The 576,716-nt window shown below is 38.3% G+C and overlaps 1 protein-coding gene across 4 annotated transcripts; it reads left to right on the top strand.

Annotated features, from left to right (window-relative positions):
- The first annotated feature begins 238,385 nt into the window (after positions 1–238,385).
- On the top strand, positions 238,386–525,098 carry CHRM3 (cholinergic receptor muscarinic 3). Of its 4 annotated transcripts, XM_086744430.1 has the most exons (5): positions 238,386–238,481; positions 327,463–327,572; positions 344,516–344,597; positions 396,498–396,600; positions 523,223–525,098. In XM_086744430.1, the coding sequence occupies exons 2-5, from the start codon at positions 327,522–327,524 to the stop codon at positions 525,042–525,044; spliced, it is 2,058 nt and encodes a 685-aa protein (XP_086600556.1). In that variant the 5' UTR covers positions 238,386–238,481; positions 327,463–327,521; the 3' UTR covers positions 525,045–525,098. The 4 variants fall into 4 exon arrangements, with proteins under 4 accessions (XP_086600556.1, XP_086600558.1, XP_086600559.1 ...); XM_086744432.1 differs by lacking the exon at positions 344,516–344,597 and having other exon boundaries at positions 238,462–238,481; XM_086744433.1 differs by lacking the exons at positions 238,386–238,481; positions 344,516–344,597 and having other exon boundaries at positions 327,489–327,572; positions 396,498–396,604.
- Positions 525,099–576,716: the final 51,618 nt, after the last annotated feature.

Raw genomic sequence — 576,716 nt, 5'->3', positions numbered from 1 at the left:
AGGCTGAGAGAGCTGGGGCTGTTCAGCCTGGAGAAGAGGAGGCTCCGGGGAGACCTGATAGCGGTCTTCCAGTACCTCAAGGGGGCCTATAAGAAAGATGGGGAAAGGCTGTTTAGTAGGGCCTGTTGTGATAGGATGAGAGGTAATGGTTTTAAAATAGAGGGGGGTAGATTTAGATTAGAAATTAGGAAAAAATTTTTTACGATGTGAGTTATAGAACACTGGAACAGGTTGCCCAGAAAGGTGGTGGAGGCCCCATCTCTGGAAACGTTCAAGGCCAGGCTGGATGAGGCTCTGAGCAATCTGACCTAGTCAGGGATGTCCCTGCTCCTTGCAGGGGGGTTGGACTAGATGGCCTTTGAAGGTCCCTTCCAACCCTAACCATTCTATGATTCTATGAATCCGCCTCCAGTATTGCCCAAATTCTTCCTGTACTGTTCACCTTACTGTAGGCTGCCGCACTGCCATGCCATACCAAAAGCAAGCCTGAAGAGAAGTCCCTGATGATAAATGTCAAGAAGAATACTGTAAAGGAGGGAGATTTGAGGAAGGTTATCTCATCAATACTTTTCAAAACTTTACTTGGTCTGCCTATTTATGATCTGAGTAATACCAACACATTGGAAATAATTGCTAAGGTATGTGATCTATTATTGTTTATTGCAACCTTATAACTAAACATCCCCTCCCTCTCTCCTTTCCTCTCTTCCTTCCTGCTTTCCCCAAAGGTCTGGGACACTTCTTCTGCTAAAACTGTAATTGATCAGTGATGAAGATCGAATCCACTTCATACTGAAGTATCTTGCCCTCAAGAATAGGTCACAAGAAAAAAAGGAAAAAAAGGCCCACTTCTTTTTTCAAAAAGCATGACTCATTAACCTGTACAGCTAGCTGTGCTTTTGGCATTATGGATCTGGCTACCAACTTGAAAGTCTGTTGTTCACTTTGATCCACAAGTCAGCAGCTCCACTGATTCCATAGCTCTTGATGATCACTCTCAAAATCTTTCTAACTCCAAAAAGCAAGTTGTCTCCTTTATAGTTATTGAACCTTGGCACAAACTTGGAAATAAAACTACTTTTATACATCAAACACAACAAAACTAGCATCTTCCTTATCCTGTATGTCTAACTGATTTGGATAGAGGACTGCCTCCAGGTAAAAGACAACAGCCCGGCTCCAGATATGCTCTTGTCTTTGAAATCAAACTATTTTGCTTATTATCCTCTTTATGCTAATCACATAGCGATATTTCTTAAAGGTATCCCAAAATTATTAGTTTCAGTAGCTATAGTTCCCAATTTTTTTCTAACATTTGCAAATTCCTACTGTAGCACACAAGACCACACTCCCCTTTTAAGACCAACTCAAGCAAACTACAATGTACAACCTCTGTCCTAAGACACTAGAAATCTGCTCTCCGTTGTCCTGAGTAGCTGTCTGCTTGAGAAAATATCCACTCTAATTTGGACATCACTTTCCTTTGCCCACAGATATATTCACTTCTTTAAGCAAGTTCTTCAATCACATCAGAAGATCTTGACCACCTGAATAGGGGCAGAATTACTTCCCAGTCCTATAGTAACAAGGTAATTCTCTCTCCCAGTTTCTTCTGGTCAGATTTTGTTTCAAACTTCTCCATCAGCCGTAAGGACAGTGCTTTTAACAAAGATCTAAACCAATCCCTTCCTGCAAGCCAAACTTCCTCTTGTCTCATCTCCTCCTTGTATCCTACGTGTCAGTGGGAAATGACAAAGAGTTAAATAATTACAAAGTTCCTATAGGCTCTGAGCAACCTGATCTAGTTGAAGATGTCCCTGCTTCTTGCAGGCAGGTTGGACTAGATGACCTTTAAATGTCGTTTCCAATCCTAACTATTCCATGATTCTATAGCACAGGGCCAGTGAAGGAGATGATGAAAAGTAATTAGATTATACATTTTTCCTTAACTTGTTGGAGAATGAAGTGGTAACAGATAACATTTTATTCCTCTTTGGTCTACATCACTGCAGTAGCCATGTGTTCTTATGATTTGTTTTGTTTTTTAACCATTTTTTTCTCCTGGTTTGAAAAACTACTTGTAAATATTTGGAAGAGCTGTGGAGCAGATGGTTCACAGTTAGATTAGAGCATTACTCTGTGTGGTCCCTTCCCTCTCTCAATGTCATAGTTCAGCCCCGACTGGGACCAGACTACACAGTCTCTCTCTCACTGCCCCCACCCTCCGAGAGAACAGGGGGAGATGATATAAGAAAAACAGCTCAAGGCTGGAGATAAGGACGGGGAGAAAACCTTAAAATCACTGTCACGGGCAAAACAGACTCGACTTGGGGAAAACTATTCATTTATTTCTAAAACTAGCAGGAGAATGAGACAGGGAACAAGATAACCTCCCCCAACCCCTCCCTCTTCCTGGACTTAACACTATCTCTACTACCTTCCCCACCCTGAGCGGCACAGGGGGGAAGAGGGAATGGGGGTTGCGGTCAGTTCATCACGCATTGTTTTACGCCGCTGTGTCATTGTCGGGGGAAGAACTCCTCACATTCCTCCTCTACTCCATTGTGGGGTCCCTCCCACGGGCCACAGTCCTTTGTGAAACTGCTCCGGCGTGGGTCATCTCTTCCACGGGGTGCAGTCCCTCCAGAACAGCTGCCCCAGCGGGCCCTCCACGGGCCACAGCCTCCTTCAGGCATCCACCTGCTCCAGCGTGGGGTCCTCCACGGGCTGCAGGTGAATCTCTGCTCTAGGCCCGGCCAAGTCCACTGAACAAAGGGGAGCAACCTCTAGCAGTTTCCTACAGAAGCTACCACCTTAGGCCCCCCCTCACCAAACAAAACCAGAACACTCAAAAAAAAAAAAGATCAGCTCTGCAACTAGGCATCAGTTAGATCCAGGAGCAGAGTAGGATTATCTACAACCCTTGAACATGGTTCAGAGATGAGGATTACTGAACAATCCTTCAAATTCAGAAAAGACTAAAATATTCAAACAAAGAAGAAATGATGGAGTCTTGAGGAACACATATTTGGAAAATATCTCTTAATACTAGTAATTCTTTAATTTTGATATTGTGTGCAAAACAAGAAAATGCATTCTTATTGCAGTGACTTCGCATAAGGTACACAGTGTTTGATCAACTTGCTCTGAGCAGTTCCACATTAACTTCAGCATCTATAGACTAGCTGTGAGAAACTTTTACCTGCCTTGCAATCAGTCCATCAGGGCTGAGGTTTTGTGTCCAGCCATTGCAATGACTTCGTTTCTTAACAGAAGAATAATGTAGAGGAAGTTCTCTCTCATGGTAATAATGATATTTATTCCAGAGCTACAATATTGTGTAGGTTAAATAATGGTCAGTGAATTCACTGAGGGAAATGAACAGCAATAAAAAGGGACTATTCAATATCAAAGGAAACTTATTTAATTTATGTTACACAAATTACTTGACAACTTATTACTTGTTTCGTTAATATTGGAAACATTTTCTCCAGATGTAGTTTAATACATGGAGCTTTCCATTTAGCAAAAAGGTACAGAGAGGGAGAGATATTATGGAATGTAAGGCTATGACATGGCATGATAGAAACATTTTGTACCAGAAGGGGTCATTCCCTCCTGTCCTCTGTGCTGAGGCAGCACACATACATCTAGAGCATCTTAAAAAAATCTATATTGTCTTTAAAAGCTCTAGTGAAGGATACTATATAATCCTTTTTGCTGACAGATTTCTATACTAACATGAAATTATGACTTTAAAGATTTCTTTAATGTCTGACTTAAAATTCTATCTTTGGGGGAAAAAAAAAAAAGGAGAATGTAGTCTTCCCTGTAACAGACTTTTATGTTTTGAAATACTGTCATCAATCTTCTCTTTTTAGTTTAAAAAAAAAACTAAATTAAAACATTTGAGCATTCTGTTACTTTCCTCTGAACTATAACCCTGTGCTGAAGAACAGCATCAGGAATCCAGCACAATGTCTCAGTTTAGACATCAACAGAACTTAGTAAACAGATAAAATATTGTCCTGTGTTTTGTACAAAACACTTTTGTTAGTATATCACAAGATCTGCCTTATTTAAAATAGTATCGCATTGTAGATCATTGTTGGTCTGTTGTCCAAAATAACTCCTACATTTTTCTTATTAAACTGCTGCCTAGTCTGTTTTTTTTTTTTAATTTTGCCTTTAGGCATCTGATTTACCCTTTCTGGATGGAACAATTTACACTTACCTTTTCTGAATTTCATTGTGCTGATTTTGAGTCTTTTTCCAGTTTAACAAGAATAAAAAAATAAACATTTAATCCTTGCCTCCAACCTGCCACCCTTCCTAGGCTGGTATCACTTTTCAAATTTGATAAACTTGTATGTTTACAATTTCTCACACTGCCAGTGAAAATATTACATAGAACCTGGGTCTGGGCAGACCAGATCTGGCTACCTCCTGAGGGTCCTGCCAATCTGAGCACATATCACTGACAGCTGTTGTCTGAATATGATTTGTAACTGCTTCTAGTTTCAGATCACATTGGTCTTATCTATGTGACACTTCCTTAGCCTGTTTATGAAAACAGTGTGTGGAGAGTAGGATCAATTGTTGCTTTTTTGTTTATGCTGTGAAAAACAAAATTAATTTGCTTTAACTTGATTTGGTCTCAATAACATCATGGTGGGCAGATATTTTATTTTGCTACTTCATTATCTCAGTGTTTACAACTTGATTACTTAATAATGCCTTCCAGTAATTTTCTGATTGTTTAAGTGAAGATGACTGATTGAGAATTCCTCTGTTTTTTCCATATTCCTTTATTACAAAGAGGCATTGTTCGTCTTTCCTTTTGTCTTTCATGATTTTCCAAATATACTCATTTTTTTTCTGCTCAGTTTTGAGTAGTTCTTCATGTATCCTAGGATGAATTTCTGAGATGTTGCTGACATGCGTTGATCAGATTCACATAAATACTGTTTCCCCTTGCCCTACTTACATAGTCTTTGTGAGTGCCTGGCTTAGGGAGAACACATTTTTATTATTTTTAATTTCTTAGATTTCTTTCCTAAAGTTGATTAGTTGAGTTCCCGAGTTCCCATTAAGGACACAAAAATTTTATGTTACTAAAGATACTTCACAAGATCTGTCCCTCTGTCCCTGTTCTGTCTTTTAATTATATAACATGGGCCTCTTCCTAGAAGTGTTTGAGTATCACTAGTCTCTATTGACATTGCCAGGAGCAAAGTGCTTCCCATCCCATAGGTCTTTGTGGAGACATAGTCACAGACCACACTGCATGCTATGCAGAATCATTTATTGTTACTGCTTCTGTGTTTATATACCCACAGATCCTCTAACCACAACCAGGTGTCCTTTATCTTGTTTTCCCCCAACCAGGTGTCCTTGATCTTGTTTTTCTTCTCTTGGAAAGTACCTTTTCTCATTCCCATGGCTTCTGATATTCGTTGTCCCCAACAGGTCTTCTCCCCAGTCTGTGAAATCACATCCAATGCCAATCTTAAAAGAAAAAAAAAAATCCATTATATTCTGGGTTATCTGCTTTGGAGAATGTGTATGGCTTAGTCTTATTTATAATTTGGCTGATTGCTTTGTTTACCACAGCTTTTATGCCTTTCAAAAGTTATTAAGTTGTCACTCTACTATGTTCAAGAGCACTTAGTCATGCTTGGCTTAGCTCTGTTAGCTTATTTGATGTCTTTGAATCTAAATCTTCACTGGCATGATCACAGTATATCTATTTCAAATTATCATATTAATATCTCCTATTCCCCAGATTTCTTAAAAGCAAGTAATTGACTGTAATCAAGTGTCTGAATTTTTTTTTGTGCAGCTGCAGATTCATCTATCTGCCACAAACTATTACACACCACAGAAAAGAAGCAAACAAAAATATTTTTTTACCAAGAATTTTTCCATGAAGGGCTGTTTCAATTTGAAAAGGCACCAGGTAAAGTTAAGCTACACTTTCATGTCAATCATATTACTGCCTCAAAAATTGTATCATTAATATAAATTTAACCACTGCAAATACTCTGATGAAAAAAAAGTAAAACACAATGAAAATAGAATTTTTAAAAAAATTTTATTCAATATTATGTAGTAGACAAACTTCACCCTTTGCTGCAGACTCCTGTGAACCTTGTGATGTTGCTTCTGATGTGTTTTTTTTTTCTGGTATCTTTGTTTCTTATATTGTGAAATACATGGCTTGTGCATGGTTATCCAGTCAAAATTGTAAAAGTAACCTGTATGTTTGGCACTTCCAAGCATGTGAGCAGCAGATTTGTCATCCAACACCATCATTATAATGTTTGACTAGGAATACTGAATATATTATTTGTTTACCTTCCATGCCTTCCTAGCTCCCATGAGTCACCTTAGCTGTTATGGAGGCTTCTGGGAAGATTAGAGTTCTCCAGGGAAATGATTTGGAGATAGTCACTGAAGAAAGCGGGACATAAGTGCCTGCCTCCATTATGAGGCCTTCCACCTATGAATCCCTTTTATATCTGCAGGACAAGTCGTTAATTATTTTGTAGGCTATCTGTCCTGTATCTAAACTGCATGCTAGACTGAATGCCTAAGGAGACTCCTTGTTCTGTCACTAGCCTTTGCTGTGTGACCATTTGGCACTTCTGACACATACATTGCACAAGCCCTACCTATACTGGAATATATTTGCCCACCTTAGCCTTTTAGGATGTTTTCTGTGACCTAGAAGTGTGTATGCAAGAAAAATTAAAACTTTTTAGTAATGGGGACATGATCCTCACCAGGAGACAATAACAGAGAACAAGGTGGAAAGCCATAAGTAGCTAAGAGAATAAGAGCTACTGTACAATTAACAATGGAAAATGTGCATTTTGCATTGAAGGAAAATTCAAAATTGGCATTGAGATTGGAATTGGGCAACTGCCTGCCTGGCTCTGTGGCAATACTGAACCAGCACAGCGTTGGTAACTGTCATTTCAGTCATTTTGACATCCATTATCTTTGTCTAAAACTGGAAGCTGCTGTTTCTCAAGCTGTCATTAGTGATTGTCACCTGGAAGAAGCACTCACTTCTCAACTGAGGACAAGGTTGATGATTCCCCCAGCAAAGCGTTACTGGTGTTACTGCATTCTCACTGCTTCTGCACTTGTCTGTGCTCATCTTGACATTTATATCATGCTTTTTCTAAATCAGATTTTTATCTTATCAATTACACTGGCTGTAGAAAATTAGCCTCTTTCTTGTGAGAGACTGTGGGAAGTGCACTAGAAAATAATTTATCTTATTTTTGCCTTTTTCAGAGACATATTCTAGGCCATGAAACTAGCAATGGAATTTAACTCATTCTTCAAGCAAATAAGTAATGTGAATTTAAAAAACTCCTATCATATTTTCCATACCAGGGCTAGGGAGATCTAAGTTAGAGATTAGATGACAACGTATATCATCTGTAAAATGGAGGCACAACCTTCGACAGAAAGTTCATCTGACAAGCCAGGGACACACTTTGTGTTGATAAATACACCAAAATATACTAGCATCTTCAATGCAGATTTAATTCAATGAAAATTTAATAAAATGTGATAATTCCTTTCCTCTTTTTAAAACATAACTAACAAACGGCAGTTCATTAGTTCATTGCCTCTGCTTTATAAGTCAGAGGCAAGCAATAAAAAAGAATAAAGATATTTCATTCTTAACAAATATGTTTCATATGTCTTTCTACTTTAAGGTTAACTGCAATTAAAAAAAAATTGACCTGTAAAATGTGACAAATCTCTAAAACTGCATCAAGAAGCAACACAGAAAAATAAGTTACTCTTTCCATATTAAAATCCAATGCTTTTAAAGGCTAAATGCATTTTTTTTTTCACATTTTGAATGTCACTGTCTTGCTAATAGCTCCCCAGACTGCAACTTCACAGCAATAATGAACTGTTTCATAGTTACTGCATCTAGCTGATTTCCATCTTAGTTTTTATTCATCACAGTTCCCTAGCACTCAACTAAAAAACACCATCAGTCCAGATTATTTTAATTCCATTTAGATATTTGCCTGGTATTCCCCTTAAATAGTAATTTTTGAGGGCATAACTTTTAAGCAAAAAAGTAATACCTCAAGATAATGCACAACATAGTACTTACATACCACATGCATTTGGAACACAAAACTACAAGAATAGAAGGAAAGAATTTTAGCTGCTACCATTACTACTAACCACGTATTGTTCACCAAGGCAAGTTAGCCAAGCTCAGTCCTGTCCTTAACAGGTCTAGCTCTGTGAGGGTTTTGTGCTAGCTATCTCACAACACATGGCTGGTATTAAGCATTCCAAAGGGCTCATTTGTGAGTATTACCTACTTTTCCTTCAGAAAATTACACAGATTCAAGAAAACTGGGAACTGAAAATCACGTGCAGCAAGATTAAATCATTAGAGCACAGTCTGAGGACAATGACTTCTAATCTTGATTCTAACATTGGCTTGTTCGACCTCCTTTTGTTTGCTTCCTGACCTGTAAAACAGAGATAACATTTAACTTAGATATTAAGATTCTTAGATAGAAAACACTGAAGAATGTAAAAAAGAGCACTAATATATGTAATATGCATCTCTTTCTTCATAGTATTTCTTAATTTTCCTTTTACCCAGACTATAAATTCTCATATACATTTGCACAGAGCAAACCAAATCAGCCAGATTAAGTTTGAGAGATGGCAAAAAAACTCATTCATTTTTGCTTGAACTGAAAAATAACTTTTACATCAACAACATATTGACTTAAATCAAGAAATGAAAATTGAGCCATGAATTTGAAAACTGCCATGATTTTAACTTAATACAAGAATAATTTTTATTAGTATATTTATAAGCTATTTCTCAGTTTTTATAAATAAATGCCATAGCAAAACCATTCCTATGGGAACAGTTACTGCTTGTTTCTCAGTGTTAAAGTAATGTATCTTGACAGGGTATTCCTACATTATCCAGATGTACTAAATCTTCCTATTTTTTTTTTTCTGTGAAATGTATGTCTGGAAACAGAGAAGGACATAATATTTCATTTTTTAGTAGCATAGTAAATACCATTGAGAAAGTAAGACAGAATTTCAAGAATATGTAAAAGAATTTAAGAGTATGAACTGGCAGCTGTATTCAACTGCTAGTACCAGCTTTGAACAACTAAATAGGATTCCAAATCCAAAGTGCTAAGTGAGTCCTCAGATTTTGACTCTGTCCCACCCTTGTTGCTTTGCCACAGGGAAGCAATGGCAGCCTGCATGGGGCAGAGATGCTGCTGATCCCTGAGACACAGCCATCAGGAGCCAGGTGGGGGTATATCCTGACTCAGTACCCAGCCATTATTACACTGTCTTTGCCAGAAGTAGTCCAGAAAACAGCCATTAGACTAAACATTTCAGACACGTCAGAGGGGAATGCCAGAAAACCTGTTAGGTGTCAACCAGAAGATCAGCTTGCGGCCTAACTTGGTCTATGTTAGGACAGAAATATGATAACCAAGTCTGAGAAGTCTGGGGAGGTAAGAGACCTGGGGTGAGGTTCTCCACCTTGATCTGCTGTGAGTTCAAAGTTGTCCTTAGTCTTCCTCAGTGGAGTTGTCTAATTTATGAAATGGGACTGAAATCCTTATAACTGTTACGATGTGAAACTCTGAATGTAAGCAGCTTCCTATGTTCATTACATGCTTTATTTCTGATAATTTATGTGGTGATATTGAGGCAAGCATTATGCACTCTAATGTGAGAAATCCGTTTGTTAATTCTGGTCTTACTGAGACATATAAACAGACCACACACCGAAATGCAAAGCATGAACTGCTAGATGATGTTCTGATAAGTCATAAGGCTTTGTAATACAAAATTACATACAGTCCTACTAATGTGCTTAGGAATGTTTTTTAAGTTTTATAAATGTTTTACAAATTAAGAAGTAGGAAATAAAATGCTATTCAAATTGGCAGAGTATTTTTTTGTACCAGTAGCGTTGCTTGTCCCATAGAACTGTGGCAGTTTCTCTTGTCTGAAATACAATTCAACTTTTTTAGGTTGGTTTGCTGTTGAGACCTTCCAATTTTTCTTCTGCTTTCAAAGTCAGTTCAAACAAACAACTAGAAAACTTGGCACTTAGAGATCAAACATTCTTTTCATTGCATGTGGCTCCAAGGATTCTCCTGGGGTAAAAAAAAAAAAAAAAAAAGGGCTGCAAAATCTAATGAGTCTTAAGAATGAGACAGTGCAGCTTCTGGTGATGGCTGGGACACAGGAGGGAGGTTTAGGGGACAGTTATCTTCGGCTGCAGCTGAGGGATTCTTAGAGAAAAGCCAGAGGTCAAGAGGGAGATAGGCTTATAGTAGCCTATATTTGGATGACAGCTGTCAATAGCTTCCCTCAGGTAACAATCTTGCACAGAGGAGTTAGAGGAGTGCTGGCAGGCTCCACATTAGTGGAAATCCATGAATTAGGCATTTTGAGAGTCTCAGTTGGCCTTTGGTTCATATGAGGTTATCAAATCAACACAAGTTTGTTCCTTTGCCAGCAGTGAAAGAAATATTCAGTTGTTCAAAAGAATATAATCTTCCATGAACTCTGTATTTTCCATTATTTTCAGAAAGATTTGTTAGGAAAATATCATCAGAGGCAGAGTAAGAATACATGTCTGGGACTAAGAGCATTGTGTTGCTGTAATTAATAAATCTGAATCTAAAGAAATTTGCATATATGTAATGGAGAACATTTTACCTTCCTTTCTTCTCATCTCCTGGTGCCTTTCCCTCTACTGCACAGTGGTCCTGGCATTTTGGAAGCTCTTTCAGTTATTGATTGAAATAAAGTACTCCAGTTTGCTGACATTAGTGTCATATTCCTAAAACAAAATAAAAAATGTATCACATCTTTGCATTTTCATTTCCTCACTTGCGAGACTTGAGTTTCAGTTTATTTTAGGCATTGCACTTTTAGAAACTCAATCTATTGGACTTGTAAGACAATAACATGTGAGCAATATGTTTAATGGAGTGTAGAACGCCTTTGCCTATGAAGCATGCCCACAATTGGTTTTGTGAACTAGATTGCTCAAATGATGCTTTATCTAATATAGACAAAGCCTGAGACTGGGAGTTGTTTATGCTATTGAAATATTCTACAGTTTGCTGTTTTCATTTTTGAATACTTTGCTGACTGAGAGGGCACGTAAAGCCTAAATCACTTGTTAGAGCACTGCCTTCCTTGCTCTGCCACGTTTTTATGTCGATGTCAAATTACCATTGTGGTAACTACTGAACTTTTTCTTTTCAAAGTCTCTGCAACCCTCTCAGCATTTCTTTCTCTGCAGTATCTTCTAGCTAGTTTCATTTTAGCTTAATATTCTAGGTGGAAAACTATGCTTGAAGGCCTGGTAACAGCACCATTTAATATAAGGCTGCAAGTCCAGAGCAGACTTCAGGTTGCAGAGCTGGCAGCAATCCCAAGGAGGCAGTAAGGAGGTCAGGACTCTCTTATTTTGTGGCTAATATGACATGAGTCATAACTACAAGACTTGAGCAGAGCATGAACAGCATACATGCTTGTCTCATGTGCTTGATATGTTGGTTGACATTACTCACTTCCTCAGAGACAGTAGATCAGAGCAAAGCCTGTTCTACATGGAGGAGCTCATGAACAGAATAATTCAGATCAATTTGCATTAGAATTGTATCAGGAGCACAAAAAATGGAGATTTTATGCACTTCTAAGAGAATATTAGACTTGTCAGAAATATATGAGAAACATGGAAGTGTGATGGGTAGTTAAAATGACTTTTTCTTAATTGAGAAATTAGATTTGGTCATTGGAGAATTAGAAGCAGTAACTGGTTTGAGAGAGGGCAATTTATGTGTAGTCAGGTGGTTGATCCATTATAGACACGATATTTCGGAAAGAAGTGGAAGCAAACAGGATAGAATAAGTAGATAGTAGGAGCAATCCTGGATAACAAAGGAAGAGAAAGGGAAAATCCAGTGGGATAGAAAGAGAAATGAAACTGGAGATGGAAGATTAGTTAGTCTAAATCAAAGTAGATAACCTACATTATTTGTGCTTTTTCTTCTTTGGGTCTGACTACATACAGGACCTTAAGCCTTCCTTTTTCATCAGTATGTGGCAGTTCCAAATACCTAATCATGTTTGCATTGTTACAATATGGGAGTTGAGAGGAATTAGATTGACTCCATACATCCCACACCGTGCTTTCTCTGATCTTGTCAGCCTCAAAGCATACATATTACTTAGGAAGCCCTTTAGCTCTGCCAGCCTGGTCTTCCTCCTGAAGAATTTCTACTATGAGTAAACTCTGGAAAAAAAAAGTTTGATTTTTATTTACGATAAAGAAAAATAAATGCAGGTTCTCAACTCTTGCTGAATGTGTTTGAGGAACTTGTTGCATGAAGAACCTGGAGAAAAGAAAATGAAAAATATATGAGGTCATTGGTGCTTTCCTAGAGGAAATGAAGCACAATGAAGAACTAAAAACATTGTGTTGCTCAGGTTTTAGATGTAATAAAGTGATTCATCAAAAGAAAAAACTGGTCCGATGTAACTGACTGCTAATACCAGACAGTCCTGAGTCACACCTTCCTGTAATACCAGAAAACTGGATGACCTTATCTTTGACTTAGGTCTAGTGTTCAGCTGTGACACAGAAATATCTAACACAAGAAGTGTGACTTCACACTCCTGCAACAAAACAATCTTGAGGCTTTAAAAATTATGTTTTCTAGGAAGATAAACTGTATGCACAAAGGTCAGATGTTCGTTACTGTGAGTTACTTCTACCTAGAAAAAGCACAAGAAATGAGATAGTGTGCTGTTTTGACAATATAAAGTATCTGTACTTCAGAAAGACTGAAAAGAATGTGCAAATTATACGTGCATCTAGTCCTGTCAGAATTTATAGCTGTGAATAATATTGGGGGAGAAGTCATACAAGCTATGAAGTGCATTTTTATATACAAAAAAAAAACCAGTCCTGTCATTTGAGCAGGATAAAAATGAGCTTCACAAGAGGTACCTCTGACTTCAATCACCTGTTCAATGAGCTTGCACTGTTACACATCATGAAGGGCCACTGGTTATAATCCTAGCAAATATGCAGTGTAAAAAAAGATGTAATTCATAAAACTCTCTGCTGGAAATCATCAACCATTACTCCAGAATAAAGCAGACTCATCCATTTCATCTGGATATGCAAGAACAGATGTTTCCTAATTAGAGTCTAATAGAAACTCATCAGAATTATGTATCTATTAGATTTGCAACAGAAGACAAATCCCTCTTTGATATCTCTTAATGTTATCAGCCAAGTATATTAGCAATTAAAGTACAAAAAATTTTCAGAAGACTCTGTGGTAAAAATAAAGCACTTCTGTTTCATAATGGTAGTAGAAAGGGAAAGCTTTATGATTTCTCACCTACTGTTTCACTTACTTAGACCATATAGACCTACAAGAAACACTAGAAACAGAGCCAGTGGTTTCTTTATAAACATATGAAGTATTATAATGTATTAAATATAACAACTTCAACTCATCAACATACATAATCAAGGGGAAATAAGTTTTAAGATGTTTTAGCTGTTGTCCTAATTCTGAGCAGTTGGTAATTTCCTTATTAATGTGGCTCTGCTGTCTGCGTAAGATGACAAAACACGAAGGCTGTCTACAGGAAGATAAGACTTTTCAAAGCAGTATGACATTCACAGTAAATACTGTATTCCTGTATGCCACCAAAAAATCTGGAGATCAAAAACCAGTAGTGACTCAAGACCATGGACAGATCCAGTTTTTCCACTAAACCTGATGTATCGAGCAGTTGCCACCACTTGCCCGGATTTCTATGTCAAAGCTTTATCAGGCTTTACTGCAGTGACTCACTCTTCAGGTGAAAAAAGCTCAGACCACAAAGCAGCTGCATATGAACAAAGTATTTACATCTCAGAGTGGAGAAATTAAAACCAACATTCTTTACCAGTGCTGCCCTGCAACTATCTATCCTTCACAGAAAATACAGCTACTATTGTGAACTCAAACTGCAAAGCAAAGGCATGTGCTTTCAACCTCCCAGCAGCATGATGTTTGTTGTGTAAGCTGACCTCAGTCTGACCTGTATCGACTCCCATTCGGTGCCTCTTGTCCGTGTCCAAGCACCAGACTAGGTGTTTAGTATCACAGATCATGCAGAGCTTGCAAAAGCTATTAACTTCCCTCTCAAGTACACTGGTGAGGTGCTGGTGCCACTTCGGTAGTGTTCATAGAAGATTTCTGCTTGCGATTTTGCTGCAGCAGCATAAGACTCTGCTGTATGTGCCTGCACCCTCATTGCACCCTCCTTCTTGGTGCTAGTGGTCCCTGCATCTTCATACCCATCAGCAAAACTGCATGTGACAGTTACCCTATCCGCATTCTGTCAAAGAGGTCTGACTGAGTCTGAGCTTTTGGCTGTTTTTTTTTTTCCTTTCTCACAAAATTTGTTTGATGACAGGAGGCTACAGAAGGGAACATGTGTGATGATGCTAGCAGATCTGACAGGGCAATAATCTCCAGTGGGGAAGTGGTGATAATTTGCTTAGGAAGGTAGCATTTTATCTTCTCAAACAAAACCTTAGACACCTTAGTATAGTGCATCAGCTCCTTTCGTTTACTAATTACGCTACTTGGAGATTGATACGTTTATTTCTGACAATTCTTCCTCTCACCCCCTCCCCCTAAAATCTCCAGTAGTATAAAAATATGTAATTGTCCTGAATTGTGATTTTATGTTTCATAACAATTTTAGGAAGAATTACACTTTTGAGTCCCTCTAATAGTATTTTTTTTGTCTTTCTATCAATTACAAGCTATCCCCAAACAGTTCATCCACTTCTTTCCTTAATTAAAAAACAAACCAGACAACAAAGCTGGATAACTGTTCAATTTTAGTTTTGATATCTAACTCGCCTATTATTTCACATTACATGTTTGTAGAACATGATTCATAAAATTAGTGATTTTTAATCTAAGAGGCCTTATATCTGTGCTTTTAGCATGTAGGCGAGAGTGCGACATTAGGAAAGGATGGATGGCTGGCTGTTGAAAGCAATGTATTTCTGGCTGTCTGGGATTCTTGGCAGCTTTATGATTTGAGGAAGCAGGCACTTTAAATGGTGCTCAAGCATTACAGAGGCTTACCCTTCTCTCCCCTCTACCTCTTTTGCTTAGCACAAGCTGCTTCACTGACTTCCACATCCGTAATTTGGCCCTGAGCATCTAATGATGGATGAACTCATCTTGGAAACAAACGAGAAGTGAGAGAGAGAGAAATGCATGTGAGGATGTTTTACCTTCCCTGGAGCCCCTGGTATTCAGCCTTCAAATTCTCTGCTTGCTTGAGGAGCTGATAATATTAAAAACCAAGAAGAATTACAAGTTAAACTTAGGCTTTTAGTGCTGCCACTTTTGCACTGCATTTGCTACTGTGTCTGCTGGAAATATGCCTTAACTTCTAGTATCTGATACTGAAGTGATATCAGAGGCATAGAAGATGAAGATAGAGGAGAGCCATTGTAAGGGGTTTGCTTTCCAGTTTGGATTTGGGTGTGTAGGAGGCTTGTTAGGATTTTTTTTTTTTTCTGACATGCAGTTCTGATATCTAGCTGTACTGCAGACAGCCTGAATTAATATGATGGTCAAACCACAGAAGACACCACCCACCCATGCGTGGTCCTCAAAGCAGAAAGGAGGGCACTTTTATTAAAGTGAAAAAGCTTTCTTGATGTGTCAAGTATGTCAGTTTTCTGTGAAAAGTGAGAGCTGAGGCTTTGCAGGGTAAATCAGTCCAAGAAATAACAAAGAGCTCTTATCCACTTTGGAGTGAAAAGAAAAAGCAGAAAATCTTTTTAAAGCCTAGCTTTGATTCAAGTGAATCAATTAGTAGCTAATCACATGCATCATTTTACAAGACTGAAATGCAAATAATTGCATAACGTTACTTGAATTGTTTTTCAATGTATTAATCAAAATTCCTGACTTGAATAATAGTGTCAGCTGATGCTTCACTCATGCCCACATGCATTTCCATCCTTACAGTTACTTGTATTTGTACAGTCATCTGACTGGCAAGATTGCATGTGCTAGTGAAAAAAAAAAAAAAAGAGCACAAAGACCAAGTTCCTCTAGCTGTTCTTAACAGATTCTTGTAACAAAAAGGAGAATTTCCTCTTCCTAAATTCAATGAGCGTGCATGACAGCTAAGAGAGGGTGATGTGTGTGATATGACTACTTCTCCTGCCTGTATTCACTACGCAGTGACAAATTGTCCGGTAATATTGCATAAGTCCTTCATGTTCAGGGTGCCAGGAAAGCATCTGAAAAGCAACCTGGTGTGATCTCATCTGTGCCTCATGGTGAGCTGTATTGACATGACTCCTTCAGAACTCATTCTCCTCAAAAAGCGTTCCTTAGCAGTGGCTCAACAAATCACCATCTGTAAGGGCATCTCCATTGACGGTGTAATATCCTGATAGAGACTATGCTCCCAACCTGAGTTTTTTCAGCTAGGTTGCACAGGTTTTTTAAAACTCCCTTAAGATGTTACAGTTACCTCAGTTTAGATTTGGAGTAAGCCCACATAACGTCAGCTTTCTAGGGAAGGTAAACTTTTTGCTTTGTGCATGACTAAGGTATATCTATGGAGTACTAAAAAAGGAGACTCTCACTCTGGAAGAACTGTGGATTGTTTCCACTTCTATGACAACTTTCAGCTCCTGCTCAAGACTGGTCTTTGAGAGACCAGTTTGAGAAATTGTACTGGTGCCACTAAACTAAACAGTTGCTGGTTTTCCAGGTAATCAATGATTTGGTAGTTTATGATAGATACAAATTTGCAATAAAGAGTTCCAATTTGATGTTAGTTTTACAGATAACCTGTAGATTATGTTCACTAAAATGTTATTTGAGTTGTATTATTTTACTGTCATGAGAAACAAACACACTATAAATACAGCTTCAAGTAAAGCATAGAATATTGAGGATATGTTCGTTTAATTTACTTGTTAAATATCCACCCAAACTATAAACAAATAGCTACTGAAAAGCCCCTCCATTACCTGCATTTCTATTTTGATTTAGTGACAATGATTATCTGTTGTCAGTGGCATTTTTTTAAATTTATTTTATTAAGTTTTTGTTGTCATTTTGTCTCCTCTTAACTGACATGCTTTCAAAATTCATAGTGTGGGTTTGTTTTTTTTTTTTTTTAGGAATGTTGCTAAGAGAAGCTTTAATTTAAAAATGTAAACAGTGTTTCCCTGGCAGGCATAGACAATTATGCGAAGGGCAAGCCAGATATAGCTCCTGTAAGAAAGCTGGAAAGTACTGGTTCTAAAGCCTTGAAAGGGGAGGAAACTAGGAAACTTCTACTAGGCTCCTTTTTTTTTTTTCTTTCTTTTTTTTTTTTTTCCTAGCAATCAGAGCTTTGTGGTGTTTGCTGCTTGAGTGGGCTGAATATCAGGTGCATTAGTATACTGCAACATAACATATTGGTCATGTTAAGAACTAGAGAAAATAAGGTGCTTTGCATGAAATAATCCACTACATTATTTTATCATAAGGCAAAGCATCTTAAGATGGATACAGAGACAAGATGTTTAACCTTTCAAGAAAACATCTCTCCATTGCTGATGGACTCAGCCTCTTGAATCATAAAAAGCCCTGGCTGTTTCTTTCCACTTAAGTTCAGACACAATGTTCAACACCTGAAAAATATTTTAACAAAAACTCACTTTTCTGCTGAAATTTGGATGAGTGAAGAGAAGGCTCTGCTAGGTTTTTTACAACTAATTTTTTTTTAAAATGCAAATTGGAATAATTTTGCTTAATTTAGTCCAAAAATTTTGAGAATTAACTGATACTGGTCAAAGCAGCAAAACACCTTGCCTCAGAATATAACTTCTCTCATACGATTAACCTTAACTCTGGCATTTACCTGAAACAACTCTGTTTTGATGGGCCTTTGGAACTGTTTGGAACCTGCTGTTCAGACACCGTAGAGCACTTAAGAGAATTTAGGAAAAAGTAAATGCACTGTAGAAATTTCGATTGCATGCAATAGAAAAAAAAATATTAAAACTTTTAGTGTTCTGCAGACCATATATTAACAAAACACACAACATTCTCCAAAACCTGTGCCATAGAATAATTGAAACATCAAAAGAATACTCAGTAAGGTACAGTTCATTGCACCCAAAACCCCATCAGATTATCTAAAACATGTAGCTTTTTGTTTTTGCAGTTGCTGATTCCTTTATGTGTCATAGCAGAAACCTTAGCATGTCTGTAAAAATAAAAATAAAACTGTGGGATTTTCCTTAATTTTAAAGGAAAATTTATTAAATTTGTTCCGTGTATGTATCTATCTCATACATAGGCAGGCTAATTATACCAATTATAACAATTCCAGAAGCCGACTGTTCCACAAACAGTGCCTTAGCTTTATAACCATCACCTTTATTGTACTTTCAGGCATTTCAGGAATTTACTTCATTCTAAAAAGACTCAACAAGAAGAAGACCCAGAGAATATTTTTGTTATTTTTTACTTTTGCTAGTAAAGAAACCTCCCAATTCTTCTCTATTCATGTTGATACTTTATCCAAACTCATATCATAGCTTGAGAGAACTGCATGTAGCAGGAGGCACGCTCGTGGTCTGACGTACACCAGCTTTCCAGTTACTACATCTAGTCTCTCTGTATGTCACTTACTCAGAGTGTGTGTGTACCTATATAATAAGATAATCTGTTGATTCCTGGGGCGAGGTGGATTTTCTGCAAAATAGTCAGCATTTATTGGCAAACACAAATAAACCTGATTCACTTCTTAATTGTTTTTTATCAAATGAGCTTGGCTTGCAACTTCTTTACTGTCATGGCATGGGCAGTGGAGATCTTTTGACCCCTAAAAAGTTTTCCAACAGCATACACAAGAATAAGATAGAAAAAAAAAAAAGCTGATATTCACTGGTTCAAAAGATGAACTTGTGCCAACAATGTTGTGCTGTTGCAGAAAAGAATCTGACGTGTAGACATGAGAGCTGCCACTAAGACCCACTGATAACCCTGTAGGTCTGGTCAGGCCTGGTAGGACTCAGTGGGAATACTGTGTCCAAGATCAGGTAGCACATCTTGAGAGGTGTTGACAAAGTGAGAAAGACCAAGGGGAAGCCAGAAGAAAACAATCAAAGGTGTTGTAAGGACAAAATGAAAAAAAAAAAAGGAAAAAAAAATACTATACAAGAGAATCTTAAGATGAGATAAGATAAAGCTTTCCAGTTACACTAAAGCTCTTGCAAAAAACCAAGGAAATAAGTTGTCTGTTGACAGGAGAAATCACTTAAGTATTGGTTTAGACAGCAGCAAGAAAAGACTAGATTACATTCAGGAAAAGCTAAAGCTTTCTAAAAAAAAAAAGAAAAGGAGGCTGTGGTTACTCAGATGGGCTGAGGACCCTCCTTTGCTGGATGGAATATGCCAGGAAACATCTCATAGGAGCAGTGTAGATAGATGATCCTGTATTATGGCAGAGGAGAATACCAGATAACTTCCTGAAGTCCTCTCTAAAGATCATTCACTGCGATCTTCTGAACCTATGTCTTAGTAAGAAAGAGTAGAGAGGGATTGAACCACAATAGTGTTAGTTCTGATCAGACAAAAGACTCAGGGTGTCACAGCCAATATTTCTGGCATTTGGCCATGGAGAAATCAGAAGAAAGAGAAGGAATTGTTAGATAATTGTAGCCCAGAGTTTGAGAAAAATAAGCTGCTTATGTAGCAATTATGTACCTAGCCATTTCATCAGTAATTGGATTGTCTTTAGTACAGGGCTTGTTCTTAAAATAACATAATTACCCCAAAGAGAAAACTAGAATCATACTTCTGCATGTCATTGCAATTATTTCTCTTGCTGTGCTGCTTACTCATGACATCAGTTACGAATTGCTGCTAAAGCTCACAAGTGCATTTCTGCAGAGTAAATTTATGTCACGCAACATCCTCTGTCTAACAAATATACCTTCTTGAGCTGACAATAGCTGCATATCTTCATCAAAAACAAGCAAGCATTCAGCACAGCTTCAAAACTCATGTACTTTGGTTATAATTGTACAAAAGTGTTATCGCTTAAATTAATACATTAATTGAAAGATTTGACAGTGTCTGCCATTGTTCCTGCTTTTGGTAACTTTTCCTTGTCCGTTGCTACCAGCAACAGAAAAAGCTTTGTGGCATCAGTCTATACCAGCACACTAATTTGAAGAGGAGAACACCTTTGACCAGTTGTTGGCAGCAGATGAAATGTGGATGGGCAGCGGTGCTGCCCTTTGCTGCGGGAGGTGGTCAGTGAAACCATGGGAAGGGGTAAGTGTAGCCTGTTAGTGCTAGGTTCGTAATTCTCGCGGGATATTTGAGCATTAGGAAAAAGTGAAGTGTACTGTCTGACAGACAGCTGCTGACCTCTCAACTTTCAAAGAGTAAGCAGACTCTCAGAGGAGAGGAGAGGTCTGTGATAGACTTTCCTCATAATCTGGGGGGCAGAAGTTGTGTTTACCGAAGTATGGATTTTTCTTCCTTTTGCAGGTAAGCAAGAAGTGCACCATTTTGCTTGTGTTCATATGCAGGACAGTAATGTGTCACATGGATTTCCTAAGTCAAGCACTAAGAGGTTTCCTACATTTTTTAAATTCACACATGTTAGGGAGTAACAGAAATTTCTGTCAAGTAATTAGTCTGTTTTAAAATGAAGGATAATGCCATAACAAATATATCATTTTTAAGGATTTTTTTAAATGTAGAAATAAAATTTCTGACTAAAAGACATCCTAAACAAACTACAAAGTAAGAGTCACCTGTGCCTACCCATTTGAAGACAAAAGTATGACAGAAAGGACACAGTCACTTAGGGTTTTGTTTTTGTCATGTTGATGCTTACATTTTGAATGGATAATTGAGTGTGTATATAAATATATGGATATTCAACAACATTATGCCACAAGATTACACACTTGAAATTTATTGGAGTACTTTTTTAAGTCGCTTTATTCACTTTACCTCAATCTTATCCTAAGAACATGTGAATTGAGGACAGTTGTGTGAAAATCAACACCTTCAATGAATAGTTCACGAGTTCATGACTGGTAAAAGAACTCGAGTTCACAGACTGGTTCAGCAATCGTTTAACAGCTTGCCTTCCAGGTACAAGAGAAAAGTGGAGTAGTCTGAGTTAACACTTTCTTTTATACTGCCTACAAATGTCTTGAAGCAATTTAATAAGTTATAATGAGCTAGAAACTGGAAGCTGAAGTGAAGAACATGAAGGGTCATGCACTAGTATGTGACTTAAAAGGGTTTCTAGATTTCTTCTTCTCTCATTTTTGGATAAGTAAATATATTTAATTCATTAAGTGAATTACATGTGACTACTTTATAACTGTTTAATAGTTAGAATAGAGCAGAGGCCAGATTCCCTAGAAAACTCAGGGGTAGTTATGGTATTGTCTGTGATTTTAATTTTTTAAATTTATTTGGCACAGCATTTAAATTGCTTCTTCCTCTTATTTAAAGATGTGTGACACATCTTGGGGAAAAAAATAACAATCCTATTGTTCTATGTTTCTTCTTCATACAGTTTACTATCTTTGCCAAAATATTTTTGTGTTGCATTAAAATAATTCCTTGTATAAGTTGATATTGGCTGCTGACTTTCTTTTCATAGATTAGTAACTGTTTCCAAAACAAAACATGAGTGAAGGATGCATTATCCAAAAACCTATTCAGAAAAAAAAGTGTTTCCTTAACTGAAAGTTAAGCCTCACATATTAAAAAATATTAATGATACAATAATATACTTCTACTTTCTGCTTCTTAGTAACTTTTCTAATTTTAGTATTTAGTAGTTTTATTTTATTTATTTTTCAGGACTAACTGCTTAGTATCTAGATAGTTGTATGTCTGGTCTGACTCTTGTCACCAGGTGTACTATGTCTTCAATAGCTCTCACTGAAGTCAGTAAAATCCCAGGCTTTTATGTGTGCTGAAAGTCATGGCCCTTTAATTTGCATTTTGTCAAACTTCAAGCACAGCTTTAGTTGCCTAGCATCAGTCAAAGAAAAAAGTGAAGCTTATAAGAAAGTATCTACCTTGCTTGGTAGCCTGTTATTTCTCCTCTCTAGAGTTAATGTGATGGTTTGATAGTTACAGTCAAATCAAAGGATGAAAACATGTGAAACTCTGTCTAAAATACGAGCTTGACTTTTTACCTTTTCAGTTTTAACTTTGTTTCTCATTTCCATATATGACCGCTGTGAACTTCACTAACTGTAGTGCTGATTTGAAGAGTGTGCTGGTAAGACTGATATAATGGAAAAGTATTTGTTTAGTTCCCTTTTTGCTGTTGCTATTTTATATCTGAAATCAAAGTAGTTCTGCTGGTGGGGGTTGTGAAATGCAGAAAGGATGTGATTTTTATATTGTGGACCACTAAATGACGAAGGTCTGGTAGTCACAGAAGCTGATGGAAGGAACCCTTTAATCTGATGGTCCTAGACTTTATATTGGAAGTGGTGAAGTTGTATTTAAACTATATGAAGCCACAAACCAGCTTAGCTTGGCTTTCAATACGAGACACAAGCTGTGGAACCTGATTTGTTACACAGAATTTCCCATACAAGTCTGTTTTCTGGAACTGGAAGGCAACCAGGCAAATGAAGAATTACAGATTCTTCATCTATAGATAAAGCTAATATATGCAGACATTCCGGATCTGTCCTTGTCCAGCTCAGTATACGTGGGTTAGTTTGTTTGTATGTTTGAATCTGAATGGAGTAAAAAGATTGCATTCTTTACTCTGTTTTCTGTTTGCACTGAAAATTGGTCTCACAAATGATCTTGTTAAATCTTTACTTTTTTTTTTTTCCTAGCAATCAAAATAATAAGGAAAGTTTTATTCATACTAGTTGTAATTAATACATTCTCCATTTATCAATACACTATGTAGCATATGTTTTTCAGTAGGTTTATAAAAAATTAGATCTAATTCAAAACAAATCATAGATATTTGACTAAAACACTTATAATGTTTCAACCTCTGTTGTTTGCATCTATAAATTATACCCTAGCTGATCTTGAATTCCATTTCATGAAAAAAAAATGTGAATTTCAATCTAACATAACAAAACCAGCTCTCAGAAGATGACTTATTTACTCATTTATGACTGGAATATAGTATTTGAATTCTCCATAGGCTAGTAGCAACTGTGAAATCAGTATCCTTTACAGTAAAGTTGATGACCTTATATGAAATGTTGTGCTTTGAGCAGCACTAGGCTGTGTGTCTAAGTTTCAGTCTTTTACGGGTGCCTACAGCTGAGACTGTCCCTGCAGATACGCTGCAGTCACCACCTGCTCTGCCAAACAAAGCCCAAGGCTCACACAGCAGCAATTGGAAACTTTACGTACAGCTGAATCACTAGAGAGTTCAGGAAAATACATCCTGATTTATGTTTGCTGGGTCCAGCTCTGTTTCTGTGACATAAAAACAAAATAGCTACGGATTTCACAGTCAAATTTCACCCAGATCCTTTAGTCCAGATCTCTTGCTTGTTCTCTGCTCCCAGCTGTAATTATTTTCTATCAAGGTAACACACTCTAAAGCAGAAGGACAAAAAAAAAATTGTCCTTTTTGGAAACTATTTTGTTTCATGTGCAAAACATAATATTAGCATTATTTGAGGAAAAATGAACATATAAGCTCATCATCCTAACCAGTATTAACACAACTGAGTTACCTACAGGTAAGGAGAAGAAATTTTCTTCTCTTGGGCATGAGCTGGAGCTGCAGGTAGTAGACCCACATGCTATTAACATCACCAAAGCTCTACAGTTTCTAGTGATATGGCTTTCTGTCATTCTATTGCAAAGGTTTTTATTTCATATGTTTGAAAAACAATTGCTAGGAAGACCACAGAGCTCTTATGTGCAGTAAAGTACGCTTTCTGTATTTCCTGTATTTAGCACCTATGTTGTACATTCTCAGGGAACACCCTGAGAAGTGGTTTGACATTATAGTTTCAACTTCTACTTAAAGAAATTTTTCATGTCCGAAGGAAATGCCTGGTCCTGGGAAGATAAAAATATGACTGTTCACCGGATATGTCAGACTCCACCTACAGAGATCTTGCTGCTTGTTAAGAATGTGATGGCAACTGTGCAACAGTGGAGACTGGCAAAATGTGGGCATGAAAGAGTCTTTTTTGAAGTCAAGCCTGTCGTTTTGGATGTATTTCCCTTGTACCCTTTTATTTGCAGTTGTGGTACTCTTACTTAACTACAGAATGTATTTATAAACAAGGATGGTTGGCAGAGTGTATGGTGCTACACAGTTCTGTTATGTGCCAGTTCAGAGAGATGTCTGATTAGATTTTTTCAGACCAGCTCATGCAGAAGAACTACAAAAGGCATGTAAGAATGATATTGCTTGAACCAGAATTAATCTGATGAAAAGCTATATTTATTTCTAGCTAAATGGAGGTCTATTATGGTAAAAGCTAAAATTACTGTGTGGTGGTCTTCAAATCAGATGCAAGCAGTGTAATTGCCATTGCAAAACCAGAGTAAACAAGAAAACAGTTTGTACATCTAGTAAACTCCCAGCATCCCTGTTCCTTTCTGTAATTTGAAGTAATGATTCCAGTGACCTCTTTAGCTATAGTTAAGCACAAGAACACAAATTCTTCATAATTTGGAATGTACCAGGTTTTTTTCCAGCAAAGAATTTGACTCATGGCATTTTCAAGAGGCTTTTTTAGCACTGATAGAAGCACAAAACTTAGGTTATGCAGTTCTGAAAGGACTTACAAAGCTGAGTTCTACTCAGCCTCTCTTTACCTGTACCTGCCTATGGTGTGAAAAATATTACCTCTGTCTTTTTAAATGAATCTTCAAACAATTTTAATTGCTTCTTATTGTATGAAGGTATCTGGCAGTTTCGGGTTTGTTTTTTTGTGGTTTTGTTTGGTTTGGTTTGGTTTGGTTTGGTTTGGTTTGGTTTGGTTTTTTACCTGCAAGGGGATCCACATCTGTGGACTTAGAGAACTGACAAATAAGGTACCCTATAACATAACAATTTACCAAAATAGGTATTTCCAATTGCCATTAGGAAGAACATCGTGTCTGATCTTCCATATACATGTAGATCCAGGAAAGCTTAACAAAGCATTTTGATTGACAGCTATCCACCACCACACAATGAAGTAGTGGTGCTGGATCTGTGAAGAATACGAGGTTTAGGATAGAGGTTTGAATGGTGCATGTTAACCAGCACTGCTTTCCTGAAAAATGTAGATAATAAATTTTGTAACTTAGGAGTGCTCCTAGTGTGATGATAAAATTTATAGATTGAAATATTTTAATTAATCCTTTTTTTTTTTTTCTGTAGGGTAATGGCATGAACTCTCACAGACCTATCTAAACTCCAATCCTTTTAGAGAGCCCTTTGAATGGGAGGACATAAATATATTGTGAAAACTTCCTATTCCAATGAAAAAAAGGAAACTTGTCTGGAAGTAAAAGCTCAGCTGTCTGCTAAACAGAGCACCGAGTACTACTTACACCCTGTACACTTTAAGGTAATAGTTTATTTCAAAATAGCAAGTGTAAATATTGATAACCTTTGATTTCTACTGCATCATAGTAACCCTGATTTCTAGCTGGGGCTCACTAAACTTTCTTCACAAGCCCTTTAAAATGAACATGAAGAGATCTTTTCAGTCAGATGAGCAAGGAAACACAAGGACTAACATTTGTCATGAACCTAAAGAAACACCTGTAATAAATACTGGATTTTTTTTTTTGTATGATTTTTCACTGGACCATTGCAAACATCTTCTGCTATCTCATAGTAGCTTAAGAGAATAAATAATTAATTTGACCAATTTTTTTTTCCCCCAAAGAAAACTCTCTAGTAGTAATATGAAATAATTTATCTTGACCAATAAATTTTGGGTTTCATAAGTCAAAGAAGCATTAAAGGAGAATAACACTCTGCATGCATGCATACAGGTATATGTACGGGTGAAAACCAATATGCCTAGTGCCAATAGACATGCAGAACACTTGCTTGTGTCTGATTTTAAAGATATAAGTTATCCAGTAGAGTTGACTGGTAAGGTTCATACTGAAAGTAAGTGTATGAGGAAAGCAGTTATCTGATGCATAACTTGTCCAAATGAGCTGACAATCATATGTCCAAGTTGTGAAGGAGGAATGTCAGAATATATGAGTTCAGCAATCTCTTCCAACCACAAAAAAAGACTTAGATGAGCCTCTAAAAAAGATGTGCTATATGTGGTAGTACATATGTACAAAATGTCCTACTGGGCTACTCCATTTTTCTCCCAAAGAAATATTCCATATCAAATGCTGTATCTGAATTGGTCAAAAGTTGTTATGAGCTACTCAGCTGTATAAATCCAAGGAGCTGTGTAGGAGCTTTTAAAACATACAATTAAACTCACTGCCTTGCTGCAGGTTTCATTTCATGTTGTGATACCTTGGGGGAAAATACATAATGCTATCTTTCCTGTTTAACCTCATTAACAAGGAAGATAAAATATTTCCTACTATCTTCTTAGCTCTTTTTTTTTTTTTCCCTCCTTACTGTGAAAATCAGTTTTCCAGCAAAGCAAGTAAAGTTTCCTCCATATGAGCTTGAATGTATGGGATCTGCCTGAAAAAGCTTACAGCTATATTTCCTCCACTGTTTTAATCTTGCAACTCCAGTGGAGAACCATCACTGGAACAGACTTTGTCACATGAAATTTTAAAAACTATAAATTGTTATTTAAAAATATAATTTAATAGAAACTAAGAGTAAAATTGTAATACTGAATGTTTGTTAAACTTAATAAAATTTCAAGGGGAATTATTTACATACTTTTCTGTTTTGCTCATAGGAAGAAATCCTTTAATGGAAAACCAGACAATCTCTGAAGAAAAAGTTAAAACGGGTATCTTTTGAAGGAAACTGTCTAGCAGAGCAGTTCTGAGGTTAGTTAAAAAACATTCTTACTCAGCTAGAGAGAGATAACTGGCAGTAAGTATGAAAAAAAATATTTTCTTTCTTTAACTTTCTGGCTTCAAAATTGAAAAGCCTTATACGAAATGCAAAGATATGAGGTGAATTACTAGATTATGGAGTCTTCATACTTCAAGTGCTCAACATATTTACTCAAATTTTGACAGTAGGAGAATAGGGAAACATTCAAAAATGGTTTTTGTATGCTGAGATAATTTCAAATATCTTCCTCATTGTTAGATGCCTTTGCTGAGCTGAACTCTTCAAGAAATGTAACCTGAAGTAGATACCTACATAATATAGAAAGACAGCATAGACTAAAGGGTAGATCTCCTTAAAAATAAAAAAAAAAAAAATCAAAAAGCTAAGAATACCATGTAAAATGTATCTAAGTTTCTCTTCAGATAAATACCCTGAAATGAGTATAAGCTCAAACTCTACTCAAGTGAAGCTATAGGGATTATGTTCTGATTTAAAAACATAACCAAAAAACCCTAATACTTGAACAGCCAATGAAATCCTTGTTCTGATTTAGTTAATGAGATGTTAAAAAAACCTGGATATATGCTTTAATTTGTATATATATGAGTATTTTATGATAATTTGTGTAGCCTTTTCATAACTGCTTTAAAATGTGTATACAGATAAAGCTTAAGAAAGGAATGAAGAACTTCCTTTAATGCAAAGCAAACAGTATTTATTTAGCTAAATCATTCTTCACTGTCTTACATGATGAAAATTGGTAATGATGTGCACTGTTACTCCTGCTTCTCCTAACTGAAGTCCTCATGTTTAGTGCTAGTGTTAGACTTTAAACATTTTATAACCTAACTTAATTTTCTGTGTATGGTAAAGCTGATAATTATTCAACATGTAGCTGAGGGTTTTGTTTTGGGTGTGTTTTTAGCTTTCATTACTGACAATATGTCAGTAAGTGATGATAAAAAACTACTGTTGCAACAACTGTGATGTGCTTAAAGTGTACTAGACTAGACTAGAAAAACTAGAAAACCTCCGAGGTTTTTGCTAATCACACAGTAAGTCCCGCAAGTACTAGCAGCAGTTTGGTCAGTGAGATGGACCCACAGACCATTCTCAGCCATATGGTTTTGAACACCGCCATCTGCCCCAGGCTCAGGCTTCCCTCCCCTGTCTCTCACTGTTCCACACCAAGGTTTAGACAAAGAGGGAAATACATACTTCTGGTAGAACTATAAGGGCCTTTCAGTATTTCACAGGTCTAAGACTGCTTAGGAAGCACACCCTATCTTGGAAGAATACTTCTTTTACTCCACCATCCCTCACCAGTCCAGGGTTTATCATGGTGTCTATTACTGTGTTTTACTAGTCTTTTGAAAAGTACTTCTTCAGTCATTCCAATAAAAGGCTTTTACCTCCCTCCATCTTCTGGAATTTGCTGTATTTGAATGTGTTTGTTTCTTCTGGTGGTGATGATCTCTTTTTCTGTTTCATTCTTATGTTCTTTGCCTTCACCCTTTTAAACACAAAAGGTACAATTTAACCTCCTTATTTAGTACGTGTTTAACTGTCATAATCCTTCCATGTAAATTCCCACTCTCTTGTCTCTTTCTGAGCACTTGAAACCTGTGACAGCTCTCCATTTTGTCTTCACCTTATGCTAAGAATGACACAATCTATATGGAGCAGAAATGTCGCATCCCAGCTTTACCTTATGATAGCTTTCTGCAGAATATCATGTTGACCTTTTTTGCCTACTTATCACAAGCTCGCATAGCTTTTTACTGCCAGCCTACATTGGTCATGGATCATGTCATGGCCGAAATGGAGATACCCACAAGGCTCTGTATACTTTTAAAGGAGAGACGACAGAAACACTATTTGACAATGTTAAATATTGTGCCAGCCTGTTTTGAATTTCTTGATATCTGCAAAGCTATATTATTCCATTGCTATTCCTTTTAGTACCATGGTTTTGACTTTTAGAGCAAGTGATTTCTGATTCTTGTATGTCCATACATCTTGCCTGAGGTATGTACCCATTCTGTGTCGCTTCCATGGGAATGACTTGTACTGTATTTATTTCTAGAATAAAAGAAAATACCATAGAGATGCCAAATGTTCTTTTTCCCTTGACCTTTCTGTTACAGCACTGAAAAATAATTTTATTACTTATTAGGAAGGATAACTAATCAACAATCATTAAAGCAAAAAAAAATGTCTTGGTGAATGAATTATCCCCACAGCACAAGGCAATAGCTGCTGTTACCCACAAGAAGTCCAGAAAATAATTACTGTTGTGTTTCTGTCTTACTCCACGATAAATGCATCTGTGACCTACTGGCTAGTCACATAGGACCAGATTCAAATGTGAGATTTTCTTGCATTTAGGAAGAGCAGCCCTGAAAATCCTCCTCTAGGATGTTGCCCAGCTCTGTTAGTGCCTAGATTTGAAGTCTGAGAGAGCTGTTCATTTTTATGTACCCTCCGCAGTTATTATAGCTGGGATAACACTGGAAAGCTTGGCACATGTTTCACATTCAGAATAGCTGGGGTTTAAAAACTAGGCATTCTCCAGACAGGCCAGTCCTGTACTCATTTTACTGAAACTAGGTTTCCAAATAGGTGTCCTGAGCAAATGGTAGAAACCAGAGAAGAAGACTGAGTTTATTCAGAAATTCTGTACTGCTGTTTTGGATTGCATTCCTCTGAATGCACTCAAAAACAAACTGACTACTTAATCTATTAAAAATTACTACTTATTTTAAATGGAAAAAGCTCAAGTAATATCACTGTAATATCACTACAGTGGTGGAGTGATAATATCACTCTAATTAAAAGTTGTGACCCAGCACATTTTTACTCATAATTTAAAATGCTAGTACATACTTTATTTCTTTGTCTAAAAGGAAAAAACAAACAAACAAAAACCTGACCATTCTTAACATTTGAACTCTCAAAAATTAATTTAGTAAGTGTACAAAAACATGTCAAAGAGCATTCTGGAGACTTAAGTACTTGGTATTTGCAGAAGAGCAACATGGTTTTTAACTTTATAAGCAAGCATGTGTCAGAATCCCCATTATACTATCCAACCTTGAGCCCAGTATTGTCTGAACTGAACAGTGAGCTTGCCATTCCTGAGTTTGCAAATACTCTTCCATCAAGTGTGCTTCAGTCCCACTGTGGGAAAAGAACAAACCTTCTTTTTAAGTGGAAAGATAATTTGACTTCTCCAACTTGTTTATTTCTTGCTAACTGTGAGGCCAACAATATCAAGAGTAATTAAGCTTCTAATATATAGCCTCAGCCACCAGAGATCTCATGTATACTAGGGTCACTTTTCATAAAGGTTAACAAATAGCAATTGACTTAAAGCTGTTCTAAATCTTACTGAGACAGTGATGTTCTTTGGTGACCTACGGTAAGGCAGTCTATATTTCTGAGATCTGAAAGGCAGAAGTGCCAAGGATACTGAGGCTACCAAATTTTTGTAGCCCCTTTGTCACTTGCTCAGGTGCTATGACAAAGTACAAAGGAATAGTAAAATCATGGATGATGGAAATAATGACACTAATAATAATTGGAATAACTGTTTTGAGCTTTATCATCATCAGTGAGAGAATGAAGAGAAAACAAGGGGAATAAAACAGCAAATAAAATAGGCAAGATGAGAAAAGAAAACTACAAACGTGAATGTTTTATATGGTTTTGGGCAAGGACAGAAAAAGCTGAAATATTTTTCAGAGATAAGAGGTAAAGATAGTGGACAACTAATATTATTTCTCTTCTTTCCTTCTAATTCCAGCTGCTATCTCTCTGACTTCTGTACGCTCTATGACTATTTCATGATGTTTTTTTCTACTACCTTTGCCTTTTTGCTACTCTATTATTTGGAAGTTAATTAGTTCATGAACCAGTTTTGCCTATAGAAACATTTGAAATAAATGTGCGATACAGCAAATTAAAAATAAAACTACCTTAAGCACTGCCTCTGCTCTACTCATTTTTTGTTGGCTTTGTGATTAAAAAACATCATTCACTCTCTAGATGGAAAACAGGCGTAGAATAATACAGACAATATGCAGAATAGCAAATTCTGTTGAAAGCTGGGACATCAGCAGAAATAATAATGAATACAATTCTGCAGATAATATTTTGATGGAAATAGGTGCAGTCAAATTATCCACTGCAGATGAATAAGAATGAATCATCAGAGTGTTCTAATTCTGCCACAAAAGGGTGAGATAAATATTTTAAGAATATTAGGTATTTTTAATAATTAGCACTTATTAAAGGACTTATTAGTCAAGTTTGTTTTAAAGGTCTTGCCTAGAACTGCAGTTCCTTTAGAGCAAAAATCTTTTGGAAGAAAAAGCTTTGAACTCCTAAATACCTTGCAATTTTGCCATGTACTACTTATTTTATTTACAATAGAACATAAATAGGATTTTTAAAAGTCCCAACATATAGGTACGGTTTGGGTTGAAAAACAAAGTTGATTTGCATTGTTTTAGCTAAGCATCTGAAATCCAGAAAATACCTGAACAGATTTCAGCTGCTACAGACAGGGTGCTTCAAGGTGCGTGGAAGCTCTCGGTGACTAGCCTGAGCAGGAGGATATGAATGCACTATCGCTACGAAAACAAGTACAATATTTTGTGACATTACCTCAGAATGTTACATTGATGAAAGAGCTTGTGGACCAGTGTGTATAAATGTTCCTTAGCCACTGCAGGGGAACATAAAGTGCCATAAGAGTGGTGGAGATTAAGACACCTCGTGTTACTGTTCTTCTGTGAAGATAAAAACCTCTGTATGTAAGATTTTCTTCATTAAAACTTCACAGGATAGATTCTGCAATTATTATTATGCTGAGCAGCACATTGCCATGTGGACATGTTCACTAAATTCAATTGCTGCATTGAAAAAGGGATTGTGATGGATCACAAATGGATCATTTCGGTAAATGATCCAAAGTTAAGTCAAAGGTCCGCAGGGTAGGGTCCACAATATGATAGCCTAAGGGAATAAGACAATTATCTGTAAGTGTGTTGGTGGAAAAAAAGCAAATCAGCCCTTTGCTGCTGTCAACCCTGGAAAATACATAATTCATAACTCTCCTACTTTTCTAATATGTATGCTAGTATAAATTGGATCAGTGAGGTGTTAAATGTTTGAGATGAAGGTGATGAAGATCAGCAATGCAGCTTGATCCCACCCACACCTGAAAATGCAGAACTATCTTATAGCCTCATTTAGCACAATCTGATGTGAAGTCAGTCTAACAGTCAGTGAACAAATGAAGAAATGAATTTTGTTACAAAAATCTGCCATTGTCATAAAAAATGCTGCTGCACTATGTTGATGGACCCTCCAAACGGCACAAAAACTGTGGATAAGATTTGAGAATGAATAGGAATCACAGATAGAATAGTTTGGGTTGGAAAGGACCTTTAAAGGCCATCTAGTCCAACCACCCTGCAAGGTCAGGGGCATCTCGAACCAGATCAGGTTGCTCAGAGCAACCTGTCCAACCTGTCCTTGAATGTTTCCAGGGATGGGGCATCCACCACTCTCTGGGCAACCTGTTCCAGTGTTCCACCACACGCTTTTCCACAAACACCTTTATTTGACCTCTGTTGTACGAAATTGCAGCACTGGTAAAAGATCTTTTCTCTATACTTGAAGCAGATATTCACCAAAAATGTGTGGAGAGGAGGGCTTGTCTAAGCTCATTTTTAGACTTTTGCACTGAGAAAAGTTTTTTAACTGGAATCACACTATTTCAGATCAGCGTAGCACTGATATGTAGAGCTCAGTAAAGTGCAACACCTATGCTAGGTTCAAACAGAGGTTATTGATTTTTAGTTTCAAAATAAGACCTGGATTGTATCCTGCATCCATGTACGCAAAAAACAAAATTCAGTGCTAGTGTACAATTTAGCGAAGAGTAGTAACCAAAAGCCAATCATGTAACAGCTATTTCTTAGCTCATGGAGACAGTTGGGGCAAGAGGTTGTGCAAAAAGTTCCCATTATCCTCCGAGGAAATTAGCAAGAAGCATTGTCTGCCACTAATTTCCAAACAAGCTACAAAATGAAAGCTAATCAGTGTCTGCCAATGACGAGTGCAATTTTGAAGAGCAATTACAATCAGTGACTATTTTCTTCAAGACATTAGTTTGCAAATAGTTGTGGTCTGGCGTGAATTCAGGGTAATGATTGTGACTGCTTGCTGGGTGTGGTGAGTTCAGCCCCGTTGCCCGTGAGCTGCAGCAAAGCTGTCCCATCGATACGGGGTTTAGCCGTGTCGCAGGACGTTTCCATAGAGTCTGAGATACACTTTCACCATGTGAAATGTCTGTGTGAGTGTTTGTCTCTTGGTTTAGTGCTTCATCAGCCACAGTGTCTAATTTGGAATCACTTTTGCTTCTACATGTTCTTCGCTCCTTGCCTTTCTATAAACTCAAGGCTGAGTTTAGGTGATTTAGGTGATTCATTTAGGTGATTTAGGTGAAATCATTTAGGTGATTTCTGCTTGCAGTGCATAAGCTGTGGATGAGCAGTGCTAGCAGTGCATGAGCACAGTCCAAGTAAAGGTTTCCAGATGTTTGTCACATTTTGTTTTCTTTTATCAACTGTAATATTAGATATATGCAACATGGAGAAAGTTTTCCCAATTTTATCGAGCAAGAGTTGGAGTTTACTGGTATTTGCCTTTTTTTTTCCCTTTTGTCTTGAAATTTTACACTTGGTCCTCCAAGATGTTTTTTTTCCTGTCAGTCAGGGTGATACTAGACCACATAAATATCCAACTTAAACGGACTTACAGAAGCTGAATTGTGACAGTACAATGTGGTGTTGGGGAAGAAAAGAGTGTGATAATGGAGTTAAACCACTAGAAGTCTTGTATTTACAAATATTCCTTGTTTTTTATTAAGGGAGAATGTAGTGGGAATGTTCTGCATGAATGGATATAATCTATAGATCACACAGTACTAATAAAATTAATACCAATAGTTGTGAATCTGCAAAATAAGGCTTTCTTGACTATTTTAATAACACTTCAGCAGTGGAGCTATGGCAGAATGACTATATTCGTAATGTGCAAAATACCTGTGAATAAAGTAGGACTAAAGAAGTTACAACAATGTGCTGGATGTGTTTTGGGTTTATTTGTTGGAGTTTTATTTTTAATATGTAGTATCTCATCCCAATTCCTGTGAAAACAGATCCATCATTGCATGGTAGCATTTGGAGCTGGGAACTCATGCAGCAGGAGCAGGCTGGGCTTTCACAGCAAGTGGCACATGGCCCACGCTACTTGACAACAGCAGCCTCCATGAAGCGCTGGTTGCCGGAGCAAGCCTTCAAGGATCTGTGTCCGAAGGTTGTTCCAGCAGCATGTTTACGCAGAAGTGAATGCGAAATGTGTTGCCAGGTCTGTGTGACCGGCTGTCCCTCTGCAGTGACTCAGAGAGGCATTCAGGTTGTGCTCCAGGTTGTTTGGATTATAAAGCTTTTAACTCTTTCCCCAGGACCGAGCAGTGATACTAGCATGAGTGTGTTTACCAGCCTGTTCTTGCAGGACTGTCTGAAGATTTTCAGTACTTTAAGGACTGTTTTATAGTGTATGTGTGTCTAAAGCTATCTATCTGAAACATGAGCCCAGAAGCAAAGGTAAGAATCACCTATATCTGCAGTCAATATTGGAAAATTGTTGACACATATTTTATCAGCCCCTTGAATCCAGAGGTGGTAAGTTAAGGCACACTACCTACCTCTTTACCTGCTCCTACATGTGCGTACTTGTGTGCAAGGGAGAATGCTGTCCAGCTCCAGACTTCCGATTATCTGAATGATCTCCTTTCCGATAGTCTGAAAAAAGTCTTTCTTAAGGTTTCCAGCTGCATTTTTAAAGGGCCCATCTGCTAACCATACTCTGTCACAGAACTGCAAAGGATTTCCAGCTCGGATGTCATGTAGTCACACTGCCTTCAGCTCCAGAGCTCACTCACTGTGCAACAAGCGCTGACTGTGTCTTGCACGATGCAGACATCTTCTGTTCAACTGCGATTTAGCGTGGTCATCCAGAAAATTAAGAATGCACACTTAAATGAAATCTTTCCAAGGTGGTTGGCTGGGGACTCTCTTCTTGGAAACCATGCTTTATTTTTATTTCTCTGTGATGTAGCTCCAATTGCTCAGTTAGAACAACAGTAAGTCTTCACATCGCATAGATGTTGTGAAATATGCCTCTGTGTGTGAATGTCATAATCAACTGCTCTGAGCGCCATAAAAACCCATTGTATGAATGACAGAACTCAGATGGTGCATAGTAAAGGACGTGTGTTGAATGAGGAAGCCAGCATAAAATAATGAATTCCTGATCATCTAATAAGTGCCAGTGATTTTAGGCAGTGCATATAAAAATAATTTCTGAAACAGTGGAATATGTATGTGAAATAATGAAAAGGTATTAAAATACTGAATGATGGTGTCATAGCAGCTTCTCAAAAGGAAACTGAAGTAAAGTGTGTTGTTCGATTCAATTCTGGCATTTAAAAATTCTTCAGTGTTTTCTTTAGGAAGTTTTTCTAAAACACCAAAGTAACACAAACTTTTCAATATGTTCTTATTTCCTTTGCCTGTAATATTTTCTATTATTTCTACTGAAACATACTTTATTAATTAACATGTGTGTGAATGGGAGGAATGTTCAAAATTATCCTCTAGTCTGCCTGATCTCAGGAGTAATTGAATCACAATAGTGCATTCGCAAATAATTCTCCTGGGTCTCAGAAACATAAAATACACATGATCTCTCATGCTTACTTTCTTTTACCTACCACATTAATGCCTCGGAAGGCAAAAGGAAATTTCATGCAGGTTCCAAGCCAGGGTGCAGGTGATGTTTCCATGTTATGGGCTACAGTCTTATTTTAGAAGCACAGAGAGCATTCATTCCTACCTTTACAAAAATGTTTGACGCTCACAGAAGCTTTAATTTTACTGAAGGCTGAAGTGGTTTCTTGGGCAGATATATTATACAATCTACAGACTGTATATTATATCTACAACACAATAAAACTTACTGTTTTCTACCGGAAAAAAAAAGTTTAAAAATCTACCCAAGATGGGTCCAGATAGAGCCATTTGAAAAATTTCTATATTAAAAAAAATATAATGCTAATAAATTTCAAAATAAGAGAATCAGTCTTCTCAGTCTGATTCTGCAGCTGTGAATGTATTAAAAGTCTGTACTAGAATTGAACAGCCCAGACAATTTTTTTTTTTTTTAAATCACATGAGAATAGTCTCATGAGCCTCAAAGGAAATGGCATTACTCCTTACCTTCAAAGACTTAATGGATAGAGATTAGCTTTCAGTTTGTTATTAAAAGGAATCTTTCTGAATGTAAAACACATCTTTCAAACCTTTTAAAAAAGTGTCATAAGGGAATTAGTTCCAGAAATCTTGTTCCAAATGTTTTAGGTCAGGATGACAACTATGATGACAGTAGTAGGAGTCTGTCTTTTGCAAGCATATATCAGAAATGAAACTGAAGTTACGTGCCTTTATAAAAGAGAAAAAAAAAAATGTTACAGTCAACAAAATGCAATGGCTTTGTGTAATTCTTTGCTTACACTTCCGAATTTTGATGTCACGTGCTTTTGTGGAAGATGTATTTTGACAACAACCTATTAAGGCAAACAAGATACCATTTACAGGAACAAAACCTGGTAGGTCTGGTTGAGGGTTCTTTGAGCCCAATATTGCATCTGAAAAACCTAAGGAAGAGCAAGCACAGGGTATACATCATCTGTCCCCTTCTCCCAGCCTAGAGCTATTTTTCAGAGGGTTTCCTGGGGCTGATATGTTTGGCTAGTAGCCCACTGTATATTTCTCTTCCAAGTACGTGTTTAGTTTCTCCTTGAGCTCCACTAAACATATTGCAGCCTCAGAGGTGAGTTCCTAATTTGCAGCATGATAATCTGGTGTAATACTGCAAATTAGCTCAGGAAAAGTTTCTCCGGAAAATTATCTCTTTGTGTTTCTGCATTACTCTCTCTCTCCTCAGGGAGAAGCCACCAACAGCTTACGGTAACAACTCCCTTGGACTCTATCTTATCTCAGGATATCAGCTTTCTCAGAGTTTCTTGCAAAAATGACGGTAACTTGAAGGGGAAAACGGATCTGAGTATATGTATTATTGCAGCAGCCTCCCTCTTGTTTCCTAGCACTAACCCAAGTTTCAGTACTATTCCCATCTTCAGCATAGCTGTCTTTTCCCTTTCCCTATGCACAGCTGTGAGAACGGATCCATAATTTACTGAACTGCTATCCTCAATTTACTCTTGGAAAATACTTTCCAGTGAACTAATATCTTTCCTCTTATGCAGCTAACCTCTGTCCTTCTTCAACGTCATCTCCTGCCCTATGCTATTCATGTCATATCTCAAATTATCTCATTAATTATACCCAGTGCCACATAAGAACGGAACTAATTTCTGTTGCTAATTTTTGTAAAGAAATGACAGATGTGGACTTAGAAAAGACAATATCCTTGTGATCAGGCACAATGTCTCATTCATCTTGGGTGTGGAAGACACAGATAAACTTCAGTGTGGATTTTCTACAATCCAACTATATATGTTTATTCTTGCCTTAAAAGTTCTAGCAACAGTAAATAGCAAAACTGAATTCAGAAATTATAAAAACATATTAACAAAAATCCTATCAAGCTATAGTTGAAAATTCAGAAGCAAGAAAAAATTTTTTTTTTGTTCTTTAAATCTCTTTTAAAGTTTTGTTTATATCTTTAGGATAATAAAAATAATTCTTAGGATAATTGTCAAGTAGATTTCAATCTTCAAGATTGTTCAAGAACAGTAACTCATAAGATGTGAAAAAAAAGTATGAGGTACAAATATGTGCGAATGGTGAAAAAGAAGAAATGCGTGGACTTCTATAGAACCCTGTAAACGTATTTATTGAAAAAGATTAAAATATTTACAATTGGCTCTGAAGCTATTTGTTTAATGCATATGTATCTTATATTGTCAGATCAAGATATTAAAAAGTATCTATGTGGACAATAGAGACTTAGTTTTTTCTTCAAAATGCAGGCCAAACCTGTGTGTCCAAGTTTAATGATGTACATCTTGGTTTTGATATAAAACTGAGGAGTACCTGAACATGGTCTCCAAAATCTGGCTTATTATGTTTGGAAAGTCAATTTAGTGTTGCTGACAAAAAAAAAAAAAAAAAAAAAAAAAAGCTTTTATGTCATCATTTTATTGTGTGATATTATAACTAAATATATAGTGAAAAATAATCATAGAATAAGCCTACAAAAATACCACAAAAATAGAGTAACACTTGAATTTCTAGACTAAACCATTCCAGACATAAGATGTTCCAAAGTAAAATATAACATTTTTTTCCAGGATTAAAAAAAAAAAGAAGCAGATGCATCTTGAAAATTACTTGTTTGATTTCCCAATCAACAAAAAACACATAAAAGAAATGTAAACAGATGTTACCTTGCGACAGTTACATTATGGATGTGTATGCGTGACAGAAATATATGGAAAACCAAATTTGTTATGGAGAAATGAATTAAGATTGCAACTGTGTCAAAAGTAAATACTGGTTTTTAGCACATTTTTTATCATATGAGTTGATATGCGCACCTTGCTTTCTACAGATACATGGACAAGACATATAATAAATTATCCATACACACTAAAGTAATTTATATTTTCATTTCACTGCTAATTTCTATAGCATTATTTTCCAACTCAAAGGATAGCAAACCCTTTAACTAAATATCTTCTGGGACACCGTCAAATGTACTGACAAGTCTTACATATATATTTACATATACACCACCCTCAAATTCGCTGTAATTTTATTCAGTACATAGGTTCTGCAGAAACATGAAAAAAATAAATAAAAACATCTAAAAACATGCTATAACTTTATGAGGGGCATTGTACTTAAAAAACATATCAAACATAATACTGAAACTCAAGATTTGGAAAAGAATAGAACGCTCACAGCATTTTACAGGAAAATATTATTTAATTTCCTGGTAAAAAGCAGGAAAAGTTTATCTAAGTTTCAGGTGAGAATGAATGACTGAATAATGCAAATGTTAACCTATACCTGAAGGTTCAGTACCCTGAGAAAAATGTATTCTGTGTACTTTTCCCTCTCCTACCTCCTTTTGCCTCCTCCTCTGTCAGAAATGAACCTGGGCTATCACTGTAAGAAAAATTAGTAATTAGAGATATGAAAGACAGAATCATTTACTTGTTAGGGCCATAGGTGAGTAGTTAAGTCATTGCTCTTCAGGTTCTTGTTAAAACACTTATGAAGTCATAATTCAAAATGGTTCATCGTCGCACCTTGACAGAGCTATGGGGAAGCCATTAGAAGTCTTAGACTGACTTGATATGCATTGAGGGCAAGGTTTTCCCAAGGCTTAAGCTGAAAGGTTTACAAAGGTGCTACTTTACAAGAAGTCTGGGGATACAGGACGTTTTAAAATCATGTCTGAGAAGAATTTCAAAACAGACAAAGCACTGTGTTGGAGCATAATTATGTACCTTCCTCCTATGTACTTCAGCGACTCCTAAGCTTATTTTTCCCCTCCCTTGCTCCCTCCATCTCCTAGTGCAGACAAAACTATAGTGTGGCTCAGATTTCAGAAACATACCAAGATAGTCTATACTTTTGTCATCTCACATTTCTGATGTCCTATTTGTGAAAAGATATTCAATTGGTCCATTACACATCTACTAACGGGAGTGAGAGTGAGAAACTGTCATGTGGATGCAGCTCAGGACCAGGAAGCACTCCAAGGAGAAAGGCTTGCCTGACCTTGGAAGCTAATTTGAATTAAAGAAGGATATGTGACTTTTACTGTGACTGTAAGCCCAGGCTAGAATGAAGCAAATTTACTCATGAGGAAAAATATCTATTATCATAATTGCTCCACAAAAGGTGTTATTTATGAAGTCTTATTCAGTATCTGACATCTGCTAACATGAGTGTTTTTAAAGGTCGAAGGCTGGTAGTCATTTAGGACTAACAGACTGACTTAAAGTGAACTTTTTCACACTTTATGCTAGTATACCAAAAAAGTAATCATACCTTACAGCTCTAAATCCTTTCTAAAACATAAATGCACAACATTTGGGGTGTGTTCATTCTTTTCATTTCATTCTTTGCCTAAAGAAGGCAGAATTAAACTATGATTAGAGCTGTATATAGAAAGTTAATATTTTTTTTCAGATTTCTTTGTTTTGATGTTTACTTTCAGATCAATACCTCATTATTTTCAAATACCTCATAAAAGGGAATGGAAGGCAGGCTCTGGGCCAATGGCATTAATGGAGTAAAACAGGGCCAGAAAATTGGGACCATCAAGAAGCTGGAGAGAGATATTCATAAATCTTACCAGACACAATCATGCCACCAGGAACCCAGGAAGCTCTATTCAGTTTCAGCTTGTTAGGAGACCTGCAGAGAACATCGGTGCTCAGAGCAGATATGCTGTCAAAAGAGAATTACCGAAAGACAAAAGCTGGTTTCAACATAGTTTTTCTGTATTTAATTCCTATTTGATTCAGAGATGTGAAACCATTTTTTTTTTTTAATGACCTTGGTATTTTCTAATAAAAAGTTGGTTTCTTAAAGAACATCCACCTTATGCACTATGCACAATGATCTAGTTCTTTCACTGTTTCCTGTCAAAACTAGTTACAAGTATAAAGCGTATAAGTTGCTTGATGCTTTTTACTGCATTATGTTTTACAATGAGATCATATCAATTTTTCTGGAGAACTATCTCTAGGTATGAAAGAGCAGTTTAATAAACTCTTGTTGGAGTAGACCACCTGCAGAGTCTAATATCAAGCATGAATCAGATCTTAATTTTGCAGAAGTGGTGGAAAGCAGGACTGGGCTTTAGAAACATAAAGATCTCTACTGTTGAACATACAGATCTTAAGAGATAATAAGAAAATGGAACAAAAGAAACCCAATTTCCAGATCAATTCGGACCCATTCTAAGTGGAAATGCCATGTGGTGTTAATAATGTACCATTATTTTAAATGCCCATCAGCTTGATGACAATTGAAAGTTTATCACTTAGTTGTCCAAAGCAATGCCTGGTTGGTTTAACTTCTACTTGACACTGTGAATCAGTTCCCTGAAAGACTACTCCTTGTTAGAAATTTTTCAGTTCTTATATTGGCTTTCTTGCTGATTCACTTTGTAAGCTTGAACAGGTCACAGATTTTCTCAAGAGGTTTTTCTATATGGCAAACCAACATCGTAATGCACAGAGCTTTTTTAAATAGAGTTATTTCAGGTGTGAAGAAGAATCTACGCATGGCAGTCCAGAGCTCTTCTGTGTGGACTGATTCACCTTGCAAGATTGTTAATATGTAAGCATACCCTCACTTCTATTGTTTCTTTTTCCAGGCAAGTGGACTGATAACACTCAGCTACCTTAGAGGGTCCAGAGACAACACTATGCTGTGAAGCAGAGAGAGATGGCAGGCATGTTTTCTTATCTGTCTAGTCCTGTGGTACTCATTCCACAGCAAATGCCATATTTTACATTTGGGGGTGTTTCCAACAGATTTGGGACAAGTTTTTTAAATGTACTTAGTTTACATCTTTCCTGTATCTATTATTTTTCCTTTGTGTTGTTATGTTGTAAACCTGAGGTTCCTGCATCCCTGACAGTACACCATTGCCTCCAGAAATAAGGCAGCAATTTTTATCAGTACCCTACCACCCTACCTAAAAACACAAGATCTTTTTAGGATTATACTGTGTTTTCTTTATTAGCTCTATAATCAAGTGTTGCCACTACTTATTAGCACTCTTGATTTATAGAAAAAATGAGATAATGGAATGAGCTTTTTAAAATTTTGATTGTCTGATTTTATACTTTTTTGTTCTCGTATTGCCTTTAGATTCAAATGTATTCCATTGTGCAGTTTAATACCAGATGAAACTAAAAATGATGAGGCTATATATTCATGTGTCTCCACTGGAAAATGTCATGTGTTATGCTCTTTTATATTATGTAGTCCATAAAAATTTCATACATCATAAAAGCATGTGGGCTATGAGCACAAGATAATAAATTGTTCTGGAGTAGAGCTGGACTAAGAATTGGGTTGAAAGTTTGCTGGTCAAACAATCTGTAAAATAATATCAGTCCTATTTGAAAAAAAAATCTACTATTGAATTAAGGGACATGTCTTACTGAAGCTTTTTTTATCCAGATAAATGTCTAAGTGCTTCATATTAAAAATATTAAAATAATACATTAGGATTGTTTGAATATTTGTTCCCATTCCCACTGATTTTTTGGCTGAAGTAGCTGAAATTCAACTGGGATTACAATTTGCAGTCATTCTGAACATACTCTTTACTGTTTAAAAACAAACATATATTATAACAACAACAAAATATCCGAGGGGAAAAAAAAAAAAAAAACCACAAAAAAACCCCTCACTTAAGTATATTTATGAATGAATTGACAAACATATTGAGACCATGGCCCCAGTCTAGCCAAGCACAAGAGTACTCATCTTCATTTTGGGTCCTCTTGCCGTTTACTTTAATGAGTAGTAGAGTTAATATTAGGCCAGGCAATCTCATAATCTAGAAATGGTAGTACTGTAAACTTCTAGCAAGTTCATAAGCAAGTGAAAAGAAAAGATAATTTTCACTCCCGGATCAACGAAGATTCCCCTGAGAATATAAAAGAGTATTTTCACAAAAGTCTGTGTTTATTGGCGCCTGACCCATATGCATTTTATCCTGTTTTTATTCTCTTATGGACAGTTTCGTAGGAATCTGACATGACTGAGACATAACTTTTGCTTTGCTCCAAGTGCCAGCTGATTCCCTGCTGTTACAGGGGTGACCTTGTGGAAGTGTTACACTTTCTTCATCCCAGGCTAATCATAAACCAGGTTTTATCTTCTCAAACATTTTGATAAACCTTGAGGATGGTAGAATGTATATTCAAAGCCATGGTAGAGTCCAGATCTTTCTGAATGATGACTGTTTCTCCGCCCTGTTCACTGCTTTCTGCAGTGGTCAGCAAACATGAACACCTGATTTCCAAAAAAAGTGCTAGTGCCCTCAAAAGTAAATCTCAGACATACATTAAACATTATTACTATTATTGAATTTTTACTTGTAAAACATTAGTTTTTAACTAACTTTTTAATATATACTAACTTCTGGCCTCACAGGTGCTTCTTCTCCATTCAAAGTAGAGTCCCTCCCCTCCCACTAGCATGGTGATTTATCATTGGTTTGGAAAACAAAGGACCTGATCTTGAGATATTCTGAGTGTAAAACAGAGAAGGAGGACTAGAACCCAAAATAAACTTCTTTTAAGAAGTCTGTAATGAAACTGTAATTTTCACATGTTAATATTTTTTGTTATAACTGAATTCAGAAAAATATCTTCCTATGTATTCCTTGGGTGTACTCTAAATTTATATTTATATAACTAATTACAATAACAGTCAGTCAGAGGAAGCTTTTTTTCCTTTAATAGCATAGCTTTAAATTATATGCTAGTTTCTGCAGCAGTTCACCAACAGAAGCATGATTCATACTGGAAAAGCAGAGGTAACAGAAAGGGATTAAGAGAACATCTAAACTACCAGCCACTCTGAGTAGCTGGGTTTTTTTTGTAGGGCAAGATCCCAGAGGGCTCTGGGAGATTCTTTTTCCTCCATGACTATTGCATAAGACATGTTCTAATTTGGTTTTAAATGTCTAAGCAAATCCCACACAGTATGCTCTTTTTCTTTAGCAAATTAAAAATTGGTGAGCAGAGTAGAAACAGAAGATGAGCAACCAGCAAAGGGCCAGGTCAGTTGATGGGGACAGTCCTTGCTGTACAGTTAGAACTTAATTAAATCTTTTGGGATTCTGTAAGCTTCTTTCAATAAAAATGTGTGAAAATTGGTTAAAATCTTAAAGAATTGCCCATTTCTGTACGTGCCTACACTTAAAGAGAAAACTGGCTTTTTTGGTTTTGGGCAAAATTCTGAAACAAAAAGCTGTCCAGTGCAAAGGTTTTGTTAACCTTCTTAAATAGAAATGATGTATAAAAACGCATGACACAAGTATATATGTGAAATATATACATATACACATGTAAAATATGTAGTGAGAAAAATAAATTTGCCTAAGCTGTCATGGATGGTAACCTATATTCTCTCACATTCAAACACAGTTCTACAACTTAGTTTTGCAGATTCTGGTGACTTTTTGCTGGGCTGTGGCTTACTGAGAAAGATCCAACTTTTTATTATTTTTCTTCAAGGATGTTATATACATTTTTAAAATTAATAACTATCTACCCACATCCTTAGCTTGAGTATCTTTTTGTCTAATAATTGCTAAGTAATTTTTTGTTGTTGTTGTTTTTCCTCTAGGCATTTCTTTTAAACATAGAAGAGAGGTAAGGAAATTGCAATTATTCTGAGAGCAAAGTGGGCACAGTAGAGCCAGTCTGAAAGCACAGTAGCAAGTCAGCTCTTTCCAGCACTTTCTGAGGGAAGTTTCTCTGGAGAGACCTTATCAAACAAAACAGGACAAGTTACTGCATTGCGGCACTGATAGGGTTTGTATTGTTCGGTATAACAATCTGAATTGCTTGATAAACCCTGCCTGTTCGAATAAAAACCTGTAATACAGCCAAATGAGGAGTGAGAAGAAAGAATGGAAAGCATACAACTAGAGCAGGAAAATAAGTGTCCTGGAAAAGGGTGTCTCAGATGAAATGATGTAGGGATTCACAGTGGATAGATAACGCAATTGAAGCTATCGTTGTAATGCTGGGTCAAAAAGGCCTAATGTGATCCTTAGATAAATATAGAGAAAAAGAGTGAATAGAAGGAAAGAACTGATTTTGCCTCTGTACTGGCACATCATGTAGGATTTTTTTTCTAACATTTATAAAAAGGTTGCTGAAAATGTGAAGAGGTGCCAAAGAGAGACATAAAAATGAATTGAGGGGTATGGAAAGTCCCTTTCAGGAAGGTACTTAGAGCTGTTTAAATTATCAAAAAGAAGTCTGAGAACTGAGTTGGATGCTGGACCTAAGTACCTTTAAAGGGAGAAAACATTGGAAAGTGAAGGGGTCCCTAATCCAGGCGAGAGAGGCACAGCAAGGACCAGCAGCTGCAGACTAAACTCAGGGCAATTGAAGCTTGAAACAAGACACATCTTTTTAAACAATGAGTATAGTTAATCACTGGACAAATAGCAAAGGGGAGTAGGTTTGCCATCCCGTAAGATCTTCATAACCAGAATGGGAGCCTTTCTGAGTAGAGGAAGAAAAGCAGAAGATGAGCTCACTGAATTTGAGTAACCTGAGACCTTGCCCAGAGCATCCTCTTTGTAAGTCAGAAGTCCAAAAATCTTATTTCAGAAAGTAAGAGCAGCAAACATCAGAGGAAATCACAGTCTGCAGCTCTGATCTGACCACTTTCACCTATCCCAAGCCCTAAACATGACTCTGGGTTTAGGAAGCATGGCAAGATGCTGCATCCTTGATGCAGGAATGGTGAAAGAGGGGTGAGCTGGGAATAGTGCAGATTTAGGTACCTGCTTTTGCCATAAAGCTGTGATGCCCTGGACAGAAAGAGGGGACAAAACACCTTGTGAAATGAAGAGACAACAGCCTGAAAGGGAGTATGGGCACCATCAGCCCTTGGTGCTACCTATGCTGGCAGCCTTGTGAGACTCCAGGCCTCTGTTATGTGCCAGTTTGTTTCTATGAGTCACTGTGACATGCATGCTCATATATAGGTATATAGTCCCCAGTTCACTAAAAAAGCCACAAAGCTATTTATTACTCATGGAAAGTCCAATTTCAGAGTAATTCTATCACCTTTAGTCATAGTCTCTCTAAGTTTTTGTTTTGTTTTGTTTTGTTTTTGTAATCAGCCAGTCATAGCTTTCATAAAAAATAATTACTAAGGTGTTGTAATAAATATTTTTGTGTGTGTATCCTAACCTAATTTTCCTTAAATATAGATATAAATGCATACAGTTCAATTTAACTTGATTATGCTATCTGTTTTTTCTTCATTTTTACCTTGCTGGATGATAACCTGAAAAGATTTCTGCTTAACCAAATATTTTGTGTTGGATTATTCATAATGAAAGAAGTGGAAACAAATGTCTCAAGATAGATGTATTCCCTGAATACATCTGCTCTGAAAAAAACCCATATTTTAGCACAGGCACTCGTATATGTCATTATATAGAAGGTGCTTTCATGGCTCCATGGTCTTACTGCAACTTGGAAAATCCTGCTAGGCACTCTGGATTAACATTTTAGCTGTCTCTGTTGCTGTATCTTTGCTGCTATTTTTACACATACTACCTAAATGCAAATGTAACTACTTCTGCTTTTAGATTGAAAGCTCATTTCACATGTGTCAATGCACAACTTTCAGAAGGTAACAACATATTTCAATTTTTTCTAACCCCATTTGGATTTGAACTCAAAAATTGGAAGCAGATATCGTGTATCCATTTACAGGGAAAATACTAATCACCCATGCATTAGGATTTTCTTCAATCTTGTAAAAATTAGTTCCTTTTGATAAGAAAATTATTTGGCTTCAAAATAAAATGAATAAATCCTACAGTGAGGGTTATAAAAATACTTATTTAACACTTATTTCTCCTATCCCAAGAAAAGAGAACAGCTTCGAAAATCTATAAATCTTAATCCTTACAATATTATCCACCACATTTCACTTCGGTACTTGTGTCAAAATAAGATACAGCTGTAACTTGATGGAGTCAATCCAACAACAAAACAAAAATTCATTTTGTAAATGTTAAAAAATAAAAAAAACCCAAAACACAAAACAACCCCACCTTTTCTTCTTAGCCTTCACTACCCACCTGCTGATTAAGGACAACAGCAAAGTTAAGCAAGAAAGACAACACATAGCCAATAGCTTCAGTGTCAGCCAACATCAAACAAGTGGGCAAAAGTATGGAGAAGTGTCTGGAAACTCAAGATAATTCCCTCTAGAAAGTGGTGGTGCAATGGAGGGGAGATGTTAAAATAGTCATTGGCCTTGTGAAAGAGTGGCAGGTGTCAGAGAAAGAAAGGTGCTTAATAGAGTCTCAGGGGCCCAGCGGGAGGTGTGATTCATGTCTGCAAGCCAGAGAAGTTGAGTTTAGTGCAGGTGACTGCCTGACAGCTGTGGTTGTGCTCTCAGTGGCACAGGGACATGAGAAAAACTTTTCCTCTCTACTGGAAACTTAGGTTTCAACATATCATCATATCCTACCAATCTGAGAAGGTGAGCAGTGCTTTCTACCTCACCACATCCACAGCCCTGAAGGACTTTGGTGGGAACTAGCACAGATTTTCTGGAGAAGTGCCATCCTGGTTTCAGCTGTCATGGAGCTAATTTTCTTCCCAGTAGCTGCTGTGTTTTGGATTTAGTACGGGATCTGGTATGTGAAGAATGATACACCGATGTTATTAGTTGTTGCTAAGATATCAAGGACTTTTTTTGGATTCCCAGATTTTGCTAACGTGGAAGTGTAAGAAGCTGGGAGGGGTATAACCAGTACTGTTGACCCAAACAGGCCAGAGGAAGTATTACATACCATAAATGTCATGCTCGGTACTTAAGGGGTATTGGCCAGAGGGGAGCTCTCTTGCTCTTTCTCTCCCTGCTCAGGATCACTCCAATATTGCTCTTTATTCCATTCTGTGATCACTCCTTGGGACGGGCCCCTCGGGATGGTCATCAGGCCATTGGATGGTGAGAAACTGCATAATTCATTTTATATATTTTATTATCCCTATATTTTCTTATTATTGTTATCATCTCTAGGGGCAGAAAAAACCTCCCCCTAGACTGGACTTGCAACTCTAACTAGGCAATTAGGCTCCAAGAAACAGTAAACAACTAACTGGTCTGTTATCTCGGGGACGAAGTTTTACATGCTGATATAGTCAATGCTAAATAATTTCAGCAAGTCTGCAAATACATTTTCCCATTGCAGAGGTAAAGAGAACCCAGCTCTGAGTAAGTTCACCAAAGGAAGAAGAATTTACATCTGTGTTTTTTTGAGCAGAGCCAATAATAAGGGGTTTGTCTTCAGCATGTTCCTGCATCCTTCCCAGGAGGACAAATACAGGGACAGCTTAAGGCTTTCCTTCTCAAAGCGTGAGGCAAAGGAATACATCTCAGAAAGGATCTGCAAGGAGCCTTCATTCATACAAAGTGCAGTTAGAGCAGTAACAGCAGTGTTTGATTCTAAGAGTAAAGGCTGAGCTCATAAAATCCTTAATTTTAAAACCCTAAGAGTTCTTTGCAAGCATCTATGTGTACTAGAATATTCTATCTTAAGATCCTCAGATGGCATGCCCTCATTAACCAGGGTGGCTATTCAGCATATTGATGGGTGAATTTATTCATCCAGGTGAAAAATTTTCAAGTGGGGCCACAATATAAGCCTGATGGCTAACATAAACTCTGGAGGGATGGGAATTCAGGAGAGACTGGGGATGATCTCTTTGCTTTCTGCAGCAACAGAACTGAATAAGCACAACCAGCTGTCAAGCTTCAGACATATTTTAGTTATCTGAATGTATTACCACATTTAGGGGCTAAAACAAACTTTCATTCCCTGATGGGACTGCTAGATTGAAAATGATATCAGCTTTCGGTCCTATCCCATTGCAACAGAATAATCATTGTAAAGTTCTCATTAGTGGTACCTCAGCAAAGACCAGAGGGAAGCTGTGGGGGATTTTTACCATTCTTTTTTTTTTTGTTATTTCCTTTTCTTTCCCCTGAAAAGGTCATCAGTTTCAGATTATTAAAATAATTTACTAGAAATGAGCTGGTCAGCCTGAAGGCTGGCAAGTACCTAGTGATGAGTTTATATTACTCAGACTTGATTAATAGTGGAGACTGAAAATACAAGCTCCACTACCTTTCTTAAAATTCTGGTAACATGTTTAGAAATACATTAGTCTATCTCTCTAAGCAAGTCTCTGATATCTGTCAAAAGTGGCAGATTCCTGGCTCCATAATAAAATAACAGTATCCCAATCAAAATGGGAAGATAGCTATATTACAAACACATAAGTAATTTCATAGAATGATTCGTTCCTCACTACAAATTTATGTAATTGCATTAGGTTCATACTCTGTCATTATTTGCTTAATCCAACATTATTGTGATAGGAAAGTCAAGATCCTTTTCATATACCATAATCCTTTGTCCTTTTCTTTGCTTTTCTGCGTAAAAGATGAAACATGAGAAATATTGTCTTTTTGGAGTACAATTCATTGCTTTCACCTGCCTACAGTCCTTACTGTAGTTGTCTTTATAGAAGCAATACTTCTTTGCAGTGACAAAAGGGCCATTTCTGAAAAGCGTGGGGTGAGCTGATGAAAGAATTGCAGCAAGGACAGAGTGCTTTACACCCTCTGAAAAGTGGCATGATGTATTTCCACTTATCTTGCTGAGAAAATAATGAAAGTCACACTTTTCTCTGCAATACCTTTTAACAAGCTCTCCTAGCTGTGTAGTTACAGTGCAATAGTATCCAGGATAGTAAAGATCTTTTTCAAATGGAAAAGGGGAACTTGTGTTATAAAACGAAAGTATTCCTTTTTTCAAGATCTGAAAAAAGTTATCTTCAGAAAAGTGTATTTTCTGTATTAATCTAGTCCTTGTATTGTGAAATATACCAGTGAGTGACTAGTTCTAAACTGGAAAAGAACAATTTATCTCTCCTAGAAATTAAAGATACTCATATATACTTTCTTTAAAAAATAAGTATTAAAAAGAGATTCTCACATCTTCCAGAAAAGCCATTATCAGCAAGGTAAAAGTGCATTTATACAAGGTTGACTAGTGTTAATAAAAACGATGAAAAAAAGTTGACACTAGATAAACTGGGAACCTGATGCCATGGTAGATGTAAGAACGGACTAACCAAAGGATGCTTAGCTGTTTTTGAATAAGCTGGTTTTGAACAAAACATCCTTATCTTTCTCTTGCGTTTTTCGCTTTGTCAAAACCGTGGGTCTTGATATAATTCAAAGGGAGAGGGTAGAGGGAAGAGCTGAACCCTCAGGTTCTTATGGGAAGGAAAAATAATCTTTAATATCTCCCTAACTGCTCTAATTCACAGATTTCATTCTGTAGCAAACCCCTTTTATTCCCATATATTGCAGCATTTTGTTATCAGTCAGCAACCTTTCATGTTTTCTATAGTTTAACTAACCTACAGGAGTCAGAGGTGCCATAGTCGTGTTGTCTGATATTTATATATAAAGGAGTAGAAGATGAGCAATTGATTGTGAGACATTAATATAAATAATGCATTTGATCATTTGCTGACTGAGGGAAGGCTATGAAGACTAAGTAGGATACCTGTTTATGTTTTTCACCCACCAAGAAGACAAAAGGGAAAAGGTGTCTCTATATGGAGCACTTCTAAGCTAAAAGACAAAGCCTGTGACTTGTAGAGTGAAGGATGTATTGAAAGGCCTCAGAAGGATTTCAGGGGTGTATGTGGATAAGGAAGAGTCACCTGCAGTTTTTGACATCTTAAGCTTTCTGAATTAAAGTATCTAGACTTGACCTTTTGAAAGAGAACTTAACTGTATGCCACTGTCAACGAGTGTGAAGGCTATGTCACTTCCATCTGGAACAGTAAGATAGGCACTGTAATAACAAAATCTTTGTTGTGCTCCAAACCCGGTTCAGGTAAAGTGATACAAAGAGTACAAGATGATATCTCTTAGACCATCAATAATGGCCCAGCTCTGATATCTATAAAATGAACACAAAAAAAAAAAAAATGAAGGCAAATAATTTAGTAAAGCAAATCTATTAATTATTATACCCTTCTCTATTCCGTTTATCTTCTCCATTGTTTTAGAAGATGAGGGCAATGGAAGGAATGGAGAGCAGGAAATATGTCAGAATTTTTCTATTATATATATAATTATTGAATGACATTGTCTCTGAGACATACATTATAATTGCAAATTAATCAACAGGATGTGAATTGTCCCAATAGTTAAATTTTATTTCAATTATAAGATTTGGTTTGGATCAGAAACAAAATTTCTTGGCATGCGAATCAAGTAACTACAATAAGAATCTAAATTTCATTTTCTCTGGCAGCCTCCTTTTTGCAAGAAGTAAACCTGCATTTCCATTTTGCAGTGGCCCATTGTGAGAACTGCAAAGGGATTGCCCAGAGCTCTGCCTCAGATATCATGGAATCATATAATAATAGAATAGTTTGAGTTGGAAGGGACCTTTAAAGGTCATCTAGTCCAACCGCCCTGCAAGGAGCAGAAACATCTCCAACCAGATCAGGTTGCTCAGAGCCCCATCCAGCCTGACCTTGAACGTTTTCCAGGGATGAGGCGTCTGCCACCTCTCTGGGCAACCTGCTCTAGTGTTCCATCACCCTCATTGGATGCAATACTGGAATTTCATGTGGTTAGATCCAGACAGGAAGGTCATAGCAACTCCAATTTAGCAAGTTCTTGTAAAATACATAGGTACTCCTCTATTGAATATGCTGTGCAGTCTGTTCAGAGACAGACTGACAAGGATCACTTGTACCAGGAATTATGATGACTGTGCCCTTTGAAATCCGTTTCACAGAAAATGAGCAATACAAGTGTGAATTCCTGAGTTTCCTCCCTTGATGGCTACAGCTTCTGGAAATTTACCTTCAGACTTTGTTTTTCTGTAGCAGTCTACAGCTGTCAGCCCAGACATTTTCCCTTCTTTACTCTCAGGCATGACATTCTCTTTACTAGGTCTCAGTTAAATCAGGACCAGCTTTGAGAGTACTCTTCAGAACTTCACTCTTACTACTAGCCATAGACACTGTCTAAACATCATCACTGTCTGAAGGCCTATCTTTTATACAAAGTTGGATGAGATAGGCCTTACCCTTGGCCCAAAAGATGACAACAAAAGAGAAATGGTGAGATGGGAAAAGGGCATTTAATTTTAGAAGATAACTTTTTTATTTACCTTAATAAAAGATGCTTCATATATCATAATTTCTCAACTGATAAAACTTCAGTGGAATATAAGATTACCTCTATATTTTTTTTTCCCTAAAAATATTATCTGGGTTTTTTTTTAATATTGAATGAGCATGTTGTCGTAGTTTAGCCCCGATTAGGACCAGACTACACAGTCTCTCTCTCATTCCCTCTACCCTCTGAGAGAATAGGGAGAGATAATATAGGGAAAAAGGCTCGAGTTTTGAGATAAGGGCAGGGAGAGATCCTTAAAGTTACCATTACGGGCAAAACAGACTCAACTTGGGGAAAACCATTTATTTCTAAAACCAAAGCAGGATGATGAGACAGAGAACAAGATAACCTCCCCCCACCCCTCCCTCTTCCCGAGCTTAACGTTATCTTCACCTCCTTCCCCATGTCCCCAAGCGGCACAAGGAGGAAGAGGGAATGGGGGTTTTACGCCGCTGCTTCATGGTCGGGGGAAGAACTCCTCACATTCCTCCCCTGCTCCACCATGCGGTCCCTTCCATGGGCTACAGTCCTTCATGAACTGCTCCGGTGTGGGTCATCTCTTCCACGGGGTGCAGTCCCTCCAGAACAACTGTCCTAGCGGACCCTCCATGGACCACAGCCTCCTTTGGACATCCACATAGACTAAAGCATCTGTTAAGAGGGAAGAGTGAAATGAATTAGGATGCTGTATAGGCATTCTTGATGTTTTTCCCTAGATAGGAACATTCTCTGCAAGAGACATTGTAAATGGCACGTCAGAGTTCAAGATGTTTAACTTGTTCTGAGCTCCTGAGTGAAGGCCACATATATTTTTATTGACAGATACAGAGGCTTCAAAGGTTTTTCATCCTCCTTGTACTTTCCACTTGGAGGTGCAGACTTTTAGAAATGTCATCGGTATAGATGATTTTTAAATGTGTTTTTTTAGTTATCTTTCTCAAAGATGTTACTCTGTGGGAGAAGTAACAAGAGAGAGAGCACTTACTAGATGAGTAGGCAGCAATTCACACTTCTGCAATATTCTGGTAAGGTTCTTCAGAGGATGGGTATAATCTCCAATGTAAATTGTAGGGTCAGTACTACCTTTGGTGATATGGGCATGAGGTCTGTCGTGGTTTTGTTAGTGAGGGGGGGCCTAAGGTGGCAGCTTCTGTAGGAAACTGCTAGAAGTTGCTCCCCTTTGTTCAGTGGACTCGGCCGGGCCTAGGGCAGACCCACTGCTGGCCAAGGCCGAGCCAATTGGTAGCAGAATGTCCCGTGATAACGCCTCTGCGATAACGTATTTAAGAAAGGGAAAACAGAAAAAAAAAAAAAAGGGAGAAGAGAAGATGTGAAGAAGCTGAGCGGGGCCAGAGGCACAGAGGGGGAGGCGCAGGCCTCATGGGCCTTGCAGGCCTCACCCTCTGGCCTCTTGCCAGGCAGCCGACTGGGCCCGACTCGATCCAGCCCGGCTGCAAGAAGTGGAAAGGAAATGAGAAGTGAATAAGATGTAAAAAAGATTCTGAGAGACATCTACCAGCCTGTTGTGAGGAACGGCTGCAGACGCCAAGGTCAGTGAAGAAGGAGGGGGAAGAGTAATGCGACTCCTGGCCAAGATTCCCATGCAGCCTGTGGTGACAACCATGGTGGAGCAGGTTGTCCCCCTGCAGCCCATGGAGGTCCACGGAGGAGCAGAGATCCACTTGGAGCCCATGAAGGACCCCGTACCGGGGGAGGTGGATGCCTGAAGGCAGCTGTGGCCCGTGGGGGACCCTCTGGGACAGTTGTTCTAGAGGGACTGAACCCGTGGAAGAGATGACCCACGCCGGAGCAGTTCCACGAAGGACTGTGGCCCGTGGGAGGGACCCTACGATGGAGCAGGGGAGGAATGTGAGGAGTTCTTCCCCCAGCCATGAAGCAGTGGCGTGAAACAACATGTGATGAACTGACCGCAACCCCCATTCCCTCTTCCCCCCTGTGCCGCTTGGGAGGGGAAGGTAGTAGAGATAATGTTAAGCTTGGGAAGAGGGAGGGGTGGAGGGAGGTTATCTTGTTCTCTGTTTCATTATCCTGCTGTTTGTAGTAATAAGTGAATAGTTTTCCCCAAGTCGAGTCTGTTTTGCCCATGACGGTAACTTTAAGGATTTCTCCCTGTCGTTATCTCAAACCTCGAGCCGTTTTCCCTATATTTTCTCTCCCTGTTCTCTCGGAGGGTGGGGGGAGTGAGAGAGAGACTGTGTAGTCTGGTCCTGATCGGGCCTGAACTACGACAGGTCCCATAGGACAAGAAAGCAGCCAAGAGTCCTTGAGGTGAAAGGCTCTCAAAGGCAGATATACAAAGAGAAGCTGAAGACTCAGTGAATTTAAAGACAATGGAAGTTTTTAGTCCTGAGCACCAGCATGCTAAGCGAAAAAAAATGGCTTGATTTGTTACTCTTTGTTACACAAATGTAGAACTGAGACACTAAATGACTTATTCTAGGTCCTACTGGGAATTCAGTCCCAGGAGGGATTTCAGTCTCTGTCTTGCCCATCTGGGCTCAAAAGTAGTTTAGTCACCCTTCCACTGGACAACCCATCTGAGTCTCCCCTGAAGTAAGACGAGCCATTCAACACTGAAATATTTAATTCCGAATTACCACTGTCTTCTTCACTTTTTTCACGTGTTTTTTCATCATACTACTTTCTTTCACTTATGCTATGGACATAATCTATCCAAAATCTACAGTCAGTTCTTTGTAGCAAGTCACTTAAGAATAGGCTTAAATGGAGAATTCATTGTTTCACAGAGGTGAATTTATACAAACGTGGATTTTTCCAGGAATTAAACTGAACCTCCACCATAAACTCACACTTTAACTGATTATTTTTAGCTTTCAGAATGATTTTAAAATCATGCTACTTTTATTAAAATTGGAAGTAATGAAATCTTAAAAGAAAGGCCAAATTTCATGGAAGTGTTGACTGAATTTTGAGTTTTGAGCATGAGAGGCCAATTATGTTGTCAGACAAAAACTATGGATCGTTTGTTTTGTGGCAGTTTTTCCCAGACTTTTTCTGATTATTTTCCTATTTTTCATCAGTGAGCTACTGATTTATTCAATTCAGAGACTAAAAGCAAAACTCAAGGAATTAAATCCTGGCTTAGTTGAAGACAGTGGGACTTTTATTCCTGGAACGAATATCACAGTGAGCCAACCCTTCCTTCCTAATTAATTACATTAACATTTGAAAAAAAACCCGAAGTTTTGCCTCTGTCCGCCCAAGCAAACCGGAAAGTTGCATCTTTAAATAAGGTTGTTCCTATGAAGTACTGAAAAACTATTTTGGAAACTTTCCCATCAAAGCAGCTGTGTCCTTTTAACTTGAATCTGACTAAGGACCCTGTTTTTCATTCACATTGCAAGAACTGCTGAATGTAAAGCCGTCAAAAGAAGCTTTCAAGATTGCTTGGGCAGACTTAACATTTTTTAAATGTTGAGACACTAGCTTTTTGGTAAAAATACCTTCTTAAAAAATGAAGTTCATCTATAATGTATTTTGATAGTTAATGATAAAACTCGTTTCAGCCCTTTAGTCTAAACAAATACCTCTTAATAATTCCCATGCATTCTTCTATCATTGTTTTATTTTCTGGTTTGCTTTGTCATTTGTTTTAGTGAGAGTTACATAGAATATTATATCAAAATGATATACATATATATGTATATATCCTTGTTCTGATAAAGGCAAAACCATTACATAGTACTGGTGAGTCACTAGCAAGACTTTACAAGGAAATGCTCTTTCATAAAACCAGCAAAAAGCTAACCAAATGTATGGGACATTAGTAGAAATTTGAAGCATCTTGGGTTTTTGTCATCAGATAATGAATTACGGATCTTTTCAGTCATCAAGGAAAAACATGTGATTTGCATACTAGTAATTCCAGTTCATGTGTGAACTTCAGTGTTTATTTTAGCTAGACTCTGCTGGGTCATTCCCTCAAAGGGGATTATTGTATGAATCAAATCACAAGTTACTGGACTCAGCCAAGCAGCAGAGTTAAATATCAGGACCAAGGTTAAGATAAGAAGTCAAGCTGAGTGATCATATCAGGTCTTGCTATAACTAAAGTTCAATAAACCAACATTTTTCTTATGAACTTTCTTATTCCAAAGAAAGTCAAGTAGGCAGTGCTGTGAGACTATGAAGCTGATGTGCTAATGTTCCTGTTTCATTACTTTGCTTCATACATATCAATTATAAGCTTTAGCCTTCTTGTAGGACTGACTCACTTGAAAAACAGTGGCTTTCTCATATCTGATTTCTCAACACCCGAAAAACTGATATCCGTGAGGTTATAAAGACATGGATGTGAGTTCATTACTTTTTAATTACAAAGAGAGAATAATAAAAAAAAAAAGGAACCTATTAGAAATTCTGTTCTTCTACTCATAATCTATTCCAATAAATATATTTATTGTTGCGGCAGTAAAAAGTGAACTTCAAGGCAACATAAGACTATATGTTTGTCAGAGGAAAATATTTCTCAAATTTAATTGTGCTGCAATAGACATGCAAGAAGAATTACTAAGTGTTTTTCATTTATATTTTACAAAACCCTTTTTTTTTGCCTTTCTGTTCAACTTTTTATGCTTTTTCTTCTCAGAAATCAAGAAGATTTGTGCTAAATGAATTCCAAAGAAAATTGATTTTGCTTTTTTATGAGTGTGTATTTTTTCATAATGAATATGTAGTTGGCTATTTAACTTTTAAAGTAGTTTTATAATGGATTTCCTTTATTACTCATTAATGTGCATGTCAGCAGTTTTCACCTGATTGCCTTGTATCTCCTGATGCAAAGACTGCATTCTAGCTTGTTTCTCATCTAGATAACTACACACTGAGAAAACAGAAAAAAAACAAGAACAAGAGAAGTTCTGTGCAAGATTAGGTAGTGCTATTGCTAATGCTGTTTGTGGAAAACTAGCCACTGGAGCTGTTTGTTAGAAAATTTTCATTTGAAGCACTCTACCTTTAAACAGATATTTAAGGGTAGAGATCAGTCCAACCACCTGAGATAGGTCGATTAGGCCATTTAAAATGTTGCATTCATTTAAATGTTGTGTTCAAGTGTTCAACCACTACTCCAGGGGATCATGTGTCTCTTGCACATCATACATTAGTTATATCTGTTATCTGAACAAATGTCCAAGCTATCTCAAGTATCATCAATATCTGGCCCCAGCAAACTGCCTTAATGGATGCTGTGAGTTTAGGGAGCTGCTATTTATGTTAAAAAAGTTTTATGGACTTCATGTTTTCATTTTTCCACTGAACTTTCTCAGAATCAATGTAGTAAACCAGGAAAAAGTACAGATATGAGTAATAAGATTACCACAATCTTATGGTGTGGGAATGCTTCTATATTAAGGATAATTCACTTAAAACTTCTGCTTGGAAAATAATGTCAGCTGAAGAGAGATCTAAGAAATTATACTGGTGTGAATAGCGTGAAAAACATAGATAAAATTGATTATTTATTGTTTTTCTTATAATTGAGTGTATGATTGGGTACTAGACTGAAAACAAAAGGGAAAACAATTTTTTTTTTTTTTCCACAAGAAAGCCTGCTTTCACAGAAAGTTTTTAGACACCACAAGTGTAAGCAGGATCAGAAGAATTACTTAAATGCGCTGAGAGTAGATTCAACTGTGGCTGTTATCTATGATGATTTGAATTCAAATTGTATCTCAGATAATTTCTAGATCACCGATTGCTGGAAAGATAAAATAAACCGAAGATCTCTGCATTATTTGTTTTTATACTCTAATCTTACATTAGTAGACACTCCCAGATAAAGGGCTTGCTACACCTAAGATCTGACCTGGTTTTCTTGGTGGATTGACCTGTCAACCAGGAAGCATGCTAAGAGGTAAATTATGAGCCTATTCTTTCCATTTGTTTTTGCTATATTTATAAAACAATCTTGAGGTTTAAATATTTGGACCCAGATTGAGTAAGAGGTTAAAGGTTAAACATTAAACTCCTTAGAGTAATCTAACAAAAATTCCCATTAATTTCAGAGAGAGAATTTTGACCCTAAATGTTTATATACTTTGGGCAGAATTCATCAAGGGTCTACAAGTCAGGCAAGACAGGCCAAATGAGTCATGCACATCTCATCTATGCTTCTTATGTGAACAACAGGGGAGACCAACTCTTAATATGAATGATCTGACAAGGAGAGTTTCCCAGATACACAAGGACGCCAGTCTAGAAATGTCTTCCTCTCTCCTCTAATAATGTGGGGTTTCTAAACCACAGCTTTAAACTAGATGCCTATCTTTAGCTGTCTAAACTTAGAAGAAATTAATTCAGAAGAAATAAATACCACTCAACGTTAAATATTTCAGATTTTTAAATTTAAGCAAAATTAGTCCTCTTTAATGTCAGGGTTCTCATGGAATCAAATCCTATTTTCTATGCATATTTAGCTCTTGAATTTTAGGCTGAAGGGAGATGAAGCTTGGCTTTTTTTTTTTTTTTGACCTTCCAAGGTTATTAATTGACAGATTCATTCATTCATTAAAAGATCAACAATTATACCATCTAGTCACTAACTGACTTGAAGGAAAACTGCTATGACAATATGTGTATAGAGTTACAAGGCATCTTCAGCCACAAACACCACCACTTATGTCACTGAAAGCTTGCAGGTATGTGAGCCAAAAAGGGCAAGAAGCCAAGACTGAAGCAGATAGAGGACGGCAGAACAGAGGGCATGGATGAGAAAAGTTACAGCAAAGAAAGCCTGGGTGTTAATTTACAGCACACCTGTCATTTCAAAAGAATCGGCCAGAGGATTTCACAGGCCTTCCTTAGAAAATGCATGTAGGCTTCTTCTCATAGCAAGAGGCAAACTACCTTATATTTACCAACTCTAGAAAACATGTGCAGAAACATAAATTCCTACTATCCTAAGGCTCTGAGGCTGTTTATGCACTGAAATACTCCTACTTGCTTTGCCTTATAACATAGGAAAAAAAAAGAAGAAACGTAACAATCGTTTCTTTGGAGCTAAAGTTGATCCAACTAGCTTAAAAAAACGACACCATGTCAGTTGACAGTGAATCGTTGAAAAAATAATTTAAAGTGTTTCCTCTTGGGTTTGTAATGGTGGCATGCCTTCTGGGACACATTTTCCTTCCAGAAAAATGACACGCAGCAGGTGATCAATCAATCAGAAGCTGAGTCTAAGGACGAACCAAAAAAGAGGTGAGAACTGACTAAGGGAAAGGAAAAGCAAACAGCAGAGACCCTACCTGGAGCTCAGCGTGGCTCAGTAAGCTTCCCCATGCTGCAGTAATTACTGACCTTGCTCCTGACCATGCAGTTGCCTCCGGTTAAGATGAAAACAATAGAGGAGCTTGAGCCAGGGAAATGCTCTCACTCGAGTGAGATAAAGGGGGCTGGACACAAGGCCCACAGCAAAGAGACCCTGCAGTTTATCTCAGATCCTCTCTCTGTCACCAATATGTGGCCAGAGTCTTGGGTGATGACTCTTTTAAGATAGGCAGGCAAGTGAGATTAACTAACATAAATTTACTACCATTAACTAACTTAAATTTACTAATACTTCTCCAAAGACGGTGGTTAAAACCTCAGCAATGAACAGAAGATGATTGCTTTCATGATTATGATAATACAAAACTTGAAATGTAAAAGCTTCAATTTGCTCTGAGGTTGCAGACGTTGATTTAAATCACTTGTTATCACACTGGATGGCCTGCAAACCTTAAGAGACAGAGATTATTTTGCCTATATATAAATCTTATAAATCTTATGAAGTAGAATAGACTCTACATTACAAAGCAAAACCAAAACTAACTTCTACAAAGAGAGGTTTCTTAATAAAGAAAAATTACTGTCCTGTATAATTTGCAGAGTGGGATTCTATATATTTATTGGAAATAATTTTTCAGTTCCCTTTTTTTAAACACTACATAGGTACTACAGAAAACACTAAGGTAGCTTCTCAGCACCTTTTTCTGCATAACGAATAGTGGTTATAATGTTTTTATGCAGATTTCAATTAGTTTTATGAAGAACCATTGTTCTGTTGATATTGAAAAGGAAAAATAAGCTGTCTAATCTCATTTTGTGTAAGGAAATTACTATTCTACTAAAATGCATGCATGTACAATGTGTTTAATTCAGAAAAAGAGATGTCTTAAAAGTATAATACATATTCCATTTGGATTAGGTGCAACTAGCTGCCAGAGGAGTAGCACTGATTGAAAGACTAATAGAATACAGAGGATAATACTCTTTAATGTCTTTCTTATTGATTCCACAAATCCTGTTGATACCTTCATGTGAGAAGAAGTATACATGACGCTCCAAGCTCTAGCAGAAATTGCTGTACAAACTGAGCATTGGCCTGTGCCTGACTTCTGAACTGCAGGAAGGCTGTACTTTATTTCTTTACTTGAAAACTATTTACTGAGTTTACAATCTTAGACAGGTTGGAAGGATTTGATCACCCTTAATATACAGCAAGTTACAGTTCTACCTCTAGTGTTTTATTCATAGAAATTAATGTAACTAACATGTCCTCTCAAATTCTGATAAAGACAGATACATTTTGCTTTTGTTGTTCTATGATATCTAAGAAAACCACAGTAGAAATTATATAGAATTATATACATCTCTTCTTATCTGTGTTTCAGTAGAATCATTGTAAGAGACACATGTTCTATCTGAGTCCTTATTCACCATTTTAGTACCTCCACAGTCAAGCTAGTCTGCGTTTCTTTAAACATGATGATTTAATCATCACAGAATCACAGAACAGTTAAATTTAGATGATGCCTCTGAAGTTCATCTTTTCCAACCCTTCTGCTCAAGCATGGTCACCTAGAGCTGGTTACCCATGACCATGTCCAGACTTTTGAATATCTCCAAGGACAGAGACTCCACAACCTCTACTGGCAACCTGTGCCAGTGCTTATCACCATCACAGTAAAAAAGTGTTTCCTGATGATCAAATGGAGCCTCCTGTATTTCAGTTTGTGCCTATTGCCTGTGGTCCCATCACTGGGCACCACTGGAAAGACCCTGGTTCCATCCTCTTTACACCCTCTTTTCAGGTATTGATGAGATCCCCCTGAGCCTTCTCTTCCCCAGGCTGAAAAGTCCCAGCTCTCTCACCTTTTCCTGATAGAAGAAGTACTTCAATCCCTTAATCATCCTTGTGGCCCTTTGTTGGACTCTCTCCAGTACCTTCATACCTCTCTTGTACTGAGGATCCCAAACCTGGGCACAGTACTCCAGGTGTGGCCTCACCAGTGCTAAGTAGAGGAGAAGGATCACCTCCCTCGACCTGGTGGCAACACTCCTCCTAATACAGCCCAGGATACCACTAGCCTTCTTTGCCACTTAACACAAAGCTAATCAAAAACCTTCTAGCTGTTTGATTAACCCTTGATAAATGCTTGGATTATGCTGCTGTTACTTTTATTCTTTTATTTATAATTCAGGGAAAAGGAAGTTATGGCATTGCATATGACTTAAAGTAGGAATTTATTTTTCTTAAGATTCCTTGGATGAGAATACACATAACTCAAGTCATTTTCCTGTCCCCTTTATGTTTCTTTCCAGTATTTTGCCTCAGTAGTGAAGCACTAAATAGGCAAAGAAGGGCTTTTATAAAGTCTTCAGTTATTTTTGCTGCTGTATGCATGTAGATAAATGAAATGCAAAGCAGATAAAGCATATCCACAAACCCTGTCATTCTTCTGCAGATCTGGGAATTGCAATGATGTTTCAATGATTCAGCCTCTGTGATGCTGTTTATAGAATTTAAAAGCCATTGTAAACTCACATGGTAGAAGACTGTAGTTTTTATATGAATGAAATGTCAATTAGTACTCAAGATTCATTAGAAGAGTTGGTAACTGCATGTTTTTTACATACCTCCAGTTGTTTTTCAATTATAAAAACACGTTATCTGCTTATTCCATTAATACAATGAAAATATAAGTAATTTGTACTGGCAACTCACACATAGGTTTTAATAAGGTAATTTGTTAAGGAATATTTTAAGAAATAATAGAGCTTTAAAGGTGCAACAGAACAATGAGAAACAAAGCTTTTGACTTTTTCTCAGGCAAGGCTGTTATGCTTTGTTACAAAGGAATTGCCATCAAATGATGTACTATGTGTTCATTCAACTGTTCACTATAATTATGATCACAATTAAACCTCAAAAATTGTTACTGTCAGTTTAGGATGTATGAAGCTGAAAAGACAGTTTGCACTGCAATGAACTTTATTATTATTAAAGACTGAGTAATCATAGCCAGCTGCAGTTGATCAATCTGGAAGTCTCACATATTTAGGAACCTGTTACTGAGATGATTCTTTTAAATTTGGGGTGTTTTTTTTTAGTTAAATTCTAGACATCTGTTTTGAAAGAGCAATCTTAAATGTCTTTCCTCCTTCACTGCTCTTGTCCAAACCATCATGAGCAGATTCAGCCCTTTCTTAAACATTGCATTTTTAATACAATTGAGAATTCTCTGTGATCAGATATGGACTCCTGTACTGTTATCATTAAAAAGACACTTCTATGAATGTGGAAGTGAGGTATAAAATGTTAACTTTATGCTCTCAAATTAGACCTTGGACTCAGAAAATTTACACTTGAAACTCTCTCTTGTAGTACTATGAGAACAAGTTCGGAGTTTATAGAATTAAAGTGTTTTTCCCTACATTTTCAAATTCATGGCCTTTGAATTTTTGGTGCTTTAGTTGATACAACTGTGTAATTCTTGGCTATATATCAAAATGTGTAGATTATATTCTACCCACAACTCTTCATGAAATAATCGATTAAATTCTGCTCCTTAGTTGGTTGGTGCAACTGGAATTTTTATTTGAGTGGCTGAATTACTGGAGACTTATGCTTAGGTGAAAGAAATCACAGTTAAATATTTAAAACAATCCAATAACACAATTCAGTGTTATTTGATTTGTTTTTAACTCCAATAACTGCACAAATTTTTGTGCCACAATTTTTCCTCATCTCAGAGAGCAAGAGTATTTTGCTTTCTGTGTTTGACCTTATAGATTTCAGACTGCTTAGAAGGTAGAAGGCTCGAGGCCTCCACATGTACTAAGAACTGCTAATGCTTCTTTCTCTACTGGACTTAACTCTGAAATTTTTCAGTTTGTAACATTTCACTTTTGTTATAATAGTAAAAGCTCTGTCATGTTTTCCAACCTTCAGTTACTCGTTCCTTAATTAGTAACTCAACTATAGGATTTTGTGTCTGGGAGAGTGAGAAAAGTACAGGTTAGAATTATGAGAAATCATGAGATAAACTCTCTGAAAAAGTAATAATTTTTAAAAATATGTCATGAAAATTTAGTTGTGGTAAGGTATGAAAGGGGACAACAGATATCAAATGTATTTCTATTTTTATTTGAAACATTATTTAAATAGACCATTGCATTAAACATTCATACTATTGTGATATGCATTTCTAAAGAAATTAATTATAATTTTTTCACATCCACCTAATAAAAAAAAATCAGTGACTTCAGGTAATAACTTCAATTTGCCAAGTATAGAACTTAATCTGAGTTTCCTGTGTTTTTCTCAAAATGAAGTTCTAAAGTGTATAAGAATAGGAGACAGACAAAGGAATTAGAGGCAGAGTAGGATGAGGAAAAGGGGGACTTGGACAGAGCCCAAATGTTCATGAGTATTTAAGGTGGAAAACCTGACCCTGATGAACTTGCATGGGAATATTGATAGTTCCAACCTGTTGTCATGAAAATTAGATTTAAAATAGAACTTAGATTTTTATCTCTCTCTGAGCAATACCTTCATGAAGGTATTAGAAAAAAATGAAATTTGATTTGTGAAATTCTAATTGCATTATAAAAATGGAATTTCTTAGAAAATTCACAGTATCAAAGTACTCTACCATTCAGCAATATTCAGAATCTCAAAAGTTTTATGTCACACTGTATCTGTGTTTAACAGCTGGAATCAACAATTTAACCTGAAGTAATAATTAAATTGGGAGTTTTTCCTTTTCACAAAGCTCATTGCCAAAGTCTCCAGTGGTGCACTTTTGCCTGAAGACATGTATGAGATCTTGCACAGATTTAATTTTAAAAATGGACTGTCTTTTTGCATTTGACTTTTTGTTCCTTTCTCTTTCAATTCACTTCAAACTGACAATTGTACCTGCTTATAGCTATGGCAACAGCCACAAGCTGCTGTTTTGGTTTTCTTTTTCATTGTATACATCAAATATTATGCCAGTTTTAGTAATATGGCAGACATTAATAAAGACTTTCTTTTAGGTGTACTTCATTTGGTGGTTAGCTTTTCCATTTCTCTTGAAATAAACTAATTTGACAGTTTTGAAATTCAGAGCATTATTAGTTGTTGTTCAATATTTTAAATACAATCCTAAGCTTATGTCCTACAGAAGAAAATATCTTCAGCCCCGAAGTCTGGACTGATGTACAGTTAGTATCATAGGGGTGGAGGACTCTGTGTCACACTCCCTTAAAAATAAGAAGAGCTAGGGTTCTATGCATGTAAGAAAGCAAATTTCAAAGTATATTTGTAAATAATTTTTAGCTTCTCTATATTTGTGAGTTTTTACGGGAATATGCTGTATTATCAGATTCAAAACCCAATAGCAAAAGTATACTCATCCCAAAGCATCAAGCTCAGAAATTTGCAAGTTCATTTAAAATTTGAGTCTAAGACATAACCCAAAGATTTAAACCAGGAGTATTCTATATTCTGCATAGCATGGTCATTACACTTCATCCAACCTCATGCAACAAGCCCAGTTACATCTCTGACTGAAATATAAGTTGTTATATATATTGTTAAATATCTTTGTGTGTAATCCTTGTAGATGTTCGTAGTTCAAATGCTGTCTTCCTGAAGGAGAGTTAAAGAAAAGAGTATGAAAAGCATGCATGAGGATAAAAGTAACAGGAATCAAAAGAAAATCCACTATTCTTCATTCTTCAGATGGTCTTCAGATGGTCTTCAAATCTAATAATTATTTCCATACTCAGATATTAGAGAATAAAACTTTATAAAATGTCACTTAGATATACCTGACTCCTTTTAAAATCTGCATTGATTATAGTTATTAGACTTGCCTCTAAAGTTCACAGCTTTCAATTTCATATTGATATGTTTACTCTGTTCACTAACAAGTGAATTAGAAATGCCTGTGAGTTCATTATTGTTTACGACACTCGGATATCCAGACACACCTGAGCTGGATCCTGAAGAGCAAATATCAGAATCTAACTACATGAATTCTTATTAAACCTGCTATAATTTGTACCTTTACGTTTTGTAATTTCACATGCTATAAGGACAACTGTTTTCTAGTAAAAAGAATGGTCCAGGGAACTATCAAAGTTTTATTGTAATTCAGGTATCTGCAGTTGTAACAGAAATAACTGGAAAAACCTTTGAAAATATCTTTATCATATTTTCTTATCCATTCTAATCAATTTCTAATCTAACATATCTCATTTATCGCATTACAGAAAATAAAAGGTAACAAAATAATATTTTCTGTTGCTCATGAAATAGCTGCAATAAAAATTTGGAACAATTTCCCCTTGCTGATATCTGTCTTTGAGACTATCCAAACCTATACAACTATTGAAGCCTTTTTTCACACTTATCAGTATGCAATTTGTAGCAATACAGGACACTTATTTTCATTCTGCAGTTCTGGTTTACAGGTATCTGTAGAAAATAGTTACATATTTCTAAAAGAAGTTATAAATTTATTTGTCTTTGTTGTTTCAAAATCAGGATCCAAATTATACATCCCTTTTTCTATCCAACAGAACTGAAGGCAAACGGATAAAGGATACAGACGTGTTCTTGTTATGGGTAATACACAACTTAAGCCTGTAGGCAAGTTAAAGAGTTTGAGCTTTTTGAACAAGCTTTAACTGAGTTCTGAGGAGGCCAGTATTTTAGGAGCTCCTCTGGTCCTTAAAATGTGCAGAATTGGTGCATCCCTCAGAGCACACCAGTCTTGGGCAGACAGCAGCGAGCATTGCCAGAGGTGGGTAAGGAGGACTCCATACCCAGGATTCCGTGTTTTAAAACTGAAATCTGACTGTTGTGATGGTAACACACTTTAAAAAAAAAAAAAAAGAGTGAAAAAATGAATTAACTTATTGGTGTTTTCTTTCTTCCTTTGTTTTACATGTTACTAGCCCAGAAGTGTACATCGAAGGCAACACCAGTACTGAGTGGCCACTGCTTTGCACATAATAGCCTTTGGGAAGCCCTGTGTCTGTGCTCACTACCCAGTCTGCAGATGCAGGAACAGGAGGGAGATGTTTGATGCCAATTGTCCCCAGCATGACCCTACGGCAGCTCCTTCTCCTGCAGGAGGGCAGCATTTCCTGAAAAGCAATAACAAATGACACTCTTGCTGGGGGTGAGGTTTCCAGTTCATTTCTGCTGATCATATTATTGCATGCTCTTGTCTTGCTACTGCTGTTTGAGTGGGGATATATTATACATGCATATTTCCATTCCCCTTGCTAATGCTGTAAGCTGGTATCCACTGATGCACATGAAAGTCGGGAAGGCAGTTGTGTAGGAGTAGCAGCAGGTAAGATGGTGTCAAAGACTGATGAAGGAAATTACACAGCATAAGCTTTCTGCCACTTACAAACATATTCTAATGTAACTTTTTAATATACAATTACAAACAATATACTGTAGCTTTTTGTAATTTTCTAGTTCCCTTTTCGCAAACTCTGTCTGTTTTTAACTTTCAAGCTCTTCCCCATGCAATTAATTTTGGATGGATGAGTGGTTTACAAATAACATATTTGGAAAAAAATATTTTAAAATTCCTCAGTTACTCCAGTGAGTGGTTTTTCTATTATAGAAATAGCTACAGTAACAAAGATACTGAGGTTGTCTCATAGAATAATTCATACATCATTGACATGTTTTAGAGAGAAAACAAAAAGGGTGTTTCCAAAGCACATCCTTTACTAATGGATCTCCAGTCCATACTTTCTCCCACACAGAGGATCACATTTGAAATTACAGGATCTATACTTGTTGATAGAAGCTGTTATTCCTCAGGAGAAAAGCACTGTTGCCTTTGAAAGCAGCTAGAGTTTTACCATGGAGTTGGCTGAACAAATGAAGCCATCTGTCTACATGTACCACTGTCAAACCAAGTCAGAGCCCCGCTGTTAATTTCAGGTAGATATCAGTAGGGCTCCACAAGCAGAAGGACAGCAGACTGCTACTTTTGCTGGCATCTAAATTCACCCTCCTCTCTGTTTCTGGGCATTACCTGAAGGTGGATTGTCCTTCCCTGTGCAGACTTGCACCTCATGGGCATCCAAACACCTTCCTACTGCCCCGCCATCCTGGGACAAGGCACTTTCTACTCGCCTTACAGAAGTCCTGTAAGTAGCATAACAACAGAAGTTTATAATTGACATGATGGCAGTTATTCACCATTATTTTTTTTAAGCAAAGACAAAACAGGCATCCATCTTCAAGGTGTGCATTTATAGTGGGTGAAGCAGGAAGTTCAGCGTGGGACACAGCCACGAAGCCTGACCTGTATAGTTTGTGTATTTGCTTGACTGAGAGGCAAGTTTTATGCTCCTTCTGTAAGACAAATTATTTTCCATCTCCATCATAGAATTTAATTTTAATTTTTGCTCTGCTGTTAAGAATATAATGAGCTTGAAAAAATACATTTTCTCTGGAGAAAATTCAGAGTGACATAATTTTTCAGGGTGAGAATACTGTGTGGAATGACTGAACTGTTACTATTATGGTATGCATCTCTCAGTTCAAGGGATAAATTTTATAAATAATCCGTAATATTAATGGAAACAACTAGTTTCCCCATTGGTATTGTTTCAAATAACAGAAAAGTTAAACCTTATGATAAGCAACACTACTATGACAGCAAGATCATAAATAGATTATGAATAAGTACAATTGAAAATTCACTTATCTTTGAAGGTTGGGTGAGTTTTAACTTTTCCGATACATGCCTTGATGGTAGAAAAATCAGAAAATTAAATTAAAAATGTTAAAAAGAAGTTTTAATCTTCTACTAAATCCTTAATTGAAAATAATCCAATTGATTTAAAAAGCAAACAAACAAACAAAAATTCAGATGCTCACGACTTTCAACCTGAAGCTTTATTTTTATAATTTCTATATTAAACATTGTTGTGAAGAAATTCAGTTTGTATGATGTGTACTTGCGTCTGGATGCTACTAACACAGAATCTTCAGGATTTTCAGAAAACTTTTTATGAAATTCTCAGAAAACAATAGTTTAATCACAAAGTGACATCTAGAGTAAGGCTAGAAACTCAGAAAATTGATAAACTTTCTAGAAAACCATAAGGACCTCTATAGACAGATTTAAGGATAAAGAATGTTTCAAGGAGCATGAAGAAAAAAAGTGAAACTTAAGTGAGTTGTATTGATCACAGTTTTGCTTGATTAGGGAGTTCATCTTTTGACTGATAAATCAAATCTAACAGATCAATGGGATTTGACAAGCTCTCCTCTCATTTCAAATATGTGACAGGTGAAAGCAATCTGAAATAGATATTATGACAGAAGAGATCAGATGACCACTTCATTCATACCATATGATGAACTATTTTCTATTGCATCAGTAACCTGGGGAGGTTTTAAGAACAGTTGCTGGAGCTACATATTTTAAAATGAGGATTTTCAGATATATTGAAAACTTGCACTTAAATAGTTCAGGAAAAATCCCTCATTAACAGTAGTTAATATTTATTTTCACTAACCCATGGAGCAGCCACCAATATTTTATAAAGACAAATAGGATGATAAACTAATTACATCTGTCAGCCTGTCATAAATCCTGAAGACTGGACAAACTGATGCAAGACTTTATTAATAAAGATTTAAAGGAAAGTAATGTAATTCATGCCAATCGGCATGTGTTTATGGAAAACAAATCTTGTCAGACTGGCTTTATATCTTCCTATGCACTTTAATATCAACAAAAATAAAACCAATCATCTATGGAGAAAAAGGACAAGAAGCAAGCTGTGGATACAGAACCAAGGGTGAGGTCTCCAATAGGTTCTAGAAGCTGTTACCCTGATGCACACAGGATGCGGACCTGAACAGAAGATCCTGCTGGAGAAGTCAGACCAAAGGATCAACTCTTAAAATACTAGGGTCATACAGGATCTTAAAGTGATATATCCATTTTATCTCTATTCATCTCAAGCTTCCCAGGTCAGGAAGGAGGCTGGGACTATTCTCGGTAAGTTTCCTGGAATGGCCACATTTTTGTGGGGGAAAGGGGTCATTGATAAGAGGTTTTAATAGTATGAATGCAGACTGTTCTTCTCCAGATGAACTCGGCACCAGGAAATAATCCTGGATATGTACAATTTGCGGGGGTAGAGCTAGTCAGAGTGCCTGTGTTAGACACTATTACCATTTCACACAGTAACTCTCTGTATAGCCCAGAAGTCATCGCTTATGGACGTCGCTGGCAGACTGAGAAGGTATCACAGAAAAGCTGCGAGAACAGCCGGCAGACTGGAAAGAAACTTCGGAGTCCAAGAAGTCATACACTGTGTCTGAAAGCTTAGCAAAGATTAAGGTGTGGTTTTATAACCTCTTGTAAATGCCTACAGAGGAAATAGGAGTTTAATAGTGGAGAATAGATATCCCATGGTCATGAACAGATGTTAAATAGTACAGACTAAAGGAAAAAAAGACATCATTTTTCAACTACAAGAGTTATAATAATAACCACTTAGCAAGGACAATAGCGTTTTTCCATTACTTGCTTTAAAGAACGTGATTATGTATTTTTATTCAAGATGATTTTCATATAAAAGGGAATTAAGCCAATATCACTGCAGAAGAAGTCAGAAAAGATGTGTTAGAGCAGCTGATTGTGATTCAGCTCACTGGTGTGATACAGAGGCTGCTACAATTACCACAGGTTATACTCCATAAACAGCTGTACGAATATTGCTGAGAACAATCTATTATTTTGAGAGACCATTAGCTGCCCAGACTTCCAGACCTACTTGTCATCTGGGAGGCTTGCTTGGGGATGAATTTCAGAGCATGCTATTGCTAATTTCAAAGATGGAATTTCATTAAGAGACAACAACCTGGGAGCAAGTAAAAGGATACAATTACAGTACACCTTCAGGTATCTAACTGAGGGATTGTACCATGGCAGGCACTGACTATACATTGTGCTCCTGTCATCTAGCTCAGGGGAACAATTAACAGAGCTACCTTAATTATTCCACTGACAGTCTAGGAAGCAGAGACTGCTGACTTTATGTGCCGTGAACTGCACCAAATGTAGATGCCTAAAGTGGGTGGCATGAATATCTTCCATTGTGGGCAGCTGTTTGCACCAAGTGAAAAAGGAGACAAGAGGTGTATCATCACAGCTTGTCCAAGGAACATGCATAAGCAAAGTGCGTAACTCACACTGGAAGTCAATAATGAGTAGATATCTAAAAGCACAAATAGCGGTAAGCTCTAAAACACCTTTGACTTACAGAGGGAGTCAAGCAAGGATGCATGGCTTGACCCATTGGAATTCTGCTCTCCAAGTACCTCACTTTTCTGCAGATCCCAAATTTGGGATTAGGACTACTGTACAGGCCACAGAAGTAGCTGTATTTCTGGCCACAACTGTTTTGTGCCCTACATACTCTTGGGCTGTTCAGAGCTCTTGGCATCTCTCAGGAGAGCTGAGCTACACTACCACACATATATACCTTTTAAGCTATTCCTCTGATTTAGAGCCTTTACAATACACTTGTGCTACAAGTATGTAAGATTAAAGATTTAAAGTTGAAATTTCAAATGCCCTTAAACATGAAAAAGGCAAAAAGGGAAGTCTTATAGTCCTGTTGAGGATAGTGAGAAACAGTCAAGACACACTCCTAAGCTTATGTTTCTAAACAGGTTCTCTAATCTTGTTAGGCAAATAAAAGTCTTATTCTTTTGATGTACAGACATAATTCCCACTGGTGGTAATGAGAAATATGCCTACAATTCAACAGAATAAACTCTATAATTTAAGGAGTATTTGGAGGGGGACTTCAAAGAAAACAGCTAATGTCTGTGATAAATAGTCCATGAAAAATTTGAACATTTGAACAGCAATCAATATTTTTAATTATCTTGAATTTTTTAACACACGCCAAGAATTCTAGTGTGCAGAAGTCCAGTGCATGGATGTCCAATCAAACTATAGTAATCTAAAAAGAGAAAAAAATAAGAACGTGAATATATTGCAGACTTACTGAAGTACAGCCATAAAAATGGAAGTTACTTGATTTTTATTATTTGTAGAAAACTGTACAAGACAAAAAAAAATGTGAGGTTTTGATCTGAATCTTCTTTGATATAAATGGAATCCCTACTAAGCCCTAGGTGGGCCAAAAAGAACAAAAGCAAGTCAGACAGATAAACAGAGAGAGACTAAATTTTAGATTTCCATTGCATTCCTAAATCTCCTTTTAGGTGTAAAATTTTGATTTATTGTGGGCTGAGTAATATATATGTAATGATTAAACAAAAAGTAATTTTAAAACTTGGAGTGCACAAAGCTAAGCAAAGGCGTTGTGGTCTCCCCTTCTTTTGGCAGCAAGGACACATGCTGCAATTTTACAGTATCCTATGAAACAGAGCCACAGTATGCCTGGTAATTGACTTGTAGGATTAATGCTTCATTAATATTGCTAGTACCTGTGTGGACCTGCTTGGTGGCTGTACTGGAGCCATGTGAATCGACAAGCCTGGTAACGACTTGGGGAGGTGAATTCCCTAGCTTTGGGTATACGGAGTACAGATGTCTGCATCTGGCTCGTTGTTTGCAATCTCCAAAGTGTTAGTAAAGCAATCCCAGAGAGAAACTAATCTCATCTCACAGCAAATGTCTACAACACGTCAGATTAATTGGTGATTAAATTTGTCCATTTTGTTTGTTGAGTGTACAGAATAGGAGTTGAATAACTCAGACATGCATCTAAAACTAGGTGAGAAGACTCCCACGCCCACTTCATCCACAGATGTCAAAGTTCATTTGACCTCCAATGACAGAGGTCATACAGAGACTGTAACAACCACTTCAATCAATGCATTCCGTGTTCATTATAATTTGAAATAAATATCTGTAAATTAAGCCAAATATTTTAATACCGACTGTCGTAGACAAATAAAACAGGAAGTCATCTTCCTATTTTGAATCTTTTCTTTTTTTTTACATACTTGAAGAGAGGTACATCTTACTTCACTTTTGTCTTCTTCAAGTTAAACAAATGCCGTATTTTTTATATTTATCAAGTCAGGTTTTCTACATCTGTGCTCATCGCAAACAATCTCCATTAGATCAAAGATATTTTTTGCTGTAGCATCCAAGGATGGCTGTAATATTCCAGCTAAGACCAAAGAAAAAGACCAGGCTTCAAATGTTGTAGGCAAATATTTTTTTTTGCATGGAATTTGCTGCTTTCTTTTATGTTTGTTTTGTGGTTTGTTTTTTTTTTTTCCAAAGCATAAGATTACTCATCCTTATTCTCTTTGTGATTCAGGTTATTTTCCAGGTCTTTTTCAGCCAGTGATCTAGCTTGCTTATTCCTCTCTATATACAATAACTTGCCCTAGAAAAATAGCTTGTTATATTTTTTTCCTGACCCTATCTAAACTTGGCCAAGATTTCTTTGACTTTCTTGATAATAATTACAGTCTTCCTGCCTTGGTAACTCTTCATACTTAACTAGCACACTTTCTGGTTGCTTCTCTCGGTCATTCTTGCAAACATTTAATAATTTTCTACCCTGCAGAGACCCTTTGGAGAGTCGAAGCTGCTCAGCTTTCCATTTATCTGTGGCATTTTCATCTAGACCACACTTTTACAGTTTGCTTCTAGGAAAGGCACATGAGTCTGTGTTGAAAACCTTACTGGAACTGTGATATGACATCTGCTATTTCTCCTTCATCCATAAGGCCTTTACCTCTTGTAGGAGGAAGGCTGGTTTGGCATGATTCATTCCTGACACACAAAGGTTGGTGGTTATTCATCCCTCTGCTTTACTCAGTGTCTTCACAGATTCCTTGCTTATTTGCTCCATGTATTTTTCAGAGGTGGAAATCAGAATATCTGCAATTTTCTGGTACCTCTTTTATGAAGCAGTGCACCACTTTTGCTTTTTGTTATTCTTTTATATCCATCTGTCACAACTTCTCACAGGAAACTTAACACTGAGCTTTTGTTAATGAATTCTTTCAGTACTTTGGGAAAAAAAAAAGTCATCAGATGAAGGCAGTTTGAAAACATCTGATTAAGTCAAGTATCAATTTATTCCCTGCTATACCAGGCTGAAGTCTTGCTCCTTCACGCCTGATATTAATTATGATAGTGTCTAATAGCAAATGAGTTTTTTAGAAAGAGTGTAAAAAATCATTAAGTGTTTAGAAATTTTCAGCATCATATGTCAATCACTTTCAATCTCTGCAGAGGCAAGCTAACCATCTCTCTTTTTCTCATCTTATCTTTGGAATACTTACTTATAAGTAATTTTCTGTTACTATTCATTTCCTCCACAAGTTTCCTTTTGTGACTTTGTTTTTCTAACCCAAACTTTAATTGCAGTGCTGTGCATTTGCACTCATCCTCAGTAGTTTGACCTGGTGTCTGTTTTCTGTGCAGTTCTTTTTTGTGCTTAAAATCTCAATTAGATATTTTATCATACTTACCGTTTCTCAGCTATGTGTCCTTAATATTCTTTTTAATTGCTAATGTTTTGCACATTCTCCTCATACAAGGCATTTCAAACAATCTTTCCTTCCAAATCTCTAATTTTCATGCCATTGTTTTTATTCTGCCCTCATTTGTGCACACTGAAGGATCCTGAACCTACAATGTCATGTTCACTCATACCCAAGTTATCTTTCAATTTGATGGTGTCAGAGTTCTTTCCTATTGCTTGAAACAGTATGTAGAATTTCTCCCTTATAAATATCCTACAGTTTTACTACTAATTGGATGAACTTGCAGGGCAATCAGTGTCTCACTATGACCATTTTTCATAAGTTGTTTCTGTTATTAAATATTTCCAATTATGAGTGCTCATTTAAGGGCTTTAAAGGGTCAGAATGACATCACCTACTCTCGCTTACACTTGCTACAAATACTTCTGCTTGAGATTGCTCACTGGCTAATTTGATGTTTTGTGAGACTTTGCCACATGAATCTCTCCTATTTCTCTTTATTTGCAGTTTTGTGCCAGTTATGAGACTCAGCTATGGCTGAAGATTCAGTATTTTGAGATACTTTAACTGTAAAGTTAATAAAAACTCCTGTAATTATCATATGCTTTCACAATAAACTTACTTCTACTCAATTTATTTTCTTTGCCTGTGTTGCCGTTTTGTCTCTCCTTGTTCAGCACAGTGAACTTGTGTGGCTATGTGCATAAGTGCATGCCTGCACTTAGCTGAATATTGAACTTTGAGGGTGATTTTGCATCCTAAGGACGCTAAATAATAACAGACAAAGGACTGCTTTTCTGTTTCCTATAACTACAAGTAGGAACTAAGCTGCCTATAACTGGTGGATTTTAAAACATCTGGGCACATCAGGCAGATCCACAAGAACAGTTTAGTGACTGCAGCAATGTCAAAAATACTTCAAATATTCCCTGTTACAGAAATAAAGAAAAAGTTATCTTAGCCATATATAAGCAAAGAGATCTTCCAAAAAAAAAAAAATGAGGTGAATAACCTTACTAAAACCTGTTCAAAATTTAGTTTTAAAAAGCACTTAATTTTTCTCCTTCTTTATCATACATTTTTTTTATCAGGTCTTTCTGTTACTTTAGAGGTGTTGGAATTGGAACTAGAGAGGCTCAGTTACTTTAGGTCATGTTTCATGTAAGTACAGTTTAAGCATTTTATCCATGAAAAACAAGGAAAAAGAAAACATATCAAAGATTCAGAGATCTGAGAACAGTAAGATATTTTTCTATCCTGAATTAAAATACTGAGGAATTATAATTTCAACCTGCATTAAAAGTAAACTATAATTTTTAACCCTGTGTGTCCTTAAAATTCTGATTCAACAAGGCTTTTAAACATCTACTCTACTTCAAAGTACACTCACAATTGCTTTATTGGATCAGGTCCTAATTTGCTGAAAAACATAAATGGACCTTATTAAAAGTCAACAAGCTTGTGCTCTGTGGCTTACTTTCAAGTTATTTCATTTGAAGCACAGGGATCCAATTAATTCCAATGGAGCCATTTGACAGATATTAAATTTACATATTAAGTACTAAATTGAGGCCAAATTGAGGATTACTGACAGTCTTCCAGTTCTATAGCTGACTGCAGTGCACAACTATTCTTGCAGAATAGTTTCCTGTTATTAGACAATTTTATAAACTGTACAGATATAACTCTTTTCACTTAGCATTCACTTCACAAATACATGCATCTTTCTTAAACTGCCTCACCAGAAAAATAGTAGCACATAGTCATGGCATGATTTTCAAAGTTAGATTATATATATATATATATATATAATATTGATAATGTTTATCCACTGGAAATACTACGTACTGAAATTCTCTGAGCTAATTTTCTGAACACTTTAGCTGTAGCTTGTTAAGATGAAGGTTGGTTCTGATTTATAGGATCACCATGGAGTTCCTTATTAAACTGTCACTCAGAGACTACAAGAGTGGAAAACCCATTACTGTGTTAATTAGGTCTGTGGTAGTTTTCAGAGTGGTGGTGACAGCTGTCCACATGTGGCCTAGCATATATATTACCAGAGTGGTAACACTACCTCTGTTTGGGTAGAAGACTTTGCACAGGCATGAAAAAAGGCAAAAGGATGTTGCTTTGCCCTTAGAGGGCCGTATCACAATCCAGGAAAAAGTTTCAAAGGTTAGATTTACTTTCTTGCAAAATATGTGTAATGACAAAATATGCTGCAGCTTCATTTCATTTTGCTCCTTTAAAAAATTATTTCTTACCCAGGGGCAGCTGTTTTACACAAACACCCAGTTGTGTTTCTCTAGGTACAAATTCTAATGAGAAAAATTGAGTAAATTAATACCAGATGACTATATTGTTCAAAAATGTTGTGTTCCTTGCATGACCTCAGTCACAGGATTTCAGGAAATAATTCCGTGATAAAATAGATATTTGCATTTCTGGGCTATACGAGGCTGGGCTTAGGTTATAGGTAGCCTCCACATTTCTTGGTATCTTTCAATTCTTCATTATGTTCAGTTTCAGAAAATGTGAATGAGGCAGAACTTCCTTAGGTACCCTTGTGATGTGGACACTAATCAAATTTTCAGAAGTTATTTTGAAAGTTAGGTTCCTGGTCTTTCAATCAGATTTAGGCTGCACTATGCACATCTCTAACTGTGATTAAATCTAAGGTATGATATTCAGACGTTTAGCTGCTCTAGACCAAATTCCTGCAGGCCTACACTTTCTTGTGGTAAACGTGTAATAGCACACCCACCTCCATTGATAGGAACATAGTTGGAAAGGTTGATGAACTCCTTCTAATTGCCTGGAATTTACTCAAAGCTGTTATCCCTTAGTAGCTAACACTCCTAACAAACTCTAAAAATCAGTATCCTCACTAGCAAAGCATTCAGTTATTCATGTAGCCAGTATGCTAAATCCCATTTGAAAAACAGAATATTCTTTGATAACTTGGTAAAGCATTTCTTAAATACTACCTGAAAATTAGATAAAGTGAGTCAAGTTAGGCCCACCAAAAGCGATACCGTCGCCTCCTGAACCCCAAGCTTTTTTCTTTTCTTCTACTTTCAGAAGAAAATTACTCTCTCTTTTTGCTCCAGCATTTCACTGGGAGATGCTGTTCAGCAGTGTGGTGAGCAGATATGATACACAGACTGAATCGTTTATTAAAGAAGTATTTGTGGGCTTCTATAAATATCTGCACTTGGGGAGCAAGTTAAATATCTATTCCTATGCACATTGCTGGTTTTGCTCTTTAAAAAAGTAGATTGGTCCAAACAAGAACCTGCTGTGAATCCACTGAAGTCAGTGGAGAGTCTCCCCCTGCACTGGATAGGCTTTGTGCCAGGATCTCATGCTATGCTCTGCTGAGAAAAATGACCTAATGCATTTTTCCCCATTTCTGACTTTAGTGACTCCCTGATGTTATTTTTCTTGTTTCCATTTCAATCTCACTTTTTTCTACATACCTCATTTCATCCCCTTTTGGTGTCACATTTTTAGAATACATCATTTAATACTGGAAATTATGCAGAACTTTTTGACATTTAAAAGATCATGGACTGCTCAGCAGAAATAAGCAGTCTTCCAGCCAGAAGACAGGCCACAATTAGTGTGCAGTCAAAACTTCTCCCATGCATATAAATTGCTCCATTTCCCAAAGTCAGAAAGAACAGGTGGATGAGACACCAGTATCATAAAGTGCTGTTAACTAAAACAAGAAGCAGTAATTAAGACAGGAAAAATCTTTCTGCTTTTCACTATTTAGGCTGAGGTCATGGGCTTACTTTTAGTCAAAGGACAAAATCCAGAGCCATTTATCAGTTTTCTGGAAAAATACAGTTATTGTCAGCTAGCAAATAAGCTAATTTGGCCAGAATATTTACAAGACAGGAAAAAAAAAATGTTAACTAGATTTGTCTCAGATCTTTATGATCACTTAAGGGGATGTTTGACTGAGCTGCTAAACTCCAAGCAATGACCATGGCTGCTAGAGTATAAGAGAGAAAAAAGAAATTTGCCTCAAGATTACCTGCTCAGTGTTCATGGTCCATTCTTCATATGACAGAAGAATGTAATAGTAGGTTATTTTTTTCCTCTCTGAACTAAAGAGTCTCTGCTCATGGAACTCATGTGTCATCTTGCCTCCCTCACAAGCTCCTTTGAATATCTCTACTGGTTAAAGGTTTTTAAAAGTGGTGGTTAATCCATATTAGAACAAGGAAATCAGAAACATTTTCTTTTGCCAACAAGAGACAGTTTACATTATTAGCTTTCCTTGAATTACCTTTCTGAAGATGTGGGTAAGACCTTCCAGAGAGAAAGTGAGTGAAGAATCACACTTTGGAGTTGTCGCCACTAAAGAAGGGATGCTAAGAAACAGTGTATTTTCAGAAGAACGCACAAGAAATTTGGAGCTGCTATGAACATTTCAGGCTTTCTGCAGATTTTACTGAACTCACATTAATATCCAATATAAAAGAGAGTTCAAATGTGGGATCACATTCAGGAAGCATATGTTCTATGTTCTCGGAAGCATATCTATCAACTCAAAAAGGGTTTGGATTTTTTCGTCCATCTTCATATCTCAAAACTTGTTTGGAAAACAAATTATGCAAAGTAGCAACATGTGACTTCATGGCGGTGAGGGTTGAAAACTGGTAGGAGTGTAGCATTTGAGCTTTAGGTATTTGGCAATGATAATTCTATAGCACGCATACTCAGCTTATTTTCTATATTCAATGGTGAAATAGTGACATGTTGTTCGTGATTTTGATATAGACAAGTCTGCTTCAGCAGTCAGTCAACTTGTCTTCTTGTTTACACTTGACCAAAAACAAAACTGAAAACTTCACTGACAAATGAATATTGCTTCAGCCACAAATGAACACTGCACTTCAGCATGTAGATTGTTGCATGGGTGTTAGTGAAGGCAACGTGATTTAAATTATGAAAGATTTGTAAAGAGATCATGATTCAGGAGCCCATTCATAGCAGAATTCCGTCCAGCAGCTCTGCTGAAACTGGTAAAATGTGTCAGTTGAAGTTATCACAAGTTGCGATGTATGCAACAGCACTAAAGTGAATTAATCACTTACTCACTCCTGAACTAGTTACTTTCATGCTTATACCTATACTTATTCCAATAACTACTCTGTACGACACCTAGACTATTTTGTTTCAAAAAAAATAATTTGACAAGGAGGTGGAGAAGTGTATATTTTCACTGTGTATCCTAAGAGGAAAATTAAAAACTGCTTTTTTTAAAAAAAAATTTAGAATTGCCTTTCTACCTTAACTCATCTCTTACTACCAGAAACTTAAATCTTACAGTATAATGCAACAACATGAAATACCAGTCTCTCATGCCAATATGTTTATTTCCATGTGGGAGGTTAGAAGAGTATTAGATTTGTAACAGCAATGCTATAAGGAAACAGTCTCCTAGCTGCCATAATTATTATCAGCTGCAAACTTACTGGGTTTCCTCTTATTAATGTTATCACTTGGCACAGGATTATAATGCAGGTTTAGCCAGTTATTTAGGCATCTGTGAAGTGGCTTAACTCTGTAAGGCATGGTATTAAACAAAACTCGTATTACTTTTGAGGAATACACAGTTCATGGCATTGTCTGCAATTCAGTTAAATAAAAATGAAGCCAGTTGGGAAATTGTGATAGTTGAACTAATTACATATAATAGCATAGGAAAATATGAGGATTATAGATGAAACTAAATCCTTCGATAAAGCCTCCTTATGTTAGATGGTTTTTGGATTCTCTTCCTCTCTTTCCCTCCAATAAACTATGAAAAAATTGAACCTCTCGCTAAATAATTTTCCTTTAATTAGTCAGATTTCAAATAGAAATTTTTCATCTGTTGTCTTCATTTCCTGGCAGAGAGCAGAACAAATAAATTAATTCTATTAAGAGCCATTAGAGGAACAATATAGAATACTAAATCTGGTCAATAATAAACTGACCTATTGAATCATCTTGTAGTAAATTAAAAATCATTTTAACAGCCCACAGGCTGAAGTATTTAAAACAACATCAAACCCCTTTTGGTTTCACATGTAAGAATTAAAGGAACAAAAGGGCTGGAATCTAAACGCTGAGTTCTCTGCTTATTTATTCCCCTGTGATCCCAGCAGCAACTTCAGGCTTTGTATCAGCCACTGATACACAGAAATGATGCCAAGACTTATATTCTTGTAAACCAGTGTAATATCGTAAGTGTATCTATCTGCACTAGTCTACGTTGCTGGAGGTACAATTTTCTGAGTAATACACTAGAAAGATCAAGATGTTTGGAAATTCAGTGCTAACACTGGAACGAAAAAACTTGAAAATAAAATAATTTTGGTTGCCACTCTTCCTCCCTGAAAAGCCAGCATATTATTTTCATCATATCTGATAGGACCAGATTAAAAAAAAATTAAAAACTTTTTATAGAAAAAATCAGGTATTTTTTTTAAATAAAAATATTTCCCTCAGTAGACAATATGTTAAAAACGGTATCTAAAATTAAGAGCAGTTTCTTATAAACAGAGCAAAGAATCATAGAAACTTGTTGATGACTGATACAAAACTAAAAGTTAGGAGATGCAATTATTTTATCAAGGGATAAAATAATTCCTGTTTTCCACCTTTTTGCTTGTTTACTGGATGCATGGGAGTGTTCACAAATTATATGTTCCTTATTTGATCTTCATATATAAGAGTGTATATATACATATACACAAATAAAATTCCCTCCAGACAAGGTACAATCTTCAAGGATACTGAAGGTTTTTGCAAAAAGGAACAGAATGTTCTGTTCGTGTCCACGGTGAATGGGATGAGAAGTAGTGGATTTAACAGCATGAAGGAAGATTCAGATTAATCTTTATTAGAAAGGCTTGTAAAGTGAAGTAATAACCAAGAGGGAACAAACTAGAATAGATTATGTGGGAGGTGACAGAGTCTCCATTTTTGGAGATCTTTACAAGCAAGCTGGAAAATACCAGAAAAAAAAAAAAATACTGTTAATCCTACATTAGAAGAAAGCAGATCAGATGGTCTCTTGAGACCCCTAGACACCCAAAGCAGAGATGTGTATATCCTTCTGGAGGCCAAAGACCTGAACTTAATCTTAGATGTTTAAGAATACATCTGCATTATTGTTTTAGTTTGGCTCAGGAAGGTGCTTTCTAAGTGAATTTTGCAATTGTTCTCATCCACTGCAACTTGGTTTGCATAGCAGAGAGGTCTCAGGAGGCATGAACTCTGTTCCCTTTAAGTAAAACTGAACTGGAAGATGCAGTCTGGGATCACACTTAATAATTTTTAGCTGTTAATTGGCAATCACCTCATGGGGTCAAGCAAAATTTCTTTGGAGAAAAGTGACTGCAGCGCAGACAAAGGTCCTTAACACCATCTATTTTAATTTACAGAGCCTCTCCTGTTAGACCATTCTTCTTGCTAGTGTAGACATTACTTCAGACTTTTACTAGTTACAACCAAAAGTTTCTGAGAAACTGATGCAGCCAGAATCTGTTGTACTTCTGAGTCCTGTACCACAGATACAAGGAAAATCAAAAGGAGAAAAATAAAAAGGAGAGACAGAACTTAACATAAGACCTTTTTTAGTCACTTTTAAAAGCACGAATAATTTTATTAGACCATATTTATAACATACATTAGATCATCTATATTAATCTCTATTTATATGTACAAAAATACATTTGTAACGCTGAGCTTCACTCCATTGAAGGTAAATGAACAGACATCAGGAGTCTAATCAGGTATCACCATTCTTCATCTTTCTTGAATGTACCTTCCAAGGTAAACATTTCTAATACAGATTGCAAATGAATTACTAGTCGTTTTTTTTCTAAAAGGTGATGCCTTTTATGCTTTTTCCTGATTCATATCTGACCTCTTCTTTATCTTAGAATGAAAGTATCTTTGGAAAACAGGAAGTCACTGACGGAACATAAATTAGTAGATCACCTCACACTATGGTGATCTCTCTGCTGTCATGACTCCCTATGCTTTTGGTTATCATTCAGCTACCAATAGGTAAGTACAATGGACTGAGATATAAGAAACTGTGAAGACTTGGAGAACAGGCTTAGGGCTGACTTCTGATTTCTCTGACATTAGAAGCTCTTTCTATTAGACTTCAGGCTTCTTTCCAAATGCTCTCGTCTCTTGGTTCCTCAGAGCATTTTACACTGCACTGAAACCTACAGAAAAGCACAACCACAACCAAACACCTTTCCCCTTTACAACAAACAGCTTCTACCTAGGATAACTTGTTTATAACAGGGAAAAGGAGTCTGTGGTCAGCAGGAGACCTCGACAGAGAAACTGGAACATTAAAAGGAAAGAAATGGGTCTACTTTCACAAGTTTTTCCTGATGGTTGCAAACTGCAGAGAGCTGCTGGAGTTACTGAATGAGAGCGAGCAATGTGCTGAATGTCAGTAAGCAAAGGTTAACCAAGGAGTGTTGTGTTCAGGTTGGTTACTATATTCAAAATTGAGCTGTCCTTTTATGCTTTATCAGTTAAGCAAAATGTAAAGTTAAAAGAGGTTTCACAAAGCTTATGTCTAATTACTTTTGCAATTGAATGTTCTTGGAAAGAGTCAAATGGTAAACCAGAGCACCAGCACCTTGTCTGAAATGCTAATGGAATGTGCAAGAATGACTGTAGAGGTTTGGGGACAGCTTTATTCTGACAAAAATTTTTGGCCTACAGGTGACCTGACTTCTAGGAGTCCTTCTCACAAAGGCCTGATATTCTTCTCTGAAACAAGCATACTAAAGCTGAAGGACAAAATCTGAGCCAAAATACTATAATACCCTGAGATGATGAGAAATGGGAATTTCTGTACATATGTACAGCAAATACATGTCTTTGAGACACAAACACACCCACATATATACACACATATATAGTAATTACTAGTAAGTTAGCAATAAACTCTAATAATAATTTGTCATAAAAAGTGACCAAAAAATGAAATTATGAATTCTCTAAAATGCCAGAAGTAGCTCCTCTAACCAGTTCCATAAAGATGAGATAAAATTAAAAACTCACAGTCTGTAGACTTTTTATGATCCAGTTATAAAGTGCTGCAGAACTGTCCTCCTCCACATCCTCTAATTTGGGAAGGACTTCAAAGTAGCCACAGCAATCACAAGGAGGACAGATATTATTGAGGATGCACATATTTAGGAAATCCTGAACTCTTAAAAGTCTACCAATAATTGCCCCTCTGTCTTACAAAGCCATTTTTCTTTCTCCTAACAGAGTGCTGCTTCTATTAGCTTTGTTTACAGAAAAGCACAATCATCTATTCAAATAATGAAGGACTGTCTTCTCTCTTAAGCACACACTGAGCACGGGTAGGCTGCGGTATTTCACTAAGGACTGAGGCTAGTCTGAAGATAGCACGCCCAGCAACAAAGAAGATAAAAAGAGCAGCACATTCCTGTGTGAAATGTTATATTCAGGTTGTCTCAGAATCAGACACCAACTTCCACCCCTGGCGTGTGTGCAAGCAGGCGCCCAGTGGCACTGCTGGGTATCATTTCTTCCTGCCCAAAGTTGCTGTGGCAAGATTTTTAAATTGCACCTGAGTTTAACTCTTTCACTGATACACGGTCCAATCTCACCACCTGTACTCCTGAACTGCAATAAATGCCGATGAAATAGTTACTCCCATTGCCTCCTTGCAGAGCTGTCCCAGCCCAGCACGATATTTTGTCTCCCTACAGGCTCTTACCTTGAGGCCTCTATAATCTAATTTTAAGAAGGTTCAGCATCCATCCAGCTCTCTTCCACAGAAAATGTTAGGCTTTGGGACTGATAGTTTTGTGAGGAACAGATTGCTAGCTCTGACCATTGGATAATAAAACCCACTTTTTACAGCCAACAAAGAAACCTTTATTGAGGCATAAGTCAGTGATCTTGACTGGGTTGTATAAGATAGCATTAATTTCATAATCAGTGTCCCTTTTCCACAGAAAGAAGAATGATTCCTCAACGAGGAGCTTATCTTAAAGATACAGAGCCTTGTTCTTTTTACAGTCCATACCTAAAATAATCTTTGGAAGTAAAAAATAAATTATTTTGTTCTCATATTTCACACACTAGTATCGATTGAAATTGAATGACACATGCAGTTTTACTCATTTATTTAGGGAAATATCAGTACGGTATTAAAGCAGGCGTGGCAAAGGAATGACCCTTATTGCCCTCTTAGGCCTTTCCAGGTATCATATCTCCTGACTTTTTTTAAGGAGAGGACACAAGAAAAATGAATGTTGTGCAGCTGGCATATAAATATTCCTTTGGTTATTGTCTGTGACAGCTGGCTCTCATACAAGAACAGGTGAATTCCTCACAGCCATGTAAGTGTTTGAGGAAGCTGACAATTACTGCAATAACTGGTGAATACATAGCTCAAGTTAGAAATATGTACCAAAAGACAAGGTTACAGATGTTTTCCAGGAGGTAGAAAACAAAAGGCCAGTTATTTAACTTCTCCAGATTGTAGAGGACAGGAGAGCCAGAGAATTTTGTGTCTTTGTGTGTATGAATGATCCCATGTGGCTTCTCAAGGGAGCACTTTTTAACACAAAAGCTCAAATCAGCTCACTAACAGCAATCCAGGATTCTAGAAAGACTTTTCCTGCTCCTACAGTAAACTGAAGCAGTTTTTCTCTGCTGAGGTGAATTATTAGTCTATTAGTCTTATTGACATGGTCTCTAAAACCAGCAATCTCTACCGCTTCACATAAACCACAAAGTTATTCACACAAACATACTTGAGAGCTTCTTGTGAGCAGAGTCTGTGCGAGAGCATTTTTTAAATGAGATAATTACTGCATGTCACTCATGAGATCATTGGAGACCGCTGCACAATGGCACTTTGTTCTCTGCTTTGCTGGGCAATTCTGACAACAGAGCTACTTATGCAACAGCATAGTTGCAGTCCTCCCATTAGGAAATCATAATGAGAGAAGTTTTTATTTTTAAATATATTGGATAGTCATACAAAAAGTACACAAGGTCTGTATTATGTTGTACTGTTACAAAGTTACAGTCTCCAAAGCAAATTCTCTTTGATTTTAAAAAAAAAAAAAAAAAGGAACTGAACTGACAAGTAAAACCAGTCTAAATAATGAATCAAACACATAGAAATTATTGGCTTAAAAATATTTTTTCTCTTTTTTTTTTTTAAATTCATGTAATAGATTTGTCTTTATTACCTTGTTTTTAAACCTGTAAGGTTTACTCAGGTTACTTTTTTAAGCTTTTCACTGCAACTACAAGGAAATTTTCCTCTTAGATGAAAGTTAAGATTGGCATGGAGCCAGGATTTGTGACTAAAAGGAAAACATCAGATATTACAAGAGTTGTGATGGTATCATATTAAAGTAATCTCGAAGATCCTGGTAGTGAGCCCCACATTGGTCCCAGGAACACTGGCAGTAAGAGATGACCATGTAACTGACGTGCCAGACTCAAGGTTCCTATCACGAAACAGGGACTGTTCTCACAAAGATAGCAGGGTACGTGCTTAGGTATGAAGATACTTCACTGTGTCTGTAGCCCTTGTAAGGCATAGTGCCTATGGTGAGGGCACACTACTGTTCTGCTCCTCCTTCCCCTTCCCCTCCTGTCATTCTGTGCTTTTCTCACCCTTGCCGGAGTGCAATACTCAGCTCAGGTCCTTTGGCACTCGCTTTTTTTCCAGAAATCACTGCAACAGATTTTTTTTTTTTAATCTTATATATTGAGGAAAAATGTATATCTTGTTTATTTTGCAATGGGTCATGTTTTGTATGTCTCTTCTGCTTAAACCCATGCCTCGTCTCAGTCCTCAAACTCAGGTACTGTGTATCACTGTGAGTGAGTAGTCTGTGCTAGATCTGGAATATCAGCTTTACTGAGAGAGTAGTGAAAAAAATAAAATTAAAAGGTCACCTCTATGGTAAAGTGCACCTGCAGCTTTCTGATAGGGAAATACAAGGCTTCTGTTGACTTTGCCAAACTAATCGGAAACAGAGCTATTTGGATTCAAGCTTCCCCTTCCCTTCAGAGGCCAGACACTGATCCACTTACATACATAAGCCAAAACGTAAGAAAGTCAACATATCACCTAACCTGTATTAAGGGAACTATCTGTAGACTACGATGTCCTCAGTCATGCAGTGACCATGCTTGGAAAGGGTAATATTTAAGCATTATCAGCCTGATCTTCATGAATCCGAATTCTGTTTTGTTACATAAACATGAATCCAGAGCAGCATGCATTCTTAACAGGATTACTGAGAATAAAATCAGGACAAGACTCTTAGATTTTTATCGACTGATTTCTAAATGGAGATGTATGTCCTTCAACACACAAAAGGATTATTTTTTCATTTCCATTTTAATGGAGTTTCTTAGAGGTTGCTAATTTGTTACTTGGGAATAACTTCAAAATATAAAGGAGATACTATTCCCACTGCTGGGAATAAAAAGACAGAAATTATTGTTTGAGATTTATACTACCAAATTATGCTAAAAGATTCTACTGGAAGTGGCTTTGATTAAAGAATACATTACAGTAATTTAAAAGATATTAATTAAGAAAGTGAGCTTATGAAGAAGATATATTTTAGTGAACAGGTTAATATTTACCCTGAAAACAACTTAATGGCTTGAGTGAGTCAGCAGGATGTGTGGGAGAAGGGCTGGTGGAAAGCTTCTTAGTGATGGACTTATTCTGCCTCAGTGAAAATGGCAAAATAGGATAGCTCGTGCTGGTAAAGTGTCTGTTCTCCTCTTTCCTTCTCTTCCCTTCATCTCACCCTCCTCATCTCCCGTTGCAGTAACTGCTTCCCAGACTCTTTGGCCCGTTGCTTGGAAAGGAAGGTTTCATACCCTGCAGCTTGAGATAAAGTGGACAAGACAGCCTACTTCAGTCTCTTTTTGGGACACCTGCTGTCCTCCAGTACTCAGCTTTGCTATGAAAATGCTTGTTTTGTCACACTTACAGTGACAAGAGTCAGACCTTCCAATTAAATGCATCTCATTGATTTCTCTCCAGTTTAGAGACAAGGATCTCACGTGGGAGACAGTGTCAAATGCTTTGCACAAGTCCATGTAGATGACATTGGTTGGTCATGCCTTATCCACCAATGCTGTAACCCCATAATAGAAGGCCACCAAATTGGTCAGGCATGATGTGCCCTTAGTGAAACTGTGCTGACTGTTAGAAATAATCTTATATCTCTAGCCTGGAGTTCAAACTTCCACTCATATCTGAGTCTGCAATTCTTTTTTTTTCTTTAATATATTAAATCCTGAAACTGAACAACTTCATTCAGCTACAAAAAAAAAAAAAAAAAAAAAAATTACACTATTTTTAACTTTGTAAACATAAAATGTGGGATATTTGGGTGAACATAGAATTCAAAATTAAAATGAAACTTGTGCAGCTAGATCTGGCCTGCATTACTATTTGGACCGATTATCAGGCATTATGTATTAAGGGGAAGTGAAAAAAAATATATAAATCTCTGACTTGTGAAGTGTGTAGCACCAAATATAACTGAAAACTGAAAACATCATATGCCATTTGAAGTACTTTTATGTCTGTATGTTCCCCTGTTTGTGACTTTGCAGTATACCTAGAATATAACTAATAGCAAAGTGAAATCAAAGTGATGCTGATTTGAAATTTTCATATGAATATGCTTCAACAAATGTATACAAAACCCTTCATTCCTCCTACAGAGAAATCAGAGCATCTCACTCTGATTTAAGCAAACGCTTTCTTTGTTGAAGGAAAACAATTTGCCTTACCAAAATAAAAGATTGACATGATCTTTCAATAGAATAAGGACCTGTGTTGTAAACGGACATATTTGGAGTTTAAAATACCACTCCTAACAAGAGTCATAATCTTTATGTTTTGGAAAAGAACAGTCACACCATATTAAATATTATACCACTTTTTGTTTTGTAACATAAAAGAAAAAAAAAAAACATTTGTGAAATTTTTCCACATACCTACAAAAAAAAAAATGACATATTGTCTGCCTGTTAAATGACTGCCTTCCAAATAGTTTTTGCTATCAAATCAAGGTTCATAAATTCTTCAAATGCATTTTCTTTTGAGAACTCAACGATATATGGGGATTATCTAGGTTTTCCTTTTGGTTTGAAGGAATTATATCGGTCATCCTTATATTCTTTGGGGATTAACACTCACTAGAAAACGTGAGCATTAATTCCTGCAGGACATCATCCTAGCCATAGCAATAATGGAGAAATTTATTTCCTAAGCTTTAAGAGGCTATTTGAATTTCTGTGGTAAATTGCTGTCTGAAGGGTCTAAACATAACCTTATCTTCACAACCCTGTAATATAAAAAAAAAAATAAGTAGACCTTTAAAAAAAGAGTTTGTGGACATGTTTTTCTGGTAATTGCATACAGAATACTTCTACCATAAGCATATTTTGGATAATGAGGGCTACAAGGACCAGGAGGCAGCATCAGTCTCCCTTCCAGACTATAGTGTTTGTTGTCCTAGCTGTCAGAGTTGAGTGGATTTAGCATGTGGTGCTTTTAACTTGTTATCTGTTATATGCTTGATGCATGTCAACAGCTTAAAACCATTTGGAAGCAGAGGCTACAGCAGAGGTCTGCACAGTGAGGGATGACATTGCTGGAGCAAACTCTGCTGTACCTATGAAGATAGCCCACAGCCGCTGCCTTTCGGATGCTCATTTCCATCCTACTGTGAGAAACCTGCCTGCGTGGTGTGAGCATGCATTTTGGAAAGGCTGCCTGCTCATCTGCAGGGCAGGTGAGGGAAAACCAGTCCATGCTTCCCCAGGCCCCATCAGTCTGAAAATAGATGCCTTTGAAAGGAAAGGAGTTGTCTTCACTCTTAATTGAGATGTCATTGACAGCTACATCTGAAAATTATTGTGACATAAAATATGGTAACATTAAACAAAAACAGCAAGAGATTTGGCACTCCATTCTCCTCGACTAAGATACCAAGCACCAGGACTCTGCTTTGGAAATAATAAAGCATGCACTTACCATGGCAATCAGGCTGTGTCTTTTCTTCTAAGTAGTTGGAGGTTTGAAGCAAGAATTTTTGGGAAAAATCCAGTAGTACACATAGGGTCCAAAAGATGAATTTGATGGCCTCCTTTGGCCTTATATTCTGTGAACACCAGGCATAATTGCAAAGCTAATAGCCACAAAATTAGTGCTAAGCTCACCTTTCCTCTCCAACAGTTCCTACCCTTCTCCAGTCTTTTTTTTTTTTTTTTTTTGTCTTAAAGCAACTTATGCACTGTTATCAACAGATTTGGGCTGGTCTGGACCAAGGAGGGAAATGAATTCCAAGCCCTCAGTTCTCAGATAGTGTCCTGCTGGTTTCCTTTTGTGTTGTACCAGCCCTGCATCCGCTCACTTGCCTCTCGCGTTCTCAGCTGGGGAAAATAACATAAATGAGGAGCAATTTTCTCGTAGTCTTCAGAATTCTTTACAAAGACAACAGAGCTAGCAGTACATATATTTATCCACACTCTGTACTGTTTTAAAGGAAGTTTTATCCTCTAATTGTTGTACAATACTTACGTAGTAAATGCAATCCAATCTAAGATCAGCCAGGGGAATAATAGATTCATCTCCACTTAACTCTCAGGTTGACAGATATCCTTCCAAGAGATGCTGTTCTTTATCAATGCTCAATAGTTTTATTTTATGGGAAACATTCATGTCCGCTTATTGTCAGGGTGTCTAAGCACCTCACATTTATTTAAAATATGTATATATCCATGGCTCTTCTTTACAGCTAGTAAATAATTGGAGAGCTCCAGCAAGCTATGTGAGACATGGCTAGAAAGTCATATTCAGGCCTAGACACTTCTCAGGAGTGACTCAGAGTGGTAGATTGTTAGCTATTTAAGAAATAAGACTATTTCTCCAATATCAGCAGTGATGTTTTCACCTTTGAATGGCACACATTCAGATTCATGACCAGGGGAAATGAGAGAGATTACACAGACCCTTAGCGGCTCCATGATATTGGGAAGAACAAGATTTTCATCTCTCTTTGCATGGTTCCTATGTATTGCTATCCTCTAGTAGCTTAAGGTAAAAAAAAAAAAAAAAAAAAAAAAAAAATGGAGCAAGAACCTCCTATGCACTCCCTGCAGGGCATGGCTGTTAGACTGCAGTGTTGCACTCTCCATAGTTTTCACCTTCTTGCTCAATGACTCCTTAAATATTACATGCAAATTAAAACTTCAACAAAAAGGAATGAAAGTTCCCCATTCTCCATCTCAGCATATGCCCAACTAGGGACACAAAGAATCTATACTGGATTTTCTTGAAAGAAGCTTCAGCCTCTTAATCCATCTCTTGCATAGTCCAACAATGGAAACCTACTTTGCTAAAAACTAAGTCAGAGGTTTCACTTTCCATTGGATACTCCATGAAAAATATTTTTATAGAAGTCACTTTCACTCTGTGCAGAGGGGTAATGTAATTTAGGATTGTGCAGAGCTTCAGGCCAATATAGGTGCTTGACACCACTGAACTTCTGGTGACCATGGCGCACAAGCAGTACTTCAAGAGCTTAGAGAAAAAAATACCTTTCATTTTAGGCACCACCTGAGAGGAGTTTTTAAAAATTCTCTATATTGAAGTCAAGTGCTTAAGTTCAAACACTTAGTCTAAAAAGAGGTTTGCCCAGAAAGCCTCTGAGGACAGGTTGAATAAAGTAATTAATCTAAGTCTTGGGGTTAACAGCTGCAACAGCAAGAAACAGTAATTCCTTTCACTGCAGGAGCAGAGAGGAATATCATTTGTGAAGAAGGAAGATGAACCAGGTGTCCATCATGATCCCTTCTGATTTTACACAATAACCTGTCTTACCATATAGCTTGCTGACACATGAACAGCTCTCCAGTGCTGCCATCCTCCCTCACTAGTTCTTCTCTGCCTTTTATTTGTTTGCTAACCCAAAATATCACATCCAGGACCTCCAGTCATTGAAATCCAAGGTTTCATTTTTACTTACTTTTCAATTCAAGATTGTGTTATCTAAGCAAACTTTATCTATTTCTTCTCCTTTGGAGTTCTCTGAGAATGTTGTCAGGGTATAAAACTTTTTTCCCTAACTTTTAGGCAGCCAGCACCCACTGGCCCCAAAGTGCACCTCCTTCTTCTCAGGCTGCTATCACAGTTAAATATGTTCTTTTGCAGAATGCTAGAGAGCGTGCAAGTCCTCACTCTTGAAGACATTGTTCACAGAGCATCCCATCATCTACTTGTATGATGAAGCATAAGAGCCTAGGTCTGCTCTTTCTGTTAAAAGACAAAGCCCTTACAAATCACAGGAAGCTGATATATCAATTTTTGAGATAAAAGTTTATTCTTATTATGTAACTGCCTAAGCAGCCTCTCTTTGGCTTCAGCTGCTAAAGTGATTGAAGAAACAGTGACTATTCTCTCTTTTTTACAACTTTTCAAATCTAAATGAAAGCTATTTGGAAAAAAAATCACCATTTGGCTACCTTAGACAATTGCAGACTGGTTACTGAAATAGGTTGCTTTGCTGTTGATGTGGTGTTATCTCTCATCACAGCTCTCAGCTGCTCAGGGAGCAGTGTCCTTTTGACAGGTTACTAGCATTTCAACCTAAGAAGAATGTGAAAAAGCAAAACCAACAACAGTAAAAAGCTATTTGTCCAACACGGAATCTGGAGTTTCCTGGGAGCTGTGTCTGTACCCAGTGCTTCTCAGCGAGAGACACCAATTCTTAAAATCCTGCCAGTGACTTCTTACTCTAACTGCTGCACTTCAGCAGAGAAACTCCATTTCTGCTTTCCAACAACTAGGTTTACAGAAACTAATTAATAACTCCAGCAACACAGGCTACCTTTACTTTCTGAAAATTCAATCAGCTTGAAAGTAATGTGCTGTCATTATAGATATTTTTCTTAGTTTACATTTTGGCATTTCTAAAAGTCTTTGTATTAGAGGGAGCGAAGGGACAGAGGACAGGGAATTCACACTTCTCCTGCAAGTCATCTTTCCCTAACTGAATGGGAGGCTAACTAGATAGCTAATTTATTTCACATCCTTTATGACATCCCACAAATACAAAGATTACAACAATTCACCTGGACAGTTGGTGAATATTATATGGATTTGTCTAGAAACTAGCAGACTAATACAACTAGCAGACTAATACAACTGCGACATTCAACAAGCAGCTCATGTTCTAAGGCTGTTTGCCAACACTATGAGACAAATGTCATTATCACATATCGCTTTAAAAAAATGATACATAGCTTTGGGTTTTGGGTTTTTTTTTTCATTCTGGAAGGAACTTTACTGATCCTCAGTTTTCCTGTAAGTATAGAAGATAATAATAGAATTGTAGAACAGTTTGGGTTGGAAGGGACCTTTAAAGGTCATCTAGTCCAACCCCCCTGAAAGGAACAGGGACATCTTTAACTAGACCAGGTTGCTCAGAGCTCCATCCAACCTGGCCTTGAATTCCAGGTTGCTTTCAAGGATAAGGCATTTACCACCTCTCTGGGCAACTTTTTCCAGTGTTCCACCACCCTCATTGTAAAAAAAATTAATTTCCTCATATCCAGTCTGAATCTACCTCCTTCGTATCACATCTATCCTCCTGTCGTATCACAACAGGCCCTGCTAAAGAGTTCCTCCCCATCTTTCTTGTAAGCCCCCTTGAGGTACTGGAAGGCCACTATAAAGTCTCCCCGGAGCCTTCTCTTCTCCAGGCTGAACAGCCTCAACTCTCTCACTCTGTCCTCATAGGAGAGGTGCTCCAGCCCTCTGAGTCCTTCTCTGGACTCTCTCCAACTAGTCCATGTCCTTATCTAAAGAAAATAACAAGTGGAATGAAGCTGTGATGCTTTCTGACTGCTATGCAGTTTCTCATGTGGAGTACAAACAAGGTGTAGAAAGTTAATTTACAATTTACAAAGCTAATTTACAATTCTACAGAGTAAATAGCTTCTTGTTCTTAGGAAAAATTTTATGAATATTGAAGATAGTTTCCCCCCTATATAAAATCCACATATTTGGGAATAAATAAACCCAAACACACAGCGCCAAAGTACACGTTTTTTGCCAAAATCAGTGGACTCAACATAAAATACATTAATGATCTCCTTCAGCTAGTGAAATATGGCACAAACTGTGTTAACTTCAGCTCAGGTAGGATCTGCTCCCACTAGAACATGCTGCCAATTTTACACTAAGATCCCCTCCAGTAAACCAGGCTTCCCAAATCTCAGGGGAGGCTGCATGTTGATCAGCAGGTAATTCAGGTAATTCTAGTAATTCACCCTGTCTTAAATCCTCAAACAAAACCTGCTGATAAAAAAATAAAAGATTTTCACAAGAGCTATTGATTACACTCTGACACTAAATCAGTATTGCTTTTCAATTAGATCATGGTGTGTCGAGCCCTGCAAGTCAGCAGGAAGGTTAGAAAAGTCATGTTGTCTTGAATTAATCTATTAGCATAAATGTTTGGGATGTTTTATGTCAAATTAATCTAAACATAAACTAATACAACATACTTACATTAAAAAAAAAAGCTGTGAAAAGGATACAAATTAAATCTTTCCACTCACTTGAATTGCTACCTGAAGTTTTCCCTCACTCTTTTGTCTTCTCAACACTTCCTCCAAGCCATTGCAAAAACCTGTGCTTCAGTTTGTTCTTATCTGCTGAGACAGAAGGCTGTCCAAAATTGTGTTTGTCTTGTATGAACAACAACAAAAAAGTACTGTAAACCAAGCTGAAGTTGTTTGGTAGGTTTCTACTTTTACAGACATTATTACTCCTTTATAAGCTGTGACTTGCTTATAAAGCAAATACTAAATGGTAAATACTAAAATTTTCTTTTGCTAAGAACTTTGTGAGGTTTTGTTATAATTTGCAAGGTAAAGCACAGTTACCACTTGATTGAGAAAGCTTCTTAATGAGATCCAGCATGGATGAGAGTTCCCATATCACATTAAAGATTCACATTTCTCACAGAACATGTAAGAAAATTAAAATATGTTAGAAATTGACTGGGAACAGCCTCAGGCCTAAATTAATAAATACCAAGTTATTTACTGCTTGCCTCTTGTGCCAGGAAGGATGGAAAGAATATACAGGGACAACATCCATATCAACAGGTTTTAACTGCGTTTGGCCCCAAATGTTCCAAATTTTGAAGTGCCAATGGTCATATCTAAAGATATCCATTAAAAAAGATGGCAATATGAATAAGGTCTCACAGCTCTATGGGGGCTGCTGGTATGTTTCTGTTAAAATCTCTAGCACCAGAGCAATTTCTCACAACCTTCACTGAAGGTCTGGGATGGAGGTTTTTGTGCTTGCACCAGGACAAATCTCTTGTCCCTGGATGTATGTTTCTATTGCAGGAAAACAATAGCTCCTTAGCTCTTCCTACGAGCATACTCCACCAAAACTTTAAATTAGCCTAGATTTTAGGTACCTGATGTATGAAGTCTGCCACATCTTATTTTCATGAGACAGCTCCTTCATTTACTCTTTTCTCTTAAACTCTTGAGAGGCCATTATGGATGGGAAAAGAAAAACAAATGGAGAACACTTATGTTCTATTGTTAAATTGATTGGTTGATGCAGAAGATTCCAGTTACTAAGGGCAAAGAAAATCTCAAACTTGTGAGAAAGCTGCAAGAAGTGACTCTGAAAAATCTCAGTGTTTATAAAGCTTAAGGTACATTAAAAAATAGTGAAGCATTTAATGATCTGTCTCTATTTTTCAGTCTTAGGTGCTTTGAAAATGAGTATTTTAGGAGTAATTTGTCCAATAATTCTGGATATACCTACACTAGTTGCCTGGGCACTGAGACTCAGTAGTCTGTGTTGTCAAACTGTGGGGATATCCTTGGCCTGCTGTGGACTCAGGCTAACAAACAGTTCCCCCATCCATCCCCGGAGCAGTCTCACTGCCAGTCTGGGCCAAGGACAGAGACTGGAAGTGTCTGCCCTGTTCTGGAGAAAAATGGCATTTCACAGGAGAGATATGGGCTGTCCTGTACAAGCTGGTCTCAGTGCAATGTGTCCTGGCCACACAAATTTTTAATACAACTGTAGTGTAACTTTCCAAAAATACAAAAACAAGGTGGTGATTTCTTACATTCACTTTGAGTTTCATTTCTCTCACTTGTAACTCTGGCAGATTTTTAGGGATACTTCAGCTCTACAGCAGTACAAACTTCCACATAACAGATATGAACATAAATAAATAAACATAGGCAGGCTGAAACATCCTGGTACAGACTTCTGCTTGTATATTAATATTATCCACATATTTAATCAACTAAGTTAGTGCTGCTCCCCTCACAATTAGCCTTTGATAAAAAATACACTTTTTCAGAGCATAAAAGCAACATTTATCTGTTCAGTTATAGTTGACTACATAGTTCTCATGCACTAGCAAATTGCAGTGCCAACTTTATTGGCACAATTTAATTTTATTTACCAGGAAACAAAATTCTTCAACCAGAATAACTGGTTGTGGCTTTTGTTTTTCAAAGTTACAATGAAGTGGGCTTTCAGAGAGCAAAGTAAATATTTAATTAGTAACAAGTTATATAACGCAATTACCTCTATAGGTAGTGTACTTTCCCCTTCTTTATGTAAGAGAGTCATTGTTTCTAAAGAGGAATTTTGCCAGAATAACTACTGTACAACACACTTAAATAAAAGGAGAGAATATCAACCACCAGTAGTGGTTATAAGTAATACATAGTTATTATCGATTTCTTATTTGGCAAATGTTGCACAGAGTATCCAATGCATATTAAAGAGGCCTCATTTGCCTACCACGTAAGATTGTCTGTGTTATGAGTGTTTATTGCATTGAAATCTCAGAAATATGTGTGTATTTGTGTAAACTGACACTTTTACTAAGTGATGTATTCAGAAAGTGACAATACCTTATTGCTCTAAATTACTGTCCTTAGAGCTGACATTATAGAACAGGTAAATATCTTTAAAAGCATGTAAAATTGAAATAAGAGACCTGTCCCAATTTATCTTTTCTCCTGGATGACTTTTCTGCTGCAAAATGTATCCTTCACATCAACCCCAGGGGTCCATGTCCTAGTCTCTCCCCCAGCTCACAACAACCTCTTCTGACAGAGTCACAAAAGCTACCGCAGCCTTGTGTCCCTCTATAGCTTCGTCCATGAGCAAAGCAGAGAAATTAAGGGTAGTACGGAACGATTAAATACTGAGATGGCCTCACTGGTCTCGCATTTCTTTGTGAAGCTCTGCTCAGTCAATGACCCATCTCAGATAACTTCATTGTCCAGGGATTGCAACAGTTGGGAAGGGCATTTTTACATGGATGTCACTGTCAGGAGCAGTGGGAAGAGGACAGAGGCACATAAAGGACTCTAAAAGCTCAATATTTACAAAAGATAAGTGCTCCCATTCCACTAGCTGAGGAAAACAGTGAGAAATGGCCTCCTGAGGTTATTTGCAAGCCTCACTGGGGACCTCTGACGTGGGATGTTTCTCAGAGAGGACAACTGGAGTGGGTTGACACAGAGGCTGACAGGGCAAACAGGGAGGAGCTGATATAATGCAGGCAGCTGTTCAGGCCTCCTGGTCCGGGGAGTTGCCCTTGAAGTGGCTTTTCCTTGTCTCCAGTCACTCTGGGTGGGAGTTCTGCGCATCGACTTTCAAAGGTGCAGGCCACAACTCCATAGCAGCTTCAATAGGGAAGCAAGCCCCAGCATCTATTGTGTCTCAAGTCATGCCTACACAGACTCAAGGAAATGAGTGCTGGATCTTTTTTTTGTTTACTTTCATTTGTCTTTACTGTTAGAGGACACGGAAAGTATAAAATGTAAATCTCCACTGTCTGGGATGCTCTTACTCATGTAACCTCTTCCAGTGAATGTGGTTTTCTTAGCAATCAGTGGGACACCGAAGTCGTCCAAAGAATCGGATATGACACGTGCTCTTTTCAGTAACCCTTACTTTAACAGTCTTGAGTGGGTTAGGCAAAGTCCTGAAACTTTCTTCATAGGAATGTGAGATAAAATCATCTGAAGAGCAATTCTGTAAGTGCTGAATCTATGTCTGATCTACAGAGAGCTATTCATGCTTAAAATTAAGCACTAGCTGAAGGGTTTGGATGACTGGGTACTAAAATTCTTAGTGTCTTGGAGTATCAGACCCTTTGCCAGTGTATGTGGCATTGATAAGTGTGGTAGTATTGAGGAAGTATTACACTACAGATGAATGCTATTATCTTTATTAAAGTTTTGTTTTTAATTATGAAAATATTTCATTAAAATATTTCATCTTTAATCCTTCCAGTCTAAAAGACGTGTAAATTATAGATAGCCAGATTTTGAGGATTAAAAAGTGCACTTGAGATATATGAAAAAGGGAAAATCCATTAGACTTTTTCCCTTTTGTGTGCTGAAGCATTCTATTTTTGATGTAAATTATCTTAAGTTTGTGAATGCCAGGAGGGGTTTGCTGGAAATGTAATAATGATTGTGATGCCAGCACTCAGAGTAAAATTAAATGCACGCAAAAGATCCATTCTGTGATTCCATAGAAATATTGTTTACTTATTTAACTGGCCATAGGGTTCAGTAATGGGGATAACTGTTGTTATATGACTGAATTCCCACCTAAACTATAAGATATTGTATCCATTTTTGGCTTCAGAGGTTCCATCGAACTACATGAGAATAAAATATTTTACACTGAGAGTGGTGGAACACTGGAACAGGTTGCCCAGAGAGGGGGTTGATGGCCCACCCTTGGAAACATTCAAGGCCAGGTTGAATGGGACTCTCAGCAACCTGATCTGGTTGGAGATGTCCCTGCTTCTTGCAGGGGGTTGGACTAGATGACCTTTAAAGGTCCTTTCCAACCCAAACTGTTCTATGATTCTATGATTCTATTAGAGATGAGGATTGTTATCTGATACAGAATAGGCAAAAGCTCAAATCCTGCTTTTGGAAGTAACTAAAATCACAGTTACAGATGTAATAATTGTAATCCATTTTTATTATAACAACACATGTTATAACAGACTTCTCTCTGTGTTTGAACTCATTCATCATTTTGAAAGGAGCACACAGAGAGGATTAATTTTTAAAATTTCTTCTGTTTTCAAACCATAAAAATCAAGAAACAAAAAAAACTTCATGACAAATGGAAGCTACACACACAGTTTCTGTTATTAAAGTGTTTACTTTTGGTAGAAAGATGGTAAGAATAAGGAGTTACTGTCATCATTCAAGTAAAAAAAAATCACTTAAAATATGATTGAAACCACACTTTGAAACCTTCTAGTAAGTTTGAGTCAAGTTTCTGGACACTGCACATAAATCTTACTTTTAGAGAAATCATGGCATCTGAATATAATATATTCTATTAATATTGAATCTTTAGGATGATATATGTGTGTGCACTATTTTATTCCTATTGTCTGAATTCTGTATTTTACACATAAGTTTACATTTTAAAAATACGTATGTTACAGTAGGTTCTTTTTACTAAAGAGAAAGTACTAGAAATGTCAGAGTTGTAATCAATATGTTGTTTGACCATATCAAATCTGTTTAGACTATAATAAACATTTGGCTTTTGTCATTTGTAAATCAAAAGCAAATTTATAACGACAGAAGTTTATTATTGTATTTGTTTATGGTTAGAAGCAGGAACTCAGAGATGTAATTACTTACATGTTGAACACAAAGTTCTTGCCAGAGGTGGGAATATGCTAAAAATGAAATTCAGTCCTTCTTGAAATTGGAGAGAGTTTACTGTTGACATTTCACACATTTGTTTCACACTTCTTGGCTACAGATGAGTAGCTCCTACCTACTGCTTCAAGTGCAGTTGTTTGGGATGTGGTCATTCTGGTATCCAGTGGATATCCAGGTTCATCTCACAGGTGTTTTGCAGCATTTTAAAGTTTACATTAAGGCATTAGAGAGTGTACTGATGATTGTTTCTTGCTTTTGGCTTGGCTTGTACAGTGTGTCTTATTGCAGAAATGCGTGCCTTTGATTGCATCTATTTGTTATGTGAGCCCCAGGATAAGTTATTCTAAGAATTATGATGGTGCCAGTTACAAGATCAAATCTTTTTTAAATCTTGCTCTAAAAGGTTGATAAGGCATTGGCACAGACACATTGTCCCTAGGATTTGACAATTCAGTAATATATTTATTTTCTGAATTTTATTTGCTAAATTTTACATTTAACTTTTCAAGTACATACTGTCGCCTATCACAGAAATGTCAATGATCCAAATCAGCAAGGATGTTGAGTTTGTTTATATTGGAAATTCAGAAACAGGAAAGCAGTAAATATTTTGAAACTACTTCATTGTCATTCCCTCTGAAGGACAGAAAAAGATCTGAACAATTACTTTTATGAAGCAACCCTAAGAAGTGCAGTACAGACTCTCACCCAAAAAGGCAAACATAGAAATAGAATACAGCTTTTTTAATGGAGTCTTCAATGAAAAAAAAAGAGCAGCACAGGTTGAATACAATCTAATGCTAAAGACCTATCAGGAGACACAGCAAAACACTGCTTAAGAAATACTTGTATATAGAATTGATATTTTAGTTATATTGTATTAACCTGGGAAAAAGACTTCTTGTATATTTCGATGGACCGTGAAACATTTATTCCTGTTTGGAAATGTAACTATAAAACATTACGTCACTATGGAGAATGGAGACAGGGAACATGTGCTCAGGGTTATATATAATATAACTACATATTATAAATATATATATATATATAAATATATAATTGAGTTGACAAAATAGTAGGTCCATTTCTATTGTCCAAGTTTCATACTCTCAGACAAGAGGAGACAAAAATTGCCCTTGATTCAGTCTGTTCCTGTCCAGATTTAACTGAGATGATTAGTTAGAATATTTTATGTTTTAGAGTAAAATGTTCAATATCCTAACCTGTTTAGCTTCCAAGCCTTTTTAAGAAGTCTATGTTTCAACAAAATGCCTAATTGTCAGGAGATTTTCCTCAGCACTAAAAGATTTTGCCATCTCAAATTGATCAAGATGCCCACTGCTGATTCTTCCAACTTGAATATTCTCTTCTGTTATTATCATGCATCTAACTCTCAGGCAAGTTATATGAAATGCAGCTCTCATTTTTGAACTTCAAACAATCTCTCCAGGTATTTTATTCTCTGATCTATCTCTTAAAGACTAAAAATAGTGTGTTTGAGCTTTTTTTATCCGTTATGTTCAGAAGAGAAGACAATAATCTATGTCTTTATTGAATTGATCATATACAGTGATTCCCCACTGTATCATTGAATTGATCATGTGCAGTGATTCAAAATTAAATATCTCTCCAAATCAATTTGCAGTAAAATGTGCCCTGAATGGCAACCTGCACTTCATTCTCACTCATATTATCACAGAATTACTGTCATATTTTTCTTCACTTTTCACTTCACCTTTCACATTCATTTGTTCCACAATGAAATAACGTTCCTCAAGACTTATTAAGACATAATATGTGTCTGTATTTCTAATGTCTCCAACCTTTTATATTCTGTCTTTGTCCTTTTGTATTTCTAGCTCTCAATTTAAATTAATTTATAAATGTTATTGATGATTTAGAATACCCTTTTTTTTTTTTTTAGAATAAGGGATATGTTAAAATTACAAGAAGTATTCATCACTGTAATATCTCTCCACAGGGCAATAGGTCATCTTTTATTATTCTTTAGTATATACTCTTTCAGTAGATGTGTCCTTTCTTGTTTAAGGCAATAAGAATTGATAGTGAGAACAAACAAACTATATTGTCATGAAGCTTGACTATTTCAAGTACTTTATAGCTGCAATATCTTTAAATTAGTTAATATTTCCAATAACAATAAAATGATGCTTTACTGCAAAATACTTTCTAAAAAACTTTCACAACTTGCTGTTTATGGCTTTTTTAATATGAAACAAGTGTGGATGTGCAAGGTATCTATGCACATTTACTCCTTTGCTTATGAGTCACATGTAAATTATACTAAGTAATCAATTTCTGGTTTTGAATTTCAGTGTTGCATTTACTTTTCTAAAACCCCTCAGATCATCCATTTTCTTCCTGACTTTTCAAAACTAATGTTTAGTGGCACAGTAAGTGACATGTTAGCTAACCTTCCTAATGGCCTAGAAGGATCAGGTAACCTGCACGTGTTCCATCTTTGAGTACCTTTTTTTCCTCCTAGCAAGTTATTTTTACTGTCTTATTTTTATACCTCGTTCATTTTTTCTGTATTTTTCTTTAGCTATTGTCATCTGGTAAAAAATCTACGTTCTATTTTGCAATATTTTTCTCTTATACATTTCTAAGGAACATTTCTTATTTCTTTTCTACCATCTCATTAAGTCCTAGTGGTCTGTATGTATTAGATATTAATGGTATTAAATTACTCTGAAGGGTTATTTCATAATTGTTGGCATTTCTCTTTCAGCCATTAGGCTGGGAGCTGCATGCATTATTACAGCTGGAACAAACCTGTCTAGATGACACCAGGAAAATGACATGCCAAGGAGCATATGAGGGAGGAGGTTGTAGCTCCCAGGAACTCTCCTTGAACACTTGAATGAAGCTTGGAACAAAAGCAACATCTACATGAATATGCATGTAGCACAAAAAAAGAAAAGATTGTGAGTCTACCACTCACTAGGTATACAGCTTTGCTCTAAGCAGAAGACAGAATTTAGATTTCAACAGAAGTTAACATTCGATAAGGAAGAATAAATAATTGTTCAGCTGTAAGAAAGATTCAAAGTACAACTTGAAACTACAAAACTTGTCTGGTTCTGCATATGAACATGATATATTGCATGTGCTGCTTTGAGATTTTCTAAATATTAGAAAACTTGTGAGCATAAGAAGGACTAATGAGTTGCTTTTAATGAACAGAAATTGGGGATTAAACAATGAGTGAGCGCTGCCTTTTAAAAAAAAATTACCTTTTTTTTTTTTTTTACAATTATGGTATTGTAATTTATTTAAAATTCCAATTCTCTAAATACCAGCTTCTCAAATAATATTCTTATGTACCTACATGGTTTCATAGCTTTCTTCCCCCTGCTCCTCATACGCAGGTAAAAGCACAGGTAGTCACTAGAAACAGAATGCCTTCCGCAGCTGAACCTGAGCTTCAAGACTGGGCTTCAGCACAGGGAAGGAAATAAGGAGACATCAGCTGCAATACATTGATGAGGGAAGAGCCATATGTTGAAATACTCACTACCATTATTAGGTGATCCACACTAGATGGAACTGAAGAGGGGCATCTACAGCCTGGCCATATCACTCAAATCTGCATTTCTATTGCTGTGGGGTGAACTGATCTGTGGTATGTCCTTAATGTTGTACTAGCCATGAAATAGACTGGAAGCTGCTGTTGTACTCATGCCTTGTGCTGAAACTCTCATACACATCGCAGTCAAGATGATAACCACTTCGTGGGCCTCATTGGAATACAAAAATAAACCCAGCTAATGAGTAGTAGTAAAACTTAAAGGCTTTAATGCTGGGAATAATTTACAGCATAAGCCAGGTGATGTTGCCAAATGCCATATAACTCCCCCAGGGTGTGTACCTGAGGAAACACAGTCACTCCGGTATTTATGTATACTCTTCCTCTGCCTGAATAGTTCCAGTCTATTCCTTCAAAGGCGAATAGTCACTTCCTTCAAAGGTGATCACTTTTACTCTAAATCCGCTGTTGTTCATAATAGGTAGATTTCGTGTCCTGTCTTGAGTTTCAGATGACGTTGACAGATGGCTTCTGACTTCACTGGACATGCGCACGGATGCAGTTATGTAGTTACCAAGCTTCAGCGTAAATATACCCTAAAGATCAAGGGCACTATGTGTGTCCAAAACCCTAGACCTGAGGATGTACTTCCACCCTTTAGGATGTAAATTCTTCATCTCGTTCTCGTATTAAGTGGAGAGTACAGTGGCAGAAAAATAAAGACTTTGCAATGCTGTGCAGAGAGTGAAAGTTCAAACTTGGGACTTGCACTAAAGGTTGTCCCCACATGTGATCCAAATACCAGGTGGTACCTAACCTTTCACACTGTGGACTTGGGGCAAATGCATGAAATCTTAGCCACACCACTTTCTTGTTATTTTACCAACATAAAGCAGTGTGCACTTTGCAGGCTTCAAAACTCCCTATATCTGTTCTGAAGTTGTTTTTAATGTGAAGGACTTATTTACATTCCTGACAAAAATTAGTGAAACCCATTTAGTCAGCAGCAGAATAGTAAATCCCTGTACAACTCTGCATCCTCCACCCTGTAACTTCATACCCACTCCATAACTTGATACCTGATCACACCCCTACATGTACTTGCCCTTAGAAGGAGTTTGCATAATGATGCCATCTTGGGCCAGACTTCACTTTACAAGTTTCACATTTCCAGGTTCAGACATTTCGTGATTTTCCCTGTTCCCTTCATAGATGTAGGCAGCTATCCTTTAAACTGTACTCTTCAAGACCATTTACTCCAAATGGTGAAAACTGCTGGCCTATGGCAACACAATTTCCATCTGGGATGGGAGTCTGGATCCATTCCCTCTTCCCAGGACAATTCATGCATTTCACATTAAACAGCACAAGAGGCCTTGAAGCTAATCTCTCATCTAGCAAGATCTGTAGGCTTATTTCAGATGACGTACAATGCCAGACGAGCACTGCATTCAGCTTGCTAATTAGGCTGTTTGTTTTGTCCCCTTGCCTTGCTTCTGGCCATTTAGAGAAGCAGTTTTTAAAAGCAGACTGGTTAGAACTAAAATGCTGTTTGGAAAACTTTCCTTGAAAATATTCTTTGCTTCTTTCTGCTTGGAGAGACTTGGTTAAAGATGATATATGTGTTAACAATTCAAAAGCTAATAATATGTGAACTTCACTCTGGGGCAGCGAGAATATTTGGATGAGAGTTGGTGTTAACCTCCAGCAAATCTCTACAGAAGCTCTGCTGTAGTCTCTTGCCTCCTCTTTTTCTTTGCTAGAATGCGCTTTCTTCAAATATCTTCTTTCCTAAAATAACATTTTTTTGAAAGTATGCTGAAGAAGTAATGTGGATAGTGAAGCAGCATAAAAAAAATTGTTAAAAGATGGGGGAAAAAAAATGTAAGAAATCTTTCTGGTTTACCGTACCCAATTAAGAGTCTGATATGCAATCTGCATATACTGCCTGTGGCATTTCCCAATCCTCTCTTAAATATTTTTAATCAAATGACTTTTGAGAAGACATTGAAAGAGTGTGGTTTGGTAAATGTGGAAAAGGGATGGGAGCGGGGAGGGTCTTTTTGCTTTCTTCTGCTACTCAATGAGTAGTTATAGAGAAAGTGGAATGATACATTTATTGGACATGCACTCTGAAAGTCTGAGAGGCAGCAGGAACGTATTTCAACAAAGAACATTTCAATTAGATGCAAGAAAAATATCTCAGTGTTGGTAAAATTATTTGCCCAGAGACTTTTCAGGACTCTCCCACTTTACAGAGATTGTAAACTCAACTGGAGAAGGACATTACTAATCCTGAGTAACTTTTACTTTGGCTCTGTTTTGGGCAGGGAGTTGGACCAGACAACCTTCATAGGTACCTTCCAAGCTCAATTACACCTTTTTTTCAATAATTTAGCAGTAGAATCTGTGTCTAAGATATGATTAGAAACAAAGAATATATTTATCATCTTCATGTTCCCATTTCATACTTTCTATCTGTTTTTTAGTTTTCTTTTTATTCCCCAGCTCTGACATTTGTGGTACAGCACTGCTGGAAAGAACATATTTCTTGACCTATCAAAATTATTTGAGTGATTGCTTAAAACTCTTCCTTTATCTCCATAAGAATCATGGATTTTTTTCAAAGGTATGATATTCTTTATGAAAATATCTATTATATAGTAAAATAAAAATATTTACAAGAATAGAGAGAAATACTTAGGGAAAAAAAAACCTGCCCAAAACTTAAAAAGTTTTGAAAGCTCACTTCACCTGAATAGTTTGCCTCAATATACATTTTTTATCATTCTTAGATCAACCTGCTGTGCTTGCCATGCTGTTAAGAAAGTCTCTTACCTTACCACAAGACTCCAGTGGTATGAAGATCAAAGAGCTAATGTTCATTATCATACCCAGCCGTGGTTACAGTATTTTCAGAGAACAGTAGGTAGTACCTAATCAGGTAGAGCACACAGCATTTGTTGTGGTTCTCAGATATTTCCCACTATGACACTCAGTGCTCAAGTGCATCTCAGTTTCACCAGGACTTCAAGTATTTGTGTCAATTTTTCCATATTGGAACACTGTCTCAAGTGTAACATTTTTTTGACAATTTCAATAAAATTCTTTGTCTATTTTCCAGTATGAAAGTAGACCAAAAATTGTTGTTCTTTCTCCTGCAATGAAAAATCCTGATTAACTTTTTCCTGTGCAAAAATTGTACAACCACTGCACTCTGGAAAAGACTTGCATCCTGTTTCATAATCCTCATAAATCTGTATGAATTTCACAACTTAAAAACTAATTTTTGTTTTCAAATGCTTCGAGAAAATAAAATTTCCAAAAGCTCCCATCAACTTTGGCCAGATCAGGTGCTCATCCGCTATCAGACCTTTGGGCATCATCTCATAGTGAGAGTCAGGCCAGGTGGGCAGGGTCCCTGTCAGGGACACGGCTCCTTGCCCAGTTTGGGCAGCATAAAAGAAATCTCACATCTCAGACTTTCTTGTAGAGAAGAAAAACTTAATCCTATCATGAAGGGAAAGATATAAAGGTTTCTTCTCAGAGAAAAAACAGTTAAACTCTAACTTCTGCAATTAAAAATAATGCTGGAAGCATTGACATAAAATCTAAATTTTATGAGCCTAGATGAACTGCCTCTATATCTGATCTGTGTGAGTTATAATATTTTCATCATCAAATTAATTGGGACCCCTAAAAACTATTTTGAGGTAGAAAGAGTCCTGAATGTATTTTTTAATTGGAACTATGCAACTTTATGTTAGCTAATTGCCATAGTTTGGTCACTGACTTTTCACTTGGTCCTTACTTATATACATTTTAGAATCTTAAACTATTTATCTAACCTAAAAGATACCTATATCTGTAATATCTAATATCAAAAGAAATGTCAGTGTCTCCTGTTTTTGTTTTTATTGCAAGTACTTTTCTGTAACTATTACATGTTTTTACCAGTTCACATAAATTTCTGTTGTATATATTCTGATCTGTGTTTGTTTGCTACAAATGAGTTTCCTAATTTGCTGAACCCCAGTACCTCATTTGCAAGTGGTTGTCAACTCACATGACTTCTGTGCAGTAGATTGGAGTATAAGAATTTGAAAGTTTGCTAACATTTTACAGACTCAAAGCTTTCTAGAAGCACTTGCAAGTGACAATAAGAATAGCTCTGAAATAGTTAAATCAAAAAATGAGCTGCAGAAAAAGGTCCAGATTTGTTGCTGAAATGCAAGTCCTTCCTTCTAGAAATTATCCAGTTTTGTTCCTGTTAGCAAGGTCATGCAGCCAATTCATTTCATCTAACCTGAAGAAGCCACTTTTAAAGCACTTGATTTATTAGATTTAGGGCTTTGGGCTGATACAGATTGTTGTGGCACCAATAAACCTCTGGAGTTACATCAGCTTGGGATCTGGTCCTTAAATTTTTCTTCTCTGTCATGCCACATAAATAAAAGTGATTTTGACAAGATTTCTCCTCACAAGATTTTACAGGTCACGGATGAGGCCACCAACAACAGGAACTCACTGGAAATGTTTGCAGGTTCTTGTGTAACAGGATATGCTGCTATGTTCTTCCCCCTCTTAAAATGGCAGTGACATAGCCCCAAAGACCACAGAAGATGTGCTATGTTGTGACTCTTAAAAGAATCCTGCCTGTCACAAAAATCCGTTATGGACTGGTGAGACAGATATATACTTCCCTGACCACTTATGCCTCCTCCAAGGTGTGCCTCCTCCCTCCAGGAGATGTGAAAGCAATCTGAACGTCCTCTAGAAAAGGATCAATCCTAAAACTTAATTTGAGTCCCAAATTCTTGGAAGCAGGTCATATAAGGTAAGAAGGTCAAGTAATGGGTGGTGTGTTGGGCCCAAGGGTGCAGCTGTTCTGACTCAAAGCCTGGCGTCAGTGCAGTACTGCCATGGGACCTGGGCTCAGTGTGATCATGAAAGCGGGAAAGGTGTGAGAAGGTACTGGAGCTAGAGTTGCCTAACTGCGAGTAAGAAGTCCCACGGCTGCAGCTGCTGGGACTGTAACAACTAGCAACTCAAGGATTCAAGACCGCTGACATGAAGAATTCAGAAAATAATTAAAAAAAAATAAATAAGTAGTTAAAAGGAACCTAGAGAGGGTAGCTCAGCAAGTCCAAGGCTCAGCCTGCTCCAGGTTGCAGCAGACTCGTCCATCCCTGACTGATGGCTGCCTGTGGAAGTGTTTCATCAGGCCTGAGGAGCATATTAGTGCTCAGCCTGGCACTGTGTTGGTCATGGCCATCTATTGCATCGGTTACCCTATTGATAACTGCAACACGCTCTCTGTGCAGTGTACAGCCTTCTTGCCAAGTCTCTTTGCATGTGGTAAAAGGTGCCTGAACCAAGGTGACTCATGAGGGAGAGTAACGTGCGCTGTTGGCACAAAGATCCCTGTTGACTTAACTTCAGTGTTTGTACTTGACTATAAATATTTTATTTATTGATAGAAGGATGATAAGGAGGGAATGAAAAGGCACAATTAATGGGAAGGGACAGAGGAATGGGAAGGAAGGAAGAAAAGCAAATCAGAAATATTGTTTCTAGACTTCACTTAAAGCACAGGTCATTAATATAATACTGTGCTCAAGCCAAGAGTGTGTCCATGCATGAGCAGAGATCTCCATCATGAGCAGGAGATGGTTGCTGAGCCCTCCACAGTGCTCTATGGGGGCAATTTGTCCACAATGACATGGGAGGTGCACAGACTCCTTCAAATCTATTCTTTGCTGAGGTTCACATCAGGATTGAGAACGGAGGAGGGAAAACGGGAAACGAGCAGGGTGTGGGACAGAGAAGGAAAAGAGCAGAGGAAAGAAAAGCAACCTGCCTGAAAAAGTGAAATTACTATCTCACAGTGGAACGGAGGTATGGTAATTTGAATTTTCTCACATTTTTCTTGGTCGAAGGGTAGCTAGCCACAGATAGATATTGCAGATGAGCTGATTGTCAGGTAAAATGTTAACTTTTAGCATTCTGTACTCTTAAATGTTAAAATTGGCTTGAAATACAAAGTTTGTTTTGTTTCCTAAAATTATGTCATTGATGAAATATTTTATTTTAGACTGACCAAAACAAATCTCCTATGTAATGGATTTGAATGTATTTTCTTTTACTGCTGAGGGAAATTCTGTGTGCAATATGGCACAAAACAGATTGTTCTGTTTCTTCTATTGCAAGCCTCCATGGAGCATGGAAAATCTCAGTTACGTCTCATTAGCTTTTCTGTATGTGTGTCTCTAATTATGAAGTGCTATAATTGATCATTTTCCTTTTCAAATTAATTTATAACATAAGAATTTTTTTTTATTGAGGAAATGTACAAAAACAATACTTTGGTTTGACCTTACGACTTGTTACAACTCTTTGGCTGGTGTCCATCAGGATCATTAAAATCAATTAATGAGGTAAGTACAGGACATCTATTGTTCTGCCATAGAATCAATAGACCCTTTCAAATCTCCTGTAATTTTAGGAATCACAGCAGACAGTTTAAAGAATTACTCTTTTGTAGAATCATAGGTTCTAATCCTGCGTACAATGACTTTGTTAGGTTTATTTGCCTCTTTAAAGGCAAACACATATGCTTTTGGGAACTGGAAATACAGCATGGTCTACAGAGGCATTCAATCCACATTCCATCTCTGATACCACAGACACACTGCATGAAAACTAAAGTATGGCTGATTTCGTTGCTCCAATCAATTTAATTGAAACTGCTAAATATTCAGTCTACTAATGGTTGATCATTTGTAGCTGCAGCTATATTTAGAAAAAGGAAAAATGAGATATTTGTGTCCCAGTAACAAAGATGTGGCCCACATCATAGCTACGTGGCTGGATCAGCTGGTGGCAACTGAATTAAGAAGGGTGGGGAAGGACAGACTAACACAGTCCGTTAGACCCAGAAGCTACATTATTGCTATAATAACTTAGAGCCAGAAATAAGCTTAATATTTTAGTGAAATAGCATTATTTCATGTGAAGCATGGCTACATTCAGAAATTGTAAACACAGAGCTGGGGCAATTTTTGCTCATATTTGTGTGGCAGTTCACAAATGGGACTGATAGTTCCTAGGGGTGTCAGTGCTAATGCTGGGTAAATGTTAAATGATTCTTGTGCTTTTTATTATTTAGCAGCTATTACTGGGCTGTAGAGGAGCTCGTGCTAAATATAATCAGTTTCAATCACAGTGAAATATTACAGACCAGATAGTCATGCTGGAAACTAAGGATGAATGGAGGATAATACCACACACCTTATTTATTACTGAGTTCAATATATATGAAGAAGAAATGAATGAGAAGAGTAATTTCCCTAAATTCAGTGCCTACAGTAATGCTCAAATCTTATTTATGGGCAAAGATGAAGCACATCTTATATAAAGAAAAACCTAAGAGTTTATTGCAAGTATAGTCGCTTTTAGTCCACAACTAATTGTTACAGAAAAAGAAAGAAGAACGATAGAATTAGCAATGGTATATGCACACATCTTAGTTTCTACCTCTTTTCCTGGGGTAATACTTTCCCTTTCCCTACTCCATCAGTGGAGGTTGTTATGGCAAGCTGTCAGCATCTGGAGTCCATCAACGGGATGAATACCATGTTCATGTTGATGGTTTCACCTCACTTGGCATCCTTGTTAGACGTTTGCTAGCATGCCATTTCTTCATTGGTCTGCAGCTCCATGTTACATCCAAACTTAATACATATGGTGTCTTTTTTTTTTCTGTGATGAATGCTATTTCTTTGTTCTATTTTCCACCCCGTTTTTTCCAGCTCCAGATCTGCATGTCTTTGACCAATTATTGCTGAGCAGTTTATAGCTATGGGGCCTCCAATGCCACCCTCTACCCCATCTCATTATCCAGCTGCACTTGGTCCTCCACTTCTTAAGGCTGCTATCTCACCAATCTGTGTTTCTGTGTGTGACATCATTATGATTGAGTCATCAAATCAAGGTGGGTATAATACAAGGACAACCCAAAGGAAAACAAATTAGCTGTAGACATCTGGCAATTAGGAAAAAAAAATATTGTTACAGCTAAACCACATTAAAGTAAAGCTGGTCAAGGTCAAGAAAAGTTCAGACAGAGCAAGCCTGACAGTCTTCACATTGTCAAACTCAGCTGACAGGCCTTGCAAACTCAGTAAAATGTTTATGGTCACTTGTCAGCAATGGCAACACTGCGTTGCAGAGCTAAAGGGTAACGCACCAGTAGCTATGTGTAGTTCAGCAGTAAACGCTGCGAAATTAACATTTTCTTAATCTGCCAAGATGCTTAGTTCAACATTAATATGTTGTCTGTCTGCAGTGAGAAAGAATTACTCTTTTTTTTTTCTACTGAAAAAACAAATTAAATGTGTTTCCATATCCAGTAGGAGGACTCCTAAGCACTGATTACTGCATAATCTGTAATAAACTCTCATAGAAAGAGTCTACATTAAAATAATTAGCTAAATATCAGTGATATAACGTAACTTTATACTGTGGCTTCCAGCTGCCGTGAGAATATGACTAAACGTAGGCATAATACATCTCATGGTCCATAATTCCATATATATTTGTTATTGTGTTGGATTTGTGTAGCAGAGGGGGCTACAGAGGTGGCTTCTGCAAGAAGCTGCTAGAAGTTTCCTCTTTGTCCAGTGGACCCAGACAAATCCAGGGTGAACATGCCGCTGACCAGGGCCGAGCCAATATGTGATGGTGGTAACAGTGGTAACACCACTATGATAACGTATTTAAGAAGAGGAAAATAAAACAGAAGTGTGGGCAGAGAGGGGGAGGTGTGGGCCTTGTGGGCCTTGTCCTCTGGCCTCTTGCCAGGTGGCTGGCTGGGCCCAGGCTGGCCTGGCCAAGAGAGGAGAAGAGAGGGGAGGAGGAGGGGAAGGGAGAGGAGGGGAGGGAAGATATGGAGAGAACATGAGAGGCATCTGCCTGAGTCCAGTTGGTAAGGAATTTCTTGCAAGAGGAACGGCTGCAGATGCCAAGGTCAGTGAAGAAAGAGGGGGAGGAGCAATGTTGCCTGGCAAATATTCCCCTGCAGCCCGTGGTGCAGCTCATGGTGAGGCAGGCTGCCCCCTGCAGCCCATGGAGGCCCACAGAGGAGCAGAGATTCACCTGCAGCCCGTGGAGGAACCCACATCGCAGCAAGCAGGTGCTCAAAGGAGGCTGTGGCCTGTGAAGGGGCCATGCGGGGGCATTTGGTTCCTCTCAACCTCGGAGGATCCCCACTGCTCCTCTGCTGAAGAAGCAAGGCCAGAGACTCAGCACCCCCTTGCGTCATGCCTCGAGGTCTGCCTGCCTGCATGCCCTCTGAGGGCTTCTCCATCCTGCTCTGACAAGCAGCTTTAACCATCTCTCTTGGATAGGTGGGTACCAGGTACATTTATAAAAATTGAGTGTGACTGTCAAAGTGAGAGGCAGGAGTTAAGCACCCTGCCACTCCTTGGCTTGCCCTGTCAGCTAGCTGGGAAGCTGCAAAATGCTGACAGATGAAAATTCATCATTAAAATGTTCTTCAGCTCAGTCTTTCTTTTCCCTGTCATCAGCAAGCCCCCAACATCATGACAGCGTGACCCTGACAAAAAGCTGACTATTGATTTGTCTGTGCCAGCTATCAGGTTTTACTACTGCTGTTTTCTGTTTTAGCAGAGGCATTCTTAATTGTGTGTCAAGAACATTTCCTGCCTCAGAAGGCAATAATCTATATCAGTAAAGAAATAAACAACCTGAGATATCTCCGTGTGCCAGGGTCTTTCTTCCCTAGCAGTACTTTGAGGGCTCAGCATGTCCCTTTGTGTAGTGTCAGGGCAAGCCTCAAATCCCCAAATGGCAGAGAATCAACAAAGGGGAAAACATCGTTTATGGAAGGGCTTAAATACTTCAGAGACAGCAGCAACTACAGGGTTCCCCATGTAGCCTTCACGTGAAACACTTGAAACTGGAAGGGGCAGGATACAAGCAAGCATACCTGGGGAACAGAGGAGCTTTGGCAAGAAAATGCTCTCTTAATACTCATTGATTTAGATAATTTCTGTGCAGTGTGCAATGCAGCACTGTGGAAAAATGAAATGCTGCACTTCAACTCTAACATTTTGATGTTTCAGATTGTACTGTATTTCCATCATGGAACCCGTGGGAAGAACACTTGCAAGACAGAACCCATGTTGAGAAAAACACCTGCGTATCTATTATATTAATATATTCCTAATAAAAGAAAAAGGATGCTTCTGAATGTCATCGGAATTTATACATCATTTTTGGACAAGATTGTAGTTTTCTAAGAAAGCCTGAGATCCTGGTTTTCTACAGTGCAATTACCACACCCGAACAGTTTTTTTTTTTCTTTGGCAACTGTTCGCTATTTATACCTGGAAGACGTGAGGTCTAAGAAAGTGGCCATTATGTTTTTCAGTGTTACAGACTCTTTTTTTTCTTCCTGCTTCTTCATTATGTTTTTAAGCTTAAATTCTTTTCAGCCCTTTTTCATTTCTTGAGAAAATAGACATATAGCCTCTTATGTTACTACTACAGATCGTAAATATTACCCTTACAATTTTTTCTTTCATGCACTTTGTACTATGTTATTCTAGGCAAACCTTTTTTGTTTTAAAATGATGGTTATTGTTTTAATTAGCCATCAGCAAACATAATAATTTTCATGTTTCTTCTTTCATATTACATGGAATACAAGTCCTGAAAAAAAAAAAAACAACTATAAGGCAATAAAATGTCTTTTAAAGAACTTAACCATACAAATTTAATCCAGTATACATACATTTCTATGTGGCATGCATTGCAGATCAAAGGGACAATGTACAAGTCTCTTGTTTTTCAACTACTATTGCTAGATTCAGAAAAAAAAATCATTAAACTTATCAGAATTCAAAGCAGAATTAAAATTCTCCCATTTAACTCCAGTTCCTCCACTAATACTTTTTTTTCCTGAAAATCACTTCAACAAAGGTTCACTAGAATATAAGTGCTTGTTTAGCTCAAAGTCAAAAGGAATAAGTATTTTTTTCAGGATTTTTACCCAAATTCATTTCAACAAAAGCTTTGTTTACAGAAATTTCTATAATAGTTTGAATCAGATCTCTTTCCTCATTCTTTTTTTTTCATAATAATCTTTAGCCAACTCAATAGGTTGAGTTGTTAAAGGATGCAAAGCCAAAGTGCAACAGGCTTGACCAGTGGAAGCAACTCTTGCACTTTGTCAGCATGCTTGATTTGCACTTTCTTACTGCGGCTCCTTATCCATGGGAACTGTTAATTTATGTTTTAGTTATATCCCATTTTCTTATTCTTCTCTTCCATTAGTACAGGATCTGAGTGCAGACAAGCCTTGTATATAGCCCAGGCAGTGCAAACAGATGGTTTGTTTGCATTATGCTGTCATCACTATGATTTATCGCAACCACTCCCAGAGTAAGACATTAAATTTACCTTATTGTCCCTCAAGGACCAAGTTTTAGAGCTTAGAGTGGAGAGTAAAGTAGAGTAGATGAAGGCTGTAAGGCTTCCCACAGTCACCAAATTGATTTTTTATGTCCCTGTGGTGCTGAACCACAGATTCATAAAGTTAGGTCGAAAGCAAGTCTTTAATGGCAATGTTTCAAAAGTGCTGGTACACAGTGATACGTCCTCCTTTGTAAAACATGAAAATGCCAAATGCTAAGTACTTGCTACTCTGAGACTCTGGCACCCTGCTGATAAAGTAACACAGGACCTCTGTTAACTATTACTTTCCTGGCCATATATACCACAATGGTGAATCAATCTGGAGTCAGAATATTATCACAGTGGTCACGGTGCCAAGAACAGTTGCAGGTCTTTGTTAACCTGCACAAAGAAAATAGCTGGAGGAAATGCTTATTTTAAATACTTCTGGGTTAACTTTAGTTTCTTTCAAAAATTTCTTACAGAAAAATTTTCCACTTATCCTGCTATGTAACCATGTGTCTGTCATCTGGTTTGGGAAAGTGCAATCTGTTGAGATATTCTTGCCCAGTGGTGGGAGAAGAAAAGACTGACTGACTTAGAAAGAGGCAGCCACCCACATCTGCACCTAGGAAGATCGTTATCTTAAGAAAACAACACAAGATGATCCAAACAAACAAACTGATCATTCACTAACTTTACTAAAGGAGACATGACAGTCCACTGTTGTCTCACTTGCAACATTTTGGGTTGTGTGTCCATTTCATCATAGTTTAAGACTTTTTTTCACATGGAGGTATGTGATAAAGCTGTGAACTAGCAAAGGTTGTTGTGCACAGTGCACAAAACCTCTGCAGAAGCAAGCAGGTGCAACACAAAACACCTTTGAACAATGTAAAGCTTTGTGCTTTTTTCTTTCTTTTGTGTTGCCCGTCTCCTTAGTTGAATGTTTCTCTTCCACCAGAGAAGTCAAACTCAATTTGTTATGCTGTGCTTACCTTTTTTGTGATACTTTCCATCTACAAACAGTCCCAGACAACTGCACCTACAGGCTAAGTATGTTTTGGAGTTAGATACATCTGACCCAATAAACCTACAAACCAAGCCAAACTTCATCATGTAGTGCACGTTAAAGAAGCCAAAAACACTTTTCTACCATGAGTGTGTTTTTCTGACACTACTGGGTTGTTATGAGTAATGACAGAACCTCTCGAATTTAAGAAACACTAAACTAAAATTTCTTGCCATCTCCATTTTTAAGAATGAATTTTTTTAATACCACTAAAATTAAAACATAAGCAAGTAAATTACATGAATGTTCATGCTTTAGAGCATTTCAGTTTTGGTTGGTACTTTTGTTTAAGTACCTTTCTATAAAAATACTTAAGTAGTACTTCATATTGAGATAGTATAGGAAGTTATGGAAGAGGAAGAGAGAAGGATGTGCTGGAAGCTGTGCAAAAAGGAAAGACTGTAAAAGCAGATGAGTATATTTTGTATTTGTGGCCACAAAAGGCTGCAAACATGAACTAAGATTGAAAAAAAAAAAAAGATAAAATATGAAAGATAAAGAAATCAAGCATGGAGCACAATGGTACAAAGTAATGAAGAGCAGCAGCTACTCCAATGCAAAGATTTGAGGCAATCTGTGGTCTGAGAAAGTCAGTTTACAAAGAGAGTCACACAATGTTAGCCCATCCCTACGGTGCTCTGTTTGTCATACATAAAAACAAACTTTCTCCAAACCTTGCTCAAGAGCTCTTAGCTTACCAAGTCAATCAGCAACCTATCAGATGTTAGCACTGCACAGACACACAGTGGATTCCTTTCGTTGTTGACAAAGATATATCCTCCTGTAAAGGAGCAGAAATACTCTGTCTCCATCAGTCATCTAACTGCAAGTATCAAGCCATGATGCATAGAACATGAAAATGTAGGCTGAAGATCTAACCTATATTTGCGCAATCACCTTCTAACCTAGGGACAGACTGTTACTTCTCTGAAACACAGGACACATCCTGGACACAATTGCTTTGGTCACATCATCTGAAAACAGCATCTCAGCTACGCAGAATGTGCCATCTGAGGCGAGGTGCCCCCCCTTGTAAGCCTCAAGGATGAGGCTTTGTTACCCCTACTCTCTTGTGTTAGTAAGTACCTTTGCTTGTTGGTCAGCTCCAACAGGAGGATGGCTGGATGGTCACCCACAAAGAGTTGCAGTCAACAACTCGATGTCCAAGTGGACACCAATGACGAGTGACATTCCTCAGGGGTTGATTTTGGGACGAGCACAGTTTAACATCTTTGTCGGCAACATGGACAGTGGGAGAGAGTGCACCCTCAGCAAGTTTTCCAGCACCAAGCTGTGTGCTGTGGTTGACATGCTGGAGGGAAGGGATGCTGTCCAGAGGGACCTTGACAGGCTGGAGAGGTGGGCCTGTAAGAACCTCATGAAGTTCAACCAGGCCAAATGCAAGGTCCTGCACATGGGTTGGGGCAATCCCAGGCACAGATACAAACTGGGTGAAGAATGGATTGCAAGCAGCCCTGAGGAGAAAGACTTCGGGGTACTGGTGGACAAGAAGCTCAACATGAGTTAGCAATGTGCACTTGCAGCCCAGAAAGCCACCTGCATCCTGGGCTGCATCAAAAGAATGGTCAAGGGATGTGATTCTCCCCCTCTGTTCCACTCTCATGAGACTTCATCTCAAGAACTGCATGGGCCATGAAGATGACCAGAGGGCTGGAGCACCTCTCCTATGAGGACAGAGTGAGAGAGTGGGGGCTGTTCAGCCTGGAGAAGAGAAGGCTCCGGGGAGACTTCATAGCAGTTTTCCAGTACCTAAAAGGGGCTTATAAGAAAGATGGGGAGGAACTCTTTAGCAGGGCCTGTTGTGATAGGACAAGGGGTAATGGTTTTAACCTAGAAGGAGGTGTATTCAGACTGGATATGAGGAAAATAATTTTTTACAATGAGGGTGGTGGAACACTGGAAAAGGTTGCCCAGAGAGGTGGTAAATGCCCCATCCCTGAAAACAGTCAAGATCAGGTTGGATGGAGCTCTGGGCAACCTGATCTGGTTGGAGATGTCCCTGTTCCTTGCAGGGGGGTTGGGCTAGATGACCTTTAAAGGTCCCTTCCAAGCCAAACCATTCTATGATTCTATGATTCAAGGTATCTTTTATTTATTTAAGAGCTGTCTATATTCATAGATTCATAAATCTTCATCCCATAAATAGCATGACAACTTCCAAATATATATTCAGAGTTCTTGAAAATAGCTATTTCAAAATAAATGTATAAAGTCCCTTTTAAGTGTTAGCAATCATATAAATTTGGCTGTATGTCCATGACAATGGGAATACGGTAACGTTATCTGTCTTATAAACTCCTGATTTCCTCCAGCATGTATCTGGATAACACGTACTAATTGCAACATTTTTATTATCCAGAAAATTTCTGCTTAAAAAAGTAAATAAGAATGTTTACTCCTTAAAGGTTTTATACTTCATAACAGGAACGCCTTTCTGACTCTTATGCTTAAACTGAATAAGGGGAAACTTACTCCTTCCCTGTGAGACTCTATGTATTAAATCTTGTATGTTGCAACGTCTACATTGAAAATGGCAAGTCAGTCAAAATAGAGAATTATCACCTTTAGCCAATTTTCATACATTTTCCAATTGTTTTTGTACTTCTGCTGTCTTCCATACCTGTGTAATATATGAAAATAAGCCTTTTGATACTCTCAAGCTAATTTTGCAGTTTCTCATTTACTGGCTTTCACACACCAAGATGAAGAATATTTTTCAAGGTATACCTTTAACTTGTTTCAGAACATCATACTTTCTTTAACAATTATGATTATAAAAATCATATCTAATATTACTGTGGAAAAATAATTTTTAAAATAAAATAAGATGACAGCATAGATTAAGAGGTTTTATAGCTTCACTTAACAATATTTGAGTTCAAAACTACACATCATGATGAAGAAAAAATCAAGCTAGAATTTTTTTTTGTGCATTCATAACTGCACTTATAGTCTTTGAAAAACAGATATGGAAACATACAACACAGAAAAAGCATCAGAATCCTGTAAGCATCCGAATCTGTGGTGCTAAACAGATAAAAAAATATTTACACTTCAAATGAAACATAAGCAAATTAGTCCCCCTCCACACCTTCAACCTAAATTTTTGAGATGCTGTACCTGCTCTACTTTTATAGTATAGCTCTGTTCTTTAGAATATCTGCTAGCAGCAGACTGACTGGTTTACTCTGAACTGAATTTCACCAGCTGAGTGAGAGGATACAAAAATTCATTTTAAAATATTTTCGTATTTCAATATTGATATAATACCCATCTCTCATGGGGTTAGGATGTTCCCTGTTCAAAACAACTTCTAAAAAAGGTTAATAAATTCAGTAAATGTCATAAATGTCTTGTTGATGTTCTTTGTTTCCATGTTTGAAAAACTTGCAGCATCCAGTCAGAAAATATAAAGAGCAGCATGTGCCAGTGGAAGCACTCATATCCTGTGCCTCACAAATTTTGAGTTCTCTGCTTCACCAGTGTGTTTGGACTGCTCGCTAACTCACCCATAAACTGCAAAAGTGGTTTACATAGATGACTTGAGCCTTGAAATCTGTAGGCTTTCCTCCTATTCGTTGTAACATTTAAACTGAGCCTAGTATGACGTGTGCATGCATGTCATTTACTTACACAAAGTAGACTGAAGCGAATACCTACATTCCTTGCCAAACTCAGGTCTTTGCTGGTGTTAATGGATTCATGCGTATGCTAGCTCAGATGAAGGCCATATAACTACACAAGTAGATGATTGCATGAACCCAAGAATGATTAAAATCCTAGATAATGCTTGCAGAGTGCTGCCAAAGAAAAGTCTTTGTGGAGAATAAAATAATTAATCAAGACTGTACTATTAACAACCCACATATATTTCACTTTCAGTGCTCAGATATTCCTCTTCAGGACTTTCTGTCCCCAAGCAAATCATGTAGCACTCACGAAGAACAACAAAAAAAGCACTTGCTTCTAGATTTAGCAATTTGTGACTTAAATAAAGACACACTGATAGATGGACGTCTGGACTCATTAGATGAACTGGACACTGTTTTATAGGAAGTGGCAGCTGGTCTTAAATAGCTGCTTTGAAAAATGTCTCTGTGCTGCCTTTGCTAGCAAGCGGCTAATACATTACTGTAGGCAGGAACCATGCTTACATTAACATATTAGGCAAGATACTGCTCTACCAGTGCTTGCCATATTTGTGTTTGCTTATGTTATAATAAATTACTATTTAGTTCAGGATGAAACTGAACAGCAAAGCCCCTTTATGAGTCTATCTATTTGACATTGGCAGGCAACCCTCAAGTAGCTGCATAGTATCTCCACGGAAGGGGACCAGTGACCTGGAAACTCCTAGTGAAGATCCTCATGACAGTGTTTTCACAGTGACACTAACAGAGACGAAACAGAAGGCAGTTGATTCTTTAAAAAAACAAATACAGAGTTCATGAAGAGACAAGAGTATTCAGGGAAACACTTATTTCATCAAACTTTTGTGAGTCAGAATTGGTAGGCAACTTGAATTTACTTGTCACTGTTCCATTTTACCCTTGTGCCTTGGCAGAGTATCTACTGTGGCATGAAGCCTCACTTTGCAGCTGAAATGGTGAAGAGGCCACTCTCCCCAGAATCAGTTTACGGACCTTAAATCAGGGACAAAGGTAAAATTTTATTTCGATGTGTAAACTTTCAGCCAATGTTAATTTTCCTAAGTGAATATTAACATTTAACCAAGGAGAAAAAAAAAGAATCTTAAGGAAAAGCAAAATGAAATAATAGTACTTTCTTCTTAAATGCTGTGTGCCATGTGATATTGAAGCATTTAGTTCATGTCATCAAAGACATTTAGAGGACTAGACCTCACTGCGATTTTAAATTTGAGTGAAATTTTCCTGAGAATTGTCAACAACTGCTCATTTTTAAATATGAACTTTTGTTTCATGGTTTTAAAATGAATTGTGTGGAATGTATATACAGATGACAACTAACAGCTGTTCTAAAAATATTCCCTGATTTCCCAGTGTCATAGTTCAGCCCCGATCGGGACCAGACTATGCAGTCTCTCTCTCGCTCCCCCCACCCTCCGAGAGAATAGGAGGAGATGATATAAGAAAAACGGCTCGAGGTTTGAGATAAGGACAGGGAGAAATCCTTAAAGTTACTGTCACGGGCAAAACAGACTCGACTTGGGGAAAACTATTCATTTATTTCTAAAACTAGCAGGAGAATGAGACAGGGAACAAGATAACCTCCCTCCACCCCTCCCTCTTCCCAAGCTTAACATTATCTCTACTGCCTTCCCCTCCCGAGCGGCACAGGGGGGAAGAGGGAATGGGGGTCACAGTCAGTTCATCACGCGTTGTTCTGTCCTGCTGCGTCATTGTCGGGGGAAGAACTCTTCACATTCCTCCCCTGCTCCAGCGTGGGGTCCCTCCCACGGGCCACAGTCCTTCGTGAAACTGCTCTGGCGTGGGTCATCTCTTCCACGGGGTGCAGTCCCTCCAGAACAGCTGTCCCAGCGGGCCCTCCATGGGCCACAGCCTCCTTCAGGCCTCCACCTGCTCCGGCGTGGGGTCCTCCATGGGCTGCAGGTGAATCTCTGCTCCTTCGTGGACCTCCATGGGCTGCAGGGGGACAACCTGCTCCACCATGGTCATCACCACAGGCTGCAGGGGAATCTTGGCCAGGAGCAGCATTACTTCTACCCTTCCTTCTTCACTGACCTTGGCGTCTGCAGCCATTCCTCACAACAGGCTGGCAGACGCCTCTCAGGATCCTTTTTACATCTTATTCACTTCTCATCTCCTCTCCACTTCTTGCAGCCAGGCCAAGCCGAGTTGGGCCCAATTGGCTGCGCGGCAGGAGCCAGAGGGTGAGGCCTGCAAGGCCCACAAGGCTCGTGCCTCCCACTCTCTGCCCCTGCTCAGCTGCTTCACATCTTCTCCTTTCTTTTTTTCTGTTTTCCCCTTCTTAAATATGTTATCGCAGAGGCATTATCACGGAACATTCTGCTACCAATTGGCTCAGCCTTGGCCAGCAGCAGGTCCGCCCTAGGCCCGACCGAGTCCACTAAACAAAGGGGATCGACTTCTAGCAGTTTCCTGCAGAAGCTACCACCTTAGGCCCCCCCTCACCAAACAAAACCAGAACACCCAGTATCCTCCCTATCCAAAGAATAATTTTATACTGTCTTCAAATATTTAAAACTATTGCTGCTCTCAAAAAACAGGAAAAAAAAGGCTAAAAAAAAGCTGCCTGTCACAACAAATTAGGAATGGCGTGTCATTTGGTCTGAATGTTTCTGATGTACTGTATAAGCTCCACACATCAGCACTAGGTGTAAGTGTAAAATAAAGTCTCACGTTTCAAGATAACCTTTTATTTTAAAGCTTCTAAATTCATACAATCAGACTCCAAATCTGACTCCTTGTTTGTGACACTCTAACAAGCCCTTAAAACTATCTGAGAATATCAATTTAATTCTTGTATGTATTTCTAAAGGCTTCTGTGCAGGAGGACTGTGGAGAGAGGCTTAAGAATTTGAGCCAATCTTAAATCAAACCCAGACACCTGAGGAAAAGAACACAAAATATTATATCTACATGTTTTCATTTTTTTAAAGCCAAAACCCAACACTATGCCACTTTTGATGAAATCAGAAAAGTCAGTACAGGTCTCTTGACCAAGATTTTAATTATACGTACATCTGTCTGCATAATAAGGACCAGCTCAAATTGTCATATCACAACTGCGTTGTATACAACCAAGCCCATTCTCAGCCCATTCTCTTCAGACTGTTAAGAAATAATGTTATACTCTGTGCATTTCTTAGCACAGATATCAGTGAATCTCTTTCCCATTCTGCTCTAAATATGATCTCTTAAGCCACATACCTGCTGGGCTTTATTGGAAGAAAAAGTTGTTGCTTGCCACCAAAGAAGATAAAAATAAGCTCAAATTTCCTATAAAACAGTAAGGACAAGGTCAGCTTAGCTATGCAGAGCAGGGGTCAAAGAGCACACTGGGGCTGATGGCTCTTGCCTGGGGATGAGAAGAAAAGAACAGTGTGGTGGCTAAGATCTAAACTGTCTTTGACTCTCTTATAGTGGTGAATAGCAGACGACTGAAGAAGACTATCAGAACAGGAGAAATTGTAGTTTAGTGATATGGCGGACAAGAAGTAGATCTTTGTGTTTAACAGCCTTGGTTGGTTTTCTTTTTATTTTTTTTTAATAATATATTTATTTAATCACTTTTGAAACTATGCAGGCTCTTGACATCCTTGATATTCTGTGTCAACAAAGTTCAGTTTAACCCTGAGAAAGATATATCGACATTTGTTTATTCAGAATCAGATTATGGCAGTGTGCTGCTGATGGAGTGAGCAGTCATTGCCTGTTACCTATTTACCTGCCTCATAGAATCATAGAATCATGTTTGTATTGGATGAGACCTTTAAAGGTCATCTAGTCCAACCCCCCTGCAAGGACCAGCAACATCTCCAACCAGATCAGGTTGCTCAGAGCTCCATCCAACCTAGCCTTGAATGTTTCCAGGGATGGGGCATCTACCACCTCTCTGGGCAAGGTGCTCCAGTGTCTCACCACCCTCATTGCAAAAAAAGAAAATTCTTCCTTACATCTAGTCTGAATTTACTCTCTTTTAGTTTAAAATCGTTATCCCTTGTCCTACCACAACAGGCTCTGCTAAAGGGTTTCTCCCTTTCTTTCATATAAGCCCCCGTTAGGTACTGGAAGACAGCTATAAAGTCTCCCTGGAGCCTTCTCTTCTCCAGGCTGAAGAGCCCCCACTCTCTCAGCTTGTCCTCATAGGAGAGGTGCTTCAGCCCTCTGGTCATTTTCTTGGCCCTTCTCTGGACTTGCTCAACAGGTGCACATCCTTCTTATGTTGGGGGCTCCAGAGCTGGACACAGTACTCCAAGTGGAGCCTCATGACAGCGGAATAGAGGGGCAGAATCACCTCCCTTGACCTGCTGGCCACTCTTCTTTTGATGCAGCCCGGGATGCAGGTGGTTTTCTGGGCTGCAAGTGCACATTGCTAACTCATGTTGAGCTTCTTGTCCACCAGTACCCCGAAGTCTTTCTCCTCAGGGCTGCTTGCAATCCATTCTTCACCCAGTTTGTATCTGTGCCTGGGATTGCCCCAACCCATGTGCAGGACCTTGCATTTGGCCTGGTTGAACTTCATGAGGTTCTTACAGGCCCACCTCTCCAGCCTGTCAAGGTCCCTCTGGATAGCATCCCTTCCCTCCAGCATGTCGACTGCACCACATAGCTTGGTGTCGTCAGTGAATTTGCTGAAGGTGCACTCTATCATGTTGCCAAGAAAGATGTTAAACAGTGCTGGTCCCAGTAACAACCCCTAAAGAACATCACTCATTATTGGTCTCCACTTGGACATCGAGCTGTTGACTGCAATTCTTTGAGTGCGGCCACCCAGCCAATTCCTTATCCATGGAGTGGTCCGTCCATTAAATCCATGTCTCTCCAGTTTAAAGACAGGGATGTCATGCTCATGGCACCAAGGACTGTGGAAATCCCTACCACTCATCTTCTTTTTCTTTGAAAGGCAGCCATCTTTTAAATACTTCCCTACGTTAATATTTTTGCATAACTTTGGTCATCTTTACCACTCTTCTTTTACACTTTCATAATTCCGTTATATTCTTTTTGAGATGAGAGTCAGGATTGCAAGGAATCCTCATAATAGAAAAGTGTCTTGTGTATTAGTGCAGTGACTATGTGATGTTTTTCTTGGTAATTCCTAACGTTCTTTTTGCTTTTCAGATTGTTTTTCCTTCAAATATCATGAGTATCGATAATTGCACTTAAAATGTCTGTTAAAAATAAGCAAAAATGTCATGATAATTTCTGTAATTACTAGGCTTGACAGTGTTATAAAACCACCTTGAGTTCATGAAAATGACAACTACTGTAGCCTGCTGACTCTACACTGTACATGGATTTTAGCATTTGTATGTATTCCCAAATGATCTCTGGCAGATTGTCATCACTTCCTGAAGTGTCTGTTAGCATTATGGTAAATTACACATTATAATTATAGTTTGCTCCTGCTTGCTTCCAAATTGGTTATTAGTGTTTCAGGTATGATTGTTACCGTATTTTTGAAAAGGTGAAAATATTTGTGGTGATTGAATAATTTTTGAAGTTTATTTTAAAGGCATTTTTACCTTGATATCCAAATGACGTATCTGCTGACAAGGTCTAAGGATGACCTAAAGAATGACTTGTCTTAAATAAGGTCCATATTTTTGTCATCATTTAATTAGTAGACATGTTTCTTGCAAGATTAATTTTAAGTATGGCAGAAACTGGCATCATAAAAAATGCAAAAAAGCTTCTTTATCAAGCTGAAACAGGTATTCTCTGATTATGATTTTGAAGTTTGATTTTCACCCTATTCTAAAGATTTCCTGTAGCAGTGGGAAATATTCTCTGTAAGTAAGGCCTAACACAGCTTCCCTGAGGACAAAATAATTTTCTCTCACTGAAGATTGGCTAGGTTGCTAATGCATACCAAAAGCTAACCTGGATTACCTGCCTCTCTACTGTCTTGTATTTGTAACTCTTCCTACATTTCTTACCAGTAATTGCAGTGTATGCAAAGGATGCCTCGATGCAGGGACAGCACTGCAAACAGAACTATAATCAGAAATAAAGTTTGTGTGTGGAAGAACAGCTGGTGCAGATGGTGGCTCTGCAAATGGCACTGCAAACGCAACATCCATCTGTGAGCAGAGCTGGATGAAGTAGCATAATGGGATTTCTGAATATTTTTGTGAAACCTCATGAGCTTTACGCTAGTGTAATTGAGAGCCCCCATACTCTTTTGTTCACTGAACTGCAAAACTGGAAGGTTTTCTTGTTATTCATGTAAAACATCCGCACTGTTTCAATAGTTGGGGCCTTCCTCTACAAACATATATAGAGTGATTTGATGATCACATAATATGCCATAAATATACACTACTCAATGCAATCAGTCACAGGCAATTTACTTTTCTAAACTGAAAGTGCCAGCAGTTCCCCAAATAATTACGAATAGTAAGTGTACAATAATATTTGTAGTTTGAGAAGAGATTACTTGTACACAGATATAGTAACTATATATAGTAATTGGGAGAGTCCAAATCTAGTTCATTCTCAGATTGGCTACTCCTGGCTTTGGAAGCTATGAAACTGAAGATCACAAATCCTATATAGATCTCATACCCACAATTTTTTTAGTCAAAGTTAAGAAAAGCCTGCAGAGGACAAAACTTTAAAAAATCAAATTCTCCATTTGATAGGTAATCTCCGTCATTAGACAGACTCTCCTTTGATAACTGTAAGGGCATATCATATATCTTCATTAATATCTAACACTTTTTTTCCTGTGACAGTCTCCAAGGTAGAGACATTTGGTGGACAAGAATATCAGTAGGTGGAAAAATAGTGTTAAAGGAATGGTTACCGGTGGGTCATTATGAAAGAAACTTGTGCTGCTGGGTGTGGTTACCATTAAGACTTTCATTCATTGTACTGGAAGTGCAATAATCATATTATTTTTATTTTCAAGTGAAACAGAAGAATGGAGGTTGTGGAGGACACAACTAATGCAATATCTTTACATGTCACTTTCCTAAACTCTGTCTCTATATGCTTCAGATTTGTTCAGATCCAGTCATTACTACTTAGCAGCACCTTCCTGGAAAGGATTTCAATTCAAAACCTATTCAGATTAGTTTGAAATAGATTTTATTCAATATACATTAATACACAGTATTACATCTTAGGTAGGGAACTAACCAACTGACTGCAAGTTCTGCAAGAGACTATGCAGATGGCCATGGTTCATAAATTAGACATGTGTCAACAGTGATGCCTATTCTGAAAAAAAGCCAAACAACTCACTAGATGTGTAAGCAAGACACATGAGACATGACGTAATCCTCTGCCTTTACTCAACTGTATTTCAAGGGCCAGCTTTAACATCTGCTTTTAAAAAAGGTGCTAAATAGCTGAGACAGCACTTTTGCAAACAGCAAAAGTGGCTAGAAGTTAACCTTCAAAGAGGGAAATGGGGTTATTCAGTGGACCAAAAAAAAAAAAAAAAAAGCCAAAGAGAAACACATAGTAAGTATTTTAATACGTATAAAACAGCTACAAAGAGGAAGGAAATAAACTCTTTTGCCATAGGCAAATAAGTTATAGGCTTGAATTACAGCAAGTGCAGCTGAGATCCGGCTGGGAAAAACTTTCTCATAGTAAACGCGATGAAGTATGGAAAGAGAATGTTGCAGAATCTTCTACTGAAAGGTTTGTGATAATAAATAAATTAAACAACAACCTGGTATAAATGACTAGGGCACCATCTGGACAGTGGAACAGATGAGTTCTTACTTGAATGTGGTTTCTGTGATCTTAAACTCCTGTTGTGGAAGCAAAGAAACCTATTCCTTTTGTTACTGTAAAAGAAAAATTCAAGCCCTACTGATGTTTTTCAAAACACACGGAAACCTGTGTATTAATGTTAATGGAGTAACGTGACGTCAGTGATGTTCCTCAACTCTGTTTCTAGGTATATTGACTTTACAACAGAACCTGCTTTGGTTCATCTGATGATTAGCAGACTGGAGTGAATTTAAAGCTGATGAAAGTTTACTTTCTTGATGTCAGTGGATTCAGATTCATGTACACTGGATCTAAAGTTGGCACTGACAACATGAGTGCTTTGACTTTCTTAATTTAAAAAAAAAAATCATTGCTAGTTCTATGGGGACAAGCCCACCCATTCATTGTACTTAGGGTTAACCCACCCATCCATTCTCCGTTCTCATTCAATTTGTTCTATTTTAACTTCCTTATCTTCTGTATTTCCTTCTTCAATTCTAATATTTATTTTAAACTACAAAAGCTAACAAGATCTGCCAGAAACTTAAAATTCAAAACTAGAGATTACAGGTGATTATAATGTTATCTGAATTGTTATCTAACTGTTGGCAGGTATTCCGCAGTTGCTACTGAAAACTTCATTAACTGAATTTACTAAGCCTACAATAAACAAAATCAGTAAGTTTAAAATTAAAACATTAATTTTTTTACATTGATGAATTAATTACTTTTGATATTTTAAAAATACTTAAAATGAAAACAAACCTTCCACATTGGTATGCCTTCTTTTCATTACATAGAAATAATTGGTTATACACATGCTCGTGTATTTCTAAATGTACTAAATAAAAAATGCCAGATTAAATGCCATTACTGATAACTGTATCTTTGCATGCAAAAATAATTAAACACACATTCATCAGATTTTAGTTTCCTGAGTATGGTCCATCTACTGTGGCTTGAAGACTAACAATTCCAACCCAGCCACCCTAACTGAATCGGCTCTATTTATTGTGTTATTGCACTTACAAATGCACCAGGCCTTTGGTGAGTAAACTGTTTTTCTGATACAAGCGAACACATTTTATTCAGCACTTCTAATGTGCTAAGATCATGCGTAGGGCTAGCTTTGTTGGCTTACCTAGCAAGCAATAGTTTGATTGCTTGCAATCATTATTTTTATCCTAAGACAAATATTAGGTATATTGGCTTTTTCATAACAGGCTGAAGCTACAGACTAAAAAAAAAATTTATACACATTCATCAACCATTTAATGTTGAGATGCAAGTGACGTTAAACCTCTTGCAAAGACAGTTTTGAATCTCCTCGGGACACTGCCATTACAGAGATTGTCACCATCAGAAGCTGACCAAAATACTGTGGACCTCAACAGAGATTCTGTATTCGTTAGTCAAAGAGCTCTGTCTTTCCTTTGCTGGTGACAGATTGCTATTTTGGGCAATAATAAACAATACTGGCATCTTTTATAGGAAATATCAGCACGACATGAACAACGGCAACTGAGTATGATTTAATAACAGATTTTAAAATAATCTCCATGCGTAGCAGGGGAAAGCATCGAGTTTTAAACTTAAGCTTGTGAATCTACTTTTCCTACTGTGTAAGCCTTCTGTCCTTTGAATCAGCATAATTAATATTTAGTATGTTGCATTCCTTATAGATTTCTACATCTCTTATGGTATCTGAGGAACCATTTACTCTAAATACAGGAAAATGCCATCAACTACATCCTTTAAGAATTGATTAGGAAATTGTTGGATTTCTTAATGGCAATCACTATCATTTTTGTTACTGTCAATTATAGTGTCTTAATATGAACATAGGTCGTTATAAAATGTAATGCCATAGTTCTTCACCTGAGTGTAACAGGTATACAACATAATTTTAAAATAATGCTACTAGAATTCCTCCACACTGCATCTATTGGTCTTGCTTGCTGTTGCCCTCCAGGGCTACACTGCCACCTCACACACAGATTAATGTTTAATTATGGCCCTTCTCGAATGTTATTTCACAGAGGACTCGTACTGCTGCTGAGAATTATAAATAAGTTTTTCTGAATCATCAAATTAATGTAGGAGATTGAGTCTCAGTTTGAAAATGGACCTGTGAATTTTGGGCCTAGATTCCACCTACAGGCTCTTGGAAAGGATGAGCTTTGGAGAAAAAGGAGAGAAATGAGAGGGAGAAGAGGTAGGGGTGGGAATATTTCAAGTCATGATAGCAGAATTGCTAAAATATAGTCTACTAAGATGGAAAAAAGAATACCTTGAAATATTGTGGAAGTATGAGTAGGCAGTACCTGTAATGACTTACAGATAGCTGTTAAGATCCATGGTAATGCAGTAATGAGAAGCAAATAGCATCTCTTCTATTTCTCTGTACACTTTTCCCAAAATGTCACTGTCCGTCATGCAAAGTTCATTGCCAATATTTTTTATTAATTTTTTTTTATATATGATGTGCTATTAAAAGCAATAAACATAGATTATACTGTGCAATTTCAGAACTTTTCTTAGTGGAAGCACTTGAAGTGCATGTAATAAATTAAGGACTTTCCACCAAACTCTCACAATTTCTCCCACTTACTTAGGCCACAGAAATTGTAGCTTGAAATGTGTACTCCAATCAGGATCTACTTATCTACATGAAAATAATGAGATAGGCAGATATAGAGAAAGCAACCTAACTATTTCCAATGGCAAATATTGAGAAATTCACTGTGGAGCAGACACCAGCTTTCTATCTATGCAAGTCACTGGGATGTGAAATAATTAAATTAAAGACCCTAGTCTGAATTATTAAGTTCAATTTTCCTTATTTGACTACTCTAAATGAATCCAGAGCATCCTGTTTTCACAGGAGCGGAGCTTCTGTCAAAATTAATACAGATCCGATAAAATACTGTTTTCTCTGAATAGCCATAGAAGTATAAAGTTTAAATCTTTTCTTTTCTTCTTCTTAAAACTTACAAATCCTTTAAGACCAGAATATACAAGTGTCCTTATCCTTGACTGGTTTGATTGGGTACAGAGGATACTGAATACCTAATTTAATGAGTGTTACTCCCCTATTTCTTTCAAAATTTCTAAAGCCCATCTCTCAGATGCCACCTCTTGAAAAAGTATTTTATAATCAGTGACAACCTGGCCCAATTTACTAAAGCTGGTGATTTTCTTGATTTTTCTTACAGCAATTCCTGGGACTTTTATGAAGTTTAACTTCTTCCATTTTCTGTTTTCTGTCACTGTAGTGGAATAAGTTTACTGCTTTCCTATACTGAAATTTTCTTTGCTGTTCTATTATCTTTGTGCAAAGCAAGCACTTGAATGATTAATTTGACTGTACTACAGCAAGTTTTTCAGTTTGAACAGTGGTAATACTTCTGGGTCAAGCAGTGTGACTGTCTTATAAGACTTATAACCCCCATTTTTAAAAAGGGGAGTAAGGAAGACCCGGGCAGCTACAGGCCGGTCAGCCTCACCTCCGTGCCTGGCAAGGTCATGGAGCAGATTCTCCTGGAAACCATGCTAAGGCACATGGTGAGCAAGGAGGTGGTTGGTGACAGCCAACATGGCTTCACCAAGGGCAGATCGTGCCTGACCAATTTGGTGGCCTTTTATGACGGGGTAACAGTATCAGTGGACAAGGGACGGGCAACGGATATCATCTACCTGGACTTGTGCAAGGCATTTGACACTGTCCCGCACGACATCCTTCTCTCTAAACTAGAGAGGCATGGGTTCGATGGATGGACCACTCGGTGGATAAGGAGTTGGCTGGATGGCCACACTCAGAGAGTGGTGGTCAACGGCTCAACGTCCAAGTGGAGACCGGTCACCAGTGGCGTCCTTCAGGGGTCCGTGTTGGGCCCGGCCCTGTTCAACATCTTTGTTGGCGACATGGACAGCGGGATAGAGTGCACCCTCAGCAAGTTCGCCGACGACACCAAGCTGTGTGGTGCCGTCGACTCGCTGGAAGGGAGGGATGCCATCCAGAGGGACCTGGACAGGCTGGAGAGGTGGGCCCGTGCCAACCTCATGAAGTTCAACCAGGCCAAGTGCAAGGTCCTGCATCTGGGTCGTGGCAATCCCAGGCACAAATACAGGCTGGGCGGGGATTGGATCGAGAGCAGCCCTGAGGAGAAAGACCTGGGAGTGTTGGTAGATGAGAGGTTCAACATGAGTGGGCAATGTGCCCTTGCGGCCCAGAAGGCCAACCGCATCCTGGGCTGCATCAAGAGGAGCGTGGCCAGCAGGTCGAGGGAGATGATTCTGCCCCTCTACTCTGCCCTGGTGAGACCCCACCTGGAGTACTGCGTCCAGTTCTGGAGTCCCCAACACAAGAAGGACATGGACCAGTTGGAAAGGGTCCAGAGGAGGGCCACAAAGATGATCAGAGGGCTGGAGCACCTCTCCTATGAGGACAGGCTGAGAGAGTTGGGGCTGTTCAGCCTGGAGAAGAGGAGGCTCCAGGGAGACCTGATAGCGGTCTTCCAATACCTCAAGGGGGCCTGCAGGAAAGATGGGGAGAAGCTGTTCAGTAGGGCCTGTTGTGATAGAACAAGGGGTAATGGTTTTAAATTAGAAGGAGGTAGGTTTAGATTAGATATTAGAAAAAAATTTTTTACAATGAGAGTTGTAGAGCACTGGAACAGGTTGCCCAGAGAGGTGGTGGATGCCCCATCCCTGGAATCGTTCAAGGCCAGGCTGGATGAGGCTCTGAGCAACCTGATCTAGTCAGGGATGTCCCTGCTTCTTGCAGGGGGGTTGGACTAGATGGCCTTTGAAGGTCCCTTCCAACTCTAACTATTCTATGATTCTATGATTCTATGATTCTAAATTATTAAATATTTTATGTGTTATAAAAACACACTTTCTAAGGCAAACAGTAGTACAGAATAATTAATTTTAATATAACTTCTATTTGTAAGATTTGTGCCAATACATTCATGTAATTCCATTTGTCAAAAAGTCCTTTCATTCTGTTATTAAGCAGTCATAACAGATCTGAAATGCACTGAAAGTACAAGTGTTACTCTACTTTTTATTTACTCTTCATTTTACAGTTATGCTCTATTTAGTTCACAAAAATGCCCCTAATTCATGAGCAAAGCCACAAATGAAAAACATTGTCTATTAAATTACAGGCCAATACTCACCACTCAGGGAAGGGAGAGGCCATTATGATCCTGCCATAAACCTCTAGCCAAAGGTTTTACTGTCAGACAGGAATTCCCTGTTTGTGGTGTGCTCTGCTCAGTTGTCTCTCAACGCTGTCAGAAGAGTCTGCTAAGAGGGAAAAAGCATAAGAAAGAGGACACGCACTTGTTCTCCATTGACAAAGAGTCCATAAAGAACCTCAAAAAGCTTCTGGACTACTTTACTGCATGTCGAATCAAAGTTCTGGCCCAATGTATAAAGAAATCATAGCAGGCTTCCTGAAATTTATTTTTGCCCTACACATTGCCCTAGCTGGAAAAAGGAGGTAACAAAGAGCCTATTTTGAAATCCTTGCAACCTGATCTTGATTCTTTTATTACACAGAAGCCAGAGGGCATCTGGGGTGTTTATAAAGAACTTGCTTTTCATAGAGCCTTCTTTTGGAGTCAAAAAAGAAAAAGGCAATGGTATGCCCTACTTCTAATTATCTCATGGAAGCACTGCTAGGAACTTCCAATAACACAAGAGAAAATGACTAGCAGTAAAAATATAAAAATATGGGGATAGCAAGTGATTGTCTTTTCAGCAGAACTGAGTCATTTCTTAGAAGTATCCATATCCTGTTTCCAAAATGACTGAGGTTCTTGGGAGCCAACATCTTGCTACACGTTGAAACTAACTCCGTTTACACAGAAGAATGTTATTCTGTATGTGTACTATACTGCTACCCCTTTCCACCAGGCTCATTCATCAAAATTAGTTTCTTTGTGTTCTTTCTCTATGGGAAAACTTGATAGTGGGGCTAGTTATTTCTTTGCACACATTCTTTGTAAGTAAAAAGCATTACATCAAAGTCTGATTCCTCTGAATGTAACAGGAATCAAACAAGAAAGGAAAGTGTTTACTCCTCATGCCAGTATTTTATAATACATATTATTAAAAGACTCTGTCTGAGATTCAAGACATACTATAAGCTCTTTTTTGGCTTTCCACCACTTTTTGCTCCTTTTCTTTTTGTCTCTGCTGTTTTTCTCAGACACAAACATGCTACTGCAATCCAATCAATATCTCACCCCACCTTTGCTAGCAGAACTTCAGGATCTCCTTATGGGCCATGGCTTAAGTCCTGCTACATACTATCATATATAATCTACTTGGCAATCCAATCATACTGTTTTGGATCAGTATTCCATGAAAAAAGTAATTTTCTCATTTTTCTGAATAAAAGATTGCCCAAGCCAGTTTTCATTATGTTTTCTCATACCTTAACTATGTTTTTTATAGATTAATGATAAGCCTTCTCCACTAAAAAATTATATAAAATTTATCTATCTTTTACATTTACTCACTGTGTTCAGAAGAAGAGACGACTGATAGATTACAAATATCCTACAAACTGCTATATTCAGGAGGTCCTCAGTAACACATAGTGGTAGTTCAAATCTGCTGATTAATTTAAATAATCTGCTTTATCTTCTTGAAAGGATGGCAGTCTGCACAGTGGAAGGTGGTGAGGGGGATCTCAAGTGTGTAAAGTTCTTCTGAAGCAAATGAAGAATTCTGAGTATCTTAAAAGGCAGAACAGGGCTGAGGATTTTGCATTTTCCTGACTGGATAAGTAATATTCACCCCCAGAAGTGCAAGGCATGTTAGAGATTTCCCTATTCATAACAGAGGTGGTATAAAGCTTGATACAATTACCTCTTCCTGAAGCATCCCAGAAATTTCAAACTTGAAAATGAACAATTTAGTTAGGTAAAAGTGTGTGTTCACTAGAATGATACCAAAAAAAACCTACACAATAAAAAAAAAAATTTCCTTTACAGTCAATATTCGCAAAAACTGAATCTTAACTAATATGGAAATAAATTGATCTTGAAAGCACTTACTGGATGACACACTGAGAAACGATCAGATAAATAGGTGGTGAATATTATACTGACATTTAGGCTTAAACTCCATTTAAGCAATTACTTCAGAAGCATTGCTTCTAAATAAGTAATTTATGTGTGTCAAGTGTATCTGCTTGTCTCTGGCTTAGTGTAATCAAAAGTATGATTTTTCAAGTCAGAGGAGAAATAACTACACAACACATACGGTAAAGGAATATAAGGAAGAGTGGAATTGCCAAATGTAGATTTTATACGTGTTCCTTCTTCATTTAGGTTTAGAAAAAGCTAATGCTTATTTTCAGATTATTTCCTAGAGAGAATTGAGCAAATATAAATTCACATTCTTTTCCTGCTGCAACTGCTCAAATTCACAACAAAATTAGCAGATTCTGTTTATAGCAGCAGATATTTTTACCCCAAATATTTGCTCAAAATCAGTGTGTGTCTATTCTACTGCAGCAAATCTGCTGTGAGTCAGTAAGTTTTATTCTGCAAATAAGATGATTCCCACAGAAGTAAGTCTCTCTTTTTAAAAAGATGACCATTTTCAGACTGTTTCTCATCTTACTGGGAAGAAATCTACAAATTTCAGTTCCTTAAATCTTCCATTGTCTACATGGATCATCCTGGAATTAATTTATTCCTTCTGTCAAGGGTACACTTCAGAAGGACAACAGCCACTGTGCTGCTCGAGCTATAACAAGGCATCCACAAAACTGGAATTTAACTCCAGTTCTGTCAGAATCATCCTGATCCTCCTCTGACAGCACCTTTTTAAAATCATAGCACTTATTAAAGTATTATGCAGCAATGGAGTTTCCAAGACACGTATGTGGTGGTATTAATAAATCAGGGTCCAAGTTTTTATAATGCTTTTCTCATTCCCAGTTATGAAGTCTCTCCGATACTTTTAATTTACATTTAAATCTTGCAAGAACTTGTTGTTTAAAAAAAGATGTGAGATAATTCATATTTTAATTCACTCTGAACTAATTGCCTTAAAAAGTCAGGATGGGAATCGAAATTTCATGAACTTAAGATGCACATGCTATGTCAAGCATTAAGTGCATGTTGCTAGCGTGGTGTTAGTCTTGTCTGGAAGACTGCCAGCAAAGCTGAAACTAGCATGTTGACACATACAGAATCACAGGAAACCTCTTAATGAATAATTATTTCTACAGAATTATTTACATTCAGAAGTTTTAACCAAATCTAACGTTTGCTTTAAGTAGAACCACATTTGTTTTAGCGTGCTGTTAAAGTGCATATAAATAATAATTTACCTTTGCTGCATAACCTAATGCAATCTATTAAGGAAATAGTTCTTTTAATAACAAGACTTCAGGAAACAGAGAGCTCAATCATACACAAAGAGACAATAAGATTACTGTTAATACACTTTTAACCTTTTAATAACTCATTCTGATTAGCACACAGAGCTGAAGGGGTCAGTGGTTGTTTTCCTACAAGCCCCCTTTATGGCCTGACAGTTTTGTCACCCTCAAAAACAAATCCACAGGCCAGAGATGACCTGATATTCCACCTCGCTCCCTCATTGTCCTGGGAGCAGGGCTGTGCCTTGAGCATGTCACTTCAGGCAGCTGCCCGTACAGTGAGGTGGGAGGCATCAAGCACCATGAGGCTTATTTGAGCAAAGGTGTTTTCCTTTGCAATAGGGGCAGCTGTAGATGGCTCACGTGGTTGAATCACTTGTAGGTATTTCAGTAAGCTCCTATAATTCAACACTTTGTTCTGAAATACCACCCACCAAGATCCTTTCTTCTGCCTTTATTCATACTGCTGTCCTTGATGGAAAATTTATTTTACTTCTTTCATGTCCACCCTTGCATCAGTCTTTATCAAATGTCTCAACTTTTCTGAGAACTTTGGCAACCATAGTCAATATTTTCCTAATGAAGAGAAATATTTTTAAAAGGAAAAAAGGATACCATTCCAATACTTATCTGTGGTTCAAAACATTCAAGAAAGTATAAAATACAAAACTCAGATGATAAACAGGTACTTTCATGGCTTTCAAAAATTATAGAATTTTAATATTTTGAAAATATATAGTAATTTTTTTTTATTTTAGAAATATTTCCAATAAAACATCTTCTAGTGCAATCAGTGAGATACTAAGCTAATAGAGACATATTGTGTAATGAGGCTATTCTTATTTGGTCTTAAGGTTGAAAAAATAAATCATATCTGACAATGCAAAGAATTCTAACCTTCACATTCAGCTCAAATTGTTTACGTCTGAACACTTATAAGGGACTGAAAGTTTACAGTCAAAATATTGATTTGCTTTACCAGAACAGGTTTATAACATGCTACTGGCAAGCAGGAGACTGTTCAAAGTTTAAATGATGGACCAATGTGGAAATATATTGATAATCTGAGGCAATCAGACCTCTGGCATCTGTAAATCTCAGAAACAAACTTCCTCTTAGGACTGACAGTGCCTTTCATTTCTGGTCTCCAGTTAGTGCCAAACTGGTTCCAGTGCCAAACAAGTGATGTCTCTGAGGATTCATTCACAAAGCCTTAGCCACAGTTGCGAATGCAAGCTGTGGGTGTTTATTTCCAACTTTCAGAAAGTTTGGTCCATTCTTTGATGCTAGCAATGTACATGGGTGGAAGGAAGCCGCTGATTTTCACAGGAGTTTGTTGGATTCAGGAGTACAAGCCAGTTCTTATTGTATTTTAGTCTTCCACTTTCTTTTCTTTCTTATTGTAAGCAACTTGGTTAAAACATTGATAGCATACAGGAAACCTTGAGTTTGTTTCAGTTAAGTAAACAATTTTCTAATCCCCCATTTATTTATTGTCTGACTGGTTGCTGTCTGCTGAATAGCCAGTAAGCACTCGAATTAGTATCTCACTAACAAAATAAAACAAAACAAAAAGACACTTTAGACATGTGAGGGAGGCATATGCAGATTTTTACAAGTTGGTTTTTTTTTTTCCAAATGTACCTGCACAACTCAAAACTTTGAACTTCCTTCCAAGAAAAGGATACATTTGTTAAATGTACCCAGAGACATAGAATCATAGAACAGTTTGGGTTGGAAGGGACATCTTCAATCGTAAACCACATAGTGAACCAGATCACACTTTGTTCTGGCTTACAGTGTGTTCCTCAAATATTTTGCTGAAAGGTTTCCTTTAGTCAGCTTTGGGTCTAGAAGCCATGTTTGGCTGGTGCTGGTGGCATCCTCAGTATGTCTCTCTATCTTTTAAGCAATAAAGCTCCAAAAGCTTTGCAGATCGCTGTTAGATTGGAAAGTAGAACTTAACAGAGGCAATTTCCAGCTTTCTATGACTATCCTTGAACTTTAGATTTAGAATTTGCTAAATTTGTAGCTAGGCATCCTGGCTAGCCCTGCAGGGCACTGAGAGCATTTGAGAACGTTTCATAGGACTTTGCATGAGCTACCTCCTCGCATCCACGCCAGCTCTTTGTGGTGCCTCCTTTGGGCTTTCATGGCCTCCACAACGTGCACAGGCTCACAGCACAAGCCCAGGAACATCTGCCCTCACACTGCTGCAGGGACACCCCATACACCCTGTTGTGTCTCCAGATGAAGCACTCTGAAATAAGCCACCAAAACCAAGAGACAATGCTGTGCCTGTTGGGTGTAGGTGACAGCTGGTACTGGGGACCGTCCAGGAAAACTAAACCCTAAGGAAGCCTGTGATTAGCTGAAATATTACAACATTTCACATAGAATTTTAGAGAAGGGTAAATGCTTCTTCAGCTGATGGACTCCAGCCATTAATGTTCAGCACTGTGGCCTCAAGGACTAGCACTAGCAAATTCCTACACCTGATCTTTTCAAAGTGTCATATGGACTTCAGGAGCCTCATCTTTATGATAAACACTGACTACCTCTGTATCCATGAGAATCAGGAACAGCTGATCATGTGCTATTTGTGCAATGAAAAGGATAGATGAGACCAAAAGGACATAGAAAAACAACAAAGTACAATCAAGCTTTGATTAAAAATTAAACAGTTATTTATACACCTGGTAAAGACATGCAAACAAACATATATATAATATGATAAAAGCTCTAGGTGAGAAGAAAAAGCTTAAAAAATAGCCAAGAGAATATTTAGACACGTCAAAGTGTAGAAGAACTTCCTTCTCTGTCACAGGACACTCTTACTCCTAGGTTTAACAACTTCACTTCAACTTGGGCCACATATTTGAGGAGAACATCTTTACCTTGGTATTACCTGAAAGAATGTCCACAGAAGTCACTCGTTACAATCTTCTCATAAGGGTATTTGAAAAAAAAAAAAAAGGACTATATTTAAATTAGGCAGAAGTATTTGTGTTGTCGTGCTCACATTTCTCTTCTTATGAAGAGAAAAGAAACACATGAATATTGCTACCATTATCCAAAACTGTTTAAATAGCAAAAAGCTACAAAATTTGTTTCCACTGAATGTCTGCAACTTTTTATATATTTATTTACTAAAGATTAGAAGTAAGTCACATTCTCCTCAGGGATATTACACAAGTAGCAAGACTACCTAAGTGAATTGAAAATACTAGTTAGAAATTATCTATTCAGATCTTCTGAAATACTGGCAAGTAGAGCTCTGAACTAGTAGACCTAGGCTTCTTTTCCTCTTCAATGGACTATAAAAAATCCCTCAAGTTTAAGTGGCAAAGTGGAATACTTGTAGTCCTTCTGCATCTTCATCCAACATCAAGCTTGAATGTGTATCACAACAGGAAAAACTACTACTACTGCTGCAAGTTAAGGTTTTTTTTTCATTTTTATAAAATTGTTTGGAAACGTAAAAGTCTCAAATCTGAAACTTTTGTGCAGGAACAGTTTAAATTTAACTGAGTCTTCCATGAGATTGCGGAGATGTGAAGTTTCCTAAAATTCAAAATAAGCATCGGCTAATACTGTTATCCCTCTCCAATATAAAGAACAAAGATCTGGGTTTTTTTTGGCAAAGTTGAGCATATTTCCTCGCTATCTTTCGAGGTACTCACCAAATTCTAAAAAGTAGTTGCCATTTCCTGACTACTGAAATGGAGGAAATAGCTGTTCCTTAACTCATTTCTTTCATGCTTGGATGAGTAGTTGTACTCATCTGTTTATCATCTGCCGCTTTTCAGGAAATTTTTGTTCATTTTTACATACTCTTATTTTCTAGAATGTCTGTCTTATAAGAATATATTTCCTTTCTTATGTATTCACTGCTTAATAAACTTTTGCCATTCAAAGAGGGTTTTTTCCTTAACAGAGAACACAATCTCTGTATAAATGTTGAGAAATAAAGATTGTTAAATGTAAAGTTTAGGGATTATGAAATGGTTATAAAACCACCATAAGTTCACTTTCCTGTTGACTGAAGTGTGCTTTGGAACATCCCATCCTGAGGGACCTGGAGCCATCCAGACAGACCTGGACAAGCTTGAGAAGTGGGCCATGTGAACATCATGAAGTTCAACAATGCCAAGTGAAAGGTCCTGGACGTGGGTCAAGGCAACCCCCAGTATCAGTACAGTCTAGAGGATGAAGGAAATGAGAGCAGCTGTGCCAAGAAGGACTTGGCGGTACTGGTGGATGAGAAGCTGGACATGAGCCAGCAACGTGTGCTTGCAGCACAGAAGGCTAACCGTATCCTGGACTGCATCAAAAGAAACATGGCCAGCAGGTTGAGGGAGGTGATTCTCTCCCTCTACTCTGCTCTCATGAGACCCCACCTGGAGTACTGCATCCAGCTGTGGAGCCCTCAGCACAGGAAATACATAGACTTATTGAAACGAGTCCAGACAAAGATGATCAGAGGGCTGGAGGACCTCTCCTGTGAAGACAGGCTGAGAGAGTTGGGATTGTTCAGCCTGGAGAAGAGAAGGCTCCAGGAAGACCTTTCAGCACCTAAACAGGGCTTATAAGAAAGATGGGGACAAACATTTTATCAGAGTCTGTTGTGATAGGACAAGGGGTAATGGTTTTAAACTAAAAGAGGGTAGAATGACATTAAGCGTAAGGAAGAATTTTTTTGCAATGAGGGTGGTGAAATGCTGGAACAGGTTGCCCAGAGAGATGGTAGCTGTCCCATCCCTGGAAACATTAAAGGTCAGGTTGGACCAGGTTCTGAGAAACCTAGCTGGAGATGTCCCTGCTCATTGAAGGGAGGTTGGACTGGATGACCTTTAAATGTTCCTGTCAACTCAAACTATTCTATTATTCTAGGATTCTATGGTTTTTGTTCACTTGTTCTCTCAGAAAGCTGATGTCACTTCACTTCAGAGAGGATGACAATTCCTGTTTTCTTCACTTTCATCTTGGCTTCTCTTATTTGGGAGGACTACTGTCCTGTAGTCTTCATTATCAGTCTAACAACCAGACTTAGCAAACAGAAACATGCACTTTTTCTGCACTGTTTTTTTCTGGGTTGTCATTATCCAGTTTGCTGTACAACCAAGGTAACATCAGGCAAAACAGAGCAGAGTAATACAGTGAATAAGGTATAGATAGTTTAGAAAATATATGATATAGCGTGACAAAGACAGAAATAATACCTCTAGGTGGCATAACTTTATGACTTTTCCTGGCATCAAGGCCAGTTGATAGGAACCAGAAGCCATTACCCTGCCAAGAAGCATTTAGAAATAATGTGAAGCACTGACCTAATGCAATACAATCAATATTCTTTTCCAAAGTTAAGAAAATACTCACCGAGTTGCTTGACATAAAATAATTCTTTACTTTATGAAAGTTTCTGTAACTGAAATTCCAGAATTGTAAAAAAATTGTTCACTCAACAAATATCTTAGTGTAGTCATTAGATTTTTTAGATCTGTAACTTCCATAGCACTTTTGGGAAATTAACCTTTTTATTAATGGGACTTTATTTGCATTTTCTCCAGATAAGATGAAACTTCTGCTACATTAATAGATTATTTTAAATTACTGACAGCAGGATGCTTTCTTCTTCAATCTCATTAAGGTTAAATTGTCTCACATGCAGAGTATTTGGGTCCCTCAACATTCATTCTGATGAGTTAAACGTTGTATAGCCTTGGCTAAGAAACCCCTCAGAATACAGAACATCACAAAAATTAGCTAATTTCTGGTGATTTTAGTTTAGTCCAGCACCTCCTAAAGTAATGAAAAATCCCTGTTGACCTCAAAAGATCAAGTTCTCTTTGCGTGCAGACTTATTAAAATAAACTGCCCAGGAGATCAGGGCAAAATCTGATGCTGAGTCTATTGAAGTTGATGTAACTTGAATTCATCTAGTTCTCAAAGACCTACTTACATCCTTACTAACAGAAAAATGAAGGAAAAGCAGCATGCATTGAGAATATTTTGTGTAGGAGCAGTCTATTTCTGCATGTAAACTCCAACATCCATCAGAGCAGGTGAGGGATATCAGACTGACTTCATTGTGCTTTTTATACCACAGTGAGGTGATGTGCAGAAAGGTATGTAAATAACATAATGCTGTGTGGGACTGAGTTTATGTAAGTCTGACTAGTTCATAGAGACTAATATAAAGATATTTATGCATGGATATTCAGTAAGGCAACATGACACATTTGTCTTCAAACTGCTTATTTGGTACTAGCAAATGGTAGTAGAGTTTTCCCTTGTTAGCAAAGAAATTGCACGTATTTATATATATACAAAGGAAATCTGACAGAAGGGAATGTTAAATGTTTGAATTTCACTTCCAACAGATAAAGTCATTCATCCCTGGGGGAAAGGCTGTTACATGCAGAGGAAAAGCTCCTGCTGGCTAAGTCTTTGGATGAACCTTTCAGTTTTCAATTAGTAAACAATTCATCCTGATCCTTGAAAACTTTTCAAGTCTGAATATTGCCTACAGTATCCAAGGTGTAATTGAAACTCCGTTTTTCTGAGATCAAACCCAAGGGAAATTGCCTGAAGTGGAGTGCACTAGTCAGTTCAATTTAAAATAGCCTTCTGAAGAAATCATGGACTTCGTTTGCTTGCTTTTTTTTTTTTTTTTAACTGGGCATCTTCCTACCAATTGCTCGGTAAAAGTCTTTAATTAAAGGTGGGTGTCATTGTGAGTGGCCAGATTGCTTTTATGAAGAAGCAGAGTTTCTAGGAAAGATTTATTACAATCAGTGTAGAAGGAAGCTGCACATTTGTCTTGTTTTGTGTCAACATTATTTTTTCCTTACCGGTAAAGTAGCAGAGTTTCAAAGCCAGACACTGCAGCTTGGGGAAATAAATGTCAGACACATTTTGCATCACAAATGCAAGGCAAGTAATTGCAACTGCCTTTAGAAAAATCCTAACAGGACATCTGCCTGTGTGTGAAGTGTAGGCGTGTATCTAACAGCACATAGACGTACTGTTTGCAACTTTGCAGGACGCTTTATGTAACTTTCATATGTCGCAGAAAGTTAAGAAAAGCATTAGATGACAGTGGGAACAAGTCTCTAACATTTCCACTCCCCTGCACAGGACAAAGGACTCCGCAAGCTGGAAACCAGTTGATCCGATGCCTGCTTATTCAATAGCAGGAACAACAATGCCCAGAAAATTATCTTAATGAGTTTTTTCCCTTGTGTTTGGGTCACTACAATTTTATCCTAGCTACATTTACTGGCAAACTTACTAAACAAACAAGGCTGTCCAAACTGTCCATCTTGTATGCTGGCTGAAAGTGGAAGTTTAATTATACACGCCCTTGTTATGGACTGATCATTATCTCTTTGTATATGATTTGTGGGGTGCTATTTTTGGTGAGATAAACAGGACCAACAGAACCACATAGAAGTATATTCTGTAGATTTTCTGTCTTCTGCCAATTAATTGTTAGCAATATATCAAGTGAAGGATCCCTTGCTTCACTGTAATTGCTGGGAAAAATATACTTACACTGTGTGCACCTTTCAGTGGAGAGAAGCAGAAGGAGCCAGAAGTAGACAAAGAAATAGGTCTTCCATTTCATTTAGCCATCCCCAAGAAACATGTATGAAACCATATATAAAACTTTACTTGAGTCAAATTCTGCCAAGACGTAGCAATACCGGTTAAGATGACTGGGAATAGCTAAGTGCACTAGTGCACCTTCCCAGTTCAGTCAGTTATTTCAAATTAATGATAATACTTGAACAGAACTTCTTCTTGGAGCAGAAGAGTGAAAATACAGGATACAGGGAGCATCACTCTTGCTCTACAATGCAACTCCTAAGAGTGAATTCCTTCACATTCTTTACCATAACACATGTTTTTAACCTAGGACATTAATTTAGATTATTTGTTTGCACTCTTGGAAAACTTGCCATCATGAAACTGCAGATAAGATAGAAGGATGAAAAGGAATACAAAAGTAGAATCACTGGCTGTGATTGAAGGATCTAATGTAGAACCATGAAAAACAGCCACAGCTACCACAGTGGTCAAATGCTTCTCAGAAACTCCCTTAAACACATAAAAATGTACTGGTGCCTTGGACAAGATCTTAAAATTATACCATGTATTAATGTGTGTACCTCAAATTTTAGATGAGATTTGTCATGCTCATTACAAGTGCATCATCTTTTTTTTTTTCCTACCACAATACTGTGTCTTATCCCAATCTTTGTTGTTTCCCAGAAAGCCATTTCTGGGAGATCAGACACAGGGAAAGCTAAAGGAGAGCTCTGCATGCTTCTTCATATACATAGCTAGGTCTCAAAGAGCAAATAATCTGAGGGATAATGTGTGGATGGGATTCAAAACCACTCTAATACTAGCCGCAACAGTTCTGCCAAGGCAACTATATTGTGCCCATATTTAGGGAGAAAAGCAAACGGAGTAAAGAAGTATTCTTTTGCATTGTGCATCTAACAGAGCTGTTTCATACGTGTCGAAAAAGATCACAATTTTGGGAAAAAATTGTTGTTGAACTCAGTCCAGAAAAACAATGTGAGGACCATTTCCCAAGCAGAGAATAGCTCAGGAACAATTTCAAAACGGGACAAAAATCCAAGCCAGGCTGGGAGTTCAACTGAGTTTTTTTATTTGTTTGCCCCTGGGCCACAAACAGATGAATAAAAAGCCCGAGCTGTGTCCTTGTAACCATTACTGAGACGTGGTCCAGCAGGGAGGAGACTGAGCTCCCTCCTGTTTCTGGACCTTGCCTCTGCTGGGTGACACCTGGTCTGTTGTTCCCAGCCTACAAACCTGGCTTGCTCTGGGCATGTTTTGTAAGACAGCATGACTGTCACCCTCAGGGCTTGCTTCTCTGTCTTACAGTTTGTTCCATGCAATTTTTTATATAGTCAGACCTTCTTCCAGCATCTTTATCAATGGAAATAATTTTAACTCCCAGTATCACTGTCTTAGCAATTTTATGCCATTTATCACAAGAAGATAATATTCTTTAGTAGGCATCCCAACTTTTACACATCAACACAGTTGAATTGTTGTGATTAAAGTCTGTCCTGAAAAGAGTATGATATATTTTTGATTACAAATAACAATTTTAACGTTAAATTGGCAAGTTTTACACAGCCCCAAATGAAAACCGGAAAAAAAAGGCATATGACAGCAAGTGCTATGAAAACAGGATATGAAAGGTATAATTTATTATTATATTAGAAAAATATTAAAAAGACAGTGCAATCATAAAGTACAATCAGAAAAAAAAATAAACTATGGAAAAGTCAATGAAAAAGCAGTAGGGGCTAATCCATGTAACCAGAAATCTTCTGTTTTGTGCGATTAACTGGTAGGAAAAGGAGAGAGAAAAATACTAAAATTTACACTGGACTAGTATAGCTCAACTATTAACTGGAGCTATCATTCTATTTTTATACCCTTTCAGAGAATGTTAAACTTACTATGGTTGCAGATGACTAGTTTGGAAGGGAGAATGCCATGGCTAACAATTTTGTGTAGAATAATTGCACTTCAAAACTTTGTAATCGAAGTTCCCTGTGCATTTCTAAATGTACCACCAGTGTAAAAATATGTATGCTTTCCACTTTATCAGAAAAAAATGAAATTGTATATGCACAACCTATTTACATTTCAAAATCAGTCTTACATAGTGAACTGGTACTTTGAGGGTACATTTTAAAAAGTAGATTGATGGCCCATGCAAGTCAAACATTGCTGTGTAAGAATAACGAAAAATTTCCTGGCTATAATTTACAATTCACATGAATGGAGTTGATTGAACCCTAAACTCTCAGTTGCCACTGATGGGCTGCGTAGCTTCTGACTGAAGGTGAGGAGAAGAGTTGGTTGCAATAGTTACAACAGTATTATTGTAATTATTGCAAAATAACAGTGATCCCAGTACTAAGACGACTGTGTTTTTGCAGTAGTAAGCAGTCACAAAAGAAAAATGCTCATGGGTTGGTGTATAAAAATATTTTGTACAGTTGCTGTAACCCTTTAGCCCTTCCTAAATCTGCCGCATGTTTAGGTAATTTTCCAAGCTGCCTACGTTGTTTCTGGTGGAAGGGTATCCCTCTTCAGAGGTCTGCAGGTGTAAAGGCACTCAGGGCTCATGGATGAGGCATGGGAGGCATTGTCCTTAGAGGAGGGAGCATGGGGCTCAGGGACCTTCCTGACCAAAAAGGCCCAAACGTTTTCCCAGTGCTGGGGCCAGGATGCTGTGAGCTTCAGGAACAGGTACTCCAAACAGCTGGCGGATACTGCAGCATGGATGCTCAGGAGAAGACTTCATGTTGTTTCAGAAAAATTTGGTCCTATTTTCCCAAAGAAACTCTTTTAATAAACTCTCTTTCTGTGGAAAATGTAAATATTGTTAGTCCCCATTCCCTCTGAAAATGAAATGGAGTTTCACCCAGAATGAAAAGTCCAAGTTTTAGTAAGCAAGTCTCTTTGTTTGTCTTCTCTTCTGTTTAATCTCTTCTTTGTTTTGGATTTATTTTTCATACTCTTTCATATAACATCATGAGCTGGACAGTTGTTTCTTGAGCAGCTTGGCAGAGAGGTCCTGCAGAGCAATTTCTTTATTTATGAATTGAATTTACAAAGGATTGGATGTTATTGGATTGACCCAGAAATTAAAATAATAAAATGAAAAATATATTTTGAGCTATTAGATATATTCTAAAATACTATCTAGGAAAAAAAAAAGTGTTTTGAAGTTTATTTTCAGTTTAACAATATCTTGTCCCAAAATGTCCATTTCTTATTTCTCATGTTTGATTACACATGAACATGTGGCTCTTCAGACATCAAGACTGATCCAAGTGATGGGAGACAAGTACGTCCCTTGCATGTTCCTTACCCAAAATGGGCAGCTGTCACCTTAGCATCAGTTAGACCTACCTCTGACATGCACATATGTTGGGAAACAATATATATATACACTTTTTAAGTTCTTGAACTTCCTCTAGCTGCCTCACTGCTACAGTCAGTGAAAACATCCATGGTGATAGTATAGTTAAACAGGCTAATTAGCCCTCCTTGGGATTTAGCCCACAGTATTAGCCACGGTCTCTTTCTCATACACAAATACTTCCATTCCTACTTCAAAACAACTGCACAAAACCAAAAATGTGAAAGCTGGCTTAGCAGCAAGCACAAGCTCTGGTTCTGTGACATTTAAATCTTCATCCAAGCCGCCACAGACCAGACTGACCTTTTGTTAACAAGTGCTAGCCCTTCATGTTGTTTGAATATAAAGTTTACTTTAATAATTTACTCTTCAAACGTGTAAAATACTTCATGCTTGCTTCTTAAAAATTACTTTCTTGTTACATTTCAAAGTTAATACCGATAACAAAACCTAAAAACCTCAAAGTAAACAAAAGGCAAAGAGAAAGAAAACGGAGCATTTCTGAAAAGGTTATACAAATAACTGTAAGAATTGTTAAAGCCTTTTTTTTTAACTTTTGCATAGAAAGTATTAAGTTTGTTTTGCATTCTTAGGCCAACAAAGCACAACACACTGAATGATTTTAGAACAAGTTTTAAAGTAGGTAATTGCAATAGCCTGCATTAAAAGGTTTATACACTGCTGGATCTTCTACAGTCCACATCACTTGTCACATGCAGGCAAGAAGGCTTTGACCTTAATGTTATGGTTTTGGAGAACAAGTAATACCCAGCTATTTGCCCTTTTTAAGATCCACATATGTTCACAGCCCAGTATCCCAAGGTTTCCTTTGCTGTCGTGTCTTGTTCCAAATGTTTGTGGGGCTTGTCCACCTTCCTTGTCTCTTCTGCCCCCGCCAGTGTAGATTTGTTCACAGAGCCACAAAGCTGCCCTCACCAGTCCCTGCTCTGAGCTGTGCGGGGGGCCAGGTGGGACACACAACCCCAGGACGTCACTGATGCAGCATGAGGAGGCAGAGGAGCCTCAGCCTCCTCTTCATCATCCTGTGCCCTCACGTCTGCTTCTCTCCCTCCCCTTTTGCTTTGCCCAGGTTAAAGGTAGAAGTCCCATCCTGAGATGTCATATAGGTTAAGCAGACAAGGAAAAAGCTAAGCCCAACATTAAACAAGATGTTGATGACAAGTATTTATACTACTGTTCTGTGTTTTGTAAATTCTCTCTTTTTAGATTTTTAATTTTGCCTTCAAAGCCACCAGGGCACTCAGAGTTTCATATTGGTTCCTTTCATGCTGATTAGATTTTCCTCTTTCCTTTTCATTCTTGCAGTTTGACTCATCTTTCTCTGCTAATCAAATCACTCTGGCAACCTCATCTCATGCTCTCGTTTCAGTTGTGACAATCCCAGCTGTCATTTGTTTGTTTGTTCTTAAGCCCAACATTAGCTTTAAATAATGCCATTCAAAGAGTCCATCTTTTGCTTCAAACATCCTTTAGCTATCTATGACCTTGGGCTGCATTTTTATATTCTCGTTTCCTCTTTTTCAAGTTCAAAGGCTAAATTTTCTTTCTTTCTCATTTTTCTTTTTCAACACCGTCATCTGAGGACACTCAGTAATACACTCTGAATTTCTTTGGGCCAATCCCTTGTGTGCCTCTTTCAAAATTTCCTTCATAAAAGCCAACTCCTTATCCTTTTCTCATAATCTCCTTCTTAGTTCTCCCTGTAATGTTGCTACACTTCCCTTGGTCTTAAAGTTTCACTTTAACACGTGGCTCAGCTGCTGAAACAATACCCTGTGACTGACTGTTGCGCTTTAAACCAATAAAGCAGGTACGAGTTGCCAACACTGAATAAACAACACGCTCAGGTTTTTGTTTTGCACTGGCTGGATTCTTTTTTTATTTTTTTCAAATTCCCACACTTCTTTACAGTTGAATAACTGATTTTTAACTTTCTTTTATTGCAAATAAATCTTCCAAAGAGTACACTCTCCTGTGGCACTCTTACACACACAGAGCGGGCGGGAAGATGCCAGTAAGGAAGGACTCTGACAAAAAATTTATAGGCTACCTACCACTCTTTTAGCAGTACCACATGTTTGGTGCTTAGGCTCCTTCCATGCCAAATGGACACAGTGGGTTATCACAGGGTAGGTCCAGAGGTAACCTGGGTGGGGGGAGCATGACCAGGAGTCGTCCTACCCCGGATGCTGTGCTGAGCACAAGCCAGTAAGGAAAAGCTTCAGCCCTTCCCTTTAGGAGGCTTATTCTCAACCAAAGAAAGTAGTGATTGGAGGCATGTTATAGCCTTTCTTTCACATGCCTGGCTGGGCACCCTCATTTCGAGCCAGTGTCAAGCAGTGAGGGTGCCTGGGGTGCCCAATGTTACCTTGGCAGTGCCACCGGAACACCAGAGCTGCCAGAGCAGCTGCCTAGGGTGGACATTTCAGCTCTGAGCGTCCTGGCTTCCCCACGAGACACCTGAGGTTCCCAAATACTTATTTAGAGCTAGCTCTGAAAGTCTCAGTCCTTAAGTGTCTGTCACTTACAATAAGAGAGACCTAATAGAATTAAAATCCTTTGAAATGTAGCAAGTGCGCAATCCATTGCTGGTTTGAAGCCCTCGAGGTATGTCAGAGTGAGGAGTAACCATTCATTTTCCTGGCGAGCTGAAAAGTCAGAGCTGAGGGGAGGGGACTGTAAGCTAGCTTTCTTTCTTTCTTTTCTGTCTTTCTTTCCTTCTTCCTTCTTTCCTTCTTTCTTTCTTTTCTTTCATTCTTTCTTTCTTTTCTTCCTCTCCTCTCCTCTCCTCTCCTCTCCTCTCCTCTCCTCTCCTCTCCTCTCCTCTCCTCTCCTCTCCTCTCCTCTCCTCTCCTCTCCTCTCCTCTCCTCTCCTCTCCTCTCCTCTCCTCTCCTCTCCTCTCCTCTCCTCTCCTCTCCTCTCCTCTCCTCTCCTCTCCTCTCCTCTCCTCTCCTTTCCTCTCCTTTCCTCTCCTTTCCTTTCCTTTCCTTTCCTTTCCTTTCCTTTCCTTTCCTTTCCTTTCCTTTCCTTTCCTTTCCTTTCCTTTCCTTTCCTTTCCTTTCCTTTCCTTTCCTTTCCTTTCCTTTCCTTTCCTTTCCTTTCCTTTCTTTCCCTTCCCACACCTTCCCTTTCCCTTCCCTTCCCTTCCCTTCCCTTCCCTTCCCTTCCCTTCCCTTCCCTTCCCTTCCCTTCCCTTCCCTTCCCTTCCCTTCCCTTCCCTTCCCTTCCCTTCCCACACCTTCCCTTCCCTTCCCACACCTTCCCTTCCCTTCCCACACCTTCCCTTCCCTTCCCACACCTTCCCTTCCCTTCCCTTCCCTTCCCTTCCCTTCCCTTCCCTTCCCTTCCCTTCCCTTCCCTTCCCTTCCCTTCCCTTCCCTTCCCTTCCCTTCCCTTCCCTTCCCTTCCCTTCCCTTCCCTTCCCTTCGAGCTTTTGGCATTTTCTTGGCATTTTTCTGTTAGTTTTTGCATCTCTGGAAAGTATTTTCACTCAAAAAAAAAAGTACAACCTTTAGCACCACCAACAATCCAAACACAGAAAAAGGAAAATAACCAAAGTGAAAAAGCCTCCAACCACAAATATTAAAAAGAACCTTAAGCAACAAAGAAAATTAAGAGTTGCAAGAAGATAAGAAAAATATTAAATCACCTGTCATCAACACAGCAGTACTACAAGTCAGAGATTTCTTCAGTATTGTCAGAATAAAGCCCTGTGGTATTGCAGTAATAAGCCAGTTACTTCTTTTATAAATCCAATTATTTGTTAACAAACCTTTGGGGTTTTTCCAAACCAACTTTGAAAAAAGCACAAGATCTCCAGGATGTGCGTTAACCTCAGGGCTCCTGGCTGATTTATCAACTTTTGCTGTGTTCATTTTAATGTAATGAAAGACACCTAGGTGACTAGAGATTGATAATCGTGTCACTGTGCATCATTCAACAGGTACTTGGAGATGTGAGTGCACACACCTCCACTCACTGCCTGTGGCTGTGACAGTTATTAACCATCTTACTCTCTTATTTAATCATACAGCGAAATAAAGGGGAAAAACAAGTGTAAACATCTGTTACTGGTACAATCCTCCTTTTTGTTATCTTTTCAAAACTGGGGAAAAGTTGGTGGGCTGCCCTGAAATGTGAGCTGCAGAGTTCCATCCCTTCTAGGAGAGTACCCTTCATGTGACTGCTGTCACCTGGCCTGTGTGACCCTCTTCCCCTCATCCTCTGGCCCAGCCACACAGAGATCCGGTACCCACCTTGGGATGTGTGCCCAGGCTGCTGTTGATTCTCCTTTTAATTATCCTCTGCCCTTCCATTCTGAGCAATAGGCTCACCACGATTTTTAAAGGTTGTCTCAGAAACCACAAGTAACAAGTTGCTTGTGGAAAATAAAACCAAAAGCTGACATTTCCTGGAAACAACATGATTCCATGAGTTTAGGTTTTAGAGAAATAATGAATATTGCAAAGTTTAATGACAACTGTGTGCAATTTGTTAGGAGTGTATGATAAAGGAGGTGTTTAGGTTAGGTACTTATCCAAAGATTTTACATGCTCGTAATAGAGCTTATTCTCAGCTACTATCCAGTACAGCCACCAATGTTGGGTGGCAGATAGAGGGGGTGGTGAACAGAGTGAAGTTTCTCCAGATGTGACAGGACTTGCTGTCACTAAAAATCATTGCTGCTGTGGGGATATAGCACACAAAACATCTTACTATGTGAGATTGCTTTCACTGGACGACAAACTCTGTCCATCTTTGCTGCATTGGAAGGCTCTTTATGAAATCACCTCATAAACCCTGATACAGTCAGAGCGTAAGGTCCTCACACAATGTTTTACCTAGGCAGAACCACAAGCCCTTAACAGGGTTACCTCTACTGTTCTTAGGAATTGGTTTGAAAACATTTTTCTTCAGTCCAAGAAGATCAAAATGAAAATATGCTTCATATTTCAGCATGAAGCTGAAATATTCCAGCTTCAGTGCTGCAATATTTGGCTGGTCTGGTCATTTAATTAAAATGCAGATCTGCACCAAAATCCCTCCTCTCCTTCACTCTGCCCAGGCATTTGCACTATGCTACTGAGTGTTCTCCAGTGTATTGATCTCCATGTGCTTCTTCATGGAAATTAAAAACGTTTAATAACTTTTATTTAGTCTCTGAGGTAATTTTTCAAAACAACCTAAGTCTTTTGTTCAAAATCTTTTTGGCACAGTATTAGCAGTGCCCCTATGTGCAGTAAGCAGAAGCCAGCAGGGGAAGCGGTTTGCCCAGAGAGCCAAGAGCAGACCTTGAACCTGAGTCTCTCAAAATTTGCTCTGTGCCTTGGCACATTGCCTCCAGCTGGCTTCCTCTATTTGCCTTTCACAGGGTGAAAGCCCAGCCCTTTGTGCCTGTAGGTACGGCTCTGCATTGGCTTTGATGGGTCCGCATCGTCCTGTCTGCCTGCACTCCATGGGCAGGGATGAACAGGAACAGGATAATACACAGAGTAAGGTCAATCTCATCAAACATGAGACTTCAAAAGGAAGTTTCTGTTCACAAAGCTGGGCCTTTATTGGCAGTAGTGTCACAGAAGTGGTGAGAAACTTAATTTTCTTGCCCTTTTTCTACTTCTGGGGTCATAGTCCAGCAAAGAGACAGAAAAGTCACAAGGTTGTCTTATTTTCTTTTAATGAGTATAAATGACAGTGAAAGAGAACTGGCAATAATTCCTGTGTGCTAATATTCATATTTATGAGCAAGAAAAGGCTTCTAGAGGAAAATGAAATTTAGTGTGTTTGTAGTAGACAAAGATAATTTCATTGTATACTCTTTTTTGACCAACAAAATCTTTTGAAAGTTAAAAGTGGTGTTATTTTGCACACTTCGAATACCCGCATACTAACATTACCATCTTTAGTTAAGAAATAAATAAAGTGCCTGCACTTCATATATATAAATAAAGCCCTGAACTTCAGCGAGATGAGTGAAGTGTTCAGAGAGAGCTCAGCAGAGTCACTGTGGTTGTAACCATGGCTGGATGCCTCAGCCTTCACTCTTAGACTAGAGAAAAAGGATAGAAGTTTTGATCTTTCACCTTGAAAACTCCAATGTTGTAAAAGATGACATTGATGCGGATCAGAACAGAAAAACAGGGGATGCTAAAGATAATTAAGGACTTTGAAAATTACATCTTCTTCATCTTCCTAAAATAAATATTAAGAAAAAAAAATTTCCTTCCCAAACCCAAAGTTTTCTTCTATGGTTGTATTGTAATTAATATTGTCTATAATCTAATACTTTTAGGGACCATCTTTCAGGAATACTTCCACAGATTGTAGTATTTGCTCTCCTATTCTGCTAAATAAGAGAAGCAGGGGCTAGTGTCTCCTCATCAGGAGACACACACTGTCTAAGATTAGTTCCATTCAGAACAGATTGCTCCTTGCACTTGCTCTTGGATGTCTTCTGGTGCTCTATGGCCCTAAACCAGAAATATTATTTCTGTTTGTAAGATGTCTGAAGTAATAATGAAGCCCAATGAAGTCTTGTTCCCAGAGCAGGAACCTGAGGCTTTGTGCTGCATGCCCTGAGGTCTGGCATGAAGGTATGGGAGGCTCCAAAGCTTTCTAGAGAAGTCTTGCAGGACTCTAGGGAGCCAAACTTAGTTCAGTTTTGGGAACACTGTCATTTGGGTTCCATCCTTGGAGTTAGCTACCTCCAGAATGTCCTTGGAGAGAGCTAGTTGATGAGATCCTTCAGGAGAACTGGGGAATAAGCTACTATTCAGGTTGAACAAGCAGGGATCAGTACAAAAGCTCTCTCCAGCCTTCTTTTATTTTGCAGCACAAAAACACTCTGGAATAATTTAAAAGAATAGCTTATTAATAATAATCCATGATATCCCATGAAGTGCACAGCCACAGCTGCACTCAGGAGTCACAGCTGCACTGAAACATGATACACAGGGTAAAAAATCCCCATCCTTGCAAGAAGTAAGTACAATATCTACATACTGTTTATATCCCAGTCACGTTTCACTCTGACCTGAATGCAAGTGAGGTGTAGACCTTTTGTGATACAAGGGCAATTTTTCAGCTCAATAATTACATTAAATTCAAGGAAGAGAGAAGCTGTATCACATTGTTGAGAAATTCTGAGGCTTCTGATAAGGATCTACCCAACACCCAGCAGGTGTAGCATGAGCTTTTAATCTGACCCTCTCCTCTACTCATCAACAGCACTAAATGCTGATGTTATGCTTCTTGCTGCTGAAGTCAGAGCTACGACACCTCACCAGTAGCATAGCTCCTGAGAGTTAACTGCAGTGTCTCAAGGAATACCTCTACTGCAGTGTTGCATGTCACAGCTTTAATACTGGCTAATGGTTTTGCTATTACTTATTTTATTTTGGGTTGACAATGATAGATCTTTGTTTTAAATATAGATGTACTCATTCTGGTTAGCTGAAATGTAGTGTCTAAACTACTTGGAAGTATCTCTTTAAACACGTCTGTAAGGACAAAAGACTTCTGCATTGTAAAGCAGCAAATTTTAGTAAGTGAAGAGAAATATAGGGTAAAGAAAATACATTTAATCAGTTCTAGAAGTGTAAAAGGATTCTGACACCGCAGAAGACCAATATTTTTCACTCCTTCTCTATAAATTTCAGGAAATGTGATTCTCGATTTTGGACAATGGCTCATCCAGTCTTGATCCTTGTTTGGCAAGCTCTGTCAAAGCCCATCCCCATGTTGCCGTCCGCATGTGCCTTTCCAACCATCGTCCCCTCCCTGAGGCTCACAAATGACACTCAGTAGAAACTGGGTTGGCGGAATTATGGTGCTACAGAGACCTTACCCTCACTGTCCTCCATGTCCACCTTCCTGTCTTACTAAAGTCTCCTCACACATGGCTCTGTGGATTTTTTAAGCCTCTTTCATAAAGAGTTTTATGTGCCACCTTTCAGCCTTGAGGAACACATTGGTGGTTGGGCGCAGCGCAGATAGGCTCAGCAGTATGTGTAAGGCCAAAGGCTGCTTTCTACCGTGGCACCGTTAATTTACACAGGACATGGCGAAAGAGACTGCTTTACAAAACACATTTTTATTAAAACCTCTGGGATGAAGAATCGCCATCAGTATGAACAGACGCAGAATAATTGGATACTAAATGTACAGCATAATTGACTTCCACTAAAAATGGGGCTTTGAAGGATAATTGCTGATATCTTTTTATTATATAAAAAATGGTTTGCAGATTATGAATAAATAAAATGGAAGGAATTGAACCTTTTTTAAAAAAAGTTCACTAGCACAAAATGTCTTTGAGAGCAGTAAGTAACTACATGAATAAAGATTGTGATTTAAGAAGATAATTTCTTGCAAGCATATGTTATCTATACGCTAAATGACGTGTTACTATACCTAATACTTAAAGTTAGGGCCTTGCTATCCTAGATGCTGCAATAAGACAGCCTCAGAAAATTAAGCAGAAACTATTCCTCAGATGGGTCTCTTTCTTTGAGCATGCTGCTGATAGCAAGGAGACTTGTGAGGAGACCTCAGCCCATCTCCCTGCTCTCCAGTTTGGTCAGGCATGGGCCAGCTCCGGTCCAAAAGCTTTGAACCTGAGGCAGGATGGTGCTGAACATGGGCTTCCCTCACCTGGGCAGCTGGATCAAGCCCAAGCAATTCAAAGTGCAGAAGAAAAAGAAGTTCACATCCATATTCTGACATCTGTACAGAAATGCCCATGGTGTCTCAGCATTTCCCTTCTCTGACTAGAGAATGAAATCTTTTGGATGTCTGTTTTTCACTGCAAGGTGCAGTGTATGTCAGCTCCTGTTTCTTTTGAAAGAAAAACATGTGACAGGTCCCTCAGATTGTATTTTCCTGCACACCACAATTACCCACATTGTTTCGGGTCTTTGGCTGTGAAAGAAGGAGCACCTAAAGATAATGCAAGTCCTGGTGTGGTGGTTTAGCCCGGATCACCACACAGTTTCTTACTCACCCTCCCCCTACCCAGTGGGACGGGGGAGAGAAATTGGGAAGAAAGGAAAACTCGTGGGTTGAGATAAAAACAGTTTACTAAAAATACTAAAAACTACAAAGCTAACAGGATATAAGGATATTAATATATATAAAATATACAAAATGAACAATGTACAATTTCTTACCACCCAACGTCCAAATGACCGACGCAGCCCGTCCTGAGCAGTCATCACAGGAACGACACCGAGCAGCAAGCAAAGGGGGGAGAGCAAGCTAGCAAGGTAGAGGGAACGATGCCAGCAAGCAAGAGAAAAGAAAAGGATGCCAAGGGTGCCCAAACGGATACCAGACAAGAATGCCAGAAAAGGATGCCCCCTCCCATGGGCAACCCCCACTTATATACTGAGCATGACATCTATGGCATGGAATACTCTCTTTGGCCAGTTTCGATCAATTATTCTGTCTGTCTTTCACCCAGCTTCCCGCATCTGCACATTAACAAGACTTAGAAAGCCAGACAGTGTCCTTGGTCTCATTAACAACAACTCGTATCATCACAATGTTTTTATCAACATTCTTCACACACGAAATCCAAAACACACCAGCTAGTGAGAAGAAAATTAACTCCATCCCTGCTGAAACCAGGACACCTGGCTATGTAAGCAGCAAGTAGATCACTTAAGGGACCAGAACTGCATATATTCTTTAGTTTATCTTACAAGTAGCTGCAAATTTCACTTCAATAAGACAAAAAAGGGCGATATGAATTAGTGTAAACCCAATGTAGCCCTTTAATTTTTTAAAAAATTTATTAAAAGTTTTGCCTCATAAAATGAATAAATCACTAACATAATTTGAACTGGAATAATATTGCTAATGTTTTCAGTGCACATAATACTAATATTTCATGGTTTACAATTAATTTGACATTTAAAGCTGTATTCAAGGTCAAATTCAAATGACCTGTGTTATATTGCCAAACCTGTCCAGTAAACTTTGTTAGGAATTTTTCAATTAAACAATTTTAAATTCAAAACTTTTCCTGGGAAAGATTCAGTTTGGAATTCCAGTCAAAGAAAAAGAAAAGTAGTAACAAGTTGTGTAGAAAATAGCCAAGGAGTAAGCAGTCATGGCATTCTTTAGGACAAGGGAAACTCTGCTTCATGTCCTTCCTATACTTCTGAGCTCTTTTCTTAATAATGGCACCATAATAATTTCTAAAAATTTTTAATAGGATTTTTAAAAGTATTTTAAATATAATCATTATGTAGGAAAGGGGAATTACCTACTCTTCAGCCCTAATAGCCACAACCACCTGGATCACCAATAGTGTAGTCATAGAGTGCACATGTAGAAGTGCACACATTTCTTTTTACTGAATAAGAGTAAATGTCAGGCTTGCAGAACAAATCTGGGTCGATTAGATCTGTGTCCATCATAACGTCATTCCTTTCAAGAGTTGCCTTTATGCAGCAGGCAAAAAATTATGCTGCAATTTCATACTGGTAGCTAATAGTCCTTTGAATCGTATAACTTCCAATAAAAATATATAGCAGCAGCAAAGGAAATTATTGTAGCAAAGCAGTGGCAAAGTGGTTAATCTTTCTTTATCCACTGTGCCCTTAAAAAATTATATGCAGAAAAGATGATCTTTTTTATTGGTGATTTCCAAAGGAGCCACAACAGCTACTTAACTTAGGGTCAAATCCTTCTCTAGCAAGCAGGAACTTAGTATTTACCTAGAATAGCAGATACAAAACAAAAATGTGTCTGATGATTAGATATAATGTTTATCAGCATGACCAGGACTTGTATGATTATGTGACTTCAAGAAAAAAAAAATCCAATGGAAATATTTATTTTCACAGTCTTCAGTGGTTTGAAAAATAGCACCCTTACCTGTGAGAAGCAGGCTTTACCATAGCAACTCACACTTTTTTCCCCCAGCTTAGATCATTCCTCAGCATAAATTACTCTAAACTTTTCTCAAACGCCACCAAGAAGGACTGGGGAGTGTTTCTGGCCATTTCCAAGACAGCATAAAAGGGCAAGAGCAAATCGCGCCTGTGAGTCAGGGAACACTGCTCAGAGAAGTCGATGAGATGTAAATAATTTGGGCAAGAGATATTCCAGAGACCTCATCCCCTTCAGCTGCTACTGCCAAGAGGCCACATTCTTAAAAAATTCGAAGCCGCTATTCATTTGTTTTGTCTCGATCGTATCAGACGACAAGGTAGAAAACACAATACATTTCAGAAGTTTAACAGGAGAAAAGGAATTTCAAAAGCCTGAGAGGCTTTCAGTGACATGATGTAGGACAGAGTATTTCATCACTTGCTGCTGTTGACAAATGAACTGAGGCGGCTGCTTCTATTCTCTTAGCGGTATGCTAGCGTGGATGTTTCCCAGAAAAAAAAAAAAAATCAGAAAATACAGGGGTGGAGGTAGCCAATTACACATCCTTGCCTGCTGCAGGGAAGGATAAAGTATACCTAAACCATTCCTAGTACAGAAATATCTATCAAATCAAAGCCAGATGAGTTCCCTCTTTGATGCCCGACCCACAGGCTTCCCAGCTAGTCTGTTGTGTACCCCGCTGAGGGGCACCTGCCAGCAACTGGAGGGGGAAGCTGTCAGCTTTCTCTGTGCTTGAGGAAAGGGAGAGGGAAAGGGCCAACCTGTGAGGCTTTTCTTCTCAGCGCTGAAGGACAAGTCAGGATGGAGGGGCAGAAACACCTCGTGTCATTTAGGCAGCCTCCTCAGCAGCAATGGCAGCAATCCCTTTAGAGCTCCCTCCAGTCTCCATCATCCCAGCTTTTTCTCTTCCCACAATAGCAGGATGAGACGCTGACTTGGTTTTGGCATTGTGACACCTGCAAACACTGCCAGGAGCCAGGAAAGGCTCGATGCAGGGGGGCTCTTGGAGTGGTGACTCCAGCCCTCCATCATGTCCTACAGCATCTCAAAACACCCCTGAGCTCCTTCACCCCCAGGACACCCCCCAGAAAAACTGCTTCATCCTTCTTTGTCTCTTGCAGCCCCTCAGTGACATCCTTCCCAGCTGCAAGATCCCACACATGAGCTCCAGCCCAGCACCCTTGTCCCTCTGGGAAAGCACCACGCCCCCTGTGTCTCCCCCAGCCCCTATTCCTTCCCCTGGAACCCACCTGCTTTGCCTTGCGGCCCCTGCAATGCCCAGTCCTCACCCAGTAAGGTCTTCATCCAACCATGGCTCATATTTGTGCTAGGACTTCACTCGAGGCATGGCACATTTATTTCCCTATCAGACTCATACAAAAAGCCCATTAAAAGAGACATATTGTCTGCACTTCCATAACACCTTATCTAACAGAGACAATCTTTTCTCTTAATAAAGTGCACATGGCACAGCCATTAATAGTGAAGGCTCTGCAGCACCACTATTTGTTTTCGGAATGAGTTAACACTTACTTCTACATTTTCAGTGTTTGCCCCTCCATCCACTCTACCTTGTGTTTGAGGTTTGGCTGAGCACAGGAAACAGTTCAAATAATTATTCATCTATTTGGATGATAATGGGTAGCCTCACCATAGTTACAATAAACTCAGTCTGTCTTATTTTACACTTCTATAATTTTGATTCCACAAAATGAATTTTACGTGGAATTTTAATACAATATTAACTCCAGATTCAGAGAAATAATTAAACTGTCTTTAAGCTAAATTTAAATAGCACAAAGGAAAAGGCAGTAAAAACTGCTTCAAGGTTTGCATTTTCAAGTAATATTCCTTCATCTACCTCAAGCTTCTTAAAAATTCATGCTTAAGGTATACTTGGCAGTAGTTTTGTAATTACAAAGCTATTAAGCTTTTGCAGGAAAAAAATGAAATTGTTTTTTTCCTAATTAGCTAATCATAAATTTTTCAGGGAAATAGTCTTCTACTAGAAAATTCTGTTTTGAAGAGGCAAAGTCTTCAGCAGGAGTATACATTTTCTTACAAAAATCAGCACATCTCCCTAGTTAATTAAGTCTATCTTTTGGTAGCAGGTCCACTTTCCTGTGTGGACAACTGATATCCTTCCTCCCACTGCTGCCTTTAGAGATGCTGCACACTGAGGTGCCAAGAAATCAAGCAGCTAAAAATGCTCATGGCCCCACTAATTCTACTCTGAAAAGTTAAGAGAAACTTCTGTATCATTATTTCTCAATGGAATTTCTGAATTCTGTGGGAAATATTTATGTTTATAAGGGAATTTTTAGCAATTTGGAGAAAGCCTTATGAAATAGGTTTCTGACCTTTCCATCTAATGCAATGTAACTGTCACTTAGACTTGTTATGCATTGTCCCAAAGACCATAAAGATCCTGTCAATATTAGCTGTCTATTACAGACACGAGAAGGCCAGAACTGAAGATATACTTATAATAATGGTAGCACTTCACTGCAAAAGAGGTACTCATACCTGGACTCATGATTGTACTGCTGCATTAGAGAAAACAAAGATTCACAAACAGACTGGTAAAGTAACTTATTGCTTAATGCTGAAGTAAATTGGCTGTATTTTCCTCAATACACACAAGCCCTTCCTTCTGCTCACAGAATACATCTTGAAGATATAAAAACATTTTTCTCAAGCCATTTTATAATTCAACACGAGCTGCCTAAGTTCCAGGTGGGTTTTAGACATTAAAGGAAAAAAAAAGGCTTAGCAAAAAGAACAAAGCGGCTGTGTTCAACATACAGAACAAACAAAAACCTTTCCACACCCATTCAGTCACACACCCATACACACATGCACCAGCAGTAACTGAGTTTCCTGTCGGAAGGAGTTTCCACCTGCTTTCACGAGCTGTTACGAGAACTCTTCCTAAACTCACATTTGACAGCTGATATCAAGCTGGCAAAAAGCTTCTCCAGCTTTTAGGCTCAAAGCAAAATCATTCATGCAGCCACCAACGGTGAAGGCAAAGTCTACACATCTGCATTATCTAAACTGATTTAGGGAGCAAGAGCTTGAGTGATTCCTGAATACCTAAAGCACAGCAATAGTTATCTTTCCCACTGACCTCTAAAAACAAAGTTAAATGTGACAGGCAGGGAAATAAAGGGGAATAACCTAGGAAATTGGTGAATCTCCAGTGGAAAAAGTTTTCATTGCTAAGGAAGGTGAGAAAATAGCAACTGGAGAGTGAAGACAGGAGACCTTATAAGACAAGATGATCTTCTTCTATCTCAATGAGCAGAGGACTTTTTCTACCATTCCCTATCCCCAGAAAAGAGGACTTATCCCACTTCTCAGGGGTTATAGTCCGAGTTGCTCTCAATCCTCCCTTGTTCCTGAAATAAAAAGCTCGTTTCTTTTGCTTAGCAGTACTCAGAGAAGAGCAGTTTCCAAAATACAAAGTATTTAATTCAAGAAATCTATTGTTCCTCCATCTTAATTCAGTATTTTCCATTGCCTCTCAGTCACTTTATCTGGAAAGTGTGAAAATAACCTTGGTAGTATACAATTAAAAAATAAAAAAATATACATCCATCTTTTTAAAACACTATTTACATAGCGTCAGACCCTGAGGACATTCTTGGGCACTCAAGCTGCTCGTAAAGCTGTCCCTTTACTATACCCTATTACTCCACCAACCTACCTCTGGACCTACCTCTGAGGGCGAGACAGATAGGAGTTGCAGTCCTGAATTTTTACATCAGGGCACTATAGGGAGAAGCACAAGTGAATAAAGACAAAATACAGGAAAGTAAGAGAGGAAGGAGTCTTTGCAGCACACCCCTCAGTGTTTCCCTCTGCCCTTGGGGCATTTGTTGCTTTAAAAGCACCACCGCCTTAAGCTCCCAGTGAAGTGAAGTCAACACAGCAACAGCAATTTACTTCAGAGCAGTATATAGCTGTGAAGCAAATCCTCTGGTTTTATTTATCCTTTGTGGTTTTGTTCTCAGGGCATTTTTGGTGTACTTGATCTGAGTTCACTTTGGAAACTCAACCTGACAGCACTTCCTAAAGCTTTTCACTGGAGCACCACTCCAGCTCCCACTTGGACTGTCTTTGCCCCACTCTTTAGCACCTGCCATCCCTCCTTGCAAAGGCCACAGGGGCATCTCCTGCTGCTGAGTTCCTTCATAACATGGGAAGGATATGTTCAATGGGTATGGCAATCATTAACTTTGAAGGGGGAACAGTCCTCTGCCTGGTATGCTGTGTGGGAGACGTGGGACTCATTTCTGCAGCTGAACGTGTGTCTCGTGGAGAGAGCATGGGCAGTAGTGTGCTGGTGGTCCATCAGGAGACTGGAAGAGGGCAGGCTCTTTGAGCAGTGTTTCAGCATGGGATAGATGGGTGATTTCTCCCAAGGGGTGAAAAGAAGTTTGAGGCAGATGGGACTTGTAGGAGGGCACAAAGCAAGCCTGTTGCTCAGGAGACTCACTCCCTTCTTCCAGAGTCTGGGAAGCTTTGCATCACCCTCTCTCTATCTATTCCTTGACATGTTTCCTACTGCCAGCCCTTTCTCCCAGCACCTCCATGCAGACCAGCAAGCAGGTGCACTGCTGTGTCCCACACATGCGCTCACCTAAGCAGCCTCTGGCAATTAGGCAATACTCACCTAAAAGACCCATTTTACTGAGGTCTGGGAAGGGCAGCACAGAACAGAGCATAAGATGCAGGCTTGCAAATGGAAGGAGTGGGTAATGTGGGCTTATTGAGCTGGCTCCTTTAAAACAGATGAGCAATATTTGGGGATGCAGTTCAGCCCTCACACGTCTTTATGTGAGAAAGTATGGGGATGTACATTCAAAAGTTGCAAAGAGATGCCTTTAGGTTCAAGTGAAAATATGAGGCGTGAAGATAGGTCGAGAAAATTCTGCAACTGTGACAAGGAAAAAGCCACAGCCTAAGGAAAAATAGCCAAGGGATGAATAAGATTATGTCATATTTTGTCATTTTCTTTAGGAAGAATCTTACTCAGTGAAAGATGTGAGTGTTATAGGCAAATCAGGCTGGATGAGTAAGTTCAAGGCTGTGAAAAGATGTCTTCTTCAATGAAGCAGCAAAAAACAGGTTTCCTCAGTTATGAGGAGACTAAAATCAAGAAAGTCTAGAGGTTCCTTTCTTTGGAGAATAATAAGAGAAGAAAAACAGTTCAGCAGGAAAATATTTGGCAATCCTATGTCAGTATTGTTAATATTACAGATTATATAAATAATTTATTATGTAAATAGCTATTTAAACTAAATGACAAATCATTGTAATTTATTATGAACATTGTATGTGTAACCATAGATGCACTGCCAGTCTGACTCCAATAGAATAATCAAGGTCTGAATTAATAAATTATGGTGAGAGATGTTGTTGATGGACATGTCTTCCATTTTGGAGGCTGATGTTAGCCAACTTGGCCTCAAATGAAAGAGAAATAATTTTCAATCTACATATCCGTTCTGTTTTGTTAGCAGATTGCCTACTTTTGTTTGCAGACCAGCATGAGTTCCTGATGACAGCTGACTCACACATACTGTAAACCAAGAAATATCAAGTAAAATGATGTTTGGCAGCAAAGTAACTAAAACATATAACTATTTAAATATTGACACTTGACTTTTGTCATATGAGCAACAGCATATATTTTATGGGTGTTTTTCTTTTGATGATGAATCTAGAATGCTTAAGATCTTCTTGGTGCATGGTATTTTATCTAGTGTGGAGATGTCTTCAACATTGTGGATGTCAAAAGTGGCATGGAAGCGACACAGACATTTTTTGCCAAAGTTGTTAAAAGTGAAGTAGAACCAAGGGGTCCCCTGCTGCGTGCACAACAGTAATACTGTTGGGCTTCTGCAAGTTCTGTTAGAGGCAGAAGCAGGGGCACAAGGTGGGTTGCTCTGGGGATTTGCTGAAGGCTGAAGAGAGCTGGAGGTGCCTTTGCAGTAGGGCATCCTGACAGCAGCAAAGAAGATGCCAGCTCATTGTGCAGATTGTCTCTGATTTCTATTAGGTGCAGTGCCAGCTTACCAGAGCTGCCCAGACTTTCCTTTGCTTGCCCTTCAATTCTGTTGCACATCCTGTGATGTGCTTTCCAGCTCAGCCCAGGTTTTTCAAAGCTTGATCGTGCAACAGGTGCAGCAGCATCCAAGTTAGGGGGAATTGAGGTGGCTGCTCAGACCAGCCACCAAACCACTGGGGTTCTCTAACAAATGATCCAGTATTGCTTCAAAGATAGAAAAGGTATGCAGAAAGAAAAAAAGTGTAACAAACCTAGTGCCTCCTATTTCAATAGGATCTGCTGTTTAGATACAGCTAATGTATGTAAGGATATATTTCCAAAGCACTGAGGGGAAAAAAAGAGACCAATCAGTTTTCTCATCTGTATAAGAAAAGGAAGATACATTATGCCTTATGTGTAATTTTTAAAAGGAAAAATGCCCTTAAATACCTGTTACTAGCATTATGCTTTTACATATTGTATGTATTCTTAAATTTTGTTATTTTATTAACATTATTACACAAAAATTATTAAAGACAGTTTTAAACAGATAGAGAAGTTTCATACTTGGTTAAACACAAAGGTTTACTGAACTCTATTTTTGGTTCACGAACAGGGAAAGCGGTCGTGTAGATTTGAACTGAAGAGCCAAGCCTCCTAATATGCCTAAGAAATTATTTCTCACTTGGAGCTTTTGTAGGAATATTATTTTAACTAAACTGTTTTTTGATGGGAGTTAGGTTCAGTGACATGGAAAATTAGTTAATTTATTTCAGTTTTACCAGATTATTAATTTCAGTATTTTAAAGTTTTATTCTGACATTTCAAAGAAATTGAAATTCCTTTCAATTTGAATGTCAAGACTTTTAATAAAATGAATGTCCACATTCAAAATAATATTTGTGATTTGTCAAAAAGTTGACTTTTCTGTTTGGTTTTAAATTGATTAAAGTTGAAATTTTGCCAGCCAACTAACCAGCCAACCAGCCAACTAAGGAAACCAATTAGTTGCACATGCTTAACTTGGAAGTGTAGCAGGAAAACCGTTTGATACGTAGCTCAGTGGTACAGCAAAGAATAAATGCTAATAAATGTAGTAAAGTTTACTCTTCTCACATGCTTCACATATGCTTGTTGACTTTTCTGTTATGCCACTGACGTATCTCTCCATTACAGAAATCATAGCATATATATCATACTCCATTAAAAATGCACATCAGTTTTCCAAACTTTTTTCTTGTAAATATCACTGTGGGGGGTGTAACCGTGTAACCACAACCACCAAAATGATGTCAGATTAAGTTAGTCTTGAGCCTAAGTCCATCAATATTGTATTAGGATAATTGTCTCAGAAGATAGAGGCTTCACAGAGCTACTGATAAAGTAAAAGATCTCTGAGCCAGGACTACTGTTCTTTCATTTCCTAATAGGACTCAATAGTAACTGATTAAGTGGATCTCAATAATTAGTACTTTATTGTCAAGAGCTCAAACAGCTTTACTGAGAGTGGAGGTCAACCAGTGAAAACAGCTTCCAAAAAAACCCCCTGTATTCAACTATTTTCCTAACTGCTGTAGATTCTAGGCTACTTCTAACTATCTTTTCGTTAAAAAAAATATTTTCAAGTACACTATTGAATTTCAAAACACTAAAAAAAAAAAGTGTCCTTTCTATGCTCTGATCATTTTTTGCTATTCTCAGCCTCTGTAAGGGGTTTATATAGAATGATTTTGTTTAAGTTTAAAAATCTCAGGCAATTCTAAAATATCTGGTGGGGATAGCAAGCATTTCTGGTTGCTATTAATGCTGACACACACAGATTTTATCACATTTGAGAACTATACTTTGGGCTATACTGTGCTTCTGGCCTCCTATGAGAAGGAGAGTAGAAATTAAAGCCCTTGAAGAAGAACATTGGCGTGTCTCAGAGAGGCACTATTTTTCATCTTACTCCTTGTTTATGCTTAGAGATAAAAAAATCACAGCGTGCCTTTGTAAGGGAGCTTTGTAAGCAGCAACCATTCTGCCCGAACTGTGAGCAAGCAGCCTACCAGCTACTCTATGGTGCAAAAGCTGCCATGACAGCACAGGCTCTCCAATCTCTGTTGTCCTCAAGTATCACACAGCCTGGGCACCCCAGCAATAGAAACAAGATCAAGCACAGATTAGAAATCGTAATTCCTACTACTTGGTCAAGTTTGCCACAGTTAGGCTTATCTGTAAATGTCATTTTTTTCTGAGGATGCATTTTAAGTGTATAGAGTGTATAGTTGAACAAAAGACAAGGTTTTAGTCATTGCTTCTGCTATTATTGTTCTTTGTCCACCCACAAAGGAAACTAAACTTTATTGCAACTGCTTTTTGTTTCCGTGAAAACTACAGCATGTTCATCTTCACATGATATAGAAAGATATGATAAGAGCTGCATATAAAAACACTGCTCTCTCTTTCTCTTGCTTTTAATGTCAATACGCTATGTAAGGGAGGAAGCTGGGAGGAAATTGAAGTTTTCCTCTGAAAGATCATAAATCTAGATCTGTTACTTATTAATGAACTCCATATAGCTCTTAATTGCCAGTAGATTTGCTGCTGTCACAGTTTAGCACCGCTCAGGACGAGACTACGCAGTCTCTCTCTCACTCCCCCCCACCCTCCAAAAGAATAGGGAGAGATAATATAAGGAAAAACGGCTCAAAGTTTGAGATAAGGACAGGGAGAAATCCTTAAAGTTACCATTACAGGCAAAACAGACTCTGCTTGGGGAAAACCATTTGTTTATTATTAAAACCAAAGCAGGATAATGAGAAAGAGAACAAGATAACTTCCCCCCTCCCCTCCCTCCTCCCAGGCTTAACATTATCTCTACTACCTTCCCCACCCTGAGCAGCATGGGGGGAATAGGGCATGGGGGTTATGGTCAGTTTATCACTTATCACTTTACGCCGCTCCTTCCTCCTTGGGGCAAGAACTCCTCACATTCCTCCCCTGCTCCAGCGTGGGGTCCCACCCATACGCCACAGTCCTTCGTGAAACTGCTCCAGTGTGGGTCGTTTTTCGAGGGGGTGCGGTCCCTCCAGAACAGCTGCCCCAGCGGGCCCTCCATGGCCCACAGCCTCCTTCGGGCATCTGCTTGCCCTGGCGTGGTGTACTCCATGGGCTGCAGGTGGATCTCTGCCCCTCTGTGGACCTCCATGGGCTGCAGGGGGACAACCTGCTCCACCATGGTCACACCACAGGCTGCAGGGGAATCTTGGCCAGGAGCCGCATTTCTCCTCCCCCTCCTTCTTCACTGACCTTGGCGTCTGCAGCCGTTCCTCTCACAAGAAATTCTTCACAATCTGCTCAGGCAGACGCCTCTCAGGTTCTCTTGACATCTCATCTCCTCTCCGCTTCTTGCAGCTGGACTGGGCCAAGTTGGGCCCAGTCGGCTGCCCAGCGGGAGGCCAGAGGGTGAGGGCTGCAAAGTCCACAAGGCTCGTGCCTCCCCCTCTCTGGTCCCGGTTCCAGCTTCTTCACATCTTATCTTCTTTTTTTTTTTTCTGTTTTCCCCTTCTTAAATGTGTTATCACAGAGGCGTTATCAGGGAACATTCTGCTACCAATTGGCTCGGCCTTGGCCAGCAGCAGGTCTGCCCTAAGCCCGGCCAAGTCCACTGGACAAAGGGGAAACAACTTGTAGCAGCTTCTTACAGAAGCTACCACCTTAGCCCATCTCACTAAATAAAACAAGAACAGCTGCGTAGAAAAAGCATATGGTAGAGAGTCAGGAAGGCATGCTGGCAGCAGGCACTTACAGGTGTGACCAGTGCACTCTCTCCTTTAGCTTGCTAAGGTACCTGATAGCCATATTGAAAAGGTAGAAAACATTTGGTGGAACTAAGCCCACTTGGTCTGCATTTGTTGTCATATTAGTTCAAAACCAGAAGTATTTTCCACTTAGAGCATTTCCTCAGAGGAAAAAAAAAACCCTCTGCCTGTTAGGATTGGTTTGGTGATGAAGCTTGCTATCTCATTGCTGTATCAGCTGCTGGATTTGTGAGAGCTGGCACTTAGCCTGTGGTCCTCTTTGTGGAAGCTGCTGAAAGAAATAATCATAAAAACAAAGCAGTTTTGTACAGACTCACACATCTCAGCCAAAAAAACACCAGAGTTTCAGGCAGTAAGTAGCTATTTAAATAAGCTGTATATTATCCACAATTGTAAAAGCCCAGTATGTCCTGCCTCTGGGAATTACAGCCTCGGTGCCTGTGAGAAGTCTACTTGGAATGGCTAAAATGCCATAGGATGATCTTACCTGGGATGTAGATGGAGACACTGCATTTTTGCGTTTTGATAAGAGGTACTGAAATAACTTGGACAGAAACAAACAGACAAACAAGAGAGAATGAAGTGCGGAATGACACAAGGTAACACAGGTTTTTTTTTTGTTTAAGTAACCATTTGAATCTAACAGAGCTGCTATTGGCAAGACAATGGAAAAACAGATTTTTCCCAAATGTCTTATCTCATCCAGTGGGTACAGGCTGGAACAAGTAAAATTTCTAACCCAAACAAACATGATCTGTTCTTGAAGGCAGACAAGTTAACTGGTTTTCACATCAGGACTTTTCGGCAATGACAGTGAGAACTCTGCTGTATCACACTTCATTTTATGCCCAGCAGCAGGGAAGGCAGAGTTATGGGAAAACCCTGTATCTCATGTACTTGATGATATCCAAATTGCCTCTATGATGGAGGCATGTATGAAACGGCACTCGGCAACGTGTATGCTCCCTGCCTGAGGTCAGTGGGTGCTGCCCAACCTCCAGCGTGCGACAGCCATGGGGTGAGTAAAAAGATGCAAGCAGAATTCACCTAGTGCCTCATCTGAAAAGTAACAAAGTTTGTGCTTTGTTTTAATGAAGGGCTTAATGCTAAGTCATAGAATGACTATTAGAGTGCCTAAAGCACACTTTTTTTTTTTTTTTTAATGACGAGAGTCATATAGAAATGATGAAACTGTCAAATACTTTGAAGAATCTTGCAACCTGGATGGCTGGGGGCTCCAGGCTCTGTCCTGCTGTGCAGGGATGGGCTTAGTTGTTCTGGAGGAACCAAATGAGCAGGCTGCCTTGAAATGCCAGCATTTTGTTATTTCCTCTTTTGTCCATACTCAAAAGACATCATATTCACCCAACTGATTAATTAACTTAAGAAATTGGAGCCGTAGCAACAATCAACCTGACCACCTCTTCAGGACAAAGAACCATGTCTGGTTTATCTGAATGAAATAAATTTAATTGCTTAGCAGCAGAATAGGACATACAGATGTTACAAAGGAAGTGGATATCTTGAATGCATGGTGTGCCTTGTGTTTGCTTTTCACCTGCAGCAGAGATGTAGCCTTTAATTTCTGCTTCTAGCTCAGCTGTTATCATATCAGTTTCATCCTCTCATTCCCATTCACCATCCCACTTACCCTTTGTTTCCACTATGAGTGCAGCTGAGGTATTGTTTTAGTGATGAATAGTTGTTTCAGTCTGTTTAGAAGCTTCTGCTTCTTCATTCCTCGACTTCCAGAACTTTGTACTTTCTTTTGAAACTACTAATTCATCTTGATTTTTCTTTTTCTCATTTGACCCTTATAAGTCTTGAGCTCTAAGTCCCAACCATTTGCCAGCAAGCCTTTTTCTGCTCCTTAGGCTCTTTTCTTGGATCTCACATCTGTTTTGGTGGAGAAGAGGATGAAGGGAACAGGAATGAAGGCAGAGGAGAGGAAGACCTCAGGCTTTGCCAGAAGTTTTTTTCCTTTTGCTTCACATACAGATTAATTCTGTACTGATCAGTGTAGGTAGTTGACTAAAATGGATTAAAGCAGAAAACAATCAAAAGAAAACAACAAAACAAAACAAAACAAAAATATAGGAATAGCAGAATGTGTGATTATTGGTTGCTCAGTTCTGATTTATCCCTGCTCACAATACTGCATCTACGTTTAATTTGCCATTACATGTTATCAGTCACACCTTTCAGACTGTACACTTCTTGCATTTAGTGATCTTAGACACATTCTTTACCAGAACTATTTCTTAAATATATCTATTTTCTTTTGGAGGATTCTTACAGTATTTCTAGATGTGTCCTAATTTTAAAGAAAATGAAAAATAAAGAAAAGCAGTAAAAATCTGAACTTTTATTGTTAGATAGCAAAGCTATCTAACTTTGGAAGGATTGCCTTCAGTTAAATACTGCTGTCTGTTGGAACTGTCCATTAAATTTTAGTTGCTACAACTGACCTTATCAACAGGCTGCTTTACTTACATCTCAAAGATAGTTATATGTAAATAGTCCCATTGCACAATGCAATGGTGTAATTCATAATGTGTGAAAAACAACCTTGCTGCTTTTACTGAAATACTCAAGTGTCCAAAATGCTAGCTGAATAAAATCAGAAAGTTGTATTAATTTGTGTAGCTTCTGGACCTTGACTGGTCTTTTGTGCAAACTGCTGTTCTGAATCCCAGTCAGCAAAGCAGCAGACATTTTTTTCCATAGATGAAAACCAGACGATGTCTGATGAAATTAATTATTAGCTTGGAAGTATCTCATCCATGCTGAATTATCAAAGGCATAATATCTTAATCCATGCATGTATGACCGTGAACAATACTTTATTGCTCAGCCCCCTTAATTCCTCCCAAGATGCTAAGATCAAGTTTGCTCCACTATGGTTGAGTTGTGCACAGGTTTCTAATCTATTTCATTTTCTAGGACTCCATGCCAGTTTTTCTCCTTTCTTTGGGTAGAATTTGTTCTAGTAAATTTGATCATTAGGCTTCATCCTATTTTTTTTTCTCAAAAGATTTTACTGTGTCACCTAAATATCATAAGGTGTTACAATCATCTTTCACTCCAGTAGCAGGTAGAGCACTGAGAGGTTTTTGAACAGCTCAGGAAAAAAAAAAAAACCTCTGACTCTACTCACTTTTAGGAGGAGAAAACCACAGACGGAACCCTAGCAAAAATCACTGTAGAAGGTGTGTAAGTTTTTCAGCTGAGAAAACTGAAAAAAAAAAAAAAAAAACAACAAAAAAAACCCCCAACACTTATATGACTGCACAGCAAAGATGTGGTAAGTATAGAACAAAACGGAAATTCTACTATTGTTAATCTAAGTCTAATTTATTATTGATTCCACTTCTTTCTGTAGTTTCTTCTCTCTTAAAACTGACAAAATTGGGGTTAAAAATTAACTTTCCATTAAGATGAATAACAGAGGGTCATTTAGTATCTCATACTTTTTTTTTTGTTCTATTTGAGGATTTAGTAAGATAACACAATAAAATTCCTTTTTCTCTGCTGTAAAATTATATAGTACACAATACAATTGACTACAAAGCAACATCACATCTAGTCCAGAACATAAATACTAAAAATATTTTTTGTTTGCAGATTCTTAACACCATTTTCTAATTCACTGTTCTTCCTTAAGCTTTCTTAAACCATTTCGCCCTCAGCAACTCTGCTTGCCATTCTCTCTGATAAACTTGGAGATTTGGGTTTTTTCATAGCTCTTTATTGAGCTACGTGGAAGAATTGAAAAAATTGGGATAGAAATCTCAGCTATTTTAGCTTGTTGAGGATTAAGATTTATATTCAGATTGCTTTTCAGTTATAATGGATCTGCAAGTCAATAATGAGGCCAGCAAAGTGTGATTTCAAAACAGCAGGATATTAAAAAATCTATGTTAGACAGAGAACGATTTGGATCCAAGTATCAGACTGTTCTTTTGAAAAAATAATAGAGATTCAATATGATCAAGTGAACCAAAGCTTTTACAATTGTTACTCTTTTAATTACCATAGAATTCATTAGCAATGACTAACTGGTTTATTAGTTTGTTTTATTTGGAAACAAACCCATGAACGCAGTTGTAGGTTGTGAAATTTTGTTTGTGCTGCCATATGAAAGAAATTTTAAGCTTTTTCTTTGCAAGGCACATAGTCCTTTAGAAAAAGTCTCCTGAGCTTCATAAGCAAAATTCCGGCAAAATTACACTCCAGTAGAATGCAACACATGATAAATGTCTGAGTGACATCTGATTAAATTATAAAATCGATACTGGATTCTGAACACACTTCTGGACCAGGCGGAAATCAGCACAGTGATTGCATGCTACACAGTTACATGTTTCAGATCCATCTGGCAGAAACAAAGCGCTTGATGTCAGGCTCTTGTGAGCAGTGTTTATCTCCCAACACATATATCCTATACAGGGTAACCTGGCAGGAAGGTGGTCCTTCCCGTCCCCCTTCCATTTCTTAGTCAGATGCCAGTGATCCTCACAGACAGTAATCTTGGTATCTGTAAGTAAAGATCTTTCCTCTTTGATTTGAAAAAAACACTTTTTAATAATTTATCTCCTATGTACCACTTAAATATAGAAATTATAAAGAAGTGAGTAAGGGAGGCCTTCAAAAGACCATACAATCCTGTCCTCTTTTTTTTTTGATATAGGATCAAATATTCACGTATTGCCCTGATCAGAAGTCTGTCTAACTTCAGTGTAGAAGGAGAGATGAAGGGGAAATGGGGAGCATGCATACCCAGACTCCCCTGAATGTGTTGTTGATGCACTTACACACAGCCACTGCCCAGAAGTAACCACTGTTCTCCTGTACCCTGGTAAATTATTTCAAATTTCTACATTTTCTGCAGCTTGAACACACATTTTAAATATACTGATTGAAGTGTTACTTTATTTTTTAATAATGGTGTGCAAGTAACTATAACACTTTAAAATACAAGCACTTATATATAGACTTTCTTTGATTTCAGTTAAAGAACTTTGACTAGGTTTTCTTACTTCTGAAGAAATGCAGCTTATCTGTCTTTGTCAGTATATAAACAGATATTACATTCATCAGCCAACCATGCAATCTTCAGAATAAAACTCATAAACTTTGACTGCAATGGCCCAGTCTTCACTCATATACTGAGGCAAAAAAAAGCAATCTCATCTCTCTGGATAAGCCAGTGAAATGAAGGCCTGAAAAGAGCATTGAAAAACAGTCACTTGTTAGTCTCCCTGCTAGTGATCCCAACATATTTACTTGTTTTTTTCTTTCTGTAGCAATTTTCCTGGCCCCTTCAGCAAGGGTTGATATATCTCCTTATTCTAAAGCTGTCTCTTAGAGTATCGTTTAACTCCATGGTTACAAAAATCCCACAAGTATATTGCTTGTTTTAAGATTTATCTTAAATTTTCAAGGAATGTAAATTAATTTTCATAGGTCATGAATCTACTAAATCAAACTTCAGCTCCATTAATTTCTGGATATACACTCTACAGTGTACAATAGTGGGGACTAAATGATTTTTTGTGTTCCTAACAACTTATATATTCTGGTTGCTCTCAATTTATAAATAGCAAAAAAAAAAAAAAAACAAAAAAAACCAAACAAACAAACAAACAAAAACCTATCAGATTGTTGAATGCTTGCTGCTTTTGTGGAGTCTATAGAAGACACATGCTGTTCAGTGTTTTCCAGGAAAGAGCCATCAGCAAATAGCACAGGTAACTCCTGCAGTGATAACAACTGCCACAGAGCCCTTGTCCACGGGTCACAATGTTCCTTATCAAATTAAACAATGTTACCTGTGCTGTTATTTGGGGGAAACCCAGTCATAAGACACTGGGTCTTTTTCAGGGTCACGCAACAGTTATGGGCTAAGCTGAGAACACATTCAGCACGGGTGTGTACCCAAACATCTTGCTAACAGTTCAAGTACAGAAGGCTATCTGTGCTTTCCAGTACCTTATTGGGAAGTGATGCTAGTACACTTCCTGCAGAACGATGCAGATGCCACAACAAAAATCAACAAAGACACATTATGAGATTAATTGGCCATAGGCATCATGTAGGTTTTTCTGGGCAAAGTAATTCTCAAGGTATTGGATAATGGAGCAAGTGATTAATTCCTACAGGATATGCAAATTTTCCATGTAAGATTTAGTGTGAGAAGACTTTGTTTCATATACATTGTTTGTTTTTGAAAAAAAAAATCAATTTAATAAATTTTATCTTTCCTTTTCCTGTTTTGTTTTTTTTTTTTTAATCTTCCCTTTCCCCCTTCCAATGTTTGCTACTGTGTACTATAGTACCATAGGGGTACTCTTTACCTTCTGTTTTATTTTCCTGTACTTCATCTAATTCTTCAACTGTAGAAAAGTTACAGATTGCGACAGAGAATGTAAGGGTGGAAGGGAAAAGCATCTTTTTCATCACTTATTATATTTGACATGTGTTGATACAACTCATTTATGCATAACCCACTTTGTATCATTGTTTCTCCCTCCCCTGCCATACACTACTAGATGTGCAAAATTCTTCAAAAAACATTTTAAACAAGGCTTCTAGGACATTCATATTTCATATCTCAGGCTTGGACAATCTGTGATTTTTAAAACGAGAGATTTTTCATTCAGTCCTGGCATCTAATTTACAGGCATTTATACTATACATGTATTGCGTTAATTACGACTACTCACAGATGCATAAAAATATGGACTCCGTCTTGCGATGAAGTTCAAGTTTAGACCAGCAAAAAGGTGATGTGATAGGTCTCTTTACTGTGTAGTAACAGCACAGACAGTTCTTCTTTTTGTGGCTACTGGTAACTTAATTTCATGGTCTACTGTGTATCCAGACTCTGTGGAGTACTAGAAGGCATGTGAAAGATTACATTATTGATGTCAGCATGTTCCTCATGCGGATATTTACAGAGAAATAATTACTTGAGAAAACAATTATTCCCTTCCAATACCATGACGGTAAATTTATTCTCTAAGGCATAACTTTTGTTATGAGGTTCTGTCAGAATCACGTACCCTGAATTTTTCACTTGCTTGAAAGAAAGAAAGACTCTCACTTAGTCAGGGATCCCCTGATCTACAAATGGGATCCCAGAATCACAGGATGGTTGAGGTTGGAAAGGCCTTCTGGACATCATCTGGTCCAACCACTGTTCAAGCAAGGCCACTTACAGCAGGCTGCTCAGGACCATGTCCAGCTTTTGAATGTTTGCAAGGATGGTGACTCCACAACTTCTCTGAGCAGCATGTGCCAGTGCTGAGTCATCCTCACAGTAAAAATGTGTTTCCTAACGTTCAGATGAAACATCTAGTGTTTTAATTTGTGCCCATTGCCTCTTGGCTTGACACTGGACACCACTGGAAAGAGCCTGATTCCATCCTTTTTCCACCCTCCCTTCAAGTATTTATGTACTTTGATCATATCCCCTCTGAGCCCTCTCTTCTCCAAGTCAAACAGTCCCAGCTCTCTCTGCTTGTCTTTATTGGAGAAAAGCTCTTGTCCCTTCATCAGTTTGGTGGCCCTTCTTTGGAGTCTCTCTAGTATGTATCCATATCTCTCTTGTACTGGGGAGCCCAGAATTGGACACAGCACTCCAGATGTGGTCTCACCTGTGCTGAGTAAAGGGGAAGAATCACCACTCTGACCTGGTGGCAACACTCCTCCTAATGCAGCCCAGGATATCATTAACCTTTTTTGATGCAAGGGCAGGTTTCTGTGGCAAAGGAGGTATCCAGTACTTCAGCCTTTTCTCTGTCCCATATAGCCAGGTCCCGCATCTTGTTGAGTAATGGGCCCACATTTTCCCTAGTCTCCATTTTGTCACCTATGTACTTGTAGAAGCCCACTGTGGGATGTGAGTTAAAATACACTAGATTCCTTCTAGAGTACTTTGGGCATTACCATAAAATAATAAAATAATAAAATAATAAAATAATAAAATAATAAAATAATGCTTCCATTTTTTTTTCCCCCCAAAAAATCAATTTACTATATTTATAAACAAATCTAAGTTCTCCTGCCATTTTACTGCATGCTGCCAACAGGGGGTGTAATAAACCCTGGGGCAAAACTCATCCTCTTCTCTACCTCTTACTGTGCAAATAGAGAGACTGAACTGCAAGTTTTTAGCAATATTTGGTACATAGTGGAAGTATGTGAAAAGAGATGCATCCTAATTAACTAAGAAATTTATTTCAGTAACTGGACTAAACGTTTGCTAAAAAAAAAAATTGAATAAATATTTATTTGCTGGCAGGTATTTTTTGGTGTTTGCTGAGAAGGTAGGGAACTTTCTGTCTCATTAACTTTGTGCGTAAGAAGATCATGAATACGATTGCTTAAGGTTTGAGTTTCTAACTGAAACTTGAGTTCTCAGTGGTATAGATGTCTATCTGAAGTATGAGTCAAAAGATAAACTTCAGCTTTATCTACTAGAACTTCCTCACCTTTCAGTCTTACTGGGGAAGATTAGGGATTGCTGGGCAGCCTATTTTTCACAGCAAAGTTTCTGAAATCTGAGGTCCTACCTTTGTTCCTAGGTATGACTGAGCTGCATATGGAGTTGTATTTGGTAGAATCAGAGCCTTGAATATGCAACAGCTCTAGGGATCCACCTCCCATGATCTTTGAACTGAAAAATAAAAAATAAATTATGTAGCAATGGACCATGACAGAAAATCTGGACCAATAGCAGATGAGCTGGATTCCACCTACTGCTTTTTCTCATTGTGATAGCTGCCATTATAAGAGGAATGAAAAGACCATTAGAAAAAAAAATGCTGCTGGGTGTAAAAGAAAATTTTTATTACACTTAACAAGAAGCAAAGAATAAAATTACCCATTTAGTCATATGCATGGAGAATAATGTCGGACTTCAATCCTGTGCTCTTTTATGATGTTTACCATCTGATGAACTGAGAGCAAAAAAAAAGCTGGATGGTTGTAGAGAGACCTTATAGATATTAACTCTCATAATACCGTAGTATCAGCTGATTATATAAATAACAATGAATTCTAAGATTAAAGTACAGAACAATGTAAATGCAATGTCCCACACAGTCATTGTGGAAATACCATGCTACATATGCAATGAAATGAACATAATCATATCTGGATACTGCTTCATTACACCAAAATAACTTTATTCGTGTAAGTGCTATATGGTGACATTTTCTTTTCCACTTTTTTTTTTTCTTTGCTTAAATATCTGTCAAACTCTGAATGAAAGTTAAGGAAGCTCCAGTACGTATGTGCCACCTTTGGCATCTCTTCACTGACCCTGTCATGGCTTTTGCAGAGACTAAATTGGGTGAGGTAAACATAAGAGAAGACACCTGTTACAGGTAAGCCATTTTAACCTTTTTTTCCCTATCATAATTTCCTTTAAAAAATCCCCAAACTATTCTTTTTCCTTTCTCCGTTATTCTGAAGTAAAGGTTCATATCCCAACTAAAGGCATTGAGCTAACCTTAGTTTAAATATCAGGTATGATTTTTCTTTCCTTTTTAACTGCCTGAATGTACAGTGAGTTTATTCTATTCCATGGAATAACTGAGCATCATGCAGTCTGTTGTTTTGTGGATTTTGATATGCCATCCTAAAAAATTACATCCTCTCCAATTACTATGTGAAAATACAATGGCATTTCCTGCAAGTGGAGTATTTGTTCCAGTATCTTTGTGGAAAGTAACTCTATTCCTTCCAGGATCTCTAAACTGGGTGGTTTTTTAGTCTAGAATTGACTGCCTCACAACGGTGTGATAAATGTTTCCCTACACCTACAGAACTGTCTAGATACCCAATTATAATACTTGCTATAACAGTATATTTTAATTGTTACAACGTTTACTTCATTTCTAATGGTACTAATGATTTAAAATCTGGACATGTTCTGAACATATAGTAAAACGTACTACAAAACTACTAATTTGAAAACATAAAGAAGAGGTTTATCATGTGGTAAATCTAACGTCATACTATTCTCCAGCCAAATCTCATGTATTTATCAAGAAAACCTAAGTGAAATGTGAGGTCAAATATTATGAAATATGAGTTCTGGTAAAATGCAGGGGGCAACCAGTCATGATGTTTGCCTTGTTATTTCTGTCCTGGCAGAAAGCTTTTCATTTAAAAACATAAAATCAGCAACCTCAAAACTTTCTGCAAACATGAATGTGTTTTATGTAAGTGTTTAGAAAGATATCAATCAGTTTCAATGTAGTCAATTTTTAATAATAAGGAGGATTTCTTGCCATTATAATGCAGTCCATGGGGATAACATCTCTTCTTTCACAGCAGATATCTACTGGCAGTCAGAGCACTTACCCAGGACATAACAGAGCTAAGGCTCTTCTTAAACACAGACTAGACACCAATAATGGAGGTAGCAAGTCCATTAATTAGTCACCCAGTCACCCAGTCACAGGGTTATTTTGGCAGAAGTTTTATCACTCTCTCAGTTTCTTTTATTCAAGCTTATTTACTTTCATCCGTAAACTAAATATTCATTGGTCTAAATGGAGAAAGTGTGATTTGCTCTGTTATCTAGCAGTTACATCACTCATCAGCAATTCAGGAAACCAAAGTTCAAGTTCTTGCTCTGGTTAATGCGTATGTGACAAACTGGTTTTGGATAAAAAATGCAAACCTTGAAAGACATAGTAGATCTTAATGGACACACTGTTAAGTCCATTGCTGGTTTGACAACATACCATTTTCTACATCCTCAGAGGAAGCCCCCGGGCAAAGGACAAAGGGTGAGCTATAAACCTCACCTCACTGAGTCTGCTGTGACCCATAGTAGTCTACACTCGACTTACTGAATCCGCCTTTCTCTGAAAGTCAAACTGTTAACTTATCACCTACCTCCAGTACTTTCTGCAATGAAACAGGTTTGTTTCTTTTTTTGTCCCAGTGTGAAATATGAGAAATTAGACCAGTGTGTTGCTCATAGCAATGAACTAACAGAAAATTTTCTATCAAATTTAATGAGATTTCCAAGCAGGATTTTCTACTTTCCTTGAATGTAAACAAACAAACCAAAAAAGAAGACATTTTGAAATGTTCAAATTTCACCTTTTCAGATATTCAGATTTACATTCAAATCATGACACTGACTTTAGAACCCTATACTTAGTATTTTGTTTCAATTTTGATTCTCTAGAGTTCAGTCTTAGAAAAGAAAAGAAGGGATGCAGGAGAGGTAAGACTTACAAACATACAAGTTCTTCCAGCAACTGAGACTTCTTAAAAATCATCAGATGTTGCCAAGCTTATGGTAAAGTTCTCAAACTTCATCAATGTCATGGATTTTGAGTGACAGAATTTCAAGGTAAAAAAAAAAAATCTTACAGATTTATCACAAACACTTATGACTTAAGAATTCAGCTGAGGAATTGTTGAATGTTTTCTTACTGGAACAGAATGAGGCTCAAGCTAAATGTGTTGGGAAAAAAAAAAGATGAAACAATATGGAGATTATACATTATTAACAGCTTTCAAATATAAGAGAGTTAAATTTTACATAGGCCCTACTTTTAAGATTAGGCATAGCAAAAACTTTTTGGTTTGCAGAATTCAAGAAGATGTATTGTTGCACATGTATCAGTACATTACACTGTCTTTTCAAATATGTCCATCTAATCCTCTGCTTTTCTCATGCTGAGACAGAGCTTAAGTTTTATTGACTCTGTTTTTTCCGGCATAGAGGGACAGCATAAAATTTTTGAGTAATAAATGAATGAAAACTTGCTTGTATGTAAGTGAATCCTTATGCAATACTTTCTAAGGATAACAAGGTAACAAATGTTGGGATGCAAAAGTATTTGTGGGAGCTCAGATGTGTTGCAGAAAACTTCTGAAGGAACAGCTCTGGTATCTTACATCAAGAGGCTGTAGCACAACCTTGTAAAGCACCCTGCAGTTCATGTCTGTTGCAAACTGTTTCAGGCCTTGCAGAAACTGTAGTATGCTGGAACAATTCCTACTCTATTTTTCCCTTCTCTTACTGGTCTAGTGCCTATGAGAAGGTGGCAGCAACCAAAACTGCAACTCTGAGAGCCCTTTTACAAATAGAATCTCTGGAAATAAAGGTGAGGCAGAACCAGCCAAGAAAAAGCACCACTATTCCAGGAAACACAGAGAACATAAACCAACAATTGCTTCCTCTGAGAATTTTTGGTTTTATTCTTTTACTACATGTCTAGGTGAAATTATGAGCAGGACAAAGTTTAAAATGATTAAGAATATTTCTCTAATAGAGGATTATACCTATCTGCTATGAATGAAAAATGTTCACTTTTACTTTTTCCTGAGTAATTTGCAATTTCTGAAAATCAGCATTTGATCAAACATGTGAACTGAGAAAATAGCCTTTCTCCTTTTGAAGAAAATTCAAAGCACTGAAATAATGATGTGCTAAGCAATAGAAGTGGCATTTTTCTCAAACACTACATCTTGCAGGCTGTAATTTTCAGCCTGCTTAGGGACTCTTGATCACGCAAACTAAATTGAACTATTGCATGAACAATTTAAAAGGTATGGATGTTTTTATCGAGGACTGAGTACTCCAGCTGAAACACTCCAAATTAGTTCACTTTGCCATGACCATCCTGTTTACCTGCAAAACTCAGAGGAGGGTCTTAGTTCAGTGAGTGAGCCAGTGTGCATTTGGACATCTTCTGGTAGTATTTGATATATTCCACACTTCTGGCCACTGAGGCAGATGTACTTGCAGATATATCCTTTGGTACTTTTTAAAATAATGCAGAATCTTTTTGTTTCCATCTTTTGCCCCAGACTCTTTCCAGTATAATCCTTGTTTCACTTGAGAATGCAAATAAACATGTTGTCGTAGTTCAGCCCCGATCGGGACCAGACTACGCAGTCTCTCTCTCACTCCCCCCACCCTCCGAGAGAATAGGGAGAGATAAGGACAGCGAGAAAATCCTTAAAGTTACCGTTACAGGCAAAACAGACTCGACTTGGGGGAAAACTATTCGTTTATTACTACAAACAGCAGGATAATGAGACAGAGAACAAGATAACCTCCCCCCACCCCTCCCTCTTCCCAAGCTTAACATTATCTCTACTGCCTTCCCCCATCCCGAGCAGCACAGGGGGGAAGAGGGAATGGGGGTTGCGGTCAGTTCATCACGCGTTGTTCTATTCCGCTGCTTCATCATGAGGGGAAGAACTCCTCACATTCCTCCCCTCCTCTGTTGTGGGATCCCACCCATACACCACAGTCCTTCCTGAAACTGCTCTGGCATGGGTCATCTTTTCCATGGGGTGCAGTCTTTCCAGAACGGCTGTCCCAGCAGGCCCTCCATGGGCCACAGCCACCTTCAGGCCTCCACCTGCTCCGGTGTGGGGTCCTCTACGGGCTCTAGGTGGATCTCTGCTCCTCTGTGGACCTCCATGGGCTGCAGGGGGACAACCTGCTCCACCATGGTCATCACCACAGGCTGCAGGGGATCTTGGCCAGAAGCTGCATTACTCCTCCCCCTCCTTCTGCACTGACCTTGGCGTCAGAAACAATGGGACTCTCCTCAGAAGATGGGACTCTTTGACTTCTTGCAATGTTTTTGGATGCAAATAAACAATATTTAGTAATAATAGACTCTTATTGCCCATGAATATGTTGGCTATGCAACAACGAGAACTAAAGTGAATCTGTATTTCTGAAAAATTTATTATGTTTTAACTACCTCTGTTGAAATGAGGGAGAACTCCAAGTTAAAAACAAAGCAAAGCAAAATAAATCAGCTTTAGTAAGCTAATCAAAACAGCTTTAGCTTATACACCAATGCATTCTTGGCTCATAAATGAAAGTCCTAAGCAGACCTTTTGGCTGGCAAATAACTTCAGTTTGTAAGGAATTTGACTGATACAGTTGTGGAAATTAAACGTGCTGCACAGTAACACACAGTGGAGTATGTCATCACTTGGAGCGAAAGGTAAACACAGTAATGTTTACATTGCCAGAGCACCAATTTATGCCTAAATTCAGCAGAGTATTCCATGTAAAACTAAAACTTTGGATGTTGCTAAACATGTAAGTAACGGAAAATAATAATTTCTTCCCTTGCTGCTTTTTAGAGAGTAGTTTGCTTTAACACATTTGCATTCTGCTTGGATCTCCCAAGTCAGCCCCAAGGTAGCCTGAAGGATCACATCTTCAGAGATTCAGGGCCAAGAGAGGCACAGAGTCCTCTTCTACTTTGTTACCATGGCACCTGGAAAGTAATTGGCACACTATCACCAATGGTGGTTTTCAGCAGCTGTGGCAAGCAAGGATTATAGCCTTAGCAGAAATATCTTTTCCCCGACTGAAATTTTCCAGAGGGCTTCACAGTGCATCAGCAATATTGAAATGTGGGCTCAGGGATAAGAGAGATGCCGCATGTTTTCATTTGGAGTGACAAAACTACTTCTGACATGTAAGAGAGCAGGGAGCAGGCTCTCAGATTGCTTCTTTTTCCTGAACTATGATATCCAGTGGTCACCACTGACATCTTCCACGAGTTCAGTTGTTCAAGTGAACACAAAATCTATTAGTGGACCTGTTTTGTAAAGGAATATTTTGCTTCCTGTTCCACAGTGGTTCTTCAGAAGCTGTTTTGTGTGAACTTAGATTGCTTCAATTTGACCACCTGTGTAGAAACTGCACCAAAGACTTCTCTACCAGCTTAAAGTTGGTTGAAATTCTAAGAAACTGAAACAGTTGCTACTTTGATCCAATTTAGGTAATTATCCAAAGCTCAGTTATTGATGTAAAATTAACACGGGCTTCTTGGAACTGATAAATTTCAATTCAGCAAATTTTCACTGTGGAAAACCCTGAAACAATAAGCTCTCTAGTTAAAGCCTGGATAAGAACATAATACAAATAATCATTCAGCTTATATGTCCGTTTTGTTCCCTAGTCTTTTAGTTTAGGTTTTGGGGTGATTTTGTAAATTGTAAATTCTTTGGAACTAGAGTCATATTATGTTTGTACATGTTCTGACATTATTTTCATAGTAACTAAACCTGAATTTTAGTCTTGACTAGAATTTCAGGAAAACCTATCAGCCCCAATCTCTCTGTCAGAGAGTTCTGCTTCCCCATTAGAAGATCAATCAAGACTGGAATAACTAGGTAGTCTGAAGCATATTAGTGATTATAGTTCAAAATGTAATTTCATATCTTCCCCCCTTGCTGTCCCTCTCGAGCTCTGACCAGAGAAACTGCAGAAGGGATGTGGGAGGGAGTTAAACAACTCTCATCTGCTTCTATTATGCTATTTTAATGACAGGCTCACCTTCAGTGTTCCTCTGGGGAACAGAGCAAGATGCCACAGGATCAAGTGAAATAAAGTGGTAATGCAAAATAAGTTGGGAAAAGGTAGAGCATGGACTAAAGCTAGAATAAACTAAAGCAATGATTAAAAATGAGAAGACTGTCTTGGCAGAGAACAGAAGCAGAAAATAATGTGGTGTCTAAGAAGATGAAGAAGAAAGATTCGCAGGGAGAGAGAATGCAGGAGTAAGAAAAATAACAGCAAAAAGAGTGAGAATCAAGAACATCTCTGAAGAAATGGAAAGCAAAGTAAAAGATGCCAAAGAACTGGAGATGGCAAACATCAGCCTTCCAGTACCTAAAGGGAGCTTATAAGAAAGACAGGGAGAAACTCTTTAGCAGGGTCTGCTGTGATAGAACAAGGGGTAATAGTTTTAAAATAGAAGAAGGTAGATTCAGACTGGATATAAGGAAAAAATTTTTTACAATGAGTTTGGTGGAACACTGGAACATGTTGCCCAGAGAGGTGGTAGATGCCCCATGCCTGGAAACATTCAAGGTCAGGTTGGATGGAGCTCTGAGCAACCTGATCTGGTTAGAGATGTCCCTGTTCCTTGCAGGGGGGTTGGACTAGATGACCTTTAAAGGTCCCTTCCAACCCAAACTCTTCTACGATTCTATGAAAAATAAGGTAGTGTCAAGAAGTAAATGAGCATATAGGCAATTAAAAAGAATTTTCATAGATAGAAATAAAAGTATGAAATAAATAAAATATATAAGCACATATATAAAGAAAGACCATAAAAGATTATATTTTTGTGCCATATGAGTATGGCTTAAGTTTAACCCTAAGAACAGGTAGTAGTTTTCACACTGCTGGTCTTGCATTTGCAGAATAAATATATTAATATATTATACTAAGGCAAACACATTTCACAGTGAAAAGGTATGTATCCAGAATAGAAATAGACTTGATGTCTAGATCGTCTGGGGAGAGAGGTTGAGATAGTTTGTTTTCTATGCTTCATTGCACTCCCTTTTTTGAAAAAGGGACCTACAGCTTTATTCTATCATTTTGATGCATGCAGAGTAGTACCATGACCTGTAAGTGATTTGAGTGAAATCAATAGGACTGTCTGCTGAGCAAGGACTTGATTGCTGCTTTGCCCAGGGTCAACAGCAGAATTCCTATTGCTTACAGTGAAAACAGGTCAGGCAGTAAGATAATAGTTGTGAGAAAGAATGACAGAATCGCATACTATACGTAATAAGTACATGCACTGGAATAGGTGCACAGCAACATACTATGTTATATATTACTCTAAAATATGAAGAGCTCTTAGCAAGATTTCACATTTTCACCACCAAGTGCAGATTAAAATTACTGCAAAACAAAGGGATATAAAATGAATGCCTTAATTTTCAAAAATATTGCATTGATGATCACTAGCTAGATGTCCAAAAGGTATAATGAGGTCTTTTACATATCCTATTTATAATCCAATATTATATAAATTAAATTCTGTATGAAAATTATCATTATTTTTATGAAAAACATATATTACATAGTCAGTAGACTTCGGATGGATCACATGCTCCATTTATTTTAATACAGCATAACTAGATAGAATGGGTAATGAGGATTGGCAGCTGTAATGTACTTAATTAAATTCTTTTCCATAGCTAGCTAATAGGCTTTCACCACCTTGAAATTCTTAGATGACTAAATATCCATACAATAAAGATGTCTGAAATGTAAACAATAGTCCATTGACAACCTTTTTACAGTTTTGACCCTTCTAGACTTCGGGTATCTTCTGTTTAATATGGATAAAAAAGAAATAGTCTCTGACATAATGTCCTCAAAAAAAAAAAAAATTGGAAATTTTCTCAGAACTGGTTTCACTGCCCCGGACTTAGTGAGAATATTCATTTGATTCATCTGTAACTTTCTTTTCACTTGATTCGGCAAGTTGAATATCAAGAGAGGGGAGAGAATGTTTGTTTTTTTACTGAAGCTCTCTTTTTATTAGGCATTAATCTCTTAATATTTCTGAGGGTCATTTCTGAGCACACAAACTCACTAAAGGCTTGAAGTTTTGATAGTGAATTATCAAATTACATTTGTACCTAAAAGATAGGTTTGTTAAACCTAACTTTCAGAGTGCACCTCTAGGGAAAAAAAAAAACAATCCTGTAGGTCACTCAAGAAACAAAGCAAATAATAGATACATAATAATGAAACTAGATAGTTCATATTGCATGCCTAAACAATAAAAGGAGACTGTGAAGAGCAGAAAAACATGTGTGTAGACTTATAACAGCTGGTAGTTTTCTGATTATTCAAATTAATTGTCTTTCAGTATCCACAGTATTAAATATTGAAACATGTTTTTAGTTAGCATGACTAAAAAATTGCACAAAAGGGAACATTTGGAACAACGAAGTGAGAGGAAAAAAATTAGAACCAGTAACAAGAAGATAAATTTTACTATCATATTGCTCATTCCTTTCACAAAATGCCTCCTGCTGAACTCCATGCTATTGGAAATCTATCCAAGCTCATGTTTGCTAACTGAGAAAAAATATCACACAAGAATCCTCTTTCCAGACAGATCTTTGCTAAATGTGTCCTCTGTATCTATGAATAATTTTATTTTACAGTTGTTTTGCTTGCAATGAGCCAACACAGTATGGAGACGTATCCATGAGTGAAAATAACTCCATATATCTTCATATATGACTACAGTCATGCAGAAAATAGCAATCAGTCACAATAAATCTAATAAAAGGAATAATCTCAGAAATAAATGTAGTGCTATGAATTTTGTCACACTGTCTGGATTTGTGATTCAGTAGGATTTCACAAATTGAATAAGCTGGGGCCTAGTATAATAAAGTTGCATGCTTACAGACAGTTTCATTTACCAAATCCATCACACAGGCATCTCATCTCTCCATTCTGTCATCCCAAAGCCACCAACCTCTTGAGCGTACAGGGAGCTAGTTACCTGCCTACAGCAGGTTGTATGCTCTTGTCTTCTCTGTAATACAGCTACCACCAGAAAAGATGAAGCAACCAAGCAAACTTTTGACCAAGTCTTCATTCAATTCTGAATAAATATTATTATTTTTTTTTTTAATAAGGAGAGTAAGTGGAGGTGAGGCTGTCTCCAGTTTATCACAAGAGTGCTGCAAGCCAGGGTGGTTGTAGTGGTGATGTCCTGGCTAATCAAGGTGTCAGATCCCCAGAGCACTCCCACCACAATCACTAGGGCTTCACTCAAACCCTCTCCTCAGTATCCAGTTGGGAAATAACATTGAGTGTCCTAAATTTTGCAGCAGTAATTAGATAATTCATTCTCGAGGACAAACTTGCTGCAGGTCAAATGCTGGATGCAGTATTCCAATGTAGAACAGATGCATGAACTCCCCCAACCACATTCTGTATGAAACCAAAATGGCCAAGTGCAAGGTCCTGCACCTGGGTCATGGCAATCCCAAGCACAAATACAGACTGAGTGGAGAATGGATTGAAAGCAGCCCTGAGGAGGACTTAAGGGTACTGGTGGATGAGAAGCTGGACATGAGCTGGCAACGTGCGCTTGCAGCTGAGAAAGCCAACTGCATCCTGGGCTGCATCAAGAGAAGCGTGACCAGCAGGTCAAGGGAGGTGATTCTGCCCCTCTACTCTGCTCTTGTGAGACCCCACCTGGAGTATTGTATCCAGCTCTGGAGCCCCCTACATAAGAAGGACATGGACCTGTTGGAGCGAGTCCAGAGAACGGCCACGGAGATGATCAGAGGGCTGGAGCACCTCTCTTATGAGGACAGGCTGAGAGAGTTGGGGCTGTTCAGCCTGGAGAAGAGAAGGCTCCAGGGAGACTTTACAGCGGCCTTCCAGTACCTCAAGGGGACATATAAGAAAGAAAGAGAGAAACTCTTTAGCAGGGCCTGCTGTGACAGGACAAGGGGTGATGGTTTTAAAATAGAAGAAGGTAGATTCAGACTGGATATAAGGAAAAAAAATTTTATAGTGAGTGTGGTGGAACACTGGAACAGGTTGCCCAGTGTCGTAGTTCAGCCCTGATCAGGACCAGACTACACAGCCTCTCTCTCACTCCCCCCACCTTCCGAGAGAACAGGGAGAGAAAATACAAGGGAAAATGGCTCGAGGTTTGAGATAAGGACAGGGAGAAATCCTTAAAGTTACCGTCATGGGCAAAACAGACTCGACTTGAGGAAAACTATTCATTTATTACTACAAACAGCAGGATAATGAGACAGAGAACAAGATAACCTCCCCCCACCCCTCCCTCTTCCCAAGCTTAACATTATCTCTACTACCTTCCCCTCCCTGAGCAGCACAGGGGGGAAGAGGGAATGGGGGTTGCGGTCAGTTCATCATACGTTGTTCTATGCCGCTGCTTCATGGTTGGGGGAAGAACTCCTCACATTCCTCCCCTGCTCCATCGTGGGGTCCCACCCCTACGCCACAGTCCTTCGTGGAACTGCTCCGGCGTGGGTCATCTCTTCCAAGGAGTTCAGTCCCTCTAGAACAGCTGTCCCAGCGGGCCCTCCATGGGCCACAGCCGCCTTCAGGCATCCACCTCCCCCAGTACGGGGTCCTTCACGGGCTGCAGGTGGATCTCTGCTCCTCCGTGGACCTCCATGGGCTGCAGGGGGACAACCTGCTCCACCATGGTCGTCACCACAGGCTGCAGGGGAATCTTGGCCAGGAGCCGCATTACTCCTCCCCCTCACTTCTTCACTGACCTTGGCATCTGCAGCCGTTCCTCACAACAGACTGGTAGATGTCTCTCGGGATCTCTTTTAACTCTTATTCACTTCTCATCTCCTCTCCACTTCTTACAGCCAGGCCGGACCGAGTCGGGCCCAGTCGGCTGCCTGGCGAGAGGCCAGAGGGTGAGGCCTGCAAGGCCTATGAGGCCTGCGCCTCCCCCTCTGCGCCTCTGCCCCGACTCAGCTTCTTCACATCTTCTCTCCTCTCTTTTTTTTTCCTGTTTTCCCCTTCTTAAATACGTTATCACAGAGGCGTTATCACGGGACGTTCTGCTACCAAACGGCTTGGCCTTGGCCAGCAGCAGGTCCGCCCTAGGCTTGGCCGAGTCCACTGAACAAAGGGGAGCGATTTCTAGCAGTTTCCTACAGAAGCTACCACCTTAGGCCCCCCCTCACTAGCAAAACCACGACACCCAGAAAGGTGGTGGATGCCACATACTTGGAAACATTCAAGGCCAAGTTGGACAGGGCTCTGAGCAACCTGATCTAGTTGGAGTTGTCCCAGCTCCTTTCAGAGGAGTAGAACTAGGTGACCTTTAAAGGCCTTTCCTAACCCAAACTATTCTATGGTTTTATGATTCTAAAACAGGTAGTCCTTCATTTGTTCATAGACCTAGCTTTCTATTTATCCACTGGCAGTTTTCGTCTGTATATTGAAATACTTGCAGCATCATCAACTGAGAAAGCATATAGCTCTCATCTTCTGCCTCTTCCCAACAACAGAAGCCATGCTCAATTTTATTCTCTCTAAGAGGATGTATTAACTTAAATGGGAAAAAGCATCTTGGGTACAGTTAGTCACCATCTTTTCAATTCTGGGATCTCTAATTACATATATACTACAAGACTATCTCCTTTTTTTGTAGCTCTGCAGTAGCTCACACATGGTCCTGAAGTGGTGTAGGTTCTGTAGACTGTTTCTGTGTTATAAATAAAATATCCATGTGGGGATTACAGAAGAAAAAAAATCCCAGTATTTATCAACATCTCTTCCACAAGGTCCTCGAAGATACTTATGTATCTAAGTCCTGTTATAAACACACTAAATCCACTGCAAAGACTAGAAAAGCTACGAGGCAAATATGAAGGTCAAAAAATCAGAGTATATTTGAGACAAATGATCGTTTAGGTTGATGCATTTGCACTGTGTTGGCTTAGTGCCCACAGCTGGATTCCACAAAGGACAGAGTATGCTGAGGAGGGTTTTTAATAAGCTGACTCTCCAAATGCATCTTCAACTCTTTGTAGCTCATCCCAGAACTCATGTACAAAAGGCTGTTACTAGCAAATCTGATGCCCTTTGTAACCAGTGCCATTCCTAATACTAACTTACATAGCTATCAAAATATTTTCTATTAGACATGCTTTAGCTAAAGAGGAGTCATTCTGGAGAGAAAAAAACTTTAGGAACTAACTTTATAAATTAAACCCAACCTCAAACTTTCATAGTGTATTTTATAAATCACATCAAAATGTTCAAATCAGTGTATATTTTTGGAAATTAAAGACAATTATGTGGTAGAAGTTAATTACTTATTGCAGTAACACCAGTTAGCCTCATTTAAAACACTGATGTCTGATAGTTCCCATTCATTGCTCAGGGATGGAATTCAATACATAGTGAGATACTGTGATGGGTTATGTGAGCCATTGGAGGCTATAAGTTATATATTTTTTCCAAGGCCGGATATCTCTGTAAATACACAGTCTCTGCATTTTGTCATGCATGTTAGATCAACATGTGAATGGGCTGCCTCTAAAAACCAGTCCATTTGCTTCTGGAAGAGATTCAGAAAGTGTCATTAACCCTCTCTCTGCACTACAATGATTTGGTGCTCCAGTATGGCACTAAAGCTACTAGACCTCATGGAAACAGAAAAAAAAATAAGGTTGTTATCACTTGGGACTATTACAAGTCAGAGAGTGAAAATTATTTGCAGCACGCTGTGATATCCACAGATTCTACCAGATTTCATTTACTATACCATCCTTTGTTTCTACATGATATAACATTATTAATTGTCCTAGATCTTTGTTCTAGAACAAACCATACCAGTCGGAGACTGGTCCCATTGAATTCAGTGGAAATATGTACATTGTTTGGTTTAAGACAGCCTGGGTTTCTTGCTTCATGTTTAGTAGCAATTTGCCATTTTGCTGCCAAACAACAGACATATTTCATTTGCCAATTTCTAGCTTTTAGGACTAAGATGTTTACAATACTGATATTAATTTATGATTTGACACCCTAATTTTCATACATATGTTGCAATCATTCTTATTTAGATCCTGTAAGAAGATGAACTTCATTTCTCTCCTTGTGTGATGCTTTCATTGACTCTATTAAATCATTACACATTGTAAAGACACTTAAAAAAAAAAAAAAACAACCCCAAAAACCAACACTGAGGAACCTGTCTTTAAATGTTTCAAAATTCAGTAAACAACAATAATCCAATAATGGATATTAGCCAACTGGCAAGGCAGCATCCTTCATTGTGCTTAATGACAACCTTGCAGCAACCTGACTAGCTCTTTAAGAAGTCTTTCTGTCCTCCTGGAACAATTTCATATGCCTTTAACAGGAGGTCTGGATCTATCTGAAGCTTTTCTAACCAGAGCTAGCCTTTGCTATTTCAGTCCCCTGAAGAATAGAAATGCAGGTCTCTTCTCTATCCTTATAATTTACTGTAGTCACCAATTAGAAACTTCTGAAGGAAATTGTGAAAAGGGAAACACAGTCTATATGTAGATGGAAAACCTAATAATGTAAACTTGAGTGTATTCCAGGAACAGAAGAAGCAAATAAAAAAAACTCACACTCCAAGTGAACAGTTCAGTTTTTTGTAGTTTTGGTGTGACATTCTCACGTCAGCACAGACACATACATTTTGCATGTGGCTCTTCAAGAAGAAAATGGCACCAGGGGTTACACCACACTCATCCTGGGGAAAAACAGTTTACTGAAGACACAAAATTGCCTTTATGTTGCTTTGGTTTTTTTTTATTTTGCTGATACTAAAAGGCAACTAAATGGGGTGGTTCATCCAGCAGCACAGCTGTCATTCAGGCAGTGGACACCCTGCCCCAGCCCAAAAAGAGTGTGTTTTGTGGCTGGGGACCCAGTCCTTCCAGTGGCCCTGGTACTGGGTGCCTCTCTCAGAGGCAGCACAAGCTTCCTCACTCCTGCAGGCGGCCTCGGTAATCAACGGGGCTTTCACACTTAAAAACACAGTTTGCCATTGATTAGGCTTATCAAATGAAGCCCCAAATGAGTGAAAGTACTGGCAGTAATGCATGCTGCCACGTGAGCTTAGACACACATTGTCTATTAGACCTCTCTGCCCATGCTCATACCTGTGTATCGCTATTGCTGTCATTTGGGCACAAGGTAGAGGCTAAATCCTGTTATCACTTGAACAATTCTGTTATGTGACTTATCGTATTAAAAAACCAACATAAGTTATCATATTGGAATTTTCACTGTACTTTTTTTCCTTTTTATGTGCACTTAAATTGACATATCTTAAGTTAATGAAGAGATCTTATTTTCCTGATATATTATTGATGAGAAGTTCACGGTTATGCCTGCTGAAGGTCATGGTAACATTGTGAGTTTTTTCATTCTTGATCAAATCTTTAAGCCAACAAGGGCAGGAACAAATTTTGTAAGACCATTAGCAAGTTGAGAAACAAAGCAACAGCTGTACTTCCATATAATTGGCATTCGGTTCTTTCTAGATTAAAAAGTATGCCTTGGAGCCTGAATGTGTTACTTTCACAGTTTTTATACTGCTGATTCTAAGAACAAAATAATGATTGCTGTCACCTCCCCTAGCATGTGTGTATGCACTCTGCATCATGCATGTGTCCCTGGTGGAAGACAGAATAGTAAGGAAAATAAATTCGTTTAAAAACAAAGCTTCTCTCTTCTTTCAGCCTTCAGTCTCGCACAAGGTTGCAGATAATAATGCCTGAAAAGGACCTCTCCTTTGTCGTCCATTTGAAAACATGCATATTTTTTCTTTCTTTTAAGTTGCTATTAAATACAACAAATTTTCAAAACCTAGTATTGTCCTGTATTTTCTAACTGAAAATCAAAGAGACTGATGGATGAGGACAGAAGGAAAGGATACAGAGTGGGAAGAAAGGAGTGAGCTTTTCCTTAAAACAACATTCTTCTCTGAGATTTTTGTGTGACTCATTTGTTTGGAGACACAACAATAAAGGAGAACAGTGGGATGCTGAGATGCTAATCAGGAATAGAGACTGTTCTTCCACACACACTGCAGTGTCACTGCAGTTCTCTTCTCATCTCTGAAATTCAGTCCTCAAAGCATACATTCATTTGGGTAATATAAAAATAAGTCTTAAACTACAGCCTTTACCATGGTAATTGTATTTTTTTTTTCTTCCTAAGTTTTACACCTTGGTGCTCTTCCTTCTGTGCATCTGTCACTGTCTTTGTTCTCACTGTGACATGAGGGCAACATTATCCCCAGATAAGGCAGCAGCCAAATAGTCCCAGTTGCCTTAGTCTTTTTTTTTTTTCCAAGCCTCTTATTCTCAGACCTAATAACGTCTCTTCAATCACTGCTGCGCTATGATGGGATGTGTCCCAGGATCGATTTTTTATGTGTTGTCTTGGAACTGATGATGTTCCCAATGTCACAAAAGCTTTATAATGCCCAAATAGGTCCAGCTTTTCCTATCCTATTTGTAGTGATTTTAGTACAAGTGTCTCTTCTTGTATCTCTTTATTATTTAGTTTTTAATTTAGTTTTAAATATTTTGCTCCAAAATCTGCACTGAATGGTGCTCATTTTGCCTTCCATCTTATTATTTTATGTCACAGGTCATTTTTTAATTAAATGTCTTTACTTACACAGATTACGGGAACTTAAACAATAAACACACTTGTGTACTCCTTCAATGATTGTAACCAGGGTGGCTTGAGTGGTGACTGAAGTAAAATAATATACAGTAAATGTTCAAAGGAAAATAAGCATGCAGAATGAATACAGCAGAATTCGTTTGTATTTCCACACAAATAGTTTTTTATACTCGCCGCCTCTCTGGACAACTTATGTGCCTGTATAGGGGAAAAGCAAACTGAGCACGTGTCAAATGTCACACAATAGAAATAGCTGTTCTGATTTTAAAGTTGATCTCCTAATGATCTTTCTGTGTTATAGCTTAGCTGCAGTACTTTCTTTCCCCTATTGTATTGGCAACCGTGTAGAGGACATGCTTTCTGTTCACCTGCAAAAAATACAATCCCAGCAACTACTGGAGTTCCAAGTCAGACGATTTCCACAATATTCAACATGTGCATTGCTTAACTAGGAAAAAAAAAAAAAAAAAGGTTTATCAAGTACAGCAAGGAAACAGTTGAAGTATAAGTGAAAGGTCTAAATTGTCCTGGATGTAGAAGTCCACATTTGTCATTCACTGATGTTCCCTTCTGCCTGTTTCCTCAAATAGCAGAGAAAACCTGGCAGAGGTGGGCTGAGAAGGACAATAACTGCAGATAAACACTGGGCTGGGCACTGCTCCCCAGGCATGTGTAGCTGACCCGGCACTTGGTGTGCAAAGGGCTTGGGAGAAGACTGGGAAGCTGTTGTGCTCTGACCTCCCAAATATTTTGCCAAATATTACATCTCTGTTCTAGGAAACAGAGCTATGAATTCCAGGGAAAACAAGAAACTAGCCATGGCTTTCTGATCATAACTGGTCCTGATCATGCTGGTCCTGTTAAATTTTCCCAAATTAGGTTTATGGTTTGGAATGAAAGTCAAAGGGTTTATCTAGACATTCCCAGTATCTCATTTGTAATGTGATGTTTTCGGCAGACCAGACAGTGCCAGTTATGGGGATATCTCAGTCTAGAGAACTACAATTAAAATTTGTGTATGCAATAATATCTATACTGTCATTCCTAGGATATTTTTTTCTGAGGTTATTTTCAGAAGTATGTTTAACATGTGTTAGGAAATCAGCTCTGCGGGAAAAGATGCTTCCTGAAGGTGAAAAAAAAGAACAGCACTGATTTTCCCACTGCTAATGCAAAACTTCTTCATTGCTCAGATTACTATCTAGCAGTTAACCTAGCAACTATATAACAGGAAGGAGGCTGGAGATAATCAATTAACATCGATTCTTATGCAGCACAAGCCTAGCAAATAGTACATTTTGTATTTGCTGTTGTACTTATGAGTAGTTGTCTGTTGCAAAGGAAACACTTAATCAAGGCTGTAAATAATAATATTTTTCAATGATGTCTTTTATCTAGGAAAAAAATGTCATTGGAAAATATTAAGAAATTCTCAAAGAGTTATAGATATCTGACATTTCATCTATTAGTCAGCTGAGAGGAAGTGCTTATATGAAATTAAGTTGAGAGAGCTACAAGATTAGACATTGCTACAATAAACCATGCAATAAATAATGTTACTACATTGTCATGTTTCTTGCCCAAATTTTTCTATCATCAACTCTTTTCTTTTTAACAGAAATGTTTTACAAAGTGAAACATTTTATGGAATACTTCATAGAAAAATATGTCTATGTCATTAAGAGACCAAACCACTCCAAATGGAAACCTTCCTGGATCAAAAAAAAAAAAATTCTCCCAGCTTTCATGTTATGACAAATAAACAGCAGGGAAAAGAATAAGCTTTTCTTTCTAGACTAGCCAAATTAGACTTTCATTATGCCTATCTCATTTGGGCGAGCAATCTGTCCAAATGTGGTCTGGAAACCCTATTTGTAAATGTGTCAGAAAAATATATATTATTTACAAAGCTGCAGGTATCTATTATTAAATATTTGAAGTTTGTCATCTGTAGGTCCCACGCAAAATCTTTTTTCCCATTTCTCCCAACAGTGAACAGTGAGTGTATCTAGAAAACTCATGTCCCTTCTTGGGAAATGTCAAAACATTTTCCATTTTAGAATACTCTATTTATATTTTTAGTGAGGAAACTCTCCCTTTTCTTTTACTGTCTTCACTAGGAAGGTAGTAGTGGTAAGTCTGAAGAAAATCCAGTGTTAAATAGGCTGTCATAGACTAGCTGAAATATTAAGAACAAGAGCTTTGTTGGTTCTAATAAAACCATTATCTAACTAATAACTACGTATGCTCCCAGTAACAACACTCATTACTTCTGATTTCAGAAGTAAAAATGTATCCATGCAAAAAATGACTGTGCAGATGCAACCTCAGATGTGAAATGCTAGAATTTGTTTATTTTATTTGATTTTTAGTTTTATTTTTAAAATTTCTGTGCATTTAAATGTAGTTTAGTGTATATGTAAAATAGTGCTGAGATTAAATTGTTCTTTTTTTTGTGACTGCTTCAAGTTATCTTGAAGTGAATAACTATGAAATAACTCAGCCCAAATGATATTTTGTTTTTCAAATGTTGCTAAACTTCCCAAGTAAGATCTAGGATAAAATATATTTACTTCATCTTTTCCACAAAAGCAGCACTGCACTAGTGTTACACTAGCATTGCTGGGATACTGCTACATCTGAGAAGGTCATTTATCTTTCCCTGCCATAACTCGCAGGTTTGATATTTCTTTTATGCAACTACAACTGAGCTTTCCCATCTGTTCTGCAAAGCAAAAGCTTGGTGGTTGACTCTTAACTTTTATGAGCTCTCTCTGCAGTTACTGAGTTACAATTCCACTGAAATCCCTATTTTATCCACAAAAAAAAAAAACTGGAACAGAAACTTTGCTTCCCTTTGGTTTTATTTTTTTCTGTCTACTTTCCTCACATGGCGTCGAGTTTTGCCTGGACACTGATTCAGGGCTACCCCCTAGGCCTGCCTCCGTTGGCCCAGTCCCACAGAGCCAGGTCGGGGTCCAGCTTCCCACTCCGTGCACTGGACACAGCAGCTCTGCCAAACTTACTTTCCTGCTGTGCCTCTGGAGCTCCATCCAGTTTCTTGACTTTTACTTTGTTTTCAACACCAATTCCAACATTAAAAGGTGCAGAGCTAAAACAATTAGGTAGTGTTCATGTTGGCCTGTGCTAAATCTGAGAGTTATGATGGTTGCAAGGCAAAATTAACCCAAATACTGTATAGTGCATCAGGCTTTTACAAAGACAAAATTAATTTAGACCTGACTGCAAAGGGGATTGAATATTGACAAAAAACCCTGTGGAGGAAGTGGAATTTCAGCAGTGTTAAAGACCAAAACATGATGCGGTGTTCTGATCAAGACAATATCTAACCATAAAAATTCCTAAAATTAAACATTTTAATGACAAAAAGACAAAGAAATCGCTGTTCTGACCAGCTTAATTATGTGAGCATAGCCAACCTATTCCTATACATTTTTCTCACACATATTTACCATTAATTTGTGATTAAAATGGCATTAATATAAAACACAGCTCAGAGCACTCACTGAAGACTTGTAACAGCAATGCCTAGGAGTAGGCTTTCCTCATTTTTCCCGGCTTGGAAAGTCAGCTTTCAGTTGCTTTAAAGTTTTTACAAAACACAATTTATTGAACAGAAAGGTGGAAGCATCAAATAGGCAATTTTTGCACCTTGAGAGTTCTAAAAAATGTGGTCTTTGGTTAAAAAGGAACAAAGCTATTCTGGAAAATGACTTTTAGTTGTCCATCCTGAGTACTTCATAATGGACAATGAATTATTCTAAAATATCTTGGGTTTCTGTTCTCTGGAAACCCATGAGCCCTTCTTTGATGTGCTATCTGCGCTATCTTATGATTCCTAGTATCCGGGTTGTACTTTCTTTTTTGTTTTTTTTTTAAGGTGTGCTTGACAAACACAAGACTAGTATGTTATGAAAAAGAAAAACTGGATGTCAAAGATTAATCCACAGGCTGAAGAGCTCCGGGAAATGTGCATAACAATAACACTAGTTTCATAATATCACAGTGATATGTTTGTTAAAAAACTTTTTTTTTTTTTTAACTGTGACTATATTGGTCAAAAGTTTAGGATTTTTTTTTTTAAATGCTCAAACATGATATTGATAAAGAGTTGTTTCTAGCACTTAACTCCAGACTGCAGGAGCTGGGTCCATACCCCTGACGCACGGTTTTACCCTTCCTAACGTAAGAGATGAGCTGAATCATAACATCATACTTTGAGACACAGTGAAGTAAGGACATCTGTTCATAAAATTCAAAATATTGTAAGGCAAGAAGGGTAAGACTGACTAGTGATTTGATCAGGGCAGCGCCACAACATGGAGGACCTGAAATATCACTGAGCCCAGCTCAACCGTAGAGATGCTGGAAAAGGAGTTAATTTTAGATTTTATGTAGAAGGAAAGTCTGAGGATACTAGTAGTTGGATATCCCTGGACCTACAGGGGTGATGAGATGGATTAATTTTGTTACACGATGTTTTTAAGACAAAGCACTACTGAATAATTATACAGTAAATAGGGCATTCACATATTAAATAGGCTACATGTAGACAAATTGGAGGCTTAAATACTAAGATGGGGGGTTTTTTTTGAGTGAAACATGACATTACTTGTATGTATAAGTACTAGAAAAACTATACGGAAAATAAATCTGATGAGTATATGCCCTCTCTAGACTACTGCTTTCTATGTGGATGAAAGTTATTTTTTTATTATTTTTCAAGTATCTATCACTGGTCAGCTTTGGACCTTGATCACAAACACTTTAAAAGTTTATGAACTATGCATTTAAAATAATTGTGCAAATAGGTTTTGTGCTGAAAATTCTCTTCATTGGTGAAAGATTACCAATGGAAATTTTATACTTTCAATTGATTATCTGCTTCTTTGATGACTGAGTGGCTGTAGTTTATAGCTTGCAATAAACATTTATTTTTTCCTACATCCATTTGACTTTTTGCTCTGTTCTTCTGATTAAAAAGTTAATGGGTATCAAATGAAAACACAGCTAATAAAAGGAGGCAAATATCAATAATATATTCATCTACACATTTGCATTGTGCATATTCAAATGAAGGAAAGGTCTCGAAGTTGTTCAAATTCTTATACGACAGTTTTTCTGGAATTTAGTACCCTCATGAACACACCTGAATGTGCTGCATGAGCTGAGCTGGGAAGTGAGTGGCTGTCTCCAGCTGCCTTGGAGGGGGACTGCTACTGCAGATGGACACCCGCTATCTAGCATGTGTGTCGATAGAAGATCTTGCCCTACTCTTGCTTCATGGGCAGAAAAACTTAGGTGCTATGTGATTTCACCATCATGTGCCACCTTGCAATAAGCTAGTGCTCTTATTGTGTTATTTATGAGGGATGACATGCCTTTTGACAAAGAAATAGAGATAGCAGGATTATCCCACATATTTTTTCTCTTATCTCAGAGCCCTGCAAGGACTCTTAGGGATTCACTACAGCTAGTTGGGCTCATGCAGTTTAGTGTCATCTCTAATTAAATTTAAACAAGTTAAATCACAGCCTTTCATGTCCCCTCACATGAATCAATCTAATTCTCTTCTGGGATTTTCTAACAGTTTTGTGAATTAAATTGATTTTTGCTTTTCCTATTCGTCTGCATAGTTACATAAATAAGTTTAAAGTGAGTAAGTGCTGTGAGCTGGGTTAGAAATTTATTTTCATACGATTTCTGGAACAAGACTGAAAAATGCTCAGCACCTCCAGAACCAGGTTTTCAAAACTTAACAGAATTGTTGTCTCTAATCCCTCTGCTGTTACAAGCAGCTATAGTACATGTGGCCTCTTTTCCTATTTAGCCAAAACCAGCTGGTGAGATTTTCAAAATGCAATATTGTATTAGGAGGCATTCAGCACAGACTTGCCTCTGATAGAAATCAGCGACTCCAGGTTTTTAACTCCATGACCTATAGGCTGAGACAGAAAATAATAACGAAGATTTAGAGAACTTGGAATGGGAACCAGGTCTTTCAGGCAAACAGAGACTGAAAATGTTATGGAAAAGAATCAGGACAGTGGCTGGAGAGATCTGGATGTACTCAGAGCTAGAAAGGACAAAGGTTTTATTTTTTTTTTACACAGAATCATTCAAAAGAGATTTATTGTACTATTGCCTTTTGTGCGGCTTAAAATTCCTACAGACTTAAAGCAATATCATGAACTTTTCAGTAGTCACTGCATTCATTAAGAAGCAACTGTCAAGTAAAACTGTAGCATCTCTGGACATGTAGTTCAGTTGGGCTCCAGGCAGCTATTGTGCAAGTTATGATGAAGAGCCTTTACCAAGACTGAAATGAGAGGGTTGTTTTGTTACACATGTCCCTGTCTGAAATACTTCTAGTGAATGTTATAATCCCTTAGTTTAACTCTGATCTTAAGTCAAAATACATAAATTAATGAAGGATACTTTTTGATTTGTTTAGAATCCAAACTCCTTCCTAGTTTACTGAAATATTTGGTAGAAAAATGTTTCTCATTTACTGTCTTTTGCATTTGATGTCGAGAAGTAAGGTGTGTGAAAGTGATTTGACTTTGAAATTCTGATAGTTTGAGGGGAGCGTCCAGCATTATCAGATTTTTCCATTGTTCCAACCTTTCTAGAACTCTTTGAGAAAGCAGTGGAAAATCTGACTTTACTAGGAAAGAGAGAGAGATCAATATTTCAAATTATTTATTTATACAATTGACTGTCTTGAAATAAATCAAGCTGTAGTTCCAAAAAGTTTCATATTTCTTACTGACAGCTGATCAGATACTTGCAGTGAAAGCCAATAGCAAATCCTATGTGCATTATTCACCATTTGTGTGGTGTATTTACAGTTCTTTGCAAAGCAGGGTGTGGAACGGTAAATAATTTACCTTACGGAGCAAGCTGAGAGGCTGTCTTTCATTAAATGTAGAATTACACGAGCTGCTTACAGAAGGAAGACAAGCTGGACATGGAGTTAAATCTCCAGGGAGAAAGTCACTGCTCCAATGTGAGAGGCACTTGGGAAACTTTTCTAAAATACAAACATAAAAAACTCAGTGCCCCAGATGCATCAACTTTCAGTTGCCATATGGATTTTTTATTGAGTTCACCGCAGTCTGGATTTTATAGAGGTATGAACAAGTGTGGCACAATGGTTGGACCATAAAATACTGGTAAAGGCTGTGCCACCACCAATCCAAAATCTCTGGCTACACTACAGCTAAAAAGTCTGCCATGTCAGAGTAAGTGCCATATGTAGCAAGTGGGAAACATGTTCTGCCCAAGTTTAACACATCTCCTCAACCAGCTGAACTTCACATATGCCCTGTCAGTACAAGATCGAGAGTGTGGTGTTATCTGAGTAGAAAAGTGTCCTGCTAGACTCTCTTATTCCTTTTACAGTGAGCCTTTGGCTTTCTCCTCATGGAGATTAGGTGACAGCTTTCACCTAAGAGCAGCACTGTGAAAACCTAAGGTGTGAGTGAGGTGTCCAAGGACACTAATAGGAAATAACGTGAAGAAAGGCTGCATCTAAATCCTCTTGAAGAGAGATTTAAAGGATAGAGAGTCATTTGGATCAGCTAGAGAGGAGAGTATTCAGTATGTAAGGAACATCCTGGAAGAAAGCACGAAAAGGTTTAAAAAGGAGAGAAAGAGAGAGAGAGAGAGAGACTGAAGGACAGTGTCACTGGCATGGAAATACTGACTTTTTGACTGTGTATAGGAATGCAGAGTTTGATTTCTATGTGGAACAATCCTTGAGACATTAGTGAAGAAAGCGTCACCGCTGCTGCCCAAGTCATAGGCTTTGGGCTTGCACAGATAAGAAAACTCCCAGGTATGAGGTGTATTTGCAGTTCTCTGTACCTGCTGGCTTTAAGGCACAGAAGCAGCACATAGACTGTGAGCTCAGTGACCCTCCCTTTTATGCCTAGCATGAATTCAGCTGGGACACAGGGTCCCGGCAGTCTGCACTGAGAAGGGACATCAGCACAGATGGTGCTGAACCATTGCCTGCCCGAGTACTGTCTATTGCACAGGACAAAGCAGAACTGGCTGCACCAGTTTATTTTGCCAGAGGGAGAAATCTGCAAATCTATTAGGTGCAGAAAACCAAGCAATACCTTTGAACATAGCCGTCCAAGCATCCAACCCTAGATATAAATTACCAAGTTCTCCCTGTATAAATTAACACTAAGGTCCACCTAATTGCTAAGTGCTTGGTCAAGAGTCAGATGTAAACTTAAGTGGAGTTCCAAAGACAACTTGGTTCAGTTCATATGATAAAACAAATTATAGCATTGAAATATAATTTTTTTAAAGAGTTTATAACAATATTGTGGCAAATAAATCAAGAGCCAGAATGTTTTCTGGTAATGCTGGAAGACGTGTTTGTATGGAAAATGTTGATTTACATGAAAGAAAAATTGCTGCAAAACTGTTACCAATGATCTCTGTGTACAAACTGAAGTTTCAAAAAGAGAAAATTTCATCACTTGTGACATTTCAATACCTCTACTACCTATGTTTTCAGATTTGTGTCTGCAGCTCAAATGGTGAGACAAAGTCGATAATGCAGTAGTGGCAGAAAGCAAAATGTCTCTTTACTCTTGAGATTCATCCACAGGAATGCTTCCTCTGAAAGAAAAATCTCTGGAGGTAAAAGAGAAGGGGGAGAGGAGGGTAAGTAACAATTGTTTCATTTTTCAATTCAAAATAAATAGTGATATTTATGCAGCATATAATTATAAATATCTTAACATTTATTATGTCTTCCTCATCAAAACAAGCTAGGAAGTATTTTTACTGTGATTATGAGTGTTTCCTGAGTCTTGTCCTTTATTTGAATGAACAGTCTCATTTCCCAGTGAAGGTAGCTGGAAGAATGGGAACAAGAAAGTGTGAGCTTTTTCATATAAAAGACTAGGAATCTTTAACAGAAAGGAAACAGGAAATTATTATGACACATAGGAGCTGAAACTAGCAATGTCTACAACTGATTTTAGAAAAAAAAATGTTAAAGAGTTTAAAAGAAACTTGGTGGAAGAAAATTTTTGTGTAAATCTTGCTGAACTGCTGATATCGAGTTCTACAGCTGAACCCATCTTTAGATTTGTTAGCAGAGTTTATTTATTTTGTAGCTTAACTAGACTTAGTTGCTTTAGTTGCTTAGTTGCTTTCCTGCAATATAACACTTGCCCCCTTTATATTATTTGCCCCCGTCTACATTTGCTTTATATTGTATCTTTATAGGATATCTCCTCTTACTAATTTTCTCTCTAAATGAAACAATATTTCAATTTCCTTCCATAGAGTAGCCTTTCTGTAATTCTAATAACACCGCTTGTCTGTTTGTGAACCTCTTTTATTGCTGTCATATCCTTTTCTGAGATAGAATGATAAGAATTGAGCCAAATATTCCAAAGAAGAGCTTATAATTGATCCTCGTAATGACGGTATAATATTTTTTGTGCTGTTTTCTAGCTCATTTTTCACATCTCATTCTTTCCAGCAGTGCTTTGGACTTGAACAATTATTAGAGCAGAAGAAGTGAGCAGCTCAAATTTCCCTTCCATTGTACAACAGCCTGATTTTTTTTCAATAATTCAATAAAGCGACAGCTATATCCCCTTCCTCCAGGTATTCTGACCTCTATAAAGGTGCTCAGAGCTTCCTCTAGTTATTTACAGCTCAAATGCTTGTTCCTCAAATATCCAAGGTGAAGTTGTCCATGTTGCATCACAAGGTGCATGCAAATCTCCTCTTTCCCAGCAGCTCCCATACAGTCAGTCACTTCTCATAGCTTTGCAAGAATAGTTAAAAACAAAAACAAAATCTGAGAACGAAAACAAGAGATCTTGTGAGATCTCAGGATGACTTTCCCTTATAGTCCTCTGAGCAGCTCTAAATGCATCAGATTAACTTGTTTTTACTAACTTCTTTCACCGGGTGTGAGGAAGAGACAGAAGTTCCTAACAAGTGTTCTGAAAGATATTAAATATTATTTCTACATAATAATAAAAGGTAATTTTTGAAAGCAATGGTCCCAAACACATCCTCCTCTCCCTTAAGCTGGAAATCAACATCCAGACACTGACAGTATCTGTGCCAAGGGACAACTTATGTGCCTGTCTTGAGCACGCCTTCCCACCTCCCAGCCACCGACAGCTTTCCCTGGTGCCTAAGCAAGTCCTCTCGCGAGCTGCCAGTGCTTGTATACCACAATGTTTCTCCTCTCTTTTCTCCTCTTACTTCCCCTCTTATTTCTGCACTCTTTCCCCCTTGGTAGCCCTCAGTTCCCCATCCCCACCTCTCTCCTCCCACGATAGTTCCTCTGCCCTTTACTGCAGCAAGTCACGCCATCTCTTTGTCCCCTTCACCCTGGGGACTGGGGAGTAAGTGGCTGGAGAAGGGGATCACTCCCATGCCCTGTCTTCTCTGTCACTGCTGCTGACCTTGGTCCGGCCCGTGTCCCGATCTCGGCATAAGCCCACCTGCCGATGTCTCCCACAGAAAAGTTTAGGCTTTTTATTTGTGCCATCTCTTTACCTTTTTGCTACCCCAAGACTTTCTCATTCAGTGAGTGCACCCACCTAACACAATTAGCAATGTGTTGCTGTAGCCTTTTGCATTTCATTGTAGCCACTGCCTTTTCAAAAGTCTTTTGGTATAATACTTACTGTTCTTCCTTCAGGTAGGACTTTTATAATTCTCTTAAAAGCAATCAGGACAAATTTATGCTCCTTATTGCTTACAACTTTATCATTCTCTGTATATAGTTAAGGGCTTTTCTCTTGTCATTTTCCTTATAGAGTGGAATTCTATAGATGCATTAATATATTAAATATATTTGTTGTAAAATGTTGCCTACATTTCCTCGCATGCTGGGGTACCTTTCAATTAAATGACTCATACAGATCAATGACTCAAACAGACTTTATATGCAGGTATATTCTGTGTTTATCCTGCAGACCACCCACTTCCAGCAAATACAATTATCATTTTATAATTGGAGGAGAGCTGGGGGGATATAAGAGTGTGCATGCACACGTGCATGCCACTATGAGTGTCTTGCTTGCTATATATACATATATGCATATACATGTGTGTGCATGCTGAAAATGCACACGTGCATACTCACTGAGGGTGGAAATCAAAAATGAATTCAAGCAAATTAAAAAGTCCTGGGTAATACGATTACAGCATGTTAAAAATGTAGCATACCAACACCAAGTGCACTGCAAATGAATATTAAGGTCTGCATTAAGTGCAAGGCTAATAGTATTCCAAACCTCCTACCCAGGCTGGCTTTGGAAGAGCATTTAAAAAACAGCGGTCAAGGAATGCGATGAGGGGAGAGTGATGCAATGGCCGGGCTCATAATTTCTTCTTCACTCACAATCACATCTTTCTGTCACTTCATATCTTTTACACAATTGGGATTAATTAAGGAAATAATTGCAGGAGATTAAATAATGAGATTGAATTCTAAGGGAAAATGTTTTATCCAGGCTTAAAAAAAAAAAAAAAGAAAAAAAAAGAAAGAAAAGGAAAAAAAAAAAGGCAATACAAGAGCAGCAAAACCTTGAAACAGTTTTGAAAGAAGACACCTTCCTGTGATGTGATGTGTAGCAACGGCTATGACACAGTCACAATGACTAAGTGTTTGCAGTGCTAATAGGTGTTTACTCCCATACAGAGATGGCTGGGAATTTTTCATCAAAACATGTTTTGAACTAATCATGCTGGTTTTGTCTGAATTCCCAAATTTAATTTTCTTGAAAAAAAAAAAAAAGGCATAATTTTCTGTCCCTTGCAAAAGGTCATAATAACTTATTAGTCAAAGCACTCCTTTCTATTTTAGTATCTTATTTTATTTAAATATAAAAGCATTTCTTGTTTGCATTGCAATTACAATCGAACACTGAGTTTTATAAGAGCACAGAAAAGATGTGTTTGGTCTGAAAAATAAGATAAAATGTTTAGCCATGTTGATAATAAAATGAAAGTAGGACACCTCAATAGCATTAAAATGCACTAGTGTTATGCTAGTGACTGCCATTTCTGACAGTGAAAAACAACGAAAGAAGAGATGTAACTTCGAAGCTTGGAAACAATTATGAATTTTTCCGAACAACTTAAAATCCAAATGTCTAGTTTCTTTATAAAAGAATGCTTTTGTAGTGCCAGAAGGGGTAAGATATTTGACAAGAGTGGAAAATGAAAACAACAATGATTAATTTCACTATTTATTTTACATACATACTTTTAGACAGACATTACACAATGAAGACCAATGTATTGCAAAAAGTAGGCAACCACAGTTCCCGTGTGAGCAGAAGAGACTGGAATACTTTTCCAGGCTTCACAGCAAAGCTATCACAGGGAAGAGGAACAGATCGCATGGAGCTGGGAAGCAGAAAACAGTTTTGACAAACAAGACCTCAAGTGCTCGGGCAGCGAGGAGGGACAGCCCTGTGGCTCTTTTATTCCACGGGGAACGGACACATGTGAGTGCGAAATCCCAGTCAGCCGGCATCACACCAGGAGCCTGAGAAGGGCAGTAAGGCAGTGAGTTAACGTGTGAGATGTGACAGCTCTGAAAACATAAAATTACAGGTGTGTGCGGACATCCCTGCCCTCCTTTTTATAGAAGGATTTTTCAGTGACCTTTCAAAAATTGTTAGTAAGCCAGAGGAATTTCAGTCAAGTGACTGGTACTCATTACAAGTAAGTCTCCTGTGTAGCTGCTTACATGTGTACTTCAGGCCATGTATTAAAGGTGTTAGGTTTGAAAAGCATTTTTTTAATGCACCTATCCATCAGCCATCTCACCATATTATTCCAATTTCAGCAGCCGGTCCCTCTCACAGTCTCATGTGGTTTCCAGAGGCAGACATTTAGCAAGGAAATGTCTTTTGAATTTATTCTCCTATGACCTTTCGGCAATGAGTTGTTTCAGTTTTCAGTTAATGTGATTTGGATAAATATTTTCCTTTTTTTCTAACTAATCACTTTTAAAATTTAGAAGGCTGCTCTGGATTTATGTGGTGCTTTGTCCAGGAGGGGACAGTGTGACCTGCGTATTCCCACACCAGTGCAGAGCCTCACTGGAGGTCTGGGTCTGGAGCTTTTGTTTCCTTCTCGTGGGCCTCTCCATTTTCATCCAGCTGTCCACTTAAATCAGGTGCTGAGGTTACAAAATAACCTCAAGTACTTCTTTTCCTACCAAAATATCTCCTAACAAAGAACAGTTAATGGAGTGCATGCAGTGAGTTTTATATTATGGGATTTTGTGGTCACTTTTCATTCATTTTCAGCTACTTGAAAATTCAATGCAGACATCATGATCATGATTTTAGAACAAGAGATCTGATTTTTTTTTTTAAGAGCATGAAAAAGAGAGTGCATGTGCTTTTGCATTGAGGAAGACTACTGTTTTAATTTCATGAATGTCAGCATAACTATCCAAGATTGAGATTTTGGACAAATGAGGTTAAAAGAAACTTTCTGAAGTACTACTTAAGATAATTTAAATTTAAATATTCAGTGAAAAAAAATGCACAGTTTCTACAAACAGCCTGATAACATAGAAGTTCTAGTGCTTGCCAGACTCCAACAGCTTCTTTTTTTCCTTTTTAAAGTAAAGATAGAACACCATTTGCTCATTTGAGTCACTTATGTCAGTGCCTGGAGAAGGTGAGACAGAGTGATTCCACAGAAATCCTGTGTGTTGTGTCACATCTACTGCCTGCTGCTGCTCATCAACCATAGCATTCATTTCACATCTTACACATTGTGCGATCAGAAAAGGAAAATATTTTCTCTTCTGTTCCCCCAGTTTATACTACCAGTGCATCACTGTATCACTCACCGTATGACACAGACTCCTCTCCAGCAAAGGTAATGAGGTGAGATCACCCACATCATAATTTTCATGAGTTTAAATCTGTATGCCTTAGTAATAAGTCAAGCATGCCAGCTATTTGCCAGCAACACTACTTAAACATTATTTAACATGTTTCAAGGGTCCTGCCAACATTGTAGTCAAAATATAAATGAGATACTTCCTAGAGATGGGAATATAGAGTCTTTATAAAAGGAACAACAAAGGTGGTGGTGGCAGAAGTTTCTCCCCACAGTTGTGAATTGGTGTGCCTCAGCTTCAAACTGCATGAATCACCCACAAGGGTGCAAGGAAAAGTAATTTTTCATGCTTATCTTGCAAGTCCTGATCATCACCATGGGTCTCAATTAATGTAGGGCATTGGAACAGTTTATTTACACATACTTCCCTTGTGATAAGCTATCTCCATCTTCTTCATCTTAGTTGCATCGCATTGAGGCAACATTTGAAAAGTCTAAACAAAATTAATTGCTGTAGAAATAGCTCTTGACAATGACCTATCTGGGAAAATGTGTTCATGTTGAAATTCCCAAGCAAAGGATTACTTTGTCCCGTTAACACTGATTATTTCTCCATTTTATCCTACTTTTGGAAACCTGTGTCTTTAAATCTTGCTGAAAAACAGCAAACCCCCAGTGATTAATCATGGTCATGCATTATGCCTTTCAAAGAGCTTTTTTGCACTCCCGACTAGCTTCATCTAGACTTAAATTGGATGCTGCAAGCAAAAAATTACAGATCATATTTAATCAGTCTCCTGAACCATCTAGTGATGTTCAAGAACTTCTTTTACATGCAGTTATTAGAACATGGTGGGGAGTAAAAAAATCTCCCCTTCCTACGTGACAGCCCACATCATGAGGCTACCAAGTAATTTTCTGAATGTCTTCCCTCCACGCAGAGCCACCTTTCACTTCACCAACAACTACTGAGAGCTTCTCCCAGAACAATCTGTGGCCCGAAAAAAGCTGATGGTTGCTGCTTGCTTTGGTGCAAGAAAAGATCATCATTTTTCCAGACTAGGAGTAAAGAGTAAAGCTTGTCTCTTGAATTTCTGGGCAACTTATGTTTGCACATTCTCAACTTCCAGCTTTCCTACATCTGCAAGAGCTACCTCCAACACATTCCTGCATTGGACCAAAAGACTTCTCATCACACCCCAAGCCAGGCTCATTTGTTATACAGTGCCGTGTTTGATTGTACTTGCCTTCAAATTTTCAATTTGCATCCTCCAGTTAAGTCTTAGATCCACTGAAGGGTTAGAACAACTCTCTTTTAATTAAAGCTTTTCTTCTGCCTTCTTTGTAGATAATTAGTGACGACAACACTTCAGGAACATTTACAGAAACCAGATAATGGTGGCTATGATGATTCTAAGTGCTTAAACCAGATGCATTTTAACCAAAAACATGAAACAAATCTTTGTTTACGGCATTAAGCAGTCTTGAACTGTCCCCAAGATGAAATGTACTTTTCATTTTGGATGTATAGCTTCTTCCAAAGCATTAGTGCTTTTGGCTGGCTAACCACTACATTCCTCCTACCAAATTATTAATTATACAATCTATCAAAGCAAGTAGTCAGATAAATGGTTTGCCCTGCCTTCTTTGCCTTCTTGCTGTCTCAAATCATTGTTCCACTCACATGGAAGGATGAACACCACAACATATCCTCCTTTGCCCTTAACCTGAAAGAATTCGAGGTTTGGTGTTCATGAACAAAGGGTGGGAGGAAGGACGGAGCTTTTGGGGCAGGCAAGAGGAGCACTGCTCTCCCCTGTGATCCTGGGCTTACTCTGCAGCCATTACATTAAAAGATAATGCAGGCTACAGTGCTGTTAACTGTCCTAAATCTAAATTTTCTGATAGGATAAAAGCCTCTAGGGAGTCTGTGAGAGAAGCATACTTGATTGTAATTCTGTCTGTATTGTGATACTAATTTCTCTAACATTTACATCTCATTTGACCCCACTGAACTGGTGGAATAATCTTTTCAGTAATTAAGGTATTAACAATTTAAAAATTAGAATTGAAACCCCCATTCTAATTCAGCAGTCAGAAAATAATCCTTCTTCTAAAAGAAAGGGACCTAATGTCTTGCAATTCATATTTCATACTTCTTGCTTGAATAGCACAGCCTTGGCCTCTGGACTCTGCAGAACTCCTTCCAGTCTCCATTACTAATAAAACTCTTTCAGAATCTGTTCTGAATCAGAATTTTTTGTGTTATTTGTTCAAGATCATGCAAATCATACACAACTCAAAGGTAAGTTTAAATCTTTGCCTGCCTCCTCATGCACAGCCACCAGCTACCCAGTTTGATCAACTTGCATAGAAGAAATAAAGAATTACTAATTTTAATTGCTATTGTTATTTTCAGTATTCCTCTTGGAAAAAAAAAATAATAATTTCCCTGGGAGCGCAAAAAAAAAAAATTGAGAAAATAGTTTAATTCCATGATTTCTTCAGAAATTCAACTCTTAATAGTTCCTTCTGGGCCAAGGAATAGGTAACGAGTTTGTGCCTGCTATTCCTCTTCTTTAAGAGTGTGCTTTGGAAACTGAAACATACAGCCTGTCATGCTTGAAATACTCTGATCTCACATCAACTCAGGGTTTTAACTTTGATTTTCTGAATACTATAAAAATGCATCTGAATATATGAGGAATGTTTGAAGTACTTTCTCTCCTTACACTGGAATGAGCCCAGAATAGCTTTTTCCCAGTCCTGTGTCCCACCATGCCCAAAGCTCAGCCGTGAAGAGGTGATCTTCTCCAGCTATCCAACACATAGACTTCATCTAATTAATCTGGCCCCTCAGTCCTGACAATAAAAGTGATATAACTGTGTGTCTTATTGCTCCCCAACTCTCCTCTGTCAAAAGGATTTGAACTAGAAAAGATCTACTAGTGGAAGTATCTAAGCTAGCCATGTCTCCTTGGCAGGCACCTGGATGCTAACTTCTATTGTTGAGCAGTACAGCTCCAGATTTTTGTTTCTTTTGCTTTGATCCCCTTCTGGCACACAAACTAGGATTGTCACTTCAAATTTCAGAAGTGAGAAAACGAAGTACTTGTTATGTCTTCAAAAGCTGCAATGAGATCTGATAATGGTGTTTCTACATAACAGCTGATGATTTTCCCCTGCTGCAGTGAAAATTGTGACAATGTATCAAATAATCTCTGTAGCTGACAGTTCAAAACATATCCAAAAATGCTAGTATGGACACTGGTATTCATTGTGAGCAAACATTTCTAGATGGAGAGTTTTCAATGTAGTCTTTCATGAACAAAACAATTTAGGAGCAGAAAGAACCTGGAAATGTGTTAGAATAAATCTTCCAGATGGTTCAGTGCTTTGATATTATGCAACACTTCTTGAAGACTAAAATTTCACAGCAGATTTATTTTTTTAAATTAATAGTGTTGTATTGATTGCAATGAGATGATACAGGCAGCTCGTATTTTACTTGTATACCTTTGTTGTCAGTTAATCCTGCATTAGGACTGCATTTTTGTGTACTGATGACATTGGCTTCTGTGGGGAGCAAATTTAGGTTTCAAAGACTTGAAAAGCTCTGCAAAGCTTTCTCTATGCTTAAAAGAGGTAGTGTTTCACGTACACTCCACTCATCAGTGTTTTCTACTGGCTAATAGAACCTGTTCAACACGCAGACTGACGTGAGTCTTTCTTCTGTGTAGATCACTATGCATTTTCTAGAGAAGCAGTAGGTCTAACACAGGGCAGTGGGTTCCAGTTCTGCCCACAGACATATAAATGTAAGTGTGATGATATTTGCTATACATCTCTAGACGAGCGGTAGTCAAGGCTGCATAGCCTTTTCTGAGATATTTTAAGAGGGAAGTGCTGACTTTCAAGTGGAAGGGTTATAGTCTGATATCTGCTTTCTGTTTTTGGAGAGAGTCTGTGTATGTAAAAAAAAAAAAAAAGTATGCTCACATATTGATTTTTATTAATTTGATCCACCCCAACATGAGATTTCTAATTTCAGTTTAGATGGTATTATCTTGACAAAGATGCTGCATATGTAGGGCAAAACTAATAACTATATCACATTATCTGCCAGACTGAAATGGTGCAAGTGATGCATTCTGCATTTGAAGCCACTATAACTTTAATTAAAGTTAGGAACTCTGGTGCTCTGTCTGGCCACATGACTAAATTCACTGTATTATTGTTAAATTATTTTTGCTATTAAAAGACAAGGAAGTTGCCATATGCATTTGTTGCATTTTAGCATGCTTTCAAATTTGTTGGTAGAATTCAAGTGTTATCCTTAAATATGTAAGTTGTTTCAAAGTTGAGTTAATTTAAATTTAAAAAATCTGCAATCATTCTTATTCATTTTAATATTTTCTTGTTACTGCTGGAAGAACTGATTGCTTTCTTCAGTCAAATATCGACCAGGAGAGCATCTGCAATTATAATCACCTAATATCCTTTCTCCAGATTGAATATTTATAGATTAAAAAAAAAAATTCTGTTCTTGTTACACAGTCGGTCTATACTTTATGGACTCAACTACAGCCTTTTTCATTTCTTCATTGTCATGATGGGAGCCTACTGGACCGTGTCTACTAATAGCATTTTACATTGCTCCTGTACTATGTCTTTTGGTTCAGGCAGGTGAGTAAACTCCTACTGCCACTGATAGGTACTATCCGAAAAGAGTGCTGGAACAGTGTAAAATGCACACTAAAAGTTTTGGTTTCTTCAAGTACAAGGCCTTTAGAAGTATTTTTATTTTTGTTCCTTGGAAAAGGAGTCTTAGCAGCTTTTGGTTGATTTGGAGGGGAATCTAGGAAGATCAAAAGCAGCTCAAGATTTTAATTCCTTTTGTTTCTTTGTAATCTTTACCTTCACAGGGTACTCCCTAGAGAGCCTGGGTTCAGGTCTTCCTTGCCTAGTCAGTGTTTGTAAGGACAAGGAGCTGAGTTTGACATGCAGCTGAAGCAAGCAAAGGACCCCCAGGGGGGGATGTACAGAGCTGTCAGGAACTTTTCAGAGATCAAGGAGAAGGTGGATGTCCATGTATACATAGCTGGTGCCACAGATTTCTGGCAACTCACGTCAACTCGCAGGTCACATCTAGATGTTTACAGTTGTCCCAGTTCTCCACAACATACCACGGCTCCTGAAATAGGCCACAGCCAATAAATCACAAAACAAAAGCAGAGAGAAAGCCACCCACTAGTTCTTCAGTTCTTTTTTTCCACCCAATCTTGTTTGGTTCAGTGTAAATAATTCACAGTGCTCAATTTCTATGAAGATTAAAAAGAAAACAAGCAGGTCTCTGACCTAGCAGGCAGGTAGAGAACTACTTGAGAAAAGCAAGGACCTACTACTCACCAAGTGCTTGTTTCCCCTTCTTCTGAGCTGCCAGGGTCTGGCATTCTAGGACTGGAATCTGAAACCTCAGGGTTTCACAGCAAATCCTGAAACATGGGGCATAAGAGGGACCTCTCCAAAATCCCCGTGCAACCACCTTTTCAATGGTTTTGGTCTCTGTGGAAACAAAGCTCTCCTGCAAAGTGGTTTTAATTCCTTTCCTTCCTGAGTTTTTGAGATCTGCTTTTGTTTTGCTCACTTCTGTATGCTTCCTTGCCTGATAGAGAAAGGTATTGGCCAACTAGGAAAAAAATGAAAGAATGGAATGAAACAAAAGAAAAAGTCCTAAGTGTATATGCCTTGATTAACAGATGGCTGAGGAGAGTGGGATGGCAAAAACATAATGGTCTATAAATAGCTGAAGGATGGAGTTAAAAGACAGTGTTGGGCTAACAGAAGACATCTTTTATGATATATCAAGATTTTATCATAAAATTATAAAGATATGTTACATAAATGCTTAAAAGAATGGTCTATTGTAAGACTCGCTCTTCCTTTATCTTCCATATTTCCAAAATGCCACAAAAGGAATAAGCCATCCTTTTCTGTGGATGAGGTAATGACATCCTAAATCAGCATTTGAAAATATTACAGGTAATATCCAGAAGAAGTTGTTCTTAAATGAAAAATGTGTCCAGATAATGAAGGTGATCACGATCAGAACTAACATGGCTAAAGTCACGATTAGTCATCGTGCCACTGTTGATAACAAAAAAAAAAAAAAAAAAGCAAGTAAAGCAAAAGCAGTGCATTTAAGGGTTCAATGTCTTTATTCAGTGTGTTTGCTTCTGTTTGGGGTATGTCTGATTTAACTTTAAGGCAGATTGGAATAAATTCCTTTTCCACAATAAAATCAATAAGGATTTTCATTTATATATTTTAGGGGAAAATGTCCAAAACAACACCATGGATTTACCAAGGATTACACAGATCAAACTCTTCAAATGTTAAATTCCATGGAGGATACTAATCCTAACAGAAACAGTAATAGCCTGTTTTCTTAACCAAATATGCTGCAGATTTGCCACATGCCCCTTTCCTTTTTTTTTCTTTTTTGTTTTGTATCTTAAATCCTTCTGATACCATATGACTGACCAATATTTGTTGTAACCGATGTCTCCTCTAAATTTGTCTGAAAGATCACTGTGGCCAACTCTGTGGATTTAAACACTACTAAAGCTGTTACCTATATAAAGTTGAAGGCAAGACCTAAAAAAAGGACAAAATTTGCAGAAATTTTAAGTAAAATTCAGATGCATAAATTCAAAATTGCAATCTAAACTAATTTGCTACTAATTTTAATAATGTCTGAATTTTATTTACATCTTCCACATGAAGAAACTAGCTAAGCCTATGACTTGGACTGAGACCCTGGTGGTGGTTACAGCACAGTTGATAAGCTCCTTGAAGATGTTCTCTGGCTTAGCTTTGCCCAGAAGGACACCAGTTTGTGTGCTCCCAGGATGTTTCACACTGTAAGCTAAAGCATAGCAAAAGGTGATACGGACATTTGCTTGGAAGGTGCACTTTCAGCCCAAACAAAGCCTTTAAGATAGATGTATCCTGTAAAAATCCTCTGAAAAAAAGCATGTTTCTTGGCCACCCTGAGGAAGAAAACAGTATCAAACTTCAGTCCCTAACATCCTGTACAAATGTTACAGCCATTGTGCTCTGGCCTAAAAAAAAAAAAAAGGATACAATAATCACTCTTCCTCCAGCAACCCTTTTCTAGGTGGTTGCAGGTTTGGGGTTACTGCTCTGACCATTGCAATAGCAGCTCTCAGGGCAGGAGTCCTTGCTGAGGCTCGGTGCCCGCTAGCAGCAATGCTTCCATGAATCCCTGAGCCAGAGCGATTCCAAATCCTCTCTGGATCCTGTCCTGTCTCTGGATACTGCCTCACTTAACTGAAGAAAATTTTTTGGATTGGAGTTTGGCATCACCCCTGGGGGCCAACAACCTGCTTTGGGGATTGGGTACCTGGAATTTAGGCACTCCAGCATCCAACAAATAGAGATAGAAAAATAAAAGAAAAATAAACATTGGGACTGTCTTCTACAAAACAGCACTTCATAGAAACTAACAGTTTCACAATCAGAATACACAGATTTCATATTCCAAGTTCAGAAATATACAGGCAGTACATTCTTAAAAGAAACATAATTCTTGTGAAGTTTCTTGCTGACTTACTGGGCATCGCTGACTCCTATCTGCTGGTGGCAGTGCTTAATTGGCTACTTCTGCCTCTTATGCCTGCTTTCCTTCTCTCATACAAACACAGCAAATCCCTAGCAGTAGCCTTTTACAGATAATTTCAAGTGCTTATTATTTTGGTCCAGAGCAGGTGAAACTTATATTCACTTCTCCACAGTTTAGCAAGCTACCATATTAAAACCATTTTTTTTTTTAAAACAGCTACTGAAATGTAAGCACTGAAATTACATTCCTGAAATAAAGTACAATACATCCAACTTTGCAAAAATAAATAAAATGAAAACAACTCACCATATGGGACTCTGTCAAGCTCTGTGCCTGTGGGTGTAGGCTAATCATCACAAAACACCTCTTTGTAGCTGAATGTTTTTATTTTTAAAACACATAAAGGCACAATAACAACAACAATAACAAAAGGAATATCTCCAGATTTTTCACACTTAGTCCTTCCTATGCAGCATGAACCCAGAATAATACAGGCAAGAAACCATACATCCTCCTTCTGTCCACCCACATAAACAAGGGCAATTATAGCCCAAATGATGAGTTTAAAATATTTTTCTCCCAGCGTTTGTGATTTTTATTGCAGAACGTCATCTAGCCTGAATAATAAAGGCCAGAGGAGATCCCTGATAACTTACACATATAGACCGTGACTTCTATTTAAGCTGCAGCGTACCTTTTAGACAGGCTACCCTTTGGATAGAAAGCTTTAAAGAATGGAGAATCCTGTATTTTTCTAGGTGAATTGGTACAGTGTTTTTTACTCTTGCTACTAAATTGCATATAATTTCTACTCTGAATTTGTCTAAATTCAATTTCCAGGCATTGGATTTCATTATCCTTGTTTTACTAAATTAAAGAAGTCATTATAGGAAGTCTTCTCTCCATAGAAGTACTTCTGAAGGCCATGATCACATCACATATTAGACTAATGAACTACCCTGAGTCTCTTAATTCTCTCTAGACCTCAAATCAAGTTTGTAGCTCTTTCCTGAACTTTGCTAATCTTTCAGCATCCTTTTCCGAAGCGTGGGTAGAATTCGACATGCCCCCATCCCATAGGAGCCTCACCCTGATGACACAGGATTGTCACATCCCTATCCTTTCCTAGCAATCCTCAGCTCAAACACCAGAGAGTTGTGTTCACCTTTGTGGCTTCAGCGCTGCAGTGGGAATTTGTATGCAAATTGGCTCCTCGATATCTGACTTTTTATTTAGATATGTGAAAAGGCATTTGTCTCTGACAAACCTGTATAATTGCTTTGTCCTCAGCAACATATAACATTTTACCAGTTTTTGTGTAATCTACTATTTTTTTTTTCTGATAAGAACATTTTATATTTTCTACAGATCATGCTTAGGATTACAAAAAACCCTAACCTGTGGTGCTCAGTAAATATATATGCATAAAAGGATTATACTATTTGAACATAATTAAGCAATTTTTAAGTCATACAATGAAGATTGTTGGTTTATTTGCTTTGTGAAACAACATACAAGGCCAAATTATTTGAAGATGTTTAAGGTTGATATGATACACTGTTATTAAACAAACGTATCTTATTATTTAAAAATTTAATTAGTTTTAACTGAGAATAGAATTTAATTTGTTTGGCAAGAATAAATTCCCTACTCGAACCGATGTGGATTTGCATGAGTTGTACTTCCACACTTTGGGTTACCTTGAGGAACACACCCACATAGCAGGTAAACAGCTCAGCTTGCATCCCATGCCACAGAGTCGAGTCCTGACTAGTCTTTATTGCCAAATTTCTATCATTTTCCTGCAAATCTTTCTTCACCAGTAAGCCTGAAATGTTTAAAGACTTTTAATTTCCTGCTTGTGCCTGGATTTTGCTTGTGATGTTTGTTTCATGCCTGTATTTTAACTTCCTGTATCTTTAAAACAAGGTATCCTGCAAACATTATCAGGAAACCTAAGTCCTGCACAAACAGCAAATGCGAAGCTTACTGTGGACGCTGCTTTGCACTGGTTTTGACTCACTCTTCCAGTACTAAATACATTAAATATTTACTCCAAAACAACCACTTAAGTGGATGAAAAGACATAATTTTAAAATTGGTTTAGTCTGAAAGTATCTTTGTAAATTTGTTTGCTTTTGGCTCAGAAGACCTAGTGCCTAAAAGCAGTCAGTTAAATATCAGGCACCTAACAGGACTGGGTTTTGGTTCTCCTTTTGGAAGGGCAGTGTACTAAAAGTGCCAGCAAACATATCTGGGTCTGGGCTGCATCCCAGCTGCTACATCAGTCCTTCCTCCAAGGTCTTGTCGCATAAGTCAGGGCTGGAGATCAGGGAGCCAGAAAGAGCCCAGCTTGATTGCAGTATTCATCTGGGGGTTGTGGAACTGGACATTTGGAAAGATTGCTTTCTCCTTGTAAACGGAACATGAATTTTACCTGCAAATCTTGGAGAGAAAATTATTGTGGAATCTGCAATGCCACTTCCACAGTCATCTCTTAGAATACAGGTGTGCTTTAAAAGCACTTAAGAGGGTACCTTGACTGCTAATTTGAGGATTCAACATAGTTACTTCAACTATGAAGACAATGCATTTGAAAAATACATGTGACAGATTTTCTGTAGATTAATGAATATAATAATGAAGAACAAATTAAATGAAGAAGACTTCCAGAGAGAGTAAATTCACTTAACAATCTGGAGAAAGGATAATTTATATCTAAATATAGCTCTGCTGAGGATGAGCACCCATGAACCCACAGCTTTTTTCATATTCTGGGAGAGAGTTTCTTCCCATTCAGATTTCTTTGAGGTTTTGTTTTTCCTTCACAGAATAGTAAACTGATAAAAAAATATTACCAAAGGAGTTTTCAAGACTGTCAGGATGACAGGTTTTCTCCTTCATAGTAGTAACCTGATTCACTACTGGCTAAGAAATAACCACTCTCCATCACACTTAACAGTTCTCTGTGAGAGGGAAAGTATTATTGCTTTATCCAAGGCAATAAAAGTTAAATTGGGCCCTGGTCTAAGCTAATTAAAGTTATATACACTGAGGAAGCAGCTGGATGCAGGGCAAATAGATTATTTTCTTATATTCACAGTGCACAATTAGAGGGACAACATGCTCACATTACTCTGTACACACATGTAGCCCAAATTTCAGGAGCATTTTTTCTAATAGGGAAATGCTATCGCTTCTTGACTCCCGACAAATTAGGGGGCAGGCTGAAAGACCCCTCATGTAAGACTTAAAAAAAAAAAAGAATTTTTTTTTTCTCTCAGGTAGACTAGAAAAAGTCTTGACATCATTTGAAACTTCCCAGACTAGGGACAGAGTCTCCTGTCCTAAGCCTTATTAGAAACATAAGTCATCATTTCCTCTGACCTTAATGAAAACAGTGTTGTTAAATCCAGAGTAATCATTTTATGAGACAGAGTTACATCCCTCCAGCATACTTGCATAATAATCAACTGAAGAAAATTTTAAGTAATGTCAGGGCAGCAGAGCTGCAGAACATGCCAAAGCCAGAGTAGATAGGCTATACACTCATCTGTTTCTCTAACCAGCTAGCTCAGCTGCTTCTATTGAAGATGACTGAAACAGAGAAAAATCACATCATTTTTAGAAAACAGTTATTCTTACAGCTATTACTCTAAGTACAATTTCGCTAAAAATGTATCAATATAATGTGATAAATATGAACTTAGTCCTGCAACAGTTACTAGGAAAGCACTCCTTATTTACTCAGCTGTAAAAATAAATTTGAATACTTCTTTGATAGTTGTTACAAATATAAGGTTATGTTAATGACATCTATTGAGGATGAGCTACAAAAATGAAGTTTACTTGGGAATATTTCCAGTAACATATATAATTGCATATTTCAGAAAACATTTTCTTTGAACAATGTGCACTACTTCTATGATGTTATCATCAGTCTTGTGCGTAATTAGCTTTTAAATAATCCCTTTAGAAAGCTGATAGGTCTAATCAAAGCTTGTATAATTTCTGTTTATCATTTAGGAAAGTTAGCAAGTCTCCACCAAAGGAAAACATCTCTTGCAAACAGTACACCTCAGCTCGTTACTGAAAGACGTGGGCTGGTTCTCTGATGCAATTACTAACAATAGCAGTGGTAAGTAGAAAATTATTTGCATGCATAAACAAATATTAAAGGTCTTCATATCTATATTTATAACAAGTGCATCTCATTTTGTAGCAATATTAACAGTACTACTACTAAAGTAATTGATTTACAAATTAGTAATTATTATTCCTACTAACATTGCAGCTAGTAACTACTGAAGCATTTTTACACTTTGGTGAGATGAGACAAGCAAAAATATGATGTGTATCACTGACAGTTTTCCTTTTCTGGTAAAATTCAAGTTATGTTAAATCAAACTAGATTTTACTCTGCGAAGTTTGTTAAAGAAATATAAATAATCCTGAATATGAACTATGCAGGAACCAGTGTTCTTGCCAGCAGATATATATAATCATCTGTCTCACCAGCAAGAACATTAGTTAAAAATAAACAGTCTTTGCCTAACGGCTCCATCCTGCTGCCCTTCAGCTGGTGCAGGTCCAGAGGGAATCCTGCATGGGGACAGCCGCAGACCTGTACTCTCCTATCAAAATGCAGCCAGACACTCCAGCTACAGTAGTGGCAGTGTTCTGGTTTTATCATTGTTTGCCATTTTTACAGAACGATGGACTGATGGACTTCCTCTTTTGTTTATTGTTACAAAAATTACTCCTTAGAGATTTTTTTTATATTCATCTGACTTTAGATTTAGAGAGGCAAAAGTGTCTTTTTCCATTAAATGCAAAGCCTGCACCCATGTCTACTATTGCTCTCACTATCACAACTTCCAATACTAAACAGTATTCATGCAGTCTATGGTTTGACTAGATTTCTTTCCTGAATCTTATCATGTGTAAGGAGATAACCTAGCCCACTAGTATATGCAAATACAGATTATTTTATTATTTGTGCTTTCTTTAATTGTATCAAAATGCTCTTAAAGCTAATATGCAGATGGATATTTTCTGAATTTAGTCCCAGCATCTTGAACAAACACATGTTTTCAAAGTATTTTGATGGGTGAAGGAGTATAACCAAACAAATATTATATGTGTAGTAGTGGGTGAGAGATTTTCATGTGCACACTTTTTTTTTTTAAATCAAATTCTATTTGAAATGAATTTATATTGAGATTTTATTGCAGACTAGATTGTTGAGGCACTGTGGAAAACAAGAGAGAACAGAGTTAAGAAGCAAGGTACAGGACTATCCAGCTTCTCATGGTGTGTATGTTGTGGGGGCTTTGAGCGTTTTCTTGATCATACAATCTTCGCAATACAGCAGAATTTCACAGATCTCCAAGCTATAACTAAAACCACTTCTTCTAAATGATAATGCATCTGTTTTTAACAAGAATAATCATGTAGAAGATATTTTTTCTCATTAATACAGAAAAAAAAAAAAGATGGCTTTGTGGTTAGGACGGAGTACTAAGATTCACAAAACCCAGGACATGTCCTCCTTGATACTGTGTTCTGGTGCATCACTTATGCTACTGTAAATGCTACCCTCAAAACCATCCCATGTGAAAGTTACTGTGCTATCATGGGGAAAATCACTGCATGATAAACTAATATTTATCCCTACAGTCATGCCTACTGTGAATTCCAGTGAGGTCACAGGAAAACATGCAATATCTCTGTCTGTTCCTTGAAGTATAAAATTAGCGTAATACCTGTTGATCCACCTGACAGGTGGATTTGAGACAGACATACAGATACCTGGAAAGAAGATGCTTCAAAAACACATCTCTAGATAAGCTATCCCCAGCCTTAAGTGATGACATGCATTCCTGTTCCTGATTCATAGGTCCAAGCAGATTCCACTCACCACACCTTTGACATTGAACTTGTACCACCACCTTAGCTGTGACTTTTTCTAGATTTGTTTTTTTCCCTGTTTCTCACTGCTGTTAGTTCTTTTAAGGAGGCAGACATGACTTCTGTATTTTGTTACTACTAAAAGCTACTACCTGATTATTTTAAAATCTAGTTTTTCAACAGATTCAGAAAATTTATTGAGAAGAGAAATAAAAGTTGAAGTTTTTAAATGTTATTTCTATATGTCCTACAAACATATATAAAAGATAGGGAAAGCATTGTTTAAAGTTTAAAATACAATCTTCAAATATAGTGCATTTGGAGATTATTCACTAATAGAATTCTATAAATTTTGGTTTTGAGAAAAATATTATTTCTTAGTTACTTCAGGATAATTTAAATAAAATTACCTTGGGAATGTCAAATATATATTTGAACATCAAAAAATCCTAGCAAGAATAGGATTAACAAAAACTCCCGATGAGCTCAAGAGGTAAGCAGATTAGCGAAGTGACACTTGAACCACTAAAGATGTGAAAAATAGATGCTCATCATGGTATATGTAGCTCATACTCAAAGATACATAGGACTCAAGGCTTCCAATACAGTGTCCTGGATACTAAATTTACTTATAAGGAATTGATAGAGGTCTGCCTGAAACAAGGTGGTCAGCCTTGGGATGATAGATTCCGAGGTAATGTTTCTGAATACATGGCTTATTTATCAAGGGACTGATTCCAGGTCTGAGTCAGACACATGACTTCCTAATTTTGTGATCTGGCTGCCTGACTTGAACTTTAGCTTTTGGAACAACAGCTTCTGAACTGTAGTTTAGCAATACAGACTAAGCAGCGTAAACTGCCATGGTCCAGCATCACCCAGAGCTTCCCAGCCAGGGCTGCAAGGCCTCACAGTTCCCAAGAAAAACTTGCTTTTTGTTTCCTATTCTTTTTTTTCCTCAGATCAAAAAATTAATGGTACTGAAGAAGTAAGGAATTGGCTTCTTAATTTTGCACCCCCTTACTCAGCAATTTTTAAAGCTTTATTGGAATAGGAAGGATACAAAACAGTCACTGGTTGGAACTAATATTTTTTTTTCTCTTCTGATCAAATGGTCAAACTGGGTGGTTTGTCAATCCTGGACAGTAGTCTGGCTTTCCCCATGCCACTCTCCCAGTACCTATATTTCAGAGAACTCTGTAAGACTGGAACAATTTCCCTATATGTCCTACTAAGTGCAATGCTGGTAAAATACAATTGCAGCACTGGTATGTTATAACTTCATATATGGTCTGCACTTAATGTATACAATATATGTGCATATACGTGTGCTTGTGAGCATGTGTGTGCCTGTGTGCACCTGTGTAGAGAAAAATTGTTTATAACTGCACTGGCTCTCAGTGCAATTTGTGCCACAAACATTATCTATTCAGCTGTGTCTGTCTGTACAACAGACACTCTGTCTGAGCAAAGACACTCTCTGAGCATGAATTAAGTTACCCTCAGTATGAAAAGCAATTTATTGATCCAGTCCCTGATAGATTCCCTTTCCACTCAATTTTTACCTACTGTTAGCAAACCATAGAGCTTTAAATGGAAAATTCAATAACTGCAGTTCCTATTGGGTACTGTGTATCTGGAAGACCTGCAGCTTTAAAAGCATCTGAACTTGTAAGAGGACTCCTATTCTGCACCAGGGAAAAAAAAAAAAAAAAAAAAAGCAAAAAAGAAACAGAGAGAAAGCTGTAGCTTGCTTCTTTGGGGAGATCAGGAGAGCTAGATTTAAGTGCTTACTTTTTCTGAGCCAGACCACAGAGATGAATTGAAGTATCTCATCCCAGTTCTTCACCATCAGGCTCTAAGCCATTTATTTCCCACACTTCATAAAAAAAGGATCTGCTCCAGTCTCTGGACAAAACACACACAAAAAAAGTTGAAATCTCAGAACTATTTCCAGCTGCCGTTCTTTGAGATGTATAACTACTACTGGCATTTTTCTTCAGAAGAAATATTCTTCAAAAGAAGAAAGAATTCTTCAAATGAACAATGTCCTGATCTATTATGAAAACGTTTGTGAAGTTTTCCTTATGCCAGGAAGATTTCTTCTCTTCTGTTTGCTTTTAAAATGAAGCTAATACACTTTTGAAAGCTTTTTTGTCATCCTAGTGAGGCATATTAGCCGGGGTTTGGGAGGAGAGTCTCACTTTTTCTGTATACAACTTCCTTTTTCCTCCTTTTCCCCATATCCAGGTGTAATTTTCTTCAGCATAGCTTAGGTTTTTTTTTCCTGTTCTTTCTTAATTTTTACTGTAACATGGACAAGTCAGGTGAGTGGTTAGAACTCCTAATCTTTGTCTAGTATGTGTGGCAGGTTAGACTTCTGCTTTGGTTTTGCAATTGGATGTGACAGCATGCATGCCCCTCTGCAGGGACCTGCTTTGGCGTGGTGCTGTCGGTGTTGAGCCATTCACATTGCCTGCTCTATTACTTGTGAGTAACCATTTGGCCTCCCTCCGTGTTGCTTTCTTTGCTTTCATGCCAGTAAAACAAACAATGGCAACTTTCTTTTCCTTCTTCTTTATTACTTTATTGCATTATTGCTGCCTTGGTAATATCAGGTGAGTGATAGTCGTAGCTGTCTTCCCACACGCGCCAAAATACTAATTGCTTGCTGCCACAGGACAGTACAGTGTCCACATTCCTAGGACTCATCACTCTCACACCAAATATGAGGATCTCTCTTAAGACTAATACAACTTACTAGTTAAAAAGACCAGTCGTTAATGATAAATGGCTGCAAGCATACATTAAGCACTGTATAAGCATACAGAGAGATATGCAGGGGCTTGTGACCTCAAATACTCAGATGCACTCAATATTTACAATGAATTACATTCTTCCACAATAGCAGTAACACAAGGAAGTTTATTTTGTCATGCTCAGATTTCATAAAATAACATCTTCAAGTATAACTTCCCTATCCTCAGCAAAACAAGCAAGCTTTTGTGTGTTCCGGTACTAGCACAGAGTGCAGATCCTGAGGAGCATCTTAAAAATGCTGAGAGGAAGAAAATATCAGAGGATAAAAATACCAGACGAGACACTTACTATGAAAATTATACTACAGCCTTTGGCGAATGGTGAAGATAAATTATGTGAGTTAACAAAAAAATGGGAAGAGTATGTTTGATGGATTCAGAATAGGAGTTGAAGTTAAAGAATGACACACAGACAGAAGGAAAGATTTCAGAGTAACTGGAAATCAAAAGCTCATATTTAAAGGAATAGACTGATAGGTAGGAATTTTATTATCAGTCCTGCTCTTCACTTGAGCCTGACGTTAAATTAGTCTCTTGACTTCTCTGTCAGGTTTGGCATAATGATGTGCTGGTTTTCTTGCAGAAAATGCCCATAAAAAAAAAAAAGATTCCTTCCACTGACAATTTTTTGGTTGACCTTTTTTTTTTTCATTGGAAACAAAAAACACTGAACCACCAAACATGTTAAGTAAGAAAATACTGATTTTTTTTTTTTTTTGCATTTGCATTTCCCATCAAGGATTTTCAAATAACATTTTCAAGGACTGTAAGCACTTTCTGTGAAAAAGTTTGTCAAGAAATACATCTTCCCATCAAAATTAAGTTTTAGTAGAAAAACCAACCACTTTGGCCAATCAACATCACGACAGGCCTACTTATGTATATATCATTAAACAAGAGTTTTGAGTGCCCAGGCGGATGTGGCTTTCAGCTGACCAGGTGGGCTAAGTGACATAGACCTAGCAGTTTCGGAGTACCTAACATGCTCCCTGCTGAAGTCCCCTCCATCTCTCTGCAGTCTCTTCTCAGCAGCATGACACACCCTCAGACACAACCGTAACATACCTTCTAAGAATATACAGTGCTAAAACAATTTCCTCCTAGCAACAAGTCAACACATGATTTCTTCAATAACATTAATTTATCTCAATCCCTTTGCTTTTAATGGGTTCAAATGATTGTTCATTGCTTTCTCACACAGTTCCTAGTACCTCATGTAGAAACTGGCAAGGTAGTGACAGAGTAGGTCTGCTCAGCCAACAAGAAGATGGAATTATTTCTGGATTAGTTCAGACTGCAGCACATGTAATGACAGCACATATAATTGGCACAGCTTGGAACAAAATGTATACAAGCCATAGACAGAAGATCTCCAGAGCCTGAGATGGAGTCCTTTACCATGAAGAACATAAAACTGACTAAGATGTCATAGTCATAGGATAAGTAAGGAGGAAACACTGAAGGTTGGAGCACAGAATTAACTTTGTTCAATGCATAGCTCATAGGATCTCCAGAGCCTCTCTGAAAAGCCTTTCTTACTGCCTCATTTCTTGCTGAACCCAAAGAAATGTTAGTAGCTTCTCAGTTTCATCACAGGTTTGTTTCCCCTTCAAAGCTAAGTCCTTGAGATAGTTTCATTTTTATAAATACAGGATTGGTTTTTGCTACTAATTGTTCAAACATCCCTCCTGTGAAAGTCTGGTTTTCAAAATGCTGGTTTGGTTCTGATAGTTTGTGGTTGGCTTAATATTTTCCCGGCTTCACTGAGACTGAGGTTAGTTCCAGAGAACGAGAAGACAGACAGGGAGCGTTTCCAGCTTTCACTCTGTTTTTACACCCTTGGTACATAAATAAAACATCGACAGTAATTTATAACACCTCTAAAGTCATTCTGCTTGTTGTCTTATTGTGCTCACTACTGCTTCTACCGGATCCAGCTGAGATAAACTCTTATTTCATGGCCACAGCTACACAGTTACATCTTTCTTATACAGAGAAAATCCTATAGAATAGTGAGCTTGATTCCTGACTGCCTTGCGTAGTCGTGTACAGGTAGGTGCATATGAATTGCTGCTTTTTCGTTTTACTATTTTGCACTTACTTTGGGAAGATATAAACAGAAGAAAGCAAAAAGTAGTGAAGAAAGATTAAATCATTGGAAAAAGTGATAAATGTTTAATAGCTCTATGTAAACTATGTAAATTAACTAATCTAGAGCAATTATGTTTATTAGAAATAACATAGGTTTGTGCTGAGAGCTTCTTAAATATTTTTTCTTTATTTGTCATCAAATTATAGCTTTGATTACTGGATTATAAACTTCTAAAGCAAATATTGAAAGGGCACAAGCCCAATCAAGCATCTATGACTCCACCAATTATCTCTGCTATTTGACATAGTATGCCTCTTCTCCAAGCTGCCACTTTAAAACCCTTGCATAACAAATAGACTAAGAGCTCCATATTCTGTGATATACAAATAAAATGAATCATTTGGGTGTTTTTTTATTACTAGACTTTCAGTTAAGCTTTTTCTGAACAATCTTGACTGTTTCAGGATATTACTTGGCCATTTCTTTGCACAATAGATTAATGCTTGGCATAGTTCTGATGAAATTTCATATTATTATTATTGTCATTATGATGATGCATAGCTTTTAAGTCATTATTTAGATAATAGGAACAATAGACTTTTTAGGCAAAGGCATTACTTAAAACAGAAAAGAAAGACTTTAATGTACATGCAATTGGATACTCAAGTTATTTGAACACGGAAGAATTTTTCAGCATGAGGAATCTAGCCCTGAAATGGATTACACTGAGTTTCCAAAAGTAACTCTTCACAGTTAGCGAAACTGAACACCTCATTTCAACACTTCCTTATGAATTGTAAACCGATGTCCATAGAAAGGGTTGTCTGGAGGCTTTCTTAGTATCTATTTACAGGTAGTCAGGTAATGGCTGTCCAAGAATCTTCAGTCCTCCCATGACATCTCTGAACTTGCTTAACTGCTTGCAAACCAACAAATGTGCTCCAGATTCATCTCTCCCTAGCCCATGCCCAGCACTGACAGGACTGAGCAACAACACTTGAATTCCTGGCCACACCAGCTCTTGTGCTTGTAACAATTCCTTGGTATAAACAGATATGAAAAATTACGGTATTTTTCAAAGCCAGATTCAAGGGAATTTGGGGGTTGTTTGGTTTGGTTCAGGTTTGGGTTTGTTTATTTCTGTATCTATCTATCCAGCTATCCATTCCTCCATTTTGGTATACTATAAAGTTGAGAAATTGAAGGCAAGCACTACTGATGACCTTTCTGAGCTTTTTTTTTCTGTTCTGAGTGCAGAGCTTAATCCTAAGATTCAGCCTAGCACTACTGATACTTCCTTTTCATTTCACTAAGAAATTGTAAAGTAGTGTTTCTGAAAAAAGTAAAAAACTGCTTTATCAAACATCCTTTGTCCCATATTAGACACTCTTTGACTCATTTTAAGATGGTTAACACATGTAATATGGCTTATACTGAGTCCTGGGATACAAGTCAGGAGCAAAAACCAAGAACATCTTCCCAATAAAGTCAGAGAAATCTTTGCTTTTAGTGAAGAGTGGTGCTGAACATCAGTTGGATACATGACTTAAAGTAATTATTGACTTAAAAATATAATATAGTAAATAAAGAACAGCATAGCAAGGAAATACATGATATAAGCAATTCACAAAATTTATTATTATGCAAATCATAAATGAGAAGGCAAATAAATGTAAAAAAAAATTTTACATTTAAAATTAGAATTGTTCTCCAAAGAATAGAAAAAATATGACAAACTTTGAAGGAAGAAAACTTTACCCAAGTTGAGAGGCTAGATTCCAAAGGTCTGAGGGTATGCACAGATGGAAAACATCAGTCTGAACATAGTTTCAAGGTCAGAGAAACACCATATTGGAACAAACATTTTGTTGCTACTAACATAAAATTAATCTTTTTAGAGTAAACAAATCCCTATTTTTTAATATAAAAGGATACCCATATGTATATAAAGATAAAATCCTTAAACCTTTGTGTTTTCTAGTCTGGCTTATTTCTTACTTCTGGAATATTTCATGTTTGATATTTCCCTATCATGTAATTTCCTATTCCCATAACTAAATTGAAGTCAAATGTCTGCTGCCTATAATGATTTCTCACTTTTACTAAGCTTTTACTTATTTTACATTCTCACTGAAGGATATTTTATACTATTTTGACATAATCTTGTATCATTTAACATCTATAGGCTGACTAAATGAATGAACACTAAATAATAAGGTAGCAGCAGAAGTATAGCAGGAACAAATGCCGCGAGTGCAGCCTGCTCTGAACATCTGCTCGGGAAGCTCTGCATTAAGGCAGTTGATAGAAAAACGCTGCCCTTCATGGGCTTATCCTTTTGTAGTTGCTGCCTTTATGTTTTCTATGGTATTTGCACCTTGATCTCTAGCAGGCTTACAGTGTTTCAGAAGTACTTTCATAGACCTATGGAACTGTACAGTATGCAATGTACAGCACTAATCTATTGCTCTCAAATCATATTGATGTGAATGTATTTGCGTGGTATAACTTGTACTGACAGAAGTTCTTTGGACGTGCTATAAAGTCAGAGGTTTTCCAGTCATTTTTCGCTCAAGAGAATACACAATATTCTTGCTGTGCCAAAAGATAACAGACTGTATTGCACTAAATGGTAATATTTGCATTTACACTTAAGGCTTAATATAGCAGTGGCACAACTAAAGCCTACAAGGTACAGAGTTCTTGAAAAAAATATTTCTACAGACTGTAAAATTTCATTACTTCTGCTACTGCCTCAGGATCTGGGATTCTCTTTCCTGATAGGCTCCTTCAAATGCTTCTGAAAGGGTCAATGTTTCCTTTTTTATAAAAATTCTGAACACAATAGAGAAGGAAGTTAATCAGAGCAGTTAATCCAATAACTCCATCTTTTTGTCTTTTTCTATTAGCATTCCATATCTAGCAGTCACTGTAAACTAATATGTGAATTTGGAGTAGTTCATTTCCTACTCTTTAACTGACCATGATCTCTATGAACATATGCGTGCTTATCAGTATAAATATGTACACTTTAGGCCTTGGCTTCACACAACAATGAAACCAAATATTTACAAAATACACACAATAGAATCCTCCATTTGTTAGTGTGATTCATGTTCAACACTAGTGTGTAATAAATTCATGTCAGTGTCGGCATTACCGATACATTTTAACTTTTTAAATACTCAGGATTAAAAAAAAAGAGAGAGAAAATCTTCACTCTTCTCTCATAGATGTATTAGCTTGCTAATAAATCATCTAAAGAAAAAGTTGTGCACTCAACTTTGAGAAGAGGTCACCATAAGCAAAAGTGCAATACGTGGGAAGGTAGAATTTAAGATCAGTCACAATTACAATATGCGGAGCAAGACACACAAAAAAAAAAAAATTGAGATAACATTACAGCTTCATTTCAGTTTTTAATATAAACTGTGATGCACCATCTACCTAAATCTTATTCTGCGTTACTGCAAAATGCTTTTCAGATTTGTGAGTTTCTCAATCAATTACCCTACATAATGAAAAAATATGCTGGAATGCCCCAGAAGAATATACTATTTTATGGGCATGACTTTTGCATATGGATATGAATATGAACATAGAAAAAGTATGAAAATCCACTACTGATGCTGAAGAAGACAATTAATCTCATATTGAAAGCTGTTTAAAAAAAAAAAACAAAACAAAAACAACAAAAATCAACTTGATTTGTGAACTTTTTGACTGCATAATTCCCACAAAATTAATCTTACTGCAAATTCAGAAGAGTGGAACTTCAGCACTTACAGGTTGTTCACGTTGTCTTTTTTATTCAGAGTCCTCAAAATAGATCACAAATATTAACTTATTACAATCCAAAATCTCACCAAAAAAAAAGATGATCTCCCTGCCTCTTTCCATCTCGCCTTTCAAGAAACCACTGTTTCTCCTGGCAGTACCAGCCCAGGAGTGAGCATTTTGCAGGGGCCCTTGGATACAACTTCATCCACACAGATCAATCTTTCCCTATAGATAATTTCAACTTGAATGTAAGGATCTTAGGGAAGCCTTCAAATCCTTTAGCTACGCTGCTGAACTGCAGGGGTTTTGATGTAAAGATGGTGCCTAACTATACCTGAAGGGACGTCTACGAGAATTTTTAAAGACTCCTGATGATGAAGGCCAACCATTATTGTCTCTATTTTCTTCAGATCTCAACAGGACTGTACTTATTGCTCTCTAGTCTGCAGCATAGCATGCTCTATTGAAGTGATATGGCACAGAAATACACATTTTCCTGTACTGAGTGAATTGGAAAAACATGCGTTTTTAATTAGCTGTGAAAGAACACTACAGCAGCTGGTACGACAAAGCATATGAATAAACTTGCCTTGCTTTGGCTTTGCACTTGAGGAGTCAAATAGTTAAGTGCCTGCTTTTCTACAATGAGTGATAAATGTGAATTATGTGGATTGGAGAAGGCGTGGGGTTTTAAACACAGGCTCTTCCCATTTCACTTCAAGTGCTGCTGGGTGGCTGCTAATTTACTCTTGCTCTATTGCCTGTTTCTGGATCATTACTGAAACTATGTTAGTCATAGGCTCCCTGAGATGTTTTACAACATTTCTTGAATAACAGACAGCTGGTGTACAATGAGAGCACACCATAGAGGCTCCAGTCCTCCTTATACTCGCTTGTACTCTCCTGGGCAGGGAAGGGCAAAACAGAAGCCTGCAGAAAATCTCTGGGGAGGAAGAAGGAGGCATCTCCAGAGCAGAATTTCCACCTCCTTGTAGTTCTGTAAACTGCTCTGCTCCAAAAGAAAGAGAGAAGGGATTGCAGGTGGCAAGTTTCCCTCCCCTGAGTCTCTCATTTGGCTTCTGTGATGGAGAAGCTAAGAAGCAATGCCAAGTGTGCTCAGTTAATATTTCTTGAAGCTGTACAGATTTGTCTCACTTGTTCCGTATTGCTCATTTTAGCAGGACACAAACTTCCACTCAGGCTTCAGCTTTCCAGCAATCAGCAATAGATGCACTCAGATGAAAGGGTTGCTGCGCAAAAGCACTGAAGAACGGGATGGGCAAGCAATGAATATTAACAACAAATTAATATTTTCTGTGTTATGCCAGAGTTTGGTCTCAGTCTTTCGAAGTATATACAAACAACTTTCCCATCACCCTCAGCTTAATTAATGGTTATGCGGAGTAAAATAAGTTTAAAGTTTTCCATGTTTTTTTTTTCCCTCCTCACTATCACTCTCAGGTTGTCATCTATTCAAAACTGGTAGTACTTACTAAAGCTTGTCAGGCTTGAGTTCCCTTCAGGGTCCAACATCACCACTCACAGTTAGCACTACCATACTATTATGATACCATGGAAATGGAAGATGTATACAAGTGCTAAATAGCCAGCATTATTTATTGTTATCAAAATTATGTAATCTTCAAGATCTGTGCATATCAACCTTAAGGCTCTAGAAATGAGTCACTTTTTTATCATATTTACACAGTTTCATGTATCATGTTCTGGGTACTTTTGTGAAGGGTTTCTATGTTTTGATAACTAATCTGATGTTATTACAGAACACTTTGCCGAAGTGCTCAAATCCTGACTAACATGGCAGCCACATCACCGCAGACTGGCTATCCGTACACTTACTTTGGTATACCTCCCGGACTGATTGCTCTAAAGCCTTTTCTCCTCCTCCCAATTTCTGTGCAAGTCACTACACTTTCAAAATGCTCCTATAGATTTTTTCTAACAAACATAACGGAAAGTGAATTATTTAATATAAGTATCAAATGCATACTCTTTTAAAAATTTCCAGGCCAATGATCAAAAAATATTACCTGCATCCTAAAGGTGGATTTGCACGAATTAGCACAGTGTTGATTTATCTCTGTTGCAATGTGAAGAAGTATCCTTTCCAGCTCATTTGATACTCCACTGAAGAATTTCCTCAGTGTGTTCTCTATATGAGAACTAGACTCAATCAATTTCCATTAGTGAGAAAGCTGTCTCTGAAAAAAAAAAAAGTTTCAACTCACCATAGCAGAAATAACATTTCATTTTTTTTAAATCTGGCAAAAATGAAATTTATGTTGGCTTAAGCAGATTAAGTAACTTAGGTGTGGTGATACTAAGCATAGGTGAATGGGTATTTGTCTAGACTATTTCAAAATTAACTTTTGGTCCCCCAAAACTACTGAACTTCATTCTTCCAGGCCTTTTCCAAAACTGCATCAAGTAAGCCAGTAGATGTGCTGACTTTTCCCCATATAGTAAGTACATACACAACACCATAGGTGGCTGTTTACAGAGATCCTCCAGCTGCACTTGCAAATTCACCTACAGAGATACGGTAGGCTGACCTCGACCAGCTGCCAGGCACCCACCTGGCTGCCATCTTAATCCACCTCCTCAACAGGAAAGGAGGAGAAAATAAAACAAAAAGCTTGCAGGTCAGGACAGAGAGGTCACTCATCAATTACACAGGCAAAACAGACCTGACTTCATGAAAATGAATTTAATTTATTGTAAATTAATAACAGAGTTGGATGTTGAGAAACAAAGACAAAAACTAAAACACCTTGCCCGCACCCTTCATTCTTTTTTCCCAGGCTCAACTTCACTCCTTCATTTCCAGCTCCTCTACCTTCCACCCCAGCCTCGGGCAGCACAGGGGGACAGCGACAGGAGCTGTGGTCAGTCCAGGTCAGCTCCTCTCTGCCACTTCGTCCTTCTTGCGCTGCTCCCTGCTCCAGCTCGGGGCCTCCACTGGCTGCTGTCCTTCGGGATGAAACTGCTCCAGTCCAGGCTCTCTGTGGGCTGCAGGTCCTTCAGGACATGTTCACCTGCTGCGGTCTGGTCCTCCCCAGGAGCTGCAGGGGAAACCCTGCTCCAGTGCCTGGAGCACCTCCTGTTCTCTCCTTGCTGTTTACACTGTTGTTTCTCACAGTTTTTAAAAATTTTAAAGTGTTTTTCCCTTTTTGAAACACGCTTTCTCTGATGTGCCAACCAGCATGGCTATGGGGCTCAGCCATGCCCTGTGGTGAGGCCCTTTTGGAGCTGGCTGGCACCAGTTGTGCCCCACATGGGGCAGCCCAGGCCGCTCCTCACAGAGGCCGCCCTGCAGCCCCCAGCCCCCATAAGCACCATGCCACCAGCACCTGGCATGAGGTAAATAGAGCCCTAAATGCATAGTTTGACACATCTTACAAGTGTGTGACCTATTCTTAAAAGCATTTGAAGTATGTTAAATGGATTTTAAAGGAACGTGGCTATCTAGATACTTGAAGGTAATGGACCTTGGCCTATACATTTCCAGTGTGCATCGGGTGTTCACACCATGCACTGGAATAATAACTAACGCTTATTTTTACAACTTAGAATCAATTAAAATATGTACTTCAAGACCTGAACCTTACCAACCTGAATATTCAGAAAGGTTTTTTATCAGTTTAAAGTATTTGGTCATAAATGCTTAGAAATTTATGCTGAGCAACACAATCTGGCCTCTGATTTCTGCCTGGCCAACCCTCTCCTTGCTTGTCTGTTATTGTGTCACCACCTACATCTGATTGATGGTACTTCAGTACTTTAAAGTCTGAGATTAATGATCAGCTTCCCATGTCTTGGTCACTTGATTTTGAAGGAAGGAGTGTGATTTGAATTGTGGAGGTTAAAAAAGGAAAATATTTTTCTTGTCTTGCGATGGCTGAAAGGTTATTCTTGAGCACAAGAGGTTTAAATAATTTATCGTGAGCTACTGAGTCATAACAGAGTTACTGAACTGTCTTTTACTATGGTGACATTCTATTTTTTCAACTCTGTGTTTTTTTATTCTGTGGTAGGATTAAATAGCTCTCAATCTGCAGTAATCAGAAATGTTTAAGTACACTGCAACTGCATAACGATGCATCAGACCTGTACCTTTCATAGCCTAACTAACAGAGAAGTGCCTTGATGGGACTACCTGCTAAAAAGAAGTGTTTTGCTTGGGAACAGCATGCCTCTATCAGCTTTGAGGATGTAATTTATTTTCTAAGTAGCCTGTGCATACTCACTTTGCAACAGCATATGATTTGAGACTCCAAAGCTGATCTTTTTGCATTTCTGCATTGGCACTGAGACTTTTTATATCTCACTAAACTTGTCTTCTTTATATTGCATGCTTCATTGTTCTGTGCAGTCTAGGGGGGTTGATATATTCCTTATTATGTCGTTTAGTAACTCTGAAGATTTGCTTAGGATTTAAAATAATTCTCATGGCTGCTAGTATTTCACAAATTTCACTTTGTCTTCAAGACAAATATAAAAATATTTTTGGTTTTGCCACCTAACTTAAAATATTTATATGTACTGAAGACATTCTGGATCATATTCCCTGAGAGAATATGGAAGTTTGGCCCCTTGAAAAGTGTGTCTACCAAAATGTCTTTCCAGCTTCTGACTACTTGGATTGCAATATCTTCCTTCACCATAACTGCAAATGCTTCTAGTTGCTGTGTAAAACAGTCAGAACACCTTTCCTCAAGAAAGACTGCACAATCCTCCTCTTTTCCCTGCTTCTTTTCCCTTGTCTCTTCTTTTGACCCCAAACAATGATTCTCAACAGGATCTAAGGCCTCTCTGGGGATATGTGTCTCATTCTGACGTCCACTTGGCAAAATTTCTGTAGTTCAAGAGAAGAGGAGTAGTGTAGCAGCACTGTCATATAAAATAAAAAGTAGAGGAAAAAAAAAAAAAAACCATGTTAAAAAGGAAAGGAAACACTAGATCCTGTCATGAAGCTGTTGGGCTCCAGGCAGAGCTAGCCCCTATGCTGTTTGTGTTTTGGTGACATAGCCTGGTTGACGATAGCAATTCTTGTAGGTCCCTCTGGGTGGGCAAGGGGTCCATGGGCAGCCACAGATTTCCACCCTTCCAGCTCTGCAGCCGAACTGCCCCTTCGAGTGCCCAGGCATCTCTCCTCACGTAGTTTCCCCTCACCTGTCCTACACAGCATGTCCTGCCCAGGCTGAGCTACAGCATCTTTAGGAGTCAGTTCCCTCAGCACAGAAAGAGGTAGAAGCCAAAAACAAGCACGGTAAAAGAATATGGTAAATCATAACACTGAAAATGAGCGATGGAAAATCCTGTTTTGAAAGGGAAGAGCTGCTGCCACAAAGACTGTACACTCAGTTTGTACTTCTGCTGGCATTAAAAGGTGCCAGAGGAGGAAGGCAGTGTATATGTGTTTTTGTTGTGTTACATTAAGAAAGGCAACTTCATTTCATCTTACCTTATTGTTAGATCTGCTATTGCTATTCCATCCACTGTAAAATTTGGGAATAATGATATTGAGCTTACAAAGGTGTTCAAAGGATTAACTCTTTTGGAAGTGTTCCCTGTTACTTAAAATCAAAACATTATAAAGTCAAATTATTATGTTACTAAATAATAAGCTTGGAACTTGAATTTCAGTCCTGACTAGACCAGTTTTATGTAGACAAGTCTCCATCTGAACATAATTTTCTGCTCCTATATGTTTTTCTCACAAGCAGTCAGATGTTATATCCAATAATGTTTGAAATAATCTCTCCATTTGGAAAATTGTGAGCCACTATCATCCTGATGGGACATTCTCTGAGACCATTACGAAATGTGAATGAAATCATATTCCCTAGATTTATTAAACGGTAGAAAACTCCACTAATTATATCTCATTTTTTTCGGATGTGCTTAGTGATTGGCCTCAGTGACGACCTTGATCATCAGCCAGTAACATGATTTTGATTTTGCTTGCGCTACAAGGATCACCTGGCTTAATGGAGTGGTGTATGGTTTGCACTGATTTACATGACGGAAAATCAGATAAAATGCAGCATGAGTAGATTGTGCCAGACTAACTTGATCCCTTTTTTTTTAGACAAGATAAATAATTTTCTTGACAAGGGTAATTCTGCAAACTTGATCTATTTGGAGCTCAGTAAAGCTTTTGGCACAGTGACACATGGGGAATTGTTAGTTAAGCTGAAGAGGATGAGGATTAGTACAAGAGTGTCAATACAGTAAGGCATGGGCCAAAGGAGAGACAATGAGGTGTGTTGTGCTAACAAATCATTGGGCTAGGTGGATACTGCTGGTGAAATTCCTCAGGGAGCAGCAGTTGCTCAGCCTTGGCCAAAGGGAGGGATCTGCCAGCTGAGGCTATTGGTGAAATGATGTTCAGAGGTGCTGCCAATGCTGACTGACAAGTATCATGTGATTGGATAAAAACCATAGAGTGACCGTAAGGTCACAGTAAGGCATAAAGTGAGAAATAAACTGAGGCAAAACAGAAAACAGAAACAGAAGAAGCAAAAGAAATACTTGATGTTACTATTTGGCTAGAGGGTAACCATCAGCCAGCAATGTGATGGAGTGGTGAAAATAGCAAGTTGAGCACCATTTCAGGCACTCTCACCACTTCTGAGCTCTTTCTAACTGGTTGTATTTAGTACTTCGTCTAAAACTGGTATATAATTTCACTCATATTGAAGAAAACTCTACTCAAAAATAAACATGACACACAAATGTAGCTTGGACAAGAAGAGAAGAGGACCTGTGTTACAAAACAAGACTAGGAAAGCACAGATTTAGCCTAGCAAAACTATGGAGAGGGCATTATAAAGACCTTAAAACACAGGATAATGGTGAGCTAGCTTAAGTCAAGGACAGTGTTATCGGGAAAGACAAATGAGGATAAAGAATTCAGAAATAAATTGAGGCTTAAAATTAGAAGTTCTTAACTATTACAGATAGGAAGTTCTGCTGTTCCGGAGCAGCAAAAAGGGAGGGAGCATAAAGTAAAAGATAATAATCTGAATTTCTGAATTAAACTATGTGATTCCTGATTCCATGTGATGAATGACGCCATGGACGAGGAAGTGGTATTGCCCGAGAAGGTCTTTCAAGGATAACTTCAAGGAGTGCTCAACAGAGACAACTGAGTAGATTTCCTAACGAGCTTGTCTGGATCTTACCTGCAAACACACAACTGCAGAGCATCTGGAGGATGACTGCACAGACTCTGCGAACAGCAGTGGCACGCGCACAGGCACGAAAAGTGCAGGAGGCCAAGGATGCGGAATCAGCATCAGCAAAGAAAAGGCTGCAAATTCAGTGGTCCTCAATGTGTAACAAAAAGTGTATGTTGTGCATCAGCTTATCCAGCCATCCAACCACATGGTGCTCACTTGTACGTCCCCATCTTTCTTGCAGCGCTGTTCTCTGCGAGGGCTGGCATGACCATGGCGACTTGGTCTGGATCCTCCAGGGCGTCCCACACGGCAGGTAAGTTCTATGTTGTTCAGTGAGAGGAGAAATAAATCAAGACAATGAGAGATGTGCAACTTCTGATGCCGGATTTGCTTATTATTCCCAGAGATACCTCATGAAAGATAACCAAGTAATATTTTCTAGTTAGAAAAACCCAAAGCAACAGTGTTCTAATTAATCTTCAACTCTGTCCCTTCTTAAAAACATATTGTAAAGAGCCGTATTATACCTAGGAGCTGTACTATGCAGGTTTGAGCATCTGGTCTCTGCTCAGCCAGAGATCTTGTTAAAGTCAATGGATTTTTTTTTCTGTAAAGGGTATTATTTAGCAGTGTCACTGCAAAATTTATTCCCCTACCTCAGGCTTCCCTAAACAGTTCCTTGACTGTCTTGACACTTACTTCTTTATACAAGACATTATCCAATATGTGTTTTCTAGGATCATTGATTTTAATGTGTATACGCTTGCTTTAAAGGCTCGTTTTGCATGACTCAAGGTTAAATATATTTATGGCACACAACTGTACTAGTAACTGAGCCCTGATTTATAAAGTATTGATATGTGTCTTAAAGCAAGGCAAGCTCAAAGCCAAGTCAATCTCAGCTTGCTTTGAATCTTAAAAATCGTATTTTCTAAATTACATTCTGCATTATATACATAGATGATTTTTGCCACAGCCACAAAAACTAATGAGGTTATGGTAAATACGAAGCTACATATTTTTTGACCCTGGTCTAATCATACTGTGATTTACCATTTGGGATTTCCACACACTTCCCCCCTGCCATAGGAATGCTCCATGTGTTAAGATACTATCCACCTCAACCTGAGATCATCTCAGCTGTATTTTATCTGCTTGCAACTGGGAAGCTCATAAGCAAATGGAACAGCTAATACAAGAGAGAAAGGGGAAACGATGGTCAAATTATGTAGGATTTTTTTTTCAGCTATAGCTTCAATAGCATGAAAGAAATATACTATTTCTAATACAATCTTAAAAAACAGAGGTGCATCCTGTGACCTCATTTCCGACGTGCACGGGTGCTGAGCTCTCAGCAGCGGAGGTGTAGAAACTCCAAGGACAACCCACGCCCTGAAGGGTCACCTAGACAACTCCGGGTCACCGGGTCTCTCAGCTGCTCTGAAACCCCAGCCTAGTGACACAGGGTACAGAGCTATTTCTGACGCTATTTATAGACACAAGGTAAAAGGAAAAGCAGTAAAGCAAATGTATACAGAGCCCAAGAGCAGAGGAATCTTTGCACACCAAAAAATCTTGATTTTTTTATATGTAATTTTTTTTTTGCCTTTTTCGTCCCATAGGTATTTTTTAGGGTGTTATGTAGTACTCATTGAATACATCAAAAATGAGCAGGTTCCTAATTTATTTTGTAAGAGTTGACAATTTAGAATCCAAAATTTTATATATTCCTTTACAGGCTCCGGACACAACTACTTGTCACTAAGGATCCGATGGCGCATTCTGAGAAAATCCTGGCACCGGGGTGTAGGATGCAGCCCCTGGCGTGAGCGGCCGTAGCACGCGTTTGGCATTGGAGCGGTACAAAGGGTGAAGGAGCCCAGCCACCCAGGGCTGGCTGTAGTTCAGCAGCAGAGGAAGGGACCTCTCACGGGTGGGTAACCCTTCTTCACTGAACGTGTGAGCTACAAGATGAACCCCACGTTTATAAACTTTCTTTCTGAAGGTAGCAGATAATTGAACTAATATTACTTATAGAAATTAACAGAGAATTAGAACCCTCCAAAGTATACATTGCTGTTTTATTTACATTTTCCAGAGCTCCAGTTTGTAAACTTCTGTCTTACATGTTACTGAGAAATACACCAGCAGGCAAACAAAACACACCCCGCTTCTTTCTGCCACAGCAACTTTACGGCAACCAACACGGACGGCAAAAAGGAGTGCTAAATTCTGAACTTCCTTTGTGTTGAAGGATTTCAAGTTAAATTTATTAATCTTTTATGACAGAAGAAACAGGCAAGCGTGAGGCACTTCAGTTTGCTGTAATAATTTATCACGTACATTTACAGAATCTTTTAAAATGCAAAAGATTTCCCATGTTCTTCTGGTTTGGCATGTTTTAATTGTGCGTAGGCATATCTTAATACATTATTTGGCTTTCTGTGAGTTCATAGCATGCCCTGATTAGCTGAAAGGAGAGAATATGTTAAGCAGGTCTTTTGAAAGATTGCTAGAAATGAACCTCAATACCATATTAGTATATATTGCGGAGCTATATGGTGGTATGTGACCTGGTTGATGTTATGTGCCCCGTTAACAGCGTATTTAATATGCAACGCAAAATTATTTACTTTCCAGAAGCAGGACCACAATCTTCAAGCAACAGCTGCTCATGTGTCTCAATTAAAACCAATAAAAATAGATTAAAAAAAAAAAAGAAAAGAAAGGAAAAAAGAGAAGAGACCATTGCAGACCAATGGAAGACTTCCCCACACCATTTCATTTTCTGTGAGTCATTTCTACTCCGCAGGCAGTGCGCAAGGGCAGGGGACGGTTTTTGGCAAACCTCCGTTTCTAACTCCCCAAACCCCGAGGCAGGGGCCGCTGGCGGATCCCCGCGCACCGCCACCCCGCGCAGCGTCCCACCGGCTCAGGAACCCTGCGGAGGTCGCCGGGCCGCCCGGCACCGCGCCTCCGGGCTGCCGCCCGCTGGGCGCAACCTACCCGCCCCGCACCCGTGGTCCCTGCGGGGCGGCCCCGGGGGCACCGGGCCGGGCCCGGGGGCCGTGGACGGTAGGGGCGGGGCGGGGCTGGGCCCCGTGAGGTCAGCAGCGGGCGGGCCAATGAGCGGCGGAGCCGGGGCTCCCCTCGTGCGGCGGCTGCATGGGGAGGGCGGTGGTGGCGGCGGCGCGGGGCGGTCCGGCAGCGGGTGCGGGGTGAGGGGTCCCGGCGCGCCCCCGCCCACCCCGGGGGCGAGACTGAAGGAGGCGGTGCCGCTGTCTGGGCACAGGTGCGGCGGCGGCGCGGGCGGGTGCGGAGCGCCCTCCTCCCGGCGGCGCCCGGCGGGGGATGTGCCGGCCGCCGGGGGCGCGCCGCCCGTGGGAAGCGCGCTCCTAACGCCACCTGGGCGCCGTGGGGAGCGCCCGGCGCGGAGCGGGCGGCGCGGGGCCGCCGGGAACCGGGCAGGTAGGAAGAGGAACGCCGCTTCGGGAGGGTCTGAGGGGCTTTTGTTTCTTTTCTTTTTTATTATTTTTTTTTTTTCCCCTCTTGTGTGCCGGCGGCGGGGAGCGGCGTGCGGGGCCGCCCGGGCCGACAGCGCCGCGGGGAAAGTTGCGGGACGGTCCCTACGGCGGGGCGGCTTGCGGAGCCGCGGGACCCCCCGCCTGCTGCTCCCCCTCCGCCTGGGGCGGCGGGCTGCCCTTGGGGCGGCGGCCGCCGGGGGGTCTTCGCGGCGGGGCCGCCCCCCTCCCGGCGGGGCTCGGGAGAACGGCCGCTCCCGCGCACCGCTGCGCCCCTTCAGCAGCGAGGCGGGGGTCGGCCGGCCCGCCGTGCGCGCTCGCGGGCTCGCCCCTCCGGCGGGGCCGCGGAGATTGGGGCCCGCGGCCACCCCGTCCTGCTGTGGACTCGCATCGGCAGTCCCGGAGCAGGGCTCGACCCGCCGCCGGCTGCCGGGCTTGTCCCCCTGGGGCAGTGACGGAGCGCGCAGCGGTACGCGGCCCCCAGCCCCGGCCGGTCGGTGCCCCCGCAGCGTCCCCGCGCTCCGTGCGCGCTGTCTCTTCCTTTCCCGGTCAAGGGGGTTCCTCGGGGCTGTGCCGGGGTGCGGGCTGTCGTGCGGCTGGAGTTTGGGAAGGCATCATCCGCGGGCAGGGTGCGCGCTGCCAACGCGCCCGCGGGAGTGTCTGAAGCAGAGCTGAAGCATTTACTGAAAAGCAGAGGGAGCCGTATTCCCTTTGCTGTCTGAGTCTCAGGGCGGAGAAACCCGAGTGGGCTCCTGTGTGCAGGGCTGCGGATCTGCTCGTGTGGGTTTTCTTACCGATTAGTAGGCTTCTGATTGTCCGGCATTACTTTTGGAAAAACGCAAATCCCAGCAAATATCTGCACTGACCATATATAGAAGTAGTCACAGACAGAAGAACTCTAACTTCAATATTGCTGACACATGTCGAGAAACTTTTTTTTTTTTTTTTAAAAAAAAAGCAAACGAAAGCCGGTATGTGTCCTGAGGATGTTTTTTACCCAAACAATATATTTTCCTGGGTTTACACCCCACATTGACTGAAATGTTCCTACTTTTTTTTTGTTTACATATCTATACAGCTCAAAGTCAGTAAATGATATACTGATTTTATTTCATCTGCTTCTGTATATTTAATCTGACAGTGTTTGGTTTGCTTATTTGTGTTGGACCAGGACTTCGGTAGGTAACGCTGCTTTTTCCAGTATGGCAATCTGCTTTGGTGGCTTTCAGAAATGTGCCTCAGTGTGGAAGCCAGCTGGTCACTCATTCGGCAACAATTCTCTGTGACGTGGAAGAAGTATTGCATGGTTTTCTGATGTTGTGTGTCCTAAAAAGTTTTCACGTTTTGGTCTCTATTTTTAAAAATTTTCCTTTATTTTTTAAAAGTTCTATTATTACCAGAAGCTTTTACATGTACATTGTTGCCCTGTAGAGCAATATGAAGGTTACATTTTCTAGTGCTGAATCTCATTCAAAGTAATGTGTTTTTTACTTCAGTGCTGTGTGCGTGTTAACTTGAGCTTTAGGGAAGAAGAATCAATTGACTTGAACTGAGACACTGGAAACTATTCTTTTGGACTATTTTGGATGTAGCGGTTTTGCTGGATTTTGGTAGCAAAGCAATGAAATACTCCAGGGATAATCCAGTATGAAATTCATCTGACTTGCTGCCAGCTATATCAAAACAGGTTGCAATGTTTCTTCTTTTTTTTTTCTTTTTTTTTTTTTCCTACCAGCTGCACACTGCTGCCAAACCCAGAAATCTAGTTTTCTGTACTTTCACATTTAATTCAAAAGAAATATAACCTAATTTATTACAGAAACTGTTTTGAGGTGCAAATTAATTTCATTTTAAAGTAGATGAATAGTAACTTTCTGGAAGGAGTCGTTTGCATATTTTGTATCATATATCTGTGTATTGTCAAGTGCAATCCATTTTTGTTTCTGTTACTGAAAGAAATTTACATTTCAACTTACTTGTAGTAATTTTGCCTGCGTCCAACAACTTAGCAATATACTTTAAAGTAGCAGTCTCAGAAGTAGGTTTTCGTGGTGAAAACTCACCATGACCACATGAAAAATCATAAACACAGTGCTCAATAATGTCTTAAATTACAGTTCTAAGTATTAGTGTTAAGGATTAGAATGTCTTGGCTAATTTGTAAGCTGTTAAAAAAAAATAATCATACTTGTGACACTCTTCATTCTAAAGCTATAGTTGCTGGTTTAAAACTATCCAACCTCCCTTTCTTGTATTAGAATTTGGGTTTTAGTCTTAGTGCTATGAATGTTTTCAAGATCAAATCCTGAAATGGTAAAGAAAAATCTTGTGATGACTAAGGTGGAAATTTCTTCTACGTAAATACTACAGCCTTATGATTCTTATGTTCATACCTTCCCTCCTCCCTCAGACTTGATTTTAGCAGACAGAAAGCCTAAATGCATGCTCTTCGTAAGCACAGTAATTGCTGGCACAGTGTTATGTGACTTGAAAAGGAAGGGGTGCAAAAGGTGCTTGACACTAGAGGAAAGTTTGAAGAGATCTGCATGACTTTAATTAATTTTGTCCACTATCATATTACAGCTTGTTTACCCTTAAGAAGAGGTCGTGCTCTGAGGGTGAGACAAAGTATCTGTGAGGTATTTGAAGGCAATGTAAGGTTTGCTCAGTGCGTGTGAATGTGTGGCTGCTGAGCTTAGTACATAATATCACGGAACAGTTTACTACTATTATTAGTATCCCTTACTGTAGTGGCAAGTTTTCATTTAATAAGACATATAATTAGGCTTTAAAATAAGGATCAGTATGGATAAAAATACATGGGGGAGGATATGCAATGCCATCTCTATCAGTATCTTCAGCTATATTTCAGTACCTCAGTTTATGAATATGAAATGGATGTTTAAATGGATCTGTAAGGTTGGAATGAAAAGAAGGAGCCTGGTAACACCAAAAGTAGTATGTTTTGCAAATTCATTCAGCAGTGTTGCTACGTCCTCTATGAGTTCCTTCTATGTCTTTCTTCAGTAGAAGAACATCAGTTCTACTGGGCTGCACGGCTGCTGTAATGTGTGAAACTCTATCAGTTAGAAATGCTGGGAGTGTGTGTCTCAACTGCATTTCTAGACACACAAACTGTGCCTCTCAGTCCGTTCAACAGAGAGTGTTGTAGAAAATACATGGGAGTACTTGTTCCTGATGGTGTTGGAGTGCAAAACAGAATAAATTAATTTAGTGTAAGCCTGGTGTGCCATATTTAGATTGGGACTTCATGGTCAGGAGTTGTTTATGTTTTATTTGTTTGTGGGGGTTTTTTTTTTTGTTTGGATTTTTTTCTTTGTTAGTTTTTTTTTTGTTTTGTTTTCTTTTTTTTTTTTGTTTTTTTTTTTTTTAAGAGAGGGTAAGAGCGTGATGTGACACTTTCTACTCATTGTGCCTTGGTTGGGTGCCATCCCAACACAACCTTCTGTGTGCAAGCCTGGCTTGGAAATTCAGTAAGCAAGGAAAAGCCATTCTCCTGAATATAAATTGTTGAAATTACTGTGTGTAAAATAGGAGAGGACGCAAGCTTAACCCTCTCACCTATTCAAGAGTATGTGGTTTTGCAGTGGAGGCATCAATTAGTGTAAAGGAAGGTAGGCTTAAGTGAATTTTTTCATTAAATGTTTGCAAACTGAAGGCAAGGTCTTATGTTTCAAAATTTTCAGAAAAACAAAAATGAAAGATGTGATTTATATTACAAATGATAAATATTCAGTTACTGAAATGAGAGCTAGAGGCAGTTTGATACTTCTGTAAATTAATCTTGATGGAGACAGTTACAGAGAAATATTTGATAATACAGCTACAGTATGGATTATGGGAAAATGTTTTCCTGGATATGATTTGAAAATGCAGCCACTTGTCAATGCCATTACCTCTCCTCCTCTGTTTTCTGTGCTTTTATTCTAAAGTTCAAGTAAACAAAACCCTAACTGTTTAATTTAGAGAACTTTCCTGCAAGCAAATTCAGGTTCTGTTCATTTAGTCGGATGCAATACAGCAATGTAGCCACATTATCACAGAGCTCCATGCAGACCAACCATCTGGTAATTTGCCACATCTTTGTTGTGAGCATTGTGCCTGGTATTCATCTCCAGGAGGCAGTGGCTGCTCTGCTAGTTTGTCGCAAGTTCTTGTCAGGGCAGTGAAAGTGATTGGGGGAGTCAGGATTGTCCAGTTGTGTTCAACAGTTGATGGAATGGTGCTCTAAAATTAGTATTTCTGGTTTGTTTGCTTTGTTTGTTTGTTTGTTTTTTCCACCTGTGAATAAAAAGACAATGTGATGACATGTAAAGATAATCCAACGTGTGTAGATGATAATCTGTCTTTCTGCGTTGCTGGTATATCCCCATGGAAAAAGACTACTCATGAGATGCAAAAGCTTGTAATACAAAAACTCAGATATTTCCCTTTTATTTAAAAATTCATAGAGGACTGAGAAATTTGGGGAGGATGAGAGGAAAAAAAAAACAACAATGCTTAGAATTTCTGTGACGTGCCTCTGTTCATGTGCCTCACTTCTGCTAAAGAAAATGTTCTAATCTCAATACCTGTGGTTGGCTAAGGTGTTTGGTGCAATGCTGTTTGCCTGCTTAGCTCTAGCTGTGTTTGTGAGTACTGTTCTCTCCGTTACTACCTTACTTGACAGCGTTAGCTGTCCTGGAGCCAGATGCTGAGGGCTCTTCATAGGCCTTATAGCTCCAAGTAAGATGAAAATGGATCTCTTTCCAGGTCAAGTCTACAGAGCTGTGGCAACATACATTGTCCTGCAGCCTCTTTACTCCTTACTTAAGCAGGAGAAGCCCCTCCAGCATCTAGGATTAATGGTTTCTGAGAAATCTTCCCAACATTCCTGCATGAAGATGTGAGGTGTCATCTGTAGCATCTAAAGGAGATAACCCTGGCAGCCTTGAAGTGGGGGCGGGGGGAATGCTATATATCATCCACAAGGATAATCCGCCCCAAGTCTACAACTCCATCGTTTCATTATGAAATAAGTAAATTTATTGAGTTCAGTAGTTATGTGGGCTTCTAATAGCAGAAAATACATTACTAAGGCAGTCAAGTCATACTTTAAAAAACCTTACTAGATACATACTGAAGAAGCAAAGCATTTCACTTTCTTTAGCCTTGCAGTATAAACAATTACGTAGAGCGACACTATTCTTTATAGGATTGTAATAGCAAGTCAAGCCTAAAAAAACCAATGTAAATTCTCTCTAAAACCTTAAATACTGTGTAGAAGGTACTGGGCTGCAACAAAACCAAGCAATTTGGTGAGATAATAGCAGTCTTAGTGTAGAATATTAATTACTTATTTTGGCTTCATACAACCTGGAAAATACTTACCAGCTTCATGGCTATTACTCAGGAATGAGAGCAAGCAGGTCATTATCTTTAAGCAATATACTTGCATTCACTGAAAATGCAAAAGAAAGATCTCTGCAAAGCACTGAAAGAACAGTGGCAGATCTGTAGAGAAAAGTATTGAATTCCTCTTCCTTATGCTAATGCAGAGGAGATTGTCCCACAGGGTGCCATTATGAATGAAAGCAGACAGTTCCCTGTGCTCTCCTAGGACTTCCTGAACCACAACAGAGGCTGGGTCCATCTCGGGGTATTAAGGCAGCAACGTTCATACTGCTCATACTGAAGCATCAAATACCCATTATGCATATCGAATTTGACGACATGAAAGGCTTGGTTTTACAGCTGCCAGCTCTATATTCGTCACCTATGGAAAATGTTACTGCTTTTTTTTTTTTTTTTTGGCCAGCAGCCTTTTAGCACTCTCCCATGTTTCTCTAGTATAAATTAATAGTACTAATTGCCACTTCTTTTATCATTAATTTCTGAATCAACATGAAGTATTGCTATAGCAACAAATCCTGTCGAACTTCACTGCATACAATTAGTAGGAGAATTCAATCTCAATAAGTAATAAGCACAATAGTAAGAACTATTCAAATGATTAAGGAACTTTCTTTAAAAAAAAGGAGTAATGCAGGTACTCAAAACTGTCATGGAAGAACAGAACTTAAAAATTTTCAGAATTATCTTTTCATTAATCATCTCCAATTGCTGTACAAAGGTGCATACTTACTTCTAACAAAATAATTACAGCACATTGTGTCTCCTCAGAGATAAAATACATCACCCTGTGGAATACTCTGCAGATTTTTATATCTGATAATGACATTTCACCATAAACTGCGGCATCTTCTCTCAAAGGATGGCTGTTCTTCAGCCCTGATAGTGGATATGTGGGGAAAACCCTAAGTAGATTTCAGGATTAGCCAGACATCAAACAATCCAAACTTATGAGGTCAGAATTAGATAGTGCTTTATCTCTACTTTTTCACCAGCTGAAGCATCCTTCCCTGTTTTGTTGAAATGGATTGCTATTTGCATTTTACCTTGTCATCTCTCTTGATAACAAGCAGACAAGGGAAGTTATCCATATATACACACACACACAAATCAGGAGGCATAAGGGGTGTGGAAGTGCCAAGTACCTGAGGAACAGCAGAGTAAAATGGAACTGTCTTGGACTGCGAGTCCAAGATTGGTGTTATTGTCTGTGATAGATTTTTGAGGTAGTGAAGGTTTATAAATTTTTAGGGGGAGCTAAGTTTCTGAGGATGTTGATTGCAGTGGAAGAAGGCCATATGAGAAGGCAGCATAAGGACAGATGAAAGGTAAGAATAAGAAAATTAAGAGGATAGTCAAAGAAGAAGTAGTGCTTGTAGGAGGGAAGTCTGATGGGAGTATTTCAGGAGCCTGTGACTCTTGCATGTATACAGGACAGAGAAAATAAGGTAAAGGGTAAAAAAAGCCAGAAAAAAATAGAACAACGTGACTCCAGGTGCTAAGGGAAGAACAAGCCTGTGGCAGAGATCCTGGGAAGGATGTGGCAGGTTCCTGGGGAAGAAGGATCGCTGTGTGGACTCCTGCTTCACCTCATGCAGTGGGTGGCTTCTTCATAATAACACTTCACTGGATGTCAAGGTTGGCTCTTCTGTACTGTATTATATTTGATTATATGTAGTGCCTCTGCCACTCACCAGACTTTCTCTGGTTCCCCCTGGCCACACTGTTAACCTTGTGAGTAATAACTGATAGAAGGCAAATATTGAAAATATAATTGCATGCAACCTCCGCAGCTTTCTTTTGTGAGAACACCTCTTCTTGGAGAGCCCTTTGAAGCCCTTTGCGTAATGTCACAGTTACCATTTTCAAGCAGTCAAAAATTGAAATCTTACTTCAAGTTGTATCTCTTTGTTGTTCTTTTTATTAGTGTGGTGATCTGGCTTTGTTAACTGGGAAATCTTAAAGAAAATTCTGTAATAAAAGTGAAAAGAGCATTGCGAAAACCTATAGTGAAGAAATGCTGACTGTGTTTTACTTCCAGGATTCTTGGAAGACAAATGATCCCTGGAATATTTATACATGTAAATATCTTCCTAAAATACCTTTTGCAGAAAGCATCTCCCAATAAATAGAGAATGAGTGAAGTCACTTTAACAAAGCATCGCTTAAGGAGCACTGGGGAAAAAAGAGAACTGGAGACCCATCTTAGTTCTGGAGCTGCTGAAGGTAGATTCAGGGAGATTTAAATCTAGTGAAGGAGGCTTGGTGCGGGATAGAGTTGTTTATTTCAAATGTCTTTGTATTTTTTTTCCTACCTATTGTTTTCTGTAAAATTATCTTGTATTTCCTGTAGAAAGAGATGAAAAAGTTCACCCTTAAGAGAAAGGACAAAGACATAGACTTTCCTTGGAAGGCAGGAAAAGATGATCTCTAGTATCTGGATACAGTGTAAAAAAAAGCTAATGAAGAATTACATTAGAACAAATACTATTGAAAGAAAGGAAAATGTCTACATTGAAGCAGAAATTTGAATGGGCTAACCTTCAAATGTGTGTGGAAGAGCAGCTTACAGGACTACAACGCTAGGGGTAAAGGATTGTGCTGTAGAAAATAGTTGCTAAAAATAATGCTGTACAATGCAAGGGGAACTAATATAAATAGAAAAGCAATGAGAATAATTTGTAGCTCCATTTCTGGAAACTGCAGTTCAGTAGCTGTTGGCTAGTGATGACGTAGTAAGCAGATGTATTGATTCTCCTATTCCTTGCTCTTAAACTGCAGTGTGATAACAGAATATATCAACAAAACTGAAGACAGCATTTGGCTTTCCTGTTGATAGACAGTCATAGGCATGTGCCTTGGATTGTCAGATTTTTCCTTTCCAGTCACAGGTGCAGTTTTCACTGAAAAAGCATGCCTACTAAGACTTCCAAATAAAAATACGAGTGACTGTTACTTTTCCTCCCATTCCATATCTGCATTAAAAAAAAATTCCGTTCTTTTGTGAAAGCAAGTACATGTAAAGTGCAGATACTTGTGAAGATGAACTGTACTTTTCAGAAGAAGCAGACGGTGTTTATACTGTTCACTACTGAGTCAGTAATTTTAATTCTCACTCGACTCAATGAAAGCTGTGTTTGTTTGCCAAAGGAAATGCTAACGAGGCAAAAATGTACAAGCAAGATTGAAAAAAAGGTTTATAAAAATAGCAGTAGGTTTGTTCATCTTTGAAAAATGGTAGGCAAAGTGGGTTTAATACATAGAAACCTTTCTAGTCTTTGAAGACTGCCTAAGATGTAATCACTTTCTACTGCAGTCTGTCTATAAACATCTGATTTTTTTTTTTTTTTTTTTCTGCAATTGTGTTAGCCTGAACACTTGAGCTGGATCTCATGAATGGTACTTAAACTAAGTTACAAATTTGTATGAATTTGGATAGAAAACTGTTGTGATTCTCTTTCTTTAATGTCCAAACTCTCTGGGAACTGATGAGGTTTTTTTTTGTGCTGATGTCAAATTTTTAGATTCATATCCAGTGATCAAAGATATTGTACACTTATTTCATTGGTAAAAATTTCATTAAAACATTCATTCAAATCTCATTTTCATTACTATGATTCTGAAGATCATATTTTACATGAGCTATGTTTCTTGTAAGCACAACTCAAGTGATCCATCGTTAAAAGCACATTCTTACAAGCTGCGAAGAAGAGAGATTTATAGCTATTTACCTTTCCATCAGGTTTGGGGAAGAAAAATGTTATTTGTCATATTCACTTCTGCATTCACTGTGATTTATTGCCACCCATGAATAAAATATTGAAGCTGAATAGACAGCATGATTCTTACTAGTGTATATCAGTCTGCTCCCCAAATAACAGTGTTAAGTTGTAAAATGAAAATCATGATTCTGGAAAGACTTTATCTTCAGGAATGCTAAGCGAGCATGGTTTTAGTTTTATAGATTTGTACTAAACACTTTCTTGAATTAGATTGAAAAAACCCAATAGATACAGTACTCTCAGCCACTTATTTAAGTAAGCGTATGTTGAGTCTGCCATCCAGAAATGTGGTTCAGTAAATAGGTTCTTGGAGTGCAGAACCTTTGTGGAACATTACATGCTGAAGCTTTTCAGGGCACTTGTGAGCAAATCTACTGCTGATGTAAGCTGCCAGGAGCAGCTCTTGAATTATAAGTATGGCAAAATCAAACTTTTAAAGGCCTGAAACAGAAGAGTGAGGATTATGCGACTCTTGTAGGCTGACAGTAATGATCCGGAGATGTGTTAAGATTCAGGATACAGCTGAAGATTTTGAGCACTAAAAAAGCACATATAATCTCAAGTGAATTTAATTTGAAAAAAATAATACACGAAAACCACATCTCGCGTTAACACATTAGCACACATATGTATTTCTAACTTGTTGTCATGTTTCCAATTTAAGAAAATGGAGATTCAAAGATAAATGTTATCATGTATGTTGCTTCCAAGAAGAAAATACTGAAATTGAAGCAATTTGTAACATACTGTTTACTTTTTAATGTAGTTGAATGTCTAATATCTAGCAACCTGCCAGTATTAACATGCAGAGGTCTTATTCTTGTTATATCAGTTTGAAACTTTCCATGGTACAATGAGTCATATGGGTGACCGATATCTTTCTCTGTGTCGGATCTCATCAACTTATTTCACTTGATATATTGGTTGGTTTGTTTCTAGGAATAATGCATTCATTTTACAACAGCTGTACAGTTTTGCTTCTGCTTCTCTTAAATTTCATTGTAGTTACTGCTTTTATAGCTGTTATGGAGAGCAAAGGTTCCTTTAAAAAACCAAAACAAAAACTGAAACCTCATCCTTTTCATTTTGTAAGGTGGGAACATTTCCTTGATATGGCTTACGTAATGGGATGAGTAAGAATTTATTTGTGTTATGTATTGATTTATATGACAATAACAATTGAGTACTGAGAACGCTTGTGTTGTAGCCTGTTGTGGTTGTATGACTTGCATGACTTTTATCCTGCTTTCTCTATTGTAGTTGGAATCAGGCATTGCAATGTCGTAAGAAAAGTGTTTCCAAATCTTAGTGTTGGACATACCAAAAAACTGCATTTCAGGGTTGTTCCTTTCAATTACTCAGAATTTTTTATTGATCATGTGCTTGAAACTGTGGTGGGGGTGGTGTTTGTTTTTTAGTTTAGCAACTATTTTCCTTTATTATATATTCATTTTTTACTATATTAAAAATAACTTTTGATGGCCTTCCACTGGGTTTTTCAGCTGGTAATGCTGCTGCTTCTGATCTAGGTGTGGGCAAATGCAAGGCTTTGTGGATTCATTGGCAACTGGGTTGAATCTATAATAAATTAATAATTTAATTTCTGCATTGGTCATGGAAAGTCTTACACCTAACTCATGGCCAGTTCCAGGTTAGTATCAGCAGTTTAGGGAATGCAAGATAGTTACCATATTGCTTTTGACAGAAGTCCTGAAAAGAAACATTTCTGTAAGAAATTTGAGTATTCTAGTGGTTAGGATGGTAAGTTACACTTGGGCTTGAATGTGGATAGTAAAAAACTTCAGTGGTGACACCCTCCCTCCCCTCACCCACTGAAACTCCAATGCCAAGTGTCTTGGATTATTAATGATTAAGAGCAATGAATAGATGCAGAAAAGCTTCACTCATCATGCTTTGTTAGCTCATGCAGAAGATTAAACCTAAAAGGTGAAACATGAAGAGGAAGTACTGTAGAAATATTCATAAATTTGGTGGTTGTATGTATACACTATCTGGCTGTCTTATCTTACTTAAAGATGTATGGTGACACCTAGCACTGCTAAGCTGAAGACTGGGGTTTTTTTGGTTTGAATTTGAACAAGCTGAGATTTCACTTCAGCCTGTATTTCACTTTTCTTTCCTTTTTTAAGCTTGGATAATAAAAAGAATAGGTGTTTTCTTCTCTGTTTTACTCACATATTTTCTTTATAACATCTTTTTTTACTTCTCCATTAGCAATAGTTCAAAAATCCTCCCTTTTTTTTTTGTTACCAAAAATATTACTGTTTCCTAGTTAAAATAAAAGAGGAATGTGAATTCTAGAACTACCTGGCCAGTTGGTCTTGTTTTGGCCAATGATATGTGTGGAGCGTACGTGTGCAAAACATACTTGAAGGCCTGACCTAATCAGCTTAAGCAAAACAAATTGAAATAAATATCCCCAAATTATTTGCAGCAGTTAAATTATATTAATTTAAATTAGATTAAAGCGATAATATGCATAGCTATTTTCATATGAAGATAAGCTTAAGCAATATTCTTCCTCTGATCCTAGTTCAGAGTAACAACCAAGCCAGAACCCTTCATTTGAGGATTATTATTACCCTTATGAATTTCTAGTTTCCTCTTTTTTTTTTTTTTTTTTTTTCTCCCGTCTGCTACTTAACTCTATATTTTTTTCCAAATATTCTTGCTTGTGTGTTATTTACAAGTTTGTTTCTGATGCAGTGATCCGTATATGTATTAAGAATGTTAGTTGTGGGAATCGTGGAACTGGAACAACTATTTTAAATAGCTAATTAAGCACAAAATTGTAAGAATAGAGGCTGTTATCCACAGCCTCAGGTAGGAATTTTTGGTTTTTATTGTGCTTGTTAATAGATCTCAAATGTGGAAAAAAACATGAATCATTGAGGAAGCTTGAGTCAAATCGCACACATGGAGTGGAGTTGAAGTTCAACAGATTAAATCCCAATTGTATTGTGCATTTGAAGGTAAGAAAGTCATATTCTAAATCAGCCTGGAAGAGTGAAAGGTCCTTGATATAGTAATACTGTGATAGAAATAGGGTTAGTTATGGATTTGTGATGTTTTGGCACTCTTATCTTTTCAGCAAATTTTGGACTGAAAGCTGAATAATATATAGAACAAAAAGGTGAACGTCTAGTGACTTTTATTAGTTAAGCAGTTTTCAACAGCTTTAACTCAATGTTTCAATAAGATTAATACATTGCCAGTCTGTATTATTTAGTAGCAAGGTATTGCCTTGTTGCTAAATCCTTCCTATCTGGATTTAGTGAAATGTTACGTCTACTTGAGCTGTTATCATGGATGTCACTGGGATATCGTGTGTTAATATATGAAAATGACTTCAGCAGTAATGTGATGCAGAATGCTTTAAAATGGATGAAACATTAAAGATTTGCACAGTCAGCTCTATGTAGGAAAATAGTTGAGTACTAAATTTGTTAATCAATTGAACTTTACCTAAATTGATACTCATATATAGTTAACTGAAATTTGTATTTTGAGCAAAGAAAAAGTCATTAAAATATGAAACTTATTCATGAGTCTGTTCTGTCACTGGAAGAGAAAAAGTTGAATGTGTGCAGTATGTTTGACTGAAAGGCTAGCTTTACTTTTGGAATTGCAAATATGATGTGCAAATAGCTTTAGAAGTGGTATATTGCAATGTTTTATCCTGAAAAGCTTAATGTAAAGAAAGGCCAGCTAGAATCCAGCGGGGTACGAATTAGCCGTGTCCCATTAGCTTGCATTTACTTATGTCCATTTGTAGCTCCTCTGAAGTAGTATCAGCTCTGCACGCCTACTGTGTGGGCTCAGGTTCTCCCAGCCCTCAGAATTTTAAATATTTGTAGCAGAAGCTTTTTAGGCCTCTTGGGGGCGGGGGAAAGGTACTATGTAGACAGACTGTGTACCAGCTGCTTTGTTTTCCTTTTGCACACCCTTGGTGTCCTACACTTCTGCAGTCTTTATATAATGTTTGTTGATCTTTCTGAGATGAAAGTTACTGAAAATATCAGCGAGTTTTGCAGTTTCCATATTGGAAAAGCAAGTGTGTAAGTGCTGAGCTGTGAATTCCCATGTTGAAATTTAGAAGCTTTGACTGCCAATCCTATATTTCAGGAGCTCCCTGAAAATGTTATGAGAGTTGAGCTTAAATGCACAAAAGCAACAAGTTGCTGCAAAGCAACTTTATTGCATAATAATTTCAGTACAGAAACCTAAGAGAAATAACTCTGGACTGAGGAATTTGTGTACTCTTCTGAAAAAAAGCCTGTAAAAATTAGTCAACTAGCTGTTGTCAGGGGAACTTATCTGATTTTTCAGGCATGACCGATGGATATTTGCAGTTCCACAACAGCTACATTACCATATCAGAAGACTTTTAAACTCTTTAGCTTAGACAGCAGATGGACACAAAACTGTCTAATTTTCAGTGAGTTAGCGCTATGGGATTTCCCCTTTGCTGTTCCTATTAATCATTTCTGTTTTAGTTAAAATTCAGAGAAAGGAGATGAGGACAGTTATCTGACTGCAGAGAGAGACTGGCCAACCAAGAAAGTTTAAAGCTTGTAATAACTCTAGTAAATAGGGAGGAATTGAGGAAGTTTAAGTATCTGTCACTCGTGGATTTGAAGCGGCAGTGCTTTAAAACTTTGGCATTACCATTATGCCTTGAAAATGTTGATAGGTATTTCCAGTTTCCATGAGACAATAGAAGTTGTCTGATACTTGATGGAGTGGGAGCCTGGAGAGACTTGAGATAATGGGAAGTGGTGTTTAAGTAGTTTACTAGCATATATTCCTGACTTGGACACGTGTAAGCATTCACACAGGCACCTCTCAATGAGGGACAAATGTCAGGATATGGCTCCTGGAAGTCTTTGTATATAAACTTAACGTGACTCCATTGTGGTAGGACACAGCTGTATCTCAATATGTTTGCGAACTTGTAAGCTGCTGGTTACTAATGAATCATTTATGCAAAAGGTTTCATTCTTTCCCCTCTGAAAAATGGAGCTGCTGATCTGCTTCAACAAAAAACTTTGTGCCCCCCGCCCCCCGACAAGAATTTGCTTTATTCTATGGCAGTTAATTCCATGGGACATTGACCATCATGAGGCTGGTCAAGTGGTGATGTTTTTTTCTGGATGTTCAGCTAGAGGCAGCAGTTTGGAAGTGGGTTTCCAGTTTCCCAGGTGTCAGTTAAAGCTTTTTTTTCTTGCAGCCGCTTGTTATTTCTGAGGTTGCAGTATATTTCTCACTCAACTATAAGGCTGTAGGAGTCAAAGATATCCCCAAGCTGGGTTGCTGAAAAATCTTTCAATGACAAATTTAAGTCAGTACTGCTATGTGTCAGTATAGCATGTGTTTCACCATTAATGCAAACTGCAATTAGCGCTGTAAGTATGTCACAGGAGAGAAGTGAACTTTGTATGTTGGAGAAAAAAAAGTGAGTGAATGTGGGTGATTGTGGACTAAGGTATTTGGGAGCTCTTGTATAGGGGAAGAAAAGCAGAATTAGGGTTAATACTGGAAGATTACAGACTTTCTTTATACAAAGACGTGGCATTTTAAATCACATAACAAATCAGAAGTGTTTTCTCCCTTGCAGTCAGGAATAGTACATTAGCAGGCAATTTCCTAGCTCAGGTTGATCATAGTGACAGGGCAGTTTTGAATTAGGTAGATTTGCCAGTGCTTTTCTGCCCGATAGCTGTTGCTGTAATCAGGGTGGAAAGAATTCCTCCGTATGCTCACACAAATTGAGTCCATTTTCTTTTGTCTGTTTATGAGTCTGCTCTATGCAAAAGGAATTCCTGTGCTCGGCCTCAGTTGCAGACCAGTTCTCCACCAGAAGCGCGGTAATCTGGCAAGCCAGCAGAAAGGGTGAGAACATGGACAGCAATTGCCAGACCATCACAGTCCATTAATTTTACCTTAATTATACTTTGGCCCATGATTAATACAGGTCATTGCTGCCTGGTCACATTGTAGATCATGCTGAATATTGTACAATGACAAGTACAACTCCTGTGAGTAATTTTGACTCCCTGGCTTAAACAATCATTGTTTAAACAGAGTAAGGAAACTGTTTATTTTAAAAATGTTTCCAAGAAGTCCTAATCCCCTTTTGGGGTAAATGGAAGAGTTTCTGCTATGAGATTACTTTTAGCTGTAGAAAGCAGTCAGGTTGAGTACTGAAAAGGAAACAGAAAAGGTAATCTAAGAGCTTTTCTGCTTTCTCAGCAAGTAAAGTGACCAAATTTCTTTGAATTGGGTAAATTTGCTCTTTAGCCCAAGGGCTGAGTGAAATCTCTTTGCAGGTCAAGAAATGAGTTGATGAGGCAAAAAAAAAAAGTGTTCTCACAGGAAGACTTTGGACCAGGAGTGCTTAAAACCAGCCTAGTTCAATGCCTGCACATCCACAAAACTCTGTGGTAGGAGCATGACTGGACAAGAAGGGGGAAATCATTAGCTTAGGATAGATCATTTGTTCACCAAACAAGGTAGTCACATACTCTGTTCTGAGGAGTTCTGATCATTGTGCTCACTTCCCTAGAGACTGCCCCAAACATCCAGCTCTTCTGGTTTGCATTGCTTGCAGGTCATGGTTACACCTTGTGTAACCAGCTAGCATCCACCTGAACAAGAGCTGCAGTCTTGCTGTCACATCCCTCTTCCTTCCTTAGCAAGCTTCCCTCTTTCTCTCCAGATTGGAAGTCAGATGTTTTATTTCTCCATATGTTTCATATCACATGGTATAGTTTCAATGGGAGGCTCCAGTGCCTGTGTCTCATGAAGAGTTGCGTGTGAGTGACTTGTGAGATGGCTGTCTTGTAGCTGTGCCCCCTACTGTCACCACGCAGACCACTGAGCAACCCTCCAAGTGTCATGCTTTGCCCTGGGGTTTTCAGGAGAACTGAATTACTGCTGTTTTGCCTGAAAGCATTTGACTACAAAATGCAGAAGTCCTGGAGCTGCCTCAGGAGCAGCTGGGCTGTCAGTGCAGCAAGGGCAGGAGCACAGTTGAGACTGACAGTCTCTGTGTACCTTGTTCCTGTTCATGATTCCAAGCCTTTGGAAAAAGCCCTGCCAAGGAAACCAGTATAGCCTCAAACTTTAATGTGTTCTTGGTAAGTCAGAAATGTATGCTTGAGCCCACAGGGTCAATTGCCCACTGCATCTGAGGACACCATTTGGCCTGAGTGACAATTGTAAACCCTGGGCATAGGCTTTTCTTTCAAACCTATGTCTGTATTTACATGCCTCTTCCTAGTTGGTTGAGTATAACGTATTTGTTTGACAGAAGATGATTCAGTTTGGTCTCTCTTTTGCCAGAAAAAAAACCCCTTGAACAATAGTCATACAGGTCGAGCCCCCTAGAATTAATTAAATCTGTTGGCTTCAGGGTTTTATTTAAAAGATACAAGATTTATACTTCTGAGTTTCTTGTGTGTTTACACAAGAAACAATGCAAGAGGATTAAAGGTTGAGTCACTTCAAGATGTAAAGCAAATTAAATTATTTGCTGACAAAATCACAGCAAGATTTTTTTTTTTAAAAAAAAAAACCAACCACCTAGCCCAAAACCCTTCATGTGTAATCTTAGTAGAGGTTATATTCTTGGGAGTTGTTTGTTTACTGGCACCTCCTTCCAGGAGCAATGATTAAATACATACATGTATGTGTATGTAAGTACAGTTCTGCAACCTCTACTTCTTGTTCCAGGATTGCAGGAGTCTGCCGGGAGCTTCCATAAATGGTGACTGCTTTTCTCTTCAGTTTTAATTATATGCCCATAGATGTAGTATATCTTTAGAAGCTCAAAATTCCCTTCTTGTCGTCATATACAGTTATGTGAGAGGATTTTTGCCCATAGGACCAGATGATATCTTTCTTGTAGTGATGAGCAAGTGAGAGTAGGAGGAAAAGAGCTCTTCACTGAAAGACCTACGTAATTACATTTAAAATGATGGAATGAGTCAAGGCTAAGTTGTCTGGGCATATATGCATACTTATAGGTTAATATAGGTACAGTAGTTGCATATCTTAAATAATTTTCTTATTATTTTTATCTAAGTGTCTGCATGGATATGAAAATTGCATTCATTAATTTGTCAATAATTGCTTTCTACCAATAGGCAAAAAAGTAACAACGGAAAGCTGTCCCCGCTATACCTAATCCCATATACAAAGTCCTTGAATGATGTGACCACAGAAGCTGTTCTACTCTCTCAAGTACATATATTCTTCATTGCCTTGATATCTCAGGGAATTTTGTTCTTGAGTGGAAGTAAACAAAAATGTTCTGTCTTTTGCTATTTTAAGCAACAAGTGGAAACTTTCATGAGTGAAACAAAGAGTTGAAATGTAAACTGAAACAGCTTTCAAGTTGAAGTTCAATTTTGGGATTATAAACTGCTTTTGTAAGACTTCCCTGTAGCTTCATTGCTTCTCATGGATATGAGTATGATTGCAAAACACTGTTAGCGTTTCCCTGAGGTAACAGGAGGGCATGAATGCTTATTTGAGAAGACTGAGGAGCTGGAAACCTTCACTCTTTCATTCAAAGTCTTTGTTGGCTTCTGTGGTGGGAAGCAAATGAGAAAAGCATTTGAAAATTGTGACTGGCTACTGTGTTTTGTCTTGTCTTTCCTTCACTTGCTTTTTGGTCTCTTCTAGATGCTTTGTACATCTGGAGTCTAGAAAAACTGTGGTCTCACCCAAACCTCTCTTTAGGTCCTGTAATGTCATAAATGTATCCTTTTGTTTATATTTTCAAATTTTTGCAAGATGTTAGCTTTTTACCCACTGTCAAAATATATTTTGTAACTACTGTTATGTCTCTTCTCAGCTCCTATTTTTGATTTGCATTTAACTGAAGATAAGATGCCTGAAATTGCATGTCAGGTTTGGTATGCTGCTTTGCCACAGAGATAGCAGACAACTAGAGATACTAATCAGTGGTAGGAGAGTTGTAAAACAATCATATGAGGCTCATAATGATCCCAATTTGTTCACTTTGGATACTGAATAGTCTTTTCTGGGGTGCCAGTGGAGATATGTGAGAAATAAGTTGAACATCCTTTTGATCATAAGCTGCTTAACTGAGACGAATAAAGCTGGAATTGATTCAAATGTTGTGCCCAGTCCTTTCCAGGCAGCATGCTCGAGGAAAATATGTGCTGAACTCTTCCTCTGTGAGAGCCAATAGAAATTAATGAATTCACCTTTATATAATATCCATGTATGTTGAAGAGATTAAATGGTAGCAGGCAGGAGGAATGCTGTTGCTGTAAGCAGTCTCGGTATGGTTGAGGCATAAATCTCTCTGCTACAGCTTTGAACCTTTAAAGACTACAAGGATCACCTCATTCACTCCTGAAGCATAACTGTCTTTGAGGTAACACACAGGAAATGTAAAAATCTACCCATATGCTGTATGACAGTTTAGGATAGGAGGTGATGCATTTAAACTGCAGGCATGATACAGCTGTTTAAAATGAAATTTTGTTGCTAGTTCAAGGTTAAGGTTCATCCCCTATGAATGACATCAAACACCTGGTTACAAATGAACAGAAAACTGGTCTGGAAGTATAACTCAAAGTTTTCACCTGTGTAATGGTTCTTGCTGACAGGCTGGTGGGGTTTACTGGCACCCATGAATGGCGATTTCTGTAAAGATACTGTTGCATGTACACTGCTTGGTTCTCTTCCACTCAGATACCTATGTAATGCAAACTGTGTTTTCTTGTTGCCCTACCAAAGTTTATGTCTATGACGTCTGAGAACTTGTTGCACCTTTTTGCATGGTGTGAAGTACCTCGCTTATTTTTACTGTATAATATTTTGCATAATTATGCTTCATCAGTGTATGAATTTGTTAAACACTGTGGAATCCTAGGAAAGCATTCAAGCTCTCATATATCTTTAAAGAATGCTAATTCACAAATAAGCTATTGTAAAGTCAGTGAGATAGTTCTGTCCAATTTATGTATGCTATTTTCTTTCTTCTTAAGACGAGATGAAACTAGCTTCAGATAGGTGATATAATTTGTTCATACACATTAGAAAAGAGCTTGAGATTTTTCCTCAACACTTCCTCACCTGTACACATCTCTCTTGGTTTTTTACTGTACAGTTATATTGATAGTTGTTTTTGTTAGAAAATATTTTTACTTGACATGAATACCATTGTTTTTCTTCCTTGGCTATGGTAGACTGTTTTTTGTTTATTCTACTAAAAGCATAAACAAAGGTTACATTGCCATATGATTATCTTCTCACATGTACACACATCTATCTTAAGAACAAGGTACACTAACAATTTATTTTAATTTTCAATTTTTTTTTCTTGAAGAGCTGGTTAACTTCAAGCTATGTATTTCCTTAAAAGTGTATATACCCATTAATAGAAAAGATGACTGTAATTTTTGAGAAATAGAATATAGTAAGTTGAAAAGACAGATATTTTTTGTATTATGGAAAAATATATTCAGAAAAATAATTTAAGATTTCCTTTTAGAAGTGTATGCTTTTAGCTCTATTGGATTAGTTTCCTGTGAAATAACAAATCATTATGCTAGTTTCAGATATTCATGGGAAGATTTGGAAATACTGATTAGAATCTAAGCCTTCAGCTAAGGCTATGGTTAACCTCTAGAACTACCTCCAAAGGTGTTTGTATCAAAAGACAGCAGGTTTGTTTAGTTTGCTTGAAACTATATTGAAATCTAGTGCTCTTTAGAAGTAATTTTAAAGTGATACTTTTGATTTGTGGATGATCTTTAAAAGGTACATTTCAGAGATATTTCATTTATTGGATAGACAGGAAGGGAGATATTTGCAGTTTTTGCTTGTTTCTTTATTGCCTCCAATTGTGTTCATGGTCTAATGTAAGTCTAGTCAATTTTTTTTGGTCTGAAATACTCCTTGGAATAAATGAAATTTATAACTTATTCTGAATTTTTGTAGAGGAAGAAAGAAGCATGTTTAATCAGGAAAAAGTGAAATGAATGAGGTTAGTTTAGGTGAGATAGAGATTAAAATGTCAATCTGAATAATTGTAATATATTATGAGAGTTGCTGCTCTGCCTCCTGTACTGGCTTTTATCTGTATAATGCGTGGCAGTTGTCAGCATGTATTGTGTCCTGGCTTGTTCAGAAATTAAAGCAGGTCCAAAGTAAAATCTCTGCCATTTTCTAAGAATTGCATATTTTCCAAAAGTTAGTAGCTCTTTATTTGGTTTTTAAGTTCATTCTGGAGGTGAATTTAATTGTAACTTGTTCAATTAGTCTGTGCGTCTGTAGGGTGCTTAAGGCACAGTAATGGGAAGTCTGCAAGATAAGGGGCTTAGCTTTCAGCAATGGGAGTGGTGCAGACCCTTGCTCCCCCCCAATATATTTTAATGTTGCTTTAAATAATTCTGCTTTATGCCACTATTTTCAGTCTCTTTTGAAAGACTGTATGCAAGAGAAGAAATGAGCACCTAAAGTGCAGTTCAGACAGAATTCAGGAATCTCTGTCTAAATAAATTCATACCTTGCTTAAGTGAGAGAAGCCAAAAATGTCTTGATCCTCTAATGTTTCCACCCCTACACAGGGAAAAGTGAAACAGCATTTGGAAGGCTGTATACTACTAGCACTAAGTGTTTTGGGAAGGGAGGATAAAAAACCAATGTTGTCTGCAGTGAATGAGTGAGAATGGAGAGAAAGTAAAAGCATTAGGAAGCTTTCTGATGGCCTTTCTCTGTAAATGGAAGGAGAGCATTTCTTCCTTTGACTCCTTCAGACTTACCAAAGCTTTAGGTGGCCCCAGTCACCCTTGAGATTTCTGGCTGCCCTAGTAAGGGCTTAAAAAGAGCTGGCTGAGACTGCTGCTGGGAGGTTAGCCAAGAGGGGAAGAAAGGTCGCACAAAGGAAAATCATGCGAGGAGCTTGAGGATCACATCACCTGCATGAGGAAGAACAATGTAAGATCAATCTCCTGTAACAGCCTGAAATGTTGAAAGCTGCTTCTTTGCTGGGAGGTGCCTCAGCTGGGAGGTACTGAATGGAAGGCAGCAGAAGCAGCATGACTTTTACAGTCCATTGACCCTCATTTGGAAGGGAGAGAGCAGCTTCTTTCCTTACTTCCAGGACAGGTTATGTGTTATTTCTAGTGACTCCTAATATAAAATGCGTAAGCAGTCCCGGAAGCAAAGAATGGTGATTAGGAATGTGCTCATCACTTTATTGCACTAACTACATTATCAATAAAGCATATGCTAAATGGATTAAGATCAGGCTGCCATCTCAAAAGTGGTTCTTCAAAAAGAAGCCTGTCCAAAGTATTTTTTGTTAATGATCTAGAAACAAAGATGAGATAATTGACAATTATACTGTCTACACATTTTATCAAAACAGTAAACAACTATGACAGTGAAATCAAAGGAGTTACACAGCTGAAGCAGCAAGTTTCTAAAATTGAGGAAGTCAGACCCCTGCCATAGGGCTGGGAAGCACAGTCTGGAACACTTGAACTTTGAAAGGGCCAGTAACTGAGTTCAAGTCCCCTAGGCGCTGCTATAGAAGAAAATGCTGGTGAAATTTGTGTATTCATTATATATATATATATATACACACACACATGTATATATACAAATATGTATACAAATTTATACATATAGGAATATATATATACTTGTGTGTATATGTATGTATGTGTATATATATATTAAAAAGCCTGGTGCAGTTTGAAGCTGACCCTAAACAGTGTACCCTTTTGGTATTTATATTGAAAAGACGTGTTAGGGAAGGAGGATGAAATGATTGAAAAGAGCACATGAACAAGGAGTTGGGAGAAATGCCTCTGAATAAAAAACTTCAGAGCTCGGTTTGCTAACCAAATCAAAGATTGGAAGTTAACGTGATAATAGTGCAGAGCAATTTTGAGGACAGAAAGCCAAGAATTAAAGCATTCTCTGCTCTAGTGCTACAAACAGATGCAGGATGACTGAGAGCAAGGTCCAAATTTTAGCATCAGCAGGGACAAGTTACCAGAATCTGTGGAGGTTCTCCAGCCCCAGCTCTCCTCGTCACGCCTGTGTGCCATGCTGGTAGGTCTGCTCCGGCAAGCTAGCTGTAGCAGAATTAAATATAGCAGAAAAAGTGGTTGAAATGAGAAGACTTGCAACATATAGCAGAAACAGAAAAAAGTATCTTTGTGTAAAGATATAGTATCTTCTGGTCTTAAGTTTAATTGAATCTTCTTATACCTCAAAGGAATGTTCTAAATTGTCTATTAATTTGTCTATATAGGAATTGTATGATGGCCTTACTAACAAGGTGGTTTTAGTTAAAATGTCGTTCAGCTACATTACATTGGTTAGCATCACTATTGGGTACATTCTTTTAGTGCCTCCAGTATTTCTGTCTGATCACAGATCACTTGCTTTCTGATTATGTCCTTACAACATATGATTGAATTAGTCTTATAAAACAATTGCTACTACTACCACAAAATAAAAGGAAAAAAAATTACACCCTCTTCTGGAAGCCTTTTGATTCAGTTTAAGTCTATATTTGTCTTTACCTTTAATATCTTATATATCGTTTTGCTTTGCAAAAAAAAAAAAGTCTATGGAAGTTTTTGCCTTGGCTTTATATATTGAAACTGATAATAAATATCCCCTTTCTGAGTATTTTTTAAGAACACTTTTCAGAAAGGGTAAAAATTAGCATTTTTGTCCCCGCACTGTCTATGTATTGAGGTGTTTCCAAAAAGTGACATTACAGGCATTCAGTAATTTGTTATAAGCCTTTGGATACTGCTTGTTAAAGGGAATTACTCAGAGTATTTCTTCCAAAGTAATACCTTCTTGTGGAAATTAAGGTATCACAGAGTTTGCTTTGTAGTGTATTTTGTTTTTTTGCTGGAGCTCTAATTTCAACTAACTGAACAGAAATCTAGTAAGTGTTATTTAAAGTGGGGAAACATTTTTTGATTAAATTTAAAACTAATAAAAGAAGAGGCTCCAGAGAGACCTTATTGCGGCCTTTCAATACTTAAACTTTTTAGCAGGGCGTGTAGTGGTAGGACAAGTGGTAACAGGCTAAAGCTAAAAGAGAGTAGATTTAGACTAGACATAAGGAAGAAATTTTTTACAATAAGGGTGGTGGAACACTGGAATACGTTGCCCAGAGAGGTGGCAGATGCCCTATCCCTGGAAACATTCAAGGTCAGGTTGGATGAGGCTCTGAGCAACCTGATCTAGTTGAAGATGTTCCTGTTCCTTACAGGGGGGTTGGACTAGGTGACCTTTAAAAGTCTCTTCTAACCCAAACCATTCTATGATTTTATGATATTCCCAAATCTGTGTGCCCCCTCCCCCCTCCGCTTTGACAAATTGTAGAGCAGAAGTACCTCTCCATAATGTTTGATTCTCATCAAACAGTAATACAAAGGAAGACCTAAGGAAGACTCTAGTCTAAAGCTTTATTGCCACGGTTCAGAAGAATTGAAAATAATGACACATTAGCCTTGGTGAGCTAGTTATTTTGGAGAACTCTAGGGGAATCATTCTTTCAACTTGCACTAATAATCAGAAGACATTTAATTTAAGTTTTCATTCCAAGAAACTATGATTAATTTGTATATTAATGCCTAAGTAAGGATTCAAATTGTGTAAGGCTCAAATAATTTCTGTTCACTTAAAGAAGATTCAGTCAAGAGAGATCCCCTGCACTTCAAGACCACAAAAAAAATTAAAAAATTAATGACATTTAATTAAAAAATGCTGGTGTTTCAGTTGCTTCTGATATTACCTTAGCAGTAAACTAGTTATCTAAAGAATCTTTAAGTAATGTTAGTTATGTGGAGTTTTTGGTTCTTTTTCTTAGTCAGACTTCCCAAACTAGTGCTTCTCCTTCTCCTCATTGCCACAATGCTAAATGGGAGGAGCAGTCTTGGTCTTTGTCCACAATCAATGCCTTTTTTCCCCACTGCATGTGCACAAGTGCTGCTAGGGACTCTTAATTCCACTCTAAGCAGCTGGGAATGGCTACTTCCTTACAATTTGTCTGATGGAGGAGATGGTGTTCTTCAAGAAGAAAGCCTCTGTTTACTTTACCTTCATCAGTTCCCATTCAGCATCTCTGAATAGATGGGTGACCTCTGGACAATTGAAAAGAAAATGCCAAAAAGCAGTTGTCTGTCAGCTGTGTCTCCATTAGATCACTCAAGTAATTTTTTAAAAATAAGGAATAAAAAATTAATTCAGGTAACATCAATTTGTTAGCTGGTTTGAATATGTTACTACAACAGAAATCCTGTTACGTTAAAAGAAAGTGGATTGAGGCTGTTATCTTTCAGCACTGGTCACACAGCAATATTGTCAGTACTCTTCTTATACTCTCCACCTTGTGGAAGGGAAAACGATAAAGGGAAGGTAAGGCTTGTGTGCTGGTGTGCACCTCATGGTGTGTTCTATCACTATGCTATTAATCTCTGTGGATTTTTTTGTTTGCTTTTTTTAAATTTTTTTTTATTCACTCCAGGAAATAATGTTATATATCTATTGAAGGCAGACTTCCATAGGATTTTGAAATTTTTAATTTATTTCTCTTCTACCTCACAGGCAGTGCATTTCCTGCACATGTGTGTGGACAAAGATCTTATTTTTGCATTATTTTCTGTTCAACAGTTAAATTTTTTCCTGCTGGTCATTGTCTTAGGTCTGTTATGTGATTCTCCCCTCCCCCCTGCCCATCCCCCCCCAGCTGTCTGACTTTCTGACTGAGCCATTGAATTCCTTCAAGTTCTTGCATGGTGAAATGTGGAGAGAAATCTTGTAGTGTCATGGATTTGGATGGTAGTAGGGCAGAACATAAAAATCTCTGAATTTTCTCACAAGAACTCTGTATTGCTCCTATGAAAAACAGCTCTTAAACTGAAAGCTTTCACTTGTGTTTTGTGAAGGTGCTTTGAACTGCATGATGCTCCCACTTCCCAAATGCTTGCTTCTCCAGTGAACTTCATAGTCAAGTACAGATCAACTGGCTTCTATCTCTGCAAGACTCTTAAGTGTGTGGCTTCAAAATATTTAGATCTGTGGCACTGCTGCAGCTGCTATGAATGCTCTTCCCCCCTATTTTGTTTCATACCTGCAATTGGTTATCTCTAATACAGCTTTCTCACTTATTCTGTAGTTGTTAAAAAAAAAAAAAAAAAAAAAAACAAAAAAAAACAAAAAAACCCACACAAAAAAAGACAAATAAATAAATAAACCAGCAAAACCAAACAAAACAAACAGAAAAAAACCCACAAAGTATTTTTGGCCTGGTTGCTGTGCGAAATGTCACTTATCTATGGTGTAATTTTTAAAAGGAAAAAGAAAAAAAAAAAAGAAGGCAATTCACTCCTTCCTCCTTAGCCTAAAAGCTTTGAGGAAATGGAGGGTGGGATGAGCTGGCAGCCAGGAGACTGGGTGCTCTTGTTTCTCCTCTGCAAACTGAGGTTGGTTGTTCTGGGCAGTTCACAATCCCTGTTGACCCAAGCACCTAGACTCGTTCTTCATGTTGATATAACTAGGACTTTGTATATATTCAACTGATGCTATACTCAATCATCTGAGTGAGCATTTGAAGCAGGGTTCAAATCTCAGCTCTTTATCACACTTTGATCTCCTAATACTTCTGGCATGAATGTGCAGAGTACACATTCGGTGGTATCTATTAACAACTGACTTCCTTAGCAGAGCAGTTTTTTTTTCGAGATGAGCAAGTAACTCAGGAACCACAATATTTGACCTGCCATTGTCCTGTAGCAATGCAAACAATCTTACGATTATGAGCACAGAAAAATGTGGGTAGAAAGGGCATCTTAAAGAAAAAAAAAAAAAATCCTATGCTAGCTGTTAGGCATGAGTGTCTTCAGGAATGCGTGGTGCAGCCAACCGTGTTGCCTGTTCCTCTTGCCACTTCTCTATTACCATAGCAGGCAGAGACACATCTAAAAGATCATATGTTCATATCCTCCTGATCCAGTATATGAAAGGAATAGTGTGGGATGGGCATTTATTATAAGAACTGTAATAGCTCCTGTGCATTATGCATTTTCTTACAGAACTTTTGTGAGCACGTCTCCCCTCTCCTCATCATGCTGCCTGCTGTATTAAAGATTTTATAGTAATAGAAGTGCTGTAGAAATAGAAGGCTGTATCTATAAAGAGATTAGTAATGGATTGTAGTAAATTAAAAAAAAAAAAACACCTTTAATTCTACTCCATGATCACTTAGTTCTTTCTTCCACGTGCATAAAGACAAGTAGAATTACTGAAAGGGAAGATCTGCAGGAAGGTGGTACCTATTTGTGTATTGTTGAGCCAATAGCTGTTTGCTAGCATGCAATAAGGATAGAACAACAACTCAGATGTCAGTTTATTACAGAAATGTGAGCAATATAGCACACAAAATATTTGTGCTGTTAGCTCAATATAAAAGCTCAAAGATCTGCTCAATTTTATTTGCATATTTGAGACTGATGAAAAATAGGACTGCAAAGCATGTGAGGAAGAACCTCTGTAGTGATGTCTAAACATGATGGTGTCTGAGAACCAGTCTGATAAAAGGAAATCCCAGTTTCTATTTGAGGGGAAAAATACAGTAAAAATATTCTAGATTTCTGACAACAATATTAGATTTCTGACATAATGGCATTATCTAACTTTAAATCCAAAATATACATAGTATCTAACCCAAAGAAACAAACAGAAGCAAGACAAAGGAAAAAGTCTTCGACGGAATCTCCAAAATGCTAACAGTTTGCTTGAAGGGATCAGTGTGAAGCATGGGGCAGAGGCACGCATACTGGCATATAAGCAGTATTTTCCTCTTTGGACAGAGAGACTGAATTTGTAGGATGGTTATGCTTCTCACAAAACTGAGCAGAAAAGAACATAATGTACCTAAAAGAAGAAACAGAAGTATACATATCCTGCAAATGAAGTGATTTGTTTAATAAACTACTACATCCCCTAGTTGGAATAATTTCCTTGAACATGATGGAACATGAATGTTGCTTATGTATTTGACACTGAAACATGAATTGTTAGATAGCTGAAACTGAGGTAGTTTAAGGTAAAATCTAATCATATGTGAACACAAGTAAAAGTTAGGTGGTACAGCAACTAAATCGAATTTGTAGTTGACAGAGTACACTTGATGGCTGAAAGCAGGTGGAGTCTACAACAGTGAGTATAGACAGCAGATTAAGTATAATGCAGGAGAGGACATCAGGAGCCTACTTACTCCCTCCTCTATTTTCTGGTGATACCTGCTTCTATAAGTAAGGATGTTTTATATAAAAGTAAATTTAAAACCAAACAAACCAAAAACAAATTAATGAATGCAAGGACATTGCACCGCAGAGAAAAATGAAACAGTGAATATACCATGACTGAGGATCACATCAGTTAAACCTTTGCAGCTACAAATGATGTGCACGTAATGGTGGAAGAGGGCCATTTCAAAAGCCAGCAGCCTTAGACCTTAAGAAGGGGCTGGAGGATGAAAAGGCAGCCAAGCAGAAAATGTAGTACATATCTTCAGCTTCACTGTAGAGGTAAATGTGAATGCTTTAGGATGGTGCATTGATGAGGAAGAGTTACACATAAGGTTGTATTTTTATTTTATTTTATTTTGTGACCAGAGTTTTTCCAGAATTGTGCTGCTGTTGTGAGGCTGTCTGGAGGTTGAGTCCTCCGCAGTACACACGGACCCTTTCCCTCCTTCCCAGGGTCAGTGGTCTTATGTATGCTGGTTTGCAAGCTGCATTGCAGTTTCATCCCAGGGGTCCATCTCTGCATTGCTCTCTGTCATTGTTTACTAAAAGTACTATTTAAGACTTGTCGATATAAGACACCAAGCTATGAATACAACTGCAGTGTCATAAACAATGTGTATATAAACTATCTGGTAAAGGTTGATGTACAGCTTCATTGGTGTAAATCACAGAAGCACCAGTTATGTCAAATTGAAAACACTTTTTTTCCTGCTAGAGAGCTGGAAACTTTTCCACATTATCAGACTTTCACAGGTTCGCATTCATATTATCTGGGAAAAGAGCGAAGAGCAAACTGCAAGTTCCTTCCGCTCTCCTAAAGTAGTAGGCAAGATATTGGCTATGTTCCAAAAACTGGTGGCAGAGGTCAACAGAAAAATGAGCTACCAATCAATTTCATTACTACTTGTTGACCTTAGGTTATTCCGGGAATAAGGAAACAAGGATGTGCTTCTATTTGTTTTCTAGAAAAGGCCAAACCAGAGCAGTAGCGAGAATGTCTCATAAAGACTGCAGCAGGCAAACAGGGAAGGAATCGGTGGTGCTGTATGCCCGGTGTATGCTGTATGCTTACCACAAAGGAACTCTGCAGTTGATCTGTGCTCTTGACAATACGTTAAAAAAATAATATTTTGATGTAGCTTTCTTTTGGCTTCTTACTGAGTTTTGTGAAGAGGGGTGCTGATCTACATTTTCCTTAAATAGTAGCTGTTATCTCAAAATTGTCTCCCACTTGTAGGAACTGAAATTTAAAAAATACAGATGTTTTGTATTATGGCGTAATCATTTATTGGTTTTTATTAGTGATAAATCAGAATTCTTAAAATGAATCTTATTTTAGCGTTATTAAAGGAAAGAGAAATAAACCACTTTGACCTCAGTTTGTGCACGGTAACTATTGGGCCTTCTGGGAAGGTTCCTAGCTGTTGGATGTGGGTGCATGTCCTGCTTTCCAGAGGATCACAAAACCAAGCAGTTGCTTAAGAGAGAGGCTCTTGAGTGTGTATTTCTGGGTGCCTGGTGATCTTCACTAGAGAAGCCTGATGTTCATCTGTTGGCTTTTGGTGGACGGATCCATGCTGTTTCTCCAGGAGTATGATAGCAAGGTCTATTTGGATGTTTTGGGTTAAAAAAAAAAACCAAAAAAAAACCAACAAAAAAAAACCCAACCAAAAAACAACAACAACAATAAAAAAATGCAAAATCAAACTCTGAATTGTTGTTTTAAAAACATGCCTTATGTGTTTAATATTGATTTCTAAAAGTACCTTGAAGGATACGGATTAATTCATTACATCTCCTTTAACCTTTCCAGCCAGTTATGCTTCCTAACTAGAGTGAGGAACTTTATTTTCTTGTTGGTCTTTTGATCTAATTGAGCAGATGGCAAAATAACAATGTTGATTAAACAAACAATTCGCTGTTTATAAACTAGATTTTGGTACACTTGCTTTGTAGAACCCAAACATTTGGCCCAAGTACTGTGTGTTAACGAGTCACTATAGTTCAGCTGAGGTGTATTTTTCCTTGACTTTGCAAGGAGGTGCAAGCATGAACCTGGCTGATGATTGTTGTTCACCTGACATGCAACATCTGAGTAAGCCATAAGAAGGAAAATTTTTGTCAGTGACCTTTTAGAATCACTATCGAACCACATCTGATTGCAAATAATTTTTTTTTTTTTCAACTCTGTCATGCAGAGTGTTTCTGCCCGGAAGAGCGTGTTTATCCCCTGAGTCATTGATCTTGAATAATTAGAAAATAAAGCTTTGTCTACTTGATTTAAATAGTTGGAATAGCCTATGCCTATAAGGAAACTCTTGTTTAAGGTTACATTTTTAAAACTTTAGAATTTATTTTTGTTTAGCTTAATATACATCTTGGTAGACTAAATATAATCTTAAACAGATGAGTATATGCAGTTGATTCCACAAATTTAATTCAAACCAGTTTTAATTAATATTTTCCATAAAAAGGATTTAACTGTCTTTTATTGATGAATCTTATGTGTTTATACCATGCAGGCAGCAGTTGGGTAGCTGAAAATAGGCGGGTAGTTCTCTGTATTATGTTACAAGTAAGGACTGGAGCTTTTTGTATTCTTCAAACTTTGTAATTAAAATTTAAGACAGTTATTGAAATGTTGAGAGTAAGACTTGTGTAATCGGTAGTAGGCAAGCATTTGATTGAGCCCCAGAACACCTACATATGGGAGAAGAGAGGACCTTGGTAGTCATCCTTGCCTAGGGGACCGTCATGTAGTGTCAAGCAATTCCTCTAGCCAGGGCAGATGGGGTATCACCATACCACCTCTGTTTTCTGCTCCTCATTGCCATTTTTTAAAATTAAAATAAATATTTAAGTGCTTGCATGGTAGTGCGAGGGCTCATTTTGAAGATCTATGAGAAGATCTAAATCTCCTAGGGCTTCGGGGACTAGGCAGGATATTTTGAAGGTTGCTGCTTTCAGCCTACGTACCTGAATTTCTTCTAGTCCATGTGTTGATCTGGGCCTAACTACTTTATAGGACCAAGCATAAAAATCTTTCATAAATTACAGGAAAAAAAAGAATAGCTTAAACATCTTGCTTAAAACAGGTATCCTCCCTGTGGAGGAACTCTAATGTAAACCAATATATCATGGTGCTTTTAAAGTGTGCTTCAGGGTGCAATAATCGTGCTTATTTCAGTAAAAAAATATGATGAGTTGCAGAAGTCTGAGGTAATAACTCTGTATAACTTCTTAAGGACTTCTTAGGCCTGCACTGTCTCTCCTCTTTACCCTCAGTTCAGTTTGTAACTGTAGATAAAATTAACTGAGGGGGAAAAAAAAACCTACTAAAATTTACTATAGTAGTTATTTTTCCAAGGGCTATTTTTTCATATATATTAACTGTAAAGAAAAACTAAAGCTCGACAGAGGCAGAGAAAATATTTAGTTCAGGTTACATAGTATTTTTAGAAATAATGTAAAATAAAAAAAAAATCACCAGCTCCTTAACCTAGATAATAGGCCTCAATTCACCATCAAGTTATTTGGATTCATCAGTGTGTTAAGTATAATGAAAAATTTCTTAGAAAAAAAGAAATTTATTTTAAAACCTATTAAGAATTGTTTTAATTAAATGCAAAGATAAAAGTCAAATTTACAAGAGTCATACCAAGGTGTGGCAGCATGTAATTGAAAATTTTGTTGTTAAAGCTGAAACTGAAGATTAAGCTTTTCATACATTCAGATTAGAAAGGACTTTATTCAAAATTCAATTTGAAATAGAAAAAAATGTTTTAAAGCAAAGTTAAAAAATTTTTACTTAACATTTCCAAAGTATGTAACACATATCAGCATTTTAAAAATAAAATTATTGAAAATAAATGCCACTTTATGAAGCACTTACTTAATTTTTTTTCCATTCCTATTACAAATGAACTTCCCCACACACTTTAAAAACTGTCAAAAAAAAAAAAAAAGAAATCTTTTGAAATTAAATGCCAGTACAGTGAATGCAATTTTTGTGAAGCATTTTGATTTGTATAAAGCAGCATTCTCTGATGGATAATTGTTCAATTGTAGTTTTTTTCCAACTAGTTCTGGTATAGCATGGCTTATTTATGCACTCTTTATTTGTGCACATTTTATTTTGTATGGCACATTTCTATTTCATCTTAGGAGCTTTATGAAGATTAAGCTTTATAGAGCCCTTTTGTGCAGATATTACCCCCATTACACAGGAAGGTAAGCAAATACAGAGGAAGGTTAATTGAATTGCCCTGCTGCAGTATGTGAGTATTGGAGCTGGAACTACAATTTGGGAGTGATGTTTCCCAAGTCAGTACTTTAATCTAATATAGCACCGGAGTCTTTCCTCTGGTGTTGTAACCATAGAAAAAAGAAGGGCAGAAAACACAAAGTTAATAAGATCGTAAAATTACGCTCTAAGGTATTGCTTTTCATCCTTTGAAGACTATGTTTTCCTCTTTGTATGATATTTCCAATAACAACCTTCTTTCCTTCACGCCATAGCAGGTAAGATAAATGGGACCAACTGTGGCCAGTAGGAACCTTGCTGTTCATTTTAGGGACCAGAGTTTTAGTTGATCATACATCTTGGTTATGTTTTCCTATGTATTTAAGTAAGTGGTAAGGCACAGATTTTTAAGAGCCTGTAGAAACTCAGCCTCACAATTAAGATAATTTTAAAACTTTGTGTGACGAACGAAGGAGATTGCTTATAGCAATGACTTTGTGGTATCGACTGTTTAAGCAGAATATGTATGGTCACTATTCAAGAAAAGTAAATCTTCAACACTCTGAAAAGCTGTACAAGTGATCTGTGACATGTATGGGTAGCTGACTTTTACCAAACTAGTTTATGTATTTGTTATAGCTTTAACTCTTGTCGTTGTTCTTGTTTCACTTAAATCAGGATTGAAAGTTGAGATCTGGTCTTGAAGTATATTGCATGATTTTCTGATTTTGGAAGAATTATTTAGTTAAAGCACGTACTTTCTTACTTTTAACTTGAGTTTCTTTGCATCACTTAGTTTGGTGATCTTGTTGAACTTGTAGTGGATTGAGGTAAGCAATGCTGGCATGGTGCTCATTTAATGCCAAACCCCTCAAATACAAAGTTGTGCAAGGAGAAATGGGGAGTGCAGCAGGGGCTTTGACCCTTCCCTGGGAGGGATCCTCATGCATGCAATATAGCAGCACCAGCCATAAGTACAGTGCTTCCTTTCACAGAGCTTGCGTAAGGGCTTTCAGGGAAAAGCTCCTTAGCGGCTGAGAAAAGGATCTGCTCAAGATCTGCTTTCCTCCTGTACTCTTGGAGCTGCACATCCCTGGCTCTGCTGACAGGGAGCAAGGCTATGGGTATGTTGCACCCTTTGCAGGAGTGATTCCTTTGTAAATCTGTGTTTCAGCTGCTCATTATCCTGAACATTTAGCACAAATGTGTTTATGGAAAATTTAAGACTTTTATGTGGTAGTGGAGGGACAACAATCTCTCTTCCTTCAGGAGGGTGTTTTAACAAGAAGCATTTTTTTTTTTTTTTTGTCAAAGCAAATGTCCAACTTCTTTATTACTTTTCTGGGACTGTTTTTAGGTTCGTGTAGCTTCGTTTTAAACTGCATGTCAAAAAAAAAAAAATGATTTACCACAGCATCTGTAAAATGCTCTGGAGACCTTGGCAAATACCTGATAGTTTAGTTCCATGTCCAGATACTGGGTCCTATCCCAAAAATAGTTTTGTGATAAATGGATGAGAACTGCTGGCAAGTAAGCATGCAAAGAAAAAAGAATTCAGGATGAATTGGTTTTGTTATTTTTGAGAAGTGCCTTTTTAGTAGTTTTTTTATGAAAGATGTTGCCAGGGCTCCTGTTGCAGATAAACTTGCTTACTTGGGACTACAGTTTTAATGCAAGGGCAAAATTTATATGCTTCCTTCTTCTTGTTGGAACTTCTAGAAGTATAACAAAGCTATAATACTTTTGTCCTTTCTCTAAAAGACTGAAAAGACAAGAGAGTCCAAGTGCATTTGATTACCATATGGGTATGAACTTGTCTCCACAAGAGGGAGGTATCCAGGGCTCTTTCTCTTGCCTCCTAGGGAAAAATAAGGAAAACATCTTCCTGTATGAACATAGTGAGTGTATGTATTAGGGAATAAGAGAATTTACTTTTTCATTGACAAGCTGCAAGTTCAGGACCTTGTTTACACTATGGTAGGGTGTTTGCCTGTGTCTGTAATTCATCTCTAGTCCCAGTGTCTCTCGAAAGTTTGACTTCTTTGCAGACATTGCAAATCTTTGTGCAACCAGGAGCTGTTCTGTTACCCCCTGGCAAAGGGAATACTAGACCTCTCTGATCTTTTTTTTTTTTTTTTTTTCCCCTCAATTTGCATGCCTCTGTAGCAACGATGCACAATATCAGTTGAATGTTCATTGTTAAGGATACAGAAAAACAAAATTGTATTGAGATACTATGAAACACTCTGGGAGGTACTAAATTTTAAAATCAGTTTATTGAAACTCCACAGATTATTCCCAACGAGTGATGTTGAACTATGTTTTAGGGGCTGTGGTAGAGCTGGGTCATCACATGAGACCACAGCTATTAGGCCCTTCTGTTCATTTTGTAATACTGGTAACTTTTTCTGCTCTGTAAAAGCTGCCTCTGGTCTTAGCTGTACTTCTGTAGTTTTTGAGAAGCTTCAAGTAAAGGATTGCTGTGACAATTACCTACTCTCCTGCAATATGAGTTCTATTGACCAAAGGAGGTGGGGTAAGGCACCTGGTTTCTGGAGTAAAGGCAGGCACGTGGTTGTCCTGGCCACTTCAAGTTGAAGTCATACTACAGCAACTCCTGTACATTGATATCTCTGTAGCAGCTGGTGAACTTTTCCACTTTAAAGCTTCAGAGAAGAATTTAGAAAGCTACATAATTATTTGTACCATTAAGCTCAATAGGGCCTAGCCAGTTTTCTAAAAGTCCAAGGTCCACATTCATGTTTGAGGTAGACTTTTCCTTGCTTCTGCTTTTCTCCCACAGTGATACCAGTGACTCGTGTAAATGCCTTCACAGGGAGAGAGAGAGCTGCACTGAGAGCTGTAGGGACCATTTGTGCCCTGGGCTGTTTCCCTGAGAAACTGCAGTGTTCACTCTCTGTTTCCTTGGAGAAAGCTCCATTTTGGATGACCTGTCTGTAAATACTGATCTGTTGCCTCTGTTTGGGGGTGGCCAGGTGGGGTGCCTGCAGGAGCAGAGCAGAGCCATGCTGATCAGTGATCTCACCTGAGGTGTGTTTACAAAGCAGGCTGGGCATGGCAGGTGGCTAGTGCTTCCTCTCCTGCTCATGACACCCAGTGGCAGATGGTGGGGCAGCCTCTCAACACCTTGGGGTGCCTGGCTATGGCCCCTCCACATTGACTCAGCCTTCCTGTGCCCAGGCACTGTGTATGTACCCTGCTGTGGCAGCTGCTGCCTTTCTTGGTGTGATGGCCAACGTTGCTATTTACCTCTTTGATTTTCCCGCCCACACCAGATCTAGCTGGTCCAAGCTGAGGCCTCAGTGCCCTGAACAGGGTCTGGCCTGGCCCACAGGTGGGCTTTGCTCTGAGGTGTGCAGGAGAAAGCCTAGCAGTGCAGGAGAAAGTCCTCTGACCTGCAGGTGCTCCCAGGAGGAAGGAGAAGGAAAAAAAAAGAAAACCGCCCAACAATTTTGAATCCTCTTTGTACTGGATAGCATTCTCCCCCTCACTCACATTGTTCTGTGTCTTCAGGTCTCCGTATCTCCAGCAGCTCTCCCTCGGTGTCAGAGCGGAGGCTACGGGGCACAACTGTCCCTTTTACAGGCAGCAGAGCCAACCCAGAATGAGTTCTGCTGCTCTGCTGTTTAAGAGCTGAAGTCTGATGTGTCTGAATAGTAAATCCCAAGAAGACTCATGTACTTGAATGGAAAACACCTGTACATGCTCCTTCTGTTGTTCCAGTATTACAAATGAAGACTTGAAGCACAAAATGATAATCATCCGTAGTTTATACAGTTCAAATGCATAGGTACCTTGGTGCTTCTAGTGCTGAGAGCTCTATGTGGGCTTTATTTAAACAACTTACTTTACCTGCTATACCACTGTTGTATGTGTCTGGAAATCCAACAACATACGGTTCTCAGGGATTATTTTTCCTTTTCTAACTTGTAGAATACACCAGTATCAGTATCAAGGTTAACTTTAGAATACCTGAACATACACTGAGCATTATTGTTTTCTAGGTTGCAATTATAATTATTTTTCTCTGGGTTTTACAACCTGTAGAGGTGGTCAAATTTAACTAAACTTACAACTAATCCATTTTAAAGAGTAGGAATTCAATTGAAATTTTGGATTACTGATTTTTTTTTTTTAATAATTGAACTAGACTATTACTATAGGTAAACTAATTTTCAATAGCTGAACTAATTGTAATATTAGTAGCTAAAACAAGAAAGTGAAGAGTAAAGAGTTAAACAATATGTAAGGTTTGAAAAAGATCAGTGTTGCTGCTTTGTATTGGGTTTTAACGTGAGGGTTCTGTTTATTGCAACAGTTTGTTACCATAGAAGTATAAACTGAAAGGTAGCAATGATGACTTAGTGTAATATGTTATATTAAATAAACTTGTCCTGTTAGCGCTGCATGCAAGGCTTTATTTACATTACAGTAAGCTGTTTTCTGCTGCATTTACAATTCTGCTATACAAATAAATTAAAGGATCTCATGACAGTATGATTTACTTTCTCCCTGCAAACTGAAAGATGTTAATATTTTTAAGCATATTTGCTTGGAAGTGGTTACATTAAATTTTCTGTTGGTGCACCATCAAACCTACCATCTAAGAATGGAAATAGATGAAAGTCAGTCTTATCTTCTTGTTCCTGCACTTGAAGGATGGGCAAATATTAAATATTGTGTTTAGAATTCAATGCTATTGCAAGCAATATCGAGTAACCTTTTAAAATATATTCCTGTACTGCAACAACAGATGAACAGCCACAAAATGAAATGGGTTAAAAGAGCCAGTACAATCACACACAAAGCTTTGACTGTTTGATCTTTGATGTCGTACAAATGTACTCTTTCAGAAATCAGTGAATTTATGCTTCAGCTTTGGTCGAGCTGAACAGGAGAGGCTGAGTGAATGATTTGGCGTGTAATGGTGGTGGTGGTGATAGATAAGCTGTGAGGGGAAAAGCTGAGTCTGAACTTCCAGTCTCAGGATAATTTACAGGGCTGATAAACTGTGGCGTGAGGGCAGGGAAGAAGTATTTCTGTTTAGATAATGGAGCAGATTTTGTCTGCGCTCCAGGTACAAAGGCCGTGGAACATCACAGTCCAGTCTGTTTTTATATAATATTTTCATTAAAATACATGCTTCCGACATGATACAGGTATAACTCCTCCTATGAACATCTGTTCCTTTTAAAAAAAAAAGAAAAAAAGGTATCAAGTATAATTTAATTTCATATAAGGACAGAGCTGGTAGAACTAATTTGAAATATCTTCATGTAAGTATTCGGAGTTAAGCTCTCCTCTTTCTGCCCTTTTTCACTAAAAGCTCTTTGACAAAGCACAGGGTAACCTGTTCTTTTTGTAAACATTGCCTCCTTTGGTTGCTCAACCTGATGCAGTTCCCATTCATTAGGAGCTGTCAGCCCGGGTCCTGGGAGGAGAGGGATGCTGCTCCGCATACAGCTGACTCCCTCCCTCCCTCTGCGGGACACCATACGGCAAAGTATCCCCCATGAGGGCACATGCTATCAGGCATTCTGAGCCACCAAATTAAACATCATTTAAAGTTATAAACTGTCTAGGTCAAACATTTACAGGATTTCTAGTTGTTTATCTGACAAATTTTAAAAATATTTGTACATAATGCAGCCCTTTTATCTTCAGAAGCTCCCTCACTTATAGAAAATGGTATATACATGGCTTCCATGATGGTACTAAGCATTCATACTTTTATTTCCAGTTTACATGTGAGCACAAGAGAAATGCCAGCCCTGCCATGCTCAGTTGATTGTGCTGCGATGCTCTTTACATCCACACTTAGCTTTTTGTGTTCTTCCCAGCTGGATGCATTTCTCAGTTACAACTTTGTGTTTTGTGTGTCTGTGGAGAGATGCTGTTGGTTTCAAGGTCCCGTGTGCTGTTCAGTCTGTTTTCAAAGAATTTCCTCCAGCGTTCAGGTTTGGTTTAAAGAAGTGGGTGGGACTAATGCCCTTGGAAACTGAGTGTCAATATTTGGAAAAACTCTAGGTATTACTATAGTTTTAAATCTAATCTGGGGGAGTGGAAGTGGGAGCAGGAGGGGACACTACTCTTATGCCCTCTAGCAGATCACTGTGAAAATGTTACTCATATTTTTATTAACTATTTTTTTTAATATTTTTCCTTCTCTTATTTGTAATTTTTTTTCCTCTTCTTTTCCTGAAGCACTGGGGTAGGGGAATAAAGTTGAAATTCTGTAAACTGTTTTTCTCGGCTGTATACTTAACATAGGATCAGCATTTAAGTGTTTTATTTTTTCCAGAATGACCCACCCGTTATGTTTCAATGGAACAAAAACTTCTAAAGAATACTGATAAATAAAAATAAACCAATCTCATAGGAAAACTTGGAAGCTACTGAAATGTGATTTAAACATTTCTAACCTAGTGGATCTGCTTTGTCTGAAAGCAAGTTAGACGTACGATATTGTTTTGATTACTGTAGCAAAGTTAAAGTACAGTGAGCTGTCTTTAAAAAAAATAATTTCTAGTTTATATAAAAGCTCTCATGTAATTAAAAATTGAGTATTTGGCTACAGTAACACATTTTCTCATTTGATATATCAATTCAGTAGTCATCCTTAATTTTATGTTGAAGATTTTTTGCATGAAACAAGTAATGCAAAATCCCTAGGGCTGAATATCAGATAATAACCAAGAAACCAACCCACCAAAACCACAACCAACAAAATAAAAAGCAATGATGTGTGATTGGGAAAGAAGCTACTCTTTAGTGTTCTGAGCTGGACACAATGATGATTTCTCTGGGAAATTGCAAGTTATCTGAGAGCAATTGCTGCTGATTTTAAGTTTCATTAGAAAATACTATTATTTTGCCATTTCTGCTAAGGATGAGCTGAAATGATTTGTGTAATGTGTCTGCAGCTCTGTAAGCTGTAGTTCTGATATAAATGGATAGATGCTACCTGACGTCTCTTGTAGTTTCACTGAAAGCAGGACATGATACTTTATTGCTATTTGGCAAAATATTAATGAACTTGTAGGAAGGCTTTGTGCAATCAGACAATGCTTATAAAAAAATCTCTGAATCTAACAAACATAGAAGAGTAGAAGACTTTGAAAGAGTAATGTAGACGAAATGGGTTTCTGGTATTGAGTCTGTCTGTCTGTCTTAAGTTTCTCTCTGTGTGTATAGACTTCCAGGAGGGTGTAGGGTTGCCAGTGGTCCGGGTCATCTCCAAAATCACTGGGAGATGTCTCACTTGCCTTAGGATGTCTTGGGTAACACTAGGTACCTACTGTGAGGCAACAGAAATGGCTCTTAGATGTTCATCTTATTTAACAGCTGTATAGACACCTAATATAGGTGTGGGAGTCTCAAAGTGGCCCTTGCACTAGGACCTTGACATTTTTCACTACAGCAGTAAAGCAAGAATATCTTGCTTTCTCTTCTCCTTAAAAACCATTTGCTGTCACTCTTTTGGAATGGAAATAGATTTGTGTAGATTTATCACTGACATTTTTTTCTTGCTTTTTCCCTTGTTATGACAAAAATTTGGACTGCAGTTTGTGACATCAGTATGAAAACACTGAGAAACTCTGACCCAGTGCATCTCCCACCTAGTTCAGAATCGCCCTTTTGTACTTTCCTTTGACATACACTTGTGTATAGTTTTTTTGGGTTTGTTTTTGTTTTTTTTTTTTTTTTTTTTTGCACTGCTTAACTTATGATTTTATCCTTTTGGAAGAGTTAAAAGGGAAAAAAACTTATTAATTATCATTACTTCATTTAATCTCATTATTATCAGTATTAAAACGTCAGCACTCACACAAAAAGTTTTCTTCTTGCACTGAGATAACTTTAGAATATGTTTTCCTTCATCCAAATTGGGTATACTTCTCTGCATTTGTGTTGGTGGTTTTTTTGTTTGTTTTTGTGTTGGGTTGTTTTTTGGGTTTTTGTTGTGTTTGGTTTTTTGGGTTTTTTTTTTTTTTTTTTTTTTTTTTTTTTTTTTTTTGTTGCTTTGACCTGTCTGTGGCAGTTTTCCAGCCACATCTCTGATAGAGACAAACTTCAGCTATCCTAGTATGGGTGGGATGAAAATATATATGAAGGGTTCCATTTTTATACTTTATGATGTTTTTATGTGGTTTAAAATTATACTGGCTGTTCTGTAGTCTTGTTGCATAACATTCAGGTTTCATTTCAAATTAATTTCCTTCAGGGCTGTTATTACTGTTGCTTTTCAGCTTCTACCTCTATCATAAATTCATATGAGGACCCTTAGGTAAGAAAGGCCTGCTAGTGCTAGAAAACAAAAGAGCAGGGAAACAGAGGTCAGTCCTACCTGGGGAGCAAGAAAAGGTTTATGTCACTGGGGAGCTGTTAAAATCTCTAAGAAACAAAGACATGGAAAGCAAGGTTTTTTTGCCATTGATGTAGTTTCTTTCATATCTACATCGCTATTAATGTAAAGATTTCATTGTTAAGAAATAGTCTGGTTGCATAACATTGCCATTAGGTATTGCATAAGTACTAAATATGTAAAGTATTCCATTTAATTCTTGTTTCTTTTTTTTTTTTTTTCCTTCTTTCTGGAAAAAGGCCAAATACAAACACTAGGAAATGCAGTTAAGTTTTCTAGGGGTAAATATTAGGCAATGGACTTTTTCATTCCAAATATTATGCATTTTAAAAAAATCTGTTGTTGTTATATAGCTTTTTGACATAGTAAATACATTGCCAGTGTCTGGACAAATAGCTATAAAAGTTTTATGGCGTCTATATATAATGTTAAGATTAAGTGAGATGGTGAGGAATTTGCCAGACTTTAATCTCACTATATGAAGGAAATACAGGTTGGTTTTATTGGTTTTATTTTGTGAGGGTTTGTTTTTTTTTGTGGTTGGTTTTTTTTTTTGTGTGTGTGTGGTTGGGGTGGTTTTTATATATATATTTTTAAACCTTTTAGAAAGTATAACCATGTATTTCTAATATTTTAACCTACAAAAGAGAATTTTTGTGAATTACCTAGGGAGATGCTTGCTATCTGCATTATTCTTTTAACTTTTCAGCCCTTTTCCCTGTTAATTCTGGTAGAATATCAATATCTAATGAAAAGGTAAGACAACAAATTAATCTAAGTTATAAAACTATATTTCTGTCAAAATATGCAAGGTAATTCATGTCCAGAAGTTATTTTAATTTATAAATATGGTTTTTAACTTCGTTGTTTACCTTTCAATTTAGTATTGCAACTGGTGGCAGAATGGTCCACGGAGTTCTGCCTGTTTGTCTCTTTCAGTTAATGTTTTGGTTACACTTGGAAAATATCCCTGGAATTGGGTTTTGGTCCTATAGGGCATGCTGATAGCCCAGGATGCTCCTTTCTTGTAGAGAAAGTAGAAGCAGGGTATATAAGGACTCAAAGAAAAGTGCATCATCTTAACTGGGAATTAGGCAGGGGAAAAAAAACAAAAGTAACAAAAAAATGGTTGTCTATAAAATTCCTTGATAGATTCTGCAGGGGTTTTTCATGTGACTGACTTAAAAATCGCTCCTGTGGTAGCAGCTGAGCAAAGACAGCCTCTGTGCATGTCTGCTGGGAGGAGGCTGGGGCACACTTTTACCCCCCAGCTTATCATTGCTGTCAAGGAAAGTTATCTTGCGGACTCCATTTGAATCACATACAGGTACCAAGGAAGAAATATCCTCAGTAGCTTAAGCAGCCTTTTAGATGCTGTCATCAATTCCTGCCTGAGCCAGTGATAAACTCGTTTCTCTTAATTCTGGCTTTGTTTGAATTATGCAGTCTATAACGATACAGCTATTTGAAAAAATAAATGAACGTTAAAAGTAAACATGCATTCAAAATCTTTAGAAGACTCTATTACCCCAAATATATTTTTTACATATTAATGTATGTTTGTTTTTTATAAGAAAATTTCTTCTTATCTAGAGGCTTTGTGTATCACTACTGTCAATATCAGGCGAGACAGTTCACCTAGATTTTTTTTTTTTTTTTAACTTTTTATTGTTCTTAAAAAGGCACCTCTCCCATTTCTCCAAAACTGATCATGTGAAACAGTTTTCAGGAAGGTGCTGCATGTGGGTGCGATCATCCACAAAGTGGTAGGAGGAACTGTGGGTGGCTGCTCCGCTGGCGTCCGGCTTCTCACCGCCCCTGAGGGTATGGGGCTGCTGCCATCCCTGCAATTGCAGGTGCAATGTTTCAGAGTTAAGTGGCAAATGCCTGTAAATTTTAATGGGATTTGGCTGCCAGAATCTCTCAGGCCACTTTTTAAGCTGTGATTGAATCTTTCTTGGAAAGAGACTTTCCCTAAATACTCATTTCTTATCAGCTGAAGAAAAGTGGGTTTTCATCGCACTGATTTTTGAAGCCGAAAGAATCAGATTTGACTGGTAGTATTTGTTCTACATAAAATATGTAATCACATAATACTGAAGGATCATGCTGTTTGTATACTATATACCAATCTTTTAGAAATTGTTTCTGTTGACATATCTGGTCTGTTCATAATGCCTTTATTTTTCAATCATATTAAGTGCCTTGGTGTATTATTTTTATACCTTTTACTTTATGTAATATTAGACTGAAGTATTTGCCATAAAGTCCCGATCTGATGCAACAACGTATACTCCTATTTTTTTCTCTATATATTCTTTTTTCTTTACAATTACACTCTAGGAAATTGCAGATTGCATGGAAGAAAGATCTCCTGTTCATCACTATGACCTGTGTAAACAGCTAGCAGATAGACTTTGATATCTGCATGCAGGTCTAACCTTGCAAGAACAATAGGACCAATTGGCCTTAGTACAAGGTTTTAGGGAGGATGGGGAGGCGCTGCAGGGAAAGGTGACTTCAGACACGTGGGCTAGTGGGAGGTAGGGTAGTGTTCAGGAAGGACAAGCCCCTTCTCCTGTTCATCCTTTCTATTAAGTCCACTGATGATTCAATATAACTATGGTATTTACTTATTAGTTATGTAATGACACTCTTTTTATTAATAAACCAAACCCACCCAGTTTGGGAGAAGACAAATTTCAAAATTACTACTGGAAAAATAATGTCAAATATGACATTAATCTGAGGCAGAACAGTTAGGTTTGGGTGTGTGGAAGGGTTTAAAAATAATTATGTAAATAATATATATTATAAAAGTGATGAAAAAGGGAAAGAACAAAGTGGAACTAACTTTTTTTGCCTTAGGACACTTGAACACACAACTCTCCTCTCTAAATAAAGTGGTCTGTTAACCAGGCTAGAAATAACTCAGAAATAAGGTCTATTGTGCTGCTCTGTATACAAAATTAAACATTCAGAGGAGCAGGGACTGGAACCAGATGTCTCATTTCCCAAGTGACTAATCTAGCCACCAGGCTAGAGAGTTGCATTTTCTCATTACCCCTCCCTTCCTTCATTTTCATACAGTTTATACAAGGGAGGCAGTTCCGATGCACCTGTAGCATTAGAAATTACCACACTGGCATATAGTTTTCCCCAAGGTATAACTGGAACATACCTACTTCAAGTGCCAGAGGGAGTGATTAGCCAAAAGATATTTTGGTAGGTCAAGCACAAAGACCTGCATGGTTCATCATAGAGGCAAACTGTTATTATCTTTATTTACTTTATGTGAGGAATTTTTGTGCCCTTGGGGTTGCCTCAAGGAGCCAAGAGATGTTCAATTCCAGTCTGAACTGAGAAGAATATGAGGAAAGTATCTCCTGGGCTGCATTAGGAGGAGTGTTGCTGTCGTAGTTCAGCCCCGATTGGGACCAGACTACACAGTCTCTCTCTCGCTCCCCTCACCCTCCGAGAGAATAGGGGGAGATGATATAAGAAAAACGGCTCAAGGTTTGAGATAAGGACAGGGAGAAATCCTTAAAGTTACCGTCACGGGCAAAACAGACTTGACTTGGGGAAAACTACTCATTTATTTCTAAAATTAGCAGGAGAATGAGACAGGGAACAAGATAACCTCCCCCCCACCCCTCCCTCTTCCCGGGCTTAACATTATCTCTACTACCTTCCCCTCCCGAGCGGCACGGAGGGGGAAAAGGGAATGGGGGTCGCGGTCAGTTCATCACGCGTTGTTTTACGCCGCTGTATCATCGTCAGGGGAAGAACTCCTTGCATTTCTCCTCTGCTCCATCGTGTGGTCCCTCCCACGGGCCACAGTCCTTTGTGAAACTGCTCCGGTGTGGGTCATCTCTTCCATGGGGTGCAGTCCCTCTAGAACAGCTGTCCCAGCAGACCCTCCACGGGCCACAGCCTCCTTCAGGCCTCCACCGGACCCAGAGTGGGGTCCTCCACGGGCTGCAGGTGGATCTCTGCCCCTCCGTGGACCTCCATGGGCTGCAGGGGGACAACCTGCTCCACCATGGTCTTCACCACGAGTTGCAGAGGAATCTTGGCCAGGAGCCGCATTACTCCTCCCCCTCCTTCTTCACTGACCTTGGCGTCTGCAGCCGTTCCTCACAATAGGCTGGCAGACGCCTCTCAGGATCCTTTTTACATCTCATTCACTTCTCATCTCCTCTCCACTTCTTGCAGCCAGGCTGGGCTGAGTTGGGCCCAGTCGGCTGCCTTGCAGGAGGCCAGAGGGTGAGGCCTGCAAGGCCCATGAGGCTTGCGCCTCCCCCTCTCTGCCCCCCGCTCAGCTGCTTCACATCTTCTCCCTTTTTTTTTTTTCTGTTTTCCCCTTCTTAAATACGTTATCGCAGAGGCGTTATCACGGGACATTCTGCTACCAATTGGCTCGGCCATAGCCAGCAGTGGGTCCGCCCTAGGCCCGGCCGAGTCCACTAAACAAAGGGGAGCAACTTCCAGCAGTTTCCTACAGAAGCTACCACCTTAGGCCCCCCCTCACTAACAAAACCAGAACAGTTGCCTGCAGGTTAAGGGAGGTGATCCTTCGTCTCTACTCGGCACTGGGGAGGCTACATCAGCAGTGCTGGGTTCAGTTCTGGGCTCCTCAGTACAAAAGAGATGTGGACATACTGGAGCAAGTCCTACACAGGTCCACAAAGATGATTAGAGGACTAGAGCATCTCCTCTATGAGGAGAGCCTGAGAGAGCCAAGACTGTTCAGCCTGAAGGAGAGACAGCTCAGGGAGATCTCATCAATATATACAAATACCTGAAGGGAGGGAATGAAGAAGGAAGAGCCAGGCTCTTTTCAGTGATGCCCTGTGACAGGACCACAGGCAATAGACACAAACTAAAACACAGGTGTTCCTATCTGAAAATCAATATAAATCTTTTTACTGTGAGGGTGACCAAGCATTGGCACAGGTTGCCCGGAGAAGTTGTGGAGCCTCCATCCTTGGAGAGATTCAGAACCTTATTGGATGTAGTCTTGGACTAACCTGCTTTATCTGACTCTGCTTGAGCAGGATTGTTGGACTAGACAAATTCCAGAGGCCTCTTCTGACTTCAGTCTTTCTACAGAAGTAGAAAGTAGTTCTTTTACAGTAGAATCATAGAACGATTTGGGTTGGAAGGGACCTTAAAGATCATCTAGTTTCAACCCCCCTGCCCTGGGAAGGGACACCTTCCGCTAGACTAGGTGGCTCAAAGCTCCATCCAACCTGGCCTTGAACATTTCCAAGGATGGGGCATCCGCAGCTTCTCTGGGCAACCTGTTCCAGTGCCTCCCCACCCTCACAGTAAAGAATTTCTTCCTTATGTCTAATCTAAATCTATCCTCTTTTAGAATCATGGACTCATAGACTCATAGAATAGTTCGAGTTGGAAGGGGCCTTTAAAGGTCATCTAGTCTTGCCCTGCAAGGAGCAGGGACACCTTCAACTAGATCAGGTTGCTTAGAGCCTTGTCGAACCTGGCCTTGAATGTTTCTAGGGATGAGGCATCCACCATGTCTCTGGGCAACCTGTGCCAGTCTTTCACCATCCCCATTGCAAAAAATTTTTTCCTTGTATCTTTTACTCACAGATACTCATTGACCATATAAACATCATGTAGCTAGATTTCTTATTCTGTCAGATTAAGAAATGAAATCTATAAAAACAAACAAACAAAACTAAAACCTTGAAAAAAAATTTAAAATTAGGTCTTACCTTAAATTAATAGGTGTCAGTAGTCAATTAGACTAATTATATTGGTATGATTACATAAAGTACAAGAAACTTTCGGAGTTTAGATAAACTCTGAGGAGTTGTTTGAAATGAAGTTTCCTTAACAAATGCTTATTTTACCTTATGTTGACTTATTCCCTATCCCAAAAGCAAGTATTAGATGGCAGAAGAATCTGTCCTTTGAGTCTTGATGACTTGAAACATTGTTTTCCTTATGTAGACAGATTAATTCTTGGAAAAAAAAATTGAAAAAAAGAAAATGGTGTGAGAAAAGGTAGAAAAGAATGTGAAAGCAGTAATACTTCAGTGTTAACCTGATGACTTTTGAGATCCAGAATACTGCAGCAGTAAGGAACAGCACGTGCAGATGTGATCCTCACTCCCAGCACACAATCACTAGGAATTTTGGTATGTGGTTTGAAGAGGGAATATTCTAGTGACTTTTTTTTTTTTCTTCCTGAATTCACTTGTCTTCCTGATATTGGGTGTCATTAAAGCTACAATTATAAACAAGGCTTCAACAGAGAAAAATGTAAATTAGTTTTCATTAATATATTCAAGGAAAGAGAAGATTTTTAATAGATTATTTTCAAAAACTTAAATGTAAAGCTCGTCTTGCTAGAATTCTGAGCTTCCTTGTTCCAGTGTGATGTTGGGAACTTGCTTCTGCTTTGGAGGGTCTTTGGTACATTCAGGTCTCTGTGATCTGGTTTTCCATAGCTAACTTAAAAGGCAACTGATAATGGAAAGTTCCTTGTTTACTTTCTGTTGGAACTGGTTTGTGTTTCTAATGATCATAGATTTTGCCTGGAAAATGGTAGTACATAGGATATTTCCATGGGCATCTCTCTGGTTGAAGTGGCTTGACCCCTCTGATACTGCAGGTTTTGTCTCTATGTTCAGAACGAGGCAGGCTGCAGCTGTGCCTGTGTTTAAAGGTTTGGGGGTCATTCCTTTTGACGGTTTCTGGATGGCTCACCTGGCACTTACCACATATTGCTTGTCCCCAAGTGCGGTTGCCTCCGTTGTGATGCAGAACGGCTCACAGGACAGTGCAATGGACTATGACAAGGCATGGCTGGAGGCTAAGAATAGACTTTTTTTACAGAGCTGTTTTCAACCTTCATTGCTTTCCTGCCCTGAATCACTGCCTGCCCCGCCTTGACCCTGGATGCTTGAATTGGTATGAGCACTGTGGTGGCTGAGCGGCTGGCAGGCAGGGCTGCTCATGCCCGCGCTGCTGCCAGGGCTCTGCAGTCCACTTGTGGAAAGGCAGATACTAGGCGTCATGTGCCATAGGGAATCAAGTGAAGAAATGTTGTATTTCTGAATGCCGTTTGCAAGGGGTGTGTATATATAAAGTCTAATTGATCAACAAGTGTATTCCTAAAAGTTATCATTTTAGTCATTTGTAAAAAATTTGAAATCTCATGCTGTGGAGCCTTGGGTTTTCTCTGACTCTGAAAGTGTTCCAACACCTTGCTGCTTAGTGCTTTCATTTCAGTCCTTTATGGTGATTTTTTTTTTTTTTTTTCTTAAGTTCATTGATGATAAACCTAAAGAAAAAAGGTTGTGGGTTTTATTTTTTTTTTCAAAAGATGAACTGAGAAAGGGAAAAATGGTGCATTATTTATTTTATTACAAGAAGTTTAGAAACAAGCAGAAGATATGTATGCATATATGGGGAAGAAAGGGATCACAGGTGGTAAACTGAAGAAAATTACTGTTTTCACCCATTAATTTTGGACTTACTTAGGCTACCCAGAAGCTGGGTATTGAGGGACTCCCGAGCTTTTAAGTATCAGAGTAAGAAATTTTGATTGCCAACAAAGATGATTTTTTTTTCTTTTTTTTTTTGGTCAATCTTTTAAAATATCTGTATAAAACAAACGATCAAAAAAGGGAACATTCAAGACCTGGAATATGTTAGCTAAGTTGGTTAATTTATAGTACCTCAATATGTATCATAATTTTACTTTGTAGTAATACAAAAGAGTGGGCCTCAGCTGTACAATCAGCATAACCAAAAAGGAGAGCTTCTCTATGCCTGCATTATCTGTTAGTTGCAAATTTTAATTGAACGAAATCAGTAAAATGGCAACATTTGAATTACTGAAGTTTCTCCTTGTCAGTTAAGGGAATTGAAAGTGATGGCCCTGTTTGATATCAGTTTGAGTCAATGTTTTTGTTTCCAGCTAATTTCATTTCAGTGGTTTAAAATAGTTTAAGACAATTCCATGCTTTCCTTGAGAAGAATTTTTTCCTTTTTTTTGTTCATTTTCCTGCCTCCATGCTTTTGAGAGTTTTTTAATTATTTCCACTGAAATGATTTATGCTTATACATTCTGTTTCTTCACTTGTTTTTGACTGATAAGTTTTTAAAAAAATTGATGATTGTTTCCTGAGATTCATTTCAACTTCCTTGAACTGCATTTTCCATAAGAGAACATAGCTTGATATTTTAGTTAATTTTCAACAGCAGCTACATAATTTTCAGTTAGTTTAACAAATGGAAATTAAACTATTAGTTATCTGAAATATCATGGAATATTTATTGTTTTGAACAAATAATTCAGGTTATTTAAATATTTCTAAACGGTCTTATTTCTGTTGTACACTTTTTTTTTTTACATATAGAAATGTTACCACATTAGAAACAGGAATAGTGATGATTTATTCTGCAACCTTGAATAATTTTACAATGACATTCCAGCTAATTTCCTTTCTAATACTTATTTTCCTAGTTAGCTGCTTTTAACATATTTCTTCAGTGATTTTAATCTTCCCTTAACAACCAGTAATACCTTAATTCTTCTTCAGGTTGTTCACACACATGTTTTACTGTCCCTAAGGAGAAAAAGCTGTGCAAGAAGCATCCATTGTTAGTAAACTTGGTTTTGATATATCCTGAAAAATACAGAAAATTAGTGTCTGCAACTTGTTGGTCCTCCCGAGGGAAGGATTCTTGGAGTTGCTTAACAACTCCCCTCTCCAGCTGTTCCTTTTCAAACCCCTGCTGCTGTTTATCCCTCAGCGGAGCTACTTGGACCGTTTATTAGGTGATACTGGAAGTGATCATTAGACTGATGGAGTTCATTGCTTGTCTGAAAACAAGGAAGCCAGGCAGCAGCAAACTTAAATCTGCTTTTCTGGAACAGGGGGCTCGTGGAGCTTCTCCCTGATGCAAGGTGTAGCCTGACTCCCTGAAATACTTTGCCTTACTTTCTCTCTACTTTCAGTCCCTCCTTTGCCATGGTCTCTGAGCATACAGATAATTTTTTTTAAGTAAATAATTCCATTGGCCTTGGTAGGCTAACTTGATTATGTAAAGCTAGATATACTTGAATATTTTAATGAATCAGGGACTCGATTTTTCGTAATCTTCTCCTTATTTTTAATCTGAATGAGTGGGTCAGTCTCAGAAACCAGATGTCCTACTTTTAGACCTCTGCGCTTTCTCAGTTGTGATCAGCCCATACTATTTTCATAGAATCATAGAACTCATAAAGAACTACCATTTTATAACAGCTTATTTTTTTTTACTCTGGAGTTGTTAAGCAAATCATAAAAACCTAGCTTGTTATGTCTGAAATTGACAGAGCAAGTTGGAAAGGAAAGAACAAAGAAATGGAAACTTCTTAATACCTACTAGGACTAATGGCAGGGTATTTTCTGAAGTCAAATTTGTAAGCAATTCAGTGAAAGTTATGATGCTTTTTATATTATATTAGTTTCTTAATCAAGATACTGTGTTGTACCAGGTCTTAATAAAAGCAAGGTTACAGTGGTAGTGTACCTAAACCAAGTCTATAATCTTATAAATCTAAGTTTGACAAAAGTAATGTTCCAAAAACTCATATTGACTAAACATTAATTACATTCACTTGTACTACCACTTTTGATTAATTTCTCACTGTTGTTGTTGTCTGGAAAATTCATAATACCTGTAGGTTTTTGGTTTACTCATTAACCTTGCTAAATATTTGTACCATAGTTTTCCTTCAGTCTTCTGGAAGTGTTGCTGAATTCCAAGTGGCAATCCAAGTGGTAGAGTACTTCTTGGACAGATTTTATAAAATTTTTGAAAGGTAATAGCTTGAATTTGCTGATGAAATGTACCAATTTGTAGCTACTGCTTAGCATTTTTCTTACATATTATCATACTAGCATTTATGTATTAAATAATTATTGCCTGACTTTGAGCTACATATTGGTGACTTTTGCAATTTGTCTACTACTGCTTGTTAAAGTACTAATATTTTAGTAGTTTTACTTTTTTTCCACATTGTAAAGAATGCTGAATCATGCATTGTCAGTCAAAGGTTTCTCAGTATGTATGTACTGTATGTACTTCCTGGAGAAGTAGCCCATTATTGGAAAGATTTTTTTCTTTTAGTCCTTTTTAGTAGAGTTAGTTTTACTCTTAAAATCAGACATTAAGTTGATCACATTCTCAGAGTCAAAAATATACACAAGCACATCCTTTTTCACATCTGCATGAAGGCAACTAGCTGATAACTATTATTTTATCACTTTAATGTATTCTTTATATAGCATTTCACAGATTTTTCAGGAACAATTTATAATGGACAGTTTTCCCAGTGTATTTCATTAACTCATAAATACACTAGCTTATCGTTCTCTTTCCTTCTTAACTAGTTTAAGTTCACATCTAAATTTTTTGGAAGAATGGAAAAATCTATTTTTTGTGCAAATTGACTTCTTGCATTGATTCTTGTGTGAGCTTTCTGAAAGAAGAGCCAAGGTTTTATCTGTATAACCAGATAGTCAGATACCTTTAAAAAAGTGTGTTCTAAGAAACAGGCCTACTGTTCAACTTAATCTTTCATTTGTTTTTTTTTCTATATAAAGCATCTCTGAGTATTTCTTGAGCTTAAAATGTTTGATCCTACGTGCTGTCCCTTTCTCTCCTTTCTGTGTCTTTTTGGGGTTTCTGATGCCTCTGAGTGATGTGTCTGTCTGTGCTTTTTATTTCATTTTCCTTCTTCAGATTTGAATAAAGTTCTTTCCTATATCTCTAATTCATGCCCTTCCTTCATGCTTTCCCTGTCATTTTAATATGGATTTCTCCTAGATTCTTCTTCTCATTAGATTTGTTTTAAGGCACTGTCATCATTCAATAAATTACATTAAATCTCTTTTACAAAATGCTTTACCCTTTCTGAGTGCATGTCACTAATTCACAAAATATTCTAAGACATTCTTGCTTATGTATAAACTATGCAATTCTTATTTGTATTTGCAATTTTAATAACCTTGTGATTGTCCTTTTTGTCGCCATTTGGGAGTTTTGCTGAAAGAGTATATTCATGTACTGAATCTTCTGTCTTCAATATCCAGGTCCATTATAAGGAGGAATTAAAATAATTTTGGCAGTCTTAGTCTGGTCTTTTCTTGAATTTCTGTCCCATAAGAAAGCATAATTCAGAATAATTGTCCTTTTCTGCTTCAGGTGGTTTGAGTGTCAGGGATACTGCAGGTCAAGGCTGAAGTACGTAAAAGCTTGCTCAGCACATGACTACCGTTTGTTTTACCACATTAAATTTGTCTTAATATGTTTATTGAGATCATTAAAAGTAAAAAGGAAACATTAAATTAAACTTTTCATGAGGAGAAATACAGGCACAAATCATCCAATTTTCATGCCATCATATAAATCCCTGGAACCATGAGAAACAGCATTTTCATCGCCCTTTCCTCGATTTCCACTATATATTCATCTTTTTGGACTGTATCCTTAAACTATAAAGTTAAACTGGAAAACTCATTTTGGTCACTACATGGCCTGTTAATGATTGCATTGTTTAACGTTTGCTCATAATATTCAGAACTTGTAAGTGTAACATATAGATACAGTCTTATGACAAGAAGTTGTCATAGTTCAGCCCCGATCAGGACCAGACTACACAGTCTCTCTCTCACTCCCCCCACCCTCCAAGAGAATAGAGGGAGATGATATAAGAAAAAACTGCTCGACAGGACAGGGAGAAATCCTTAAAGTTACTGTCACGAGCAAAACAGACTCGACTTGGGGAAAACCATTTATTTGTAAAACTAGCAGGAGAATGAGACAGGGAACAAGATAACCTCACCCCACCCCCTCCCTCTTCCCAAGCTTAACATTATCTCTACTACCTTCCCCACCCCAACCGGTGCAGGGGGGAAGAGGGAATGGGGGTCATCACACATTGTTTTATGCTGCTGCTTTATCGTCAGGGTAAGAACTCCTTGCATTTCTCCTCTGCTCCTTCGTGGGGTCCTTCCCACAGGCCACAGTCCTTCCTGAAACTGCTCTGGTGTGGGTCATCTCTTCCATGGGGTGCAGTCCCTCCAGAACAGCTGCCCGGTGGGCTCTCCATGGGCCATAGCTTCCTTCAGGCCTCCACCGGACCCAGAGTGGGGTCCTCCATGGGCTGCATGTTAATCTCTGCTCCTCCGTGGACCTCCATGGGCCGCAGGAGGACAACCTGCTCCACCATGGTCTTCACCACAGGCTGCAGGGGAATCTTGGCCAGGAGCCCCATTACTCCTCCCCCTCCTTCTTCACTGACCTTGGCATCTGCAGCCATTCCTCACAACAGGCTGGCAGATGCCTCTCAGGATCCTTTTTACATCTCATTCACTTCTCATCTCCTCTCCACTTCCTGCAGCTGGGTTGGGCAGAGTTGGGTGCAGTCGGCTGCCTGGTGGGATGCCAGAGGGTGAGGCCTGCAAGGCCCACAAGGCTCACGCCTCCCCCTCTCTGCCCCCACTCAGCTGCTTCACATCTTCTCCCTTTTTTTATTTTTTTTTTCTGTTTTCCCCTTCTTAAATACGTTATAACAGAACATTCTGCTACCAATTGGCTCAGCCTTGGCCAGCAGCAGGTCTGCCCTAGGCCTGGCCAAGTCCACTGAACAAAGGGGAGCCACTTCTAGCAGTTTCCTACAGAAGCTACCACCTTAGGCCCCCCTGCACTAAACCAAACCAGAACAGAAGTATGATACTTAAAATTAATTACTAAATCTGCTTTGCAATGCAGTAGTCTGGTTTGAATGCTGTCATCTTCAGTAAGTATAAAATAATTAGTCTCTGTCGGCAATTAATTTCATTTTGCAGCTTTATTGTGGACTTCTATGTAATGAACCAGTTAAGTGTGGCTTGTGTTACCTGAACTCACAAAGCAAAACAGATCAACCTTTTATTTGTTTGTGACTGATCCTGATGCTTTCTCACTCTTAGACTAAACTTACAATATTGTTTTCTAATGATGCATAGTATGATTATAGATACCAGAAAGTGTTGACACCTGCTGCAGTTATTAATGATGGAGACATTGAAATCTTGACAGCATTCATATGACAGAGACAAGTATCTACTCATTTACAAAGGGAGAAAATAAAGAACCAAGAGGGTAGACGTCATCTTCCAAGTCCTTTCTGTAAGAGTGGCTGATTCCCACTCCTGCATATACTGGTGTCGTAGTTCAGCCCTGATCAGGACCAGACTACGCAGTCTGTCTCTCGCTCCCCCCACCCTCCGAGAGAATAGGAGGAGATGATATAAGAAAAAAACAGCTCAAGGTTTGAGATAAGGACGGGGAGAAATCCTTAAAGTTACCATTACGGGCAAAATAGACTCGACTTGGGGAAAACTATTCATTTATTTCTAAAATTAGCAGGAGAATGAGACAGGGAACAAGATAACCTCCCCCCACCCCTCCCTCTTCCCAGGCTTAACATTATCTCTACTACCTTCCCCTCCTGAGAGGCAGGGGGGGGGAAAAGGGAATGGGGGTCGCGGTCAGTTCATCACGCGTTGTTTTACGCCGCTGTGTCATCGTCAGGGGAAGAACTCCTCGCATTCCTCCTCTGCTCCAGCGTGTGGTCCCTCCCATGGGCCACAGTCCTTCCTGAAACTGCTCCGGTGTGGGTCATCTCTTCCATGGGGTGCAGTCCCTCCAGAACAGCTGCCCCAGCGGGCCCTCCACGGGCCACAGCTGCCTTCAGGCCTCCACCTGCTCTGGCGTGGGGTCCTCCACGGGCTGCAGGTGGATCTCTGTCCCTCCGTGGACCTCCATGGGCTGCAGGGGGACAACCCGCTCCACCATGGTCTTCACCACGAGTTGCAGAGGAATCTTGGCCAGGAGCCCCATTACTCCTCCCCCTCCTTCTGAACTGACCTTGGCGTCTGCAGCTGTTCCTCACAACAGGCTGGCAGACATCTCTCAGGATCCTTTTTACATCTTATTCACTTCTCATCTCCTCTCCACTTCTTGCAGCCGGGCCGGGCCGAGTTGGGCCCAGTCGGCTGCCTTGCGGGAGGCCAGAGGGTGAGGCCTGCAAGGCCCATGAGGCTCGCACCTCCCCCTCTCTGCCCCCCGCTCAGCTGCTTCACATCTTCTCCTCTTTTTCCTGTTTTCCCCTTCTTAAATACGTTATCGCAGAGGCGTTATCATGGAACATTCTGCTACCAAACGGCTTGGCCTTGGCCAGCAGTGGGTCCGCCCTAGGCTTGGCCGAGTCCACTGAACAAAGGGGAGCGATTTCTAGCAGTTTCCTACAGAAGCTACCACCTTAGGCCCCCCCTCACTAACAAAACCAGAACAACTGGTGAGCTGATTACTCAAGGAGGAAACATTATAAAACATTATAAAAAAAAAACATTATAAACAGTGTGACAGTGTAAGTTGCACCAGTTGTCTTCCCAGTTCCCATATACAGGAAGGGACACCTGTCCAGAGGACACACTTTTAAAAGCTTCTCTGTTTTATCTCAGGTGGCAGCAGCTAATCAGGAGAGTTCATTCTTACATAGCTTTTGTGTCCTGCCTCTTTCCAGCCCACCTGATTTACCTGTCTCGCTCATATGGGCTAGAATCCTTGGCTTTTCAATCCAATCTTTATTTACTGTTTGAAGTGTGGATTTGGGATTTTTCTGGGGGGAAATGATTGAATTCCCTGCCCTCCCCAGCAAATTCCAGAGACTGCCCATGCAATTCAGAAATGTTGGTAGCTGAAAAGTAAAAGACTATTTATTTTCTTCTGTGACATAATCCATTAAAGACTTTTATTACAGTTAAGTCCCGTATTATCCTTTTGTTACTCTAAATAGATACGTTTATATGACTAAATAGAAATTAAATGTGATTTTCTCCACAGTGAAACCTACTCGGTTATAAATATATTTCTCTGAGAAAGGTCCAGCGCTGTCAAAAGAATGATCTAAATGGATACCTGTAGGTAGTTATGAATTATATGGTCATTATTAAAGTATTATCAAGAAGGGTAGTGTTAAGTGGCTTTCTTTTTTTCTGGATATGTTTTTCTCTTATCACTAGATGAGTTGTGTGAAAGGGCCTGCACCATGGCTGGCAACCTTAACTTTCATTAACAAGACTTTCAACAGTTTATTTCCTTTCTGATTTTGCTTTTAATCAGAAAGAAAAATATTCATATTAGTCAGGAGTCAAGTTGGCAGCTGTGATTATTATTTTAACTTACTGTGTCTAAGAACAAGTAAAGGATAACCCGTGACTGAGTAACCCTTTTATTTATAATAAAAGGAGTTTTATGGTCATTCAGGGGAATATTTTGTGATAGAGCTCATCAGAAAATAAATCACAGATGTGGACTGTATTTTAAATGCATGTTAATTATCTGAACATGAAGCAAAGAAGGAAAGCCTGGTGTGTGCCATGCAGTTGGCCCTTTTACTCTCCCCCTTCTCAAACAAGTTCTTGTCTCTTTAAGGATGCCACTGATAATTTAGAAGAGTTTTTATAAAGCTAATGTGAATGACTGTCTTTTTGGTTACGAAAAAAGCAACAGAAAAGGAAGGATGTGTTAAGAAAACTGCCACAGATTAAGTAATTGTTGTCTTTTTATAAAATAATTCTGTAACTTGGGCTCGGTTCCTTCCTCTGCCTGAAAGGTATTTCCTCCCTGGGACGGTGCAGTGACTGGGAGGCTATAAGAAAAGTAGGTGTTTTTAAAGGCTGATTGCAGTTGGCAGTCCACTCAATTTCTGCAGGTCACGCTGTTCCCGTTACTGCACTCTTTGCAAAGGGAGGGAAAAAGAAGAGAAAAAAAAAAAAAAAAAGGCTTTTTGGGTACAAACAAGGAGGAGGAGTTGTTCCAGGAACATTTGGGCAGGTGTCTCTTGTCTCCTGTGATGGCGAGTGGAGCCTGGACGCTCACAGATAGCAAATTCTCCATCCCTCCTCCTCAGTGTCAGCACCCATGTTACAAGCAGACCGGCACGGGGGGTTGGCAGGCAGCTGCTCACTGATGCCTTCCGCCACATGACCACATTGCATGTACCCCCTACTTTTTTTTTTTTTTTTTCTGTTTCCCTTTCATTACCCCCAGGCCTTTAATCTTTGCTTCTTATCTACTCGAGTTTGCTATTTTTCTTTTTGGCTTTTATTGAGATTATTTTTTTTTCCCATTGAGAGGTTTCTTTGGTTTAATTCTGGCCCGGGTTTGGTTCAGCAAGACCCTAGTTCAGACTTCTTGTCTGCTAGGGGTTCTTTGTAACCCCTAGTGTAGGGAGGGCTGACAGCATGTCTGTTCTCTATCCCATCTGCATACCTGCTGGCCATCTCTGTGGCCCGGGGATCAGCCCTGTCACTACCCGGAGAAAGCCAGTCCCAGGGGTTATACATTACGTCTGCTCTAAAGGTGTTCAAAGGCTGGACTGCATTCCTGAGTTTGTGCCTTTAAAAGACATTAACTGGATTTGTCGATCTTAAGAAATACTGCTGGATTTGCGGGGTGGTATTTTGGGAATAAACAGTCTCCTATGTGAAACACTGCGGCTGCCTTGCACTCCGGTGAGGCAGGATAACTGTCCCTACAGAACGGCTGAACATTGTGGGGTTTGGAGTACCTAACAGTCCATCAGGGATTTGCTGTAAGCCACACAGATCATTCATCTTGCATTCAAAGCTGAGAAAAAGTATTCCTAGTTGGGCAGATACTCTAAATTATTACTATTATTATTACATTTCAAATAAATTGTTCCACAATCTCAGTTCAAACCTGCAGTTTCAGAATTGTGGTGGCAACATCACTGCAGTAGATAATGCCTAGGGAAAAATGGCCCAAGTGACGAAAGGCAAATGATTGTCAGAAAAGGAAAAAAAAGGAAGCATACTATTTAGACTACAATAATATAAATTTGGACTGCAGTGTGTGGATACATTCCTTTAGACAGCTGGGGCGGACACAATTTTTTATTCTGAATGCGATAACAGCCAAAAATGGGAACAGTTACTTTTCCATTTCCCTAGAAAAAGAAAAAAAAAAACATTTTTTTTTCTGTCCTGTTTTTTTTTTTCCTTACTCCAAACTGTGTTTTTAACATACAAATGATGCCAGAATGCATACAATATTTATGTATAATACCAGGACTAATTGCATCATTATTAATAATTATCACCAGTAAGAGATGTGCATGACAGTCCAGCATGGATTTAAATGCATAAATGTGTGCCATTCTGGAAGTATACATACTATGTGAAACTAGGTGCAAATATGATAACGAATCTAACAGTTTCTGGCTGTTACCTTGCTGTACAGACATATGTGAAAACAAAGTTAGATCAGAAGCATTATGGCGTGAGTAGAAACTGTCTGTGAGCTTAAGTCTGTGTGCAGACACATTAATCATCTGTGATTTCTTATGCTGTGCACATTGCATATGAAGAGACTGGGCTTGAAGTTATATTTTACCGACACTGTCTGTAATAACATTATTTACATTCTTTTTATCAAGGGACTTATTTCAGAAAAAGTTAGTTCTTAGATGTTCTTCCATCTTGTTTGGAAGTACAAATGGAGCAGGAAGCCATACATGGTACTTATTTATGTGTTGTTGCACTTTTCCTTAAAAGATACAAATTTTAGCCATAGAACATTGGTGATTTTTTTTTTTTTTTAATGTTTGAGATAAGAAGCTGAAAGTGTCACTCGTATAAAAACAACAGTTCTTTGTGGTTTTTTTCTATCCGCAAAAATAAACACTACATATTAAAAGATACTGCAGCTCTATTTACAGTCTTACAACAGCTACTGTAAACATCCGCTTTGCCTTTTTTTTTTTTTTTTTTTTCCTCCTCAAATGCATGAAGTTTCCTTTTGCAGGAAGAGGGATAATGGCTATCTCATTTTACCCTAGGACCATCCATACGCTTATCCCTTTGAACTGTTTTCCACAGCACCATGTCTAAAAAAAACTTCAGTTTGAATAGTTTGTTAGTTTGTGTTTTATTTTGTTTCTTTCTCCTAAAAAAAGTTCTTCCTTTCTTCTTGAGGAAATCTAGGTGATCTAGAGTAACTGTTTTCAGTGAACTAGCAATGCACAAGAAGTCTGGTATCAAGTGGTACTCACATTCATCCCTGGCTCTGCTTTTCTAGATAGTGCTTTAGCAGTGATGCTGAGGCTAGTACTTTTTTGGAGATGTGTACACCCATTATTATACTTCTAGCAGGTGTTTCAGTATCTTGTTCTGGCCACCAAAGGGTTTATAAAGCATCTGAGAAACTTACCTTGGAGAAAGTCATATCAAAATGGAAATATTCTTGTCAAATATCTATATATCTATGCCAACGAATGGATATTTCTGATTGACAGCTGTCTTTCCCCCCCCCCGTTACAGTTCTATGTATTTGGGCGATGTAGAAAGTGGCACAATATTAAAAGGTGTTGGTTTACCTTTTGTTTCCCTTCTGTGATCACAGTCAGTACCTTCTTAGCACATAAATCTAGCTGAATTTCCTTTGCAAGATGGGTATATGTGTGAGGAAAAATGTGGACTAGTGTGTGATACACTCTGTAACATGTTCGATGTAATTTTCATAGAATCATAGAATGGAAGGGACCTTCAAAGGTCATCTAGTCCAACCCCCCTGCAAGGAGCAGGGACATCCCCGACTAGATTAGTCTTACTATGGATCAACGTCATCATTTCCAAAGGTTTTATCTTCCAGGTACATTTTGAAAGAGGTTTTTCTGACTCAAATATATTTATATTCAAACTTGAGTACGTTATTAATTTATTCAGATGATACTCAGCTCTGCTTAGATTTCTGTGAGTTTCTTGTACAAGCTACCTTTATCTTCATTTTTTTAAATTAAATAAAAAAAAATCTTCAGGCAAGATGGTTTCCAAACTCAGTTTGGTACTTTTGCTTCAAATTTTTAGTTAAGATTCTCTCTGGTTTTTGTTTTAATATGTTGCTACTTTATGTCAGGAAAACAAGGCTTGCATCATTGCAGTTTGCTAGCACACCCCTGTCAATTGTGAAACTGTGGCTATTTGAAAGCAAATTTGTGAGAAGTAGTGCCATGAGCTGAATGAGCTCTGTCCAGTCTCCATCTGGAGAAGCAGCATCGTGCTACCCAGTCAGTGCCTCTAAATGGGTCGTCTCTCAGGGAGATGGCCTGCAGTCCGCTCCCTTGCATTGTGCTGGGAGCTGGGGGAGTGGGAAGGAGCTGGTGGCTTGACTGTGTTTCCTTCCTCAGCAGCTTCCTGCAAGAGTTCAAAACTTTCTGTTCCAGTATGTGCAAAATACAGTTGCCAGCCCTCTGCTATGGAGCACAAATATGCAAACAGTAATCCTGAAAATAGTACTTCTGCTTCTACATAGTAAGGTTATTCTGGTGTGTTTTAAGAAACTTTTCTCCTCTATTTTTGTGCTTCTCTGTATTTCTGTTCCCAGTGGCATATACTTCACCAAGTTAAAACAAGGAATGTCCTCTTCCATTCTACTTCATTTGTATGTAATGCCTCATCAATTTAATTTCCTAGTGAAATTTCTTTCCAAATATGACTTTAAAACATATTTCTTCTTTGCCTTTCATCTTAATACTTCTTCATAGCATTGATGTATTATTTAATTCTGTAGTTTTATTATTTAACACCTGAGATCATGCAGCAGTACAGTTTCTGAGAAGGTCACTCTATAGACATGCACACTGTCTAGTTAGAATTTTTTTTTTTCAATACAGACAAACAGCAAGTATCTTTTTGGAAGTGGAAACTGATTGAGCCTGGACATTTAATTTTACATACGTGGATTGAGAGAGCTTTGCCAGTTTGAAGGGAAGAGTCTAATGAGAACACGGTACTGTGAGGAGCCGTGGCTTCCTTCAGATAGACAAAAGCAAAAAAAACCCCCAAAGTTTGGGCTAGGGGAAGGGGTAAAAAAAAAAAAAAAAAAAAGGAGGAAAAGTGCATAATTTTATTATAGACTCTTCAATAATAAAAAGAGAGAAAGAAATCACCATTTCTAGCTCCTTGCTCATGGTTCCTCAGAAATACCATGGAACCCATGAGAAATCCACTCATGGTTCTGATTCCGTAGACCTGGGGTCCTTGATAGCAAATAGCTTGAGTGACTGAAAGTCAATTTTGCATATGCAAAGCAGCTCAAACATGAAACAGAAGAGAGAAGTGAACACTGGTAAATAAAGATGAGCATTTGGCATTGAGCCCGTACTCCTGAAAGCACTATTTGCCTGATCCCTCTGGGATCAATGGTGAGTAACATCCTAAAGCAGTGGGAAAATATCAATTTAGGCCTAAGATTCTCCAAGCTGCAGCAAGGTCTCCAAGAGGAGTTATGGCTTACAGCTGGCTGAGTTGCATTCGTAGGAGTTAGTGTGTATCAGAACAAATCAGTGTTCATTGCAAATGGGTCCCTTGCTTCTGGAAAATGTCAGCAGATGGTAATTTTTCTGTTTATCTGGGATGTCTTTTGCCTTGATTGTCTACTAAACATCAGGACTAAAGAAAAAAATAGTTTACAATGCCTGCTTAGAATACAGTTACAGGAAGTGACACCTGACTTTCTCAAAAGCAGATAGTAAAAATACTATTTTTATGCTCCTCCTCCGTGAGAGAGGACTTTTCTGCAACACTACTGATACATCTACATGCACAGTGTTCTGCCATGTGAAAATAATTGAATTAACCTCGAATAAGCAGTGCAGCCTTGTCAGATGTGTGCTCTGCTCAGGTTAAATGTTGTTTCTCAGCAGTCCTAATTGCAGCATTGCACTAATATTAATTCAACTGCCTTCATCACGTTAGTGACCTGGCACTTTCGATTCAACTCAACTTCAATCAGTTTGGACCTTTGGATTTCTGTACAGTTCAGGATATTTTCCAGTTACCATTCTGCGAGAAGTAATTAAATGTTCAAAATCATGTATTTTATATCATTAAGAGTATGCTCATATACATCAGTGGGTTTCTCGAAGGCGCAATAGTATTACCTGCCTGAAAGTAAAACAAACAAAAACCCTTTAGTAATGACACCTTTCCTAGTTTTCTTCTTTTGTGGTTTTCTTCCTCTACTCCAAATCCTACTCTAAAATGTATCTCTTTGACTAATATGAGAAAGAGCTGAGGGACTGTCAGTCAAATGAGATTACTTCACCTGATAGAAGAGATTAACAAGGGAAGTTCAATTATCTAGTTCCGTATATTATATCATCTTGGAAATGTGTAAGTATATATTTGACTGGATAAAATGACAAGATTTTTTTTTAAATTAGAATTTTTAATATATTTACATTGCATTAATCTTGGATTTATAACCTAGAACCTGAGCCAAGAGACAAAAGATTATAACTATTCTCCTCAAGAAGATCTACAACATTGAAAATGTAACTTATATTTTATGTGGCTTTGGGCCAGCTTCGTTAGAAAAGTAGACTAAAAAGTTGAGCTTTTCTTTTCTTTTAAACCCTGTATTGGTTTTCACATTTCAGTAACTTGCTGTAGCTGTAAATATTTTTGTGCACATGCAAAGTAAATTCTTTCAAGATTCTTATGAATGATTTAGGTTTAATCGGATTTGCCTTCTAACTATAACTTCAGATGAGAAACCCATCTTTCCTTCTCTACGCCACATTTCATTTTAGTCCTTAACATTTAGAAAAGTTCCTAGAGAGTTCTAGCTGGCAGGACTTGATGTCATGGTGCAGCTCAGGAAAATACATCCAGGACATACTTACCTTATAATCTGCTGTTTAAGTACTGAAAAAGTTCCCAATTTAACCAAGCCATGTGCAAATGTTTATGTACTATGTGACACCCTCTGTGATGCCGTAAAGTGGCATTCTGCACCTGGCAGTTAGCAGCATATCCCTTATAACTGGTTTGTGATTGAGATAGTGTTGGCTGCCTAATAATCACTTGTCAACATGCTGGTTGGGGGAATTGTAATCAGGTGCCCTGACAGTCTTCATGTTCTGTCAAATTGCAGGGTTAGAAAATGTTGGTTTTTGGGTTTGTTTTTTTTTTTTTTTTTTCCTCAGAGTTTCGTTCTCTGTCATGGTCCAAAGGTGTTCAGGAGGAACAGAGGAAATCTTCTGATCATTCACATTACGGCATTGTAGTGACAAAGGTCACCCTCTGAATGTGAAGCAAAACATAGGTTAGGTAAATTGGAGATATTAGGAAAAGATACTTTAGATATTCTTTCAGTGTACTGAGGAATGAGCAAGAGCTGTAGATTCTGGCTTAACAGTAACTAGAAGTAAAAGAGAGACTTAAAGAAAGATAATTATTTTCCTAAAAGTAGTAGAGAGGTTTGATATCACACCCATGCTCACACCAGGGAATCCTTCAACCTAAAGATTGTCTTGGAGGAAGATTGATAACTGTCATGCAATGTATGCAGGGGCCCAGTGACAGTGCTCTGTGTTCGTCCTCTGGGAAGGTGTGTGAGGAAGACCGCAATAAGCAATAGCTTAAGCCAGGCCAAAAAAGGGTGGTAGATCCTAAGTGTATCTTTCCAAATGCTGTAGTAAGGGCACACTAATTTATAGCACATAGCGTTATCTAATGGTTCTGCTCATAAATGCAAATCTTTATTATGGTTTCAGTAGCTTTATCATTTTAGACATTACCGTCTGCCTCTCTTTGATGCAGCCAGATAATTTGAATTATACCAACAGCAGAAGAAAATGTTTCTAAGCCAAAACCTCTTGCTGATCAGCATACATTTTATCACCCTTCTAATTTACTGCCATTCTGCATGACATTTCTGTGTGTATTCCTGCTGAACTTCTTTAACTTTCTACCTTCATAATGGCTTACCACTTAATTAAGCTAGCTGGCTGACTATAAACAGAACCAGAGATGACGGATAGCATCTATACGTAAATTAAAAATATTTTTACCATATATCATTAAAGCAGCTACTTAACTTCATTATGAGTTGTAAAGGGAATGTGAGCGGGAAGGGCTGTGGAAACTGAGTTGGCTTACAGAATGGAATGAAGTTATTATCCCTCTTCAGAGAAGAGCAGTTCCTGTAAAGACTACTATTTGGGGCAATTTAGGGAATTTTTGTAATGCATTTCTTGTGGAGGACAAGGGGAATGTTCTTGAAGTACTTCATTTACTGAAGATACAGATTTATATTATTAAAAGGTCCAAAGCTGCTGGAATACTCAATCAGGAAAAAGTATTGTTTAAAATCAGGCTCGGCATTGCTGAATGGATGTACTTTAGCAAGCTTCACCTTCTTGAGGTCAGTTCTGATGAAGTAAATTTAGCTTTAATGCTGGCTTTGTCACATAGAACTTCCTTGGATCAATATAGCAAGGGCTGGACCAGTGTGGGAGTGCCTTTTCAAAATAGAATTCACAGTTACTTTGGGTACTTGTGCTATGGAACATTTCTCTCTTTTTTTTTTCTTTTTTTTTCTTTTTTTTTTTTTTTTTTCCCTCTCACTGTGAACACTTGACTTTAAAATTATGTGATGTTTATTTCTTCTAGCCTTAGGTCATTACTGATCTGACTTAATCTTGAAGCTAATAAGTTTAGCAGAGAATATGATATTTAATAGTTGAGCTCTAAAGCTCTTCAATGTCAAAAAGTTTTGGTTGTTTTTTGGGGGGTTTGTCTTAATATATGGCAATTAACATTTATAAGAACACTGAAAGAGAAAAGTTCTCTTGTGGACAGTTCTCAGTTACTGTGATATGGTAGATAGCAGGAACCACGTTGTGTGCCCACCTGAGAGAGAATTAAAGTCCTAAGCATCATCAGATGGTGGTAAAATTATTTTAATGAAAGGAAAAGAAAAACAGGAAACAATATTACTTGCAATGTTTGTATCAATTTCCCCAAAGCAGCAGTACTTTCTTATTCCCACGTAACTACTTTTAAGAGGCTTTTCTGTGTTAAAATAACATTTATTTTTAAAAGAATGTTAAGGATTAGACTTGGTTAACACATGTCATACTTTCCATCTCCTTGCTATAGTAGACTACTGTAGTAATACTGTTTAGTGTTTAGCCTTTATTCTGCTTGATTTAATATAACTACTTTGAAAGGGTTGATGATTGAGTCCTTTCTTCCAAATTGCAGTTCAGACAAAGATGGTTCATAAATCTTAATGTGTCCTGAATGGTAAAAGGATAGCAATTCTTCATGTACCAGCACAATTAGGAATAATTTATTTTCCAAAAATCTACCTCTATGTATTCAGTTAAAGCCATTCTCCATGAAATTTGAACTGTAAAGTTTCTAGAAGACCTGTGTGCCAAAAGAGGACCGTCCTTCTTTAATTGTCAGAGGGGAAATAGAAACATTGTTGATTCACAAACATAAGTGTTGCGGAGATTTACAGAAGAGTGCTTTGCTCTGATTAATAAAGTGTCAAGTTGAGCACTAATTGCAATGTTATCAATTTCATGAACCAGCAATTATAACAGGTTGACAAAGCTGAAAAGACACAATAAAGTTAACAAAATTAAAAAAGAAAAAAGTTCAAAGGATGGGGCAAACACATCTACATGTGACTGATGTTTGATACTATTTCCCTGTGGCAGTGTTCAAAGACAGTAACCTTGGAACTGGCTTGCTTGAGCCTCACTCTGTCATCTCTGCTGTTGTTTGTTTGTCAAAAACAATATTTTGGCTTTACAAAATAAGCTGACTAAAAATAATTGTTTATATTTTAAAACTTGTTTCGTAACTAGCAACTTTGCTGAAAATCAAGGCAGCTCTAAGAAGCCCAGCTATCTTGGAAATCTTGCTGCTTAAGTGGGTTGACGAGTAGGAATTTTTAGATGTTGTATTTCGCTGATAGTAGGCAGATTTTTTGTTTACATAATTCTACTTCAATAAAATCTAGTAACAGGTGAAAAGCTAAAAACTTGCCTGTATCCAAGTTATATATTTGAATTTCTGTGAATTCTGATCTGAATAAAATAAAAATTGAATTGCTAATGACTCTTGGATATCATTTCTCTCACTAGCAACTCTGCTTCTGGTCCCATGCCTTTCCGTGTTCCACAAAAACAGTCATGCAGTAGGATTTCTGGCATGGTATTTTCTGTTTTTTTTTTCCTCTGCGCAGAGAAGTGGTTTTTACTTAGAAGGCAATGAGCACAGTACCAGGCATCTAACCCCTCTTCAGATGTAACTAGAAGAAAATAAATAATTAAGCTAATTTGATTCTATGTAAATGAGTTTCTTTAAAGAACAAAAGAACATGTAGTACTTCTTGCCTGACTTTAGCATTTGTCTTTTAATGAAAAAATCATTTTGTTCTGCTTCAGTATTTCAATGCTTTATCCATCACCAGCTGTGTATGCATTAGTGTTTGTTTCTGATCAGTGGTGTGGTTTTAAAGCAAATTCCCCATTGGTCCCTACTTACTGCCTACGTACTGCGTGTTGCTTCATTACCTGGTTTTGATGAGCATGAGCTGGCTTCTCAGAGGAAATTAAACCAGAAGTCTCATTTCAGATCCACCCCAATGGAGTTTATCCAGGTCTCTTTTCTACATAAGGTAATTACATGATTTGTATTATAAAATTGCTTGAAATCTTAAATCTGGCTTATCATAACTTTTAAGGCAAGTAAACTAGAAAACCTAATGAAATGTGCTTCATAGTTTTCTTTTTCTGCCTTTGATAATTTACTTTTAAATTAATATTGAAATTAATTGGTTGGTTTTTTTTTTTCCTATTTGGCTATTTTGTCTTTTGATTCCTTCAGTATTCTCCTAGTGCTAAGTTTTGAGGTATTCCCTCTATGTGGAAAGCACTTCTAAAGAGAATAAAGTTTTATTTAAAATTCATAATGCTATAGGCAATTATTTATAGTTTTTAAAATGTGTGTATATAGTGGTCTGAAACTATTCTGAAATAAAATTATTTTTTTTTTCTGTCTCTTGAAAATTGGGGACTGAAGTTTCAATTTGTACTGGTTCAGAAATGATAATACATGTTTAGTCTTTTTTGTTAGTATTTGATTAGATTATCAGATTTATAAGCTTAAAAATTAATTGGTAGGCTAATTGTAGAAGTAAAACTATAACACAGCCATAAAAGATGTCCTTTAAGAAGACAGAACAAGCATCTTTCTTTACTTTGATTTATGAAAGCAATTGAAATACACTGCAGTATTATCCTCAACACTTGCTGCTATATCTAATGGACAATTAATTTAAGCTTATTTAAGAAAGCACAGAGAAGGAGCGAAAGGATTGGACTACCATTAAGAGAGGATGTGAACATCAAGTCTGGTGGATCAGAAATGAATCGGCAATTTGCCATTTAAAAGCAAATGTGTGATGTGATCTACAGCTTTCAAATGCTTGGAGCTGACACTTGATATAAATGTTGTAAGGGATTACTTCTAGCGCTGGTTGAAAACCAAGAAGATTGCTTTTAAGAAAACTCTTTCAAAATTGTGGTTTTATTCCAAAGAGGAAAGAAAAAATGAAAAATGTTCATCTTGTCTTGATAAAAGAGAAGATTGGATGCACTTTCTCCTCCTTCCTCCTCCTCTCCTTTGTCTGCATAGAGGGGTGTGGGGTACTGGTTGGACACCCAGTGAAGTCCTTGTTCTGGGCTTTGTGTGGCGGGTCTCGCTCTTCCCTGTTTCATCAGCCTACATTCTTGATCTTTTCAGAAATGTTCTTCATGAAAATGTGGGTACAGGGATGCTTTCCAGTGAAGAATGTAGGAGTTCAAAAATTTCCTCTTAGCCTTAGTGTATTCAGTCATGTGCTTCCTGTCCTGCTCAGTGTTATGTTGGTGAACTCAGTTGTGGCTTACATGAATTACAGATTTGACAGCATTCTCCAAGTTCTTAGCAGACAAATATCTACATCAGGAAAAGAGAATGTAGTTATAAAGATGTTTCTGTTGGGAATTACTGGGACATGTTGTTTGCTTTTGTTGTTGTTTTTGGTTTTTGTTTTTTTTTTTTCTTCTTGTTTTTCCTGGAGTTATGCCTCTCCATCTTCTTTTCTATCCCTCCTGCATTTAATGTGGAAGAAGCAGTTAGAAACCTTCCACAATTAGCAAAGCAGGAGCAGGCATGGCTTTTACACATTTGACTGACTGAACTAATCTGGTGGTGTAAAACAAGCAAACACAAGTTTCTTTTGGGATGATGTGCACATCCAACATGAAATCAAGCAAAAGTAAAATAGAATTAGGTTTCCCAAACAGATTGCAACAGTGTGTTTGACAGGCAATGTTATTTGACAAAAAAAAAAAAAAAAATTACAATTCATTTTGGGAGGAGATGTGGAATGTCCATACTGTTTCTTCAGAAAGGATGTCTCATGTAAGGGTCACCTTGCTGTCAGAGCGGGTGGGTAGCCTCCCTGCTTTGTGCACGCGTTACGCTTCAGTTGCTGTGAACTGACAGCTGTACTGTCACTGTAAGGAAATCGTTCCAGTTCCGACCCGTCTGCTCTCTGTTGAGTGGTGGCATTTTCTAGCACATAAGTAAGTCTCTGGGCAACAGCTAGTTTATTAGAATGTGCTTTTAGGGCTTTTACCTATCATGGCTTGTGTCGGAAGGGAGACAGCAGCCTTTATTTCAATAAGCATTGCATGCTTCTCTCTCTCTACTTTGCAAATACTTTTAAACTGGCTTTTCTAATCTTTCTTATGTCTTTAAGACTGATATATCCTCTGAGTTATTTTTAATTGGCTACTTTTTGTCTGCAGCTTGTTGGTTCTGTTTTTCCCATGGTAGATTTGGTGTATCGGTGTGCTCTACTAAATGTATTTCATGGCAATATCCTATCTGTATGGCCAACTGGCCTTTCCTGTGCCATGGGGTCACCATGTGGCTATTGCTAAAGCAGTCCCTTACTCAGGCTGCTTCTGCTCCTCCCATCAGGTGGCTTCTCCAGTTTTCTTTCAAAGAAGGCCAACCGTGAGTGTTTGTTAGTAACATAGACATAACCTTGTTCTGTAGGACCTGGAAGAAGTTGTTAGCTTCTGGGTCGGTGTGTTACCCTAGCCTCATCCTCTTACTTCATACACCTCTCCTCCTCTTCTCCCTAGGTGCTCAGGCCTAAAGACAAGGTCAAAACTTTCTGAGCAATCCCCTGGCTGAGGAATGAGGTGCCAGGGTAGCCAGGTATGATGTCAGGGATGCTTTGCAGATCTGGGATGAACAAGGCTGGCAGGGCTCCCTGGGTGGCCATGGGCAGGGCAAGTTTCTGGGGAAGGCACTACAGAACAAAAAGACAGGCTAAGAAAGTTGGGGCTGTTCAGCCTGGAGAAGAGGAGGCTCCGGGGAGACCTTAGAGCAGCCTTCCAGTACCTAAAGGGGACATATAAGAAAGAAAGGGAGAAACTCTTCAGTAGGGCCTGTTGTGAAAGGCCGAGGGGGAATGGTCTCAAAATAGAGGGAGGTAGATTCAGACTGGACATAAGGAAAAAATTTTTTATAATGAGGATGGTGGAACACTGGAACAGGTTGCCCAGAGAGGTGGTGAATGCTTCATCCCTGGAAACATTCAAGGCCAGGTTGGATGGGGCTCTGAGCAACCTAATCTAGTTGGGGATGTCCCTGCATCTTGCAGGGGGGTTGGACTAGATGACCTTTAAAGGTCCCTTCCAACTCGAACTATTGTATGAGTCTGTGTTTTTTTTTTTGGTGCCGGGTACCTTGCTGTCATCTGCAGCAGCAGCGAGGGCTCATCCTGTTAGCTGCCACTCCAGAACCAGAGTTTATGTTCACAAAGGCCGATGTAAACCTGCAGTGAAATACATCTTAAAGGCCCAAGATAGGCTCTTTCCTACAAAGAGAGTATGTTCATAGTACACTTATCTGAAGACTTGGTTTGGGAATGAATGACATGTAGAGCTTTCTTCTCCAACGAATCTCTCCACTACCAATAGTCCTATTAAGCTCTTGCCACATACCATTCTCCTTCTGAATTGAAAAATAAATGTACCAATTCTGAGTGGTACAGTAACAATTAATAAATTGTTTAATAAATTGTAATAAATTTATGTGTAAGCTGCACAGTGTGTTGTGACAACATCCTTTATTTAGTTTTGTGGTTACTCGATGCCTCAGTAACACATACTGTGACAAGAAAATACAAGTATGGAAGAACTTAAAAGATGATTTGGTGTAGTCAGGGTGATTGGCATGAGAGTGAGAGAAAAAGTGGCTCTGCATCCCTACCTCTGCCACCAGTTGGTAAGGGGATTTGAAGGAAGTTTAATATCTATTCCTCACTCTCTGCCTGAGGTTCACTCCTGAAGATTTTCAGGAAGTGCAATCTAATTTTGTATATCAAGGGAAACCCTACTTTCTGACTCCGGCCTGTAACTTCTAGGGAACAAATAATTTCTACTGTATGGAATATTGATAATGTCTCATTATTGAATGGTTAGAGGGTCAAAGAACAAGTTTTGGTGACTGTGATGTAGCTTGATTTATGCCTGTCAGTAGAGTAATTAGAAAACTTCTGACAAATCTAGCTTATTTCCCTATTACTAATATTCTCATATTGCAGCATCGAAACAAGTCTACTAACATAAATCTGTACAGAGTTATAATGTATTCCACACAGCAGAAAACGGGGAAAAAATAGGCAGAGACAAAAGAAGAAAAGCTTTCTCCAAAGCAAGATGATTAAAATTAAAATAGATGTGAAATGCAGCATTAAACAGTAAAAATACAGAAAGATCCGTCTCTTATCCTGTGGTTGTAAGGCTGAACCCACGTCTTGTGTACTGCCGATAACTGTACATCAGACATTATTGCTGGCTCAAGCTGTTTTCAAGAATGAGTGAAAACTGATTCACTGTGTTTAATTGCTACAAATAGCCAAGTACAAAGTAATAATAAAAATGCTGGTCAGATAATGCAGCAATGAATATGGTAGTGGGATTTTTCACAAATGAGAAATACCTTTAGATTTTTCTTTTTCTTTGAGACTCAGGAGCCATTCTTCTTTTTAATAAACATTTTTAAAAAATAATTCTGGATTGTCACATCAGTCATACTGGCACAAATCTGGAAGAATATACATGCATTGGTGCACCTCTCTGCCTTGGTAGGCAGAGACATAGATTCACTGAGTAAACTTTTTCCCAAACTCAAATTGGTTTTGATTGCGAAGTATTTTTGCCCTTAGTTTTACTCTTTGAATTCTTAACTGTGACTTCAGCTCCTCCAGCATAAATCACCACACTTATGCAAAGGCACCTGGAGACACCATAAGTATCTGCACTGAAATGGAGCAGAGCAGTTTTACATTTTCTTGGGTTTATATCCCTGGAGCTGAGATCTCCTCCCTGTGGCTTTCTGACAAAAAACATGTAAAGTTAGAAGTGATTCAATCTGTGGAGGTTTCTTGTAGCTCTAACAGACATCTGCATTTCTGAGATGAAAGTGTTGAGTCCCTTCACTCCTCTCCTTTGCCCATCCTTTTTGGTTCATTTCCTTTAGCTCTTTCTGCTATCCTAAACCTAGTTTATTCCAGTTGGACATCAAAGTAATACAGCAGAAGTGAATCATCCATGCATCTGATGAGATAAAGACATCTTAACATGAAGTTTTATTTTAATTGCCTTTTATGGAGCACAAGGGAATTCTGAATAGCCAAATGAGCTTTCTGTAGACATCTGTGATTAGTAAAACTGGCTGTTCCCAGAAAATGGTAAGCCAGAGAAAACTTACATTTTGATGATTGAAAAAGGAAAATGATATAAATGATATACCACTTTTCGTATTATTGGCTACATGCCAAAGCATTTTAAGTGCTTCAGAATTGATCAACACATTTACAGCAGGAAGCAATAATAAACATTTAAAAATATTAATTTAAATTTCCACCTTTTTTCAGAAGCCAAAATACATGTTTAAAAAATGGGAATCCCTTTTGAAGAAGAGGAGATTTTGTGAATCCGAATGCAGGTGCAACATGATTAAACTGAGTTTTTGATATAATTCCTATAACCTGATAGGCTCTCACACACCTTAATCCTCTTCAAAGATGGAGTATGAAGTAGTTAAGAGACTTTCTCAAGGCCTTGTAGGAACAGTACGTGGAAGCAAAGAATGGATCGTCTTCCTGGTGAAAGTCAGTCTGGTACCATAATCACGACAACGTCTGCTGACACTGCTGTCTCTGAAAGCAGATCTCTTCCTGACACTGTATAAACAGGTGACTCCAAGGACATGACGTGTCCTGATTTAATTTGGGTATCTCTAGCCAAGCAATGAACTGAAAAAAAAGAAGTGTTACCTGTCAGATGTTAGCAGATTTCAGAGGAAATTGTACTGCTACAGCTCCTTACCTGGCACAGATAGTAAGGAAAATTTTGCCTTTTAATTACTCGTAGGGAAAAAATAATCCTTTAAAATACTGACTTTCTCACATGGTATTGAAGGTAGCTTTGTACGTGGACAGCTGGTAGGTCCTTTTAACATCTTAAAATCAAAGTTTAAAGGATTTTGTAGACCTCTTTGATTCTTTGCCTTTAGGAAAAATAGATGACTATTTTTTGGTTGTTGATATATGGGTATGCACGACTGGAGTTGTCTGTCCAGCCATAACTTCATAAAACCCTTTATGATATGCAGGGTCATTTAAATACTTTTGTCTGGAAACCCAGAGTAGTTGTAATAATTGAAGGCAGACGTTTTTTCAGTGCTAACTACAGAGCTACACGTTAAAGAATACTTATCTTTTAGAGAAAAAAAGATTGTAAAATGTCTACAATGGAGAAGACAGACATTACTCGTTCAGGCCTATGAATGATGAGCAATACTTAAGCTCGAAAATATTTCTGAGAATCATTATATCTTAAGAGGGCGTTATTCTTCCTACCTGGAGCTGCATCTTAGTTTTATTTCTTTTCTTGGTATCACTTTGCTTTTCCTTTACCCTTTTCTATACATGGTATCCATGTGCAACTGTTGTGTTCGTACCACTCCTGCCTTTCCTCGTCACGTATCTTCTTCATAGGCAGGATTTCAGAGAAAAGAAATATACATACCATCTATTCTTTCATTCAACCCTTTCCTGCTGCCTCCTTGTTTGCAAAATGAGCAGGAAGCTATTTGTGCCTGGTGACTCACCATCAGATTTTTACGAGGGGATTATGCTGAACATCACTGATTCACACACTCTTGGCTTTGTCAGAGGTCAATGTCTTGGCAGCATTCCCCTGTAAATACCATACAAGTACCAAGCTGTTGATCTTGAGAGCTTTAAGTCATTTCTGCCTTCCATGATAGTGGCTGCGCGTCTTGTTCAGAACAGTTGCCAAAACAGAGATGAGGTGACCATTTTTGTCTTTGTATCGAACAGAGAAATTTCCTGATATTCAGTTGGTCCGTGAGTACTGGCTCAGCAGCAGTCTCCTTCCCTCCCCTTCACCTGAAGCGTGTGCACTGATTTTTACTTTCCTTAATTCAAAGAGCTGTTGAGATGAACACAGAACATCTGATTACATATTGTTCACAGCCTTTCACTTCATAATTCTCCTTCCCTCTTACCCCATAGTTGCTTCCTTCCCCTTTATATCTATTCTCGCATTTTCCGTTGCCTTCCTTCAGGGTGCTAATCTTTAAGGTCCCTTAGCTTAAGGAGCTATCAGCTTTTTGAAATCAGAGAGATTCCCATGAATTTAAGAGCTAGGCTACAGGATCCCAGCTGGGGATGTGATATTTACTTGTTTGTATTTCTCTAACACTTCTGCATATTTAGGGGCACATATACATGATGCGGCTGTAGAAAGCTGTGTATTCAGTAGCGGATAGGGAGGTCCAAGAGGCAGTCCTGCAAGCTGTAACACAACTGCCTGATTAACTTTGCTTTCCTGAGCCATGCCAATAACATAGTACTTAACTTCTTTCAGAATGAGCAAGAATGTATACAGGTGGTATGCAAGACCTTGAAAAGGAAAAGGTTGACTGAAAGCTTACCAATGATGGAATACAAGAAATGTCCGACAAGTTTGACACAAGTTTGAAGATGTTCTTCTTTGTACTCATTTTAAGATTAAAAAAAAAAAAAAACTTGCTTATTTTGGAATATTAAAATAGAAGAGTTGAAAGAAACTTTCCAGATGTGAATACAGATTTCTGCCATTTGATACCCACAGTCAGTCCTACTCCTTCCCCATTCCCTCGTGTTGCTCTGTTCCTGCAGGATATTTGCTTGGAGCCCTTCTGTCTCCACTGGAAATACAGAGCTCCTCCAGGTCTTGCTGGAAAGATGAAGATCATCTGGCTTGAAAAGGCTCTCACATAGACAAGCTCTGCTACTACCAGGAATGGCACTGGATGCTTTCTTTAACTTGCTGATGAAGACTGCCCGGATGCCTATGATGGGATAAGATGAAAAACTTTCTCTCCAAATTGTCCATCTGACCCAGGGTACATGTAGTTTTGGGAAGAGCTCAGTGTAGACACAGATCTTGCCCTATCTCAGTATCTAATATCCAGTCAATAAAGTTTCTGTACATAGGAGAATACTAACAGATAGACTGCTCTTCTTTTTTTTTTTCACAGAAATGGGATTTTTCCCTTTGTGACGTATTTTCTTACAGAAGAATAAAAATGTGCTTTCTAAGCTTTGCTACATACCTTTCTCACATACTTGCACAGAAACTCATTACTAAAATATTGCTATTACCTTTGACTGCTTTATAGACTAGTATATGAAATATCTTTTTTTCCTAATAGAGGGATATTCAATTAGACCTGGAATTTAAAACTGTGTGTGCCGTAAGCAAAGGAAATAAATAAGCTTTATTTCTTGTGGATTTGTTTTCTGTCTTATGCCTTCTACATCTTCCTATCCTCCCTCTCTCTGGGTAGACCAAACTCAGCAAGGATGGTGCTAGAACAGAACTGCAGATGTGCCTGGTGCCAGCAGGTGGAATGGCTGCAAGGGAAAACAGATTGAGGCTGAGTTGTTATTGCCCTTTTTTTTTCTAGGCATTCATTCATTACCTAGCGTCTGTTTCCACTACCTGTTCATTCTGAAACCTGTAGAAACCTCACAACTTGGAGACTCATGTCTACATTCCATTTTGGAGCGTTTTCACTGAAAACTAGGGAAATTAGAAACCCATCTTGTAAAGAGGATGTTTCTTCATTTTGTATTATCATAATTTCATTGTAGCAGATGTTAGAAAAATGGATTAACCTGACATTAGAACTGCTCATTGAGGTGTACGTATATTTCATTGGAGAGCATCTGAGTGGCAAGGTTAGCTGATGGTGTAAACTTTTTTGGTTACTGAGGGAAACAGAAAGGAATTGCAGAAGGATTTTAAGAAATTAAGATAATACTGTATACAGAAGCCATCACCATGTGTGGCTCAGGGATTTTATCAAGTGTCTGGAGGCTTGGAAGAAGGTGGAGTATGCTTGGGGATCACTTACATGGGCATTTGCTTTTGGTCACTGTTGGAAGTGACTGTCTGAGCTCGTTGGACCCCTTTCTGAGGCAGTGCAGTACTCTCCTGTTCCTACAAGTTTCTGAAAAGACAATGTCTTTAAAAAGCCAGAAAAGCTGTTTCAAGTATGGCAAAGAACTAAGGAAAGGAAAAGCATGAAAGGAAAGAAATACAAACAAACCACCCATGCATAAATTGTACTTGGGAAGAAACAACTATAATATGGAGAATTTATGATGTAGTTCATATTTTATATGAAATAAAATATGTAAGCTTGTATTTCTTATTAGGAAATCTTCAGCTGTCTCACTTCAGTGGCCTATGCTCTGGTTTATAAAGGAAGATGTTAGCTTCTTTGGGATAATCAAATGTTTTCAGGTCACTGGGCAGGGAAATCTTTAGTTTGTCTGGATGTACAAAGTGAACTTCAGCACAAATTCATAGAATCATAGAATGGTTAGGGTTGGAAGGGACCTTCAAAGGTCATCTAGTCCAACCCCCCTGCAAGGAGCAGGGACATCCCCAACTAGATCAGGTTGCTCAGAGCCTCATCCAACCTGGCCTTGAACATTTCCAGGGATGGGGCATCCACCACCTTTCTGGGCAACCTGTTCCAGTGTTCTATAACCCGCATCGTAAAAATTTTTTTCCTAATTTCCAATCTAAATCTACCCCCCACTATTTTAAAACCATTACTCCTTGTCTTATTGCAACAGGCCCTACTGAACAGCCTCTCCCCATCTTTCTTGTAGGCCCCCTTGAGGTACTGGAAGACCGCTATCAGGTCTCCCCGGAGCCTCCTCTTCTGCAGGCTGAACAGCCCCAGTTCTCCCAGCCTGTCCTCATAGGAGAGGTGCTCCAGCCCTTTTATCATCTTCGTGGCCCTCCTCTGGACCTTCTCCAACTGGTCCATGTCTTTCTTGTGTTGGGGGCTCCAAAGCTGGACACAGTACTCCAGGTGGGGCCTCACCAGGGCAGAGTAGAGGGGGAGAATCACCTCCCTCGACCTGCTGGCCACACTTCTCTTGATGCAGCCCAGGATGCGGTTGGCCTTCTGGGCCGCAAGGGCGCATTGCCGGCTCATGTTGAGCTTCTCATCAACCAGCACTCCCAAGTCCTTCTCCTCAGGGCTGCTCTCAATCCATTCTCCACCCAGCCTGTATTTGTGCCTGGGATTGCCATGACCCAGGTGCAGGACCTTGCACTTGGCCTGGTTGAACTTCATGAGGTTGGCACGGGCCCACCTCTCCAGCCTGTCCAGGTCCCTCTGGATGGCATCCCTCCCTTCCAGCATGTCGACGGCACCACACAACTTGGTGTCGTCGGCGAACTTGCTGAGGGTGCACTCTGTCCCACTGTCCATGTTGCCGACAAAGATGTTGAACAGGGCCGGGCCCAGCACGGACCCCTGAGGGACGCCACTCATGACCGGTCTCCACATGGACATTGAGCCGTTGACCACCACTCTCTGAGTGCGGCCATCCAGCCAACTCCTTATCCACCGAGTGGTCCGTCCAGCAAACCCATGTCTCTCTAGTTTAGAGAGAAGGACGTTGTGTGGGACAGTGTCAAAAGCTTTGCACAAGTCCAGGTAGATGATGTCAGTTGCTTGTCCCTTGTCCACCGATGCCGTCACCCCGTCATAAAAGGCCACCAAATTGGTCAGGCAGGATCTGCCCTTGGTGAAGCCATGTTGGCTGTCACCAACCACCTCCTTGATCACCATGTGCCTTAGCATGTTTTCCAGGAGAATCTGCTCCATGACCTTGCCAGGCACAGAGGTGAGGCTGACCGGCCTGTAGTTACCTGGGTCTTCCTTATTTCCCTTTTTAAAAATTGGGGTTATGTTCCCTCTCTTCCAGTCATCGGGGACCTCACCAGACCGCCACGACTTCTCAAATACGATAGCCAGTGGCTTGGCAACTTCATCCGCCAGTTCCCTCAGGACCTGCGGAAGTTCACTCAGGACCTGCGGAAGTTCCTTCAGGACCTGCGGTCCCTATCATCCACCAGATGATATTAAAGTCTTACATTTACAATTACTATATTTTAGAAACTTTTGGAGAAACAAAATCTGTTACAGAAATGGTTTGTTTTGCCTGGAAAGAGATGGTCGTTAATGTTTGTTGACTTATTGTGATCACAGTTATATAAAAACAGTTCACTGTCACCAGAGTGTCTGAGAAATTGCTGGTTAACTCTACTTGGAAGGAAAATCAGTGTGTTTCAGATTTTAATCTGGAAGGATTTTCATGTACTGTTGGAATTACAGGTGTTAGATAGCATTGATCTTTATTGATTTTATTTGGACATATTGAAACAAAACTCCACATAGGTAATCAATATTTCTCTCTTTATTTTTCCCCCCTTTTCCTTTTTTTCCCTCCCCAAGATATCTTACCTGTAGAAGCTAGTCTTGTAGGTAACCATAGGGTTGTTATGGTTTTGGCATTTACTTCCTCATCAGCTTTGTTCAGCATTGTTGAGCATCTCATTGTTTTCATTAATTCATTATTTACTTTAAAAGCAAATGGGGTTTTTAGAAAGGAGTATGCAGTCTTCAGCTCCTCTGTCTCTCTGTATATAATTAGTATGTTGTTCAATGAAGTTATTGGTGAAAAGAAGAAATCTACCATCTCAAATTAGGGTTTTTCTTCTACAGAAGACTCCTTGGTGGTTTTTTGGTTTTTTTTTTCAGTAGTTACACCCAAATTATCCCTTCTGGAGCAGCAATCCTATCACTTGGACTCATTTTACTCTATTTACCTCTTATATACTTTCATCTGCCTGATTTTGAACTACAAATTTTAAAACTAAAAAGCTGTCTAGTAAAGTCATGATCACTGCCAGGAAAAAGTATTAAGCCTACCTTTAAACTTATTTTACTGTGATGTAATCCACATTTCCTCTTAATCTCTATTTTTGTCATATTTGCAGTTTATGCCAATAGGATTTGGATGGAGAAAACAGAAGACTTGAACTCAGTCAGTGCTGGAATTTTCTTCCACCCAGGCATTGCACATTTTGATTGAAAGCTTGATAAGTTTCATGTAGTATTTCTATTATTTTGAATGTCTGAAATTTGCTGCTGAACTTGAATTTTGATACCGTAGCAATAGATGTTCTATGAGTACCTAAAAGATCTATAGAAATTTCAGACATATGCTTCTAATTATTTACAGTAGAGAATATGGTTAAGTTTGATGTTGCTTTTTTGTATGATGTTGTTTTTTTCATTATTGATGTACTGTGTAGAATGCTGCAGTGTTTGGAATCTTGTTTTCCTGCAGCTTACGTGACTTTTTTTTTGGAAGCAAATAGCAAAATGAATGGACATATAATGGCCTTTCTATGAAGAGTATCTGGGAAGAACATAATCTTTCTATTATGAAAAACAACAGTGGTAGCAAAATACTAATAAAAATGAAACACTTCTAAGGTGTTTTTAGTTTTGAGATTTTTTTTTTAACAAGGACTTCACTCTTTTTTAAAGACAAAAATAACAAAAGAAATCTAAATAAAAAACATGTCTCCCCATTCTCCCTTGTAACTTATTCTTTGGAAACACAGAAATGTATTTGAATGTGTTCAAAACTCAAGACTTGTTTTTTCAAAATCCTCTAACACTTTAAAAATTCTTAGAACTGTTAAAACAATATGTTTAAGCATCTTCTATGTGAAAAGGATGTCTCCTGAGCAAAAAATAGGTCTCAAATAAAACTTTGGAGTTTTTTACAAGTTGCAAGTTCCACAACATAACATGCTTTGGAATGTGCCTGAATTAAATAGAAATACTTTTTATATGTAATCTGATTTTAAAGGAAAAAGAAAGGGGGGGGGCGTAAAAAAAAAAGGAAAAGAAAACAAGCGAGAGAGAATAAATAGATCAGTTTCTAGTATTGGACCATGGTAAAAAAATCATAATTGTTTTTTTTTTCCCTTCCCTTACTCTTTTGATACCAGTTTAAATACAAGATCAGTTTCATACTCTTGTAGGATTTGTTAAGAACATAATTATCCTGTTGATTTGTATAAAGCATAGTTATAAAGTTACATAGTTCTATGGGTGGTATGAGATAACTATCATGAATAATGATAGAGGGATAAAGTTGTGACTGCAGAAGAGTATTGTGTTTTAGTGAAAGCATCTTTATTGATGTACTACTAAATTATTCTAATTGTTTTATTACGGGATTTTGAAATAGAATGTAGAAAAAGAATGGTAATCTGTCTTTTAAGCTCCTACCAGCCTAGAAATCATTCTCCTCTCCAACGAGTTAATTGTTAAGTGACAGAAAGTATTGGATGTCTATGCGCTTCTCCTTCAATAGTTGCCTATTTCAGAGGGCAGGGGGAAAAGTAGGATAGTATCAGTGAATGCTTGTGACAGTGCATAGAGGTGCTTACCATTCAAACACTGTGTTCAGTTTTCTTCTTCTCACACTGCCTGATGTCCTTAATGCAGGCAGAAATCTATCTGCATATCCAGAGCAGGAGAAGCAAGGCTTTGCTGCTGTGCTCACAGGGATGTTTCTGAGCATGTGGGGCATGTGCTGAACTCTTCAAGCCTGGTTACTAGGCGAGGAAATAAAGTCAGCATTTGGGCTGGGTATTCTGGGGTTTCCTCAAAGTATCAATTTGCAATGACTAAAACATTCTTTCTGGGTCTTTGAAAGTAGAAGTCATCCATTGGCATAGAAACATATAGCCCAACATATAGAAACATATAGCCCAACATATAGAAACATATAGCCCAAGTCTTATGAGGAGCAGCTGAGAGAGTTGGGATTGTTTAGTCTGAAGAAGAGGAGGCTCAGGGGAGACCTCATTGCACTCTATAGCTTCTTGAAGGCAGGTTGTGATGAACAGGGGTTTCGCCTCTTCTTCCAGGCAACAAGCAGGACCCGAGGAAATGGCCACAAGTTGTACCAGAGGAGGTTTAGATTGGACTTGAGGAAAAACTTTTACTGTCAAAGAGTGGTAAGGCACTGGAACGGCCTGCCCAGGGAGGTGGTGGAGTCTCCGTCCCTGGCAGTGTTCAAGAGGCGGCTTGATGAGAAGCTACAGGATATGGTTTAGTAGCTGTGGCAGCAATGGTAGTGGGAAGACGGTTGGACTAGATGATCTTATAGGTCCCATCCAACCATGTGATTCTATGATTCTATGATTCTATGATTCTATGATTCAACTGGTTGAATTAGCCAAGTTGTAATCTACCAAGAACAGAGGTTGAGGAGTTGTTTTAGTTTAACTTTACAAGTATTGCTGTTTCTTATGTACAAGCATTTAGACCCGTTTCATGTACAGAAAATTTATGGGATAAAGATGAGTTTCAAAGGAAGGTGTTCTGAAGTCTATCAAGACTGAAAACTACAATTTCTCATTCCTTTTGTATTTCTAATTCCTATTCTAATGGAATAAACCAAGAATGATATAGTTCTTCAGACATCTACTTAAAATTTCTGTAGTAATTATCCCTCCGTATATAGCATGTTCTTCCTTGCCTTTTGGAATCTTTTTTTAATAGGCGAAGTTTTGCCTTTACTTCATAGCTTTTATAGGCTTAGCATAAGCCTTTAATTCCTCTTTAATGATTTTTGTGTGTAACTTATAATCATTATTAATAAAGCTACCAGATAGCAAAGTACAGTGCATCCTTGTAGTATCAGAATTCTTTATCTTATTTGTTTATATCTTATTAGCAGAAAAAATACTGCCTGTCTCTTCTTATTTCCCTCAAAGAGGACCTTCTTAGATGCTGTAATAGCATAGAGCAAGAGTAATGTAGAAAAAAAAATATTCAAATTTGGCTAACAACATCTTGGTCAGGGAAGCAGTGTTAATTCTGAGGGAATAGGTTGGTTTTTTTCTTTTTCTTTTCTTTTTTTCATTGCCTGGGGTTAAGTTACAATAACAATTATGCTAAAACAGTTACAAAAATAGGTTTTTAAACATTAAATTTTATCACCCATATAAAAATCAGTAATATAACTTGGCTATCTGGGGTTTGTATAATATGTACTTATGCCTTAATAACAGAAGACATCTGCTGAACTAATTTGCTCAGCAATTTAAAGAGCTGCATATATTGTGAACTGATGGATATTCTCTATTACCTCAAAGCCTTATGAACTTTGTACATCTTATTCATTACAGCAAAATTACTTGTTCCTTAGCGATTCTGCTATACAATATTTTCACAGAAAAATAAATATAATGAAACTTTCTTCTCATCTCTTGTGATTTTCCTCCTACTTTCAGGATGCTACTTCCAATACAATTCTTCTAGTAATGAGAAGAAAATTTGCTGACTATGCCTCCGGTATCTGCATTACTTTTTTGGTCCCTCAGAGAAAAAAAAGCTTTGACAAATGGGCCGGCTGTCTCCCTTTCCCAGGAGACAGAGAGTAATTTTCCTGGTTCCTATATAAAACATTGAGCAAGATCTGGGGCCCCAAAAGAAGTCTTTAGAGCAACCAAGTACATGAGCATAAGGGAATCACAACTAATGAACACTAGACAAGAATGCAACATCAATAGTTGTCAGGTAAAGACAACTAATGCTACTAATGTGATGGCCATGAATGGAAAGATAGTTGAACAGTTTTATTTATAAGGTCATGATTAACATCAGTCCGTGCAGTGCACAATGGCCAATTACTGACCACTTAAAGTAACTTACATAGTGAGACTTTATCCTGTAATACACAGACTCTGAAATGGCTGCTTTCTTTCCCCTACATCTTACATTTTGTCCTTGCTCCCAAGAAAACAGGAATTTTTTTTCATATTTTGGAATCCCAGTGAGTGTATCTAGTGGGTATTTGCTGCACTAAGTTGAGTGTTGTACATACCAGTGAAGAGGAGGGTGAATGACCCTTCTGAAGAGGTTAAAAACAGTCTGTCATCCTCTCAATTTGAGTCCAAATTGACATTGCTGGTGTTGACATGCATTAAGGAGGAGGTGCCGTGAACCTGTTCCAACCTCATTTCTCCTAGGCAGGTTTTATTACAGTATAATAAAGGTGTTATTTCAAGCTTTTAGGCTTTATTTATTTTTTTTCCACAAGTGATGATATGGCTGGCATATTTAGAGGTTTATTGTTAATAAACACCACTTCATTAAAAGGTTACTTCTGGGGCACATGCTACACATTGCTGCTGTGTGAGGGTGAGTTGACCAGTGGAACCACGTTCCGCTTTCAGGTTCCATCTAATAGTCAGTCCTGGATAAGGATTCTTTCCTGGATAAAGACTCATTTTCTTTTGATCTAGTTTTGTTTTGTTTTGTTTTGTTTTTAAATGAACTGTTATTGCTAGCTGGTAGAATATCTGCTCAAACCATAAACTCATTGCCCTCCGATTTGATTCATATGTCACACAGGCAAAAAGTGATGAAATAACAGTACAGAAGTTGGGTTTGGTTTTAACTGTTGTGTAGTACAACAAGAGGCACAGGAACTTCTATAGTTCTCCAAATTATTATTTGGTTCATAGATTATGAAGACACAAATACTTGCTTTGCTAAGCAATATCAGTGTCTGTTCACAGAGTTTGTATGTGTTGAGAAGCAGTATTTAGCATGTGACATCTCCTTTCCAATGCTGATGTGGTAAAAATACTCTGGTGGGTCAGCCATTTTCTGCAAGGTGGAAAAGAAATATAAAGCTATTCCTCTAGCATAAAAAAAAAAAAAAAAAGAAACAGGTATCTGTCAGGGATGGAGTACAGTTGTTCCTGACATTCATTGGTCAAGAATCTGTTAGAGACTGTATACTGCCCTGAAAGTTAGTCTTGCAGCGTCTGTAGCTCGCAGAAAGGATGTGTAGCACAGTGCTGGAGAACGAACATTTTTGTTACATATTTTTTTAGAACAGGGCTCTCTTACAGGAAATACATTAGCTCTAGTTCTCTGCCTGATGTTCTGCTAATAGAAGAGAACAAGTGACAAGGGAAGTTCATGGATTGATTTAGGAGGAAAGTATTTTTAAAGTTACACAGCTTTAAAAATTTGTATTCAGATGGTATTAAATGCACAGTTTATTACCAGTCATATAAGAAGTGATATTCAGAACCTGTTGATATAAACTGACAAGTCAGTTCCTCTGTTCTATTCCCTTACAGCAGCAAGCCAGGTATTTTTCCCACAAAGAGCTTAAAAAACATGCAGACAAATATCAACATAGCATTGTGAGGCTTCATGCAGCTCTGAAGTAAATAGCCTAAAGGAAGACTATGGTTTGAATGGGAAATTATAAGCATAATGTTCAACCAAATGTATCTAAAAATACTCATCAGAAATAATAGATACCACTAGTGACTACATGGAGTCCTACCTACATTTCAAACCAGATTGACACTGGTCATTAGTAATTCATTACTAAAATTTTTATTTTCAAATAAATTACAATAAAATAATAAGTAATTATATATACATCACAGTGTGGAAGTGTTGAGGCAAGTAACTTTAAGTTCATTGCAGACTCTGAATGAGGATTTAGTAAGGTGGTGGATTATTATGGAGAAAAAAAAGCAAAGAAAGATGCAAGAGAAGTGTAAATTTTAATGTTTCATAGTTTCAATTCCTCTATTACAAGCATTATTCAATGTTCAGTGATCACAGGTGAATAGTCCTTACTTCTGGAGACTGAAAATCTATTGTTTGAAAAGTTAGTATCAGCCAATTCTTTGTGAAAATTCAGATTTTTTTTTTTTTAATTTTTGAACAATGCATACTGCCAGATGTACTTTTAATTAACTATGCTACGAGTGCAGCTTCATTACATTTATTTTTTTGGACTTTTTTTTTCTTTTTGGAAAATAGCATTTTAATGGAAAATTGTACTCTGTGGCCTCCGAGTAGTAGATTTTTTTGTTGTTGTTGTTGTAAGTGCAAGCTGAATTGGTTACACTTTGAAAATAGGTCAGTGGCTAGTAGAGTTGTGTAAGGACTAAAAAGCACCTTGTCAGTACTCATTAGACATTGTGGTTATAAGGTCTCATTGTTAAAAAAAACTCGAGAGTTTCAAGAAATAATATGCTGCTCCGCAGATTTTAGATACTGCATATTCATAACATTAAACAAAATTTGATTAAAATAGCAGTAACAATAGTTGCCAGCGGCCAAAATGTTTGGTCATTTGGATATGATCCAGTTTTGCTCATTATAAGGGGACAAACACATCCAGTTTCTTTTCCTGCAGTAAACAATTGTTATTGTTATTCTTCAGTGTGTTATAATAATCAATTGGCATTTAGCATGCCATTGATGCAAATCTTAGCATAACTAAACTTAATGAGAGGTTTTCCTTTAAATAAAGAAATCTCTAGAAATAACAATCAGTTTGAAGGTAGTTAATGATTTAAAACAAGCTGTGTGTTGAGAGTTTTATCATGAAAGCTCTTTAGCACTTGTGTGCATATACACAGTGTGTCCGTCCTGGTTTACACAGTGTGTAGCTGGCAGCACTGTTGGGTTTTGGTGTTTTCTTTTTATTACATTATACCAGGTAGTAACCATGGATTTGACGAATTTTAAAAAAAGAAAGAATGAGAGTCAAGAATTATGCTTAGAGTTAGATGTACAGGTACACAAAATGTTCTCCTCTGTGGTATGCTTTGCTGAGTGAAAATTAATGTATCCAACAAGTAAATATGTACCCAATACTAAATATGTATTTTGGCTTGGAGGGATGCACGCAGAGTAGCAGAGGCAGTCATTGTGCGAATGACCACACACCGCTCTGCCCTTGCCGGTGAGCAGCACTGGGACAGGCGTCTACAACCTGACCGTAAAGGGTGTGCGAGTGACCCGTGAATTTTATTCATACAAGCCGAGCCATGTACAGTTGGGTATTTGAGATTAGCCTTTCACTGATTGTGAAATACATGCAAAATACCATCGTTTCTAATTAGTTTTCAGTACAGGTTGCTTGTTAGGGAAAAAAACCCACCTTTGCCTTTTATTGAAATAAAATAAAAATAATATATTGAAATTGAATTGAAATAAAATAAAATTTCGATAGAGAACAATGCTTGCAAACTACTTCTGTCAATAATGTTCACTTCCTTCAAAGCAATTTTTCTAATTAATGAAATCAATTGCTAATTTGTGTTCCATCTGAATGCTTATATAGCTGCATAGGGCACTCACGATATCGCCTTTTTTTTTTTTTTCAGAAGGGCTTTTGTGGAGATGGCAGTGAGACATAGGTACAGTCTAAAACTGTTTCCACATTTCTGAGAAGTGAATCCAGGATAAAATTTTTATTTCATCCTCAGAGACCATCTGAGTGTTTTTTCTATTCTACTGACCTTAAAACCTCTGCTCTCAGAGCAGGTTGCCCTTCATGCTGGGGGTGGTTACTGTCCTGTACCTGTGCTTGGTCACTGCTGACCTTGCAAGGGCTGCCTGCAGGGATGTGTGGTCCCAATAAACTGCTGATGCGGGACCTCTGTTTTTCATCTAGTTGTATACGCGACTGTAACGTCAACCAGGTGTTTTGTGTTCAGCAGTGAAGTCGCAAATAAACTCTTACTGTCCACCTATGCCACTTCAGTGCTGGAAACAGATCAAGAGTCTGGCTACAACAAGCAGATTTTTAGTTTTTTGCATTTCAGGTGTTTTTGTAACTTCCACTAATATTTAGTAGTTTCCCTAAAAAAAAACCTCTATAATGTGAATACTACCTTATTTGGTTTTGTGTGCACTCAGAAAAAAAAAAAAATATATTCATCCTTGCAAGGTTTGGTTTTCTTTCATGTACTTCAAAACATCAAAGTCTTTTTATGGCCTTTAATTTTATGGGCAGCAAAATACCCCAGCAAGGCCAAAACTTGCATTGTTTTGGCTCCGTGGATGTCTTTTTGAAGGATTAAGGCAGTCAGGAGAATGTATAAACACCATTTCCAGATTTTTGAGTTGATTGCTAAAGCATCCTTAAGAGCAGCTTGGGAATCTAGTTCTGCAAGACAAAGCCTCCATTGCATGACTGAACCATGGTCAGGGGCTTCTGTTAGAAAGTTTGAGTAACTTTGCACCTCAGAGCAGTAAGTGAATTCCCTTGCGTTTCAGACGCAGTGATTGATCGTGTGTATGGAACTCGTCCATTGACATATAAAATGGAGTGCATGTGCTTTAACTGCAAGTTTACCTTAAGTTATGACAGTGTAATTGTTTAAACAAAGGTGTAGTTATTCAGAAATTACAGTGTGACTGCAGCAGTTATCTGACCAGGCCATATGCATATTGATAGCTTTCTACATCCTACACTGCGAGAAAGAGTATGCAAAGTTTGTGAAAATTTTAGGGAAGATACTTCTTTAGTAGAAAGGGGAGCATGTGCCAATATTAAAAAGACGAAGTTCTCACATTAATTTTATATATTTTAAAGGAAAGAACTAGGAGAATGGAAAATCATCTCCCCACAGTTTTTCTTAAAAAAAAAAATAAAAAAAAACCCACCAAACCGTAAAGTTTTTTTCTGGTTTTGTTGTTTTTCTTTGAGGTTGGTTATTTTTATAAAATAACAAATAGATCACTTTATCTAAATAAGTTACAGGAAGAGCTTATCATAAAGATACTGGTTCTTGCAGACTTTGAGGAAAAAAAGAGGATGTACTGTAAAAGACCCCCCCAGAAACCATATTAATTCTGTTCCACATTTTTCACATTTTATTTGAATTTAATTTTGTCTTAGCAAGCCTTAAATTTTAGAAGTTTGTACAGCACAATACATTGACATAGCAAAGCTGTGAACATGCAATACTGGGTTAAAATAGTAATGTATTAATGTAAATACTGTCTTCACTCATAAAATATTTCTCAAAACAAGGTCACAGTTTGACATGCGTTTCAGCAGTAGCAGTGGCAAGTGAAGCAGTTTACCTTCTCTGCTCTGTGCTTGCCCCTGTGCTACCTCATCCGTTGTGCCAGCATTGCGGGTTTTGTAGCCAACTGGTGAACTGAGTGGGGAAAACAGACCTGCCTTTAAGGAAAAAAAAAAAAAAGTTTTTGACAAGTTGTTTTTGAGTTGGACCGATTCCCCAATCCCATTCCCTTCTGCTGAAAAGACAGTGGAGACGCAAGAAGTAGAAGCAGTATGTAGCCTGGTGTAGGAACTGCTTAAAGGTGCTGATTGTCGGAACAAAGCCTGACTATACTTGAAAACAGGTAATTTTGTCCTTTGAAAGAGCATTAGAAAATGACTATAGAAGAGTATTTAGAAGAACACACACATCAAAAGCTATTGTATGTGAGTAGAATGCCTTTTCCTAAGCATATGTGATTTGACTTTCATGCAAGTCTCTACCACAGAGTCATAGAACAGTTTGGGTTAGAAGGGATCTTAAAGATAATCCAGTTCCAACCCTCCTGCCCCGGGCAGAGACACCTTCCACTAGACCAGGTTGCTTAAAGCCCCCTCCAGCCTGGCCTTGAACGCTCCCAGGGACAGAGCATCCACAGATTCTCTGAGCAACTTGTTCCAGTACCTGACCACCCTCACAGTAAAGAATTTCTTCCTGATGTCTAATCTAAATCTACCCTCTTCCAGTTTAAAGCCATTATCCCTTGTCCTGTCACTAAATGCCCTTGCCAAAATTTTATTGTATTTAGGATAATTAAGAATTTATTTCCTTTGTAAAATAAATTTAGATAAGAGTTGGCTATAGTAAATTTGTGTGATGACATTTTTTACTCATGTGATATTGATAAATTTACTTATCACTTGGCTGAGCCTGTAGTTCAGCATTTCTAATGGGTTTTTAGAGAAGAAAGGCAAACCAGAAGGCTTAAATATTTGGAAGGGTCATGTAGCTACCCTTAAGCTATTAACAGAATTTAGATGTAGAATTTCAGTAGAAGGGGGCAAAAGAAAAGTGTGATTGATGAAGAAAAATACAATCTGTTGAAAATGGTCAGAAAATTATATTCATTTTACCTACACTTTTCTCATTAAAGGTGAAAAGAAAATCAGTTCCCTAGCTTTTAAGATCTGTGCAGTTCTATGGAAAATGCAAAACCCCAGTTCAGAGAGATCTTTCAAAATCTCATTCTGTATCTAATGGGAAGTGTGTTTTGGACACCGCCCCCATCCCCTTCCAAAATATTCCACTAAAGAGGAACCACTGTGCTGGGATCAAACTTCCATTTTAGTCTTTACTGTCTTTTAACCTAAGATGTTGTCATAGTTCAGACGACAGATGTGACATTAAATACAACTGAAATAAAAAAAACACTTTTGAGAGAAAATAGTTTAATGTGAAAGTATTGAAATGGGATGCTTCAAGAGTGGTAGAACTCTCCCATTCCTTTTTGCTTTGAGGAAAAAAAAAAACCAAACAAACCCAAACCCAAATTCGTCAAATTTTCAGTTCAAGACAATGTTTCTATTTATGTGGCTGCAATGTCTAGGAATTTGAAAGAACTATGAACGAAGCTTTACTAAGGATTTATTGGGAGAAAACAAGATTGCTGAAAATTGCTGGCATTATTATTCAGTGAAACTCCATCGGCTTTTACCTGAGTGCTATACAGCCACTTGGCCTGGAGCTTGGCCTGGGGCTTACCTGTCTTGCCTTTCTGCTCATCATCTGTGCTTAAAAATGAACTTTGGGGTCAGGTCCTCAAATGACCTTTGTATCACTCTAGCCTTTGTGTTTAGTGAAACAGAAACAGAAAAAAAGAATTAATAGGAATACATTACTGTTGATGGGATGATGGGCATTCCTTGTTCTACGTGTGCCCAAGTTAAGCAGCGTACCTTGTGTTGGAGACGTTTGCGTTGTCAGCCGCCTGCCGACGCGTGTGCCAGGCTGCAGACCCAGCCAGGCTGCCCGCTGACATGCGGCGCTCATCACTATGGTGCACCTTAGTAGTTGATTTTGGTGTCTGGATTTTATGCTTTGGTGGAAAGTGCGCTGTGAAGTCCTGCATAAAAGAAACAAAAAGGAAAATAAAAAAGCGCTTGAAAATGTTGTTTTGAGTCAAATGCTGATGCATGACTCTCAGCATAAAACAACAGTGAATTAAAGATCTAAATCCTGAAAAGTCAACTGAAAGCCAAAAACCCTGCAAAAGAACTGCAAATTAAGTATCTGAACAAAATACATTGCAGTGGTTGTAAGAGAAGCTCTTGCTGGATGATGGTGGTGTGCAACTGTCTTTTAAAAAAATATGCTTTAAAGAGCAGTGAAATTGTATTTTAAATAAGGAACACTCAGTTCTCATTATTTCAATGTCTAATTATCTTTTGTGTGTTTTGTTTTTGTTTTTTTTTTTAAGATCTTGATGGTTATGGCAAAAGCTTTCATCAACGTATGGTATAATGGGCTACCAGTTGGATGATTTACAGTCATCTGAAACATGATATATACTTCTCTTCCTTCTCCATGGTAAGTTTTGTTCCTGTACGTACCTGTTAAATACTTGGCTTCAGAGAAGGAGCTAAAAGTTTACAGTAACCTGCATTGGATGTTGTTCCAATTGTTTTCATATGGACTAGTTGTTAATTTACAGAAAACATAAAAACTAGTTGTTTTTTTTTTTTTAAGCTATTTGAGGATGTTTAAAAAACTTAACTTCAAAAACAAATAAGTGCATAGAATTTTTCTCTCTTTTGGGTGATTTTGGAGCTGGGCAAAGATCCCGATACACAGCTTGAAATGTTATCTTTCTCTTCAGCTTGAAAACACCTTCACCTCCTTGTAAAGTGTCTTATTTCAAATAAGATTCCAGCCAAATGTTCTTTTTGGTACCACACATACCACAATGTATTTAAGAACAAAATAACTGTAACTCTGTTACAAATATAATTCGAAACACAGGGGAAAAAATTAAATTGGATGAAATATTTTGAAAGAAGAGTTTTCGGTTTTATTTTTACACTGCTTCTATGTTTTGTGCTTTCAATTAATCTGATTACAGTATCTGCGAGCAATGTTAAGTATTGTATAAACACTAATATTAAAAGCAAGGCTTCTCATAGTGTAACTGAAGTGTCACTTCTGATTTAAAGTGCCCAGACATGCAATAATGAGATCCAAAGCACTAGCTGTTCACTTGGAGAAATGCATTGATAAACCAAATTTGGATATCCAGATATTCCACTGACTGCTCTTTAACACACCAGAAATAGCAGCCTAGTCTCCTATCCAAACATCAGGTTAAGCGTTTGAGAGTAAAATCCCCGCTGTCTTGCTCTTCTCCTTTTTAAGGTTTTTGACAAGGCTCTCATGCCAAAGTTTATTTGTGAATGGTACTGAATTTTCTGGAATAGTTGCTTAGCTATTTTTAAAATCTGTCTGTAAATGTTTGTTACCTTAAGTCTGAGTCTAGGGTTCAAGTTAGAAAAGATACATCATGCCAGTATGGAAGGTATCTTTCCTTTTCTATTCCTGTTCCAGATTTCAGGTCCCTACAAGTACGCAGAAGTAGCGAGAAAAGCAGAGAGATGCAGGCATTGAGAATTGAAGAGGGAAATTAATGTCATTAGTCAAAGCCATTCTTGTGATCTGCTTACGTACTGTAATGAACTATGAGGCAATACAGTTTCCAGAGTTGTGTTTGCACTTGGTAATGGAAAGATGTGTTTAAATATCCCATATAAATGGATAGATATTTACCATCAAAACTGGTTACTATTATTTTTGGTGGAAGTAGGTGTTTACACAGTGAAATGCATAGACATATAGCACATCTTTTTCATCCTTTGGAGGGCGTCTTCTGCCTGCCTCTCTGTTACCAATTTCAGCTGGCTTTGCATTTCAAAGTAGATGTCTCCCAGGTACTAACCATACAACTCTGAAACCAGGGAGCCAGATAAATAGCAAAGAAAACATCACCTCACTTGTTTCTGCTGGCAAATTATTGAGGAAAAAAAAAATTGTTTGATGGGTTATCAAGCACCTGTTGTTTCTGCAAGGCAGTTCCCCGGGTATTCATTGAGTTCTGCATTGTTGCCTAACCAGGCTTTTTATTTGACCAATTAGCCTATTTGCTTCAAAGACTTGACCTTTTCTTTTCTCCTCTTCCTTATCAGCAATGTGCCATACATTTTTAAGCCTGTTTTTTGCATCCTGAATGTGCACTGATTCATGATGAAATAAGGGCTTTGTGACAGGTCTGGTGGAAGAACTAACTTCTTTAAATAGAGAAAAGGATGTCTATCCCATATGTGTAAACACTGCAGAATTTTGTTTCCTTTTCCAGAGGTCTGCTACACTACATTTTACTGCAATTATTCCTTTTGTCCACCAGTCTGATAACAGAATCGAGTCTACAGTGGTTTCTTTGTGGCCAAACTAAAAAAAAAAAGAAAAAAAAAAGTGTAATGACATCTTAAATTGTTTAAGAAATGCCATTTTATGTTGCCTTGGCAATTAAAAAAAACATTACTTGCTTTGCCAGTCTGTTTGCCAGGATTGTTCCTCTGTGCAGTCAAACTCTTCAAGCAACAAGGACGCATGTATGAAAGGGCATCTTTGCCTCCCTCCCCTCACTATTGTATCCACCCAGGACTCACACAAGCTCTCAAAATCCCAGTGAGCTACCCCAGTGCTTCTCTCTAACCAGATTAAAGCTAAGGTGGACATCAGGGAGTAAACTGAATGTCACCACACACGGTGTGAAACCCTAGAGGATTTTCTACCCTTACTACAGTAGCTTGTGCAATTATAGCTGGAGACTAAGCCTTACTTGTCAAATTGAAACCCTACAAGAGAAGAAATGATATTCAAAACAGTAACATACATTTAGAACCTGTAAAATAATAATGATGACAATAATAGTTCCAGTTTGTTCCCAAATCCTATGCTCCAGTAGCTAAACCAGGCAAACCTACTACAGAAAGATACATTAAAGTGATGTAGTTAGGCTTTTCTAGGAGATGGTAGGATATTAGAAGAACTCATGTGAAAGGGAAATGGAATCTTTCACAAGGAAGGAGTACTGGAAATGCAAAATTGTACATCAGCCTGTAGTTACTGAGTGTCTTCTGTATTTCCATTCTGCACTGGATCAGCTGATAGCAACTTTGGCAATTTCTTGTGATTGGAAAGCAGTCAGCTCCACTGAGATTAAAAAAAAATCCCCAAACCAAAACACAATCAACGACAATATATATGTCTCCTATATATTGAGAAAATTCATATGGTATTTTTATATGAAAGGATTCTTTTAAAGATATTGAATATGTAAAGTCATCACAGGATGATAAAGAACCAATAAAGAGCAGAAGCCAGGTGCTGTTTAGGAGACATTTATGATAATTAAAAAGAGACTATATAAAACATTAAAGGTCATCTACAAACAAGATAAGTGGTTCAGACCATATGTTAAGTTATAAGAATAACAAAGGAATTTTCAGTACATAATTGCATCAACTTACTTGGAAGGCACACTGAAAAAAAGCCTAGGAAGCTCAATTAAAAAAAAACCAAACAACAACTGTAGCATGTATCCCAAAGTCCTAATAGTTACCAGCTATATTTTCTGAGTGTTGTATAATATAGACATGAACTCGTAGGGACAACTTCAGCAAATGCTAGGTAGTGTTACAGTTCTATTACCTGACTTAAGGAAAAAAAGAAAAAAAAAAGCAAAAAAAAAAGCAATAAGAATAAAACATGGAGAAAATCTAGCCCTGGATCTCAATTTCTCAACTCAAAATAATCTGTCAAAAACCATGTACTGAAACCTCCTATACCAACACTAAGTAACAGAAAGCTTGCATTTTGGATGTTTCTGCCTCTGAACTCTTGTTTCAACCTCTCTGTGCTAATGTCTTGTCACGGTTTACAGGTAGTGTTGTAACTGAAGTGCTCCATTTTAGCTGTAAGCCATCATTAATAAGTATTAAAACCAGCCAATTTTTGTTATTTCCATTGCTTTCTCCTTATTGTGGAAATTCAGGGTTCTTCAGACTGCCACTGATTTTGCTTTAGGGCGTTGCTCCATCAGAGTTCACACAGATGCATTCACTGAATCTGGGTCTGTCACTGTCCTGCCATACCACCTGCTAGCCAGGCTGTTCAAACACATCATGGGCTCCGGTTGGATACCAGAGTAAGTGGCATAGCAGGTACACTGAGAGAATCAAATTGAAATATATGTTATGGGATGTGAGGGTGATCTGGCTGCGACATCTGTCACCCCATCGATTGCCGGGGTTGATTTGGCTGATCTGGTTGGCTAGGCAGGTGTCCCCTTCCTCCCTCACCGTTCTGTGTGCGTCCCTCCTGAAGCTGCGCGCTCAGTCGAAGAGGACGACCTTTCTCGATAGTGCCGTGCCATTCAGTGGTCAAGGGTATACGCTAGCTGTGCTCCCCTGCCACAACCTCCACCCCAGCGCAAGGGCCACTGGTAGGAGAACATAGGGTAGGCAAGCTTCCAGCACTGCAGACACATCCAAGTGAGGCGCTACACGGGGCAGTATTTTTGTTTTACTTTTTTTTTTCTTTCTCCATCCCTGGAAACGTTCAAGGCCAGGTTGGATGAGGCTCTGAGCAACCTGATCTAGTTGGGGATGTCCCTGTTCCTTGCAGGGGGGTTGGACTAGATGACCTTTGAAGGTTCCTTCCAACCCTAACCATTCTATGATTCTATGATTTGTGGAAGTAATGAGATATATCTTTATTTATCTATACAGTTCTATTGAGATATATCCTGGACTGAGATGCCTGCAGCTAAAAAACAGAAACAAAGGAATAACTTTTAGTGTTTGTCTTGAAAATTTCTGTTTTGGGTGAATTTAAACTAAGTTTTTAATGCTGCGTCAGTACATTCAAATAAAGTAAGAACGCCCCTTTATCCTTTTGCTTTCATTTTCCACACACTTCTCTGTACTTCGTTTACCAGAAGATATTGTGATCCAGGAGGATTGCACTATGTCAAGAGTCTTGAATAAATTATGCCAGAGAAACTTCAGAAGCTACAGAGAAACTAGCCTCAAAGTTAGATATTGCTTAAAAGAAGGCTCGGTAACCTAAGAGGCACTGCTGCTGATGTGCTGTCTGCTAATGATTCTTCTATTCGTAGGGAATTTTGACTAATAGTTCTCTATCAGCGTGTCCTGACTAATGTGTTAGTCAACGAATCAATGTGTCATTTTATTTCTGCTTAAAGAGCATCCTTCTAACGTGAGTGTGATAGGATCTGTCTTTAAATGAACTGCTGCAAGCAATTTCTTTCTCTGAATGGAGAGAGGAAAATATTTTCACTTTCTATAGGTTTGAATTTGTGCATAGTTTTCTTCTGAATTAGTAAACTATTTGTGCCCAAAAACTACCTTCATGGGCTTTTTGCATTTTTAAAAAAATAGTGAATTAGTAAAGATGCTTGGAATGAGAAGAAGCTGTGTGATAATGTTACTGTTGTGTTTAAATCCTATACTCTTTAACTGCACCAGGCTCTTAAAAAAAGTGCTGTGTTTAAAGCTCCAGCAAACTTGCTTGAAAATGTATCCAATGAATTAATAATTAATTTTTAGCTTTTCTGTATACTACCATAAAAAAAAGCAATGGCAGCTATTTTCTACAGAAGACTAAGGGCTTGCCAGTTTTATTAGGGTAAAAAAAGTCACACACACAAACTAGTAAACTAATTATTTGGTTTTGTTCTTAGAATGTTAATCAAGGTTGTTTGGGTTTTTTTTCCTCATTAACAGTTACTAATATAAGAATATGCTACCAGTGCTTCAGATCTATTTGATTTTTTTATTCTGCTCTGAAGGTAAAGTTGCTAATGGAAAACCAAGATGCAGTGCAGAACAATCCAACCCATTATCAGTCTGATAGGGGAAGATCCTGGAAAGCTGGAATAGCTGGCGTGAGATCTAGGAGGGGACATATCAGTGATCAACTGCCTTTGGCTCCCTAGTAGCACCAGCTTCTCCCCTCAAATTTAGACCTCGTTGAGCTGCAGGAAACTAGTGCAACTAACTCAGCAAGAGATCTTTTTGAAGGGAGAGGTGGCTTTATTTTACATAATCTGTAATCAAGTTGATTTGAACCCATTTGAGTTCTCACACTGGCATGCTCACAGCACTGAAATACACGTTCAGGTGATCTGGCCAGCATCACTTAAGCGCAAGTCTGGAGGCAAGGAGATGCCAGCAATTGCATCTTCACCACTTCTCTTAGGTTCCTCTTGCTTAGTGGCGACTGATGAGTTTTGGGGAATTTGTTTTATATGATACAGGACCCAACAGTTGTTATATTTTGAGAATTCACCCCGAAATTTTGCTTACTTCAGCCTCTGTGAGTGTTAGGCAAATTTGCTGCCCAGCCCTTCTGTGTTCTTTCATGTTTCTCAAGGGGGCTGGGCTAGCAGGAGGTGGCGCATGGTATCACCACATATGGTGTCACCTCTCTTGCTTGCTTACACTTCTGACCTGCACAGCAGTCTGGTTTACAGTGTGATTAATTACACAGTTTTAATTCTTGATACCTAGCTTGAGAAAATATGCTAAATTATTACTATGAAAATTGAGGATCTTAAAGTTACCTAGAATTAAGCACCCAAAAATGTGCCTAGAAAATGGAATTTTGGTTCTTTCTAAGAAAAACTAAATATATCCCTCCCCTGTTTGGTGGGCATTGACTGCTGGAGTGAGGTGGTGCTTCCCATATCCCTGAGAAGCCTTGAGTTTGGTCACTTCTGGAGTTTCTCACAGAAAGGATGCAACAGGGACTTCTGAAAAAAATAGTAATAAAAGAAATACACTTAGAACAATCAGTAATTTATTTTTATCTTTGTTCTTTCATAATTAGCAGGCAAAGTTCCTTTCTGAATGCTTATTATTTCAGAGGTTTTGGAGGTTGATGTTACATAAATATGTATGTTGGAACTAGATTTTTATATGAGCTTAATTCTGACATAAACAAGATAATATTGAGATATTTAAAAGCTATGTGGCCTCAGCTGTGGGAGAGGAAAGCAGGCCTTTGATAATCAGAGTAAATATTTTTTTTTTTTTTTTTTCAAAAAAGTGGTTTTAAAAAGACTGAATTACATTTTTCTTTTCCAATCATCTCAATAATTAGAATACTCATGAGTATTTATAAAACCCAGGGACAGGTTGGCTGTAAGGCCTTTGGGAGGTCTCCTCCCATTCCAGGTGGGACCATTGTCCACCCATATGAGGGCAGCCATGGCTCTGCCCTTGCTGGGGGGTGGCTGCTCATCCCCTCCACTCTTGGTCCCTACTCATACCACGGGTTGTTCTTTGCCATAAACCCATCTTGGCATCTGAGTAACGTAATGAGGTTTCTGTTGGCCCAAACCTCACGAGTATAAAGGTCTTTCCACCTAGAGATTCTGCCGTCAGCCGTATCAGCACTCCTCCCAATTTCCTGTCAGTAATCTATTTGCCAATGGGACGTCTTCGGCAACCAGCAGGTCACTGAGGAAACTGTTGAACAATATAGGCCATTGAATTTTACCTTTGCAATGAGGTGTGGATTAGTTTTTAATTTTATTTTTAATTATTTTCAACATACCAGTGTTACTGTATAATTTACCTTACAGCAGAGAACTGTTTTAAGGACATGTGCCTGAACTAAGCATTATAATTTTAAGACTCATTCAAAAAGTAGCTTCACAAAGCACAACATAGAAAACAGAATCATTGCAGTTCTGTGACTTCCAACTGATCAAATGCATACAGTATCTGTATCTCCTCTAGCATTGATTATTCTCTTAGCCAGCATCAGCAATAGGAGAAAAGTGGGAAGAGGGAAACTGGTAGAGAAGATATAGCTTCTGAAAAGCAATTTACATTTCTCAGCCCAGGGAAACAAAATCTAGGCTTTTGAAAGGACTAATGAAGTGCTTGAGAAGGGGAGGAATGAGATTCATAAGTTTAATTCATGCTGTTACAGCAGACATCCACAGTTCAATTCTGCATTCATTGCTTTTAGATGAGCTCTATATTAAATCTGAGTAAATTTATTCAGAAATTTAGATTAGATTTTTTTTTCCTTTTACTGTTGTCAATAAAAGCATCTAGATATTAAAAATTTTTTAGCTTGGAGAGAACTGTCTCGTTGAGATTAGAACTGTTGTTAGAAAACTAGATTAGTGCATATTTTTACAAGTAGATCAATCATACCTTCTTGATAGAGTAACTACTATTTGTAGATAACGTTCACCTTTTCAGACTGGTTACACTGAAATGCTACTGGATACTCTTCTTTCCCACAGAATTATCAGAGTTGGACTAAAACTGTATAAAATCCTCAGAACTTTAAGGAGCGTCTTTTGTGGAGTTTCCTTTGACAAAAGCAACTTAATCTTTAATATCCTTTTCTGTTGAGTTTAATGTCTACCTTTCATAAAACCATGTAGTACTTCTCCTTATCACCTTTTGTCTTATTTTATTTCCCTTTGTGTTATACTATTTTCTGCAGCTTTACATAGACTTGTCTTTTGACTGTATTTTATGTGAGTTCAGTGCATTTTACAGTGGTTTGTAGCAAATAATTTGTGCTATAAATTTCTGTGGGTAAGAACTTTTCTTGGCAAATTTTAATTTTTCTCCTAAATTATTTATTTAAATGCTGTAGTGAATAGAAATTATATCAAAAGTAGTCCTTTGCTATGCTATAGTTAATTTTCACCTGAGCTGGGAGAGGAGCTGGAGCTGGTGGCCCCTGTGGCTGGGGGACACAGCTGGGATAGATTACTCAAATTGGCCAAAGGGCTGTTCCGCCCGTGCAACATCATGCTCAGTATATAAGTGAGGAGGGTGCTGAGGAGAGGTTTCTGCTACTTGGGAGGAAGCTGGGTATGGGGATCTGCTGTGAGCTATGGTACTGTAAGTTATGTGCTTAAGTATTTTCTATTATTGAGGGGTGTTTTTGTTTTCCATCTCTGTTTTTCTTCTTTTGTTCTCATCGCCTTTTTTTTTTTTTTTAACCTGAACCCATGAGTTTTGCCTTCTTTTCTTTACCAATTTTTCTCCCTGTCCCACTGGAGGAGGGGGGAGAAGTGAGTGAGAGACTGCATAGCTTGGTCCTCAGCAGGGCTAAACTATGACATAATATTAAGGAAATAATAATTTAGATTCATTAGAATACTGATTTTGAATAATTGGTACCACTGGTTTAGTGAAGCATGACATTTCTAATTCTAAGTATTAATATATGCTGTTATATCTCAGTGCTAATTTGCAGTATGTCATTAACAGATGTCTTTTTTCTGTGGTGTATATATATTTTTCTAGACATGTGTAGATGTATGAAAAGGTTAAAGAATAGCTAAAATTATACAAAGATAGTTTACAAAAGTTATTTGAGGGGGAAAAAAAGAAGATAGCTGTCTTGTAGGAGATGAGCAAACTTAGAAAGTAATTTCTTTCCTTTAAAATAAACTCATAACTGTTTTTTAAAAAACACATGCTTTATCTGTGTTCTGAATCTGTTACTGTGCATCTCTTATTACACACATCTTTTATTATAAAGGTAAGATTTATCTGGTGTCTCAATGGGGAGAGGCAGGCAACTCTAGAAAGCAATTCCTCTCTTGCATCTTAGATACTTGTCTTAGAAGGGGATATGTTACCCTCTGAAGCTGGCTGTGCATGCAGTATTGTTGTTTCCTATTTTAAAACCAGGCCAAGATCAGCATGAAGAGCTCAGTGCTTCATATAGTTCTTTTTATTTTGTTGGAGCTATAGCAATTTTAAGTCTGGAGCAACCACACTTGTTCAAGTAGATTCTATGTTTTAAGTACACAAAGGCTCTCTCAAAATGATAGAAGCTTTCAGATATAATACTTCAACCACTGTTAATATGTAGCACAACTTAAAAAAAAAAAAGTCTTCAATTATACTAGTATTTAATCGAAATCAGTGGTGTTCTTCAGATCTTTTCTTGATGGTTCAACATTCACAGAAATAACACACTTGCCATGTTGTATTCTACCTGCTGCCTTTTTATATATAAGCAGAATGTTGAATTTATTAAAACTAGGAGTTTGGGGAAAAGAAAAAAAAAAAGATCAGGCATAGGGAGATTTTTTTTAATCATTTTCTACTTCTTTTTTTTTTTTATTTGTTACTGGAAAGGAGTAATGGATATCAATACTACTCATTTAACTAGCTTGTGCAATATAATTTCTCTTATTCTTTTGTAGAAAATATTAGTCTTTCTTATTATTTTATTGGATTTTCTTACTATTTTCTATGTTTTGGGCAAGCTTGTGCTGCTCATTGTCTCTCACGTTGCCTGTGCTAGCTGAACTAATAAAAATCTTTACCTCTATTAGATTATTTTGCCTTACACAGGATCAACTATAAAAATACAGCAATGCTTCAGTCTAGTGTCAAACTGGAATCTTGCCAATGTTTACTCACTACAGTAGCTTTTATCCAAATGCTTTTCATTTCTAGTGTCTTTGCCATGTCCTCTGTTTGGCAAGAGCTTCACCAGTTTAACGTGTTTACTTATCTGTAGTTTTCCAGTCTTCATATTCTCTCTGAAGTTAAATGGGTGTTGTGGTGCTCTGTTAAACAGTGTTTCACCACAGCCATGTGGGCATTTTAGTAGTGTGGAAATTATTTCCCACTGGAGAATATATAGCTTTATTCAGGACTTAATACTTCTAGTTCTAGTTTAGTCTTCAGATGAGCAAATTTAATGGCTTGACTCTGCATTATACAAGAAGGTCTTGTATAGTGCTAATTAATCAATGCCATGTGTTAAAGCTGAAACCTTTCGGATAAGACATAGCAGCAAGGTTTCAACCATTTCTTCTAATAAAAGAAAATGTGCCATTTGAGGTTATCCTGACCAGATTTCAGCTTGTATTACATCCTGTGTAATAACCTTCTTATTGTATTTCAATTATATAGTCTGCCGTTCTTTAATTCTTCCTCTAAGCTGTTTTGTTGCTTGGCAGAGCTGAGCAGCTGCTGTGTTCCCTCCTCCAAGCGGCTTCACTTCAAATGCCTGGAAAATAATGACTCCACTTAGAAACAGGTAACACCACAGTAACATATAAGAGGTATTTAAAATATCGCATAGTCCACTTTTTCTTGCCTGAAAGATTGTTGATATTTTGGCATTACCACATTAGAAGTAAGAGAGAGTATTTTCTCATGTTAGGAGAATCATTTAATTGCTTTATAAGCTGCCCAACTATGTAGCTATCAAAGAGCAGCTGAAGGCTTTTGAGAGAGGATTTGTGGGTGTGATGATACTCAGGGGAGAGGAAGGAAGTGAAGAATCTGCCTCAACCTGGTGAATCCCTTGAGAACTGAGGCATCAAACAACCTTTGCAACAAGAGCCTGAAGCAATATGTTAGCATCTACAGCAGGTGATGCCAATGAGTCTGAAAAGCTCAGATTAAATGAATTGCAGGTGTTGGTGTTAGAAAATCAGGTCTCTAAAGAATAGTGCTAGTTACTGTCAAGGGACTGTTCTTGCCAAAAGAAATTTGGAGGTAATTTAAGTTGCAGTGCAACTTGACTTTGTATTGACTCCAAGCAAGGTCATAAAATAGTCACGCATAGGATTTAGTTCTGAATGTGAGTCAGCTATGGAGCAGGAATACTCTTAGATTTCTTTTGTTTGGAAAATTTACATACTTGAGCTGATTCAAGCACAAGCTCACCATATTTGTTAAAGATCTAGTAGAAATTTTTAAAACTAGAACTACTAGAGCCCAACTGAGGAGAAATATTTCAAAATAGATTTTTTTTTTTTTTTTTGTAATGAGAAATTTGCCAGTTATCTGTCTTATGTACAATAAAGAACAGCTCTTTCAAATCAATCAACAAATAGAAATCTTGGAGCATATGTACCTGATACTATTTACATCATTTTCAAGTATATTAACATTTTGAGTAAGCAAGATGGGTTATTCTTTAAAAAAAAAAAGAGAGAGAGAGAAGGAAGAAGTGTTCTTGCAGGATTTAGGAACTTGAGCATTGTGTTTGGATGTAATCTGGTTAGACAAGAGAGAACTTTTGGCCATTTTTAAAAGGATATGTCTTTGGAAAGGGGTGACTTCATTTCTGTGTTTGGAGTGGACATGGTGACTCCACATGGGGCCACGTTGTCCAGTGTTCCCAGCCTTTTGTAGGTGACACAGATGAGAGAAAGAAGCTTGTAACTCTGATGCTATCAATGAGAGGGCTGCACGTATCTTCTGCCGTTATGTATGTCTAATCCTGAACCGTTTATCAGATAAGGGCTAATTCAGCTGTTCCTGAAGGGTCATTGTTATTTCAGAGGATAAATAATGCTGTCATATTATCATCACTTCACTGAGTATTACAAGACTTCTTCTCTGTTTGGTTAGTTTAAAGAAAACTATAAACCTTGCTTGTAAACTGTGTTTTGCGTGGCTACTTTTATACCACATTTCTGTGAGCTGTATCACTGTTGACAGAGCTTTTTATTATGTTTGACATTTATTTTTCCTCCCAGTGTTCTATGAACTTTGGATTGATTCATGATTATAAGGTGTCTGATTGCTGATAAGTTCTTAACTATTGGAAGGATCGAAATAAAACTCTTACTTTTCCTCTGCTTCTCCTCTCCCTTTCCTTAAATTTGTAATGTAGGAAAAGAAAGCCAAAACAAGACACCAATATTCGTGTGCAAAGAAATTTGTCATAATGTAGTTATGCTGTTGCTAAGAATGCTTTACCTCGTTGAAGTTATGTGATGTGATGCACTGCTAATGCTGCCTACACTTAGTCTGAACTAAATTATTGGAATAATTGGACACTTCTCAAACTTGATGGACTATTATATTATTTTTTTCAAATACTTTCATTAATCCTTAAGGCTTCAGTTTTCTGATGTGATAGGTGAAAAATCATCTAAGTGGAGAAAAGTTTTTGTGATAGCATGATTTGCCATCCCAACCAGGAACCACCGGACTTGAGAAGGGCTCGTTTTGCACTGAAGTTGAACATGCCCCCCCCGCGCTTTCCCTCCTCCTCTGTGTGATCCCCAGGCAGCATAGATGTCACTAACATCCAGCAGTATTTTGTGCATCCTCACCAGTTCTTAGGAACTGGAAGATTCCAGGAAGTTTTGAAAACTGAGTTTTTTGTAAGTTTCCCAAATTCATGTTTTTCCAGCATCTTAAAAGAAGGTTAAATTATGTGAGTATGTTTTTTTTTTTTTTCCTACACTAACTAAATCCATGCAACTTTTCCAATAAATTAATTTCAAATTTGTATTGTTTTTCCCAGAGGGGAATTTTGTGTTATGACCATTAAAAATCATGAACCATCACCTTTCCCTCGCACTTAACATGGATAGTGATTCCAGTGTAACCAACTTGTTGTGCATGACTAGATGCCACCCAGTTTATGTGAGAAATGGCACTAAGCATAAGCCTCTACTGTGGCAAAATAATTTTGCTCCCAAATATATAAGCATCTTTCAGCTATAACCCACTTCATTTCTGATCACGCTCCCCCAACTCAGCTGAGAGGTTGGTGGTTGCTGTGCCCTGGCACAAGCTCATTAGGAAAAGCTTATTGCTTCAGAGGGTCTCAAGGTGGAGGAAAATGGGACAGACATTCAGGGAAACAAAAGGCAAGGACAAAACAAGGCTGGCCATCTTGAAACTGTAGTTGCACAGCAGTAGCTAACACTGAGGTTTCAAAGGGAAGCCCCACGGTAGAGCGCCATTTTATGACTTTGGGACTTGCTGCTGCTCAGATGTGAAAGAATACAGTTAAGAAAATAATTTAGAAGTTAGAGAAGCAGACTTTTCCAGGAGATTACTTCACTTCTCTGATATCCACAGAAAGTTTATCAGAGCTCTTTTGCAGTCTCTTAAAGTTCTCCAGATCCCTGAGAGATGGCCTACTGTGATGAGTGATAAGCTAGCATTATGTCTGTTTTCACTGCGGTTGTGGGGCTTGTCCTCTACTTATGGAGTATATGGGTAAATTAAAATTCATAATCCAGGAAAAGAATAGGTGAGGTTAATTTAAGACATCTGGTGGGAAAAGATCAGCAAGTCTGTTTAGTACTTTGTGTGCTCTTACACATATTGGAGGTATAAAGAAAACAGAGCAGAAATCAGGAATAATGGGGAGGGAGAAGGGACATTGCAAAGAGAAAGAAAAAGTGCATATGTAGTTTGAAATAAAATATCTTTTGTTTGGAAGTTGGAAAGTTTCTGCTGTTCAAAGATTTCTGCTACTTGCCTCTCAGAGTGGGAGTGCTTCTTTGGAAATCTCTTCCTTAGAAAGCAGGTCAAGTATCTCCTGTCACCATGGTGTTTTGTTTATGAGAGAAAGGGCAAAAAGAAAATAATTTTCTAGGAATACTTGAGAACTGTTGCCATCTACTCCTTGACAAAGCGCAGATGACAGTAAGTGGCATGTTAGGGTACAAGTTAAATTAGCATTATTAATTAGCTATCTGAGCTCTCTGTTCATTGTTTTTCCTGATGAGTCTTTTCTAGACACATCTTGTGGGTCACGTGAAATATAATCAGAGCAGTTGACTCTACTGTATGTGTATTTCTTATCTCTGTTTTATAATCTACTTGTTCAAATATGCGAACTGCTCTGATTAATTCTGCTTGGTTAATCTGGCCCAGAGTGGTGGTGTTTGTGTCAACTCTTCTTGTGTTTTGGCATGGAGATTTTATCATTCAATTTCATTTGAAAAGTAAAAATTATGTGTACTCCTGGGTACAGGAGTGATTTTCAGGACTTTAAATGGAGGAGAATCTGGCAGTGTATCAAACTTACAATGTGTAAATTAATCAAATTTAGATTGAGTGGAACTGTTGAGATATTTTTGAATTATGCAGCTATTCAGCTTTCTTATTAGTGAAAGTCTGTAAATATGTTCGTTAGAATTTGATCTTTGCACCATGTCTAATTTGATCTTGGATAATGACATTTTTAGTAGGGTCAGGAGAGCAGTTATTAACTTTAGGTGCTTTGGACTGTCTTGGTCAGTTGAAAATCAGTTTGGATGTAACCTTTATTTCTGGAAATGAACTCTTCTCACACTGCTTGCAGAAGGAATTGCAGCAATGCATAGTGGAAGGTATGATACGATATAACATTTAGTACTTGCTTGTGTCCGCGTGCCCTGAAGTCTCTGCCTGTCCGAGCACTAGCAAAGTGAAAGCTGTTGGTTTCACCAGGCATTGGCTATGATGCTGACATGGTTGGTTATCTTCCCTCAGCCCATCACCTCCTTGCTTTTCTTCTGATGTCAGCATCATCTGTCTGCTGATGTGCCTGCCCAAAACCTGATTCTGGGCAGCAGCGATAGCAGGTACAGCTGTGTCACCCAGCAGGATGGGAAGCTGGTCCTGAGCTGTGCAACGCCATGGTAGCTTCATGCAGCACTCCAGTAAAAGGGGTTAAACGGTGCCTCGCAGGCATGATTTGTAACCTAGCTTTCTGGACGGGGATGCCTGGGCTATGTCTCCTAGGTGCTGGCACTGTAGCACAGAGGGGACGTTGTCCAGACTTAACACTGATCTGAAGTGTGCTTCCCATCTCCCTGCTTGCCAGCAACACCTGATTGCTTGTGACCCTCATGCCTCAGTTCATTCAGAGCCCTCCCTTGCTGGTGGGAAAGGGGCAAAATTTGCACTGGTACCAGTGGAGTGGTTACTTCAAGCATTCTTTGTGAGTCCTGTTTGGGCTTGCTTTTTTTTTTTTTTTTTTTTTAAAATGAGCCTTTTCAATACTCAGTTCTGTAGGAGGGTGTGAATAAGCTCTGAGAGGGTTAAGTTTCTGTTCTATCTGTGTCTCTGCTTTTGTACAGGCCTTTTTGGTCACTACAGCACTTGTTTCTTCTTCCTTGTGAAAGAGATTGAAGGTTGTGTTTTTCCTCCTATTTCTGATTAATTTATTTATGGATTCAAAACTGATTATTGCTTTGTTTGCTGCCACTAGTTGCTTTTCAGACTGTTTTGGCTTTTATTGAGGTGCTGGTGCTGTTTTAGGGCGAGGGTTTTTTTCTTTTGTTTTTCTCATACTATTGTTATCCTTGAAAAAGAATAACGGAGACCAACCCTCATTAAACAGAAGAGAAATTTTTATACAAGACCAAATGGTATAAACGATGTATAAATGTAGTTTAGGAGTTAGAAGGGAAGCTCTTAATCATTAGGGCAGTTGGACCCCACAGCAGCTCTGAAATATAAATAATGAATTTGATAAATATATTAAAATGATCATATGACCCTTTGATATCGAGCACCTCTGTATCTGAAACTTAACTTGCTAGTTTCATACATGTGCAATCAGTTTTCCACTGAAGCAGAGTGGCTTTTAGAAGCGTAACTGCTTCAGTAATTTATCAGAGAGCAGGAAGACGTGGTGGTACAGCAATGTAACAGGACTGATTCTTTGTCAGCTAAATCTAATTGGATCTGAAGAATGGCATTGTTTATCCATATGGGATCCCCCCTAAAACAAGCAAATACATAACTTCCTAGCTGCAGCTCTTTTACAGAGCAGCTACTGGCAACCGGAAAAGCAGAACAGATAGACCCTTGAACTGGGTCTTTTCCTACAGGCTGTCAGGGCTCAGTGATCTGTTGTCTTGATGGTAACTGATAGAGTTAAGCAGCACAGAGTAAGGCCAAGAAGGAAGTTATAAACAGGTCTTGCAGTACTGGGGAATTATATTTAAATCATCCCTCTGAATGATGTGCATCGCAGCTGCAGGGGTGACAGAAATGGCTGGGAATGTTTCAGCACCTTAAAGATATGTTACAGGAGTATTATCACAAAAAAGTTGAACTGATCTAGCTGTTAAAAATATGTTTTAAAATTCCTTTTATTACAGCTTTGAAGCACTCTTATTTCTGACAAAAAACCTCCACAAGAATTGACAAGTGTCCCCCTCCTGCTTGTGCCTGCCCTTTCTTGTGCAGGTGGTTCCCGTTTTCCTAAGCTAATCCTGCACTTAATCATGAGCCAATCAACCCAAATGTCCTGATGAAATTATTCTTTCTCTTTAATTTTTGACTGTGCCCTGTGTTTAAGTCCTCTTCTCCTCTCCCCGGACTCCCAGTTATTTTCTCAAACTCTGGAACATTTAAGACTTATTTTCAACCCAAAGTCTCTATTCTTCCACTTGAAGATTTGTCAGCTTTCTGAACTCTCACCACTCCACAGCCATGGGAAAAGACCATTCCTCTGTAGCATGAGGTTGCCAGTTGAATGCAATTCATAGAGGCAATTCATTAATCTACTCGTTAGCTGTTCTTTCATCCTGATGGGGCACAAACAAATTATTCCCTCTGCCTTTGCTGTGTTCTTTCTCACATCTGGAGGCTGTACTTGCATGCCCTGAGGTTACTTTATGGCAGCTCTTTCTTTCCTGGCAGGTCAGGCACTGCAGAGCTGTGATTGTTCCTCCTGCCTTCTGCCAGATCCTGAGATGGTGGGTCTGTTCCTCCCCTGGCCCAGGTAGGTGGGAGAATTGCTATGTCTCAAGGACCGGCATGAACTGCCACCTGGAGCCTGCTCCTCAGGATCTGTTCCAACCTTTTCTCTTGGCTGCAAGACTTTGGGCTCTGCTGTGCTGGTCCAGCAGGTCTGTGCAACCTGTGGCTTAGCCATGTATTCCTTGATCCTTTCGCCAAAGAGCCCAAAGCCTTGAACCAAGTTTCTCAATCACCTTTTCCCACCAAACCTGGTAAAAATAGTGAGGATTTTGGTAAGGGGAAAGGTGATGGTATTGCATGCACTGGCAGTGACTGAAAGTAGCAAAAGCTTTTCTAATTAATTTTTCTTTTTTAAGTTTGTTTTTTTTTTAGTTTTTTGATACAATTGTGTTGAAGAAGGTGAGCTGCTGTCAGCTGCAGTGGTTGGAAGCATTACAATTTCATGTGCTGCAAAATCAAGAAAGTATGTTGCTGATCTGTTAGCTTATAGTTCCTGTTCTCTAAAGTTTTAAAATGTCATTGATACAACAATTTCCTAAGATACGCTAGCACTGCTTTACAGAGCTGTGACATTTTGTATTATAAAATAATCCTTGAAGCAAGGGTGTTATTTATTGTCTCATCCCTCTAGGCTGATAACCAGTGCAGAGGTTGTCACTCAAGATGCAGATTACAGCATGTAACAAAAAAAAATTTAATTTTTTTCAGATGTATTTGAACAAGAGATATAAAATATGCTAACATTAATTTGTGATCTTGAAATTAAAAATCTATTTATTTTCAAATAAAATTGGTGCATTATGGAAGATTCACATTTCAGAATATCTGATCATAATAATAGGATAAAACAATAGTTTTCTTTTTCTCATCTGAAAGGTAAATTAATATTTAGGCACACAAGTAAAAGTGGCCTTGATTTTTTTTCTTTTCCTCCAATCCTATCCTAAAGCACTGAGTCTACAGAAATTTTCTGTACTCTGCAAATGCAACTTATTTTTGTCTGCAACTTGACACAATGTAATTTTAACACTGAGATGTTAATAGTATTTTCAGGGGAATCATTCATACAGTTGTATTGCTCATGTTGCTGTCAAAAAGGAAAGAAGCTTGCCAGACCTAGGTAGTTGTTAACACGCAATGTAAGCTTGAACAACTTTGTGAAGGGTGCATATGCCCTTCATGGTACAGAACCCTGCCTGCCAGACAAGAATTGAGGACATCCTTCAGGCTTCAGTTTCTGCTTTTCTTCTTGATTTTGGTGTGGCAATGGATGATATTCCTGAACTTTCCTTTGAATGGTGACAGTACTTCCTGCAAAATAATTTTCTCATGCTTGGCCCATTTAGGACCATGCCTGAGCTGTGAGCAGGCTGGGAGATCTCTCTGACCCTATTAATATGCTGCAGAAGAACTTGTCTACTAGGATAGATTTATCTGACCCAGTGAAATGATTGTGTTAGTTTTAAATTGTACATTTATCTTGTTTTTAATATAGTTTCACATTTTCAGGGCATAATCCAACTCTTTCTGTACTGTGACTTTCTCTCCGAATTTCAGCAGAACTGCTGGTGTGCTTAAAATACGTGTGCCCAAGCGCACTGGTGGCCGGGGGCCAGAGCACTCAGCACATTGCAGAGCTGAGCCCTAAGTGCATGCTGCTGTAACATATAGTCTGATCCAGCCCAGGATAAATCGGGATTAACTCTATAGAAAGTGTCGCAGTACTGTCAGGATTTGGAAAATACCATGCTGTATGGAGAGCAGCTTGGGCTCCTCGCAAATACAAGTGCAAAAGCAGCAATGCCGGTGGCATAATGCTTTTTTATGATGTTGTCAAACGAGGTGGGTTTTTGTGGCTAATTAATTGGTCAGTTAATTTTCTCATCACCATGTTTGACTGCGTTCCTGCTGCTGAACACTAGTCTTGTCTTTTCACGTCTTGTTGGAGATGGTATTAACTTAACCTTCTTTTGCATTATAAGGGCTTTAAATGCCTTCACACTAATACTGAATAAATGGAATTTGTGGTTTAATCTGTACAGAGAGTATGTTATTGCTGCTGAGGAAGCAGAGGGAGGCAGGTAGGAGATCTCCATTCTCTGTCTTTTATTCCCGTTAGACCACGGGGACATTCCAGGGTCCTTTTCAACAAAGCAATTTGTGGGTTTTTTTGGTTTTTTTTTCTATGATAATAGTGACATAAAGTGTGATATAGTTCAGATGTGCATTTTGGCAAGTATTATTTGGTAACTAAGTCTTCAACGTACAATTTTATTCATATTTTATTTTTCTGTCAATTGCTGTGAGGGAACATCTTCTATTTGGGGGATAATTGAAATAGATCCTTTTTATTTGTCTTTTAGTGACTTTCATTTGAGTAAAAATTTGGGTTATTTTCCTTTAGATAAGATACCTAGAGACAGAAGATAAGAAAGGTGAAAGGTGATGTTTATTAGTGTATGGTTAAATTTTGTTTTACATAAATTGTTACACAGCGTACTGAAGAGGCTTTTTTCAAATGTTGGTTTCCAGAGGATATTTCTGCTCTTATGCTTGCCAAGGCTGGCCTATTTCAAATTCAATAGGGCTGGACAGGTTAGCTCCAGTGCTCAGGAATCTCGGGGGGGGGAATATTTAAAATGCTACACAAGCAAAATTCAGGAATTGTGTTTACTGAGTCAGTAAAGCATGGAAAAGGAGCAAGTGGCTTTCCAGTCTCCTGAGGGGAATCTCTTGGCTTGGTAACATGGGATGAAATTATGGGTGTAGGACAAAATAATATGGAATGTATGGAGCTAGTAAAGCTTAAAAATTTGAAAACAAAAATATATAAACAACAGGCTGAGAGTGGGGCAGGCCTGGGGCTGAGAGTTGCAGAATGCAACATGGTAGGCTGAACAGCTAGAGTTTTGGGGATTTTCTCAGAAAAACTCAACCAAAAAAAAACCCAAACAAAAAAAAAAAAATCCTGCAGACTCAAGTGTGGTGACAGAGAGGTGTATGTAATACTGAAAATACACGAGCAATTCAGAGTGGTTGCAATGGGTCTTCTGCAGAAGAGTCACAGCTGGCTCTTGTTCTGTGTAGGGGACTGTGTTCCCCCCTTCTGCAATTACAGTTCAGTCTTCAAATGAGCTTTCACACTGTCAAACATATTGGATTCCTAAACTTGCCTTGGCTACTGGGGCTGATGGATTGTCCTGCTGGGCAGTACTGCGAGCTGGTATGAAGTGGCTCAACACTGTTTATTCCCCTACCTGTTGCAGTTGGTTATTTCCAAGCAAGTTTAATTGTGTGTTTCTAGTCAAAACATGTGCTGGCATCTGCTAAGTGCAAAGTGCTTACGGTGAATGAAAACAAACAGAGCATACAGCTTGCCTCTTTTCTTCAGATATTGTAGGAAGTGGAATAACAACTGTAAAGTTTTGTGCGCTTTTTTTTATCCTCTAACATTTTGTGCTTGCCAATCATACCTATTTCTCCACGGTTACTTGCCTTTTTCTCCCTCTGTTCCTTTTTTTTTCAGCAGAGATCAGATCCCATCCCTCTACAATTTTTCTTTTTTTAAAAATTTTTACTGAATTAATGGGGAAAAAAAAGTGACATATATGAACTCCAGCGATCTTGTGAGGAAACTTTTATTATAGTGTGCCAATAAAAATAGAGGATGAAGAAAAATGCTCCAAACTCTAAAGCAGGCCAAAGGTCTAAAAAGGTATTTGTTGGACATTATACTGCTTGATTGATATACGTGACTTCTGTACTTGCCAAAGTGTACAAGTTAGAAGATTACAGAGAAGCACATTCCAGTGTCCAGGGAGTTCTTCCTGTATGCTCTTTAGACAATATCTGAATAATCCTTAAAAGATGTTATACTCAACTTGAAGAGAAGTTGACGTAGAAGTATGCAGAAAACAAAAAGAGCTAATATTGTTGTGCTCAGACCTTTGCACTTTTTTGGGGGGAAAAAAAAAGAAAGAAGCAAAGGCTACTTTATGGTAGAAGGGGTCCTTGGGAGGTACCTTGTTCAGTCCATCTCTTGAATCAGGGCTGGCTTCATACTTCAACTGACCTGTGTCCTGAGCCTCGGTCACTATGGTTTTGAAAATGTCCAAGGGCGGGGCCTCTCACCCTTGCTGGCTTCTGGCATTGCCTCTGCTCAGCCTCCTGGTCCCAGCATGGTGTTCTGGCTGCCAGAATGTCCAGGAGGCAGAGACAGGTCAGCTTCTGCCTGTGGAGAACTGCGTGAAACTGAAGAGATGGAGAGTTTGGAGCTTTTTAGCAGAAATACAAATACGTCAGAGATGAGAGAATAAAAATACTTTAAATAAGCATGTTTCTTCCACTTCTGGTAGCTGTTGCTGTGATTAAATTCTGGAAGGAGTATGCTGCTACATTGCTAGAAAGCAGTGCTCGCATTTTTCAAAGGGGAAACAACGTTTCGTCATCTTTAATGATAATAGAGATGAAGAGCTTTCTAAACAGCAAAATATTTGCAGAATGCCATAAAATGTGCTAAGTGATGTCTTTTGAGATGGCAGTAAAATATGACTACTCAGAACATAGCTCTGTCTTCACTAGTAGTATGTCTTTACTAAGTGGATTATCGCTGCCAGTAGTCAACAATTGCTCTGTGTCACAAGCTTGTAACTCACAATGGTACTGTGGTACTAAAATACATTCATTTCTTACTGAACTACTCTCAAACACCCTACAAGATATTTCAGGACACATGGTACTGCAGTAGTGGTTTTACATAATATGAGGAAATAATAAACTTTTTCTTGTTATGTTTATGATTTGAAAAGTCAATATTTATTACCATTAAAGGATATGTTGTCAAGAAAGAGTAAGCTGATGTTTGTGGATATAAGTAATCCTTAAAAAGACTGATTAGGAGGATTGCCAATTGCCGCCTTTTTTGGAGTGCAGTGACAAGCTTTGGATGTGTTTTCCACTGAGCTCCCTCTGAAGGAGCTCAGCAACCACAAAATAATGATGTCAGAAAGCAGTTTGTGTTTCTGCTTGATTAGCTCTGTCACTTTTGTCTCTTTTCTGAATTTGCTTTAAGACTCTGCTAAATCTTTTCATTGCTCTGTACATGCCTCAGCCTGCTCTGTCAGATTGTAGGGGATGATGCTTATGAAAGCATCTTGCTGAATCATCTGGAGCATCTCTGGGGTTTCTCTGGCTATGGCACAGCAGTGTGCTGAGCCTAGGGAGGACAGGGCTGATGTCAGGGAAAGGCCCATCCTTTGGAGGAAAGAGGGCAACCCCCAGGTGACGTTCCTCCTTGGTGGCCATTGGGCAAAGCCTCTAGTCACGTAGCAGTAGATTATTAGACTGTATGGCTACTTAAATGTTTGGTCATCACTTTTTGCCTCTCCTAGAAAGACAGCTCAGAGGCTGCTCATAACTCTGGGTGCTTTGGGGCAGAAGACAGAAATCTTGTTTGAGATTTCGAGTGATACTAGAGATGTGATTGTGAGGAGGCACTTCAGTGAAGTTTGGGAGTCTGACTAAATGCAAAGCTTTGATAAAGTGCCTCTGTATTTGGGCAAGTCCTTGTGCTATGGTTATTTTACAGAGTTTTAAAGTTCTTCCTTTTGTTCAATAAAATAGCACTAGAATCTAAGCCAAAAGTAAATGCGCAAAAAAAAAAAATCTATCCTCTAGCATAGTGTTCAAGGCAGCACAAAAGGGTCAGATAACATTAAGTGACATTCAAAGTTTCCCCTGTTTTCTGCAGGCTTCTGTGTTTTTATATCTTTCATTGCTGTTTCTCTGTGAGACTAACAGGCACAAAAGTTTTCAGCTTGTTCAGATTTCTGTGTACTAAGGATGTGTCCTCTACTAGGTGTTGAGGGAGAGGGAGAAAAGAAGTAATTTTGATAATCTATGTAATATTTCTCCTAATAAACCACTTTTAAGAGAGGTAAAATCTCTAATACAGAGATCTCTAATACCAGTTAGAGGCTAACAACATCTAGAATTAAACTATTTTATCCTTTGATAAGTTACCTGTAATCGTTCACAAAGTGCTGCATCCTAGTTTCTCATTATCTGTTGCAAAACAATGTATGATTAAGTGATGAATGCTTGTAAAGCCTTTTCATGGCATGCTATCTTTAATGAGAATCTTGCAGTCTGCAGCTGGGATCAGGGTAATACATTGTCTGTGACTAAGCAAGTCTGAAAGTTTTTCCATAATGCTTAAGATCAAAGAATTCAAAGCTTTTAACTCTGTATGTGATTGTTACCTTTGATTATAGACGTATGTACGCATTCACGTTACAGAGAGCTGACCTCATACACAGTGCTTAAATGAGGTACTGAGCAGGAACATGGATATCCAGCACAAAAATGTCCTAATTCCTTGGTGATGGATAGCTGAGAAATGGAGAGCTGGCGCAGTCGTCGTCTGGAAGGAGGCATGGCAGGACTCCAGTCTCTTGCTTGAACTTTCCATTTGCATTGAGCAATGCAGAAAATGGTTCAGGTCTCTCAGAACTTGCAGTGTTACAGCAGAGAGTCTGTATAGTAACACTTGAGACCTGGGAACTAGATACAGGAGCACTTCTGCAGTCTGTTCTGAAAAAAGTGGAGGAGGTGAAGCACCCATATGCTTAGCTACAAGTGAAAAGGAATGAGGAGGAAGGAATATTCAGCTCAGAGAAACTCCGAGAGATGAAAAGTCCCTGTCCTTACATACTGATTTGCATATTCAACAACACTGCATAACAATTAAAAAAAAAATTGGAGGAATTTAATAGACCATTTCTACTATAAGAGCAAGGGAAACCGAGGGACATGCAAAATTGCTGTCCCAGGACAGAGAGGTTGTCTGGATACAAACCCTGACTTAAAATTCATCCTCCACTCAGATACATGGAGCCAGCCACGGTTTGCAGCCTGGCAATGAGCACTTCACCTCCCAAAGCTCTGTGGCCACCTGCCTTGGGCAGCCACGTGGTGCCCCCTGCCTCTCTCCACCAAAGGCCCATGGGGATGCCTTTGCTCAGGAGCAGCTCAGCACAGCTGCTTTGGTGTGATGTGCTGAAGGTATCCAGGAGAGGGCAAGGGAGCTACAACAAAGACAGGCACAGAGGGAAGCCTGGAGCCTGCTCTTCACATTCTTGTAGCAGAAAATAGTAGCTCCTTGGCCCTTCTACCTCAGAAGAGTTGGGCTGACAGGCACAAATGATGCTCTCTCCCATCCTTTTCTCATCCCTCACCTCTGCTGTATTTATCTTCATCAGTCAAAGGTAATCTTGCAACACATAATTAAAAATTAAAAGCAAAAGTTGTCTTTTAACTCATGTTCAGTTTTCCCTCTCAAGCCTTTTTTACATGGTATTAGAAAGCAAATAGTCTCTTCCATGCCAGTTTTTCCTTTCCTTTTCATGTTTGTTTGTGTGCGTAACTTTCTTCCAAGCCTGGCTCTGATATTCAGCAGACGCTCTCTGGAATCCCAGAGATGAAAAGCGTATGCTAGGCAGCCAAGCACCATCTCTCTCGTTTAGAAACAACTTTCGCTGAAAAGGGCCAGTGGCTTTTCTCCTATAGCCTGTGCATCAACTCTAACACTCCTTCTTCCTCAAAGCCCTTGCCTCTCCTGTCATTGAGGCCATTAATTGGTTTCTGGTGTTTATTATATTAATCCAGGCACCTTGTCAGTGTTGTGGTGGTGCCTGAGCACATCTCTGCAGGCTGTGACATCCAAGCTTGCTTTCAGCTGGATGCCATCCCTGACTTTCATTTTCCTCTCTGGATAGTTGGAGAGCTGTGCCTGATAGCACAGATATTTTTATTGTAATGTAAGTATAGAAGGGAGTATTCCTGGTACAATAGATCTAGAACAATCTTTGTGACAATTTATTCAGACATCCAGAAACACTGATCCTGGTTCTTTCTTGAAGTAATTTTTTGAGTTAGTTTTGATTTGATTCTTACTAATTGCATATGCAGTTTGGTGTGCTAGTGTAACAAGCTTTGAAATTAGTATTCCAAAGTTAATTAATAAGATTTGACCTTACAATTACTGATCTTGACCATGTTTTATAAACGTTGTGTAATACAGTGTCTGCAGTAATAGGGAACCCCAGCCAGCAGCTCAGGAGATACTTACTGATCCTGCAAAGTTAATAACTGAAACTCAATAATATTTTCTGCACTGCACTGATAATATGCACCAAGGTTCTTTGTAAGACAATAAAAATATGTTGACCTATTGTGTGGCAAAGCTAATCTCAGAAGTACCTAAGCATTGTCATCTTTTCTCTTTGAGATTGCTTCCCCATCCTCCTAGGTGTGACTGTCATGAGAAATAATTCACCAAAATTTTCTTTTTAGGCAATGACAATGAATTACAGCACTGTACTCTTCAAAGTACTACATCCCAAATCCTGAAATGAGTGCACAGATGAGTCAATAAAATGCTGGATCATATTAATAATTTATTATAGGGAAAATTATACAGGACATAAAAGGGACAAAGAAGGCTATTTTCTACTTGCATCATTTCTGAACGTTGAGAAAGGTAGGAGGTTCTTAATCCTGTTTAAGAAACATTGGCCTGTAACTATGCAGAACACTTCAGAGAACTATTAACACAGCCCATAAAATGCTGAGAGACTAGTTACCTATTAAAGGTCTGAACATCAGGGAGAAATAGTGAAGCTTTACTGTTCAACCCAACTAAAATTTTAATTTTTTAATTAAAAAAAAGTTAATCATTTAAAGTTAACAATTAGCCTTGTCAAGATCTTGCGTGTGTTTTCACCAGTACATTTCTTATGCCCAAATATGACTTTTGGAGGATCAAAATAACGAGCACAGAACAAGATCCTCTTTTCTAGGAGGGTGGGACAGACTTTGTTAGCTTCTGTAGATTTCATTCTGGCATCTTCCTGCAAACTGAAAAATAACACATTAAGCATTAAAAAGTACTGCTGTATCTATAAAATACCCTTATTTGCATTTTAAGTGAACGTGACGATCATTTGTAGATTGAAGGCAGGAGGGAGCATTGAAATCATACCAGTTCTCAGGCTGTAGCAGAATCCTCAGCTGATGTCAGCTGAACCAGAGCTATTTCCCCACCCCCACTGGATGACATTTTAGACTCCACAGCCCATCCTAGCCAATTTTGATGTTTAAACTTGGTGGTGGTGAATCTATATGAGTTTTAGTGAAGCATCATATTGTCCAACTTGTTTGAAGACAAACCACCTTGCACATCATGTCTGTGCTAAATGCTGTTACTGAGATGACAATGCTGATGTTTTGTTAGAAGAAACCTTGCAGACCAATCACTTTCCCCTTAATCTTATTTTTTATCGGACTTAGAAGGTTGGTCTGCCCGAGGCAGGTGAGGATGGTCTAGCTAACTATTTAGTTTTAGATGCTTGTTCTTTTTTGATTGCCTGTATAGTGAGAAGAATGTCTCCAGAGAAATTACCCACAATACCAAAATTAAGCTTATGTGGCAAGTCTGGGTCACTGAATCTGATCTCTATCATTTCAGGCCAAAAAAGCAAGTGGGTTACTCTTATTCATTTTTCGTTTTCATTATAGATCATGTTTCCCAGTGCTCTGTGTCATGTTTTAAAACTAGTCACTGGAAGCAATGTGCCCTTATTTCTTCAAGCTTTCCTGAAGCCTTGAGATCAACCTTATGTTTTTGTTGCATGGAACTGAACTTGTTACAGCAACAGGAGACACAATAGGCTCTCTAGGCATATTTTTGTTACAGGACCTCATTGGAGACCTAGTAATGACTTACTGGGGCAGCTCTCCATCCTGCAGGCAAAAGAGGGCAAAGATGTGTGATTACCTCTGTTACCCAGCACACACTCCCACCTTCCTTCTCTTTAGGCTCCCTTTGCCCTCTCTTGGATACCTGCAGCTCATCTCACCAAGCAGCTTTGCCAGGCTGCTCCTGCGGGAAGGGAGGCATCCCTGGGGCTTTGGCGGAGAAAGGCAGTGCCTGGCAGCCCGAAGGCTGAAGAGCATCGGGAGGTGAAGGGCTCATTGCTGGGCTGTAAATTGTGGCTGACCAATTCTCAGGGGTGAATGATGAATTTTAAGCCAGACTTTGTATCCAGCCTTCTTCTCTGTCCTGGAACAGTGATTTTTGCATCTCGTTCATAGTTTCCCTTGCTCTGTAGTAGAAATTTTCTGTTGGGTTCCCTGGACTTTTCTTTTGAGAATTAATACTTGTGGAGGGTTGTTAAATATGCAAAGTAGTACAAGACGAAGCTTTCTGTTACTTCTGTTGCATGCCACACTTGTCTTTTAATAGGTAATTTAAACCATTCTCATTTGAGTGGTGGTTGGTTGTTTTTTTTTTTGAGAAGAAAGTTTATTGTATCTCCCTGAAGAGGTTAAGGAATTGGGGTTATTGCCTCTAACTTTTGTTTTAATTTTTGGCTTAAAGGAGAAAAGCTTCATCTGATGTAGAGGTATTTTCGTGTAGATAAGCAGACTTCTGAAGCACAGTAGACCTTTAAAATGTGATTTTAAAAATTGTTTACCATTATGAAGAGCAGCTCTAATGGAACAATGGAGTTGGGCGGGGGGTGGTGGGAAATCCCTCCTGTTTCATATAAAATACCTAGGCTGTGCTATTGACATGTATTTTATAATAAATAATTGAATTAGCTAGTGCAGAGGGTGTTCTCTTAGACATGTTGTAGAGCATTCTCTTTGAAGAATGAGAATCAAAGCAGTTGGTTTGAAGCATTGTAGTCTCTGTGCTCAGGGATGTAAGTGCTGACTTGTCCCTTGTTTAGATGAGGCTGCATGGCTTCCTCTTAGCCAGTCAGCATGGCAGTGGGGAGTGTGTGTGCATGTGCAAGGAAGAGTCTTTTCCTTTTAAAATTCTCCAAACCCAAACTTCTCTCTCAAATGGACATCTCCTTACTCTCAGTGCTCATGGATGAGTTTTTTTTGTTTATGTGGACAGGGTTCATCCACATTCACAGCTCTGAAAAAGGGCTCTCAGCCCTTAAAGCAAGTGATGTTTTCAAAGAACTGCTCCCTCTTAGGATGTATTTTACAGGCTGTTGCTTTGCATTTGTGGGGACAGCAGGCAGCATGCGCTCTCCTGAAGGACAGTGGAGGTTTCTGGGGTCCCGCAAGCCGCGTGTTGAGTGGGGAGGTTTGGTCAAGGGATGGGAGGACTGGTGTGAAGCTGAAACCCTGTGGTGCCTGCATGTGCCCTCCTCACAGCACTGGCTGCTCCACTGCATCACGCCAACTGTTGTCTGCTACACCACTTACTGATGTCGGTGTAGCCTCTGATTCCTCTCTGGATACAGATGCCTTCAAGCCCCAGGAGAACAAGAACATTTCTAAGGGGTTTGATTCCCCTACCCCCCCCCCCCCTTTTTTTTTTTGTTTTCCTAGAAGCTGAAAAGTGAGTGTGAAGCACTTTTGATAAAATGCTGCTGGATGGAAACCCAAACACATCATACAAGACAAGCTTTTTGAAGAGATGAGAGCTTTTCTAATGTGTTCAGTAGTCATGGTTAGTTTGAGGGAGTGACTGTTCCCTTTGATGCCCTGGGCTCCAAATATTTAAGGAAAGTGTTGCAGGAAAGGAAGAGAAGGCCAGTAATGTGCCACTTCATTCTGAAATCATAAGCTGTGCAAAGAAAACCTTGAAACTGTAAGATTTAAGGAGGAGAAATGTTCATACCTCAAGAGAGAGATTACGGGTCCTAAAAAGCTGAAAATCAGGTAATTCTGTTGTTTGATGTTTTGATCTGTGTATTATTTTCTTTTGTTCTAATTTGCTCAAGAACATGTAGGGTTTGGTTTGCAGGGAAGGTTTTAAGTAGAAACATGCTGAACAGATTAACAGTAGATGAAAATATTTGAAAACTACGGTTTTCCAGTGATTTCTAAAGAAGGCAAGATGTTTACTGTTGTGGTCCCTCTCCATCTTCCCTTTTCTTTACAAGTGGTGTTTGAATGATGAAAAGTTATTGACTGATAGCATTTCGAATCTAGTTGTATGCACTTCATCACTGCATGTTGCAATCCTTAAAAATTTTTGTAGGTAAGTTCATAATGGGTAGTTTAGAATGGCACACAGGTCATTGTCTGCCTGTTCCAAACTGTGTTGTTGGGAAAGGGAAGGAATCTTACTGTTCCTGCTTTGATACCAAAACTGTAGCAGTTTTCAAATTATCCATTTCTCTAATGGTATCATAGCTCAATTCTATCACTTCAGCTGATCAGAGGAAGAACTCTAATTAAAGCACTGCATGGTCTTTGAAGTAATTGATATTTTATTCCTTTCTTTTTTTTTTAAGAAGCCTTCATTTTGTTCATGTCATGGCCATTAATACTTCTTCATTTCAGGAAAAGTGATCTGCTATTTTTTTTTTCTCCTCTTTAGAAAGGGTGAGGAGGTGGCTTAAAATACTTCAGAAGAAGCAGCATCTGGCAGTGAAGATATGTATGCATTCCCAGTGAAATGCTCTTTTGAACAGTGGCAGCATAAGGTATGCAAGCCACAGAAGTCCCATTAAACTATCAAAATTTGTCTTACTAGGACTTCAGTAGTGTTTCTGCTGCCTTGATGGGAAAGAAGGAATTTTCATTTAAGTTCACCCACCGGTAGCTCCATAAAAGAAATATAGGGTAACAAGTCTAGCTGAGTGTTAAAGCTAGCCGTCTCTGTCTCTACTCTGTGTACCACAGTCTTATTTCAGTGGAGTCATACCAGTGTAGTTCTGGGGTAGTGAAATGGAGAATCTGTCCCCAAGCACATTTGTTTGTTCAAAGTATACAAGCAGTACTCTGCCTTCTGTTTTACTACAAGAAAAGTGTACTGTAACATCTACTTGATGATGATGCATATCGGAGAATTTATTGTCTCCCTTCAGGGGCTCTGTCTGGCACACTGAGTTTGTATTTGTCGTATGAAAGGCCAAATCTTTCAAAGGGCAGGTAACGTATCGGTGTATGTAGGATTTCCTTGCATCCTGCCCCAGCGTTTCCCACATCCTGTGGAGTCACAGAGTGGTTTGAGTTGGAAGGGACCTTTAAAGATCATCTAGTCCAACCCCCCTGCCTGGGGCAAGGACATCTTTCACTACATCAGGTTGCTCAAAGCTCCATCCAGCCTGACCTTGAACACTTCCAATGATGTCCAGTCCAAGAGGCTCTCAGGACAGGAGGAGGTGGAAGGACCTCCTCCCTGCTAGCATGAGGCAGAAAAGAAGGCGGTAAATGTAAAAGGGCATTAGAGAGTCAAAACACCTCACTGCAGTATCAGTGTTAGTCATGATCATCAGGCTACGGGCTATTCTGGGGTGTCTTTCTATTGTTTTGACTTGTAATTTGATTTGAGAGAATGTCTGAGTAAGAACTCTGTACTGATGCAGCAGCTGTCTTCATTCATCATAATAGTGCCCATGAGATGTAGCTGAGTCACCAAGCCAGGTTATTTTTTCTAACGTGCATCTGTGTTTTATTTGATTATAAAGTCCAGATCCTCCTGCTTTCTGTTACAGGCTTTTTATCTTACTCTGGTTGTGTCAAAATCAATTTGTAATTCTGTGGTGTACACATGAAATTAGTTTTAATTTGCTGTGTGTTTCCAAGGGTGACTGACATTTAATATTTTGTTCTGAGGGTCTCATTAGTACTGTGTACCCATAATCTGTTCTATGGGTGTAATGACAGAGGGTAAGTGAGCTATTGAACAGCATCCATCCATCCACTTAGTGAATGGCCAGAGGGAAATACAGGGGAAAAAATAGATGGATAATTGTGAGAATTTCTGTATCTGTAGTTCAGAAGAGTCAAATACAACCCTGTGGATTTGCTGTGAGCTTCAAGGATTTTAGCCCTTCATGACCCAGAAGATGCTTCTTAGTAGTAATTTGTACACACGGAGCAATGAGAAAATCATGGCAAAATCTCCAGAGGTAGAACTGATTTTCAAGCACAAAAGCAATTGCTGCCCTGTGAAAGAACAAGTGCCTTTTTTGTCCCTAACCTCAATACTGAGAGACAAGTTACTTTAATCTAGTAACTGGGAGCCTATCTCTTATCTGTGCTGTAGTCCATATGCATGTGGGTGCATGACACTTATGGCCGTCAGTTGGCTTTATTTTTGCTGTCCTGTGAGTGACTTGTGTTGAGGGTTTTGAAGGCCCATATGGTTCTGTAACGTGGTGTCAACTAAAGTTATAGAAGAAAGATTATTTCTTCTGTTTCTTTTGTGTGGCCACTGAAGTAGCTGTCTGCTTCGTCTCTAGACTTTAATGAGCTTGGGGAAAGGGTGGTAAAAGAATAAAAAAGTGCCCAGAAGGCAGAGCAAAAGGAGAAGAGGACAGCACATAGGAGAAGAAGTGAGAGGTGGAAGTCTCCAGAAGAAAAAGGAACATAGCAGCAGTAGTAGTGCAATATAGCACAAACGAAGATCAACTAGAAGTAGCACTTGTGTGTATCACCAGAGGTATTATTAACAAAGTTTTCTCAAGTCTTTGAGAAACCTACCCATTGCTCTTCTCTTTGGCTAGGTCTTTGCCCTTGTTCTCATTCTAGAAAGATGCTATAAGTATTTTCAGTGCACTTTGAATTAATAGAGAAGAAAGAGGGATCTTCAGTGGTAATTGGTAGAGAAAACAAAAGTTTTCTTTTTAAAATACTAAATAATTTTATTTAGTATTTAAGGAATTATGGATGAGTTTGTACTTGTCTCCAACTGATATGAAATTTTTCTGTACATCTAACCATAAGTAACTATGTGGCCACTTCCTTTGCAGTTTACCCAATGTTTTGACTAAAAACTTGAAGTTGATGGTTGGAAAGAGGCTTGATGCTTAAACTTCATTTAGTCTGTTCAGGGAAGTGCTACCACTTTCTTATATTATCTGTATTTATATTGTAATTACAGTGGGATCCCTACTAGTCACTTAGCACATTGTATTAGAAAACAAACAAAAGTACTGAGAGCTTATTCAGTTTGCTAAAATGTCACCAGATGTGACTACATACTACTTGAGTATTTTTTCAATTAGTTTTATTAAGCTGTAGTGAGTTGCCTTAGAATTTTAGTATCTGCTCTTTACTGCACTGAGGTATCTTGAAAAGCTCTGCTTTTCAATGTAGTGACTAAGATTTGCTGGAGACTTTTCTATGGAAGGAAAGTTTAGTTTTTATTAGTAACCTTACATTTTCACTAAAAATACACTAGTTTGGTTTTATCTGGTGAAATTAATATCTATGCACTAAAATAACCGATTTCTCCTAAATATAAGGATAGAATGGATTAGAAAAAGCCTTTCATTCTGTTAACATAAATATTTTAAGAATGTTTTCAATAATGAATTTTTAAACTGTGGATTATAAGAATTTAATCTGAGCATATAATTGTATTTTTAAAAGTATATATAAACTATTGGCTATTATTTAGGTACAAAAAATGTCCTTAATGGAATAAATCATGTAAGCCTAATATGTTCAACTGCATACCAGAGATTGCTTTTATAGTTTGTTCACATATATAAGTTGTAAGAATAACTTTGGTTTCCGTGAGAAGCTCATCTGAAGTTGAGATTAAAAAAAAACCCCAATTAACAGCAGCTATAGCAATTGCGTAGCAGTTACTCATAGAAATACAATTCTCTGATGTCACAGCTACTTTAGCAGTTGATTTGACAGGGTAAGTTGACTGAATTCCAAATCTAGAAGGAGAAACAACTCAGAAATAGAACAGTAATGTTTTAATGGTGAGGTGTTCCATATAAGACGTGCCACTACTGATTAATGTTACAGTGCTGAGGCTTCTTCCCACTTCTAATCTTTTTGCAATTACAGCCTTAATACCCCATCAACTTCCTATGAGAGAATGATGTATAGCAGAAATAGGAGTGAGATTGCAACTGCCAGAAATTTTGTTTGTCTTCTACAAACTTTTGTCAAACTTACTTGAAAAGATATCTTTATGTGGGATATTTTAAATATCTGTGATACCTTTAGAGAGATCCTTACAATGTTTAACAAGAAATACTGGTTCATAGAGAAGCATTTCACTTTAAACTTCCTTGTTTCTTAAATTTCAAAAGAAAGTGATTTTTTTTTTTTTTGTTGTTTTTTTTTTTTTGGAGAGCTTTGTGTTGCCAGAAACAAACTTCATGGTCTTGGCTTGTTAGCAAGATTATTTAACCTATAACTCGAGTAAGCAAACCTAGGAGTAGTCAGTACAATCAGAATAAGTACCATAGGAAAAGAAACAAAAATACAATGAAGTGATACTGAGATAACAGAAACTTTTGTGAAAGTAAGTAAAGAGAATGATGACTGATTGTTAAAACAAAGTATTTTGAACCTCTTGTCCTGGAGAATTCTTGAGATTAATTATTTCAGGATACTGACTTTTATCACACTGTGACATAATTAATGTCAATTGTCTTGGTTTTTGTTATGTTTGTTTCTTTAGGAGGAAAACAACAACAAAAAAAACCCAACAAACACACACCCAAAAAAACAACCTGCAAGTTTGTTTTCTCTGGCCTTTCATTAGATTCCTTTTTAAAATCTATTTTCCTCTTTATGTTTAGGAAACATACCTCTATCTGATAAAATTCCACTACCTTGCTAGTTAGAGTTGAGGTGCCTATTGTGGTTATGCAAGAGCAGGACAAATGGTAAGGGCAGAAGAAAGAGCAGATTGTACTGTTAGATTGCACAGTTATTTATGCCAGGGCAAAGGACACGCAGAGGATTGCTTTCAAGAACAACTGCTCTTATCTAGATTTTTTTTACAGCGCCTTTGAAGTTGTATCTGGTGCTTATAGTGTCTGTCATCGCCGAGCATTTGACTTTCAGCAGCCCATGTGACCTGCAGTAGTACATCACTTTCTCCTTTGGAGAAACATTGTTCTGCACTGCAGAGGGGTTACGTATGTTTTCCCTACATTCAATCTTGCTATGAATTCTTACTTTTGTCATTTACATTTCCATGTCCTTTTTATAGAAATCTTCTGAGATTATTTTTATTCTTTTATCACTCGGAATTCATGTAGAGCTTGTACTTAAAGCAGTTGTAAAAGTCTATTAGAATTTACATTTAGATATATCTCTATATTGATATATTCTACAGAAAATATATTTTTGCTATGTAGTGAATAACTAGTAATAATTGAATGCAGTATTTACCTTCAAAATATTTTCATAGAATCATAGAATTTTAGGGTTGGAAGGGATCTTCAAAGGTCATCTAGTCAAACGCCCCCTGCAAGGAGCAGGGACATCTCCAACAAGATCAGATTGCTCAGAGCCCCGTCCAACCTGGCCTTGAATGTTTCCAGGGATGGGGCTTCTGCTACCTCTCTGGGCAACCTGTTCCAGTGTTTCACCAACCTCCTTGTAAAACACTTCTTCCTTATGTCCAGTTTGAATCTGCCTCCTTCTATTTTAAAACCATTACCCATTGTCCTATCACAACAGGCCCTATTGAAGAGTTTCTCCCCATCTTTTCTTTGTCTCCTTTGGGTACTGAAAGACCACTATAAGGTATCCCCGGAGCCTTCTCTTCTCCAAACTGAACAACCTCCAACTCTCTCAGCTTTTCTTCATAGGGGAAGTGCTCCAGCCCTCTGATAATGTTTGTGGCCCTCCTCTGGACCTGTTCAACAAGTCCACATCTTTCTTATGTTGGGGGCTCCAGAACTGGACACAGTATTCCAGGTGGGGTCTCACCAGGGCAGAGCAGAGGGGCAGAATCACCTCCCTCAGCCTGCTGACCACACACACACATTTGACACTGTCCCACACGACATCCTTCTCTCTAAACTGGAGAGACGTGGGTTTGATGGACGGACCACTTGGTGGATAAGGAGTCAGCTGGATGGCCGAACTCAGAGAGTGGTGGTCAACGGCTCAATGTCCAAGTGGAGACAGGTCATGAGTGGCGTCCCTTAGGGGTCCATGTTGGGCCCAGCCCTGTTCAACATCTTTGTTGGCGACATGGACAGTGGGATAGAGTGCACCCTCAGCAAGTTAATTGATGACACCAAGCTGTGTGGTGCCGTCGACATGCTGGAGGGGAAGGATGCCATCCAGAGGGACCTTGACAGGCTGGAGAGGTGGGCCTGTGCCAACCTCGTGAAGTTCAACCAGGCCAAGTGCAAGGTCCTGCACCTGGGTTGTGGCAATCTCAGGCACAAATACAGGCTGGGCGGAGAATGGATTGAGAGCAGCCCTGAGAAGAGGGACTTGGAAGTGATGGTGGATGAGAAGCTCAACATGAGCAGGCAATGCACCCTTGCAGCCCAGAAGGCCAAGGACATCCTGGGCTGCATCAAGAGGAATGTGGCCAGCAGGTCGAGGGAGGTGATTCTCCCCCTCTACTCTGCCCTGGTGAGACCCCACCTGGAGTACTGTGTCCGGTTCTGGAGCCCCCAACATAAGAAGGACATGGACCAGTTGGAGAAGGTCCAGAGGAGGGCCACAAAGATAAGAGGGCTGGAGCACCTCTCTTATGAGGACAGGCTGGGAGAACTGGGGCTGTTCAGCCTGGAGAAGAGAAGGCTCCAGGGAGACCTGATAGCGGTCTTCCAGTACCTCAATGGGGCCTACAAGAAAGATGGGGAGAGGCTGTTTAGTAGGGCCTGTTGTGACAGGACGAGGGGTAGTAGTCTCAAAATAGAGGGATGTAGATTTAGATTAAACATCAAGAGAGAAAAAATATAGTGAAGGTTGTGGAACACTGGAACAGGTTGCCCAGAGAAGTGGTGGATGCCCCATCCCTGGAAATATTCAAGGACAAGTTGGACAGGGCTCTGAGCAACCTGACCTAGTTGGAGATGTCCCTGCTCCTTGCAGGTGGGTTGGACTAGATGACCTTTGAAGGTCCCTTCCAACCCTAACCATTCTATGATTCTTTTGATGCAGCCCAGGATGTGGTTGGCTTTCTGGACTGCAAGCGCGTATTGTCAGCTCATGTTGAGCTTTTCATCAACCAGCACTCCCAAGCCCATCTCCTCAGGGCTGCTCACAATCCATTCTCCACCCAGCCTGTATTTGTGCCTGGGATTGCCCCGACCCACGTGCGGGACCTTGCACTTGGCCTGGCTGAACCTCATGAGGTTGGCATGGGCCCACCTCTCCAGCCTGTCAAGGTCAGTCTAGATGGCATCCCTCCCCTCCAGCGTGTTGACTGCACCACACAGCTTGGTGCTATTGGTGAACTTAATAAGTGGTAATTAAACTTTAATTTTACCTATATAGATGTTAAAACAAACAAAAAACCCTCCCCGTACTTTCTTTTGAAAATTTTTACCAAGCAGTGGAAACTGCAGGAATCTGCCATAAATACGTGTACCTTGCATCAATATGCTTTTAATTTCTACTGCATTTGTATAGATATTGGTTTTACTTTTTATATAAAATATAAATTTTATATCTTTATATTATAAAGATATAGTATAGCTTTATAAATGATATATATAATATAATTTGTGTTATATATAATTTATAATCTTTATGTTATAAGGATATAATATTTCTTTATATCAGGAAGTGTCTTTATATTAGGAGATCACTACAAAGAGAGAGAAAGGAGAATTAACAGTATGTATTATGTCAGTCTGAAGCAAACCAGTTCTATTCCTTTCCAGCTGCCTGGAAAAAAAAAAAAAAATAGGACTTATGTCTCTGTTTCTTTTCTTGTCTTAATAAGCTAGGCTTTTTGACCTATCTCACTTGCTAATCAGTCACACTCAGCTCCTCTCATGCCCCATATAAAAAAATTATATGGAGCTAGGAAGTATTGTATTAGAATCATCTTTATCTATGAGAAATAGCATCACTGTTTATTTTGAAGCTGGTTTGGTTGTGTATAGGAATTTGGCCATCCTTATATGCAGATACCTCCCGTTTATGTTAACGACATATGAAAGTAGAAAAGGAAAACAACAAAAAAAAAATACACTCTTGACATTCAAAAGTTAAAATTTTTCTTTTCTTATTTTTGTGCAGTAATTCTATTGGAAAGTATTATCTCTGGAAGAGAAGAAATGTGAATGTTGATATTGACATTTTTTCCTTAGAGATTTTAGTCTCAGTGAAAACGCCTGTTCAAAATTATTCTCCCAAATGGTCTAACCATTTGGAAAAACATGCGAAGGAATGATAGGATGGAAAGGAGAGGTCTGTCTCCAAAGTTTGCTTCCCATACAGAGGAGTGAAATACAGTGGACAGGCTACCCGTTACAAGAGTGCATGCTTTAGCTTTTATGTTCCTGAACCCCTCCTGGGCCTGAGCTGACTTTAATATAGTTTGGTCACTTATCCCTAGACTTCCTGGCCTGAAGCAAGGCTGCTTACTGCATTTTAGCCTATCACAGCAATTATATCACTTCAGAGTTCAGCTAAGCTTGTCAAGCTTGTCTGCTTGATTTAAACAAAAGACAAGAAGGACAGGAGAGAGGAAAACATGGGACTGAGGATCAAGTGCTGCATGAACAACAGGAAAAAAAAAAAAATGGAGCAATAAGAACCTTCAAGATATGTTTAACATATTCAGCCTATTTGCCCATATTGAACATGTTTAGCGCTGGCATCCTGATAGGGTACCAGACTGTTTTTACAGTCATCTTTTGGACTCCAGAGACAAAATGTTTGCTGTTGCAAAATCAGAGGATCTTGCCTCTTCCAAAATTGTATAGCTGCTGGTTTTATACCTTTTTCATTAAGAGAAAAATCAAACATTACTATTCTATCCAGCTGAAGAATCCAAATGAATTTTGTAGAAATGAAATGTTAATTCTGTCTGTCGTCTTTTGTTTTGTCTCCTGCTCCAGCGTTTTAGGCCATCAATAACGTAGCTCGTAACTTCAGTCTGTATGAGCCAGCATCACAATGAGAGTCATAAAGTGAACAAAAATTTGCCTGATTCTTAAAATCTGTCTTGAATAAGGGGCTTCAACAGGATGTATGTCAGATTCTCTCATGTGCCTGCAGAGGTGCACAACCATTTTCTAGTCAAACAACACACACCACTATAACAAAGACACACGGATTCTTTTTAGCTTAGAATATGTTGTTCATTTTTTTTCTTCCAAATTTTAAAAAAGAAATAAAGAAGACTTAAAACACAAATGTACTGTTTTGCCAAAAAGGAAACCCTGTTTCAGTTGAACTGTCTTCAGTTGAAGTGGATATCAGTCTTTTCTCATTGTTCCTCAAGTAGCTTTCAGTGGGCGAGTTTATACAAATATAAATTGTATTTTTATAGCCACATAGCTGCAGCTCAGCAGAGTCAAAAGCAAATATTAAACATCACACACTCTATTATAGGAACTGTCTAATGTGGCTGTATATACAGATATCTTGTTTACATTTTCTATAATCCAAGAATAGCTGTAGGAGGAGGGTGGTTGGTAGAAATGTACTGTGCCCTTTTGGTGACTGTTGGTCTACCAAGAGTTTTAGTTTAGTTCAAGAGCGCACCTTTGAAGCAAATCTGGTCAGCAGTTTTGTTTGTGTTGCAAAGCCATCTTGGAAGATGCAAAATAGATTCCTGTGGTGAAAATAAACTGGAGGAAGAATGGAGTTTAGAAGCCAAAATTGTAAGTAAAATGCTTTGGAGATCCTGCATACAATGTGCCTTGATTCACTGTAACCTCCTCAAAATGATTCACTTGCAACTTTGAATGTCCTCACTGAGTAATTAAGCAGAAAACACTTGATATGTGACTGCAGACCTTTATTTCAGCCTGAAGTTAGTCCAAAAGAAGATGCAGCATGTTTTCTATATTTGTAGGTGGTGATCAGAGTGTGAAATACAGAGATTAAAAAAAAAAAAACAAACCCAACAAAACACCAAAAAACCTACCCCCAAAGCAAACATTAGTATTAATCTAGGCTTGTTTACCAATGTTTTTGGTTTTTTTGTTTTGCTTTTTTTTTTTTTTTTTTTAAATAATGCTCCACAGTATTTTGTTTTATGCTAATGTAGTAGGAAATAGAATTGGCTTTTCTCTATCTCCAATGCTTCTGCTCTTTGTTGAATGACTTTCAGAATTGATTTTGGTATAAAAAACAAAAGGTCTTATGTAATTTTTTTTATTGATGGTTTTATTTCATGTTAGTATTAAGAATGTCCCGTTATGAAGTCTCTCATTTTAGAAATATTCTGAAGCTAATTTTAAAAATCTGTGTGATTCCCAGTCTTTATATCTCTGACTTCAGAGTAGTGTTGTCTGGAAACAAATGAACAAAAAATTGAGACACTTTGAAATCTTAAATGTTCTCTTATTCCCTTTATTCATTGTCTTTGGTTTGAAAGTTTGGATTTATTCCATCTGAAAACCAATTATGAGAGCAATTGTTTCAAGCCTTTTTGTAAGAGAAATAAAAATTGTAATCAGTCTTGAAGCATCTATATCTATTTGGAGACAACAAACCCTCTTATCTAAGTTTTGATGTATGCAGGATTAAAGACTATAAAACCTCTTACTGGAATTTTGATATAATATATGTAGGATTAGAAATATTTGTTGCCATGCTTCGTGTCCCCTTTATCAACAAGGACATGTTGTTGGGATACAACTCCACACTCTGGGCTTTTTTTCAGACTACAGATTTAAAATGCAAAAAGGTAAATCCTGCAGTGTTTAAATGTATTGAAAGTAAATAAGAGGACCTGACAAGGCAGATTAAACTTCAGCAAATTACTTGCTTTTATGATCTAAATTTTGCTTTGTTTGTAAAAAATGTTATGCATTTGGAAAAGAAAGAAGTCAAATACTTAAAGGAAGGATCTGTGTATAAGCTATAGCAACATTTTTATTTTTTTTTCCTTATTTCTAATATGAATGATACTGAATAAGGAGTATGAAATCGCTTGGTGCTTTTTACTTTTCTAAGTTTTGTTGGAATAATGTATATCTTACCACTGAGGACTGACTGGAACACGTGTCTGTGTAAAGCATTGTCTCAAGAGCATCTTATTTACATTACAGACCAAAGACAACATTCTCTATCTGGTATTGTTGCAAACTGTAAACAGGGGCAGACAATATATATGTTTCTGCTTATCAATTCTGACTTTTCTGAAATTTTAGCAGCCTTAAAATTTCAGAAGTATTTATATGAACTAATTAGGTGACATTTATTTGAACTAAAGGTGATATTTAGATATGACATGCTAAATTATGATATTACCAAAAACCCCTTAACTTACATTGAAAATCTGTTAGTATTTTCAATTATCTCTGTAGGCAGTGTAGCAAGATCCTGAAATAGGTTCAAATCTGTGTTATGTTGATATATATACATATTTATTCAGTGGGCTTCCTCAGAATTTACACTGGTCTGACATTAGCCAGAGCGAATTTCAGTCTCAAAAGATCCCAGGCAGGACTCCAAACTCTTCTTTTTGAACTTGTAAGATGATGTAAACTCACTGACTTACCTGAAGTTGATATGAATTTATATTCTGTCTTTTTGCTTTCTGAGTAAAGATTTTTTTTATATATATATGTAAAAGTATTAACATGTCATATCTAGCTGTTAGGTTTAAGTATGCAATATATACTGCAGAGCCTTTCATGTTAACTCATTGTAGTCAGCAGTGGGTGTGATAGTGAGGTGTTAGTAAAGTAAAGAGATTAAAATGTAAACTGTATCTACTCACCACGTGATTAATTTGCTCTGGTGTGGCAGCAGCAGAAGTGGGGACTAGTCTGGCTTCTCGGTTCTCGTCATCTGCTGGTTCTTCCCCAGTACCCTCTTTGTCCTGCCGCCTCCCTGCTGGGGCTCCTGCTGGCTTTGCTAAAAGCTGTGCTGAACATGAAACACAGGTTAGCTAAGTTTTACTAAGAATGCATGTTTCTGGTCAATGATTGTAAAACTAAAGCAAGTGAAAATGGAAGAGAAGAGGAAGGGGCAAAGTACATATAAGTCATGCCATAAGGGAAGATCGCCTGTCACTTTTAAGCATGTTACTCTGTTTTGGAAAAGCAATGCCGGTATTAGAGATGACAGATGGTGACATATGATTTATGCTGTAACTTATACGGTATCTTTACATCCTATGGGTATAAATAAAAAGAGAGATAAAATATATGAATTCTCTGCTTCTTTTCATCTGAAGTTCAGGAAGAAAAAGAGCTGTCTTTTCAAAGAAGTATTTATTTAGTTCAGAGGTACGCCAAGGCCACAGTGTACATCCTATCCAAGGGGTCATCTCACATACTATGTTCTGTGTTTCTCAAGTGTTTTCAAACATGTAATTGACTTTAGCAGATGTTCCCAAAATTCACAGCTCTTTCTATCTTGTCTGTTTTTCTTCTTGTGCAACCAAACCAGAGCACTGAGGGGACATAGGAGGGCTAGTGACAACTCAGGGGTTGATCAGGTGCTTCCTTTCAGAGTTTGGGGGAGGGATGTCAACAATGAAACAACATCAAGGTGAGGAATGATACTTTTGAGTCATGTTTACTCTCACAGCTTCAGGTTTTCCCAGCTCTAACAACATGGAGCATTTTGAATGGTAATCATTTTTGGGTGACTGTCTTTTGCCGAGTTTCCTCTTTGCTGTGATAACTGTTGGGAAACTCTTCACATCTTAAAGTGTCTGCATCATTAATAGGAATTTGCACATTGTCAGAGATATGTAACCTTGCAGTACAAGTACACATGAAGAAATATTAGAGCAGTATTAAGAGCTTGAAATATAACCACTACTACATGGAAAGTCAGAGATAAGTGTGAAGAATAGCATTAGTAAATTCTTTACCCATACAGAAATGTGTAAATAATGAGGTGTTTTCAAACTAAGCCTTCAATTTCTGTTAGATATGAGAATTCCATTGTCTGTCTGGTTTTAAGTTATTCTCTGTCACCTCTTGGTTAGGGCACTCCGTCCCCGGCATCCTCCTGCCAGAAAATAGAAACTGGAAACTGTTCAGTATGGTTTGGAGGTTTAGGGTTTTTTTCTTATGGAGAATTTCTCTCCCATTACCCTCTCAGTTGGCACAGCCGGTATATAATAAGTCAAGATTGAAAAAGGAAAAAAAAAAAAAAAAAAAAAAGAGGCTTAGCTACTCTCCAGCTCTCCAAACTTTTATCCAATTGAAATGATACATGGCACAATTTATATTTCAGTAACATAGCTGCAGACAAAGATATTTTGCTAAGCATGGCTAACATGCAAATGTTTAATGGAGTAGATTTTTTGTTCACCAGAAATGTGTGTCTTGCTCTAACAAATTACTCAAAGGATTTTGCCAGAATGTAGTCAAGTGACTGAATGTTCTTTGCTATTTGATACGTAAGCAGTTCTTGGTTTCTTATTTTTTATTCTGAATCTACATTTAGGTTGCATGGTCTTGCCAAGACAGAAGTTACCACCAACTCGGAATGCCCCAATTTCAATTTAATTTAAGTGCAAAATAGCTGTTAATAATGGCTTTTGGATTTAAGGAGTTTAGCAGATTGTTTTTAATAAGCAATGCTAATTTGCTAAGTTTGTAACTTAATGTTTTTCATTTTGCAAAACCCAAAAGAAAACAGTCAAGTTAATTGGAACCTTCTTAGATTTTCATGTATACCCTTTTTTATTTTTTTTTAAATGCATTGGAAATGAGAATGAATAGTTTTCTCGCTACAAAAAATTGCTATGATCTGACATCCTTCTTACCAACACATCGCTATAAAGTATATGATTATCTGTGAGTTATATCCGTAATATGTATTTTACAGTTTTAGTAAAAAGAGGTTAAGATAAGAACTGAATGCAACAATAATCAGCACTGAATGTTAATTAGGTATTTATAGAAAATAAAATTCCGTAGAACAAGAGGAACTTACTGAACTTCACTTTTTCATAACTGTTAAAAGTTACTTAAAAGATGTATTTAGAATGCATTTTATTTCTTTGGTAATGTATGCTATTAAATATGCTATTCTGAAGGTAATACTGCATTATTCAATACTTGTATGTAGTACAACTGACAGGTTCAAATGACTTTAGCAGCTGTGCTGCTTGTGAAAATATTACACAGTATAGTTGATGTTTTAAAAAGCTTAATCCAGAGGCATATATGAGATTGCTGGAACACTGAGGAGACATGCATAAGTACTTTCCATCCATAGTTATGCTCAGAAATAGCCAAGAACCAATTCAGATCTTAAACCAAGCCTCTGACTTGCTCTGATTTATTCTGGCTAGTGTGACAGTTAGGCTAGTTTCAAGTCCAAAAAGTAAAATATGAACTAGAAGTGTCCCAACCAGCCATTAAGGCAAGCCTTGGGACATTTCTGTCTATGGCAGAGAAAAGTATATAGTACAGTAGTACTGATATAGTAACTTGATTACCTTTTGTTCATTTTAAAATGATGAAGGCAAAGGCAAAGAAAATGGCCATGGAATTTGAGGTTATATAAAGATTTTAATGTACTTGTTGATTTGATACTCGTAATTCCTGTAATATTTTTCCACTTGCAAGTGATGTGTGCAGTCCAATCTTGTGGCAATAAAAGCTTTTAACACGACAATCTATCATAAATCTTGGCATGCGTAATACATTCAGAATAATTCTGCAAGTTTCAAACAGAGTAGGTGGTGGTTTTTGTCCCCTCTCAGCTTCGAGTTTACTTGTCATTATGTGAATGAAACTCAAAGAAAAGCTTTTAAAATTCTTCTCAAAATGGCTGTTTATTTACTTCATGCATGTATATGATATTAAGCATTTGAATCGGCTGTTACAAGTCAACAGGGAAAAGACTGGCATTTATTATCCACTAAAGGTGGTTCAGGTCTTCCATATAAGACAAGAAAAAACAGATTCACTAGTAATTTGAGAAATATCCTGGATAAGTTTTCAGAATTAATGTTCATGATGTTCTTTAGATACTGTCTTTCTAAATTTCAAAATTGCACTGTATCAAACACTGTGCTTCTCAATTTAGTTCAACAAATCCTTTTGTCTTGTGGCAAAGGCATAAAGTTGGCATGGTTTGTTGATCAAAAAAAAATGGAATTATCTTCTTCCTGCTGTTTTGAAAGGAAAATTTGGTTTATATTAGATTAATCCAGAAATCATTGTACTCAAATTATTTTCCCAGTAATAAAACTTCTCCATCAGGCTTCTCATGGAAATTCTCCTCGTGAAGCCCACATAGGATCGGGTGTTTAATAATTCCAGTGAAATGTATCTATAGTTTATTAATATAGATATCTCTTCCAACTGATCTTACTTCTAAAGTGGGATTTAAGAATTTTAATTGGATACTCTTCTGTATCATGAGCAATAATTAGACCATTGCTAACTATTTCCTAGCCATTTCTATCTTCTGTGGATATGATGGTTCTGCAGTGTCATTATGAGTTATTAACAGTAGTTAATAACTGTACCGGTAGGTAACATTGCTTCTAGAGCAAACAAGGCATAAATCTTCTGAGCGCACAGGTTCTGCATTGTTTCCTAATTGTACAGTCTCAGTTTCTGCAAAGATAAATGGTGAACTTTAAGAACTTTGAATAACTCATTTGTCTCCAGTAATGTCATGTGAAGGCAAGGATACTCTGTGGTCTTAGCAGCACCAACAGCTTTAAAGGAGTACTTATCTTGGGTTTCACAATACAGATATCCAGCTATGCTGAAGTCCAGTATTTTCTGTCTGTCACACGTTCCTGTGTTACCACAAAACTGTTTGTGCAGCTATGTGATGAAACAGATTGGAAAACTGATTAATTTTTTTTTTCTTGAGAAAGGTAGAAAAAGGAAGAAAGGAAATAGTCAAGAGATTGTCTAATATTTTATATCACAAACTGTAGTTTAAATCTTTTTGTACACGTCCAGAGAGATTGCTTACTGGTTGTAGCCTCCATTTGACAAAAGCAAAATAAGTTACAGGATTTAAAGCATAATTCAGAAGCATTTAGCAATTGGCTCTAGAATAGAGTGTGTGAAGGTAAAACCTGGTTAAACACTGCAAATAAGTTTCTCCTGATACAAAGATGTAACTATTACATTGTGAATAACTCTACTGTTGCATTTAATAGTAAAGCTACTGTAAACCCAAATTGACAGAAAACTGTTTTCAGATGTGGAACAGTACCAGCAAAAGTGGAAGTGAATGATACCCTTCAAAGATTTGTAGTCCTCATGAAAATGTTAATATCTTAGATACCAGCACTTATCACTTTCTTTCTTTATCACTTTTCTTTTCTTAGATGAAAAAAAAAAATCCATTCTTAAATAGAAATTTTTCTAACTTCAGCATCTCAGGCTGTACTTTCGTAGTCGTTAATAATCAATCTTTGCCCTACAGGATCCCAGTAATACAGGTATAATCTGCACCAAGAAGAGGCAAAGCTCTTCTGTTAATTTCTGTTCAAACTTACCAACTCACGTGACAGAGACTTTCTACCACCTTTATCCTTCTATACATCACAGTATATTAGAACAGTACAGCTGGCATGTAGGAGCAAAGAGAAACACACAAGTGAAAGCAGAAGGTTAAACAAATTGGCCTAAGACAGTTCTAGTCCAGAAATGAGCATCTCGCAATTTCTGGAGTTGGTTGCTTAGCAAAAATTGACATCAAACACGTAGCTCTGAGAGTGCCAAGTAAGAGTGCTGCATAAAATGTAAAAGAGAAAAATAGTTCATGACGGTTGCAGTGGAGTAAAGGGCGGGTACTAAGGCAAGCTGCTGTGTCAGTGCTATGTATTTCTCAGGTTCATTTCAATACTTTGCTGTGATTTATTATAGCTGACATTTGCCTGTTTATCCCACTCCAAAAAGCAAGTTACCATCATGCCTTTTTCCTGCAAAGCTCAGTTGATACTGTTGTTCTGTGAAAAATGGAGAAGCTGTTACTTGTAGTCATGATCTCCATTCTGGAGAACTGGAGTAAGAGACTGTGATGCACTCTTGCCAGAATCTATAACAGAGCAGGCATGTCACCTTTATAAAATCCATAAAAAGAGAAGATGGTGGTGGGTCTCCGTAACGTGCTCCTTGACATGCACAGTGCTGTGGAACATAAATAGATTTAATAAGCCACTCAGGCACAGGAGGAATAAATCTTTTCCCTATAATATTTGAAATGGATTGAAAAGCAGATGCTAGGAATTAAAAATTGGTATTTTTCATCAAAACCAATCATAGCAATAGTATCAACTGATACTATCAAGTGATCAGTAACATCATATCAAATTTCAACAGAAATCAGTCATATCACTGGTATCTTCTGGTTAAGTGCTTTACTCAGTTTTAAATGCAAACAATTCAGTTCACTGATATCAGAAGTGGACTTGCTTGTGTCAAAACAAAATTTCTGACATACCCTTCTTATATGCCTGAAGTGTCTTAATTTACATTCACTTTGAAGTTTTGAAGTTTGAATGTTGATTTTCTTCTGGAACTATCATTGGAGATAAATATGAATGCCAAGAATTTTTGCACAGGATTTGCCTTGCTGCTTACTCTAGATATGGTTGAAAGAGTTTTGGGTGGGGTTTTTTTGAGAGAGATGTAATTGCATGTAATATAAGAAAATGCACAAGAGTGATAAGAGTACTGGCGCTAATCTAGTTCAGATGCTAAAATATCTTTGGGAGGGACATTGTTAAAAAGTTTATTCTGACCTAGCTCTGTTGATAAGTTTTACTTTGCAGCCACTAAAATATGGAGTGTATGCATTTAAGCTACCTGAAGTATTCATCATCTAACCAGACTACTTAAAGCAGATTAGAGCACCTAAATCTTAAGTAAAATGTGAAGAGAAAAAAAAAAATTGTAGGTAGTCGTTTCTCCTCTAGACATTCTTCTGCTTGATAGATACCAAAACTAGTTGTCTTTCTAATTGTATGAAGCTTCTAGCTCTAAGCTGCATCTCTCTATGGAAGTACTGCTAAAATTATATAGTTTTTAATCTTAATCTTTTTATAGAAAAAAAAAATTCTTATACTTTTGATTGTCAGCAGTGCTGCCACCCAAAAGATTTAAAATAGCTAGAAAGAACTGAGTAGACCTAACATAGTTTTCCAGTTTTGTCTATGACCTAGTTCCTTAACTGCCCTGTTATTGTTAGCTGTTACTAAAGATGTTAACTTGCTGTCCGCGTAAGCACTGTTCCTATCAGCAGACATGCTCTTCAGGATGGAATGTAAGATACTCTTCTCTATGTTTATCCTCTATTTAGAAGCAGATTCTTCCACCTCTCTAGCCAAATCAGGCTTCAAACAGTTTTCTCTTCACAGATTTTTTTTTTTTTTTTCTGTGAGCTCATTAAAGTGTGTTAGGTTATATTTCAAAAATTGCTCAACTTTAATAAGAATAATGAAGTAAGCCCCCCAGAATCATGGAGCTGGCTTAGAAAATAGAAAATGGGATGTGGCATTATCTTATTGTGTCCTGGATTGGTGTTTGTTTACAACTGAGGCTTAGATTTATTTTATTTTCATGTTTGTGAATAAAAATTGAAACATTTACCCAAGGGCGTAACTGTATACATCTTTAGCCTAAAACAAGAAGAGAAATGTCAGAAGACTCAAAAAAAAAAAATATCATCTAGGTGGTTGGTGCTGGTTCAGAGCTTTATATTGTTTTCTGATTCTTTGGCAACTATTTTCAGACTAACTTCTGATTTTTTTTTTTTTTTTTTTTAATTTCCTTTGGAAAGAAATCTTCTCAGGCATTCTAATGACACCTGGTAGTTCTTTCTGATCCATTTTGGTGTTTTGCTCTTACTGAAGAGCCTATTTATCTTGTCATGTGAGGAAGCAGATATATTCCCTGTAACTCAGATTATATCCCCTTGTCTTCATTATTCATTTTCCAAGAAGACCAGAAAAAGAAAGAATCCCAGGAATTGAAACTTTAGATTGTTGTGGTTTTTTTTTTCTGCTTCACTGTTTTGTTTTTTTTTTTTTAACAGGTGTATGAAAGCAAATAGCATACCTAGTTTTCTATTCAAGTGGTATATTATCAAATGTTAGTAATCTGTAAGTATCAATACCTGAATACATTTCACAATTCTTGGATGTGATTTTTTTTTCCCTATGTTTATATCAACACTAATTCATAGGGTTTTTCTTTACAGGGCTTTCATAGCTGTAGTTCACAACTTACAGGGTGCCTCATCACCAGGTTCATGCCCTCCTTACTGTACCTTATAAGGGTTATATGCAGAGAGAAATAACTCCAACCTATGCACTGGAAAAGTAAATTAGAGGGGAGCTAACACATTTCCTTATCTCCATGGCACTGCTAGGGCATCTTTTTGAAATAGGTCCAAATTTTAAGTGTCTTTTTTACTCCTTACTTGAAGGCGAAGGAAGACTCTGCTCTGCTTTTGCTCCCTTGGACATGATGGTGGTGGGTCTCCATGTCCTAACTGAGTTAGGAGCAACGCCTTTCCCTTCGAAGGGCACCTGACAGTGGAAGCTGTCTGAGGATGAAAGCAATATGCTTTTGTTTTCTTGTTTTGAGATTGACATTTACAAACTGTCTCCAGCTCTTTTATGGTGTTTACTTGCCTCTGCTTCTACCTTCACTGTCCTCTAAAATCCCCATGAAAAGCCCCATTCAGAATACAAAACTTTAAAGTATATGTCAACAAAATAGAGTGTGACAAAAGGGTTCAAAACACATCATTTAAACATCTTAAACTACCAAACTACCATGGCAGTGATGTAGCTGTTCAGATACTACTTTTGGCTGAAAAAAAGATCGAGGTGTATCAAGAAATTGCTGAAAGAGAGAAATGGCTGAAAGAAATGAGATCTCATAGGAAGAAGGAAAAGGAGCAGGAAACATCTCTGTAACAGAGAGAAAGGTTGTGAAAATGAGGCTGAAGGATGCTAGAGGCATCCTTGATTGAAATTGTATTTACAGAAGTGGAAGAGAAAGTAAGACGAAGAGGGGAAGAAGGATGAAAGAAAACAGACTTCATTATTGCAATTGTATTACGCTATTATAAGCCGGTTTCTGTTTTCAAAGGTAGCATGAAATTTGATACAGTGGAGTTCAGAGCGCTGCTTGCTTTTCTTTTCAAAGTAGTCTTTGAATATTCTATCCTACTTAATTTTGTGAAGGAAAGGGGAGTATTGTTGCTACCTTGACTTACCACAGTGGGCTAGTCAGCAACTGGGCTGATCATGTGTTTAGTGTGACCATCCTCATGGGACAGATCCACTTGATCAAGTGTGCTACAAAACACAGAGGGAAGAAAAAGCAGAGTTTCAGAGTGAAAATGTTGGAAATCAAAACACATTTTGCAGCAAAGGTTCAGGTGGCTGATAATACTGCAAGTAAACACCTATAGAACTAAGGGGGTGGAGTAGGAGAGGGTTGGGGTTTTTGAGGGGAGGGGTGGTGGTTTTTCGGGAATAAACCCCAGGTTTTGTCATAAATTAAAATGCATGTGGAAGTTACCTATGTTTTGTGTTGGCTCTTGTACAAAAGTTAGACAGTTTTTTTTTCTATCCTATATATATATATATATAATTTTTTTTTTTTTTAGCTACTGGACCACTTCAGCTATCTCTTTAGCAAGCACTATCCTTTTTAATTTATTGATGTTGTTTTATGACTTCTGATCCCACTTGGGGGGGTGGGAACAAAACAAACAAACCACAAATCAAACCCACAACAACAAAAAACCCAGTAAAATATCTATCAACAAGTAAAGTGGTCTGCATTTTAGACTGCCATAACTCTTCAGACTGGCTAGTAACAGTATCCTTTCATCTTACCTTGTAAGAGCTGGAGTAAGATTTGATAAATACATAGAGGTAGCCTTTTAGCTGCCAGGATCATCCCAGGGATGCTTGGAACAGGAAAGATGCCAAAGAAATTGTCATCCTTTATAGGGAAATAGTTTCTAAATTGTCTTGTATGCTGCTACTTCTTAGATCAAGTACATAATCAGAAAACATTTTCTGATTTAAAACTTTGATTCCTTTTAAGTCACAATTCAAAGGGAAAGTTATCTGATTGTTTTAGAGATGAGGAGTAAAATATTGATGGGAATGCTGGTTCAAGGAGAGTGCACGGGTTATGGACCGTCTCTTCAAGCTCCGTATATATCTCTAGGAAATTGTAACAAGACAAATTACCCAAGGCAAAGTGTACTTGGGTGCTTTTTTTTTTTTTTGCTTTTTTTTTTTTTATTTTTATTTTTTAAACTGCCTGTCTCGGTTTCTCCATTCATTTCTACTAGCTTTTGAGGCAATGACCTTTCTTCAGTCTGGATCTGCTAGAGCTAATACACAGCAGATACTGTGTAAGAGTGCCTAACAGAGGATGCGTCTGCTCTAATGGTGCTCCTAGGATAGATAATGTACTGTGCTTAGCTTCTCTGTGATTACTGTGTCTCACTTTATGATGTTCAGGGCAGTTACAGAGACAAGAGAAGCAGAACAGAGATTACAGCTAGAATAGTGTTAAGATCCAGTTTTCCACAAACAAGACTACAGAACAGTCTCCTATAGACATTTAATTTGTCCAAGTTTGAAACTCACTTGACAAAAAAATAAACTGTACTAATTTCTGCACAGGGTAGACAAGAATTTGTTCATTAGTCTCTGGGTTATTTATCGTCAAATCATAGAAAAGTTAGGGTTGGAAGGGACCTTTAAAGGTCATCTAGTCCAACCCCCCTGCAAGGAGCAGGGACATCTCCAACCAGATCAGGTTGCTCAGAGCCCTGTCCAACCTGGCCTTGAATGTTTCCAGGGATGGGGCGTCCACCACCTCTCTGGGCAACCTGTTCCAGTGTTCCACCACCCTCATTGTAATCTTTTTTTTTTTTTGCCTGATGTTTAATCTAAATCTACCTTGCTGTATTTTGAAACCATTACCCCTAGTCTTGTCACAACAGGCCCTACTGAAGAGTCTCTCCCCGTCTTTCCTGTAGTCCCCTTTAGGTACTGGAAGACCGCTATCAGGTCTCCCCAGAGCCTTCTCTTCTCCAGGCTGAACAGCCCCAACTCTCTCAGCCTGTCCTCATAGGAGAGGTGCTCCAGCCCTCTTATCATCTTTATGGCCCTCCTCTGGACTCCCTTCAACAGGTCCATGTCCTTCTTATGTTGGGGGCTCCAGAGCTGGACGCAGTACTTCAGGTGGGGTCTCACCAGAGCAGAGTAGAGGGGCAGAATCACCTCCCTTGACCTCCTGGCCGTGCTGCTCTTGATGCAGCCCAGGTTCACGTTGAGCTTCTCATCCAGTACCACGCCCAGGTCCTTGTCCTCCGGGCTCTTCTCAATCCATTCTCCGCACAGCTTCTGTTTGCTTACTCTAACCTTTGCAGATGTTCCTATCAGGAACATGAATGAATGAGGTGGTTCTTCAATTTAAAGCAATTTTACAGAAACTGCTTGTTTTGGATCTCTGAACTGTAGAATTTAGAAGCAGTTCCCTAGGAAGACATTCTTTTATTAGGTTTCAACAAATTTATAAAGTATGTAAAAAAAAAAACGCTGAGAGGAGTATGTTTTACGACATGTCTTTTAAAATGTATCTACACATCTACAGGTATTATTTCTGGGAGTTGAATAAAAACTTGTCTTGAATTTTTAAAATATGTTGTTAATCTCTCCATTTCACTATTGATTTATTACCCGCTTGTAAACCAGGTAAGGGTATAAGTGAAAGAAAAAAAAAAAGGTGGTTAATTTTGTAAAATAAAACACAAGACTAATGCAAAGGAAAAATAAATTACTCCCATCACATTTACTCTCCCAGCTATTCATAATATCCTAGAATTTAGTTACTTGTATCTCGCTGTGGTAACAAGCAAGTTACATTATGGCAAAAATCTCTAACTGAGCAGCAAGATTTAAAAAATGAATAAGTCTGTATTTTCCATGCTAAAATGTGTTTAGGTTTTGTTAGCAAACATGCTGTCTATCATTCATTAATATTCATCACTTACTTCAAACAGTCTTGTAAATAATTTGTTCAGGATACAACTGCAGGGGTTGCTTGCTATTCTGTTGCATCAGATGGCTTCTCCACCTTTTTTCCTTTTTGGATGGCAATCATAAGATGCCAATGGCAAGTTCTTGTAAGATATTTTCTTACATCTGGTTCTTGATGGGTTTCTCGGGCAGCTGGGCTAGACATGCTGGAAGAACTTCTGAGCTACTCTCAGGCATCCTGGCCTCCTAAATGCAGCATCCCTTCCAAGTGCCCTTCAGATGTGAAATGATCTGCGTGTTATATCTTGCCACAGAGTCCAAAGATGCAGATTATTATACAGCTGGAAACTGCAAATGTAGGATATAAATTGAATGTGCTGCATAACCATCAGGCCTGTGGACAGTTGGGTAGTCTGTTGTAATGGCTGCTAGGTTTCACATCCAAAACACCCAAGTTGTAGCAAATAATTTCACAAACTTGGAGTAACAAGGCTCAAAGAAGAGGCTAAGGGAAAGAAAGACTAGATATTTTGATTTTAAATTGGAAATGAAAATTTGCTTTACGTGACTTTTGTCTGTATGCTAATTTTTCTCTTTTTGGTAAATATCCTTAGGGTGTAGTTCTGTATTACAAATAGATAACTAGGAGCTCTTTACAGCCTAGTGGGCTTTCAGGCACCCCGAAGGAGAATATTTACCTATAAGTACAAATCAACTGCATTTTTTTACGGTACAGAGTTTCAGCTTCAAGTGAATGTGCTTAATATTCAAGATTGCAAAACGTGAACCAACCCAGTATGTTAACAATAGTAATAGGAAACCTAAAAATAGAGAATATTTTTTTTTGCCAATTAAATTAAATTGTTGTTGTCTAACTACACAAGTGGACTTGACAGTTATTTGTAAAATATCTGCTTTCTGGTTTTTGTAATTGATTAATGTCTTAGGTAATCAAGATTATTGTCTTGATAGCTACTTGCCAGTAAAAAAAAAAAGTTAAACAAACAGTAACACTTGAGGAAGTTTAGGTATTATATTTTTTAAAATGTTGAAAAAATATGGGGATAAAACCAAACCCACATCTCGCTTAAAAGCATTTTTCAAAATAGTTTTTTGATTTCTTTCAAAATGCAATAGATTTCTGCACAAATTGGTAGCTAAAACTGAAAGCTCAAAAAGCTCAAAAAATCATTTCTATCTGAGTAAGTATATAAAACTAGAATGCTTTTAATTTCTGTTTGGAATCTATTTGCAGAAATAACCTGGACTGAAAAGACTGCATCTGGCTGGATTCTTTGAATTCCTTTGACAATAAAAAGAACTTTAAATAATCTTCAAAATGTCAACATTAACAGTACATTGATGTAAGAGTACCTACTTGTAAAGATGAGCTTGTTTATTATTGATGCAAATGAAAAATATTAAATCAGAGAAGTTACAGATAGTACATTAGGAGGAATTAGACTATTTTCTAATGGTCCTTTTTCCTTTCCCTGTTATGTTAGTATTTGAAAGTATGTCAACCTGAGGTAGGAATTTGTTGTTTTTCTAATTTCTGAACAAGTAAAAGAACTTTTATGCAATAGCAAAGAAGATTTTTAATTATGAACATTGTTACAGGATTTCAGTTAGACTTTTCTCTGCTCAGGTGAAAAAAATACTCCTCAGCTTCAGTATTATAGCAATGTAGAGGTTAAATTTCTTCTTTTTTTTTTTTTGTTTTGTTTTGTTTTCTTGCTTGATCTGTATCTATATTTTAATCTTGATGTTATATATTTTGGTCCAAAAGTGTTTTAGACCTTTTTATGTTTTGACATATATTCTTAGAAATATAGAATTTCCAAGTAGCTGATCTTCTGATCCTGTGACTGGAAATTTAAAGTTAGTAGATACTGTTAATCTGGACATGAGAAACTTTGGTGGTTCCCTGGCAGAAGAAAAATTTAATTTCCTTTTGGTCAATGAGCTACAGCTCAACGTATTTTTCTGATATGACTTTCAGTGCAATGTTCTGGAACGTGCTACCACGGAGCATGAAGCAATCTTGCTATCTTACCAATTCTTGTAGGAAAATTTGGCAACCTAGTTTCTTAAACCAGGAGGCAAAGGTTAGACTGGAGACTGATAGGTCATGCACTGTAAGTTACAGGAAAAATGTTCCTATATTTAAGAAAGGCAAATAAAAGTGTAGCTGGAAAATGTCTCTGTGAGGCCTTTTTTTTGGAGCACCTGAGTGATTCCTCTGTTACTACAGGACTAATCCTGGCACAAGACTCGCTGGTCTGTGTGAGGAGCTGCTCTGTTGTACAAACTAGTTGGCACCAAGGCTTGCAGGGTGCTTGGTGCAGTGGCATTGTTTCAGCAAAGCCTTCAAATTCCTTTCAACAGTACAATGCAAATTTGGGATCACCATAAACTCTCTGCTCCCGGCAATATTTGGGATTTTTTTTGCTTGAGTTGGGTTTTTTTTCTTCCCCTAAAAGCTTTAGTGTCTAAGAGTGAATAAGTATAACTGTCTATGCATAGATTTATTGCAAAATTATATTAACATCGTCTTTTAAGAAGCAGTGATATTGACTCTTCATTTTGTATGCGGGACATTCAGGAGTGGAGAACAGTGACTTCTTTCCTTGTACCTCTTTTTTCTGAGTTGAGCTTTGGGTTGAGCAGAGTTGTTGGATTGGAACAGCTTTAATAATTGGGATTATGGACAGGCAAGGATACAGGCAATAAGATATCACTCTAGAGCAACAGAGTATGTTGATGTTGAACTACTTTTCTAGTAACCTCATGTGAATGTAAGAGTTTTTTTTAATAATCTCAGACTTGTGAGAAGAAACTTGGGTAAAGCCCAGCAAATCTGCCCTATTGCTTAGTAAGTACTGTTGCACTGTTAGAAGGACCAGAAACAAACTATGAAAGATACTTGTTCAGAGTGGAATTTCCCCTCTTCCCTAAAACAAGGTGCATGCTTCTTCATTGAAGTATAAAATCTTAGAGAAAAGGTCTTGTCTAAAGTAAACAGCCACGGGTTGATTGCACATTGATTTACTGGAGAGAGTATCATGAGTTTACCAAGTCATTTGAATGCTAGACAGTTCTGAAAAGACAGGATTTTTTTAAGTAAAAGCAATTGTCAAAGTCATGTCCATGATTAAGTTCTATTCTCTGCACCAGGGCAAATCCCTGTCTCAGCTAACACTGCTTTGAAATGCATCTCATTTAAATTTGCAAGTAAACAACCAACAAGCACACTCTCTGCCTGAAATAAGGTGATTCCACCTGGTTGAAGGCTGACCCACCTGGGAGTTTGCATTGTGAGACCCTTACTCTTACCTATCATGTATCCCTTTACTCTGCTTTCTTCTCTTTCAGACCCCAGAGTGGTATGCTTTTAAATAGGCAATGTTTTTACATCTAATGCATATATAACAGTGTTTGAGGCATCAACACACTTTTCATAATTTCACACTGCTTTTTGAATTTATAGGCTTATTAAAATGTTCCCAGTTATTCCTTTTGTTCTCTGGGCTTAGAAAGAGCTACTTTTATACTGTGTGATCATAAAGATAGTGGGACCTTGAAAGGTTCACTTGTTTGAAGTTACATGATAGTGAAAAAAAAGTTTTGCAGATGGAATTTATTTATCTGCTGCAAGGTAGAAAGACTATCCTTGAAAATGACTAGCTATTAAAATATAACCACCCTGCCGTTTGAACTGATATTCCCATTAAATTAGCTCCCTGTAAGATAACTCTGCTACTCAAAGGAATAGATGACATCAGAAGCAGTTTCATCAGTGCTTTGCCAAGCTTTCTTCCTGAATAAGAACAATATTGAGCATTTACGAATAGTTGGTTCTCTTTTTACCGTATTTTTGCTTCTTGGGGGTTGACACTGGATTTCTTTAATTGACTTAATGTACAGTGAGATTATAACTTGATTCCTAAACTGGCAAAAAAAAGCACATACAGAAAATTGCCTTTTTTATGAGATTAGTAACTATAGAAATATTATAACATTCAGAGTTCAAACAGCTGTCACATTCCTGTCTATAAGCAATGTATTTACTTGGCTAGCAGCACTGTTTAAAAAAAATAGGAGGGCATGAAGTGCTGCCTTAATGCCTGTTGGAGATGAGCTATGCTTTATCAAGGTGTACAGAGGAGGGGAATGTGTCTGCAGGATAAGCAAGACCCGTACGCTTGAAAGAAAGGTGATATGAGTGGTGCTGAATGGGTGGTATCACAGCCTTGTGCTCTCAGAATAATCTGGTCAATGAGAGGCCAGTGTCTTTCCTATGCATATGGATGGTTAAGGGATGCATTATCTTTGGAACAAAGAGGGAATTAGATGCAGATGTGCAGAGTAACACCTTCCTCTGCATTCTGCTTCAGGGTTCAGTTGAACAACATGCTGTCTTGATAGAGTTCCTGGCAAAGCCAAGGTTTAGCTACAAATCGTGAAACCATCTGATTTCTTTACTGACATGTTTACAGAAGTTGGAGGTGTTATGATAGAAAACCATAAAACGTTAACTACTCCTGCATATGACATCAAACTCATTTTCTCATGCATTCTTAATGCTTAGATTTCTGTTCGGAAATGTTGTTAACTAAACAATAGCCAAACAAATTGGCTATTGCATTGGGGCTGTTCAGCCTGGAGAAGAGGAGGCTCCGGGGAGACCTGATAGTGGTCTTCCAGTACCTCAAGGGGGCCTACAGGAAAGATGGGGAGAGACTCTTCAGTAGGGCCTGTTGTGACAGGACTAGGGGTAATGGTTTCAAAATAGAGGGAGGTAGATTTAGATTGGATATTAGGAAAAAATTTTTTCCTAATGAGGGTTGTGGAAAACTGGAAGAGGTTGCCCAGAGAGGTGGTGGATGCCCCATCCCTGGAAACATTCAAGGCCAGGTTGGACGAGGTTCTGAGCAACCTGATCTGGTTGGAGATGTCCCTGTTCCTTGCAGGGGGGTTGGACTAGATGACTTTTGAAGGTCCCTTCCAACCCTAATCATTCTATGATTCTATGATAAATCAGGTAGAAATATAGGAATTACTGAGTAAGCTATGTATCTTCGGCAGATTTGATATAAGCTTTAGAAGTTTAGTTTAACAATCAACAGATTTCAGAACATTTTCAGGTGGCTGTGAAGAGGGTGATATTTGCTGGCTTGGAAAATCTTCAGATTTTGACTGTATCACTGCTTTATAAGAAGGAAAAGGCCAGATTTTTATTCAGACTCTTGACTTAGTTTTAGATGAAATCCAGCTTGCCTAAAGTTATCTGTCTCGATGTTGGATGTTTAATCTAAATTAGCTATTAGGCTTTTTCATATTATCATGGAGAGAGGCTGCTGCAAGGGGTGATTCATATCAGACTAAAATAAGGAGTTAAGTTACATTGTATCAACAGCCCTGTTCACAGCATTTCCTGCATCTCCGGGAAGTTGAGCTGTAGGAATATTGGTGAAGGAAAAAATGTGGTGTTTTTTAGAATTGATGCTGTTATCATTTTCATAACACTGGAGTGGTATTATTCCTCCTGAAGTCACTTAATTCAAAAGCTACCTGTACTGGCCCATTTTCTGTGAGGAGAAAAACAACACAGTTCTATTGGGTATTCTGCGTTGGCATTTCATCATACTAATGCAAGACTGCTATTTGAGCTCAGCCTTGGGGGTTTTAACATAATTCCTCATACTGCAATTAGAAAAAGAGCTGAGCTTTCTGTGTCATTTGCTGTAATGTCAGCAAGATACATAATTTCTTTAATTTCATTGTTAGCTTGTAATAAATCAGGACCTTACTTGACTCATGAACCCCATGAAGATGATTACAAAAATTCTGTCTGTAAAGTCTTTATTAAGTAATTTAAAATCTTATCCCAATGAGAGCCCTTTGTTGCACTGATTGTATGCTAATGTTGTGTTGCCTTCCAGAGGCAGCAACTGTCACAAGGCAATGTTGCTAAAGATTTTAATTGTCTCAATACATCTCAGTGTGCTTTAATGCCTCTAAATTAATTACGCAATTTAATACTGTTATTAAGTCTTGAATTACATTACTTCAGCAGAAACATAAAGCTAATGTGATTGTGTGCCATAGGAATGGAAGCACCTGTGTTCTTAAGGATTATCCCCCAACATTGCAATTATTCAGTAAATGTCTGTTTCAGAAGGCTCAGTTTGTTCATATGCTTCTAGGGACCACTGAAGACTTTATGGGTAACTTATGACTTACAATAAAAGGTCAAAAGCCACAATTACAAGATACCTTAGAGAGTGTGAGAAATTAAGGTGGTTGCCAATAGCTTAAGTGATGGCAGAAGCAGAAAATAGGTTAAATAATAAACAAAATCAAAACCAGCAGTCTCTGCCAATCCAATTAGGAGACTTTTCTTCCTACCTTCAAATTTGGTTATTGGCTTAAAGATTTTGTTTTGTTTGTTTTTTTTCCAGAACCTAGCTAGGTACCTGAAAATTTTCATATTGTTGGCAGCATTGGTTCACTTCACTTTGAGATAGGTCTGGTACGGTTAACCTTTCCTTGAAGAGGAAAATGGGCTTTCAGTATACTTTCACCTCTGCCTGCAAAGGAAAAGAAAATACATATGAATCCTCTCCCCAGTTTGAGGCATCTAATTTTTTCTTAAATATTTAGAAATACAAGTCACCTCCACTCATTTAATCTATCAAAAAAACCCCCCTGTATATACAGGAAAAACATTATGCTTTAGGGGGCATCACTTCTACTGTGAATATATAGAAACAATACTACCACTCTTTGATTTAAATTGAAATAGAGAAGGAAATGTGCATAGACAAAAAAAAAAAACCAACATGGTTATCCCAGCTAGAAAACATCACTGCTGCTATCAGTTCTCAAGGGAAATGTGTACTTTTACATTTTGTCTAGATGACAGCACTTCCATTACTGTAATGACCTGTAAAATCATGGAATAGCAAAGCGGCACTGCAATGCAGGAGTGATTATAGTGAGTCAGCCAGAAGCGCCTGTTCTTATGTTATTGCCTGTGGAAGTCAAAGCCTACATATAGTGCACAGAGCTTCCAGTCCGCAACGATTCTCTGTCCTGGCAGGGTGTAGGTAATTCTGTGCCTTTCATAGGTGCATCTCATTAGTTTCATCTCATATATCACCAACTGAGTTTATATACTTTTAGTGTCATTTACAGTATTTTTCTCATATTAACTCATCTGAGTAAACATATATCAACAGCAAATGTTGATTACTACTGCCTTTAGTAGTAATCAGTTGCAAGCTTTTTCCAATACTCAGAATTAAATAAATCCCATGCAAAACCAAACCTGTATTATGTTAGCAGGAGAGTTAAATGGTTGGGCTGGGCTGGCTGTCTAGTTTTACTAAAGTATTGGCATTGGGATGACATAGCTTACTTTGTAATTTTGGGAATGTGGCATGACACAAGGGTTTCATGTTAGAGCTGTTATCTTGCCACATTATCATTCCTTTCTTTTTTTCCTTCCTCCTCCCTTCTCCCCACCAGCTGAAAACTGTTTAGCTTTTTAGTTTGTATAAATGTTCAAACAAAATTCAAGATGTTGATAGGGAAAGAAATGGCTGAGCTGCTTTTTTTCCAACACTGAAGTTCTGTATGCTAAATTCAATACAAAATCAATAACAGTTCTTTAATTTAGCTACACAGAAAGCCACACTGCAAGTCACCTATAGAGGTTAACAGATTTTCAGAGATGAGCGAAGGCATGTTACAGTCCCAAAGCTTACTTACGATGTTGCCCCAGAGAGGGGGCTGGAAGTATGTCCCTGCAGTGGGTGCTTCTCTCAGTTTTCGCTCCTCAGCCCTGATATGTGCATGGTTGATCTCAATAACAAAGAAAAAGAGTGAACTGTAAAGTGCATTCTTAGCAATGAGAAATTTTAGTTAAAAGTCAAAATCAGCAGCTTTGCCTACACTGGTTTGTGTTACGTTAGGTGTTTCTGTAGTCTGTAAATGGTATATAATTATATATATTCAGTCCTAGGGCTTAAATTTAGTTAGACTTTCAAAGAAGTGCAGATTTCCCTGTCGTGCACTGAGACCTGAAATGGGCAACCTGTCCCTTTGAGCTCTGGCATCAAAGACAGCAGCAGCTGCCAGACCATGCAAACCTGCCTTTGCTGGATAGCAGAAGCACCCTGGTAAAGTCTGCGGGTTGTAATCGACACCAATTTGTGGTGCCTTTTGTACTGTATGGAGCTGCAGTCTGTGGGGGTTAGTTTTGAACCTCGTCCACCCAAAGAGCTTTGAGGCACTGCTCCACAAACCAGCAGTGGAGCTGCTGCTGAGCCATATCCCTGGCAGTGCAGGGGGACAGGAACTGTGGTCAGTCCATGGCAGCTCCTCTCTGCCACTCCATCTTCCTCACACCGCTCCCCGCTCCAGCTTGGGGCCTCCACTGGCTGCCATCCTTTGGGATGAACCTGCTCCAGTCCAGGCTCTCTGTGGGCCACAGGTCTTTCAGGGCATGTCCACCTGCTCCTGTATGGACTGCCAGGCAATGTTTTTCTCTTTTTTTTTTTTTTTTTTTTTTTTTAAATACCTTTTTCCCTGAGGTACTACCAGTGTGGCTCAGCCGTGCCCTGCAGTGGGTCCCTTAGAGCCAACTGGAACTGGCTGTGCCCAGCACGGGGCAGCCCCGGACACAGAGGCCGCCTTCCCCACTGGCACCTGGGCATGGACAGCCAAAGCAGAGGTAATTCCAAGGCCTGTTAGCTGATTTTATTTCATTGTTTAAAGTGATGTTTGCGCTAGAGGTTGCATCAGTGCTGCCACGTTTGCTGGTGTCCCCAGGGACATGCAGGAGCGTCTTCCTTTCTTTCCTGGGAATGCCATTTGTGCTACTCCCTCTGGGTGCCTGGTAATAGCCGCAGCTGGGAGAGACAGCACCAATGCCTCTGATGCAGTGTTTTAGGGTCCTGCCCCCATGCCTGGGAAGCCACCTGCTCCATAAGGAGCTGAAATTCAGGCTGAAGCCAGGCTGGTGCCCGCAGGCCAGGCCGTGAGCCTGGTGGGGCCACTGTGGGGGCTGGCAGGTTTTAGTGCTTGTGGGTTTATGGGTGGGGTGGCCCTGGCCTCAGGTCATGGCTTCACCCTGTGGCTGTTTTACAGCAATCGGTTCTTTTCTGAACTGTAAGGATTTAAATTTAATTAATTAACTCTTTAATTAAAAAGAAGAAAAGAAAAGTGATTTGTTTTCTTCAGCTTTGCAAATGTGTTTGGATAAAGAAGTTTAATTCCAGTGGATGCAATTACAGCTGTTGTTGTGTCTGTAACTCTTGGGTGGGGAAGAAGTTGACCATTTAATATTTCATCACTTTTTTCTTTGCCTAGAGACAGTTTTATATGTTTGAATATAAAAGCTGCATTGCAGCCACCATCTGAGTTCGTTTAGGTGGTTGTTTAAGGTTTGCATATACATACTGTTGACTGTCTTTTGATGTAGAAGAGTGGATGTTGGTAGGTGAGTGTGGGAGATTATTGCACCTCTTGCCAGCAATTTATCTCCTCTCTGCTTATAAACATCTTTGTTAATTCCATAATTTCTCATCAGAAGTTTCATTAAGACAATTGTTGGGTAATTTTGTGTATACTTTATACAAAATGGAGTTTAGAAAGGAATTCATGATTACTGAGATTTTCCTCTATTGCCTAGCAGGCATAGTTAGGAAAGATCAAATTGTAGGACATTTCCTACCTGGGTACCTCAGTGAACAGGCAGCACATTTCCATTAACAGGCTCACAATCCCTTTTCAGGAAAGTCCATCTGCTTCCAACTGATAAAGCAGCATATTACTCATAATGCATTCAACTGCTTCGTATGATAATTCAAAACTTTACTTATGCTTTCCCTCTCGCTCAGATTTAACACAGCATACATATATCTTCACACCCAAATATTTCCCAAATATTAAAATTTTTAATGTTTTGTGAGATTTCAATTTTTTTTTTTTTTGTTTAGAGTAATCAGTGACACTGAAACCCACAGGAAGGAAAAACATCTTTCTCAGTTGCAGTGATAGATGGAGCAAATGCTGTCAGTAAGAGGGTCATGAATATCTTAAAACTTTTGAATAACTGTTAATAGTGAAATTGTGTATGGAAGAAATGGAGCAGTATGTTTGTGCAGGACATCTTTTTTCATATAAGGTTGTCTTCTATGAGAAGGAGTATCTGTTTTTTTCCTTGCGCATATATATATATATAGTGGAGCCTATAAATGGCTCAGTGGAGCAGAATAGTTTTAGACTAGACAGTGGGTGAAAGGGATTTGTAAAAACAGTTATTATGGATACCAATTTATGATCATGAGAAGTGACCGCTCAGGATGGGATTCATCAAATCAGATTTGGATATGCTGTGTAATGAATGGAGGACATTAGCTACTCCTAAGGCTTACTTCATCTCATCCTAGGGCCACCAACTAAAAGACATCAGCTCTGTTGAATCATACTTTGATGTGGCAGCTTTTCCTGCAGTGACTGTGCAGAGTCTGTAGAGCTCAGGAGTAGATGCCTCCAACAGTAAAGATATCTAAAGTTAAGTGAGACTACTTCCTAAATTATTAAAGCTGATAAGTGAGCTTTCTGATTTTTTTCTGTTTAGCCATTATTATCTTGTAGTGTCATGTAGAATTATACATGGCACTTAAACTTCAGGTTTTTTTTAAAAAAATAAATCTTTATTTTCTTAAAAACAGATGTGCTAGAAGTCAGACCTCAGTAAGCACACTGAGGAATCAAAATCTAAGAGATTCTAATAACTTCTCAAATTTAAAAAAGTTTTTATGATTATATATCAGATATGTTAAAAAAAAATGTGAGTAATAAAGAGCAGTTAAACTGAAGTACTCTCTTAGTAGGTTTTTCCTGATGTCTTCCTTTTTCCTAACTGCTTGTGATACTGATTATATTCTGTGGTAGTTCAGCCCCGATCGGGACCAGACTACACAGTCTCTCTCTCGCTCTCCCCACCCTCCGAGAGAATAGAGGGAGATGGTATAAGAAAAATGGCTCAAGGTTTGAGATAAGGACAGGGAGAAATCCTTAAAAGTTACCGTTATGGGTAAAACAGACTCGACTTGGGGAAAAACACTCATTTATTTCTAAAACTAGCAGGAGAATGAGACAGGGAACAAGATAACCTCCCCCCCCGTCCCTCTTTCCAGGCTTAACATTATCTCTACTACCTTCCCCACCCCAACCGGTGCAGGGGGAAGAGGGAATGGGGGTCACGGTCAGTTTATCACGCATTGTTTCATGCCGCTACTTCGTCGTAATCAGGGGAAGATCTCTTCACGTTCCTTCCCTGCTCCATTGTGTGGTCCCTCCCACAGGCTACAGTCCTTCGTGAAACTGCTCTGGCGTGGATCATCTCTTCCACGGGGTGCAGTCCCTCCAGAACAGCTGTCCCAGCGGGCCCTCCACAGGCCACAGCCCTTCTTCAGGTATCCACCTGCCCTGACATGGGGTCCTCCAAGGGCTGCAGGTGAATCTCTGCCCCTCCATAGACCTCCATGGGCCGCAGAGGGACAACCTGCTTCACCATGGTCTTCACCACAGGCTGCAGGGGAATCTTGCCCAGGAGCCCCATTACTCCTCCCCCTCCTTCTTCACTGACCTTGGCGTCTGCAGCCATTCCTCACAACAGGCTGGCAGATGCCTCTCAGGATCCTTTTTACATCTTATTCACTTCTCATCTCCTCTCCACTTCTTGCAGCCAGGCTGGGCTGAGTTGGGCCCAGTCGGCTGCCTGGCGAGAGGCCAGAGGGTGAGGCCTGCAAGGCCCACAAGGCTCGTGCCTCCCCCTCTCTGCCCCCACTCGGCTGCTTCACATCTTCTCCCTTTTTTTTCCTATTTTCTCCTTCTTAAATACATTATTGCAGAGGCATTATCCGGGAACGTTGTGCCACCAATTGGCTTGGCCTTAGCCAGCAGCGGGTCCGCCCTAGGCCCGTCCGAGTCCACTGAACAAAGGGGAGCAACTTCTAGCAGTTTCCTACAGAAGCTACCACCTTAGGCCCCCCCTCACTTAACAAAACCAGAATATATTCAGACACTATAGTGCACTTATGAGATGCTTTGTCATGAACTGAACTGGGTTTAACATTTTTATGCTGAGCAAATCTAAATGAATATTTCCAAAATAGCCACTCAACTTTGCCAATAAAGCACTGAAGTCACTATTCCAGAGTGAAACACGTGGTATGTCTAGACTGAACAACTTTTTAGCTATGAGACTACCAAACTAAAATCATACCTTAAATGTCTGGATTTTGTTGTACCATACTCCTCAGAACTTCAAAACAAAATGAAGTCTTCTAAAATAGTTATTTAGCAGCTGAAAAAATTTGTCTGAGTCAGTACTATGAATTTGACATCTCATAATTGAGAACATTGTCTGAATTCAGGATGCTAATCATTAATTTTTATCTCTGTTCAACTGGATGAAAGGAACATAAAATTATTGTTTTCACTCATCCTCAAAAAATAAAAGTCCAGCAACTTGAATGAACTGTTGTGTGACATTAAATTTGTCCTTTTATTTTGGCCTTATGTAATTGCTGCTGCCACCTCAGAAATGCAGAAGATGATTCAGTTCGGCGGGGACTTAGTTGACACTTGTACAATATAGGAAGAATTTATCTTTATAACTAGTGTTTAGAACAGACATAGGACATCAATTTATCTTTCAGGTTAAGCTGGTAGAATGACCCTGTGGCTCCTTCTTGCATCTAATTTATAGGATGTCTAGAATTGTTCTTCCTTAATGTAGCCTTTTGAAGCACTTCAGGGTGAAATACAATATTAACATGTTTACTGGGCTAGGGTTAGACAGAAGATGATCCTGTTATTTTGGATTTTGCTTGAAGGGACTACTGGTAGCCAGTGATTGCAATGAGATCTTTGAGCACATCAAGTAATTCATCATTTTACAGACCACTTCCATAACAAACATGGAACTAAAATTAATCTTGTGATATTTTGACGTACATTTGACAAGTGTAGTCTCCAAACTTCAAGTAGTGAGTTAAAGCCAAAGATGTTGGCAATATAAATTTTTGAATAAGCAATGAAAAATTCTGAAAATCTCTCTAATGCATTACCAGAAAATTGTAAACAATTTTATTTCACTTTTTATCTCTAAAAAAAAAAAATTAGTTTAATGCAGATTTTTTACTCCTCCATATATTCTTCTGAATTCATGACCCATATTTATTTTATTTATTGGTAGTGCTCGTTTTTGAGATATCTAATTAGAAAAATGTACATGTCTGTCATACATCAACCTTTCAGAATTGTTACTTACTTCTGACCTGGGAGCTGAGTTGGCAGCTTGTGCTTGGAAACTGGCTTGATTCCTTTCGTCAACAGTACAAGAAAAATCTCTTTTTACAAATGGACTCTTTCTCTAAGGTAAAAACAAACCATAAGAATGTGAAAATAAATAAAAAACAACAACAAAACTGTTCCCATCAAGAAATTCTGTCTTGAATACAGGCGTAGCATGTCATCTTCTCATATCAGTGCAGAGATGCTTTTCAAGTGTACAAACATTGCCATTGCAATTTCTTATCGTCCAACTTTGGTATTGTCTTGATACAGAATGATTCTAACTCCTTTCTAATGAGATCCAATGAAAGAAGTGCAAGGCAGAGACAACTCTTTCAGTTTGTAGACTTTTTTAATATCTGAAGCTCAAGAATCAAAAGATTTTCTGCCCTTTAAAGTCTGCTGGAAATAGAAGATACAGGGCTGATATTATAATATGCTGCTTTTTTCTGATTTTGTGAAGTAATCAGGATTATATTGAGAAAACTATTAAAGTACCTTTTATCTATGTAGGTACCCATGTAGACATTTTTAGGATGATAAATGTGATGTATAGTAATGTTGATTTTTATTTTTAAAATAGATTATTTAGGCAGGAATATACAAATATGTAACCAAGTCTCTAATTTTTGAGACCACCTTTTTCCCTCACAGCCAAACAAAAATTACCCAAAGTTCATTAAAAAGGATCCATGAGATCACCTTCATCTGTTGATAAACACTCAGCTGAATTGTCAACTGGTTTCAATTGCTTTTCATCAAGAGTAGAGTTTATTAGTTTTCTAGCTAAATATACAAACAGTACAAGCTTATTTGAGGAATCTTAGTTTATTATAAAATAGGGCAATGAATTCCAAAGCTCTGAGTCGTAACCTGTGTTGTTAGGGGAGTAAAACTGGATTGTTGATAGTAACGGCATGAAATTAAAATACAGTAGAAAATTACTGGGAAGAAATTTCTTTATTAAGAATGGCTTGAAAAGCTAATTTAATAATGAATTAGTTTATTGCTAACTAAAAACATAATAACTTGATAAGAGGGGAAGTTATTAAGCGTTATTAAAATTTCAGTTTTAATTGTCAGAAACTGTAATTCCTCAACTAAAAGGAGACTCAACTAGCTAAAAAGAAACTTCCCCTTTCAATTGTTTTACAGTCTTAAGAGTGTAAAAGTGACTTAAAACTGGCTTTTGTCATGAAGCAAATATTTTTTAAAAATTATTTTTCTGCATTGGTAGTGTGAATGAGAAATGGTTTTCATCCTTTATCCTTTCTGTATAAAAATAATTGAAAAAAAAATTTTAAGTGTCTTAGGTATTTTTAAGTGTAATTCTCATTGTTTCGTGGGTGACTGTATGTAAGAGTTCCACAAAGGACCTTTAGGGACCTCAATTAAGCAATAATTGGTACATGTTGTGCAAATTGTAATTTTACTGTATGAGTGAATTACTAAGGTGTGGAGTCACTGCTGCCTCACTGGAGTCAAATACTGAAACCAGAGCTACTGTTTTGAAAAGTCTGGAGCCATCCTTCCTGAGCTTCCCAACCAACAGCTCCACAATATCCTTACAGAGCTTCTGCATCATTGGGAAAAAATTTTTTACACTGAGGGTGGTGGAACACTGGCACAGGTTGCGCAGAGAGGTGGCAGATGCCCCATCCCTGAATACATTCAAAGCTGGGTCGGATGGGGCTCTGAGCAACCTGATCTGGTTGGAGATGTCCCTGCTCCTTGCAGGGGGGTTGGACTAGATGACCTTTAAAGGTCCCTTCCAACATAAACCATTCTATGATCACTTTACAGAGTGAAAGCCCCTTCCAGGCTGGAGGCAGTTAAATGATCTGCATGAGCTCCCTGGCTGCTCCTTGCCTTTTTCTGAGTGTTTTGCTTTCTTTGCTCAGTGACCTGCAGTGCTGATGTGTTTCCTTATGCTGCACTTCCTGTGCATTGTCTGTCTGGGAGCACTGGCAGGAGCAGAGCATTTGACTCCTGGTGTAACAGTTCGGCAAAGAAATGCTTCAGGAAGTGGATTTGGAGTGATGGTGTCTCATCTAAACATTGATCTGGGCTGAGAGGGTATCAAATCCTGCTCTTGTGAAGGGGTTTGCCACACTGATGTGTCCAGTTGTCTTTCAGCTAAGAGCTGCATGGCACTGTTTATTAGATAAATAATGTGGATTCCTTCTTTCCTGGCTGTATTTCATCTGATCTGCTTCCTTTCCACTCATTCTTGCAAATACAGTATCTCTTGTCTTTATTTGATGCAAGAATGTGTTCAGGTTCCCTTCCACTCTAATGCATTGTGCTTCTTGGCTGTGCGGGATTAGTGGAGGGAACGGTTGTCTTTCAGGAATTTTACCAGAGGATGGAGAAATCTTCATAATTAATGGTGTATCGGAGCTGTGTTAGAAGTGCTGTACAGGTGTGTAGCAATGTACAAGGGTAGTAAATGTGTATTTTCTTCTGTTCTGAAAATTAACTGCAATATACACTCAGTTTTGTTTGTTAATAATCTCAGCCTTTGTTGTTGGTTTGGTGTTTGTTGGTTTTGTTTTCTTTCTTTCTTTCTTTTTTTTTTTTTTTTTTTTTTTTTCTGAGAAACTGGGCATCCAGCATAGCCAGTGTGTTCTCTCTCTGGTCTGCTGCCTTGTTTTTATGACACCTGGGAGTGAAATCCCTTGGCATGCTGGTAAAGGCTGAGACATTGAGCGAAGACATGGAGCATTTGTTGATTCAGAATCACTCTGCCGTATTTTTCAAAGGGGTTTTGAAGCCTTAGGCTGCAATAGCATGCAACAAATGGGATAATAATGGCACATGATTCCACTTGGCACTAATTATGTATAATGAAATAGAACATGATAGTCAGTGGCTAATCCTTCTATGCTTCTGACTTCAGGAATTTACAACTTTTGCAGAAGAAAGTGTGGTGTTTAGGTTTTCATTATTGTTGGTTTTGCTTCCTTCATAGTTATGTAAACTTTTAAAAGCAACAGCATTTTAAATGTGGCTGAAAATATAACATATGGAATACATTGTGTTTTATTTTTCTAGCTTTTTACATCTTTTACTTGAAAAAAAATTATTAGCCTGAGAGACAGCATAATTTGAGGAAGAAAAGGAGAGCCCAGTTCTTAGTTCTGCCCCTGTGTCAAACTGCTCCTCGGGTGTGGGTGCGCTCAGCATCCCATCTCTCTCTGTGCCTGGAGATTACAATTTTCAGGCACGAGCCAGCCAAACTCGCTTGCTGACTCAGCTGCATGCTTCTTTGGGCTGTCTTGGAGAAATTGTTATCCTCACTCCACTTTGGTCACTAGGTTTGAAAAATCATTTGAAAATACTGTGATCATATGTAGCCATTGGGGGTAGATGTGAACAGCTCAAAGGCTTGTCAGTACCATCTTATTACCAGCGCTCTGCATCTGTGTGATACGTGCACGCTTGAGTTGTTCTATTTTCAGCTAGGTCTCCAAGATGTAAAAACCCCGAACAAACAAAAAATTAAAATCAACAATAGAAAGCTATTACTTTTGTCTTCTTTCAGTCCAAAGGAGGCCATTTGGCTCATATGTTTGTGTCTACCCCATGTGTCCATAATCTTTTTTTAATAATTCTTCTTCTATCTTGTTTTGTTCACAGCCTACATGCTGACACAGTACCAGTTTTGTTTCCAAAAGAGGAGTTCACAGAACTACACAGTGCCTGATCCAACTAGCTGCTTTGATGTTCCTCCCTGGACCATGTAGGTAAAATTCAAGTAAACGTATATATTCACATTATATTTTTCCAAATATTCAGCATATCAGGAAACAGCTCATTTTTGGCAACAGTGCTCACTTTGCGAAGTCAGGGTCTTTTGGAATTTATGGACTACAAAATCATGTATTAAGGCCTTTTACCTCTGTGATGTGTTTTATCATCAACAGATGCACAACTGTACACAGTCATATGTCACATTGTATTTTGTCTCCTTGCCACATCAATTTTAAGTTATTGTGGGTGCTGGGAACACTATGAATGCATATCTTTCCTGTAGGCATGCCTGAACTAACTTTAATAGCAGCTGCAGTGGTGCAAATTTCAGCTTAGGCACAAAAGCCAGCACAGAAATTGAATGCAAACCTTGAGCCTCCTGTTATTACAACTGCACAGCTAGCAGAATAAGGTCTAACCAGGGTAAGAGCTAGGCTGAACAAGTTTACATGGATGAACCTTTATACTTAAGAAGAGTAGAGCAGTATCATGGTATTGGTAATCAGGAGAAAGATACCTTCAAGTTATTCCTGTTGATTATCTGAGCTTCTGCACAAACCCTCAAGTTTTCTATGAGTTTCAGACGTAATAAAAAATTTAGCCAATATTCCACCTCCAGAATTTCCCCGCAGAATAATTTATTCTTGCTGTAGCAGAGGTGAGAATCCAACAAGTTGAATTCAATTTCTTGGAAGTGTGTTTTCCCTTCTGGTTTTGGTATGCTGGCTGGGTTTAGTTTCAACAAGTTATTTCCCTCTGAGAGAGTAAACCTAGGCAAAGAATTAAATTGTTCTGATTAAATTGCCAGCATTCATTATCACTTGATTGCTTTCTCCCTTGTATGTTATGCTGTTTTAGATCTCAGTTGTAGTGGCATTTAAAATAATTTACATGAATTGGTAGGCTGCAGCATTTTTGTCTACATTACAGTTGGTGTTTCTTTTACGTTCCTTACACATTTCTGTAAAATTTCCACCTTGGTTTGTATTTCTGATTTTATGGAAATGAGTTGTAAACATGGATATATAGCAGTGGTTTAGATGGCCTGTATTTACACATGCTGGCACGCTCTCCTTACACAGAAAACAGCTCTCCTCCTCATATACTTGTTTAGGGACTGCGGCACTGACAGCTTATTGTGATTGTTTCTGGAGTGTCTTGAGATTTCAGTCACTCAGTTCTGTCTGGAGAAAGCTTTCTAACCAAGTCATCTCAGGAAAACATTTTCATAGCGTACTGGCTGAATCTTTATGACTTCAGTACTAATGAGAGGTGTCTCAAATGAATCCTGAAATGATGCTTACCCTTGCTTTCATATCCTGAAATTAGGACATGATATCTTGCACACTGTTACACAGCTGGCCATGCTCAGTTACAGTTGGTTTTGCCCTTTCATGTTGTTTTGACTATATTCCAGCTTCACTTAGCTGGTTTTTTTCAGGTATTTTGTGAAAAGTTGTGGGCTTGCGTTTGGTTCGATTTTGCAGATGACAGATTTTTTATGAATAAAATACTGAAAAGCCATAAATTTTCTGGTTTATTAGTTAAATTTAAATTGTCATAATTCATAAGTGTGTTGCTAGCTCTAAGTTGGAGAAGAGATTCACGTTCCCTGTTGTGAGTACCCAAAATCTTTCCCAACTGTAAATGATGGGCAGGAAAGCAATCCCAAAAGACATTTATTATGCTGGAGAGGGTATAGAGGTTGAGGAGAATGGTGGGGGTTTTTTTTGGTTGTTTTTTTTTTTGTTGTTGTTTTTTTTTTTTTTTTTTTGTAGGTATCAGTGGCACAACTATTCCTTGACAGGAAATTTTTTTAAATTTCTACCAAAATTCGCACTACCCCAAAGGAACTGGAATTGAACTGTATTCAGTTTTAGCCTAAAGGGAAAGTGACAAAGAAAATACCTGAATTCCTGTAACTAACTTATGCAAATTTTGCTACAGTCCACATTTCTTTCCCTGTGTAAACATGTATTATTTGTCACCTAAACTCTTATGTGATGGTGGGGAAACAGTGAGTGAAAAATAAAGGGTTAAAGCATCGAACCATATAATCTGTTGACAAGAAATATAGAATCATAAAATCGTTTGGATTGGAAGGGACCTTTAAAGGTCACCTAGTGCAACCCCCCTGCAAGGAGCAGGGACGTCTCCAACCAGATCAGGTTGCTCAGAGCCTCATTCAACCTAACCTTGAATGTTTCCAAGGATGGGGCATCTACTACCTTATTATATATTATTTATTATGTATATATTACCACCTTATTATATATTAACAAGAGTTTCAGAAAGCCACAGATTAATATCTTTTTTTTTCCTGATACTAAATTAACAACAACAAAGCCATTAATGGAAATAAATCTAATTAATTGCTTTATATTTGCACTACACTGTCATACTACCTCTTAAGGGTTTATATGTATAAAGAAATAAGAAAATAATGTACTTTCTTACCCACGAGTGTGCAGCACATTAAACACAATTTGTCAGTTTATCTGAAGACATTACATTAGTCAAGAGGAGCAGCATCATTTTGCTTAGCAAAGGTACATTATCTCAGCTGTTTGGGCTGTCAGAATCTTAAAATCTTGCCTCAGATGCAAGGGTAATGGTCACTATAACATGAATTTGTCATTTAACACAAGTAATGCTTCTACTTTAGTAGCTTTTAGCAAAGTATAGATGTCTGCAACGGTTGTGGTACAGGTTGACTTTCTAATACGGAGTACAAATTCTAAGACAATTGGTATAACTTTCAAGTGTGAACTAGATAATATCTGACCTAAGAAGAGCCAGAGAAAATATATTTTCTTAGAAGGTTTGTACAGCAGTATATTCATGTTGATTATTTTTTTAGAAGTGTTAAAACTCATTCATATTTGTTTTATATAGTCATAAATGTGATTAAAAATATTTTTCTGCATCTAAATATCTACCTGAAACTTTGTGATATTGATAACATCTACTAACTCAAACAGAAGTTTAACTCCAGAGCATTGATGTTTGTTTTACATAGAGTAGTGACACAGAAATATTTGCCCCTATATATTATCCCTTGAAAAATGATTCGAGCACTTAATCCAAACCTAATGAGAACTTGTATTTTAATTTATGTATCTATTTATTTATTTAGCCATATTGGTAGTAGGTTAGAGCTGAAGAGTAGCTTTGACTAAAAGAATAACTGATTCAAAGCACGTGTGATGAGCTCATGCTGTAAGCAGTTGCACAATCGGTTCAATCATACAGTGCTTACTTAGTCCCTTTGAAGTGACTTGGCTTGACATTGTTTCAGGAGAAACGTCACAGCTTAGACCATTGTAGACCGTCTATGGCTGCTGGGTTGAGTTAATGGCTCATCCATGAGGATAGGGTGCTATTATGCTTTAAAAAGATTAATAGCCCAAATTAATTTTCTAAAGACAATTTCCTCTTTGTAGTTATTTAACTGAGTCTATGCAGTAGCTATTGATAGTGAGGGAAGCACATAGACTGGGATTCAATTTATTCATTCATATTTGCTTATTTATTCATAAATAAAATTTTCTAATTATATGGAGGAAAAAAGGTGACACAAACTGGTCATTTGTAATTTGCGTCCTGAAAGAAAGTGTTCTTTTTATACTAGAACTAATTTTTTTTTAAGGATTTGTGATTTAAATGAAAGATGGAAATATTTATGTATTTAAATTGAAGTATACAAAATATAATTACTCTCAGCTGAAACTCCCTCTAGGGTATAGTGTAAACAATTCTTTTTTCATTACATGCATTAAAAAATCAAGTGGAATGATTATGACTGAGTTCCATTCCCTCTGAAAAAGACATAACTTTTGTCAACAAAGATCTTTCAATATATTTTTTTTCAGAGGGAAGACTATTAGTTTTCGGAATTACAAATTTCTATTTCCTCTGGCATTAAAAAAAAAAACTTGAGTTTTCTTGTTGCATGCTTCACCAGACTGATCATATTTAACTTGTGAGGACACTGAGTATTTTGCAGCAGTAGGTGGTATGTGAGATACAGACTTCAGGAAGAGCATGATTTCCGTAACCACTTCAAAGGAAATACATTATAAATAAAATAAATTTCTCTGGGGGCTTACAAAACCATTCTGTTTATAATGTAAATTATATTAAGCTGAATAAAATAGTACAGTAAAACCCTCAAGGGAAAAATACTTCATTTAAGTTTGAACATTACATTACTTCCATTAATTGGAAGTATTTTACTCTCTCTCTATAATAGTTTATTTTTCATGGAATATATATAATTAAAAGTATTGTCGTTATAACAGGAGTCATTCTTTCCCATTTTGCCTTCCAAGCCCTTCTGTTCAGTAGATCACTATAGTTTTATTTGCCTGCCTTCTTTCATTTCTCATTGCTTTATTCCTGGTGACTAACCCTCTAAGCATCAGTGTATGACAGAATATTACCATCGCTGTGTCACACATGTTTAACTTAATCAGACTTATACTGGAACTGAGACTCTCAACCCACCTGAAGTTTTTTATCAAAACCACAGACTGCAAGGCTTTCTTCTGCTGGAATATTTTAGTCTGCACATCCAAACCATACTGCTTGCTTCTTCCAGGATGCTCGCAGAGGTAACTGTTGAGCAGGGGCTCCAGCACAAGCAACAGGATCCCTTAGTTTCCCTGCTTTATAGATGTAACTTGGAGGCAGAGAGGAGATGCTGTACTTAGATACGTATATACATGCCCATGTTTTTTGTGTATCTACAGATTTAAGGTTTACATGTTTGTGCATATGTGTGCATGTGATTTGCTGGTATACATATGGCTACTGTTCTTTTCTTGCTATAAATTTATGCCTATTTAGTTTCATATGGGAACCTGATAGGATATTCCACTTTCAGTCATATGAAGGTAATGACTTCCAGGAGAGGATGACTAGGAAAATATTGAAAACCTCAGTGAAATATCTAATTGTAAGAGTGATTTATTCCACCTTCCTTTTTCACCTCATGATAAGAGACCATACAGACTGAACTAAATCAGGTTATCGTTCTTAACAGCATGGAAGGCAGTAAATCAGTAGGCTGAGCTCCTCTAATACTGACAGCTTTCCAGTGTGGGTTTCTGTAGAAAAAGTCTAAGCGTATACAAGCTTGCAGAAGCTGAAACAGGTTGTATAATAGAAGCAGGCCAGTCTCATATGCAATACTTATTCCTATTTTAGAGTCAACTTTAAACCAGCCACTAACTTCAAATTAATCCACAATTAAGGTCTAAAACAAGCTTTGTGTTTCATATAACTTAATTTCAAGTCATGAAATATATTTTTCCATAGGAAAATAAATCTTTACAGCAAAATATTAACAATACTAAAATATAAAAAATAAAGAAACCATGCATGAATTTCCCCTAATTTATAAAATGTTTGCTTTTTTTTTTAAGAACACTTTCAAAAGGTAATGGTAATTAAAACTAATGCTGGATTGAATAAAAACTTTGTTGACCTGGCAGTAATGTTAGACTGAGTAAACTTTGAGGGAGAAAAAGGTAGTAGAAAATATCAAAGCTTAGACATATTTTTGATTGACTCAGAACCTACAAGTTTTATGAAAATAGTAAGAAGACTTAGTCACAAAAGTCTGAATAAATTACTACTTCAGTATACTTTATAAAACTTTCATTAAGGCTTAAATACAGTTTCCTTTAGCGAGGAACTGCAAGACTGTAAATTGAGGCTTTGTTCTGAATTTGCAAATGTGTCTGTCTGGCTAGTTGTGCACTTTGTCATGCGCTCTGTCTTCATACACACACAACTGCCACCTGCCCATGCCCTGAATGACAGCAAGGCACTAGAATTGCGTGTTTTATTCAGAATAGTAGTCATAGGAAAACATATTTGCAAGTGCACTGACTGTTGTTTCAATGTAATTTATAAGTAAAATCAGCTTTCAAATGGACAGTTAATGCTGAAAGGAAAATATTTTAACTCCAAAAGTTTCATTACAAAATATTTTCAACCTTCTGTACATATGATAACACCTTGCCTGGTCTGTTTTTCTACAATGAGAATGTTATCTCACATTTGTGCCTTTCACATTGTCTCTCAAGAGGCTATAGCATTGTCTTGAAATATCTCCTCAAAATCATACACTTTTAAAAGTTATTATTTTGAACACTGTGATTAACAAGTGAAAATGAAAGATTGCAGTACTAAAATCAGGTATACCTCAGGATCTGTATATTTCAGGAAGTTACTTAAACCTATACAAATGTTTTTAATATGCATACATAACATAAAACATACTGCCTTTATATAGATGTTAGCCATCCCTTTCTTGTTTTCTCATTTAGCCTGTGAGTTTTCTGGGGAATGTATTGTCTCTGCTGTCAAAATACAAATAATGAAAGATATCATACTGGAAGTGTCAGTCCAGCTGCAGTTAGTAATCGGTGTTTCTTTGAAGAAGAGAATGTAGGAGGAAAGGAAATGGTCCAAACAAGCTGGATTTGTGCTTTTTTTCCTTGTGATTTTTCAACCTTTTTTTCATTTTAGACAGCAGAAGAATAAGTGATTCTAAAACTGAACTCTATATTCAGTTCTTGGGCGCAGTGTATCACTTGTGCGTGAAAGCTGGAGGGGTTCACAAACAGCTCTAGCAAGATGGTCACTGCTGATATGCCTGGTTCTGGGTGAATTACAAAGCTTATACTTTCATGCCAGTACATCTCTTTTTAAAAATGCCTGCATTTTATTGGGATACTATTGCAGAGCTGATTCTACCAAGTAAGGTGCAAAGGGCTGATTCTCTAACGTATAGCTACTCTCAATGTTGGCCTTGTGCTGATGTAAATATAACTTAATACAGTTGTTTGCATGTGACAAAAAAAAAAAAGGATTCCTCAATGTTCAAAGTATTTTTAAATCCCTGATATTCAGTGAGGATTTTGAGTAAGTGACTCCAAAGCATGCACTGATACAGTGTGCATGAGAAAAGTGTTAGAATCACATTCACTGCAACCTGTAATTACTTTGTTGGCAAGTTTGTAAAACTTATCCTAGTGATTAATAGAAAAGAAGAAATTAATAGTGTGCCTCCATGTTTTTCTGTGGAAGATATTCCATCCCTTCTGTTAATTTATAATATCAGGTTGACTGTGTTGACAAACTGACACTAAGGAATGGAGCATATGAATGATTGTGTCCTAGGTGTAAAATAAATAATTCCCTATGATTTGTCAATTTCAAACTTTTCTCAAAATTAATTAATTAATTTAAGGGTCCATTTAATTAATTAAAAGCATTTTTGTTGTTGGTTTGATGCTTGTCTTAAAGTGAAGTGAAAAGTATTTTCAACAACAGTCAAACTGTGCCCCAAGGGATGCCCAAGACAAGTTATTGCAGCACTTGGGAAAGATCAATAGAGAAGTTTTACAATTGAGAGCAGAGCTTTCTGTGGCATGGTGTCAAAGACTCAGACTCACTAACCCACATGCCCTCTGCTCCTGTTTGTAACTGGCGATTGCCCAAGCATTTTCAAGATTTGTTTCAGTTTCTCTTTGTGCTCACTTTTTAGTATTTACCTCATAGATTTTTCCAATGCTCTGTGACATTTGCAGAGTGTGATGACCAAGGTCTCAAATTCTCATGTGTAATCGTTAAACATTTCCTATGTAATCACCAGGTGACAGAGCTGCAGGCAACACAGCTTGCGAGAGAGGACTTTTCAGCCTGATTTCTGGTTTTCAGGTGAGCTCTAGGCACCACTCCTGTACCACTTGATCTAAGGCTATTGCAGCCCTGGTGTGACTCTGCAAAGGGTTTTGAACAACTGGAGGCTCAAGAAGGCTGCAAAACATGTACTGGGCTGCTCATCAGCTGACATTTACCAGCTTGACTGACTTGTAAAAGAAAACTTGAGAAGCAACATTTTGACATGCAATTTGTCAGTGACATTTGTACTAAATGGATATAACGTCTGTCTTCAAAAGTACTGAGCCAGATCTTCAGACTGTGTTACTCTGAATATTTTTTTTTAAAGTATGTATTGCCTTCTGAAACATTAGCGGATGTTGCTTGGTTAATAAGAACTAAGCATTCTTAAAGGTCCCTGAGAAAAGAAACAATAGGTGTTTCCTGTCAGTCTTTTTTTTTCATATGGGGAATATCAAGTTGAAGATTGGCTGCAATATAGTATATTGTTTTTTTGTCTCTGTGGAAAATAAGGTATTAGAGTGTCTTGGGGAGAGCATGTGGACTGTTAAGTTTCTGCTCTTTTGTTTGCCCAAGCCAATGCCTCTTTGATGAGCTGCATTTCTGGTTTCTTCACGCTGTATCCATTCCTAGTGACTCTTTTTCCTCTCAGTAGCAACCAAGGTTGACTGATTATTATTATCCATTCTCTTTATGCATCTGTCTTTTTGGGACTATTTGGATTATATGCCTAAAACCCAGTCAGAATTAATAAAGATTTAAAATACTGAAAAATCTCTTCTCTTATTGCTCTTCTTTTTAATTAGGAAAACTCAGAAACCTAAGGGCTACCAATCCATACATCCTTTTTTTTTTTTTAATCTTTTTTTCTTTTTTCTTTTCCTCTGTCCAATGTTTTGCATTAACAGGGGCCTTGGTAGCAATTTTTGCTTATCTGTAATTGCTGAAGAGGCCTTTGGGACACACTGCACCAAGTAGCTCCCAAATATATATAGGGTTGTATAATGCATTACATGTCATTAAATCATAGAATCATAGAATGGTTAGGGTTGGAAGGGACCTTCAAAGGTCATCTAGTCCAACCCCCCTGCAAAGAGCAGGGACATCCTTGACTAGGTCAGGTTGCTCAGAGCCTCATCCAGCCTGGCCTTGAACGCTTCCAGAGATGGGGCCTCCACCACCTTTCTGGGCAACCTGTTCCAGTGTTCTATAACTCGCATCGTAAAAAATTTTTTCCTAATTTCTAATCTAAATCTACCCCCCTCTATTTTAAAACCATTACCTCTCGTCCTATCACAACAGACCCTACTAAACAGCCTTTCCCCATCTTTCTTGTAGGCCCCCTTGAGGTACTGGAAGACCACTATCAGGTCTCCCCGGAGCCTCCTCTTCTGCAGGCTGAACAGCCCCAACTCTCCCAGCCTGTCCTCATAGGAGAGGTGCTCCAGCCCTTTTTATCATCTTCGTGGCCCTCCTCTGGACCTTCTCCAACTGGTCCATGTCCTTCTTGTGTTAGGGGCTCCAGAACTGGACACAGTACTCCAGGTGGGGCCTCACCAGGGCAGAGTAGAGGGGGAGAATCACCTCCCTCGACCTGCTGGCCACAATTCTCTTGATGCAGCCCAGGATGTGGTTGGCCTTCTGGGCCGCAAGGGCGCATTGCCTGCTCATGTTAAGCTTCTCATCCACCAGCACTCCCAAGTCCTTCTCCTCAGGACTGCTCTCAATCCATTCCCCGCCCAGCCTGTATTTGTGCCTGAGATTGCCATGACCCAGGTGCAGGACCTTGCACTTGGCCTGGTTGAACTTTGAGGTTGGCACGGGCCCACCTCTCCAGCCTGTCAAGGTCCCTCTGGATGGCATCCCTCCCTTCCAGCGTGTCGACGGCACCACACAGCTTGGTGTCGTCGGCGAACTTGCTGAGGGTGCACTCTATCCCACTGTCCATGTCGCCGACAAAGATGTTGAACAGGGCCGGGCCCAGCACTGACCTCTGAGGGACACCACTCGTGACCAGTCTCCACATGGACATTGAGCCGTTGACCACCACTCTCTGAGTGCGGCCATCCAGCCAACTCCTTATCCATCGAGTGGTCCGTCCGTCAAACCCATGTCTCTCCAGTTTAGAGAGAAGGATGTCGTGCGGGACAGTGTCAAAAGCTTTGCACAAGTCGCTTCAATTAGATCCCTAGTGCACACATGCACAATCATTATTACTTGCAATATGTATCAACAGCTTTAACTCTAAAAAAATAAGCTCAAGCTCTGTAGTACCACTGTCAATAATTTGCTCAGACTGTTTCTCAGTACATATAGGGATTTATTAGAGAGTGTCAATAATTAGTGGGAGGTTTCTTCCTCTTTTTAAAGACAGTTTTAAGTTTTATTTCAGTGGTTTCAGTGAGTCTGATTAGCTTTTGGCAATTTAAAGAAATGAAAAGAGCAAATCCTGAACTGGGAAGAAGTGCCTGTATTCTTCTGGGTCTTGATTTCTGTTTAAGCTGCCTGTGAAGGCAGAGAGCTACCTGGAAAACAGAAGTATCTTTAGAAAAATTATTTCAAGTTGCTAGGACTTGAAATATAGGATGGAGCTGGAAGAAAGAGAAAAGATGTTATATTTAACAACACTTAGAGGAGATAGGACTTCATCATTTTAAAGTCCTGTGGAGGACCCCTGTATGCTAAGCTACACAGAATTTAATCTGCTGATGAAAGGATGAGGTGAGCGTGCCAGAATTTAAGCCTCTGCCTAGGTTTTTCCCCCTTAGCGATTAGATCTAGAAGCTACTTTCTCTGGCTATGAGTCCCTCTAAATCATTGCTTTAAAGAATTGTATACAAACTGACTGTATCTCCATGAGATAGTGAGGAGTCTACATTATTTTAAGTATTTGAGAAAAACAGAAAATGTTCTCTGCCAGTTTCTTCTTTCTTTAGTCCTTTTTCATCTAGGATACTTGCAGTATAAATCATAATACAGCTGTGATTTTCCAGCTCAGATTCTGGTGTAAAGATCCTGAAATGTAGGGATATCTATTTCTTACATATCCCTACATTTTGGGATCAGATTTAGAAAGTTCCCTGCAGATTAAGACAAAAGGATTCCTTTCTTTATCTATGTGTTTCTGATGTATGCATTTGTGTATTTTATTACATTTGTCCTCATGACTTTAAAACCAGTGGAATTCCATTGTTCTACTTCTCTGAGGCTTAAATAAGCATATGATAATGGCAATACAGAAAAATAGGTGACTGCTCTTGGTCTCCTATTAACTTACTGATTAAAAAACTGGACTTTGTATTCAGACTTTTATATATAAAAGCAGTATTTTTTTTAAAGATAATAGTATTGTATACAATTAATATGAATGAAAATATCTTGTTTCTTTAAATCTATGATGAAATGTAATAGCATATATTTTAATTTTATTGACAGTCTGTACGTTTGCTATCATCACAAACTGACTTTTTAAGTTAAACGTGATCAGCTATATCAAATGTTTTTGCATCAATTTTTTTATTTTAAATTTTCTTCATTGACTCTGAATTTTTCATATGGTGTGATATAAATAACCTAAGTAGTGACTTGTTGCATCTATGAATTGTTTCTGTGAGGTATCTAGTTACATCAATTTTCAGAAGAATCTCAAAGATTTTCACACATAAAAGCAGGTAGAATAAGTGAGACTTCAATGTTTTGCTTTAGTACTGCTTCCTTTCCAGCTCTTTTCAGTGGCTATTAGTAGATTTTTATGTTTTCAACCTTTATGTGATTGCTGTCGTGGATGGAAAGCACATGCCACATAATAACCAGGTATTTACGTTTCATTAATTAGATATAAAAATATGTATAAGAAAATAAAGGAGAGTAGAAATTGGTTAATGTCTTGATTTTATAAGACAGATGTACTAGTACCATCTCAGTGAAAATTGTGTGAAGGAGTAATTAGGTTATGAGTTTTGGAAGTATCTAAAGGAGGTTAAACTTTCAAAATGAAGTTTTAGATTATTTTTTTAGAATAAAATAACCAATTTCTGACAGTTTCCTGACCCAGAATATTAAACTTACTAGATGTTAGTAACGGCTGAAAACTCAGTTGTGAGGATTGGGTCAGAGAGGAGAACCACACGATTTCTGAGCTTTGTGCCAGTAAGAGGGACACAAACCCAGGATTTTTCTGCCCCATTTACAGGGAGCTGAGTAGCAGCAGCAACAGTATTGCACTGGGAAAAGCTGTGCATTCCTTCCTTTCTCACCTTTGTGCAAATGTATGAGAAGCAGGGTCATCAGGATAGTTCACCTTATCTATTTTTCATTGGAAAAAAACCAAGCACAGTCAGTCCTATTATGTGTGCAAACACATCTCTTAGAAAAACACATGCATGTCGCTGACAGTGACTAAATGGGCTTATATATGTGTTTCACAAATGTAATAGACCAAGGAAGCGGAACATTTACATAATAATGTTAATCCCAGAATAGTATAGGTGACTTTTATCTGCAGCTTCTGGTAACAACTGGATAGGAAGCATCGATAAACTGTGGGAGACTGCCAGCTCAGATTGGATCTCAGTGGGCAAGGATTTGAGAGCACAGGTGGCTGAAGGCAAGCACGGCTCTGTTATCCAAAGGTGTGAATGCCTGTATCAAGGTATCTGTTGCTATGCTTAGCCCTCCACAGGGGTATATGAAAAGTGGGCAGGAGTGGATATTGTCCTAGCTTCAATATGGATTTAAAGGAGTTTAACTAGTTGTCATAGATCAGTATTGCAAGGAAGAAATTCTACAAAATCAACACGATGAGCATGTGATCTATCCAAAACATGACATCTTAGAGCAGACTGCATTAGAGCAAGCTGGCAGGTAACACAAGATATAAGGTTGCTGAAGCACAAAAATCACATGACAGTACAGCTGTCTGATGCCAATATGTTTTCATTATTCCATTTTAATAGTTGAAAAGTAAATTCTGATGTAATATTCTTCAGAAGTCACTAGAAAAAAAAAAAAAAAACCTTTAGTAAAAATATTATGCTTGGGGTCCTTCCTGATCTCTGGTTGGGATTGATCATCCTAAAAGTATGATGTATTTATTTTTTAATAAATTATTTCCTGTTACAAGAGCTGAAACAGGAAAATGGTAGAACGTACACTAAAACTTAATCAGGAATTGTTTAGACACTTTTCTAAATTTGGATCATAATACACACCCTTATCTAGTAAGCAATAAGGTTTACAAGCACAAAGCATGTCTTGTTTTATAGTAGACATATTGATTGCTCATTAGATGCTGTTCTCCATCACTTTTAATGTTTTCCTTCCCATAGCAATATTATAATATCGTTTAGATATGACTTGATCACTTATCATATATGCAAAGAAAAACATCCAGTATTGTGTTCTGTTGTGGAAGGGGTTTCCTGAAGCATTCGCACTGTTAAGGAAGGACAAAAAGTATTGAGGCAAGGCTGTGCTTGTTCTTTTTCTTTCTGTGGGAATTAATTCATCATATTCTCGCTAATTTCTAGAAAAAATTTCTCTACTTCCCATGTAATCAGTATCCCCAAAGAAAAATTTCTATTATGCCCAAGAAGTAAAGTCATATGTTTGTAAAAAGACCAAGTCCCTAGAGCACAACTTGAAATATTACTCCCAGATGGATAGACCTGAACAATGCATTGCCAAAATGTAATCATTACCATTAAGCAATACTGCCAGTAGTGTTTATGATATTTTTGTTCTGTGGCTGAAAATATCATGCAGTATTCTTTTCTATTCACTATTGCATGCCCTGTAACACTCAGGAAAAAAAAAAACAATCCTCTCTTTTGTTCTCTATGAAGTTTCTTCTGTAAATTGCTTTCCTTCAGAAACAAAGCTGCTGTCATCTCGTCTGTCCCTTCCTAGTCAGTCCCAATGGGGAAAAGTTAAGGGAATTTGTCACAGCGGAAGAGCTTCAGAAAACTGCTGAGCAAATAATTAACTCTCTCTGAGCTCGTTTGGTACTTGTGAGCATGCAGGAGGGGAGATACTTTGAATGAAGGAGAAAATTGTTTGGCTTTCACTTATTGAGAGGTATTGGAAACTTCCACTCAAGATATATCTCTAGGAAAAAATCTCTAATATACTACAAATGCCACTGCGACTCACTCAGTCATTAGGACTTCTTCCACTAGATTTTAACCTTTGATGGAGTGGAGAAGAAATATAGTATTTGTAAAAACAAAGAATTTACTAAGGGCTTTTTTATGTTTATATCAGTTCTATTATTTGCTGTTTCTGTTGGAGCAAGGTCACATTTTAAATAAGCAAAATACTAACTCTGGCTTCCTATCCCTTGAAAATGAAACAATATCTAAAAAGTATCTTCATAAAGGTATCATCAACATGATACCATAGTAGTTGTTGTATCTTGTGAATCTGCACAACATATTTATTCAGTCTGCAGGCCAAAAGACTACTGCTATCTCTTAGTCCACTAACTTTGAGGATTCAGGAAGTCAAAATAAGCTCCTTCCATCTTCCATGCTTTCATCTTCTGTGCTTTATCACCTATAGTTGAGGCTATTTGAACTTACTGTCAATCCGTTATTATTCATTGCCTGCTTATGAGGTCTTCAATTGTACCTATGCTTTTCACAGACACTACCAAAGGAATCTGTGTTTCAGAGCTAGCTGGGGCTACATACTTCCAAAAGCTCAGAATCCTTTATGGATGTTCAGTACCTTGTTCAGCCTAAATATGTATACAGATTTGTATTTTTTAAGTAAAGAAGGAAATCTGAATGATTTTAGTTCTACGTAGGCAGTGTAGCAAATAATAGAGCTAGTGAGTGGATGCCAGTGTTTTCTGTAGAAAAAAAAAATAGGAACAACTTAGTTTCAATGAAATTTTCTTGGAGAAACAGGAGAAGAGAGGGAAAGCACAGATTCAGAAAGCTCTAACAGGAGTAAGAAAAAGTTGGCCAGCCTCAGAAAAAAAACCAATTGCTTAAGGCACTGACTCTGGGGTGGTTTAGTCTGGACAGGAGAAGGCTTCAGGAAAGACCTTAGTGTGACTTTTCAATACTAAAAGTTAAGTTACAGGAAACATAGAGAGAGACTTTTTACTATGGCCTACAGTGAAAGAACAAGGGGTACTGATTTTAAATTAAAATAGAGTAGTTTTAGGTTAGAGAAAGGGAATAAATGTTTTACTGTAAGGGATGGTGAGACACTGGAACAGGATTCCCAGAGAAACTATGGATGCTCCATCCTTGGAAGTGTCCAAGGTCAGACTGGATGGGGCTTTTAGTGACCTGATCTAGTGAAAGATTTCCCTGCCCACGATATGGGAGTTGAACTGGATGAACTATAAAGGTCCCTTCCAACCCAAACCATTCTGTGATTATATGATTTATCCTATGATTCTATGTAGGAGACAGTCTTTGCTTTAAACTAGTCAAGCGGAGGGTTTGAATCAATGTCTCTGCATTCTCATGTAAAGCTCCAGATCTTGTGTTAGTAGATATTCTGGCAAATATAAGTCTGTGTATCCTATTTATACTTTTAAAAAATTAACTTCAACTTCTCTCCTAATAAAGAACAGAAAAATACAACCATGATCTCTGAAATCTTTTGGGGTGTGTGAGGACGTTTTCCAATAAGATCTACATGTGTATGCATTTTTGTTTTCAAAAGTGGAAAGAACATTTCACTTTATTTACCTACTTTTCTGATTTAAAGAGTAGACACAATTATATCTTTTTATGAAATCTTGGAGAACACCAGAGAATGTTGAGTCATATACTGCTACATTTGCTTGTATTACCCTAATTATGGTTAAGAAATGTGTTCTTAGATCTGCATAATGACTTTTACCTGCATCTCATTTTGTCTTTTGAGAGAATCTCTGTGATCACTAGTCTGCTTTACCCCTAGTCTAAAGTAATTTCGTAGACCCTTTCTGAGGGCTTAATATGAAACTGCGTCTCCCGGTAGCTCGGATTCTGTGTGAGCCATTTTCAAACTTTCCTCACAGACCATGGATGCTGTATTTACATAATGCGGCAAACCCTCCTAATCTGCCAAAGTTTTAAGACCAAGTCCTTTAAGTCCAAGTTCTCAAGAAATTTTCAGAGATGGGCTCAAAGTTTAAAATCTGTATTGTTATGCCCATTTAAAGCACAGCTTTTCCTGTTACACTAAGGAAAAACACTGGCTGCATTTCAAAGTTGAAAACATGTGCTAGCATTTCTTACCTTTTCTAGTCCCATTCCTACTTTTCTTTTTCATCATTTTAATGTAGATATGCTAAATGGGTTAACGTGTGCTCATTACAAAACAAAACCTTCACAAAGGGGACCCCATATCTGTGGACTTTTGTGAGGAATCCTGATATTCTGCTGTGACACATGTTTTCAGCTTTATTTTCCATCTTTTCAGTTCTGTCAGCCACAGAGATGACTGGGAAATACAGTTAACATAATAATTTCTATCTTATTCCCAAGTTACCCCCCTACTTTGGGTTTTTTTAGTCTTTTATACAGTAACCTACCCTATTTTGAATACCCTGTGTGACACAGGGACAAAAAAAAAAAAAGAAGTAAAAATAGCAGATGGGTTTAAAAAAAAAAAAAAGATGAACAGGAGGAAATTTTGTTTTGTTTTGGTTTTTTTTTTCCTTTGGTAGACATAGCTGTAATTTTTTAAATATAGTTTTCTTGATGTCCTAATCCCTGGGACTTGTGAAGAGGTTTGACTCTGACTCTTTTTCTTTAAGATTTTTATTTTTAAATATAAATAGAGCTATTTGAAAGTTGTTGTCAGATTCTATCTTTCTATGCTTGCAGAGATGTTCCAGGAACAAGAGGACAGTTCCCAAAAGAGCGTGTATCTATTTATCTGGAGTTAAGGCTAGTTACACCAGTGATTAGATTGGCCTATCATGCATACTTTCCAGATTAATTTCCTGCATGATTTTCATCTGGTTTAGATAACAGTTAAATGATGTTTATAGACCTTCTGATCCATGACTATGAAATTTTTCCTAAATAATAAGTTATGCCAGCATCTAATCAAATTAGCAGAGTCAAGGACTGATCCAATGACAGACTGACTTCAGAGGAGTAGGGAGGAAAGTGGGGAACTGTCTTGATTTTCCCTGTGATTAGTGTAAACAGGTGCTGAAAGAGTCAAATATCTGATATTCTGGGCAGCATAACCTCTTCTAGATTTTGCAGAAATTAAGAATACCCAATCATAGATTCTAGGTTTGATGTAGATTTTACTCCATACCAAGCCAGAACCCCCAGAGAGAGCTGGATTCCTCCTCATACCTGGTTCCTGCTGTATCTGCCCGTCCATTTTTGTTTTCTCTTAGCAATGCACGTTTCCATTTCTTCTTGGCTCGCATGAACGTGATTGGTTTGGGTTCTCCTTGCTATCACTGACCTCTTCAGGAGTTAGCTACTTTAATATCTTTGAGGGTCTGTACTGAAATTTGAGAAGTGAGGAAAACTATAGCGGGAACCAGATCTGTTTGGTGGGGCAACTGGGACAGTTAGGATAAACATAGTCTAAATAAATCCATTATTTAAAATAGCAGTGATCTATGTTATCAGGAAAAAAAAAAAATCTACTTCTCTTTCATATCCTTTTGATTTCTTGGATTATTTATTTATTTTGCTACCAGTCACTATTTAATGTTGTTTGTCCTTATTGCCTGTATTCCACTGCTTTTGTTATAATTTACTAATGAATAGCATTTGCAAATTTGCAGTAATAGCCATTAATGGGAAAGAATGGAAACCAAAATCTTAATACAAGACAACATAGTCATCTGTAGGTAGCAGGAATAGATTTACTATATATGCAAAATTCCAAGACAAAGCTTAGTTTTCAAGGCTTCTGAGTGGGATTTCACATCAAAGCAGAATTGCTTTGGTTATGTCTATTGTGAGATTTTTGGAGTAATTGTATCTTATATGTGAAACTCAAAAGATGTCTTAAGATCTAGACTCTGCAAAACCATGGAAGAAACTAAATGATACGTTGCTGCAAACTGAAATAGCTATAGTTTGCACATATCTAGTATTTTTCATCTAAGTAAAAAATATCCAACTTGATGCCTAATAGTCTAATACAGCACAGCATATTCTGTATTCCTGCCAAATAGTTCTGTCATGCAGGTGACTCTTCAGTTTCCTGCAGTACAGTTATATTATTGTTGAATTTCCTGCTTGAGTAACATATCTCCTTCTATGATAAGATGACTCACTTAGCGGATGAGGGAAAGGCTGTGAATGTTGTCTACCTAGACTTCAGTAAAGCCTTTGACACCATTTCCCACAGCATTCTCCCCGAGCAACTGGCTGTTCATGACTTGAACAGGTGTACTCTTCACTGGGTAAAAAACTGGCTGGATGTCCAACCCAAAGAGTGCAGTGAATGGAGTTAAATCCAGTTGGCAGCCAGTCACAAGTGGTGTTCCCCAGGGCTCAGTACTGGGGCCAGTTCTCTTTAATCTTTTAATTGATGATCTAGATGTAGGGGATCGAGTGCACCCTCACTAAGTTTGCAGGCAACGCCAAGTTGGGCAGGACTGTTGATCTGCTTGAGGGTAGGAAGGCTCTATAGAGTGGCTGGATCGATGAGCCAAGGCCAGTTGTATGAGGTTCAATAAGGCCAAATGCCAGATCCTGCGCTTGAGCCACAACAACCCCAGGCAATCCTACAGGCTTGGGGAAGAGTGACTGGAAAGCTGCCTGGTGGAAAAGGAACTGGGGCCATGGTCGACAGCCAGCTGAATATGAGCTGGCAGTGTGCCCAGGCCAAGAAGAGAAGTAACTTCCTGACTTATCAGACACAGTGTGGCCAGCAGGAGTCGGGAAGTGATTGTCCGCCTGTGCTCGGCGTCAATGAGGCCGCACCTCAAATACTGTGTTCAGTTTTGAGCCCCTCAGTACAAGGAAGACATTGAGATACTGGAGTGCGTCCAAAGAAGGTAAACGAATCTGGTGAGGGGTCTGGAGCACAAGTTTTATGAGGAGTGGCTGAGGCAACTAATTATTATTCATTATTTAGGCAAAAATAATTATAAATTTTGTGTGTGGGTTTTTTGGTAAAATCCACAGTAGACTAAGTAAAACTTAAAATAATATTCTATAAAATTTTGTAAGAGTAAACTATGAGTTTCCATCTGTAAAGAAACTGGCAAAACTAGTGAAAGACTACTGTTATAATTTTACTGCAATTGTGTCTCTGAACAATTTTTTGATATCTCTTTCATGGGTTCAAGGGAAAGACAGTAATTCTCCCATTCTGCCACACGCAAAGACATCTTAAAAGTGACAGAAACGCCTGTAACCTTGTAAGGTCTGGAAGTAGCACAGTAAGGGGCAGCATCTGCTGCTACTGCAAATGAATGCAGAACTACAAAGTGCCTAAAGCCAGCTTGCGTTTCCAAGGGGTTATTGGGACTCTCTACTTAGTCTTGTTTGTAGCCTTATTTTCTAGTAGAATTCATTGAATCAATAATTCCCTGCAGTGTTCTTTGTGTGAAGCTCCATGGAGGAATGAAAGCTACCCGGGAGAGCAATTGTGAGAGACTTGGTGGCAGCACTGACAACAACAGTGGCCTCCCCAGAGATGTCATCCTCTCAGTAAATAGTAGCTATGATTTTTTATAATTACAGTCAGCGTTGCTCCTGCTTAGCTGAGGACATCCTTGGATTTAATCTTTGTTTAGAGAAGAATTGGTTCTATTTTGCCAAGCTTCTTGGTTGATACCATTGATATTTAAGGTAAGGAGAACTACAGCATTGATAAAAAATTATGTGTATAGTTAATCTAAAGGAGCAATTTAAAATGTATGAATTACTAGTTATTCCTTCTTAGCTTTCAGTTAGCAAGGTGAAAAGAACATGGCAGCATCATAAAAAGTCCTGTAAAATGTATATTGGTCTGTTTTCAAAATAGGCCATTGAGGTTTTTATTTACCGGACCTTGATAAACTGATGGCTATATCAACAGTGTAATCATTTGAGATAATGTGCCTCATATAAACTTCACACAGCTGGCATACAATTGCTGGATCTGGGATAATTAGAGAGTTCAGTTCAAGTTAGCAGCCTACATATCTACCCAACTTCTCAAACAAGCTGTAAAGTCAGTATGACCTAACTGAACTTGGGCTTTGTGTTGCCACAGCCATCACTAACCTTCAGTATCGTCACACTAAAGTCTCTTTGCCCATACAACTCTTAAAGCTTCTAGAGTTTTAGTTGAACAGGGAATGTGAAATGGACTGTCAGCATTGGTCTTTGCATTGATTTTATGAAGCATGCGCACTCACAATGTCCCCAGTGGATTTTTTGCCAAATGGAATCAGACAGCTATTGTTCAGCTTAGACATTAGAACTGAAAATGATAATGTACTTTTGCATATCTTGGTTAATCTCAAACTTTATAGCTACACTTAAAGGTAGATGCAAGATGAATAAGCATCCCTTAAGAGTCTTTTGTGTGGTAATATGCTAGATTCCTTTTAATTTGAAGTAGCATGCTCTGCAAACCATACTGACTTCGGCGATATTGGAGTTTAAATTATGCCAATTTCTCTGCAGTGCCTCAATCCATGGAAGTATTTGCAGGCTTCTCTTAAGCTTTCTTTGGCTCTGAAAAGCCAAGTCCAGGGAATGTATAGCAAGGCGTGATGTTTATCTTTCATACAATACATCTAAAATGTCAAAGCCATTCTGAGCACAGCCAGAATACATTTTTTAAATAGGGTCTGCAACCTCAAACCATAAAAGGCAAACCACCTTGTCATCTTTGTCCAGAGAACATGTCTGAGTTACTCCAGCAGGAAGCCTATGCTGAGTAGAAGATGGCTCTTCCAGAGTTTTCAAGTTTCAGAGGCTTGATTTTGCCAGCTAATCAACTAAGCAGCAGTGACAGAAACACTGTGCCCGCTAACACGATTCAGAGTTGTGCTCCAGTAGGAAGTTTCTCTGTGATCCTATGCACCCTTAGAAATGTGTATTTTCCTGCTTTTTGGTCTGTATTTGCACGCTAGTTGCTTTTCAGTTTGGCTGATGAGACTGCATTTTGGTACATGGTTGGTGTGTACAATTTGCAGCCTTGCATCTTCACTACCCCTGCTTAGTCCCCTTTGGAAGATGATGTCCCTTCGTGATATATGCAGCACTGTGCATACAGTCACATGGGCAAATAAATTCTTTGTGAGTTCACCTCATAATCCTGTGCCATGATATGGTTAAGCAGAATTTGGTAAAAAAATATGTGCTGAACTTGACTTCAGCATAAGGGTAAATTCCTGTATGGCTCTTCTCAAATTTGAAAACAATCTATATTTGATTTATTTAACCTTTTGTGTTTATTTTTTGAGGTTTTGGGGTATCTTTTAAGTATTCTGAAAGACACTTAACTTTTCTAGATCCACATTTTACATATGTATCATCAAGACGGCCTATTTATCTTCTGCCTCTGTTGATACCAACAGCTGCTGATACCAAATAACCTCTCACTTTACAAACTCAGTTTCTGAGGAACATATTTACCCCTTTCACTCTCATTAAATGGGAATAAAACACTTGTATATTTCTCTCTGGGTGCAAATAAGGGAAAACTGTGGTCTTAAAACAAAATTGATACGTAAACCAATCTTCTCTCAACTGATCTTTCTTGCTCTCTCGTCTCAAATTGCAAATTAAAAATTCAATAACCCAGATGTATTTATGTAACATTACAACAGTTTTAAACTTAAGAAAACAAAAACTAAACTACTGTTTTTCTGGACTTTGATGAAGGATAAACTTGGCCTAAACATTGGCTTTCGGGCAAGTTTTTTTTTTTGGTTGGTTGTCTGATTTTGTTTGTTAGGACTCATTATGTGCTGATATTATGTAAACAAATCTAACTTATTGCATTATTTTATTTGTAACTAGAGAACAGCAGGAATCAGGAGGCAGAAAACATCTCTGAGTTGAGAAATTCTACCAACAGGACTCGGGTGTCAGTAGTGGGTGTCAGCAGGGCACTGGGTGTGAGCATGATGTTCAAATTGTGCAGGACAGGGCTGGTACATCATGATGTTGCTGTATCCACACTTGTGCAAGAAACTAGCATATTTTAGTCCCTTTGATGCCACTCAGAATAACCTGCTTTGGCTTAAAAGCATAGAAATATAAAAAGGAAAGTAGACTTCACAAAACTGTGTGATGTGCCTGCAGAACTCATAATCAGAAAGTATTTCAAGATACAAAGTAAAGTTCTATTTTCTTTGATTTTGCATGTTACAGACAACATGTTGAGGCTACTGTATAGGATGTTCTGTGAGCCATTTACAGTAGGTCTTCTTTGGTTTTAATAATAACCACTTTCTTTCTAAATCAGTGCAGAGCTTACAATTGGTATGACCTCTTACCACCCTTGCTTTTTTCTATAGTCATTAATTTTATATTATTATTACCTATCATTTAGCATAAAAGAAAACACAAAGGGCAAGAAAATAACATTATAATCCACAATCACAGATTTCCTATTTTTTATATTCGTTCATCTCACCTAGTATGGCAAATTTGTTTCTCCTTCTGCCTAGAAAATTCAGGACATGGTTGAAGTGAATGTATGCAATAAAGACACTAATCTATGGTAGATTTTTCACGTAATACTTATGGTTATAATGAAAGCTTATTTCACTGAAACTGAACAGATACTGCTTTATATGGGCAAAAGGAAAGCCAAAACTTAATTCATGAAATTATATGTTGTCTATAATAAGAAAGGTTTAAAATTCCCTGATCTCAGGATTTATCAAATGATACTTAATGTATTCCAGATGCTACAATTAATCTTAAAAAAAAAAAAAAAAAAACGTACAGAAGAGTTTTGTCTCCTCCAAATCCATCTGCTACTGTGTCCTTTCAGTTACAGCTGAACTGCTTTGGGTCCATGTATATATTTTCAGTTATATGTTTTTGAAGTTAACTTATTTATGGATTGTTCATAGTGAATTCTGTCTGTTGATCAACCACTGGTAGGAAAACTATGTAATTATCAGGACCAAATTATTGTCAGACCAACTATTTTGTAGTCCTAGAATGGTTTTAAAGGCCATAAGATACAAATAACTTTTCATTTTTTACTATTGCAACAAATATAATGTATCAATACATGTATATAAAATATGTCCTGCCTCGAAGTGATTGAAATGATGTGAAATAGTTACTTTTGACTTCTAATTCAGGCTCTATTCTTAATCCTTTGGTAAGGGCATGAGCCCTAGACATATCAAGACTTAATCAGCTCTTCATTGCAGAACAGTGACCTGTAAAACTGCATTTCTGAGTGCTGTGCTTTCTTAGGAGAGCTTGAACTGTGAACCTAGCACCTTCTACAGTATATAGGAAATAGCACCTAAAAAGCCATCACACTGTATAGGAATCTGTTTAAAAGCCACCAGGAAATGCTGAGGATGGAGGCAAGGTCTGTGGAAATGGGGGTGACAAGCGCTGTGGTTGGCGCTCCCCAAGCAGTGCTGCCAGCAGAGCTCTGCTTTGCCTAAAGCACCAAGTTCAGCGGTGCCTGCAGAGCTGGAGCATTGTGGCCTTCAAAGAATGTGGGGATCCTCTTCCCTCTGAATAACTTCAATATTTTCATGTAAATGTGAAGATTTGCAGTTTGTATCATCACTGATTTATTCTGCAACCAGTTTGGTGACTTCTCTGAAATCCTGAGAAGGAGCTGGTTTTTGGAGGGGAACCTTTGTGTGGTTTTTTAAGGGAGGTTGTGGGTTTGGATTTTTTTTTTCCCCCCTTAATGCATCGTTTTGAACTAAGCGCATAATCAAAGTTATTGAACTCTGTGTAGTGTCTCTACAACTCAGTGTTATGAAAAAAACCTTCAGTCAAGCATGGTTTTAATAACTGCAGACCGATGCCAAAATATTAACGTTTTTAAAGGATTTCATCCTCTTGGGTCTTTAAGAGAGTAATATAAAGATTTTATTTTTCTTGGGTGGTTTTTTTTTTCTTTTTGAAAGCTTTTCATTTTCAGATGTCAATATGTTTCCAACTTTTGATATATTTGAAAGGGATTTTATGGTTTGCTGGGTCTCTGTAAAAATGCGAGTTTTTTGAATGACCTGATTATCCCTGTACAACATAGTTCATACAGGAAAGGAAAAGGAGTGGGAATGACAACAGCATAACAACTGAAGAAGAGAGACAGGGCTGAAAGATGTAGACTAAAATCCTTACAGTTAAGACTCCATGATAATTGAGGTTGAATTGTTTCAGTAAGTATGTCTGTACTGAAGTTGAAACCTCAGTAAGTGGCATGGAATTTAGTTTAAAGAATGGTCAATATTTCAGTTATTTCCCAAAAAGTGTCTTGTTTCTGCAGGGTTTTAAGATTGATTATACTTTCACATGTTGAATCTCCAGGGAGTGCTTCAGCAGTGAACGTGGTCACCCTGCCACCTGTGGTGGAAGCCTGAGGGATATTTCTTTGCATCATAGCACTTGACGTTATCAGTCATTGACACTCAGGGCTTGGTGGGAAAGGCATCTTTTTTTTCTGAGCGGCCTAGATTTGTTCTTAGTTGCAAGGATTTTGTCTGCGCGCTATTTATTGGTGTTACCTTCTTCTTGAGAAATAATGTGCCTCCCACCTGTCAGGTTGGCTTGAGACCTCTATATTTTTCACCCAAAATTCTATTGTCATTAGAAAATCAAAGGCTCCTCCTTAATTGCCCTAGGTAGCCTGTAAGTGTGGTGAGGGTGTCCTCACTCCAGAGCTGCTCTGCCCCAGAAGCTCTCCTTGGCAGAGCAGTTTCAGGAGGGAAGCAGGCAGCACCTTTGTCCCTGCCCCTGGGACAGCCCTGCGCTGTGGCCCCAGCTCTTGTGTTGGCCCTGCCTTTTGTGACACCGAAGGAGGCTGCGAGGGCTTGACCAGGCTGAATGCTAATTGCTCCAGGCCCAAGGGGTGGGGAGGTTGCAGCAGCAACCTACATTCCAGTTGAAGTTCGGTCTACTCTATTCCCTTCCTGAAAGTGCAGTCCTCCTCCTCTCTCACACATGTATTTCTTGACCCTTCTTGGTCCTTTCATGCAGGAGGAGTGAATTTGAATACAGCTGTGCCTGTGGTATTTACTTTTCCACCTTCTTGTGCTCCTTCAACTGGGTTATAAAATCAGGAGCTTCCCTTTTCCTGAAGATTGTCTCTAAATGTATATTTTTATTGTGAAAAGTGACAATTTAAAAAAATTTAAATTACTTCTGTTTGCTCATGGTGTTTTAATGACTGACAGAGTATTTTATGAATCACAGGTCATAAAATGTGCATAACGTGCAAGAACTACTTCTTCAGCTGCCCTAAAACCATCCATGACATACAGATATTTTAGATATCAAGTGAGGAACTTGCAGTGCTTTTCCCATGGTACCTTTGTCTACTTTTTCAAATTTAGGAACACGTAACATTACATGGTCAGAAACCCCATTTCGGCTTCAAGAGGGAAGCTTTTACAGTCCCTGTGCATTCAATACTTCTATGTGAGCCCATGGCCCTTTTTTCCCTGAGTTACAACTGAATGATCAAGTCTTTAAGGCTTAAACTATGTTTAATGCCAAACTCCAAAAGTAAACTGGGAATCATTTTACATTCAGATAAAGAAAGCGCAATCTGACAAACAGTGATTAGTTTCCAGCTCACTCCTCTGGTTCACAGGCATCCGTGCTGGCACAGTGACAGGGTGTGGGGCTACTGACTTGAGAAGCAGCAAGCCCATGGTTGCCTTGATTTAAATTAATTGTAGCTGCTGTGCAACCACGCTAAAAATTTATATTCTGAAGTCACAGAAAGCTGACAGACCAAGCGATCTGCTGACAAAGAGAAGTCCCATTTCTGCTTTTATACTTCCAAGGTTCAAAGAAATGTGATTTTATTTGTCCCCTGTATTATTTCTAAAGGTAGAGGTAGCTTTCCCTTGCACAGGACGTATCACAGAGCACAGCCATTAACTAGTGTGTCACCATTTATTTTTTACACTCCAGAAAGAATGAGACATCCTTTGTTCCTGATAAATCCTCAGTGCTGAGGATGAATGAACGAATGAAGCTCTGGGCTGAGCAGAGATCTGAGTTTTCACTGAGAACCATTCGTATTATCACTGCACAGATTTCAGAAGCAAACATCCATTTACACGTTAATACCAAGTAAAAGTGATGGTGCCTACATTGCACGTGGCTGTATCACTCAATTCAAAGTATTAATATGTTTATGGGAATGTGTGTAATTCTTCAGCCTCTTGAGTTTGATTTGGAGCCTAACTTGTGTATACAAAAATCTGTGGGAAAATTTGAATTGTCTTCATTTTCCATTTTAAAGAAGTCTTAGTGCCAAAACAAAATTTCAGCACCATTTTTGTATTGGTTGATAAGTATCTGCAGAACCACAATGTGTTCTAAGATTACTAACACAAAATAGTAAAAATTCCACAGCAGAGACTGAATATCGGCCAGATTTCTCAGCAGAAATCATGGGAGAATATTCCTCCTTCATTTTGTCTCTCTGCCAAGGAAGTGATGCAGATCATGTACACAGGACAACTCGATGTTGTGTGCTGTTGTTTTGTTGTCACAAGAATTGTGGGCGCATGTCTGTGTAGGTAAGTATGATTCATTAGTACCAACCCCACTGTTTGTGTCGTTGGCTAGTAAAGTTTCCAGAGATAGACATGAGTTTAGTCTTCAATGCATAGTAAAAAACAATAGTACCACATTCCATGCACGTGACTGAGAATTGAGATAGATTCTTATGCTGATTGAATTTATAGTTTTATTCAGAGTGATAGAAAGAAGTTCAGTCTTTTGTGACCGCCTAGCTGTCCCAGAAAAAGCCTACTTGATGAAATATTTTACTATGGTATTTGCTTTGTTGTGAATTTATTCTTTATATTTAGCAGAGAGATTACTTCTTAAATAGAGGTAAATGTATCTGTTTATCCCTAACCACTGATCTTAGCAGTGCTACAACTGGTCGTAAAGAGCAACCATAGAGCCACTTGTGCCTCTACATCGATGCCAGGATAATCCTTATTTTACTGCTGCACATTTGCACTTATCACAAGGATTCAACTTCTGCAAACATGGCAGGTGATTTAGCTGTATTGTAGTGCACGTTGTTTATCTACTAAAGCTTATTTCTCATGAGATAATGGCAAAATTTTAATTTTTGTTCATGTTTTATTTCCATGAATGTTGGCACTCACATCCTATGGCTGTATATCCAAAAGCTTTATTTTAATTTTGTGAAATACTAGTCATTATAACTACTTTTTAAGAAACTTTTTTTCCTGTGGCTACTTTTTCCTGAATTAAATGTAATACAGTTAAGATAATCTGAAAAATAACCATTGTCTCACTGTTGCTGACCGCTGCGACAGGATATTAAAGTAATATTAGCTATCTTTTTTTTCTAGTTTAGTATTAATGGATTCTAAAATGCAAACCTTTTCTAAGTAATGCAAAATCTAGGCTGATGCAAAATGCTGCAGCCTAAAATGGGAAACTGTTCAAAAGTTCAAAGCAGGCATGACCACATTCAGAAGCAGAAGCCTCATGGCTTTGCAGGAAGGTACAGAAGACAGTAGGGGTTTCTTTGGTTGATAATATACATATTTCTGGCAAAACAAAACTTGAGATTTTGCTGGATCTGTCTGTCCAGAGGTTCTGCTGGCTTTCCAGGAGACACAAGTGGGTATGGATGGGATTTCCTGTGGGATGTCATGATTTCACTCTTTTGAGAAATCTCAATGTTTATTCATTAGAGATTGCTGTGGGGTTTTTTTTTTTTTTTTTGCTGACCTATAGGCTGAATTGATAGAAGTGTTTCTTTGGGTCCAGGTTTTCATTATTTTAGTAAATTTAAGAGGTGGGAAAATGGCAATCAGAGTGAATAGATTTTCTTTTCCTGTTGAGAACTTAAAGTCCATTTGGGAGATTCCTCTCATTAGAGAAAGTTTGGGAAGTTATGCCAATCTTTTAATAATAATTTGGATTACATTTGCATAAACATTATACTTATACAGAATTGTTCAAAGGAGAACTCTGGATATTTTGCATTTCATAGTACTCATTTCTATGGCTCAGAAACAATAACATTACTTTTTCTATACTAGTAAAGATAATAGCTATAGCATTCTAAGTTCACAGCTTGTTCCTCAGTTGTCCTTTTGGTCCTGTAATATTTGCCATTTCTCTACCACATAGCTATATGCACACAGTCTCTAGATTAGATCAGAAGTAAGCTGATTTTTATCAAGCCGCTGGGTAATTCCGACCACTTTGTCTGACAATGTCAGGACTGTACCATGGCAGCTGACCTTTGTAAGTCAGAGATTCCTCTGTCACCAGCATGTTGAAAAATGTCTTTGCGCATTCATTCAGCACATGCCTATTAAAAGTAAGAGAGGGAAACACTTGCTTTCTGCGTGTTAAAAATGGAGTAACTGTTACGTGGAATTAGGGGATGAGCTCTGTTTTCATTCTGGGTTTGTCAAGGTTTTGAAGGAAGCAGCTGTGTGGCCCTGTCATGGCATCACATTGTTTTTGTGTAGAAAACCTGCTATTGTCATTGCACTCTTCTTCTTTGATCCAGAAGGAAATTTGTGACAGGTTCTTCCTGAAAGCTGTTACATTGCTGTGAATGTAATATTTAAGTGGGACAAAACTATTATTTCCATGTATTAAGAGGTTTTGTCTGTACAAAATACTTAGCAGCAGCAGCAGTGCTCAGTATGTTCTTGGTGCTTTTATTTCAGCTCAAAGACCAGCATTTTCTCTTAGTGTGAGTACTGAAACAAAGCATTATGTTTTTCTTTTTCATATTTAGTGTTGCATGAGGAGTAGATAATCCACAATTCAAGCAGATAAGCCTGAAAGGGATTTCAGCTGCTGGTCTTTAGCAAAAAATCTTTTCTCCACCTGTTTTCTTTTTAGTTGGTGATGGGTTTTTTTTAATAAACAGTTTATATTATCAGTACAACAGGGGGGTATTATTTGTCAGGCATAATAGATGTTCTGGTTGGCTAACCTGCCAATTTGGTATAATATACAGAAAAAAAAAATCTGATCAAGGCAACAATGTGATTATGAATCCTTCTCATCCTGTCAAAAAAAAAAAAAATAATGTCCTCTGTAGGAAGCATCATTTCATAAGCAAAACTAGATTGTAGAAAACTACTTCGGCACAAATGTGTGCTCTTAAATAGGCGTTGCATCATCCAGGAAACTCACAGTGGCAATCCTTTCCGATTAGAGACTAAGGTAGTCAGTAAATCAACTGCATTAGAGATCATGTGCCTTGCCAAAAATTTAAGTCAAAAATAGGTTTCAAAACTTAGCATGCAGTTTGTATAAATGATTGCTGTTCTTGTGATGCTTGTCTCAGGAAAAAAAAAAAAAGGCAGTAGTTTCTACAACAAGACTGAGAACACTTAATTTTCCAAATTTGGTATTTTCTTCAGCTCTGTAGCCTGGGAAATGCAGGGCACATTGTGAATACTTTGGAGTATTCACAGTAATCCTTATATCTCAATGAGGTCATTAAAGCCTTTAGCTCTTGGTCTTTTCTGAGTAGCCTTCTGAAAGAACAAGATGGAGAATAAAATGTTTTCTTCTACCTGAGAGCCAAGTTTACTGGACAGTTCGGCAAGGAGAAAGTGTAGGTGGTACTGAAATTGCCAGCTTGCTACCCCAGCCATCTCCGTGATTGTCTTCAGTGCTTGATGGCCTTGGTAACAATTGCTGACAGGCTTTGATTCCATTCTCAAACTTGTATTTCAGGCCAAACATTCTTAGGTACTCACTTTTTTAAAACATATTTTCACTTTTCCCTGATACGAAGATATATTATATAAGCTCTTTCATAAAGATTTTCAAAGACTTAAAATTTTCCTTTCATTTATCTTTGTTAAAGCATAGGCAGAAATCTCTGGTGAAAGTAGACTAATACAGACTTTTACATTCGGAGCATTACAAGGTACATTGCGTAATGCCATTTGTGCTGATGTGATTTTGTTAGACGAGTAAAACTGAGGAGGGAGAAAGCCAAATCCATACTGAGTCAGAAACAGGAACTTGTTCTAGGCACTGCATATTAAAAGAATAAGTGATTTTTCATATACAGAGCACTGCCAATTGTGATTTTTAGAACTCACACTTACATGAATAGTGCTTTTCCATTTGTTGTAAAAAAAAAAAGCCCTCATATTTTAAATAGTGGTATTGGAGGAAAGATGAATAAAGATCATTCTGCAAGGTATTTTATTTGAGGAAGGCAAAAGGAAAGGAAACATGTTTGGTGGTTTGGGTGTTTTTTTTCTCCTCATTAGATGTTTGTAGATGAAATTGCATTACTAATCTATTTTATAAACAAAACAAGTGCAACGGGTTTTTTTTTCCTCCAAAAATTGAGCAAGATACCTGCTGTCAGGACCAAATCACTTGAATGGTACTTGAGTCCAGTTACTCTGTTCCAAAACCAGCACCAACTCTCCACCCTGGGTAGCATATGATGCATATGTTCATGCAATAAGCTGGTAGAGAAATGCAAATTCTAATCAAATTTTTTCCTCCCTCACTGGAATGATTTATGATGTGTATTCTCTAATATTAAAAAGGTATGTTCACAATGAAGCACAGCTTAGAGCCTGTTTGTCATTTTGCTGATGAATTATGATATTACCAGCCAAAATTATGGCCCTGGGAATTCTTGGAAGGATCCCATCCCATTTCAACAAAGCACAACTGCAGTTGTGTCAGTAGCCTGGCTGCCCTGCCCACTGAATCCTCTTGATATTTCTGTATCTGAACAAAGACTTGGAACGGAGATGAAACAGGGAAATATAGAGAGACCAGGGTGGCAAAACACATTTCTATCTTTGTAGCCTGCTAGAATATGGCTAAAAGAGTCTTCCAGATGATATAGTGTTATTAAAATACATAGAAAATAAAATTGCCTAAACTCCTGAGCTTGTGTGCTGTAGAGGAGCACTGTGCGGTAACACAACATCTGGGTATCACAGCTCCATCCATTTGTTCTTGTACTCTCAGTGAAGCCTGTGGACCTGCAGTTTTACAGAAATTATTGAACATCCTCATGACTTGCAGTGGAAGACAGGTCAGAGCTTTCTAGACTGGGACTCAATTCTGCTTCAGTGGTGCTGAACTCAGCTCTGAATGTATGCTTGCTCAACACTGTTTGTTTTCTCATTCATTTCTGAAGTTTCTCTTACTGATTACTTCTCACAGCTTACTATTCCTGCTAATTAGGTGACAATTTAATAATTGAATTGTAGACGTTTGCTAATTAAAGTTAATCATGAATGCACACTTGTGATTTTATCTCACTTCAAAGGAGTGTGATCACAGCCAATGAAAAGAGGGCAGGAGGAAATGATTCAATGTGTCTGCATAATTTTCTTGAAAACTGTATAAATGCTTTTCAGAATTTTTAAATGCTGTAAATTCATCTACTAGTTGAGCTGAAAATGCTGCCAGTAAGTGAACAGAGAATTCATTATTTAATCTAATGAAAATTCTACCTGAACGGCTGAAGGCTAAGGACTAGGAATCCTCAGACAAATTTCCAGGAGTTGCAAACACCTGTGATGACATAAGTGAGAGCTGGGCTGCAGCATTTGTCAGCATCAGCCTCCATACTTATATTTCTGTATTTGTATTTATTCTTCATTCTCTCACCTACAGTTTATCCTGTAGGTATAAAACACTAGAGAGTTTTAGTCTAACATTAGTCTGTAAGTGTCTGCTGATGTCCTCTCCTGAGTTAAATGTTAGCTGATAAATATATCAAAGGTGAGTTTTGCAAGTTGTTTGCTGAGAGAGAAGTAAACATAACCTAAGTGGACATCTCCTTTTTCCTTATGCCAGTTAATTTGAACTCTTTCTTTATGTGTGGTTCTAGACCTTCATATTTGCATCTAAATCTTACTCTATCCTCTGGTGCAATTATATGTGAACCTTGATTAACACTCTGTGTGCCCATGCCTTTCGTCTCCCCTGGACTTTCCGAAGAATGGAACTCTCCTGCTGGTCTTTTGGAAATAAAGGATATACAAAATATTTCCTTCATTTCCTTGTATATCAGGAAAAGATTATTCTGAATTGGAAAAACTGGATCCCGAATTGGATTCTGGAATTGGAAAAAAAAAATTCATTTTAGTGTAAGGAAATATGGGCTTTGCAGTTCCACTGTGGATGTGGACATGAACAGCAGTGCCAAAGCGGAGAGCCGCAGTGAGGCTGCAAGCGTAAAGGGAGTGTGAGCTGAGGAAAGCACAGAGCTGCAGCTGGGAAGGCCCTCTTGTTGTGTTCTGACCCAGATAGCAGGTCATAAGGTATTTCCCTGTTCCAAAGGATATAAATGGGTAAGGAAGTTCACTTTCACTTTCCACCTCTGAAACGGGCTGGCAGCCAGCCAGATGCAAGTATAGCGTGGCAAACCGCTTGCATGCAGCTGAGCAGCTGTGGATTAGTTTCTCACATGTGAAGGGAGCCTGAAGTGCATTTGGCACTTTTGCTACGCTCCTGCCACCTTTGCCGCATGTCGTCCTTTTCTTGCTCCTGGGTGCTTAGTGCCAAAGCAGGTGCCTCTTTCTCACCACCCAGGAACTGCCATGAAGTGTTTGTAAGAGGTGTTTCATTTGCAACTGAAATGTGCTAACGTGCGTCAGAGAGCTCAGCTTCAGCACTGGCAGTGTAAGTGCCTCGCTGAGCAGTACTTTATGAATTGCAGGTATGCATCATAGGCCTGTTTGTTTTCCAGAGGTTTTGCATTTTGGGTTGATTACTCCCAGCTTTTTTTGTTATACCTCCTAGTAACACATTGTTAGATTTGTTCATCTGCTTGTACAGCTTACATTCACTGATCCCAGTCCTGCCCTGGCTCAGTGCTGGACCACAGCCAGGCACTGTTGTAGGACAGGAGTCGGGGTTAGCGATCATCTTCAGTTCACACCAGCTTTATGTTGTGGAGCTGCTTCAGGGTGAGTTACAACATGGAAGTAATGGTAGATAGGCTTTAAGTACAGGACAGGTCAAAGGACTAGGAGGGGAACTAGTGAGCTTAATCCTGCGAAACTGCCATGAGTGACTGCATTCCTGACTGCAGCTAATCCAATGTAAAGTGCCTGAGCTGCTTCTCCAGAATGTCCATCTAGATGCCTACCTCAAGCTAATTTTCACAAAATATACCTAAACAATAGCTCAAAGAGGAGCGAGGACAGAGACATGAAGAATAAGAGGTCTTTCAAATTGGTTTGTGCTACACGTCTGTGATGAGTTGCTCTGTGCCACTGTGGTGATGCAGAACAGCCATAAAGCTGGTTTAACAGCATGGTTTTCTTGGATTTACTGCTTCACCAGAGCAGTACAAAACAACTGGAGTGTAATGATGATTCAGTCCTGTTTATTTAATTTTGTTTTGCATACTTGAGCTTTACAGCAACATTATTAATGGTTAAAACTCAAGAAACATTCATCTTTGTTTATAGCAGAAGCTGAAATAATTTGAGAAAAAGGATGTTTTCCTCTGATCTTCTTCAACTTTTTCAATTAAACCGCATTTGAATTTGAATCTCTTGAGACTCATTCCTCATGATCTTTTCTCAGGGTTGTATGTGTCATTTCCCCAGAGCTCAACTCCCCAGGGCTAAGAGTCACTTTACATATTATTTAAATAGAAGGCAATAAAGAACAAATGCATTCAACAAATAGAAAGGAAGAACAATGCAGTAAAAGTATTATAACATGTTATCTTTTTTTTTGTATCTCTGCTTTACCTAAGATATCCTCTTGCATACTTTTTTTGCGCGTACATTGTACTTAACTGTAACTTAACTGCATATTGGACCAGTTCTTCAGCAAATAGACTCTGCCCATGACAGAGAAATTGGAGGTTGACAGTGTACATGTTGTGAGTCCTGCCAAAGAGTTTAGATTGTTTCCACTGAGCTCAAAGGTGACTTTAGCAATTTAAACTGTGGAAGTGAAATCTTAAAGTGTGGTGAAAATTATCAGCTGGATTCTTTAGCAGCTCCTTAGAAAGTTTTGGTTCAGTGCAGTGCAGATCTTCTCTTGAGCCAAAGAGTTTGCCATTTTCCTTTGTATTACATTTATTGCTCCACTACTTCTTAGAGCAACAAATGAAAGCTCAATCTAGAGCATCTCTTTTCTTGATTGCCTTTTATTAGTAGTTTTCTAAGGCAGTAACTTTACAAGCCAGAAGTTGAGAGCTGGGCTTCACTTGTCTTTGTTAAAATGAAAATAATTTGTCTCTACCCCCTGCCAATTTATAGGGGTTATGTTTATTCATTTTCAGACACCTCTAAAGAAAAAATTTAGGATCATAAACACCAAAAACTGAAATGCGATGAAATTTAGTATAATATAATTTATCATAATACATCAAGTATTTTCCCCTGTAGATGGTTTCACCATCCTGAGTAAATTCAAAGAAGGCTCTATATTTGTCATTTCTCTTACAACTTACAGCCAAAGCCAGCAGTCCCCCTTTATTGTAAAATAAGGGTCCACAGAGATTATCCTGCAGTGTTATGAACCATTCTCCCATCCACCAAAGAGAACTCGACATACATCTATCTCTCAAGGTCTGTCTGCAAAACAGAGCCTCCATCTCAGGAGCTCTTGTAGGACGATTGCTTTACTGCGATGCCCAGTGCTCCAGAATGCACAGAATGATGGATATGCAGTGTTTGCACATAGATATAAAAAAAAGCATATATTCTCTGCCGGAAATCAAATCACACTGATTTTTTTTTTTCAAAACAGCTAAAGAAAGTTGTAAACTCTTTATTTACCTGTGGATTTTTAAAATGTGCTTTTAAGTGAAATACAGCATATTCACATTGAAAATATATTTAACTTAAGTTGAAATTTGGATTTCATGTCTTTTGGTGTCTGTGGTTACCCACTTAGTTATTAAAAGCAAATTCTAACGGGAAATAAGCCCCTTATTACATTCTGACACTGAAAACAGTAATTCCATTGCTTCATTAAGCAGGTACCAATAAGTTCTGCTTCCCATCTGAAATATTTTTCCGGAGTCATATTATTACAAGCATCTGAAATAAATCCACTCAGCAAATCTGATTTTTTTTTTTTTTTTCTTAAAACTGCCAGCGAATAAACACATCTGGAGCGACATCCTACTACCACTCCTTTTTTATCGGGTTCTACTAATTAGAATGTCATTAAAGTTAGTTTTAAAGAATGCATCAGTTTGACTCATTAGAGAAAAAGACTTTAGAAGAATCCATGCAAATTTTAGAATTTGTGTGTATATATAGCTGCCTTGCAATTTCATGTCCTCTTCTGCGAACTCAGTGGTAATCCTTTTGTAGTAAAGTTTATCAGTATGTACCTGGAGACATGAAAAGTTCATTTTTGTAGTCCAAAAGTTTAGCTCAGTCTAGGTTGCTTATAAGTAACAGATTTCTTGTTTGCTTAATGAAAAGTAAGGACTTCTAGAGATATCTGGGATGGCTTTTGTCTCTGTGATGGTTTAGCCCGAATTACCACACAGTTTCTTGCTTCCTCTCCCCAGCGGGATGGGGGAGAGAATTGGGAAGAAAGAAAAACTTGTGGGTTGAGATGAAGACAATTTACTAAAATAACAAGGGAAAACTACAATAATAACAGAATATAAGGATATTAAAATATACAAAATGAACAGTGTATGTTTTCTCACCACTTGATGTCCCGATGTCCGATACAGCCTGTGCTAAGCAGCGATCAAGGAAACAAAAGTGAGCGGCAAGCAAAGGAGCAAAAGAGAGCAAACGAAGGAGAAAGATGGATGCCAGGAAGGCAGGTACCCGCCCTGGCCAACCCTCACTTTTATACTGAGCATGACGTTTATGGCGTGGAATACTCTCTTTGGCCAGTTTGGGTCAATTATTCTGTCCTTCTTTCTCCCAGCTTCCTGCATTTGCAAATTAGCAAGACTTGGAAAGCAGGACGGTGTCCTTGGTCTCATTCACAACAACTGGTATCATCAGGGTGTTTTATCAACATTCTTCACACATGAAATCCAAAACACACCACCTACTGAGAGGAAAATTAACTCTGTCCCTGCTGAAACCAGAACAGCCACATATTTCTTTGAAACCGGAACATCCCCTTTTGTTTCACTTTTCAGTTCCCCTCTCAGGGAGCTTGCCCTGCCTCTGGGTTCTTGGCATCAGCCTTTTCTGTGCTGGATCCCCAGCATCCCCCTATCTGTGTTGACTGCTTATGGGCTTGCCTCCAGCAGGGCTGCCCATATCCCTCCTGGCTCTGCCCCCGGAAGGTGTCAGTACCCGCGTTTCACTGGGTCTCACCAGCATGGTCAGGGGGACACTGTGAAGGTGAGGGGCTTGCACAGCTGCTGGTGAGCCTCCAGCACTGCCAGGCCATCTGGCCAAGAAGAAGGGTGTCCTGTGACAGCTTCAAGGTTGAGCGTGTGCAACTGGTTTTTAAACAAAATCCTTTCAGCCTGAGGATCACTGACACAAAGCCTTCCAGGTTTGCTTGAGAGCTAGGTTTCAGTGTGTGGGTGGAATTTTTAAGCGTATTTATTCGATAAGGCTACAATTTCCAAGCACAGAAAGTTGCCCATTCATTAACAGCTCCTGCTTTCCTTCACTGCGGAGCGGCTGGTCTGCTTGGGAGAACCATGCTGGCAGGTGGCTGCAGAGGCACCCACCTGTGCCAGTGCTTTCACCTAGGCTGTCAAAACACTTGGAAATCGGATGTTGGCTTAGCAGCTCTGGGACGTGTGTGGAATTGGTGTAAAGCTGTCCTGGTGTTTCCTTCTCTGCATGAGGTAAAGCACCCAGTGGTGAAAAGTGAAATCCAAGCTCCTTACCAGTGCAGGGAAGTCTCATGATCTGCTAAGCCAATACAGAGCAGCCTGGTTTGCACTGAACAGAAATATTAGGACACTGGCAACTTGTTTTTTTTTTTTTTTTTTTTTTTTTTTTTTTCAATTCTAGTTCTCCAGGGGCCTGCTTCAAGAGCTAGTGAAGCCCCTTGGAGGTTCCTTGGGTTTAGGCTGAAGTAAAATAAGCAGCATCTTGCTTTTCAGTTCCAGAGGAGTGAGTGCCAAAATACACCTTTTAAAAGGAGCTGACAAGTTGCCTGCTTTCTCATATATGACCCTTGCAATTTGTTTTGGTATAGAATCATAGAATTGTAGAATCATGGAACAGTTTGGGTTGGAAGGGACTTTCAAGGCTCATCTAGTCCGACCCCCCTGCAAGGAGCAGGGACATCATATTGTGAATTGTTTACGTTTCCTCAGGTAAATATGAAGAGATTTTGTTCTTTTTTTTTCCTTGACGTTTATTGCAATACTTATACTGTAATCTGTAAAGAGACTTTGGTAGTTTATTAATTCAGTTTATGGCACCGCATTAACAGGATCTTGATGACTTTATCTCTTACTTGAAGTCAAAGTTGTCACAGGTGTTACCAGACTTAAGGTCTGTAAAAGTATGGAAGCAGTAGTACATTTGCTTTACAACTCTATGGATTTCATAGAGTTGAAACAATCTGATAAAATGAATATGTGCTGTTTTCTGTGAAAATGTGCTGCTTCTTTTTTTTAATCTTTGGTGATAGTTTTATTCAAGGGTTTGAGTCCAAGAACATTCTTTGAACACAGCTATAATTGCTTATGAATACTCCAATTACAGAGAAGGCAATGGTAAATCATCTTGTCTTCGTAGAGAAAGAGGAGTGTCGTGGGATGAAGACTGTGGGTGGGTAATCGGGACTGTAGAATTTGAAGCACTCTTTTGCCGTTGAATTTCTGTTTGACTTTCAGCAGTCGTTGCTACTTTTGTTGCTTCAATTCTTCTAAATACGTTAATGAAACAGTCAACTTAAAGGGATACTTATATTTGCAAAATGCTTTTTAGCTCTTAGCAGAAAAATGGAAAGGTAAAACGAAAATAATTTATTAACTTCCTAATTTTTAAGTTATTTCTTATACTTGTGATATTCTAAAATGAAAAAGAAGTTATTTTTCAGTGGTTTCTTGATCTAAAATTGCTAATAATAAAGACATTTTAATCATCTTAGCGGTATATAGATACTGACACAGCAAAAAGTAATACAGCTTTTTCTTTTATTTATTATGTTTTGGATCTTTCCTTCTTTTCTAATAGTCAATTTTGGTTACTATAGAAGTAAGAGTGAACTTAGTTCAATTATCCATTGCCTTCCATAGAGAGTTCAATAACATTCAAAATTAGAACAGCAGAAATTTTGGGGGCTTTTCAGCAAATTATTAAAAAATAATTATAATTTTATACTCTGTGACCAAAGGAGTTTTGAAAAGGGTTTTTGGCAATTGCTTCTTTGTTTTCCTCCATTAAATATGATTGAATGTATCTTGCATTTCAGTAGGTTTAGCTGGATTTTCTGCTTATTTGAATTGTTTATAAAGCTTCAAATGGAAACACAGAGTCTAGGTAGTGTTAAGAAGAAAAAAAATACACGTAATATCTGCAGTAAATATACTAGAACTGCACAGAAGTCTATTGGAGTCTGAAATACAGGTGGAAAATACATCTTTTTTATTGTGTTTTTTTCTTAACGTAAGCTGTGTGACATCACCAGTTCAAAGGAAGAATGACTAAACAGCACTGACTCCTAGTTGTGTCACTCTTACTGGGAATATTCTGACCTCCTACCAGAAGAAGGAGATGGGGAAGAAGAAAAACCCCATATACAAGCCTGTTGCGGTGACCCCAAGTGCAGTGCTTAAACTAATCTCTCCAAGGAAGAAGCAGCTTTTGAAATTCACGTTCTTTATTTCTTTCCATCTTCTTTTTTAGTTTCTTTGTAAGCATTAGGTTGAGGCAATCAGTATTTCTTCGATACGTTTTCTAAGATATACCTGTTTTTAATTAATGCCACATAGATTAATTCATGAGCTTCCAATCCTGAAACCATTATCTATTAAAATGAGACTTACTTGATATTCAGAAAAGTACAGGGTGGAATTTGTACTAGGTACTCCCCTCTGGTACACGTAGCCCGTGAAGAAAATGTTCCTTATGTTTTCTTTTCTAATCACAGTATATTTGTGCTTGGTGTGTGGGTGCTTTGTGCAGGCCATCTCCTCCTCTTCAACTCTTGCTGCCTGAAGTTCACTGTTAGTGTCTTAAGTGAACGTAGTGCATTAAATGAGTTAAGTTTGTCCACTGATGTGTGACTTTACCTCTTGTTTTATCAAATGCCTTGCAAAAACTGGACGAGGTAATTGCAGGCGAAGCAGTGCAAACACCCTCCCAAGATATTGGCTGAATTATTAAAAGCAATGCTTAAATGATGATTTAGTCCTCCTTTAGAGTAATAAAAACACTTAGGACAAGATTTGCAATATACTTCCTACACTGAAGTAATTTTAAAACATGCTCCAAAATTTATATGGTGTTTTGAGAAAGGAGGGTATCTTCTGTGTCTTCAGATCAAGTGTTACAGCTAATATCAGTTATGGTAAACCATGTAATATCAGTTATGGTAAGCCATGTAATATCATTTAGAGCTCCGGAAAGTAAAATGCCCCACATCCTTTAGCCTGAGAGAGGAAAAAAAAAAAAAAAATCATTAATCATCTAGGAGCTTCCTTAAGATACAAAAGCATACTATGTTATGAGAGTGAAATAGATGTCAATTAACCATATTTACTGTGGTTTGATGATGGATTGTTACTTACTGAGTAGCATTGAAGCAGCAGTAAAACATGAACAGCAGTAAAACATGGTGAGATCAATTCCAAACTTCTTTATTGTGCATTTCTTTGGTTGTAGTCATGTGTTTCAGCTGACATCCACTTGTTAAAATGAGCTGCTGCTTTCCCTTGTACCCCAAGTTGTGAGCTCAGCACCACTTTGTGAAACAAATGTAGGTTTACTACGTAAGAATTCTTGATGTGTCTCTGAAAGTAAGATTTATGTCTTTGGGCTGTGCCCAACAAGAGGAGAAGATGCATCCTCAGCACTTTCACTCAAAGACAGAAGGCACTGGTGAGGCCAGCGGTTTCAGCTGAGACATGGAAAGAAAATGCCAGAGCACAGAGCCGACAGTGATGGCATTTTAGCACTTAACATGCACACAGTGGTGAAATAAATCAGTAACTGCATGCAAACCTTTATGACAGCCCCTAAGAGGTCGTGGCCATGATATCTAACTGTGCAGTGATAGATGTGTGGCACCCCTAGCCCTCCCAGGAGTCTGGGCTGCTGATTTAGGGAAAGCATTACTGCCTTCCTCTCAGCATGGACTGGTATGCCAGAGGCGTATGTGGTAATCTTGGTGGAGAGATGAGGTTGTCTGGTGCTCGTAGTGTCTAATAAAGGCAATTAGTGTGAAAACTGCTTCTTCTGTGTGTTTAGAAAAATAAAAAGGTTACTCCTGAGTGTTAACCTGTATTATGTGAAGATACACTGCCAAAACACATGGACTCAGGGGCAAAAAGTATAAAACCCATACATAAGAATTTATTAAAAAAAAAAAATCTAATTTTTTGTCATACACGTAACTTCACAAAGCATCATGTAATGAAACTCTTATGCATTCCTTTGCATTTGTGTCTCTGTTTTTAAGAATGTTTCTTGTCAATAAGCTTAGAGGGATTGAGTTAACAACAAAAACAAATTTGGATTTCACTAGAAAAATAGAAACTGTGGGAACAACAAACAATAATGGTGCTGCGACCCTAATCACTGGGGACAGAAAAAAATGCTTTAAGGAAAGCATGTTTCATGCTGACATAATACATATTTAATTTCCCTCATTTGATGTGAAGAAAATCAGATAAATTGATGCAATCTGTAAATCCAAAATTAAAACCACATGTGTAAAATAAATTCAGACAAGTTATTAGTTGGACTAAGTGTGCTTTTCTCTAAAAAGGGTATGAATAAACCCAGCACGTAACCTTTTTTGTATATAACAGATGTTATGTTGAAACTATCCCCCACAGAGTTTGTTTTACAGTTAAATACCCGACCTATTTGTCATTTTTCATATGTCATGGGTTCATGTTGTTAAGCTCTATCAAATCCAATGTGAGATTATGGATTTTTCCTAGCTTTTCTAGAATCTAATGCAGAGGACTTGCTTGTTAGACTATCCGGTGGACACCCTGGCAATGCTCAGCAGATGTGAAAACGAGGGAAAGTGAAGTCAGCAGCAGAGGAATTCCAGGGACAGCAAAATACCTCCAGTTTCAGAGAGAAGCTGTTGAAACAAACCTTTGTAACTACATGTTTTCCTGATACTGGACAAAATTTTTAGTGAAAGATAAGTAAATATGCGTATAGCTACATGAGTTTGCAGCAGTTTAGGATCCTTCTTAACTCGCCTGAATTCATGCTTCAAAATCCTAACTCTTTCGCATAAACAGATCTAATACAGGTAGGAAATTACACGCATTTTAAGTTCCTCTTGATCTCTCCCAGGGGTTTTCCTCAATTCTGTAACAGACACGCAGGCTGTTAATATTTTTTTCTAGATGAAGCCCATGCCTGTTGCTCACTTGCAGTGAAGAGCAGAGTGCTACTTGGCCCACTGACCAAAGCAACCACAGGGTGTGCGCTGAGTCCCCACCAGATAAGCACTCTTTCCAATAGGTGGAAGCATCTTCTAGCCAGAAGATAAATGCATGTTGCTTGTCTGTGAGATAAGCAATGCCTCTTAGTTCATCGGAGGGGCAAACAGCATGTCTTTTCAACCAAATGAAAAATTCAGGTGATTATTGCAAGAGGAAGGGGAGTGGGTGTTGTCAAAGCTGTAAATAGGGAGCAGAAGATAAGAGATATGGGTGCAATAGAACCATTATGGTAGGAGGAATCAGTGGGAAGAGAATGGGGTAGGAAAAAGAAATAAAATTTTATGTCAGTAATGCCTCTCTCTGTTACCTGACCTAGGAATGCTTGTCCTAGGTACTCAGTCCTGAAGAGGATATTTGTTTAGTGGCAGTTCTTCTAGTCCCACACTATTGATTTAATGCAGTCAAGCCTCTCTAAAGTATTGATTTAAAAGCTAAACATTACAGAAATATAATACCTGTAAGCAGTGGCATTGAATACCATTCATGTGTAGCCAGCCTGAGGCATTGCTAAGCTTACACAGACTTATACACTGCAAGCAGACTGGGACCTGCATCTGTTCAGGACTCCCTGCATGTGTTCTCTGCAAACTGCCTTTTGGAGGGTTCCCAAGAAAACAGGAACAGAGTTTCTCTCTCTTCATGCTTAGGAACTTGCTTTTTAGTTTGGAGGTTGAAATTGTACCTAATACCCCGTTCCCATAGAGATGCTTCTAGGACAGTCCTTAGAAATAAACCTGGCTTCCTCCACCTCTCTCTGAAGGGTCTTATGATAGAGCCTTTATCCACATGTTTTCTCTTTATGTTCTTTGAACAGAATGTTTCTGTTTTCGCTACAACCTTTTTCTCTCTGAAATACTGCTATCAGCAAGTCAATCCCAGTCACTCTGAAAAGGATCATTACTTATTCATTAATTATGAATTATTCATAATTCATTACTTATTACTTAACCTTCAAAAGCAAGTAGAAGGTCACACAACAATAGGACTTTGTGCATGTGACTTATTTACAAAAGCTGGTAAGAAAATATAAGAATGTACGTTTCCTCCAAGTTTCCTAGCTCCATATCTGACAAGGAGAAAAAACCTTTCTTGCTTTCAGGCTCCCTGTATTGTTCTTGGTCAAACTGACTGCTTTTGCTATCACTGCCCTGGAAGCCTTGAACTGTTCACCATGCTTCTGGCTCCACCAGTTGCCCAAAGCCTTAACAGGTTTAATATTCCCTCATCTCTCCATCCTCTGCCTTGACAGTTATGTCATGGACTGGACAGGGCCAAGGAGCTGTTACTGTGTGACTGTTGAATTGGCACTTATTATTTGCTTAGGTGCTCTTAAGTAGCTTCAGTGCTTTTCTTTCTCTGTTTGAAAACCTGTAACATGTAATTCCATATCAATTTGCTTTCATTGCAAACACATAGAGGTTGGCACCGAATTCAGAAAATATGCAGTGTATTTTCATAACTATACAGTGTTTCCTTGTTCAGCTTGGCATTGCGCTCTGACTCAACAGAACAATGTAAATTTGAAGATAACTGTAAAAATACTGTTAGCAAAGAAGAAAGAAAGAAAGACTCCTGCTGTCCAGATAGGAGGAATGTCTTCTACCAAACCAGCCAGGTGAATGGCAATGAGAGAAGACTCATCAGCTCTGGCTATGGTTTACTGTGTTTGTTAAATAGCTATATGCCAGTTGTATTAGAAGAATCTCCTTTAAAAAAGATAAAAGAAAAAAAATGGGGATGAACTGAAAGGGAAGGTCAGTGCAAAGCTAAGAAGCTGGGAAGTCTCAGGGAAACTGCTGCAAGGAGCTGGGGTTCTCTTTGTCACCCTCAGAAAGCCAAACCTTCCTCAGCTGTGAGAGAAGTTAGTAATGTACATCTGTCTTGTTTCTTTGTTTGTTTTTGTACCTAGTACAGATATGTCCTCATTTATCATTCAGAAATCATTAAATTTCACCAAGTTGTTCTTGTGTTGATCTGAAACACTTTAATTTAAAGAGTAAGAGACTTTCTGAATGATGTATAAGACATCAAATGATAGAGGATCTGTTGCTTCTTTCAATGGTTTTCCTAGTGGATGACTATACTCCGTGACAATGTGTGCATTTTGCTTGTTTCCAGACATTTATTTCAGCTTCAGACCACTAACTCCAGTGCTCTTCCTTGGCTGAATGAAGGTCCTTTTAGTATTTTCTCATTTTGATAGCACATATACGCTAAATAGATTATAGGTCAGTTTTCTTCTGAGTAAGGTAGACAAAATACAGTTTGGGGAAAAAAAAAAAAGCTCTCTGTTCTGCAGCTACTCTTAGTTTTCTGTTTCTTTTACAGCATTTCAAACAGAATTGCATGCATTTCTTTTATAATAAGTTCCACCAATTTTATCTGCTGAGATAAAATTATCTCCTCCCTATATATATATGTATGCACATCCCTTGTTCATATGGCTTGTTGGTCTTAAAACCCTTTTATGAAGCCATTTCTGTAGGAGCATCTTTTAGTCTGCTTGAACCAATAGGTCTTCTTCATATTCACTACTTTCTGGGTTGGGTACCTGCCCAGTAAATAAAGACCGCCTGTAAAATAATCCTGAAAGCAGAGCCTTCAAGACCAAATAGTCTCCTAGAGGAGTTCCACAGACTCCTGTGGGGTTAGAGATTTTCCCTCATGCAGCTGATTAGAGGGACAGGCCCTGCCCTAGGAAATTGTATCCATGTGTCCTTTACCATTAATTTGCATGTAGTCTTATGTATGGTGTGCCCCTTTTGCTTCACTGCTGTTAAACTGATCTGGTGACACCAAAACAAAAAGAAAAAGAAACTATCACACGCTGTTGCCAACATTTTTGTTGATTTGGGTTGTCAGTTCTCGCTGCTGTTTGTTAAAAAGATTTTATGTGCAGCTTGATTTTCACTGCCTCCTCGCTCTGTGCTTAGGACAGAGAAAATATGTCAGTAAATATTGAAGAGCAAAGCTGTATTATGACTGACAGTTATCCTAATTCTTTGAGACACACTGGTGTCAGTAAAGTAATGTCTATTCAAGAATGAAGTGCCTAATTTCACTTTGTTTTGATTGCAAAGCTCATTTGGTTCAATCAAAGAGTAATAGCTAATATCATTTTTAAGGCAGGTGTCATATCTACTTTATTTTTTACTTTTGTTGTCCAAAATTGTAAATAACTGGTTTTCTGTGACATGATCATCTCTAAATATAATGATGTAAGAGCATAAATACAAGAACAAATCAGTGGGTCATCTGTTTCAGATGCATCCAGGAGAACCTGTTCCCAAATGCCTCTTGACCTGCCACCAACTGTGAGGCAACCCTGTGGGCGATTAGAGCATCCAGAGAGTCCAGCCAGCTGTTGTAGCAGGCTACCTGTAGTCTTCAGCTATGTCTACACTGTTGGCAGGCTTGTCTCTGCCCCTCTACGTAATGGATGTCTGCTCTGAATCTCGGCCACCATCCTTCACCTCAGTTTTACTTCACATCTGTCCCAAGTCCTTCTCTCCTGGTCATGCTCACGTACATTTCTTTGTCTTTTCTTTTCTGCTTGAGCTGTCCCTTTCTTAGTGCCCCCTTCTCCTTCCTTGTCCTATCTCAACCTCTTGTTCTCTCTTTCCCATTGCCATGATTGCATTGTTCACGCCACTCATTTTTCATACTGCTTTCCCCTCTGGTACCTATATTGTTTACCTCATCTATGAACTCTTCAGGATAGCTATGGTCATCTTTTGTGTATCTCTGCATAGTACAAAATCCTACAAGGCTCATCTTTTCCATGGTTTTACGCACTACTGTAGTAATCATGATTAATAATACTAACACCTACCATAATGTACTTGGTTTATAACTGTACTATAAAGGTAAATTACTTCCTCACCCAACTACTGATTGTACTTTGTATTTTGTCTCCTGTAACTGTAGATATATGTCTCCCTCTATGAAACAGTTTAATATCCTTATTTTTTTCTGGACTGATATTGTAACACTGATCTAATTCTTAGGTTTTTAAGCCAAGTGAGTCCAGCTAGTTTGACCTCACTGAAGTTCATCAGATTGCCTCTGAATCAGGTAGAATAGCTTATCTGATCGTAAGAAAGTTATTTAATTGTTAGCATTACTACAACACCCAGGAGTTTTCTTGCCCAAAGCACAATAAAAATACTGAAAAGAAAAGAAGATAAACTGTCCCACTGACTTACAATTGTAAATAGGGAAACAATGAAAAAATAGTCACTATGCCCACACCAGATGCACAATCTCTATACATTGTCTGGTTTTTTTTTGAAAGTCATTATGGTGGAGGAAAACTTCAGGGAAACATTTGGAGAGGCCTAAGTAGGGGTATTTTTACAATTTCTTTTATGCTACCCCAAGCATTTGAGGACTTTATTGGGGTACTAGACTGGCTCCGGAAACCTTAAAAAACTGTAAAATTAGCTAGGAAAAAATGTTTCTGTGCCTTTCCAAAGCACTGAAGAGCTGTAGGCTCGCGCGGATCCAGTATGATATAGCACATGTTTATGCTCTAAATTATGGTGAAATTTGGTCTCGCATAAAGCCAACCCAAAACTAAGGGAGCTAGTGTGGCTCCCTTTGAATATACCTCAGCAGCTGCATTTACCACTTGTTGAGAACAAAGAAGCAGAGGCTATGCACTAATATCATTATTAGCATTGTATGCATATTACCCACACCTGTGCACCTCTGTGAATGCTATGGAATGTAGTGGGTCTGGTAACCTATCTTTTATGTGGTCTGTTAGCAGTCATGCCTGTTAACAGTCTAGTCATGCCTGTTCCCTGCATTAAAGCTCCTCTCACACCAGGATGCTCTCACATATTCATTTGTTACATTTTTGGTCTTTTGTTGTTCAAATAACATGGTTGTGGTTTTCTGCAGCAAGCCGTTACAGAACTCGTTTCTTATATTACTCTGTTTTTTTGAGAAGAGTAGGGAAAATATTTGTTTCCTTTAAGCTGAATTATGCTGCCATGTTGTCATAATGAAAATACTGAAATTAATATTTACCAAAAATTCTACCTTTGTACAACTATCTAAGCTAACAAAGCAAATGATGCACCATACCTCACAAGTGTTTTCTAGTATTAAAAACCAGGAAAGCCTGAAAATAAAATTCTGCCCTGAATATAGAACTGTATATGTTATATATACTGCATATACAAATTGACTCAGAATACTGGTACAAAGGATTGCTTATGGTGTTGGTTAGGTCCAGTTGAAATCATGACTTCACGAAGACAAAAACCGATTCTAATCTAAAACAAAATGTCTGTAGTCTATAGCATCACTGTAATTTCTACAGATGTTTGAGAATTTGTGCAGAAAAATCAGGTTTTCCTGTTGATTATCAGCTGACCAGCCAGACTAGTTGTGAAGCTCTTACTGCTAGATATACTACCCACTTCTGAAATTGAACTCACAACAGTTTGCTTTTCCAAAATGAATTCAAAATCTAGACTTTTGAAGTTCTTCCATAAATGATAAAAATAAGGTGGCACAGTAATTTTTAGACTGACAACATAAAACACGGCATATGCAGGTAACTGTAGATGATCAAAGGACACCTGACACACAGTAGCTGAAATACAGATAATATTGAATGGAAACCATCTTCACCTAAAATGAATTAGTAAGTAAAGAAATGAGCTCAAAGATATGAGTTCTTATACTTTTGGAAATGTGTTACAAACTCTTTTCTCCTTCCAAATACTTTTTCCTTCCCAAATATTTAAGCTTTGCTAGTTTTTAATAGGATTCTTGTCACTGAAATAAATGAATGATTTAAAACTTTTAGTTAACATTATAGCTTCTCTATGATTCTGGTATTAGTCCTGTGATGGTTTAGCCCGAATCACCACACAGTTTCTCGCTTACCCTCCCCCTCCCCAGCGGGATGGGGGAGAGAATTGGGAAGGAAGGAGAACTCGTGGGTTGAGATAAAAATAATTTACTAAAATAAAAAGGGAAAACTACAATAATAACAGAATATAAGGATATTAAAAATATACAAAGTGAACAATATGTGTTTTCTCACCACCCGATGTCCCAATGACCGGTACAGCCCGTCCTGAGCAGCGATCATGGAAACAAAACCGAGCAGCAAGCAAAGGAGCAAAAGGGAGCCAGCAAGGTAGAGGGAACGATGCCAGCAAAACGAGCAGGAAAGATGGATGCCAGGAAGGCAGGTACCCGCCCTCGCCTGCCCCCATGAGCATGACATTTATGGCATGGAACACTCTCTTTGGCCAGTTTGGGTCAATTATTCTGTCTGTCTTTCTCCCAGCTTCCTGCATTTGCAAATTAGTGAGACTTGGAAAGCAGGACGGTGTTCTTGGTCTCATTCACAACAACTGGTATCATCAGGGTGTTTATCAACATTCTTCACACACAAAATCCAAAACATACCAGCTACTGAGAGGAAAAGTTAACTCTATCCCTGCCAAAACCAGGACAGTCCTTATTTAATTTAATTTTTTTAATAATAGGGAGACAAATTAAAATCTTGATCCAAGCTATGTGGGAGCAAGTTCATTCGTAAAATGTCATCTAGAACTCCCTTAAAACTGACTTAGTGAGTTCAATTGTCTTTTATGGCTAATACACTTGAGGAGATAAATGTAGGTGCCCTGATAAATGGTAGGTGTACCCAAGATATTTGCATAATGATTGTTCTGACATACATTTAGTCTAGAATTTATGTCCGTAGTGTTTTCCCAAGTAAAAGTTAGTCATCGTGTCTCAGCTAGTGGACATCTTAGAGATAGGTGCTTCAGGAACGGGTGGTCTGTGCAGCAATGGGTGATAGTGAAGGTACGTGAAGTGAATAACTCTCCAGAAAAAGGTTTTGTCTGTGAGCCATTTGCTTCAGAGGCTGTAGGTCAGATATTAGCGGTCTCACTGGATTCCTGTTAATGAGTATTTATGTATGTTCCACTGTCCTAGTCTATTTGTACTTGCTTAAATACATTCTCTCCGTCATCTCAGTTTGGAAAAATTATCTCCCCACTCTGAAGCTACTAGGCTTGTGTTGTCTTGTACAATTAAACAACCACAACATTATTTTTAACTACCACAGCATTATTTGTAAACCTCTGTTTTTAGGTGTTTTATACCAGTTTGCAAAGCTGAAGAAAGTCCCTGGCTCTGCTTTCAGTGATGAGGCACCTGGAGTGTAGATGTAAAGATTTTCCCCAAGTAATGCAGATGATTACTGACTTATGAAAAGCAACCTGTGTATCTTCAGTCTTGGTCTACTGCTGTAATCATTAGGGAAAAAATATACTTTATAATGTTCAATAGTCTAATCCCCTGGGCCTGTAAGTTTGTAAATACATCCTGTGCTTAACCTTGACAAATACAAGTACTCACACCAATGTAAAGCTAATCAAATTTAGAGGCATTTATAGGCTCACAACCTGTTATTGTATGTAGTTGCATTTAAATGTTGTAGATAATTCAGGTAAAACTTCTTCTTGTTTTTGACATGCTTATTACCATTATTGATTGCCAGGACATATTAAGAAAAAAATCAAATTGTATTCTAACCCTTAAAATACAAACAGCGTGAAACACCTTGAAAAACTTCTGCTGCAGATTTCTTTGACAGCAGGAAATAATGTCCATGTTGTCCTGAGAATAAATCCCCTAACAGGTAGAAGATAAAGAATGTGGGGGGAAAGACCAGAGAAGGAGATAGCTTTGTTGCATCTTTTGAACAAGATGGCCAGCACTTTGCTCTCAGAACTGTTGTTGGGACCAAGACAGAAAAAAACTCTCACAGTTATTTTCCATTACAATAATGCATGAAAAATTAAATTGTTTGATATCTTATGGAAATGTTCTGAAATGAAAAATGTTATGAGCTGAAATGTGAGAGGCCCACGTCCTCACATTCCTGCCTTTGGATATCATTAAACTCTACGTGAGTCTAACAGACTCACAAACATGTCATCAATCACACCAGATGATGGCTGTAGGAGAACAAGATTATGGAGAGTCACAGACACAGCTGCAGTGTTCGGGTACCTTAATTGGTCCCACTCATGACAAGTGCATTGTATCTTGTAGCATTTGATGGATTAAAATTGTATAGGCATCACTGAAACATACTAGTTGTTGTGTTAAAAGAGATCTCTCTTTGATTAGTCAGTGGTTTGGAGGTGACATTCACTGTTAACGAGAGGATAAAATGAATATTCACAAACATTTTACAATTACCTAAAAAAAACTGAAGTGGTCAGGATAGACTTCCTTCTCCTTATGTAAGAAAGCACTTTGGCAACGAAGCTTTTGGAATGAATAGGCTATCATATTCTTTTCAAGTTGACCTGCTTGATATTGCATTTTGTATGTTTTCTCAAAAGAATAGAAGTACCTTCCTGCCAGATGGTCCTATTGGCTGGTCAGTTTTGAACTAAATATGCTTCCTTTAATGAACATATCATAGCTGTCTTGCTAATTAGACCATGGATCCCTTATTTTATATCCTTTTCTGCCGAAGCTCTGTTTTATACTCTTACCCTCGTAGTTGTGTATCATATTGTGGAGTAATATAAATTCCCCTGCCTTCTGTCTGGTGAGAAATAACTCTTTCCAGTGCAGCCTGAAATATGTCTCTGTTACTAACTTCCATCTGCCCAAATATACTGATATCAGGGCTTCTGAAAAAAGGATCTGCCTGTGATGCTTTTGAGAATCCCCAATGGCTGTACACAGAAGAGTTTAAGGGGTCTCTTGCTTCTCGCAGCAGCAGTATTGTGGTTACAATAAATGTTCTGAACTTCTGCAAGTGTTAGAATAAAGTCATTTCAGCAAAATGAAAATACATATTCTCTTCAAAGCCTTAACTTGGCTTCACAGTGAAGGGTGGGTGATTTGCCTTTATTGATGGAAGAGGAATGCAAGATCACACTCAGACTGCAAAATTATAATGAAATATTGGCATGCTAGAATAAATCACTGCCACCAGTGTTTAAGAACTCTCACTCCGTTTAGGTGGATTTAGACCTGGAAACTATTCTGCTTGGTAGATATTAGATAATGTTTCAGTATGCCATGCTATCTGAAATGACAGCTCAATTAGCATTTACTTTCTAATATGTGTTTTCTGAAAGACCTTTAGGACCAAATTTTATCCCACACAATCTTTCTGATGTAAAAGGTCATTAGAATGTGCCTGAACACCTCTGTCTGCTGTTATTCTCTCAGGCCTGGAAAAGTTTAAGAGGCATTTCCTGGCACGTTGAGGCAGATGACTCATAACTTCCGGATATAAGAGGAGGAAGTGGCTGCCTGAAAAGATATAATCTAGGGTGTGGGCTCAGAAGTCCCCAAGTAGTCCTCTTAGCAACAAGCTTGATAAAACGAAACAGCATCAACAGAACAGAAGTTTTCAGCTGAAGTTTATCTTACTTTCTTTGTTAACAAAGGCAAATCCCTGAAAGGCACTGAAAATAAGATTTTATGTGATATGTGGACTGTGTTGAGAGCAAGACACTAAGGTACCCATTCACAGAAGGGAGCACCGAAGACTAATGCAAAAGGTTTACACCAGATGAGCAGAGCAAGATCAGAGTATTGAACTAAGTGATTACACCAATAACTTGCATCCCCCAGTTTATTTTCTTTTCTTAATTGTTGTGGGTTTTCTTGAAAATATTTTGTAAAATTTCTTTTTGCCTCTATGTTAACTAACACCTGTGTTCTACCTTGTCGTCACTGAAACAGGTACATAGCCTAGAAACAGCATGCCTAGAAACAAAAATATATCTTTTGGGTTTTTTTTTCCTATGTAGGATTTGAAAGAAAAGCATCCAAAGTGAACATAAGAGAAAAATAAGAGAAAAGTAAACTGATATCATTTAGCTGTGTTTTCCCCCTGACATTCTGATTTCTCACATGGAAAAATGTCTCAGTGTATACGATAAAAATAATCTCTTATATGATTATCTCCATGACACTGCTAAATTCAATTTACCTTTCTTTAAAAGCATCTAGCTGCTGAGCAGACTTTTCTTTGTTTCTAAGCTCAAATCGTCTCTTCTGTCTGCAGTCCACATCAGGTTGAATTTTTTTCCCGTTCCATCATAACACGTTCGATGAGATTCTTATTCTCATTATCTTCAGAGGACCAAGCCTAACAGTGCGCCTTCTTTTATAAAGTTCATGTGTTCCTGCAATCTCATCTACTCAAGAGACACTGGTTTCTTTTATATTCAACTGATTATGTTTTCCTGACCACAGTTGAAATTCATGTCTGTGTTTAGCAACTGCTGTCTTTGCTATAGATGGATTTTTAGTTTGCTAACAAACTTGGAATGTGTGCTTTGCAGTAACAGGAATTGCTTCTGATTCCTTGCATTTTCGGTTTATTACTTCAAGTGGTTGCTTTGAAATTAAGGTAAATCTTCCACATCAATTATCCTCAGGGACATTAGAATTGTGACCTAAGATTGAAAAGTTAAGTAGAGTGCAAGAGCACGCAAGGGGAGGACAAAGCTATCCCTGAGCCTATGTTGTGCAATTTGGGGAACAGAGGCAACAGGACATTGTTTTGCAAGCTGCTCCACATTGTAGTAGTTCAAAGCCAAAATAATATGGATATAAGATCTCTGGGCTTTTTATCAATTGAAGTATTTGTGAGCAGATAACAGCAGTGGATGTGTAACCAGAGCTTATTGTATTCCACTAATACTGGAATTGTCACAACATTTATGGGTCGTTGGGATGGGAATATATTCTAAGGAACTAGAAATACATTCTAAGAGAGAAAACAAATCTTGCCTTGAATTCACCTGGTGTTCACCAAGAAGTCTTGTGGTACTTTAATTTGAGATATAGCTTGAGCTCACAATGTGCCTTCATCCAGTTATCTTTCTTCTCTCTGCTTTTACAGCCCCTGTAAACAATGTCTTTCTTTAGGCATTCTGGCCCATCTCCTTGTATTATCATGTACAGTCAATATTCATGTATATGTGATTTTAGAAATGAAGTTTCTGCAACGTGTTTCTGGTTTTTAATTCAATGAGATTTTATGTTAAATGTTGAATTTTATGTATCTCCTGATATCTTAAGAGTTTACATTCGCAACTTCTGTCTGCGAGGCTAACATAAGAGTGTCATTCCTTCAGTCTTTTTTTTTCCAAATTAATTTCTTTTTCTTCTTCAAGAAATTGCTCTCAGATGCGTAGTTTTAAATAAGAAATATTAACTATATTTCATATAGCCATCTCTTTGGCAGAAAAGAATGGAAATTTATACCTAAGCAATCAGTTCATTGTGTAATTTTTGCTTTATGTTCCCCTTACAAGTGTCGTAAATGAGACAGTGGCATTTTATTGCTTCAGAGTCTTAGAGTCAAAGTCAGAAGGAGCTCATTGGTTTCATCAAGACTAAACTTAGAAAACTAAGTGCCAAGGTCCTCTCTTAGGCCACTTTTCATTAATGTGACACAATTAGTTTAACATAAGCCATCTTTGATTTACGTTAGAGTGAGGATGGAATCTGTGAGGCAATTTCTTATCTAGAAAATTAAATAATATCTGAATGCTATTTTTTGCTCTCATCTCCAAATATTTAATGCTATGGTATTTCCATAGCATTCAGTGCCACACAGAATTATGTAGACATAAGACATGTTTATTACATTTACCACTTTTTAAGGTAATTCACTGAAGTACTCAGTGGAAAAAAAAAAAAAAAAAAGAAGTCATTAGCACAAAATCTGAAGAGACCTACTAGAATATCCAGTCTATTATTTGCCAAGCCTCAGGTGCACTCCTTTTCACCTTAGCTATGCCCTTTGCACTGTATTCTATAGCAAACACAACAAATACACTCTCATCCTTCCTTGGAACCGCACTGGACTGGAGCTTCTTCCCTGAAAACAGTTTATTCCATTTAAAAAAACCACTATAATGTCTGCTAATTTTGGTAGTCTCTATATCTCCTCATCCAGTCCCTTGCCTCTTATGCCACTTAAAACTACACTTCTCTTATCCAAAGATTAAATATATCTCCTATATGTCTGCTAAGAAACCTCCTGCTGGAGCATCTTTCCCTTGCTGCATGACACAGTACTGAAAAGAGACATTCAGCACCATAAACCTTTTCTGAGGTCATCCCCAGGCATTACTCAGGTACATCCTTCTATAAAGTGTTCTGTCTCCCTCTAATCACCATTACAGCCTGCTCAGCAGCTCAGCCTTGCCTGTGCACCGTTCATTACAACCGTGCCATACAGCTGACATGGTGGCATGCTCACAGATAAATCTGTCTGTATCTGTCTGGCTGATGCCCATTTGGGAGGGAAAGATAGATGGATGTGTGTTACTAAGTTGTGAGTGCTAAAAGGTCAGGCAGCATTCATCTGAGATTAATAACATTGTGATGTCAACATTTTATTCTTAAATATCCTAAATAAAGATATTGCTTATAAGAATTAGTAAGCATTTAGATGACTGTAGTTGTCCTGCGGGTTTGCATTTAAGGCAGTAAAGGTTGAGTGTATGATACGCTCTGTAACTAGGAAATTTTCTTCTCAGCTCCCAGACAGTCAGTAGTAATGGAATGAAAGTTTCTCATCACTGGAATATTTTAAGTGTAATGTTACAAACCTAGCCAGAGAGAAATCACAGATAAAATCTGTATCCTCCGTTGTTGACTATCCATTAAGCAGTAGCACAGGAACATTCAAAGTCTGAGTGAAGAAACAATATATTAATTCTTCTCTCTCCTCTTATTTCACAATCTCCTTCAGAATTCAACACTGCCCACCACAAATCTCATCATTTCACTTCATCAGCATAAACAAAATTGTTCTCTGTTGCCTATTGTTTTCTGCTTTATACCTGTTTTTATCACAGGCACCTCTGATTGGAAAGACACATCTTTCCTTGGTTACAGTACCTGACATACACAGGTAGATAATGTTAAGCCTCTTGGTCTCTCACATCCAGGTGTTCAGAGTAATTTTTAACAAGTCACTCCCTCTGGCAAATGCTCTCAATTCAGGTAATTTTGAGGTGATCCACAGAGACTTTCCAAGATCCTTTTAAAATTCAGTTCACCTAGGTCCAGAAAGAAGAATTCAAACTATAGAAGGAAACCGTGGCCTTGCAAGTGAAGTCCTGGTACAGTCTTTGCACATGTGTAAGGGGGAGAAATAGCCCTCAAGAGCACCGCAGATTCTGGATCCTACAGGTATGTGAGCTCAGACACAAAGAGAGAGGTAGAGAAGCATTATTGCTGGAGCGTTTATTTAGCACTTTGCTATTTCCTGAATATGCTGGTCAATTTTGCACAAAGTGGCAGGAGGACGCTTTGTAAAAACTGAGTGAGTTTCCAGTTATTGAGAATAATCAACCCGTGACAGGAGTCATGCTGTTATTTCCAGGTGTGCATGAAAGAACGCTTTAATATCTGCCAGCCTTCAAGAAAAACAGTATCTACCGGGTGATTTGTCTATGAAAATACCGGCTAGAGTGACACCTGAATTTGGTGTCTTTACTATTCTATACAGTCATTCACTAAACAAGTAGTGCAAAAGTGCGTAATTTCTGTCACCCAGCCCACAAATAATCTTTAGAGTCTATGTTAAGCACTCATATCCACTTCTTGTCCCCTCATCTCAGCCACTTGGCCATTGCTATCAAAGTGCTACTAGTGCTGAAAAAGGGATTTAGAAATGTACGGTGGAAATAACTCTACTCCTGTTGGAGATGCGCTTGAATAGGATTTCCTAATCAGTTGTCTTTATAAGGTTTCCTCAGTCAATATGAACTGAACTCTTCTGAGAGCTCTAATGAGACTGGCTGAAGATGCAATGAAAATAACACCCAGAGGGATTGCAAGGGATAACCATTGCAGTTACGCAAGTGTCTACTCCTCCTTTTAAGCAACACAGGGATCACTGTTCTTTCATCTAATGCATTAGGACAACATTGAAAAGTCACCACAGGTTCAGGCGCACATCTAGTGATTTGCCGGCTTACATCTGTGCACTGTGGAAAAGTGACATCCTAAGACTGCCCAGTTCTGTGCAGGCCTATGATCCAGTGTGCTGATCTTTCCCTGCCAGATGTGGCAGATTTACTGCTGCTCAGCCTGCACACAGCTGGACTGGGGTCAGTACACAAGAATTGCCATCGCTGTGGTTACTTTAGTGAAAGCTTGATTCATTTGAGGGGCATATCCATTTGCACCACTGCTGACGCAGAAGTCACGGACACTGCTGACGACCAATATGATCAAGCAAATGCCAATTTATTGTTGATACATTCCGGTTAATATAGCCCTTCTAGTTCCATATCATGCGCAAGCTCTCTGCTAATTGGCTAACTTTATCATGCACATGCTCTTAGCTAAAATATGATTTGTTAAATCTCTTTGTTCACATGCACGGTCCTCTCCACCTGCATCCTGCTTCACGTTCAACCCCTAGTCATGTATACCAGCTGTTTTCCTTCTTCTCAAGGTTGCTTCATTACTTTCTCACAGGTGGCTTCAGTACTTTCTCACAGGCGGCCTCACTGATGTCCTTGAAGCCTGCTACTCAAAAACGTAACAATTCCATTCGGTCTGGATTGTTCACTGAGTGCCCCTGGCTCTCCAGGTATCCAACACACCGCAGCAGACTGTAGTGCAGGGGCAGAAGTGGTAGTCCTTCTTGTCCTGCCAATAAGACAGCCTTCTCTTGCGTCACTGAAAATGTAGAGAGGGTTAAGGCTGCAGGTAGTGGAATGTCTGTTAAAATGCTACTTCGTTCTTCTGCACTTAAATGGAGTCGAGGGCTACAGTCACTGACCAGTGAAGTGTTCCAAGTAGTCTTGGCAACAACAATAGCATCAAAAAAACAATGCTTTACTGTTCCACATTTGTGATTGCCGCCGGTTGTCTTGCTTCATTACAATGACTTGGAGTACTCTGGATGTTTTATACCCCTCCTTCACATGAATCAGGACACACTGCCTTGTTCACAGTCATGGAAAGAATGTGCTTGAGATTGCAGTTATGATTGTACTGCAGCTCTGCACAGAGCTGTTAAAGTCAAACCTTTCATAATGGTTCATTTTCCACTATTGTGATGCCAGTAGTGCTGTCTCTGTGAGCGCCTGTTTTGGTAACGAGCAGAGCAATAGAGCTTAAAACTCCTTTAACAGTTTGACGGTTAATTCTGTACAGGATCCTATGCTGAACGGCAAGCAGCACCTGAGTCATGCTGAGGAAAATACATCTCATGACAGTGTGCTCATTTGTGTTTGTATTTATCCAGTATTTTTCTTTCAGCAAATTAAAAGGAACATAAAGTGTAAATCATAGTTTCCTCCCAGTAAACGAGAGCAGTCTGAAGGAGGCTGAAAGCAACAGGGACTAAATAGGGGAAGCAGCACGCTGGTGTTTGCCACAGCTCACTTGGGTTCTGCCAGAGTAGTGGGCATGGTCCTACAGCCATTTTCTTCCTCCCACTCACTTGCACAATGCAAAGGCCAGGTATAGCAGTAGTTTGGGGAAAATGCAGCCTAAGCATCACAATTGGTGCCATAGTCTTCATGTTTCCTCCATCTCTTATGATGAAGCTTATATTTTGTCCTAATATTTTGTGCATTAGCAATTAGTATTTTTTTCTCTCCTTCTCTCCCCGTAGGGTGCTTTCCCAAGAAGAAACTTACTTTTGAAAAAAAATATCTCTTTTGGAACCATAGTGAGAATCAGATGAAAATTAATTACACTGATTTACTTCTAAGAAAGGGGAGTGTACCTGACCTTAACACTCCAGAAATGTGTTGACAGGGGTTGTCAGTGAAGTCTTACTTTAATTCTCCTAAAAACTTACCTCTCCATTCAGTAAAGATGACCAGAAATCTGCCCTAGAGGATCAAAATCAGTGTATAATTTCATAAAGATAATATGCTTGAAAAAATGGAATTGTTAAGACCACACGTAGTGAAATGTATGAAGAAATAAAATCTTCTTTAAAAAAATCACACTCAGTCTCTACTCACTGTGTTGTAGATACAGACTCTGATCTGAGCACTCTATAATCCATGCAGAGCTTTAATTTCAAAGGATTTTGGATTGAAACTAAGAGTGGCTGAGGACTGGGACAGTCCATCTATTACACTGTACAAATAGGATGAAAACATCCTGATCAGGAATAATTTTTGTCTGCTTTAAGCTTATCACTTACGCTCCGCTTGCAAAGGGATGGTGAGTCTTATTAGTTGGTTTACACATCAGTGTTTCCATAAAAATAGTTCCTTCCTCCTTTGCATTGTGTGTTCAGCAAAGCAATCACTCCCTGCCCCAGATACTCGGGGAACTTGCTTGCACTACTTCACAAATGAAAATACTTTTTTTTTTTTAATCAGTTTAATGCATTTTTTTTGTTAGAAGCATGTCTAGTAGCATATGAAAAAATATAAATTGTTGTTATAAATTGAAAATACTTATACTAGGTTAGCTATTGTTTTATGGAAATACTAAAGTATTTCTGAAAAAAAAATGAATTTTATAAGTGATTATTTCCTGTGTATGTTACACCTATTTTCCTATGTTGAAAGTGCTGAAATCTGGACTCATCATGTTTAGACTGAGCACTGCAGCCTGTCTCTGGATGGCTCTTCCCTGACATGGCAGTGGAGTGTATCCATCACTGTGTGCCTTTTACAAACAAGGTTGGAATCTGGCTCATTAAAGGCAGAAAAAAAGTTTAGAAACCATCAAGTGAGAACTAATGACAGTGTCAGTTGTAGCTATTGTGTTCATCTTCCTGTGAAAATAGGTCTATGCACTCCGGCAAGTTGGCTGTTACATGGACTTCTCAAACAAAGGAACTCAGGCCAAAGTGGGAACGGCACTGCTTTTGGGGACCAGGTAAGGGAGCCATACTTTGCATGGGATTTAGCCATGTAAAAGTATACTGAGAGAAGATCATGTCCTAAAAGCTTGATCCTGGTTTTGAATAAATCACAAGGGAGGAGCAGTGTTTTACTCTATTATTCCGTGAGCAGCCAAAGAGACCATGCTTGAGTGAGCCACAAGAGGTATATAAGTGCAATTGGAAGGGGAATTATTTTCCTGGCCCAAACTAATTTTATATCTGTCCTGCATGTCTCACATATCAGAATCAGAGAGGCTAACCTGCACCTCACTTTCCCCTGCCAGAACTCCTTGTTGGTAAGGTCCTTCTGAAGGAAACCTCAAATAGCTCAGTAGAATGTTTGGCGAACTGAATCTGTGCGGTAAACAGAACCACTGTAAAACATTAGCACTGTGAAATAAATGCACGTTAAGTATACACACATCCTTGTCATGGATGTTTCTCAACCTAAAGAGTATTCATTCAAAGAAAAAAAAAAAAAAGCAGGAACAATTATTGTGCAGTTTGGTAGGCTCGTGAAATATAATGTTCTAGAAATCTGCCGAGTATTTTTGCTGGGGAAAAAAAAAAGTTACTGTGGACAATAGAAAAGAAAACTTGCTGAACCTTGATTCATCAAGTAATGACATACCTTAAAGTTTTGGTTTATACCTACATATTCCCAGAGCAAACACCAAGTATCACTTAGGATACTTAAAATATTCCAGTACGTGTCCATTGGTTGGGTTAAAATGACAAAAATTACAAATGAAAGGATTCAGGCAATAATTTGGAGGAAAATTCTGTCTTCTCTGGCCCAAGTAGTATTCTGAACATATAACTAACTAATGTGTGTCTGGTTTAAGCTCTTAATTGTATTATTTTGTTTTTCCATATAGTATTTCCATGCATTTCCATGAAAGTATTTCCATACTTTCAAAATATCTCTTAAAATTTAATATTTATATACAATTTTATTTAGGTTGCTGCTTCAGTGTCAAAAATGAGTTCCTTTCCTTTGAACTCAGTCTGAGTTTAATTTGTATTCACCCTATACATATGTTGGCTTAATGTGTAGTGAGGTGAAACAAGTAGGCTCAAAGCAAAGCTGTTTCCAAGAGAACCCTGGAGGGCTGGTAATATACTAGGAAAGAAGAAGAGAAGATTCAGAAAAACACAAGTTTAAAGAACCAAGGCAGATTTAAAGGAAAGTTCTCCCAGTTAAAGGACTGGTTAATCTTCTGGTAAATGTGACTGGAGGAGTTATCTCTGCATAAATATGTATTTATATATGCGCTATATATACTGTTCACATCTGACTTTGGAAGTGAAGATCCTCGTGTATCGTAACTGGACCTGACAAAGCGGAAAACAACTGATGCAGCAGTGTTGTGGTTCAGAGCCTTGCCTGAGAGTAGGATATCGCAAAACTTCACCTTGCAGTAGACAGGGAATACAGACGTGTTTGGCTCTTTCACAATTTTGAAGTACTCTGTGATGCAGGACATACTTGTTTTCACTTGGTATGAATAAACATGTTAATTTTGTGACCATTTAATGCAATATAGAGTTTAGTTTGTAACTGTAGTAGTAGTGGAATGGTGGTCATATTTTAGAAAACAGTAAAATTCACAGGAAATAGGTTGTTCCCTGGAAATTGTGAATGTTCAGGGGTAGAAAAACAAACATGTAATATTACATTAACTATTCTGTATCTTAGAGAAATGAAGGCTAATCAAATAGCAGATCTGTTTCATTAGAAGAAAAATACATCAAATGTATAATATATTTAAAGAAATTAAAAACAATAGTGATTCAATAGTTTAATTTTTAGAGTGCTTTTGATGCTTCACAGTAAAAAAGTTCATTAATATCTCCTTAGGGAGAGGAGGAAATGGGAGCACCTCATTTAATTAGAAAGCCATGGACATTTGACTCATCAGAAAGTGAAAGCCTTACCCATAACTTTAAAGAATATTCTCTTTTTATAAGTAGATTTTAAAATTTCCTTAGAAGTATGCCTGTGAAGTCCTAGCATTCCCTTATTTTATCTTTAAATATTTGCATCTTGCTTGCATATTCTCCAGAGAAGGCACAAGTTATACAGTAGATATTTTTAATTAGCTACCTGGCCAGTTTTGCTGACTTCAGATTTTTTAGCCGTATATTAGTTTACAAGACGAAAAAAATAAATCATATAGAGAAGAATGGAAGTGATTCATTGCACCAGAAAAAGTCTACTGTAAACAATGGTAGGGGGTTTTATTCTGTATTATTTCAACAGCTTTGAAATACGTCACTTTATAGAATTACTTAATGATTTTTTTTTTTATCTCTACCAGTACGGTAGAGAGCACTTTTACAGTATTTGACTTCAGTAAAGCCTCTGTTTATTGTTTTGTGGGGAAAAAACAAAACAAAACAAACCTGTACAGTCGCAAGATATCTAGAACATAGGTGCCCAGTCTAAGAAAACCAGCTTACTTTTAGGAAAAGGACAATTATCCTTTCAGTGAAATGCTCAGTTTGACTTCATGGAGAAAGCTGTGAGGACATGGATGGTTTCGTATCGCTGAGGAAGTAATCTAAATGTCACAACTGAGTAATGAGCAGGAATTTCAAAGGGGAACTGCTCCTATTAAGTTCAAAAGGAGTTTACTTGACCTTAAGATTAGTAAAATTGAACCTTGTATTATTTTTATAATATATTTACAAAGAAACTCGCCTGCTGCCTGCAGCACAGTGCTGTCTGTGGTACATCAGTTTCGCTGTCGTCCTGTTGAATAATCGTAAACGTTTGTTGCTGCCCACTGCACTTTGGGAATGGAATGGGAAGCAGGGCCTTCTTCTTGTAGCACCGGCAGTCATTTTTGAGTTTTAATTAAAATTAATTATAGATTAAAAATGCAACAGATTTGTTTCTGTGGTTCCTCCATGCTCAGGACTGTTAGCTAGCACATGGGTGATGTTGCAGTAGTCCTTCTGCAGAGGCGGCTAGCACAGCAGGAGCTTCTTCAGAAGGGGGCTGTGCATGTGAAGGATTTCCAGGGTGCTGAAACTAAAGTGGAAGACCATTCAGAGACAGCAAATGTGAAGAGCTTTAGTATAGCCTTCCTTTTGGAGGTGGAGTGGAGGGCGGAATTAAATGGGGTTGGAGCTTGATATGTTTATGACTCATATGATTTGATTTCTTAACATTGCCTTCATGATCCAGAAGATGCATTCTAGTTCTGTGTTCCTAACATAAAGTTGCATTATATCTAGAAATGAGAACAACTGAAATGGGGAAATCCTACCAAATATAGAAGTAGGAAGAGGAAATGTACTTTAAAAGATGGAAAAGAATCTCCACAAATATATTTATAAACCCCTTCACATTTCCTTGTTCTGTCCTTTAGAAAGGCTACTGAAATTTGAGAGTGAAGGCTACATGCAAGAGCATTAGCAACTCTTAATCTCTCTTCCAATTTGCAGAAATCTCAAATACAAAATCAAGAAGCTAATTAAAGACACTCGTCCAACTACAATGATTTTTTGTACTGAAAGTGACTCAAAAATTGCATAATGAGCCTCCATTATCTCTCACTGATTTCAGAACAAAAGTAGCTAGTCTATCAGGAAAATATAAACTTCCTTCTGTGAAGTCTTACTCTGAAAAACAAGTCTGCGGTTTAAAAATGACATTTTAAAGCTCATACGTGCTTTGGTTGCTTGCTAGTCGTTCTCAGAATGGCACAGTGGGTAGTTCTGTTCCCCAGGTTACAGCTGCACATCATGTCCTTTTGACAGGCATGATAATAAGCAAAGTCTTTCCCACCAATCCTCAAGGGTTTTTATGCTGCCGAGTACCTCCCTGCAATGGTGTGCAGAGCTGAATTGGTGGCCTGTGGTCTCCCTGCCACTACATGGTGCTCTGACAGTGTCTCAGACGTTCAATGTCAGAGCTCGTGGGCGCCAGTTGAGCAGTTCTTCTCCAAGAGGCATGTCCATTCATGCTTTAAGATAGCCATGCTTATAATGATAAGAAAAAGCATACTTAATATGCAGGGAAATGTATGATTTCTGTAAGATTCAGTTTGAGATTAAGAAACATAAATTTAGATACCTGTGACTGGATATCTTCATACGAATGAAGCAGGTAATCATCTACTATGGCCAATGGCGATCTTGCCCAGTAGTCAGTGAAGTCTAAAGAAAGATTTAGTTTAGCTGCTTTAATTGTTCATTTTGCTTCATCATAATAGCTTAGATAAGGGAACTGCAAAACTGGATTTCCACAAGGGAACAGACCCCGTGCCAAAGGTTCCTACTCACTCATTCCTGCCTCAGCACCATATTCTGCTATTCCCTCAGCTTTTACAATACAGCTGTTTACAATGTCTTAACTGTATCAATGAATCTATTTAAAAAACAAACAAGCAAACAACAACAACAAAAAACACCACAAAAAAAACCCCAAAAATAAACCCACGACCTTTCCTCAAAAGGGATTATTTTTACTCAGGTTACACCAATGATAAAATTCATCATGTCACCCATTACCACTTGCATTGACAGCAGTGGTGGTGTGAGGAGCTGCAGTGTAGGGATAGGATATTTTTCATGTTGCCTTCCTTGACAAAGAAAATGTATCATGTAACCCTGAATCCAAAAGTTGTCTTCTTTTCCTAATTATCACAACTTGACTAATAGAAGATTAGAAGATTAATAGGTTACCTATGCCTTCAGGCTGTTTCCATTCTGTCCTTATACCATCACAGCTGCAGAAAAGTTAAAGTACAAAATTAAAATTATTTTTTAAATAATCAGGACTTTGAATAGAAAAAAAAAACAACCCTATTTCTATTTCTGTTGAATAAAAAGCTGGATATTTTACAAATCCATATTTACCTGTATAGAAGGAATATTCAATTTAAATGCAAATTAGAGACATCAATATTTCATTTTATTTCCAGTCCCAAAGCACATTTTGCAGGTGGCCTAAGATTCACAGATACAAAATTTGTTGTACTTACCTTCAGTAGTACCTTCCTCATTACTGATATGCATGTGAAGAGGTATGCAAACTTACTAAACATCTCTTGCAAACTCTTTGTTTCAAAATACCTTGTGCTTACTGATAATCTTGACTCATATTTCTCATCACAAATAAGCTCACAGTAGGTTGGAGCTGTGATCCCATATTGTGAACATTTAACTTAGTAAGGGGTACATCTCATGCAGTTCACTTCGTATTAGTATTGATTCAGTTCTTAGCGTAAGATTAGTAATATGAAATTAATTACTTTTCCTATCAGCAGTCACTAATCCAATTCTGTTATTGATGCATTTTTGTGTGTCTGCTCTGTGATTTATTTGATTTTTTTTTTTCTATTAGAAACACAGCAAGTACGGCAGGGGCAAGTTTACTGGGTAGAAGGCGAAGGTTAAGTCTAGGCAATCTGCAGCACTGTCCAGGTGGTAAGGAGAGGAGCAGCTGGGGCTCTTTGCTGTATGGCTCCCACGTGAAGGCTGTTTTGCCTTTCCCCTCTCAAGCTGCAGCTGTCCCTGTCTGGCAGATTATCTGGTATGTGTGTCTATAGAAACTCAATCTGATTTCCAAGTACATTGCCCTCAATGGTCAGCTCTCTTTCTTTAAAGACTATGCAAGGGTAAATTAAATATTTTGGATATCACAATGCTTAGAAAAAAAATATTCAATTAATAAAAATTAATTTATTTTAATTGCTCTTGTTATTTACAAAATTAGCTTAGATATTGAGTTCTTCTAACATTGTTTTGTACTTTAACAATGAAAATCCCACTTAAATTCCCTTTTTGTTTTGACATTTTTTACTTTGTCCTTAATTTATTTTCACCTATGTTCTTTCCTCATACTCCATATCATTCTCTATTTCTTTTCCTCTCCTATTTCACAGTTCATTGTTTTGAATAGTGATTTGAAAACAATATTTGTCAGGTAAGACAATTTGTATTGAAATATATTAGAATACTAAAAGTTTTGCTGTGATTGAACACCAGTCCAAGGACTACAAAGTTTATATACTGCTATATGAAAGGCAGAAAAACGTCTTTGTGAAGAATTCTGAGGGCTTTGAAATGTAGTTTCATTTTCTGTAAAAACTGAGCCTTTAAATTCTTCATATAACCCAGTAAAAATAAAATCTTCTTTGAAATGATTCAGCAAAATCATCTGAAATTTTGATGAACTCTCTGAAGTTTATAATTTAGAATGTAATGAAAATGTCAAAACCCAATATAATGCCAAATTGAGGATCACTGCATTTTATTCAGGATATAGCTGAATATTTCAATACTTTCAATGCATCTTTTTTTTAATATTATTATTTGAAATATTGGTAACATTGGAATGGATTTAGAAAAAGTTTTTGACAGTTCATTTAGTAGCTTTTATAGACTTGTATTAAATATAATTTGATAGAATTTTTCAGTTAATGAAAATGGTTTCTTTAGCATCTCTGACTATTCTTTCTGCTTGAAACTTTAGGACCCCTCATGTCTTCATTTACAGTGCCACATGGTCTTATTTACTCCATACACAACAGGTGTCTTAGGTATTACTCAATTTAGATCCAGGATTCTTACTTAACTTACTCTTAATAACTATTTTAGTCTGCATCTATCAGATATGCAAAATTAGTGAAGTTTCCCTTCACATAAGTGTATGGAGTACCTCAATGATACACAGAAACACTACAGAAAATCTGAAACTTCAGGAGGTACAATGACAAAGAAAATGGTTTCATTTTCTCTCAGCGATGTTCTTGCTGGGCACTTTTTTAGCTTTGTAAAATGTGAATTCATATGTTTATTTTATTATGGTGTCTTTCATGAGACCTGAACTCCAAAGTACTCACTGAATTGAATGATTGCAACAGGGACCCTTAACTTTTGTGGCTTTCCTGCTTTATGCTTCACACACAAAAGAGTGAAGGGTGTCACTCTTTATTAAAAATAGTGTTTGAGTGTTACTGCCTGCTGGACAAGTCCACAGTAAGAAGAAAAGCCAAGTCAGGAGGGGTGTTTGCACACTTGTGGTGATGAGGGAGATGTGTCATCCATCGAGTGAGGAAGGTTCCCAACGTAGGGAGTGGGATGCAGGAGCTGTTCCTGGGGCTGGCTGCAATGGCACCACAGCCACGGTCCAAAGGACCGGAGCAAAACGCTTCTACCCACTTCCCAAAGCTTGCAAACCAAAAGGGAAGTCAGATGTTTCTCACGTGACCTTTTTGCTTCATACCTGTGAGGACCTCAGCAAAAGAGGCAATGTGTCAGTCCCTCATGGGAAAAAGTATTGTGAGTTGTGTGAGGAGCCAGAGGCCATGGATCAACTGAATACCAGCTACAGCAAAGTGTACTTTAATCAGTATAACATCTTGTAATACCGTCCTTAGATCCACAATTAAAGGAGAACCGAGGGTCTATTAACTTTAGCTTTGTCCAGGTTTCTCTTTGGCAGATCGCAGACACCAACCAGAACCATATAAGGACTTAAAAATAAAAATAGATCGCAAATGGTTTCATGTCAAAAGCCTTTATTTTTGAAAATGCAAGCAATAATCAGGGTCCTGTAACATTCCTGTGACATATAACTAACCATATGCATAAATGAATATGCGTATTAATGTGTATTAATACATTTTTAAATAATCTTATGATTGTCCCTCATCGATAGTATATTCAGAGAGTGAATAGAACCCCTTCTCAATTTATTTTCTATATTTTAGGATCCTTACCAGTGTGTGTATGTTTTACTGACCTTTCTTTAATGGCCCTGGCATTTCCATTACAGCATTTGAAAATCACTATTACTTTATTTGCTGAGTTACCAATGCTTGTGTTATGTTTGCCACCTACGAAGAACTGCAGTAATATTTGCTGATAATATCACACATTATTCTTGGCTGTACTTTAGCTTGAAGAGTAGAGGAGGGCTGTACGTCTTTTCCCTAGCTTCAGTGTTCTGTTTTTCTCCTAGATAAAATCATTTCACTGAGATGCAATGTCCTTTTCCACCCAGCAGACCAGTTTAAAAGGCAATTTTAATTTTTTAATTTGATTTTTCAGTTCAGAGAATAGCAATAGCAACCCTGAGTATCATACATGTAAACTGAGAGATGCTGCATTGCATGAATAAAAAATTAATCTCAAGCATATTTTTACAGTTTATTTTCATATCTGTGAATTTTTAAAGTATCTTAAGCATCATGTTAATTTAATTCCTGTCATAGGAGATACAGGCACTCATTTATCAATAGAAATGTATTGCTGGGTCTACGTATCTGAAGTTAAAAGGAATAGAACTTGCAGCTCGGAGAGGGTGCTTTCAAGATGGGACAAAAATTGAAGTTAAGAGAGCTGACTCACTGGCTAATAACCTCTTGTTCATTATCTAGACTTACAACATTTTAATTTTCTTGAAACTGTTATATTCCATCCTCACTTCTTCTGATACAAGCTAATGGATAGTCAGACAATTTTCTTTTTCTGAGAAAAAGAGAAAAATAATAATTACAAATTACGTCGTTCCTTACAAGTAGGCACTTAGTGCTAATAAATTTAATATTGCACCTGAGGACATACTCTTGTATTGACTCTCAGTACTTGTTCGTATTGCCAAAGCATGCCTTCCTACATAATGTTAAGTTGGTGAGACAACTTTTCCACTGTACCAGATTTTTGAGCTTTTTTCAGATCTTTGTGTGAAAATTTATTCTGACAGCACCATGTTTGGTCCATCACATTTGCTAACTGTTCTCAAGTTGCTAAGCAGTTTTTTGCATTTTCTTCCCCTGATTTTAAACTGAAGATTTTTGATTTTTCAAGACTTCAGGTTTATTAATGCTTTTTGATCACTTTTCACAATACCTCTGTACAATGGAATATTAAAAATACAAAGCAAGATTTTATACTTGACTATCTTCTTCCTTGAAGTTACATCTGTACCTCAGCACAGTATCAAATAATACCAAACTAAAATGAGCCCAGCTATTATATATGGGACTGATTTTAATTTTCTGTGGAATTGGAATTGGGAAGTGATACTACATGGTAAACACATGCATTATTTGTATTTACATGCTATCCTTGCAAACAAAGAGAGAGCATGGTATACAGTATTAGCAGGAAAAGGAAAAAAAAATATGAGAAGTAAATTGAACGAAGATTTTACTCAATTGATCTATGTGATTGGATGAGATTCTCTGGTTTTTAATAAGACAGAGATTCTGATGCTTTTTCTATAGTTGAGACATTTTAACACCTCTTTTCTATCAAAGATTAGGGTCATATTTCCCCAGAATATCATGTAGATAGAGTCTCTCTCTTTTATTCGGACACTCATTTTCACAAAACTTGTAGGCATTTCAGAATTCTGAGGTCTTTTCTTCTATATCAAATATGAATTTAATTGGCAGACAACTCAAAGTCTTGTAAGAGGAGGACACAAACAGTGCATATGCATACACATAGATACATAGATATTTAAGCTACGTCTGTGTAAGAAGCAAGGCTAGAAACTACACCAAAAAAAACCCCAAAGAGTACATAAGTGCCTTTGGTCCTTGCAAATCCAGTTCTGTCCTTCGTGTCTTTATTTTCCTATGTGCTAGAGAAAAGCATTGAAGCGACATAAGAAAAACAAGCAGAATACTTAACTGCAAATGATTGTCGTATCTGTTCATTATTGAGGCCAGAATAAGTAGCTTGAGAAACTAGAGACAGCATCTAAATGTTGCAGGCATTATTGTATCATTACTGCAGAGTTGCATGTATTATGATATTCGGCCCAGACATACCTAGAAAACAAGTCCAGGGAGCTTAATTTTCATAAAATTATTTTCAATCAAAAACCATTGGTTGTGCTTATTAAGCATGAAGTCCAGAAATTGGATGAATTATGGAAATGATGTGATGCTTCTATTCATCTAATGAATTCCAGCATTGTCTCACTCAGGCTTTGGTCTCAGGACTCCATCATTGCTTAGTGTGATGTAGCTGCAATATGGAGAGGTAGCGCAATAAACCAGTTTCCTTACCCTCAGATGCAAGGGTCCTTACATCCACTGAATCTCTGTTATTAGTTCAGCTCCACTACATCAACCAGCCTTTATTGCCACCCGTGTTCCTCCTAGGCCTGCTGTGCACACCTCTCTGCCACAGTGCAGAGGAGGGCTGGTAGTGAGGTCGTATTTAAAGTCAAATCTTCCACTGGCTTTCTCAAATCACTCCTAAGATGAAAAACTGAGCGTAGGAAGCAGGCAAATTTGCATCTCAGTCTTAATCAAAATGTTGTTCTTTTGCACGCTTGCTTCCTCAATTTAGTGGCAAATCTTTCTACTGCAAAAATTCTGAGCTTGTATAATTAAGACAATAATTTCAGTTTCTGAGGTGTGTTTGTTCTGGTGAAATCAAAGCAAAAATGAAAACTGAAATTCTATATTTTAAATTAAAATAGAATTGAAAGACAGCCTGATGCTTCACATGAAAGACTCAGCAGCCATACGCAGAAGGGATGTTGATATCTACCAACACGAAGTCAAAAACTATGCTGTTCCAGACAGTCACTGAGAAGTCCTGTGTTAGCTTAATGTACAATGTTATATCCCCCAGAGACACAGACAGCAGTAACTCTGAACATCTGACATCTTCCAGGAGAGACTTCACGTGGAAAGGTTTATTTTGAATTAACTTACCTGGGTTTGAGAATAGGGATCATCAAGTCCCACCTCAGAAAATTTGCCCCACTGGCGCCGCATGTGGCTCCGGCTTCTTGCAATGCAGGGGTGCAGGATGCACACTAAGGGCTGGTACGTTGTGAGTATTGTGAGCTGTAAGCCTCACAGACTTCAGATTAATGTGATCTTACTGTAACATAGCATTTTAATAAGCAATGAAATATATAGAATGTATTGAAATAAAGTTTAGGTATAGCATATCATATATACTTTATCACATGTATTACTTCAGCTGAATGCAAGTTTGATCAAAATGAGATATTGTATATTGGAACCAAATTGTTTTGAAAAGTTTACAATTATGTAATCAAAGAGTTATGTTCCAGCAAAACATTTCAGATCTGACATAACATTTTCTAATGAAACAATCTTCCATCAATTATTATTTCTTTAACCAGCTCTGGCTATTAAGCATCATTTCTTGTACGGAGAACATGACATTTGTTTCACATAATTCATACTGATTTCCAGGAGATACAATACCAAGACATAACTTCAATTAATGTGTGACACCTCCACGGTGATCTGGATACTGTAATGTTTGCCTCTGTCACTGTGATGCCTTGCAGTAATTGTACCTGTAAAACAATGGCAAGACAGGAGCTCTTTAGCTAATACAGAAAGAACATGGTGGTAGCAAGTTCTCTGAAAAGGAGTGGTCATTTTTCTCTTGTTCACCAAACCCAAGCTTCAAGCCACCAGCCCTATTTCTCATTTGGAGCTTTTTCTTCTGATGGAAAACTGAATGAAGTGGGGGATGGGGAACGTCTATGGTAAGATTTCAAATCTGAGTATCAGTTTTTCAGACTGGTGCATGTGATCTCATGTGCAAGCCGGGAGTCTTTATTGGCTGTATTTTTAATAACATTTTTAAATTGTCTGTACTTTAAATAGTTATTAGTTGATGTGTTGAATTAGCAGGGGAAGGGTGAAGGGCAGGATTACCCAACAGATTTTTAGCTATTTCCCTTGCCAATTTCTAGCAAAGTCTAGTGGGCATTTTTGCCAAGAGCTGTTCTGCATGAAGCAGGGTACAGGCCTTAGCTCTGTGGAGCGAATCAGACACAGAAAACCACTTTTGTAGCTGGCAAGTTTGATGGCAAGCCATGGCTGCTCTTAGACAAACTGGGAAAATGGCAGCATCTCGCACAGAAATGAAGGAGCCATCACGTACATGTGAGCTTGGCCAGATCAAACAAAGTTTACTTGTGGTCTAGATCCAAGTCAGAGTCCTTCATCTGAGTACTTCTGGGTAGAGGAGTCAGGGCTTCTTTCCTCCATTGCTGGTTTTGATAACAACCCACCACAGTGGGAAAATAATTTACAACTCTAAATTTCAGAAAGAGATACTCTTTAAAAGAAGCCTCAGCATTTATAAAAAGACAGTCCTGTGGCTGTTGATTGCTCACGTAAGAAAAAGGAGATTGCTTTTCTCAACTGATTCTCTTCACTACGTTATAATTTAGTGTCAGTATTTGCAACGTTTTTCACATTTCTGTGATCACTTTCATCAAAAGATCCTGAAAAGCATCCTAGTCCATCAGTTGCATTTCCCTGCTTTGTCTATGATTTCTTTTGTGCACAAACACACACACACAAAATTGCTGTGTGACTGGTGTCGTGCCCTAACATTGTGTGCTCAGTGCTGGATTGAGATGGGATGATAAACCTCATGCCTCCAGAGTGCAGCCAAAGGCATCTTTAATCTTTTTTGTATTTCTGCCATTTTAGTTTTGGTTTTTTGTTTACTGTCCTTGTCAGCCCTGACTGGATATTCTCCAGTGTCTCAAATGGTTGAACACCATTAAAAGAATTTGCAGCTTTAAGTGAAGTGTAACCTCTTTCCTTGTGGCTGTGAATTAACTCAGTTCCAAGCTACTGAGGTTTCAAAACATTTTTAAAATATGAGATGATAAGACTTCAAATATCATAGGACCTTTCTTATTTCCCTAGATGGTCACATTTTACAAATTGTCAGATTCATCTTAGTTTACCAGTAGAGGATAAAGTCCTAGCTGTTTTAGTTTAATTCTGCAGTTTTATAGCCCTTTTATATGGCTGAAATTCTGAAGATTAAGAAAAAGGCTCTGAGGAAAAAAAATATTCAGGGCATAATTTTCAACAGTTATTTAACAGCTTGTCTTCCAGGGAAAATAGTCAGCTAGACAAGTGACATGAGCAGAAGAAATGTCCAGGTGTCTTTGTTTCCCTTATATATTTCTGTATGAATTCATACATGTTTAGCCATGTTTTGTTTTGCAAGCTGCCGTACTGTACATGCAAAATAGGATGCAAGGTGCGGCTTACTGTCCTCCTTGTACTTAAAAAGAGAGACAGTTACAGGGAAACCCCCATTAGGAAATGTTAAATACAGTATTGTATTCCTTTCTGCACTTTATCCTACGCTGTTGCAGAGCATCGCTCTGTGCCATTAAACAGTTGCTGTGTTCCACCCCAGAAACACACTTCATTTCGCTGTATTAAAATTCAACAAGATAGCAGAGACCATATCAGGGTAAGAGCACATGCCTGCACCGGCATCTGCGCTGTGTGTGGAGAACGGTCACCCATATGCTCACATGCTGTGGACATGGCTGCACGTACAAGAATTGTGAGACAAAAACTTGACTGAATATCAACTCTTTTTGCCATTGTAATTACAGGACTTTCTGGGAACCAAAATCCTATTTGTATTCTCCTACATTGCTATATTGTTTGTAAATAGAACAGTAATTTTAATGGATGGCTTAGCTAATTTTTTTTTTGCTTTCAACTCCACAATATTTCATGCATTTTTTTATTCTTAAAGGAACACATCATTGCACAGATTCATGGTAGGCAGTTGATGCTTATTCACTCTGAAGAAGTTACGGCTTTTTTAACTAAGAATATAAATCTAGTGCAATGCATATTGAGAGACTAAAGTGAAATGTACTGTGCAAAAAAAAGGGTATTAAATCAAGTCTCATTTTCCATCTGTCTTGGAGAATATAATGGAGAGTAGATTAATCTATATTTTGACCTTTTTCTGATGATATTCAAATACTACTGTAACTCCATTTACAACTCTTTTTATACCATTGTACTGTGCATTTGCTTTTCTTCATAGCTACCCTCCCTTTTGGGGTAGGGACAATGAGTTGTCTGTTGCTATGTTTATGGACAGAAGTCATGCTCCTCAGCCTCCAGCATGACTTCACTCTGAGGATGAGGGCCCCTTTTTCTCCTCATAGGTCGTCTCTGCTCCCGCTGCGGTCTGTGGTTTCTCCTCCTTAAACACAGGAGGCCAGAACTGCACAAGGTATTCCAGATCACCTCAGCTAGAATCACATAATCATTTAGGTTGGAAAAGACCTTTAAGATCATTGAGTCCAACTGTAAACTTAACACTGCCACGTTCACCACTAAATCTTGTCCCCAAGCACCACATCTACCTGTCTTTTAAATACCTCCAGGGATGGTGACTCCACCACTTCCCTGAGCAAGCCCGTTCCAATGCTTGACAACCCTTTTGGTGAAGAAATTTTTACTAATATCCAATCTAAACCTCCTCTGGTGCAACTTGAAGCCATTTCCTCTCATCCAGTCAGTTGTTACTGATCGACACCCACCTCACTACAACCTTCTTTCAGGTAGTTGTGGAGAGTGATGAGGTCTCCCCTCAGCCTCCTTTTCTCCAGGCTGAGCAACCTCAGTTCTCTCAGCCGTTCCTCATAAGACTGACCCTAGACCCTTTACCAGCTTCATTGCCCTTCTTTGGACACGCTCCAGCATCTCAATGTCTGTCTTGTAGTGAGGGGCCCAAAACTGAACACACTATTCAAAGTGCAGCCTCACCAGAGATGTTTTACTTAGCAAAAAAAGTACAGCTACTTCTTATGTGATATAGGTATAACCCTACTTCAGTTTTGGGTGTATTTGCGATATTTAATAACACATCTTTTCTGGACCATCCCCTCTATTTCTTTTCCACTTTATTCTACTTTGGATATTATTTTCCCATTTGACTTTTCTCCCAGTCTCTGGCAAGCACTTCTATCAGCTTCCACATGTTACACAGCTGGAGCACACTTTCATTTCCCCTTCTTTCCGACAACACCACACTTCCACAACTGTGCCAATACTGATGTCTTTTGGGCAAAACATCACCATGTACAACTTCAAACTGCAAATATTCTGTCTAGTCTTTTCTGAAAGGAAAGTTTTACAGCTGTAAAATCCTGGTATACATGACATAGAATAAAGTGAATGGACAAGCAATAATTAACAACATTTAATGTAGACTAGGTAACATCTATGTTCTTTGTAAATTAAGAAACTTAATCTCTTGCTATCAAAAGGAGAGTGAATAATGGACCCTTTATAATCAACTGCCCATACCCTACACATCAGTAGGGAAAGGACAGCCAAACTCTCTGGGAAATAGGAATGTGTGGGTAGGAATTTTGGAAAGGGAAGGAGGGGTTCTATTCAGCATACCTCTGCTGCAGCTTGTTGGGCTCTCTTCCCAGGGCAACATTTCAGTGAGTGGTGAATGGTGCTGACAGTACTTTTTTTTCAACAGTTACGAGTGAGTTCCTCCATCCCATTTAGTAGGGGAATAACTTGTTGATTTACAACAACCAAAATGTTTAGTATATACGGATTTCCTCAGCATCACACATCAAAGTTTCCCAATTGGCACACAAATAACCAGTATTGTTTTGTCCATTTTAAAACATAGGATATTACCTACAGAATTTAGGGTTTCTCCAGATATCCCTCATTTCTCGAGCTTTTTTTTTTCCTTTGTGGTGGTATTGCTTTAATGGTAAGAGTCTCCAGTTATACCATGAAGAGATTTTTTTATTTATATTGGTTTTCTCCTTCTACAAAAAAAAAATAATAAGACATGTTATTATATATTCTTCTTGTATTTGGACAATGTTGGATCAGGAGGATATTTTTTTTCTCATCTGGATTAAGCAAGTGATGTCTCTATTCTGTTCTGTTTTCTTCTGCATTAAACTCAACTTTGCTTAGTATTATCTATGAAAGAGGTTGTTTGCCACATTCTTTGGGCTTGTTGAAGAGAAAATACTATGGATGGATGGAACAATTCATAAGGTTGAAACTTAAACTCTGTTATATGTTTATAAAGAAGCTCTGCATAAACAATTGCAGAAAACTGTTAGACTCCAAGCTCACAGCAAGGTTTTTCCAGTTGGGCCCAAGTTTCTTCCAGGAGGTGACCAAAATAAACACTATGTTCTGGTTTTGTTTGGTGAGGGGGGGGCTAAGGTGGTAGCTTCTATAGGAAACTGCTAAAGTTGTTTCCCCTTTGTTCAGTGGACTCGTCCGGGCCTAGGGCTGCTGGCCAAGGCCGAGCCAATTGCTAGCAGAATGTTCTATGATAACACCTCTGTGATAACGTATTTAAGAAGGGGAAAACAGAAAAAAAAAAAAAGAAAAGAAGATGTGAAGCAGCTGAGCGGGGGCAAAGAGAAGGAGGTGCGAGCCTTGTGGGCCTTGCAGGCCTCACCCTCTGGCCTCCCGCCGGGCAGCCGACTGGGCCCGGCCTGGCTGCAGGAAGTGGAGAGGAGATGAGATGTGAATAAGATGTAAAAAGGATCCTGAGAGGCGTCTGCCAGCCTGTTGTGAGGAATGGCTGCAGACGCCAAGGTCAGTGAAGAAGGAGGGGGAGGAGTAATGCTGCTCCTGGCCAAGATTCCCGTGCAGCCTGTGGTGACGACCATGGTGGAGCAGGTTGTCCCCCTGCAGCCCATGGAGGTCCATGGAGGGGCAGAGATCCACCTGCAGCTCGTGGAGGACCCGACACCAGAGCAGGTGGAGGCCTGAAGGAGGCTGTGGCCTGTGGAGGGCCCGCTGGGACAGCTGTTCTGGAGGGACTGCACCCCATGGAAGAGATGACCCACACCGGAGCAGTTTCACGAAGGACAGTGGCCCGTGGGAGGGACCCCGCAAAGGAGCAGGGGAGGAATGTGAGGAGTTCTTCCCCTGATGATGAAGCAGTGGCATGAAAAAACGCATGATGAACTAACTGCGACCCCCATTCCCTCTTCCTCCCTATGCCACTTGGGGAGGGGGAAGGCAGTAGAGATAATGTTAAGCCCGGGAAGAGGGAGGGGTGGGGGAAGGTTATCTTGTTCCCTGTCTCATTCTCCTGCTAGTTTTAGAAATAAATGAATAGTTTTCCCCAAGTCGAGTCTGTTTTGCCTGTAACGGTAACTTTAAGGATTTCTCCCCATCCTTATCTCAAACCTCGAGCCGTTTTTCCTTATATCATCTCCCCCTATTTTCTCGGAGGGTGAGGGGAGCAGGAGAGAGACTGCATAGTCTGGTCCCGATCGGGGCTGAACTACGATAGGGAAACCAAACCCCAGGGATAAATCTGTACTGTGGTCAGAGGGGTAGATCTATGCCCTGGTGGGTGTGCTGCCCTAGGAGGCCTTAAACAGATAACTCCCTGTTCTCTTGTAAACATGGCTGCATAACCATCAGCAAACAGTTTAATCTGCCCCCCTTTGCTAACTGGGAGCATTAGCATTTCTCCGTCTCACAAGGCATTGTATCTAGAAGAGGTTCAGAGGCTACGGTCATAGTCTCCATATAAACACGTAAGAAAGAGATTGCTATCTGAAAATATTTTAAATCAAAATACTGGATCCTAGCAATTGATACAAGATTTTTTTTTTAAATAGACCATGTGTTTATGTGACTGATATATATTGTTGCTCAGTTTTGTCCAGTTGAGCTGCAATTAAAGCTAAATTTTAAAAAATATTATTATTTTTATCAGGAGGCTGGCCTATGAGTTGGCAAATACATCTCTGCAGAGGAATACAGTTGCAGAATCATAGAATGGTTTGGTTTGGAAGGGACCTTAAAGATCGTCTAGTTCCAACATCCCTTCCCTCGGCAGGGACACCTTCCACTAGACCAGGTTGTTCAAAGCCCCATCCAATCTGGCCTTGAACACTCCCAGGGACAGAGCATCCACAACTTCTCTGGACAACCTGTTCCAGTGCCTCACCACTCTCATAGTAAAGAATTTCTTCCTTATATCTAATCTAAATCTACCCTCTTCCAGTTTAAAGCCATTATTCCTTGTCCTGTCACTACATGCCCTTGTCAAAAGTCCCTTTTTATAATAAGGGTACATTACTTACATTTATTGTCTGAATTGCATATTGCAGGACAAGAAGACCAACCTCCCTAGTCAAAAAACAGAATGGACAGAGAGAATCTCTTCCAGGGCTGCCCGAGGCCTTTGATCTGCTTCCACTGTGGAGGAAATAGTTTGTGCTAGATATTTGCTGCCCTGCATTGCCCTCTTGCCCCTGCCGCAGGGAGACCAAGGATGACACTATAACTATGTGTCATTTCCCAGTCTGGTCGTGAGACAGCTTCTCTTTGTGCTGTGCCTTACGGGAGGTTAAAAGCAAAGCCGAGATTCAACCCCAGATTATATAATTGGTTCATAGGTAAGAAAATAAAAAAGAAACAAGAAGTCATAAATATACATACATATGGAATGCAAGCTCAGGGCTTTGTTTCAGAGTCTGTATTTCTTTTCACTATTGCTAGGATCAATGTAGCTCAAGGAAATTCAAATTTGTTTTCTCTGTACATAAGTCGTTCTGACACTTCATGTTGCAAATGTGCATATAACAGTACCTTCATTTAGTGTTAATGTCAACACATACAACCTCACAGCATCAGTGGAATGCCCCTAGAGTGCTTAGACATAAGGCTTAAGGGAAAAATCATTCCAACTTCTTCTGTTTCTTTCAAGTGGAGCATGGAGCGATCAGACTTGTATGAATCAGTTTTATATAGTCCCAGGCAGAAGGTATATCCTGCTTTCAACAAATAGTCCATTAATATGACAAGAACACAGAAGAAACAACATTATATTTATCAAACTTGTCTTCAAACTTTACTTCTAAAAATAACACTGAGACTTCCTGTTTGCATGTTTTAAGTAAAAGTTACAGTATTGTTAGCCACCTATAGAGTCCATTTATAACATCTACTAAAATCAAAAGGGGCATTTTTCAGTGCGTGCTGCTTCTTGAACAGGTACAGAACGCAGCCAGCCTTCTGCTCTGGGATAGAGGCAACTGAGGGACATTCTCTGAAAATAAAGTTTTATGCTAAGCTAAATTTTTCATAGAGAATTTAATTCTCCTCTGTTAACTTTTCAAATGTAAAATAAAAATAGGGACATTTAAATTTAAAAATTAATAATTTTTCCCACTTCCTTGAGGTTTTCCAAATGTTTAGAACAATTTAGAACAATCCTTCTTAAATGTTGTCTGTCTGGTACTTTTTTTTTAACCTTAATTCTGAAAGCAATACTTTCAGCCATAACTGCTTTTATTAATAGCAGAAGCTGGACAGCAGTCAGAAACGCCTTCCAGCTTTTGCCAGCTAAGAAACACAGTATAAAAAGAACAAAAATTGCAAAAATTGTTTTATTCATACAAAACAAACCCTGAACTAGAATCATAGCAAGATGAATCTGTTAAGTTCAACTTTTAATAAAATTCATACTGACTTGTGTGGACTCAAATTTCCACTCAGTTTCTTTTAAACTATTCTGTTCCTAGAGTTTTAAACAATTTCCTTTAGACATTTGCCTGAACTGCAATTAGGATTAGATAATTGCTTAATGCAATAGTCTTTATGTGAGGGACTGCAGTTACTGCAAGTCCATGGCAGAAGTTCTGGCTGAATTCCCTTCAAGGGTCTGGAGTGAGTGCACACAGGAGGGACAGCTTTACTGTCCTTTGGAAAGATGATCCTTTCTTCTCCATCTGTTCCGCTCCTTGCCAGCTACGCTTGGCCAGGTCCCTATCCTCACTGGGCAGGGAGTACAGATGGCAACCTGTGGATTTTCTCCAAATTAGCTGGAGCTAGGGTGCCCAGATTTCCTGGGACACAACATATTTTCTCACATATTTTTGTGTGTCTCATATTTTTTCCCTAGCTTTTCTTTTAGTTGAAAATCGTGGAAGCCTCATCATGAAGCTGTGAATATTTCAACAATCTCAGAATTTTATTCTCCCCTTTTTGGCTGAATACTCTTCCCCTGCTTTAATACTAGAAACTATCTTGTACTGGAGATACCCAAGAGAGACATTGATATGCGCTAGAGAATAAGAAGTGCCTACTGTGAGCATTGTTAGATGACATCCAAAAAACTCCATGAACTTTGTACAAGCCTTTACTTATAGGCCATAACACTTTATTTTATTAATATAAATCTTTCTAGGTGAAGTGTAGCCTCAGCAGTAACTAGTGGTGAACTGAGCAGACTGGAGCAGCTGGAAACCATTCAGCTCCCTTTCCAACAGCTGGAGCTGCTGCGGGCAGCCTGTGCTGGGGCTGGAGCTGCTGTATGAAATGCTGTGTGTCTTTGGGGAAATTTCTCAGGGCGTGTAAAGGGGAATGGAGGAAGGAGAAACAAGGCCAATATGTAAAGCGTCGTTAAGAATTTCATCATATGGACAATGACAGTTTTATAGCCTGTTGGAAAACTAGAAAATGGATTTCTCACAAAATCAATAAGCCTCCCATAAGATGAATCCAGGAGGATAGAGCAGCACATATCAAAGCAATCAAAAAACTGAAATAGAGGCCTATTTAAGCTCTTGGATACAAGGGAACAAGCTGTTAAAAATCAAATGGTCTCAGCTGAGTTTTCTATATTACTCTACTTTATGAATCTATCCTATTTAATTTTCATCAGATGAAAGGCTGACCATTTTTGAAGGGAAATGTGAGACTGAAATAAAATTTTCTGTAATGCTTGCTCATTGCAATTTCAGGAAAGTGTTTTAATTAGGTGGGTGAATAGGCAATTAATAAAACTCTGAGTAACCTGAGTATCAAAGTGGTTTCTTAAAGGATTTTCTTAACTTGTCCTGTAGTTAATTTGCCATCTTCTTCTTGTATTATCAGATTTTAAATTCAGTTCCTTAATAAGGAAGATTTGGGAATATATTTGGTTGCAGAATGTTTTTTTTTTTTCAGGCAGTGAGCTGTAACCCTCCTGAGGATCACAGAGACTTTGAGATTGACTGAAAAGCTTTAGGAAAAGCTTAAGAAATACTTTCTTCTAAGACAACTCAGGCCTTCTGCAGGAGACAGACAACCAAAAAAAAAAAAGAGAAGTCAGGTTTTCAAAAGATAAAGAAACACTACTGTAGATTATGCTGTATTTTAAGATTATAGCCTGAGAATTGTTTAAAAAAAAAAATTCCAAGCAAATAAATTGTGATTCAGGGGCTGTGTGGTTAAAATGTTGGAGAATGCTATGAGAAGAAATATATCACAGCACCTTTCTGATACAGAAATCCCGTAGCCTCTGGTGTCCGGGGGATGCACGCGCTTCTGCCTGCTGTGGGGTGGGCTAACTGAGAGTGAGGTCAGCTAAAGATTTATTCTGATATATAAGTACTTTTTAAAGGTTGATGATTACTTGAGGGGTGAACCATTCGCTCAATGTCATTTATGTAAGGAAAAACTAAAGCAGTGGCATGTTTAAATGGAAATGCCCATAGGAAAACATGGACTGAATCCATTAAGAGTGAGGAGGTAGAAGCACTCCAAAGAGCTGGGTAGAGCCCTTAAAGGAACAGATAAGGAGAACTAGATGGGGAAAAAAAAAACCCCAAACTCAACAAGTTTTAGGTTTCTCTTTCCATACCTGAAGTTCTTTCCTGTATCTACAGAGTTGTAGAAAAGTAAGCCAAAGCAGATAAAAAGTATGGCCGTTGATTTTGTGCAGCATGGAAGACCTACTTAGGGGGAGACAGGGCATGTCCCAAACTTGCAAACCAGGTAGATAAAGGAGATAAGTTTCCAGTTTCCATTATCCTGTAGTGGCCTGCAGTCATGCACAGTGTAGATTCTTACTCTTAAAGTCTTCTTACAAAAAAAAAAAGAATTGGAAAGCTTTTGTGCTTGCATTAGTGTAGGATGAAAGCAAATACAAAACACTGAGAATTTTTCACAGTACAGTCATTGTCTTGTGAGTGCCGTACCATTGTGCCTCTATATAACCTTATCTTACAGTAGATGTTTTTGTCTTGCTGTTGTTATTGCTGCTGCTATGACTTTGTTTCAGAAGACTTCTGGTCCTCACCCTGGACTCCCTCACTGGAGTCCCAGTGTGGCTGTATTCAGGGTGATGGGATAGGGAGCAGTCATACCCCAAGGGAGAGGCTGCCACTATCCCTGTCACCTTTGGGCTGCATCCAGCCCTTACTTATCTGTTGCAAGATAAATATATGCAAGAAGCCAAAGTTAATGTAATTCCTAACTTCACTGTTTGATGACTTAGCTTCAAGTGTGCTATTTTTCTCCTGCAGTGCTTTAGAATTGCGTTACCATCTTAGCTGACACTGTAAACTTATAAGCATTCCTTTTTAGGCTGGGAACTGAAGGTCCCAGCACCTAACCTTTAAAACTCTCTGACTATGAAATCCTGAAGGACTCCCATGGAGTCTTACAATAGCATGCACCTGTTTTACCTGTTTCTTACTGGAATTTCAGGTGCTGTCTCATTTAAGTGTGTAATTGTCATATTGCTGGTTTTCATCTGGGAGTCTGCTAATGCATCTGAATTTTGAAAAGCTGCTGTTGTATATCTAACATATCTAACATTTGGACAGAAATATTCATCACTTGTTTTACAGAGTATATTTAGTTTTATTATTCCATTTGAAACAAGATAGATGATTTCCTGTACCAAGTCTCTGATCTGGATGTTTCTTAGAGGTAGTTTGCTTTAAAGCAAATGCCATGCACATAAAGCTTTAGGTAGAGCACATGAATGACTGATACACTGAAAGCCTTGAGCTGTCACTGTTCAGATGCAGTATTCCCTGCTATATTCTACAGTTTTCTGTCAAGCCCTGACCTGCACTGTTACTAGTCCCTGATGGTGGGTAGCACACCTACCCACTCCATGATGTTGTTTGCTATGATGATCCCATGGATCAGCCTGCAGGTCTCCACTTTCTTTGAGCATTGACATGTTCAATGCCTAAAGTGTCAGGTGGAGCTGCAAGGGTCAATACTGCCCTGCTAGCCCTGGCCGTCCCTTCCTCTTCCTCCTCTGGCCAAGCACCAGCAACCTAATCCAACCACAAATTCACCTCACAAATAGGTACATGGAGTTTATCTACAATAGCTCAAGTCCTATTGCTGACACAAGATGGAGGCTGGAAGGTGTAGCTGGGAGCGAAGGGGGAGGTTGTCAGCAGCCAGTGCTTAGACTGACTAAAGTAACCAAGACGTCTCAGCCACAGACTGGATGAGATGCACACAGACAGGCAGGTGGAGGAGCTTGTTCTGGAGCTGCACAACTGAGGGCTGGCAGGCTGCGAGCAGCTGTCCTGACAGCCAGCTTTCTCACCTCTGTAGGACATATCCTCCTGCAGGGACAAGTTTCTGGAGCCTCAGCATGCAGCTTGCTCTCCAGAGTCTCATGCCAGGCCTCTGTTTATATGGTGTATATCTACCACAACAGCAATATACCTTAATTTTCCAGACTAGCTTAGCCCAGTACAGTTGGAGCTCCTTCCTGGTTTTCCCATAAACCTGATAGATCAAACTGAAGAAGAAAAGAATTTGCTTCTCTTCCGGCTCTGGGAATTGCAGTGAGACTTAACAAGATTTTTTTTTAAGCACCATAGGATGCCAATCAGCATTTGACAGGATTTCAGAACCACTTCTATGCCATGGATTTGTTTTAGCCCTGACTGTGAAGGCTTGTTCTTTCAGGGGCCTCCTGTCCCACATTCGGTCTTCAGGGTTCAGAAAATTAGTGATCTGAAGGCTGCCACAATGGGACGTAGCCTCATCTGATTATGAACGAAACTGTAATTCTTGCCTTGGTGGGCTGATGTTTGACTGAGTGTTATTTACATAAGTTGCAGTGTTCTAATTCAAGAGAGAGTTTATTAAGTGTGCCATTGAAGCTTTTAAAGCACTAACTTTTCAGACACATGTGTGCAAAGTTGAGGTGAGGTTGCAACTGAGAGTTTAAAACAACAACGTCATAATTAACTTAAAACCCAGGATAATAAGTGAAAAAATGTTCCAAACTCAGGATAAATGTAAAATAGCCAAACATATTAAGATATAGGTAATGACAGTTAGATCTTCCAGGAACTTTTACTCTACTAATAAATAACAAAGTGCCAGAAGAAATAAAAAGGAAAATGGTAATGGACTTTAACAAGCAATTTACTGAGTCTATAAATATTGCAATAGTTTAATCATTAATAGTATGCTTTAGCATGATCTTGGCCAAAGTTTGTGTTTGATATTTTAAAAGTTACCTTTTATTTTTTATTCTGTTTGTAATGCTTGTAGTATTGAACAAAGAAACATCATCTACCTCAATAAAGACACTGCATGGTAAAGAGGATAAGGCCAGCAATACTTTCTGAGTAACATTTTGCAAAACTGTTATTAATTTTTGAGAGAGCTTTTTTTTTTTTAATACAGTTTCAGTACCTATGAATACAAAGCAACAAAACGTGCACAGCAGAGACTGAAATGAGGCCTACTGAATGAGAAGTGCCTCTTGCTGCCCTACCTAGTCGCTTAGGCCACCCATCCTTAAAAAAGGATGACTGTAACCACCTAGGTTTATATTTTGGGGTAATTATATGAGGGAGATCAATGGCCTAGAGGATATGCGTTATTCAAAGTTCCTTTTTCCTTCAGTGTGTTGTGGGGTTCCGCAGGTAAATCTCCCAGGTCACTGCTCTGGAGCCACTGGGCAGTCCTAAGACTAGTTTGTTCATGGAGGCAGAGGCCAAAAGAGGCTGGCCCAGGAGCAAGTGTTATTGAGGCACACAGCTATATTGTGAGATTAAATATGTTATGGGATGCTATCTCAAGTTTGATGTCAAAAGGAGTTGGATGTGATTTAAAATAATCAGATATAAGGTAAATCTCTTTGCAAAATTAAGAAATAATGAAGGAATATACAGGAATGTCCAAAACTAAAGTGTAGTAGCTTGACTTTCTTCTCTTTTCCTTGAATGACCCTATTCTTTCTATGCAAACAGCTTTCAAATGCACATCATTTTGGACTCTTCTCATGCCTTCAGCCATTCAGTTCTCATTTTCTCTAGGAGAATGAGGACACATCCTTCCAGATAGCTTCCTGTCATTTTATTGTACTGACACTTGTCCTTCTTTTCTGTTTGCTTAATCCCCTTTCCAGTGTTTGAGTTTGCTTCTAATGTCACGCTAAATCATAACTGTACACCCTTCTGGGCAGGAGCTGTATCTTTATTTGTCAGTGGGTGGACACTTGTTGAGACTTAACTGATACAAAGCTCCCACCAAAGGCAGAATGGACGATGTGTGAGTAATATCAGATTAACTTTTGTTCATAGAATCAGTGAAAACTCAAAGGACAAGTTTGAATATAAAGCAGTTCACCTGGTTTTTGTATCCCTTTTTAACTAGATTACAATACAAATTAAATTAAGTATCATGTTCTATCCATTTACTTGTTTCTAAACAAATACATTCTGAGAGGCAGTTTCCTTCTGCAGATGGATCTGTTTGCTTTACCATTTCCTGTTTATTTTCCCACATTTAATTTTCTTGTAAATCTGAAGTTTACAGTTTGTGTAAGTACAGTTTGAGATGAGAACTGATTATAGTACTTAAACAACATAGTGAGAATAGCTGAAAGCTAAAATGCAGTGACAGTGAATCCTCTTAGCAAATCATTTATGCATTATGAAAGCCCATTTCAAAGCAGTTCTCTTTATATAATTTTTTTTTTTAATTTAGCTTCTCTGCTTTATTTACTGGGATACCTGTAAGAATAAGGCCTTTATTTTTCAGCACAACCCTCTGTTTAATTTGAAAAAAGAAATCACTGAATTAGTTTCTGAGAAGACAATAATGATGATGTGGATAGTGCAATATGTTACATTCATATTGTGGTAACATATAAAACTTTTGTTTTGAACAGATCTGTTTATTGTTTCGAAGTGTGCAGTACTTTCGATGAGCACAGGTATGTGCCTTTTCAATAAAAAGTCAGAGGCTCCTCAGGGCTTTTAATGGGTGATGGCAGAATTTAACCAGGTGTCGGTGTTGTGCCTGTTGAGCAGACCAACATCATCTTTCTGACTGTTGCTAGAAAACAGGTGAGTAAGATCTTATTATTTTGAAGATAGGAGAGTTAGTGAATCTGAATAGTTCCCTAAGCCAGAAAGAAATACTGCCATGAAGTGAATGATTCTGTGCAAATTTTATTGAAATGTTCAGCCAAAATTCATGTCATATTTGTATTTATCATTTAAGTTAGCAATAAAATAAAATGACAGGAGTGAAATTTGACAGTATGATTTTAGTTTAAGGGGAAAAAAATCACAATTTCACAGCAAAATAAGCAAAACAGATTCTAATAAGCAAATTAGATTATCAAAATTGTTGTTATGGGCACCTTATAAGTCTAGCAGTCACATCAAAGGAATTTGTGCACATTTTTTGCATAGATTTTTAAGGTAGGGGCTGGTCTCTTTCAGTCTATTCAGAAACTATTTTAGAACTTTCTTATCATTTTCAGGTTGTTGTATGATGTTCTAAATTTTAATCCCTTATGTCATTACCTATGTGGTAGTTTCAGTGATAAAAATATAGCACTGGGTGCAACTTCTGCTATGATGTGCCCTGCCCACATGTGTTTATTGAGGAATTCCGAAGAACAACCATAGCAGGAGACCACTGTACAATGCAGCACACGTTGGTTTTAATTTCTGAATCCATATGGGTGCAATGACAAGAACTACAAGTGTCTTCAGCACTACGTCATTCTTAACGCAGTTTCTTAGCTTGCTACACCATTATTCTTCCTTTAATAAAGATAATTTTCAAGCAACAATTCATATAACAAGTTCTTAACTGGAAGGGTCCCTGAGCTCTGGGATTTCTGGCAGGGAAGTCAGCAACATCACATATAGTGCCAAACAATCCAGATCATATTCAAGATAATTTACATGAAGAATACTGACAGCATTCTTGAAAACCTGCTTCTATTTACTTTTCCCTTTTCGTTCTCTGCTGTCAGATTTTCTGTCATTTGATTTGTGAAATGATGGAGCTAACTTGCCTGTTCCAAGCTAGACCATTTAATTATTTTGCTTTATGAAGTTCCCAGCCTATGGATAACTACAAACTAGGAAAAAAAGTTTAGCCAATAGTTTGTGAATTGGAAAAAAAAGCAGTATTGGAATGCAAAGGGAATTTGTGATAGATCTAGGCAACTGATATGGAGGTTATTTTTCAGGTAATACCACATTTGGGCTTAAGAAATTTCAGTATTTGCTTATACCAAGTATATGACATCTTCCAAGCTGTGGAGTCCTGCCACAGCTTCTCTTTTTGTTTTGCACACACTATCAGGCAAGCAGAAGGCAGACATAAGTTGTTCAGCACACATCTTTGCTGTGGATAATGGCTCCTTTTTTAAAAGTCACCTTTTGTTTGAGGTAAATAGAAACAAAGCCAGCTGTAAGGTAATTATAACCTGAAAGGAAATCATGCTGGATTGGGATCCTGGGGTGTTAAATGATCGTGCAGGTGTACTGGGGCTCTGCGGCAAAAATACTGCAAAAGGAGCCCCGGGTATTCTCATGAGATTTCCTGGGAATTCAAGGGGAGGCACATTCCCTTTGTGACATATTCTGCTGAATTACGAACACCGTCAGCCCTCTGTTTCCCTGCATGCAGAAGATAAATCCAGAGTAGCCGGGAGACCCAGAGTTGGCAGAGGGGCCAGCAGTGTCTCTCAGCTGGGCTGGATGCAGAATTCAGGTCCATGTGGTTTTTGTGTGCCCGGGAAGGTCCAGCAATTACAGAGTGACTCAGAGTTTCTGAATCAGCAGCTCGGATTTATGCTCGTACAATTAGGTGCATAGGTTTGGGTATCCGGTTTTGGAAATGTTGGCACAGAGCTTTACTTCCTCAGCAAACAGGAGCACGGCAGCAGGTCTGCTGGTTTGTGTATGATATTTGCATAAGTGGAGGTTCACATTTCTGTTTTCCTGAAATGACTGCCATGGGCTGGCTTACATTAAACTGTAGGTAATGTTCAAGGATAAGAAAAAAAAGAATAAACTTGAGTAAATAGGAATGAGGTAAATGAGTTAAACTGGAAAAGCAGCAAGAATTAATGTGCCTTGGGAAAAAGACTAAAATGATCTATGGCAAGTGACATTGTTGAAGAGCTATTGCAATTATTAAAAGAAGTCAGCAAATCCAGGGAGCTGTCACATATTTTATGAAACTGATTAATTTGCTCTATCGTTTTTAACGACACGCTCATCATCTTACATGGTCAATACAGGCTTGCAATAATGCATTTTTCCTTTATTTGGCAAAGATGTTTACATTTACAGCAACTGTTATAATCCACCTGCTTCATTGTCAGAAGACTGCTGATAATTTAGAAATAATTAAAAGCTCGTACAAAAAAAACCATTCATCCTCCTGTTCATTTCCTGAAAAGATGAAATTCCTGTTGAAGATTTTCATTCTCTTTTTCATTAGCACTGCCTGTCTCAGCGAGGTTTTGTGGAATCACTTCAGTACAATCAATACGCAACTTTCAGCCAAATGTCAAACTGAGAGATATTTTAATGCTGCTACTGTTTATCAGAAATCAGTATTCTGAGCATTGGTTTCTCACAGGCTTTTTGTTCCCTGGAGTCCTTGATTCCCACTATGTATTTATTTCTGCAGTTATTTGTTGTCAATTAAGTTTGATATTATGTTTACAGTAAATTAAAATCACAATGTGTGACTATCTTATGTCTAGCAAAAATGGAAAATAGGTCAATGTACTCAGACTAGTGGGATGTAGAAAATACAAGATATAAATGTAAATACATTTTTGTATGGACTAATCAGGAAAGAATCCTTAATGAAAGGCTTCCTCAAAACAACTCAGACTTTAGATCTTTGAAGAGCTAGAAATCAGAATTATATGCTGAACTCCATGTTAAAAGGTCCCTCATTAGTGGTCCAATATCAAAAGCTCTGCAAAAAAAAATAGGAAATGTCAACATTTAAGTGACTTGCGCACATTGATATATAGCCTTGATCCTTGACAACCTCACTACAAAGAGCAGCTCAAGGAATGGTGACAAGAATGTTTCCCTTGAAATGTTAAAATCTTTCTCACCTCTTCTGCTCTCATTCCCTTTTTTCTCCCCCCGTCTCGTCATCCAGTGTGCCCGCTCCACATTGCTTCTTGTTCTGCTTTAATTTTTCAATTTGTTTTGAAAGAAACAAAAATTTCCTGTCAAGGTGATGTTACAAGAGATGGAGGAGAGGAGCAGTCAGTCAGCTCTGACTGGCGATGCTCCTGCAACCCGCCATACAGACTGCCAGGGTCACACTGTAGCATTCTCACTTCCAGGCTGCAGGATTGTTTAATTTTCCTACATACCAGCTAAGCAGAGCACAGAATTCTCTCTTCTTTTATATTCTCCTCCTCCTTTGTCCTGTTTAGAAGGACAATTCAGAAAATAAATACTATTTTTAACAGGAGTTTTGCAGCGTTTGCATGTGAAAAATATCATCTAAGCATTGAAGCAACACTGGTGCTGTGTGGATTTAGTTTTTTAAAAAGCAATATCTGGCTCCTATTTAGGTGCTTTAAAAGGGACTGAACTCTTTCCAAACTTAGTATTTATTCCGAGTGTGGTGACCATGAAAACCTGGCAACATACTTAAAATTGAGATCAGAGCAAAGATAGCTGATAATAGTTTGGTTATAGAGGCACCAGGCAGGTCCTGCAATATCACAGATTTGAGTTTCATCTGCTATCATGCACATTTGGAAGTGCAGTGCTGCCAAGGTGCTCATAAACTTGCCAGCCTCTTCACCTGGAGGTTCTGGGAAAGAAGAGGACAAGAAAAGAAGTGAGGCAGCAGCAGGGGAGGAGCAATGCCTACAGACCCTTTGACTGATCTCCTCCTGGGGCATTCCAAAGGAAATATTTACATGTCTGGTTGTGACAAACTAACCTACAAGTGTGAATTCTTAGACATTATATGGGAATCTACTAAATAAGGGTAAGGAGGTAGGAATATCTGCAGTGCGGTTGAATACTTCAAGTCATCCAAAGGGTCGTTTTGGATGTCTTTTTTTGAAGCACAAACCCCCTATTTGCACTAGAAAGTAAAAGTCTGTTTCCAGAAGCAGTATTTGTACTGAACACTTCAGTGCCATTGCCAGAAGAGACAAGACTTACATGTGTCATGCCAGAAAACGTTTTTGGTAATTTAACAGCCATTAATATATATCAGTATAACTTTTAAATATGTTGTAATGTCTCTTTTTGTGACCAGAAGCACTATTGCCTAGGGTGTGAATAATGAGATTAGTATTCTCTGTGTGGCAGACTCTTTGTGTGTAGCTTTTGCATTTAATAAAAGGCAATTACATAAAAGTCTGGGCTGTCATTCTCAATTTTGTGCATGACCCTTATGGAAATAAGGAAAAAAATACCAAATTTTATATTATGTTCCCAAGGAGAATTCATAAGTAAAAGCAAAAAATAATAATTCTTCTTGGAATAAGCCAGTGCAAATAACCATAGGACCTCTCTTTATTTGAACAACACTCCACCAAGTTTCTTTACAAACCTCAATTACAGTTGCTATATTCTATTTTGTTTGCTTTGCCAACCTGTAGAAATAGCTGTCACAGTTTATGAATGCTACATTATGATAGAAGGTCTGTGTATCCATCCAGAATACACTGTCTGGTTCTTTTTGCAGACAGAAAAGAAAAGGAAAATGTTAATACCAATCAGTGCTTCTTTGTCACAAGGGCTGGGAGTGGATAGTTTTAGAAATGAAAGGAAGTTTAACAATCCAAGGCCCATATTTTAGGTTTGTTATCTATAGTCAGAGGAGTAGTTAAAAGCATTCATGTACCTGTCTTGTATTACTCAGTGGTGAATGGATGACCCATTAAAATCAGAAAAGAACTGCTGTATTATTTCAAACTATATGTTTCAGAAACCTTTTACATAAGTATATGATATAAAAATATTCACCTCTGTTTAGTAGTGTTCAAATTTTGTCTTCCCAGGACATTTGATATAACTGTTTGTGAGAGGAGAGAGGAAGAAAGGAGTGTTTCTATGCAGAAGGTGGTAGGGTTTGTATGGATGTCCTTCCTTGCAAATCAGTTAAATGAAAACTGCAAAATCAAATACACAAGAGTTAGGAGTATGACTCTGAGTCTGGAAAGCAATCTTTAGCATAATATCAGGCAGGAGACTGTTTAGGATGTGATTAGAGGGGAGGAGCTGTAGGCAGCAGTTGTACCTTAATGAATTACTGATGAAGAATTCTGATAATAAGCCAAAACTAATTATTGGTTTGTCACAGCAACTGTAAAATGTAGTTTTTACTTGATGATGCAGACAAAGCTTGACATTGATGAAAATGAATTTAGACTGGAGGGAGCAATGTTTTGAACTATTCAAAATAAATCAGAGTTGGTGCGAGTTGCAGTATTCATAAGGGAGAAACAAACAGGCATTTTATCACCCAATGTGAACATCAAACCAGACCATGCTAAGCAGGATTACAGTCTTTTAGCTCCATCTTACGAAGTCCCACATATGTGGATATACCCACAGCTATATATATACTCATATGTCTGTAGTTTTGATTATTCATGTTCACCTTGAGAGGTCAAGGGCTGATCATCTCAGAAGGTTGATTATTCTTCAGCACTTAGTACTCACCTTCTGAATGGTCTCTAGGTAGAGCAGAACATTAGTGGTAGCTCCTTTTCTTTTGAAAATTACATGTTTGCAGAGTCTTACGGAAATATAGTCCACTGCATAATTTCTTTAATTTCCTCTAGTCTTTGCTTCTCTTTAAGGGACAAATCAAGGAAAAAAAAAGATTAATGGGACTATATTTTACCCTAGTTCTCATCTGAATAAGCTTGGAGTGACTCCTGACTTTCTAGTGAGGTTGCTTTAATTTTACACTGATACAAATGAGAAAAAAAAAAAAAAACTGATCCACAAGATTTGCAGTTCCTAAAAATTATTTTAACATTAGAAAGATTTCTCCACACTACCCTGAAATTTAAAATGCAATTCAAGGGAATTAATTTGAATGTTACAACAGCAGCTTCTAGGCTTTCCTTGAAGGTGATTTAATCTCGGTTTAGAAATTAGTTATTTTCTATTTGTATAACTACTTAGTTTTTGGAATCACAATTTCAGAGATCACGTGCTAATACGGCCTATCAGACTGCAGCAACTACTTTGCTGCAAACTAACCAGAGGTTCTGTAAGTCCAATTCCTAAATTTCTCTGAAAGCATGCAATCAGTTCAATGGATAGTAGTAAAGAGAACGTGAAATATTTTAAACGTTTTGGTGGATTTTGACCATCAAGTGCAAGTATGAGCAGATTGCTGATTGATGTATGCAATTTACACTGGAACTACTGTGTTCATTGCGTATTTATTGGAGGTATATAGAAGACACACTGCAGGGGGATTGGATTAGATGATCTTTGAAGGTCCCTTCTAACCCAAACCATTCTATGAGCTTTTTTTTTTAATATAAAAACAACTTGCTGTTTCTTTTAATGAAAAACATCTTTGTGTCATGGCTAAGAGACAGCTTGTTATTTTGATCGTGAGAGTTAAATTTAGGTGATGTATTAGAGGATCCAATTTATTACAGGATCTGTTTGTGTTTGCAGAGTAAGATTTGACATTTAATGGTAATAAAGGAACTTCCAGATTATTTAGCACTTCCTGCTAATAACCAGATGAAGAGTAATGAAGGAACAGCTCTTACAGTACAGTATGGGCTTCCTACTTCTGATTTGGAACAGGACCTAAATGTAGTGGCAGTTAATAATTATAAACAGTCAGAAATTAAGTCAGCACATAAATATTTTTAAAGTTTGTTAGAAAATTGTTTTTTTTTCTTATGTTCTGTTGCTTCTGTAGAGGCATGGGAATCTCCCAGGAGGAGAAGAGGGAGGGAGGATGTGGATGGCAAGAGGTGAAATATGTGTTTCTCAGAAAGTTAAACTGATTAATCAGTTTAAATCGCAGCTCAGGAGACTTGTCTTTCCACATCTGAAACCTGAACTCAGAAATGTGTAACTATGCCTTCTCTGCACTTCAGACAAAAGCAGAGATGACAGGTTCAGCCACCTTCCATCTTGGAGAAGCTCCAGGAGGATTCAGGAAGCTTGTTTTTCCTTTGGCTAGAAGAGTTAGGTCAGTTGTACATTGAAGATGTACACTTTTTAAAGTAAAATCTATTATTGTAAGTACCAATACTATGTTGGTACACTTTTGCTACTCTTTTAGCTTAACTGCCTTTTCATTAACACATATTTGCATAATGATTTAAGAAAGTATTCATTTAAGATTAAATAAAGTTCTGTTGAGAAGACTAATACAGATTTAGGAAGAATTTTAAATCAAAGTTTGATGACCTTATTGGGACCTAACCTCTGCATAAACTTTGTGCTAGCTTTCTGCATAGACATGTTTTCCAATTTGAAAACATAACATAAAGAGCTTGAGTTTTGAAATTTAGTTTCAAATTTAAGATAGTTTAAAATCTACTTGTCTTTTTCTTTTATGTTTTAAATTCAAGAAGTGGAGAAGTCCTTGAAGCACAGAAAATCACGCTTTATACAAGATTTCTCTAATGTGTTTATTGCAAGGTCTATCTTAGGTGTATCAAGTACAGCATTTTTAATACCCTAGCTGTTGCTGAAGTATACTTATATAGTTATTATTTAGCAATTAGTTTTACTATGTTAGAATCTACATTAAGACTTAGGAAATAGAAGATACGGCTGTTATCAGTTTCCACTTTTCCCAAAAAAAGATGTTCCAAGTCTGTTGGAGCTCTGATGTTCCCTATTCCTTTCAGCTCTACAGCCTCTTAAAGTCTGTGGTAAGAAGCGCTGTGCTGAAAGACCACCACAGGTGTTGGGCTTCCCTGAGCTGAGACACTCACTTCCCCAAGTCTGCTCTCTACAGGTTATTAATTAATCTCTCACTTGTTACCTGGGATAATTTAGACATATCTACAAGTCTCCTTGGCTGTGCTTTCCTCCCTGACTTCTCTTCAATATACAGATCTAGATTTAAAGGTGGATGGACGCAGGAGCATCTTCCCTCCTTATCTTCTCAAACACCCTCCACTTCATAATACACCTTCTGCACAGGTGGGATGCCCACCTCCGTGCTGCCTGTGGGAGCAGTCCCTGGTAAGTCCCCAGTATGGTGCTTGGGATTTATTTCACCTATTTGCAAAGTAGGGGAAAATTTAAGCCAGCCCATAAGTTGTGGCCAAACCTCAGCCACATTGTGCCATAACTATAGGCTAAAGTCCATAGGAAAAATCCCGTGTCCCCACTGAGATCAAAGTAGCCTGAAGGGAGAAAGATAGAGAACTTTGCCCCAAAATCTTGCACAAAACATCAAAATTTGACTGTTTTCAGGCCCTCATCCCCAGCAGCTTTCTTCTCATAACTTCATTACACCAATGAAAAGCCTTTAGCCCAGTTCTGAGTACAGACCTCAACCAGAAAATCTAGCAAGGCATACTAAAGAACGTGTGCTACCATCAGTTATGTATTAAAATAGCTAGAAAACAGATTTTATGTTTGAATTCAAGTCCCTTTCAGGAAAATACATACAAAGAGACTTAATACCAAGCCAAATCCATCTGGATCTCACAAATGAACAATTGCTAGTTTTATCTGTTATAAAGTATATGGTTCATGGTGTGCCATACAGATGCCCTATACAAATGTAATAGTAAGGCTGAAGATTTTGTCCATTGTCGATGTTTACTGAATATATTTAGTAACCACATAAATCCTATTTCATTAGGACTAGAAGAGAAAATTAACTTGGTTTCCTGTCACTCACAAACCTCTCTCTTTAAGTTTCTCGTATTTCTTCTCCTCCTGAAAAACCTTTCAAAGTCTGATAAAATTGTCTATTGATATTTTAGATTTTTTTCATTTAATTATGTCATGGAATCCTGTAATTTCTCACTTCTTGTGTATTTGCCAGCTATCAGTGACACCCCAAAATGGCACCTGTTACGCTGTCTGTGTTCCGGCATTGGAGATGTATTTATGCATGCCCTGAGCCAAGATGAATTAGTGCAGGATATGCATGTCTGAGACTGGCTGGAGACTCTGTAAATGGCCAGTAGTTCTGCAGCACTATTAACTAAAGCAGCATCTCTCTTCTTTAATTTTCATTGCTTTTGGGTAGGCACAGTGTAGAGCTGGGCCTGGATGGAGGGCTGGTTGCTGCTATATCAGCACCATTCACATATGGAAAATTACCACTCGCTCTGCACAGTGTGGTGAAATATGTGCAGATGCCACATCCACTTGAGCAATTGAGTATCTGTTGGACGCATGGATTTGTGTAATTCTGAGGCATTTTGGACTTCTAAAACACAATATCGAGCCTTGGCTCACAAGGAGAGACTATGTGTAGGGAGGGCAATTAGGCCTCAGGAAAAAGCAGACAGCTTTCTTCAAAAGCTTTTATTTGATGTTCGGGTCTAGCTTTCCCTACACAACACAGGTTTTGTTGGGTGGAGGGGACTGCAGGACAAAGCATAGGAAAAACTTGTTTGTGAATGTTCAGAGTTACAAAAATCATGCAGTATGTTCACGTGAGATGGTAAGATGTTAAGTAGATCCTCCAGCTTAGCTTGTGAGCTGTTTCCTAATGCATTTCATATCCTGAAGGCCTCTTCTTGCTTTTCTAATACCTTGCTGAGATAAGTCACCCACTTAAAATCTTATAATACCCGTTTCAGCAATAAGTAGCACTTTACAATATGTATTTTATCCTTTCTTGTCAATGAAACTGGTTGTAATTTGTAGAAGAGACACAAGGAGGAGAGTCACTCCTGATGTGAGGCATCAAGCATTTCCAGATTTTCTTTCTGAAAATCCAGTCAGATGGTTGACTGTACTTTGGGAAATGTTGCAGATCCAAATCATACGTATTGCATTTGAACTCACAAGAGTAATCAGCAGCTGCCCTTGGATACAGGCCAGTGTTCATATCATGTTCACATCACATTTCATCTCCTACTAAATCTCTGAAAATAAATGTCATTTAGTCAGTCTACTCATCATGACTTTTCCATTACATGTTAGCCTACCATGTGACAATGCCAGCTGATGTCTTAAAAGTAATTCACTACCAATTTTTTCATTCTTGCCGTCTTTGAAAAAAATGGACATAACCCTATAGACTAACCTGCATACAGTTTAACATCCTGCACTGTTGGCAGTGAACAAAATACATTGTTTTCTTTGTTTCACGAATAAACTTAAAAACAAATAGAAAATATTTTTAAATAGTCTACTTTAACAGAGAGGAATAGAAATGTAACAGCATTGAACATTTTTTGTAACTATTATCCACAATCAAATTCTGCTGTTCTACAGCCATCACTATTTGCAGCAGGATCTTTCAGTTTTTATTTTTCTTGTGAATAGCTTGCTCTTGTAATTTATTCCTGCAGGGATTTTGTATCTCAAACTTTCTTTTTAAGGGTATTTCCTCTTCTGCTGGCAGTTTGCTTATACACTAGAAGAAAAGAAGTATGTCATTTTCAGGAGAATAAATCAATTTTTACTTTGTGAAGAAAATGTGTCAAGAATGTCTAAGATCAAAGTTCTTAACAAAACTGACAACAAAGATTGTCACAAATGAAAAAATGTATTTCTGCAGAGAAGTTTTTCTTAAGGATTTGATCATAAATGTAAAGCCCTCAGTATGCAGCCTCCAAAGTGAAAAACGGATTTGCAGATATATTAATGATTATTGATTTCTATATACTGAGAAGAAATGCAGTGTGAAAACTAGGAATAAATGTTTTTTATTAATTATATCTATTATTTTACTATTAAGAACCACAATTAAAGATACAATTACATACTGTAATGTCACCTTCTAATACTGAGGGAAGGCAAGTAGGAGTGAGTGAGTAAAAAAAGTTATCAGACACCGAGAGTTTTGTCTGCGGGTATGCTAATACACGAAAACTCTTGTTCATAGCAGTTTTTTAAGGATGGAAATATTTTACTTAAAATGAGTCATTACTGCAATTATCTGTTTCCAGCATGTGTATTTTTCACATAGAAAAAAATGGAGTCTTTCCTTGACACCCAAGATATTTCCTTCTTAGTTTCCAAATTTAGCTCTGTAGTGTTTAGAAACAAGTATACTATGAGCAGCTCATTTCCAGATGTGGAATCACATCTACGATGCAGGTCCTGTCCACGTGATCTGGATTTCCCATATTCACAGGAGACATCACAAGTGAGCTGCGTTGCTCAGGATGACTGCTTTTACGCGTGTGTTCCACCGTAGCATGAGGGCTGTCATTTGACTGAGCTGATGCAAAAGAAGAGTTTTCACCCTTTCATGGATTCCCACCGACCAGCCAGCCGATGTGTGGCCGTAACAGGAAAAGTGCAGTGAGCCACCACCTGCAGCGGTGTGACTCTTCCGTTCACGCTCTTTCACTTCATCTAAGTGAGATGAACAGTATTTCTGTCTTACTGAGCTAACATGTTCACCTCCCACTCTTTCCTGGTTATCAAGCTGTGTCAGAGACAGGTTTTCAATAACTTCCCACTTCCAGCAGTCAAAGTCATATATATTTTCTGATTACTTTCCTGAGGTTTGCACAGCAGTTTTGTTGTTCAGCCCCCATTGACAGAAAAGGACAGACTGAGAACAAAAAATTTGGAGGAGCATGGGATTAAGAGATCATTAAGCACAGGTCTTCATCAGTAGATATAGTCTAAAATAATAGCACCTAAATGTCCCTACTCCTGGTACATAAATGCTTTAGCCCTCATTATCATAATTGTTGAGCTTTTATTTCAGTAGAGCAGCATGTTTCAGCCTGGTCATCCCATGGCACAGGCTGCATCTGTAGCTTTCTAAGCAACAAGAATTTTTATCCTGGATGGAGTCCATGAGCAGTAAGTCATCATTGGTGCGAACAATTACTCAAATTACTGTTATTAGTATTTTTTGCATGAATGCAAGCAAACCATAATTGACTCAAAAAAAAAAAAAAGGAAGAAAAGTATTTTTCGTGCAAACTGAAAACTGACAAGATTCTACAAGCACAAAAGGGCCAAAAAATATGATTCATGTGTCAAAAGATTTTATAAGCCTTTTTTATTGTAGATAAGAGACCTTCAGAAGATGAAAACTTTAAAACCTGTAATCACAATTTTATTGAGTTTCAGGTGTGAATGTTGTGAAGTGAGGTTTTTCCATTACAGTTGTTCCTGATGCACATAACATTTGATCTGGAAAGGTAAATATGTTCACAGAGATTATAATAGCAGAGAACAAAAGTCTTTCATTTCTCTAGTACTGGATTCTTCCATCGGGAAGCATTTAGGTGCCAAATAAACTCTTCTTTCAGATTAAATTTTAAAAACCTATACGTTTTCATAGATTTTTAAAACTAAAAGCTAAAACTTGTTGGATACTTTAGCCCATCTCCTTGCTAATATGAGTTTCCTCCTTACAGGACTTTTCTTCTCACTTTGCCAGTTCAGTTGGTTTAGTTTGTTTGCCAGTTTAGCATTTTAAGAACTTCCTTCAGAGTTTCAGATGTATCCTAAAGGCTGATAGGTCATAGTGCCAGGAAGTCTTTCCTCCTGCTCATATAAAATTGTGTACCCTTTTTATAACACTACATAGAATCCTCCCTTTCTTGGTGCTACACTGCAATTGTTTGCCTCACTCTCAGCCTGTGCATTATTCTTGAGACACTTGTGCTTCATTGCTGGGAATAATTTCCTTGAAGATGTAGACACAATCTATGAGGATCATAATATCTCACTGATTCTCATTCAATTTCCAAAATGACTTTTAAAAGTTTCTCCAGTACCTGTTATTTTGCTGAAACAATGTTTCCTCACTCTCTTCCCATCACTCAGGGCCTCCTATTCCTTAAACTTTTCTATTTTTCTTCTTTGATCTTTAGTTAGTTTGTAAGTATCTTGTACAGATCAAATTGGCTGTAATAAAACTCTCTTACACTGTGCTACAACTGACGTATCTTCCAGCCTTCAGGCTTTTCAGTGTGAAGTATCACAGAAATATACATAAGGCTGTGGATCATGAAGATTTCTAAGATAAACTGCAATTCAATTATAACTAAAAGATAAAAACATACTTGTATGAAAAAAAAAATCTTTCAATCATGTATTTTTTTTCTTTTGTTCAGATGGCAAAACTTCAGAATCTTGAAAGAGCTTTCTCCCTTTACTGCAGCCTTTACTGAATTACCACTACTGAAGTGGTGTGAGGCACACAGCTCCCAAGTAGGCTTAAAGTGTTAACAATGTCAACTGCTGTAGAATCAATTATGACACCTTTAGCCTGGAATCTATTCCTGATTGTGAAGTTTTCAGTTTACCTGTTAAACAACTACTAAAATAAGATTAACTCAGAGTTAAAGGAAAGACATCAAAAGACGAAGATGTCTTTCCAAAGCAATTTATTTTTGTGACTTGTCCAAAATTCAGGATTAATATTATGGACTACCAAGTTAATTTGGATAGTTAATATTTCAAATGAATATGATCGTAAAGTATAGCAATATCGTAAACATAACTTTCTCAGAAGGATGATGTTTATAATTCTTTCCTATTTTATTCCACAAATTTTCTTTTTATATATACTCTGATTCTGTACTCTTAGTTTCAGATTTGCAAGCGAGACTAAGGAAGCCAAAATCAATTGTGTAGACAATTTTTTTTTGCGCAGGTACTTGCATAGTAAATTTTTCTGATCAGCACCAGTGGATTTCCCAAAAAAAATTGCTACTGGGAAGCAGCTTGGTAGAGCGCAGGGGAGTACTCATTGTTTCTACACAAATATGGTAAAGCAGGGCAATCAATGCAGTGTCTGTTGGCAAATGGATTCGGTATCCATTCTCTTTCCATTATTTTAGCTCTTGCTTAAAATTTACTTGCTGTCTGGCCTTGGGGATTCTGATTCATTAACAAATGGGACAAAAGAACCTTAATATTTCTAGTGAACCATGCTTGTGTTTTGCTATGAAATTCAGTTCCAAGTGTCTGTGAAAACTAGATTTGATACATGTATTATAAATGTGTACATTTTATATATAAAATAGGCAAAATACCTGTTTGGATTCAAGAGTTTTCTGATTCAAATAGTTAATATCTGGAGTTGTATTCTGACTGTCTGGAAACTTAGATGCAGATAATTTTTTTTTTTTCTGAAAAAGTACAATTTCCAAGAATTAGAAATATTTGCATTAAAATTTTATATAGGAGTATTCCCTTGGGAAAAATCAATATTAATTTTTCAGGTATATTTTACTCTATAGGCAGTGGGTTAATTTCATTTTCACCTGGATTCAGTATATCCTGGAAGTTTCTTGCCTCTGGATATTGAGACAGCTATACCTAGCCAGAAATTAAAAATGGAACTTGCAGTGACAGTGCATGGCTTAATACTCTCTTACATAGACGCAAAGTGCTGTAAGTCATTACTGTCCACTTCTAAAGGTGGGCCAGAATTAAATACTAGAATGTTAGAAGTTCCTGAAGGAAGGCGGAGTTCACATTTCACTTACCTCTGGTTTCTGGTTGCTTAATTGTCATTATTTGTTAGAGGTAGAATTTGTAGGCAAAGTTAAATCGCATGTGCTACTGTGGTAGAAATATCAAGTATATGCTGATCTAACTTTTTCCTAGGATTTTGTAAAATATCAGTAACCATTTTTACTTCCAAACAACCATTGTACTTGCCTGTACATCATAGCATGACAATTATGTCTGTACAAGGGAACTCTTAGCAGGAGAAATCCAGCCAAACTTCCTACATATGACTGGCTCCTTTTTGTGCCAGGGAATCCTGTGTGTAAGCCCGCATGGTTGGAAAAGATTTGAGAAGCTTCAGGGATTCTGCCAAAGAGCCCTGAGGGATCTCAGATGGTCATACAGAAGCAGAGGAAAAAAGTAAATGGGAAAGTGAGAGAGGAGTGTTCAAGCAAAGGAAGCAGGCCACCCTCAGCACTTCTGTTGTTTGGTTTATTTATTTGTTTCCATCAAACACCCTTAGCATTTGGCACTCTATAAAAAGAATGGGAAGCTTCTAGCCTTTGTGTATGGGATCTCCACTACTGCCTAGAAAATCTTCATCAGCTAAATTAGTATCCATGAAAGAATATAGTGGAAAATCAACATACCTCTTAAGTTTATTCAAAGTAGTAGGTATTTGGGAATTGCAGATTCTGCTTAGTGTAGTACAGCTGGTGCAAAAAAAATTATTTTCCTCAGACAACTGCAAGCATAAGTGTGAGGGAGGAATTTGGAGATGTAAATTGCTTGTTCCTCAGAGTTGCTGAAATTTTATTCAAGGTTAGATTATTACTAATTCATCCATAATCATTTTTTAAAGTGTATGATTTTGAGGGGATATTTCAAGTCAATGCTATAGCATCATGAGAGGCAATATGATAGGCACAAATGTGAGATGAGATTGTCATTCTAGAAAAACAGACCAGACAAGGTGTTATCATATGTACAGAAGGTTGAAAATATTTTGTAGCGAAACTTTTGGACATTTTGAAGTTAAAATATTTTTCTTTCAGCATTAACTATCCATTTGAAAGCTGATTTTACTTATAAATTACATTGAAGCAACGGAGTCAGTGCCCTCTTTTAGTTTAAAACCATTACACTTTGTCCTATAGTACAAGAAAATTATGTCAGCCATAAAAAAAAAAAATCGATAACCGTTCTGTTCTAGTTCCATGAATATTCCATAATCACTAAGAAGACATTATAGAAAAGTTGTATATGCATGTGCATATGCATACGCATGCTCTTACATGCATGTCTTCACTCATACCTGATATTTCCAGCCTTGATTAACTTATCCCTGATAATAAACTACCATTAGCAGGAGTTAAAGATGTGGTTTGAGAGAAAAGAGGCACTCTTGCCTGCAGTCTCTGTAAATGCACATTTGCATTGGAGTTGTATCAGGAGTAATAACTCCCATAATCAATATATTAAACTGTCCTCTCTTCACTCCTGTTGTGATGTACTTTTAACTTTCCCAAACCTATTTGTTTAAGGAAGTGTGTGTATGTGTTAGTATAAATGCATAAACATTCAATATATTGATCCCTGGCATGGATCAAACTAGTGTTCTGTTTTGTACATATCTACTGCCAAACTGGAAAAGTGAAAAGATAAAGTTTGGCAGAGGAATAGGTTTTACTGAGGAATTATGTCTTCTTTCATTGCTTAGGAACAAGTTGGTTTAGACTTAACCAAGTTTTTTTAAAATTATGGACTGATAAGGTACTAAAATTTATTTCTTTCACTAAGTCACTGAACCAAGGCAGTGGTTGCAACAAGAGGCTTTAATATTAAGTCTTCAGTTTCTGGAAATGGTCTGGCATTTTGTAAAAATCTAATGTGTAAGATCAGGCTTCAAAATAAATCGCTAGGTGAGCAATACGTGCTGAAATTTTCAAACATGCTGAATACTTTTATTCCCATTAATTTAAACTTGGAAACTAAATGTAAACCCAAAGAATTCATGGGGAAAAAATAGTATGTGTGTAAATAACCAACTGCAGTCAGTCATAATTGTTTAAATAGGACCCAAATCCTACTCGAGTATGCAACTGCCTGAATCTGACGCGTTCCTGCCAGGTGACAGAGAAAGGGCTGGATGCTGCTGGCACGAGTGTGGCTGTGGTTATCCCTCTTACGACACTTCATGCCTGCAAGAACATTCATGTCACTTTGACACTGGCATCTGCAGAGCCGTGCTTAGAGGTCCATGATATGTTCCAGACATGCTGGAGGAACACCTTCATCCTTTGGGTAAAGATGTGCCTGTTTCACTTCAAGCCCCTATGTCTGTGTCTCAGCAGCCAGAAGAGAACAGCTTGAGGCTGTCTGCCTGCCACCAAGAGGTGGCCAGACACCAGGACAGGGTTACCTTGCAGCGGTGGGGTAACAGAAATGTGACAGTCTGAGGAAAAGGTTTCCTCCTGGATGTAAAGCAGAGCTCCAACACCATGAGCTATCAGTCTGGCAAGGTTGCCAAGTATGGGTAAGCAGGGAATTCAAGGACCTGGGTAGTTGCCCTTGGTAGGAAATATGTTCTGTCAAAAAAAAATCCTGTCATAATATTTGCAGCATTAACTTGCTTTAAAAGACTAGCCATGTAACAGCTTCCTTCATTGCAAAAAGTGACCCATGACCTTTCTAAAGGTGCTTGTTATAACTCTGCTGGATTTTATAATAAGGTTTTCAATCCATACAGAACTATTTTTAATGTTGCTTGGAAAAAAAAAGTAGTTTGCAGTGTTCAGAGATACTAAAAAACGAAAGAGAAATTAGCAAATATTTGAGAGTTTAGGAAACAGAAAATTAATCACATAGATTCAGTGCACTTGTAAATAATTAGCTACAGTTCAGAATAGCCTTGCCAATTAAAAAAAAAATTACAATTTTCTTTTTTCTACTTGGAAAGGTAAACTGAGACACAAAACAGTTAAAAGCCAAGATCTTAAAACAAATTTTGGTGTTCACCTTGAGCTTTCTTTGGTCTTGATGTTCTGGACTTCTAAACACTTTTCATATAAGGTTGACTGTGATAGTAAAAGATTGACCTGACTCTCAGCAGTGTTAGGGATGTCAAACTGGACCACTCCCTCCCTTCTCTAAAGGATATGTGGCAGGATCTCCTTTTTGGACGTACTGGAAGTTGAGCCCTAAAATTATCACTTCAACTTATTTCTTCTTATTTTATGTATTATCATGTCAGAGATTTCTTTCATGTCTTTGGAGCATTGATGTTTTAATTCCTTTGGTGGTTGTTCTTCTAATTCTCCAGATGGAACAAAAATGAGTGCTAGTGGATCAATCCTTCAGTTTGGGCATGTATACCATTTAAGAGGACTGAGAAAGACCCACTGTCTTCTTGCAATTCTGTTTGTTCTCCTGAGCCTCCTGCAAAGCCTTTTAGGTCAGTACTGCAGTAGTGCTTGATGGAAAAATGTCTGAAGCTTGATACAAAGCCTTTTAAAAAAGTGATTCAGAAAAGCTCTACTTTTTACATTTCTAATGAGATTGTGTCTGCATCTCAGTGGAGTAACAGATAACTTCACATCTATAAGCCTTGCAGATAGAGCTGGCCAGAAAGCTTCAGATACAGCAATTTCCACTGCTAAATGCATTTTTCAGGAAATGGAAGTCTTTCTCTGGAGTATAGCAATGCCACTGACATTTTAGATGTGAAAAGGTCTAAATGCATTTTGTAGACTACTAATTAATTATCTACCCATATTTTTAAAATGTAAATGTTTTAAATACTTTATTATATTCTCACAGTGAAATATTTTGACACTGTACTAATTTTTCTACATTGTCAAGACAAAAACCTGCTTGGATTCCAAACAACAACAACAACAAAAAAACTTCTAAATGTGAACTATTGTCTTTTTATTCCAACAAAAAAAAGGAAGAATTCCTCTGAACAAAAATAGGATTTTTCACATGCCCCATTTTAACCATAGTCTGTCCTGAGTTGCTCCAATTATTCTACCAAATGAATCTTCTTCAAAGGTTTCTCTACTCGAAGTTGTGGGTTTTATACCATTTTTGCACTGATAAATTCATATACTTTTTTTGAAGCTTCACAAAGAATACTGGCAAAAACTCTGCAATTGGAAAGTTGTTTTTCCAACTACAGTTTTAGAAGCCCAGGTGCATTTTACCCTCCCTTTGCCTGAAGACATTCATTAATTATGGCCTCAGGGGTACCTGGAAGCCAATCTACTTTCACTGAGCTAAGAAAATGACAACTATCTTTAGATGTAGCCAGTATTTTTTCTGTAGGTAATAGAACACCATTTTGAAGGTCTGCCATCAATCACAAAGTTATATGTTAATTAGATTGTAGATTCTAAAAAGCTTCGGTAGAAATGGGTAATACTGAAAGTCAGAGAGAAAACATTTTCCATGCTGAGGTCTGGAAGCAGCTGGGCTTCCTCTAAGTTCAAGGGATGTATTTCATCACAGACATCAATTACATTGGAGATACGGGACCAAAACCGTTCAGATAAGCTACTGAAAGGGGAAGGAGGAGTTTTTTGTGGTATTCAAGAAAGTAGTCTTTGACTTTATATGATTTGTTGAATTCTCTGTTCAGTAGATCTCTCCATCCTGCAACCATCCAATGGCTAAGGAGATAAAAGGACCTCCAACAGGATTCATGAAGTAGTTGTGTAAGAAGCAACTGTATTTGGTTCAGGAGATCTTCCATTTGCTGTTTTGAGCAAAGAGTCAGGAGAGGATGTGGCGCAGAGGAAAAAATTCTTAAGGTGTACATGTTGGCTGGCCACCCACAGAGGCTGATGTTGACATGGCAAAGTGATCCACAGGCCACATTCATCATTAGGGCTACTAAATGGTAACAGTTTGGTCCTCAACAAAAAGAAGTAACTTTTTCAATTATTTTTCAACAATTACCTTTTCCTCTAGTGTTCTTTTCCAGTCTTTAATAAACTACAGGAGAGGTACAGAAAAAAAAAACATAGAATCTATTGAATGAGATTAGGATCAGTGTTGCTGTAAGCTGGTGGAAATACATTAGGTTATGAACAATAAGTGTTATTATTTCACTGGGGTTTTTTACCATTTTGATGTGTACAGTAGAGTGTTTCTGTAGTTAGAGGAAAAAGTCTAAATATTAGTAGACAGTGAAACAGTGACTATGTTACACTCTGCTGTTGGGAGCTTTATATAATAAATTTACAATATTTTATAAAGCACAGTGTTTTAAACACACTTTGATGAACATCAACAGTAAAACAGAATATCAGCAAGATTTATTTCCTTGGACTTTTAAAAGCACCTGTGTAAAAGCAATATGTCAATCAAATGAACTTCTGTTTAGTTTTCAAATTGCATAATATTACATTCAGATTGCTTTATTTTTTGGGCTTATCAGTCATGACTCTGTATGTGATCTCTACAGGAAATGTACTCTCTACAAATATAGTAGATATAGGCATATCTTAAATCTGTAGCACATTTAACTGGATTTAAGAACATGCATGCATGAAGCACTTACTTAAATGCTTTTCTGAATGAAGATCATATTTTAATTAGGATTACAAGTCTGAGGGTTTATCTCCTGTTCCTATCAGACAATTCTCTTCAGAAATGTATTGTGCCCCCCCTTAAAGGCTTTATGGTTTTGTCACCACCAGCTCTGATTTGCACAGTGATTTGGTTTCATTTGCTTTGATGTGGTCTGGTGTTTGATCTCCAGTGAAACCTTATTCTTGGTCAGCCTACAGCAATATATAACATTGCCTGATAATTTTAATAGCAATTCAGCAGATCAGGTGGCAATAATAATTTTCTAAAACTGTTGCTGAAGGAAGACATATCAAAATTTTGGAACAGGACTATCAAACATGACTACAAATATTAAAATACGTGGGAATCCTGCATATGGTCAAAAATGTGGGAAACAACTGTTGAGCGATACACTGGAATTTATTTTTTAACAATACTTGAAATATCTTTGGAATAGCAGATCTGGGCAAGAAACCAAAGTCAACCTTTGGTTTGTGGGGGGGACTGTTTATATATATATATAAGGAGGTAGATTCAGACTAGACATCAGGAGAAAATTTTTTACAATAAGGGTGGTGGAACACTGGAACAGGTTGCCCAGAGAGGTGGCAGATGCCCCATCCCAGAAAACATTCAAGGCCAGCTTGGACAGGACTCTGAGCAACCTGATCTGGTTGGAGATGTCCCTGCTTCTTGCAGGGAGGTTGGACTAGATGGCCTTTAAAGGTCCCTTCCAACCCAAACTATTCTGTGATTCTATATATATATTTATATACGATACAGCTGTGTAACAGACCTGCAAGCAAACTTCCACTTGCAAATGGTTTATACATTCTGCAAAAAATAATAATTAAATTATTATGAAAGTTTGACAGACTGAGCAAGATCCTGCTAATCCACAGAGGATGTATGAATGGCAGTGAGGATGTAACTACGTCAGCCCACAGGCCAGGGCAGAGGGTATTTGTAGGGTGGACTGCAGAGCACTGCGGAGCTGAATGTTTCCCAGTGGTCCAGCTGGTTTCCTGCACTCAGACTGTCGTCCATCTGCTCCCTGACTGCTACACATAGTTCAGGATTAAGCCATCTCTATTTGTCCAGTGGTGAATTGCAATGTGACCTGCTGTCCTCATCGTTCTCTGACTGAAAAAAAAAAAAAAAAAAAGCTAGTGGATGTGTGCTACCAATTCTTTTAAGGAAAAAAAAAAAAAAAGGTTGCTTGTTATGTATATCCCACATTTAGTCAGATCTTGGCTTGCACAGTAGGTCAAATATCACCCAAACATATAGAAAATAACAAGCTTGGAGATCATTATTTTCCTGCTGGGTAGTTAAAATGTGGAAAATACAGCAAACGGTTTTGGTGCATTATATCTTTTGTGCAGTTTTGATGCAGTTTATTAGAATCCATTCTGTAAGCTACAATTTTAAACTTGTAGGGAAATAAACACTAATGTATAGTCAGGTGTATTTGGAAATGACTGTTTTCTCTTGAGTGCATTTTTAATGAAGACATAAATGCTGTCCTTCAATTACTGAGTCAGACTTAATATCATTTTTGCAGAAAAGAAACAATTGAAAAATAATTCTTCTTTTCTAATTTATACTTTATGAACGTATTTGCACCTGTGAGTTATTCCAATAAATCATGAAAAAGAACAGTAGGTTTTTACTCCTGTGTCGCATGGATGGAAATGAGCTGAAAGGAAAATGAGAAGTCAATATAAATTTGCAGAACAGTCATAATAACACAGATATAAGCAACCTCCCAAGTTTGCATATATTTAGAAGAGATTAGGGTAAAGATCTCACTGCAAATAGAAGAAGAAAATTATTAAAAAGAAATCAAGGTTGCTTTTTGTTTAAAAGGCTAAGTCCAAATCTATTAAGAGCATGATCGTGCATAGCAGCCTGGAAGTGAAGAACTCTGGCTGTCTCATAGAAACCTAATGAGGACAGAAGGGTCAGTGGAGGAAGCCTCTGAATACATGAGGCTGGCTGCACTCACAGCCAGTGGCAAAACTCTTTGCAGATTAGATTTCGGGCTTTATTGGTTAATAGCAGGACATGTAGAGAGATCTTGCAAAGTCCCATAAAATTGAACTGATAAGTACCAATTTATTAATCCAGTTGATGGCAACGTTTCACAATGCTGAATGATCTGAATTTCCCCACTAAGTTTGCTTGCCCTATCCATGTCCACACTACTGAACATAAGCAAAGTGAGCAGAATCAGTGTCCTGCTGAGTTCTGTTCTAACCAGGTACGATATCATTGCTCAAGAGCTGTGAAAGTATCGCTATTCCACTTGGATTTCTCAAATCAAATTTAATCTAGGCATGCAAACTGAGGTTTGATATTTACCTGGCTTTAAGGAAAAGGTCAAATTAAATAGCTATTAGCTATTTCCTTTTAACTTTAAGGAGTTTTCTTCCGAAGGCATGAATATGTCTCATGTAATAATTCAGATGGGACTTAGACATCACGATTATGTAAATAGATTTTATGGCCATTTATAAAAAGGAAAGATTAAAGTGACTTGCAGAATGACACACTGGTGACTCCCTTTAGGACAGAGGCCAATGTAGCCTATTGACTTCTCTAACCATACAGCATTGCATTTGTGGGTGTACATGCACACACAAGGGATTCTGTGCTTAAGTATATACAAGAAAGGATGTTTGAATGGTCTCTGTCAAAAAGTGTTGACTTATGAACTGGTTTTTACAAGTTCAAGGGAATCAAAATAGTTGGTTGAGTTATTTGGAAATTTATTTACATGTTAGAAGAAAAAAAAAAGTAACTTCCTAATTCCTAAGAAAGAAGAACCTGGTTGCCATCCACTTCTAATATATACCTACCAGACAAATAAGTGATCTTAATTTGCTTGCATTTCACTTCTGTCAATTAAAGTTAAGTGGACATTACAGTAAAAGTTACTTAATGGAAAAATCTGCCTTGAAGAAACCTTCTAATGGAGAAATTATTTTTGTAGATTCCCTAGGTTTGCAAAAAAAAAAAATCCTATTTAATATTGATGTAGATTAAAAAAAAAAAAACAGGTATGAGTGAAGATTATAATATTGATATGAATCAGACTGGGAGATGATCAGTTACTTGATGCAGGCAGAAAAATGGATGATAATCTAGTAAAGGGAAAGCCACATGGATTCATTCTTCAATTATTGCTGAGATGAGGCATCTCAGAATCCTGTCCTGTGTGCATGCCTATCAGCTGTCCCTGTAGATTTTGCTAGCAGTGCTGATTTTCTCTCCACCTCTGTCTTTAGATTATGGCTGATGCTCCCTGCCTCTGACTAGAGCAAGGCACTACAAGTGCAATCAGCTGAGACTGGGTCACTCACATTCAAGACTTCCAGGTTGGATGTCCTGTTTTTCTGGATGGCTTGATTTCTGCCCAGAAGTTTCAAATGAATAAATGAAAAAAACCTAGCAAATATCACTGACAGTCTCAAGTGAACTCTGACCTGTTGTATTGTGAGGGCTGTTACTAGGAAGTTACTTTGTGGTAGTTCCTTTACAGCATCCTAATGCAGCAGTGCACCTGGATAAAGTGCAGCCCACTGAAAGCACAGTGAAGTGAGTGCTCGGGAACCTGGAGTTCAGATCACACACCTGAGACCCTGCCACACTGGCTTCTCATACCTGGGTTTTTGGCACGTGCAGAGAGTTAAAATCCCAGCCTTTCATCTCCTTGGGGTAATGAGGACTCGCAAGCATATTATTAGCTCTGGAGATTTTGTGCTTTATACAGTGCACAAAATCCCTGAATCCCTAACTGTCAGCTCCCTATAAGCCACATCCCTATCATTGCCTACACTCTTCTGTAGTAGAGACCGTATTATGGCTGGAGCTTTAAATGTCTTCCATTTCTCTTCTCTCATACTAGAAACTCTCTCTCTCTTCCTTCTTATTCTAGGGGTTAGGTGTGCCCCCCATTTCCAACTGACTTTCTCTTTGCCCATGCCAGCAAACCTGCATGTGCATTCATGTCTCCACTTAGTTTTCCTCCAATGGCCAAATCTTGCAGTCTAAGTAATATTAAGGCTTGTTTTGATATATATATATTTTTAATATTACAAAATAAGGGGAATGAGAGGCTTTCCAAATATGCTAAATTGCTCTAATGGAAAAAAAAAAAAAAAAGTTGAAATTACAAAGTGTGTTGAAATAAACTCAGTGTGAGATTTTGCAGCATTAGAATTAGGGACAATATTTCCCATTATGTCAGGATTTACTATTTCCAAACACTCACATTTTTACAAGTAGAACACACGCTTTTATTTCTACTTCTCAGAAAAGCTTTTCCTCTTTTTTATGAAAGCAAAACCAAGTATTGATGAGTGCAGAGGCTCTAGTGAAAAATTGATTCATCTAGCTCCTATAATTTGAAAGTTATTTCTAATAGCAAAAACCTATGTGGTTTATTATGCCTTTTTGAATAAGGTCATGGGAGTGGAACAGTAGAAACTCTTATTTCTGCTGACACTTTGCATCTCAGAAATTGTTTCCTTTGGTACACTAATGAGTCGTTTCTTTTTTGCCCTTGTCTGACACAATTTACTCTACCTTGGCAGGAAAAGGCACTTCCTCCTGTGAGTAAATGAGTGATAGAGGACAGATGAAAGGGCAAAAATGTGCAAGTGCCATCAAACACCTCATTTTTGAGTTTTAATATGCTGCAGCTGCAGACGTGGAGCGTTTCTTTTGCAGTTGAAAGCACGGCCAGCATGGAAATATTGATAGGTTTACATTTGTATTGACTAATAAACCGGAGCTTGGAGGATACTGACCGTATGGATACATTTTCAGCTGGAAACATTGTGAAACAGCAGTAAAGATTAGGGAGAGGGATTGATGGTGAAACTGATATTTGGAAAAGCAAGCTCAGATCAAAACAGGCTGCAGTGAGATTTAAGCACTATTCTCCATTTCAGAAACTAAGGTAAATATGGACCTGTTGGAGTAGGTCCAGAGGAGTGCCACAAAGATGATCAGAGGGCTGGAACATTTCTCCGATGAGGACAGGCTGAGAGAGTTGGGGCTGTTCAGCCTGGAGAAGAGAAGGCTCCAGGGAGACCTTATAGTGGACTTCCAGTACCTCAAGGGGGCTTCTTGGAAAAACGAGGAGAAACTCTTTAGCAGAGCCTGTTGTGATAGGACAAGGGGTAATGGTTTTAAAATATAAGGAGGCAGGATATAAGGAAAAATTTTTTTACAATGAGTGTGGTGAAACACTGGAACATGTTGCAGGTGGTGGATGCCCCATCCCTGGAAACATTCAAGGCCAGGTTGGATGAGGCTCTGAGCAACCTGATCTGGTTGGAGATGTCCCTGCTCCTTGCAGGGGGGTTGGACTAGATGACCTTTAAAGGTTCCTTCCAACCTTAACTGTTCTATATTAATGATTCTATATTAATACATAGCAGAGTGACTGTGATTCAGAACTGTTCCTTGTGGATACATTTTGCCTTTTGAAAATTTCACCAGTTCTCTGGCAACAAATCATATTATTAAGTGTCAATAATTAAATTAGTATTACTTCCTTCAAGATCTTGGAATTCCTGTATGAATTCATAATATATCGCTAATATCAGTAAAAATACAGATAATCAGAATCTCTGAAATTGGGCCACATTTGCTGATTAAGGGTAGGATTTTTTACAAAGCTAGAGATACTTATTCAAAGTCAAGAGGTACTTTTCAGTGATGAATAGGTAACCCAATGCTTTAATTTTCATTAAACATTTATTTAGAAAATGTATTTTTGGCACAGAATGTTAAGAATGGCAGGGAAATCCAGCACCATTTTGATAATAAATTCACAATACAGCAAAAAATCTAGAAAATCCTGCTGTGTGCTATATTGATGATAGAACAATTAAATTAAATCATACAATTATAGAATAGTCTTTCATACTCTGTAGGGCTGACTCAAAGTAAATAATAAAAGCACCCTCAGGTGCCATTATACTGGGGATGATACACCTTAGTTTTTCCCCTCAGTAATGTTTCAAACTTGGCATGATGGAGTTTGTCACTGCTGAAAGTACCCATACACATGATAACTGGTTCTGACCTAATTGCACCTTTGAAATGTAAATAAATGAATAAGGCATTTGTTAATGATGCTAAGTAACGTACATTATTGTTTTTTAAAAAAAAAAAATGTATTGATGGACCAGAGCAGCGATGTTTCTTATTTCTCTGCTTAGAATTGCTAATGTTGGTATGTTAAAAAATTTCAGTTTTATGTCTCCAAAACATTATTTTGGCCAAGCAATCCTAAGAAGCAGAAGTCCATGTGGTGTAAGTGCTTGGTCTCTGAAAGGAGCCAGAAGCCAGTGATTACGGATCCACTTAAGAGCAGGACAGGGGTACCAAGCTGCCTCATCCTCAAAAAACCCTTAAACCTTGCTTCCAGCTGTTACACCACCACACCACCATGTCGTTGGTGGTTGGTCTATATTACAGTGACATGGGTCCTGCATTCCTATTCACAGTTATAGTTCAATTTACTGTCACAAATTCAAATTAGTTGTCTTCTGCTACAAGCAAAAACAATGTGTCTTCCTGGTATGAGTGAACTTGTCCTAATACATCTTTGAAAGCTCATACTATTGAAACAATTTGGACAGAGTTAAACTGACAATATATATATTCAATATAACCAATATTGAATAGAAGATAAGCCTTTAGGGCAGAGACAGGGTGGACACCCAGTTTACATTGGCTTTTATTTTGGTGGAGCTTAGGCATCTTGTTGTAATTTATGCCCTCAAAAGTCTCTCTAACATTTTTAGAAAGAAATACCAAGAGCTCTCTTGGACCAAAACTTAAAATGCTAAAAACTGCTTCCTTCCTGGGAGACTAGGGATGCACGTTGTTTTAACTGACCACTGATGTGATCATTTCTGGTCATCTGTAGAGTGATGAGGGATTTATGACACAGAAGTTTTTGTGTATAAGCAACTTTGAGCTCTGCTGCATTCCCAAGGGAAGCAAAGCAGGGAACAGTGGTTGTATTTTGTTTGTTTGTTTGTATGTCTGAGAATGATACACTGAAGTACACAGAAGAACTCAGTATGCAGGATCCTTGTAGCTACAAGGATTAGAAAAAAAAAATCCTGCTTTGGTAGAAATGCTCTGCAGAAATGTAGCAGCTCAGGCACATTCCTGCACTGTTCAGTCTTGCCTGGCTATTGCTGGCAATAATCATACAATGCAACAGGGTTTGACCTCCTGAAGGTCAAAGTTTTTCAAATGTTAACACAGTATTTACATGTTCACTTTCATTGTAACATGGTCATATGCCTTGCACATCGCTTCTGGATTGACCCATGAAAATTATTAGTTATCACTAAAATATTAATGTCACTTAAAGAGAAAAGATAAAGAAGCCAGTCAGGATGTGGACTCTGGTCTCTTGTATTTCAGCACAGAGCTGCTTGAGAAGCGAGTTCCAGTTTCCTTCCATGTGCCCTTTCCCTCTGTATTTCATGTGCCTACAGAGAAATCCAGGCAGTGCATTTTCCTTGTGCCCATGGATTTATTAAGATACCATACACTCGCTCCCTTTCAGCGACCGCTCCCTCCCAAGTAGCAAGGATCCGTTGGGGTTCCCAGCACAGCCCGCACCAGACTGGGTCAGTCAGTTGCCTGCTGGTATCACCGGGGGGGATCAGCGTATCAGATGGGCCACTGCTTATCTGTGCCATTCTTCTGCTGTGGCAAGTCACTGATGTGAGAATAGGCCTGGGAACAAGTTGATTTTCTTTTTCTCGTCTATCATTTTTACTGTCTTCTTGCTTTATTGAGTTTGCCCCGCCTCCTTTTTCTTATAAAATGTTACTGAGTCGGAGAGGTCCTGAGCAATGACTATTTCAGGAGCAAGCGTGGTGGATTTGCTCAGACGCTTGCTCTGCAGCAGCCGGCATGGCAGGAAGGACTTGACTCAGAAGCTCACGTTTATCTGCCATCACCTGGCTTCAGCTCACTGCACCAAGTCACTGGCTCCTCCGTAACGCCTGGTCTCTTTGGAAACCTGATTCTCTTTTTAGCTCTGTTCTTCATGCTACTGTACCAGGCATCTGCAATCAGATCTCAGTCTCAGCTGAAGTGGTGTAAAATGGAAGTAAGTGAGTGAGCGTGTTTTTTTTTTTTTTACTTTATTAATTTAACACAAGATGTGGGTTTCCTGAAAGTCTGGGAGGCAGTGTGGCTTCTTCCTTCTCTTCTCAAAGATCATCGCTGGCACTTTTACTGTCCCACATACGAGAAATAAGACATTGATTTGTCTATAATATATACCAAAACAACTCTGTGCACTCATCTTGCTCTATAAACATCAGATATTATTAACAGAACCCTTGTTCTTCCCTTCCTGCTCCTTGAATTTGTATTTCTACTATGACAATCAAAAATTCAGGTTCTTTAGGATAGAGGCATTTTTTTCCAGCAGCTTTCAAAGAAATATTTTTCTTGCTCAATTTTGAATAATTCACCACTGAACATGCTTATTTCTGTAAAAGGGGGTTACAAGCCCCATCTGTTCTTGACATCTTCACTCCATTATACCTGGACTCCTCTCCTAACTATAGCTGTGTTTGTAATAGCCTCACTTTCTTACGGAGTAAGCCATGAGGGCTACCATAGAAAGAGAGAGGACTGATAACACAGAATTTCTGTCATTCCTTCCACTGTATTTTATAATCCGTGTTTCTTTTATCTTTATCCAGATTGTTGTTGTTTGTGCAGTTAAATTTCATGCCAGGCTCCAATTCATGCAACCATTCACAAGCACATAGAGTTTAGGCTGATCATTCACTTTTCCTCCAGTACCCCAGGCCTGGGGGAAAACCCCTAGCTTCACCTCTTCCTCTCCAAAGGACATCTCCTGGCCCACAGGCCAGGGTTTTTAGGAGAACACAGTGACGGTACAGTACAAGCTTCTCTCTGAATAGGGGGAACTAGCTCACAAGTCCTGCAAACTGGGAATACTGAATTTAAAACATCTCTGGGAGATGTTGCTGAGATCATGCAGGTGAACAAGAAGCAGAGCCTACACTGGCCCTTCTACAGTAAAACTTTCATCCTGCAAAAAATGGGAAGGTAGGGTACCAAGAGCAGCAATGGAGGTTTCCATTTGTGCTTAGCTCTGATGTCCAGCAGCAGAAATCCAAAATCCATTTACCTCATCCAGAGTCTGTTCAAGGATTGCTGTAGATACTTACCTAAGACTTCTCAGTCCTAGGAGCTTTTACGCACATGTACCACTACAGGATGGCCAAGAAAGGTTAAAAAAAAACCAACAAACAAAATACTCTTCTGAATGGCAAACAAATAGGGAATTATTTTCTGATCCTAAAATGTAATTACTCAGACCCACAGCAGCCTGGAAGTACAGCTCACTGGCAAACCAAAGCATAAATGTGGGGCAGCTGGAAGATAAAGGCAGATGAATGGAAGGAAATATTTAATGAAGCATTAATACTTATTTTTTTGGGCAATGGGGTTCGGTGAGACCACATGCAGCACACATCGCTATTCTTAGATGAAGCATTAAAATTTCTCTGACCTTTCAGGGCAGGAGATATTTTTTTCTAGGTGCAGATTCTCTTTCTTCTAGCTTTCCACTTCCTTTCTGGAAGTAATATATTCTACTTGCCTTTTCAGCAACCCTATCAAAGCCGGGAGAAATATTTTCCTTCTAATTTAGCTAGGACTCTTGATTTTAAGTCTTTTGTTGGTTATCCTAGACTACAATAGGTTTGTAAAATACAGGATTTATAGGCTCAAAAAAAGCAAATGCAAACAGCGATGAGTCCCCTTTACCTTCTGTTACTTAGATAGCAACCTTTGCAGCTAATGTAATTATATCTCTATGTCAGAATGAATGAATCCTCAGAAACAGCAACAAGGAGGGGGTGCAGAATACCATGAGTGTGTTAGCTAGACAATGAATAGAAAATTGGTAGTATAGTAGATGAATATATAGTTTCTGAATTTTTAAATGGTCTTTTTTTTTTGTTGACGGAATTATTTTAACATTTTAGAAACATGTAGATAAAAACCTGCAAAGATATAGTTTGAGATCATTCATTTTGCAAAACTGAATATACAAAAGCTGAGGAATGCCTGTGAGTTCCTGAATTCAGCTTTAAAGTTATCCTTTCAAGGTAAAGTGGTATTATTTTAAAAATCGACATAAGTCACTCCTCCTGTAGTGTGTGGAAACCCAGAACTAGGAATACACTTGAATTCCACATTTAAGTTATTTAACTGTGAGTCCTTCTTTTTTTCCTCCTCAACCTTGTGCCTCCTTTACTACATACCTCCTACAACCGTAAGGCAAGAAGGTCTTAAATAAACCCGTACTCTGCTGTGCAACTGTGATTAATTGCTGGGGCAGGTCCATTCTGCACGCTGAATACAATCACACCTTTCTGAATGTGTATTCTTTATACTAGAACTGATTTTTTAAGACTGTAATTCTAAAACTTCAGATGCTTGGGAGATATTTCAAGTAGGCAGAAAAGGCAGATATTCAAGCCAACAAGTATATAGCAACCTAATGAAATACTCGTAGGAAGAGATCCCTGCCATGAGGGTTACCAACAAGCATTTATGTAGAATAACTCAAAATAAATTTTTTTTAGCACCTCCTCCCTCTCTGTCAGGACTATTTTCATTAGACATGTCTCCATTTATCTTACTGTGTAACTCAAAAAAGCACAAAAAAAATCAACCCTGCAAACAGACCCTAAAAAAGATTATAGCATTGGAGCATAAATTAATTACTTGTCTGTATCTGAATAAAGAACAATTGCTTGTGTGCATTAAAATCCACAGTGTCTGCTACTGTTGATTTCCCAAAGACTGGCAGCATGCATCCTTGGGGCCAGAGTCTGAAATGGGCCATTTTGATTAAGTTACAGAATTCCACCAGGACTTTGAGATGTATCTATTCCAGGAAGAAAAGAAGTTAGGCTACAGCACAAAACACAGTTGGCGGTAATTTGGCTGCTAGTTTGATTCAGACCAATATTTGGATGACATGCATTTCTTTTAGCTGCTGTTCCTATCAAGGAATAGATATAATTTGGTTTACAATTTCCACGTATAAGACACAGGCTTTACAAAAAACTGCTTGAGAGTTTGTCAAGTCCAGACTTTTGCTTCTGAATAGCTATTGTGCCATCTAGTGGGTATTAAACTACACTTTTAAACAGATGGAAAGATTGATTTTAAATGTACCAGTGAGTAATGAAACATAGTATTTATACAAATATTTGCAGTGACATGTTGAAACAAAGCATTTTTCCTTTTCATCTGATTTATTCCCGAGGTGTTCCATTATGGTAAAAAACATTCTGTTTCAACTATGTCATAGTATTTTGCTTACAATTGTATTAAAGGAATATAATTTATAAAAAGGGCACACACAGAGCTTTTCATTTCCCTGGCAATAAATCTATTCCTGAATAAATTACAGGCAAATTTAATATACTTTTAGACTTTTATCAAATTATCAGCATGAAAGGATATCCCCAAATCTCAAATGTTAGGAATTTCCATTCTTTAATACAATTAAATAAATAAAAAAAACCCAAAAATGTTATTCTCTGACCAACTGTGCCAATTTTCACTAGGAACTAGACTAAAATGCTTTAAAACATTATTATGATTGCATTATTTAGAACATTGTTTAGAATAAATAAACAATGTGATTTAAAAATGAAACATTCTGACAGTTTCACTCATAAAATTTCCTTTTCATTATACATAGTTCCAGTGTCCAAATATCTCTATAGATTTCATTAGTTAATAGCTATTTCTTAGCATTTTTTTTTCCTCTAGTTGAAACCTCTCAACAGTTTTTTTTTCTTTCAGCTTTTTAAGTAAACCGTCTGTCCAGTGTCAAAGTGTTGGTTTTGCTGCAGCATTTAGCAATAATATTTCAATCGCGAAAGCCAATAACAATAAATTTCCCTTAATAGAGTGTTTCCTAACACTGTTCAAGTCACTATATTGCATCTTATGTAAAATTGCCAAACCATCCATCACCAACAAAAGCTGTAGTAGGTGGGCTGCATTTTTAGCACCCGTCTGCAATGCCATAGTTACAGTATAAAATGTAGTGGTCAGCAAAAGTACAATTTAGAACCTTTTAGGATTCTCTTAGACTCGTGAGAACTTCAAACTCATGTTATTTAATGCATTTAAATGCTATAAGTTAGAGATTTTTTCATATAACAGGACCTGACACCAGGTAAACATGATATCTGGACCAGAGGCTTTGATAGCTCTTTGCCAGACCTTGATGGAAACTCAAACATTTTTTATTATTTTCCCTAAATAAGTAACAAAATGGAGTTCATCTACTTTCAGCAGCATTTGTCTAATAAAATATCTGAGATTCAGCCTGAAGTTGACAGAAAATGAAATTACCTTCCCAAGAAAAAAAAAACATAGTTTTTGAAAAGGCAGAAAATCAAAACCATTATTTGAGTTTTTATTTATGTTTTAGTTTGGGCTATTTATTTTCCCTCCATTGAAAGGTTTTCCAGAAAAATATTTTTTCAATTTTCTGGTTTCAAGGCTTGACAGTATTTTGTCATTTCATTTTCTTCCTGCACACAAATGAAATTTAGAAGAGTGTGTCAGGTGAGCTTCTTTAAAGCTCGGTGTCCAGGCTGTCTGTCTTCTTTGATACTTGAAAGATGTTTGTAGAGTTTTCCAGTTTTCCCTTGGTGGTATACTGTGTTAGTGAGCAGAAATGTATTTATTTTTATAATACAATCAATTCATTACTTTGTTTTAATGCAGGTTCATGGAAGATAGTAAAGAGCTCTGCTAATGAAGCCTGTTGTTCCCTGTAAAGGTTAATATTAAATCCTAATAGCTAATATTCACATTATATATGGATTTTAAATGCATACAAGGATTACTAAAACTAGGACTGAGTTACAAATACAGTAAGATTTATTTGGTTTATCTAGTATTGGTAACGAGCTCTTCTTAATTTTAATTAGCTCAAACATGATTTTTTAAAATTTTTTTTAGAGAAGGATGCCTTTTTAGTAAAAGAGGACAAATTCACTTAAAAGGCTTGAAATTTTTGTTCTCTCTATCTAGGCATGTATTTTTCCATGCCTATTCTAGCTTTTAACAAAATCTAGGAAGACAATACAGTTAAGTGTAAGAATTCTCATTACTTTATTTCACATGATCAACATTTTAATGGCATCTTTAAATCCCTCTATCCCTGTTATCTGTGGAGTCAAAGGACAGTTTTTCATAAAGAGATAGCTGAGTGTACAGTGAGATTTTAGAACATGACTTCAATACAACATCATAATAAATAATAAAATATTAAGCAATACTATGTGAAAAAGTGTATATATAGTAAAATACTGAAATGAAATCTCTAAGATGGGTAGTTTTTTACTCAAAGGAAAAAATATACACCACTCATGATAAACAAGATAATTAAATGGCTGCTATTCTTTCATCTCAATCTAATTTCATGCTTAAATTCAACGTAGTAACCAACCCTTCAGCCAGCCCTTCCTGTTCCCAGATTCCTGCAATGCGCAGCATTAAAGTCAGTGGATTTCTCAAGTGATTAAAACTCTCAGTATTTGTTTGTAATTCTGACTACGTTAGTGTCTGTTTCCTCCAATATCAATTAGACAGATGGGATATGATTTTAATAAAGCTCTCTGAAAGAGAAACTGCATGGAATTTAAATAATTTCCCCTCTGCATAAGAACACACGTCATAGGTTTAACTATTTGAACTGATAGTTAATATTTACTGTAATCTTAATGAAGCAAGACCTAACTTGCTCTGGTTTTCAAGCATTCAAAATTGTAGACACATCCAAGCTCAGGCTTTTGAAGGTTTCACTTTGTCCTGTATGAGTTGTTCAGACAATAACCACTACGTGCACGTCCCCAAAAAGAAAAGTACGGTTCCTTCAGCAAGTATGTTGCTTCTATGCGGGATAAACCTTCACTGCTCTTAGGCCATATCACTGTTGAGGTTAGTAGCTCATTTCTGAAGCTTCTCCCTGGAATCATTTTAGAGGATTTCAAGATAGGATTTTGAAACTAGAAGTCATGGAGTGAATGAATATTGGGTCACTGAGGCTAAATAATAAATAAATAATGAATAGCACAGAAACACTTATTCAGCAAATTCACCTGTTAAAATCACTGTCCTTTCAACTCTGCAGGCTAGGATGTATGTTTGTTATATATGCCATATTTGGCAAAATCATGCAAGAGAATTATAAAGTTCATGTAACAAATTCAATCTTAAATGGAAGTCTTAAGTGCACATCTGGGTTTTTGAAATGGCAGCAGATGCAACATGTCTGAGATTTTTTTTTCTTTTCTGATCCTAGTGGTAACACAGTATTTATTCTTACTTTTGTAGCTGTGTAAATAAGCAGATGTTTCCACTGAAATCACTGGCCATTAAAAGATATTAGTATTCAAAGCTACATTTCTATCATAACATAAGAACCCTCTCTGAAGGGTTCATACTACATGAAGTAAGGTGTTTGGGACAGCAAATATTGTAAAAGCAAACAGCAGAGTCCACAGTGGATGCTGTAGATAGAGCTGGGTGGTGTGAATGTAAGCCTCTCAGTCCAAGTGAAGGAAATGCTAGATGTTTGGCAAAAGCTAATTGGCAAATTAAGGCATACAAGTTGCTCTTCCCATGACCCAGCTTTAGATACCGAATTTCCTGCTGTGTCAGGTGGGCAATCTCAGGTCCTGTCAGTGTGGCGTCCTTACGCGTCCCAGCAGGAACACTTGAGGTAGTATCCCCTGCGTCTCCTCCCTGGAGGGATGCTCTTTTCTGCTGTCTGCAGGGCAGCAAGAGAGACAGATCAGGTAGCTTGGTGCTGTGCATTAGGTTCTCTGAACTCTCTCCAAAGTAATGAAAGCAATACGTATGATTAAAGAAATGAGTTCCTAGTTTGCTCGTGCTAGACCTCACACACTAACAGCAGCAACACAGTTAGCAGATCTAATTTATTAATCACAAAAGTGATTTTAAAGCATTGATATTAAATCTAGGTAATTTTAGTAAGCATAGGCAAACATATTTATGGATGGAAGATGGACGAGTCGGCTTGAAGTGTTAGTGAGATACATTCGACTGAGCTTTATCTATAGAGGGAGGTAGATTTAGATTGCATATTAGGAAAAAATTTTTTACAATGAGGGTTGTAGAACACTGGAACAGGTTGCCCAGAGAGGTGGTGGAAGCCCCATCCCTGGAAACGTTCAAGGCCAGGCTGGATGAGGCTCTGAGCAACCTGATCTAGTCAGGGATGTCCCTGCTCCTTGCAGGGGGGTTGGACTAGATGACCTTTGAAGGTCCCTTCCAACTCTAGCCATTCAATGATTCTATGATTCTTTGATTCTATATCAGATTGATAGCTAATTAGTGAACGATAGTCTTTCCTTATAAAAATATTTGGAATAGCGTGACAAAAGTATATGTATATATATCTGTAGATATATGTGTGTGTATATATACACACACATATGTGTATATATCTGCATATATATACACATACTTTCATCTGCAGATACATATACACATACTTTTGTCACATTTTATATGTGACATGTTTGTATGTATATATTCTTATGTGTACATATATACAGAAATATCACTATATCGGTTATTTGTCAGCATCTACTATGAATGTGTAAGACAGTGGCCAGGGTATTTAATAATGGGATCAATTTCTATGGCTCTGTATTCTCATTCGCAAAGATGCAAAACTATATTGAGTGTACTACATTTAATCATCAGTATAAGTAAGTCATGGTAAATCTGAGGTCCTGTATATTGTGCTTCCTGTATCACATACAGGATATCTTGTGCTACACTATCTTGTGCTACACTATCTGCAAGTTATGTGAGGTGCTATATAATAAATGTAAAATCATGAATTCTAGTGTGAATAGATGCATCTTTATTTTTTTTCACTCCAAGATTTAAAAATTCTTTGTTATGTTTTGAAGAAAAACCACACTATGTATGATTTGAAAAATAAGTATATGTAAACTTGGGAATAATTTCAGGAAAACTTTAAAATTCATATCTATTTTTATTTTACTAAATATTCATTTTGGAACAAAGCTTATGTGCTAGTTTAAGTAAGTGCATTAAGCATTTTAAAGTCTAAATACTCTACGTTAGAAAACAATTTTATAATTCACTGCATGGAGTTCTCTGCTGTTTAGGCTAATGTCTATACAACAGCAATGCAGAGGAAAATGGAAAAGTAAGGTACACAATTTTCTTGTCTATGCAAACAGATGAGATGTGAAATTCTTCAGTTGTCAAGGCTTGCCAGTTTTGAGCTCACATATAGCCAAGCCCATAGAGTGTCATCTGACTTCCCGGAAAATGCATCTTAGAGCCCTTTAATTCTCTTGAAGAGAATTCTCTGCAAAAGTAGAGGTTGCGCGTTTATGAATAGGAAGGTTTAAGGAGAGGGGAAAAAAAGGTAAACTGAAATGTGAAGTATTAACCAAACCACTGAAACATGAAATAAGGAAAGAAAAATGAAATGCAGTGAAAATGTGTGACACAACTGTTCCTACTGTCTGTTCTATTTTCATTTCTGTTTACAGCTACATGCAATGAATTAATCATAGAATGGTTTGGATTGGAAGGGACCTTAAAGATCGTCTAGTTCCAACGCCCCCTACCATAGGCAGGGACACACCAGACCAGGTCTCTGAAAGCCCCATCCAACCTGGCCTTGAACACTTCCAGGGATGGGGCATCCACAGCTTCTCTGGGCAACCTGTTCCAGTGCCTCACCACCCTCACAGTAAAGAATTTCTTCCTTATATCTAATCTAAATCTACCGTCTTCCAGTTTAAAGCCATTATCCCTTGTCCTGTCACTACATGCCCTGTCAAAAGTCCCTCTCTAGCTTTCTTGTAGGCCCCCTTTAGGTACTGAAAGACCACTATAAGGTCTTCCCGAAGCCTTCTTTTCTCCAGGTTGAACAGCCCCAACTCTCTCAGCCTGTCCTCATAGGAGAGGTGCTCCAGCCCTCTGATCATCTTTGTGGCCCTCCTCTGGACTCTCCCCAACTGGTCCACGTCCTTCTTATGCTGGGGGCTCCACAATTGGACGCAGTACTCCAGGTGGGGTCTCATGAGAGCAGAGTAGAAGGGCAGAATCACCTCCCTCGACCTGCTGGTCATGCTTCTTTTGATGCAGCCCAAGATGTGATTGGCTTTCTGGGCTGAAGATCTTGTCTGAAGTGTGACCAAATTAGGTTATTGCAAAAAATTCAGGCTTTTAAATGTGTTATACTCACATATTGATATTAGTGACCACTTCTGTAGCTGCTTTCTCCTTCCCTTCCAATGGTCTTAGTGGAATATCTAATATCTCAGTCCCCCCAATGGGCCAGAGAGCAGAGATGCATTGGGAAGGATGTAAGTGAAAGTTTGTGTAGCGATTGCCTGTACTGTACCTACACCTTTCCTGAATAATGCTGGGCCATGTACATTGCCTCTGATGTTCTCTGGCCTGTAAATTTCGTAAGGTCTCATTAAAAAGCAGAATCAAGAGAAAAAAAAAAAAAAAAAAAAAACAAGCCATGGTGAATAGCATAGCAGTAATCTTAGGTAAATAATTATATATTTTTGCGGTAAAACTAATTTCCTTTGTACTCCCTGGCTTGAAATTGTAATGTAGTGTATCGTACCAATGATTTGTAAACCCTTACCCTGGTGTATAAGCCTATAATGATTTCACAGTTCGGTTGGTTTGACACACTTAGGCTGCGCTGCACTGTTTACCAAAATATTTGTGGCTATTTTCCCACTTGGCCACACATCATTCTGCCCTTGAGCTTGGCTTGCCGGGCGGGTGCTGGCGGGCTGCACTGCAGGGCATACTGTCCCTTTTCTTGGACCCAGGACACTGCCTTTCCCTGCCACACTTCTTATAGAGAAAGCAGAAAATGCATGGCAGCTTTGGAAAAGCGTAGTCTGGTCCCGATCGGGGCTGAACTACGACAGTTATCCATCTGTAATTGAACTGTTTAATTCAATGAAAAGTTAAGTTAATGTCGTGGTTTTGTTTAGCTTGCTTTGGCTTCCTAAAGGGAAGAAAGTCCAGTTGTGTTGATCTGGTGGGTTATGGTGGTGGTGGTAATGATAGTTTTTTCTATGCAGATGAACATATGGGTAATACATTTTTCATTGAATTAAACAGTTCAATTACAGGAGCTTGTAGAAGAGCCAGAATAACAAAGGACCATAGTAATCATCCTGCTAGCTCTTCTGTTTTGTCAAATAGTCTGGTCAATGTGAATCTCTTTAATGCCTGAGGAGTTTAAAAAGCCGAGTTCCAGCTTGCAGGATTGCACTGGGCAGCAGGGAGCTGTCAGTGGGTTGCTCTCAGTCTCTCCTCTTCCTCAGTAGCTGAACTGCTAAGAAGACTGTGCAGGTAGTCATTGAAACAGTGGCTCAGATAAATTACTTTGTAGTACAGGGATGCGAAAACTGGCCTGAGAAATAAAGGTTTGGTTCCAGTACTTGCCCAGTGTCTGAAAGACTGTAGCTGAAGTACGGTTCTCCCAGGCTTCCTCATGATGAGTCTTTTGAAGCATGGCATTTCTGAAAGGTTTTATTGGTTAATTTACACTGCAACTCCATTTCAAAGTTTACAATTAAATAGAATCCACAACCATTTTATGCACTTAGTGAGAGATAGTAGAGAGTTTACACATTCATTTTGTGAGATTATTTGTATCTTTCCTGTGGTAGTTGTTTTGGACTTCCACAGCTAACACTTAGGTTAGTTTATAGTTGTGTTATGCAATGAAAATGGGAAGTACTCCCAAACTGTCAATTATTTTTATTTCTTAGTAATAGTGTTATTCCTACCATCACTTCTAAACTATATCGGTTTTTATTCTACATCCTGTAGTGAAAGTTTCATTTCCTTTATCAGTATCTTTTGTCTGGTCCTTTCTTGTGTATTAGAAGATACCAGATTGTATTTTTTTTTATGAAAAAGCAGCATAATACTATCATTGCCATCTAAACTTATCTGTCAGACTAATCAATCAATACTTGACCACGCTGAGTGTTACCTTATAGAGTTTTTACAAGTGTATGTCCATGGAGGGGATGCTTTCTGGCCTTCATCCTCTGCTCTCTGTCCCTAATGTCAGTGAAGGAAGGTCTGCACCCTATAACATTAATCATTTCTGGCATATATTTAGCAAATATCATTAATTCAGATCTCTCTCATACCATTCTGGTTTTGACCTCATCCTATCTGACAGCTCTGGAAAAGCTGCCAGCTTCCTAAGTAAAACACTGGAAGAACGATGGTTTCCAGCAATCCTGTTTGAGTCAACAACTTTTTCCCCACTGTGACTAACCACTCTGGCCCGCAAACAACTGGCAAGAACATTGTCAACACTTGCTTAAGTGGTTGCTCACAAGTGAACTGTGGTTTTGTTTCACCCACGTGTTGGAAGGGGCAAGCCAAACTTCTTCAAAGGAGAACATTATTGTACCTTGGGTTTCCCTGCTCTCATTTGTATTTTTTGAGTATGTGGGATCTCCATTTTTATAGATATGTAAATGAATATCATCATTGGTCAAGGCAAGGAGAGAGCTGGTATGAGTGTGCCTGAGGGGGTGGGAATGAAAGCAAGAGCATGCTTCTCATCCAGACCTTTGCTTGCCTTTTTGCAAATGACTTTCTGCAGACTTTCATTTCATTAGCGTAGGTGGGATGAGTCTTTCTCACACAGTGCAGATTTGACTTCACCAGCTTCTTTGAAATAGGGATTGGTGAGGGCATATTGCTGTATGCTTGTATGCATAGTTGGAAGCAGTATATCTTGAGGAATGAAAAAAAAAAAAGAATTATGTTGTGTCTCACAGCTTCTTTAATAGGTGACATGGTGAAATTGTTTCAGAAAAGTTCATTTAGTTTTTCTTGGGAAAAGAATAGCTAAAAAGATAAAAAATATTGAACATTTTAGAGGATTAGCTTGACAAATTTTCAGAATTTTTTTTTTGCCTAAAATTTCATGCAAAACTGCACATTTCTTTCTATGAACTTTGCAAAGAAAATAAAACTTGTAATGTCAAAGTTTTTTGATAAAAGATAATTTTCGTTTCAACTTACTTTGATTTTCAAAAAATCAAAGTTATCAATGTTGGATTACAGTTTATAAAATTCTTACCATTTTTCTTTTAGCAACTGTTTGAATTGCTCCAAATTTGCAATCTTTCTATCAGGAAAAAGAGTTAAATTTTACTGGGTGATTTCCCAGAACAATATTTGCTGTTGTTACTATTATGTTATTATTATGTTCACATCCTATCTGCTATGATGATGAATGCATTAAAAGTAGATTGAATTAGCTTAGGATAAGGCAGCATCATTGCAACTTTGCTTCCTATTAATAAAGAGAAAAATTAATGTCTCATGTATACTAGATATGAAATGGAGAGGGGGTGTTAGTTATTGTGTGTGGGCTGAGGGAAGGAACCGTTGGTCTGTTTACTGCATATGTCAAAGATGCACCATTTAAAATACAGAATCACAGAATCACAGAATTATCAAGATTGGAAAAGACCTAAAAGATCATCCAGTCCAACCATCACCAATAATTCTCAGCTAAATCATATCCCTCAACACAACATCCAAACGTTTCTTGAACACCCCCATGGTCGGTGACTCCACCACCTTCCTGGGCAGTGCATTCCAGTGCCTGACTACCCTTTCCGAGAAGTAATATTTCCTAATGTCCAGCCTGAATCTCCCCTGGTGCAGCTTGAAACCATTGCCTCTAGTTCTATCACTGTCTACACGAGAGAAAAGGCTGACCCCTAGCTCACTACAACCTCCCTTCAGGAAGTTATAGAGAGCTATAAGGTCTGCCCTGAGCCTCCTCTTCACATAGTGTCTTATGGCTTGCTAAAAAAAAAACAAGTGCAGCTCAGGATAAAACAGAATTTAGAAATTAATTAAAGAACCAAAATCAAAACTTCCTCTTTTGAATAAACTAGTGCATTGTGATACTCATTGGCATCTCATGCCGTAATGTATTTACTCTGGAAGTAATTCACAGTTAGAAAACAAACAAGCATTTCTCTTTGACAGCTTATTTTGTTTAACATTTACTACCAGCGATGCACTTCTTCATCAGAATTATTGCTACTTGATGGTATAATTGATTTATTACAATGAATCTAGTCAGTTGACCACAGAAGTTAATGAAATATGGGTAATGCAAACTCCTATTCTAAGCATGACTTAATTTTACACAGGTACTTAGGGAAAAGGATTAAGGCTTAATTATGAATCCCTTTCATGTTTTTTTTCTTCTTTTCTTAAAGTGTGTAATGATTGCTTTGACATACATCTGCCAAACATTTCTTCCTGACTCTAGAGGCCATCTTTTCAAAGGAAATTTTAACATGTGTTGCCCCAAAGACATTTTGAAGTCATTAGAAGTACAAAATCCTTAGTCCAAGTATAAAAATGTGCATGAAAAATGAATAGTGGCATGTGCAAAAAGTGCTAATGAGAACTTTTAGTACCTTTATCAGGTAGCTGAAATGTAGATGAAAATAAAAAGATCTTGTCAGCCTCACAGGTTAAAGTAGCTTGACAGAGTGAAATGATGCTGACTTGTATCTCTGTATTTGAAGAAAAGACAGAACAATATTTTTGTTTGTCATTAGCTGTAGCTGGAGGCAGCAGGGGCTGAGGCTGTGTTTTGCTAGTGCCAGGATAGCACTGGGGACCTGTATTGATTCAAATTTGGAAGATTTGTGGCTGCATGTGTCTGGCATTTAGTTTTTGAAGGCTTTACGATAGTAGGCTGTTGAGATGTATAGTTCAGGGTAGATCCATCAGGGAGCATTTTAATGAAGAGTTAGAGCTAGGGGACATTTTAATACTGCAGGTTCAAATTCTTCTGGGATTTTTGTTCTTCTGTGACTGTATGTTTTTAAGGAAACAGTATGTGATTACTACAAAGAGCTCGGATTAATCACAGCTGTAAGCCGAGTACTACCACTGACTTGGAATGTGTCACAGGCAGCTTGGCTTTTGAAGACATCTTTCAAAGTGCTGAAGGGATTTTAGGTATGAGTATGCGGATGATTATCTATTTACCATCTTCACTTGTTCACTTGGTTTTTTTTTGTTTTTTTTTCCCTGCTGCAGACTATGTCAGAGAGCCACAATGATCATGCAAAATAACAGTTCAGCCTCGCCCCTGTTTTCAAATGTGAGCTCCTTCTGGAAGAGAGATTCACATGGACCAGGACTCCTTGATGAAGCAGCATCGCTCATTGGCAGCTATAATTTCCCTCAGACCACAGAGAGTTTTCCGTACTCCACTGTGGAATCAACAAACATGTCCCTAAATGCCACAAGCAAAGACCCTCTGGGTGGACACACTGTCTGGCAAGTAGTTTTGATTGCTTTCCTTACTGGGATCCTTGCACTGGTGACCATCATAGGAAACATCCTAGTGATTGTTTCATTTAAGGTTAACAAACAACTGAAAACGGTCAACAACTACTTCTTGTTGAGTCTTGCTTGTGCAGATTTGATCATCGGTGTTATTTCCATGAATCTTTACACCACATACATCATCATGGACCACTGGGCTTTGGGAAACTTGGCCTGTGATCTTTGGCTCTCCATTGACTATGTTGCCAGTAATGCCTCTGTCATGAATCTCCTTGTGATAAGTTTTGATAGGTATTTTTCCATCACTAGGCCACTTACTTATAGAGCCAAACGAACAACCAAAAGGGCTGGGGTGATGATTGGTTTAGCATGGATCATCTCTTTTGTTCTTTGGGCCCCTGCCATCTTGTTCTGGCAGTATTTTGTTGGGGAGAGGACTGTGCCTCCTGATGAATGTTTCATCCAGTTTCTAAGTGAACCTATCATCACTTTTGGCACTGCCATAGCTGCCTTCTACTTGCCAGTCACCATTATGAGTATTTTGTATTGGAGGATCTACAAGGAGACCGAGAAACGCACCAAAGAGTTAGCAGGGCTACAAGCTTCAGGCAGTGAAGCAGAAGCAGCACGCTTTGTACACCAGACAGGCAGCTCCCGGAGCTGCAGCAGCTATGAGCTGCAACGGCAGAGCATGAAACGGTCCACCCGAAGGAAATACAAACGCTGCCACTTCTGGCTCACAATGAAGAGCTGGGAACCCAACGCAGACCAAGGGGACCAAGAGCACAGCAGCAGTGACAGCTGGAACAACAACGATGCTGCTGCCTCCCTTGAAAATTCAGCCTCCTCTGATGAAGAAGACATCGCTGCTGAGACCAGAGCCATCTATTCAATCGTGCTGAAGCTTCCTGGTCACAGCGCCATCCTCAATTCCACGGAACTACCCTCCTCGGAAGATTTGCATGAGTCAGGGGATGAACTGCAGAAATCTGACACAGAAGCAAAGGAAAAGAAACCTAAAAAACTGCACCCTCCCAAAAGTGTTCAGGATGCTGGAAATTTCCAAAAGAGCTTTTCTAAGCTTCCAATTCAGCCAGGGTCAGCAGAGACAACCACAGCTTCTGATGGCATCTCATCAATGACCAAGACATCTGCAGCCCTGCCCTTGTCCTTCAAGGAAGCTACCCTAGCAAAAAAGTTTGCCTTGAAGACCAGGAGTCAGATCACAAAGCGAAAACGAATGTCACTTATCAAAGAAAAGAAAGCAGCACAGACACTCAGTGCCATTTTGTTTGCCTTCATCATTACCTGGACCCCATATAACATAATGGTTCTGGTGAACACCTTTTGCAGCTGTATCCCCAAAACTTTCTGGAACCTGGGATACTGGCTTTGCTACATCAATAGCACGGTGAACCCCGTGTGCTATGCACTGTGTAATAAAACATTCAGAAACACTTTCAAGATGCTACTGCTGTGCCAGTGTGACAAACGAAAACGACGCAAACAGCAGTATCAGCAAAGGCAGTCCGTCATTTTTCATAAGCGGATCCCTAGAGAGGCTTCATAGAATAGTATTTTTTAAACAATTTTAAAAAAATAATGAGGACGGGATGGGATGGGACAGGACCAGACAAGATGGGACAGGACAAGATGGGACGGGACGGGATAGGAAGGGATGGGATAGCATGCGACGGGATGGGTTGGGGTGGGATGGTGGTTCCAGGGTGCTGATTCAAACATTTAAACTTAAGACGTGAAAGCAGCTGCCAGGCTTATGTATCCTTTTAATAAATCCAGTTTAATATAAAATCAAGTCTGCATTCAGCAAAAACTATCAACTTCAACATTTTTACTAAGGAATGAAAGACTTAATACATTTTTCCTACAAATTTGCAAGAAGCTGCATAGCAATTACAAACCCTTTACTGATCTGCCCAGCTCTTTGATTATAATCAACTCTGGGATCTCAGGTAAGCACATCTAGCTAGCCCAACTCTTCTGTTTCCAAGGAATCCAACAACTTTCAATTGAAATCACATACAGATGTAGCAAGCTAGCAAAACAGGATTATGAAATTATTTGAGACACTGTATAGGTTGCAGAATTGCTTCTTGTTGTCCAGGTAGAGCTTCCTGTCTATTTCTCTGCTGGTGTATATTGTTAATTGTACCCCTGATTCCTGATTGCCGAGTATCTGTGTGTGCAGCTCATGTTATCTATATGTGTGTGTGTGAGTGTGTATGTATGCATACCATACACTCACACCTCTAAAATGCACACATACCAGGAAAGAGGTGATCTATTGTTCTAGGTTTTACAGGGCTCCCTATCACAATTACATGTGAATGAAATTAAAAAAAAAACCAACAAACAAACAAAACAGAAAATGGTATTATAAATACATATCTCATTTTTTGCCCCCTGAAATTCAAGTTTATCTTTGAAGCCAAAACGTGGTGCCCACATTTCAAATGGAGAGAACCAAAGCGTAGCCTGTGAGCCTAAGAGTCTGCAGAGTTTTATAACGGGGCAAGTGCCCAGTAAAACCTAAATCTTGAGCACAGCTTCTCTCCCGAACGTGATCACACCTCTGTAAAAGATACAAAGGTGAAAGGAATCGAAGGCTACATTCAGGGCAGAGTATGACGTTATCTTTGTAGGCTGTAGGATGATGAGACCGCACACCTGGGCCACACAGTGCTGATGCTCAAAGGGAGTTGCTCAGGAACGAGGCGGGTACAGCCATTAGCAGAAGCCCTGTTTCATGCTCGACTGGCTACACTGCTGTCGGGACGTGCAGCAACACTGCGATGCCTTGTGCTGAGTCGCATTGTGTGGATGCACCACCTTCCTCAGAGCCAGCTCAGATCCGACACACAGTATCCGTACAGCTTCCAATGAAATTTTGAGTTGTAATTTTCTGTCTAAACTTGGTGGAGCCCCCCCACTTGCACTGTCTGCCCAGGTGATCTTCAGATGCAAAAGATTTGTGTAAAAGGAATGCTTTATTTTTATACATGAAGGATGCTCACTAAAAAGTGTTTCTTTTCCAGAATCTGTTTTAAAAATCATCCAGAGATGTGCACCTAAATCTGTTTCATGCCAGGTTATTCAGCGTTGTGAAAAATGTGGATATTGCCAATTTGTAACCTGGTAATTTTTGATAAAGAAAATTTTAAAAGGGCTTTAATATTTATAGCTTAGACATGACCAGTGTTTCCTGGTATTTGTGATGTGGTCTGCACCAAACATAGTGTAATTTCTAAAAGTCAAAGATCCCCTGGGGAAAGGATTGTACTTTAAACTATTGTTCTAAAACTGATTTAGTTACATGTTGAAGGATAATTTTGTATTCTCCTTTGAACAGACCAAAACTTTTTTTTATTGCTTAGACTCTTATTTTGCTGAAAATAAAACAAATATCTTCTTTTACAAAGGGGCATCAGTGTTGTGGACACAGAACTGATGTAAAAGCTGCTTTTGTATTCAGTGTGAGATGGTGTTTACAGATGATTTTGACAACAGTGGAAATATATTAAATGGTGTCTGTGTATCTGAACTATTTAATTTTGTGTTATGTTCATATGAAGAAATATTTATGCATACTTCACCAAATGTTTTATTTAATGTTGATAAATATTGCTCTTCAGTCTTCAGCTGTAGTGTCCTTTTAAAGTGATTCATAAAGGTCTGCTTGAGAAATGAATAGAGTACACCTAGCTTTCTTGTCACTAAAACAAATAGTCCTGACATACAAATCTTTCTTTTGTATGAGTTGTTTAAAATGTCTGCCTACAGGTAAGCTTGTAAATGATATTGCAAGTCTACTGCAAGTATAAGTATAAAACATGAAAAAAGTTAAAGCTTCATCTATACATCACAAATGCATTTTGAGCTAAAGATACCCAGAACTGGTTTATCAGTTTGGTAGCCACATACAACCAGAGAGTTATAAGACACCCATGTTGCAAAGAAAATTAATGACCGTTATTTATAGAAAGAAGCATATATTTGAAATATATTCATTACTCAAGTTGACCTAACGAATGTTTTAACATTTAAATATATATCTATATCTATATATATTGCCATATTATTATCTTCTGATATCTAGAGTAGTGCTGTGCCCCTAATACACAAAATGTGAGTGCATGTAAGGAAGCCAGAGTTCATCAGGGGAATTTATGGTATATTAGTATTGATTTTACAATGGGAAACTATTTTTTTTAATGAAGTTAAGCTTCCTTGAAAGCAACTGTCACCACTGTTTACATAATAGGAAGAGTTAAACCCTTGGATTGTTTTAACAGAGAAATAAACCACCTGTCTTTTGATGTGCGAACAGGCTTTAAAATGTTATTTACAGGCATCGTAAAATGTGTATGTATGCACATATTGTAGCATAGATCAATTTAGTTATTATTTATTTAATGGAATATGCACTATAAAATATTAAGAATTTGGCTGTGTTACAAGTACAGTGGGGATCAAATTAATTTGTATTTTATATTTCTATGTGCTTTAAACCCATGCACACACAAAAATTTTAGCTATATGCACAAATGGATATATTATTTATGAACACAGGCACACATGATAGGTTGCAGAAGAACAATGCAAGACCAAGAGGTACAATCTGACACAGCACTACTTTTAAGAAGTGCAAATGATGTAATATTTCATCTGTTTTGAGGAAAATTAAGTCAGAAACATGATAGAAAGCATCATTCTGAGGGCAGACAAACAGCTCAGTTCCATTAACACTCCTCACACGGAAAGCTGGCTTTTCAGAGACCAGGCATCATCCCCCTTAATTGCAATAATACAAGATTAGGCTCCATATGAAAAGAATTAAAAAATCAGAGGCGTTAGCCAGACAGGAGCCATTGGGTTGTCTGGAGAAAGCTTTGTAGAATAGACCCCAGTCAGTCAGCCACTGAACAGCTCTAAGGCAATAAAACATGCTACAATACATGCTTAGCTTTTTTCCTGATGTAAAATTGTCATAGAAGTTTATTACTTCTCTGCCAGTATAGGCTGTGAGAAATGTCTGATCCAAAGATCCAGGGACAGGTGTCATGGTGCATGAAGCACTTTATCCTACCCCAGCGTAACACAATTCCTGCAAATTTAATCTGCAGATCAGTGTGTCACTGCTCTAAAGCTAAACACATACAGGAAAGGCCTGAGTAGTTCCCAGGATCTAAACCTGTGCATCTATGTATCCTGAACAATGAATGACCTAAAGGAATCTGGCAGTTTTATGAGGATATACACACAGATGTTCTGAGGCAGTTGATGACCTTTCTCAATTATGTACAATTTTGCTTTCTTATTTTGTTGTCTTTATTATTATATTTCCTTACTTCTTCTGCAAGAATATTCTAAAAAGTCTTGGCTGATTATCAACATTGTATATATAAGAAGTGAATACAAGTCCCAAACTACTTTTGCATTGCCTCTACAGAATGCAAACATCAAAACAAAAGGAAATTTTTATCTTTTTGCTCTGATCAGCAGTATCAGTAATTTTGAATATACAGTTATCATCATCCTACCATATATACAATGTCCATAGTCATGGAGTATCATGCTAAGAGATTTATAAACTGCGTTTTATTTGCCCCCTTGACCATCTAACTACTTATGCATCCCTATTCAAATTTAATTTTGAGATTCCAAACCCTCATTCTCCTTCAAATGCCTCCCAGATGTGTTTTCCAAGCTTGTCTTGGTATCAGGTTCTTTCTTTCCTTTCAAGATATTCCTATGCAAAGTTAAGATGCTCTTAGACTATCAGAAGGCACATTACAAGCTCCAGCAGTTGTAGTGTTGAGGTCTGATACTTTCTTTTCTAAGGATGAATAGGACTTATCAAAAAGAACTGGAGCAGGATCCACGTAATCAAAGTCCTCATCAACAGAAATGGTCCATACCACAAGCCTGACCTTCCCTGGGGCATCTGGGGCTGACCTGCCCTGAGGACATTTTACTAAGCCCCTACTAGCTTGAACTTCATCTAGTTCGTGAATTATCATGTATTTTAATGCATTTGAAAATTTCTAAAAGCATATGTGTTCATTGTGGTAACTGAATATTCTTTGAGCCGTGTAAATCTACTGTCCCTTTTCACAACTTGCTTCTAGCTGCTGTTTTATATATTTTATATATTCCATTGTATATATTCCTTTTATCTTTTATGTATTTACCCATGCAAATACCATTGCACTTGCTTCTGGGAGCAGGTCAAAGCGATATATATTTGTAGCTTGCTTCTTGTTAACCCAAAGGATATGTACAAATGTCTGCTGGAGTTGAGGTGTTTATAATGATGGCTATCTTTTCTGTCTCACGAACTGGACTCCCATGATACCCAAGCACTTCTATTTGGAAGCTTAGCTAAAGCATGTATGACTTTCAGGTTTCTATGCTATTTAAAACCTTATTTAATTAGGATTTTCCTTGCAGCAGGCATAGATAATTTGTAGGTTCTGCACTTTTCTACTTCTGCTTTTAGGAGCTGCAAGACAGATACTGTGGAAAGTACTAATTTTTAATGTCTGTTACTTGGGCATTTTTTTACTTCACTGTTTAAGGTAAGCGGACAAGGGGTAGCTAATCCAATCGTGCTATTTGTTGGAAACAAGTTCAATGTGAGTAGGGATGTCTGGAACTATACACTATGTTTATTCCATTTTATACACTGTGGTACAATTGTCTGAGATTTACCATCACAGTATTTGATGTCACTGACAGGTCATCACCATCATAATTGGCAAACTTATTAACTGTGCCATACTAGTATACAAGACTTTGACTACTTTCACCATCCACATTGTACATTCAAAATATAGCATACATTTTAATTTTTTTTCTCAAGAAAGATTGTCATAGTTATTTCCAGGTACCCTCCTAGATGTGCTTGAGGATTTTTTTGCTTAATTTTAAATATTAAACTGGCTCAGGGGAGTTTCAATTAGTCCTAACAGAGATTGTTTAATGGAAGGAGTACAGGTAACATAGGAAAACATTAAGATAAGTGCTACTTATTTCATGGCTTATTCCAACATGCATCATGTGGTATGTGTATTGTACCTATGCATCTCTATGCACTACATCTATCCCTGAAGGATAATGTGTGACATAGTACTGTGTATGTACATATAAAGAGATGCACACACATCTAGAGCAATGTATAAGCATGTATAGAATCATAGATTAGTTAGGGTTGGAAGGGATCTTCAAAGGTCTTCTAGTCCAACCCCCCTGCAAGGAGCAGGGACATCTCCAACCAGATCAGGTTGCTCAGAGCCTCATCCAACCTGGCCTTGAATGTTTCCAGGGATGGGGCATCCACCACCTCTCTGGGCAATCTGTTCCAGTGTTCCACCACCCTCACTGTAAAAAACTTTTTCCTTATATCAAGTTTGAATCTACCTCCTTCTATTTTAAAACCATTACTCCTCATTTTAAAACCACTATACAAACTTCTGCTGAAATTGTCAGACATGGTAAACATTGCCTTTGATGCCTCATCAGTTGTAACTGGACAGTGGAACTGTGTAAGTCTACTCTGCTTAGGTACAAGAAAAGTTTCCACATCTTTCCTTAGTGCTTATTTTTCTAATTGCATTGTCTTTATTTCTGAATGTGGTGTTTTCAGTGTATTGTGCTGGCTCTTCAGACATTACCTAAAATTTAGAAATGCATGACCAGATTTCACTTTCTGAGCTATTGCATCAGTACTGCACTAGGTTTAATTCCATTAGCTTAACCAAAATCACTCTGGCTTTGCCAAATAGGAAATTTAAGGCCTCTTTTTCTAATAGTAGATTCTATCTAACTTCACCTAAGAGAAACTCCTGTGCTCATGTGAACATCGCTCAGTTTCTCAACATGTGTACTGGAATGTAGCCACTAATAAAACAGTTTGAGGCAAAAGTCACAAATATACAAAGGTAAAATAAATCAAGTCACCACTGCAAATTATGTAGGGTAACAAGAACAGCACTCCTCCCATTAGAAATAAGAGGAAAAAATTATCATCCTCCCTCACCCCATCCTATTGCTCTGCCCTTTTTGTTGCATGGAATAATACCTTTCATTTGCCAGCTCCGTAAGTGGAATTGTGCAAGCTTCAAAAAACTCCTTTGCCTGGTAGCACTGAGAAGTACACAGAGTATATCTGGATCATTCACCCTTTTCTGGTTTTGTAAACAGTAAAACCTTGACTGAGTTTAACTGGGATGTATGATGCTGGCCTCAGGGAAGGTCTTCCGAAAATGGTGATAAAACCATTCAGCTCAACTGTGGTGAGGAGTGCTAACTTTTTTCCAAGCTAGTGAAGCCACACAATTTATTTAACTTGGCAGAAAGCATGGAAAAAAACCCCAAGACTTTTAAAGTTTTTATAGATGTGAATATCCTCCCTGCACAAGGGTCAATAAACACATGTAAACAGTGCCCAAAAAAGTTCAGCGTATGAGTGACTCTGTAAGCCAAAAGCACGCGTCACCATCAGCTACGCTGCTGGCGTAGCAGCTTGACACCCCACTCAGGCCTCGGTGAAGAGATCCTTATTAGAGCAGTCTACAAGTAAATAATGAGGATTAATATGAAAGCAGGTTTTGTTTGTCTGGGGATATATGCATTTTCCAGGAATTTGATGGGAAATTCTTACTCTCTCTAGGACAAAAGTTATTTAGTGCAGTACCTGTAATGAAAGAATGCTTGAAATGCTAATAATTACTCAAACATGGCTAATAATCAGAAAAGCACAGGATATTATTGTATAGAGAGAACTTTTATTTTTCAAGTCATTCATAGAGGCACAGTTAATTTACTTAAAAATACTCAAAACATCTGAAAACTTTTACACTATCATGGGAATAAAGGCTCTGGACAAGAATCTAATTCCTTATGTGGCTTCAAAATATCCTGTCCTGTTAAGACTATTTTTCTTCTGGATTGAAATCTTTGGGTAACAAAGCAACTGCAGTCACTCCTCAAATACTACCTTGTCTAGAGGTGTTTGGAAAGGGATGAGGAAATGGCCTTCAGTAATTTGTGCTTAATGAGCCCACTTTAAGAATGATTACCGTTGTGGCACAGACCATTTAACACCATGAGGGTAAAAGATAGAGCCCAATTTACTTTGCACCCTGCACAGGGCTGCACTCTGTGCTGCGCAGATACTTCACAAGAAACAGACCAGTGCAGTATATCCTGATGCTCAGCACTTTTCCCTGCTTGTTATTTTTACTTTTCATGTGGATTCAGGACCATCCTATTGCATACACCTATTGAGTACACCTGTTGAATATACCTATTCAATACCTACCCATTGAATATACATATTTAATACCCTCTTCCATCAATATGGAAGTATGCCATTTTTTAGCACCTGCGAAATTATATTAAATCAGATGTAGCTAGAGTTAAGCAGCCTTTTTTCCTCCAGTGGTGTGAATTTTTCTGATTCAGAAACAGATTCCACTTGCTTGTCTCATTTCTTCATTTATGAAGTTTATTTTACAATTGATTGTTATTAGGACAAAACCTTTCCACTATTCAGACTGTGGAAGTATCTCTGAATAAATATTTGGCTCCTTTATTCAAAATGAGTGTGGTTTCTTGAGCATAGGCGAATACTTACAAAACCTTCAGTGTATAAGGACAGAAGAGACTTTATCTCCTGCTCTGCCCACACACTTCACGGAGCGTGATGGAGGGTCTTTTCAGACTTCTTTCCAAAATAATGTAGCTACAGAAGTAGCTGCGTATTTCCCCAGAGTTACTGGTACTGTTTGAGGAGACTTAAGCTTGTACATTTTGCTCCCTGCTGTGGAAATTATCAGTATGAAGAACTACCACACCACTGAATGCAAGAGAAACTTAAAATAAGAAGCTCATGTGCCATTTTTTTTAGTACTCCATACAACGCGAATTAACTGACGCAGTATTCATTGTTAGAGGTGAAATACAAAGTAAGACTGCAGGTTCACATCTGCTCTTGGAAGCAAGGTGCACAGGGGAGGATCACTGAAATCAGTATACATAGTGCACAAAAGTGCCCGTTCAAAAGTGCAGGTCTAAAAAAGCATGAATTAGCACTCGTTGCTTTCTGAAAGAACCAAGAAAATGCAAAATATAATGTGAAGTTTTCCAGTTGTAAGCTGTAGACGTTAGAAGAGGTCAGTGAAGGAGATGTAACTTTTTTCACACAAATTATTCCTGGATTTCTAGAGGTGTCCTCTCAGTCAAGTGACTTTTAGCCCAATTCTTCCAGCTTCGGTGTTGATCACAGGATTTTTACCTCTCTCCCACTCCAGAGTCACGAGACTCCAGCCTAGTGCAAAGCTGGACGTGAGCCTCTACCCCTTCCACCACCCTGGGGGAAGGGTGTGGGCCACACCAGCCAAGACAAGTTGTTACAAGAAAGAGTCACAAGCTTCCTGCTTCTATGTGGAGATAGCGGGTATTTGTGTGATAGAAACACAGATAACATTACCGAAATCTGATGGACATATTTTATGGGTTTCCTGATAAGGTTTTCTGTTCCTATTACTTGAAAGCTTTCTGTGCCGTTCTTCTAATCGTGGTGCAAAACAAGTTCTAGAGACAAGGTCTGAATATATATTTTTAAGGCTTGAAAATTTTAACTAAATTGACATTTTTTGTATTCTTTCTGATTTTGAAGTGTATGGGCAAATTACCTGCAGTAATTAAGCAGCTCAGATATCTCTTTCATAAAAAGGGATTTGCAGGTTTACTTCTTATCAAATACTGATTTTCTTCAGCCAAAACCAGTGGAGCTGAACTTACTGTAAACTGATGAAATAATTAGGAAGCTGTAGAAAGGAGTCCCTCACCTTCTGCTACATAAAAAGACAGTGCTTGAGCCTTCACTCAAAGTCTGGTATCTATTGATCTAGTAGTCATCCATTCAGATGCTATAGAAAATATTAGCATTTTTAAAATTATTGACCAAGTTGCTCTTTTTTACTAACAGCTGCCTTACTGCAGAGCAATCCTTCTGCTGACTAATTACATTCTGTGTCTCGGAAAACTCTCAGAAAGAATAATGGGTCCTAGCTCATATTGACAGTGGTTTGCAAATCACTAGCACTTTAATTGGAAGAATAGAGGTGGATAATGATGGAGAGCAATTGTTTTCTTCAGTAGCAATGTTTTAGAGGAACCTTTCCTTTCACGGCTAATAAAAACAAGAGTAAGAGAAAATATACTGAGAAAGACTCCAATGTTTTTGTAGGCGTCCTCCCCTCTGGAGTGCCTGCCAGCACAGCAGTCCTGAGGGCAGAAGGTGGAAGGCCATGTGTTGGTAGAAAAATGAACAGGTCGACCAAGGTCAGGTGTCCTACGAGCACTCACATTTCTCCTTTCACTGCATGGGTATCAGCCCAAAATGTGCTGTCAAAACTTGGCTCCCACTGAACTATCACAGTGGAACATTGTGCTCTTATGAGATTTTCTCCTGCCAAGATGCTTTAACATCTTTTTTTTTTTTTTTTTTTTTTTTTTTTTAACCCTCCACATAAACCTAATGAGGTGGCACCTTCCCGTGTGGAACTTTCCTTGCAAATATATTATTGTAATCTACAAATGACTTTTACCCTGTATACCCCTGATAACAATTGCATTAATATAAGCTGATAAACTCATTTCTTTAGTTGCTGCTCATAGAGTGGCTTGCTAGTTAAGATAAAAAGTAAATGATGTGATATAAAAGTCATATCTGATTGTACAATAATAACACTGTGTGCCAAGCAGTTGGTGAGGTAAGGTTTACATAACCACTAGATGTTGCTTGAACTTTTGAAATGTATTTCCATGTTCTTTTTTTCCTCTCTGAACACAACGCAGTGGCAGAACACAGAACTGTAATTAAGAAAAATGTAATTGTTTTGACTGAAGTAATTTGATATTAGAAGCTGCAAGAACGGTGAACAATCTAGAGAAAGTGTTTGGAAGTCTTCATCGTGTAAATCCTTTCCTTTGGAGGACCTGTCGTTCCCCTCAGTTTGTGAGGATTCTCTGCAGTTATAGATTTGTAGGAGGAAATTTTGACTGCTTTCATATGCTACAATATTCTTTGGCTGCTATTAATTCACTTGATGACACAGTCAGTTGCTCAGTGAAATTGCTCTGTGCTCTCACAGCAGCTGCGAATGCCAGCCTTTTCTGGGGGCTGATCCAAGCCCAGCTCCAGCTGATGGAAAGACTCCCGCTGGGCTTCTGAAATGCACATTTCCCCTCGAGATGGGGAGGAGGCAGCCAGATCCCTGTGCCATAGCGTGGAGCTGCGCTGCCTGGCCTCCCCTCTGCATCCCAAACCTCCACCTGTGCATCCTGCAGCCTCATCTCACTGGGCACGAGCCTGCAACGAAATTCTCTGGGAGAACACAGAGCAAGCACAGCGAGCCGTCAGTGGCCATGTATCTCCTTCCAGTTCCCTTCCTCCTTCCTGCTGCCCAAGGACAGCGTAGTCATACAACAAAAACTGTGGCTTCTAAAATGATTTCCAGCTTAATTGTAAACCACTGTGGCCTTTATGCCCACTAGCATTAGGGAAAAATGGAAATGAGGAATTGCTTGTCTCTGGCCTGTTTATGACTTCTTTTTTTTCTTTCTTATTTAAATGATGTATGTATAACATTTACTTGTTTGGAGGAAAGATTGCAGGTTACTGATGCAGCATTCAGAGAGATATTTTAGCATATTCAGAGAAGAGAAAATTCAGTCACACAAATAGACATCTTTGATTTCTTTTTCCTTTCTTCCCAAATTCATTGCAGACAGTTTAAGACTCACCTCTGGCTGCATGAGTGTCTTCTTGTATTTTTGACAATTGAGCAATTTTCTCACATGTGCCAGTTTGTTCAAATTTCTTCCTTTATCTGTTTCTTTACTAATGGTTTCAGAATTAGGGATCTTTTGTCCTTCTGACAGTGCACAGCGTTTGTTTGCACTGGCTGTAGATTAACTGTGTTATCTTGGGTATCAGGAGCAGTCCAGCTGCAGTATGAATCTCCTCTACCTTACCTTATTTTACAGCTTCAATTAGACCCTCGACATTCTCTATTATCACGCACTCGCAGACAAGGGAGTTTGTCCAATGCTTTTAACCTTCATAAAATTTAATACAATAATCAAGTGCATATAATTGAGGTGTTAAAAATACCAATCCATAATCCATCCTATTACTTTAAAGTACCATATCAAATATATTTTCCTATTAGTTGTGGAAGCAAATATCTCAGCACATAGCTATGACTAGCTATGTAGCCTATAATGAGATCTAATACAAAACAGATATTCTTCAAATATTTCATTAAGCAATGTGACCTAATTCATCCTGGCTGAACAGACTTAGTTTAGCTCAATCCTGCTGTTAAGCCTTCTTCAAAATTCTCATTAGCATCAATGGAAATTCTAGCAAGAGCAGATAAATCATTCTCTCTTTATAGGACAGATAAATAATGCTTTGGTTTTGTATTTCTAGTTAATAAATGTAATCAAATTACTTAAAATATAAACACTCAAAGCCTGTTCTGTGCCCTCAGGGAACCCCTTTCACTCTCCCAGAGCAGTAAAGCTGCATATAGCAGGATATATTCCACTAATACAGTTTAAAATATATGGGTGTATAAGAATAACAGCTTAAAAAAATCATACTGTAAATGATGTGATTGAGTGAAATTGTATGTATATTTTTCAAGTCTTCAGAATAGTTGAAGTTTTAACTTATTTCAAATTTTTAAGTTGAAATCTATTCATATTTGGAAATTTTGTACAACCTTGTAAAGTTAAATACTATGTCACTGTAATTTATTTTTGTTGTCATATATTGACACATGCTCATTTATATATGAAGTGTACTGTTTATCAATTGCTTCTAAGGCAGCAATAAAACATGAAAGTTGTTCTCATTTTCCTGTCACAGCTGTCATTTATATCCAGTATACTTTTTTACTTTTTATTCATATTTTTTATTCCCTTCCTTAGAAAAAGCAGATATGTACTGAGTTTTTAACTGTCTGTCTTCCAGTGCTCTGTCAATACATGGGCTATTCTTGCCTGTGCAGCTAAGAGAATCTGGGGATATGCTATGCAGAAGCCCTAGGAAGACATTACCACTCAGTGCATGACCCCAAGAGAACTCCAGAAAGTGAATGGGAACAAAAAGACAAGAACGCCTCCTCTTTTCTTAACAATTTTGTTTTTTAATTGAAATGTTCCCACATCATACCACGAGTCCTTTCAGGCTCTGTAAAGTGAGGGGCATTCAGACCTCTTATGAAAGTGAGCGTGAGCAGAAGTTACAGTGTACCTTAGAATATCAGTCCCATTGTTGAGACTCGATTCAGTGAAATAGTTCTTCTCCAATTTTCCTCCATCTTGCAGGAAATGCTTTACAAGCACAAACTGTGGAAGGGCTGAAGTACTGCCACTCCTTGTGCACCATGGGATGTATGTGCAAAATCCCAGCAGTATGGTGCAGTGGCACATATCCAGTTTTTTCTCTCAGTCCAATCCAAAGGCTAGGAGTGTAACAGAGGGCAAATGTGTTTTCTGTATGTACGATTTCCGCACTTATTCCACAAATTGAATGTTTCCAGGTATGGGGCATCAACCACCTCTGAGGTTGCCCAGAGAGGTGGTGGATGCCCCATTCCTGAAAACATTCAAGGCCAGGTTGGATGGGGCTCTGAGCAATCTGATCTAGTTGGAGATGTCCCTACTCCTTGCAGGGAGGTTGGACTAGAAGACCTTTAAAAGTCCCTTCCAACACAAACTGTTCCATGATTCTATGATTCTAAATGCAATCACCTACAGACTTCTGAGCATCATATCTACAGCAACTGTAAAACAGAAGGCATGTGAGCAACTGGTATAACTGGAGGCATTCCCTACAGTGATTCAATTTCTTTTCTTCCTTGCTGATCTTCTGAGGAATATAAGTGTAAAGGTAACATTGATAGTAATGTGAGTTAGAAACAATAAATTGTGCTTCGTACAACAATATTTTTTGAGCAGTGTCTACGGTCAAGTACTAGAAGAAATACACAAAATAGTGAAAAACAAAGGGAAGACCCTGGAATTGACCACACATAATATAAAAGGAGAACAGACATATGCTGTGAAGTGGGTTTGTTTACTTTATGTAGTTACTGCAAAGGTGGACTCCACCTCATTGGATGTCTCTTGGCATCTGCTTGTGATCTTTTTGATCACTATCAAGCTTCACTTGTCCTTCTTCCTTCCTTTTATTCCAGATGGAATAGATTTATTGTTACCCTTTCAGGAATGAATGCAAACTGTGGATCACAGTGTAACTCAAGCAGCTGGAGCACAGCTGGATGTAGCAAGCAGCTGAGGGTGCTGCTCCCCCAGCCCCAGCTGGCTGATCTACACTGAGCTGCTGGTCCCAGGCTCGGGAGGGAGATGACACACACTAGCCATTGCTGCTGGTCACCTGGAAGCAGTAACTCTCCACTCAGATTAGGAATACCTTCCCAGCTGGTACAAACAAACCTATTTACACTGTAAGAGTGAAAAGAAAGGGGAGGGAGGGGAAGTAAGACTGACAGAGCTAACAGAAATGTCAGCTGAGAGGTGGAGGCTGCTGCTGGCTGCTCTTTCTGGTGAGTCTGGGACCCTCTCACAGCAGCTTGTGGGCTGTGAGGTTTGCTTGGCCCATGTGTGCAGCAGAGTCTTAGCCAAGGTCTGGTTATTGGGATGGCACCAGCAACAGTCTTGAAAATTATCGGTGCTGCATTTGAACACCAGTTGCTTCAAGTAAGGCTAAAACAGCAATTTTAAAGTAACTCTGGATTGGGACTAAAGCAAATTCCTGATGCAGGCACCTCTGAACTGCACAGTCCAGTTCCAGTTCAGAAGCCATAATGTCTTAAAAATTTCTTAAAAACTATTCATTCCAAATTCTCTGAACACCATCAGCCTTCTCCTTAATGCAAATGGCTCTGTGCTGCACTCTTTATAAATACAATTCAAGCTACTTTATTAAATAAAACAATAAGCTATCCCCATGCCTTGTAAGCAGAGAAATGTCTGCCACTCTGGCAGTTCAATACGTCTGCCTGACACAAGAAGAAAATGTAAAAGCACTAATCCTTTTCTCCACCCAGCAAGCTGTTTCCTGATGAGGCTTTCAAAATGGAAATTTACTTCTGCTTCATTGTACAGATACCCATATGCTCCTTTTTCAGCACCTCCATCAGCCGGCTGATACAACACTTCACAGCTTCTTGGGTGTGCTACTAAATGCAACTACATGTGTGTTGCAGGGAGTTGTTTGCGTTTCCTCTGAAGCCATTTATTCTGTGGCAAAGCAGTAAGTCAGAGGGGAGGTATGGGAAATTGTTGGCTTATTGAAAACATTTCCCAGCAATTTTTGTATTTTTTCCATTCAGATGGAGTCAAAGAAAAAGTAATGCAGCTCCTAATGCTACTCAAACAAAACCTGAGTGTATATTATCCAGTCTGTTCCTCAAAGCTTCCACCCACTTTCTTGCGGTTACTTCAGCAAGGATTTGCACTGTCACTTCACTGTGCAGACCTGTGGTTCTGAAATATCGCAGATAAATATCTTTTTGTAGCTATGAAGTATGGTTATTTGGCAGACTTTTACATGGCTTAAATTAAAACATGTTTATCTCAGAGAAAGAAAAGATAGGATTTTTTTCACAAAAATGTCCATCAGGGATACACAGCAAGAGCAGCATCAAAGTCTCCAACAAATATGATGCGGTCAGAAAACTCTACTTTAGATGTTTTATCCAGTTTTAGGGATTTATCATCCTGGTTGTAGCTGGGAAATTATCTGAAAATAAAAATTATCTAAAAGATAATTACCTTAAAGCTGGTAGTTCCACACAAAACGAACCAGGAGGGATCTTGCACAGAATGAATGTGCCTTGCTTTTGGATTATTTTAACAGAGCATGAGAACAATTGCAAGAGTTCCTTGGATTTGTTAATTATGTTATCAACAGATTTTAGAAATGAGGAAGTATTTGCCTCTCCTGTCTGTAACAATAAAAGGCTACAGGCACTGTGCAAGCAGTACTTTTTGTTTTCACTGTATGTGTCAGGCTGTGAAGATTGTGAAGTTTCTTGTCAAATACCTTTTCCTCTTGACATAAACGAGGACTGAGGGCAGGACAGAAGCCCCTGGACAGAAATCCAATCTATACAGGCAAAAAAACTCTGTATACTGCTCTGACCATAGCAACGTTCCCTGTAGAAATTTAGCAGTGAAAAGACGGGGCAAAATGAGAAGTGGATGTAATTGTTAATAAGAGAGATCTACTGTGCACAGAGAAGACAGAGAAGGATGATGCAGGACAATTATGAGTTTATGTATAATTATGGCTTTATTATGGGTATTCATAATTATTGTGGATATATGATACATAAATGTGGCTGAGCATGCTGCCTGGTTCTTGAAGCTATGCACTTTTTGCCAACATCTTCCTCTCTGAGAGTAAACATCAGTATTTTGTTAAAATAGAGGGGAGAGGAGAAAGAAGAAAATAATCTGCGATTTCCACATATTTCATTTGAAGAATTAGCATCAGATTCAGCAGCTGTTCTTTGACTTGATGTGTAATGAAACTAAGTTATCCTAATTCTCAAGCCCAAGTCTGATCTCTCTCTCCTGAATAGGGATACATTTTGCTTGAGTGATTTGCAGCATAATAGGACATATAGAATGTCAGCCCTTCTCCTACATGTTGTTTGTAGGAAAATAAGGAGTATGACTAGGTGATAGATAGTTAGGTGAGATGGAATATGCCCAATGGCAAGAACTATTAAATTATAATAAAAATGAACTGCAAAGATGGCTGCAAAAATATATGAAACATACATAGAGATTGGTATAACACTGTTATAGAATGCAAGAGAGAATGACATCTTGTCATCAGTATTTTGAACCTTCTCATAATTTTCTATTTGAGTGGTTTGAATTCTCTATTTGTCAACACAGGATGTTGTTAATCTTGTTGTGAATGCCTTTTCCAGAGCAGACCAAAGAAGAAAGGAGCTGCAAAAGCCATCAGAGAGCTACCTCTTTCCTCCTGCAGAGATCAGGTCTTTGTTCGTAGGCCAGTTTCTCAGCTGCTGCTGAGTAGTGCTTAGAAAACCACTCAGGCTCAGTGATGGGGTCTAACAACAGTTAACTACTGGTAGTTACTATCAGAAGACTGAGTTACCTAACTGCCAGATCATCTGATCTGCATGTGATCACTTTCTTCAAGAATTCCTTCATATTGCATTTATTCACTATTTTAATGAAACAATTTTTTAAAAAGTTGTGAAAAAAATAATCAAAACACAAATCCCCCCCAAGAACTGTCTTACAACTATTGTAGCTATTACACAACAGCCCAATACTGACCATAGAATGGATAAACTAATGGATTAGACAAATTATGGACTAGTTAAATCTGCTATCAGTTCATCTACTATTTTTGTGAAGTGACAGAAGCAGAGCAAAAGTCTATTATGCCTGGGATATTATGAGCTGACTGAGCCAAAGGCAGGACAGTCAAAAGGCAGAGAGAGGGAAAATGGAACTTCCCTGAAATGGATTAATCCTGAAAAGTTTTGACTTTTTTTGCGTTCTGAAGACGCCTCGGGAAACTCTCAAGGGAAGGTGAAGCTGCTTTCCAGCTGGAACAGTGGCTCCAAATGTCAAGGTAAAAATAAGCCCAAGAATGTGTGATGCTGTACTACATGGGGACGTCTGCCAGCTCAGGTGGCTCACAGCGCACAAAAAGACCTGGCTCTTCTGCTGCAACCATCATCTTGTGAGGAGGGGACTAGGTTAGATTGGAATATATACTGGACACATTTTCCAGAGAGAGGAGCAGACATATTCCATCCGGGCTATGGTCTCACAGGATCCTTCAAGCTGCTAGTTTACAACTATGTTTAATCTCATGTATTGCTATGTTTATATCACTGAGAATAGTATAAGAGGTTCTTATTATTAAAATGTTTAACAATTTCACTTAACGTCTATTCCAGACCCCTTTTCTTTCTCACAGTACCTGGAAACTCAGTTGACTGCTCCTGAAGTAAAATCACATTAAACTTGCTAATTTATCTGCATAACATAAAATACAAATACACTAAATACCTAAGGTTGTATTTGATTTATGTATTTGTCTACTAGCAGTGACTATCATAATCTACAAAATTGAAGAGCTACATAGAGATATCTTCTGGGGAAAAAAAATATAAGTGAATGCTTGAACTATTCAACTCAAAACTATTAGAAGTAACTGTTTGCTTGAATTCTAACATTTTAATGAAGGGATTGGTTCATGAAAATATTTAATTTTAGCTTTCTTTTAAGCAACTCCTGCTGGAACAGTCATTAAAAGTGTCAACATGTTTCTTAAGCACAGATATTTTTCACTATTTCTAATATATACTCAACAATAACTTTACCAATGTAGTTAAATGCTAATGCCAGAAATTGCTATACGGTAAGGATGTTTCCTCTCTAGACTACTTATGAATAGCTCCAGTTTCAAAATCACTTGCTTTGCCAAGCATTCTCTGTCACATTTGAAGTGTATGTGTATCTCGAGTTCTCTGGGACTGGGCCATGTGCTCCCCTGCAGTGCTACACATACCTTTCTCTGGAAACTCCCTTGCCACATTCAGCATTCTTGTGTTAGGAGAAACCCTTACATTCAAAATTACTATTTTTAAATGTTTTGTATACATGCAAGTAGAACATAGAAAGTTGTCCAAGCTTACAAACTCTATTTTCAATGACACAAGTGGAATAAGAATCTGATAATTTCCAAACTTCAGACCATACTGAAAAGCTCTGGGGCTTTGGTGCAAGCCTAATTGTAAGAAGAGGATAAGGCTAATTACAACAGAGTAAACTGACCTAGAGAGAGAAACCAGATCCTTTAATCCCGTAAACATACAGATCAGTTAATTGCTGACACAGTAGTTCTTATGCAGGGCTGGCAGAGGGCTATGTAGTCTCAAAGACCGTTCCAGATCAATAGATGACATCTCACAGAAGTGAAGCAGCTTGCCCAGGGTCCTAAATCAAGGAGGTGGCTGTACCCCTGCACGCCAGGTCAGTGGGAACCCAATGAGGTACACGCTGTGGCTCTTTGGGGATTGTACAATAGGTGTTTTGTGAAGGAAAAAAAAAATTATAGAGTCTGGCCCTTGCTGGGGACAAATGTGCATGGAGAGGAGGATTTCCCAGTAAGAAACACACAGACCAAAATTGGCTTGGGGTTCCTGCTATCAAAATCGCTGAGCAGGGGTGTAGCTGTCTGTACGAAGCAGCCTGTAGTGAATAGCTATAGGAAAACCCCAGAAAGAAATAGGAAATCAAAGGACGTAGTTCTGCAGAAATATGGAACTGGGTAGCTATGCAACTGGAGAAGGCAATGCTCAGTATCCAGGTCTTCTGGACTTGGAGGACAGCGTGGTCCCGACAGCAGCTTTCGCCTGCAGAAATGCCACATAGCAAAGGCAGAGAAGTCAGTGCTTTGACTTAAGAAAAAAGATAGCATGGGAAAATGTATATTGATTATCACGGGGAAGGTGAAAGACTGCCTTTAAAATGCTCTAGGTCTTGGACTCTTGCTTATACCAGAAGGCAAGAACTTGTACTTTGCCCAGAACACACAAAAATCACAAATGAGTTGGAATCACTCTCTGTAGTATTGAGCTCAGAAAGGCTGTGGGGCAGATCAGCAGAGTCTTCCCCCTGAACTTACACATCACTTCTAACAATTCCATCATCTCTATAAATATTTATTTTCAGCTTTGTAATGTTTAGTTACAATGCATTCTTTGGGCTTAGGTGTTGTGGACTTCTATTACCACAACAGTGACAGACAGGGCATTTTTCTGGTTTGTTGGTTTGTTGTTTTTTTTTTTTATCTAATGAACAGAGAGCTGCAAAGTAAAAATTAAAATAAAAACATTGTATTCAATTTTTAATAATATTTGGAAAATTATTTTTGTGTTCAAATATATATATACATATTGCAGGATGACTCAAAAGCCTATGGTATCACTTTGTGGGTATCTGTGCCTATTAAGGCAAGGCACTCCTACTCACAAAGCATTAGCCACCTCATTACACATGCATTACGAGAACAGGTTTTGGTAACAGACAACATCACATGCCTTTCTTGATAAACGGCATGTGCCTTGGGAAAAGTCCTGTCAGCTGTGGGAAATGTATGGCAGATGTCCGGGAGCTGCTCTGTGAGCAGCCTGGTGGCACTGATTAAACTCCACTAAATTGTATTAGCAAGTAGGTTTGCTATTGCTGAAAATAAATGAATTATTTCAGAGTGAGACACCTATGACAATACCCAGAGCAGCAGTGTTTATATGTGACTGGGCAGAACATCGAAGAAGCCAAGGTTTGACCTTACAGAAACACTCTGCCACGCAATAATGTAAGCAGGCTTCCCCTGAACATTTTGGGGAAGAATGGTAGCAAGTGAAAGCAATCTGTGCAATATGTGCAACTAGCTGTAGTTACGCCTGTGCACCACAGTGAAGGTATTTGTTTATTAATGACACAACTGAGATGAGAGTTCGGCTGGGGAATTGAGTGGAGACCTCTGTAAGCAGCCACAGGGGAAGGACAGCTTGACAAGAGCAGCGTGCTGTGTATCACAAAAGCTTCCCAACGGCCATGAGTGAGGTGGTGGGGACTGTCTGCCTTGTGTGATAAAGCATGATGCCTTATGTAAACATAAATAAAAAAAGTGTTCTTGTTAATCTGTAGCTGTACTAGCTTTATGGAACTCAGCAGTGAGAGAATTAAAAATCTGTGCTATTCATTTTCAGTCCCTGAGGCTAGAAGAGTTGGCTCAAAGCAGAGATATCTACTGGTTAGTACAATTATTCTGAGGTTCGGTTTAGAAACACATCATTTTAACTGTATTCCTGAAGCTGGATCTCTCCACTTATAATGGAGTTACACCATAGTCTCTCTCCCCACTGCCCATGTTGCTTGTGTTAAAGAAATCTTTTGCTACCTGCATCTTGAAATGTTTGATCTTCATGGATTAAGGGGTCTCAGTCCCTTCTGCATAAAAAATGTATCAGTTTTCTGGGGGAGATTTCCCTTCACAAGGTAGTGAAGATAGATGCTGATTCATTACATGTTTCAAGGTTTCAGTGCTGCTTATTATGCCAGGAGTGTCCAGCCAGAAGCTTGGATGTTGACAAGACAGACTCACTATATTCCATCTTAAAATTTGCAGGAATAAAACTGGACTTTTAAACACAATTCTGGTAATTTAAAATTGTTTGTAATATTAAAAAGTGTCTGGTGCAGAAAACATGCACAGAGCAAATATGGTTTTCCTTTACTCTGAAAGAGGGAATTTTATTTATTTATTTATTCATTTCCAGAGTATGGATACTGTAGCCATGACAACAATGGGTGCCTAGAAGAAAAGCGTGGAGATGCAACAGACATGCCAGAAATACACTATCTGTCAAGATAAAAGATTGCTTCAAGACCTTTGAGTCACAAAACCAAAGTCCTTTAGAGGGTATTTTAACTCGTATTATTTTTAATCCAAGAGAGGCAGGGTGATCTCCTCAGCAAGGCAAGTGAATAAAAATTTCAACCAAAATACAACCTTTGCTTAATCCCTGTCTGCATTACACTTTGTAGGACCTTGGCTAGTATATTAGAGTTACAGCACTCAGTTTAAAAAACAAAAGCAATTTTTTTCTTTCCTTCTGTCTTAAAATGGCAAATATTTCTAAAATTTCAGTTTCAATAAAATGTAACAACACGAATGCCTTTGCAGAAATCTTAATGTGAAGAATTGAAGGAAGGAAGGTCTGTTCCCTCTGCCACCACCAGATATTCATGGACTTGTCTCCCTTTCCATCCCAGCTAGAATTTAGGACAGAGGACAAAGGCACTCCATCAAATTCAGTGTGAATCTCTCTCTTGTATTCAGTGCATACTTGTTCAGTCCCTCAGGCTGTATTTCCCTTATATCCAGAGTCCTACTGCAGACAGCGTATGAAAGTCTTCCAGGCTCCTGGGAGCCACAACAGGCGTCCTGATTTAGCTCCACGTAGCCTCACATGTATATTGGGGTGGGATGCCAGCAGGTGAGTGCCACACTGTCAGAAAGATAAGGTGAGTTTTGGTTTACTTACTTACAAACTTCCAATGCCACTGCCACATTACATGTGGTCTCACCCAGGAGAGGATCCACTGGTTGACTTGACTGTAAATCATGCGGTAAGGGTAGGCATAAGATATCTCAGTGCCTGGTCCATCCATCACACACAGATGTGTATTCTTCATCTTTCCCATTCGAGCAAGCTTACAAACAGAGCCTGCAAGACTGTACCCACAGTGTAGATTCAAATTAAGGTTCAACATTGAGATTGAGTTTTGGTTTGTGTTTGTGTAGGTATGTACTTATTTTTAACAGAATTAACCCCATAGTGAGGGATGCAAGCCTCAGCCTGTACACCTACACTAAACATGCCTGGCAATTCCTTATCCCCATGCCCAAGCATATGATCTGCAGAAGAGGAATTGCAGGATCCCCCCTCCCTCCTGCATGTAGCTCTTGAGCTACAGCACAGAATAAATGCTGCCAAGCATTAAACCAGCTCCGTGTGCTGCGCTCCAGCGAGGACGATTGTCTTGTCATTGGGTTTGCATTACCTCTCTGCATACCCTGCCACATTACGCTTTTCCAGCAATGTTTCCTCTGTCTTATCTTGTTTGAAAGATGCTCAGAGTGTTCAAGGGCTCTCAGGGAACTTGTGATCAGCTGAGAAAAAGTTGCCAGAGCCTGAATGAAGAGTAAGTCTCTAAAGTACCCTACAGATGGAAAAATGTGCCATTTGTATGAGACTTCAGTAAACCAAATCTTCAGGCTATGTGCTTATGAACTAAAGAGGCAAAATCCGATATTTGTCAGTGTTTCAAGACTTAATATGTTCCTTGAACTGATTGTAGGCATAATATTTGTCTAATATTTGTGTCCAAACACTTTCTATTGCAATGAGCCACAAAATGTTAGAATTAAGAAACCATCAGTTTTGATGGTTTCAGCATGAAAAGACTTTTTATTTAAGAACTATATATTTGCTTAAATACAGCAAATTCTGCAAAGTGCTAGGCAAACATAAATCACTATACAGCTAACCCTAAAAATCTGTATACATTTTATAATTTTGGAGATTATTCTCTACCTGAAAGCCAACAGTGCCATCCACTGACTTTTGTATGTTCTCACACAGACATTCTTCAAGATATTCTAAAACAATAGATGATCCTAAAAGTGTTTTTAAGGATGCCTATATGTTTCTTAAGAGAACAGAATCCCTTTAAATAGACCAACAGTAATAATGAAACAAGTCTATTTCATAGCTTGGTGGGGTTTTTAATAGATTTGATCCTCACAGAAGGCTTCTCTGCTTTTGCAGGAAGATGACCTGTGTTAGTTAGACACATTCTCATCCTTAGCTGCCAAAAATTACAGTGTCAAACAAAAATCTAAAGATCAGATGGAAGTGAAGATTCTGGTTATAAAATATTAACCCTTATTCAGTTATCAAAGGATCTGAATTTGTGCTGATACCATGCATCACTGTTTCAACCCATTACATGCCAGGGGCACCCAGAGACCTGTACAAAATCACTCATCTGCCAAAGGCTGTAAATAGTACTCTCTCTGAAGGGAAAGTGTTTTCATCCAGGATATAAAACGAGTTTCCACACTGCAGATGGAAAGGTCATGCATTGGTAGTCCTGGAATTAGTGCTGTTTATTTATTTACATATTTGTTTATTTATTAACACATTTATTTATTTTTAAAGGAAGCCAGGAGAAAACATTTATTTATTTAATTGATATTTGGGGGTTTAAAGTCTTTAAAGTTCAAGTTTTCAAATTGTGTTCTGTAGCTGCAAGTGCTAAAAGCATATTTATTTTTGCTTAATTTGGCTTTTGTTTGATTACGTGCAAGCACAGATTACCACACAAGCACCTCAGGTACAGATCTATGGAAAGACAGAAAGCTTTTCCTACAAGTGTGAGAAGACACACCATAATTTTAAGAACCAAAAAGCAGCCATTCAAGCTACTTTTATGGTTACATTACACCTGCATATTTACATTGAGGCTGACCATACTGCTGCTGCTGTTCTGTAACCCGGTTATGAACTGAAGGGTGTCCTTCTATTAATGGTGGGAGCAGTCCCAGGGAACAGAACTGCGTTACTGCCACAGGCTCTCAGAAGCATGATTACTCTCCCGTGTTTTCCTAGGGCTGCAATGTAAGGTGCCTCTTACTCTTATTTCCATAAGACCTTGACACGTGTAGAGAGAAATTCTTTTTCTTTAGTTAATTACATTTGTAGTAACTGTTCTACTCAAGGATAACTTCTTAATTGCCTGACAGAAGTTTGGTAACTTTATATGTTGCTCAGATAAACATGTTTTTGTATGCCATAGCAATAAATGTGAGCCTTCTAAATTTGAAATAAAATAGTTAATTTTTCAAATATTCTATAAACAAATGATGTTGGAATAACACGGGAGGGGGGAAGGGGGGAACACGACCCTCCTCCCACCCATCAAACCAAGCTAGTCACTTCTCTACTAACCTCTTAGAGAAGCAGTTTATTTCAATTTTAGAATCTGTTTTTCTGCAAACCTCAGGAGCAACAGTAGGTGGCACTGCACGACCATTTGAGAGCCTGCAGCGTCACAGACCGAACTGGGCTCAGTCCCCAGGACATCCCCACAGCCCGTGAGGAACCAGTGCTCCAGTCTGCCGGCTGACGGCAGCAGCAGTCTAGCTACAAAAAAAAATACTGTAAGAACGTATGAAAATACACCAAGATAGTTGATATCTCATTTTAAAAGAAAAGATTGTTAAAAATTATTGTCTTTTATATTAAATATATAGCTATATGAGTATCTGCTTCTATATACCTACACCATGCACACCACCTGAATAAAATAAAAGTGTATGTTAAATGGTACTTATTCCTAAAGTCTCCTTTCTGGCAAGTGAAAACCAAGAAAATATCTCTTCGATAAAACAATTCTTGATCTTGGTTCTTGATAAGAAAACCTGTAACAGAGCTACTTAAGATTGTTCTTCCAGTGTTTTCTTCAAAGGCAGAACATCGAGGAGCTAATCAGGAGGGGTCAGCATAATCTCAGGTTTTCACTCCAAGCAAATACATTCATCTTATTACATCCTCCTGCACCATATTGCCACCTGTCAGGGTGCTCATGCTGGCAGTCATGGCACACAGCTGAGGAGGGTGATGTCTGGATACCTGCTCCACAGATCGTCCCCCTTTCCAAAGATCATGTAACCTGATGCGCACACAGACTGCTGGAAGCAAGGGCTGGAAGGCGAGGTTCACATTTGCAGCGAGTCAGAATCCCATGCCCTGGCTTTCCTTCCCACCTCCGGCACCTTGCAGTGCTGACTGGCTGTGTCCCAGGCTCAGCAAGTGGGCAGGGGTTGCCTCCCCGCTCCTTCCCTTCTCTAGCTGGTGACTAGGAATTGGACCTTCACCAGGTTTTCTACATCTTTAAGCAATTCCTGCTCTGCAAAAGCACTGAACAACTGCTAAGCCTGGCATTTACACAAGGGTGTGCCCTCCTTGGTTAGAAAGCTGCCCTCCAGGCAGAGGATATGATACTGGGAATCGCAAGTACATGGATACACCTATCTCAGAAACTGGAAACCGTTCAGATATGATCTCAAGCTTTGGTTTTTCTGTTTGTTGGATGTAGTCAGGTTTTGTTCAACACTAAAGGACAGTGTGTCACCATTTGCAGGAGCCTTCACCTCGCAACAGACGCTGTGTGTCACTAAACTGGATCCTCTGAAACACACTCCTGGGCTTGCGGCTGCTATGGTTTTGCATCATTTATGTGGGCCACTGACATCAAGAATGCTGATTTATTTTCCCCTAGTAAAAATGCTTTCCTTTCAAAAATATTTATCTTAATACATTGCTGTCCTTCAGGTTCCATTCATCCAAAAACTAATAGCCTCTATCCTATATAATCTCTTTCTTTCTGCCCTGACAGTAAAGGATCGTAATTTTTTTTCACAGTCGTCTTCCCCTGTTAAACCCAAATGACAGATGAAAACACTACATTGTACCACCATTGTACCCTGGGGTTTTTCACGTTCATTTCCAGGTATGAATTGTTTCATATCATTTGAAAATAAAAAGACAACTCTTTTAAAGTAAGAATAAGAGCCAAGAATTGGAAGAACAACTAAACTGGGGCTTGGAGAGAGGGAACAGTTTGAAGGTATACATAGAGAACAGAGAAGGAGCCTAGAAAGGGAAAACTTGGGAACAGGAGGAGAAATATGGTGAATTTTAAAAGCTGCGGCACTGACAGCTTCAGTGGATTTGGTGTTGCATCGCGGTGTTTTTCTTAATGCTCTACTTTCTGGTGTTGGATGGTTATATGCAGCTTCATGTTTGCATGGTTTAGGGGAAAAATATGGTTTGAAATCTGTAAGGTATATTTGAATAATAGTAAATATTCTAAAGAAAGTGCTAACTTAGCCATACTTACTTATTTAAATATAGAAGAAAACAATATAATGCTGAGCAGTAAACCAAGCCCACAGGCCCATTTTTAAGTTCCGTCCTGCTGACATCACGGGCAACACTAACAGAGAGATTGATTCCCAATTTCAGAATTAGATTTTTAATTTGTTATCTAAGCCTAGCTCCACTTAATTAGTTTGTTCTATAAATAAATGTGATTAAAAACCCATGCCTGGGGACTGTTTATTTTCCCAAGATGCTAGTTTGCTAATCAAACTGTGTAGAAAAGCCTAACAACTACATATAAAACCAAAACACAACAGGTATGCATTTTATGATCAAAAATGCATAAACCTTCACAAAGTTTTTCACAATTTAACTGTAAGTGCTTCCTTATGAAAGTGTAGCTGATAGAGACATAACCAGCAGTATACAACCTACAGCTTTTTTTCTGTTCAACCACAGAAACTTGCTTCTATACAAATATTTAAACCTTATTTAATTAAAAGGTAAGTCTAGGATTTGATATATATTCTCAGACCAGGGCCATCACCTTTACTCTCATGGCTGAGTTGAATATTTTGTAATGATTTTAGTCAACTGACACAAAAATGGACTTTGTGCAGGTGGAAAAGCCCGCTGTGTTTGTGTTCATTTATATTGCATTTTGGGACAAAAATCTGAAATTATCAGGTTCATAGTATAGTAAAATATTTGCAAAAAAAAAGGAATTTGGGAATAACTGAACAATATCTGTAGCACTGCTTTTGATTGAAACAGTATCTGTCAGTGCCTAAATAGAAAGATTTTCCTGGGGGTTAATCTCAATTTACACTCTAATTACTGCGCTGTGCCACAGGTATCTCCTGTCTTCATTACTCTGCCTTCATCCAGCTCTCTATCTGGGCAGCATCTCCTCTGGTCTATAGCTGTGAGTTTACTGAACCTCACCGAGCACAGCTGTAGCATTGCAGAACATGCAACAAACGTTATTGTGTATGAGGCAAACTTTTATCAGTCCAGTGGAGCCAGACCAGCCCAAAGTAAATTCTGCAGTGATGATTTAAAAGGCTTTTTATGCAAGGGGAAAACTGGTGTTGCATATCTATGTTAATGCCAAGAGACTGGGGATCATACAGCTATCATCCTAGTTGGCTTGCCAGCCGACAGCACACAGCTCTAGACTGTGAAGCCATGTTACATCTGCTCTGTCTAGAACAGTTCCAGGAGAATTTAGCACCAGCCCTCACAGTTTTGTGTGTCACCATGCAGGCAGAACAGAAAGGATTTGCTTCCAGTGAGGAAGCAAAAAATCCTTCTGCTCTACCAGCAGGACTGCCAATCTTATGGGAAGGCATTCAACAATGCTTCTACTTGGAAGAGTGTGGTTGTTCCCCTCCGGCCCCTTGTTTTAGTAGGTGGCTGAGGCACCTCCTGCTGCACAGCCTCGTCACCAGGCTAAGCCCTGATCCCCCACCAGCCACAGCTGACACATAGCTGGTTCAGGGCTGGGGAGAAGCCCCTGCTACCATTGCCTAAAGCAGCCCACTGGGACCCTCCTCTCAAGGGAGCTGGGCTGATGGTCATGCTTTTAGGGAATGCCTGCCACTCCAGGTCTTTCCTGCCATGTGATGTGATGCATGAAGTAAGGGGATGAGAAAAAAAAAGTTTGTGCCATATTCTTTCTACCTAATCTCTTTTCGTCTCCTATTCCAGTTTCTCTCTTGCCTGCTTATCTTTATTTTCATCTTGTTTGTCCTGTTCTAGTCTCTGCCTCAACATTCATCTGCCTCCATTCAAATGTAAGAGGTGTGTATTCACTTAAGGGTATACACAGGGTTTACCCTGATGTCTGTGCAGCATGTAAGTTGTTATACTAATAGCCATTAGCAGAATAGAGGCTTTAAACTTAGGCTCTTCAGGGAGCTTTTTCTTTTCCCCTTTTCCTGTATTTTTAAGTCTTCATAGTTTTCTAGTTCCTCCCTGTAGACTCTTAACGCAGCCCACGGAGAAGGATACATGCAAGGCCTTTGCTGAGAGCCGCAATACAGCGCTGACACAGGCACTGCGGCACCTGTGGCAGAGCCAGGAGGCATGGTAAAGAGGCACAGGTGCGGTTTCACACCCCTGCAGAAATGTTAATTTCTACTAACGATTTATAAAAAGAGGAAAAAACAGGTCTGATTTTCAGTGCCGAAAGCTTCAGTGCTTCTTAAAGCTGAAACTTTGTTTATCAACTGAGTTCTTCACCCTGAAATCCATAGGAGAAGATAATTATATCCTGCTACATTTGGAATTGCATTATTTTTTAAAAGGAAAAACTAAATGGTATAACTTTTTTCCTCTGATATTCACCAGTTCCTAATTGTTAGCTGCTTGACAGTGTTGCCTGGTACAGGCAAAGCTCTGGAAAGAAACATCCTCCTTTTTCCTCTTGTAAAGAAGTATTATCCAAATGCTTCTTGGCAGCTGATGATAAGAGCACAGCCTGTAATACATTTCTCCAATTAATTTCAGGCAAAAAGCCAGATGTTACTGCTTTTCAGTTTGCCAAACCTATATGAGTGCTTAGCTCTTTGGGGATTTTTTTTTTTTTTTTACCATTACAGAGGTGGAGGGAGTCAGCGTTAAGTCTTGCTATAAGCATTTGATCAGGTATGAGGTAAAGTAGAAACAAGATCCGCCATGCTGATTCTTCTGAAGGTAAGTCTTCTGCCATTTTAGTGAATTCCTCAGACTTCTACACGGGCCAAGGCATACTTTTAAGGCATGTATATTTATATATTCATTTAAATCAGAACTGTTTAAGTGTTTGGGGGTTTTGTGAGCTACTCTAATTTTTAGCCAGTATTATCTCTATTACAAGTTATATTTACATTGTAAAGAAGCCTTCTGCAAACAGAAGCAATTGGGTTTTTTTTAATCACATTATTTATACAGCGAATGGTTTACATCTTAAGGGTAGGAACCTTTTAACTGGAAGCAAAATGTAACTTGCTTTATTTCAAACTAAAATACAAAGGGGTTACCAAGTACAAGGCTGGGAATATGTATGAAAGCACTTCTTGCATGGACATATCTTAAAATATCCATAGGCTGCTGAAGAGGGAGGAAAATGTTTATAAGAAACTTGGGAGTTTTTAGAAGAAAAAGAATGAAGAAAAAGAACAGAATAGGCAGGGAGTGGCATTTTAAGCATACAAACTGTACAGCAAAACAACATGCTTTTATCAGTAGCAAACGTCTAGGCTGGTGGGTTGGTTTGAAGGGTAATGTGAGGAAATCAGCCACAGCACTTGTAGCTTCAGCTTTAGGCAGGGTATGTTTTTGTAACCAAATGTTAGAGAATATCTCTCTGGCCACAAGCACCTGGAGTTTTCTTTCCATCTTTTATGTGAGGAATGTTAAAAGGAGATGGTTGCATATACAGCCAGATCATCCTCTCTTCGTACTTAAAGTTCTATCTTGGTGCAACTTGCACTACCAAGCAGACCTTCCTGAGAAGTGGAGTCTGAGGAGCAGCTGGGGACCCCAAAACAGGGACACAGCTTTAGTTAAAATGGTGGGCTTCTTTTAAGAACTGTGGTCTTCAGTGACTTGGGTACAGGTCTGGGGCTTGAGGCAGTTCTGTCGCCTAATTGCTGGACAGCTTTTGGCAAGGTGCACTGTCTGTCCGTGCTTCCACACCTATAAAAGAGAGACAACAATACTGACATGTTTGTGAGGTTTGTGTTGCTGGACCCCTCCTAATTCATGTGTTTGCTGAGCATGCAAAGAATTACTTACAAGTTCACCTGCAGGATCTACTAGGAAATGATGACTGATGCTAGAATTCATTTTCAATTTGAACTGTGAAATGCTTTCCTAAACCTTGTAATTATTGGAAAACAACTCTAGTTTCCTGTAAACAAAGTAAACAACTTCCTTTTCTTAATGATTAGTGTACCTTTTATCTTCTTGCTACCTTTCTCTCATCACACGGATTCTTCTATTTTAAAGGCTGCATGATACACCCAGTGGGCAGAGTGTTAAAACTGGAAGTATGTTCACTGACATGCACCTGATTTCTGAGGTAAAATACTATATCCCACAAATTGAGATTATAATTCTCCTCAGGCCCTCCACATACATGGAAGAGCCACAGGGAAACCCTGCCTGGTGCTTCGTCCTGCAGCAGACAGCAGCTAGCGGAGCAATAAAGTTCCTGTTTTGGGCTAATTCTTGGAGCAAGAATTGCATGTTTCTCAGCAGCATAGTTAAGGTAGATGCATTCTGCACTGTTTCTGGCCATTTCTGCTGTATGATGGGATCTTTTTTGTTAAGGTAGTAACGTACACTTTCAACAGTACTCCAGCCTGTCCTAAAAATATAGGACTTTTCTGGGGAATTCTACCTCAGCCTTTGAAATGCAGTGAAGGCCAAGATGATACTCTAATTGCTTTATGACTCCCTCTGGCTCCATAAAATGAGCACCATCTCTGTACAGGATATCATAAAATTTAATAATATCCACCCAGTGTTCTGAGGATGCTTTATATAAAAAAAAAAAAAAACAACACCCTGCTTATGCCAAATAATTACCTTAACTTACTCTGGACAGCACTCTGCAGGAGCTTTGACCAAGCAGTATGATTGGCAATATTTCAGTAAGTGGGTTTGAAGTAACAGACAGAAGCTAAAATAAAGGCTAAAAACTAAAAACAAATTCATAGATACTTATTGCTTAATTTCTTATGGGTTTCTGTGGCAGAGAGGCGATTACCCTGACAAAATGCCCACAAAAAAAAAAGGATACTAGGAGATTTTCTTTTTCTCTCTCTGTATGTGTGAAGTAAGATACACTTCTGAGTAGCAATAATGGAAGCCCTGACCCTCATGTTGCTTTTTCCTGCATCCTTTGAGTGCCTCCTCTGAGATGTGATCCTCTTCTATTTTAGTCAGCAACTTGGTTAAAATGCTTAATTTTTCTATAGCCAAGAATTTCAGTGTCTAGACCATCAAAAATGTTGGCACATCTGGCACACCACACAGCTAGTAGAACCGAGAAATCTGATCAAATATTGTATCACAGCATTTGAAAGCAATGAAAGCTTGCTCTATGCTGAACTTTCAAGCAAAGGCAATTGTACTTACTGAACACATTTCCTTATGTTAAAACTATTCTGTTAGCTGCTTTGCATTTCTGAAAGAGTGATGTGCCCCAAGTTACCATTCTTAAGTTTCATGTTGTGTGGCTTTCAGTCCTAAAGCCCCATTTTGGTAATGGAGTAGGATTAGAACTTGGTGGACAGGTAATTGTTCCTTCAAATCTAATGTAACTTTTCATTTCCAGTATATGGAGGGCCAATAGCAAGGCTATTACCTGTAATAGGCAGGTTACTTAGCTGTAAAAATCACCTCCTCTGAGGAGCCTGTGTTCCATAAAGAAAGCAGAAATCTGGCTTCTTAATATTGAGAACCTCTACAAGATTCTTCTTCACAAAAGCTTTTGTACCTCTCTGACTCAGTTTCCAAGAAATAATATTTCTGTCTTGTCTTCAGCATCTTGGGGGGGGGGGGGGGGTGGGAACCCAGATATTCCCACTTCATCTCATTCTAGATACTACTATAGACAGTGGGAAAAAAAAAAAAATATTTTTCTACCCTTGGCAGGACTTCTGGCAGGACAATGATTTTAATGCATACTATGTTCTATGTATATTTTGCAAAAGCACAATGGAGTTGTATTTGTGTCTTGCACCACAAAAACCAAACAAAACCTACATTCTCTGGCTCTTCCATCATTGCAGTTTCCAAGATACTACTACTAAATATGGTGACTTCACTATATTTTTTTTTTCCTGATGCCTAGAAATAACAAATTAAAATCCACTTTCCTCTCTTGACTTACTAGAACTTTGGGAGATGTGTTTGTAGCTAAACATCTCTCTATGGGGGGCTTTCCCTGTAGGGCATCAATTCTGATCAACCTTATCTTATCATTAAGATAGAGTGATTTGATAATTGGAGGAAAACAGGTTCAGGAGCAATTTATCTGACTTGCACCTGCAGTTAAATTAGCTCATGTAGTGCTAAAGATAAAAACTCCACCCACATGTGTGACTCAGTAAATGCTCAGTGCAAAGCCCTCCTCGGGGACTTGAAACCTGGATCACAAGTTCAGGGGATCTCTCACACAGCACGGTAGCAGAAGTGGAAGGAGCACTGCATGCTGGCGAGCTGGTGTATGTTCAGTCTCTGTTTAAGTCACTGCTGTGACTGTTCTACAGCCAAAATAAATTCAAAAGGAAGGTTTCTCATACAAATTTTTAAACCAATCTTAACAGTTTATACTTCTTTTTCTTAAAAAAAAAATAAATAAATTTTCTTTTCTGGCTCTACTGTAACTTCTTAACTTGCTTGCACTACATTCTTTCCTCCAAAGTTTTCATCATTTATTACTTCATAACCTGAATTCATGAAGTAATCTCAAATGGTGTCTTCATGATAATCCTGCTAATCCACCTGGGCAGGATGATCTTTGGTTTGTTTTCTTTAGGTCATTGTCAGCCTGTCTAAACTTCTGTGTTTACTGAATTTTCCTCTTTCACTCAAAATCTTGTCAGCCTTCCTGTAAACAGTGTATAGTTTGCCTGTATCTTGTTCTAATTTATCAGGATATATCGCCCTCACTTGGACTGTGGAGTTTTCAGAAGGTTATGGATTGCTTCTCCTGTCTAATTCAGTACCTTAATAATGACAATCCAGTCAATGTGGGGAGAATAAAATAGTGAGCTACTTCATCTCCTTTAGGTCTATTCCTTTAAAATTTGGGTTGGGGAGGAAATCTCATGTAGTAGGAATGCTGTGATGTTCCTATGGCTGTGTTTGAAGGCTGCTGGAATTCTTCCTTCTGGAGTATAGGAATTTTAGCCAACACTTGTTGGCTAAACCTATATATTCTTTGGAGGAACACTCAATTCTTTAACTGTAACCTAGACTAAAAACATGACAAAGAAACAGTAACATCTTCTCATGCTTTCAAACTAAATGAACTAAGTTCTGCTCACTGCCTCATTATATCTGCCTCTTGGTATGTGTATAAAGGGTTATGGTGGATCTAGTTTTTCCCAAGCATTACACATCTTTCAGGAGAATTTTCAGAACAAATAAGTAACAAGATTATGTTTCTCTCAAGTATTTGCAGGCATCAGACAAATCTACCAGTGCAGATGCTACACCACATGGACAGCTTTTACTGAAATACTACTTACTGCATACACCAGCCATTTCTGTGGGACACAAGCACCATGGCTGTGTAGCTCATTTTCATTTAGTCTAGCATGCTCATTGTATCCAAAATGCATGTGAAAGGGGAGTTCCCTGACTCTTCTTGATCTTTGAGGGATTTGATCACTAAATCAGACTGCTGTTAGCTTCTGAAGAAAAAAAAAATCCAGCTAAGAGTATCCCTTAGTAAATGGCTTTGCTTCTTTCCTTTGATTGTCCACACCGAACACACAAAATCAACCCATTTCTGGCAAATGTTGGAGGAACTTAACATGCAAGTATGACACAGGCGATCTGTCAATAGTTAGGAAGTCTGACGTCCACAGAATGTGTTTAGGCTTTTCCTGCAAAGCATGCACTAGACAGCAGGTATTTACTAGCTGTGTTAGAACAGCTGCTCTGCACCACTACACACCTATCAATTTATTTTCTCTGCTGTGCACAGCATGGAAACTTGGTTTACCAGTCATTTGGTCATCTCCTCAGCTGAAGGTGCAAGAGCTGTGGGAACCATGCTAACGGGGAAAGAGGAAAGAACAACGACTTCCTTTTTTTCTCTGTTTCCTCATCAAAAAAAATATCAGTTTTATGCTCTCAGAACAGTGCAAATATTATAAAGGGACAATGTACATTTATTGCTTTAATCTGTCTAGGTTTAACAGTGTTTGAGTTTTGGTTTTTTGTTGTTTTTTGTTTTTTGTTTTTTCCTGTCACCAGTCTCAAGAGGCAAAAGATGTAGACACTTCAGAACACTCATATAGGCTTCATGAGGTCTTCAGGATTTTTGGTTCACTTTAAAAGACCACAGAGTGCAGAAAGGAACCATCTCAGGTGAGAGCAAGTCTTAAAATAATCTGTGTAACTTCCGTTTACACAGAGAGGAATAAGAGTCTGTCAGATGCTTGGACCCAGCCACCTCTTACTCTGTAATACAATGATTCTGGGACATAGCTATGCCCCTTGAGGTCACCTTCTGAACATGAGAATTCCTTGGAGACTGAAATGAATTGGAATGGATGAGAGCTAAACTCCAAATGTCTCTGTTACTGCAGTTCTGTGAAATGTAAACCACAAATCTGTATCCAGCCCTCTCCCTCCCCTACACCTCACCAATGCTGTAAACCTGGTGGAAAGCTCCTTCAGATCTAAGACAATAAAAACAAATCCCCTTACAAAATTGAAAAGTATGTTTAAAATAAATGAAGGGAGTTTACTAGAAGCTTAGGTGCCAATCACATATTTATCCTATTTCATTACTTTTGTCATCCAAAGGTGGAATTCTTCCCATTTAATTGCTCAAACTCTGACATCCATGTAAAATTTAAAGTCAGATTCTTCCATGATTTGCACACAAGTCCTACTTTAGTGAACTTGTAGAGACATGAAAGACAAGACATAATTTTATTCAATATGGCTTGCTTCTTAACCTACTATATAGCTATGTATCAGGTTACCATGAACACTTACGTTATCCTACTCTTCCTCGCAAATAACATGCGTACCATATTTTCAGTAACTTTTGTGATAAGCTTTTCAAGCAGTGAAATTTCTCAAGGCATTTATGAATTTTTTTTTTAAACAACATTCCTGCAAATGTCAGTGGCTGTTAATATCTGAATCAAGTTGTTCCTAGTTCATGTGACTGGAAATGGTGCCCAGAGCAAAAAAGCCAGACACTGTGACTCTCACATAAGTGTGGTCTCTGTGGAAATATTACTACTGAACACAAGTAGAAGTTGCTGAATCCACATCAGAATACATTTTGGCAGGAAACAAGGTAAGGTTGCATTACGACCATTTCATTATTATTACTTTAAAGGTATGTTTTAGAAATGATCTAATAGTTGAGGAAAAACATAATCAGCTGCTAAATAAGGATTCTGGCTGGACACAAGGCTGGCTCAGACATTGCTGGCAGTATCTTGAACTCTCCTAGGATTATACTGGTATTATCTCACAGGAAAGAAGGCTGAATTCGGGGTTTTAGCGTACAGCCACCCCAGGGAGCAGTTCGGAATGCCCTTATGCTCTTAAGAAGTTTTCCATCCTCTAAGTAGAAGGAATGCCATGCAGTAACCAGCTATGCATAAGGGTAAAGGGCATTTATAGCAATAAAGAATGAAAGAGATGAATTGCACTCTATGCACAAGTGAAGGAGACTTATCTGGTGTGTCACATGGGTGGCATCAAAGACAGAAAAGTGTGCCAGTCAGAGATGGGTAGACTAGGAACACCTGCAGTTATACACTTGCATTTTACCACCAAAGGTGTTAGTATAGCTAAATATATTTCAGACATAACACATTGGCATATGCACATACTTTCAGAGAAACTGGAAGGTCTGAAAACATAGCAGAAAATAGGTAACCGAATCTCTAACTGCCAGTGAAGCTGCCAGTCCAGAAGTGAAAAGCTTTTTTTTTTTTTGTTGCTGTAAAAAAGTTGGTCATACTTATAGGCTTGGATGCATACTCTAAACTCCATCTGTCATCTAGGAATATGTCTTTTTTTTTTTTTTTTTTTTTTAAGACCAAGCCCTGGATGGCCTATGGCAGGTAGTTAGGGTGCATGCATAGTTAAGAAACTACTTTACTGAAAGAAAAGAACAAGGAATGGTAATTAACTCCTCTTCATTGTCCACCTACCTACCTTCACTTATTGTTATCCATTGTTGTTTGCAAGCTCCTGGCTATGTGGAACGAAATGTGTATAGCTGCCTAGCCCCCTGCATCTCCTGCATGGTGGCTTTGAATCCTAATGCTATGGGAAGATCTCTCAAAGCAAGCAGTAGCTACAGAATATGACACCCATAGTCCTTTGTTTCCCTTCTCTTTTCTGTAGCCTGCTTACAGTATGTGCTTATTTGGAGAGAGCAACAGGACAGAGAAGTAGCTATGGCATGCCTCCACCATGGTCACAGAAGGTTTGCTGCTTTGGCAGCACACTTGTGTTCCTATGTAACTGCAGGGCAGGGTCATCAGGCTGCCCACATAACACTTAACTAGCATATTCATGGGACCCAGGCCACCTGCTTGAATTGATAGATTGGTTTTTTCCTTTCCTTTCATCACAGAATTTATTTTCTTTCCTGCGTGCCCTCAAGAGGAGACACGGTGAGGGAAAACTAAGAAAAAGTGGTACTCAGTTAATTTGAGAAAGGAGGTTTATTTCATGTTTCGAAAACAGCCTTGGTGTAGTGTCAATTTGTACTTACGCTATCTATGCTGGATGTGGATTTTGATTTAAACCCAAATACTCCAAGAAAAACACGAGTATGTTAAATAAATAGCAGATAATGAGGTGTTATAGTAGCTCATGTTCAATCTTCCAAGATCTGCAACTGATTTCCCTAAGCCAAATCCTTATCATTGCTAACTGATACAAAGTTATGAGTTGTCTAGAGATGCTGAGGGGGTAATCTTATTAAAGACAAGAAGCTATACCCTTAGTGTTTAAAAATAACCAACCAAGTAGGTGGTTTAGTACATCAGACCTGTTTTATCTGATTTGGGATGATAAATGAGGTAACAATATAAACCTAGTTTCTGTGGATATTTTTTCTAGCAGTCAGAAACAGTCTGAAATATGTACAAAGCCACAGACTCTTGAGATAACTAACACCACATAGACCAGCTACATCTGTGTGCTTGTAGAAACCAGTTGTGCTCAAGAATGCAGAAGAATTCAGAAGCAGCTTGTATTTGAGGTTTTACTAAGAAATTGTTTTAACAGAAGAAACTGAGGTTGAATGCACTTTCATGTAGTTGTTAGACAAATGGTTCTTTAAAACAAAAATCAAGATGTACTAGGAAAAAAAAAGACACTTAAGGAGTGACAACTTATTTTAGATAGCTCTGAAAGTCTTGTAATCAATTCCAGTTATTGAAATTCTTGGTGTCTACATAATGTCTGCCATGGATCTCAATCTTAGTTATCAGATAACAACAACTCAAAAATACCCCCAAAACCAGCAGTTCTCAAAGTTCATCACACTGAACGTATACAATGATTTTTTTCATTTTGCATATACACACCCCCCTGACTTGCAGCATAAGAAGAGAAGTCTTTGCTCCATCTGAAGTAAAAAAAAAATATAGATATGTTCAAAATTTTAATCCTTACTGATACTAAACTCCATATGATGATGTCTTCATATCTGAACATAAGAAAACTCCGTTTCATTGTGTTTCAAACATTACATTCTGATTTAGAGACTTCTCTGCTTCATGAAACAGTCTGAGCCTTTATTATCTTTTCAATGGGAACTTTGACTATTTCCTTCAATGTTCTACTCCGTAGCACAGCAGTTTACATACAGGCTATATTTTTTTAAATGGAGAGTTGAAAGTTGTGTTCTCTAAAGCTGCCTGCACATATACACATTATAAATATTTCAAGGCTCTCTTCTCTGCACTTATTTTCATAATAGAACCAGAAGAGAATGTAGAATGAAACATAATCAACAAAGAATATGAATAGCTCACAGCAGACACTATAATTAAAGGAATTTTAAAGTAACTTGACATTTTATCTCTTTGAAATATAACCTATACTACATGTTAATATTTGTGTAAGGAATAGTTTTCTAGGTCATGAACAAGGTATTGCTGTCTCTTCTCTGTATGCCTTCCTCAGAAATCAGCAGGCAGGATCTATTCATTTCCAGCAACACCAGCTGGAGTATCAAGGGTTCTAGGACACAGCTGGAGTAGAACCTAAATGAAGGAATGAGGCAGCTGTGTCAAGATATATGTCTGTTCATAAATTAGGAAGACTTATGGGTGGGTTTTACCTTAAGGTCTCTCTAAAATCTTCCATGCATTACGGCTTTAGTTGACAACAAAAGCAGCCTTATACATAAATGATTTGGACTGATGACAGTTTAAGGAACTGCAGCTTAGCCGTTCCTAGGAGTTGAATAAAAAAATCAATATAGAAGTTGAATTAAAAATACATCGTTTAAAAAAAAAAAAGTATGTGTGTATATATGGAAATAATTTAACTTCTATTTTTCAGAAAAATCTTAGATCCTGTAAACAGATGTTTATTCACAGCTATTTCCAGTTGACTTATTCCTGCCTATATGGACACCCTTGAGAACTGTGGTTTAGCGCAAAGCCATCTGACTTCCTCTCTGGGACACAGCTGGACTTTCACATCAGAGGGAGAAATGTCAGGCTGCCAATAGTGCGAAATTTCATACAAAAACTTTGGATAGTTTAGAACCCTGTTACGGCATTTGAGACATTTTAGATTAGTGTTGAATTAGAGGGGATAGAAGAAGCTTATTTGTGTCTAATCATACATTGACATGATGCTGGAAGAAAAACAATAGCATCATGAATAGTCTACAATGGGAGTGAATAACAGTAAATTCAGTGGAGTGGAACAAAAAAAAGCAAGATGAATTGTCTGCACATACTCTGTCAAAGTTCTTCCTCCTTGCTTTTTAGACTGATGTAAGATATGTATCTGACAAGATGAAAATAAATGTATTTTCTAATATTGCTCATTACTCTTCCTATGCCCCAGATAAAAGCAAAACAAACCAAACAAACAAACCCAAAAACCACCACCCCAACCCTTGACTTCTGTTATGCTTACAGAGTGCTTAGTGCACAGTTAGACCTTTGATCTAGATTAGGGCTTAACATCAATATTGATCCTGTGACAAGAGTAGCCTTCAAATGTGAGTATTCAAAAGTGGCTACAGTATCTTGCCACAAAAGCAGCAATGGTAACAGTAAGGGTTGAAAATAAAGCTTAGTACAATATTGTGAATAATGTTGTGTTCCTGCAATAGGGCAGGAAAAGTCCAGCACTTTGGTGCCTGTAAGGCAGCAAAGGTGTTCTTCCCTCTTTCAGTGCTTGAGGATTCATGTATTTGGATGAAATGAAAACATAAGGCTAGTGTCTAGGCCCACAGGTAAGCCACTTGGGAACCAGAGAGTTCAAGGCAACACTCCACTATGATATATTAACAAAAATAATTATTTTTTCCATCTGTCTTCATTTTTTCTTCTCAAATTCTTCCTTTACCTTCCTTCACTTCCTTATAATACTACACTGTCATTGAGCTTTTGTCGTAGTTCAGCCCTGATCAGGACCAGACTACGCAGTGTCTCTCTCACTCCCCCCACCCTCCAAGAGAATAGGGAGAGATAATATAAGAAAAATGGATCGAGGATTGAGATAAGGACAGGGAGAAATCCTTAAAGTTACTGTCACGGGCAAAACAGACTCGACTTGGGGAAAACTATTCATTTATTACTACAAACAGCAGGATAATGAGACAGAGAACAAGATAACCTCCCTCCACCCCTCCCTCTTCCCAAGCTTAACTTTATCTCTACTACCTTCTCTACCCCGAGCAGTACAGGGGGGAAGAGGGAATGGGGGTCGCAGTCAGTTCATCAAGCGTTGTTTTACACCACTGCTTCATGGTCGGGGGAAGAACTCCTCACATTCCTCCTCTGCTCCCTCGTGGGGTCCCACCCTTACACCACAGTCCTTCCTGAAACTGCTCTGGCATGGGTCATCTCTTCCATGGAGTGCAGTCCCCCCAGAACAGCTGTCCCAGCGGACCCTCCACAGGCCACAGCCTCCTTCAGGCATCCATCTCCCCCGATGTGGGGTCCTGCACGGGCTCCAAGTAGATCTCTGCTCCTCCGTGGACCTCCATGGGCTGCAGGGGGACAACCTGCTCCACCACGGTCGTCACCACAGGCTGCAGGGGAGTCCTGGCCAGGAGCTGCATTACTTCTCCCCCTCCTTCTGAACTGACCTTGGTGTCTCCAGCTGTTCCTCTCACAAGAAAAGTTCTTCACAACAGGCTGGCAGACACCTCTCAGAATCTCTTCACATCATCCATCTCATCTCCTCTCCGCTTCTTGCAGCCAGGCTGGGCCCAGTTGGGCCCAGTCGGCCACCTGGCAAGAGGCCAGAGGGTGGGGCCTGCAAGGCCCATGACACCTGCGCCTCTGTCCCCACTCAGCTTCTTCACATCTTCTCTTCTTTTTTTTTGTTTTTTTTTTTTCTGTTTCCCCCTTCTTAAATACCTTATTGCAGAGGCGTTATCACGGAACATTCTGCTACCAATCGGCTCGGCCTTGGCCAGCAGCAGGTCCACCCTAGGCCCAGCCGAGTCCACTGAACAAAGGGGAGCGATTTCTAGCAGAAGGAAGAAGGCTTAGGCCCCCCCGCACTAAACAAAACCACAACAGCTTTTCATGTCATTTCATCCCATATCAGTGATGTGTATGGTCTGTACTGTCCTGAGCCTTTCTGTAGCTTACTGCCCTTTGCTTTGAAAGTGCTGACAGATTTAGAACTTTTCTTTCCCACCTTTACACTTATTTGTGTAACGATTCATGAAATGACCGCTTACTTTTACTAAGCCAGGATGTCTATCCTTTCCCCATCAAGAATCTTTCTCAAGTTTCTAATTTCTGGAAAGCTACTGATATTTGTCTATTAAATGCCTCTTCACTGCACTGTGGCACAAAAACAACAGCAGGCAAAGGCAGTGGGAAGTGAAGAAATGTAATTGAGTTAATGAGGTTATCCATGTGAGTCTACTTAGACTGTAAGCTTTCTTGGGTAGGAACAGTACACTTTCAGAGTTTTGCTGAGTGTTTGATACAACTGGTCCCAGCTTTGATAGACATGTCTATGAGTGCAAAATGCAGCTAACATGATAGTGAGAACATTCAGAATTACAGCACAAGATTGTTTGGACTTGTAAGACTTAATTTAAACAAACCCACCCCCTTGTCTAAGGATGTACATTAACCTGGATGGTAGACTTGGGAATAAAATTTCCCCCTGCTTATCTCAGGTATTTTGTGCAACATTGTCTATACTGACCACTGCTAGAGGCATGATGTTGAACTAGATGTACCATCAGTCCAATTCACAAATTTTTATTTTTTAAGATGATATATCCTGAAATATTTTGGTATCTGTGGGTATTGTGAAGATTTCTGGCACAAAAGCAAACAAATAAAGTGTCAGATGACAATGTGAATACTGTATTTAAAAGTCATGAGTCTTCTCATGACTTTTTGGTTTTTTACTCTTTCTTTAGGCTACATTAAAATAGCCTAACCCTACTTTAGTAAAAAAAAAAAAAACACTTCCTGTAATAACGCTCCAGGTAAAACTAAGCTGACTCAGAAAAGACCATCAGAATTTTGTTAACTGAATATTTAATCTCTTTCCCTCAGGTGGTGTGTTTTCCTCAGTGCTGAGTACATTATGTAAAAAAAAAAAAAAAACAAAAATAGAAAGCCCCTCTTAGGGCATAATTCATCCTTTTTATTGTATACATATAAAAAAAGATGAGCTCCTATATTGTCAGTTCACACAAAGTCTCTTTAAGTTAAATTTAGGACTGCCTCTGAGCATTTCAATCTTGTTTACTTGAACATCTTCCCTAAACTTAAGTGAAACAGGAATGATATATCTCATGTCATTTGATGAGTGAGGCTGACCAGCTTGGATGTTAGGAAGGACTCTATTGTCTAAATAATTTTATGTAAGCTCTTAATATGATGACATTGGCAAGGGTGAGGACAGAGCATAATAAAACACTTGCTGGAAGTTTTCTTGCCAACTGTTGCATAAATCAATGTTTTGATATTACTTCAGGTTCTATAACTAATTTCCTAAAGCACTTTATGCTGTGACATTTAAAACTAAAATGTTTTAGGAGAAAATTAAGACCTTGAGATGTGATGCAAGCATTGTCTGACTTATAAGTCTCCACACTGTTTGCCATTCTTTCTCTGAACTGAAGCTTGTAGTAGTTACATGTAATTGTTCTAAATATCTTTTCTAAGTGTTTTCCCAGTGGAAAAGAAAATATAAAAAGATAGGGAGGCAAATATTTAATTCTTTGCTTTCTATTTCTGACTAGCTCTCTTTGGATTGTGACACAGAAGACTGGAGCCCAACTCAGAGTTCTCATAAAGATGAAATTAATCTGCTGCTTAAAGCTAAAGGCAATTGCGTAAGAATTACACATAAAATAGATGATGAACACAGAGTGTCCTTTATATGGGCATTAACATTTAATAGTGTTAATCAAGAGCCAGGATATGTGAGGGAAAAGTAAAAGCAGTTATAATATCCAAGCTGTAAACCTGTGAGATAATTTCATTGTACTCCTTGCTCATGTAATGTGTGAAAGTGATGTTTAGTCCTATGTGCTTCCACTCATTACTGGTTATCTATAAAGACACAGAAGTAACAGCTTCCATCATAGCCACAGATGTGAATCTAAGTACAGTGAAGAAGATCTTGAATTAAAAGATAAAAAGAGAGTGATATGATGATACACCATTTAAGGACAGAACAGTTAATATATAGGAGAGAATGGGGATCATTACCAGAAGGAAGAAATGGCACTGCAAGGGAAGATGCATTAGCAACTGACAAACTAAGGTAGGTCTTTAAGTTATTTCAGACAAAGAAATTAATGAAGGTAAACAACTACAGGAGAATGGATGCCATTTTGTAGCCAGAAGCAGGTTGCCAGCATATTGAGAACATTCTTGGTCTGCAGATGACCATGGAGAAATCATGCAACAAGATGAGACATCACAAAAAAAGTTCTTGGATACAGCGTTGTAGATGAAGTCAAAGGAGAGTTGCTCAGGACAAGAAATTCAGTAGGACAGTTGATATTAGACATTTGGTCAGATGAAGATGTTGAAGTTGAGGAAGAAAGGTATAAGAATGAGAGAGTGGGAATGGGTATAGTGAGCAGAAGTAGTGATCTGGCAAAATTTTAACTTGCTGTTTTTCATGGGAGGTACTTTTCATTCCCTAAATGAATCACACTAGTTGCCCTGTGTATTTAGTCCTACAAAACCTGTAGTTCAATGGTGGCCTCTATGCATTGCATAATCCTTTTGATACAAAAACATCATCATTCTAATTTAATTTCCTGACCTTTATCTGGGCATCTGGGTTATTCAGTTGCACCATGATTCTTTTGTCTTAGTCTAGTCAAATAGATTGCCAGCTGTTCATCTACAATGTATTTGTTTTATAAAGACAGTCAGCACCAGAACTCAGCTTATTATGGTAATAATAAGCTGACAAAAGGAAAGCCATTTTAACTGCAAAACCAGTAGGAATTAACTGTGCTTATTAGGCTTTGGGTCCCTCATGCCAAGTCCTACCAAGGACGTAACACATAAGTTATAGATTGAGCCCACTTTACATAGTTGTACCTCTCATAGTGTAAGTAAGTCTACCTGAGCTAGTTCAGCCTAGTCAGGCAGCCAGAACTGCTTGGACCTTGGCAAGTACTGTATTTAGGTGGATTCATAGTCCAGCCAAAGTCCTGTGATGCTGTGGCTGATTGCTGCCCCAAGAAAGCTGCTTTACTACACTGCAGAGTTAACAGAAGAGGCAAATGACAAAATACTTGAATACAGATCAAATTAATTGCACCAAACCCAACATCTAACTCTGGAGTAGTTCGAAGGGTATTCATAAAGCTGGTTTGCTCATGTCCTTTATATGGTAAGAACTAGTATTCTGCAGAAATTATTCAGTTCAGGAAATTAAACCTAGGTGTACTAAATAGTTCGACAGCTAGCCTTTTTTTTCTACATAAGAAGCCCGGGAAGAATAGATCTCAAGGCCTTGAATCAAGTTTCATAAACTCTTACTTTCTTGGTCTTTCTTTCTCCTGTTATGAAAATATATAAAGCACTAAAACAAAAGTATTGGGCCAGCTAAGGCTGCATATGTATATATAGACAAGGCAAGGATTTTACTGAAGAGGGGCCACAACTCAACCAACTGCTCCTTAAAGTGGAGAATACTATTCCCTGTGCATCAGCAGCTCTTAGCAGTAGCAGCTATTTGCTGCTACTGCAGCAAATAATCTATCCAGATTATTTGTTGCAGTAGCCTCCCTCATCTTTACTTAAGTATGAACTTGAATTGTTGTAACTGCTAAAGTAATTTCAGTTTGAGCTGTACTGTGCAGATAAATAAAAGCAGAAATCTGAAGACAGCAGTTATGAACCCCCATATGGATGACTCTTGCCAATCATCATGTGACAACAGCAAAGGATTACACTAAGAGGAAGTAAACCCATTTGACACTAATATTATGTAAGCAATACATACTATTTCAGCTTTCCTTTTGTTTTCTCAGAACTCTCTTTTTTGGCTTCTTAGTGCTCATCTTTCACTGCACTGGATGCTGGTTTATAGTCTTAGTTTCAGTACACATTATTCACTTCAGCTGCAAAAGCCTTCATCCTACGAACTCTCAGATAGGAATGTTCACATTTGTTCATTAGTAAAAGTAGCATTCATCTTGCTGGTGTTCTATACTGAAGTAAACCAAAGGACAGGAAAGAGTTGTTCTTCCCCATTTTATCAGGTTGGATTTGTTTAATCCCAAATCTGATTATGGAAATACTATCCAAAATACATTCTAATTACTAAATGTATTTGAGACATTGCAACCAATTTGTACAAAAACACTGCTTTATCTTCAAAACCATCCAATTCTGTAAACTTGCCCACGTGGATTATAAAGTGAGCCTGTCCCAGAGTTGTTCTCTCTAGAGGGAACATATTTATGGCAATTCATAGGAGAATGCTTGCTGTTTTAAAAAGAACTGAAAGCCGATCAATAAGGTTCTTTGTTTTTTTTTATTTGACCCAAACTCTGCACATTCACATGTGTGTGTGAATGTCTGCAATACAACAGGAGCTGATGCCTAAAAGAAGAGGGTAAAAAATGATGATTTTTTTTTTGTCTCCATATATTGTTAAAAAACAAACCATATCACTGGACTCTTTAAAATAGAGAGAAGAATCTTAGGTTCTTTGTTATATTTTCCTTCAGACTAGCAGATCCTTGTTGCAGTAAAAAAGAAAAAAAAAATAGAGCCCTGAGTACTTAAATTAATCCCTTGTCTCCTACTGCTGTAGGAGAACTAGGCTCAAAAACCTGCCATTGTTTCATGGCATTTCAGGCTCTCTGCAGGCAAGAAGGTCCACTGATAGGATCAAAGTCCACATTTTTCAACCCTGTTATTAAGTAGTCTGGGACTTGTCCAAGAAAACCAAAAAGACAATATGTAATTTTCTGCTTGATTTAACAGAATATGTTCTTCTCTGAGGAATGAAAATGAGGAGGCCCGGTTTCCTACAGATTTGTATTCTTTGTTGCTTTCTCTATCCCCTAGTGCAATAAATCTCTTCTGCTCTCGTTTTTCCCTATGAAATACTTGCTCGTGGTGGGTATTCCTAAACTATGTGAATCCTGTTTGATTGACTGACACAGTCCGTTCTGCTTATCTTTCCCTGCCTCTACCCAAGTACTGATTCTGTATGTGTCTGAATTTTGCAGGGGTTTAATGATCTTAATCTTAAAAGCTCGGCTGACATTTCCTACTGTGCTCAAAAGCTATTACGAGGTCTGAAGAAACACTCTTGTAGCATAAATTTCATTCCCTTAGAAAAGAAAAATTTGTAACTTGGACTCTTACTCTGATTTTTGTCTGTACTTTACAATGGTTTAAATGGTAGAAACTGTCTTATCTGTGCCTCTTTGATAGCCTGGTCAGCAGATATTTCACTAATTCTTTTTTTTTCATGATGCAGCCTACACTGTGTTGCATTGAATTTGCTTAGCATATATTACCAAACAACTGCTTGCTATCTGCATGTGGAATAAAATCTGGCTGAAATGAACTCTGTGCAAGGAAAAGTGGAAACTGTGCCACAAGATACCTCACTTTCCAGTCTGCGATAGGGAATAAAACAGACCTTCACACTTCCCTATTGCTCGGGATTGGGTACAATACTAGCATAGCATCTTGTGCGCCAAATACAGAAGTCCCTGGCTGCAGTATCTGCAGAGGCCTGGGTTTTCAGAGACTGTTTCTGTGACCTGGCCCTGACCTGCAATGCATACATCTCTGGAATGCTGGCAGGGTTTTGTGTGCAGCTGTTCAGCCAATCCCTCCTAAATAAGTAACTATGAAAGGTTCTGTAGAGCTTTTAAACTGAAAAATGTATTTTACAAGAAAACAGCAATAAGAATATGGAAATGTTAGGGGAAAACAATAAAATGGCTTGTTGGAATGTATATGGTTTTTGCTATGTCCAGCTGATCATATTTTTAAACAAAAAAAAAGCTCTGTTTCACAATGCATAAATGCATTATTGCACTTAAGTGAGAAATCCAGGAGGCTAAGCGCTTCACAGAGACTTTGGCTCCTAACCAGTGGGTATTCTGCAGCACAGTAGTTGGCAAACATTGCATTGCTGGAAACCCTGCTTCTTCAGATACATTTATTTTAAGTGTTAGTTCTCACCAGCTAGAAGTTATGTGGGAGAAAGTTCAGCACTATGTAGCAGGCATTTGAAAATCCTAGTCATCATTTTCTCATGCACCTATAAAAGCTCCTAGACAAACCAAACACTCGATCATTGCTTGCTAGGTTCAACTTCCTTATAAAAGGAACCTTTCAGTGGGTAGAACAGGTTCCTCATTAGCTAGATCACCTCACTGCAAATACAATGCATGTGGCATAATTTCATACTGCTCAGATAAGTATTAAAAGAAAAAGCAGAATCTCATATCCACTAGAAACTAAATGAGGCAATGCTAGTAGTAACTATAGTCTCTTAATCCACATTACATTTTTTTTGATCTCTATATTCAGCCATTGCCTGTCAGAGAGTGGAAGTGAGCCTGCTAGAGCTTGTCATGTGATAAAGGACAATTCTCCCTATAGCTGAAAGAGATGGTGGGTGTGGGGGCAGAAAATTATTTTCAACTGCTCAGAGCCTGGATGTATAAGGGAGGTATAAGGGAGTATTTCATGGTAGCTGATGCCTTCTGGGGAGATAACTTTTCCAGCACAGTCAGAGCAGCAGCCGGGGGGAGGCTTCCCACTGCCACAGGACAGCAGGAACAGGGCCCTGGCTCCAGCACTGGACTGAATGAGAATAAGCCCGCTGCTTGCTTATGAAAATTCAAGCTTTAGTAACATATAGATGGCTGGGAATATCCTGGTCTCCTTGAACAAACACTTCTTAATACCATCTACATGACCATATTCCAATCAGTGATGTGACACCAGAGTACTTCAAAACAATTCTGTTAATCTATGTGCCTTTATCTCCAACCCAAACCTGTGCACATTGAGCCACTACTTAAAAAAAAAAAAAAAAATCTCTGCAAGGCATGCATGGCAGAGGTGAGGATCCCCTTAGCTGTCTTTTCTGTCTCTCTCCAAGCAATAGCCCTGTTCCCTCAGTGATGAGGAGAAGGGATGGCGAAGGAGCCACGGCACTGGGGGGAGCGGAGCCCAGTTCCCTGAGCACTGCCATGGCATCTACACCCTGTAGTAGGGTGCTGCAGCTGTCACACTGCTGCCACCTCACCCTCAGCCCTCCTCTGTCTGGAGGTGAGGGAGAGGGTCTGCCAGTGGCAGACCAGGCCTTGCCTGCAGCCTTGGAGAAAGAGGTTCAACCTCCTCCAGCAGGCCTCCACCCTGGGCTGCCATGTTGTAGCTTACCCCAGGAGAGCACCTGCCCTGGGCCACAGCAGCCTTGCCCCAACCCCAGCTGCTGAGTCTCCCCAGCAGGGAAGTGGGGTGCAGAGCCCATATGTACCCATGTATGTAGCCTGGCCAGTGGCTCTGGGCTGGAGGAGGTGGCTATGAGTGTGCGTACAGAGCCTGCCCCTCAGTCACCATGCAGGGTGGTATGAGGGTATGCGTAGGGCATGTGGTGCGGCTTATCCTGCGGGCACATTTGCTTTGACCTCTCCACCTTTACTCCACAGTGGTGATGGTGCTTCTGTGCTGGTAGCCACAGTGGTACTGCCAGGGTGCTGTTTTGGGCACTTTGTGTGTTGCCAGCACTCCTGGGGTTTAAACTCTTCCATGTGATCATACTTGTGAAGCCCAACCCTACCCCAAAGGCTTGGCTCCCTCCTGCAGTAGCGCTGTGCCCATGAGCAGCAGTAATGGGGTGTTCTTATCTTCACTCTATAGGGACCTGTTCAACAACTGCTATTGAGAACAGAATGAATATCACAGTAAATAAATCATGGTGAAAACTCATCCACCCCAAGAATGCTGTGCCTCCCCTAGGCACCCCTCTCTCCCCTTAGGCAGCCTGTGTTTGCAACAGGTCAACTGTTCACCTGCCCTTTTTGTGAGGAATTTGAGGGGAACGGTCCCACCATGGTATGAGCCCCACCTGGGGGCAAGTGCTCTGCCTTGGCTGGGCTCCAGGAGGCCGAGGCCAAGGCCTGCACCCAGGTGTGGACAATCGCTGCTGCCGGCAGACCTTCCCCTCCGGGCAGGGCAGGTAGGCAGAGCTGGGGGATCTGACCACTACTCCAGAGAGGCTGCAGTAAACAGTAACTGTCTTGTAAATAATCACCATCAGGGGCTTACTTTTCTAATGGGAAAATGTTAACATGGAAGTCTCTGGGAGTGCAAGAACAATACATCTTGAACTGTAAGTTTTGACTCTCTGCGTGTTGCCATTTGTGTCTCCTGAGCTTCGGAGAACAAGAGGTGAGTGGGCTCTCAGGCCTATGCCTGCAATCTCACCCTTTTTGTTTTTTTTTTTTTTACTCACTGCTGGCAAATACAAAATAAGGTAGGCAGGTTCATGGACTAGCCTCAGTTTTTTTGTTGACAATTTATAACAAGATAAGGATGAGTTATGGTTACTCTTAAAAATTAAATATCCTTCTTGAACACCTCAAACCCCCTCTTTTCCCCCGTTTACTTTCTGTTGAAAGTCTCTTTTTGGGTGTAGAATATGGAATACATTCTTAGTTTTTAGAATGTAGCTTATACTGATGCCAAAATGTCCTGGTTTCTTGCTGACTTCTAATAATATGTTTTTCTTCAGAAGCTAGAAGACTCCTGAGAATAAACAACCCCCAAAGTGTTAACATTTGTTTTTATGTTTGGCTAATACTAACCTTTTGAACTTCCCTGTAAATGCTGATTGATAGTTGTATCTATCACTGCCCCTTTGGAGTAATTGGTACTCTGCTCCTACCCTCCTTTTTTAAAAAAAAACAAAAACAAAACCAAAACACCAATGTATTTTCTGTGCCTTATGTGGAATAAGCAGAGCAAATTCTTTGATGTTTGCATGCATACATCTGTTCACATAGGCATGCCCATTTTGGTGATGCTCTTTACCCATACAGAGCAATAATCCTGGTCAGAATCCATGATTGTTAGGATACCACATTCAGAAGGACTATGTAGAAACCGGTTTTACTTTGTTTCTTATAGTTATTTTGCTTTTAGGATTACAGCCACAGGCCAAAAAAAAAAAAAAAGGAATAACTTTAATGTAATATATTTAAACTCAGGTAATATCTATGACTATACATTTATGTGATTTTTTTTTTTTTTAAGAACTTGCTCATCACAATATGCTGTGTGAAAGCTTCCAGGAAACAGTGCAGATGTATGTAGTTTATAGTTTCTAATTAAAAAATGAAGAACAGTCTTTAACTTGACTGCCTTATAACCCCAGTTTTTTCGATGGTTTGGTTTTGCAGCATAACTTGCAGTGTAATTACTGCTGGTGAATTATCAGTAGTTGTAATGGGAGTGTGTTGAGTTTGAAATGTAAGTTCACAGAGAAGGAAGAAAAGGGAATGTTTCAGAACATCACACTAATTCTACATTTCCCTTACACATTCAGTCCACAATATCTTTGTATTACTGTTGTAATGTGTTAATTTCTGGCAGATTTTGGTGGGAGAAGAGCTTTTAAATGGGCTTAGAAGCTACAGGTACTCCAGTTGGAGGGTTAAATCCTTGTCAGTTCTAGTCAGTGGAAATACCCATCAAGGTAGTATTCTACTACTACTATGCTTCCCTCAAAGTATGCCTTACATAATTCTTACTGTGTGTCTTCAGATGTACTGAAATTACCTGAATTTTTAAAAGCCTTTTGTAAGTATGTAGTAATGCTGTAAAAGGTAAAATACTACAACAAATACAGAAATTAAGTAGGATAACAAAAAGCAAAAGCAGCAATGGAGTAAAAAATCAGAATCACTTAAAGTGCTCCTGCAGGATTTGCAGGTTTTGGCTAAACCACCACACAGTGCTAGTCTTTCCAAACTGAATTAACAGCAATCATTTAACAATGACCACAGCCCAGATTTGTAAAGGTATTCAACATTCCTTGAAAAAAAAAACAGGGGGAGGGGGCCTGCGTAGTTTTTAAAGTGTGAATGATACTCTTTTTTTTTTTTTTTTTTTTTTTTTCCTCCTTCTTCTTGAATGTGTATTGAGGCAGAGGAAAGCAAGTGAAACCTCTGGTAGAAAGAGAATGATACCAAAAGTAACAGTTAGGTAAACCAATAGGATGCATTTCCCTGGAATGATGTACTGTTTAAAACAATTTCTAATGAAAGAGAAATTGCTAATAAAGAAGCTCAGAGCTGTGAGGAATATGCAAAGTCTCTCACAGAAACTGAGCCTAATAGACCAGGCAGTTTAGAGATCATAAATCATAAACAGAAATCTATCTAATCACTTCTTGGCTGGTGTTGAACCAAGATATTGAACTGCTGAACTGATCCCATTTGGCAATTTGGCCTTCTTACACCCTTTTGTTTCTATTCCAGTTATTTTTAAAATTTACATTTAAAATGGAGGGGAGTACCTGTCTGGTAGTTTAGGAAATGTATAATATCAATGCTTCATAAATACATCTAAACTAAAAACAGAGAAGAAGTAACTGATTAGAACTGTTGCACAAGCTTCCAAAATAGTTAGCAAGTGAAAATGTCTAAATCAATTATTAAATATATAGGGTGCAACAGAGGAATGCTTTACTGTATCCTTTTCCTTAGTAGCATTTGAATACTGCTGTTTTTCTTGTTTGCTTTATCTTGTTTCATGCCAGATGTTCTTATCAGAGAAAACAATGGTGATGTGTTTTAATATTGATGAGTTGTTTCTCCTGGGAATAATAGTATATCTACCTTCTCAGAATACAAATTGTGGGAGGTTTTTTATAGTGTAATTACCATAATGCATTGAATTTTAAGTGCAAGTCTTTAAAACTGTGGAAAGAACTTTTTGTTTATTATCTTTCCTCTATCTACTTTCAGAGTGACTCTCCTTTTAAAATTATGTATTGTGTTCTGGTGGCCCTTAAAAAGTAAACATGTAAATCACCAGGGGTACTATGCGATCTGTCAAAGCAGCATATGCTTAAGCACCTTATAAACTATTAAATAATCGTAATATTTCTCTTTCCAAAGTCATTAGTTTATTCATTTAAACAATTGCAGA

The sequence above is a fragment of the Chlamydotis macqueenii genome, chromosome 3 (assembly GCF_036417535.1).
Source record: "Chlamydotis macqueenii isolate bChlMac1 chromosome 3, bChlMac1.mat, whole genome shotgun sequence".
NCBI classification, from domain to species: Eukaryota; Metazoa; Chordata; class Aves; order Otidiformes; family Otididae; genus Chlamydotis; species Chlamydotis macqueenii.
Note: the sequence above shows the minus strand (reverse complement) of the source record. Positions and strands in the feature narration are given on the sequence as shown.

Coding starts and splice junctions, on each gene's coding strand:
- CHRM3 (XM_086744430.1), top strand. CDS start 327,522: ATGATTTACAGTCATCTGAAACATGATATATACTTCTCTTCCTTCTCC. Junction 327,573..344,515: donor ACTTCTCTTCCTTCTCCATG/GTAAGTTTTGTT, acceptor CTTTCCTGGCAG/GTCAGGCACTGCAGAGCTGT. Junction 396,601..523,222: donor GATGTTCCTCCCTGGACCAT/GTAGGTAAAATT, acceptor TCCCTGCTGCAG/ACTATGTCAGAGAGCCACAA.